This window comes from Dromaius novaehollandiae, chromosome Z, assembly GCF_036370855.1.
Source record: "Dromaius novaehollandiae isolate bDroNov1 chromosome Z, bDroNov1.hap1, whole genome shotgun sequence".
Lineage (NCBI taxonomy): Eukaryota > Metazoa > Chordata > Aves > Casuariiformes > Dromaiidae > Dromaius > Dromaius novaehollandiae.
Genome location: NC_088132.1, coordinates 68,083,845 through 68,660,560, shown reverse-complemented (window position 1 = coordinate 68,660,560; position 576,716 = coordinate 68,083,845). Strand labels below are relative to the sequence as shown.

The window sequence follows — 576,716 nt, the reverse complement described above, 5'->3', positions numbered from 1 at the left end:
AAGCTGTTACAGATGTACATTATGTAGTTTCCTTTTCACTTTTGCTAAACTAAAGCAATATTTAAATATCCTGAATACAAACCACTTATTTTGTTTGCCTCTCTTATTACAAGGCCTAAAGGAAAAGCAGGAGATGGTCTTATTTCCTTAGCAACAGTGTCAGGTGTGATTTATACTACCGTGCATCCCGACAGCTGTCTCCAGGCAACAAACTGAACTGTAATGCCAACTGTTGTGCACGCAATATATGGGGGATTTGAGGAAAAAAGGTGGAACCCAAATACCTATCCCTAACATTAAACAGGAGACAAGACTAAATAAATATGGGACTGTAATGAAAATGGAAATCAATCAAATAACCTAAACACCTCAGTTTAGTACACCAAATGCTCAATATGTAAAGAATAATCTGTTTTAAATCAGTCAGCATTTAGATGACAGATGTAGATATGTGTTAATACTTTTCCAAGGCTTTATCTTTGCTTATAAAAGTGGTACCACTGAGTCTGCTGTTCCTGAGCTGTCTTAGCAGTAATTCTCATGGAAAGGAGAACAATAGCACAGCAAAGAGTAATTTCAGTAATTATTCACTGTTAAAATAGTTGCCAAAATTTGCCAAACTTCAGCATAGGGCATTTCAACACTATTTCGTATCTGAAGTAAAGATACTTGCATCTTGATTTTACCATGTTGGCAAACACTGGCTTTTAAAATAACAACTGTAGACCTACTGAGGCTTGCCAAGTACAATTATGACAGATAGCGCTATTTTCCTGAAATAAATTACTGTTTTAGTTAAGATGAAATTTGCTTCAGAAGCTGAGGACTCACTAGAAAAAGCTGCTGTTTATGCATCAGGCTCTTCGAGCAAACCCTTTTCAGGTGCAGAGCTAACACCTACAGGTTAGGCAAAGCAAGCAAGCACTCTCTTGTGTCAACGTTTTACACCTGGGATGAGGCTACCTGCTGCAGTGGGGCACCCTGGGCAGCCGGATGAGGCTGCCCACCACCAGAAGCTTTGCCAAGGTCTCCGTGCAGAAGGTGGAAGCAGGACTGCCTCCCTCACAGCAGCTCCCAGGGCCTCTGTCCACCTTTAGACCGCTCCTCGGTTTTCTTCAGGATTGGGCTCTGAATTCCTTAATATAAAAAGAAAATAATACTATTAGGCATGCTACTGAAAGACATTTTTTCCTCCGAGTAGCAAACTCTTGCAGTGGTGTAAGCCTTGATTTATATAAAATATTGGATCAAAAATTTTTAGAATTTGTTACCTGATTCCAGGTGTCCAATTCTGTTGACACTGGTTCTGTAGCTCAGGTCTCACTGTCATTTTGAATGTCCAAAAAGAAAATACAATTTATCTTTGAGAGCGAATGCAATACCAAAATCAGGCTTGTTCTCCCCCGCCTGTTCTAACCAAACATGATCAAACACAGATTTTGGTTCAAAGAGCAGTTTCTCAGACCTTCAGTAAATGCTGTCTGGCCTATTACAACAAAAGAGTTAAGCATCTGTTGGATTTCGCTTATGAGTTACAAAAGAACTTAAATCATGTGAATAGTATCACCAAATCTGTGGGACTAATTGCATGCCTAATGGTATCAAAAGGATCACAGATCTTTTTCATTTAGGATCCAAGTTCCAGTTCAGTTTTATGGTGTGCACCTGTGTTTTGGTATCTGCAGAGAGGCAAGCTGCCTCCTCTGCGGGAAGTGGCACAAGGTACTGAAAAGGAGCAGCCGATCACTGCTGCCTTTTTTAATACAAGATATTCTGCTTGTGCTCTTCTCATATGAACAGCTAAACGTCCTTTAGGTCCTCACAGAAAAGTGAAAAACCTGAATCTCTTTCTTGTAGATATATAGATACATATCTATACATAAACACTGAAATGGATAACATTTTTCTGGTATAAAACCCCTACAAAAGGAGAAGCAGACCTGTGGAAAATACAAACCCATTTCAGTTCCTTTAATGCTCACCAATTTATAATTATTTGAATGTATTTTTTAATATGAGATTTGAAAGGATCTCAGTGGAAATAAAGATGTGTAGTTTATGCTTTCCCTGGCTTTCAGGCTTCAAAGAGTAAAAAATTCTAGCATGACACTTAAACGTTTCTGATGTTGATACCTTTTCTCTACAGAAGTGCTCAAAGTATGAGCTAGCAGTGCAAATGTTTCATGATTTGTCAGCAGTCTATCCTCTTGATTAGCAATTATGCCTCGTGTGCACTTGTTTGCCTCTGGCAAGCTAGGTCTCTTTAAATGGCATGATTTTATTTAGGTTTGTTATTTTAGTTAAAGGAAGCAGCCTGTTAGAGAGAATATTAGAGAGAAGTATTTGTCTTAATATTTCACCCTTTAGCTTGTTTGTAAATGCAGAGTTCTTCAGCTTCCTAGTGACATTGCTCATAGGTTTTCAGTGTATGTTTAATCCTGCACAGATAAGCAGACAGACTATAGGATAATAATGGACCAATTTCAACACTGCCTTATATCACGTCTAGTAAAACTAATTAAATTCAGAGATGAAACCAGCTGCCAGTGGGTCTGCATATTGCAAATCCCTTCAAGGACAATCTTTTTTTTCACCACTACTCTGCAATAACACTCCCGTTCTAGGAGTAAATGTGTCTGTGAATGAGTGGATGCAAAAAACGAGTAAATCCATCACCTGAGAAGACTAAAATGAAGGTGATCCCAGATACATCCATCGGATTTGTATGGACACTCTGGTGTGTGGGGCTGGATGGCAGCACCTGGTATCCCGAGCAGAGGCACAGTGACTGCAGGTTGGCAGGTAACAGATGTTTAGTCCAAAAGTGCACATTCTCCATATTCCCCTCTTTCTCTCACCTCCTCAAAACTCCTGAAATAAACCTAAGATCCACTGGACACTCCCTCTCTCTCCACAAATCCACAAAACTACAATTTGCCACAGGAAGAGAAGACAAGAGACCATGAGAAGAGTGCAGTCCTAGGTCCCTTCTCTTCATTGGACCAAGAAGATCAGATTAGATGATGCCAGACAAATTCTCTTCCTCTGTCAACAGGAGGTGTCAGACCCTACGTGTTCAGTTTCTTGAAATTATAGATAAAATGCATTTTGCCTGTATTACAAACTGCTTTTTTGAAATACAGGTGATGCCTTTTGAACAGTAAAACAGTATGTTTAACCAGGGATTCACAATGCAAAGGCCAGATTTCTAATTGAGGGAGGATTTTTTCCCTATAGTCAGTGACTTACAATGAATGAGACTAATGAATGTCTATCTTCCATCTCTGTGGGAACATAGAAATTACTGAGTGATTTACTACATCTCAGGAAAGAAACAGTAAACATGCCACACTGCTAAACCCTTTGAAGCAGCTCATCACTGGAGTCCTCGTTTCTTGAATTCTACACTTTCCACTTTTCCTTCCTTTCTTACTGCTATTTATTCTATATATAGAAAAGTATCTATAAAATATCCATGACTGGCACTTCTGAGATGCAGTCTCAAGGCCTAGTACATAGCTTCCAGCAGCAGTTAGGTACATAGCCAGATTTTGGTTGGTTTTAGTCGGGGGGGGGGGGGGGGGGGCTTTTTCTTTGGCTCCCTGTGAACAAATTTCCCTATATGACATACAAGTTCTTCCCTGAGAATTTGTCTCTATCCTATGTGGTTGGAGAAAGTGCCTTAAAAAAAAGCCTGTAGAGTCTGGAATAAGGCTCCTGGGTGGCTAAAAAAGTAGTCTTCTGTGCCTATTATTCTAAAGCATAAACACATGTTAGCTCTAAAGCTCCAAATTCCCAATCGACATGCAAAACCCATCTGTGAGAAGATTCTGCTTCTTTACACAGTATCTAGCAGGGTCATTTCTTAAGAATAAAATTCCCTTATGAAGCCTTAATCAGTAAAGGATCTCAGTGGTTCTATTTAAAATTTCCCTAAGCAGCAATAAAATATTATTAATCCCTGCCTTCTCTCTCATCCCACATCACTATCAGCCATCATAAACACAGCAAACTAGGCTATTTGTCTATGCTTTAACACATGCAAGAATAATTTTCTGTTTGATTCTTCAATCAAATCTGCAGGCTTTCAGTCAGTTGCCTCTTTTATTCTCAACCCACACAGTCAGTAAAATTGTCATCTTTTAAAAGCAAATATTTTACCTTTCCAGTTACATTTTCATTTAAAAAGTAAATCAATAGGGTTTGTAACTGATAAGCGGATTATGATTGCTTTTAAGATTCTGCTGTCTTTCCCATGAGATCATCTGGCAGCACAATAAAATACACCTATTTATTAGGAGCAAAACTTGCATATTCAATAGGCCTTTGCAACTCTTAAATGGAATTTAAGAGTCAATAAATGAGATATAGGATTTTAAACAGCCGGTATGACTTTCCTTCTTCTTAAGTTCCAGATGCTTGATCTTTTACAGTGGTTCTCTATTCCTGAAGAGAGTTTTTAAGAATGATTCAAGACTTATTTTATATGCATGTAGACACACACACAAAAACACACACAGATACATGTGTCCATATAGCCAAGCAAGAAACTTCTTTTCATGTCTTCCTTCACAGAAACTAAAAGGAGGCAAATCACTTTTTTCTCTGTAAAGCTCATCTGAAGCTGTTTTGTCTCTATTTCTGTTTCATCTATGACAACATTTACCCCCAACCCAAACATGAACACTGATCATTGCTTTAAAGAATTATCTCAAATATTCTGCAATCCACTAACAAGCAGAGGCAAAGAGCGTGACTAAATAAATATATCATACAGTGTCTCGGCACTATTTGTCTCTCAGCATAGGGCCATTATATTTTTACAATACAGCAAAAATGTTGTTTTATTCTGGAGTTTGAACTGAAAAGTGTATGATTTGCCTTGTCCCCCTGGGAAATATTGGGGATTATTATGTTTCATGAGGAGTGCAATTACTGCCCAAGTGTTTCTGGGGTTACGCTTTATACTAAGAAAACAAAAAAATGCAAACAAAAACTGACTAAGGTAGGAGTCGTGATGTTCTTGCTGGGGGAAAGCCGGCTGGGCCGTGCCCACAGGCCCCTTTGCAGCAACGCTGGCCGGGGTCGTTCGCCGGAGAGCCATGGGCTCGCGGGAGCCGAGCGGTTCAGGGGCCCTTCCCCACCGGCCCCTCGCGGAGCTGACACCAGTCTCACAGCCCTGGCACCTGAGAGGTGGAAAAACACACCCCAGCAGGGACATGCTCCCTCTTTTCAGGTATTTGGGCCATTCTGCAGGAGGTGTTTCTGCCCCCGTTTCAGGGCTGGGCAGAAGGCGACCCGCAAACTGGTGGCCAGGGAGTCTGTGCCCACCGCCCCTGTCATTACTAGGGGTCACAAAAGATAGAGGTCTGATCACTCTGGTGATGAGCTGATTGGTTTAACATAACGGTTAAAATGCAAATCTAAAGGATAAAATCATTAGGAAGTGGCGTGGAGATCACTCCCACACATATGAGCTAGGGCAGTGTCATGCTCCAAAGGCTCTTTATGGAGAAGGAGGGTCTGTCCGGAGCGGTGACAGACCCACGTCTCCAGTCTGGCTACAGAAAAGCAAGAATTGGCTGGAAAAACTCCAGACCGCTAGCAAGGCAGCTATAATTGACTTCTATCCTACTTCCAGAGCAGAGGGATGTGCAGGGCTGGCACACGGCCCTCTTCAGCCCAGTGACCGTAGGGCACAGGCTCACACAGTGACTGCTCCAAGGTGAATGTGCAGAAACTAATGTGTTGACTGATAGCAACGTTAGTCTGCTCTTGACAAAGGCCAGTATTTTCAAGCATTTATGCTGCTCGGAGGGGGAAAAGCAGCCAAAAACTAGCTTAAATTCCATTACTGACATATAAGCAATTAGACAGCACGTGCTTGCATGCACCTAGATGTGATATTTATTGTATACTAGTGTAAAAACATAAATAAGATGAAGTGAGTATTACTTATATTGCCAGATTCAAATCACTTTAGCATCCTCATTCCAAAGGAGAACAAGGTTGTGGCTACTGTGTTCTCCACTGGAAACCTGAACACAGAATGGAAGAAGGAGAGCCTGCCACCTCGATGAGCTAAAACACATTTCATTATGCTTTTCGATTTGTGAATTCATAAGCTCTGTCAGATGAAATAAAATAGATGCACATAGCCATCTACCAATGCAACTATAATGACAGGTTGATAAGCTTAAATTCCTATCACTCACACATACCCAAAGACTGATAGTGATGTCAATTTTCAGTTGTTGATCCTGATTTTTAAGAAGGTTTTAGAGCTTCTGAGATTACTATGGAAAGGCACCTCTGTACCTTGCAGCCAGCACCAGGTCACCAACTGACTATCCCAAATGAAAGTTTCAGGCAACAGTGGCATATGACCACCTAACGCTCAGCTATTGCCCAAGATCCCAGCCTTCATCCAGGTTTTGTGTGTCCTTTGAGTGAGTCCAGGGGGCTTCTCAGGGAGCTCACAGCTTCTTCGGCTGGTAGATGCGGCTTTGTCTCCCCTGAAGAAAGGTTATTCTCTGATTAGCTATTACAATACATTTGCTGTAGCTGAGGAGGCACGTCTTTGTTATTCGCTGGCATATTGTAATAGAAGAAAGTGAACAGTTTTGTCACGGGTGAAATGGCAACCTGGTATCACAGCTGAAAGACAAATCTGGCTGCGCCCATGTGGGGAGTCTGCTTATTGTTACAATCCACAGACCAGCACATCTGGCACATTAATGTTCTGTATGGAGCCAGTCATTTGTATTTAGACCTAACATTCAGTTGCATGTGAAGCCTAACTTCACTGTCAATGAATATTTTGTGAATACTTGGATACCATAACAGCATGAAAAATAAGACAGCAGATGTGTACAAATGTATTTCAAAAGTTTTCCCATGGCAGTTTAAAACACATATGTTCACTGGATGTTTCAATTTCTCTTAAATCTAAGCAGATTTGCCAGGGATTTTTATCATTCTGAAAGAGCTAAGTCTGAAATTCATTTGTGTGTCTGTTTTAGTGCTACCACATTTTTTAATGGGGATACTCGATTGGTAACTTTATACTTGTGGTTATCTTTTGCAAAGAGCTCTCAGTGCAAAAGTCCTCAGGGAGGCTGAACCAGGGCATTCATAATCACACCAAAATGTGACTTCTGAACCCTCCCCCTATTCTGCAAGCTCCTTGAAAGGGACAATGACAGAGGTCTCCACATTGCACTGAACTGTGCTACTGCCACTGCACTGCAGAGCATTCAGTATTAACAAGGAAAAGAAGTACCAAACTCTTGTCTTCACCTACTATACTTAATGGAAAGATGCAGTGCTCTAAATGGATAAAGAGAGGAAAAATACAGTTGAAATTCTGATGTTTGCTACCTTTTCCTTTTCTCCCCTACACTTCATTCTGTTTTCATGACCACAGATATGGTCATGAAATACTATACAACAGATGACTATATACACCTAATCAAAATCAGGTCAATTCCATTACACTTGGAGCAGTGCTTCAATGTCACAAAAGGACAGAAAGCCGCCTTTTGGAAAGTGGCAGATTTCCCTGGAGTGACAGACAACTTTAATGCAAGAGACCCCGTAACCTTGGAGTTAAGCCACATACATCCAATTCCCCAGCTAGCACAGGTGCGGTCAGAGCACGCTCTCTGTCGGTAAAAATCACTAGCTATCTGTATTAAAGCAATCCCTGTGCTGCTCCCTGGCCCAAATCAGCCCGTGTGATATTGAAACTCAGGAGAAGGCAAATGCAATATTGCTGCCAGCTTGTCCTCTCCATCCCTCCCTAGTCTGAGACTGCACAGACATTGGCCTTGTGCTTTCTCTGAATTGGTTTAATCAGAGATGAACTTAAAGATTCTTCAGTTTTGGTACTGCTTGTTTCTAGCAATTTTGTATCATTTTAGACTCAGACCTGGAATGATTTCTAATGATGATTAAGCCAGCCTTGCCTGTGGGCTGTGCACATTCGATTGAGGCACGTCCAACTGCTGCAATTCCCGTAGTCCTTTGCTTGCTGTGCTCTGGACTGGGCAAAGGGAGTTCGCTGAAATGGGATATGTCTGTGAAAATGGACATGCACTCAAGCTCCATTAGCACCTCTCTTTTTGCAGCTTCCAGTGCCTGTTTTTCCTGCCACGTCTGCTTTCTGTCTCCTTAGCCGTGTCTGGTGCATTTCACTGCTACTTAGCGATGGCAAATACACATCCCACCATGCTGTCTTGTGAGTTTCTAACATCTCATAATGCTCAGATTATGCCAGACTGATTCAAAAACCTGATCTAGACAGTTTTATCAGGATAAATTCATGTAAAACACCATACCAGCACCACAGAAGAGGTCTTCGTTTATGTCGTCATGCATCTTAATCTTATTCTCCTTTTATTTTCCCAAAGAAAAGTTGATTCACATTGTGAGAGCTATAATTACATGTGAATTTCCAACTGCTATAGTTCTTTCAATAGATTTCCTAAATCCTCCTGATAGCACAAGGATACACACAATATATTCACAAGATTAAATAAGACTGAATAACCATGTTAAGCTACATAATCGTTTACAATAGTTGCTAACACAGATGTAAACAGTGTACGCCTTGTTTACCAGAAACTTTGTGCTTGTGATATGTCTCAGCAACACTTAGATGGAAACTGGAAGTCAGGTAAAATACTGCAACAGAATTTAAGAGTAGTTTCATTTGTTAAATTGCTTTGAATTTGCTGGACACAGAAGAAAAAAATAAGCTTATCGAATCATATTCTACATTAAAAACTGATTTATTAAGAAATACAGTGAACTGAACAGATAGTTTCTGCTGACTATGTCCTTCAAGATTTCAGAACCAATAAATTTCTCTCTCACACTTCATTTTTATTCATAAACTGGAAAAGGAGAACAAGCTTGTCTACTTTTTCTGCTCCCAAATGGCTTTTTATTTGTGAGGGAAATCATCTTTGGTAGATCTATTTGAGGAAAATGGACTAGTGTCTGCAGATGCAGAACAGGGTATTTCAATCAAAAGTTGGTTTTCACTTCAAACAGTTTTTTTTTCCCCCAGATGCATAGCCAATGACATTATTTCAGGATTTTGACATGCTTTAAAACCTTGGCAGCAAACATGCACTGCTTGGGCATTATTTTTCTCGGTAGAGTTGGGTTTTTTGGTTTTTGGTGCAGCAGAGATGTAAGCATAAACCATACGACAAAGCAGAAGATGGGTCAGCAATAAATTCAGGAATCACAGGTCCTACTCCTCTTGTATGTGTCTAGCTACAGGGACAGCAAAAGGGGTTAAGATGATAGTATGTTTAGGCCTTAACATTTTATGAGATCAACTTCAAAATTAAAATACCGAAATGGTCTTTGTTTTTAACGTATGCTTTTTCCTTGCTAATGTCATGTGATGGTTTCATAATGGAAAGGCTGTTACTCTCACACAGCTTATGTTACTGAATTTACAGGAAGGATCTGTACTGATACAATCCTTTTATAGCAGGGCTGTTGTCCACACTAGAGAACAGTGCAAAATTAGATTCTTAGTTTCAATTAGTACAAAACTTAACACTACTTAGCTCAACACACAGAGCTAGACTAAATGACTGGTGAGAGACAACATGGTTAAATTGTAATTGTTAGAGTTTAGGATCACAGAAACAGGATTTTTCTGTATCTTAGCGTGAGCCTGTGCTTTGCTCCCTGGGGCTGTCTAGTGCCTCCATCTGCTCAGGCAGAAACCAGAACCCTGCAGAGCTCTCTTGCAGTTCTCTTCCTTCCACCAGAGTAAGCTGACTCTGGCCTCACAGTGCTATGAGGCACATTACAAAAAACATTGCCTGCTAGGAGTATTATTCATAAAGCTTCTTGATTATTAAAGTTATTAGAAATAAACACTTCATATGTGTACTCTTGATACTGTTTAGAATCTGACAAGAGAGTCAAGATCCTTTGGTAGGAGCTACCACCAAATTTGTGAGACACTCAAAAACTCAAATTCCTGTTGAAATCAGTGGTAATTTGGGTGCCTTGCCAGTGCTGTGGATCTGATCTGATCCATAGACTGCTTTAAAGATCTTGGCCTTGCCAGGACAACACTAAATAATAAGTTCCTGTGTGTGGCATAGATAGACACATCTGGTGGTGCCATCAGGGAACTCTTCTTAGACTAGCTGTTGGGAATGAGCTATATATGATTCTTATACTGATACTGAATGCGAATTCAGGAGGCCAATACATAAGTGACTGTTGTGATCCATTATAATTCTGTTCCTTTTTGCACAACATTATGTTTTCCAACGTGTTACTATACTGTTATATCATATTCTTAAACAAAAAATACCTAACACGCCACTTGTAAATATACCGCGCAGAAACAAATTGATGTACTGAACAGTTATGTGCTCTTTTTCACAGTGCTATCTGTGCTCGAACTCCAGCAATGACAGGGCTTCACCTCTCTCATTGCAAGCAGTTATTATCTTGTCTTTTCCCTCTAGTTTTATCTTAGCCCATTTCACTTCTGCAAGTTACAACTTCTCCGTCTTTAAATCAGTTCTCTTGCTATTAAGTAACTTCCATTTAAGACAGTGAAGAGCCCACTGCAGATAGCTGCATAGCAGTCTTATTAAGTTAACCCCTCTGCAACAGGAAGGCTTAGATCAGACATTGGCCCTTTTCAGTCCAAATGTCATTTCCAAGAATAATTTCCCTCGTTGCTTAGCAACTTCTCTTAATCTTTCCTTTCTCTCATTCATATCAATATCCAATGCCCTGGCCACATCCCTAAGCCAAGGCATGCTTCCTCCTGTTTGCTATTCACAGTGTACTGGTTATAACTCTCAGTGAACTCCCTGGGACCCATTTTCATTGCTTTCTTCCTGTAGTAGTTGCTTTTGTAGTTGGTTTGCCCAAGGAATACATAAGGTAGAAGATGTGCAGGCAACAAGGAAACAGATCTGCTGTTGCCCATATATGCGGGGGGACAGCAATGTAACTCAGTTTATCTTTGCAGTCCTTGAGGTGCCCCATTCTGGCCAGGTGCGTTTGGCTGGATGCACCAGCACCTGCGTTACAGCACTGGTGTTAGCAGAGGGTGCCTCGGCTTCATACATAAGCAGTAAGCGGCTGACAAAATCTTCATGCCAGCATGGAGGGATAAGCATCAGGCTCCTACAGAGCCCCTGCTTTTGTTTAGGAAAGCCTTTAAAAATTTGATCTGAAAGGTGGCAGAACAGCCAGCATGGCTAAGGAAGAAGATGCTTAGATTTCAGAGGAATTACAGTAATAACATATATGTACCCTGTCTCTGTAAGAGGACATGCAGGCTATGACTCAAAATATAAAGCACAATCTCGCATGATCAGATGGTTACCTGGTTTTCAGCAAGCTGACTGCCAAAAAACCTGTCTATGAAGAAGCAAAACACAACTACAGAGGATGTAACCTAACGGGCATCCTTGTGGTATGAAGTAAGCATCAACCAAGAGAAGTTCTTCAGCCACACCGAAATTATGAACAACCATTATCAATACAAGATTATAAGCCTTTCCTGTCTGTTATTCCAGATTGCTATGAGTGAAACTTCAGTAATGGACGCAAGGACAATAGGATTGTGTGTGTTGTTTCCTTGGAGGAAGAAAGAAAAGCACAAATCTTGAGATTTCGCTTTAACTGCACGAACTGGATAGAATTATGAACACATCTGGAAACCCTCCACTAATGATGACATACACTGGGACCAATACAATATCAAACAAAGTGAGACAGATTAGAGAAGAAGCTCATCCCTTTTTTTTCTGTCCCCATTAGTGAGATAGGAACAGGAAAACAATAATAGAGGCACATCACTAGCCATATTACTAGAATGAAACAGTTTTTCTTTCTGCACAGCCTTAAATAGTACAGCTTTCTGAAAGACTGGATGACCTGTATCTCCTGTGTTGCAACAACAATTATTAGGAATGGAAGCAAGCAGAGCGATAGGGAAGGTATTACTTTAAAAATATAAGGGAATATGCAAAGGAGACAAATGTAACATAGACACTAACTCAGAAAATCCTGAAAAAAATTGACCTACAATGACAGAAAATATGAAAAGAAATAGTACTCCAATTGCTGGCACTTGCAGTGGGAAGCAAAAAGAACTGGAAATTCCTCATTTACGACAAGACATTTAATGTAATTGGCAATGCAGAAATCTAGTGGGAGGACTTGCATGTCTGCAATGTTAAAAACATTGGTTTTAAGCTGGTTAAGACAAATAAAGCAGGTAACAGGTAGGCAGAAGAATGGCACCATATATCACAGGCACCACTGCTCACCTTAGGGTCCTGAAACCAGAGTTCTGTGTGCATAATGAGAAGAAAGAAAAAAAATGGGTGGCAGCTTGAAATCTGGGCATGCCACCTATGAGTTGGTTTGTTTTTCTTTTTTTAGTTCTTCTTTTTTCCGTATTTAACATGTATGGATAGACTGAACACAGTAAACCAATTAGAACAGTATATGTGATAAGACTGTAGTTTTCGCCAGGTTGTTATATCGATATTTGCATCTTTGGCTTGGATGCTACTTGGCACGCTACAGGACTCCATCCTTATCTATTCATCTCTTCAGACTACTAACTGGTGTTTTTGGTTTTTTTAACTTCCTGTGCATTTTGAAAAGTTTTAATTTAGCACTAAAGGATCATTTTTAAAAGTTGGGGGGGGGGGGGTCTCCCTGAAGTTTCATTTACATTCCTGCTTATAAGTCTTTCAAGGTCTGAAAGCTTCACCTGTTCCAGTTCCTTCTGAATCCTGTAAAATAAGATTCAATGGATTACCTTCAGTAACGATAAAAAGGAAACAGTTCTTTTCTTGCACCTGAGGAAAGTTTTAGGCAACTTTATCTGGAAGAAAAATTCAGAAAAAAAGAGCAGGAGTAAGAATGAACACTGTATTCCTTTAAGAAAAGTTTCAGATGCTCAAAAAGCTACAGGCGAGACTGAGGACTTTTTTGAGCAAAGGTTCCTATTGGATAAATGAAGACAAGACAGAAGCTAGACATATAAAAAGAGACGAGGAGGAAAAGGTAAAGCAAATATAATGTCTAGCTCACAAAGTGTGGGAAAGTGTAATAAGAAAAGTTAGCAATGTTAGAGAAAAATCCATTACAGGCAGGGCAAAGAACAAAGCAACTTTCACTGAAGCGTTTTAAGAACAGAAAAACTAGAAGCAAAATAGGCACCTGTTTACTGAACAGTAGTTTCTACCTCATTAGTAAGTCTTTCTATAATCATTTACTGTTCTGTACCTGGAAAAAGGCAAGATGAGGTATTAGATTAATTATTTTCATGACAATGATGAAGTGGTTCCCAGGCCAGCAGCAACCAGAGAAGGACACCAAACTATATACAGGGGATAAACATTTGAGTCTACAGGGCCAGGTAACTGCTACACAAGTCACAAAAAAAATTACTGTGGAAAATTCTAGCCCTAGATTTTCTATTTAAAATAAGTTTTTGGAAAGGCCAGAGAAAATAACTGAGAACTTAAAGAGCTATAATGTTGTCCACACTTCAGCAGGAGCAAACAATGACAGATGGCGGGTTAATTTGATAGCAATCTCAGGCAAAATAGTAGGAAATCAAATAATCAATTGTAGGAGATTCAGCCCCCAGAAAATGAGCTATCTTACATCTGCCATAGCAACACGACTGCCACTGCTGCTCTTTATTCTGCCCAAACAGTGAAGGTTTTTGCACTGCAGACAAGAAAAAGATACCACTCACCTCAAAGGTTAGGGCCTATTTGGCCTCACCCATTTTCTGCTTTTTCCATGCTCCTTGCCTTCTCCCTGCTTTTTTTTTCCAGAGTCCACACTCTTCTTCTACAGTAAGAGACTGAGAAAACCCAGAAAACCCAGTTGTACTAGGGTTTACTCTTTACAGTTCCTCAGTTGTTCCCTAGGATATTCTATTTTTTCTTTTTTTTGTGCGTTTTCCACAGCAACATGTTCTAGCACTTACCAGCACTCAGAGCTGCTACCTGAGGCACTTCCCAAAGCAACATCCGAACTACCTGCTGCCCCCACTCTTCTCTGCTACCTGCCGTATCGGTCTTCCAGTTGTAGCTGGAGAAGCACCTAATTCATTGAGCCTCCTTGGCTGACATTAGGTAGAGTTTATCTAGTCTGTCACATAAGTTCAACTAGTAAAAAATTAGCGGATGAGAATAATTAACTTGAGCCAATGTGATTTTATGGAAAACAAGTTTTATCAGACAAAGCTGTTTTCATTTATTGAGTGGCTAAAGGTAACTTGCCTGAAGCATTGACTTTGGTAACATATACTTGACCTCATTCCATACAGTGTCATGACTGAAAAATGAGTGCTCTAAAACTGGGGTGCATGAACTGGGTAATGATTTGGCATGTTTCTTATAAGATAACAGGGAGAACTTTCCCTAAATTTTGAAAAAACACCATTAGCTATAGTTTCTAGAGCGCCAGTGCACAGCAGCTTGCTCATAACCTAAGCAGTGAGTAAGGCATGAAACAAACTCCATTATACTTAACATTTATATGGTAACAGCAGAAGATGGTAAATAAGGCACCAAGCATTTGAGAAATGAACAGACAGCAGATGTGCACTGCTGAATCCTCACAGAGATGAGGATTTCCAAGCTGAGCCAATTCAATCCTAGGAGAAGAAATATTCACTCGACTCAACTATAAATGCAAATACAGACTGTACAAACCTTGCATATTCAGTATCAGCTCTGTTATGCCCAGGGATCCAGTCAGTTTTCAAGGACTGCTCACACTGAAGAAGAGAACATTGGATGGTCAACGCATATAGAAAAAACAGTGATGAAAGAATGACTGTAAGCACACAATAAAACATCCTAAATTAGCTTCTTAGCTTGTAAGAGAGAACCATTACTTGAAATGAAAAGTCATGCGATACAGAAAAGTGTGGTCAGCTGGCATGAGTGTGTCACAGTAAGAGTCAGGCATTGAACAGAAAACAGTAGAAACAAAAGAGAGAGTTAATAAGAGTTTCAAACTATAACCTTGTTTTAAAAATGAAGAGATTTGCATGCCATTTCAGTCTGAAGAAATTGCATGCTTCATCAAATTCAGTATTGCCACCATTTAAGCAAATAGGACCAGAGTTGTCTGTGGACTGTCTCCTAAATGGGGTTGAGATTGCAGAGTAACGGAGCCTGGCAGGGACCACAGGCAGTCTCTCCTCCAGCCTTCTGCTCAGAGCAGCATCAACTGAGAGGTCAGATCAGGTTGCTCAAGGCTTTATCCAGTCTGGTCTTGAAAACCCCCAAGGATGGAGACCACACAGCCTCCCTGGGCAACCTGATCCGCTGTCCTTGTGGGGGAAAGCTGTCCTTTATATCCACTTGAACATTTCTGCTTTCAACTTATACCTGTCATCTCTCGTCCTCCCACCATGCGCTGCTGCACGGAGTGCAATGCTTTGTCTTTTCGATACCCTCCTCATATGTGCGGAAGGCTGCTTTGAGGCCCCCCAAAACCTTGCCTTCTCCAGGCTGAAGGAGCCCCGGTCCCTCAGCCTCTCCTTGCAGGGCAGGTGCCCCAGCCCTGAGCATCCCAGTAGCCCTCCACTGGATTTGCTCCAGCTGATCAACTTCTTCTTCAGGTTTTGTTGTACAGTAAATGGCTACAAAGATGCTCCCATTGATTTTCCATCACAGATCTGTAATTAGAATAGAAAACTACAGATCTGAAGGTATTAGGAGGTACAATCTTGTTCATTGTTTATATGAATTCATAACAGCTCCATTGAACCAAGGAGTATCAATAAGGCACTTAGAGTTCTCATTTCAGGCTGCTGACAGTGGTATCTGTTTCTTGGAAAAGTGCCTTTTAATCATGAAAAAGATCAGACTGCTACTGATCAGGGATTGAAATAATTTTGACTATATTTAATTCCCACTAAGTCTGGATCAGTACCTAAACTCATAAAGTGTTCACAAAGGAAAGGGAAGGATCTGCTTTCTAATTTGATTTGAGAAGTTGATCAGTTTAGCTGGCCAAGTACTGCAGGGAAAAAGAACTATTCATGAATATTCATTTAAGATTTTACATATTCTATTCAATGAACTTACTCTATGAGCCTACACAAAAAATACTAATGTTAAGTGAATACTCTAGAAATTTAAATTTATCTTGAATTCCTATAACTTTGGCATGGCAGCCTGAGTTTAAGACTTACACTTAACTGCCATGTAACATATGCGTCCAGCTAAAACAGCTCAAGATAATTCTTTTTGAAGACTACCTACTCTTCAAAGAAATTATTTCAAAAATACATTTAATAGTAAATCAAATAGTACATTAAATCTCATTCCATTTCTGGACAGCAAAGGGCAAAAATATTTGTGGCAGGAGATATTAAACTCAAATTATATGTCATCTTCTCCTAGTCACAGATGCAGGTGTGTCTCCTTCAAAATTATCATTTCCCTTCACCACTACTCTTTATGCCCAGCCCAAAACACTGCCTTTAATGTGCATTGCTTTTTTAAAAAATGCTTCAGATTGAAAGAGTTCATAAACATCGTCATCTCTTGTTTTTGCAGTATTGAAAACAACAGAAACATTAAAATAGATATATTATCTTCCAAGAATGCATCCTCCAGAGTGAGAATCAGATTCAACCAGAATGAATAAACCATGACAGATACATTGCATGTTGTGCTCAGAGAAAGTGGTTCTCTTCCTGTTGAAAGGGACTTTATTAAATAATTACCCAGTAATAACCAGAACGTGTTGATCCTGGGGATTAATGACCAGAAGGGTTTGATTGTTTCTCTGCACACCTTGGCCCATTAGCTCCCAGCTAGCCCATAGTTATTCATTCTTAGGAAATTACATCATTCTTATTGGCATATTAAACTGCAAATGAGAGCAAAGCCTTCAGGTCAATGGATTGTCTAACTTCGTTGGCTAATATAGAAATATTTAGTGTGTACAGAAAAGGGAATGAATATCATGTATATCAAATTAACTGGGAATAATCCCTAAACTTTCTATTCATTTGATAATCAAAACAGATTTACCTGTTGCAACATGACTGGCTTCATTTCATACCACTGTTTCTTGTATCTGTAATAACAATTTCACGCTGTCAGGATTTATCACTTTTTTTACAGAGATATATTCCTAATTTTGCAACTTTGGATCTCACTGATTTCAAAATAGCAATTAGTTATTCACAAAATTACAAAAACTTTAAAGAAGAGAAGGAATGAGTAGCATTGTTCTGCTGCCTTGCTTTCGCACGCAGGAGCGACTCCCATCAGTGCTAATACGAACCGTGTCCCGGGAGCTCCAGGGCGGCAGTGGAACAGCAAGTCCTCACAGCAAACATCCTCCTTTTCTCAGGGAGCAGCCATTAGCAAAGGGCAAACCCTCTTTCTTTACCGAATATGTTCTTCTTTCAACATAATTTTCCACAACATAAAATGTGATAGAACTGCTTTATTAAATCCCAGCTAGACTAAGTAATTTCTTATGATATGATTTTCCAAGACAAAATAAAAGGAGTTGAGCATCTCCCTTGACTTTAGACACACTGCTAATTCTACTATACATAAAATTAGATCTAACAGTTCTGTTTTGCTTCACAGTTTGCTGTGTGCAGCCTGACACATCCTCCCTGGCTCTGTCTCCTGCCTGCGCTCCTGTGACCAGGAAGGTCTGCGCAGGCAGCAGCTCTCCTCTCCCAGCTCCCCTGCGCCTCCCGGCACCATCTGCTCTGCGCAGAGCAGCCCCGGCAGGGCACGAGCACACGTGCCTGCACGACCCGCTGGCTGGAGCAGGGCTGTGGGGTGATACACCGTTTGAGCATCATTTCTTCCTCAGCTTAACAGATTCTTCAGGATCAGTAGTAAGCTATTATTTCAGGTTTAACTGTGGCATGGGCTGATACTGGGTAGCAGTGATTTGGTCTCATTTGTAAGCGCAGTATGGCATCATCACGGTAACTTTTCAGACAAGCACAGCTAAGAAGATCTGTCATGGGCTCTGGGTAAGGACTAGCATCATTTAGTAGAAAACATGGTCTTGGCATTTGAGGAAGAAACAGTTTCAACAGTGTCAAATGTGCTGCCTAAAGAAAGCAATGCTCAGTGAAAAAAAGGGTAAGGTTTCTATTCTTTATTACAGAAAAGAAATATAATAATGAGCCGTTTTATGGTGACTTTCACCTAAGCAGCTCCAAAGCTTTAATTGAACATATCTTGAATTCTTTTTCTGTCCACCATTTGTAACTATAGAAAATAAACATTGATATCTAGGTGCTAATTTTGCTTTTCTCCAAATAGGACCATATATTCAAGAACAAATGGTATTTTCCCTTTGATATATTATGCCCATGTCTTACAATCATTCATTAACAAAATCTCACTTTACCTGGGTAAGAGATCAAAATAGTACTTCAAGTCATCATTTTATAAATGGGACACCAACATATGAAAAGATTTAAAAATTTGGTCAGAGGACCCTAAAGGTAGGATAAGGCCAGGAGGCAGCACCCTAACCACAAGGTCACCCCATCCTTCTGCTTGTCTTCCACATCCCCTTGCTTTACTACAGGGTCTGAATGTGTATACTAAAGGAGGCTGGCGTGTTTTGCTCTTCTTTTAGCATGCATTAGCACCAATCCTTCATCTTAAAGAAGAATAGCTGTATTCTTCTGTAACACCACAGTCAGGCTCACGCTGAGCCTGGCCTGCCCTCTTCCAACCTGGATACTCAGCTGCAGACATCGTGTGCATCTCAAGCAATGGAGAATGTGTACCCCAGAAGTATTATCCTCCCTGGGGCACAGAGCTATTCTGGAGGATGAAGAAGCCCCTTAACCAGGAAGTTCATCGTTATTTTAGTGATGTCTTTGTAGATTATGATAAGGACCTTGAACTCTGTTCCAAAATGAAGGAGGATGAAAAGCAGTTAGCAAAGCACAGATGTGAATTCCTCACGTTGGCCATCGTTGTTTATGAGGCATGTAGCTGCATGCTGTACAATTTCAGACTTCCTGTAGTGCTCATCTTAAGGCCAAGGAACAAGAGGTTGTGCACGTCTATACAAGACATGACAAGAATGTGGATCAGTAGAGATGTGTTTTTGTTTGAGGAAGGAGGAGAAAGTGTCTGGACCAGTTGAAAACTTCCTGACCCAGAACACAGAAAGTGAGCACAGTGCCATTCTCCACTTTGCTAATCTGCTTTGAGGTGCCCAAAATCCTGGAGAGGTTAAAGTATGAGGGTGATCCTTAAAGTGTTCCCTAATATTGGTACAACATTATTAATGTTCATGTATGTCTTGCCTGGGTAACACTTATATCAACTGCTCTTTGTCAATCCGTTCATGTTTTTCAGGCTCTGGGGTTTCATGCAAAAAGAAGGAAAGGAAAACAAACCATTGCTATCTCTACACCAGTAGCAAATATGTATTGTCTCACAAGTTCTCTGAAGAGTCTCACATGTACAATAAAAAAAAAAGGCAGGGTTGGGGTAAGGAGAGGAGAAATGGAGTGTGAGACCCTCACCACAATGCGGGCTTATGCAACCAGGAGAATCCACCTAACCTGGATTCACAGGTTCACGGGTCCTCATATAATGTCTAATACTCTCAGATATGCTGTCCTGCAAGAAGCCTCATAAAAGCACCTCCTGTCAATGCTTCTTGCTTAAGGCCAGCAGAAAGCTGCCTGTAAGATCAGCATATCCTATTCTCCGTGCGAGCATGAACCCAAAGGGGAGGGCTGGGACCTGTGAGAAGACAAAGGCTCCTTCGTGCTGGGCTGTCCCCGGTAACCGTGGCAGGGAACGGCAGCCTGACTCTGGGCAGCAGCGGGGAGCTCATTGATGCCATCTGTGCACAGGGACAATGACATGTTTGTAGGTGGCCAGTCATTCACCGCCTTCCAAGGAGACATTAATACTCTTGGTCATCTGGACCAAGTGGTCTTTATTTTACTTACAAACTGTGAGATTCAGCAGACCATTCATTCTTAACAGCTGTCTGGGTTTTTGCTGAGATGCTAGGTCTACATCTCACTAAGGCCAATTATTTGGGTTTGTTACCTCTGTCTAACCAAAAAGTATCTCAAATTTTGCCTTAGAAACAAGATGAAAACTCTTCAAAGCATAACTGACAGTCAGGATTAATTAGCTGCTTACCACACAGAGCTGCTAGAGTAGTTACGATTCGTCTGATACAATTGTGCCTGGGAGACAGATTATTTATGTACCTGTTATAATGGCAATGCAGAAAGATGTTAGGAGATTTCAGCTGTTCTTAGACTGAGCATGAATGAGTTTTCTTCAGGGATGTTAATATCTTTGATCTTTTTTTCTGCTTTCAACATTTTCATCATAAAACAAAGAAGAAATGTGGGACAATGTAAGAAGCATAGCTGGTTTTGATCTGACACGGTCAAAATGCATAGTATTTCATTTCAGTAGTGTTGGTATGCTAATCTCTCCAGTGGTGGCGGTACAATTTTCTTCCTTGGTGTTTGGAAATGTTCAGGTGATATTTTTTCAGCAATGTACTGTCTCGAGGCCTTCAACTGTCAATCAGAGATAAGGTACAGTTTAGAGACAGACCGAAGGAGAAGCTTCTGATCATGGCTAGATACTCTTGGCCTAATTTATTCATTATATAATTAACATAATTCATTAAAAATTATTATGCGGGGATATATATTTTTGGGTTGGATGAAAAACTGTAGACCTTCCTGGAACTGCAAAGCTCAGAAAGTAAATAATGGATCCTTTTGCCACCTGTTGAAATAGAGCCATCAGTAAAGACAAGTCATCTATGTCACAGATTAAAAATAATGAGAATGAATGGCAGACGTCTCCACCTTAGAAATATTGGGACATAAAGTTTGACAAGTGAGGATACTGATAACTGGAAGAAATTACCAAGAGACATAGATGGTTAGCCATCACTTTGTCTCTCCAAATCACGACTGGATATCTTTCTCACAGATAGGTCGTAGTTCAATGGGTCCAGGGTGAAACTTAATAGCACATGGCATATGGGTCAGACTAAATAATGAGTGTAAACTTGCAGGCTTAGTATCTATTACTAAGCAGATCAGAACAGTGAATGAAAGATTTTGTATTCAGTAAGAACTACATGCAGGAATTGAGGAAGACAGGGGATATAATTACCTGACCTTCTACTGGGCCAGGTTAAATCACTGCTCCTCTAAAATAAAATGGCACATCTTATTTTCTATAGCAAGTGCACAGTGCCTTGATTTCACATCTCATCTGGAAGACCATATCGAAAGCAGCAGGGTGCTTCTAAAACATGGTGACTGTTGGTCCAGTGTTCAATGAGCATAAAGAGTGCTGCTCATAAAGTTACAAACCCTGTTACAGGTGCCAGTGCCTATGCAGACTGGCCTGCAGAGATCTTGTTGAGCTTCCCAAGATCTAGAAACGCATAGCAAAATGGGACATGATGGTTTAGTCTTCAAAATTAGTCCCCGTGTTTGAGCTCTCCCTCTTTAGAGAACAAGTTGGGTTGGATTCCTCAGGACAACCCCAAATTGAAAGCCTTTTTTCCCTAGGAAACTTCCTGCTTCTCTTCACTCAGATTTATTTTTCTTGCTTTATTATAAGACAATGGATAGAAACAGTACGCAACTTTCTTTTGTAGCTCATGAATTCATATCCTACATCTGAAAAGGAAATGTGGCACGAAATTTACTTTTTGTCCTAATGTGAAATTGGATCAAGTAAAAGCAATTTCCGTACTCTTAGCGCAGAGAGCTCCTTAAAAATGGGTGAAAAAGGCTCCATTCAGTTAAAAAATAACCATTAGATTTGTACCTTGCCTCACAATGATTTTATTACCATCTGATAACACTGATGATATTGAATTACAGAACGATCAAGAAACAAAATTATGCAATTTTTCTCTTCCACTAATGTATTGTTTAAATCTTGGCTCACTCTGACTCAATAAAAAGAAACAGGCTCTACATAGCTGCAGTTAAGAGAACTTCCACCTTAAAACATTGGCTCTGTTTGCAATAAGTGGTACGCTAGCTTTTATTTTAATATCAGTATTCAGTGACTCGTGTAAATAAAAAGACTGTTAAGAAATATAGGTTTTGAATACTTTTTTTTTCCTTTTTTCAGTTTTCCCCTCATTTGAATGTGGCGGTATAGCTCAGAACTCTCTGAAAAAAATTGAGAGATTATTACTATTATTTATCCTCAGGCTAGCAAGGCAGATTGCCTGCTTGGGAGGGTACAGCAAAGTAGGGGAAAAATGAGAGGGTTCATAGCCTCTTCCCCCATGGCATCCCTCTGCATTTAGTGGGGCCATGGAGGACAAGGTTATGGACAGAGTGACAGACATGGGAGCACTGTGAGCTAGAAGGGAAGATCCCTCAGGTGCTGGGCCACCCAGCTTCTCATGGCCTGAAGGACTGAGGTTTTAACCTGATTCCGTTTCTAACAGCGTCTGCAGCCATGGTGCATTAGTCTACATTCTCCCAAGACTGACAAACTGAAAACAGCTGAAAAGAGGTTAAGGAAAGAGCTGCAAAGTGTTACCCAGACAGGCCACGGTTATTCGACAGCTGCTGGTATCCCCTGTAAAAAAGCTCTGAAACCAACCTGATTCTTAAAAGTCCTCCAAAAGAGCCTCCTTGTAGTGGGTGTTAAATAGCATTAACACATGTAAATTTACTGAATAAATAAAGAGGGTCACGTGGAAAACCCTGCCTCTGCAGAGCTGATGCTGCATTGCCTGATGCAGGGTGCCGCAGGGAAGCCTGAACCCCAGCAGCCTGCCCTACAGCAGGAGACGAATGCTCCACACGAGCCCCATGCAGCCAGAAAACAAACCTCTCTGGAAGCAACATTCTTCTCTGCACTTCACATTGCCTTGGAAAGTGCATAGAGATACTGCTGAACCACCATGGTTTCAAGTAAATAAACTCCCTGCCATAGTTTATAGTTAGCTTAAAGCAGGATGATAAAATATAATGAAAAATTAGACCTTCCCCAGATCAATGAATTGTTTCTGACACAACACTGTAGAGTGATTTTTCAATATGCAAGAATAACATAGGGCAGGATAAACAGCCAACTGCGAGAGCTTTTATACGTCAATAAATTAAAATGATCTACGTGGAAAACAAAATTACACACACAAGGATTTGCCTGAGAAAACTACTCTCAAGCTATTTTTCTGAAGCCTCAGTGGTCAAATGATCAAACTTTCAGATAAGTACTTAGGTGCTTGACTTTACACACTTGGGCAGCTCTGCTGAAGGAAAAGGATTAGCCACAAGTAACAACTTAAGCAGGTGCAGAATGAGCTGCCAGACAGGAACGCTGCTACTATTTTGATGGAGACCGTTACCATGGTTTCTGCAAAAAGTATTCCAGGTAATTGCCGGACCACCTGATTATAGTTCATCCTATTTAGACAATATTCTCTCCTGCTGATAGTATTGGCACAATAATGTGTGGCCCCTTGCCACAGCCGCCGTGCCTTCCACTGGAAAATTTCAGACACTTTGCAGGCAGCAACAGACTGAACTCCTTTGTGCTGTGGATATGCGCAGAAGAGGCGAAGGTGCCCAGGAGCAAAGCTGTGCACCGCAGCCTGACCCACGGCCTGGCCCGGCCGTTCACCTCTGTGTCCTGGCACCAGCGAAACCCCTGCGGCAAGGGAGCAGGGGAATGGACTCAGCTGCTGGTGGGACTGCGCTGGCAGAGCATGGGACTGCCTGGCTCAAGCAGGGATGGCATGGGCAGGAGGGGACCGCAGGAGCTCTCCTTCCTGGCCTCCGTGTGCTAGAGGAGCAGCTCAAGATACAGCAAAAAGCAGACCCTGGAAACTACTGACTTGCCCCTGTACAATCCAAAATCACAGACTTAAACCCTCTAAACACCCTCCTGGGCTGCAGCTCTGGTTTGCAGACACCCCAGGTCCCTGTGCATCCCAGCTGTCCCTGGTAAATCTCCCTGTTAATCCCAAGGGCCTGCCTGGAGCCTGTTGCCCCAAAGCGGGGGCTTCTGCGAAGAAATCTCACCTGACCCTGCCAGGAGTCACGGCCATCAGTCTCCAGGAAGGGAGCAGCACCACCATGTCTCAGAGTGACAGCAAACTGGATTTGCAAAGGTCCTCATAGATCAAACCTCATATTTGGCATCAGTGGTTCAAGTGCTCGCCCAGAACCAAGAGGCCCAAATTCAGTTAATTTCCCTGCACAAGAGGATCTGAACCTCCTCTGTCAGTGCAAATGCCCCACGACCAAGCTATGGGCTCTCCTGGAGTGAAACTGCCCAAGTGCCACTTTGCATCAACAATGAAATATTCCTAAGGCTGGAGAGGGGATGGACATGATCACACATAAAAGGGTAGTCAGGGCTCTCACTTGGCACAGCCAGGTTTACCTCCAGATCCTGATCCAATGACTAATGTTAAGCAGTATTGTTGCAAAATATATAAAAAAAAAGAATTGCTAATATAATATGATTTTTAAATGTAATAAAATGCTATGAAAGTCATAAATCATCCATAAGAATGAATTCAGACTAGAGCAGGTACACAGAAAGATGACTAAGAGCAGGTAGTCTGTCCCTGAGAGAGAACAAAACATCACAGAGCAGTCAGCCCAGGAAACCAAGGGCAAGTAGGGATGTGATTTTTCTCTTGAAATACAGTAGGGGTAAGTTAAACATCAGAGAAGAGGAAGTACTAAGGCTAAGACTTCTGTTGGTACCACAGCAAAAGGTACAAACTGCTATTAATGGTTTCAGGCTGGGAACTAGAAAAAAGTTTCTAACCATCAGAGGGGGGAGGTTCTGGAGCAGCCTTTCAGCCTGAATAATGGGCAAAACTACTTGTACAAAATGGAGTTTGGTAGATTTATGAGTAAGACCATGTGAAGTGACTGTGATGGAAAGTTTGCCTCCTATTTGTGCATCTGTGAGCAAAGAAAGGTCAGTGAAATTGGCAGAGTTTTCAGGATTTTCCATGGTGCTGACGCTACGTAGCATCACTGAACAGTGCTTTCATCATTCCCAAATAAGAGATTCATTCACATCCTTGCATATGACCCAACTTCAGTTTCACACATTTTTATCATTCCCATCTGAGCTGTAGCCATGTAGTATTAATAGGATCAGAAACCTAAAAAGATTTAAATCCAAACTAAAATATTTCTAAAATAAAAAGCTCTTCTGCAATTACACCTCTCCTCTATGGAAACCATATTAAAGAATGACTGAAGTACTATGGAAACACTTCAGATATTGTTGAGATGGAGGTTCTGTAAAAGCTTATGTGAAATCCATAAGCCTGATCAGAATACCAAAGGGAGAAGTCAACACCATTTATTTGAACCTCTGAAGAAGTGCAGTATGAATTGCTTTATGTGATGCCTTCTAAAATTTGCTCCCTAATACTTGTAGATCAATGGGATCTAGGAAAGGAACAATCTATTCAGAACATCAGGGGTAAGATTAATTTCATTAATATGGTATGAAAATGAAGTACAAATCCATTGTTTCTGATGTAACACATTCAAACTTTGTAGATTACAGGGCCTCATTCGAATGAGAAATATTTTTGCAGCCACATAATTCGGAAAGACGATAAGCCTCTCTCAGTGCCATCCTCATAGCCTGCTTTGGCATAGCACAGGGTGCCATGTGATTTTTAAGTGAATGATAACAAGGAGTGAGGATGTCCAATAGGACCAGCAAAGACTGGGTATTAGTGCAAGTGAGAAGGCTACTGTTCAGTCACTGTTTCTACAGCTTAGAAACATGAGCTGCAGAAGAGTATATGCTTTCATGCATGACTTGTGTGTGAAAGACTAAATGGTCACAAACAATCAGTGAGTTTAAAGAGTAAACACGTAACATTCAGCTGTATAATCTGCCTGAATAGTCTAGAGAAGTCTTCATTTTATGCTAGTAACAGCACAGTCTTTTGACGGTGATGACACTGATCTTGTTCATCACAGTGTGACTTTGCTGCATGTTCTTTCATGAGTAGTAAGAGGGAATTATATTTTAAGGGTTACAGGCAAACACATCTTAGCTCCTATGTTGTAAAAGACCATTCTCAAAGGACAAGGAAATTATCCTTCTTCCAAGGAATGAATGTACAGGATTCCTATCAACTGGGAAGAGTAACAAGAATACTCATAACAATTCAGACTTCTGCTGTGGCATACAAAGAACAGGTAGTAGGATCACTCTCATAAATCACCACTGTATTAGCAAATGCATATGTGAATGGAATATTGAATTGTTTATTTAAAAAAATGATTTATTTAGTTTTTATGAGCAACAAGAGAATTGTTATGAAAAAAATCTTACTTGGAAAAACCAAGTTCTGCTGTTTTAAAACACAAGAGCCCTCATACACACATGGAAGTGACTGAGTGCCCCCGCAGAGAGCTCTGACATTACAGACCCACATGCTTCTCATTTAGAAAGGTGGCAGACTGCAAAAATGAGTGGCTTTTAACAATCCTTGGTCACAATTTTATGTGGAGACCTTATTTGTAAAGGGCTCGAAAATGATTAATTGGTAGTGTAATAGGTGTGCCAGGCCCAATTAGCTAGTATCAGAGATAGCCCTATGCACATCTGAGTGTAAATAATTATTAGCCATGGTAATAAACAATTTATTGACCAACCAGATTTTTTTTGTTAAGGTATCCATGATTAATTTATTACCTAACCCATGATACAATGTTTATAATTAAAAGCATAATATAAAGAGGGACTAATGATTCCAAGCTCTATTTTACAAAATATTCTTCCCTACTGAAAGATAAAAACATCAGTAGGAAATACTATTCTGAAATAAAGGCAGCTACTCATATTCACACACCTGTTTAAGTACACATACATGCCTGCATGTATACAAACACTTCTATAACACTCTAGGTTTTGGAATAATGGAACTGCCCAAAGATAGTCTTACTCGAGTTTGTTTCCTTGCTGGATCAGTCACTCTCACTTTTCCTCTGACCCAGCTGGCATTTCCAAAGGAGGTTTCCCTGGTAGATGAGCAGATTTAGTCTTTTGTCTCCTATTAATCAAAATGCACCACTTGAGTTTAACACTCATGCTGAACCTTGTTCAAATAGAAGAGGAAAGAGTTAAGCAGTAAGGAGCTGAAGAGCTATCGTAGATGACTGGCCAGGTATTTGGATATTGAATCAGAGCTTTCACTGTATTTTTTGCTCAGTCCGCTTTTTTCATCCTTTTACTGTATAAAAAAAGAAAAAAATATCATCAGGACTATAAGGGAACTAAGCGGGGTTGCATACTGACAAAGCCATGTGGGAAGCTTCACACCTCTCTCGTGTGGAGGTGGAGTTTCCTGAGAAGAATGGGCAAAGTAGCTGCAACGCTAGTACAAATAGTAAGAAAAAGGACATACTACCTGATTTACGTTTCTTCATAGTCCTAAGGACTGCAGGAGCTGCAATCCTGGGCCAGATTTGGCTCTCAGTTTATGATGGCTTGTATGATGGTTATGATGGTAAGTATGATGTTTTCTAATGAGCAATTCAAACAATCAGTACAGAAGGATACAAAGAAGAACCACCTCCTTTTTTATGGCAGGCCACACAGTTAAATAATCTCACATTTCTGCTCTCTGAAAACTCAGTATTGTTTCCATGTGCCCAGCATACTCTCAAAATAAGCAAGAGTAAAACTCCAGACAGATTTGTCCATCCAACAGATCTGCCTCTACTTTATAAAAGAATATAGCCAAACCTTGGAGTTTTTCATTCCCCAGATTTGGGCTTCAACAGTTTGTGCTACAAGTATTGCATCCAATGGGTACTATGACTTGCTATGGGAAAAAGCACAACCCACAAAAATGTGTTAAGAAAGGAGAACATATTGCTAATGACCAGAGAAACATTACAGACTTAAATAAGCTCTTTTGCAAACACAGCTCCTACTCTGTGATTCTTCTCTTTTAAGTTACTATAGGCCCAATTCGATACAAATTATTATTTTAAAATATAAAGTCTATTCTAAGCAAAGATCTTCATTATAATAGAACTTTATGATTTCATGTATGAACACTTAAGAAAAAAGTGCACGACAGCTACGTACAGGAAGGTAACTTTAGACACGATAACATACATTTGGGAAAAACTCACCCTGGACTAAAAACCTTACGTAACAGGATCTCTCTTGCTTTTTAGAATACTCATGGTATTTTCAGGGTAATGTACAGTTGTGCATGTTGTATATGTTTGGTACATATAGGAATGTAAAACAAGAAGGGACTGCCATGCTCGCAAAGCACCACACGGACTGTAGAAGGGCCCCAGAACATGTACCCCATCCGTTGGCTACTGTCATCACCTCTGTAACAAACACAGAGCCTATAATAATAAGCCAAAACCCACCTACAAGAAGAGAATGGGAGAGATCAGGGACATCGCTCACACCATGGGCTCTCAAATAACTGCAAATCATTGCATTATTGCAAATAATAAAATAAAAAAAATACTGGCTGGACCAACAAATCAGACCAGGACTGTGCTTCCAAAGCAGCCATGAGAAATCCTCAGTCTCTCCAGTCAAACATTCTCCCTAGACTGAGCTCTGGTGAAGAGTTTAACCACAGTGGGCAAAGAGGAGACACAAACAAGACACCATTGAACTGGGCCCCAGCAGCAACCGTGCACCCTGCCGTCACCCTCGTTCAGTCAGTTACCAGTGTGTCAGAGGAAGGCCAAGGAAACTAGTCCTTCCCGGCACCCCAAACCACCAGCAAAAGCTGAAACACAAAATAACTACAATAGAAATATGGTCTAAACGGGGTAATTCACTGTCTCTTCAGAAACCGTTTGGATATAATTTGATACACCCAAGGTCTCATAAGACAAACCTCATCCCTTTTCTCCAAAGATTCTTCCATAAATCTATTCTATCCCTCATGTGAGGTCATGAAGCTCCATCTTAAAACAAGTCCAAGACCCTCATCTCCCTAACTAAATGAACATTTCAGAACTGCCTCTTCAGATGTCTCAAAACTGTCTTCTAATTTACAGTTTAAATTTATTCATGGACAATTTGTAACCATTTGATCCTGTGCTAATATTATCCTTGAAGTCAGAAAGCTCTTTCCTCTCCTCAGTATTTACCACCCAACATATTTATTAAGAGATATCACATCCCCTCTAACCTTTGTTCAACTTGACTAAATGAGCTAAGCTCAGATTAGGAAATGTTATAATTATTTTAAAATACAATTACCAGTTCTGCAAATAAGAGAGAATAAAAAGACTATAAAGTCAGGAAGACTTCAGTAGCAACAATTAGAACATGAAGGTACCTCCCTTAGAGCTTTTGCTGGAAATGGTCATTAGTTTCCGGAATATGTATTTCCCCACAGAATGCAATCACTCCACAATGAGCAAGTCTCCTGCTAAGTTTAAGAATAATGTGTTTTACATTCTTTAATACCAAATCCACCTCATGTTTAGCTTGTATCTCTCTTCCAGAAGGCCTGTACATGTTATCCCCATGCTTGCACAGAACAGCCAATGATGGCAGAGTAGAAAACTTAAGCATAAATAATAAAAATAACAAAAAGCATAAAAAGCATAAAAATAACAAAATGGAAAGAAAATGAAATGTGCTGTGAAAAGGGGCAGTTCTTGGTATCCTGACTTACTTGCATTGTTTCATTGCTTCTTCTGCACATGTGTGTACACATGCATGGCCATGTGCTCACTTGTATGCATATGTATGTGTGTGCACATGAACACACAATTAGGGCTTGCCTTGGTAAACACTGAGCAGTGCAGGTAGTTCGGTAGGCTCCCTTACCCTAGTAAAAAACTGTCATATCCTGTTGGATATCACAGGGAATATTTGCAAACCCAGGCATCCAGAGCCTCAGCAATGGGAAGTGGGGGGCATTAACTCTTGTTGCTTCTGAACCAGAAATAAGTGACAGCCAAAGGGAGGAGGTGCTTGGTGGATGGATTTTCCCCCTTAGTCACACCTTCGCCTCCCTTCTCCGTAAGGGAAGCATCCATTAGAAGGAAACAGGAGGCTGAGGACCCCTGTGCCACGCAGTGCTGGTGCCTGGCAGCTCCACACAGGTTGAGGCAGAGGAGCAGCTCGGCAGCACCTTCAACCCTCCTCCAAGCACGGCAGGCACAGCTTGGGGACTGCCGGGACGGGCCCCAGTGCCACACACAGCACCCCCTGGCCTAGAACGGGGCTGCACAGCCCCCCCACTGCTAGGGGAGAGAGCCATCCATGAGCAGCTCCAGGCGACCGGCTCCATGGCGTGCATCCCTCACCCACACCACACCGCAGCACCAGACCGCTCCCCAGGGAGCTGCTGGACCCCACCAGACCTGCAGCAGCTACCAAGCAGGCTGAAAACACAGTGCTTTTTCCATAGAGAACTAGGATGGGGGAGAAGAAAGAGGAAATTCTCCTGATTCATTGGCTTAAACACGTTTTTGCAAATTTTCTTTTTTTGCCCATTCAGGTCTGAGAAGGTTGCTCAAACTTTGTCAGTCTCAAGCACAGGTGTTGTGTGCATTAGCTCCAGTGAGCAACTCAGAAAACTGGCTGTGCTGAGGAGAAATCATTTGACAGGTTATTAATAAATTTATTTTCCATTGGCACATACTGTCAGACCCTCTTGGCTCTATTTCCAATCAAGTCTTTTTTCAACCCTTTAAGCAAAGAAATAACATTTTTCCTTAACTTTAACCAAGCTATGATTTTAAGACATCTGTATTTTTACTTCAACATGTCAGAGGTTGAAAGGTGGGTAAATCAACTGGTAAATTTGGTCCATGTTGTGGAAGAGCCCTGTCATGAAACCGGCTGTGCTCAATATGACAAACACTGAACATCTGAGAAGGAACAGCAGAAAAAGAAAAATCTCCAGTTTTATTGACAACCTTCTCCGAGAAATCAGCAGCTGAACGGACATGAAGCCCTGCATGCAGGGGGGGGTCTGCAAAGAGGGTCCCTGAGAGCACCCTCGAGATGCTTGTCTTGTCTGAATTAGAGCCCTTCAGGAGTAATGGGGGCACTTCAGTCCTCAGCACTTCTCCGGGACTGTTTATTAATACAAATCTACTTCAGCCAGAAGCATTAATCAGCCACTGAACCCCCAGCCCATCCACTGCTCAGTGCACTTGATTCTAGCAGTTCTTAGAGCATCTTTAAGTGTCCAGGAATTGTATCTATAGATGTCCATATTCCATTTGCATAAAGGAAGAAAAGTGCTCTGGCCTTGTGGTCTGATAAAACTGCTAAAAGCTATAGGAGATTATTTCTTTTCATCATCTACAGCTCATTTTTCCCAAGCCATTACACTTCCTTCTATAAGCAAAAACATGCTAACATGATATTAAAGCTGTTCAGTAGCAAACCACGAGATTTACAGTCTGCATGTGGTCTTATAGGTATTTGAGACCAAATCTGCTACATATTCGATGGACAAGAACAAAACATATGCATGCAAAAGGATCCTGCATACAGGATCAGTCTCCAATTTAAAAGGCATTGATAGGTTTCCTGAAGAAAAGGTGAAGTGCTGTCAAAAACCTGGAAAACCAAAAGTTTAGCAAGAGTTAAAGATCTCCATAGAAAGTCATTGTCTGATCTGAGCTGATGTGCCACTAGAACTCTGCAGAAATTTAAAACTGAAACAAAGTCAAGTCACTAAGTTTCAAGCCTAATCCACTCTATAGCCTTTTGTAGCTATTTCAGTTAGTGGTGAAAACTGAGTAAATTTATATAAAAATTCACTGTCCACTCCCATGCCTTCCTATATGAATTTTATTATTTTTCATAATGATGTTCTTAAATAGCAGTGGCATGAATGTTATCAAAAGCCACATAGTGCACTCCAGAAATAAGAGGTACCTAACTCCTGCTTGCTTGATCAGCCTCAGTGAGTTTCCATGCTGATGCAGTGAGAGTATAGGCCAAAAGAGACCTGGTCTGTCTGACTGGCGAAGGAATATCCTGCAAATGGAAAAAAATTGTATCGCTCTTATGAATAAGGTCTACAGAAATCCATTCCCACTAGATACTAAAGCAGAGAGAGGTGAACCAAAAAGAAAAGTAGCTTCTAAAGTAGCATTCAGTGGAATAGTTTGTTTTACATAAATGGGCTTGCTTACATAGATGTGGCTTTTGGGCTAACACAGCCAAAGCAGCAAACTTTCCTACTCACTACTAGAGTGCTGGGCAGCTATTATATCCACGTAACAGGGGGTGAAGGATCCCAGTCTGATCACGGGTCACTAGGCATAGCATGGCCTTTGGGCTGTTTTGGTGGTTAATTTGCACAAAGCAAAAGAGAGGAAAAAATCAACAGCAACTGTCTTCTTGTTAGTAGAAATTGCTGTATTTTACAGAGCACAACCAAACATTTCCACACTTGAAAGACACAGCTTTGGAGGAGTATAGTTGACCCATGGCATGCAGGGTGCCAGCAGAGACAAGGCGCTGTCTCCCTGTGCCTTCTGTAAAAGTATAAATGCTCAGCCTGGAAATATCAAGAGGCTGGAGCAGCAACCTGGCTGTCTCCTCCGGTGCTGCAGTCTTCAGGTTGGAGTTGGCAGATTCAAAGCTGCTGCTCAGCCCAGCCACTTTCTACTCTTCACAATCAAGATGAGATTTCTAAGGATTGATCTGACACTCTTTTTTCAGAGTGCCTTTCTCCATCATATCCTTGCTTACAGTGCTGCTGAGAAAATGGACCAATCCTTCCACCTCTATACCACTGTGCTTGGGTTAACCTTTAAACATGCTGTACAGGACATGCAACACCCAAACCTGAATCAGTGGATGGGGAGACAGGAGGATGCTGTGTCGCAGTGCAGCTAAAGCTGCTAAGTGCCTTGGTCAAGATTGCCCCTCACGTAAAAGCCATCAGGAAGACAGATTTAGCCACATCCTTAGCTCTACCATGCTCAACAATTTGCGCACCAACATGCACATGTATTGACTCACATTTGATGCTGTTGTGAGGTGCACGCTGTGGGGAACACCAGCCTGCTTCCCACAGGCTCCTCTGCGCACACCCTGGCCCATGGCCCCATCCAGCCACCATCAGAGAGGGCTCCGGCACATGCACCTGGCCCAGCACCCAGCCCTTGCTACAGCCCGAAAGCTGAGACTTGGACTAGTCCAGAGCTTTTAATTCACCCAGATTGCTGAAATTCTTGTGGCAGCAGACACATGTGATGCCTTGTAGTTGAACAGCATCTGAGAGTTTTATTTACCTTTTAGACTCAAAACAGTGAAATAAGCAGTTTTCCAAGTGTGCAATAAGAGCAATACTTTGGATCCTCAGCCTGTGGTGCAGCATTTTCCATCACAATGCTGCAACAAGCAACCCTAAAGCCAGGATGCCCTAACCCTTCCCCTAACAGTGGCAGTGCATTACCTGGGATCCTGACAGGAGAAGGAAGTGCAACACCAAGACTTCTCTGTGTGTTTTAATCCCCACTTGCTGAGAGCTGTATAAAGCTGGCAGAAACCATTCTTGAGCTGCTTTAGTTTATACTACGGGATCAGATCAGCAAACCCAAAATTCGTGAAGACAAACCTAACAGTGGCCTGAACGACTCTGAACTGCACAGCACATCCCTGCAATACAAATTAAATCTGGATCTCAAACTGGAAAGGAAGATGGAGTTCTCTCCAGCACTCTCAAGCCTTTTGTGCTTGATCCCAAGCTGTCAAAGCATGAAAAGAGTCTACCCCACCTTAATGAACACACACAGCTTCAGGAAATGGCAGGGGAGAAAGGGAGGACAGAAAGAATAGAGGATAGATATGAAGGCGACTTGCCTGGCCTCCTCCAAAACACAGGTCACAGAGCCCTACCTGCCGTTCTCGTTCAGCAGCAATAGGATGACTTTGATCACTGTAACAACCCAGCAGTCTCAGCATGGAACAGGACTTTCAGCATTGGTACGTGAAACCCTAAAGGACTCGATTATTTTTGCTGTCTGTGGGTTTCTTTTTGCTCCTTACTAACCTTCACTTGCTAAAAAAAGTATTTAGTTGAAAAGGGATACTTGAACCAAGTCAAATAAAGCTTCATCCACCCTCCATGGGGCACAGCCTGGGGCAGCCCCCCTTGGAGTTTCCCACCCCAAGAACAGCTGACCAAGCCGGCAGGACTTAACACACTCCCAGGCAAGAGTCAGGGGTGCAAGCCCCTGTCAAACATGCCTGATTTGCATCTGTGGTCAAGATATTGCCAGAAACACTGGGAACATCCCAGTCCTGGTGCTTATCAAGGATAATGAAAGAAAATGGCAAAACATGCTGCTGCAGCTACACAGAAACTGGGAAAGAGGCTGGCAGAAACCTATTGATACAAAAGAAACTCCTGCTCCATAATCTCGCTGCTAGCAATGATGTTTCAAATGAGTATGATGTAATCAAAAAGAACATGAATGAAAGAAAAAGTGTATTCTGAGAAGTCATTCTTCTTTCACAGATTATGATAAAATATATTTAATTATTGGGATTATATTACATGACATGAGGACCTGGAAGTGCCAGCTATAGTGAACTTTGACACTTCCCATTCTATGACATCATTTTCAGTTTATTCATAATTTTGCCAAAATTTGACTGTTTGAGCTAAAATGTTTTTCTGAATTTTGAAAAAAAAATTGTTTCTGAAAAGAAGTTGGGAAAGAGCAGTTTTGCACACATTAAGAGAAAAATGCACACAATTTCACCAAGAAACTTCAAAGCCCCCATGCTGCAAAGGACAGATTTGAAATTTGGCACAGCTGTTCCCTTCCCTGTCAGAGCTGTGCCCTTCCACTCTTAGCAGGAAATCCTTCTCAAATATCACTGTTATTTGCCCCAGAAAAATCAAAATTCACACATACTCAGAAGCAGCTTTATGGCTGACAAGAAAGTTATCCCACTTTCAACCCTTCCTCTAACAACTTTTGCATGCGAACAGTGTTCTCCATACCCTGGCTATAATATTTTTGCTGATTTCCAGAGACCAGCATTGCTCTCCTATACACCAGACCAAGTAGGGAAACTCTTGGGCTCTCCTTGTGCCCTTGGTGGTGCCCTGACAGCATGTGCGTCTCCATGATGGCTGAGGGGGACAGCAAAGGGACAGCAGGAGCAGGCAGGTAGAAGGAAGGAAAAGGGAACAGACAGCTGCAGAGAGGAGTGATCAAGCAGGGTAGAGATGAGATGTGTGGAGCAGCAGGTGGGTTTGTACTCACCAGAGCATGTGGCCCTGCAGCACCTGGAGAGGGACCAAGAGCTGCTGCCTCCCAAAATCCTGCTGCTGTGAAAGACAGGTGTGCAATCCCCTTTCAAACTGCACATCCAAAGAAAAGGAGCCACAAGACAGTCAATAAGCATGATGACGGCCTCCTGCTGCTATCACTTATCCTTACAGACTCTGCTATGGAGTCAAAAATCTCAGCTATGCAGGTCACCCAGCTGAGGACACATATGGAACCACAGAAACTATTCTTTTAAAAGAAAAACACATGAAACAAGAAAATTAAGAAATTGCATTACTTTCAAAAAATCCAAGTATGTAAAGTCAATGATCAAGTTAGAAAATGAGAGAATTTAAGATTACTTCTTTATTCTGGATTCTGCCTTTTTGCACCAGTAGAAATGTAGCTTTTATTTATAGATTCATTTTTTCTTTTGAATCTCTGCCTTATTCAGGGCCCAGGAAGGGGGGGACACTATGATCAAGAAATTAATCAGGTTTTGTAGAGATATAGGCAGTTGCCTCTATGTAGTTGAATACTGGGGAACCACATTCTCTATACATACTGCAAAAGCTCCATGATCTTCACCTTCTCTTCAGCACTGCCACTATGAAATATCTGGATCAAAGCCATGGGAGTGATAAGCCCTTCCAGGTGCAGCTAAAATCAAGTGAAGCTGGGTATTGCACAGGGAAGGTGCAACTGAAGCATTGTCTCCTTTGGAAAATACTAGGCCAAAAAAACCTTGAGAGGACATAGGTGGCACAGGACAGGCTTTGGATGCCCCGCAGGGAGATTGCTTTTAATGTTGCTCAGGGCAATTTAAGTCTAGTCTTTCCTAACTTTCTAGAAAGTTGGCTATGCAAAACATTATGCTAGCATAATCCTCTCTTATATAGAGGACATATAGAGGGCATTAGCAGCAGTGATGCTTGCCTGTTCTTGGGCACCAGGACTCATCCTCACTGCTAGCTGAAGGGAGAGGAAAGGAAGTTTGCTTTGTAGGCAAATGCAGGAAAGCTTTACAGCACCCCACGGCATGGATCTCTGTCTGAGGCAGGCTATGGGGATCCACAACTAGTTCCAGCTGGCATTTATTGCCTCCTTTGTTACAACTTCAAAAGACTCCAAAATTAAAACAAGCTCATTGTTACTTTAGTACATGGCTGAAGCAGGTAGGGACAGGCCTAATTAGGGTAGATAATGCCACAAGAATAAAATTCTGACATAAGATAATGTCTCTTCGTGGTACATAAATGTCAAGACATTCATGGAAGACAAGGGTTGCAGTGAAACAAATGCCTGTATTTTCATTATATCAAGTGACTGATGAAGATGCAAATGTCACCATATGTCTAAAGGGTTCTGTGCAGATGAATGGAGGTGGCAGTACATTGCCTGAGTTACTGTGTACCACCACTCTCTTCTGGGAAGGATCAGCATCACAAGACTTTTGAGCTCTGCAACTGGCAGCAGTCACTAGCTGTCAGCACAGGTGGGTCAGGCTGTGCCTCTGAGGGAAGGAGGGTGAGCTCTGTCCTCCAGGCTCTTCTGATACCCTAGAGGCTGCTGCAGGCAGGAGACTGACAGCTACCTCAGGCCTTTAATAGAAAGTTATTTGTATATAGAAGGTCTCTAAAGAAGTAGGTTGGATCAAACCTTTCCCCTGGGCTCCATTCACTTTGCTAGAGCTGCCTGGAAGGACACTCCAAGCTGGTTTGGGTCATGTTTGCTGTAAGGTATATCCCTGCATCTTTCCTCACAGAATTAATCCTAGCTCCACCTGATAAGACATCTGCTTTATCAACAAATCATGCAGAAGTAATAGAAAAATACATCTCCATGGAGAGAGGGATGGGGACAGAAAAAGAGATAATGAGAGAAGCCTTTTTTTCCCTAAGCCTTTTGCACAATGAGGATTTGTGCTCCAAGACACATTGACAATACGAACAATAAATAGTAACAGATATATTTGGCTTGGACACAGGACTTCACTTTGAAGATCATATGACTTTAAAATACAGTTTGAAATAAAATTAACCTGAAAGTTCCATCCAAATCCTACTCTAATTTCATGGCCATTTTCAGAAAGCTATAGCATTACAGACAGTAGAGTTAATACATGAAAAATGCAAGTGGTGGATAAATGATGAACGAATAAATGATGAACAGATAGAAAATGTTTTCTAATAGGCAGTAACTCCTTCTTCCCTAGCTTTTGCTGTTGGCATTGAATGATATTTTGCAGTTCGAGGTTCTTGATATGGGGTCAGTTTTCATCAGCAAGCGCAGCTCTGACCGCTATACCTTGCGTTGCCCTGACCCCTCGGCACGGCCCTGCACAGCCTCCTGCTGCCTCTCCATGCCCTGCCACAAAGGGAGCAATGGACACCCTGCGTGTCTGATTCTGCAAGGTGTGGCACATGGGCACCCCAAATTCCCCATAATTTTAGTCTACATACACACAAAGAAGTTCACATTTACTGTGGATATTTCAGGAGAGATGTAATTTTGTACCAAGCAGCTGCTGCTTAACCCCTTGGTAAATATGCTGGAAAGAAAAAGAAGATTCTGCCTCTCTCAGTCATGAAGAGATTCATCTGAACGGCACTACAACAGATGAATACATTCTTGATGATGCAACTTAAAACATTGAGCTGTATTTCTGAGAAAGCAAACTACAACCCTACATTACTCAAAACCAAATCCTGTGAAAAGCAGTTTTCATGAACAGCCAGTTTATGCAATAAATGAATGATTAAAAAGAAAACCATCAACTCCTGTTTTAAGAAATGACAGATTAGACTTGAAAACACTAATTTAAACAAGTTAAAATAGATTCCAGAATGTATCGGTCAAACCTTCTCTTTTTTACTATACTTTAATGACATCCATTCCTTTACCAAAACATTTTCCCAGCACTGCCCCACTATGCATCTATTCCCAAAGTAGGCAATTTTACAGAAACATTAAAACAAGACAGAGCCAAATAGTCAAATTTCTCTTTCCTCTAAAGGACCAGAGGTCAATTTTCCACAGTCAACACTGTAGCCTTTAATATTAATCTTAAGGTTTTTTTTAATCAAATCTTTAAATACATTGGTTTGGTTTTTACAACTAATATTGCTCCAAAAGGGAAGTCTTTTCTGCCTATGTAGCTCTCCTGTACAAGCTGGGGGCTGCAGTAAACACTGCCCCACAGCGCCTGCATAGGAACGTGCCTGTGAGCTGCAAACAGAGGGAAGAATGACTTAATAAAACAGTGCCAACACAGTATGCGATCAAATGCACACACATGGTCAGAAGAGGAAACAGAAACGCAGTTCCAGTTTTGCCCGCTTCCAAAAACCTGAGTTTATCTGTGGACAGACCAGTCCCATTCACAGCAGACAGGGGCTTGCCAAGCTGATGACATCCCATCGTTGAAGACTAAGGGCTGCACTTTGGGGCTACGCCATCGCTCCCTCACTCAGCAGCACGGGAAATTGAGAAATCAGCACAGGAGACATGGGCAGTTTCCCCACGTTTGGTTATTTGTTCGCCCCAAACAAGTACGTCCCTTTAAAGTCCACACACACCCCAGTAAAGCCGGGTGGCAGAGGGAGGAAGCCCCCATGCTGCCAGGTGACCACGCGCAGGGAGATGCCTACTGTCCTGCTGACAGCCCTGCTGGGAGACAAGGTTCAGCCCGGCCCTACCGCCGGCAGACAGGCGCTGACAAGAGGAGCAGGGACAGGCATGCACCCGGGCTGCAGAGAGGAGGCTTTCTTTTCCCCATCCAGGGACACAGAGCAACACCGCAGAGTTCGCTGCAGCCAAAAGAATCACTGAAGAATGAGTGAGCCTGAAAAAGAAACAGCCTGCTGGATGCAGTAGGGCATAAAGAGGTTTTTTTTTTTTTTTTAATAAAACCCTTTTCTTTCTTTTCTGTCTCATTCTTAGGTTTTCTCAATTTTCAGAGCTTGCTGTTGGAGCTGCAGAATTCAGGAAATCTTTTGGTGTCCTCAGTGCTCTCGACATTGGAGAGGTGTCATGGCTCCATCTAAGACTGCAGCAAGCTAGGGGCCCATCACAGCAGAGGGAAGGAGGGACCAATCCACAGATCATTTGTTTTCACATGAACATAATATAAAGGAGACTAAGGACAAGAAAGGATTCCGAAGTGTTTAGAAGTCAGTAATTTGTAATATCCCTATCACAAGAAGTACTTCAGCTTTTTGAAAGTGTGGCTGCATAAAAAGTAGCCTTTATCTCTACACTCATCTTTTAACACTACTTCCAGCATTTCACCATAAATAACTTCAGAAATTGCCACTTAAGTAGTTTCCAAATTCCAGATAAAATTAAGGCAAGAGACATGGACAAAAGAGAATACAAAGACTTGGAAAGTTCCTGCTGTTATGTACGCTTCATAATTCCTCTAGCTTAAAAAATCTTCCGCTTTTAGTAGCAATTGAGTCTTCTGGCCCTAACGCAAGCAGACTGTCCTGCTATGTCTCCTTCCCTGTCATTTGTATGCAGAGGCACTACAGCTCCAGACTGCGTCAGCAGGACATGCTGGAAGCCTACACATAGGTTTATTAATACAAGCAAGACCATGCACAGGCTCCCCCCACCCACCTTGTCTTTTGCTCAGACTTGCCCTTTCCAAAAATGAATTCCTCCAGCATTCAGCAAAGTAGCTTAGAAAGACCTGAACACCAGAAAAGTCTACTCAGCAATGCACCGAGAGCACTGGATACCCTGCACCTCACCGTGCCTCCTCACCCCAAGGGGACACGTAGGAGCACCCATGCGCTGGCCCCGCTCGGTGCCGGGCAGCCCCGCTGCTGGGCACGACCCCAGGCCTGCCGCTGTGCTGGTGCCGCAGCGCTTCCCTGGGCTCGGGCGGCCAGGGGCTGCGCGAGCTGAGCTCCATCCCAGCCCTCTGCTGCCTCTCCCCACAGGCTGCTCTACCCCACACAGCACGTTATTGGTGATGTGCAAGGGAGGCAGCTGCAATGCTCGCAAGGGGACTGCGCAGCCAGTGCCTGGAGAGCGCACACCGCATCAGAGAGGGTGGCTGCAACCTCATTAGCTTCCCTAATAAATTTTTGCCTGTAATTAGTTCAAAGCCCTTCAGCTTTCCCTCAGTATTTGACATCACTGGTACAGAAAGCAGCTCCAGTGGAAATTGCAGGCTGAGATTTCACACATGCAGCAGCAGCTCTTCAGGGATTGGAAAAAGGTATTTAACAGCCCTCCCCATGGGCACCCGCCTGCTGGCACTGCAACAGCCTCTGCACTACATCCCCACAGGTTCAGCCCTGTCATTAGGAGCAGCTTCTCAAACTCAGCAGTCTTTGGAAAAGTTGCAGTCTGGTCATCAATGTAGAACATAACCACAGTCCTTGCAATAGGCTAACAGCTGGTAAAGGAAAGGCATTTGGATCTTTGCATTCAGGACAGTTTTTGCATCTCTTCCTTTTTTTTTTTTTTTTTTTTTTGAATTTATGAGAAAAGCTATGTAAAAAAGAGGTTCTGGGGGGAAGCCATCCCTGCAAACTGCACAGCAGGTTCTGACCCTGTAGTCTTACCACCACTCTCCCCCCAGCTACCACAACTGGGCTAGCCCAGCCTGCTGCACAGGACAACAGTTCTCATCCTGTTCATATAATCTAATGTACCTGATCATAACCCTGTTTGCTTAGGATTGCCTTTTGGTGTTCATTTAATTGACTAATAACAATTTTTAAATGCCTGGTCCTTGCCTTATATGAATTTTGAGCAAGATGCAGGATATTTTCATTGTTTCAGTGCCCACAAACATTTTCTTGCCATGCCTGATGAATGCACAGCAGTAAGTAATTCCTGATTTACAGAATTAAGATTCATGGGTTTTAGGTCTAAGTTAAAACACATCAGTTGTATGAGTGAAGGTACAATGTCAGGGCTGCTAAAGAAGAGTCATTAAATGGAATTTGATGCCAGAGTGACTTCACCACTTGCTGAAGTGAAAGGCAGGACATGACCAGCTGACTGATTAACTATCATACAGTGAGCTCCAAAAGGACATGAAGAAGAAAGACAAAGGAAAAAAAAAAAAAAATCTGTGATGGGTGGAGGACCCTGGCAAGAACTGAGTTTGCTGTACCTTCAGCACATGAGAGGGACCAGGGGATGGGAGGCAGGAAGAATCCCACAGTTCACACCACCTTTCCCAGCCTGGGCTCAGTCCACATGGAAACAAGAACAAAAGCCTCCCACACAGGCTGAACTGCATTCAGACAAGTGTTTGCAAGAGGACAGGGATGTGGAAAACTGAAGTGCAAACCCTTGTTCTGCCCAACTCAGGAAATAGTTGCCTTCTGCAAAGGACTCCTGTAAAGCCTATGCTAGTGCATTAATAAACATTAGTTTCTCTTGAGCAACCTCTGCCATTTCTACTTGCAGAAATGTCATTTTCAAAGACTGAGGCACAGAAAACCATGGAGAGCAGTAACGTTTGGGACCATCCACCTCCCTCTCAAAGGTATCTGAGATTGCGAGATTGTAGCAGGCCCAGGGGACCATCCTGCTCCTAGCACTGGAACACATTGCAGCCTCAGACAGGCTCCTTAACCCTTTCCATGTTGTTATTTTCCCTTTTGATCTTTCAGGGAGCTTTTTATTTAGTATTTTTACAACATGGGGGGGGGGGGGGGGGGGGAGAGAGACACAAGGACTTTGTTTTCAAGTTTGGACAAGGCCATACCCGAGCAAGAAGTTATTCACATACCTGACTTGACTTCCACTTGCCTGAGCTGGTGGATAAGAACACTTTGAAAAAGTCTATTTGGACTTACTGAAAAAGAAAGACCATCTGTCTGGTTTCTCACGCTTTAGCATATCCAGCAATTACAGGCTGAAATCAAGAATTATGCTCAAGGTCTCTCAGACACCAAAAAGTATCATTTCAACTTGCAAACTCAGTGAAATGCTGTTCACTTACTATTCAATAACTCAGCTTGTGGAGGAGGTAGTCCATATTCCTGCAAAGAAAACTGTTTTTTTTCTTAGCAATATACTCAGATGCATTATACCATAGGCTTAACTTCCTTCTCACAGGAGTGTTTCTGAAGATGTAATGGAAGTGCAGGAACAGCTAACCCCAGTGACTGCTCTTCTTCCAGATTCAAAATCTCAGTATCAGGAATCACCAGCTATTCCAGAAACACAGAGGCAGAATTCAAAGAGGAAGTAGTAAGCAACCATGTTCTTTAAAAGGGCAACTGAAACTATGTCACCTGGTCTTATTCTTAATTGCATAGTCATCAATACAGCTGGAGTGAATAAAGGGAATAGTTCTCTTCTCAGTGGTGGGTAGTAGGTGAGTATTGTCCAGTGTGAGAGCCCTGAAAGGGCAATGGTGACTTTTCCTTAGCAAATATTCAGTAGGAAACAGCTAATTAGCATCACTAACTGCTAGTGAGGCTGTATCTTTTGGGGCAGGATTAGACCCAGTTCTTATGCATAACATGCTTTGGAGCATCCTCACAGCATCTAAGAGAGCTCTGTGCTTGGCTGGCTGATCTGAGCCCTACCTCTGGAGTCATTTTCCAAGTGCAGTGCTGCTGGAGCTACTAGTTTTCTAGAGATTACATTGCATTTTAAGTTCAGACGCTCACCTACACTCCTCAGTGCAATCCCCATAGCAACCACCCCCTTTTCAGTTTTAAATATTATCACCATTTAAAAATGCATATGCTTTGGTTGTTTAGTTGCATAAATCATAGACTGTACAAATCCAACCCTATTAAAAGTGTGCATAATGTTTTAATCTGAATTCATTAGAAATCAAGGAATATTCAATAAAGACATATTTTCTGTTTAAATACAGTACTGTGCATTCACGAGTGTTATGTTAACTTCTGTAGTCAAGCCAAAAACACATATCTCTTTAAAGTCCAACTTATAACTGAGGTTCAGTGAGCTTTTTTGTCCTTTTTATCATGCCACTTCTCTCTTATTATATTGCAGCTGCAGTAGCAGAGGTCAGGGGAGATTCATATTCCACAAAGCCCTTTTTGAATTTCTCTTGCAGTTCTGCATGTTTTCTAGAAGGAGTGTTGTCATAGTCCTGTTTAAAAACAAACAACCTCACCCCGCCCCCTGCCAAAACTGCCCAGCCAGCCAGCCAAACCAGTCAGGCAAATCTTAATAATTGTAAGCAAAATATCTTGTCCTGCTGCTTCTCCATGGTATTTCCTATTCTCTTAAAATGTTTTATCTCAGTTTGGATTATTCTACCTTACAAATTTAATGGGAAATGCCATGTGGGAAATGCCCACCAGCTTTGGACACACTGAAAATATATCTTAAACTCTTGCAAAGAATAACTCCCACAATTACCAAACTGAACAGATCTTCGAAAAATGACAGAGTCATTGTGAAGCCAGTGAAAAAGACAGGTAAAATTCAAAACAGAAAAGTGGAAAGGAGTAAAACCAATACAACAAAATTAGTTCAGTATATCAGAAGATGAAAACTTGTAAGAGAATAGGTGAGACAGTATCCTTGGTAGGAAGGGAGCAATTAAGGAAGCTATGAATATTGCATAGAAATTTAATTTGCTTCCATTGGTCATCATTATAGAAGATAATATACTACTGTGTAACCAGGACCTCTAGTTCAGATAGCAAAGGTTAGGCTTTGTCAGCTAATTACGTACCAAAGAGGAAATGCTGCAACAACCTAATACATTAAAAAAGCCTTACCTGGCAAAAACCCACCCAGATAGGCTCCAAATGAACCTCCCCACCCCAGCTTTGCAAACACAGACTGAAAAAGAGGGTAGTCTAGTGTTTAAAGCACCCACCTTTAGACCTCTCGAGGGAGATGAGATTAACTGCCCTGCTTGGCCAGATTTCTCTTTTTCCCTGAGGCTCCCTGTTTCGCACCCCGCAGCGCAGCGCCCAGCTCTGACTGCAGCATGGGCCCCAGCACACAGGGATGAGGCTGCTGTGCGGGGATGTAAGGCTGCCTGCGGTTGTCCTGCATCTTCCCATCTGCTGAACATGAATTTCCAGAGAGCTGTGGTGGATGTGGGTGCAGCAAAAGCCCTGCCACCGTGGAAGGGAGCCCATGGAGGGGGTCAATGCCTCACGGCCGCGCTCACCACCCACAGCCAGCCATGAGGGAGCCCAGCACTGCCTCTTGGTCCCTCAGGGACATCTCTCTGCTGCCCTTAGAGGGACACAAGATCAGCTCAGATGCCAACACGTGCATGGTGGACCCCTTTTGTATGCCTGCTACTCATCCCTACACTCTGCCAGCAGCACCCATCACTGAAATTAGATGCAAAACCCTGTGAGGTGCTAAAAAGCTGCACTGAGCATGAACCAGTTCTACCCTCACATGAGAAACTTCGAGATCACATACCCACTAAATTTTGCCGACCTCTACTCCCTGTAACTCCCTAGATGGCATGTGCCTGGCCTCATACACTGGTATGTCCCTTCTGCCCCTTTGCACTGCACAGCCACTGCCTCTCACACTCAGCCCTGCTGCAGGAAAGAATACAAATGCCTTGCTTCTGATTGTATGTGAAACTGGAAATAAACAGCAAAACCTCTCCAGTTACCTAATACTGCACCATATATGATCAAATAACAATGACGCTTCGGTCACCATTTGCATTTACGCCATCTATTGTGTTCAACTTTGCTGAGCACAGGCGCTAGGAAGGCAAAACAAAAGTTCCATCGAGATCCACTGTAACCCCAAATTTCAGGATTTTTCAAGGTCTACGTTGTACTAACCTGACATTCTGAAAGTGCACAAAGCTCCTCCAAGCAACTGTAGCTCTGCTCAAACTATTTTATCAGTCTTGTGATAAAAAGATTTCCTTTTTCTCTAACCACAAAATGAAACAAACCCAACCAGAAGCAAGGTATTTACACGGTTCAGTGCTCATTTAGCTAGACATGTAAGCTTGCTGTTGTGGTGGCTGTTTCCAACAAAATGAATTAATCTATTGCTAATAAGCAGAAAAGGTAGTTAGTATCATCTTTACAGTTGATTAATATATTAAGAGATGAACAAACATAATTTCGGTAATGAAACAGCATGTCTGTCTAATAGATTGCAATGCTTTCATGGTGTCAGTGAAACAATGAGCAACCTGGTAATGGGTTGGCAGAATATACCTGGGTCTTTTTTTCATCAGTGACAGCTAATGAAGTGAACTGCTCTCAGAAAGGAAAAACTAAGGGAGAAAATCAAGAGTAGAAGAAAAAGGCTAAAAATTACCTGTGGGGCATTTCATGGTTATGTAGAGAACTGATGTTCAGTATGGTTATGAAAAATTGCAAAAAAGGCTAACAGTGAAGTGAAAACATATGCAGATGATCCCAGTTAGTTATGGCCATCAAGGTTAGAGAAACTATGCGGAGTTGCAGGGGCTGAGACCACTGAGAGGCTGACAAAATTCCCTGCAAACCTCAGCGAACAGGTGCCGGAAAGAATAATTTCCCTATCTGTGCACATTACCAGAAACTACATTAACAGTAACCTTTGGGAGAAAAATATTCTGAACTATTATAAAGAAACTCAACAAAAGCCTTTATTGCATGCGTAAGACAGATAATAAATCTCTTTAAATATGTTTATATCTAAACTGTCCTGCTTCAGGGTATATATCAGGCAGCAATTGAGGGAGGTTTAGGAAGTCTCTGGGCAGGTTATCCCATGATTATGGCCATGAAAACTTTGTGTATTTGGAAAGAGGCACTACTTTAACAAAATCAGTTTTAACAGGCAACTTAATATAGTACAAAACCCCAGGAGGGTGCTTTGCTGTGGAATTAATCTAGATTATGCTAGCCTAGCTAAAATGGATTCCTTACCATATTAAGCAAAGGAAGTTATGGATATTATACAGACGTTACTGAAGAAACTCTGTGCCACTGTGCCACAGGAGTTCAGAGTATGAAAATAAGGTGGCTCCTTTGGGTATCTGCAAACTATGTATGGTGTTTAAAACTGCTTTAGGAGCTTTAAGCTGGGAGCGTGACCCTCTGAACACATCTGTTTCAAAATGATTTAATTAATGGGATGAAAATTTGCACAGAAGCCAGACACAGCACTGACATCTTTGGGAGCATGAGGGCTCAGTGCCACCCAGAAGGGAGCCCTGGGCAGTGCTGGCCACTGCTCCAACCCCAGGGGCATAGAAAAGGCCAAGGGGGTTTTCGGCCACGTGAGCGAGCAGGAGCAGCGCTGCCAGGCCGATTCACCTGCTCCTGTCTCCTGAGCCCAAGCCAGCATGAGTTGGTGTCTGTGTTAGAGGAAGGCAAGGGCCTTGCTCTTTCTGAAGGATTATTCCAAACCAAAAAGCAAAATATAAGGTAGCAGTGCTGGATAATTTTCTGCTCTACAGCCTCAGAACACATTGGAGCATAAGCTGTGCGGCTACAGACACCTTCTGTCCAAACCTAAGCTTGGCTTTTCAGCTTTAAAACCTCCGCTACTGAATCATTACTTGAAAAAAGCCAAAAGGTTGGAGTTTTGTCAGTTTGAAAAAAAAAGTTTTTTTTCCCCCCTCCCTTCAGGAATTGATCAAAATCTCTTCAAAGGCTCTTTGGAAAAATAAATTGTTTATGAGCTAGCTTCATCTGAAAAGCAGGGGCTGCACAGGGAAGAGAAAACTTGGACATTCTTTTCACTGAGTGTCTGAAACTGCCTTTCGTACCTGCCTTTTGCCCTCCATTTTGCACGTAGAAGAAGTCAGCAAGACTGATGAGGAATTCAGCCGGGGAGACAAAAACTCGAGCCGCTCTTGCACGTCAGCCTCCACGCAGCGAGGGGGTAAAGGGGCGCCCCGGGGGCCCGGGCTGGGGCAATGCTGTCCTGCGCTCTTACGAGTGACTTGAAATACCACATAAAATAACAGGTTGCTGTTATCCACTCATCCCATGCTTCAGCTTTGGGCATCCACCTGGGGAAACAAGGCTATGCTAAATCTTCAGTGACAACTTTCAGTCCTACACATCAGACAACCGTGGTCTACAGCATTTACAAGGCTCTCCTTCCATCAACACAGGCTATCACCTTTCTTTTTCCTTCTGCCACTTATGGTCATTTCATGAGACTGTTGTTTGGAAACTCTACCATTTGTATCCTCACTTCTTTTACAAAGTCTTCAGCATGTGAAGCTGGGCTAAAACCTTCAATTTAATGTTTTTCTACTGGAAAAAAAGTAGCTTATGAAAGCAAAACTTTCCGGAGAATATAAAATAAAACACTTCAGAATGAACAGCCATTTAAGAATAAAATATCGAAGTGTTCCTCTTCAATTTGACTGAAACATTTTATTTCAGTATATTTGCAAAATAAAATTAACAGCTTCCAGATATTCTCTGGAAAGTTTTGGTTTTGCAAGCTGCTGCTTTCCAGTGGAAAAACATTATTCTGTATTGCATCTTATTAAAAATAGAAAATGAAGAATGTCTATTTCTTTGAAACAAAATGTTCTAAATGATTGATTTGAAATTAATTGGTTTTCATCTTGTTTTTTGGGTAACTTTGATCACAGATCACAGAATCTCTGAGGTTGGAAGGGAGCTCTGGAGATCATCTACACTAACACCTGGCTCCGTCAGGGTCACCTAGAGAAATGCTTTGGGCTTTCTTCTCATTTTGTTATGAAAATGAATAGCAAAGTTTTGGAGCTTTCCCTGAAAAAGGAACATTAAACTTCAACCAGTTCTGGCCAAAAATCTCAATTGTTGAATTCACAAGCATATGAATCATAGAGTTTTGACTATATCTTTACAAACAATGATTTTTATTCCGTTTTTCCCAGAGTTAACAAAGATTTGTGAGCTAGCAAGTAAGCTGGGGAAGAGTCTAATTTGTTGTTTCTTAATGGTACAGTAGTAAAACATTATCTACATCCCTATTTACAGCTAATACCAAGATAACATACCCAGGAGACAAATCATAGGCTCTTTAAAGTGCTTGTTAGTTCAGAAACACAGGACCCTGTAGCATTCAGCAAATAACAAAGACTTGCAAAGGCATTGTTAAGTTTATTGTTAGAGAGTAAAGATGACGTGAATGGACATAGCCCTATAAATAATGCAATTTCATAGAGCTCCACTGAGATTAAAAAACTGAAACTACCATGTTTCCTGAACGACTGCCGAACTGAACGGGGGCGAAGCCTCCCGGGGTAATGAAGGAGGGTGCTGCACGAGCTGCTCCAAAAGCCTGCGGGAGCGCGCTCAAGCGCCCCAGCAAAGCTCTGTGGAGAGAAAGGAGGACTCCCAAACCCCATGGCCTGCTCAAGGAGCGCTTGTCAGCGCGGCAGTTTCCGGCTGGAGCTTTCCTGCGGTCTCCCTCTCCGGCCGGCGCGGGGGCCGAGGGCTGGCACGCGGCGAGCGGTCGGCTGCGGCGAGGGAGCACAGAGGCCGCAAATGCCCAGGTCTAAGGAGCAGCCGGTGGCCCTTCGAGGGGACCAGTCAAGACACCCGAAATTGGGGAGCGGGCACCAAGGGCAGCCCCGCAGCCCGCGGGACTCCTGCCGCTCACGGCAGCCGCCGGTCGCCAGTGGCCCCTCTTCGGCAGGGCGGGAGTCTTGCAGCCTCAGCTTTGATGAGGAAAAAATTAGGAATTTTTGAAATTCCTGCTGAGAGCAGTGTTGATTTGTAGAGCTAGATCACTTAGCTCTCATTTTATCTCCCAGCAGAACGGGTCCCTGCTTTGCAAGAAATCGTCCTTGCTGATAATTCAGAAATATACATCTCTCCCACTAGTTTCATAAAGTGCTTTCCACTGACTCTGCATTAACATGATATTCTGCTCAGCATGATATATTCTGAAATATATTCATATAATATTCTAATCTTTTTACAGGGTTACTTGAGGACTTCCATTGTGCATAGCCAGGGAAATTGTCTTGATCTTCCGTTTAAATATAGAAAAACATGTTATCCTATAAGTAAGTCCCTTTTATCGTAAACATCAGAGAAATAAGCCTTCTATGGAAACACTGCATAAAGACTGCAGCTTCCCTTGTTGCTGGGCTCTTGAAGTAGATTTATTCTGATCAAAAGAATAGTTGCATTGGAATAAATTGTTATTGAGCCAGACTTATTACCCCAGGAGACTTGCTCTATAATTTATTAAGAAAAGAACTTTTATTAGGGAGACTATGCAGGCTTGAACAGGTTAGGTGCAAGTCTGTAGGAATATTTGAGACTGGGCTATCTGACATTAGCTGTTTGGCACTTTTCCCTGTAATAAGGTATCTATTCCTGAGTTCAGAAGGGATTTTCCTTGTAGAGGAAGAGACAATAGAAGTTTTTGTGGGGTAAACTAATTTTGGGGACATCTACTGCACTGGAAGGAATGTGTAATACTTTCCTTTACTGAAGTGAATATTTGGGAAGGGGAGTAGTCTTTTATATGTTAACTGTTTTGTACAGTGCACACCAAAGATCATAAAAAAAAAATACAGCATGTTTTCCATTTGCTTTCTTAGATCTAGCTGAAGTAGAAAAATTTTCCCAAGTGTCAGTTGAAGAATTTTTTCTGAACAGTATCTGGCAAAAAAAAAAAAAAAAAAAAAAAAGCAAAAAAATTAAGGCCAAAAAAAAAAAAAAACCCAGCAGCTTAGTGAGAGTGTTTCCGTGTATCGAAATGTAATAACTTCTGAGATTTCTCATGATTAGGGACCTCTGAGAGGACCCAGGCAGGGGTCTGGCAAACCTGAAGGAGGTCCCCGAGGGCTGCGGTCGCCCCGGGGGTCCCTGAGGGGCTGCGGGGGGGAGGGGCTGCGGGGGGGGGGCATGGCGGGGGGGAGGGGCTGCGGGGGCAGCTCGGCGCCCGGCGCGTGACCGCCGCCAGCTGCCAGCGCGCGCCGTGCACCTGCTTCGAGGTGCGGGCGCGCGGACCGCGCCGCGATTGGCTCGCGGGCGGGCGGGGCGCTACTTAAGGCGGGCTCGCGCCCCGCTGAGGCGTAGTCCTGGTCGGGGAGGTGGGTGGCGGTAGGCGCGGTTGCCTTGCCTTGTCGTGTCGTGACAGACACAGGCTGGGGGGGGGCTGAACACTGAAGGGGCTCATAGGGATGGGAGACCAGGGATGGTGTCAGTGCCTTAAAACCCAGGGGAGGAAGATGGGAAGGGTGAGAGCTCAGAGGTGTTTTGTTTTTTGTTTTTTGTTTTAATCTTCTTTCTTCTCTCCCCCCCCTCTGTGGGGGAATAGCATCCCTTGACATAGTGAAGAGGGCTGAACTGAGAATGAGATGGGAAATGCTGGTGTAGTCATGGATGGCTGCCCCAAGCTGCCTGTGGGTATTGTTGAGGGGGTTATGAGGGATTTGATGATAAGTCTTGAGATCACACTTAGATGGGGTTGGGCTATGACAGAGGACACACTTGGGAAGTAGTGGGGAGTTACCTCAAAAGGCAACAGGTGTGTTTCAGTGGAAAGCTCTGAGGTACCAAAGAGGGGGGAAGGAGTGGGTTTTCCTGGAAGATGCTACCATACATCAGAAATGACAACAAGAGGCTTTTGGTGGGAAACAATAAGGAAAATGAGTGGGGCAAAACAGGACATTTGAGCAGGAAATCCTGAGGTACCTGAAAACAGACAGTACCAAAGTTTAGGACTGAAGGATAAAGTACCTCAGAGGAAACACACTTAGCATTTTGGAGGGGAATGCTGAGGTAACTCCAAGGGGAACAGGGCGAATAGTTTGGAGGAAAACACTGAAGTAACTTAGGGGGTACAGTGAGGTAACTCCAGAGGGGACTGGGTGAGCATTTTGGAGGGAAATGCTGAGGTAGCTCTAGAGAGGACAGTGTGAGGTTTTTAGAGGGAAATTTTGAGGTAACTCCATAGGGGACAGGGTGAGCAGTTTGGATTGGAAAACCTGAGATAACTATAGCGGATAGGCCTAGAGTTTTGGAGGAAAATGGTTGAGGTAACTTTAGAGAGGTGAGGGTGATTATTTTCGAGGGAAACGCTGAAGTAATTCTAGATGGGACAGGGTGAGCATTTTGGAGGGAAAAGCTGAGGTAACTCTAGTGGGAACAGGGTGAGCGTTTTGTAGGGAAAAGCTGAGGTAACTCTAGTGGGAACAGGGTGAGCATTTTGGAGGGAAACGCTGAGGTGAATCTAGAGGCGATAGGGTGATTATTTGGAAGGGAAGTGCTGAGGTAACTGCATAGGGGACAGGGCTAGCGTTTCGGAGGGAAACGCTGAGGTGACTTGAGAGGGGACAGGGCAAGCACTTTGGATTGGAAAACCTGAGGTAACTTTAGAGAGGTGAGGTAGAGCATTGTTGAGGGAAATGCTGAGGTAACTTTAGAGGGGATAGGGAGAGCATTTTGGAGGGAAATGCTGAGGTAACTCCATAGGGTACAGGGCTAGCATTTTGGAGGGAAATGCTGAGGTGAATCTAGAGGGGATAGGGTAATTATTTGGAAGGGAGCTGCTGAGGTAACTTGAGAGGGGACAGGGTGAGCATTTTGGAGGGAAATGCTGAGGTAACTTGAGAGGGGACAGAGTGAGCAGTTTGGAGGGAAACGCTGAAGTAACTCTAGAGGGGATAGCACAAGAGTTTGGAGTAAAGTACTGAGGTAGCTATATATGGGATGGGGCGAGCATGTTGGAGGGAAACACTGAGGTAATTTGAGATGAGACAGTGAACAGCATGGAATAAAATGCTGAGGTAACTCTAGAGGGGACTGGGTGATTATTTAGAAGGGAGGTGCTGAGGTAACTTGAGAGGGGACAGGGCGATTATTTTGGAGGGACACACTGCGGTAAATCTAAGGACAACGGGGGAATATTTTGGAGGGAAATCCTGAGGTAACTCGAGAGAGAATAGGGTGAGCATTTTGGAGGAAAATGCTAAGGTAACTGGAGGGGACAGGGTGAGCATTTTGGAGGGAAATGCTGAGGTAGCTCTATAGGGGACAGGGAGGGTGTTTTGGAGAGAAGTGCTGAGGTAACACTAGAGAGGCAAGAGTGAACATTTTGTAGAGAAATGCTGTGGTAACTCTAGAGGGGACAGGAAAAGGAGTTTAGAAAAAAACACCAAGGGAACCTTAGAGAGGACAGGTCGAGTATATTGAAGGGAAACGCTGATGTAACTCTAGAGAGGACGGGGCCAGGATTTTGGAGGGATATGTTGAGGTAACTTTAGAGGTGACAGGGTCAGCCTTTTGGAGGAAAATGCTGCGGTAACTCCAGGGGGACAGGGTGATTATTTTGGAGGGAAATGCTGAGGTAGATCTCGAGAAATGAGGGCAAGCAGTTTTGAGGGAAATGTTGAGGAAACTCCAGAGGAGACAGGGCGAGTATATTGAAGAGAAACACTGAGGTAACGTTAGAGGTGAAAGGGAAAGCAATTTGATGGGAAACGCTGAGGGTAACTCTAGGGACAACAGGGGAAGTATACTGGAGAGAAATGCTGAGGTAACTTTAGAGGGGACAGGGCAAACTTTTTGATAGAAAATGCTGAGCTCTGTAGGGGACAGGGGGAGCAGTTTGGATTGGAAAAGCAGGTAACTCTGTAGGGGACAGGGTGAGGTTTTTGGAGCTTAGGTAAATCTATAGGGTACAGGATGAATATTTTTGGAGGGAAATGCTGAGGTAACTGGAAGGGACAGGGTGAGCAGTTTGGAGGGAAACACTGAGATAACTCTAGAGGGGACAGAGCCAGTATTTTGGAGGGAAATGCTGAGGTAACAGGAGAGGAATGGGGGAGTGTTTTGGAGGGCAGTGCTGAGGTAATTCTATAAGGGACAGAGCTCGCAGTTTTGAGGGAAATGCTGAGGGATTCTGGGTGTTTTTGAGGTTTTTGGAGGGGAATTCTGAGGAATTCTAGAGGGTTCAGATCAAGTCTTTTGTGAGGAAATCATGATTTCTATATAGAGGGGACAATGCGAGTATTTTGGAGGGAAATGCTGAGGTAACTCTCTAGGGCAGGGCAAGTATTCTGGAAGGAAATGCTGATGTACCGGGGAGGGGACAGGGACATTATTTTGGCTGGAAATGTGAAGATGCTTTAAAGGGAAAAATGACATCATTTTAGAGGTAAAAAAAAATTAGGTACCTCTGAGCAGGCATCTGTGGTTTTGGCAGTACTTTGGTCTGTCAGAAGGTGTGATAGTCACAGTGAAGTTAGTACTTGTGGAAAACAGCATGGATGTTTAAGCAGGAAGTCTTTACTATCTCTGAAAGGAAAAGCTGAGGTAATGAGGGGTGGAAAGAAAAGAATTATGGTATCACATGGGGGACAATATGATCTTGCCAGATTTTGAAAGTAAATGAAAGGATGCAGATTTTATCAGGACATAATGAATAAGTAGTCTTGATTTCAGCAGTGCTTTTCTGCTCTTGGTACTAAGATGCAGTGTACACAAACTCAGGGTCATAGAGAAGGATTTCCAAAGCATCACACAGCCCCCAAAAAATCCTTGTAAGAATGGATATAATTTAACAGCTCAGTCTCAGCATTTTCCTTTTATTAAGGACTCTGTATGAAAGCTACAAGAAAAAATGCCATACAGCATTGCTACTGGAAGAATGGAGATGACAACCAAATGCTGGTAACTTTAGGAAGTGGTTTTTCTCCTGTGAAAAGGATCAAGGCAGGGAGGGGGGCCAAGGAGGGAGGAGGAGGTTACCAAGGGTACAACTTCTCCTTGTGTTTGAGGCCGGGGTGGGGGTAAAGAGGGGGAGGAAGGGGACAGCTGGCTTGAGCTGTGGAGAGCTGCGGCCCTGTGCTTTGGGCAGAGGCCTTGGCCCTGCTGAGCCCTAAGGGCCTCTGGTTTCCTTTGGAGCTGCTGGCGGAGGAGAAAGAAGAGGAGTGGAGTGGAACGGCGAGTCAAGACTGAGCAAGATGAGGAAGAGCAGAGAGGGGGGCAAAGAGAAGGGCACTCTGGGCAAAGGGACCTCCCTGTAAGCAGGGCTGTGGTCCCCGAAGAGCAGGCCAGGCACCTTTGGCGCCTTTGCGCTGGGCGACCTCCCTGTAAGCAGGGCTCAGGTCTTTGCTTTTGGTGTTGGCCTTTTGCCATGTTGCTCCTTTGGCTGCCTGGAGAGAGGGACCCCCCTGTAAGGAGGGTGTGAGTCCCTTTCTCTGCTCTGCAGGGGGACAGGGAGCTCAGCGGAACCCACACCCCCCCTGTAAGCAGGGGAGGGCCCTTTGCCCCCCACGGCTTTCTGCCCGCTGGCAGCCTGGCCAGCGTGACCCCCTGGAGTCAGGGTGGGTCACAGCATTTGCCCATTGGTGGCCCTCAAAGGCCCTTGGCATGTTGAGCACTCCGGCCTCCGTGCAGCCTGGGGATGGGTCTGAGCCTTTCCTCCTGCTCATGGGTGCAGACTGGTGCCCTGACCCTGCCTGCCCTGGGCACTCTTTCTTGCTCTCCTGGGAAGTCATGCTTGTGCTTGTCTGTTGTCCTTGTCCTTGTCGGGGTGAGTGAGCGAGCGAGCTTGTCCTCTAGGCCTCTGTTAAAAGTGTTGCAGTGTCCTTAGCTCCAGCTTCCCAGGACTGAAAGAAGAGCTGTGGGCAGCGGCAGCAGAGGAGGGGTCCTGCCTCTGCCCCGGAGTTGAGGAGGGGGGGGTTCAGGCTTGCCCCTTCCCTTGCCCCCTTGCTAGGACAGAGCAAAGCCCCTTGGTAAGGGGGTGAGCAAGGTGACCTGCCTGTAGTCGGGGCTGAGGTCTCTGCCCGCGGGGCTGCCTGTCCTGCTGGCCGCCTGGCCAGTGTGATGGCCCTGTAATCGGGGCGTCCGTCCACGGCACAAGCCGTGGAGGCCCTCGTGCCCAGGAGCAGCTTGTCCTCCCTGTAAGCAGGGTGGAGGGGCCTGCCCTCCTGCAGCCTGCTGCTTTAGCCAGCCACCAGGAATGACCCCCTCCCCAGCCCTTTCGAGGGGGCAGGTTGAGGAACCACTGTGCCGGAGGGTGCAGTGCTGCTTCTGGCGCTGCTTTTTCTGGGGCCCAGCTGCCCGCAGCTGGGGCTGAGGTGCCTCCCCGGGCTCTGGAAGATGCGCTATTGTGCTGCAGCCAGGATGGCCAGCCCGTAACTTGGGCGTAGGTCCAAGCCTGCAGCTCTGGGGGCTTCTTGCTAGTGCCGAGCTGCGGGGGGACTGCCCTGTAAGCTGGGTTGCGTGCGTCCCCTGCTCTTGGCAGGAGGTGCTGGGAGCAAGCCCCTATAAGTAGGCGGCTGCGCTGCGCCCCCGCCCTTCGGAGGCGCGGGCGTCAGCGAGATCTCTGGGGCGGGACAGGCCGGGCCTGCCCTGTAGTCAGGGCTAGGCTCCAGCCGCCAGCCTTTGGCCGGCCTGCTCTGCTGCCTGGCTCTTGAGAGTCCTTCCTGTGGCTGTGGGCGAAGGCTGAGCTCGCTGGCTCCCGGGGGATGGTCGACCCACCCGTAGTTGGGCTCCGGGTCTCAAGCTTTTGTGCTCAGCTGGCAGCTTCTCTGGGCTGACCACCCGCTCAGTGGGGCCCAGGTCAGAGTGCCCCTGCCTGGGAGAAAAGGAGCCTCCTGAGAGCTCTGGGGACCAGGGCTGCCCTGTAACTCAGGACCTGGCTCCTGCCCTGGGGCCCCAGGTGTTCTGCAGCTTGGCCAGTGGTCCCAGCCCCCTGTAAGCAGGCCTGGTGCCTCTTGGGCCGCTGCTTTCCATGCCCAGCTACGTTTGCCCAGCGTGCCCGCCTCTGAGCCCAGCTCCAGCCGCAGCCGGGACGGGACGGCGCAGCGCAGCCTTCAATCAAGACAGGAGTACCTCAACATCCTGAGGAGGAGCTTCATCTTGTCCTGAAGCATCTTGTGGATATCCCATTTTCCCAGTTACTCACCGTTACGATTACTCAATAAAATTGTTTTATTAAACTGTATTTTTCACTGAGCCACTTTCACACCCAACTCTGCTTTAATTCGTGCCAACAAAATTGCACTGTGCAGGTGGTTTTAACTTTGCTGCAAGCTTTGGAGTTTTTGCACTTGTGAGGCTAGTGTGTGGTTTGTCCTTGGTGGTTCCAAGTGGGTATTCGGGGACTGTGTGGCAGCTTCCCCATAGGGGTTTTTTACTGTAGTGTTGTGGAGGTTTTGTGTTAGGAGTTTGGTGGTATTGCAGCGTTGTTGTGGAAGTTTTTGGTGTTACTGTAGTGGTGTAGGATTTTTTTTGGCTTATATTAGGCCTGCAGCATAGGCAGCAGGACAGTGCGGTTAGCCTAAATGGATGAAAATCAGAGCACTGTAGCAGCCTGTTAGGTGCACAGTTGGGGGCAGAGTTGGGGTTGCCTGTGCAGTGCAATTGGACTGGGGTGCAGAGTTAATCTGAGTTGGGTTTTGAAAGCTGCCTGGCCCTGACACCTCCCAGGCTCCTTCACTTTCTGTCCTTGTGCCTTACGAGGCTGAGGCAGACGCTGCAGAACTGAAGTGTTGCAGTGCGTGGCTGAAGCACTTGAACATCACCAATTTCTAAAGAAACCGTAACTAAATTCCTGAAAATAGAGCTAGAGGTTCTGTTAAACAGCTCACGCACGCTTCTCTTCTAGGAGTCGATGGGAGTAAAAGTCCCATTCTGCCCTGTTGTGTTTTTACAGTCCTGTCTGTATCTCAACTAGAAGGAAAAAAAAAAAAGTCTTTTCACTTTGCTATACACTCAAGTTGCATTTCCTTAGGGGTGGGGGAGAGTGGGGGTGGGGCCTCTTTCTAGTTTGGTGCAGGGCTGTTTGCTAAACTACATAAGGGAAAAGAAAAGAAAAGTCCTCTTCAGACTTCTGACTGTCTAATAATGTTTGAGCTCTAAGAGAAGACTTGTCTGTGACTGCAAGTTTGATGCTGACCCCTCCTGAGGGGTAGTTCGATGTCTAGCAGTAAAGTTGAATTCATGCAGTAATCTTTTCCTCCTGAGATGCTAAATTGGGGCACTATTCTTTACTCAGCTTCTTACTTTCATAAAATATGTAGAAATACACTGTCTTTGAGAACCCTTTCAGTCTGTCATGTTTTTTTGAAGTTCACCAAGGGGGTCAGAGATTGTAGACTGAATTAAAATGTCATTCTGTGGAATGGCACAGCCAGATGCATTTTCCTCAGAAACTGGGAAGAGAAGGAAAAAATGGAAGCAAAGCAATAGTAGAACTTGTAAAAATTGGAGGTAACGTCAGCCTTTTGGTATCTGAATTGCAGAAGTGGGCAGAATGATATTTGTTGCGTTTCCAAGGGTGATGTGAGTTTGAATTAGTTCTTAAAGAAGCAAAGGTCATTTTCACTGTCCCCATTTACATCTGAATAAAGTTGCATTGTCAAAACTAACCCACCTGCGCTCTTGGTTAGACAAATTCATTCCTTGAATGTGACCTGTCAACTTACAGTGCACTTATTCATCCCTAAATGCATTGCTTCCTGCCTTGAGTTAATTTGCAGTGACTTCTGGGTTCCTTTTGAAGAGACATAAATGCAAACATCACAGAACAGTCCTAGAACAATTTCTCAAGGGATTGGAAGATGGACACATACCACTTAACCTTGAAGATCAGTTTACTTAGAATGTTCAAGAGGGCGTTAATATAACTGGATCTGTTTCCAAAGGACTTACAAAGGCAGTTCCTCTCCTGCAGTCTTGCTTATAAACTCATCTTCAAAGGATTTTGTTCCCTTAAATGAGATCTTTTTTTTTAGTAGTTTAAGGGACCTGAAAGTTAAACTTGTTTTTTAACTTTACAGCAAGTTAAAAAGACCTAACAGTTCAGCTTGAAGACAGTCTGGCTATTTTCCTAGAGTCTACAGGGCTTTTCACCCTTGCATCTCCATTCACATTTTGATGAGTGAGTGACAGATGTCTGGGTACAAATGGATCCTTTATGTCCCTGGGCCGGGCTCTTCCTTCACAATCAACCTTTGCCTTTGACAGGCACGCTAGGGTTGAAGCTGCAGCCTTTGCTGGTTTCAGAGCATGCAAGAAGGGGTTACAGAGCTTGGATGCTCAGCGCTCGTGTGCGCATTGCTCTCTCCGGGGGAAGCCTCTGCAAAGTTCAGGAGCAGGCCTGCCTCCGTTTACACAGAGCTCACGGGCCATAGTGTGCTAGAGTCTGTGTTAGGAGACTCTCATTCATATTTCTTTTAAATAAAAGCCAGTAAAGGTCAATGCTGCATGCCAGATTATTTAGGTTGGAGCTTGCAGGATTTTGACCAAGAGGCTCCTGCAATTGAGGCCAACATCCCATTTCTTTCTTTCTCTCCCTTGAAACTCACAAATCAGCTGTATAAAACAGCATATTTAGGGAAAAATTACCCTCTTGTTCCAACCGTCTCCATTTACTGAGTTCTCCCCATTCTTCATTACTAGCCAGAGTGCTCTGAGATTTAGTAAAACAGTTTTAATAGGTGCTTGGAGATTGTCTGCAATTTTTTTTTCCTGTCTGCACTTACTTCAGGTTTAACCATCTAATCTGCAGAAGGTACCGCTGCTGCAATCAGAACACTTATGTTATAAAAAAGGGGGGATTTAACTGCTAATTGCACACACAGACACAGAAGTTCTGCAGTGTGCATCTCACATGCAATTTAGATTAAATCAGCAGATAAATCTGATAACAGGCTGCTTTTTATTGAACCAACAAACAAGAAAACTCTGTGTTTAGGAGCTGGCAGCAAAGCTGTGTAAGCAGTCAGCACTGACTGGGCAAACATTCACCTGCTGCGACAGAAAATTTTGGGCATGCCTCCAGAAATTCTACAGGAGAGACAGTGCTATTTATTGTTATTTTGGACATGTCTTTCCCTGCTGGAGAATACTTCTTTGTAGCCAACTTTGTTTCTCCATGGCGTTAGAATTGTTATTACCAACTGAAACAGTGAGAGAGATGCCAGCAAGACCTGCCCTGGCTTTGGACTCAACCTTAGGTTTCGGCTGTCTACAGGCTGTAGCCGAGGGGCTCTTACTGAAGGTTCAGGATATTTGCCTGCCATGCAATGGTCCTAGGTGTGCTACTGAGTACCACAGGAAGATCTTCTGCTGTCTTTAAATTCGTTTGGGCATGGGGAGTCTCCACCCCACCAATGTTAGACACTGGTCTTTGAAAAATCCCTCCTTTTCCACTGATTACAGAGGAGACCAGCCAGCTTATGGGTACATTCCTTCATAGACATGCTCATGTTAGAGAGCTCTTTGGTAGGGGATGTAGTACCATTCATTACCATAAAAGTGGTGTTTCTCTTTGGAGAATAGGAGATCTGAGCTGACCGAGAACTGGTTCTCAGCTCTGCTGCTAACGTCGCATGTGACTGTGGGAAAATCAGTGTCTCTTCAAGCTTTGAGTCCCCACTGATAAAATAAGACAATGACAATAATGTTTCTGCCATTCACCAGAGGCCCTGGTCTGACAGAGACTTAAGCAGGAATAGTCCCACGGGAGGTAAATCAATGCTTAGGCAATTAAATGTTAGGAGCTTTAGGCTGCACCCCCCCCGCCCCAGGAAAAAGGGATGGTGTCTGTTCCATGTCTGTACAGTACCCTGCACAGTGGGGCTCCCGTTTGAGTCGGATACTGCTGTTGTACAACAGGCTAGGAGAGAGAATTGCTGTCTTTGTAAGGAAATCATCTTCCAGCTGCAAGGGAAGCTGCTACCTTTATTTAAATCCTGTTCCTTTGTTGAAACTGTCCCCGGTGCTCAGTTTGTTCACAATCATTACAGAACAGGTACCTCTTCAGAGGCAGAGCTCCTGGCTGGCTGCTGGCGTGTAACATGGGAAGCACAGGTTTCCAGACATCTCTGTGCATTTCTCCCTGTATGTAACCTCTTGGGCTGTGCACCCATTTCACTTATCTTAAAAAAAAAAAAAAAAACAAAAAAAAAAAAACACACACACCCTTCCCTGCTTTCTTCTATCTGTGCTCTGCCCCCTTGTCCTCTTTCCCTGCCGCCTGGCCTGTGGCTATCAGAAAGTGCTGCTGATCCCTGAGTGGCTGGGTGAATTACTGTGTACACTGATGCCAATATGATTTCCAGAAAGCATGCCCAGTCTGTGGGACAGCTTATCTGTGAGGGGACATACAAGCAGTCTCCTTCCGTCTGTGACTCACCACCTAGAGGCTGTATGTGCCCAGCAACTCAGCTGCTGAACCACCCAATTCTAGCTTATCTTTAGCACAAGGTCAGTGCAACATTAACCCATTTTCTGTATCCCAAAATGCTCAAGGATTTTTTTTTTCCTTGTTAGCATTAGTAGTAACTTTTGAAGGCAAAGAAAGAGGATCAGAAAGACAAGCAAATGCACAGGGTTAATTTTGCCTACCCTACCTGAGCTCCTGGAACAGGAGCAAGGTCATAGAAAGCAAGGACTGAAGCTCCTATAGCTCCTCTGATAGAGCTGCACTGGTGCATCAGTCAGGCCTGCTGTCCCACACGAGGAGCAATGCCATCCATTGCACAGCAGTCAGGAGAACCGTCTCTGTTCCCTGGTTTGGCTGGCTGGCGCCAGCAAAGTAGGAGGAGCTGGTGGTCGAATCTAGTTTTATCATCATTCAGAGCTGAAGTGAAGGTAAAGTGAGAGGATGAGCTCTCAGTTTTCCTGTTGCCAGAAAAGTTGTTTTAAAGAAAATTTTTAGATAATGATGGTAGATAGTGATCCTATCAGATGAGAAGTAGAAAAAGAGGTTTCACAAGACTTCTAGCCATGAGCAATAGACAAACTGTTCTCTTGGGCTTAAGAGTGGTGAAACAACCACTCTCTCTCCAAAACTTAATTTGAATTTAAAATTGTCTTGTTCTTCTGGATATTCTTGTGTTCTTTGTTTTCTGATCCACCAGGGATTACTCCAGAGTCCTGCTGACAGCAGGAGCCCTCACCGAATGCATCCTATCGGGCTCACCATGAGCCCAGTCCCTGTCTTTGTGGCTCCTTTAGCTGCACTTCTGCCTGCCGGCTCAGCTGCTGGAGAAGCCATTCAGAGGCTACCAGGAATGTCGGGCTGCATCACTATCAGCCAGCCCTGGGATCAAACATGGTTTGTGTTTTGTAACCAGAAATAATTGTTTTAACCTCCCCCAAATAAACCAGAGTAGGTAACACACACCCCAATTACCGGAACCAGATCTTGCTCTGCTGCGTCCTGCTGTGCCAGCTCTTTATGTTGCCCTGCCTGGTTTGGAGTTGTCCAAAATACTAACTGGCAGGTTGTATACCTTTCAGTTTAAAAAAGGGTTTTAGACTCTAAAAGTTGAATGTTTGCCTGTTCCCTCATTTTAAGCTGCTTAAACACCAAGACAGGATTTTCAGGCACTGGGGGTCATGTTATGACACATTCTCCCTTTTCCAGGCCTGGTAACAAGACAGTGATGTGGCCAAAGAACTTTTAAAATTAATCGTATTAAAGTGATAGTAAGTGCCATGGGGTGAGAAATGCTTTAATTTAAGACTGAGTGCCATCCCCGCCCCTTCTTAGACACATGCACATGTGTGTGCACACACACACATGCATGCAAACACACACACGGAGGATCCCAAGTCTATCCTGTTAGCATCTATGGAAGAAAAGGTGCAAAAATAAGCTCCCTTTCCTGTTGCAAGAGAAAACTTGTAAAGTTCATAATTTTTTTTTATGCCACACAGGGCGAAGAGTGAAAGTCAAAGTGTGTGTGTATATACGTGACTGAGAGAGAAGAATCATCATGAGGGAAGGCCCACTCTGCCAGTGATTTCTGGAGATGGTGCTCCACTGCAGGGATTTTTTTCTATTTACTGTTATTAGCAGTTATCTCTGAAATCTGGCTTAAGCAACGAACCACTCGAACAAAAATAAGAGCCCTCTCCTTCAAATACCGTCTCTTCCACAGCTGCATTTTATGCTTATAGATCTCTGTTGTTTTGTGATGTTTTAGAAAATAATAATGCTTAAAGCAATGGCAGAAAGGTCCTGATGCGGGTTTGCATGCTTCCTCATCACGAAGATCTTAACAGCGAGGAGGCAGGTGGTAAAACTCAGAGGCCCAAGTCATGCCAAGGAACTAGAGTCTGGAGGGGAATTCGTGCTCATTCGTGCCGTTTTAGACGTCTGATTTTATTCACCCAACAGGAACAAGCAGCCTTCCTTCTTTTGTAGACTTGGGCATTTGTGGCAGAAGCAAGCTAAGAATTTACCTTTTCGCTTGTCGTTTTCAGCCTTTTTCACAGTGACCTTTTAGAGGTGCAGACGCAGGTGTGTGTTTGCTGAGTAAACCATTGCCAGCGATCTTTGCCGTGGTGCAGATTGCTCACGCTATTAGTTACACAGTGCCTTACACAAAGGGGCCACTAACCTCCCTTAGGAGCACCACATTCTACTGTAATACAAATAAAAAAAAAATCCTAAGCATCATGGGTAAACAGTAGAGACTACAGCGCTGATTTATTCAGCAAACCAAGTTATCTTTTCCATTTTCCACCTTAAAGGTTCAAAATAGCTAACAAAAATCAAGCTGTATTCATTTTTACTGTCAACAGTTTCACCTGAAAATTAGTGGGTTGGAATTAGCACTTGTTTTCTATTATCTGGCCCTCAGTAATTATGTAGATGAACGAATGCTGCTGTGTTTGATTTGCCCCTTTCCTATTAAATTGTGAAGCACTGTGCAAACATCAGAAGTTTTGAATGTTAAGTAGCAAGAAAGTCAAGGTGAGGCTTCTCTCCTTCTGCACTCTTTAATTTGAAAAGGTCTGTAAAAATCCAGTAAAGGAATTTTGCTATTAGATTATTTCTAGGTTTTAGTGCAACCTGTCTCAATACTTGAAAGCCACAGGGTTAAAATGTTTACCTGCTGACCTGGGAGAAGAAAGCTGGGATTCTTAGGCCACAATCACATTAGTTAATTGAGTTTATTAAATGTATAATACTTAATTTTTAAGATTTGTGTGTGCTTGGGCTCATGGTGAGGCTGATATGCATGCACTCAGTGAGGGCTTCTGCTGTAGCTTTTGTACATCTGTGCAAAACACACACTGTTTATAATCCACAGCTTTCAGAATTCTGTTTCATGTCTCTCTATTGATCAATTCCCATCCATTTTAAGGCCCTCTGTGGTTCTGATGATAATATTTTAATTGACAGACAAGCTCAGATGAAAAGACAATTAAAAACATATGCTCCAAGAAACTCAGCCTTTCTAGGTAGGCAGTTTTTTAAATTCAATTTTAGAAATATAGATATCTTTCACTGAAGACCGCATTCATTCCTCATGCTGTCATAGCTGATGAGCAAGTCCAGTTGAAACATAAAAAATTCACTGAAAAGTGGAGATTCTGATAAAATAACCTTTTAAATAGTATTGAAATATTTTTATTATATCATGCTCAGTTTTCCCATATTATGTTTGAGATTTCTTAGTTTAAGTTTGTACTTTTTTATCTAAGTGACATTTTCAGAGAATACTGACACCCCTATCAAAATCTATAATCTACAGTTATGGAGCAGAGGAACATATTTAAAGCTGGAAGTTGCAAAGTAGAAAGAAAGATGCTAAGGACAGCATTCGTCCAGCACAATTTTGCCCAATTTCTATACGAACATGACACAGTCTAGAAATTCAGGGAAGATGCTAACGTGTTACTGGGTGGCCTCTGAGAGAGGCTGCACAGCTTGGGAAAGCAGGGTGATTTCAAGACCAGAGGAGATGCATCAGGACTAACCTTCAAACCAAAAACAACTGCTGAGAAGTTATGTGCTGAGCAGCCCCGTGCAGACGTGAAACGAGACTCTAATGGCAGGAGCTGAATGAAGAATTACAGTCTCGGACTCCTGGAGCTTTTGAAGCTGCCCATATGCCTCGTGAAGGGCTAGCAGCTGTATTTGCTGCAGTGACTGCTTACCTCTGCCGCAAACAGTAAAACCTGGAGTGGTTTCACCATCTCATCAGGGCTCTGGCTCTAGCAAAGAAAGTTCTGCAAGGAACAACTGAAGAGCGAAATGAAAGAATAGCTGTCCAGGGGCAATTCAACATTAAAAAAACAGGCCATGTGGATGGGAAAACGATAAAATCTACCTGAACGGGTAGTATATTACAAGTAATTCTGAGAAGAAACAGCTGTGTATCAGGTTTGAGGGCAGGGGAGGAACTACAACTGCTGCCTACAACTGAGGAGAAACAAAGAAAACCAGGGTCAAGGCAGAAACCTGGCTATAGCCAGGACTTTCAGGGTCTTTGTTCCTGGGTCTACCTGCAGGACCATGGAAGTCTTCAGAATCCTAGCGGGAGTCCTGACATCCCGTATTCAGCCTACCTTCATCTCTTCACTCTCCATCCTGCTAATAAAATGAAAAACCAACAGACAACAGTCTTGTGTGCTTTCAGGTGTGACCATGTTCAGAGAAAGGGTTGTGGTCAGGAGGTCATTTACCTGCAAGCTTCCCATTTCCTTTGCATTGCTTCCATCTGCTGCTTTCTGACCTTTCTATCCATTTCAGCTCAGCTGTGAAAATAATCTGCTGCACAATTAAAATCCCCATAGAAACAAGCTCTCAAGTTGATATATTCTCAACTGGATTATTCTGCAAAGGGTCAAACAACTTGTTAGATAGAGATTTATAACACTGGTGATTCAGATAATTACCAGTTATGACCTTTTCCACTTCTGGAATGAACCTGTCAATGATTCTTAGTGTTTCTGTGTTCAGTTCACGACAATATAGTCAAACTCCTCACCCAGACTGGTTTGTGGCATTTTCTTTGTAACTATTGACCTGTTTACATGCAGAAAATGTCTTTCCCACATGACGGAGGAAAGGTACTTTAAAATAAACCACAGATTTGCAAAATCCAATTTATAATTTACAAAGTGATCTGCAGCCTCTTTTCCTCACTACAGCAGTTAACATGTCCCAAAAATGCTAAATTGCTCTTAATGAGAACAGGGATATGCTGTTGCAGACTAATTTCACCATCTTTCAGTTTTATTGCTAGTAGATTTATGCAGTCAGCTTTTTTTTTTCTTCTCTTTCTCAAGCAACCTACAGCCTGAAAAATCTGAAAATGTCTGTATTAATTGATACAATGGCTGAGTATCAGCAAATACCATTCTGTAAGACAGAAGAACAAGGAAAAATCAGAAATACCATGAGAAGCATCTCCTCATGGAATCAAAAGTTTAGCAAAGATTCTGCCATATAGGACATAGAAATTTTTTAATGGCATTTGAGTCACTAATCGCAACCCTGTCTTTTATTCTAAAGAAGTCCTGAGCCATTCACAACCCAAATAGACAGAGGTACAGAGGTATGGCCCCGCCCTCCCCTGCCACTGGTAAGCACGGGACCTACTACAAGAATCCGGAATTTGAGGAGAGCCGTGTCCAAGTCTGATGCCTTCCTCCTTGCCCCTGGTCTAGAAGAGCTGGTGTTTTAGCCATGCACGATTCACAGGCTAGCTGGCCCCTGGGCTCCCCATTAGGATGTGTCCATCTTACAGAAGTGCGTTATTTTCCAAACACAGGCATCCAAATGACCAAACGCCAAATTAAAATGAAATGAGAACAGAAACAAGATTGTATCACCCATCTTTTAGGAAGTCCATGAACAGCAATACATTAGAAACAGGCCTGAACTTCAGTGGTAGCTTTGTAACATCATACTCCAGCACCATCTCTGCCTACGCAGCCACAGCCGCAGTCAGGGTGAGAGGAGGCCAGGCCACGGCGGGCTCCCCTCTGCCCAGGCTGCTCCAGGCTGAGCTTTGTGGCACTGTGAGGGGCCTCTGCTCTCCCCACCAACCTCCTTTTTCTGATTTTAGTTCTCCCTCTGCTGTAGCTCAGTGGACGCACACTTCTCATCTACAGCTGAGAATGAGCCCAGGCAAGCAGGAAGACTACTGAAATCTGAGCACACCGCAGCAATATCTCGGGCAAGGGGAGCTACTCCCATAGCATTAGGAAGGTGCCAGAAGAGCTGATCCTGGGGAAGAAGCAAAGCACATGTGAAGGGTTTTATTCTAGAAAATACAAGATGAAACTAGACAGAAATGACTGACAAGCCAGGGTCCCTGATTATAGCTTTAAAGTTTGTATTCTTAGGAATATTTATTGATCCACACAACTTTCCCTGCTATCACCTTGCTGAACTTTCTTTATTCTTGGACAGATCTAAGAGAATGTGTTAATTGCTCATACACCCATATTTTTATCCAAAGGAGTAGGGAAAGGACTGTTTTGCAGACTATGAGCATCAGATCCAATTTATAGTCTTTATTCACTCACCGCCTAAACAGTTGGGATAGAATTTGTCCTAGAATTAATGTATACTGTCTGTAGGTGGTACCAACGTGCTCCTTCTGTGGCTTGCTTTTATTTTTCAGGATAACATGTAAGTTTGCTTTTCACATTGTTTTTGCCCAGTTTATGAAAATATGCTAATTCTCCTCCTAGCTGCGTTTTTTACGCTTCTTCTTGTGATGTATTTTTTTCCTCATTTATTAAAGTTTTCACTTCCATTTTTTACCTACCTGCTTTGCAACCAACAGAGCCAAAGGGAACATTTAGGAACATATCCAAAAAATAAAAACAATTGATACAGGCACCTACAAGAGAATTTGATTAATTTAGTCCACCTAAGTTTAAAACTGGAAAATCCACTCTGTACCTCACTGAGTTGCCAGGGCACCTTGCTGCTTGACCTGCCTGTTCCGTAGGTGCCTTCAGATTTTCTTCTGAGCTTGCCAAGAAGCACCTGCCTTAATATAGGTAGTTGCCTACTCCCTAGGGAAGCCAGAAATGAGGGGAAGTGAGGGGCTTAACACAGTTTATTTTGAAGTCAGTATTTATAAAACAAACACCATTCCTCAGAACATAATTCAGGCTTCCCACTACTGTGTAAATGACCTACACACTAGACAGCCTCCTGCTCCTTCTTGACTTGCACTTGCAATTCTTTCTGCAACATAACCCAGTTTCCCTAGGAGAAGCGCTCTTACCAGCTGTCATGTGGTGGTTTAGGTGCTTTCCTGGGCTAAGCTAGATGTGATTTGAATCATCTTGGACACAATTAGGAACTGAAACTTGACAAACGCTCTCCTCACTGGGTTATTATCTAGAAAGACGTATCATCATGTTTTTAAAGTGACTGTGGTTGTGCCACTTCTGTGCTGAGAACTGCACAGGCTTGCCTCCCCGGTGAGATGCCTCAGCAGGGTCAGGCACAGGGACACCCAGCTTGTGCAGCTCATACAGGCAGCAGCTCATGACAAACACAATGCTTTGCATTCACATACAGAGTGCAGCACTTCTGACTCTGCCCAACAGCTGCGGCAAAGCCGAGAATGCGTTGCAGAAAGCGTGTGAACATCTGCCACACCTTTACACAAATTTACCAATTCCTGTCCAAATTACATGCTCAGGAGACAGCTTTAAGAACATGGAAATAGAGCTTTTTAGTCCTAGACTCTACTGCTTGCATATATAATCTACTTGCTTTTGCAAGCTATTATATTAATAAAATAAAATGTACTGCCTCAGGGGGCAGAGAAAGAGCCCTTTGTAAAGTTGGCCTTGAAAGCAAGAATTTCTCTTATGCTCTCACTTCTAAGTATGTGACTAAATATGTGAACCAGGAACAGCACGTTTTCTTCAATACAAACAAATAACTACTATTTACAGATGCTGGTGCCTCAAAACCCTACGTTATGTAAATGGATTCAGGAAAGGAAAGCTCCTCCCTCCCCCAACTTTTCCCGGAAGTTGTTCCACCAACATATACTGTGGTGTAAGTACATCCCTACAGATAAGACCTCTGGGTTATAGCGGCAGATGGACATGGGCAGAAGAGTGGCTCAGAATACTGCAGTGCATCAAAGAAACACTTGGATACTGAAAAATAGGCAACAATGTAAGGTACACAGGAGGCCACAAAACTGCTCAGATATGCTTTTAACCAACGGGGTTCTTTCTCCTTTTGTCAGGGTTGTGCTCTAAAGGATATAATGAAAACTTTACCTTCTACATTTGTATGAGTGGATTTTTAAAGCTGCAAGCATGGAGTATTCTCTCAGTGTTTTTTGACACTTACCTTGCACCCCTGTTCATGGGAACAAGAGAATGTTGGATTTTGACAATGCACATAAATTACTGAAGATTTTCATTTAAGAGGAAATTGTCAATTTTTTTTGAGACAACATTTTTCTTCACACTTTTCAACTGTTTTTTTTCCTATGATATTGGAGATAAAATGGTACCACAACATATTTACTTGTATGTATGGAAGGATGAGCCCACTATCCGCAGACAAGCCTCTTCATCACTTTGCAATTATCTAATTTGTCATTCACTAGGTTGTTAACGGAATTTCTCTTCATGTGTCATCCAGTACTATTTTCAAACTGCAGCCACACACTAATATCAGTGATAAACATGTTAAATGCCATAATTTCTATAGCAGCTTTCATCAAAAGATAAAAATGACTTTTCTAAAAGAACTACATTTGTAGTCCATTATTTGACCTGTTTGAAAAGCAAGTCATTAAAGAAAACGGATGTGATAATTATGTTTCAGATGATTGACCCAACACAGACATCAAGGAGAGAAGCAGAAATTGAGAATCTGGTAGCTATCAGAGCTTTGCTCTGTTCTACCAAGTCCCTCCACCTTAAACCATGATCTTCACGTTTTTCTGCATGTTGAGGTGTGACATGGTCATTTGAATACATGCTGTTTGATGTTCCTAGTGGCAGAACAGAAAACCATTAAAAAAGGTAACAATGGACACAACCTGGGATTTTACATCATTTTTTATTGATTGTTTTGCAAGTACATATAAGGACTTTGACATATAGTTTACAGAGCTTACAGTATAATTACATTTTATATAATCCTTTCATTTTTTATTTCTCAGGGGCAAAAGTCAATAAAATATAATAGGAAATAAGTCCAACGTGATCATATGGCAGAATCATCACCTTTTCAGGACACAGCATCAGCTGTCCTCATCTTGTGAAATGCTGTCAACCAGGGGATGATCTCTGTGATACCTCAATAAACCCTCATGCATACCATTTTTCTTACAGCCATGGCAGAGAAAGAGGAACAGGAGTCTCTCATCCTCATAATACTGATCATCACAACTAGTGCTTGGAGTACACCTTTCAGTAGCTATGAACCACACTTGCTTCCACAGAAAAGGAAATCCTTCTGGAGTGTTTTAATTTCTAACCCTACTTTACAATCCTTAAAAAAATGCAGTCACAGCTTCTTGCATTTGGCTTGTGGGAACACCTGACATTTTCATAATAATACCAGTATCCTACTACAATATAATATTCCTAAGATAAAAAATTTGAGTATGACATACAGATATTTGCACCACTGTTGTGTACTGAGAGAGCCTGTTCTTCTTTCTTCCCCAATTTTCAGCCCCATATTGACTCTTGTTGTCTTGCATTACACCGATACAAATAAGAGAAGACACAGAACTAAATATCCAGCATGTATGACAAACTTCAAGTACTCTTCCACACTCTTGATCAAGTGTAATATCCAAGCTAAAGAGAAAAAAATAACCTGCTGTACAGACCTTAGCTGGTTAATCCTCACAACATCCCTGTGAGGTAGGAAGCAAAACATCTTTCACAGCTGCAGGAAGTGAGGCAGAGAGTACATTTCTCAAGGCAATGAATGGAGAATCAGAAAAGCTGAAACTCAGGAGTTCTTGGATCCTAATTCTTTACTCTGGAAACCAAGGAACTGAACTCCTAGACATTATCAGCTCATTAGTTTTTTATAGCCATAGTTTAATGACAACTGTGGCTTCTGTGCGTATGCCAGCAAAGCATAATTCTATGGAAGAAGAAACATGTACCTGCTGCTACCCTTAGATACTCCTCCTGTACCTTACATAGGCTGATAAATGTACGCTCTAATTAACTACTCAGTACTAAGATTAATGTAACACAGGTAATTGCAATAGATCAACATTTCATTTTTTGATTTTCTTTAAGATTTCCCCACGTATTTAAATATATAGTTTTTTATCTGGATAAGTTAATAGCAACTCCCTCTTCCCCCTTGCATAATATCCCCCCCTAAAAACAGCATCCACTCTAAGTGCTCTCTACTAGACCTCTGAAGGATGATGATGAACTAGAATCCTCCTGAGATCCCATCCATGCCCTCGGCATAGCTCTCAACCCATCTGCAGCTCTGAAGGCAACAAGAGGCACCTTTTGCTCTGTACAGCACCACAGTACAGTTGTCAGTGAAATCTCACTAGGGACTGACTCAAAGGTCTCTTGGCCGCTCTAGCCAAAACGAAAATTGTTTCATACTGGGCTACCATACAGTCACCTTCTGTTATAGTGAGACTTTTAATCTGCAAAACCTCAGTGAGTAGAATTTAAGTCCAACCCTTAGATTATTACATAGCAATAGAAATGGCCAAACTTTAAGAAAGTAACTTTTCTGGAAGCAGTGAATACCACAGGGAATATGCCTAAATAGAGAAAATGACTGAAAACTAAAAGATTGTGCTAATCCTGGGTTAAGATATTCTGGAGCACTTTGATCAATGTAGGTTCAAATCCTACACACAAATGAAATATTAACCAAATCAGCCCTTGCACAACACATTTCTTTTTCATGTGCCCAAAACACTGGGTCTTGCCTACACATTCAGGCTATACAATGGCCTACCACCCATTAGAGCAGTGTGGTTCAAGTCCTACAACCTAGTATGGGAGGTACTTTGTACTAGTATAAAGGTGCTTACAAAGGTATTTTTCTTATTCCTTTCTGGGAGGAAAGGTAACCTATTCTGGCATTGACAAGAGATTATCAAAGAAACGTTTAGAGTAAGTCCCACTAAACAAAAGTAATCTCTCTAATCAAAACAGTTTTACTGCTGTAAAACTCAAATGTGCATCAAGACTAGTTTGATAACTGTTCCATGAAAGAAAAGTGTTTCTTACTTTAAGACAGAAAAAATGCAGGACAAAGGCTAATTAACCTGCCCAAGGCCACAGAAGAGCTAGGTACTGCAGGAATTTCACATCTGGTTCCCTAGAAATGTGTTATATTCCTTCCACAAGATGCACTGAACACAGGGAATATGTCATCCATCTAGCATTCCTTCTGTACCATATCCCAACACTGCTCATCATGTATGCATGATAAGCATATGCATATTTATTTGTGCAGGTATATTTTACATGTTTTTCAGTTACTTAACATGCTCCAGTGCTGATGTCAGACATACATCAAGAACTATTTTAACGAAAGTGTTTTAAGTGTTTCTATTCAGATGAATGATAAAAACCATCGTACCTTTAAAGAGTATTGTATTTTAGTAACTGCAGATTTTCAGTCAACTCATGCGCTATACCATAAGAGTATATTGTGCTGATCTGGGATGTGGGATCCAATATAGTCATAATTATGCTACGTATTTGCAAAAACAAGTCACTTCATAATTAAGAACAGGAAAAGGGAAATATTTACCATATACCAGAACCAGTATGAGAGAATGACTTTCCATTTTGATGGTCTCATCGCATGCATTCTAGTTATCAGGAGTCTGAGCTCCAAAGGCTTTAATTTTTGCTGATGCCTTGATCAGCAAGTGGTACAAACTTACTGCTTTTACACTCAACCAATCATATTTCCTTTAGAACAAATCTTCTAAGTGCCCACCTTGCCTGTTCCTCTCCGTAGCACTGGAAGGACAGACCTCTCACCAAAAACAATCTTCATTTGCCTTTGAATGTAGGCTGGGGAGGAGAAGGATTGTATCTAGAGAGTGACAGTGGTTCACACAGGACAACTGTGCAGCTATCGGTTGTCTGGACAGAGATGGGGCCTTCTATTTTTCTCCTTCAGACAAACCCCATTCTAGTTTGTACCATTTAAATAGAAGGGGTCAGAGCTGGACTTTGGGAGGACTCGGCTTCTTAATGCCAGCACAAAGACGTTGTGGAAACAGCAGACACATTCAGGGTTGAGGACCCAGTTTCCACGGATATAAACAGTTTCATCACCGACTCATTAAAAGGTCAGGAAAGAGAAGTCCATATTCCAGCTGCCTCTCTACAGCTGCGTACATTTGTTATACACCACTCCAGAAGAAACCCACAGTTTTACAGGAGAATTAACATAGTAAGTGCTGTAGTTCCAGGGCAAAGGAGTGCTTTGTAGGTTTAATGACATTAGCAAAAGCAGAGGCAATTATAAGTCTGCACAGGCATTTTCTGAATCTCTCTTTAAAAAGTGTAGTCTTTGGCAGAGAGACTACAAGGCATTTTTGTGACAATGTTCACTAACATTTTAGTACAATGTTATTCAAAATTTAGGGAATAAATTCACCCTTCCATTAAAGTTGGTAAAGTTATATGAAGTAAAAATACAATTTAGGCTGCTAGTCACAGCCTGACTACCCGGAAACTACTTACAAAGCCCTTAAAAAAAAAAGAAAAAAAAAGTAAAACTGCAAAACACACATCAATTTCTCTTCACTGAGCTCCCATTTGGAGACAAGCCTTCTGTCAAGTCAAGCCCAGTCTGTATTTCAGGTTTAAATCTGCCTCATTGGTATGAGCTTTGGCGAAACCTAGCAAAAAGGAGGGAAAAAAACAACAGTTGGCATACAGATATAGCAATATAACCCACAGTTCACTTCTGCTTCCATCAGCTATGTGCCACTGAAGATTAGAGACACTGTCTTTATTTAAACTGATATATTTGCAGTATTTCGGAGGTAAACACTCCCACCACTAAATTTTCTGATGCAGGGATACAAGATGCAGGTGATGCTAGTATCCAGCTTGTAAGCGTCATTTATGTAGGGCTGGGTTATTGATTTAAGAATGCAAGCAGATTAAACTTGGACAGCTGCACCTGTGTTTGCCCCGGCTAACTGCATGGTCTTCTTAGAGGGCCCCAGATGCCAGAAAAAGGGATAGCGGAATGCAAGTGAAGCAGCTCCTCAATTATACGGTGTACGGGATGTGCATAAACAACTCAAATAGGCTGTGGCTCAGGTTAATGTACTGGACCATAAAAGGTTATAGTTTGTGTACGGTGGGGCTACACTTGCCACGAACAGCAATAGGACAGATAGCTGGAGACAGGCAACCGCTTCAGTCATCACCTTTTAATCCACTTGCATTCACACATCAATGCCTGGATTGATGCAGAGGCAGCAAAACAGATTATATTCAACACATTATTGAATTGCCACTGCAATAATAAAACAAACCTGCCAAGGAATCTTAAACTAATGATTTCTCTTCTTTGCTCAATAGCCAAGTTCATTCTGCTTCTCCTCCCCACACACGAGGCAACAGGATGCTGTCTGCCAATGGTGGGTCTACACAGAAGGCGTCAGATGGGTTTTAGAATGTGTATATTAGCAGTGGACAGACAATCAACTCAAATGCAAGGGATACTACCTGTAAAGCTCGATGCTTCCAGCTCAAACTAATAAATACTAAATTCATTTTTATTCCTTGCCTTCTTCCATTCACATTCATTTTCATGTCAGGACACATTTATGTATTGTATTCTTTTGGTTCTACACAGTAATCAAATCAATTAATGGTATTATAAGAAATCCAGCAGACAAAATATAAAAGACAGTAAGCCTAAATAGAAAAGTGGATGAGGAAAGAAGGTGTAAATAGGAACAAAATAGAGAAGACTTTGGAGTGAAAAGTAGCAATGGTTAACAATTGGTTGAACCTTGACTGCAGCTCTACACAAATACTCTGAGGAAAAGAGCTCCACAAAAGATCCAGACCTCTTCAAATATCACCTGTTCCCAGCCCTATTTAAATAGGTGTCTCAGAATGAAGATTAGAAATAATTCATATGCTCTTACTTGTTCAGGATGAAAGACAATTCCACAGACACCTGGCTCCCAATTGATTAAGTCTCCTGGTGAAATATCACATAATGCATTTCTTCTGCCTCCTTACCCCAGCTTTTTCACTTAATAGTACTGAACAAGCTAACTTACGAAAGAATGATATATAAGGGTCTTTCCAAGCATGAAAGCCTCTTTCTTTAAGAAGTATAGGTCTGTATTTCCTGTATGTTAGATTTCTAAGTTACCCTTCCACAAGCCACAATATATCATCACTTATAAACAGCCCTTATGAGAACAGCCACTGAGAAGAAAAGCTTAGTTCATGAAGAATGTGTTTACTGTATCAAATGCTAATGAAATATTTTTGGTGGATGGAAACTGTTCATTGATTTTTCAAAGTTCTGTGGGGAATGGGATAATAAATAGATGTAACAGCTACAAGTGCAGAGGAGCTGGAGAAACTCCCTGAGCGTACAAACATTCTTGGATGAATTCCAGCAGTGTTTCGACATTTCCAACTCAAAGTGGATGTGTGCCTCACTTAATGTGGACTATTTCTGCCGTCCTGAAGTAATATCCCTCACCCAGGAATGGTTCCACTGAAGTAAAGGCAAAAACTGCAGGGCAACGACGGCAGCATTAAAATGTGTATTCTGCAAATCATAACAGCAGACAATTACCAGAGGAGATTATTGTTTTTCTGCTGTCGTAGTTTTTGGTGCCATCAAAACTCCAAGTGTTTTACATTTCAATGAGCGTATTATGTTAAATGTAATGTCTGCACATTTGATGCTAACAGCTGTCCTTTGTGCATACCACGATCTGCTCCAGTAAGGGTCCGATCCCAAGAGGTGCCGAGGTGCCACACTGCCTGCTGAACATAAAGGTGGTGGGAGCTCAGCACCACTCAGAAGCAGGCCCAAACAGACTGCTTTGCTCTAAAGAAACATGATTAAATAAGCGGAAAATTATTGATGTAATAACAGGGACAATTTGGGCTTGGAAAACAGGGAGTCATCAAGTCTGAAAGCCCCCTGAGTCCACTGCTTTAAATCCCAGTAGAGCCTTTTAACGCAGCATCACTCTACGCTAGCAGCATAGCGTTTGATAAGGGCTGGATGTGCTTACCGAAGACTATTCTACAGTATACTACCACAGAGTTATTACTTTCTTACAGATCATTCTAAGCAACACATTCCCGTAATATTACTTCATGTACAGAAACCATAGCTCATCCTGGAAGCCTCAGAATACTCTGCCAAAGCTGAACAGGTATCCCGGGAGCCATGTGCCTCGTCCGCCCGTCACGCAGCCTCAGAAATGGTTAAGAGGAAGATGTTGGCTAAGGACAGGTGACCTCAGGGCCTGTTGACTCCCTGATTTCCAGCCCCAAACTATTCTTTTCAGCTACACAAACATCTGCATGCTTATTTCAATATGTTTACTTATAGCAAGCTAGCAGTTCTATCCGGCCTGATTTTGAATGGTACTGAATCCTAATAACCTTTCCTGATCTCATCAGGAGTTGCAAAAGCAAATTACTGTGCCATCAGTGTAAAAACACTTCCTAAAAAAAAATGTTAGCATATTTGTTCACTAAAATAATAAAAGTTGTTTACCACTTATTAACTCCAAATTATTTGAAATTGCAGATAAAAGCAAACCATAATTCCAGCATCAGCTTTTGCACAGAAGTCTGGTGCTGACATGACTTTTATAGTAGGGTTGAATGATCAAGACAAAAGACAAAATCTATTTAAAAACAGAGTTCAGCCTACAACATTTCCTTTTAGGAAAAAATACTGCTATAAGATAAAACTACCTTGAGCTTGTTGATATCATCTCTCTCTCAATACTCTTTATTATTTTTTACTCATTGGCTTGAACTTGGACAGTTTCAATTTCTTTTTAACCATACATGAGGCAGTTGCTATTCAACTATGTTGTGTTTCTTTTGTCCTGGCAGCCCCTTTTCCTAACTCCATGTTACCTTTTCAGTTCTTTCTGTAAAACTGAGCTCTCCGATTAAAAAAGTAGAGAGGAGTTTTTATGTAGACAGACTTTCCCTGACTATTTTTATAATGAAATACATCTGCAAAAGTATGTTTTTTCAGTCTGTTCTCTGATGGTCTCATCAGAGGTATGAGCCAGTACAAGTCAAAACAGATTACCTGCCAAGGTGATCTATATGCTAGGCAGCAGCAGATCTGATTTAAGCATCCAAGATAAGCCAATACTTTGTCTTCACAGCACAGTGAAATTGAGGGTGAATTCTTTATTTTTGATGTGACGCCAGTCTATAATCAAGATTGCTGACTCTAAATCTTTTTTTCTTTGACATTTTGCTGTTGCAAATGTCCTTTAGGAAATGTTTTCCCAAATAAGCAGGCCGTGAAGATGGGAATGCATGGCCAAATGTCTCTCAAAGAAAGTTGTAGAGGCCAAAAAGCTCTCCTCTACAAAAAAAAGTAGCTTGCACAGGTAGTACAATGTGAATGTACAGTCATCCCTTAAATTCTCAGTGGTAATGAACATAAAGAGATGCTAATTTTAGTTAAGATGGTTCTCTGCATCCACTGCAAAAAAAGTGCTAGAAAAACATCAGCTCCTCGTTTTCCATCCATTAGTCTTGTTTCAAACTAGCATGATACATGACGCTAAAATTCTGCTTTTACTACCGCAATAAAATATCACTAAAGCCCCTGTCAACAATGTAAACAAGAAGTTTCATTCAGTGAACATAAAGAATCACAAGTGCAACTGCTACTCTTGTACGGGAGCCTGAGACAGTGTATTGATACGTGGAAAAAAGGACCAAGGATACTACTTTTTGAACAACTGTCTACCACAATGCTCAAACCTCTGTTTTCTTAACTTCGGAATTAAGTGAGGGAACCATAGGTGTTCTCTGTATAAGAAAATCAGGCCCTCAGGGGTCCAGCTTCCCACAATGGTAACCCAGGGTTGCTGTCACTGATATCAACAGAAGTTTTGCTAAGGACTGCAGTGAGGGAGGACTGGGTCACTGTGGCCTGGAAACAGTCTTTGAGAGAGAGAGAGAGAAAGAAAACAGGAGCGAGGAAGAGCTAGTATTTTTCCATGCTACTGCTGAAATAAACAAATCATTATAATTCACCCCTTCCATTTGCAGAGCTATAAAGATTTCAGGTACTTCTGGAACCACCAGTCAGCAGGTAACGCTGACCCAAGCACATATCCTGGCAGAGGTCAGCAAAGTATGTGCTTTGCAAGCATTTATGCAAGCTGCATGCTTTTGAGATAAGTATATGAAAGCGCATAAACCAAGCCGCATCTACATTTTTCATGCCCACAGTTCCTGTGGTGCAACGCATGATTTCATGCATGGCCAGGCAGTTGTACGAACGGACCGCACTGGAGTTTTCTTTCTCCGGAGTCTGGAATGGGAGCTTTGGAAGAGTCCCTCCCTGATCCCCGTGAGACAGATCCCGGGGATCTCGATGACATTGCTCTCTCTCTCGTCAACTGCTAACTACGGGCAAACCTAAAGATTCAAAATTTGTACTATCCCTATACAACATTTACAGGAAAGCAGTAAGTGCCAGTGGGTGGTGATAAACTTTTCTTTGGTCCTGAGAGCTACAGTCTTGCCATCTCTTACCCATTCAGAGTATTGCTGCAAAGCTTATTCTCGCAGCCTGTCATTTTGAGCCTGTCACCTCTTTTTCTGAATCCCTTGGTTGGTTCTGCTTTTATTGGCTCTAGCCTAGGCTGCTGGACTTCACTTTGGGTAATACACAGCCAGTTAAAAACAACATATTATTCACTTGACCAAAAGAAACCAACTCCTTCCAAACAAACAGGTAATGCATCTAAGCACTGGTATCTTCTGAAAATAAAGTCCTTTCCTGTAGCTTCAGTCTATATAAATGCTTAATAAACATGGCACATTCAAATTCATCATGAAGTTAATCCCAAAATTAAATATGTGAGAATAAAATAGCGATTGACTGCAACAAATATACATCTACAAGGTCAGCTTTTATGTTTTAGGATTGGCTGTTAGCTGTTTGAGGGGCTGATCAGCCAAAGAGAGATAAGCCCTGACTTTATGAAAGTTTTTAAAACATTGGTCACTTTTCCCTAAATCACTGGGAGAAGCTGAATAAATAATTTCTTTTGCACATAGAATTGCTGAATATGGAAGGTTGCTTCGACTGTAAATTAAAAAATAATAATGACTTCCACAAAATGTTACATGAAAATGAATAATGGAGTAAAGTGGTTTTGTAGCAAATTTCCTACACTATGCAGTTGCAGGTCACTCATCTTTAAGAGAAGAATTTTTCTCAGATAAACGAATATATTCATATAAATGAATGAATATATCGTGAACTGCTCTTTATTTAAAATATTTTAAGCTCCATAAGAAAAACATACACTATCATATTTGGTTATCGAAAATTACTTTTATAGACACAGAGAATGAATGAAATTCCCCAGGCTTTCAAAGCACATTGTCCAGAATTTTTTACTTACTGCCAGTAGTATTCAAAGCCTTAATAACAAATTCTTTGACATAATAACTGCTCTGCAGTCTTACAGTTATATGCCCTGGCCCTGCCATGCGACTCTGCAAAGAGGAAGATATCCAGAGTCCTGCACTCCACTACCAAACGTGCCCCAGCTATTCTTACAGCACAGACTGTCTACTGTCATCGTCACTGTCCTCACCTAAAGAGTGCTGACCTGTCCCATAAGACTTTACAACACAAGAGAAAAAACATAGTAACTTGCATGTGGGAGAAGGACTTGAACAAACTGTATTTGTTATCAGCCACACATACGGAATCAGTTTTGTTAAATGTCTCCTGAGTTACACCCCAATGTATTACAGCTTTCCATTAATCAGCCAGTTTTGTGTTGGCATCAAGTGAGCCTCTTAAGAAGGAATGTGAAGGTGAAAAGGCAGCAGCGTTATGGATTAATGCAGAACATAAGTTTAATTCATATAAGACAATAGGAAAGAAACCGCAAAAATACCAGCAGTAGAAGCATGTAAATGAATAGCATCAGTGGCACAGAGTCGACACATGTAGTCACCCCTGTTGAGAAGACTCACAACCCCATCTACAGATATTATGAAAACTTAGCAATAGAGGGTTAGGTAAACTAACTTATCCGGAGGAAGAACAAATATTCAGCCACCTCAGATATGAATCAGCTGCCCTCTTCAGAGCATTACAAAAAGTTCCCTTTCCACATTATCCTTTTTACTCTTGACAATTTCCCTCTCTCTTCTGTTTTTCCCAGGTGGAGTCTAATTCCAGTACCTAATACAATCATACTCAATTAGCCCTAAGATGTCCCATATCGTCTCTTCCTAGTTTCATTGTAAATCCCACAGGCAATCTACCCAGTACCTTTTCACTTGTAAAGGGGAAACTTACTGGACCTAAAGTCATCATGTGATAAATAGCTGTGAAGAATATTTGTTCTGACAAAAGAATAACTATATTTGTTTGTAGAATGACTTACTGTGAAGTCACAGCCAGTGCTTTTCTTGATATCATCCACTGACAGTCCTTCCCAGATTTCCACAAGGGTCAGTCCCTTCTTCTTGTCCACATCAAACACAGCCTGTCAGAGTCAAATAGCATACAAGTAGTTTTTTAACATGAAAACTGACAGCAAAGAAATAAATAGTTATATTGTGCAAAATGCATTGAAGTATGTACAGTTTCCTAAGTAACAAATGATGCCATTATCAATCAGTATCACTTTACACATTTCTGACCGACCAATAAAGGTTTCTGCAACATTCATGTGTACTTGAAGGAATATAATTTTGAGACATTAATTTTGAGGGAAAAACATGTACCTGCTTTTCTTTGCATGAAATAAGGACTGTGCCTTCTGCCCCAATCTGGTGAGAATTGGGAGGGGGCAAAGGAAAGGGTAGAGACAGCCTTTGCCACAAGGCAGTGCCCACCAGGAGATCATGACAGAGAACAGGGAAGAGGAAGGAGGGAGGCACTGTCTGTGGGTTTAGGCCAGCACAGAGGTACAGAGTGGCTGGCCACTGAATCATCAGCAGAGGATGATCTTCTCCAACATCTGTTGCACACCCCACTTCAGTACAGATTTGAGTAGTTTTAGTTTTCAGAAGCTAGCAGTGAAAGAGAAGGCTTTTTGCTTTATTTGTAATAGAAAGCCTGGGAGGAAGTGGCTAAAGGGGCAAAGGCTGCTCTTTCTGATGTCTTCACAAGACACGCTTTCCACTTCCAAGGCTCTCAAGCACATCAAATAAAAACACCTGTAAAATGATATTCACTTTAATGGTGCCTGCCAGAGGGAGATACACAGGTCGCAAACTAGTTGCCAGGGAAACCATGAGGTCTAGACATTTCCATAAAGAAAGTCAGGAGAAAGAGTCCGGTAAAGACTGAACTTGGAAGGAAAGTGAAGTCTTAAACTCATCACAGAAGTGTGCTGAAGCTCAACTCTCCTTCCTTGGGTACGTGAGGCTGATTTACAGGACTAAAAAGTGATAGCCAATCTAAATCTTAAGACAGAAGTTGGGAGTGAGGAACATCCACCCTAGGAAGCTAGTGGGGAAACAGGGTTTAACATATATTCTAAGCGCTGGTTTATGCTTATGTCATCTCCTTATAAAACAACCAGATGTAACTAGTGGTGGCTCTTAAAGAAATTTCTCCAGGTGTTTATTTTCTATCAGTTCTTGTTCAGTCTCATTTTTTTTGCACTTTACATTTGCATTTGGCCAGATAGTAGAAGACTGTAAATAAATTTCCACATTTTCATTTATTTTCCCCTGCTATGTGGAGGAAGACTATAAAGAACAGTAGTAACAGACCACAGGGAGAAAGCAAATCAGCACCTTTGAAGCATTCTACCTAGTGTTACAGAGCAATCACAGAGGGACTACTCTTAACCCTTAAATATGTAAACATTGACAATGAAAGAAGTATGACTACAGCAAAAACCTAAGTCACTTATCCGCTACTGAAAATATCCACTATCAGCAAGCAAGATAACACACTCTCCTAGACTTAAACTGGAGAGCAAATTGCTTCACAAATGGACTTCGAGTAAGGACAAGAATTCAAGCCCTGGTGTAATTGCAGGTACTGTTACAGCTCCTCTAAAAGAGTCTGAAGTGTACAGCAAGGAAGATGCCAGCTGTGTGACGTGTATGTGCGACAGTTTTTCTTCTGCTGGAAAAAGTGAGCTGTGACATAGCTCACTTACAACTGTATTTGAGAATTTACATCTCTCAAGGAAAATTTTCAGATATGTGTTAGGAATAACAAGTAGAAACATACTTTGCATAAACACTGCTCATGCATGGCACCTCTGTTCTGAAGGTATTTAAGAGTATGGTCCAGTAAATTAGATGTCACTGGTAAAAGCTTTAAAATAAAAAATATGAGCCACTGGGCCTGCAGAATTGAACTCCAAGGGAATCTTTGCCCTTTTTTTGGTAATAGATACAAAATACAATCTTCACTTTTACTAAGCTTTACTACTTCTACTAAGTGGCATTTCTTAGGCACAGAGGATGAAAGGATTGACAAGGATTCAAGCACTTACCTTCTCTGTAATGATGCGATTTACACATTGTTTCCCAGTAAGTGGTAAATTGCATTTTTCCAGGATTTTATGGACATTGCCCTGTGTTTAACAAGATGCAGACAAACATTAATTTTCAAAAACAATGCCACTTACTCAGCGTTCAAATATGAACACGAAAAAGGAAAATCACAGCTGAAGACACTCAGCGTTGTTGAAACCTCGCAGTACTCAGAACACTGTTAGAATTCTCCTTTATGGCAGATTACGTCTCAAACAATTTGGGACAGTTCTTACTTAAATCCCACATAAAGCGAGATGACTAATAAGAATCTCACGGTACCACTGAGTGGGTTCAGCAGTTAAGCATACTTCTGCTTAATTTTTTTTTTCTTTCCTAATGGAATGTGAGGAAAAGAGACAGCTGGAACCTCACTGATGATCTGTCAAGGACAAATTAGAGAAAGGCAAAAAAACAATTTACTTTCAGGCACTTTCTTTCTGGGACACCAAATGCCAGCTACACTAAATCTCGTGAGAAATATCACCTAACGAAAAGATGTAGTTTTGATGGGAAGCTGGATATTTAAGGTTTGGGTGGAGAGTTTTTCTTTTTTTTTTTCTTCTTAATTTTTTTCTTTTTTTTTAATAGGACTTCACAAATGGCTTTAGATCCTGCCAAATGAATGTAGGTTGAAAGAGCTCTGAATGGATACAAAATGGATGGATCATTGCACTTTTAGTCACTACTTGTAGGCGTTTTACAGAAGTAGCATTAAGTGCACATCTCTCCCATTGTCACATGCTTTTATTTTTTTCTCTAATTATTAATTTTCAGTTATGCATTTCAAAGATGTCAGTGTAATAAGTCTAATTTAACCATCTGAATGCAAATTTTTTAATTTAATTTTTTAAATTTACAATCATCCGTTTGCCTTAAGGCTTAATATAAACTGGGCAACCAAACCTCAGCCAATGTGGTGCCTGAGTGATGACAAAATGGGCAATCTGTGTGATTTTGAATTTGTCTTCTTGTGTGAAGAACTATTTCTTCATTCTAATTATGCTGGCAAGATCCACCTCTCGTATCAAGGCAACTGCTCTGATGAAACGGAAACTGACTCACTCTTGGTGAAAATAATGACTTGAGACAGCGCATTACTTTCAATCGATCAGCTTATATCATGTCCATCTCAAGGACTTTCTTGCACTCTTTTCCTAAAAGTGATTGTGTTCCTAAGAAGAATAATCTGCGCTATTTTTAATATCTTCAATAACATATCAGGTGTACTTCTAAGGCGTATGATATGCAATATTCCTTCCTGGTATCCAACTGAGATTGAAATGCGTGGACTTGAGGAGGTGACAGCTTGAATGGTTCCTGTGACCCTGAGCACTGACACGTTCCAGCTTCTTAACACTTGATCTGAAGATTATTATATTACCGCTTAGCATTAAAGGTGACTTTTAGAACTCATCCATCACCATCTGCGCTTTCAGGGTACTGTCAGAATGGGAATCCAAATGGAACTGCATGCATTTTTACAGTCTACGTTTATACAAGATTTGTTCAGATGAATTCAGGAAAGCTATTTGTACCTTAAGGTATTTCTGCCTGCTTTAAATAAAAAAATTCTTTTGCTGAGCAACAAAAATGTCCTTAATCTTCCACAATGCATCAAAATCAAAACTATTCACAATGACGGAAAAGAGCATTTCGATTCAATATCCCATGCTTCAGTCAGATCCAAATCACAGGTTTAAAACTAGTTTCCATATTTCACAATATGGAACCATTACTGGTCAGTACTTTATTATTTCTTGCAAAGAAGGCCGGTGAAGGTATGGGGTAAGAACTTGACTTTTATTTCTCTTACTTATAAGTCTACAGCATTATTTAGCAATTTGGGCACAGCGTCTGTTCAGTAGATTAAAAAACACTACTATTCACCTTTACTGTTGTTCTTCACAGTTATAAAGAAAAAAGTTAATTTAGTAAAAAATACGTTAAGAGCTACCACAATGAGTTGGACTAAAGGTCCATTTGCCAAGTTTCTCACAGTGGCCTAAAACTATGGAGCAAATATAGAGTCACCCTTCCAAAGGTGTGTCCTCCTGGTTCCTGACTTGCTGTGATTTATGGATTTCCTGAGATGGAGGTTGCTTCTGGACAATCCTATTTGTTTGTCACTGATGAACCCAGCCTCATATATCAGTTTAATCAGTCCCAGATAAACTTATTTTGAGCTCCTACGACACCCTACCAATGATCCACAACTTTGTTAGTTGTCTGTGAAAAAATATTTTGTTGTTTTAAAGCTGCTGCTTGCTAATTTCCCTTGGCTCCCAACAGTTCTTTTACAAGACAGTGATCAAAGACGCTGCATCCATCTTCTCCGTGCCATTGCGTTATATACTTCTGTGTTAGCCTCCCTTAATGATCTCTTTCTTAAGCTGAAGAGTCTTCTGCAAAAGTCATTTCATGTCGTCATCTTTTTTCTGTACTTTTTTGTTTTCATTTAAATGTAAACATCGTTATTGAAACAATGTGGAGCAGAGGGCGTTTAGTTTTGTTTGTAACATGCTGTATATCAGAGTTTAAAAAGAGGAAAATCCTTCGAGTATTTCTTTGAGTGTGAAGAGATACTAGGTTCACCTTCATAATTTAAGCATAAATTGTGTCTTGCATTCACTGCAAGGATTCAACATCTTGTTACGTTTAAAAACTACAACATGTATACTGAACAGAGAATGCACTTTTAAATTCTAAGAAATTGTATTTTAAGGTTTAACAAGCCATCACTACTAATAAAAAGAAACTTGAAAGGGATTAAAAGGTCCTCTATAAGATCACAAATCAAACAGAACTGATTACAAGAACTATTTACTGTAACAACTCTTGAATATGTTCATTGAAGGTATTGTGTTTATCCCATAGCCTTCCACTGTATTTCAGGCCATCAGCTCTTGACTCCTGTTGATTCACAGGTGGCTTTAATATCTAATAATAGATACTATTTAGTGGGAAAACAAGACAACAAAACACACACAAAAAGTTCAGCCACTGTACCCTCAGCTTCTTACCAGTACACCTCTAAATAAACCAGCATGTTCTCACAGTACATACATATATTCCTTTCACTCAGTAGCATGCTGTGCTCTAAGCAGGACAAAAGAGTGCTCCTGAGATGTGTGAAAGGCTTCTTAGATACAGATGAAATAACAGTTCGTGAGAAAATCTTTGGAGTAAAGAAATAAAAGGACCTGAATATAAAATCAGCTCTGTAAGAAGTAATCACCCCAACAGAAGGCTTCTGACTTTCCAAACTGGTGTCACAGGTGCTATAAATTTGTTTATATATGGAAAAAGGAAAAAGGAAAAAGGAAAAAGGAAAAAGGAAAAAGGAAAAAGGAAAAAGGAAAAAGGAAAAAGGAAAAAGGAGCATCTGAAAACCGTAACAGCAGCTTTTGATTTCTGAACAAAAGATTTACATATTTCAGCCTCTTCACTTCTGGAAGAAGCATGAAGAGCCTCAAAAGAAGCTACGTAAGAGGAAAGAGCTCCAAGAATACCAGTAGCCTCCATTTTAAATTAAGTATATAATGAAAAATTATACTGTTTATTTTGCAGTGCTTTCTAACAAAAAGCAGAAGCAGAAGAAATACTTTATGAAAGCCTATAATAGACTTTCAAGAGGTGCATGCCAGGCATTCTTTGTACCTAATGACCCAAATTATGTATATAGACACAAAAATAAAGAAGTCTATGCCTGGACTGTTTATAATAGTGAACCTATCTGTGTTTCCATCCTTCTGAGGTTTCAGTATTCCTACTGACTAAAAACAACAAGCAAACAACTTCCAAGCACTTTACTGAAAAAAGACTTTGGTAATAGTATTTTAAAGAGACAAAATGTCATGGATAATTGCACTGTATGTGGACTCAGAGCCCTAACTGAATTCCACAGTATCTGGAAGTTAGAAATAAAAATGCATTCAGATGACAGTAATACCTGAAGTATGTGTCTGAGCAAATAGATAATTGCACATCCAGTTTGGGGGGGTGGGGGGGGAGGGAGACAAGCAAGACACATAGATGAATTAGCTTTTCGCATGCACTGTTGGGTCACTCTCAGTCCTGTTACTGAAAATGTGCCCCTTAAGATCACAGCATAGTACAAATTGTGCAAATACTGTATTTTTTAATAGTAATTTTTTTGAAGGTGAAAATTCATTCTTTAAATCAGGTTTTAAAAAAACACACCTGTTAATATATTTAACTTTCATATTTACTACCATTAAAACTCCTTATGCTTGCCCTAATATGTTCTGGCAGGGATGTAAATCTCACACATACATAACTCATTCTTACTGCAGACATGCAACAGATTTGGAATAACAGAAACACATAAACGAAACAAAAGGTAATTTTTAAAGATCTATTCCAGTTCTCTCGGAATAGAGACTTTGTCCTTCGGTCCATTTTTCTCATATTCTAGACAGCCCAGATTTAGAAGTTTCAAATGACAAGGTTCCTATGACTTTCTGTGGGAGGCTGTTTATCTCTGCAAAGAATTCTCCAGACTAACTTCTATCACATAATAATACAGTATGTAAGGCAGCCCATATCATATCATGCCAAAAAGATACATCTTATCAAGCTGTCAGTACCAATTTGATTGGCAACTTCAAAGGTAAATACCTTTTCACCATAGCAAGCACTTAGCCACGGGAAACTTCATTTTTCCAATTGTCCTGAGGCAAAAAGTAAAAAGCCTAGGCAGCATTTACTGCAGCTCTGGCGATTGCCACTGTCATTGAATTTGCATGAAGCAACTAAAAAATGTGTGTGGCTATTAAATACCAAATTTATATTCCATTTTTCCAAGGTGAATGGTTTGCTCACAAGAGGCAAGGAACCATGCTAACTCCCTGTTGTATCTCCATAACCGCTAACAGCAAAGCTGTCAAATCCTTGCAAAGAGGGACAATCAATGTAAGACATCCTTTTTGGTACAGCACAGAGTATTTGTTTAGAAAGAAGCGGCAGAGCCTTACCTTGGCTGAATGCTCCATGGTGACAACCACTTTCGTCTGTGCACTGGATACCAGGTCCATGGCACCCCCCATGCCTTTCACCATCTTACCCTGAAATGAAATTTTTAAAAGTGGTTTAACATTTTTACTATAAACAAGATAGATATATTGGCTGCATTGACACGACAATATATTCACCTTTTTTCTGTATAGAAAGCCCACATATTTCACCACTGTATTCAGAGAAAAATGGGGCTTCACTAGAGAGAAAGCAGTTGTCTCATTCTAAGCTCTCTGTGATGCAAATAGTAGAATAATGAGTAGTACATGGAGCCAGTTGTTACGCTTGGTGTCCCAGGCGTAACTTAAATCTAAGTAGTACCATTGACTTAATGGAAGCCCTGACACGGAGATGAATTTAGCTCCAATGGTTCTGACATTATAAAAACAAAGCTTTCATTCTCATGGTGATAGAAATATCATTATTCCCTCCAAAGAAATCTTTGCTTATGAAAACGTAACAAGAACATCTGAGCACTCTCAAGCTCCCCACCTGCCAGTTTAGAAAACCATGGCGTGTATCACTGTATCAGCACAAACTGTTCTGCTTACTTCATTCCAGATGTCTTTAGATGTCATTTTGGAACATGGGTAAATAAAAGAATTTGGATCAGTATTTATTTCTGTTTGTCCCTCAAACCAAATAATGTTTTCTGTTTCTGTGCCTCATTCTTTTTTTAAAGAGTGACAAAACTGCACCTGCTATCACAGCAGCTGTATTGTGGCTAGGTGTTCAGCTACCTATATTTTTACTTTCTGTAATGCTGCACCATTCATTGAAATTCAATGCTTCTACCACCTTAAATAAAATGTATCTGATCTTGGAAGGTAAGAAGTCCAGACTTAGCACACTTCTTGGATAAGAAATGACTAAAAGTACAAAGCTCTACCAGTACGAGCACAGCAGTCATTTTTGGACAGCTGACAAACACTAGACCCCAAAAACCAAGCTAGGTGACAACTTCATAAGTCAATCCTGAGTTGCTGGGAGGGGAATCTCACGTTGCTAGCGTGATAGGGAAGGTTAATAGGGAGCATGAGGCAAGGAATTTTACAGATTAAAAGAAACTAATGTCTGTCTCAAGTGTTTTATATTTTCTCTCTTTTGACTGGCTGTTTTCTGAAATTTAAAATAAATCATGGGAAGAAATATGTGGTTGGTTGTTTTACATATAAAACCTAAAAGTATATGGTTAAATAACTTGGAAACTTCCCAAAGTAAAATATTTCCCTTATACTTCCCTTTGATGCCTGTGTTATTCAATATCTTACTAGTATCAGTACCTATGGTCTGTGATACAAAACATATGGGAGAGACTTGTCTCATTAAGCTGTCAAGCCAGCAACTTACTGGAAATCTCTTTAGCATAATGAAGGGAATAGACATAGAAAATGTTATTTTCTTATTGTTTGCAGAGTGAAGAATGAATCACCACTTTCTATATCTGTAAACTCCCTTGGTATTTCTCAGATCAGATTAATATTTAATATTAATGACCTGAAACATTTCAGACTTTGTCTTAACACACTACTAAATATTTCTTTGTAAATACAAACCTAAAAGGGATGACAGGATTTACCTCTGCACTTTATTTCCTGGCACTGCTCGTATAATTCTCCATCCTACCTTGAAATACAGAGTCCTTACAGAGACTGCAGTGACCTCTCATCAGCCTGCCAGAGGTTCACCAGCAAAATAATGTGGAGTAGCTGAAGCTGAGGCGTTATCGTCCCATTAGCTCAAAATACGTTTGCATCAGGGATTATGCTATCAATATATCTGCCCTAATAATGCTGTTAGTTCATTTCTCAGGCTTTTTACTTCTGTTAAATAGTACAGAGAGAGCTACAGCACCTGGGAAATTCCTGAAGAAGTACAGTTGAAGGACAAAGAAAATCTGATGCTGGATAAGATGTCATACAGGACTGAGACGGTGAATTTCATCCCTACGTGTGTGCAGAAGCAGTAAAATGCAAGTTGAGAAGGACTTTGGGACAATCAAATCAATCCATATGCTGCTCTTCCTTAGGCAAACATACCCACTCCTGGCAAAGCAAATAACTTAAGCCTCAACTCCAACTAGCCGTGTTTATGTTTTGAGGAATACATAAAGAATAGGAGTCTTATATTGCTCTTAGTGCATCTATTGAAATCTCACAACTCTAAATTTGAATTAGGATGCTCCACACATACACAAAAAAATTCCCAAAAGACATTTTGGGTTTTTTTGCCTAGGATAAACATGCAGAACAAAACAGTTCTACCACTTAAAAACACTGTGCATTTATGAGCAATGAGCAATTTCTGTTTCCTTTAAATTTTAATAGTACATTTGATTGCACCTGACACAAGCCAGACTGTTTTATTTGAATACTTTGTAAAATGCAGCAGGTCACAGAAACAAATAATTACTCTTCCTGGAGACCAATTGCAACAGCCAGCTGTGATGTGAAATCTCTGATAAAAGCTAAGTACGGCTGATAGTGCTGGATACTAGCTGGGATGGGAACTGTACACTTCACTTTTAAAAAGCAGTATTCATTTTTTGGTTTGTTTTTCACCGAACAGGGCAAATTGCAGACAGTATAATTGTTCTCTTTTTGCAACTTGATAAGACACAAGTGTAACGTTTAATCCACATTAAGCTCAATTGTTTTAGACAACTCATTAAAAAAATTTCAAATAAGCAACTCCTAAAGTACACCTGCAATTTTCCTGCTCCTTCTTAGCATGTTGTCTGGGGCCCAAGGTTTACATGTTTGTATACATTTTTTAGTTGAGCTTTGTAAACTCCCAAATACATTAGGGCTGCTAGCTTAAGAATCTAGAAGGAAAGAATTAGTTCAGTGGCAGTACTTCAAACTTAGCATTACAGCGCTGTTATAAAAACCCACTTTATCAGTTAGAGTTTGAAGCAAGAAAGACAGTTTTTCAAATTAACTTTGTGCTCTCTGGGAGGTCCAACATTGGGTATACTTATAAAAAAGGGTAGGGAGAAGACAGAGACAAGCTGACAGTTTCCTTGTAGCTCTTTTGTTCCAACGGTTACCATAAAGGGTTTATGATCCTGGGAAGAGTTCTGCCTCACTCATCTCACCTTGTTAGGACTCTTCCAGTGGTAGCAATTATGTTCTGCAAGGGCTCTGTAGGGTTTCCAGGCACATGCTTGTTGGGAGAGAAACAGTAAGCTGATACACACTGTAGGCTTCATTCCAAGGCAGGTGTCCACAAAATGTCACTTCATATTAAAATAACATCCCACTAAAACCTAAATGTTACAGGAGAATCTAGGTAACTGCAGGTCCTGTCCTTCCTGACTCTTAAGCTACTACTTTATAAGTTCTACTCAGGTATGTCCTAAGCACTACACAGACAACTTCACATTAGTGCTGACAGATGCACACACTCATTAAAGGTAATTAACCTGCATGTTTTCTATTTATACAGAATTTAGTTGCCTAATTTGCAGTGCTTAATTCATTATTTTACTGACAATAATTATAAAAAAGGAAATATATTTCTCATAAAATTTCTTGCAACTTCATGCTGTTCAATTTGGGAGCAAGAAACAAATGCAGATGGTTCAATGTACCCAATGCAACAGAAATGCTGGAGGGAGCCACTTGGCAGACAGAGTGTTTGGATTCAAAAGGAAGACAAGCCTTGTTCAAAAATCCTCCTATTTAAGCAAACCTATAAACAGCCTGTATTGGGACTCCTTAGAGAAGCTACAACACTGAGGAATGCAGGGACGCTTCCTCCCATCATCAACAATGAACATGTAAGAAAACCTGTTGCTTTGGAGTCCTCTGCTTCTAGGTTAGATGTTACAAATAAATAAATAAATAAGATGGATCAGTATTTTTGCATTCCTCCTGCAATTCAGCCGGCCTCTGCCACAGTTTACTTTCACTTTAGGCATACAAATGACTCAACCGATGAACATGCAGTTCATCAAAAAGTCCGAAGTTGTACAAAAAAGATGTACTTTGAAACCCTGTAAAAAACCCTACCATTTAATGTACAGAACTGCATTCCTAACATCTTAGGTTATACTGACCTCTACAGATAGCAAATTAAAAGATTTATTACTAAATTTGAATGGGTTTCCTCATGGTTTCTTTTCAGATAACCTCCTGTGATAAAGCTCTAGAATTTTTGTATTTTTTTTCTTTCTATTCCATTTATTCCATTATTAGCACTTTAATCCTTTAAATTTGTCTACTCCAAGTCAGAGCATTTAAAAATAAAGGCTGCTGGTTTGAAAATCCAAAGGTTTTTTTTTTCATTTTGTTGTTTTGGGAGGGGAGTTAAAGCACAATCCCCATTCAGATGTCCAGCAGAGCCACCCTCCACAAATGACATCACCCTCTTGATTGGCCCCTTAACTGCACTACCTTAGCTATCAAAAATGTATCTTACACCCCAGCAGCAAGGTACAGCTAATCTGCTTGCTCAACATTTTATCTGCTTTGTATTGTTTGTAGGGAATGAAGATGTTAAACAGTATAAGTCCAGTATCAACCCTGAGGCTGTGTTAGTCAACTGTTGGTCACTACACTTTGAGCCTCATGGTCCCAGCAACTACCAGCTTCCTTGGCACCTTCAGACGCATCCTGTCCAGCCTAATGGACTTCTATATGTCCAGTTTACTTATACAGCCCCTAAATCAATCCTCTTCTATGGTGGGTACTCCCCCAAATTCCGCCACCAGCCACAGAGACCACACCAGTAAACTAAGGCAAAGAAGTTGTGGAGTACCTCAGCCTTTTCCATGTCTTTTATCCAGAAGTATTTTACCCTCTCATTAATGGTCTGCTTCATCACATAACTTTCACCTGTAGTAATTTTCTACCTAGTAAAATGTTATGTCACAGAAATCTCATACATTTTACTCTTTCAGATTCTTTGACCTCCAGCTGCAGGGCATCTCCATCACTGATTCAATGGTTTTTCTGCTGGTACATCATATCAGTAGTATCAGTAGTTATGTTATGAGTATCACTGCACCCTTAGAAGGTTTCATACCTCACTTTTAATCTTTTTTTTTCTCCTTCTCTTGCTCTTAAAAGATGTTGTTTAATGGCTAGGAGATGTTCAGAAATGCAGAAACATCATTAGTCAAAGAAACCACATTAATAGGCTATATCAGGTGCTTTTTTTTTTTTATCTGGAGATAGTGTAACTGACTTCAGAAATTGTACTTTACTATGCACAAATCAAAAGACTAGAATTCAATGCTCAGGAAAAGTGATATGTGTCATTAGATATAAAGCTATCCAGTTACCAAAGGTACCAAATTCCACTCAGAAGTCAGGCACCGAAATGCAAGACACAATAGTACTTCACTTTTTGGTACCTAAACCTTGTATTTTGCTCTCTCCTTTAGATTATGGAAAAGTATTTACTCTGAGCACTTTGGAGGAAGAGAAATTTCCTTATACTAAAATTTTAAACAAAAGCAACAATTAAATCAAAACAAGCAGAACAAATAATAAGGCAAAGCCTCTGGTGTCACAGGGGTGACACTTTCAGTAGTTCTGGTGTTATGCTTTGATCTATGCCCAGCTTCTGCTATATGTCTCAGTGGCAAATGGAGTCATATAGCTTCCATCAGGAAGGCTGTAGAAAAGAAAGCAATATTTCCCAGTATGATGTAGCCACTAGAGAGGCTGCAGAGACTGAAGTGTTTCATAAAACCCTTCTTTAGCAGGGTCCCAAAAAGTTACCGGCAGAAAAAAACTAGAAATGGAGCAAATACAGGCAGGGAGAAGTGAACAACCCCAGAACTTTTAAAATCCTGAGAGGCAAGTACACTGGCACAGGAGCCAGGACTGCTGTGACAGTCTGTGCTGCTGCTCTGTAAGCACGCAGTGAAGCTGCCCTGCTAGCAGCAATTTCTCATAGTAGCTTGAGAGAAATAAGTCAGATGTTGTGTCCACTCGTGAAGTGAAGTGGCTCAGTCCAGCAGCTCCCAGCAATCATGGTCACTCATCTGCTCTTGCCTGTTTTCCTTCAGTCTCCAGCCCTCGTCCACTGTGGTCTCCTAAGCATTTCTATTCCACCCGCCTTGGCCACCCTGTCCCAACTGCACTCTGATCCCAGGGGCTCCTCAGAAATTTGCCCTCTCCTTCTCCTTTCCCTCTTTTCCTTCCCCAAAGCTTGCCTGTCAGTTTAAGAAATACCACAGAGATGAAGTCAAAAAGCTGTAAGTAGCATTAAATGAAATAAGTCTATCAATAAATGCCTGTGTTCAGGAAGAATCTCCTGCATAAGCGAACAAATAGCTTGGTTTACTGCATGTGCTTTGAATATTCTCACATTCGTCTTCCTTTACTCACAGGATTTTCCTCTCTATTAGAAATCAGCAGATAAGAGTGAAGGCAGGTCTGCAGTTATTGTATAAACTAGTTCTAGTTACTTTTCAAGAATGAATGCTCTAGTTAAATAAAAGCTTTGGGACGCAGTACAGATGTAACTGTGTGAAACATAACATCAAGCGTGGTCAGATAAAATTACATGGATCTTTAACATTAAAATCTGTCCATTGATGAATCAGGAATGCCTATTTTCAGACATTTCAGCTTTGTGAGATATTACACGTGTATTTTTGCTAGATTAACACGAATACTGTAGAGCAGGTACCTGTATTTATCATTTGTTCACTTGTGTATTCTCTTGCCCTTTCATTTTACAATAGCAACAACAAAGCAAACAAAGCAATTCCTCCTACCTAGATTTTGACCCACCCCCTTCTGCTTTCTAGTAGGTCTCTCAGAAAGAGCTTGACTAAATGGAAGGCTTTTCTGAGTACAGGAACATTTAACAGAGCTTTTGCAGGACAAAAAATTAGGGCAAGAAGAAAATGTCAGAGTTAAGTAATCTTGAATATAAAGTGCAGTTTACAGACATTTTAATATTGTGACTTTCAGTTTGCAAAAGTATAAAGAAAATATCAGTCTAAGACAGCCCAGCCAAATGAAACACAGAATTTATCTGATGATTGAAATTTAAAAAGATATACGGATTAAAATCATCTTGAATTGCACCTATAAGAATACTTCTAAAGACTATTCACAAAAAAGTAAACTATTAGTTGGGTTTATATTGTAATAATTTACTTCTAAATATGTTTTCCAGTCTATCTCCAAAAATCAACTTTGACAGAGAATGTAATGATTCAAAATCATTTTTACTAGACATTATATAAACAAACATTTAATTTTATGTTTGTGTAAGACATCACAGCCACCACAAGTTAAAGTAAGGAAGTGCTTTGACAGAAGCAAAGTTACTCATCAAGTAAAAGTGAAAAACAGAAAAGTAGATCTTAAGTTGACGTAAAGGAAAAGTAGTAATAGAAGAGCACATATAGGATCCCAGAGAGATGCAATAGGGAGAAGCATTAACTTCCAGACCCCATTTTTCGCAGTATTAACCAGATGACACTGCAGGCAGAAAAGTATCACGAAAAAGCCAGCACTTTCATCAGGGGGGTCTGAAAAGATCTAACCAGCATTAGTCTCTCTGTTCTCAGTCAGGTGACCACAAAAACAAGTTACAGTTATTCTGCAAGAAGCAGAACTAAGGAAGTCTGTTTTCTTACGGATTTGTGTCATACACCCTATAGTCCAATCTAGCCATAAGCCCTTCACATCTCCTATGATTTCTCTCACACAGACACCTGCAATATCCCTTCAGATATCCCTTTCCCCCACATCTGCCCTCGCAGATCTTATGTTCCCTCTCACTAAAAGCAACCTGTGCTCCAGGCACTGCTACGCTACCCATGCGTTCGTAGGCCTGCTGGAAGGTCACACAGACCATTGTGCTCAGCTAAAGCTTTTCCCTCAGACAGGACACTCATTTGGTTTTTTTCCTCCTCTATCCAGCTTCCAATTTTTAAATACAGCTCATTACCTTAAATTGGACTAAAAAATACATTTGTGTCCAGGTATCTTTTCTGATAGTACTGTATTGTAAGCAGTTGTAAATATCTGAAACAAACTAATAAAACGTGAAAAACATTCATGCCGTTTAATGTTAAAACATAAACTGCATTCAAAGAAAGGTTAATGTCATCAGCCGCTTAAATAACACTAACACTGGCTTATATTTCTGTGTTTGAAACCTGTAGTACTATTCATGTAACTACAACAGTATTACTTCATTCTAGATGTATTCAACATGGCAATGCTAGGATCCTTTGACAGGAACACGGGGGAAAGAAAAGGCAGCCAACTTTTACAGTTTTACAACTTTATAATATCTACACACCCTTTCACACCTTTTCTCAAGCTCTTGCTCTAGTTAGGTAACGATACAAGAGTCATTGCTTTCTCAAGAAAAAGCACCAGTACTCAGCCCAAAAATGTGTCATTTCCGAGACTTAAACTCAACAGGAAGAAAAAATGCTAACCTATATCCTGCTTGGTTCCTCACACACTATGCTTAAGGTAAGTATAGTTTTAGAGGGCTGACTCCTGATATTTGATTGCTTGGTCCCAATAATATCCAAGAAAAATAGTGTTAACCTTAAAGCTGCACACATCTCTATTTTAATGCTTTGAGCTTCACAACGTCTCTTCTGCTTCAACCCTTCATTCCTTTGCCTGACTCTCAGCTACTAATACATCTGTATTATCCTAAATACAGTGCAGTGACAGAAGTACAAATGTCTACTTACAGGAATCATCCAGTTGGCCAGGTCACCATACTTGGACACCTGCATAGCTCCAAGCATTGTCAGGTCAACATGACCTCTGGTAACAGAAGCAAAGTGTGTCATCAGCATATCATGTTCAAGTAACAGTCCACAAATCCTTACAAACTTTTGTTCACACTCTCATTACATCAATGTAAAAAATGGTGGTATACCACAGAGGTAGAGAGCATGTTTCACGCATGTAGTTGTTCTTTTCTCTAGATGTATCACTGATGCAAACTTTTCTGTCTGCCTACTGAGCCTCAAAATGTTATTATTTTTGTCTGGTTTTGGTTAATTGCATGCACAGTCAATCAGCTCTGAACTCATATTTTTAAGTGCACTCCTTCACATATTTATATGCACTCATTATCTTTTCAGAGCCATTCTGATTTAGTGTTTGTTTGCATCCAACCTCCTTCCCAAAAAACAAACAAAAAACAGGTGCAGATGGTGAATTTCCATTAGCAGGGTGGAACGAGGACTGCAGTTGCAGGCTAAGCAACGAGAATATACAGTGTGCAAGTACAGATTAGATACTTGGAAATCACCAAAAACTATTTGTTAAAACACAGTTATAAATGTGTTTATATAAGGCCAGGTGGTGCTAGACACGAACATCAGTATGGTACCTATTAGTTACAGTCTATTTCAATTTCCAATAGCCAGATCTAATTCTTTGTAAACTGTCACTGAGCAAGTCCATGATCATTTTACAGGTTGTTAAATGCTAATCACATTTCGAAGAATTACTAATGAGTTCAGTCACTGACTCAGTTTATTCTTTTCATGTTTCAAAAGATATGTGTTTCTATTGTTACGTACCCTCTTATCATTGCAAATGATTCATCGCTAGAGAAATAGGAAGAACCTGGAAGAACAGTGACTGTCTCCTTTCCTGTAAAAGAAATAAGCTATTGTTTGTACATATTTTGTGTCTTTTACAAATGCAGTCACAGCTATTAACCACTAGGAAAGGATATTTTTATCTAATTCCTTTGCATTTTGCACAACTATGGACCTGACTACACTTCCCAATCAATCATAATGAATTGTGGAGTAGTTTATGCGACAGTTTTTAACTCAGAATTGCCTACTGTTTAATCACCAGCAGTCCCAGGCAAGACATCACTGAAGCCGGAGGTTAAGAAATCCCTGCAGACTTCAGCTTTCTGCTCTATCCACAGGAAAAGTGAGGGGTAATCACTTTTGGAAGAGAGAAAGAGCATCTTCAAGAGATGGAAGGGTTGCAAGGAAGAGAGTGTAGACTAGATGCTACACAGTCTAGAGTGACAATGATGTAGATAACAGAAAAATAAAGAAAGAGCAGACTAAATCTGTCATTTAAGTGCACAAGAAAATGTACTTCATTGTGCTGTACTGTTCTTTCCGTGGCTCTTGGATCAAGCAGTGGAACACACAAAATTTCAGCCAGTGCCCAGTGCATAAATCACATGGAAGTGTTTAATTTTGACTCCATCCAGAGCCCTCTCTTCCCTCCCTTGCCAATTCTTTGAATTGGTCTGAGCAACAACCATATGTATAAAGTGCTTATGGAAATGCATAAGAAGCACATCCGTGGGTAGAATGAGCAGCCAGGCATGAGAAACTGAGAGAAAAAGAGACTACAATGCAAGATGACATTGAGAAAAAACAGTTAATGTAATAACAGAGGGTAAGGAAAATGAGACATCATTAAACAGTTTCCAGAAAATGGAGGAAAAAAAGAAGATAGAGGCAGCAAAAGTGACAGGAAAACAAAAGAAAGCATAGTAGGAAAGTTAAAATGGAGAACTAAGTAACCTGTTTTAATTTACTTAGTTCATTTGATTCATATAATATACCAAGACATTGTAGGAAATTAAGTTTTGACATAGAAAATAGCATAGAATTAGAGTCATACAAGTGGTCTTACATTCAGATCTCAAGAATTCACCATGCAGCCACCCAGACCAGCAGTGAGACTGCCTGAGTTGTCTTTCCCTATCAGGCACCCAAAGGGTTGGAGAGACTGCAAGGCCTGTGAGCAGTAACACGGACTGAGAACCCTGGGGTGAAGCGGGAAGCTAAGGCAATGCTGAACAGACAGAAGCAGACTGAGGGCCAAAGAATAACGTTACAAGAGCTCCAAGTTACCCGGTGCTTGAAGATGCTGTCACAAGCCAGTATTTATGTATATTCATTTATGCTATAAGATGCAGAAGTCTACCTTTAAATTACAGTGAAAGTAAGTTTCATTTAATTGAGATACTCACCAAACTGGAGGAAAAAAAAAAAAAAACATAGAAAAAGACCATATCTCTCTTGGAAAAATATAATTACATTTTCAGATTAAAAAATTGGAGAAAAAGCCCAAGCCAAGAGATTATTTTGAAAACTTGGGTAAAAATAACTTTTTGTAACAGGCTTTGGGATTTGATACTGTACCATTCAAGTCTATGAATGAGCGCAAAATTAAATCCTACTCCTTCGCCATTTAGCCTCTGTCCTCTTCATATGGTTTTATAAATTTGGCTGAAATGCTCGAAGGCACCTAGAGTGGTCTTAACCCAACTAAGTCTCAGTGGGATTCAGCAGTTTCTGAATGTTTTACCAATGAGAACAATAATAGTCTTGGTTGTAGTTTTGAGATTCACCTAATCCTGTGTCCCGTCTGTGCAGCTTCAGACACAGATGTAAGATGCTCAACACTGAATTACCCAATACTAGAATAGCCTGACTTCCATGTTGCATTTTATTCTAATCTCTCATACGTTAGGTTCAACCCAGGAAGACTACTTCTTGAATAATATTTGCTGATCACTAGTAATAATTCAAGATCATCTTGATATCTACATAAAAGCACAGTGATTTTCTGAGTCTGATAAAGTTCTTGAAGTTTCACTAATCCTTACTCTGTTAAAATGTTTCATTTCTAATACACCCATATTAGAACTTATCATTATCAATATTTATGGTAAATTCTTTTATTTTTAATTTTTTTTCTTTCCAATGACAACTCCAATAAAAAATAAAAAAATCCTCAATTTACTTCAGGCATTAATTCAACTCCCATGTGACTCTGACATTTTCTGTCTTACAGTGTATCTCAACACTTAGTGACTGCTGAAACACTGCAGATGGGCTTAAATAACTATTTAAAATGTAACACTGAAACAGGGGAAATAACATAGTGGGTATCAATTAGTTAAGCCAGGTAGCAAATGTTTTAAGTCAGTGAGCAATTGTTGGAGTGTACCATGCTATTAAATTATAAGCTTAGTTTATGTCAGTGCTTTATCTCATTTGGCTATTCAGAGTTTAATTGTATTAAAAAACAGTGATCAGCAAAGGTACTTTTTTATATGTAAAGATACAGTCATTTCCGATAAAGACAACTTTGAAAAAACAACTCTAAAATATCAGCTATGGATCCGTAATCTATACTGTTAATATTAATGGGAATTTATAAGGTGCAAAAGCTTCCTGAAGTTTATCACAATGCAATATATAGGTCCAGTTTTATATGGAAGCAGTCAAAGGGAACAGGTATATGCACAACTTACCATTAAGAAAACAGAAATCACGCCAAAGACAAACACACTAAACCTTAAGTTTGTGTTTTCACATTTCATGGCTGTTTCTGAGGTGAAATGCCCCCAGACAGAAGGAAGCAGTGCAAAACTGCGCTCGATAAATAAAAGGGAGCAGTAGCAGGTGATATGTTTGAACAGGGGAAAGCTCTTGCAGACAGAGCAGTCCCAGAAGCACTCCTCCTTTGCTGACCTCTCTCCCGGCCAGGCTGCTCTCAGTGCCCGTGGACCTCCGTTCCTCTCCCAAAGTGCTGAAAGCATCAGCCCCAGCAGCAGCATTGCAGCATGCCTGGCCCTTTTTGGCAAGCTCTTTTGCTCCTGCCCTGGCTACAGCTCCCTCCCCAAAGATATAATTGGGTATCACTTACACAATTCACTACATAGGGAGAAACCAGGCTGTTATATATACAACCTTGAAAACCATGTCCCAGACATGAATCATTGAAAGCCATTTTCTAGAATACACGATGTGAGAAGTAGCTGGAAAAAAATCCATATTCACATATAGGCCCCACAAAACAATCTCACTTCTGAAAAGGAAAATTTGACCCTCTACTGCCTAGGCTGTAAAAAAGTTTCCTTCAGTAGCTACTAATATGTACCAATGCATAAGCTCTAACCAGAATATGAAACGTCTGTATTGATCAAAACCAGCTATTACTTAAAATACTAAAAGAAGCCAAATACATCAATATTTATAAGTAAATAAATCAGGAATCTGGGTTCAAATACTGAATCAAAAGAAAAAATTTTAGGCTAAAAATGAATAATCATTTTCTATAAATGAAATTTATTTAAGAGATTTTACCTGCATTAATCAGGTCTGGATCCACTTCATTTTCAAGTGGATAAGGACCCTGACAACAAAACAGACATATGTCAGCTCTATACTGAAATACCTTTGAGGTACAATTCGTAACTGCTTTATTATTTCTAATGCTTATTACTGAAAGCAGATCATAACCAACTTGCATTTTTTCTTTTTCTTTGGCACAACACCATCTTATATATACAAACCAAAATTCACATTAACTAACCTATCAGGACTGACGAACACATTGCTGGAGGCTGTTAGAATTATTAAATGACCACAGAGTCATTTCCACCAAAATGACAGATATTTTTTAGAGGGAGGTATCCAAGTGCAATTTAATAACGCTTTACCACAGTGAAAATAATGTTCGTTTTAGGTTTTAAGTTAAATTATGTTTAATAAGCCAACTTACAAGGCTTGATCTTGCAAGCTAGTGAAGGTGCTGACCCCTCCAGAAAAATGTTACTTAAGAACATGTTTAATTTTAACGAAATAACACCATCATCCTGAAATAAGCATTTCTTTAGAGACTTCCCCACATTGCAGGGAGAATTACACAATCATGCAATACAGCAAATCTTTGAACATGCTTTTTAGTAAAACTATAATGAAGATGGTAAGAAGATGAAAACCCAGCAGCACAGCAAGGTGTGTACATTGCAGTAAATTATCAGTGACCGTGATATATTCTTACCAAACCCAGGACTCCATTTTCACTCTGTAAGTGAACAGTTATATCTGGACTGATGAAGTTACTGGCCAGCAGCGGGATTCCAATACCCAGATTCGCTGAGTGAATTGGTCAAGGCACAAACAGAGAACACAGTTATGGCAAACTAGTAAATTGACAAAGTTACCATTGTACTATGATTAGATTAGAACTGTTCTCTTCACAAATATTTTATTTTTCAGTTAGATGCCTCACATCTGTACTGAATTGTTTTGGCATTTGGACTGCCTAACTGCATTCTGTCAAATGCTCCACATGCTAAAATATACTGTCCAAGTAATCTTCATTTCCAATGAAATTTTTCAAGAAATACTTATGCAACATTGAAGGCCTAACAAACACTCTGGATATGCCTGGGTAAAGACTCCAGGTTCCATATGCATTAGCATCCCATCTTTTTCAATAGGTCATTAACAAAATGACACAATTCCATGTGCTGGGCAATGCAAAGAACAAACATGAAAATAAACTTATGTTAAGCAGAACAGCTGCGGCTGCTATGGTGAATCACCACAGCTTTAACCTACAGCACAGCTAGAGGATACCATACATGCCATCCTCAAACTCTAAAGCGGCTCGTCTGATGATCCTCTCCCTCACGTTGTCTCCTTGTTTTTGTTTGGTTTTTGAGTCTTCAGGCTTTCGGATTGATAAGCGCTGCAAAAGAAAAAATAATCGTAAGCAAAGATTAGCATCCAAATTCTTGCTTCTCAGACACAAAAGCCTGCTTTGTGATTGCACTGAGATATTTGGTCTAAGAATAAGGTTAACAATACATCTCTTACAAAAAATAACCTTTTCTTCCATCAGTTCAATCCTATCTAAACCAGCGGAGTCATGAAGTACCCCAAATGATAGCCTTAGAGGAAAATGTTATTTCTTTGTCTGCATTGCCAAGACTGAGTGGATGCATATACACAGACACAACTGGTTAAGAATAAGGGAGAAAGAGCACAAGGCATTAGTGAAGATACTAACAAGTCTGAGATTCATTTCCCCATAGATACCTACGTTTTTTAAATGTCAGCCTAAAATGCAGATACTGCCCTCTCTCTGCATTCATTCCATTCAATGGTGCTATTCTAGATTTACATGCATGAGAGACACAAATAGCAGTCATATAAAGGGCTAAGCAACTAAGTTTCAAATTTACTTTTGCACGAATCTGTCCAAAAGGCATTTCCTGTGATTTTCTGGCCTTAAATTGATGCTTTCCAAATCATGTGTAGGTGAAAATGCCATGACATTTAAAAAGTTCATAAGATCTTTTTTTATAAGTGATTGTGTATGTGGATTCTGTTCTTTGTGCATCTGCCCCATGCACTCTTTCGGACTATTCTGGACAAGGTCAGGTTGCAGGTCCCGCACCCCATATGTCCTCACGTTCTCTCCTACTCCGGGTTGTAAAGGACAAACTAGGCAAAATCATCCTCTGTTCCTTTTCATCACCCCGTAAAAACTTTTTCAATGCCTTTTTCTCCTTATACTGGGAGCCCCTTTCCTCCTGGACAGTCACAGACTAACACTGTCAGTTCTCTTAAAGTCCTCAGCAATTTCTTCTCTATATCACTTGCCAGTGATGACTACCTTTATAGAAGGCATAACACTGTCTCAAACAGTAAGACTCAGACTTTCATCATAGATTCCCCTCATGCAATCTTTTAAAAAGAGGAATTTTGCCCATAGCTGTTAGAGTTCCACACAAACCAGTTTGTTCATCTCAGTTTTCTTTCCCTTTATGTCAGGGAAGCATTGCTCCATGCACTTTAAGTTACAAGCGCATCAGCATGTTACCTTAACAGTACACTATCATGCAGGATTACCTTCAGCTGCAGCTTTTGTAGACAAGGTTATGGATAGCCAATATCCTTGCAGATATCATAAGTGAATCTTCAGCTTCTAAGAATGAGTTACAAGCTGTTCAAATTATATCCTGTTAGCCACCTTAGCACTTATTCAGCTGGAACTTTAGGAGCTTCTACTACTGTTTAGGAACATATATATTTATATATGTATATGTACATACAAACATATTCACACATATAAAAACATATATGATAGCTACATGTAGAGTGGTTCAGAACATTTAGAAGATATTTCTACTTTGTAGATTAGGGTGCATGCTGTGGGAGGACAATTCTCAACTGTACAGTAATGGTGATGCCCCAGGACATGCCGTCTCCGTGGCCCTGGCGATAGGCCCTTTTTCTCTACATCTGACATCTACTCCCTGAGGCTTCTGAATTAGCACAAGAACTCCACCCTTCGTGCCGTATATGGAAAGCTACAAGGACAAACAAAGTGCAGACAGTCTCCCTGGCAATCCTAGCCAAAAGAATTTACTCTGTGTGCATTGTTGCATGTATTCTGGGAGCAGAATCCCCAAGGACAAGACATCTTGAACAAAAGAGTAACTATTTTTTTTCTTACTTGAAATACTAAAGTTCCTGACCCATTTGAAAGAGGTTTTTCTTGTGCACTGTAATCTTCTAACTGCATTTTATTTAGCATTCTAACCCACAGATTGGTTCTTTTTATGAAAGATGGAATACCTTCTTCAAAATCTCTTCATGATTTTATGGGGATAAACTAATTACAATTATAGGAGCTGTACAAAAAACACAGAATTTAGTATTAAATGAATTCCTTTATAAAAAATTATCCTACAGACTATATTAGATAGTATCATTTTCACAATGGAATGCAAAAAACTGGCTGAATATTTCTAAAAAAGCTATCCTGCTTTTGAGAACTCAAACTCTTTTTGATAAAGGCACTTTTCAGATCTACTCCATTGAGGAAATCTTTGACCAAAAAATATTTTCTGGAATTTTGTTTTTTGTGTCTGAAGCCAATGAGTTTGTGCTGAAGAGGCCCTTCCTTAAAGAACAGAGGCCAGCAGCAGGAACTGAATTAAATAACATTCATATTTATATAAAATTCATAATTAGATTTCCCTTTTCCCACCTATTTGGAATTTCATTATACAGATTTATTTTGTGCTTTGGCTATTTTCCCTAGAATTGCTTCACTTGCCTGTTACGCAAAAAGTAGTAACAATCACAGAGGATTTCTCTGCCACGAATGGAAGGCTGTATAGGAAATACGACAAAGGCATTTCCAGTAGAGGGACCAAGTCTGAGACCAATTAGGCAGGAACTGCTATTTAAGACCAGTAAGAATTATGACAGACTATCCTCTACTTACTCCTCATTTCCTCCCCTTTACCAGTTATCATACTCTATGCTTTCATATGTACAGCCTCTTTCCTCACATATAATCTTTTACAAAGAGTAAATAAATCTGCCATGTCCTTCCTATACTTCCACTGATGAGACACACCACTGCTATAATTACAAACTTCCAAGGACAAAGTTAATCTCTGTTGTAACTTTGCTGTGTAGTTTATAAAAGCTTTCTTCTCTCTCTCTCTCTCACTTCCTTTTTCTCTTAGGCATATAAAAAAGGGGCAGTTGACTGGACATCAAAGGAGTTCCCACTTACACAGAGAAGTCAAAGAAAATCTCAGACAACCTGTGTATTTTGTATAGAGGTCTTTCCTGGGTGGAGAGTCTTTATCTAGTTCCAAACTGCAATAAGAGCAGCGGTTTAATAAACGCGAAATGGATCTCTCTCATGAAAGGTGAAAGCTTTTTTAAACTGAGATTATTGCATCCATTCAAAAGAAAGGAATAGAGTATTTGTTAATTGCAGTCTCACACAACATGCCCAAAGAATAAAAGGAGGTTTGATACATCTCTTTCCAGTCCAGTACTCAATGAGGCAATATGTTTTTGCAGGATGAGCAGATGGAAGAGGAAGGGAAGAAAAAAAGAAAACTTTTTAACCTTAACATTCCCCAAAAGAGTTTACCCAAAGAAAAGTATTTGTATGACTTTCTAGGACTTTGTGACTTAATTTTAATAATAAAATTTTAATTACTACAATTTCTTTCTGCATTTTCTTTTTGTCATGAAGGTTTTTTCCTTGTATCATATATTCCTCCCTTCCACCAGCTCTTCTAATGACATTTTGAATAATTTCCACCTCCAGAGTATGGAGACACTGGAGAAATACAGAATTTTCAATTGCAACTTAAGTGCATTGTCACATCACCAAAATGAGCATTGGGACATAGCTTGACTGAGGCAAAGCAACAGAAAAAAAAGAACAATTACATAATCATCACTTTCTTGGAATTTTTCAGTGTTGGAATATTATTGCTGCAATTTTAAATAGCCATTGACATCTTGTATTTTGTCCAGAAATGCGACTGGTAAAAAAGTTCCTGTTTAAAGAAAAGGAAAGAAAGGTTCCAGGACCTTTGCAATGTATTTCACTACACAGCACAAACAGGACTGAGATTGGCGCTACCTGCCCACCTCAAAAGCTCTCCAGTAAAAAAGAAAGTATCTGATTGTCAAAGTTAGCTCTTAGTCTAGACTTTCCTCACTGTGTCTACAGAAGGTGAGCTGGGAGAAGGAAGGAGAATGGGTTTCCCATCAACGAATTTTCAACTGCTATAAAGTCTTTCAGGACCACAGGCAGCTGCTCTAACTTTTTCAGAGTCCAAACCAGAGAGGCTGAGGCATGAGACACAAGGCTTAGTTGTCAGCCCCACCATCTACCTACTATTCTCCAGCACTTAGCAAAACTTGGCAGGTCTTTCTCACAGTGTTTTCTCACTGCTAACACTTAGTGGCTAGAGAAAAAATTCTGTAAATTCTACAGAAACACCCTAAGTTGAAATATGTTGGTACCAAGAAGCTCAACTACTTACTTCAATTCTCTTCTCAAACTTCTCTCCTTGAATCAGACGATCAACATAGATTTTGGGAACATGAATATCTTCTGGGGCAAATGCTCCTATATCAACAATTTCTTCCACCTACAAAGAGAAAAGAGAAAGGGAAAACATTTGCTGATTCAATGGGAGTTTACTAGCAATGAAAATTCAAATATTAAATATACAGTGGATCAAATCACTTAAGAAAAAACAAGGAATGGGACAAAACAGAAATACCCTTTAAAATAGGCTATTTTAGATAATTATCTTCCTTCTTCTTTCATATGCAGCAAACTGCAGTATTTTTTGCCAAGGGTATTTCTACATACAAATGGAAAGTAGTTAATTTTCTAACAGCCCAAATTGTACAAAACCACCGTAGAGAAATATACCGTGTACACTCACATCAGAGTTCTTTGTGCCTATAAGTAGTGTACATCTATACAGCAGGAAACAATATGCTGGTAGCAAAAAGTCAGAGTACAAACAAGAAGTACACATTTTAAGCATACAGACTCAGAAGCTGCATTGAAGTTACCCTGTAGTGTACTCAGTGATAATGCTGAAAACATTTGAAAGGCAATAATTAATGGTAAGCAAGATGTGAAGATCAACAGTTGGTGAAACAGAGATATAGCACAAAATGGCACTGATCCACACATGGTGCATTTTAGATGTGACTTCTTTGGGGCACCACAAGACATTAGGGCTGTCCCTCCTGCTTTGTCTGAGTTCAGGGTGGTCCCATGCTCCATGGCTGGAGACCCACTGTGTGGCCATGTGCCTGCAGCTCAAAACCTTGACTGTGCCTGGTACTTTCCCTGGCAAATCTCAGCTGCAAGGAGCACATGTCATCCTGTCCCAGCACTCACGAAACAGACACTCATTTGGGGACTGTATCTGCATTGGCCACTGAGAAAATATATAATGTTAAGCAAAGCAGTGGGTCAAAGATAATATCTGAAACAATCTACTCAACAGAAAATCAAACAGCTTCTGAACTACATTATCAGGAACTAGTTAGACTTTTAGAAAGGTTAAAAAGAAGTCTAGGAATCCCAAAGGACACAGAATATGGTATATCGGTAGGGCTGCACCACTTAGCAGCCTTCACCAATGAAGCAACATTAAAGAACTTAAAATCCAATTTGACATCCTACCGCTATTGCACAATGTGATCAATGATAAAATCCATAGTACATCTGATGGACAATTACCTTCCTACTGTGCCTTGCGGTGTGACAATAAACAAACAAACCAATCTACCACAAAAAGCAGCAGAGGGAGAGGAAAAACTAACAGACAAATGACCATAGGATCAGTTCCAGTTGGCCCATGAAAAGAGCCATGAGGTCTTTTCACGAACAGGCAGGAAAAGACAAGATGCAAGTTCTCTAAAGTGAAGGTTGTGAGGAAGAGACTATAGCAGCCACAGTGACACAAGCCACAGTGTTCACGAATATCAATATTCACATCCAGAAAGTGCAAAGCTACAAGAATTTTTACAAGATAAAGAGACAATCAATTTAGGATTTTAAAAATTTAAACTATTTCACTCTGGGAAAAGTGGTTCAATGGCATTCATGCCCATACAAATGATCATGCAGACCAAGTCAAACCTAGGATAAGATGAAAAAAATCCTGATATGCACAGATGAAGATGTTCTCTCAGAGTACTGTCTACTACCAGAACAGGATCAAAAGGGAAGAAAAGCAGGAAAAGTACAGACTTTTCAGTGAAGGCATATATAAGCAGATGATCTGCTACCAGTTGAATTCCAAAATACACCTTTTCTAATTAACATTTGTCTTCATTTATCAGGTGAAAAGTTAGGCATCAGGAATACTAATTGCTACTGATTTGAATCTTGTTATAAAAGAACTACTTTAATCTACTTTAGTAGCTGGGATTATAAAACCAAAATCTTTGCTGGCACAGTTCAGCTGACTTCAACGGAATTATGCTATCAGAAAGCTTGACAGCCTCCCTGGAACCTCCCTCCTTACAATATACAGAATAAATAACTAATCCAACAATACCAGATTTTATTATTAATCACCCCCATCCCCTTTACTGATTAGAATTTTTTCTTTTTGGAAACAGCAATCAGCATGATAGCTTTTCTTCATAAGCACCGCCAACACAATTATTTATTTTCCCAGTATGGTATCCTAAATGAGTATGACACACAGACAAACAAAATGTCTACTGTCCTAGGGATTTTAAATGAGCCTAAGAACCCTTGCACACTGGAACACCTCCACGTTCACAGGTAACCCCCCAGACACACTATTTCTGCTGCCGTTTTGCAATTTCCACATTCTACCACTATGAAACAAGTACCAAGTATAATTAAAATTCAATACATTAGAAATATCTGTAAAGCAATAAAATGGAATTTTGAAAAGGGATTATAAATTTGCATGTAATGTCTGCAAGAGTCCATATCATCCAGTCCTGCAAGCAAGATTAATCAGCACGTTTATGTGGCAGAAATTAAAAAGCAAGAAGTCTTGCAGGGGAAGCACAAATGTCATCTCACTGCCACTTCTCCACCTCTCTCTCCTTACTCTGCTTATAAACAACCTACATAACCCTACAGGAGGCTGTCGGCAGCACACCTACATCAGTACTGCCAGCACTGCTACCACAGATGAAGCTGTGCCAATAAAAGTGAAACTGTGGGAAATTCGATGGCTAAGGGAATCAACAACTTTATACATAGCACTATTGTGACCACCATGAGACATAATCCAAGCATCTTTCTAGATAAGAACGATAATCCAAAAATTAACAGTTTCAAAACTGGGCACATGCAGTTTCCTTGCATGTGAGTCTTCTTTAACACATCCCCAGCCTAAGCCTCAATCACCTGTAAACAGCTGGGGAACCATTTATATAAATAGCTATAAGGATGTGTAGGGGTTTCACAAAATTTTTTCTTCCTGCTCTACTTCTCCATTTTATTTATCCTTCTGTTCTTTCTTCCCCCAACTCACCTTGCCTCAGGCTTTATTTTGTCATGTACAGAAGAACCTTTGTAAACATCAAAAATCATCATATGACAAACTGCCTAGGAGACACACCATGAAGTCTGGCAAAGTGTGAAGAGGGAAGTAATCAGGGCAGAGAACCTCCTGTAATTTTTTTAATTAGTGAGTGAAAATATTTTGGTACCATTTAGATTGTCTTGATCACATGTGATCATTTTAAATCTTACCTTCAGCAACAAAGCCACAGCAAATAGAAAGTTTGTAACGTTTTGCTACACAGATAAAGCTAAAAAGTAACTTTGAGAGACCATACAGGCCCAGTTCCCTCTCTTTGGAAGGCTCTGATCCATGATTTAAAAAATCCTTTCATTGTGTCAAGAGCTTCACACTATCAGTTTTCCCCCTCCCTGTAAGTATCCTCGCAAATATGTCTATGCTAGCAAATGCTTGCTAACAATGGGGGCAGAATGAATGAATTCAGTCATTTCTGAATACTGGTTTATCTGCAAGTACACCCAGAACATAAAAGCTGTTCTCCGTTGTGATTCACAAGAGCCTTCTGTCATTCCTTTTGGTATCAGCAGTCACAGAATCGATGGTCACTTGTTCCAAAATATCACTTCCTTCTGTAATTTACATCCAATCTTCCCTTTTTAAGCAAGTAATTAGTTTATTTTTGCTTATGGAAATTCAGCTACTCTCCTAAAGTTTTACCTCAGAATTTCCAAAGGCTTTTAAAGAGAGAAGTTGTACCTGGGAGATTATGACCTTCCAGTAAGATAACGAACACTTATACTTGACCAAAAATTGGCAAGGTAATTGTAATGGCACACCTAATCATGCCAAAACACTTAACAGTAATAGTAAAAAAAGGGCCTTAACTTTGAGTATTTCCTTTTTTACTTATTTCTGCAGCCTAACTAGATACTTTATAATGTGTGAAATGTTCTCAGCTGTTTTAGTCATAAACCTCAGTTTACATACAACTAAGCTATAAGCAAAAATGACAATATAATTCCTTACTATGGGGAAAAAAAAGATGAGAGCACGAGCACATGAGCAAGCAGGCACATGCTTAACAAAACCAATGCATTGGGGGTTGGACTAGATGATCTCCAGAGGTCCCTTCCAACCTCAATCATTCTGTGATTTTTAAGTAGCTTATTTTTAAATTGGCTTTACTGAAGCTCTCTATCACTATCTTCCTTATGCTGGTACCCTTCAGTTCTTCAAACTGAAAAAAAAAGAATACTCAGCAGAACATAAGTAGGGTAAAATATTACACCTGGTCAGATCTCCATAACAACAGAAGAATGAAATCAAATTTAGCCCTGTAGATGCTGGAGACAAGTTCACTAGAACATTTCTTCAGTTCACTGCAGGAAGAGTCAGGATGTCACTACAAAATTCACTGTAACATATATAAAATCATAAGAATTTTAAAAAATAAGGCTATGAGGAGAAGTGGTGTTTGTTTCGTCCAGTTGAGAGAAGATTGAAGGCAGACAGAAAGAGGATGGTGATCAACTATTCTAATGACAATCAAGGGGGAAAAAAAAGTCATCCTTAATTTAAAGAGATTAAGCTGAGTATCACAGAAAGCTTTTGATGTTGTAAAACAGTGGAATATATTCTGGAAACTGGCCACTTGAAATTCTTGAGAACAAGCTATACAAACATGTATTGGGCTGGAGGAAAGAGCAAAATGAGTCAATATTTACTCAATTCTGCCTGAATGCTGGGAGACGAAATAGATGCTCTTCTGATCATCTCTGGTCTTCTGAAAGTCTCAGAAGAGTTCTGCCCTTTTCTGATTCTGTGATCAGGCTAGACCATGAAATTTCTACTCCTGTCAAGCTCCCATTGAAGTGAAATGACAGTCAGTCGATATCCATCCTAAAGAAGAGACCTACAGTAATTTTAAAAAGCAAACAACTACTAAGCAGTTAAAGGCATGTCTCAGTAATAATCACTGATTTGTGCTCACCTAATGAGCTTGGAATAAATATCATCATAAATTGACTGAGGTGAAGGAGTAAAGTAAAATCTGTAAAGTTCATATTTATTAAAGAACCTGCAGTCTGACCAAACTGATCATCTGGGTGACACACTAATTGTCCTTCCATCTAGTCCATAAACCCTCCTTCTTAGCAAAGCACAGGAGCTTAAAAGACAGTGTGATACTTCTGGTGATACTCTTCCCAGCTTCTAGCAGCATGAATTTTAGGGACTTCCTGAGTCAGAGGTTGGACACACACCATCTTGCTTCATAGCTTCTGACAGACCATGAATTTGATTAATAGCTTTCTGTAGCCATGTACATCTTTGGCACCCAAAACTTTCTGTATCATCGCATTTCCTCAGTTTGACTAGTGTCAACTTATTCATTAGTGACCTGGACGAAGGGACAGAGTGCACCCTCAGCATGTTTGCTGGTGATACAAAGCTGGGAGGAGTGGCTGGCACACCAGAGGGCTGTGCTGTCATTCAGAGGGACCTCGACAGGCTGGAGAGGTGGGCAGAGAGGAACCTCATGGAGTTCAATAAAGGGAAGTGGAGGGTCCTGCACCAGGGGAGAAATAACCCCATGCACCAGTACAGGCTGGGGGCTGACCTGCTGGAAAGCAGCTCTGTGGAGAAGGACCTGGGAGTCCTGGTGGGCAACAAGTTGACCATGAACCAGCAATGTGCACTGGTGGCCAAGAAGGCCCATGGTATCCTGGGCTGCATTAGGAAGAGCATGGCCGGCAGGTTGAGGGAGATGATCCTCCCCCTCTACTCAGCCCTGGTGAGGCCACACCTGGAGTACTGTGTCCCGCTCAAGGCTCCCCAATACAAGAGAGATACGGAGCTACTGGAACAAGTCCAGCAGAGGGCTACTAAGATGATTAAGGGACTGGAGCATCTCTCATATGAGGAAAGGCTGAGAGAGCTAGGACTCTTCAGCCTGGAGAAGAGAAGACTGAGGGAGGATCTTGTCAATGTGTATAAGTATCTGAAGGGAAGGCATAGAGAGGATGGGGCCAGACTCTTTTCAGTAATGCCCAGTGATAGGACGAGGCAACAGGCACAGACTGAAACACAGGAAGTTCTGTCTGAACATTAGGAAAAATGTCTTTACTGTGAGGGTGACAGAGAACTGGAACAGGTTGCCCAGAGAGGTTGTGAAGTCTCCTTCCTTGGAGTTACTCAGAAGCCATCTGGACATGATCCTAGGCAATGTGCTCTAGGTGACCCTGCTTTAGCAGGGGGGTTGGACTGGATGGTCTCCAGAGGTCCTTTCCAACATCAACCATCCTGTGATTCTGTCAAAAATATTTCTCATCATGTCTTGTAATTTCACTGGGTATTTCCTTCTTGCAGTATAGGAATAGTATGCAGCTGTTCTCTATTTGTCTTTTCCATACTAATGGAGATCCTATGTATCTTTATATCTTTTTTGGTTACTAGTAGACTGTTATGGTCTGTGAACGCTCCAGAGAAAAAACAGCCAGACATGCTGCATGTCCTAACTGGTCATTAGAGGAGCAAAGCTGAAAAAAATCTCCTAGGTTTGCCCCCAGGTTTTTCATCATATGGCTACAGATTCTCATAACTTAGGAGCTCTTCCTACATTATACTCTTTTTACCTTTGTTTTCTCTGTTCTAAATCTCCTCAATTACCTCCAATCTAGTTGCCTCAGGCTTAATCTCTTCTTTTGTGTTTCTCTGCAACTGCTTCCCCTGTTTTCTCCAACGATCACTTTCCATTCCATGTCTTTAACCTCTTTCTCCATGCTGTACTGGTGACAGCAAAGAAGAATACAGATTGCACTAAATTATCTGCTCTTGGTACGCGTGCCTAGCAGTTCTGGGATAACAACTGTAGAGAAAAGAAGCAGCAAACTTGATTATCTGCCAAAGCTATCCATTTGTAAAACTGTGTGCATGTATGCATGAATGAAAGAATCTGACAAATATAGTTGCCAGGTTCTGAAAAAGTTCTACTATACATATGAACTGCACTTCTTCAGGAACTTACAAGTTAGTCAAATTTCAGCATAACCAGCATATACAATATTCTTAACTTTCAAGGTCATGTTCAAAGTCAGAAGATACTGAAATTCCTCAAAGGAATAATCCCAAGAATACAACATTCTCAAAATAATCTTTAGGAATCACTTCAGGAAGTGATCACTTCCTTAATCCTTCTTAAAATCTTGTTGTTTGGATGCAAGCCATCAATGAACCCACTCTGGTTGTAATCAATTAGATTTTGCAGCTTGCACTGCCCAGATAAAATGAGGTGATTTCACAGTGTTCAATACTGAATTTTACTGGACTCAACTAGATGCTGGCAGTACAAGTTAGTCAAATTTCAGCATAACCAGCATATACAATATTCTTAACTTTCAAGGTCATGTTCAAAGTCAGAAGATACTGAAATTCCTCAAAGGAATAATCCCAAGAATACAACATTCTCAAAATAATCTTTAGGAATCACTTCAGGAAGTGATCACTTTCTTAATCCTTCTTAAAATCTTGTTGTTTGGATGCAAGCCATCAATGAACCCACTCTGGTTGTAATCAATTAGATTTTGCAGCTTGCACTGCCCAGATAAAATGAGGTGATTTCACAGTGTTCAATACTGAATTTTACTGGACTCAACTAGATGCTGGCAGTACAACAGAAACTGGAACGTAATTATGTTATCACGTCTTAATTAGAAATCACGCAATTTGTGTTCAGTACTTAACACAAAATGAAACATAACCATCTACACTCAATAGTTACAGCTCTAGAAAATGCATTTTTGGAAAATAAATTTTTAGCTTACATTACATAATTATTTTGAAAATAATCAATGTAATAGGATAGGAGCCAGAGGAAAAACAAATAAAAATCCCACAATCCATGAAAAGATTCTTTATTCGTTAATGGCTAACTAAGGGCAAAAGAACCTACTTAATCTGTACTAGGTACATATGCCAAATAAGAAAACAGGCCATATCCCTAATCTTTCCGCTTTCAAATAGAATAGCTGCTCACAATATCAACTATCAAAATGATATAATTTAACATTTTTGCGAACGAAAGTTACATTGCCTGAAGTAAATTATTCCAGTACTTCCTTACTTATTTGCAAATTATGTTAGACTGAAAATCTTTGAACTGATTAGAAGGTAAAAATAAGTAACTGTCCTTTTAATTCAAATTATTCATAAATTATCAGAAAGAACAGAAACCTAAACAAATAGCTTTAATCTCAACAAAAGACTTGTATTTTCTTACTCATATCAGAAAAATGACAAATGAAGAGAGACTGAAAGAGATCTCCCATCTCCTACAGATTCAAAGGAATATAACTCAAAGGTCAAGAGACAAATTTAAGTTTTACTTTCAGAAGTGATTTTAAAAAAATTAATTGCTGATGGAAGAGGTGGAAAATTTTAAAGAAATCTGAAAGATTTATTTGCATCTTTCAGGATATACAAGTCCAACTTAACCTCTCTGAAGTTCAAGGAATACACCTAAGAATCAGCCCAGATTGTGCTGAACACAAGATACACAGTAAGGTAATCAGAGTGAACCAATGTAGCAGCAGCTATTTAGTAACAAATGAAGTTGCCGGTTCTCTCCAGGAAGAGAAAGCAAACTCCCAGGTAATTTACTAAAGAAAACAAAAAGACACATCACCTCAAAATGGCACCCTAGGTACCTGCACGTGTTAGTTGTCCCCCTTATTCCACATATTCATTAAAAACAGTAATAGTTTATAAAGATTTCCAAAAAAAGTGCATGCTACTATTTTGTTTTTTCCTCAACAAGAGAGCACTGTGTTGCATCTCACCTTCAAAACTATAGCAGGTATCCAAAAACCCCAAATATTCAATATCAATAAAACTTCAGGAAGAAGGCAGTCAAAATATTTTTCAAAGAAAAAACTGGAAGAAAAAAAATGAAGTGACAGTAGTATTATGTTGTGAGGTTTAAACAGTGTCAATAACTTGCTCAGAAATCACAGGAATTTGGGTAACAACAAATTGTAAGTAACAAATATTAAGAAAAATAAAACTTTTCTTACACCTGCACCTTATCCTTCCTGAACACGGCTTGGAAAGACACCACCAGATGCATGGGAATAAATAACAAGAATAAAGTGCTTCACAGAACCAAATATATTCTTTGAAGCTGAGACTGAGATGAATGTATTAAATCAGACTTTCACCGAAGAAAAAAATTTCGTTTATCAGAACCTAATGAGAAAATTCTAATTTATTTGCTTCCAAAAACTGTGAAGAATTGTCTTTAGCAAATCTGATATTCAAAGTCATAACAAGTATGATTTCTAATCTCCCAATCGCACCAAGCTTTCTATTCTATCTGTGTATTTGTTAATTGGGGGAATAATAGCTGAAGCACACCAAGCTCATACTGATTGGTTTTCAACTGCCAAATATAACCCCTATACAACCGTTCCCTTCCCCAGCCCCCCTAAAAAACAGAAATACGTTAATCATAGGTATTTTTGCTGTCTCTGATTTGTCCAAATTACTGAAAAAGAAAAATTAGCTCTCACAGAAACCTTTACATTCATTTAGCAATTTTTGTTCTTCTTGCATCTGAAAGTCTAGATGCTCCCTTGAAGTGTGTGGTTGGGTGGCCAACTTCTTATAACTCATGTGGTTCTCCTCTTTCTCATAAATTTCTTGGCAGATGACTAAATCAGACAAATTTGATTACTGTGTATTCAACCCTGATGGAACCTGCCATAATTCATCAGAAGCAGCAGATCATTTCTACTTGCACCATAGCTAGATTTACTGCCTTAGATCTGGAGTGTCTTAAAATCACAATTAGTTCTAATTTTGAATCAGTGAAGCACCCTACATCTTCAGTCACATCTTTTTCAAATACAAGACAAAAACATGTAAAAATAGCTTTACTTTTTACTTCTCTCAGTGCATGAATGCCAGAATAAACTGAATACATACACAGACAGCTCAAGAGAATCAAGGGACAGGCCACTTGGGAAGGGGAGGGTATCTTTTCTAATTATCAGTGGCAAAAACAAACAAACAAAAAAACACCTAACCCCTTCTAAATGCCTACGGGAGGTGATGAAATATTACAGCACCAAGAATGTGCTGTTGTCCAAGCTAGGAAGTCTGTTTCCTAGCTAGCCTCATCCCAAAATGTTACAGAAGGAAGCACAGTGCCATCTTTTCTCCAGTTACAAGACTCCTCATAAGATACCACTCTGCAAAAGAACAACAGAACAAAGCTATGGCAAAAGAAGGTGCAAAATACTTTAATTCACTTAAAAAAAGCAAGGTGAACCATGGGACACATCAGTATATCTTCCACCAGTCTGGATTTCAAACAGGTTAAAAAAAAAAAAAAAAAGGCATAAAAATGCATGTGTCTATTCTGAAAGTACTGGGGGAAAAATTAGTACCTGAAACTATTTTTAAAAAGAGATTTAGTTTACTTAAAGAACTAATTGCTAGATGTGCTTGTGCCTTCATTTGCAGCTCTTGATGCTTCGAGTGTCTGAGAAATTCAGCACTTTAAAAGTCTTAGGGATAGATAGTCAAGTTTCAAATTGCCGGTTGTTATGTTTAGAACCCATGTTAACCAAATATCCCTGTCAAAATTCAAAATCCATATGCACAAGTAAGCCAGAGAAATAATTCAGCACCTACAGCTTTATCAGGAGAGCCAGGAGGGCTTTAGCTTACACAGTAAATCAGCTACCTATAGTCCCCATTTTTATCAGGAATATCTGTCCCAACTCTGCTCTTTGCTTGTCCCTGCTTCTTTCAACATGGAAAAAAACCCTGATATAATACCTTTGACTTATTGCAAAGGTTGACAAAATGGGGAAATGTCTCCACTTTTCTATAATCAAAAAAATATCTTCATAAACCTTAAAACAATCTCTTGTTTAAAATAGGTATCACTTTCTCTGGCTTCTCACACATGAAAAGAAAAACCAGTGTTATATTAAGTCAAGACAGCCTTGATATCTTAATCCTTTAGTCCTCTTTAGATCCTCAGTTTCTTCACTGAATAATTCTGTTTTAAAGCATTTGCACAGAAAGATGCTGCAACAGAAGATTAAAATCTGAGCTGCTAATTGGAATGACTATTCCGAAATTCTCATAGTAGTAATAGTTACAAGGCTGCAACTTTTCAAATCTCAGTATTTTGGCCATCTGAAAAAATGCATTTGTTCTCCACATCAGTAGGCAGTCACTCATACTGTGGACTAACTTTTTGTAAGACTTTGAGTTTTAATGTCAAACCTTTCTCATTTTGTACTCATAAATTCCATTAGAAACTACAAAAGTTACTTATAACTGGAAATGGAAAACAGATTATTGTTTTAAGACAAAGGCAAAGCATTTAAACAAAGTAGAAATATATAATATGTATGTATATATATGCATATAAATTCCTTGAATTATGCCTGAAACTATCTCTGCATCAATTTTTCAATGATATAATCATGTGAAATGTGATTTAAAATGCAAAAACCGATAAATCTCTGACTAATGCATCTTACAAAAAGAAAGGCATAAGAACCATCATGAACTCATTGCAGTACATGCAACAGAAAGTTCAATCTAGAATATTTTAAAATCCTATCCATTTTCAAATTCTCATGACATGGGACATGAGTACTGTTAATGAAATACACCTCAAATGCCCAACATACTGTGCTTTCTACCAATTTATTACTTAAAAAAAAAAGAATGTAGCTTTATGAGCAAGCGGAAGCTATCCATCAGTTTTCACAGGACATTGTCTGCCTGGTAATATGTAATATGTACCGATCAACCATAAACTTCCTTTAGCATATTATTTTGAGTGTCATATTTGCTCTTAACACATGTCAAGGATTCAAGGACTTTTGTCATTGAAAATTATATTCACCATATCTGCAATGAACTTCTGAAGCTGAATACTGAAATGGCAAATACAAATACAAAATAGACAAATACAGCTCTTTCAGCACAATGCTGTGTGCAAGCAAAACTGTCTGAAGTCAGTAACCAGCAACATTTTGATCTGCTGTTAATTTTAACCACTTAACATAACATTCACTACTTCAGCAACGAAGTGCCAAATCTGAACCCACATAATTAAAGGTTATATATAATGAAAATCAACAGTAAAAAAACCTATAGTTCACTTTGACTATTAAAGAATTTCTTCTCCCGAAAATCAGAAGCATATTAACTAAATGTAGAAAGAACTACCTTATAAATTCCCTTCTAGCCCAGTCTAATCGGGTGCTTTTCAAATCCTCAGGAGATGGTCTGCATAATGCCTGTAAAAATGTTTTGTTGTTGTTGTTCTGTCTCACCTTTTCATTAACACATGCGTATGCAAATAAGGAATCAAATATGGGAATTCAAATATGGGAATCAAATTAAGGGAAATAAAAGCAATAAAAGAGCACTGAAGTCTAGGTGTGGACTTCTGGGGGCAGACGGCAAACTAAAATTACTGTGGCAATGGTGTGCAAACAGTTCAAGGAGTCCCCCCCCCCCCCCCAAAAAAAGGTGCAAGTAGTCCCTGGATTTCAACTCTGATCCTTCTCAGACTTGTTCCTGAACCTTCTATGATGGGCACCATAATAGCCACCAAACTGCTTTGTAACACAACTGAAGACTGAAGCAGCAAAGACATTAAACGCTTCAGCCTTCTTTGTACTCTGCATTGGTAATTTTCCCTCCCTTCATCGAGCAGTGAAATATCAGTGTCCCAGTGTCCTTGGTCTTCCAGCTCACTATGTATGTACTTTCATAACAATTTCTTGTTACCTTTGTGTCTTTTTTATTTCATACTGGATTTGAGTTTTCTGAATTTGCCTCTACGTGCTTAGGCTTTTTTTTTTTAATGCTCATCCTCAGAAGTCGAACTTTGGTGTCACTTTCCATAACTTTTTGTTTCCGTGTTTGAGATGATAGTGACGACTATGTTGAAGTTAAATTTATCTCCTGCTGCTCCTCCAATGCTCTTTCCTTGGTGCGAAAGTTTACTCTCAAGCCTTTAACGAGGTCTTTCCTTAACTTTTCTTCTTACCTTCCAGAAGGCTTCATCTACCAAATCTACAAGCTCACGAGGTCAGTGTTCCTAAGAGTCATTCCTGATATTTTGCTGTTCTCCCTTCTATGTTTTCTAAGCATCATGAACTTGTATTTCATCGTTACTCTCCCTCAAGTGTTCCTTCTAATGACTTTCACCTCAGGTTTGTCTGGAAGGAGAGATTATAATGAATGTCTATACCCTACAATTAGGTTCACTTTATTAATTTTAAGTTTATCTAAATCCAGACAGACCAACATGTCTGATGCAGGATTTAGCCAGAACTTAGGCATGTAAAACCCAATCATGCAGTCAAAGTCCCTGACTAACCCCTAGGTACTGAAGATGCAGTTTTCCATACTTACACTGGTAAATTGCTATGGCAACTCAAATTCTATTGTCACTTGTGCCAAAAACTTCTGATTACGTGGCTGGACTAAGCAGCTCAGGGCCCATCCTATACCAAATGGGTTTCTCAAACAAAACATTCCCCCACTGAAATCCGCTCGGATACCCTCTCAGCTGCCATCCCTGAGCACACACACCATCCTCACTGAGCGCCTGGACAGCAATATCGAGAAAGGCTCTAGCTGTACTACAGCTCAGTGGTTCAAGCACTTGCACTGAAGCAAAAAGACATGGGTTTCCTGTCCTCCGGGGCCTCAAATCCTGATCCGGGGTCCCCTAGAAAACCATCCTAATGCAAAGTCAGTGCCCATCCCAATTTCAGATTTCTTTCCTGTACCAGGGTACAATTTCAAGTTCCATGGCTGGGGCATTCAGGTAAGGAAAAAGAGGCTTAAATTCTTATTCCACCTTCAAACACAGCTTATAGGCTTTTTACAGTAAACCACCACTGTGCAAAAACACTGAAAAATTTCTTGGAATACAACTATGCATCTGAGGAAAGTTATGTTGGTGTTAAAAGGTTTGGAGGATCAGGCACAAGAAAAGTTCATTTTTCAGTAAAACACAATGCCATGATTTAGCGCAGATAGTAGGATACAAATGACTTATTTCAGTCTGCTTCTGTCCCTCAGTGCAGCACAGTTCGTTGTACCTGAGATAATGGCGCTCACTGACGTGGCTGTGTTGTTACTAGGCAACCAGAGATAAAACGCAGGGTTTAATGATTTTTATTTAATGCATTTTTATGAGAAAGTACACTCTTCTTTTTCCTCCCCTGATATTATTTGAGGTGGAAATGCTGTTTACACAGGGAAATATATTTAGCCATCCTCCTGCAATCTGAACAAAAAAATTATTCAAACTGGATATCCAAACAGCCTGTCTATAAATATTTTTAAACATATTGACTATTACCACTACCAAACATTTATATCATGGCAGTGGCTGAGATCTCAAACCACCTCACCAGGGACAAGTATTCTGTAGGTCTCTCAGCAAAGAATAACAGTGGCGGGGAACACACAGCAGCTTAGGGATGTTTATGGCCATTATGGATGTTTATGTACTCTCCCGGGCAAAGAATGACAGCCTGAGACTAAATCACCCTTCACCTCTCCTGTGTTGTCATGACACTCACACCTGGCACAATCACACCATGTTTTTTCCTGTGGCTTCAGCTTGCCTTGATAGTCTCCAAAAAAGAAGCGTCACAGCCAAAGCTGTCCCTCCCAGTGGGACACTGCTTACAGGAGCTTCTGCAGCAAGACACACTTCTCTGGAAGCAGCCTTGTATCACAGCCCTTCCCCGGCACTCCAGACCACACATCCAAAAGGCCTTCCTGAAACACCATTTCATTTCCTATTACACAATTCATAACATGGGGTATGGGCCTGTTAAGAGGCCTAACAGCAGTGCTGCCTGGTGAATTCAGCAGACAAGTCCCTCATACAGCAGAGAGCATTTGAAATGCTGCTACATATATAAGACCACACAAACCTTCATATTTTTTCACATGCCAAGTCCTTTCTCTGCCCCTGGACAAATGCTCGGGGTTTGTATATAACTTGTGATTGCCCTTTTCTTTCTTTCTTTTTCTTTTTTTTTTTTTTAAAGATTGACTGATTTCCCAAGTTCCCTGTCCTTGCAATAGGAGTACCTATGCCAGAGGAGCAGGGAAGTGTTTGTAGCTCTGAAAGACCTGAAGGACTCAGGCAGAACGTGCACAGCAGGGCCCAGGTCCACACGCACAGCTATAGCTGCAACTGCAAGTGCTTATGTGAGATGAAGTGAGATGTGAATATACCAAATACGGTATCTTTTTGGAATGCAACACTGTAGAAGAACTAAAAAACAGCTTAACTCTTGTATCACTTGGTTTTCACATACAGACAAAGCCGAAGTAACTAATCTTGCTGGATTATTTAACAGTTTTCCCTGCAACCGTTACCTTACAAATAACATGAATCATACCTTTCACTTAAAACTTCTTTTTGACCTTCAGAACTGGTTATCTTTAAATTTAAAGTAGAAATTCCTGTAGACACAGCATCATCAGACCTCTACAGAAAGTGCCTCACTTTGCACAGAAAAGTGCAAACATCCTTATTATCATGCATGTTATCAGGTTCTACTTCCTATCACTTAGAAAAACAAAAACAAACCAAACAGTCCCAAATATCTGTACAGTTTATAAGCCTCTTGTATTTCCTTAGCAGAAGTTTACATTTGATACATTTCTAATGTCAAAAAGACTACTGCATTTGGTTCACTACAGATACCTCTGACCATTTTATTAGTTAAAATAAACAATGCTTAGGGTCAGATACTTTAATCTGAAGCTTGCTCTAAGGGAATTCTAAAACCCATAGCCTTCAACCATGTGCCACAGACATAACCGGTAACAGAACAACTTTATTTCCCCCTCCTTCGGAAGCCTCTCTATGCACAGACAGTATCATTCCTCACAACACAGTAAAATTTTTAGGCAAGCAATAGCTATTGGGTTTGGGTTTTTTTTTTTTTTGGGGGGGGGGGGGTCTCTTTGCTCTTATCCTCCACATTCCTCAATGCTGCCAATTCCTTTCACCTCTGAATTCTTACAAAAATTAAGTGTCTATCCATATTTCACCTAAAACAGTATAAATTGCCACACTGACCTTAACTAGGGAACAGCAGGTTTAAAATATTAAAGAAAAAAATGTGCTTTCTACTGTGCAAGCACAGTTTTGTCTGCATATTTCACAGCTCCATAGGATATATTAAAAGGGCAGGTTAACAAAAGCAATCAATTCCCAGTGCACTTCCCACTTTCACTAGATTAACAGATATCCTGAGACTGAATTCCCAGTATTTTATATTCTTCTTGGCAGGGATCTCACCATGCTCAATGCCATTCCATATTTTTAATCAATGATCAGAAACTGAAAGAAATCTGGGGAAAGACTGGTGGAATAATAAATCCTAAGAAGGAAGCAGCAGCATCAGACACAATTGGTAAACAGGGATGAAACTCCCTTCAGCCTCCTCAGTTCCCTGGTGATTAGCTCTAGACATCTGCAGGCTGACTACACTCAGTGCTCAGGATGTTCTAGATGCCATATCGAGATATCTCTTTCCAATGCCTCAGATCCAAGCTCTTAAATCCTAGCACAACACTCTGGATTCCACTCTGGAAGCAAGACATTTAAAAGTTCAGCTAACAAGGCGCTGCATTTAGTCTGAAATAGCTGTTTTCCCTAACTCTCTAGTTATGCTTCTCTGCCCATTAATTTGTCCATAAAAACTACAGTGGAAAAATAATTTTAGTGTGCTATTCTGCAAAAAGCATATCAGGTTTTAAATGGTATTGAAAATGCAACAAACTCGAGGTGGACACCGTTCATGGCAGAGCAACTAAATACTCTTAAGTGGAATTATAGCAAGAAGGATGTCACATAATTACTGTTCACTGACAAGAAAATTCTACCCCATCATATGTGGAAAGAACAGTAGAAAGAGAAAATGAGATGGAATGTAGGTGGAAGGCTTTGATCTACTTAAATTCTCTAAACACCAGAGTATGAACAAAGTATGAAGGGCAAGTGAATAGAAGGAAGAGAAATGATAAAGGATTCTTTATTTCATTTTTAAATAGAAAAATGTTTTAAGCCCTTCTTGAAAATCAATTATGAAAATTCATATATTGTTGCTGAATTGTCACTGTAATTCAAGTGACAAATTCTAAGGGAAATCATACCGTATTGTTTGCCATACAGTATTGTTGCTCTGTGCAACACAAAGAAATAACTCAAGTTCCAAAATGTATTATCCAGAGACGTTTATATAACAAACATCTTTTCCAGATAAGTTTTTACAAAAAAAATCTGAAGAAACACAAGCCTCTTCCATTTAGAACTTACTAAACATGTTCCAGAATAGTTTCTCTTGATCTTATTGTAAAATCTTATTTAGCTTTTATTAGGCTCATAAAAACTTACCATGGAGTGAGAAAAAGCCAGAAGAGCAGTCTATCTTTTAGACATTACTTTGCCTTAGCAACTCTTCAGTCACCAATATATTTCCAGTGTAGGCTGCTCCATGCTTTTAAACATTTTATTTTTAGACAGCAAGGAAAAAGGACCAAACAAAAAAAATGAAGTGAGAAAGCCTGGAAGAAACTTCTAGATCATATAGTCCATCCCTTTACCAGAAGCATGACCAAATGTCTCTATGTCATGACTGATATTTATCTAACTTACTTTTAAAGGTCTCTACTGTGAAAGCTCCATGACCTGCCCAGTCTATACTGGTATGTATTTATCTTTATTATCAGGACATTTTTCATAATTTCTTATGTGATTCTTCTCAGACACAGCCTAAGCCTACTGTTTCATCTTTTATCCACATAATCTTTTATTTTAACATCCTTTTACATATTTGAAGCCTGTTCCCATGTCTCCCTCCCAAAGGCTAATCACAGTGAGCACAAAGGCCTGGCCGGGATCAGAGAAACAATAATTGGAGGAACGCTAGTAAACTAATCATTAAAACCGAGCACGTTGACTTGGCTACTCCTAACACGATCAACAAAGAACGATGAGACCATTGTCCATAGTCTGAAATCCACCACAGTTAGTCAAAGACAGGAACTCCGTCCCCAGAATGCCACACAAACCAAAGGGTTGGTGCCTACAGGGGACTTGGTACATTTCAGTTCCCTACCTCCACCACAGTTGTCTTGGCAGCTTTGCACATAGGTTGGTTGAAGTTTCTTGCAGTTTTCCTGTGAAAGAAAATGAATTACTATTAAAAGTTATAAATGTACATGGAAACACCTCTCAGAACTAACTACTGCAAGTATCTCTGTAAAATAAACAACACAAATCTTTTTGCCAAATAGCCAGAAAACTAATAAAAAAAGCGAAGAAGGAAAAAATATTGCAGAACTCTGTAGAATGCATATGAAATTAAACTGTATTTTGCTACACTAGCAAGTATTAATTACAGCTCCTTGGAACTTTTAATCAGCACATTGCTATATTGAAATGGGCTATGCTACTGATATCTTCATTTATCAAATCCAAGAGCAACAGAAAGCTGTGTACAATGTCCTTTCCTATTACTTCACTGTACACAGAATGATATTTATCTCAGCCAGGAGGCCAGCATAGGGCCTAACAACCTCTCAAGTCCCACACATGCCTTCAAAATTCACTGTAGGCAGCTATATGGACTTGGGCTAGCATTCTGTGCAACAGCAAATTTAATCCAATTCTCCTGATTAAAAAAGCTGTGCCAGTTTTGATACTCACTACAAGCCTCTGGCATTTGTCTTAATTGCATTACTTCTGTAAAAAGGAAAAAATAATCTCTAGGAAGGAAAAGGGACACATGACATACATAACTACACCAGGATCTGCAGCCAGATCCTACCGGACAGAAGGAACAACAGAAGACCCATGTCAGCCCCTCTATTTTCCAGGAAGCAAACAGCCGTGGGGCATAATATTTGAATCAATGAGACATATTTTGGTGGAGTTCTGCTGATAGCTTCTCAGCATTTTTCTCTTTTAAAAAGTACCATTCTTGAAATTTTTTCATCAAAATGTATGCAACTGAGGTTCAAGTGTTTGCCATGAGCTAGGTGAGGCAGGGACCTGCACATGTGTGTCCTGTATCTTGGATTAGAGTCCTCCCCAATTAAAAAGGAAAGAGCTTGCTTTTGATTTGTATTGGGGGGGGGGGGAAAGTTAAAACCTCATTTTTTCCCTTTCTATGGCAGTATTTTTTTCCACTGACTCTCCTTGTTTTCCAACGCATTTTCCTCCTTTCTTCCCCCTTTGGTCCAGGGACTGCTCCTAGCGCTATAACCATGCCGAACTTTGGGGTGCTGCTGCCCCCTCGTGGTCTTGGGAGAGGCGGGGTTGCCCAAATGCCGAGGTGCAGCACCTACCGTGCAGCTTTAAGATGATTTGTAAAGCAGGAGGACAGAATGAAAACTGTACTCCAAGGCACATATCTGGGGCAGGACTGTCTTATTAGAAATATACAGCAACTGTAAAGCCTCTAGCAGAGGCTAAGGGAGGGACAAGATATTTTGTCCGTTGGTTCCCTCTGTGGCTGTGTAAACACAAAAGAATGTAAGAAGAGGAAAGCATAAAAAATTATTCAAGTTTATATTCTTCCCTCAGTGCATGAATACAACACTAGCTGGCAGCAATTTAGGGAAATATAGCTCTAAACTAGGCAGAGCAGAAAATGAGATGAAAAATAAAGTTACAAAAGCTGAATTGAAATAGAAGGATACAGATGGGGGAGGGAAGAAGCAGAGAAGAAGAATTCTTCAACAAAGAATTCAGCATTTGTTCCCAAATGACTACTTTTCTGAGTCAAGGTCTTTCACAAGGTCTTATTGGTTGACCTGCCTGTATAAGAAATTGATATAAAATTATTTTCACATAAGAGAAAAAGTTACAAGAAGAAAAAATTCCAGAGGCAAATTAAGAAGAGTTGATGGGCTTGATTCCCACTCTATTTATAAAAGTTTCTTCATTTTGAAATGTTCTTGTGTTAGTAAAGTTGCTTCAGAGAAAGCAGTCTTCTATAAGAGCAAATTTACCTCAAAGGTCTTAATTCTGAAGAACACATCAATCCAGAAGAAAAAAAAAGGGCGGGGGACAGAAGTATTAAACTTACTTTCCAACACAGAATAATGTTTAGGTTCTGGGGCTATGAAATCCAGAAATTAGCTAGCTAAGTCTAGCTTTTCATTTTAAGGTACTGTACTGGATATCTAGACTCAGCAATGCATACCAAATTCATTGTTCCAGCAAAGGACTTCTAAGTTGACCCATAGGCATCAGAGCAGCTTTTCTCCTAAAGGCAGAGATAGCAAACTAGTTCACAATAAGACAAAATAATGAAGTACATCAACTATGTACCTCATGGCACAGGGGTGAAAAGACACTTCAGACATGAGCTGAACTAGTGTATTTCAGAGCCACCTGAAGGATGAAGAGATGACCTGACATGACTGCCTGTGATAGCAGGGGCCTAACTCAAGATACCCTTTCAAATTTTCTGTTCCTATGTCAAAAGCATACTTATAATGGTACAAAACCACACCTTCACTTGTAAGGTGAGGGTGTATCAGGCCAAAACAACTCCAAAGCTGAGTGATACTAAGTGAAAAGGGCATGCAGCCAAAGTGGAATATCCACATACGCAGTGGAGCTCCCTGCTGTTGTCCTAAGAAGAAAAGCTCCTCTGAGGGAGCTATAGGACCTGGAGACAAGCTGTTTGGCTAAGTAGAACTAGTACCTACAGCAGACTACCGAAGTTATACACTCACATATGCATCCTTAGAGCTTGCGTAGGAATAAGGTGGAATATTTCATCAAGTCTGAAGGAGTCTTGGAACGTTAGTTTTTGTGACAGTGCATTATAGCTAAGAATGATTATCTACTGGACCAAAAAAACAGGTCCTGTTAGGCAAGGATTGTGTTGCAGAAATCTACTCAGCAGAAACACACCTGGAGGGAAGGCAGCCACAGCCTATTGTATGGAACAAAAGTGAAATGGGACATAAAGCCTCATGTAAAAACCCTTGTTTAAAAATTGCTTTCTAAAGGACCTGGTGCCATTGAAGATCCACGCAGGATCAACAAGGAATCAATATGGCTTCAGGTACAAGATCAGACAAAAAAGAAAATTACACTGGCCTGTGTGGTCCAAATAAATATGTTTAAATATAGTTTAAGTACATCCTTTAGACATAAAAGAAGCTGTTAGCTTGAGGGTAACTAACAGCTTGGCAGACTCTTACTCCACTCCTATTGGTACAACAGATATCAGAGTCATGGGAAATACACTATAAATAATATCCCACTGCTGTGAAAGCATTGGCAGATATGAGGAAGCCTAGAGTCTGTGCTAACCTAGGTATACTTCAGCAAATGGAAACAAAGGTCATATAGTAAAAATAACTATGGAATGGTTCCACTGACATAAGCAGAACAGAGCATGATGTCAAAAAACACATACTCCTTTTCAACTTCTAGGTCACAAATTTAACAGTGTTATATTCTAATCTACTCCAGTTTCCTTCTCTCATCTCCAGCAGGCTACAAGAACAGCCTATGTTTGTTTCACTGTTCTAGACCATCAGGCAGTGTGTGCCATTCAAGAAGAGAATGGGTCACTGCTTATTATGAACAAGTTCTTTGAAACTAGCAATGCTATACACGGAATAAGACATTAAATGTTGTGCTTTCATCGTCTATTAGTAGTATTTGAAAGGAGCAGCTAAGATTTTAAGTCTCCAGATGGAACTAGTTCTGGTATCAACTGTACTGTGTGAATTCCAGAGGATAGGAAGACTTCTGAAAGGAGCAGGGGGGAGAGGTAAAGTGAGAATAAGAGACCAAAGGATGCAAATGCAAGGGGAAAAGTGAGAACACAATCAATTTGTATCTGTGAGGTATGAAAGAAATTCAAAGACAAGTAAGCATCAGGGGACAGACACTGGGTAGAGGCATAGAAAGGAGAGGTTCAAGATCAAAGATAAAGACAAACCAAAGGAGAAAGACGACATTTCCTGTAGTCCATGTCCCAGAGCCCAAGGAAAGCAGTGTAACAGCCAAGCTTATGTGTGTGTACACAAGAAAGTTCAATTTTCCATCAGAAGCAATCCTGTCTTGCCAATGGGGAAGCCAATATATCAAGTGGTGGGGGGTGGAGGGTGTAAAGTAATTCTCTTCACTTTCATTTTTTTTGTTTTATCTATATTATAATTATTATAGATATAAATATTTATATATATTTATATTATTTTATCTATATATTTTCTGGACAGTTGGGTTATCACTGCTGTTTTCTCAGTTCCTTGTTTCTTCTAATATGTACAAAGGCAGACCGCATCATTCAGCACTTTCTTGCAGTAATCTGCAACTGATTGCTACAGCACTTACCTTCTCATCTGATAGCCATAAAACAAACAAATAAAGACCAGACATTAAACATAAGCAAACCTCTCCTTCAACTCAGGACAAACCACAGCACCAGTGTAACAACCTAGATAAATGTTATTTATTTAGCTAGCACAATCTTTTCACTACAAGCTATAAGCTTTGAAGCTTGTAAAGTCAAGTGTAAGCTTTTTCCTACAAAAGATGTTTAAATTCATATAATGCCTCTCCTTGCAGCACTGAGATTAAACACATTTTAAACACTCTCTTTTCTGGGAATGGAATTAAGCTTTCTCATTACTTACTGGCCAGGAGAATAATTCAGCTCCTCTCTGTTCTGATGTGTATGAACCTACACTTCTTGGGTCAGCTTTCAGATGTACAAGAAACAGGACCCAAACTCTCACATGAAAATTGCAATGTGAATAGAATGTCATTATGTTTCTCAATAGTCAACATAATGGCTTTTATCTGCTATGCCTCATTTTTAACTACCAATGTATTCGTAGTTAATACCAGCCGCATTTGAATTCTCAGAAGTCATTAGAAAAGGCAATTATATTTTGGTTTTTTATAGCAGTATCATTTGACAGTAGGGAAATGCAATATGGATGAAAGTGAAGTCAGTAAAACACTATTTTGCCATCGCATAGGAGACAGGATTCTCTTTCTCTTTCATTATCTAAACCATTAAAGAATCTTTTCCTACCGGTAAACAAGCCATACCTGAAAATGATGTTTCCTGCACGATCAGCCTTCCATGCCTTCACAAGAGCAAAATCCCCTGTAATTGACTTCTCCATAATAAAGTGACGACCATCAAATTCTCGCACCTATAGAGAAAAGTACACTATTGAGATACAAGTTTCTTCAAACAGCTCTCTCACATAATACTTATTTTATGGGATTAATTTTATAGTCTATTATATTTAGATTTCTTTTTCATCTATGTACAATTTTATCTGAAAAACTGTAGCTCAAGTAAGTAAACACAGAGAAGTATGGAAAAGCTGTAAAACACAAATTTAGCATACTCTTTAGTGTCCCTGTTTACTGAAACACAGCGAGAATCAGATGCATGTTCCTGCTGCTCCATCTACTGGAATTTAACATGCTTTTTGTTGCATATCTACCAGCTAACTAAAAACTGAAGTGCTAAAGCAGAACTTTGAAAAAGTTCATATTCACTGTGGGAAAAGTACGCCCATCAGCAGAGACCCCAAATCTAAAGAAAGAGGATTTGAGGCAGAGTACTCAATTCAGATCATCCGTTCATTTCAGCTGACAGGCTGAATTTCATTTGGTCATCTCTGCATTTATGATCAATATTTTTAATGATATTGTTCATGAAGCCAAAACATATAACTGACAAACAGCTAATATTTTAAAATCTCCATAAAACTAAATTCATTTTGTAAAAATAAATAGAGGAAGAATCTCTTATTATCAAGGTAAAAGTTTTTGCAATTCATCGGCAAGCTCATTTGTAACAACTGGGTGAGGGACGCAATCCAAAACATCAGAATTATATTTAATGTAGAAACTGAGTAAGTCTAACAAATGTATTCTGGCAAACTTATTCCTAAATTCTCTAAAACATAATTGAGTTCTCTTCACAATCTCAAGTGAAGCTCAACACTGAACCATTTCATAGGATAAAGGCAGAACTGAATGTCACTGGAAATCAGTTTTGGTTTCAAAGAATATTTCAAAGAACATGGGTAAACTCAGGGTATATGTATTTAATCCATCTGATTACTGATACCCCAAGAAAAGGTACTAGATCTTGTTAAATCCTTAAAATAGGGATTGAGATTATTTTTAAAATGATTCATGAAGAACTGTGTTACAATGCATACAGAAATAAAACTCAAAGATAAAAAACAGTCAAAAAGGAGGAAGACAAAAGTAATTCTTTTTATATTATTAGATGAATTTTAGGAAACAAGGCCAATTTTCACACTCTGTGAAGCCAGCTCAATCCTCCAACATGAAGTTAGCTGGGCTATGTCCCTATGCTCTCCTCATTCTCTGTCAAGGTGCCCGAGATCATCAAATACCCTCCAGCCACACTGCAGACTGTGGCTTCTTCAAGAACATTTTTCTTCCCCACCTTGCTTTATGAGAGAATTCCCCAAGTCTATGTAGACCTGTATCTAAGACCTCAGTTCCAAAGAATATGGACATTCCCATGAAAAACAGAGCTAGAAGTAAAACTAATATTCCTTAAAATACGGATTACACAATAACCAAACCCTAACTTCTTCAACAAGCACTTTCATTACCAAATATTGCATATTGCTAGAAACCATTGCAGAAAAGAAAGCAAAAGAATACAAAAAAAACATCAAGGTAAAAACCACTACTGCCTCAGAAAAGATGGTATCTATATTTATAATTGCCAGTCACCATCAAGCAGATAGCACATAAATCCTATATAGAAACATGAAACAGCTTTTCTCCTAACAGTGTAGAAGACGATTAGAGTATACACAAGTACTATGGGAGCATAACCTAAAATTTCTGAGACAGGGAGGGAGTACAACAAAAGTCATTTCTGGGTTCCTATAAAAGCTCAGATCTCCTTTTACAAAATGACACTTACATGTGAAATGGATTTGGAGAATGAATTTGACCAAATGATGTTAGCAATGTTATTAGCCTCCCAAAAGGCCAAGGAGAGTAAGATACACTTTCCAACAAATGTAAAAAGGAGAAGAAAACTGCTACCAAAATTATAAGCTATTTAATAAATGAAACAGTTCTTCAAATGGTAAAATATCATAATGACATATTCAGTAAGAAAATTAAGAAAAAAAAAACTAATTTATTAATGGGATAATGGAAATGCCAGGTATAAAATATACGAAATCTTTGGGGGGGAAAAAAGTTACCTCTATCCTACTGAGGCTCTTCAGGTAGAGTATAATGCCTATGGAACATACAGCATCAGTCTCATTCCATTTCTTTAAGTACAGTCATACTACTGAGAAATGTCTTCCCTTCTCCAAATTCTCCATCCAATTTCAATATGAAGTCCTCGTATAGAAATTTCAGTATGAAGTCCTTGTTTCTCACTTGGAAGCCGCACAGTTTTTTATTTCTTTGCAATTTCAAAGGCTCATACTAAACTGCATTTCAACTGTTGGCATATGTGTTTGCTGAATATGTTTGTGTTGGTTGAGCTTTTTCCTGTTTACCAGGAACATGTCTTGTCTCTTCTAATGCTAAAGCTTCATGTTCAGCTGCAGGGCTGCTTAATCTATATGACACTACTTAAGGAGCACCTGCCTCCCTTATAGCAGCTTATTTTCAATCGATACTGGGCAGTGCACAGGCCTGGTACAAGATTTTGTTTTAAAACGTAGAGAACCAGGTCAGAGAACTAAGCCAAGTGAAGAATAACTCAGCAGGGAAGGTTTTCCCCTGGATCAGTTTCTTGATGCTAAGTCACCTTAAAGCTGAGGGAAGAACTTTATTAGCACTTCACAGGGAACAGGAATGAGCAGGAATGACAGGCGAGGGAAATTAATGCATACAGTACCACAGCCATGCTATTAATCCAACATGTCAAGGTTAAACTTGGCATGGAGAAGCTTAAATTACTATTTATCCTGGAAATCTGTAAGAAATGCAGTTTTCAAAGCTTCCTTATAACAAAATGATATCTTACCTCTCTTGGCTGGCTGGCAATGGCAACGGTACCATCTGTGTTGTATTTGATAGGTGCCCCCCCTTCCTGCACCAGTGTCCCATAGCCGGTGCTGGTGTAAAATGCTGGGATTCCTGCTCCTCCTGCTCGAATGCGTTCAGCAAGCGTACCCTATGGGAGAACACACTCAACAGCTTAGCCACTTGGAAAAATCAAGTCAAACTCTGATGTTTCACTTGCATGAACTTATTTTTATATCTCATCATTTGGGGCTTTTCCTTCTGAACTCAGTAGACCATCATCTATTTCTTCCTCTCATTAGCTCTCCTTTGCAGGACTTGGACAGGATTTCGCTAGAAAAGCATCACACTTGGCCATGAATTGCTCAACAGCACACAGTCACAGAATTCAAAATTGACTCCCAGGCCCCAGCATTTTGTTGTGCCTTTTGTAACACCTGTCCTTAATTTTGTTTCACAAACTATTACTCTGAAAAGAGTACACGGTTCTTATTCTATTCCCCATCTAGCTACATATTCTAGGAGGTTTTTCTTTTATAAGAATCCTATATATTTGTTTATGTTTCATTCTCCAACATCTCAGGAGAAACTTAATAAATATCTCCTTCCAAGTCGAGACAACCACGCATAGCAGGTTAAGAAAGAAGAAGGAGTAAAGTAATCTGGCTTCCCTTTGCCAAAAATGCCAAGAAGCTGTTGGAACGGCATTTCCATTCAGTCTCACCACCCTACTTGTGCTCTCCCCTATGTCCAGCCAGATCACAGATACTAACATCCCAAATTCCTTATCAGCTTCAATTGTGGAGTTTAGCAAGAAAAGTGTGCCTTTCACTAGTGTCCTACCACACATTTTGTTAATATTTTTTCAAATTTAAAGCAAGAAAAGATCCTCATTGTCAATTATCTAGCTTAACAGTCTCCAAAACACAGGTCACATTTTCCCTAGTATTGTCCTGCTGGATCTACACAATTTGTTTGTGCACTGCACACAGCAAGTTATGTGTTTGAAGAGATGGAAATTTGGAAATGCCACACAGTGACATGCTGCAGATTTTAAAGTTATATTACTAATTTTGCAAAACTAGATCTCAGTGGCATATGACTGCTACTCTCACTTAGGATCTCACTGTATTCAGGCTATGCATGTAGCCTGGCAGCACTAAAATAGTTACAACTGTGGTGCTAAAAAGTAAATCTGTAAATAATAAAATCGTAACACTGTACAGAGATTAATTCAGTTGAGATTTAACCAATAAGCACAATAGAGTAAGGTATTCTTAACCTCTGAAGTCTCACAATGAACTGAAAGCGCCTCTTTCGATTCCTAACCACTAGATGGCAGGCACTGCGCACACGACATCCCTGTAAGCACACAGAAATGCGACCAATACGGTAATCCAGGGATTCTCTGACTCTTTTTCCCCTTATATGGACCACAGCAGGGAGCAAGGCCTACCCCATGTGTTTTTCTACCACCCAGGAGATCTACCCAAACCAAACACTGTACAATAAAACATATATATTTATATATATTTAGTTAAAATGAATGTAAGGCAACAAGCTGTAAAAGGAATTTACAGAATATATTTAGTCAGTTCTTAACAGACCAGCAGCAGTCTACGGCCCATGATCTGAAGATGGCAACTACCACCTGTCTTTACTGCACATATACGTACAGAGAAAACATTTAGACTGCCAAATAATTTTAAAAGAGCACCTTAAGAAAACCATATCATAATCACTATTTTAGACAAAAAGAAATCACCAGTCTAAAGACCCACTCTTACCTGAGGTGTAAGTTCAACCTCAAGCTCACCAGATAAATACTGGCGTTCAAATTCAGCATTCTCTCCAACATATGATGATATCATGCGTTTTATCTGCTTAGTCTGAAGCAGAAGACCAAGTCCAAAATTGTCAACACTGTGTAGAAAAAGAAAGACAATACTCAGCATTCATAAAAGTATTTTGTTGTATTCAAAGTTGATATGGTTTAATGAGCTAACATGATAAAATGTTATCTCCCCCCCTTTTAGACATAAGGAATTAGAGATGACATCAAATTCCAGCTTTCAGGGGGGAAAAAGCAACAAAGCTACAATTAAAATTTAGGAGTCTAATGTTCAGACCTCATCTCTTCCAAGGGAAGAATACACCAAATACAGCCAAAACTTCCATTTTAAAGACATTTCACATGTAACAGCTACAAATAGCAATTTAACAAGTAGTGTTATTTTATATATGTGCCTCCTCAAAAAGTCTTATTAATTAATAAAATGTCACAAGGCACAATCTGTCTTTTAGTGAACAAAGACTTAATTTTTGTTTAAAATCTTGCTTGCAAAAAAATACTACAGCTTCATAACTCAAAAAATAAAAAAAACTTTAAAAATCAATTTATGGTGCTGAGTGAGTGCAGAGATATTTTGCATGATAAATCAGCATAGGTCAAAGGAAAGAACCCCTCGGGCAACAACCAAACCTCATTTAACTTATGTTAGCACTCCACTGAACCGGATTCTATTTTAGACATCTCAGCTGCTATCTCTGGGCATCCTTTCAAAAGACTAGATTCAGAAAGTAAACAGTATAGAGTTCTCATTTTTTTAGTTTAAAAGAGGTAATGATGAACCTAATCCACATGCCATCCATTTTTATTCTGAAGTTTAATACTGATTAATCAACTTTGACAGATGTAGTGTCATATACGGTATTTCCCACGTCAGAAATCTCCACAGACACCAACTGATCAAAACAGAGTTTATGTTTAGCTCTCACTGTTTTTCAAACACAGAGATGCTGAAAGTCTAAATTTCTAAGAGAACCAGGTGACTAGGTGGACGTCCACCTTTAGCTTTAAAAATCTGCTCCTAAGTGATTACTCTGAAGTCGCAAAAGAGACCAAGTTTCTCTTCTTCAGGCCAAATCAGGCCTGACTTGCCTACTATTACAACAGGACAAATATCTTCTTGATTGATGGCACTGGCTTTCCATAGCATATGTTGCATGTGTTGGCAGACTGGAAGGAACAGAGGCTAAGCAGTACCAGCCACGGCTCTTCTTCTCCTATCACAGCATTCAGAGCAGTTGCACAGACACAGACTGTGACGTGCAGTCAGAAAGACTTCTCAGTTGCATGTATAATGAGGACTATTTTAAGATGTGGCAGCCCAGGTCTATGCATACGCAGGCATCTCGGAAACTTTGCATGAGAGGATGCAAAACAAACTTCTCTGATTTAGTTCTCTGATTGGATTTATATTCTCCTTGACTTATTTCAAAAGCTTTCTCCACTCTCCAGCTCTGGCCTATAAAAATCTGACCCTAACGCAATACTTCACTATGTCAAAAATGTTCCAATGTCAAAACCTTGAGAGTGTGTGTTGCCTGGAAACAACCTATATTTTTAATTCCCTACAGCAAAGATTTTCACTAGTTTGGAATTGAAAGAACTGAGAACAGAACAGAAACAGGAGTCCTGCGGGCAAGGAAAGGGATAAAAACATGTAAGTGACAGGATTTACTATATAGGGTCACTAAGAGCAGGAAAATCCCTTTCACAAGAATACCAAACCCTGACTTCTCATTACAAAAGATAATAAGCAAATGTAACAGAGCAGCCAGTATCTACCAGCAGTTTAATGGGGATTGATAACTGGAGTACCAGCTAGTGAAAGAATAGATGTAATAGTGTCCAGTGCTTAACAGAACAAGAACAACCAGGGCAGGATTTTGAACTGCCTACAGAACACGATTTGTTACTTTCACATATCATTCACTCCAGTTAATAGTGCCCTTACATTTCAACACTTGCAAGCTATGAAATAGAAACAGGCAGACATGAGATTTCCACACATAGACCAAAAATTCTGAGTGCACATGCACATGAGAAAGGGATAGCAAGTGAGAGTCAGCAGCAGATTTGCAATGGTTCAAGAAATTTCTGCCTCATTTCACCAAGATCTATAATCCCTGCTCTGACAATCTCAGAAGCAGCAACTGGCATACATTATCCTTAACAGGATTTTGTACATCTTCCTGCAGGACCCCATATGGACATGTTTGAGTCTCTCATCAACTACAGGAAGATAACTTCTTTCAAACAAAAGCCTTTACTTACAAAGATCACCATAGAAATTAGACAACAAGATAGACAAAAGTTATTCTCTGTCAGGCTCATCGCTCAAGTTCATCACTTCTTAAGTCATTCTCTTTCCTTACCTGAAAGGTGGTCAACTTATTTAAAAACAAAATTGCAGTGAGGACCAGTCACTGGGCACACAGGTCATACAATTTCATTTTCCTAGCACAATTAGAAAAGGCATTTTTACCATCAGACAGTAACACACCAAGAAGTTCTGCCTGCCTGATATCACATTATCTCCAATCCCTGGGGCATTTCCTCTTCAGAGCAGCACCACAAAATCCAATTGCTGTTATTTGTATGGTTATTTTTAAGTGTAAATTTCTAAAAGAATATAGCACTATCCATCTTCATTAACAATGCAACCTGCATCATTGAAATAATCCTTTTGCCTTTCGGGCATATCAGTTTTCCTTTTGTGTCCCTCCTAAAAGTCATTTTGAACATTTTATTCAAACTTTTCTGCTTTCTGTGTTTCTTATATGTGAATGTCCTAAGAAACCAACATTTCACAGAACAGTCAAAATACTGTTCTCTCTCCCTTTCTCCCTATCCTTCGCTCTTTAATTGACATTTCTACCCCAGAATAAAAATAGACACCGGTGTCAGGTTTGGGGAAATTTCTCACAGTATAACATTTTTTATTGTGATTACAAGTTACTTGTTCTCCTTTCCCATACTTTGCTACCTTCTTGGTCTTTTTCTTTTAGGTGTAAAAGTTTCCTAGGACTTTTCACCTAAATTACATTTATGCTGAAAATGTTCTCTCTAAAGTATTAGTCTTGCAGGCAATGCCCTCCATATCAAATAGCAGCCATAAAAAGAAAAATGTCCTTCCCTGAGCATATGGACGGAGAAAGAATACATACTGGATATGCATTTTAAAAGCTGCGTTCAGTCTTTTAAATACCTAGTCAAAGGTGAGCGTAATAAAAACATGTTGCCCTGGATAGGAAGGAAAAAGGTACGGTGGACATTGACATAGCCGTTACATGCGTTGCCAGAAGAAGGAAAGCACACATTAGTGCTAGACACAGAATGCTTTCTTTTTCGCCTCAAAAATGTTGAGATTTCTAAGTTTCCCATTCTATATTCGTATGAAGTGTGAATCTACAGAATATATGAAAGAAACAGAGAAAAAGAATATGACACTCTTCAAGAATGCAGCTGACCCAACTTCACAGTCCCTGTTCTACTGACTGAGATGAGAAAAAGCAATCACTATCACGCAGCTCTGGTTATTAAGCAGTACGCTCCTCTCTACTGTTTTGTCCCTCTCAGACCTACAAAACCTTTCTGTCAAAACTAGTATCAGCATTTTCTAATAAAAGATTTAGCCAAAAAAGAATCCCAGAAAGACCCAGCCCACCATTCTCAAATATATTGCAAGCAGTCAAAGGGAACACACCAAGGGTGCCCTCCAAATGAAAGATAATCCACAACTCTCAGACCTTTATCTCTTTGGCAGTCCAGGTAACAAGACACATTGTACAACATCATAGAGAAGAGATTAAAAAGTTCCAAGCGGACAAGAGCATCACACACCAAGCTCTACAGAGCCCAAAGATGTATGGAATAAAAAATTGTATTATTACACAGAAAAAAAGGAGGCTTGGACCTACACTTGCACACTACTCTGGCAAAAGATCTTCAGAAGGCTTTTTGCTCCTCTTTCACTAAACTGAGATAATTAAACTCTCTCCCTATTTGTCATTTTAAAGAGATTTAAAGGTATCCAGGAAAAGTGGGCGTAATTAGGACAGAATGGCTGCCCTCATTGGGAATGCTGGAAACTTCTGTAGAACCGTATCGGTTAGCATGACGGCTTTTTTCTACTTCTCTTACAGAAAAGACTTTCTCCGTATTTGTCATCCAAGGACTGTCCAGGATCTGAGGTGGAGATTCCTGGGATATAATATCAAGACCAAAAGTCACTGGTTCTGAAAGGTTAACATGCATATCTAAGTCACGGAGATTTAAAGTGTGTTGGCCAAACAGGAGCTAACATGACTACTGTGGCTAACTACCTGGCCTTTCTCCTCTCACAATTTGGGGAATCCGAAGGACAGGAGGGTTACTACATTACTCCTGGAGACTATGAATTGAGAAAGAAATGCATGCAGTAAGAATCCTGGGGTAAAGCTCCACCTCAAATGGAAACTGGGATTTCTTCAAAATTGCTGTTGCTCCAAAAGGGCTTATTTTCAGTTGGTCCTACTCCTGCAGAATGCTTTCTGTAAAGACACTAGTCAACTTCTGATACATGTGCAGTTTCTCTAGGCGTTCTGCAGGCCAAAGTGTTGTACAGCTATGTACGAAACTTAATAATGGATGGACCTGTTCCAGAGCTAGACATTCTCCTGGCAAAAGGTTAGGATTGTGAAAGAGAAAAAATCTCCATCTCTCTCTCCCCTTAAAAGATGCTTCGTCTTATCTGTTTTACTTTGTAGCATCAGCTTTTGAGTTTCATTTCACACAATCTGCTCCAAGTTGCATGCAATTCTATCTCCTGACAGATCCATGCTTCTTTGAGAAGTCCAGACATGCTGCCCAGCTAAGATGGATGCATCGATCACTGCCTCTTTTGCATGTCTTAGATGCACAGACTTCAGCTTTCAGGCTCACAAGACAGCCCGAACTATGGCATGAAACTTGACATGAAAGAAGGTATGTGGCTGAAGATACCATCCAAGTTCTTCGTGATGCACATTTGCAGTTCCACAAGAAGAATTATAAAATGTAATCCTGGCAGCACCAGACAGTGACCCTTTATACCTTTTGTGCAGAAAACAAGTAGCAGCATCCAGCCCCACCAGATGTCCTTTGTCAGAAGACACCAAAGCGCAGGCACATCAAGGATAAAATAAATGTGGACAATCACTCACGTAACAACTCTTAATGACTTGTCTTCCTCAGCCATCTACCTGGCGCTTAACAGTGAGACTACGTCCCACAATATTCTCCCATGAATTAGGTTGAAAGATTACCAAGGAGCCAACTCAGATAATATTCTGTTTCTGCTTCCTTTCTTTCCCTCACTCCCAGCACAGTACACAGAATGAGGGGAAGATGAGGAATGAGAGTTGACTAATGGGGGAAAGAAATAGATTCAGCTCATGGAGAGGTAAATTAGAGAGACATAATGTTTATTTGCCCCATTGATCCTTGAGACACTGTCTTCAGCCATCTTTTTTCCTTCCATTTGCCCAGAATATTTTCCCATCTCTCCTAATGAGAACTGTTTAATGGGAGGCAGAAAAGAGGCAGAAGGTATTGGAAGGTGACTGGCAGAGTGGAGGAAAAGAGAAGCACTGAAGCTCCCAAAAGCTAAGAAGGCCCAGGTCAGGAGAAGGTACAGGTAGAACAGAAAGAAGCGCAGGAGTTCACAGCTTCCAGAAACACAGAACCTGTCTTGCCACCTTCTCAGCCCATGGCAAAGGACAAAGGAACCAATGCACTGAAGAGCGCCCAGCTCAGCAGCCTGGGACTTCTTTCACTTTGAGGGGACAAAGAGGGAAGAAAAAAGGGAGTCCATGGTTGCTGGGAGTCATGAAGCCTGCCCTGCAAGTTACCCACATGATTCTATTGAGCCTTAAACTCCCTCTGCTCCTTCTCTGCAGCACCTGCACAGTACCCTTCTCCCTCTGCTACTAAAGCCTTTTTAGAACAACTCTGTCCTCTCTACTCCGCTAACTTCATCTCTGCTCCATCCTTACAGCTACTGCTGACAGCAGTACTTTTCCTCTGCCATCCTCCTCCCCAAAAGATGCACCACTGCTTTAAGAATGACTGATGCAGGCATATTTGGCAAATCCATCAAAAAGTTGTGAGGGCAGAAGATTTTTTTAAAGATGTTGCATAGTTATGTCTGTAGCGAAGTCTCATCTTCCCATGTTCCTTTCAACTATGAAACAGTATGTTGTTTTTATTAAAGCAAATGAAACAATGAACTGCATTCAGAAATTTAAAATGCTATCTACCATATTTTGCCCTTACAGTGCAGTTATACAGTATAGACTTAATCCTTTCAAATATTTGAATTTCATCATGAATGCATCATTATTCAAAAGTCTTGTGGCTAAAAGATAAAGTTAACTTTTATTGTCACTCTTCTAAAACCAAGTTGACACAGTTCCACAGCCATGCTGGGCTCTACACTTGTTTTGCCTCCCACATGTGGAATTAAAACTGGCAAGCCAGGCAGCTGCACAGCTGATTTCTCAATAGTTTTATGTAGCGCAAAGTTTAGCACAATTTGCCCTGCCAAAAATCCTAAATAACCTAAATACTAAAATTAGCAGGATGACTTGGGCACATCTTCAGGGATTTACACTTCATACAGTGTCAGCAATTTAAAATCTGTAATAAAGCACCTGAATAGAATCTTTATGAAGAATGGTGATTAAAAAAACAAGTAAATAAAAAATAAATTCAACTTAACCTCAAAAATATTTTATGAAGCTTTCATCACTATTATTGTGGCAAACTTGCCCTGAGTGGGTTTTTATCTAACTCTGTCAGAAGGAATAAAAGTCATTGATGCCCTTATATTTCATCTCTAGAGTATATTTAACTTGGGACGTTTAGAAGATTTCTCACATATATAAAAAAAAGATACACACAGTGTAAAATATTTGGGGCATGACCCTGATCACATCTTTGTGAACAGACAAGCTTTCTTCCCACTCCATCATACACTTTCAATCACAGTTAAGCTCTCTGAACCAAGGGTTTGTCAAATTTGTGCCTATTAAAACCACTTTACACCTTATTGATATACTATGTGAAAAATTTCTCAACTGTCTGTGAATTTGGAATGCAGCTTCTACCCAAGGGCATTTTACACATAAATAATAATAATGAAGTAATTAGTGCATGGGAACAACATATCCAAGAACAAACGGGAAGTCTGTGGCGACACTTTGGTTTTAACAGAAACATATGACTCAAAGCAATGACTGAGACATGAGATCTTAAATTTAGTTTAATTGACATAGATAATGTGTATTAATCCTTTCAATTCAGAGTATTTAATTGCTAAGAGTAGAAGAATACCTTTGGTGTTTTAGAATATGGAATGCAGACAGAAGCAAGAAGTTTAGTCTCTAAATTGTGCTTTAAAAGACTGCCAGAGAATAGTTCCTGATCTGGACGTTCAGCAACTGCAATTAGCCCATTATGAAAACCAGGCCTTTATAGTCAATATAAATAAATAACTTTCTTACTTTTCAGGAACACTCATGCACCTTCACTGACAGTTCAAATGTTTATCAAACATATTTTCTCCTTACGAATGCATAACCTAAAAAAAACTTCTCCACAAAGAGCACAGAGATCAAAGGTTCAAAGAACTGGTAATGCCTTTTAAGAGGACAGTTTGAATCGGTGATAATCTGACAGCATGCTGTCAATCTCCTTTTTCGATGATCCTCTAAGTGATTAGGAATCAGAGATATTAACTGTAACTGTTCAGACAGTTTTTACTGTAAATAGTACAATGACATTCGTACGGTTCAACGCTATCTCATTCAAAAAGAGTGCACATTTAAGCATCAAAAACAGATAAAAAACAAGAAAAGAGCTCATTCGATATAACTGTCAGACCACACGTGCCTCCAGTATAACTAACAGACTTTATTTTCATCCAGCCCAAATTCAGTCTACTGAGAAGGTAGAGACAGAAGATAGTTATTCTTAGAATGAGTTTATATGCCAAATTAGTTATCCATTTCATAAAGCATAATTAAAATCAGCCATTTGGAGCCAATATTAAACCTTCTTTTTAAACGTTTCATTTTGATAACTGTTAGCCATAAGAACATAGTTTTGTTGCAACACAGATCCTGAAACAATAAGCCCAATATAGGGGTTAAGTTGACCTGAGGTTAAGTTGACCTGAAGTGTCCAAGTCTACTGTAACCATGAAGTCAAGGTTATCATGAAGTCAAAGGCAGATGATAAAACAGCCACGTGCTAGAAAGTATTGTATAGTAACCACAACTACACAGGGGATTTACTGAGTCAAGATTTAAAACAAGAAAGTTGCAAAACTACTGATGGACATGGAGCAAAACAAATTTTAGCAATATGCCACAAAGATTCAATAAAATGTATTTCAAGTAGCTTATTGAGACACAACCCTCTAACTATAAAAGGGCATATAATCAAGTATCATAAAGGAAATACCTAAAATATGAATAAATGTGGACAAAACAAGTCGTAAGGGAAGGTGCGAGAGGTGGTGTTTTAGAAGCACTCCCACCCACCATGGTAGCTTTCACTGTTTCCCTCACAGGCTCTAGTTTCCTTGCAGTGAGCTGTGTAAATATCAGAGATACTGGATATTTGTCTTGCTTCTCTTTCCAACACTTTGCTTTGCTTTGGCTTGGTAAAAGAGTAACTACTCTTAAAGGGGATGTTTCACTAGCCAGCACACAGTGCATGCGCTAGCACAACACAAAGCAATAGACAACACATTGTAGCAGTGACATGCTTCCAAACAGAGGAGGTACACTGGAGCACCCCTACTCCACTGTATATTCTGTCCCTGCAAGCTTGTGATAGACCGAAATAAGGACTTTCCCTGACAGTAACTCTGCGAATGGAGAAAGGACCTGCATGAGAAATCTCCTCCCCATTACACTGAACTGGGTGTGAACTGGTAGCCACCCCACTCCTTTAAAGCTGTTTCCAGATACTGCCAAGTGTTTCTAAGCTCTGCTGAACCTTCTTTCCAGCTAAAGGAGAGGGAGAGTTGGCAGAAGTGCTTCCGGACTTCCTACTCTCTCAGAACTGCCAGCTTAATTAAGCACAGGTACTGTTAACATTTTTCCCCTAGATGCAAGTGAAATGCATGTCTCTATTGCTGCTATTTTAGTTATAAACAGATAGCTCTGTAACATATTTTGTGGTTCACACATATTGAAATTCATGTGATTTAGTCCATGTGGCTGCACTGTTCTCCATAATAAGCTGTCTGTCTAAGTACTTTGCTCCTTTCCTTCTCTGACTGCAAGCTGCCTGCTAATCCCACCGCAGATTGAATAAACCTGACCACAGCCAATTACCACCTGCTTGCTGGAAGAGCTGGAGAATAGAAAGCGGCTGCAGTCAGGAGGATGAAACACAGCAGGGCATCAGCTGCAGCATAACAGCGCCAAAGCAAAACACTGAATCCAGAGGTCTCTTGGAAAACGGCAAATTACTCATCCCACAAAGTACTCAACAACCTAAGATTACAGGAACAATTCATCCTCTCAAAATTGTTGCTTCAGGGTATATGAAGGTTGTGCCGGTTACTTCAGTTTTCAAATCTATTTATTAGTATCACAATATTTGGTAATATCACTATACTTTTTTGGTATGATATTACAATATACTTAATTGGTATCATTCACTGCCAACTGAGCATCCTGACTTTATGAATGACATCTGTTTTAATACGGATCCCAAATCCTACAGAATTACAGTAGGCTCAGTTCCATATAATAGTAATATAATAAATAAAAACAACAGATTAGACTATATTTTCTTTTGGAGTGAATTTCAAAATAGATGGAATTGTTCAGCATGAGACAAGAGACCAAAACCAGGCCTTTTTATAAACTAGACTCTATGCCTGTCCCTAAACATTTTCTAATCATCATATGCAATAGCTTCTACAAGGAAAGCCTAGCAGAATTGCTGCTCCAACTGCTCCTCAAAGGTAACAGTCATTAGCAGCTATACAAAAGGAAAAGGATGCGAGTGTGAAGCACCTTGAAAACCTGCAGAGGTTCCAGAAGTCGGCCCTGGAGACAGACCAAATACCAGCAGCTTCTGAGTATGCCAAGCAGAGGCCTGGACCATCATACTGTCTGCGAGAGGCTTATCTAACTGCCATCAGTGTTCGTGGAAAACCAGTTTCAAGGAGAGCTGAATTAAGCTATGCTTTGCTACCAACCAAACCTTTTACAATCTCTCTCTCCAGCCTCAAAGACAGCAGAATTACCAGGAGAGTTAGCATTCTTCTGTGCTGAATTAATTCCAGCTTGGAATACCACCAACAATATACAGAATACAACACGAAATAGCTGCTTCTCAGTTCTATCACACAGTGCTTCTCCTTCCACTCTTTCCTCACCCTCAAACCCCCACCTCCCTCCCAAAAAACCTCGGTGCAATCTCTCTACCTACATATACGTTTGTCTTTCAGAAACTTCAGAAAGTGATGGATCTCTACTCTCAACAGAGAATAGAAAGTACTGTGGGCTTTTCCTCTCTCCTTCCTCCTTTCAACAGAAATGGTTTTTTAAAAAAGGCTCCAAGGGGCTTGAGTTTGACTGTCTATGGGCCAAGTAACAATGCGAATATGCATTATCTGTGACCGTGCTACTGCAAGCTTGATGCACTTTCAATAAAAATGAAGTATAAGACATGCTGAACTTCATCCTTAGAAGATGGGACTGTAACTATCTTTCAATATAACATAGGTAAATGTAAAAAATAAGACTGGTACCTTATTTCTAAGGCTGGCAAAAGAATTCAGACAGGAGAGAACAGAAGTGCGAAGCTTAATAGAACTAAACATAAATATCTTATAGCTTTCTCTACTTAATGGATTCCATCAATAGCTAAGTGGCTTTGTATTAAATATAAAAAGTTTTGTAATGGAGTCGAGGGCCACATACTTTGCCAATTTAGTCAGATAGTTCAGATTTGTCAAAATCATTGCTAAGAAGAATATTCCAAGATTCTCAAGATGATGTATCCAAGAAATTTACTGATAAACTTATTACTCAAATTTTTAGCTCCTGGTATCAAATTTTGTGCTAGTAACACTGAAACTAGCAATGATAAAAGGAAAAAAAAGTGTTTCAACAATCTACAGGTCAGTATTATCTTATCATCCAGCCAACACTATCAACAACAGAGTAGATAATAAGAGCAACTTTTGTTAATGTTTAAATCTGCATTTGAAGAGGTAGTGCAAGAGACCAATACAGATTTTTGCTGTGTCCTTGTTCTATTACCACTAAACTTTATTAGAGGTGATTTAAATGAAAACTAAAACATGATGATTGAGTAACACAGGAAGGGACAGTAATTTTTAAAACAGCCACGGCATTTTAAAATACCATTTTTGAATGGTATTCTGGTTTTAACTCATGTTAAAGTGTGACACATGAGTTTTTCACTCATGTGAAAAAATAAAAAACAAAAAAAACAAAAACAGTAATATTTGGATATAAACCTATGGACAAAGTATATGGGAGATGTGATGATACAGCTAAAAGTAGCATCAAGCACTGCTAGAAAAACTCAACCTAATTCATTTGTTTGGCAAGGCTGGAGGAGTGGAATTTGACATCTACTTTTACTCCACATGGGTTACCAACTTTTTTCTACCCAGGGAACCTTTCTGGCTCACATAACAGACTCCTTTTTCTTGTATTCTGACATAGGCACAGGAGAAAACAACTTCCCAATCTTTTTTCCCCTACATCTTTTGTTCTGCAATCATACAAAGGCTGCACTTCTACAGAACAGATGGAGACTTCCAACCCAAGGAAGGAAATCATAATTACAAGTATTAATGAAGCTCCACTAATGAACATTAATGAGGAAATGTTAAAAAAAATAACAGACAAGACCTACTAAAAAGGCTCCCTATTCCTTTGTTATTAAAATTCTCCATTTTTTTAAATAACTGAACTACAGTAAAAACTTGTCAAAAAGCATCAAATTGCAGTTAGAAAAAAATATCCTATTTGTACTTCACTGCATACACATACAAAATCACTGATATCACATTTAAAGCATCTAAGTCAGATTTTTCATTTACAGTCCACCAGTTATATACGCATATAAATATACATGTACCTGCTATGTTCTCCAGCAGTGACAACTACTCCCTGACAAAACTGGCTTTACTATACCTTACTTTTAAAAGTCATTCCAAAAATAACACTTGTGAACACAGCTAAGTGAGTTGATATGAAAGTTTATACAAAGAAAAGTAAGGTTTTTTCATACATATCAACCTACCCATGTAAGCAGAATATTTAGTCTGTACTTTTTAAACCAGGGACATACATGAATACTTACCCTGCATTGTTACTGACAGCAGTTATTTCCTTTACTCCAGTCTTCAGCAGACCCCCTATGAGGTTTTCAGGGATCCCACACAATCCAAAACCTATGCAAAATAAAGAAAACTGCATATGTAACAAGTATTTGAAAGAACACAGTTTAATTAAAAGTCTGGCAACATGCACTGGCTGACTGAAAATCTTTCCTGAAGAGATGAGAACAAGCTTCTTAGATGACTAAAGAGCCAAATATTTCTGGAAAGAAACCTTTTTGGAATAAGAGTAGTGGACAACAATTAACTTTGCACCTAAACCAAATCTGAAGTACTGAAATTCAGAAGTGTGACTCAAAAAGCTTTATTCAGTTGCACTCTAGTGCTGGAATCTCCTAGAGTCACCACATGCTTCCCAGCCTGGATGAAAGCAATTTAACTGTGAGAGGTCTGCTCATACATAAATGGCCTTTGGAGCAGGGCTAGAGAACCTTGACTCTCCTAACGTGCGTCCTAACCGCTACACTCTGCTGTTATACTCATTATTTCACCCTTTCTTTCTACCTATGTAATCTTCATTTTTTTTTTGCTGCACCATCAAACAGGAGTCTCCCATAGAGTACAGCCTATCATCAGGTGATAATAATCTGGGAATCTTAACCTGCTGGGGAAGATCTGTGACAGGGCAAGCGTAACAACCCAGAACTCCACCCAGGCTGAGGTGCCTAAAACTCAACCTGTGATGCAAGAACCCTATATGCCTAACAAAGTACCATGCCAAATTTGAGGCACCTAAAGTCTTAGAGTGGGCTCTAGCAATAGAACTATTAATATTTTGTTCCCAACCACTTAGCCTCAGATCTTCCTTTGTTCCCATCAAGCAAAAAAAAAAAATGCAGTAATTCTTCCCATTAGGCATTTTGCCTCATTACTGATCTCCAGTGATGTTTCCCACATTTTACGACACCATGTTCATTATTCTTCTTCAGTACTAAAAATCTGTTGTAGCCAATTACACAGAGGGATTTTTTTCTTGAAGTGGATTGAATTGGGTGAAATTCTGAAAATCACCTAGAAGACTCAAAAGCTCAATACACACTGAAAACCAGTGTGACCCAATTTCTTGACTCTTCTGCAGTGACAAGGAGCTACAGAATATAGAGAATGCTACCATAAACTTCATCAAACCAGAACTTCACACCATTTGAAATAATAATGCTAACCTGAAAAGCCCAAGTTAACATTTTGCATTCAAATTGGCACAAGTAAAATCTAGTATTTCATTAATGGGAAAAAATAATTATTTTTCTGCTGATTTTTCCTCCCCTAACAAGCAAACAGGTACTTGCTTACTGAAAAAGTTTGTCCCATGAGTAGCAGTAAGAAATCACTTGTTTAAAATACCCAAATAAGAATAAGGATTCTTGAATTAGTTAATTTAAAAAGAATCAAGATAGAAGTATCTGTATAATAGGATACAAGATTTCATCCATAAAGAATTTAATATTTACCACCAACAAGTATAGTTGCCCCACTGGGTATATCTTTTACAGCTTCCACAGGATCAGTATAAAACTTGGTGTTGCGTTGACAGCTGGTAGAAAAATAGCACCCACAAATCTGGAACAACATTAATAGAAACAAGTGAATTAACCAAAAGCATTATATTGTAGATTTATAATGATGACTATCCCCGTAACTAAGTAAGGGGATGTACAAAAAGACTGATATCTCCACTCTAGACACTAAGTGTTTGAAGAGAGAGAAAGCAACACACAGACAGTTCAGCTGCATCATCCTTTATGGACCAGTATCACTCTTGTATCTCTAAAGCAAGAGTGAACCCATCTGTTTTCTCTCCCCCCAAGTCATAGTATATTTTGCTATTCTGTTCATATGCATGATGAATGCTTTAGGCCTAATACAAGCTTCATCAATTTGACAATATTCAAAGATATTTTGAATTTCTGAATCCTATACTACAGGAAGTCAAAATTTGTCAACAGTTTAAGCAGACTCAAATGCTCATTCCTCAGCACGAGTTACAGCAAGACTGCTCTAGCTTGTATATAGCTGCTTGTAGCTTCAAAGATATCTGGGCACAGCAGGCAACCAGAAACTGCTGAAGTAGGGGGACAACACCCCCACAAAGCTGGAGAGGAGGCCAATGAACACCACAAAGTACTGCACTGTGCTGGCAGTATTGCAAGCAGGGACTGGCATCGACAGGGTGACACTTCCACCAGCTTCCTGATCCAGTTTTAGAGCTCCTTCTGCTGTTGGAGAACAGCCCAGAATCAGTGAGTTGGCGACAAACAGAAAAAAATGGGGGCAGGTGGGAAGTCAACAGAACTCACACCCCCAAAACTAGACTTCGCACTATAAAGCCATTATAAAGCCAGGTTAAGAAAAACTAGGTCACAGCTACGATGAGGCAGGCTGTGTCATGCCACACCAGGCTGGATACCTCTAGGAAGGGTGTCTGCCCTACTGTCCTAATTGCGTTTCTCCCCGGCCGCTTCCCCGCCCCCTCCGCTGTTGGAGGGCTGTGAGCTCTCGCTGAGCCGAGGCGCCGCAGGGCACCGCGCTGCCGCCGCCCCGGGCCGGGAGGCCGAGCACCTGCCGCCGGCTGCCAGCCTGGCTGCCCGGGGCCGGGAGAGACTGAAATAAAGTGGGAACAGGCAGGCCATTAGGACAACCAGCAGAACAGAAGGAGGTAACACAGGAGAGCAAAACGGCTTAGCAGAACGAAGGCTGCAGAAGACAGAGTTATTGCCCATAGCACATGGGGGATGAAGGTGGGGGTGACCAGGAGAGCAGGCGAGGTCCCTAAACTGCGGCAGAGCGGCCGTAAGAGAAGGCAGAGCAGCAAACAACGGCAAAACACGTTGCGGGGACCGGGATTTAAAGCGGCCTCCTGTAACCGCGCGGCGATTTCGGACGTCGGGGGGAAAAAAAGAAAAACCAAAAACAGAGGAAAGAAAAAAAGGCGATCCGGAGCACGCTCTCCAGCCCCCGCCGCCCAAGGTCACCGCATCCCGGGCAGCGGCCAGCTGTGCCTCCCCCGCCCCGGCGCTGCTGCCACCGCCCCCCGAGCGGCGCCGGGCGCAGGATGTCGCCGCGGGAATTAAACGAAATAGAAACCGTCGTTCCTCCGCGAAGGGGCAGCTCCAGCCCCCCATCTCCCCCCGCCGGCGGTGCCACCCGCGCCGAGCCGCGCCGCCCCTCATCCCCGCCAAGGTGGCCGGGGCCGGGGCCGGCCTTACCTCCGTCCGGGCGGCCCGCGCGGCGGCCAGGAGGATGCGGGGGCCGCGCGGCGGCAGGAGGAGGCTGCAGGCCGCCATCTTCGCGGGGAGCGGAGCGGAGCGGGCCGGGACGGCGGCGAGGGGCGCGGGCGGGCGGCGGCCGGTCACGTGGGCCGAGGGAGCGTGGGGGGCTCGGCCGCGGCGGCCACTGACGTCAGCGCCGCCCGAGGCGGGGCGGGGGCGGGCCTGCGCGCCAGCCTGGCGCAAGGGGCAAGGGCAAGGCCCAGGCCAAGGCCAAGGCCAAGCGCGGAGCGCGTTAACGCCGCCGGCCGTCCCCGTCTTAAACTTCTCAGCCCCGTTTTGCCCGTGACGCCCCATTATCTCCACGGACGACCCAGGGGCGCCGCCACGGACGCCTCCCCGGGAAGCCGTCTCCCAAGGCTTCCGACATGACCTCAGACTTGCTGATTTACGTGCGGACTGTTTTCTTACACAGTCAGAAAAACACCTTAGATTTCTGTCCTAGCGACTTGTGACCGAGAATTACAGACACCAGAACTGAGCCAAGACACGGGCTTTGAGTGGTTAAGGCGCAGCGCTGCACGCTCGGGGTCGGCCTGTGAGCACATGGTGTCTGCCGGGCGCTGGGAGGCTGCGTCTGCATGGAAAAAATGTTACTAGAATAGATGGATACTTGTTCAGTCACATGATGCCTTTTGCTGCTTGCAGCACTGTTGCTGCGGGAAGGAAATTTCGCAGCATGCCTCCACCATTATTTGCACTTTCTAAAAATACCCGAGGTGATCCGTTTGTGCCCTAATGATGGCTGGTGGAAGATCCACAGGAAAAGGGGGGAAGCAGCGTGGAGGCAGGAGAAGCGGAATTGCCCCCAGACGTGAGGCGAGGTCACGCTTTTCTCCCGTCACATTGCTACTGTTGTTGCCAGGCTCTGCCCAACCCCGCTGCCAGCCTTGCTGGGCTGAACTTTGAGGCATTTCGGTGTGCCAAAGGATAACACACAACTAGGGAGCCAAGGTGTTAGGAGGGTGCCACTAGCCTCGCTCAGTGTGTTTGTGCGCGTTATTTCATTTTATTCCAAATACAGGTCCGGCCTCCAGGGTGCTGCTCTGCGACACCCAGGGGCAGAATCCAGCCGTGTCACACGGGCTCCACCACGTCAGCCTCTAACGTGCTTGCAGAGAGGTGGTATCTAGTTACAGTTCACAGGCCAGACAGACCTTGCAGATGCCAGTGAGGCCTGTGGTGGACACTCCTTTCGTGTTGGGATCTTGGGGATATAGATCAGGAATGGTTTTGTTTCCAAATACCTATCAGATTTAGTTAGTCAGCTAAGTCTGGGGCAGTTCCAGGTGTGAAAAGCTACAAATTACAGGTGCTTGGTGGACTTAAAAATAAAATGCTAGTGGAGTTTGTATTCTCCCCAGGGCTAAGCATGAACAGAAATGTTGTACAAGACTGTATTCCTGAACCTCAGTTCTGCCTAAATTTCACATACATGCAGAAATTTCTTACTGGATGAAGCCACTTCTCCTATCATGAAACATTTTCCCCAAGTGAGAAACACTTGTTCATCTAAAAAGTTTATCCTCTTCTTTCAGCAAATATCTTCCTTTAAACCAATAGTGCTCATTCCCAGACTTACCTATAAAGCGGGTCACGCTCTTGAACACTTGCTACATACCCAGCTTGCACTTACTTTGCACAGGGTTTGGCCTGTTTGGGATTCCAGCAGGGTGCTAATTGCGCTCTGGAGGAAAGGGGCTAACTGCATGCAGCAGTAACACATCATAAGCATTAATACCTCCTTGAAACATCTATGTTCCCTAACGTTATGTGACATTGATAGCTTATATATTCTACTTATATAAATTACAGTTTACTAACAAGGAAATTGGGGGGATATACCTTTTCCTTACGAGCAGCTACACACTATCTAAAGCCAAAATTATTCCAAAAAGATTACGCAAATTCCACATGCTTTGGACTGCAAACATCCTATTTTGGCTTAGACAAGTTCCAAACATAACTGAATAAGTAGATAAAGGAATTTATTTTGGAGTATCTTACAGAAGTACAATAGGTTATCTATTTTGTCTTAATTTCGTAATGTTTTAAAGCTATTCACACAAACAATTACAAGAAAACAGCCAATATGAAAGGATTCTCTGAAATGATCAAGGATATTTTCAGCTTGGTCTTACTTTTTTCCATTGAAGTCAAGCACATTACATTGGTCAAACACTGTCACATTTAACAGCATTTAGAAATGAATAGTGGGAGAGTTTTGAGCCCTTAATGCCAAATACAAGTCAGTAGATAGGTCTTTTGGAACAACCACAGGTTAATGATTATATATTTGTTATAATACTGTTTAGTTATACTACCACCAAGCATAGTAACATGTCAAAGTCAGACCAAGGCAGTACATTGAAATACCATTTCCCAAAGAAGTACAACAAAAGCCATCAAAGAGTTAGCAAACATGCAGCATTTTTTATCTACTTGATTTTATCTGTATAGGGGGAAGAACCAGAAATCTGAGATGAACTAATTTATTTCTAGGTAAATGTCTCAACATTTGCTCATAAAGTTATTACACATTTAACTAGATTTTTACCAATTTGAAACTCTCCTTCAGATCCATTAGAATTTGGCAAGGATATTCAGTCATTGAGTCATGGAGATCACATATTGAGCCAAGCAGAAGAGAAAACTCATTAAATTATGCAGTATTTAGAACACATGCACAGAACACCTGAACTTACCTCCCAACATGTTAATAGGTCCTAATATGAAACAAGAGGCTGATGTTTACATACTTTCTAGTATTACTCAAAATACTTACATACTTTTTATATTACTCATTTAAGAGCACAGAAAACTCATCTTTGGATAAAGTGGAGTGAATCTGAACACCTTGTTATGGAAGGGAAACTCGGAAAGAAAGGAGGTAATTCACGACACCTACATCTTCTTTCCAGAGTGGAATGCTACAACGAAAAGCAAATCAAGGAAAGATTAAAATATATATACATATATATAGCATGTTACAATCCTAAAGGTACTACATAGTTATAAATGTATTCCAGCCAGGAACACGAGAATAACTACATGTGCCTGTGCAACACCGTTAACAATTTTAAGATCCACTCATAGCATTTATAGGATATATATTTACCTTGGGAAAGAGAAAAGGGCTGCCACATGCATCACCAGTGATTACATTGGTAAGTCACGTGAACTTAAATATCATAATTATAAATATAAACTTATTAACAAGGGTCAGGTGAAAGGAAGGTCATTACAAAGAAAAATCTACCCATTACAAAGAAGCATGGGTATTTGTGAGTCTAGTGAAAGCCAGACTTGCTGAAAATTAGCAGTAGTTACCAAATGAAAGCTCATTTAACTAATAAATACATACATAATTAAATATAAATACCAAAGGCAAAATTGAATTGTAAAAACAAACAAACAAAAAAACCCAAAGCCAACTTCTAGATAGCTCGGAAAATGTAAAGCAAGTGAGAGAACCACAGAGCCAAGACTTTTGAAGGAAATGAGCTGGCGAGCTGCTGAGGAATTTCTTTGCCTAACTGGCAAGATGTCCTCTTCGCAGGCCTAAGCTTAGGATCAAAGAGGATACCAAGGTATGAGAGGATCCTGAAGCTACACAACAAAGAAGAATCAACAACTCTTTGGTTACAGTTCTTTATCCCTGAATGAACTTGTGAGCAGTCAACAGAAAAACACTAAATATTTTTTCTACAATGAAAGTAAATTCTCACTAGCAGATTCGATAAACAGATTTAAAAACCTGGGGGATGTTTTTGCTTCGTTCATCCTTTTCCGGTTTCTATTATAGTACTCTCATATTTTAGTGAGGATGACCTACTTTAGTATAACAGATATAGAAGAGAAAAAACAAAAGGCCTGTTCAGTTGGTACTCACAGATAACAGCTGTAAAAGTGCCATATATTTTTACACCAATATTTATGGAGAATATTTTTAGTTCTTACTGAGAAAATGCTACCAATGTCTTACTCCTCATTTTTGCCAGGAGATTTTTGCTGCAAGAATGCAGCAGAACAGAAAAGTCTTTTCTTCCATTCGCCTAACAGACATCATGGGGTTATTTTACACTCCAAACTGATAGTGTTGCAGAAGATTAAAGCTAAACATAACAAAAGGGGCTACAGGAACAGTAAACTGGAAACAGGAATCCTGAGCAGCTGTCATGCTGCATGTCAGTTCACGTTTGTTAGCACTACTGCTACAGGCTTTTCCAGATTCTGCAATGCAACGTTACATTGAAAAGCTGCATAGAAGTACTTTCAAGCAAACTTCATCAGGAAGAAGAATTAGTATGTTTATTAAACTCGGAACCTAGGAAGAATGTGCAAAACTATTAGTAAAAAAACCCCTCTTTATTTGTGTTTGATACGCAACTTACAAAAACAAATACAGCAACTGGAGAGGATAATGTAGAACCACATCTGCAGGAGTCGCATGCAGTGAACAAACCACACACCTCGCACCGCAGATAGTGCTGTGTAATAAGCCAACTGCACAGACACTAGTCAGAAATTACAAAAAGCTAACACCTGCCTAAGTTTCAAGTTTCGCCTGTAATGCTGGTTTCCTCTCTGAAACTTGGACTTCGTCATCCATTTCACGGGTGTGGTGCTTACTTGGCAACCACCATTTCTTGGCTACAGGAGTCTGGCATGTGAACTCATGCGTGCAGTCCAAGTCTACGTAATTATTTTATCATCCTTAGGGAGCCGGTTCCCTGCATGCTCTGACAAGATTGGTTGCCAATACAGTCTTATCTGAATTACTTGTTTTGCCCAGTGCTTCTAGTCTGTTCAGCTACTGAAGACCAACTCTCTGGAGTTCAGAACCACTTCCCTTTTACAGTGGGCCAATCAATAACTTGGTTAATATTCTCAACACAAAGCATGATCTAAAAATTATACACGTAGAAAAATCAAACAGTTGTTTTCTGTCCCATTTCATTTTTTAGTGGCAATTGAACAGACGAATTGGTAAAAATTGGTAAGGAAGGTGACTAAACTTTCACACAGAATATATGGCAAAATCTGAAACTTTTGTTAAACTCTTCATAAGGAAATTTAAAAAGAATACCTACCATTCATGCATCCATCTTTTAAAAAGGCCATAGAATCAGTCAATCAGCCTTAGAAATCTGGGATTTCCTTCAGCTCTCCCCTCGTTCTGGTTTAACTGTCTGATTTTAAACTTGGTTCTACAAAAACATACTCAAGAGAAGCTTGGAAACCTGCTAAGCCTAAGTGTGGGTGAGCACTCCACATTTTCACACATCCAGCTCCTCCTTAGGGTAGTCTCAGGTGTCTCACTCTTGAATCCATCAGTTGCAAACATCATCTAAAGATCAGGAAGGTCTGTTTGAGGGGCCAGGTTGAAGCCATACGCCAAGAGTTCCCTGAGGACTTCAGTACTCCACTTTGGGGGTTTTGTACAGTTTTAGGAAATACAACCATTTAAGATTGACATTACTATAGTGAATATCCCCATTAAATCCCGAACTATATCAAGCACAGTAGTGACACCCCGTGGCATCCTACTGAACTCTCAAGCAGAAAAAGGAAGCAGTTTTACATTTATCTTCCTCCAGCACCGATGGCAGTCTTCACTTAAACTAGCAGGCCCCAACGAGGTGCTACTTGTGTACCAAGTTTGTCATACATATCTTTAAATAACAACGGTAACCAGGTGGACTCAGTTGAATAATTGATAGGGGAATGGTGAAAGGGGTCTCATATTCCCATGTAATTATACAGGGCCTTTAGAACATATAATTCACATGATTTTAGATTATTCACCCAGTCAGTGAATGTGATGCTTCCTGGCTGCAGTGCATTTAAATTGTTTTTCAAGAACTTCAGAATTTCATTCAGCTTGCAAGTTATCCACAACACGAATCAGGAAATCTGTCATAAAGTGACAATCTTAGCTCTCTCATTTACTTCACAGAATAAAACCTTGATCACTATAATCATAGCTTGCCACCCCAACAGTTGTGCAATGTAACAGAAGAATTACCTGTGACAAGAACAGTTCTTCAAAAATCAGTAAATGTATATTTATTTACTTATGCCTTTGAAACATAAGGTACTTACTTGAACTCCAGTTCAAGAGGATACTTCCAGTAATCATGCCACCAGATAACAGACCTCAAGCATGTAGACACTGTGCATCCTCCTCTGCCCTGAATGTATCAGAAACACAGATTTCTTGCTCTAGCAGTAGATCAGTTCTTATGTGATTTTATCCACATTTTTATTTTTTAGGTAACTGCATTAATTCATTCTGTGTTATGGACATAAAACAAATTCTTCTGTGGTCATCTCAAGATTCATTTACAAATTAATAACATAAGACATTAGTTTAAGTTGGTCTAAAATAAATATACACCCAAATATGTGCATGACTATAATTGGATGTATAGACAATTCTTGAGTGCTGCCAAAACATTGCATGAAAATTATGCTCTTACAATTCTAAACAAATATTTTTTTGTTTTTGAGCTCTACCCAAAAAGGAAAAAGACACAGCTCCAAAAAGTAAGTGCTGTTTTCATGGACTTACTACTGCAAATTGTAAGTCTGAGTTCTCCCCTCCACCACCCTTCTTTTCTTTAGTATGAGCTTCCAGCACTTTTCCAGAGCTTGAAGTGATGGTTTTACAGTGATCACCATCTTTAACAGTTGTAGTTACAAGTGCCAGCAAAATCCCAAAGTTTCATCAGGAGAATATCACCTCTGATTTTTTACTTAAAATGAAAATACTGTGTAGTTGTGTTAACTTTCTAGATTCATGTGGCAGGATGTTCAGTTACGTAGCTGTACAATTTAGCAAAGACTGCTAATATATTTTTTTAAATATTGTATCAGGTTATTTTCCCAAATAATTTTCTGAAACTTCTAAATGGTTTTTCTAAAACTCAATGGAAAATTAACAAGTACTGTCAAATTTTCTTCATTGAGATATACTGTGAGCAAATAACTGGACCATCCCGGTGAATTAAGAAATAGCAAGAAAATAAACAGCAAATAGGTGATAATATAACAAACATTAAAGAGATATTTTACTGCTAATTTATAAATCAAGTTAAAGTAAACATGAACATACTAATACTATGTATGCAATAGGTGACATTGCTGTTTCCTGTTTAAAAAAAAAAAAGATCACCAGCAGAGATGCACTGTAATTTGTTATTTGGTAAAACTCCCCCTCTTTTCATTAGGAGACATTTTTATGATGAGTCTGAAGGTAAAGGACATATTCAGCATCCTTTAAAGTTTTGTGTGAGAGGGAAGAGGCTCTAAATTTGAATTTTGATCCCAAATTCAAGACTCAAGTAACCTCACTTTAAAGGCAGGGCAAAATAGGTCAGGTTCTACCTTTAACACATGGTTTGTCGGGTATTCTTTCCCGTTCATACAGTCTACCCCACTCCATGCCGGTCACCCATCAGTCAGGACAGCATGGTCCTTTATGTGACTGCACATTTAACTGAATCCAGAAAAAAGTGTGAGGAGGCTTTTAACACAAATATATTTCCCAGCCATGTTCATCTAAAAGAGACACAAACAATTATATGAGCACAACTTACAAGGGCAGCTTCAAAACAAGTGGGAAGAAGAGGCAACAGAGCACAGCAGCTGGTTAAACTAGCACTCTTCCAAAAGAAATGCTTGCCAAACTATGATATGACACCTTTGTCTTGTATAAAGCTTTCTCAAGTATGAATGGTGGTTCCTCTTTACTGTATTTTAGAAATTCATGCAGCACAACAGGAATATAAAAGCTAATTCTTATCCATCCCACAGCTCTCCCAGGAAAAGGTGTGTTTTTTCTCAGGGAAACCTCAAAAGAACCAGAAAAGCTTTAATGCTAAGTGCCACGCCAATTAATACAAAATCCCAATTAGCAGGTTTAATTTTGCTATGATCCAAGAGAATTAACAGTATAAAACCTCTTATGGTGGCACAAAACTTAATTAAAAGCCAGATAAGGTTCTCTGAGCATGAGTTACACATTACAGCTTTGGGAGGGAAGTTAGAAGTCTCAGACGGGGCAAAACCCTCCACATTTACAGTTATGCATCTCATGTAGCTCATGGCCACATAAATCAGCTGGGTGATCCAACTGGAGACTAGGTCCGTGGAAAAAATTACCAGCACTTCATCAGATAAGCAGGCTGATCTCATACACCATAGTGTCACGTGACTCTAGGATTAATACAATTAAAGGCTGGGAGCACACAATCAGGGACAAGTTTATGGTCACTTGCTTTTTGACCAAATGACATTATTTTTATGTTAGCTAGAAGTCAGCTGTGAAACAATACCCTAAATCACATACACAATAATCTGTAATGCTCTCTTGTGGAGGCAGTGGTGAAGACTGTAAGCAAGTCCTCCTTTATTGCACATGTGTCCACAGTACTGGCAGTTCTTCAATCGCTAACCATACCATAGAAAAATCCTCTGTTCCTTGTCTGTTTTAAGTAAACTGTTTCATTCTAATAGAGGCATTTGTATACTTTATAGTTACTGTTTTAAAAGCTACTTGAACTCTCTCCAGCTGCAAAAAGCAATCCCTATTTGTTGGTCTCTTATGCTCCCTATTTATAGGGAGGTCACTTCAGAAGAGCAGCTACAGCTTCGAAGTTCACTGCATGCCACTTCCTAATAATCACCAGTCAACTGCTAAATCATCTCATATGTTCAGAACCTTTTAAAATGGAAATCCAATGCCACACTGTCCCCTGTGCAGGCCACATCATAAGAAAGCAGCTGTTTTACATTTTGTCAGGGGACCAACCTAACCTACGCATACACTTGAAGCAGGTAGAACAAGCAACAGTCATGAAAGGTTAGGCAAACAAAAATAAAACACAACTACAATGTCTTTTAATAGCTGGCATTCACATGCTTCTCCAGAACTAATATGTTTCACAACCACAGGCGCAAAAGTAAAATTCCACTACAGATCACCCTTATTCCCTGATTTCATATCTGAGATTAACAATAGGAATACCAAATGCTCTGACTTGAATATATTGCAGACTGAATACACAGTCTTATTTTCCATTGGATGCAGAGCAAAAGGGTCTGTATATATCTAAATAAAAATATAATAGAAGAGGACCTTCCACTTGGCATCATTCGGATTAACTTCCAATTTTGCACATTTTCCCTTTGTGAATCAGACAGACATTTGAAAGTTGGTACCACAATATTCACCATCTTTCTTATAAATAGAGATAATATTAGATACAACACATCATGAAGCTCACATACAATAAATATATGCCCTTGTTTAATAGTTTCTATGCATGAAACCACAAAGAATTTTTTTGTTTGTCTTCAAGAGCAAAAATACTTGTTTCAAAAAGTACAAGGACAAAAGACAGGCAAAGAACTAAATATTCTGTAACACATTTTCACAAATTAAGTTTCTCTCAACTATTTCCACAGACAACATTTCTCATAATCCTCAGCTAACACAGGTTATGATGCAACTCTGACACCTAGGATTGGGTCAACAATACAGTTCTTACTAAGGCAGCTCTGACTAGCTGTGTCACAAAACAGACCGTGAAACTGCTGCATCCATTCAGTTCACCTCTTTGTTCACTAAAGCTTATCACCTGATGTAAAGTGAAACAAGACTGATCTCAAGCAACACTTTGGAGCAAACTTCCATTATGCAAATCCATAGGAGATAAGTGTAACATAAGGAGATAAGTATCATTAAAACATATGACTAACTGACAATAAAAGCAAGTACATTTGTAGGACTTATTTTTATAAAATGCTCCTTAGTTTTTAGAGGTACAATGTAACAGAAAAGCCTAATTTATAAAACAGATAAATCAGCCTAACCCCTACCATACACACAAATTTTGATCAAATCCTGAATTCACACTAGCAACCAATAAAACAGAACTTGTCCCCTAATTTAGGAGGTTATGTTTTTGCACACCATCAGATTTTGTAATTTTTTTAGTTCAAACAAAAAAAACCAACAAAGAAGGTTAGTAGCTTCCCATTTCTTTGCTTACAAAAAATTGCTATTTCTACTTAACATTTTGTTTTTCAAACCAATAATTTAGTGTCATTCTAAGATACTGTGCCAAATATTTATATTATAATTTTTCCCAGATTCTGCAGGACTTAAATTATACTCGTCTAAACTCAAATTAGCCAGGTACATCTGTATTAATATCCATTCTGTTTTATCTATTCATTTCAAAGCCAAAATTTTGACCATAGACTTAAAACCTGTTAGGAATCTGCTGGATAAGTGATAATTATATACCTGGTATCTTTTGAGTCTTGTTTGGTCCAGTCCAGTCTCTTTCTTTCCATTCAATGTTGCCAACTGCTTTCCTTTTTTTTTTTTTAATGAGGAGCCAGAACTAAAAGAAGCAGTAAATAATCCAGTGCTATCTTCATCACCAGGTGTACTAAAATCTGGTCAGAAAACTAATTTACTGAAAAGAAAGCCTGTTTCTTCCAACTATCTTTCCAGAGATCAAAACATCACATAACCAAAATTTGTTGTTTACCTGAACCCAGCAAAACTTCTCGCAGGATACTTTCCCCAATAATTAGCATGCTTTCATTATTACCCCGCTTATGTGCCACAGTTCAAGAAAATTTGCACAACTTGCAAAACTTAAAAGCTCTTGAGACTACTAACAATGATAAAAGTGTATCTTTCATAACAGCTATGAAAAGCTGTTTTCTCTAGACAATTCTGTATTTTTATTTAGAGCTAACAATATTTTCCTACCACTATGGTTTTCCAGTTCCCCCCTGTAAATATGAGTTTTGGTAATACTAAGTATAAAGAGGAACAACACACATCATGACCAAAGCATTGTTTCTTTAACTTTCACAAATAAAAGAGATTACAAATCATCTCCTAAAGCAAGATAAATTATTAGAACAACATAGATCTTGAATATATATATGTTCAAAGTTTTCAAATATTCAAAGATTTCAAGATACCCCCGTTTCATTGTTACATATGTCAGAACAGTTATTAAGTGTTAATGGAATACCACAGGACAAAAGTATTTCCAAAGTGTATATTTGCAACTAGTCTGTTCTCATTTACACACGCAAATCTCAAAAGAACAGAAAGAGTATGTGGTTTGGAAGGAAAGAAGCAGCTGAATCCACTGTGGTAAAAAAAAATCATATTAAATGAAAGCAGATTCTAATGAATATGCTGGAGATACAAATTCATAGCACACAAAAAATCATAGCCATATTTATTGCTTGTGCAATTCCAAAGTCACTGCACAGAAACAAAGAGTATTATATGTTTAAAGATATACTCCACATAAAAGCACATACATTGTGTATATGTACATAGTCGCAAGGGCCAACACACACACACAGTGGTATATTTATATATAAATCCCAAATGATAGGAAGACATAATTGTGGCAATGCCTCATTCTTGACTCTGAAGGACGAAACCTTAACAGCCTTCCCTCTTCCACCAACCACAGCTATTTAAACACCGTGATACACTTCCTTTTCCTGTTGTGCTTCCACCATTTAGGAACACGGTCTGTCTTTAAATAGGCAACACTACATTTTCCCTTATTAGTAACTGCAGCTTTAAAACCAGCAAGTGCTAGGCAGTAAACTGTCACAAACCCCACACAATGTCTTCTCCGGAAATTGTTTTACCATACGTAACTATTCCCTAAAGTAGCTCTATAGAGTAAAAAGGGGGTGTTTTGCTTCAATATAGTTCACCTAAGAGTCATGTGGAAGGCATGAGTTTTCTTAAATGCGGAAAGCTTTCAGAATAGTAGATGCAATTTTCTCTTTGTGTGAAGCTCTGAGAATTTGAACTGTAAGATTTCCCAGGCCTGAAAAGAATAGGGAGAGGTAGCAAACCCCAGACCAGGACATTCTCTTTCAAACATTTGGAAGGGATTTGATCTGAATGGGTTCTAAGCAAAAACAAAATATAAGGTGGATTAAAGTCACTGTTCTCTCAAATAATCAGACATCCATCCTTTTATCAAACTTGAGAACTGATTGTTTTGCAAGGTGTGGGATGACTAGCACAGAGGCTCTCTAAATTACAGAATGTAGCTTGGTGTTTTAGTGACTTCAGGGATACAGCTTAAAGAAGGGATGAGTACTGGAGCTGTTCAGAGGCCACTCCAGCCAGGAGCAAGGGAGAGCCCAAACAGAGGTTAGGGCTCCCACAGCACACTAAGGAGGCACCATCCAATCCTGTCTCAGCACAAGCCCACTCTCCTAGCTCTGTAGTTTATCAGGTATTTACCCAAAACTCATGCTACCCCCTTTCCTTGCAAAGCAGCTCCCAACAGAAGGTGTAGGGCACAACACAGGAAAAAAAGCTTGAAAGCCACAATAAGTGTCTTCCATCCATTCATAGGTGATAGACTATACCACATTTCATGGCAAAAACAGGTTGGCAGGAGGGAAATAAGGTAAAAACCTTCCAGGTTCACTTTTCCTCAGGAAAGTGGACACCACCCCATTTTTTTTCCATTTGTAGCACTTCCATTTCTCTGTTACCACAGATATCCTGAAAAACTGGATGACATTTCCTTCACTATGAAGGGATGACCCACTTGACTAGTTATAAAAAAAGCAACTAAGACATAGAATCATAGCCTGGAATTTAAACAAAAAAGTAAGGGCAGGAAAAGTAAGCAAAGAATCTGAAGAACCAAAAGGGAACTTTTCAATGCACAGACATTTTTCAGTCTCAAAATGAACAACATGGGAAGTGTCGCATTTCGTTTAAAACATAAAGCACCGTATTTTCTACTCTCAGTTATAATTAAGGTTAACTGCCATGATAATTATGGTATTGTTAACACAACTGTTCCTTAGATGAAGAACTCTCTCTGGATACAGACTACGCAGGAGTAAATGACAATACATATCCAGCCAAAACATTAACAGTTTTCTTAAAGAAATGAAATTGTTTCTGGAAGCAAACACAATTTTGCCTTCTAGGTTTTACTTTTTTGTTGTATTTAGTCTGCTTGACAACTCTTACATATGCCATAACAAGATTAATACTAAAAACATCTGCGCATGTGTAGGTAGGTGACTTTTCACTGTCTAATTCAAAATACATCAGTAAATTGCATCCACTTATGCTCATGCAACATAAAATACAGCATCTGATGGTTTACAGTGGTATAGCAGCATGCTTTTGTTATGAAAAATAGAAGGAACACTGATTTTTCTTCATAACATGGAAATTGTTCGGCACCTCAGGTTCATTAAGTATACTAAAGTTGGATGATAAATTGGAGCACGTGATTCCTCTAACCAAAGACTTGGAGCTCAAGATGATTTAGCTGAACTTTTACAATTGTACCTATTCAAGTTAAATAATCCCAATACTAAAACATAAAGTAACTCTCCCCCCCCTGCCCGGTAAAGAAGTATATATTGATGGGAAAAGTGCAGTTTTCAGTCTTAAAACCCCGGCCCCCTCTCAGCAGCAGTCTGACAACATTCCCTTTAGTTCATGTATGGGCAAGAAACGTTTCACAGTGAGCCTGGACGGCGTTCAGCGCCACATAGCGAGCACACAGGGACACGCCAAAGGCTCTCCCCGAAGACCCTGAAGCAAATTTGTGGACACCATACACCTCCGTTACGAAAGAGCTTTAAAGTCCACTTAAAAAGGCACCAGCCCCAGCTCCGCCACTGAGGCCGCCGGGCCACTCCCCAGCGGGCGGGGGGAGGCGGGGCACGCGCCCGGCCACCAACGGCCGCACGCCGGCGGCAGCGCTGGTGCGCCTGCGCAGCACCGTCCCGCGGAGGAGCGACGCGGCGCGCGGCACAGCTGAACGCCCGTCGTGGCCGCCACGTCAACCCCGGCGCGTCACGTGGCGCGGTCGCGCGGTCACGTGCCGCCGGGAGCGGGTGACGGTTGGGATGGCGGAGGGGGCGAGCGCCGTGTCGGCGCTGCGGCCACGGCTGGCGGCGCTGGGCCGGCGGCTGGCGGCCCTGAGGGCAGCGGGCGGCGACGGTGAGGGGCCGCAGCGGGTGGCGGACCGAGCGGGCCCGCTCCGTCCTCTGCTGCCCTCGTGCTGCGCGGCACCCCTCGGCCCGCCCCTGCTGCCGGGCTGCGGGGGGCGGCGGCAGCCCCGTCCCCGGGGGGAGGGGGCGGCGGCGAGGGCCGCGCCTTTCCCTGCTCGGGAAAAGAGCCCTACCCCCGGGCAGCGCCTCGGGCGTCTGTGCAGGCCTCCGTGCAGAGGCTGAGTCTTGAGGCTTTTCTCTGCAGCAGGGTGGTTGAGGCCTGAAATTTATAACTGCATAATAACAAGTAGCATTTTTCATTTATGATTTCTTTGCAAATGCAGTGTTTGGAGTGATTTTTGAAGCATCAGACCATAACCAGTAATGCCATGAATTTGGTCATGACATCAGTAGTCTTAACAGGGCAAGGGGCCTAAGTGCTTTATTATTCACCTGCTATTGTATGTAACACAAGGATGGATAAAGCATATGCAATGGAAAGGGGGAGCAAGCAAAGCTGTTGCTGGATGCACTTCAGTGCTAAGAAAGCCATGTGTTCTTCCTCCAGATACTTTCTTGGTAAAGGGCTCTGCTACTCTAGAGAAACTGAAGGACCTCTGTAAAGAAGAGAAAGAAAAAACATATTGTTCCAAGCTTTTGCAGCTTTATACACAGGTAGTATATTTAAAGCATTTGGAGGACCGCTTTATGAAAATCCACTACATAGGGTATAGGAGAGGGTAGGGTGTAGTAAAGTGGGTATAGCTGAAAAAACATTTCTTTTTAGTGTATGCAGTGATTACAGAACTTTCACAAAGTACAGGCCCACTTTTGTTCTGTATTAGAAAGTAACCAAGAATTGATAATTATTGTACAAATACTGTGAAGATAAAAAGGGTTCTGAGTTTGTTTATTATGAACAGTCTAACAATAATTTTAACTTGTAATGCTTTTGAAAATTAAATGTTAAAAATTATCTTCAAAATTGTACTATTTTGTAAACTGTAACGAGTTTGTATGTTACTGTACACCATCTAATTATTTTGTTGGTAGTGTTTTTTAGTTATGTTACTTATTTTTACTTACTTTATTTTTTTACATCATGCATCTTCCTGTTTTCATAGGCTGTCTTAGATATTACATATTTTGAGGAAAACCAGCTCGTGGATGAAGATTTTCCAGAAGATTATTCCTTACCAAAAGTTAAAGAACTTATTTGTGTTCTTTCAGAACCAGAAGACCTAGTGAAAGAATGCAACATAAACGAAGAAGTGAGTACTAACATTATTCGGTCAAAGATTTAATTATTTCATTATTTAAAAATAAAAAATCTAAAACAGGATAGTGGCACTTGCATTTTTGATGAGCAAAATTTGAGATCCTTTGAAAAAATTCCACATCTTATTTATATTTAAGCGGTGGTTCCCAAATCATTGCCCATAAATAATTTTTTGAATAACTTACTGGATGCTCAGAATTTTTCTTGCTAACATTTCAGAATTCCAGATGCTTTCTGCTGTTTAAATCCAAAGTATTAGGCTTGTGTCTGTGACCATCACTGTTAAGTATATCTTCCAAAATTACAGGGTTAATACAACACTATTTGTATGTGTCAGTGTGTATGTGTAGTTCAAATCGTTATTTTTGGCTTAGCACATTTTTTTGGGCTTTATTTCAGTCCACCAGCATCCTTGGCCTAGAGTTATTTGAATGTCTTTACTGGAGAAAAGGAGCCCTGCTTTACATGTATTGTCACACTGTAAAAGAAAGGAGTGAATGGCTAAGGGAAAATATCGGCTTATTTAAAAAGGTAAAGGAGATTTAAAAAAAAAAAATAATAATCTCATGAGCATATGAATGCCCATAAATACACTTTTAAGATATGACTTTTTTAAAGTAGAGGTTTTTTTCTTTTAAATAACTGCTTGGGAAGTTCATATCTGAAAGTATTTATGGCTATCTTTAAATTTGTCAGAATTTGTCTAGCTTTTTTTTTTCTCTCTCCCCCCCTTTTTTTTTTTAATTGTATTCAGTGTCTTAATGATGGAATTCATTACTTGATGAAGATGCTTAGCTTTAGATGCCCTCTCCAGCTAGATGAAGATGTCTCATTTCAGGATAAAGACACAGGTAGATTACTCAGTGAAGGTAATAATAATAAATAAATAAAGGGGGGGGGGTACAAAACACCCCAGATACCTTCCCCATGTTATAAATCCCTTTATTGTATGTTTTTGTTATATCAGGTTGGACTTCATTTATATTCAAAAACTAACTTTTTAGAACAAAAAAAAAATAGTTGTGAGAGGTTAGCAAGCAGTGGTGTTTTCCTGCCCTTCCAACTCTTTTGTCTTCTGACTTGCATATTTTAGGAGCTGGTAATGTTCATTTTCTCTGTCTTTGTAAGTGCATCTGAGGAAGATGAACAACGGAGGCTGATTGTGTTTTACATGCAATATGCATGTTTTATAACCATCCAGTTTTCAGCTGACAAATCTTAAAAGCATAAATATGACTACAGAGGGTGCTAAATATTCTCATGTTGTTTTTCTCTGTGGATCTAGGAGAAAACAGATAAGATGAATTACTGATTTCACACAGGTAGAAGGAGTACACTGTTTAGGCAAAACTTTATTATCACTCTCTACTGTAGCTTTATGTAAGTTGTATTACTATAGTGCATTTCAGAGCATTTGATGTTAGTGTGATGCAAGTAATGTCATGCAGCAGGAGTGGATTTTTAAAGTAAAACAGCTGGTGCTGAGGTCCACATTGTACACTGCCAAAATTTACTCTAGTCTGGTCCTAGGGAACGGATGCCTACGTGGGATGGAGCACCTTCTCGTTTAGTTTTATCTGAAAGGGACCAAGAGGGGTTGTTCCAACTCTGCTTCAGAATGCAAAGCCAAGTTCAGTAGCTGCTTTCATACATTTATTTGGTAGTATTGGACACTTATGGACACTACATGGACACTTATGTGGCTTTGTAGTTATTTAAATACTAAAGCTGCTGCTGGTCAATCTGAGTTAAGATGATGCTCAAATAGCATCTTCCGTGAGGCCTAAAATGTGGGAGGCATAGAAGTGTTCTAAAGTAAATATGCATAATCATATCCACACTTAATGGATTATAAAGAAATACAGAAAGATAAATATACAAACAATTTTCAGAAAATATTCATATGTCAAGCTTAAAACTAAAGATTTTAATATTGTGGAAAAGGCAAAATGGATGGAACAATGAGCAAGGCCTTTGATTCAGGTCCTCTTGGCAGCATCAGTGCTCTAAGGGTTGAAATTTGTGCTCTGGTATGCTTCTTTAGTAGGAGGCATATGCTGACTTTTTGAAAAATTCTTGCTGTGTTACTGAAAGATTTTTAAGTTAACAAGTCACATACATGTTTAACAAAAGTATGAAGTACTTGAGTTCTAAATTATTTTTTGCAGGTATGTTTAGCGATACCCACTTACTAGCGATGATGTACAGTGGAGAAATGTGCTACTGGGGACTGAAACACTGTGGAGAAGGGAAGCAAAAAAGCCTTGAGATGACAAATCCGGTGTCCAGCAGATCGCAGGGCGCATCACTGGATTTCCGAGACGTGGGCAAAAACGTGTTAACAAAATACGTGGCAGTATGCGAAGGACCTTTGAAAGGACAAGGGTGGAACACAACAAGCGCGAAGCAAATGCTGTGTCACCTCAGGAAACCCCACAGCTAAAGTTGGTGCTGTTGGGCTCTCAGAGGAGGCTCACTGCGTGGAGAACACACCTGCGGGGGTGGCCTGCACTGCAGTGAGGGAAAACACTGCTCGCTACCTGACTGTTCTTGCCAAAATGTATGCTCTGTTGTAAAAACAGTGATTCCGAGACCTTCTGGAATATAAGTCCGAACTCCAATAAAGCAGCATTTTTAGAAGGTTTAATCAAGGCGGGGCGGGGTGCTGCAGCCGGGTTGCGCGGGCTCGGCGGCGCCCTGGCCAGGGCCGGGCCGGGCCGCTGCGGGCGCCGCCCTCAGCGCGGAGGCGTCGCCGCCGGCGGGCCCGGGCGCCATGGCGGAGGGCGGTCGGCTGGAGGCCGCCGTGCGCGGGCGGCTGCGCGGCCTGCGGGAGCGGTGGGCGCGGGGCGCCCGCGAGCGCGGCGGCGCGGAGGCGGCGGCCGGCCCCGGCCCCGGCGGCGGGGAGGCCGCGGAGGAAGCGAGCGCCCTGCAGGCGCTGCCGGTGAGTGGGGCCGGCGCCGGTGCGGGGCGGCGTGCCGGTGCCGGTGCCCCCCGCGCGGTGGCGGGCGCTGACCGCCGCTCTGCGCGTTTCAGATCGACGTGCAGCTGCGCATCATGTCCTTCCTGTCGCCGCAAGACCTCTGCCGCCTGGGCAGCACCGGCACCTACTGGCGGGCGGCCGTGCGGGACCCGCTGCTGTGGAGGTGCTTTCTGCTGAGGGACCTCCCCTCCTGGGCCTCGGTGGACTGGAGGTCGCTCCCCAGCGTGGAGGTCTTCCATCAAGTCTTTTCGGAAGCCGGCGGTAATGCGCTGTACGACTACATGGCCGTGTGAGTATCCCCCGTTCCCCAGCAGGACCCTGAGCCCGCGGACGGCTTCCACGCGTGTACCAGCAAAGCTCTGCTGCAAGATGCTGCTCAAATTTTGGCGTGACCTTGGGTCCCGAATCTGTTGCTGGTTTTGTGAATATAATCTCCTGTTTTGCGACAGTTTGGTCTGCTCTTTCCATTTAGAGTTAAAGAGGAATGTAAAATCATATTAAAAAAACCTTTTTGTGTATTGTATGCCAAGCATGCCACAGAAGTACAGCCATCTCAGAAGCTGTGTGCTGTGCTGATTTTGTTGATGGAGATGTGTTCTCTACTCTCAGTACAAAAGATCATTACTTATCTTACTAGAAGTACTAAGTCTTTAGAATATGGCAAATGAATCTTACTTTTTGATCTCTTATCTGGAAAACCTACAAAAAAGTTACTCTGTGTGTATTCAAAAATAACAGGTCATGCTGCTTGAGCTCTCATGGTCTAAAAACATAAGACAAAGACTGTGGTTTCAACTACCATAGTTGAAAAACGTAGCAGCACTCATAATATATTTGGATTACTTGAAAAAAATCTCTAAGCCAAGGAGATTATTTTGTGTGTGTGTGTGTGTGTGTGTGTGCGTGTGTGTATTTAACTTCATTCAACGCCCTGAATTAATTGGCAATATCCAAATTCTGCATGGAATACAAATTTCCAAAGGTGATTCATGAAACTATCACTTCACAATAAATGCCCTAACTTTGACAACCTCTCTGTCTCCCATCCCCATTTTACAGCCAGAGAAGAAGCACCCCAGAATTTGAAGTGCAAAATGTCCTTTAATTCTGAATTTTGGATTTAAATCTCTTTTGGTCTGGATACTTCAGAGCACATCACATACTTGAAGCCAGCTGTCACTGATTTCCATTGTCTCTGTGAGCACTTAATGTTTTTGCTGATGTCAACTGAACTGTCTTGGGTTGGATACAGAGGAGCACATGGTTAACGTTTTCTTGAAGTGATTTATCTAGCATCACATGACCAGAAGCAAAGACTGAAGCCACTTCTCCAGGATGTTTGTCAGTCCCTTAATTAACTGTTTCGTTTTTTCTTGTGATTGCCAAAGTCTCTTCATGCCTTCCAGCTTCTGTATCAAATGAACACGTCAGCTTGCAGACAACACCCACCTCCTTTTACAGCAAGCGTACTTTATGTCTGAATGGGATAAGGCCCTTTTCAGATGGAGTCACCTTTTTTATAATTAATAAACATAAAAGGGGTCTAACTAAGGTTGGACACACACTCAGAATTCGCATATTTTTTTTTACATTGTATTTGACTCTTCAACTTTGGTGCTATTTTACCAATATTATGTGTGCTAGGAGGTTGGGGGAAGTTTATACTTTTTTTTTCTTTTTTTTTAAGTAAAAGATCCATCATATGGAACTATATTAAGATCTGAAAATCAGCATTTGGAACTTGGCAGGACTAGTGGTTTTACCTGCTTACTGCTGGTGATCTAAACCATCAGTTTTTAACTGTTATATCTGACCTGTGCTTAAGTTGTTCTGATAACGCAGCATGAGAAATTTAGGACCTAAATTAATTGATGTTGTTTGATTAATACCTCTTTTGTATTTTATGTTTAATTTCTAGTTGCGTCTATTTTACACAGATATAAAAAAAGCTGTCCTCAGAGTAGAAGAAGTCTGAAATCAAGCCGTCTCCGGTATGGGGCTGTGACATCCTTTTTGCAATCACTGGTCACTCAGGCAGAACCTCGCTTTGCTATGTTTGGGCCGGGGTTGGAAGAGCTGGACGACTCTTTAGTGCAAAAGATGATGACTTGCCCAGAAATTCTACTAGTGGCTGGCCTACCTCAAAGACGAATTCATGGTAATGCTCTGTTTTCTGTTTTGTTTTTTTTTTTAATTTTATAAAGAGATATGTCTTATAAAACAAAAAAAGTTGGGGGAGAAATAGGAACAAAGAATTTTTTTTAATGCTCCCTTTGAAGCTCAATAATGTAGTTGTAAAAAATTATTTCTTTTATTTATTTATATATATATATATATATGTATTCCAAAGGATAAACACAATGACCAGTTAGGATAAAATTTTAGCTCCAGTGAATTTAATGGTTAAATTTGTTCAGTGTCAGAGGATCAAGATTTTGCTCTTTATACTTGTATTTCAATCCTAAATTGCATGCCACACGTTGTTTTAATGGATAAGTGCAAACACAACTTCCTTTAGATAGTGCTTACTATTGGTTAGTGCCACTGTTACTTAGTGGTTGAAAATATGCTTGTCTTTTTACACTGATCCTTTATCTGATTCAATATTCTGGTGTCAAATGGGTGTACACTTTCTTCATTAAAAAAGGGGTTGTAGGATCAGATGAAGAAATTTTTTCGATATTTAGAAGGGATTTAAAAAAGCCATACTTTTGAACATCTATAATTTTGCTTCAGTCCAAACCAGATGAAAAAACTTCGGACTGTTTTCAACTAAGAATAACTAATATTTAAGCACAGCAGAATTGGGATAGTTAAATTATATTTATAGGAAGTGGGAAAATATGCTTTCTTTGCTGTTATTTTCTTTTCTCTTTTATGTCCTTTTCAATGCAGCTTGTCCTAAATAGACGAGCTTTACTATGTCAGTTTAGGCCAGCAGATACAGATCAGCTCCTCCATGACTTAAATTTCTAGGTTTTAATGCAAGTATCAAAAACCAAACAAACCCAGAAATGCCTCCTGATTTTCTTTTGATTTTATTACCTTGTGAAACAATCAGTATGCTTCACCGTAACGGCAACACCTAGATTTAGATGCATCTATTTTACAGCCCCAGTAGAATTTTCAGCCTATCGCTTAGTTTTGTTCAGTAACCAGATATTTGTAATCTCATTCTGTTCATTTTCTCCTTGTAGGGATTGGATCAGGAGTCAGTTTTCAGTTCAATAACAATCAAAAATTCAATATTTTGACATTGTATTCAACTACGAGGTAAGATTTGTTCTCCACAAAAAAACCCACGACAGTGCCGTTTCTCAGTTATTTCATACTTTTTGTCACGGTTTCATGATGTCAGTTGGATGCCTTTATTGCATACATGCATATCTCTTATAAACTGAAGCATCAATATGTATCTTCCCTATTTCTCTCCCTTTCTCCAACCTCTGAATTTCCATGTGGAATTAGTAAACCTTCTTCCCAAAACTGATACATAACAAATGTTTTATGACAAATACATAACAGGTACTTCTATCCCGCTTGATATTCTGACTGTTTCCCTTTTGAAATATTCTATAAACTCATCCTGGGGTGTATTTTAATGCATGTCTTGCAGAGTACTAACCATCTGTATGTGCGCACTCAAATAAAATGGGGGGAATGAAACTGTTTTTGTGGCTTAGGCCATTTTCCTGACCCTTTGCTGTGCTGCTATATCTCCCTCGACTCTGTTTTCTCATTTTCTATCTAAATTAATCTGGCTACTATTATTAAATGGCCAAAGTATTTTAATATCTTTCAGTGTGGAAAGGAGGAGAGCAAGGGCAGAGCAAGCTGTTGTTGTGAATAAGATGTTCTACCAAGACAACAGTACAGTGGGGAATCAGCAAGCTGTGCACTACAATGTAATAGCTCAAGTTAAAAAGGTGTGCGAAGTAGTTGATGGATTCATCTATGTTGCTAATGCAGAAGCTCATAAAAGTAAGGGAGTTCTCTTTATTGTATTTACTCATATTTTGTGAATGATTGAAATGTCCTAAAAGATCTCTGAAGTGTATGGAATGCATCAAAATCCATATTCCAGTTCTTTCAGGGTATGCTTCCTTGGTGTTATTTCTTCAGTGGCTTTTCAAGTTGAAGAGGTCCCCTCTCCTAGACACTCTCCCTCACCTTCCTGTGAGGGGTTATGACCCTTTCTGTCAGTGCCAGTACCACGTGGCTGCTCTCTTAAGTCAGATCTGGGAAATTATGTGGATTAAAAGAACAAAACAAAACAAAATCTGGGAGGAGGTAAGGGAGTGGAAGCGGTAGGGTGGGTGGGAGGAGAAGCCTGAAATATAGCAGTGGTGATGTAATAACCTAGAAATAGAGCCTTTACTTCACTGCAGTGAAAGATGTAACCAACCTGAATTAGGATTGTCCTATAATAAGCCTAAATAAGGGTAATCCAAACACTTGTTATGGTAGACTGTCTTTATATTCATCAGCTTTAAGTGGAGGGAAAGGGCTAGCTCAGGAAAGCAGGGGGTAAAAAAAATGTGGGGGGATATACTGGCAAGAAAAATTAAGTCAGTAGGGAAGGGCTCTTGCCTGTGAAGTGTGTCAGTATTTCTTAATGGCCTATTGTGATTTTGACCTCTGAGAGGTACTTGGAAAATGCTCTGATGTTAAGAACTAGAATAGGTTGCCTGTGAATCTAGGGAGATCTTTAAATAACAGCTAGGAATGACATGAGTACAGCTGATCGAGCCGTGAGATAAGCAGAATTAGATAATTTGCCCACACCACTTCCAGTCCTGTGTTTCCTCACTTTTGTGAACTGAAATAATAAGTATTTAAAAGTCAAGATAAAAGAAAAATATTCTGCTTGGGATTTGCATATACTTAATACTCATATATTACAAATTGTTTTCTAGAGCACGATCGTGAAGAGGAACTGGCCCATATTTTGGCAATGATTGATCCAGCTCTTGGGCCTCGAAACAGACCTCTGCTGGTTTTATCTTGTATCTCTCATGTTGATGTGAAAAGAATTCCTTGTGTTTACATGGCACATCAGTTGCAACTGAATCTGTTACATCAGCCCTGGATGGTACTTGCTTTTAAACCTTTATTTTTCTTCTTTGTGCTTAAATGCAGTTTAGGCTTATTGTAGTTCTTGGACTGTACATATCTAAGTAAATATATAGCTTTCAACATTATTATTTGAGCACTCCACTTAAGTGGTGAATTTAGTTTCTCTGATCCTATGAGATGAAGGATTATAGCCTAGCACAACACAGAGTAGCTAATTGGCTTGCCCAGGAACACACGAGCAGCTTCACATGGAGCCAGAGTGGAAGGAAGGATGAATTCCTGGTCTTAAAGAGGGTAAGAAAGCTTCAGTTACTTTGAATCTGAATTTCCAAGGCTTTAGCCACAAGGTAGGCTTTTCTGTCACTTTTCAGGAGACTAATTGTCACCTGCTTGACATGATGTATGAAGTTTTTGACAAATCACATTTTTTTGCCTAGCCCATGAGGTCCTGAGCCCGTTCTTTTATGCTTGTCGAGCACAATGTATATCAGCGTGTCTCAGTAACATATAATTTTGTTTTTGATGACATAGTGTAGCTAAATGATAATACTTAATCAAAAAAACCCCAACAGATTTAATTCCTTTGTTTTCATAAGGACAATGTTTACAAGCTTTTTTTCTTGAAGTACCATTTATAATAACCGCTTCTTAATGTATTAGAAAATTTGAGAAGTGATAATATGTCTTGAATTCTAAAGCTGGCAGCATTTTTCCTCTAAGAATTATTATAAAAAAGATTTTCAGGTAGACCATCATCTGTAAAGTAAATAAAATGTTCCAGGATAGCTGATGGAGGGCTTCGTATAAAATTTGCTGTGATATCAAGAATGCAAAGCCTTTTTAATGGCTCTCATAATACATTATGCAAAGAATAGTTTTCTTTTTGTACCTTACTCTAAGAAACCTGTCCTGTCAAGGTACCTAGAAACCAGTCATAAAAATTTAATTTGACATCAGTATTTCTGACGTAAGGATAGACATGAAGTGCTGGTACAGTATTGTTAGATCCATTGCCTGTAATCTGTAATATAGAATCTTATCTTATTTTTACAGGTGCAGGACACTGTAGCTGCTACTTTAGATGGACTGCTAAGTGGACTTGAGTGGCTCTTGGAAGAAGCAGATTGTAAAAATGCACAGTAATTAGACTTGCTTCATTTTACTGTATAGAGACTTTAGTGTGTTGCAGCTCAAATGAAGTGTGAATCTTGTCCTGACACAGCATTGTCAGATAAGAGATTTAGAAGACATGCATATATTTGATTGTACATACTTTTATAATTAACATTCTTCCAGCTGTAGACCTGAATTAGAACTACAAGCAGGATTGCCTGGATTCCAGCAGCTGATGAAGAAGTGATTTTTTTGGAAGCTGTTGGGTTTTGTTCTCTTTTAATTTGAGGCATTTACGATGCAATCTTTTCTCTGTGCTTCTTATAACCTAATCTCTTTTTGTAAATAAAACTAGCGCTAGGTTAATTTATCAGCACAGCCCTATGGCATACATCACATCACATTTACAAAATATATTCAGTGGAGATCTTGACATTGACAATTCCCAACCAAAGAAAATACACTGTATCCTGTACTGTGCTTTCAGCTCATCATCCTTTGTAGTAGGTTGATATTTCAAAACAATAAATTCCTCTGTATTTTTTCAGGAGCAATGCCTAGACAAAAAATAGTGCTTGAAGGAGAATTGTCAGCCCAGAACAAAATTCTCAGAAACCAACAAAATGCCCCATATGAATGACTTGTTTCTTGTTTGTGATCTTATTTATTAATGAACCACAAAAGGCTTCAGCATCTTCTACTTTCTGCTTCAGTGAAGTTATTCACTTGAACTGGACACCTTTCTACTATCACAAACAAATGTTAGATTCATTAGGACTTTACAACATCTATCAAATGCATAGATCCCAAGGATCTACTAGTCACTCGAATAGTTGTGGCATTTGCAGATGTGAAGTGTGCCTGTCTTGAAATTTTCTGCATAGAAGTATTTTTATAAAAAGACAACATTTTAGAGCTGGAATTATATTTTCCATATTGATGCCTTTTAGGATAGTTCTGCTTCTAGTCTTCCACCTTTTTATTGTTTTTTCAGTTATTAGATGAATGCCCACAAGCTTCCCTTGACTTTTTTGTCTAGGCATGTGTTTGTTTTCTTTTCCTGTATCTCTTGCTCTCTGCCTTCTGCTCCATTTCTATGCATGGAAATGCAATAGTCTCACAAACAGTTGTTTCTTGGTATCTAGATAAATGGATACATGGTGTACATTCAGCTGTCGTGTATGACTGTACAGTGTAGCAGTAACTGCCCTCAATTTGATAAGTGTGTTTAATGCATAACACAACTATTTTAGAAACATTCCATTTGGGAAGTCTCTTTTTTTAACAAACTAGGAGACCAGAGATAGAAGTATCTTTGCATTTTTTTTCTTCTTTATCCACAATTAACTCAATTTTCGAGACTTTTTTTTCTGACTTGTTATCAGGACATGTGGGGGTGTTTCAAGGGAAAATCCATGGGAAACTGTACTATGCTAATTCTGTTTTTTATCGGTTTTTAATAAGTTATGTGTACTTTCCCTTTAAAACAGTGGGGACACAAAATGTTCATCAATATTTGGGGTAAATTTCCAAATTTTCTAGGTAGATGTATGCAACTTTCCTGCTAGTCATAATAATTCTGTAATGATCCATCCACATTTTAGAGGGGCGAATGTTGCGATCTGATGCTATGTTAGCTACCATGAATGTGTTTGTTTATGCAAGATCTTCACTGTAACATTTTTCTGCTTTCTTCCTAAAGAATAAATTATTTTTTGAAGAGAGTGATATTTCCAGTCTTTCTCTCTTTGTGTGTGTGTGTAGGCTTAGCAATGTCTGTGATTGTGCTACAACAACAGATAACGATGTATTCGTATAAATGTCTTCATTAGTGACTTTAATGTTATTGGATGTGTCATTAACAAATACTGGTTCACTGTCATTTTAAAAGGTCAAGGTAATGTAGGGAATATAATTTTTCTTAACCTAAAGAACATCAAGTGTTTTAACATAAAGGTAGATTAGTTTAAAGAGTTAAGAATTAAGAGTTTCAAGAATACAGCCTAGGAGACAAACAGTGGGAATTAGACGCTGGCGTAGTGCCAGAGCTCCAGCATCACTGGGGTTGCAGAGTTGGTGGGACAGCTTACATGGCTGAGTACTGTGGTGGATCCGTACAGGCAAGGAGGATGAGGAGTGGAGTGCCCTGTGTGCAAAGGAGCCCCTCCAGTGCTCGAAGCTGTGCTATGGAATGGGCAACCGGCCTGTGGAGAGTTCATGTGCCAAATAGTCATTGCAGACATGCACTGTAAATTCCACATCTATTTTAGCAATACCTTTTAGATTTCACCTAATACTTAGTTCTAACTATTGAAATTCTTTAGTCTGGTGAGCTTGGAGTGTAATATGTCAAATAAGTTTGAGACTTAAATCATCACTGTTTCAAAATTAGTGGGATGTTTAAAACTAATATGTCACTAAAATTTATTTTAAATCTTACAATTTTTAATATAAAAACCTCAGTATTTTTATCCATTCGATTTTGTATTCACAAGATTAAGTGCAACTGTGAAGTGTCTGTGAGAACCGAAACCATCAGGATTTGATTCCCAGCAATTTTGTGTCCTCCTTGGGAAGGATTCTAACACTGTTAGGAAGAGAATCACTTTCCTGACCGTTGAGGCAGAACGTTTATTTAAAAAGTGGACACTAAATAAATAAAAGGAGAAAGTTAAACTGGTACTACATCTGTTTTATAATAAGCTCAGTTACTGAGTTTTCCTCTGAGTAAATTTCCCCAAAATAAAGTGGCTGTGGAGAGGCTAATTTTCATAAAGTCTGCGAAACTTAGAAAAACAAAAATTGCATGCTGTCAGTTCCAAAGAAACACATGACGGTACCTGCGAAGGCCGCGGAACAAAAGAGGCAGGACACTGAATGTCCAGGGAACTCGCTAGGTGTCACTTGCAGTTTCGTGTAATGAGGTGGCCACGGCTGGTCTCAGAGGGTCCCGGGAGAGTGGGCTCTGGACCCTTCTCCCTGCAGCTCCGGAGGAGAGCTGTGGCTCGCTGCATTTCCCACTGGATGGCACTGCTGATCCATACCCACCACTGCTGCTCTTCAGGCAGCATCCTCACAGCGTCCGACAAAATTGTTTCCTTTGAAGTAATCAATTTTACTCTGTCTTCTCAGATATGGCAGCAAGCAGATGCAGTTATAGAAAAGGCTATGAGAAAATCAACTGGCTTTTCAAAGGCATACAGGGGAATATGCTGCCTCTTTTAATCTGATGGGTATCAATATCAATTTGCATGACAGAGTGGGTATTGCTGCTGAAGAGTTGCTGTCAAGACGATGTATAGAAATACTGCTGGCATCATTGCAAGGCAATCAAAGCTCTAGTCTGTGACACTAGTTTGTCTTTTGTGCCACGTTAGTGCTAGTGGTTCTGAATAAAATATTCTCATGTATAAGAGTAGAGAAATAGTTTTCTCAGGCCAGTTACAGAAGTTAGTGCTATTGCTAGAGCTTATGGTTAAAGTCTCAGGTCAGCAGACATCTGCCCACAGGCTGCTCTCAGTTCCCTCAGGAGGACGAAACTACAAATCAAGAATGCAGGTAGGTGTATAGCAGAGATGTTCAGCGGGTGAGACCGAGTAAACAACAACCCATCGTGGGTCTGGATACTGGCTTAAGGACCAATGAGATTAGAATTTTTATGCTATTGATTATCTCACACATTTGCTCAATCCCCTCACCCAGCATTACGTTCACAAGGTCTCAACTTCCCGGCAGGGAGATCGTTGCTGGCAGTGTCAGACTGAAGGTCCTCCCAGTTCATGCCATGCAGCTACTTGCAGTTACCAGTCTCGGACATTATTGGCCAAAGTCCCCAGATGTCCCCAAGCATGTGCCCCAGCCCTTTAACCATCTTGATGGCCCTTTGCTGGACCACAGTTGAGCACTACAGGACTTAGACTCCAAATTAATTCCTCTGTAGTTTGGCAAACTGATCATTGACAAGAGACAACAGCTGTGAGTATGAAAGTCTGACACTGTCCCAGAAGTGTATTTCTCCAAGCTCTGAAAAGTCATGAAATGATCCTGGTGACAGTCCAGACACACCTGCTCTCTTTGTTAAAATATGTAATACTTTTTCTTGCAAAGTGATGACAAGAAAATAAACTATTCTGGTCTCAGGGGTGACAATCAAAGAACTGAGGTAGGCTGAGAATGAGTGGGGACTGTACTCCTTCACCAGTGGTGTTCTCTTGATAAAGGGATGATATCATTTTTGTGTGCCATCTTTTGTGTCTTCCTCACAGACTTGAATTATGAAGGCAGTTCCACAGCTCGATGTCAGGGGAGACATATTCCACGAGCATGAATATACAAGGGCTACTGTCCAAAGACAGAAACAGCCCTCATTCTCCACTTTGAACCAGATGCAACTTGTCTCTCACAAAAGGTTCTTACACAAGTTTCTTATGCGGATGAATCAGCTCAGAACTTTCTCCTTTAAGACGGAGAATATTCACAGGTTCTTGTTCTATTTGAGAGTGTAAAAAGATAGGTCAAAGCAATAGTTTAATTTCAACCTGCTTATTTGCTATAAATTAAATTCTATTAGACAAATTCTTTAAAATTGTGACATGAATCCAAATCATGAGGATTAAAGTAAATTACATGAGTTACCTGGGAATCAACTTTTTAGATTAGAACCTTTATTCAGCATATGTCCAAACCTAGCACAGTACAGCATAAGGATATCCTGATACAACAGCACATATGCTTCTTGCAAAAAATGCACAAGCTATTTGCAGGACAATCAATGCAAATGATAAGTTTAACTAACCAAAAGATGAACAGAATCTTATATTTTTCCGAGATCAGATATTCAAATTTTGTACAAATATACATTTTGAGAGCAAGGAATCTAATTACCTGATTATTGCTGCATTCATACAAAACAGGAGGGGCAATTTTGCACTTGAATACAAGCATCTTTCACTCTTGTTGAAATGAACTACTGCTGAACCAGCGTCAATATCCTTCTTTTCATCTGAATATACCTGAACCTTTTTAGACTCATTAACAAACTAGAACTGCTACAAAGTATTTATATACTTTAACTTGCACTCCACCACAGAATGTGAGTTGACATAAATCAGCTGGCGTATAAATCCACAATAAGAAATTTTTCCTCTGGCTTGTTTCAGATATAAGTTGTTAATAATTTACAAATAAATTGAAAATTAGTGTGTAAATATTTTAGGAGTAACTTGGTATGCCTGAAAGGCCCAACTTAACAGAAGATACTGAGAACTGGTGCTCCAATAATCAACGACATTCACATTGCACACCCGAAACGATCAGTGTTGGAAAATGCAGGCTAGCGTCCAAAATAACCAATACTGACATTTCCACAATGCCCGATGTCTACCGGGGGGGGGGGGGGGGTCGTACTGCCACCTGCGAGAGAGGGACCTAGTCAAATCTCACACACTGAACATGAGACTCCTACCGTCAGCTCCTGTCTTACCCTCCCCAGGGCTGTATTTCATGCAACTCTTGTGTTTCAGCAGTACAGCACAGCACAGCAGTTTCTTTCCTGCTCTGTTATTCTGTTTGCCAGATTCATTTCATGGGCCTGATCTGTGATCTCCTGAGCAGATGAACCAGCAGCTGAAGCCAGGGAACGGAAGAACTACGCAGGACTGTGCTCCGTCTGGAGCGCGTGCCCCACGTGAGACTGCACGCAGAGGTGCAGCCGTATTCCAAGGAACCTTCTCCTAATCCTAATCACACGCCAGATGTACAAACCTACCCTGTGCTTCAGTGCACAGAATCACCTACGCTGGGAGAAAGGGAAGTCTCTGAACACCTGAGCTGCATCCGCAAAATTTCAACAGCTGTGGTGCAGTCTGTGGTGAAATTGCTCAAGTTGGACTCTGCATTCCTGGTGAAAATGCTGCTTGGATATTTGCATGCATTTATATATTGCTAGCTTGATTTCTTTGCATGCACAAGGACGGGAAACAGAGATAATCGGACACTGGACTATTGGTGTTGTCACCGAATTCCTTGCAATGGCAGAAAGATTTGTTCCAGAGGGGCACTTGCAGTGCTCCTGCAGGTTGTCAGGCTGCGTATTTACCTGATTGCCTGCAGAAGCCAGCATGACAGCTAGCTTACCACTCCTCGGTATCTTATTCTTGAAACCTCTGTGAAATATTAAAGGGCCTGTCCACATTTGAAAGTCAGCTCAAATTACAGACTGTATTCAGAGAGAAATTGCTATTCTTGAACAACTCCATGAAGGGCCACTCTTAGTCCGAAATAAGAGCACTTTGTTCATTCAAAGTGGCTTAAACTACACCAGAAGGATGTACTCTTGCTCTAGGAAAAGAGCATCAGCACACCAGAGTTATTCAGGAATGAAGTTATTCCAGAATAACTGCACAGAAAATAAGCCTTAAATGTAATGTCTCATGAGATGAATTAATACTGTAGTTCCAAAATAAAAATAGAGTAAGTTAAACCTCTGAATTAAGTCTTTTTATTGCTGGATCATTCTTAGACACACTCTAATCCCAGAGTTGCTGTGGAGTGTGTGTCCTGGCCTCAGCAAGCTGTGGTCCATGCTTGCACTGTACTTCAGCTGCAGCACATCCAAAAGAGCTATGCTGTTTGCAGCACTGGATCACCTTGACAGCACCATATGGTCCCATATTGTCCACAGAGCATGTTGTGAGCTGTGCGCTTGTGGACCTGCTGTCAAAGCCTGGATCACATCCCCTTTCTAGGAGTTTGTTGGCTAAGTTAATGAGATCAGCTGCTCTGCTCCTTCACTGATAAGAGCTGTTGTGAAGAGAGCTAGAAGTGAAGGCCTGCCCCTCCTTTCCCTCGGGAACTGCTTTTAAGCTGAATCTGTACTGCTGGCCCCCACCTCTGCTGCATCGCAGCTGTGCAGCAGCTATGTCTCACCCGGTCTCCTACCTCCATGAGTCTGACCCTGACCCAGACCCTCCAGCCCAGCTTCACAGCTTGACCTCAGACCTGCCTCATCACTACGGACTTGCTGGGTGACCAGTGGACTGTGTCTGACCCTGGCCCGGCCTTGCCACTCTGCGTCTGGCTCCTTGTTGGGGAGGTCACTGCTGGTGCCTGCCTTACCATTGCGGTCCGCTCCCGGCTCACCTGCCCTTGCGGAGCAGCCGGCCCTCGCTGCTCCCCGACACCCAGGGCCAGCAGGCACAGCTCTACCCTAACACAGTCCATCCAGGGTGACAGCAAGCTATAGTAAAGCCTAGTGTAGGCTTTTCCTCTCAGCAGTGCCAGCACTCTGGAGCGCACCCAAAACCTAAAACTTAGTGTCATTCTCACTGACGAGCTGGACCCAGCTCCTGCATAGCGTGCAGATGTAGCAAAACCCACCGAAATCACTGCAGGTTCCCCACCGGCTCAGGTTAGGACAGGATCAAGGAATTGCTGATTAGGACCCCTCTATTTATGTCCAAGGTTTCTAAAGATAAGTTTTCATCATATGTCTATTTAAGGGCATTTAAATAGGGTGCTGTTCATGGTACCCAAAGTTAAGGGCCCGGACTCCCAGGAAAGAGGGAGGGACGCATTACTGAATTACTTGGAGAGTAATTCAGAGCTCTTGTGTTGCTTGAGCACATTGCAACATAACTGTTCATATAATCTCTCTTAAAGGATTTGGTTTATGATATTTAATTCCTTTTGTTTTATCACTTTGAGACACCCTGAAAGTCTTGGATGAAAAAGTGCTGGAGTCTGTCCCAGTTAATACTCTGCTTTCGTCTGGACAATGACAATATCCTGTCTTGCTCCTTGCTATCAATCACACAGAGGTCATAGTGCTGTTCCCTCTGGGGGATTACCAGACTGTTTGCAGAATAATAAGAGCTTCCTGTACAGGCTACATCTATTTAAAGTCTAAGATATCAGAAAGTATTTCTACCATAAATGTAATAGGGTCAGTGCTATTATTCCTTTAATTTGCTTTCAGATGCTCTAGAATCTGACTCTGGATTTGGATCCTGCAAGTACCACATATGTGAAAAGGGTCATCAAAGTCAACAGTACTCACACGTCTGAAATTTAGTATGCGAGTCTTTGCAAAACAGGTGTCTTGCTTTTCCTTCAGAAATGATAAAGCTACGTCTAATAATTCATTAATTCTGTCTTACTGGGTTGAGATATTTTCATTTTGGCTTCTAATCAGACTGATTTTGAAGTTCTAGATTTAGTTGGTTTCATAGATGTATTGGCTGATTTCACTGTGTGAAATGAGGACTGCAATTCATCTAGTCCTGTGCTTGTCAGTTCTCCTGTGTACAGGGCAAGAATTGCCCTTTGCTGGTTTCTGGCTTGCTGCAGTGATTTCCTCTCATTTAGCAAGGTGCTACAGGCCAGTTGTTCCATAGATTACCAGCATAAGTCAGTCTATAGCATAATGAAGAGGCTCGCTAATCAGGGGAGGCTAGAAGAACATTGTTTCAAAATTAAACAAAGGTGAATTAGTGGTATAATTTCTGCCAGAGAAATAGATACCAACAGATATCAGTGAAGAAAAAAAAATCCATTCAAGTCAGTAGTGACTATCTACTTTGGCTCAAGAGCCAAATCCATTTTTCTTCATCAGTGCATGGACCCCTCTTCTAGTCACCACCATGCACCTCTTCCGTCTGCTTGCAAAGGGTTTGACCAGAATGGACAAAGTTGCATCCACAGCACTTACATGCCATTCCAGCACTCAGCTTCAGTGCATAGCACCTGGTCCTGCAAGTCCTCCGATCGCCCTTCTTCCTCCAGACCTAATCCTGGCCCCCCTCATGCATCTGTTCCCCAGCCCAACAGGCGCCTCCTTCACATGGCCCCACAGTCCAACTCTTCTGCCTCCCAAGTACAGCCTCACAGTCGATTTCCTTCGTGGCAGCTCCACCACTGCAAACCTACTAGCGTAGTCAAACAGCCATTGGGTTGCAAGTCACTGGCATGTGCCTGGCTTCTTTGCACTGCAAAGGCCATCACTGACTTTTCCTTAACTGGAGCTGCTAGCAGAGCCACTGAGCATGAGCTGGCCATGAATAAATTTATCCTTAGCCATTATAATGAACAGGTTATGCAGCAGACCCTTAACTGAAGTAGTGGGACAAATGAACTAGATTTATGGAAAACGATTATGTGACACCTAGACACCACAGAAATCCACCAAGAGCTTGGATTCAGAGGCATAAGAGATGCTGTCCAGTTTCATGCTCCTCATATATTTTGTTATAATGTCCTCATGGAGAGTCTGCCTAACTTTTCCAAAGCAAAATGGGTGAAACCCAACAGGAGTTGACCTGCCGGTCCCAGATTTTTCTCCCCCCATCCTCAGATTTCATGGTTGTTTTTCCATTCTAACAGATGCATTTTAGCTTGAGGTCTCAGATTCACTTTCTACCAATACTCGTACTATTCAAAAAGCATCTTCCCTGGCCTTTCCAGACCCTCCTGCCTTCTTCTCCTCCTTTGACTGCTGCCCACATCTCTGTTTCTCCAGCATCTCTTAGTCATTTATGTAAGATTACCAGAATGGCCGCAGTGGGTCAGCATCCCCAGAGGACAAACAGATCACCTATAATGGCGGGACATGAAACACACTTTCCTGGCTCTCAGCAATTTGTGTTTCAGACCCGAAGTAGATATGCTACCTTTGCATTTACTAGCACTAATACTAATAACTAAGCACTAAACTAATAATTTCTCCTCCCCTGCCCTTTTCTTATGGATGCCCCATAGTCTTTGTCCCTTTCTGTCTCCTTTCGCTTTACATCCTTTTGAAGTCAAGCTCATTTAGCCTCTCTTTATCTAGGTTACTCAGGGTATCTCTCTATCAAAGTCTCAGGGTCCAGTTTTTATTTTTATTTCTGTGGCACTTGCTGTTCATAGCCAGAGACTTGGGAGCAATTTGTGCAAGGCACTGTTCAAACGCAAGGCACTCCTCCGTGCTCATCATTTAATTATAAGATGAGAAACATGGGTGGATAAAAGAAAGTGGGAGTGTTTGGATAGGATGAGTACAGATGTCTCTGCACAGTGGTGTAGGCATCACAGTTAAACAAAGTTTTAAAGAGATTTTTCTTTCTTTACCCGTTTCCTTTCTGATATTGCTTCAGCTAAACACGGTCATCTTGCCTGTGTTTCAGGCTTGTTAATCTGCTTGTCATCCTCATCCTGGCCTCTTGCTCTTGGCCTGCAAAACAAGGTTGGGTAAACTTCCATTGCTTCTTCTTTCATTTCATTACAAAGAATCAAGGATTTCTTTTCCTGTTCACATCACTAAATCAATGCTTGAGGGAAAGGAAGCTGGAAGACTATCAGCTGAAAACACCTCACATTTGATAGCACTGAACCTAAGATTCGCTGAGATAACCAGTGCTGAGAAACATTTGGAGAAGCGTTCTGTTTTGTCCATTTGAATACCCCCCTTACAAGCTCGAAGTCCCACTCGTCTGGTGATCGTGTTTCCTGCGCTGTATGGAGAGAGCATTTTCACGGACTGCCCTCGAAAAGAGCTTGCGGGCTGCTAGGCCGTGCAAGAGCCTGCTGGCTCATAGGGAATAGTACAAGAAAAGCTGAAGCCTGGACTGAAAACACGAGCTGGAGGCTGGGAGAGGAGCTGGATGGTCTAGGCAGGTCTTTTTGTGGTGTCGCTCTCGGACCCAGTGAATCCTGAGAATTTAAAGGACCAACAAAATCAGATACATTTCAATGAGTGTCTTAGCAGCTACTTCCCTCTCTGCCCAAAATCAGCACTCACAAAATTATCAGACTGAGAGCATTTTATGAAGTCTGTTTGCACTCTATGTGTAAAAATGTCAGGAAATCAACTCTCCTTTCTAGGGCAGTCCATGTGCTACTTTTAACAACAATTGTACCAAATGTGTCATTTTTGTATGAACATATGCATTCTTGCATCTTTCTCAAATGCAAGAAAAATACTTTGTACTGTTAAAAAAATCTGTAAAACTTATGAAAACAATTTGGTACAGAAAGTTGTAAGTTTTTTTCTTATAAGCAAGCACTCATTACTTTGGCCTTTTGATTTTTTTTTTTTTTTTTGGCATTAATTTTGTTAAATCCAGAAAAAGATTGAATAAGTGTTTTCGGTTGTGGTCTTTTTTCCTAAAGCTTACCAAGTGGGAAAAGGATGCATAAAATCCCGGAAAAGGCATTTTATATATGTGGTAACAATTTCTCCATGGTCTACAGATACTGTGATAAAAAGAATACATATTTTCGAAAGGAAAAGGAGTGCTCAAGTGCTGGGGCAGCCTGTAATAGAAGACAGCACAGAAGGGGGGAAGTGAGGGACAGAAGTCAGATGTCTGCAAGCTTAAAGTTTCATCTTTCTGACAGGATTCCTCACAAAAAGCACCTTAGTATTTTCCTCCTTATGGCAATGAGGGAGAGCATCACTGCTGCCTAAGTAGTTGTCTGACTGCTGCAGAAATGACAGCGGATGAACTTGCCACTGAGAAAGGAGCGGAAAGCGCGACCGAACGGCCACCTCTCTGGTGGCACAGAGCCCCGCTGCAAGGAGAACACTAATAACCCAAGCCGTACACTCTGGAGAAGCGACGACTTGTTTGCATTTCACAGTGTACTGCAAAAAACAGTCCCAGCACTTGAGAGGAATCATTAACAGTATGATAAGAGGTGATTCAGTCCTGGCTCTGCAACGCTTGCGCTGCTGAGATTTTCTGTCATTTACCTAGAACCAGAAAAGAGACTTAAATGGCTTGGTGTGCTTACTACTAAAGGTACAAGCAACAGAGAGTGCAGCAACACTGGGAACATTTTGTTTTTTCTAACCAAGCATAGCTGCTTGAATGTGGCTAATGGCAGGATTTACCATAAAAACGGATTTAACTGCTTTATGAATGCTTGCCATTTCATGCCAATTACTGATGGCTTAAGCCAAAAGCTGCATCGGTTCCACTAAACCAATGAGTATTTTCAGAGCCTAGAATCAGCTACACTGTAAAACTTACTACACAGGGGCGAACAAATAAAGAGCAAGAGGCTTTTTTCCCTTTTCCCCATACAGTCAGACAGGCTAGGCAGTGTGTTAATTGTTATCATGCTATTTAAGCAATTTGGGAAGGAAAAAAATAAGATAAAATGGAAGACAGAAGGGGAAGAAGTAAGTTAAACAACTTCTCCCATAGAAGAGGAAGTCTTGAGAGAACATCCCAGCTCCAGCAGGCTCCCATTTGTTCGTTTGGATGTTGTTATTTTGTTTGTTTTGCGGTGAGAGGGAAGATACGTACAGTGTTACGCATGAGGCCCGGTGGCGTTCTGCCTTCTCGGTTTTATACCTTTGGGTCAGTAAAGAAACTTCTTACCTAAATGCTAAAACTTGATTCACTACAAAATATTGTTACTGCATTCATGTGCACTGTAACACATTTCTCTCGCTGTATTTCATGCGTCGCTAACACATTTCTCTATATATTGTATGTGCAGCTTTTCCTATTCTAACTTTCAGTAACGTGCCCACCTCCCTCAATAACCCAGAAGCTCTGAGGGATGAATGCGAACTCTAGTCATTCAAGAGTATCCTGCATTTCAGTCTTGAGTCTTAACTCCATCGCACCTACTGCAAACTCTGCCTGAGTGTACTCAGCATGCCACTAGGACACATTATATAGCAGCACTGCGACAACAACCACCTATGATTTGATACCAACACTGTAAATAGGCTACCTGACTGCAGACCATGCCTTAAAATCCATTCACACGCAACTTTCCTGAAGCACAAATGTGCCAAACAAACTTAGCAATAATTTGAACCGTATAAATTCAATGGATAATTGCCTCAATTTATTTCTGGAGGTTTTTGTTGCTGGCAGGGCAGAAAGGAAGGGATTAAATGAAAATTGTGAGTTTTAGCTTTAAGCCAGGTGAGATCATGAGTCTGCAATGCCTTCTAGGTATAATGTATTTTCAGATATACTTGAAAAACTAAACTGGCAGAGAAATCTTGGGGAAACTAGCCAGCGAATGGCTTTCTCAGCTGAAGAGTAGTAATTCAATGTACAAATTACATAGTTACCAACTCCTGTCAGAATTCATACCTCTCCATTTATTATTTTAAACCATAAGCAAAGATGCGTTTGGTACTGTCAGATGTGATTGCCAGAGTAGCAAGGTTTGACACAACAGGACCATGTTGCCCTAACAAGAAGATGGCTGGAGGACTGTGAGAGGTCCACCCCACTGCAGCAGGCTGAAACCAGCATTTTTTAATTCATGATCTGTCATTCAGGCACATGAGCTCACGCCAAAGTACCTCTGGTGTTTTTAAAACGGCGCTGCATGGCACGTCCCTGCCTGTCTCCTGCAGCTCTCAGTTCACAGCTGCATCTCTAGGGATGTACAAATAGCTATAAGATAAGTATTTATAGGACTTGATTAAAGGGGTAAACCAAACAACCTTTTTTAATGAGCGCTTTGGGCTGTCCTCTCAGAAAGTGGAGTTCTCAGCTCAAACCTCTGCATTCAGCCAGGCAGAGAAGGAGCCAGAATTTCCATTTTTTTCTGAATCTTAGATGAACTAAGGGCCATACTGTGTAAAAGACAGCAGCACCACAGATGCAACTCTCTCTTCCTCATCTACATTTCTTTGTGTAGCTATAGCCTAAATATTTGAACATTCTGTTATGGAAAGGGTAAATTAATTGTTTTGCCATCCTGGAAATTTCTTCCTTGCTTTTTCCTTTGGCAAAAACTATTCACTGAATTCGGTCATCATTCCCACTGACCAAATGGTTGTCAAACTAAAAAAGTAGTAAAGAAAATTTAAAAAACAGTTTGTCTAGCCACGCTTGTCTGGCAGGCTGAGACAGATTTCTCTGAACAAGTTTTAGTATTCACAGTGGGATTAGCAAAAAAAGAGAAAAATCTGGCCATGCGTGAAATAAGATATTTTAGGTGTACCAACAACATATATGGCAAAAACAGCAGTTTTAAGATCTTTGATGCAGCAGTACTCGGCAAAACTGAGAAGGCAGGGAAATATTTTGCAATGGGACAGACCGTGTGGGACTGAAGAACGATCGAGTCTACCTGAATTTGCAGACTGCCTCTTTCCAGTGGCTGCAGAGGCACTGCTGTAGCAGAACCGCACTTCCCACATACATTCCCTCGCCCGTAAGCGGGGTGCTGTCAGCAAAGATTTACCACATAGACATTGGGTGCGTCTGATTCAGAGCGTGGGACTCAGAATTTAAGACCCCTTTTGTCTGTACCGGAGAGGCTTGTAGAGGAGAGAACAATTTCTTCTGCACAATATTTTTGTGGTTACGACGCTCGCACTGAAACAATAAAGCACGAGATGGACCCTCATCGGTCTGCAGGGATTTAAGCCCACTGCTCCCACTTTGCAGCAGCAAAGTAGCCCGTGGTAGGGCAGCTCTCTGCAAAGCCAGGCCGCAGCAGACAGGCCTGCAGGACTGGAGCAGCAAGGAGAGGGGAAATCTGATTTTGCCACTCAATGGGACGAGCGCCTCGAGCCCTGTTCCCTGCCCTCGGTGCTCATCAGCTCTTAAGTGGAGAACATACGCATGGTTCTCCCGGAGATCAGAAACCAAGTTTTCCCCTTATTCTCCTTACCAGATGACAGAGTAAGGGATCCTGCGTTTCTAGCTGTGTACTGGTGCTTCTCTGCCTTCACTCTGAGGAGGAAACACACGCCTGGGCACTGTCAAGCCCGCCTGAGAGGATCTGGATCCCTCATCGCCTGTTTCCTCTGAAAGTCTCTCACCACTAAGCCACTTTGGAAAGGCTCCTTCACTCCCTTCTTTTATTTTTAAGTGAACTCTTTAAGTGCTAGTCATCTGAGTAGAATATGATCTGATGACAGGTAAAGTATTTCTGAATTGCAACAAAACTTAGGTTTGATTGATTTTAGGCACCTTTGAGGAGTAGATGATGCTGGAGAGTGATTAATCTGCTTTTCGCCTCTTAAAAAGTCCCAGCTGGGGGGTCTGAGCATGGTCTAAGCTTGCTCATGGGTGCACAGAGAAGTCTGTAGATGAGCAATGAATTGAACCCACACTGAAGAGTTCAGTGGAGAGTTTAAATTTTTAGCTGACTTCTGTGTACCTCATTGAAGAGCTGCAGACAGTACTTGAAGCAAAAAATATGAATGACACATTAGACTTACTCCGGGTTGAGAAAGTTGCTATCAATTCACAGTGAAACTTTTCATAGCTGCAATGGAGATGTAAACAGATATAATAAGAATTGCATTACAAGTGTTCGGATTATTCAAAAAAATGGCACAAGCCAGCTGGTGTTCAAATTACTGAAAAAACATCTTTGTCAGTTCAGAGATAGGGAGATTAGTTGTATGTGAAAGGTACATTATGACTCCAATTCTCTGCTGTCGTCAAGGGTTTTTTCCCTCAGCAGCAGCAGCCTAAATTGCTTTTCTATCCAATTTTCTAACGACACTAATTAAACTTCAGAACCTTATTTCATGTCCTCATCTGTGTCACTACCTTAGCCAAAAGGGGAGAATGCTGTACTATGTAAATGACAGAAGACAGAGCGTTTCACTGAAAGAGTACCTCAGCCTGCTTTTGTAATTCCTGGGGAAAAAATTGCACCAGAGGCCCCACGACACGCAGCGCGGAGCTGGCAGCGTGCGTGTGAGAGGGCAGGTGTATACGAGAACAGCCCAAATGATTCCTGTTTACCAGTTTTCTGGAAAACAGCATTAGGTTGAGATAATCTTCTGCTTCACTGCCTGAAGGAAACCCCCCCAAAGCAACAGCAAAGAACCCCAGCAAAACTTGTAATGTCCCACCGCGCGAGAGAAAACCACAGCAGGCTTTCTGTGCTTTGCAGCATCCATGGTTTCTCTGCCCATGGGACTGGGAAACAGCCATATGATCTCCACTTGATTTCCATATTAAGGCCACAAAGCTTAACGAGTGAGAAAAATGCAAATACGGGAGGGAAAAGTTGTAATAAATTCCCTTAGGCAGATCTATAGCTGTATGTGAACAGACAGGTAGTCTGAAGACCGACGACCTCAATTCTCACGTAGACCATGGGTCCTGTAACATCCATCTGGCGAAGCCATAGCATTACGCTGGGTGGAAATTACATTGGATGACTTTACGCCTGCTGACAGCAAACCCTCTTAATTCAGCCTGTAGAAGGGCGGCAGCCAGGGCCGGGGCCGTGGGTCGCCCTGAGCCCGTCCCCCGCCTCGGCCGGCTCCTCACCTCGCCCGGGGCTGCCGGCTGCCCGGGCGCCTTCGGCGAGGCAAAGCAGCACCTCGTTTCACCGCGTGTCCCAGCAGCGTGGCCGGTGCCCACTGGAGCCCGTTTTCGTCTGTTTTGTCTCCTAACGACCCCCCTCTCCACTTGTCGCCGTAGGGGGCCTGGCGGTAGGGGAGGGGGTGGCGGGTGGATCTCACATCTTGTCCCAACAAGTGATGGGGGGGGGCATTTAACCTGGTTAGCAAAGACAAAATGGCAAAATTTATCTGAACCCTTTAATTTCCTTGTAAATGAGGTGTGCACACGACCTTTCTTTGCTGGTGTCGTTTCTTCTCTAAGGCTGTAGAGGCTTAAAAGCAGCTGGAGCTGTTTATTGCACATAGCAATAAAATAAATAGATACACTTTGGAAAGAAGACTATTCAGGCTTTTTTTTGTGTTGGCAGCGTGCCGTTGCAGGGGAGAAGGCTGGCTGCGCAGGAGGCTGCAGTATCACGACGGCAGTCTGCAGGCCCCGGGAAGTGATGACTCCCTTCTGCACCACGTCTGTGAAGCCACGTCTGGAGTATTATGGGCAGTTTGGGGCCCCTGGGACCAGAGCTATTGACAAACTGGAGAGGGTCCAGCAAAGGGCCGCTAAGAGGATTAAGGCACAGTCGGGGCCTGCATTTGCAGAAGTTCTGGAATTTGTTATAATAACACAGAAGAGCATGGCGCCCTCGGAGCAGGCTGCTTCAAACCAGTGCAAAGTAGACCTTTAGCTAATGCTTGCTAACTGCAATACTAAATGTCATAATTTTGCTTGCAAAATCATTCTCAAGGATGCTCTGTGTTTATCTGGCATAAAGCGGGAGAAGAGGGCCAATAAAAAATTCGCACTATAGAGCTGTAAAGCCTCAGGAACCCCTCAAGCCATCCAAATCCCTTATTCCTCTTTCCTTCCCTGGCGAGAGCTGTGTGTCGGGATACTGTGCCCCTACCCAGCCAAGTGCTTTGCCACGTTGCACATTGGCTTAACCCCCTCATGAAGCACTACAGGACAGAGAGTTTGGGGGGGGGGGGGAAGCTGTGCTACTGCTGCCCCTCCTCTCCTGGAGGAAAAGACTGTTTTGTTTTCAGGGCCTCCGCAATAAACTAAGCATTCATGTCTAGGTGATTTCCATTCTTTAACTATGATTAAGTGTGCATGTGAATATAGGCATACCTAGGACGCATCATGCACTAAATTGCTAATGCTAGTATTCAGTCTACATAGCATTCTTTGAGGAGAAAAAAATCAAAATTGTATTTATTTTTCTCTTTTCTAGTTCCTCCTAATGTATGTGTATTTAAAACAATTTTTTAAAAAAATCAGACAAGACCTGGAGGGAAATATTTGAATGCAATCAAATATATTCAATGAAATTGCTGGAGCAAATATGTCTTATTTTGAAAGAATGGATAAATAATAAAAGCATTAGCTAAAAATTAAATAAAACAAAAATTAAATAAAAAATACATGCAAAAGGGAAAGATAATGTATTATTAAATTGAATGTTGCATGATAAATATTTATAAATGAAATGCAAGTTAGATCAATATTTTTCTGAATTTTGTATTTTTGGATTATAAGAACAAAAGAATTGAATTCCCAATTTGATAAGATCTTGAGTTTAACTGCAGCTGGCGAAGGAGGAGATACAAGTTTTATAAAGCTCGAGGGCATCACAATTCTATATGAAAGTTTATTCTTTACTTTCAGTTTATATACATAAAAAAGAAGCAGTAGTTTTTCTCCAGTTGTTTTGCTTGGAAGAAGTCGTTAGGAATGTGAATAGAAGTAAAGGATTTGAAGCTGAATAGAAACTTAATTCACTAACCTGTGCAGTCCTGGGTCACAATTTTAGGAATGGGCATATATTTAATCAACAAAGAAAGATTTAATCACCTCAGTAATTCAGAATACTCATCACGTCCATTTCAGATTTGGACTCAGTTTTACAAAGCTGTAATAAATTTTGCACTCAAGTGCTCATTTTTTATATTTCATAAGAGGTTTATTACTGATCACATTTAAGCCAGCACACTTATTCTCACTTACTTAAGACGTCTAGCTCAAAATATTCAGCAGCCTATGTGCGGGTGTGTGACTTTACATAATGCAACACCTAGTGAAAACTAGATCCTAAATATCCTGTGTCATACATACTTCTCTTAAATATCTTTGATCAGATATTTAAAACCTCTGTTGCACATCTTTGCTGCATCTTCAGGAGGCCCTGGTGAGCCACTGTATTTTCTCTGTAGGATGATTTTTTTTTTTAACACTTTGAAGTGCTATCATCTTTATGAACCATGGAGTTCCTTACCACAAGAGATCATCTGAAAGATAAATATTTTAACCCATATATTCCTCCTTAAATGAGCTGGATATTTATAAGAGGAATAATTTGTTTCCAGTTATGATTAGCCTAGTTAAATGTCAGGAGATCTATGGAGCTCCATACTTTAGAGTTTAAACTGGTCTGAGAGAGTAGCGTGAGTGGCGTGCAAGTTATGTTGCTTTCTTAATTCGAGGTTCTTGCAGTCTTCTGACCCACTGGCTGTTTTCTGCCGATGTAGACAGAAAATCATACTAGACGTTTGGATCAGATCCTGAATGGCAAATTCAAAATGCAAAAATATATTTCTTGCTTAAGATAAGGGGAAATGCACGTAAGTGTAGTAAACCGGTATCTGAGGCATACCAGTTCAGCTAAATCAGTCCTTTTAAGTTCTATGTGTTTATGATAAGATATCCAGTATCCAAGGATTTAGAGTTAGGTGAGGAATTTCTCTATTGTCCTATAGTCACGGCTTTAACTGCAGTATAGACATACTCAGATAATAAAGAATAAGTAAACAGATGGGAAGTTTCTCTCGGACTGTCTTTAACCAAGCAGTTGTAGCAGCAAACTTTCTAACTCGAAAAAGGCTGACACTATTATTAATAAAGGAGAAGACATTTGAAAGTGAGAACAAACTTGGACAACCTGGACTTCCAATAAATGTCATTAAAGGGAAGATTACATATTGGGATCATCATTAATTTTTTTGCATCCTTTCTTCTTGTGGTTCTCCTTTGTCTCCTTAGCCGTTCTGGCTGCAGTCTGGAATTGCCTCAGCTTTCTTGTCCTCTTGAAGGTGAAAGTTTCTCTTGTTCTTTTTTTGAAATTAAATGTTTTGAAGTAGTATAGAAAATACTTAAAATTGCTTTTCCACTTTTGTCTTAGCTTACAAGGGCCCCTTTATTTTTACCAGCCTCGTTCTTGTCAGTTCAGAATATAATGTTAATCTCTAGGAAAAGAAGCAAGGAAGCAAGCTTTCACTATGCTGCATCTGCTTTCACACTCCCCTTTTCTCAGTGAACGCTAGAGGGTACTGATTTGAGGATCACTCAGCATGCCTTTTGCTCTTCTCTGGTTCATTCTCTGTCTCTTCAGCATGCTTTGAAAAACAAAGTATAAATTGATGAAGAAGCCTGTTTAGCCTTGGACTGCAATTAGATGCCCTTAACGGAACAGAAAGAGTGCCCTGCTGTGATGTTAAAAGGATAGGTACTTATTTTCTGTTTTAAATCCCTTTGATTAATTCATGGAATTTAGTTCACAGATCGGATGCTTTAATTCAAATCAGATGATACATTATCTTTTCTTCAATGACTTCGGATTTTTCTGTTTGCGTGTTATGAAAATAGCAGGGTTTTGGTTTGCTTTTCAGTTTCAGCTGTACCTTTGCTCCCTCACCCAGTTCTGTTAAAATGCTCCAGGTTGGCTAATGCATTTGGAGTAGCAGGGTTAGGAAGCCTACACTGAGGAACACTATGCAGGCAGCAAAACTGGCAGGCGCAGTCGAGCAATAGCATCTGGCAGAACAGCTGCAAGTAAGTACCTGGGGCTGGGTAGCAGCTACAGCCGTTTCACCCAGCCTCAAAACAAGAACAACATGCCTGACTGCAGTCTGAGTTTCTTCTGTGACTTATTTTTGGAAAATCAGATTAAATGCTCTTTCTCACTATCTCCTCCTAATCTCTCATGTGCTATGGCTTCAGGGCTCCACATCTTCAAAAGACCTCAATCATGCAAGATGCCGACCCATCTAGTGGGTTTGCCTAATCTCACAGAACACAAAGTTGAGTGCCTTGTCTTCAAGAGGAGTCTCTGGAGGCTAAAAATTTAGGTATGTTTTTTAATGGTAGATTAGCCTGAGGTGCTCTGATCATTGCAGGAAGGAGCCCAAGTCTTCATTCATGCCTGGCACGGTGATGTTATCCAGCTCACTGCCTAATTAGGCAGAAGAAATTTTGTTTTATTTGTTGTTTTTGGATTGGAACAGTGAGCTGCAATGATTTTCAGCTTTTCTTCAGCTAGAGGAAAGCACAATACCTTCCTAACCCAGCTGCAGTAAAATGCAGCCCCCTGCAGAGAGTTGCCGCTCAACTGGGTCTTTAGCTGGCAGGAATCTTTTCATTCCCATTACCTGAATGCAGCTTTGCAGGTTTTCACAGAAAAAAGGCTCTTCTGATGTGCCATATTTATTTCATAAAACAGGAAGTCACACTGTTATTATACACATTTGTCTGTACTTGGCCTTATGGGAGAGCATACCAGAGGTTTCATTTGGTTACGTTTTCTTTTGAATGTGGATTATTTGCCAAGAAACACAGTGTGAAGGGCTAGCAGGTAAGACTACTAAAATGAGCTCTCTCAATACTCTCCAGGTACCCATATTTTCAAGCTAATAAAGAGAAGTCATAGTTAGTTAAGCTCTTGAGTAGAGCCCTAGGGGCTCCCCTGCAGCTGGCTTTTTCTTTCCTTTGATGCAGTAATTGGGCTTTTTAGGCCAAGACACTCACATTAATTCACTCACTCTATTTGTCTTTTGCTAAAATGCTACTATAAAATTCCTTTGCTGTTTCCAACTTAAATTGTCTAATCTTTATACTGCAAAAAATCTGCATTTGCTTATGAAGATGCTTGTAGGTTACTTGTATAATTCTACAAGAAAATTCTTTGTTTTCAAGAAGCAAGGCTATTTTTTATTTGGTATTCTGCTCAGTGTACCCTTGATCTGAAGAATGATTCAGCTATGACTATCAGGAGAAATAACCTGAAATGCCTTTTGGGATAGATTAAGTTTGTTTCTTAAAGACTGTAGGATCCTTACATCCCAGACCCTACAGAAGTTTAGGTAGAAGGCTTTTTAATAAAAAGTAATATAGGTCAGAGCAGGAAACAGAAAAGATTTGCACAATGTTCATGTTTTCCTTTCTATTCTGTAGAAGGACCCAGGTTCCCCAATGTAAGTGTACCAGCCTCACGTGCTTAAGTCAGCATTTTCATGGGCTTTTCCTAAAGTTATAGAAACTCTACTACAGACCATCTCTCTCAGCTTCCTCGGTGCTAAATTCCCAGAGCTCCTATATGAGGAAAACCTTCATGTACACTCTTCACCATTTATGTTACTATAGAGTTCCTAAATGCATTCATGCTAATTTGGTGCTATAATTTTTGCATTATTCTAAATATGTATAAAGCCTGTTAGACATGTCACTGCACAGACAGCTTAAAATTAATGATTTCTACCTCACTGTCTGTTTTCCATGGAAACTGCACATTAAGAGTATTTCATGCATCTCTAAGGCCTATGACTTATAGAGTGCTTTTAGCAGCAGCTCGGTTTGGACAGCTTGCACTGTACACGCTTGGCACTTCTCTGCCTAGAGGCGTGAAGGACAGAGCAGCGGTAGCCCCGACTCCCTTTTAGCTCTTTGTGACAGAGCAGTGTCAGCAGTTTTCCTCTTGTGCTTCCTCTCAATTTCTTCTTTCTTACCAAGTTAAAGCTGGAGGCACTCCTCTCATTCATGTTTTGCACATGTGCTTCCAGACCATTTCTTAGCCGTACAGTGTCTCTCCAGTGATCAGTTTGTCTGTCTGAGGGCTTCAAAGGCCTCAAGTGTTCTGTACTCTTCCTGACACAAAGGCCAGCTAAATTTCCCAGATGACTTGCACAGAAATACCGGCCACTGAAGTCACTTTGGCAACATCCCTATCTAATCTGACCAAGACATTGGTATTCAGTGGGGATAGCTGGTAAATATTGCAAATACAGGTTGTTTTTTATGTAAATAAAAATTACCTTGGCACTCATGAGGCAAGGCATAGCCAACTTTTGGTCAAGATACATGATAATGATACATGATAATATTCCCAGAAAGGTGAAGGAAAGAGCATGCAGCCAGAGACTCAAATGACTGACTTGTCAGTATGATTAAAAAAATTGTTGTGTTTTTGGAACCATCTCCTTGCCAGAATAGGTGAGAGAGAGATAGAAACCCCAAACGGCTTTCTAACGAATGGCAGCTCCCCTCCCTCATGAGGAGGGCGGTATCATGAGCCCATCCGATTCACAAGCTCCTAACCTGTGATCTCTCTATGATCCCTAGAGGTTTAGCCAAGGTCATAGCAGTGACTGTCACCCCCACCGAGCAAAGCTGTGCAGCTTTTGGCAATTATCTCCACAGTAGGTTGCTGAGGGCAACCAAAACCGGGCTGAAGTCACCAAACCAGGACTCAGAATTACGTTTTTTTGAGAACTTTGCTCAATAAGATAGGCAGCAGAAAGTTTTCAGAGGCCCTTAACTCTTCAAATAGTAAATGAGTGCACTGGGCCTGCAAAACTTGATATTTTGCAATCTGAAACAGCAACATGCTAAAGGTATAGATCCTGCACCTCCTTTTGGTGTCCTTATTGTGATACTTTTGGATTATTGCAGCAGTCATAAAAAGAAAGCTGGGAAGTGAGTAGGCAAGCAGGAATTATGCTCTCAAATCAGCTTCCTGGGAATGTTTGTATCCAAAAGCTGTATTGCTCCATGTTATACGGACATGTTCTGTCAGCTGTATTAGTAGGAAGAATCACCTGCAGTTGCAAGAGAAAAATGTAATATTTTCACCAGGACATTGCTATGCTCTCGAGATAGATCTGTGGAGTATATTGTGCACTGCCAAGAGGTTACCAAATTCAGGAATATCCTGAAATCATCTACTTCATCATTCACCTGGTTTCTGGACACAAACCAGAGCACCTATTCGGTATCTTCCCTTATCCTGGTTGATTAGTATGTGACTGTAGTCAGTGTATGCTATTTAGGCTCCTCTCAGAGCTGTTAATTTTCATGGGATCTTCTCTGTGTGCTCATCAAAGTGTGTGTCTGTGTGTGTTTGGTTTGTGAAGACCGACTGCCACATCACACATTCCTACAAAATGGGGGGATAAAACTTTTTTGATTTCTTTTATAGGCAGGAACTGAAGTACAGAAAGTTTAAAGTCAGAAGTAATTACCAAAATGTGGCATTTCATCAGAGAAATCTGCCTCATACTGAAGTGCTGGAGAAGAGCTAACTGAACACAGGGACAAAATGAGCAGTAAGTACAAAGACCGCAAATCATTTTATTCAAGTTCTAAAAGATTTTGGGATTTAACATGGCTGAATAGGTAGTGGTCCTCTTTGACCTTATGACTTATGGGCCCTGGGACCCAAAGATGTGATTTGACTTGTGCTACAGAGTCTTGTTAAGGCTGAGGTCATGACTTAGTGCTACCTTGAATCCTGCTTTATCAGAGAGTAAATTATTACAGCAACTGCACTCTGACTAAAATTCTTCCCTTAAAAATGCATTGCTCTTAAGGAGAAAAAGGAAAGCATACGTAAGACCTTAAAAAATGGGTATGGTGCTGGCAAAATCAACTTGTGTAACAAAACTGCCTTAACTGGGAAAATAATTTACTGATTGATGTTGTTACTTACTCTCGTTTTGAGTGCTGTGGCTGTCTTGCATTGTCTGGAAGAACAAAATGTTCCAGAGTTTATATGTTTGTCTTTAACTCACATATGAAGTGTTTTGTTTATTCAAGGAAGAGAAATAATGTCATTTTTGATGGGGAAAAACGTGCATGTCCAATCTGTGAAACAGCACTTGAAAGCTTGGCCCGAGCTCTTTGCGAGTAAACACCTAGGGAGATGCCGGCTTTCAGGCAACCGCGCTTTGCCCCCGTGGTGGCGGAGAGCCCGGCAGCCCCTCAGCGCCGCGGCAGAGCGCGGGGCCCCGGGAGCCGCCGAGGCAGCCGCAGGCGCCGAGGAGCATCTCCCTCCGAAAGGAGGCAGCAGCAGGGCAGCGCGGCGGCGGTCCCCGGTCCAGCATGCGCTGAGGTACGGCTGTGCGAAGGGGCGGGAGGCGTGCTGGGAGAGCTTCTGGTCAGTGGGTTAAACTGGCCTCTGCCATTCGTTGGTTTACAGGAGAGAGTGCGATGGAAAGGGGTGGGTTGGTTGGCTGGGGTATTTTTTGCTGTCCTAGAAGGAAAGGCCAGACGAGACAGAAGACCTGGACTTGTGTAGCAGAGGTCACTCTCCTTTCCCTAGTGCTGTAAGGACTTATTAATTTAATTTTAAAACTAAGTGTGTTTTCCTAAGGGAGCAAGTTATGCCATTTCTTGTGCTAAAAAGATCAACATTTACAGCATTTTGAGTTGGCTTAGAACAGGGTTAATTGCAGGAAAGGGAAGAACAGACCTTACAGGGCTTGAAGTAGTTCACAGGACTTCTATTTTGAGTTTCAAATATCCAGTCTCTGCTCATCCCTTAAACTCCTTGATCATCTGTGAATTATTTTATGCTGTTTTACTTCTTCAACATTTTTTCCTCAGTGGGATTTTACAACTCTTTTCTGGATGCCTGGGATGGTCCCTGTGGCTGTGACTTGCTGAATGAGATACGCAAGATTTTCCCTACACTTGCTTTGGAAGAGAACAAATTTCGACCCTGTCAGACACCTTAGTTTTCGTTAAAATTCATTAAAATGATCCCCAAGGTACAATATGACCCAAACTATTTAATCCATGCAACTTTCCTATTTTCTGTATGGTTCTGACATTAGGAAATTTAAGTCCGTTTTCCCCTGGAAACTTCTGTACTTCAGTGGCCATCTGGTAGTGCTGAGAACTACCTTATAATAGGGAATCACAGTCAGAGAAAGAGATGGAGAAGATATGGATATTTCTCTTCATTTTAGTCATATACAATCCTATCTATGACTGCTGCTTCTCTCATGGAGGAATAAAGCCAGATGCTCTTCAGAAGATCTTTGACGGAAGCGTTGCATCTTCCATGGGCTTAAGTTTTATACTGCAGAAAATAATAGGGACTCCTGACTGACTTTGAGTATTTTTATACTTTTCTATGTCCATAAGGTGGTGAGATGGGAGATGTCTTTATGTTTAGTTTGCGCTGTAATTCTGTTTCTTCTCTTCCATTTCTATATACACAGTGAAGTAGACTGACTGAGTTCAAAACTGTAGGCTGGCACCTGCCTTGCATAGAGGAGATTTTTCCTCTTTTCCTCCCTTTTTTTTCTTGCAGAACATCTGCTATCTTTATTCACCCATGCAATAGGCAGTTGACTGCTGCTTGTTTCCTTCACACTTTTGTCACAAGCAACAGTTGAATGTCTTGTTTCATTTTCTAACCTGAGCCTCAGAATGAAGACTAGTCTGTACCAGCACTGCACTTTTGCATATAAGGGATCTTCTCCCTTGCCTCTAGTGTTGCTTACATCCATAACCCAGAATAACATTGGGCTACTGCCTACAGAACAAGAACCAGAATAATGATGTGATTTGTTTGGGAGTTTTATTACGTCTTTATGCTACTGTACTGATGTCTAAAACATATTAGCCCTTCATAGAGCCACAGCATTTTGACTAAACATGCTGTTGTGAAAGGAATACCCTGAAAACAGGAAATCAGCAGTCTCTCATCATTTCTCTCTTGTTCCCAGTTCATGCATTTATTATTGGAATTAGCTTACAAGAAAACCTTGTTAAGCCTCTTCTCCCTGCTAAGGAAAAGGCCTGTAGGGACAGAATGCGTGTTTTTCAGTAGAAAACACTTAATTTTGATAATGAATGTTAGCAACATCAGGAACACACAGTGACCTGAGTGATAGTTGAAATGAAAAAACAAAACCAGCCTGGGAGAGCGGTCAAGTCAATTCTCAGTCCAGACAATGTATTTCGAAAAGTGGAAGTTTTTTGAATTTTAAGGGTGGGGTTTTTGGGGAGGAAAATCTGAAGTGCATCACTGGCTTCTGCCACTTTTTGATCTTTCCATTGATAGTAGCAAGTAGCTGCATTGCACAAAGTGTAAGCGTGTCCTTGCTAGCTCTTTGTAGATGTCATGGGGAACACGGATCTCCAAGAATTTAAATGTCCTTGTGGCTCAGATCAGTCTCTGTTGTCGGGTGTTGCAGAAGAAAACAAAAAATGGTTGTAGGAGAAATAGAACAAATGGTTCAATTCACAGTTGTAAATTTGACATGAAACATATTTGAGAAAAGACCTTAAGCACCAGTTTGAATATGGTGCTTTCAGCATGGAAACTATGTATTACGCTGGACATGAGTAAAAGTTGTTCTCTGTGTAGCCTTTACATAAAGATCATAGAAAACCTGAGCACTGCTGAGCAAAGATGTCAAAAAGATTTCCTCGATAAAGAAGAAAGATTGCACGTCTTTTTGGCTACAACGTTCCACTACTGCTTTCTCTTCAGTTTAATTTTATTTTGTCATTTGGGTACAGGAAAGCTTTAAAAGAAAAACTATTGTGATTTTTTTCCCATACCATCTTTTTTTCATAACTGATATATCAAGTTGCTTGTTTACCCTAAGAGCTCCACCTTTACAGCCATCCTCTTTTCTCCTCCTTTTTGTTACTGTGTTTTGAACATTGCATTAGGATGGAAAAAAAATGAAAAGGATGCCCTAATAAGGAGCAATGGGTAAACGTGAAAATTCAGAATTCCTATTTCTTTTATCTGTATTTGTCTGAGATGGTTGAACTCAAAACTGTAAACTGTACAGACTGAGAAAAGAAAAAAAACTGTAGACCAAGGAAAAACTTGAGAAAAGACTGAAGTTAGCAGACTGGTTATGCCTAAAATGTTGTCTCCATTCTGCCATTTTGTAGCAGTGCTAGAAACCTGGTGACTGAAACAGATAACAACTTTCTGAAAGTGGCAGGTGAAAACTGGGATCTTTCGATCCCAGACCTCTTACACAGCAACAGTACATTCAAATGGATTTAGGAAGGGAACTAAAGCATCTCAGTCATTGTTCTGCCACACGCTGACTGCAGAACTTCAGGGCAACCACTGAGCCTTGGGTATTCTGGTCTTTCTGCTTGAGCAAACTGGATAGTATGATCACTAACTTTTAGAACTGAACCTTAAAATAATCTAAAGATAACAAGTTTTGGCTGAAAATCGGTAGGTGTTTTATTGTTGATTTTGGTGGAAGCAGGGTTTCAGGCTAGGAAAACAGAAAATAACCTGTGGGAATAGAAAACTAGCCAGACTGAGCGTTATTTAGCCCTTTGCAGGCTTTGTGAGGTGAATATTTAAAAACAAATAGCAGTAGCTATTGCCACTTCACCAGCCCTGAAGCTTCATTTGTAATGCTGGACCTTAGGAAAAAGACCGAAACAAATTAGCCCCCTTTTAAATTGTCCTTTGCCTCTCATTTCTTACTAGCCGACTGACACCATCTGCTACTCCTCATGGAAATCCTGTGGAATGAAGTGAGCTCCCTGCATGTGCACTTGTATGGGAACCAACCTGCTTCTTACCTTTGTATTGAGGCTAAGTTGCAGCAATAGCAAAGTTCCTCTTTACTCCTGAAACCAAATCAAGAGTTCAGCGTGGAAACAAGCCCCTCAAGCCATCCTCTAGCGTGAAGGACCCTTGTTCTTCCCCACCTTTGGCAGCAGGAGGGGAACTGCAGAATAAGCACAATTTTAATTAATATGCTATCAATAACTCATTTTCCATCACCCCAGCAAAACTTTCTGCTGCAACAGAACTTCCTCTGGTCCCGAGAGGGCACAACCATTTTAGGGGGATTGTATAGCTGAAACACTCCTTTAATACAGGAGCTCAGCAGTGCATACTGGGTGGTGGAGTCCCCTGGGCAAGATCCTGGCACTGAGGAGGAATTTTTATCAGTGGACACTCATTAGGACATCTGAATGTCTCCTAATCTCAGGGCAAGTGGTCATTTTGGGCAACTAATGCCTTTAGTGCACGTAGCATCCCTGTTGCTGGAATCTAGAAATACTGCACCTTTGCTAGCTGTTTGTCCATGAAATATATTGCAGTTGTAATAGTTCAGAAGATTTTAGGTTTGTAGTTTTGCTATAATGCCAGATTTCTATGAAGAGATGGGTGGTTCAGTAGTATCTGGCAAAGTGCAGTCTTTGCCATGTGTCTCTTCAGATGATTTAGGAAAGGAATGGTAGTTTCATTTAGCTTCGGGGGGGGGGGGGGAGGGGAAGTGCAGAATGGATTGTAAAAACTCTGTTATAAAGCGGCTCTGAATCTGCCACACAGCTCTAGTACTAATATTGCCTTATTCCTTACTAGTAAGTTAAATATACTTTCTAACTTTGCTTCACTTTCTTCCCAGAAAACAATACAAAATGTTCACTTTGCTTTGGACTGCTAAGAAAAAATGAATGAATCCTAAAATGCTTGTTACAGCACACTTTTGTCCTCCCATGTCTATACCTGCTTCTACCTCAAATTTTAGAAGTATTGATGTGTAGGTTAAATGTTGGCTGCTTTGCTGTCAGCATCTGAACCAGGTCAGATGAGCAGTTCACACTCAAGACATTACTGTGAAATGCATAGATGTCGCCCCTTCAGTTCCACGGGACCCGCAGATTTGGAATTCTACAGGCTTCACATGATACACGCTGAGAAATGAACCTTCTTGATTTGGGAACCTTAATCTATTAGGGAACAAGGGGCCAGGGTGGAATTTGTTGAAGTGTTTGTTACTCTATAGAGCAATATCTTGTATTCAGACTCCCAACTGTTGCTTAGCTGCTAGAGACCAGCAGCCTTACTCCCCCTTTTTCTTCATGAAAGTGCAGTAGCTCTTATATTCTGTTGCAATTTTTGTCTTCTCTCATTTAGAGCACACTGGCAGCCAGACAGTTTTTTGAAAGTGTCCTAGAAAGAAATGGAGGAAAACTACAGTAATTTTCCTATTTCTGTTATCAGAAGATAACACTGAACAAAAAAAGGCCATGAAATTGCTATGTTTCAGTGAGATCACTGTCATAAGTTTTTCCCCAAAATTCTCCTTCTTGGCATGAAATTACATGGTCACGGTTTGTAAGTAATTCCAGAACCTGATGTCATTAGTGTCAAAGTCAAACAAGGACATCTTTACTGGTGCTAATTAAGTAATGAAACCAAAATTAGAATGTGACTTCTTTGCAATTCTGGGATCAGTTCTACCTATAGGATCCCAAAGTTCTTGGTAGACACAAATAGGATTGATCATGCCCTTCTGCTAGTTCTACATCAGCTGCAGTTCTTGAGATACTGGAATTAAGTGACCAATCCCCAAGGTCCATAGCTTAGAGCACCCTGCACTGCACTGGCGTGGTGCCTTGTAGAAATGGTGCATTCCCTAAAAGGTATTAAGGTAACACAGGATATCTACTGAAGACCTGTAAACAGGCACAACCCTCACTCCCTAACCCACTTAATATTCTCTGTCTATGTGTGTAATGGCTTTGGACACAGAATAATTGTCCCGCCAGCAATTTAGAATAGATGCCATACATAACAGTGTTAGTTTAATAGCAAAAAACAAGGCAGATGTGTGAGAACACAGGGAAGGATGCAAGATGGAGTAGAAACACAGCCATTACATTTCAGTGAGAGTAGCTCCTCAGCACTCAAACCACCCTGGCCCCTTGTTCCCTAATAGATTAAGGTTCCCAAATCAAGAAGGTTCATTTCTCAGCGTGTATCATGTGAAGCCTGTAGAATTCCAAATCTGCGGGTCCCGTGGAACTGAAGGGGCGACATCTATGCATTTCACAGTAATGTCTTGAGTGTGAACTGCTCATCTGACCTGGTTCAGATGCCGGCAGCAAAGCAGCCAACACAGCCTCGTCCTGAGGGGATTCTGCTTCCTTGATTCTGTAAAAAGCTGTTTGTCCACTAAATTACAAATAAGTTTTATTCTTTTTCTATAAGTGGTTAATTACCTTTCACCACTCCTCCCAGTTTTGTATCATGAGCAGACTTGCTGAGGGTGCATGCTGTCCCTTCGTCCAGGTCATTGATGAATAAGTTGAACAAGACTGGACCCAGTACTGATCCCTGGGGGACACCACTATCTACAGGCCTCCAGCTAGACTTTGTGCCACTGATCACAGCCCTCTGAGCTCTGCCATTCAGCCAGTTAAAAATTAAATAGGCCCTCAAAAATTGCCGGTGGCAGCTATATTGCAAGCTGCCACAGCAGAGTATTGGGAAAAGTTTTTAATTAGCAATAATTGCATCTCAGGTTCACCTCATCAGCTACAAAACTGCGACTGTGCACACTCCAGCCTAGACCAGAGACTGTTAACAGCAGATATGTCAAATGTCTGTTTTAATATTTATATATGATCAATGTGTATAAAAGCAGCTTGGAGATGATGGGGAATAATTGATTGCTAGCCTCTTTTCCTATGCAAGAGCTTAGGTCCTCAAATTAAGTTAATAGGAGCCAGGTTCAAAAGAGATGATGATGAGGTTCCTCAAACACCATATAGATGATCTGAGGAGCTCCTTACTTCAGGAGGTAGGGAGTGCCAGAAATTTTTGTGGGCTTAGGGGTAGATGGGACAAGATCATGGAAGAGAAATCATTTCAGAATTGCTAAATATATTTGGCTCAAGGATCTTTGACCTGCATGTCGTCGGATTCTGGGAGAACGTTTTGCAGAAGCATTGCTATCTGATTGCACTACTCTTACATTCATTTTTAGGCATCTGCTTTGGGCTGCTGTTAGAGACTGAGTGTTGGCCTTGACAACCCGACAACTGGTACAGCTATGTTCACTCTCTGCCTTTTCACAGGTTACAGCTGGCTGATCACACCTCCAATCACACCTCTTCCAGAAATCACTTACCCTGCCTTGCCCAGACATAATCCTTGACTTCAAATTCATCGTTCAGACTGCTTTGTGATCTAATATAGGAAGGAACAAGCAGGAGGCTGGCCGCACACCTTATCCAGTCCTGCTCTGTAGCAGTCAGAGTTTAGCAACCATGGAGAGGGAGATGTAGCTCAGTTTACTGTATCCTCCTCACTAAGGTAAGTTTATCAGCCTTCTTTCTTCCATCTGTGTAGTATATCACCTAATTAGTTAATAACTTTATTCACATGCTAACCATGCAGCGCCATTATTAATGTCACTCATTCCGTTTGTGGTAAATGTTATATTAAGATCTTTCCTGGTCTCTGCCCTTGTTGAGCAACACCATTTTCATGGCTGATGTAAGTCAGATCAAAGGTATCCTGTTGTGATTAACCAAGGCTCTGCTGCCCAATTCACTTACCTCAAAAACACTCTATCACTCAGCTGTAAGCAGCTGCCCATATATGCACTTATCCTCTTGTCAGATGATGTATGTGCTTTTCACCCATCTATCAGCTATCACCTAATTGTATCATGGCTGAGCTAGTCAGATTTCCTGCTTTTTTCACACATGCATACCTGGTGTGCTGCTTTGAATGCCATCTTTCACCTTTTTAATGCCATTTGGCTTCTGTCTTTATAGTGTTGCTTTCTGGCTGAACAGTAGTAAATGGACAAATAACAGTGAGCAAACCTGAAGTGCTTAATGTGAATTATCTGTCAGATAAAAATATGCAGTTGAGCAGAAAGAGATAAAGAAAATTCCCAGATAGCTGAGGAACTATGAAGTGAGAGAGGAAAGAAAGACAGTGCCATATTCTGTTTGGTGTCTTATCAGAATTATTTTGAGGTTGCAGTGCTTCACCGTTCATTATTTTCATCTGTACTTCAGATACCTATTTAACGCATTTATAAACTGGAGCTGTATTTAATAGCATAGTTCTTTCAGTAGCATGAAAACAAAGCTCTGCTCTATCTTTTTGTTTTCAATGTCACTACTGAATTTGCAAATCATCCAAAGAAACCCTTTGCTGAAAATCAATTGATGCTTTGGCATTTGAACTGTCAGGACACCCTGCGCAGGTCGGCAGCTCCCGGGGCCAATGTTGGGGACCCCATGGTGCAGGGTGCCCGAGGCAGCTGGAGCGGCCCCAGCCCCAGCACCGTGGGGACAGGCCACGGCAGGGCTGGAACCAGCACCACTGCGGCGTCGTGGGGCAGTGACTGATGGCAGAAATGGGGCCTGGGGCTGGGGTTGGGTCATTAATGCTTGCGTTAATGGTATTATAACCTCTAAGCTATTGCATAAATACAATATAAAAGTCATCCGTGTAATAAGAGGTCCAGGTTCATTTATCTTCTTGTTACGTGTCTCAACTGTCAGGTTATTAAATGTTGGTCCCTGTATACCCTAGTGAGGCCGATATGCTTTTACTACAATTCTTGAATAGCTGTTGCTACACAGAGTGAAAGAAAACTGTGAGAGAGCTGCTGGTTAGAAGATTCATCAAGGACATGGTGCATCTGGGTTACGTATCATGTGCCAATAATTGTTTAATTTTTTACACAGCAGTATCGAAAGGAGAGATTATCTAATGAATCTCTATCTTGCCAAAGCAAACAAGAGTAAATGCTGAATACCAATAGTATTTGACATTTTGACATCAAGTCAAAGTAAAGGGCACTGCTTTACAGTGTACACTGTCGCTTGGACTTGTCCATAGCCTCATTACGTGGACCCCCATCTGGAGAGACTGGCTGTGGTCATGGTGTGGCCAATTCCGTGACCTTGCTCAACAGGCTGTAATGGTGCAACATGAAAAAATTAGAAAAGCGGGTGATAGGATCAGTGATGAGAACTCAGTTTGCTATCACTGATAAAAGGTCATTCATCTCAAGAACATGGTTGTATGCTGTTCTGGTATGTTGGATCAGGGAGGCTGTATCAATGATAAGTGAACTGTGTGTGGCTGAAGACAACCACACCAAAAGGCAGATGCACATGGCAGTGAGGTCTTTGTCCGTTTGCTGCAAGTTACGGCTCTTCCCTGGCTTTGGCCAGGCATGCCCCAGATTTTTGGAAGCTTTTCCTGTAACCTTGCAATCTGATAATGCAAGTGAAGGTCTGGACTGGGAAAATACAGGAGTATAGGTCAATTTACGTTGAGATCTTCTGGAGAGCTAGGGACATATACAGCATAGGGCTGGATTTTCCATTTTTTAATGCATTACATGCTTGTGATACTGAGGAGTTATAAGCAGTCCAAAAGTAGCTGAGGACTCCCTTTCCTTGAATATTTTGTCAGCTGCTTGGTAAGGCAGTGCCCTGCTAGGTGACAGTTTATTTTTCCTGAGAGAAGACGAACCATTTCTTTGTAAATATTTTGGATCGAACGAGCAAAATCTGTGTGGTTTTTATTATTTTATTACGTAAACAAACCCCTACAACCAGTTAAACTTGAACCAAAAATTTGGGGAGAGGGGACAAGAGTGGAGACCTCTTACCCTGTTGATGGCTAGAAGCTGTCATCCAGGACTGGAACTCCTGCTGTCCTTCGGTAAACAAGCACACTGCAGCTCTCTTAGCACTAGCCACACATATTCCTCATGACCTTCAGTCGTTCTTGCTGTACTATCAGTGAATGTTTCTCCCAGAAGATTGTCCTAAGAAATGATCACTAGATAACAACCGTTCTTGGTCCAGCTCCTTTCCTGCAGCTAAAAATAAAAGCACAACTGTTTGCCTTGGAATAACTCGGTGTAAGAGTTTCTTATAAAGCACTGGACTGGGGCACTACTCTTAGCCAGGGCACATAAAAGCCGCTTTGAAAAATAGTCTGGAAAGAGTGTGATTCTGGTTACGGTACACTCTTGCTTATTCTGGGATGGTTCATCTGCCATTTGGGGGACTTTGCATACATTATTGCAGTGTTGGCACTTCCCTTAAATTAGATTGGGAAACTAGTTTGTAACGCTAAGCATAGAAAAATCAGTTTTAAATTCACTTTGTAGCTTTCCCCCATCCACAGCATGGAGCTCAGCTCGGTTAGAAGGAAAAGCAGGCCCAGCGGGCCAGGAGCAGCACTCGGGAGCCGGTGGTGTTTGGCAGCTAGAGCCATTTGGAAAAATTCAGTGGCTGCTAATTAGGGGTCTTTCTTCAAGGAGACAAATATGTGAGAGCTAATTCACAGGAAATAATAAAATGTCTAGTAAGCAGCATGTTTCTGAATACTGTAGTCTTGGGCAGGATTTGTAAACTAGTCACTGTCTCTTTCAGATAATTGCCAAGCTACTGGGGTTTTCTGCCTCAGGGAAGTTTTATGTGCATTAGTAACCCATGGGGAATGATATTTTTGGACTAGTTTACTGGCTGATCATCAGACATACATCAATTAAGTCTGATAAGCTAAAGGATTTGAGGTACCTTTGAACTTCATGAGCAGCTCTGTTAATCTGATTCATTGGTAAGCTGCCAGCTTATAAATAGCTTTTTGGGGAGTCTTTTCAAAAGTAATTTCCATGCTTCTGAAAATACAGTCACATTTTTCTTCCCTTGCCTTATCTGATCTTCCCATGAATGGTAGTTGGTATATTCTTGGTGCTGTGGGTACCGAATGCCCTTTTCTAAATTAATAAACTAGTTCACTGTTTTCTTTTCCCATCTCCTTTTATGAATTCCCTCATTTTCCTCCCCCTACCCCCACTAATCAGGTTAATACATCTCTTATTTTACTTTTTCTTTGTTTTAAAACAAGAGTTTTTGCCGTCATCAAGCTGAGAAACTTGGCCTCTGGACCCTGGTTCCTGGCACCTCATCTGGATTTCTCCTGTAATTTTTCTGGGAGATGTATTATTGTGGATGACTGGGCAGAATTTTAAAGAATCTTATGGACTTAGAAACCAGTGTTGGAAAGGTTCAAATTACATCCCCCACTATACCCTGCTCTCGGAAATGTAATTTCTTAATTCTTTACTTTAAGCAGGAGGTATTTAGATGTCTTTGCTAAGCTTGCAGGGAACTCTTACTGACAATCTCATTTTTGTGTCCTTTTTGCCAGAAGTTTTATGCTGCCCCAGTGACTTGTGGAGAGACGGAGGGAAGGCTCTCATTAGCCGAAATTTTGCACAGTGGTTAAAGCCAGATCGGTTTCCCCCTGATCTTCCCTTTATCATTAACTGAATGTTATTTTTATTAGTAATTCATCACAAACAAAGATTGTCAGTATTTGCAGTTGTAGTTACTTCTAGACCCACTGTCAACATTTTGCCAGACTGTTTGTTTTGTCTGCTTTAGTTTAATGTATCACTTACATGAAGCAAATAAACCTTTGCCCTGTTTTTCCAGCTCACTGGCGTTCAATTCGCTGTAATATATATTAATCAGTGATGAATGTACTTGCATTTTATCTTGCAATATAAGGAATTATAATTACAAAAGTATATAAAACTTGGTTTTATTCTATTCCTTACGCAAATAGGAATAACTTTGGCTACTTTTTATCATGCTCTTAGTAAGTGGATTTATATCTGACTAAAAACTCCAGTTTTCACTATTTCGTGCACTGCGCAGGAAGCTTGGTGCTCAGACCCAGCCGTGCTTTCCATCAGTTTATGGCTTAATTGACAATTACAGCTAGAACAAAGGGAAAGTTCTCCCTGACACACAACGTGCGGCGAGGCTGGAGGGAAGAAATTTTCAGAAGAGAGGAAACAGAGCATGAAAAGAAAACGCAGGCAGAAGAGAAGGCAGTGAACAAGAAAGGGCAGTCTCCAAGGGTTAGCATTTATAGATGAAACTGTGCACGGAAGCACAAAGCACCACAACATTTGGTTCACCCAGGTTCTCCGGCCGCATGGCGCCGGTGCCTTTTCCCTACGCTCTCCCCAGGTGAGCTCCAAACCACCATTCTTGCCCCCATTTTTCTAGGCTGTTGGGCAATATATGGTAGAAGCTTGAGAGGGCAAGGCTCCCCTGTGCATCAGAACCTGGCAGTAGCTTTGTGTCCCCTAGGAAATTTCAGTGTGACAGGCCTGCTTTGCTATGATTTGCATCTCTTACGTCAAAAGAAATTATAACCTATTGGTCATAGCAACTAACAACTGATGGCATAAATTGGTTCCTTCCAGATAAAAGGAGCATGGCAGCTGCTGATGTAATATATTTAAAACCTAACAAAGCTTATTCTAAGATTATTTCACAGGCATTCATGGGAAGACTTCTGAGTCATCCCTTCGTCCAATATTTTACAAGAATTGAAGCGTCTTCTTAATGGACTTAACACCACAGACTTTGAAGCAGCTTTGTACAAAAAGCTGTCACATACAACAAGGAATCGAGAAGAGGAACTTCTGGGTACAGTAAAGGCTGACAGAAAGAGCAGGTACAACCAAGAGAGGCGCAACATGTATCGTGAAGAGCAGAGCCACTACCTGTCTGCACTGTATGCCAAGGAACATCCACCAGTGCTCATATTTGCAGAAACCTTCAGGCCATTTTAGTATGCTGATTTGTACTAGCATTGACGGTGACTGTGCACTGGTGGCTGCTGGGGACCACTCACAGTTGGGGTGTCTTTTCACACCCCAGTGACTGCAGAGCGTGGATCTGCCAGGGTGGATTGCTATTTTCAGGGGAGACCACTGAGCCCTCTCTCCTTGGAGCCAGAGAGGGTCACTGGCAGCCTGAGGGGTTTGTGGTAACTTCGTGTGACACCACGTGCTTTGGGTCTGTCTCTGCCGTGGCCTGCTGGCCAGCCTGGGGCGGTCAAGGCTCTGGCTGCTGCTCGGAGCCACTGCTCAGCCCGGGGGGTCCCATCCTTCTCCTCCAAGGTAACTCCTAAAAGGGCGGCGCGCGCTCGGAGTATCTGGTTGTTCAGTCTTGCTGCCTTTTACGAGTCCGTGTTTGGAGTGTGCACAAATATACAACACGATTCTCTAGAATGTCATTTTTCTGTCCCTGGAAAAATGAAGCTTGTATTGGTGACTTTTATCCCCTGGTATTTTAAATGCTTTTATAACCCGCACTTCTGTTCTTTCATTGCTTACTAGCATTTTCCATTGAAAAATAGTATCTTTGAATCATTCACTGACTGAATTTTTGTGAAAGTTACCTTTTACAATAATCTTCCTTTGACTGGGTGATCAGCTAGGTTGCAAAAAAATTGAGAGTCTAATTAGTGATAACTGTTGATGTTCCTATAACATCCTATAGTTTGCAGCCCCTGGTGAAGGTCTCAGCTAGCTCTCTGAAAAAAGGAGGAGACTTCACCATTGCTGTCCTTAGATAATGCAGGGCTGCTAGCAAAAAGACCAAGGTAAGGCCTTAAATTGTTCTTCGAAAGAATTATTCTTTAAAAAAGAAAAATCATCTGTTCCAGAAGCCTTTGTAATAGTACCGTTTTTCCATGACTTTCCTAGATAGGGACCCTAGGCTCATTTCCTCGTTCCTAAGTTACTGCAAATCTCCAAACCCCTGTTTTCAAATATGCCACATTTTAACTTCCTAAAATAATAATCCATAAGATGAAATAACTTATTTAAAAGAGCTAAACAAATCAAAAAGTTATTCGAACAATTGCAATAATATATTCTGATAACATGGTGGTAAGGCTGAAATATCAAGTGATGAAAAATTTTGAGAGGGCCCAAAATTCAGGTCATTCTGACAATGTTATCAGGGCAGCAGAGTATATCCCATAGACCTTCTTTAAAAATACTTAATATTTATATCTGACAATGGAGAAGGGAATTAAAGCTTTGCTTTTGTCCTCTTCTTCCCAAATATTAGCAAGTTAAAGGTGGAGGTGCATGAATTATGACTGGAATATCTTTACTTCCAAAAGATGTTTTTGTTTGCTTGTTTGTTTGTTTATATTATTTGTATTTGTACTGATTTTTGTAGCAAATGGTTCTGGGGTCTTCTTTTTATTTCCTAGGGAAAAAATTACAGACATAAGAAATTTTTAGAGCTAGTCAGATTGGGAATTTTAAAAATACTCCCAATTTTGTCAGCAAAACATGTATTCCATGAACTGGAGCGATCTGTTAGGAGAAATGTAAACACTTCACAGTTTCTAGTGACATTTTATCAGACCTTTCAGGAAACCTTGACTAAGTGTTGAGCTGGTATTTAAACGAGGTACATCTCCTTTGAAACTATGTATTTTGAAAAAAAAATTTTGAATGTTCCTAATATACAGATTGGTAGGAACAGGTATATCTTATATTGTATATTGCGGCCCATCTATTCAGGTCCTTTAAACTATCAGTTTCTTCATAATTTTTAAGCGTTTTTTGGTGAGCTATTTTGCATGTTAACTTCATATTATGCATGACTGATAGCTATTAAGAGCAGAATTGTTTGGGATGACTTGGCACATCTCATGAGTTATGTTGTAAAGGGACTGTAAAATCTTTCACAGTCCTTCACCCAACTCAAAAGATACATTTTTAAAACTTCTTTGAAGAATGCTAAGTTGAAAATGAGCACAGAAATCACAAATAATTTTAGAAGTTAAACACAGATTTTCAGGCTAATGAAAATTAATGAGGAAGCACTAATGTCCACACAGAAAAGAGAATTCAAAGGGTGGCTTTTCCTTTAGGTGAGTAATATTGCGTATACCAGTTCACATTATATATATGAGCATACAATTAAAAAATAGACTCTAAAAGAGTAAAAGCTGATAGGTAAGCAGGTGATCCAGCCGAGGTAACCTGAGGTGAGTAACTGATTTTCTGTCTGCTGGTCTTAAAAATGATAAAATTGTCCTTACAGATAAGTCTGAGGGTGCACGTGTGCAATCTGGCGTATTGCTAATGTCGCATAGCCTTCTTGTATCTTTGATGTTCAGTGATTGCAAGCAGTGATATTTGTCTTCTGACAAGTAGTGAGGGGTGTAACTTTGTGCAATTGCCAGCGTGTGAGTCAAAGGTTTAAAGAAGCTGAGATATTGAACTTTGCACATGTTTACTGCTGTTTCCCAGCCTTGGAGTTGCAGTTTGGAAAGGGAATAATTGGAACATTGGCCTATTTCACAGAAGCAGTGTGTCTCCATTGCAGTGAGTAATAACTACAGAAATAATCATTTCCCTATGAGGTTAGGACGGTTTTCTGCTAGGTTTGATGCCTCAGATCCTAAATTCTAGATTGATTTAGACTGTGTTTATATTGCTAAATTAAACATGGACAGAGAGCAAGACAGCACTCGACCACCGATGGTCCAGATTGCTTAGCTGTTAGCAAGCACTCCGGTGTAGTTTTGGCCTGTGCCAGCTAGACGGTTGGCACTCGTGGCTTAAGGGATAGGATGCACCAAGACCACTCTCAGTAGGCAGTAGGGAGACGACTGCACTGCACTGCCCTCAACACTCTCCCAGCACCTTCAGACAGTCCTACATGCTCTCGTGCCATACCCATCCCACACGTCCCTTCCGCTTCCCATTACGAAACCACCACTCTGACAAGTCGCAAAACAGTCCTCACATCACTTCAGGCACTTTGACTTGAAAATAATGCGTCAAGACACCATCTAGGGCTTAGAAGGACCATCTGGGTTGGTATGTGCCTCTTGTCTCAGGGTAGGGTATGATCCCTGGCCTTGTTTTGTTTGGTAATATAGTAGTCTCTTAGTCTGGTTTCCCCTGGGACCCAAGATCCAGAATGTGATTCTGGATACGTTTGTGAGTTCGGCAGTTGTTGTCTTCTCTGACATATCCCTGCGTGCTGACCATCCAGGATCAGTACTGAGAGGTCACTTCTGCAACAGGGGACTGCACCGTTCTGCCAGGGCCACTACTGTCTCCTGGGAATGCCTCCACCTGACCAGGCCACAGCTCATCTTTGTAATCATCCAGACTGTTCAATACATCGCAATAAGTAAATAAAAGTACTGGCATTAAGAGTACTCACACCAGCCGCTTTAAGTAGCTGACTTCTGTGCAATTTGTGTTACCTAGCATCAGCAACCTTTATTTCCTATATATTGGCGATGGACAGAGGCACTAGTAGAAAGCAGTTTGGATAACATCTGCTAAAAGCTTAAATTAAGAGGATTTAGCTACCTGCTGTTGTCTGTAGGTGGTGACACTGAAGAACATATTTTCAACTGTGCCTGCTAAGACTGAAATAAATTGTTTACCTAGAAGTCAAAAGTGGTAACATAGACATTTATGGGAAAGAGCCGAGGTACTCCTCATTTTCTCAATAGCTCATGGATCTGCTGAGGAGAATTCACTCAGGGATGTCTCCGTGCCAGTCAGTTGTAGTCGGTAGCTCATCATTTGGGATTTAATCCTTCTATGAGCCTAACTGATTCCCACTTTCTAAGACCTGCACAGCACTTTTCATGGCACGAGTTATCCCATTGCCACGTGGGTACCTAAGACAAAAGGCATACATACGACGGTTTCAAGAATCCAGATGGTAGAGGCTGGAATACCTACGAGGAATGGTTTTTATCCTTACCTGCTAGACAACTCGGAGAGGCATCTTTCCCCATCTCAACAAGACTGCAGGAGGCCACCGTAATTTTCCTGTTTCCTTCTAGGCTGGCCCTTCTGGCTCATTCTTTGCATGTGTGTGACTATTTATAGTTTTACAACTTTTTATCTGCAAGCCAAAATTGCCAAAATTATCTGTATTGCTATGAAAAAACTCTTTCTGGAATGGGATGAATCTGAGAGAAAGAAAAAATTAACAAGTCTGCACTGTAAGAAATTCAAGTCTAGTGCAAGGCCTGGTACAACTCAGTGAAAAGCATTGTTTTATTCTATTTAGACATTTTTAATGCTGTATGTAGTTTGATTCTCTAAGATTTTAATTAAAGATTCCTTAAATATTTGCACAATCTTGTAACTAGAGAACAACACATGAAGGATGATATAAGACACCTGGAAAGGAATAAAAATTGTGCAAATATTTGGTTACCATGGCATTTATAAAAGGTTCACAATATCAGACTACTTTAACAAGAAGATTGAGCAACATCAGTCCATAAAGTAGATAACTGCCCATGTGCCCAGTTGTAATACATCTACAAAATTAGTAGATGCAAGGTGCATGGCCTTTTTCCTCAAGCAAGTTAATATATTTGTTATAGCTTAAAATTTTTGGAAGTGCTGAAAGGCCAGATTTTTATAGAAATGTAATTGCTAAAGCTATAAAGATTTGTACGGTATTTATTTATATCCTCAGGCAGCTACAATAGTCTTACACTGCTTGCCTTACGCTGATGAGATGCACACAGCTAACACACTGCTGCAAATGTGACTTGGGTGGTGCAAGTCCTTTGCATATATGTTTGTAGGAGCTATGGTGTAACTGTCCTCATGCAATCTGGCGGAAGATAAGTAAACAAAAGATGGAGCTGAGCGACAGGCTAGAAAGTGAGTGCAGCATGCCTGCAGCCTGCAGCAATGACACAAAGATCAGAAGGAAGGGTCTGTCTTAGCATCCATTTTAATTTGTCTTTTGAGTGTGGGCGTGCGGTGAGTCACTGAAATAAGAGGGGAACTAGTAATAACAGCATATAGGTATATAATTCTTCTGTTGGATCTAGTTCTGTGTTCAGGTGATTAGTACATCCTTGTCGAAACCTAAAGCACTTGCCACGGTACATGCTTTCTTATTGATCAAGGGCATTATTGCGATTCACTTGGTACTATTTTAAAAGCATCCTGCTTTGCACCCTTTACTGCTTTTACTAGTGAAGTATCAAAGAATACAGTGTTTTTATTTTGTTCTGCAAAGATTCCCAGCAGAATGTAAACTGCAAATGATCTTTTATGGCAACCAGTGTATTGCTCCCAAAGGGCTATCGTTGTAGGATTGCTACAAGTCAAATTATACTGCATTTTTAATAGTAATTTTACTAGTTATTTTGATTTATTAAAACTCTTCGGAATTTAGTTCTGCGAACCGCAATGTTGTAAACTATTTTTGTTTCTTTAAAGATTGCCATGTCAGATACAATAATCTATTTATGCAGAAGAGCATAAATATCTCAGTAATAAGTGTTATGATAAGAGTTTGAGGTAAGTAACAATTTTGAAATCTGCAGAAGATAAAGGAACTTTATTGAGCATCCTACAGCCAGCCAAAATTTGCAAGTCCAGCTATATAAACCCAGGTTAACACATTCTTAAAATTAGTTTTTTACTTCCAGAAGTTGCTGAAGTCAAATCAGAGCTGTTATGAAACTATGTCTAATGAGCAGCTGGTCTGCACAAAACAGATGAGAAGAATGCATGGTCCATATCACGGTTAGAACTGTAGAATTATGGAATAGTTGAGGTTTGAAGGAACTGTCTAGTCCAGCTGCTGCTGACTTTGAAGTTAGATCAGATTGCGCAGGGCCTTGTCCAGGGGAGCTCTGGAAATCTAAGGAGGACAGAAATTGCACAACCTCCTGGGCACCTGTTCTGTGTTTAACTAACTACCCTTACCATAAAAGGTTTTATTTCCTGGTATCTAGTCAGAAGTTCCTTTGCAGCAGTTTGTGCCCATTGCTTCTTGCCTTTCTGCTGTGTACGTCTGAGAGAAGCCTGGCTTTGTCTTGCTCAACCATGTTCAACTTGTGCACTGGGACTCACAGGTCCTTTTCTGCCATGCTGCTTCCTGGCTGGTCAGTCCCCAGCCTGCATGGGTTATTCTGCACCAGTCCCAGATTTTCCATTTGTTTGTGTTGAACTTCACGAGGTTTCTGTTAGCCCAGTCCTCCAGCCTGTCAAGATCCATCTGAGCGGCAGTGCTGCTGTCCAGTGCGTTGACCACTCCCCACCGTTTGGCATCCCCAAGCCTGACGAGGATGCTTTTCATCCCATGGTCCAGGTGACTGATGACAATGTTAAACAGTATTGCGCCTAGTATCAGCCCCTGGGGAGCACCACTTACGACCAGCTGCCAGTTAGACTACAAAGTGTTGAACACCACACTTTGAGTCCAAAAGTGTTTTTTTCACCAATCCGATCCCTATCTCCTCGGTTAGGATACAAGGTTGTCACAGGAGACAATGTTGCCTTGCTAAAGCCAAATGACATTACATACACTGCTGTCCGCTCATCCCCAAGGCCAGTCATTTCATCCTAGAGGGCAATCGATCAAGTTGGTCACATGCGTTTTCCCTGTGGTAAATGCATGCCAGTGAACCAAGAACCGTTTCCATATTTGAGGTTTCAAAAGTAAAATGTTATTGTCTTTCACTGATGAAAAACAGACAGGAATATGATTTTGATTAAAGGCTTTTAAGGGTACAGTTTCACAAGTGGCTTAAGCTGAAGCTTAAGCTTTTTTAGCAGGATGAGTCCCCTGATGCAGCTGACTGGAGCCACCTGAGCATTGCTGCCAGCCCAGGAGAATGCAGAAACTCCCTTTTTGGTGGAAGTACACTCAGATCTGATTAAACAAGGTTTCCACCACATCCTGAGTATTCATTTCTGCTCTGTTAGTTGTAGCTTTTGTAACTGCATGTACCGGTGTACTGAGCAAACATATCTCGGGTTTTGTTAATAAGATTTCTGACTAGGCTTTTGGAAGACAGGCATTCGTGTGGAAAAGTGTAAAGTCCCAAAGCACAAACTGTTAGAGTTATGCATGGAATTTGTGGGCTTTCTCACCCAGCCTCAGATACTCTAGGTCACCTTCTTGTACACTTCTAGTTACAATTTTTTCAAAGGTACCAGTTGTGATTCTGCCTATGAAGTATAGGATGTATGGCAGCCCAAATGTTCGAACTTTCCCAAAGCTTTCTGTTTGTAAAAGTAAACAAACCTTTGAATTAAGTTATTACATTTTTGGAAAGTCATGCCCTGTACTGAAATGAGCAGTCTTAAACACGAGTGAGGCCTGAACAGGAACTCAAAAAAAGCAGGAGTTGCAATCTGAAAGCCATGTTCATTTTTAACATCTTTGCACTTTAGAACTCAAATATCTGATTTTTCCTTCAGACTGGGTTTTCCTGAACCACCTGCTGGGAACAAAGGCAGGAACATCTCAGTAGCTGCCTTTTTGTCTTCCATATGACCTACAGTTTGAATTTCCTAGTTGCTCTGTTTTTATTTGTGTTTTGAAAAAGCAAGAATCTGAGGGGAACAGAGCAGACACTTTTTCTGCAGCTTAATGTGCAGCTTGAAAATAAAAACAGCTATTCAATATTGTAAAGAGAGAAACAGCTCATTTGGCAAATAGCAAAAAATCTTAGCCATTAGTTGACATCTCCGTATACTAGTCTTCGCAGATCTGTTAGTCCATTGTTTTCTTTGAAAGCATATAATGCAAAATATTGTATTTTTCTGGCTTTTAACTTGGGGAGAAAGCATTCCAAAAGTTTCTATAACATAATCACATACAATGAAAGCATTCTCAATTCAAGACTATTTGTGCTCCTTCTCTTCCAGGAATAATTAAACAATACCTCTTCGGCGATCAGTTTTATAGAGAACTAGCATAGAAACACTATACTTGATGTCTTACTACAGTGCTAGAGACAACCGTATGGTATCAACTTCTACTTCATCTTAACTACTTTAGCCATCAGGAGCTCCATGTGGTTAAAAATGTGGAAGCCGCTGCACAGTGAACTCAAACAGTTTCTCTTCCTGCAGTTAAACTGTAAAAATAAAAATACATTTTGCATATTTGGGTAGGAACGTGCTTCTGTAGTCAAGCTGTGGCCATTGCAAAATTAGGCTAGACCTTGAATCAGTCTCAAGAGCAAAGGCTATAGGAATATGTAAAATATCAACTTCAGCAAAGCTAAGTGCAAAGAGGCAGCCAATTTTTTCATTGACTCCCTTTGTAGTATTAAATGAACTTACAGCATTTTCATTTTAATGTGGAGAGGATTAGTTCCTGCTTTGCAGTTCTAAATCACCACCACTGAAAATAAACATTCATTCTTATTTTGTAGAAAGAAATGTGCCTGTCTTTTCTCATCCCAAGTCTGTGTATTGGCAAATGACAATAAATCTCAAAAGGCGAGCTTCAAGAAAGCGGTTCTGCTGAATGGAAAGGGGAGCTGACAGTCAAATGTTTTGTTCTGTACTAGATTTTGGTTTTTGTGTGCTCTCCCATTTAAAGTTTTCATTCCTGTAACATTTCCTTTTCATTATAAGAACAGCTATACAGAATCGGACCAGGGTATCCTGGTCCTCAGGAGTGGTCAGTGGTAAATGCTTAGAGAGGGGGTAAGAAAAGTGCAAGCATAGACCGATCTTTCCAATACCATGTCTCCTGGCTTTCTGCAGTTAGTGGGTTCAGGACGTACTGAGCTGGAGTCCTCAACACCACTTGCAGTGATTAGGGGTAGATGTATATTCCTTGAATTGGTCCAATCCCTTTGGCCTCCTTAGCATGCTATGGTGGTGACTTCCATCAGTTAATTCATTGTAGATCGAAATATATTTCCTCAGCCTGTCTCAATCTTCCTTATAACTTCAGAAAAAACCCTTAATAATTTCTATTTTAAGAAATATTCAATAGTTATTCCTCATTACACTATACATACACTATACACTATTTTAACTGACCTCTGTTGTATTGCGTCCCCCCACTCCGGTAAAAAGTCTTCAAAGTTTTTGTGAGGGAAGCAAATGGTAGAGACAGGTCCTAATGATGTCTTGTTAACTAGCAGGTAGCTAAGGCTTGAGTCAAGACAGGTCTTATTAAATAAGTTTGTTATGGAGCTCAGTTCATGCTCCATGCCATGCCATCTTACCTAGCAGATTATCATCTAATCATTTAATGCCCTTTAGCTTTGGCTGTTGCAAAGGGATAATGCAACTGCAGTTCTGTTGTTATCCAGGTACCTGCAACTGTTTTAGCTACTCTTGTCCTCTCCCTTTTTAGCACAGATTTTAATTTTCAAAGCAAATTCTTGATATTTTTTTTCTAGATTGTAGCTGGCCACTCTGTTTCTGTGTCCCTGCTATTGTTTTGCATTTCTCTGGCCAGCTGACTGTTCCAAATCCATGATGTCCTATGCTCCTTCATTTCTGCCACTCCTAGCCCTGGTGGTCCTACTGTCTTGAAGAACCTACGCAAACCCCATCCCCTATGTTTGCATGGCTATCGTGCAGACCATGCACCAGTTTCTCTCTAGCTATTCCTCCCTTCTGTTTTTCTTACTTGGGTGGCTTTCAGCTGACCATTTTGCTTAGTCCATTTTTGTGCATTCAGTGTCACAAAATTCTCCATTTCATAAATACGCTGCAAAAAAGTTCTTTGAGAACATGAAGTTCTTTTCCCTTTGTTGTCCTGTATTGTCTGTTGTGGTATTGTGGTGTCAAGAAAACTTGTCTACAAACAATCTGCTTTGTGGCAAATGATGACCTCTCTATTTTTATTTGTTTTCGTGTGTGGGGGCATTTGTTTTATTTTTGACTTCTGGCATTTGTTTGCAGACTGGTTTTGTACATTGGCTGGATAGACAGGGAAAGGAAGTGGACCCATCCCCCAAAATACTTCTGAGAGTTCAATGCATGGTTTCCATTAACTTACATGCATTCAGAAATATGGGATGAATAAAGAACATGCTGAGCACAATAGAGTGGTGCTGTTAAAGATTAGAAAGTAGCCCAACTTGTATCACGCAGGGGAATAAAAAAGGAAAACAAAGGGAAGTGATACAGCAGAGAGGACAGCAGCGCAAAGAATATTTAAACCATGACTATTCCAAAACGTATGCACGCAGTAAAGCATTACCTGCTACTGTTTCGATTAGTAGTGAACAGACCTTGAGTATTCACGCGCACAGAGCTTTTTCTCTGATGGCAGTGGGTGTGCTGCAGCTAGGAGCTGTACCACTTTGGCAGGCACAGCTACTGTGAACCCTTGAATCAAATCGAAACCAGTTGTATCACACCTCAAAGATAATGTAGTTGATAACTTCAGCACATTTTGTTATCACTTGTGTTAAATTCCAATTCTTTCCATACTGTTGCCTGAGCCCCTTCACCATCCTCTTTCCAAGGCAGGGCCTACAATATACTTAGAAATGACCAGTGATCCCTGTTGCCTTGTCAAAGAGTAGCCACATCTTATGTAGTAAGAGAGCATTTTCCGAGGCCCTGGAGGTGCTGAGCGCTAGGGATCACGTCTGGGGCCTGGGGTAAGCTCATTGTCTAGATTCCCATGTCTTTTAATGGTCTGAACTTGGGACATTTGCGCCCTATGCTCAGTCTGCGGTAAACTGGTGTTCTCGGCCCAGTATCTGACGGATGCACTGTGTCAGTGGAGCAGGTCTTACTAAGGCAGAAGGTGGGTTATACCTACAGAGAACAACTGTGTTTTTCCACTTTAGAAGGCACGGCTCTAGCTTGCCGGGAACAGACAGTACTGTACATGCTAGGCTCTGCTTGCAGCTATGTCATCTACGCAACATTTTAATTGTATGTGTGTGTGTTGAAGTGCAATGTCTTTGTGCTTAATAAGGACAATGATAAATAAACGCCTTAGCTGCTGGCCACTTCCCCTGTCCCAAGAGGACAGAGTGTATTATAGCTACCACATCTAAAATGTATTGAGAAACTTTCTTTGAGGCTGTTTATTTTACAAAAACAGTAAAACAGATTAGCAAAGACTGTATGTGTAAATCTGGGGATAGATCCAAAAAAAGAAGCTTAAGTGCTGCAATGCTTGACTTTACTGCACATGGCTTGAGAAGTCCAGTATGATGGAGATCCATGCAAATTTTATGGTACATGTTTGTTCAGCCCTTTTTCATATGCTGTACTCAGATATCATTTTGCGATCTCCATTTAGGATGTGGAATTCAAAATCTTCCCTGAAGACAGAAGTTTACAACCCTTCTTTCCAAGGGGAGCCGGGATTACTCTTTTCAAATGCAGGGAGTGATGGTTTTCCCTCCACTGAGGGCTGAGGACTGAGACCCTTCTCAGGCTTCTAGAGAAGTCTCTGGGTTCAAATCCCTTTTCCAAAAGACCAAAGCAAGTAATGGGATCTGAGAGCCTCTTCCTTCATATTCCTACAGAAGTCTAGTGCCTGTTGCATAAACCAAAGCTCCCCAGTCCTCTTTTAGAGGGCTACCGATCCTTTGTCTAAATCTCCTGACCCTTTTCCCCCGGATCTGAGACTAGCACAGGGTGGGCTAGTTGACGGTTACCTGACTACTGAGGTGGTTGATCAGCATCTTCCAACAAAGGCTTTCTTGTGTTTCTCGCCTGAAAAAAAACAGATAGAAAAGGCTGATGTGGCAGTCTAATCACAGAGCTGTATTCAGGTCCTGGCGTAGCTGCTCCCTGCCGGAGTTATGTGGGAAAGCCCATCTTCCACTAATGGTACTGCATGTGCTGGGCAGATAAACAGGACTATTAATCTGTTTTGACAGAAAAGGGTATGAGTCATATGAGTTTTAGCTTTTTCGAACACTTATATAAATGTACCATTTTAAAAAATTTTCTATTGGTAATAGAATTGGGTGCTTGAATTGAATTTTCAGCTAGCACAAGCAGGCAGCAGATGCTATTGCTAATATCTGTTTTCTAGAAAACCCCACCTGAAGAGTAACCCGTTATTGCCAAAGTCAGGATTGCTGAAGAAATCTGCTTTTACATCAGGCAGGAAGGTGCTTTCTTCAGCCTGTTTTTTTCAGAACTGTGGAAAAGACAACACAGGAAAACAATTGGAATAGATTTTCTTTTTCCTTCTGAATAGGGGTTTAGCTCTTCCCGCAGGTGTTGCAGTGTGTACGTCCTTTTCACTACTGCCAAGAATGGTAGTTAGAAGTGCTGTTTATGGACAGAATATGTGTTCTTTTCCCCTGTGTAAGAAGTGCTAGCAGCTGTTGTCAGGGTCTGAGCTAAATTAAAAAAATCTGCCTTAATGATGTTTCCTGCCCAGTGGCTTTCATAATGCTGTGTTATGTGGTACTGATTTCCCCTTCACCAGGCCTAGAAATGCTCTTTTCAGAGCTGCTCCAATTACTGTTCAGTCTTGTTAACACCAGCCTTGTGCTGCAGGGCTGCGGGCTGGAACTGACACACCATGTTGTGGCTCTTCACTTCTGTTCGAAAGACTGAGAGAAGAGTTGAAAGGTTGAGAGAAAAGATGGCCAGTGTCTTGATTACGCTGTAATTAGGACACAACACCTGTTCTTAAGCTTTCTTAATCTTGCTCTGAAATGAGTTTAGGGTATTTTGGTGTCTTTTTATTTCCTTTTTCCAATTTTTTATATTGTGTTTCTCTTTAGATGTTTATCTGCTTGCTTTACTCATCTATAGTTCTCCATTGAGCCAGGTATTGATCTCATTTATGAATGTATAAATCGTCAGTAACTTTTTTAATCCAGGTGAAACCCCTGTGGATTTATGCCTGTGTAACTAAAATTCAAATCTGAACCAGTGTTCTCATTGGTGTTACTGCTTACTTAGTGCAAATGAAATCAAATTTCAGTTTATTATTTGGTCACAATTCTGCACATTCATGTGTTGTACTTCAAATCTGTTATTTTTATACCTGTTGTACCGATTCTTGCTTGTGTAGAGCACGCAGAAAGAGCATTAGGAAAACGAAATGTTATCGTTCCCTTCCCAAATTCAAATCTGTATAAGAATCTAAGTGTTTAAGCTAACCCTGGCTTAGGGCTGGGACAACGATGGCTAACCTGAGAGGTCTACACTACAATGAGGACATGGCTATGATTTGTAGATAATATCGGCTACACCTTATGTCAATGCTTGTTCTCCTTACTCTTTGTTTCTGACTGGCTGCCTTACTCAGCTCCCAGGTGTGTTGATCTTCCCCGCAGATAGTATTTTTCACTTATTGTTTGTTTTGCAATAGTTCTGACCATGTTGATCTCAGTTTTACCACAAATATTTTTCAAGAGAAAGTGGTCTAACGAAAACCAGAGAACATCTCCGTATAATTTTTTAAAGAAAGCTGGAGAGTTTTTTCCTTTTTTTTTCATTTAAACTATTTTTAAATTAAAAATATCACCCATCTTTTACCATTAAAAAATGATTTTCAGTTAGCATTTATTTTATTTGTAATCAGAAGGAAGTCTGGGGTGGCTGTAATAATGAATGTTGCTTGCTGCCGGTGAATAATTTGTTGGCTTTGTCTTTTACTTAAAATATACCTTTGGAATTTCCTAACAAAAATGTTGTAATTCAACACAAAGTTTAGACTAAAGGTGAAAGCGTATTTAAATAGGGTTTGTAGTTATGCGACTATCATAATTTCCTCTACTCTCGGTGGAAAAAGTTGGCTTGAGGAAACTGATTTAAATTAAGGGTAAAGATTTCTTCCCAAATTCTTGTTTAATTATATGTCTGGATATTATGTCACATGTCTAAAAAAGTATCTCTGAAAAATCTGGAAGTGTTCACTTGCAGGGACATTGCTCTAAACTAGATGGGAAGTTAAAGCATGATTCAGGTGAAACTAAAAAAGATATTGTGGAACTGACGTGGAACTTCAGAGAGCTATGCCCTGTTGGAGCAGCGTCTGGAAGCTAGATGAGATACCCAAGGTATCTAAAATCAATGCAGTAACCTATCCTGGGGAGTGATAGCCCTCTCTTTGTCTGCAGTTAAAACAAATGGCGTATTTCATGTCTAGTAAACCTAGTGCAAAAGGATATATGAAGTCGAATAATATAAATGTATGTTGTAGCCCCCAGAATAAAATACCTGTGTTGATGTCACTAGAACTGAAGAAGTCATCGTTACCTATTGTAACATATTGTTCAGTAATGAACAGCTTTCTCTAAGGCCTTTGAGAAGGAGGAGCAATTATTTACATTGTTAGTGTGCCTCAAATCACAAGTTCAGGAGGTAGCTCTCTAAAGCTACCTGTTGTAGAAACTTCGCCGATATATGATAGTCTTGTCCCTTGGGTGCCTTAACCAGGACTGTGGTCAGGTGCCTTTTTCTTCTGAGTGTCCACAGCCTGTCTCCTCTCCTAAAACCAGGCTTCTGCAGGGTTTGCTCTTCTAAAACACACCAACTATCTTAGACTCTAATCTAATCCCATGTAGTTTAGAGATTGTAGTAATGTTGTTCATAAACTCAACTATTAATATATAATTCAGAGATACTTTACAGATATCATAAAAGTTTAAAAACAATATTCTAATGGTTGAGATCCCTAGGCGAAAAATTTGTCTAATTTCAATTGATTTGCAGCATATACAGGTAAGTAGATTCTACTTTTTTGCAGCATAATGTTTTCAAAATTTGAAGCAAAACCAGTATAGGCTGGTCCACGAGCATGTTGGTTTTGCTACTTTAACTTTGTTGGCTCATAGGCGCTCAATTTTTACTGAAATCCACACCGTTATGCTACATGGCCATAATTCACATCCAGTTATAACGAATACTTTATACATCTTCAGCAGTGCCTCTAGCGATAGGAGCCACCTCTGTATTGTGTTAATTGAACCCGCAACAGAAGTTACCTTCTGAGTTAGATGGCAGGTGAGCAGTGTTCAAGATCACAGTTTGGGATGTAGACTCCTAATATCCACTTCTGTCCGTTTGGATACCCATGTCCATTCAAACCACAGCCCCAGGCAGACAGAGCAGTGCAGAACCTGAAAAGGTGGAGGTGGAAAAGATCAGCACCAGACCTTCCGGGGGAAGCACAGGGCAACAGCTTGTTGTTCTGCTAGGCAGGACTGACCTGACTTAACAACATGAAGGCAGAAACCCCTTTCTATTCAACTACAATACATGTGAGGAGATGTGAGGGTGACTTCCCTGAATAAATGAGCAGAAGTTTGCACATTTGCTCATGAAGCATTGAGAATTTTCATTTTGAATTTCACAGTCTATGAAAATCTTTATTATTGTGTTAAACTGACATCGCTTTTCTCTCTTTACTTTTAAAGTACTTCATATACCCACCATTTTTCTGTCATGTGTGACTGGCACAAATAAACCTGTTTCAATACAAAGAGATGAGCTTAATATGTCTGGGCAGACAGAAAACATGAAAAAAGTGGAATTTGAATTACTTAATTTTCAACAGCACATTACCCTGCCTTTTTCCCTCCAGCCCCTAAGCTGAAATGGTTCCAAACTGTTAACTGAAAATTAGGTATAAAAAAGGGATTGTCTTTGGTTTAGGTTTTATTCCTAATTTTGATTTCAGAGATAAGCATAAATGGACTATTACCATTAAAAAGACCAAAAACTTCTGTCATTTTATCTATGATATGATACAATACGTCATATCTGCACTTACAGTGCAGTTCTGGTAGATGACAGTATCTTCCTAAACTGGAATCAGACATTTTTTTCTGATTAATTACTTTTTGGCCTTAACAGAAAAATCACGTAGAAAATTATTTGAAAAGTAGGTTATTTGATAAACAATGGTCATATTTTTCAGAATATTAATCTGACTAATTTTTTTTGCTGGCATCCAAGTAGGTATCAATGTATCTGCACTGACAAGCTTTGACTAAATGAGAATTTAAGAATTTATCCTATTCTTATTAGACCAAATATATTAATCAATACCTTTGAAAATACCATGGGAGGGAGTGGAACGGAGAGAGAAAGAGATGAATGCTACAACTATTCAGCAAATTCTAAGCTGATCTTTCAGAGCTAATTAACGGAGTCTGATTAATACTGGATGGAGAATGACTCTCCACCTGCACATCTGGTAAATCAAGCTTTTTGTGCATTTAAGGTCTTTGGACTGTGAGCCATTATTTTACTAGGAGTGTAGACTGTCTACTCTGAAAAAGCTGGCATACACTCGCCGGGAATTCAGCTTCAGTAAATCCTATCTAACATCCTTGATGAATGTAAATATTTCTCTTAATTTACAATAATTTTAAGAAGCTGTTAAGATCTTTTATATAACCAGCTAATGGAAACAGGAGGTGTCCACCACATTGAAGAATCACATCACTGTGGAAAACAAAGAGAAGGATTTTACTAAAGGCCTTTACTAAGGTTGCTTTTTTGTTTTTAAGAGGAATAAGCAGACAGGTAAGAGACAGCAACAAAGATACAGATGAGATACAGAGTCGCTGCTAGCTTAGACCTGGAGAAAAAAGACAGAAAAAGAGAGAAAGCAGCTGGGCTGCAAAATGCTATTTAAGCAAAGCATACCCGAGATCTTTTCCCTGGGCTGGTATTGGCTTTTTCTGTGTAGGATCCAGGACTTTACGACAAAGGTGATTGCCATCAATTTCTCCTGCTAACACTAATAAAGAGCACTGAACATTGTGTTAGAGCTAGGTTCAAAAGGGGTAACCATGCAATTTTACTTGTTCGGTTTTCTGTCATAACAAGTAAAAGCTAGGCAGACTTAGACGAAATAGCTGATGACCACGGCTAACACCAGTGAAGGATGAATGGAAAGTTTCCTACTGGCGTTAGGGGAAACCTGCAGGATCTAATTCTGCAGCATGTTGCACATCAAAAGGGGCAGAAGTAAAAAATGTGAAAGCTCCACACTCCAAGCAAGTTGCTTTCAGTCTTTCTGGATAGACACTCAAGAGCTTCTACCTTTGTATTTCACTGACCTTCAGCTCCCCTCTGACACTTACCAGCTCCTCTCCGGAAGGGAAGGGGGTGCAGAAGCAGGTGTCTCAGGGAGCAGTTCCATTTCTGAGGGCTGGAGTTAGATCAGGTGGATGCAATTATTTACCTTAAAATGTCAGGAGAAAAGTTCTTATGACAGTTAAAGACTTGGGTTTAATAATCTAAACTTCCTGCAAACAGTTTGCTCAGTGTCAATTTGACTTTCTCAGTGGTGAATATTTTTCTTTAACTATGCACAAAAATTTACACAAAAGCATTTCATATTTAAGTCACAGTCTAAAAACTTCATATGAAAACTATAAAAGGCAAGCAACCACAAGTCAATACAAATAAAGAATTAGATTAATCTATGATATATGAACTGCTAATATCAGGAAGCAACAGTAATTTTGTCTGTGTGGCTGAAGATGCAATATTATGCTAACACCAGGAATGAGTCAGAGAATTCTTGATCATCTGGTAATTTGTTCATATTGCTGGAAAATAAAGGTAGGGATTCAGCTTTTATCAGGCAATATTACATTTAAATATGTTTCATCACACAGAACTCCTAGACAAATAAGGCTGACATTTTCCTTTATAGAGAGCTATTTACTAGTATAGTCCTCAGCAATAATTTGTGCAACAAGATGATAAATACCCACTCCATGATTTAAAAACTTCAAATAACAGAATCCACTACATATACAGATTAATTATCACAGCACATGAGAATGATCACCTCTTTTAGTCGAAATCCTTGTCTTTTAGACCCAATCGGTCTTCTAATTGTTCAGTTCTATTATACTTTTTTGTGCTTGATGAAGGAACTGTTTGGTATCAGATATCTCCTCATGTATATCCTTGTAGATCACTTTGTCTTGTCTAGGTGAAATAAAGGAATGGATCTCAGGATTGTTTTTAGACTTCTTTTCTGAACGACTTTGAGTTCAGCATCTCTTTTTCAATTGTAGAGCAAAAATTACATGTGGACTTGCAGGAAAAGACCCACTAGGCAATGCTATTCATACCTAGGTAACAAACCCAGCACCGGTAATATTATTGCTCTACTCTTACATCATCTCTGCCAGGAGTGGGGTAACTGCAAGCATATAGGCCACGTAGCCAAGTGTGTCTGGGGCCAGGGGAGACCTCCATGCCAGTCCACAGCGATGCATGGTGGGGTGAGTCCTGACAGCTCACTGCTCGAAGTATTTTCCTTACTTCTCTTAAGCAGGGCCATGCCAACCATACTACAGTGCTCAGGGAGATAAAGGTGTAGAATAAATTGGATGCTGTCTTTAAATCATTAGTATGCAGAAAGATGATACAAGTAATCAAATTTCTTTTCTAACCAAATTATACAGTATGAAGAAAACACAATCGTTTCTATCTCAAGCACAAATGTATTAGTGCTAATGAAAACTCCAGGGCAGCTTTTAACAATTTCATTATACACTACCTTGGAACATGGTAGTTCAATTAATCTCTGCAGTGACACATTGCATTCTTAACTTCTCTAGAAATAAGTTTCACTGAAAGAATTGTGTTTGATCTGTAGTCTTTAGGGAGTTTAAACAGGAAAGGAACATTATAAGACTCTAAATGGCTAAAAAAAAAGTATTTAAAATACTAACTTTCAAGTTCTTTTACAGTACATTTCTGAAAAAGATTCCAGTTATGACTATGAATATGTCTAAAAGAACATGAAAGTCATAGGGGGGGTTATTTTATACTTTTTGTTACCATACTCCACTCAAAGAAATATTTAGTCTTAGCTTTACATAAGAAATAAAACTTGTATAGGCAATACACATGCAGCATTTGAAGGATGGCATAAAAGAAGAAAACACTTTAAAAGTAACAATAGAATTTTTTGTCAGTCATTACATTTCTGATGAAGGAACATAGGGCTCACCAAGTCCTATATGACCAAGTGGCACATCAAATGCCATTCTTCACTATGAATTCCTACTCTGATATTTCAGATCCCTTTTCTTGCTCTTTAGGGGTTTGCTTTTGTTTTCTCTGCTAGCCAGGTTCTAATATATCTTTAGTGTGTGCTGTCATCATCTTTATCCAGATATTTTACTACTGCCATCATCACTACCAGTTTTGGAAGAGTCTTTTGGGAAAACAATCTTATGCCTGTTATCTGGGGTAGCTATACTGGGAAGATTTCTTTCCTGGTCTGATTGTGGGGGTTTTAATGATTTTTGCAGTTTAGTGGGACTTACCCATTTGTATTTACCTGCAACTTCCCTGTTTTATCATTATAGCTGGCAAAAATAAGTATTATTTTTAGCTGGTCAAGCTAGATTCTTAAACTCTTTCAGGATTCTTCTGTATGGTTTTCTAGATACCACTGATTTGTTCTAGCCATTTCTTTTTCTTACATCACCATTTCGTAGCTGTTTTTGTTTGGAAGCTCTTTCATTACAGCTATCTTTCAGGTATCCTCTGTGATGAAGAATGCCGCAAACAAAATATTCTTCAGCTACCTATATAACGCCCTTTCCAGTGTAGTTTATAAGCTCAAGAGTCCCTGTGCAATAGCAGAGTGTGTTCCTGCCTCTACAGTGAAAACTAGACAACCTGCTGGGCTCTTGCTCTGTGTAATATCGCTGATCACCGAAAGGGATGCTGTGGCACTCTCGCAGCCAAAATAAGATTCAGCAAACAAGGCACGGAGACTTTGGGTTCCTGCCCTCCCTCCCTGCCCGTGCCATATCCTATTGACGCTGTAGTGCCTTGTTTCTCGGTCTGCCGCTGTGTGCGTATGAAACTCATGAAGAAATTTCCAGCAGGTCCGTTTCTTTATTCTGATTAGCGTTGAGTTTCTGAGCATTTTTTTCTTTTGTAACTTGCCCCAGGTCTGGAGGAATGGTCCTTTTGAGGACTGAAGGCTGGTTAACGGATAGGAAGTAAAGGCTAGAGCTTCATGATCACTTTTCAGGGTGGAGAAGAATCAGCAGTGGGGGTCCCGTCGGGATCAGTGCTGAAACGGGCTTTATTCAACATTTTCATCAATGACCTGGAGAGGGGAGTGCACAGGGAAGTGTCCTTAAATAGTCTGGATTTTATTCTTTCAGAGCCTTTTCACGTTTGTTTTTTTTTTTTAATTTAACTTAGCAATAGTAGGTGTTCCGGCTTCTGTTTCTCTTTTCAAGAATATTGGTCAGGACCAAGTTGAATTTCCTCTGCTGCTGTGGTTCCCCAGCTATCAGCACTGAGAGGCAGTGCTGGCAGCGAACATGTGTCTTTCAGATGGACCGAGGGCAAAAAATCTTCACTGAAGTAAGCTCCCACCATGATCTTTAACTGACAGGTAAAGAATGAAAGTGAATAACTTGACGACACTTAACGTGGCTGCTGAAATGGCTCTGACGTGGAAGTCTGCCTAGTGGAAATCATCGTCAGCACAGGTTTAGTTGTGCTGCTAAGATCAGATTTGGATATCGCTATGCAGAGACGAGGAAGGTTTATCTCTGACTGTGTTGTACAGAAGCTGACAGCCTTCACGCCGTATAGCTTGACAATTACCCATCAGCAGCAATTTCTGCTTATCATTTCTGATTGTTACTTAATGAGGGAGTTCTGAGCATAAAGAACAATCTTTTCTGCAGTAGAAATCTAAACATTTAAAATTAATTTTTCTCTTTTGGATTATAATATTTAGTGTCATTCAGATCAGTTATTTACAGGAAAGGATAACACTGAGCTATGAAATACAGAATTATTCCAGCCCAGATGAATTACAAATAAAATAAGGTGGAATTATGTTTCAGTGTCAGGTAATTTCAACTATTTAAAAATAACTGCATTCTGTGCATCCTAAATAAATGAAATGGAGCTTTGTAATTATCATCCTCAAAAAGCCAGAGACTGCTCTATTTTGGAAGCTGTCAGATACAATGTTGTAAAACTGTTGTAAGCCTCAGCTAAACCTTGCCACACAAATGAGCTCACTGTCTCTCATCAGACATTGAAAACTGTTTGTCCATAGTGTTTATTTTGAAAGATTAACTTGAATCCTAAAACAGAGAGCTGACAACAGGGCATACTGATTCATCTTCAAGTGGAGATGCGATTTCTTGTTTTCTTGTTTTATTGCAACAGATTACGTTGAATATTTGAGCCTAAATAGTTATCTAAGCTAAAAATACAGCAATGTTTCCCTTTCTCTTTTTCCTTTTTCGTTTTTCCTTCTTCTTTTTTCTTTTTTCCTTTTTCCTTTTTCCTTTTCCTTTTTCCCTTTTGAATCTTATAAGATATTAATTTGTCTAGGAATGTTGCCATTCACATAACAGAGTGTTTCAGAGTGTACTCTGGCACGGAATGGGTTAAGGAATAAATGTGCTTTTAATGGTCTTCAGTTCTTTCAAACCTGAGTGAAGTGGTTAGATGGGGCTATATACTACTGTCTTTGCATATGTTAAATATTACTGCTTTATGAATAGCTTTATTGATGTTATGGACAACTTGTAAGAATTATCTCTGTTTTTTTCACAGCTTTATGCTCACATCAGGCCTGACAAACATTTTAGCACATGAATGATCTCATGACAGCCTGTGTGGTTTTGATGTACTTGACATTTTAAGTTTTGCTGAACTGGGACCATATATAAAAACTTTGTTCCTCAGGGATTCTGTATCCTCCGTTGTACACCACAACAAACACAAACCAGAGTGCCAATACTAATCTACTCCAGGCAGATATGTTCCTTTACTGAAGGTAGATTCCCAGTTCCACCCTATAAAGAAATATAAAATAAATATAAAAACGCAGTGGAAAAAAAAGTGAGGCTGAAAAACAAAAGTAGAGCACTAATGATCCCTTCTGAAAAATCATGCCTGCAAACTGTAAATTCATTTGAAATAAATATGGAGGTTCTGTTGTTTAAAAAAGATGATTTTGCACCTGCTTGTTAATTTTATGATGTCATGGTTCCATTCATCATTTCATGAACATCTTTAAAGGGAGAAGAGCTGCTCATGAAAGCGCAGAATCTGGACTTTGTGAGGTCTAAAAGAAGGCAGGAAATAAATGCTGCATGTCTTGCTTGATTAGTTATAAAGTCTTCATTGGGGTGGTGTTTCCACAGTTTGGCACCTGGTATATCTGTTTCAGACAATCAGAACAGAAGATGGTTCTGGCAAATAAGAAGAATTACATTGTGTGTGTTAAATTCAGAACTGAAAACTATTTATGTAATTCAAGAAAATGTATATATTCAAGAAATAAAGAGCACTCTAAAACTTTGAGTGCATTAAAATTGATGATTTGGAATGTACTTTCATTTGTATAGGTTTGGGAAACACTGAGTCATTTACAGCAGCATAAATGATTAAGTTAAATACTTTAAATTGCTTACTTATTATGGGAAGATAAAAACAATAATTTAAAATCTAACCAGGGTTCATAGAGATCATTATAATTCTTACAAATGGATTTTCAATCTAATCTACAGCAGAGAAGGAACAACCACGTCAGATGCTTTTAAGAAGATTACCTTTATTTGCAGAGAAATATTTTACTCTCTGTTTCTAGTCTAACTGCATACTGGGGGCAACTTAAGAAAGGAGATCAGTGGCAAGGAAGAAGAGAGGTGATGAAGGCGTAAGTCCCTTTAAAAAATCAATCACCTCAATCCAGTTTTGACTATGTAGGAGGTGCAACAAATGCACCTGACTTGTCAGCCTTGGATTGCTGTTAAAGGAAGCCTCAGGTTTGGATCCACATATATTTTGGTGCAAATTTTTGTTAAATCATTGCTGAGGATAATCGTTGATCCCATAATGGACTGGATCTTGTAAGCTTTTAATCACATAACTAGGGCCTTCTTAAAGTTGCATCAGCCTTCAGAAAGCCAGCCCTTAGCTGGGCCACAAACTAGATGGGATAACAGTTTCTGCAGGCAGCAATTCCTCCTTATCAGTAAGCAAACACAGATTAGAAGAGAGACAAGGGGAAGTAGAGCATTTGAGGAAGAGGGAGAAGGAGGAGGATTATGCCCCGAAGAAAGGGTGAAAGGAAACTGCAGTGCCCTGAAACTTGATCAAACAAGAAATGTCATGATTCAGAGTCACAGTTCTTCCTATTGCCATATTTGCTACTACCACCTTTTTCCAGAAGAGCTTGCTCTTCTCTACGCTCAGAAGGCCATCTGCCGCGGTCCTCCCATCCCCTCTCAGTCAAGAAGCAGCCCTTGCAGAAAGAGAAGTTATCAGACCCAGAAGCACAGACGCATCTTCTCTCAGACCTGAAGCTCCCTTTGTTTTTTGGGCAGGTCACCAATTCTGGAACATTTCAGCTCAGGGAAGACACACAACCTCATGTGCGGCTTCTGGCTGTGCCTGTGTGGGCAATCGAGCAGTACAAGCGGAGTGGGTCTGCACAGCTGATGAGGAGGACACAGTGCCTGCCACATCCGTGTTTCAGGGGTTTTACTTTAGACAGCCTCTGGTCTTATCCATTGGCCAGAAGGCCTGCTGGCAACTGAAATATCTCTTCTAGTTCAGAAAGGAACTGAGGTCCAATGCTCTGAGTTGTCCTCGTGCTGTGAACCACAACACAGTAAGAGACCCATTTGACTTAGAAGTGCACTCCTGAACCAAAGCAGAACGCGCATGTAGACAGACGTTCTGGCGGCCACAGGACATTTGCAATTAATTCCTTGCATGATGTAGAAACCACTGAAAAGACTTGAATTTCTGTCACTCCAAGCTGCATAGCCAGAGCTCCCAACAGCTAAACCTCCTCAGATCATCTGGCTGGACACTCTGCCGTGCTACTGTCTCATGCAGTTTGCCCTGAGGAAAAAAAAAAAGATTGAAGCAATGGGACCTGTTTGCTACCACAGAATCAATGTACAAGAATATTCTTGGTATGAAAGAGGCTGACGCGCTTGAAGGAGCTGACAGCCCATCTGTTGTCCGAAAAGCGGATTCGTTGCCCGGTGTGCAATGAGCCAATAATTACACACTCAGGAGAGACATTTATTTATTTATTTCAGAGTTGCGCAAGCCTGGGTGCTCGGTGGTCTCCCACAAATCGAGCACACCCCCCCAACTTTTCAGGTAGCATTTATACAAACAAATTGCCAGATTTGCGACTTTCCCTTGTACACTGATTGGTTAGTGATTTCTTCATTCCCTGGGTCCCACCCCTGCTTCTCAAGGTCCTGATCAATTAACACTGCCCCAGCTAGGTCAGTAGACGTTATCTCCCAAGGTCCTGACGAAGAGGACATAATCCAGACCCCTTAATTAACACTGTTTCAACAGTGAGAGGAGGCTTTGCTTCCCAAGGTCCTGGCACCCAAACAGGCCTTATTTCTCAGCCTTGGCATCCTCCCTTCTGGAGAGTGGGGCACAGGAATGCAGACTGCTTGTAACTCCCTTATCTTTCCAGCCTGCACCAGCTCTGAGGCCTTTTCTTAACGAACTAGGAGCGCGGCCTAAGGCTTCAGCAAATTTAGCTACTTATGCTAAGCAAGTGTGCGGCTACTCATGCTAAGCAAATTCTATCTAAGATAGAAATTATCCAAATCTACCTACTTCAAACATTCTTTCTGAGCTTCTCAGGGTTGCCTTGTAACAATTCCCCCCTTTGAGACTTATATGATCATTTTCATATTAGTCTCACTCTTTTAAAATCTTTCCCATATTAGTTTCATATAACACTTAGAAATACATTGAATCACTACATAAACGCATACAAAAATTACTAGCATCAATCCTAGAATTGTTAAACATTTTTTAACCCATGAGCTCACATCAGGGAACCAGGAAGTCAACCATTTCCATATTTCTTCAAATCCGAAAGAAGTATCATCTTTCTGAACCTCATGTAAGATTTCAGTCTGCTTCCAGATTTCATTTAGATCGGTAGAAATTCTCCCGCTTTGATCCACATATACACAGCAACTAGTATTTATTACTGTACATACTCCTCCCTGAGATGCCAATAACATATCTAGAGCCATTCGGTTTTGGGTACTTATTTTAGCAATTTCTGAAACCTCCTCTTGTAAAGCTGCAATGGCATCAGAGGTTTTATTCCCTATTTTTTCAATAACTGCTGAAATATTTACTATTGCTTTTTCAAGTTCGCTCACTCCCAATTGTGGAAACAGCCACCTTACGAATGACTGAAACCGAGTAGGTCGATCCATTAAAGGATTATTGACCCTCTTTTGTCTCCTCATGAATGTTCTTAGCCAGGATTTTTGATATTTATTACTTAGTTCTTTTCTTATAGTAACATTAGGGATTATTGCCCCTAAAGTACACGTCCCTGACCAATTAGGAGGTAGCACTTTTCGTGCCTTGTACCCACACAACCAATACCATCCACTACCTTTCGGAACATGCCACCCATTTAGTTCCTTACTTGGCCATTTATAACCTATTTCAGGTATATGAGAGCAATTTTTATAACCTCCCACCTTAATGGCTCCAGTACAGTTGATCGGTTGCTTTCCATAGGGTACAGTTTTTTTCCCACCATCTATTACTATTATTACATCTTCGGACACATTGATAATAATCTCCTGTCACACTCTGGACTTCCCATTCCTGTTCGGTTGTTTCATTATATTTCGTTTGATCGCTATCATTTCTTATCTGTTTCATAAATTCCATAAAGGAAAAATTAAGAGGCACTCCAATTAGGGGGAAGCCCTTGTTAGAATGTTCAGGGAAGTGGGTACACACCCAGCAATCCTTCTGGTTAATTATCTTCATAGATTTCGTAATTACTTCCAAATGGAGATTATGGCTCCAAAATCCTTCCTGATTCCCTTTAATTGTTTGGCTCAGGTAACTTAGAAAAACTAACCACCACATTTCTCTCCTGGTTATTTGGGAGAACATCATTTTTACACAGATACCATAGATACCATAACAACAATATTAACCCTATTCCTAACAAACAGATTAAAGCAATTCTTTCCTGAATACAATCTAAATTTAAAACCGATTCGCTTTCAATACAACTCATATATCTTTATATATTTTTAACTTTAAAGGTTGAACTTGTTCAGCTTTCCACATCTCTCGAGGTACTGCTTTCACTCGGGTGTAGTGGATCCAGGAATCAATTCCCTGCAGTTTCACAGCAGTATTTGTTGTTAGCAGTACAAGATACGGTCCCCTCCACTTTTCTACCAATGGCTCGTCCTTCCAGGTCCGAAGATACACTTGATCTCCCGGCTGGAATGAATGTACAGGTGAATCTAAAAGTACAGGAGATCTTAACTGGATGTACCTACGGAGAGAAGTAAGAACCTTTGCCATAGACAAGAGATAATCACTTAAAATTTGATCGCCCTTAACGTGCATTTGAATTTCATTTCCAGTTAAATTTACAGTGTAAGGTTTACCATACAGAATCTCAAATGGACTAACTTTCTCCCTAACCCTTGGGGTTATTCTGATTCTTAATAATGCCAGAGGTAAAACATCAGTCCATTTCATCTGAGTCTCCTGACACAATTTTCCTACCTGTCTCTTAATTGTTTGATTCATTCTTTCCACTTTTCCACTGGATTGTGGCCTCCAGGGGGTAGGTAAGTCCCATTTAATTTGTAGTATTTTTGAGATTTGCTGTACTATTTCTGCTATAAAATGAGGTCCTCTATCTGAAGAAAACCCTTCTGGTACCCCAAATCTTGGTATAATTTCTTTTAATAACATTTTTACTACCTCCCTGGCCTTATTGGTACAACACGGGAAAGCTTCAGGCCATCCTGAAAAGGTGTCAACAATTACCAACAAATATTTATATCCATTACATTTTGGTAATTCAGAAAAATCAATTTGCCAGTAATCCCTGGGCATAAAGCCCCTTTCTACTTCCCCTGGGGGGGGCTTCTTCTGAAACACATTAGTCCATTTTCCCTCTGATAATTCCAGAGCCCGGGCTAAAGCAATCAGTTCTGCTTTCTGGGCTGATGTATTTGCTGGTAGTGATCTTGCTTCGATTTCTCCTTCCAAAGTGACGACAGCGTATCCAGCCCTTCTTTCTCCCTTTATTATAAATCTGCTCCCATTGGTAAATAATTCGCAGTCTGGATTCTGCAATGGAACATCTCTCAAATCTGGACGGCTGGAATATACTCGCTCAATAGTTTGCAGACAGTCATGAGCCAACCTCCCCCTTCATGAAATGGTAATAAAGATGCCAGATTAAGGGTATTATACACCTTCATGGTTACATCTTCTTGCTCAAGTATCACTGCCTGGTACTGCACCATCCTACTCGGGGATAACCAGTGATGCCCTTTTTGTTCTAAAACTGCTGCAACAGCATGTGGCACATAAACAGTCACTTTTTGTCCCAACGTCAATTTTCGTGCCTCTTGCATTAACAGCACAGCAGCTGCAACTGCTCTGAGGCATCCTGGCCACCCTGCACTCACTTTATCCAGCTGTCTTGAAAAGTAAGCCACAGGTATTTTCCAATTTCCTAAAGTCTGTACAAGCACTCCCAAAGCCTGGTGCCCTCTCTCATGTACATAAAGTTGTCTTTTTTTCTTTCTTTCTTTTTTTCTTTCTTTTTTTTTTCTTTTTTCTTTCTTTTTTTTTTTTTACAGGCAGGATTGGAGTATTGTACTCGGATTGACATTCTCGCACAGCAGTCCATACTTTAAGAAATTATTAATCATAGGCTCCAGTCCAACACGGGCCTCTAACTTCATGGGATACTGTTTTCACCTTACCGGTTTAGCTCCTTGTTTTAATTCCACCTTTACCGGTTCTGCACATCTGGCTCTTCCAGGTTTCTCCGTTGCCCACACAAAAGGGATTACTGCGTCCATTACTTCAGAGGGAATTTCACTTGGTCCATCCTCCACCTGTTCGGAATCCAGTGCTTTCTGCAACATATATGCTTGTGCCTTCCAGGCGTTACTTTGTGGAATGTGCACCTTAACTTTGTTTTGATCAAAGGTTATCTGTGCCCCCAGTTTATTCAGTAAATCCCTCCCCATTAGGGGTAATGGGCATTCTGGCATGTACAAGAATTCATGTGTTAACACTTTATTTCCTATTTCACATTTAATTGGTTGACAGAAAGGTTTAACCTCTCGCTTTCCCGTGGCCCCAATTACTGGCATAGAGAATTTACTCATTGGTCCCTTACAGCTATTTAGTACTGAGTATGCTGCTCCAGTGTCTACTAAAAATTTAACTGTTTCGTTCCCCAGCTTTACTGAAACCAGGGGTTCGGCTGGGGAATCCAATTCCTCAACCCCCGGTCCCCGTCAGTCTGAATCCTCTGTACCAATCATGAGCAAATCTGCCTCTGGAACAGATGCAGACTCAGGTTTCCAATGATCTGTTTGTCTCTTCGGGCACTCATTTTTCCAGTGCCCCTTCCCCCTGCAAATTGCACACTGATCTCTCCTTAGCGGAATTCCATCTCCCAAATTCCCTCTTACTCTATACCCTCTTCTACGTCCTTGTCCTTTCGGAAAACTCCCTCCCTGAGAGGGAGTTTGTGCTTGGGCAAATGCAGCTGCCAAGATTGCAGCATTTTGCCTCTTATCTTTCAGTTTCTCCTTTTTGTTTTTCCTTTCTCTCCACTTCTTCCCTATTATTGTACACCTTATCTGCAACTTCTATTAATTGCGATATCGACATCCCCGACATACCATCTACTTTCTGAAGCTTTCTCCTTATATCTGGTGCTGACTGTCCTACAAATAATGTAGTAAAAGTTATTTTATTTGCTTCGTCCTCGGGATCCAAGTCTGTCCATTTTCGGGCAGTTTCACATAACTGCTCGTAAAATGCAGAGGGATCCTCAGTCTTACCCTGTGCGACTTGATATAGTTTTGCAATATTTTTGGGCCTAGGCACTCCATGCTTTACCCCATATAGTATTAACTGTTGGTACTGTTTAGTCATTAACCTGCCTGCCCCTGTGTTTTGATCCCAACCCGGTTCCCGGGTCGGCATAAAACGGTCTGGTCCGTCTCTGGCATTTTGCCTTTCATTTTCCTCTTGAGCTTTATCTAATACCATTCTTTTCTCCTCAGGTGAAAGCAAAGTATTTAAAAGCACCTGTAAATCCTGCCAATCTGGATTATGATTTTCAATTATCATTTTAAAGGATTGATACATCTTTTCTGGATTTTCTCAGTACGACCCGGCAGACTCCTTCCAATTCATTAAATCTGTAGTTGAAAAAGGGACCTTCACATACACAGGCATCCCGTCTGGTCCGACTGCTTGACGCAGCGGGGCCTGAATCACGAGATTTTGTTGAGCCCGAGTAGCCCGAGTTCTGCCTGCAATCGGGCTACATGCCTCACTTCCCTTATTTCTGCTATTAACACTATCTTGATCTCTTTCAGGAGAGACCAATAATTGTACATCCTCTTCCTCATCACCCGCTTTTAAACATCTTTTCCCAATGCTACAAGCAGAGCAACACCGAGACATTTTCTCTTTGTTTCCCATCATCATTAACACATTTGAATCAGAGATCAACAGCTTACATTTTTTTTCTAGTTTCATGATCATTTCTCAGAGAGAAGAACAAATCTACATATGGGACCTCATCCCATTTGTTCTGTCTTCTGCAAAACAACATAAGTTGCAAGATTGTATTATAGTTTAGCGTTCCCATTTCTGGCCATTTTTCCTCATCCTCCAGTTTATACATTGGCCACCACTGAGTACAGTATTCCTTTAATTTTCTCCTTATTAAAGGATTCCCACCAAACTTACTCCAATGTTTCAGGATGCATCCTAAAGGAGAACAGGAGGATACCCCCACAGATTGTCCTGTTCCCATATTACCACCCTTAAAAGAACGTTCTTACCAATTACGCTTTCGTACACTCCAGTCGTCACTGTCCAAACGTGTACAAAGCTTTCCTTTGGTTACCACAACCAATTACCCTGGTATCATACCCTTTATGCAATGTCTCTTAATAATTACTGCGTTGCACCTTTGAGTCGCTTACCCGTTCCGACTAGGGAGGGTGCTCACGGAGTCCCCGAACAAAACGGTCGGTGCGCGCTGGAGTCCGATGAGCAGTGTCTCCCCGCCGGAACTGGCAAGACGATCCGGGCAAGGCTTTACAGCGAGAGTCCCACCTGGGTCGCCAGAAAACTGTTGTCCGAAAAGCGGATTCGTTGCCCGGTGTGCAATGAGCCAATAATTACACACTCAGGAGAGACATTTATTTATTTATTTCAGAGTTGCGCAAGCCTGGGTGCTCGGTGGTCTCCCACAAATCGAGCACACCCCCCCAACTTTTCAGGTAGCATTTATACAAACAAATTGCCAGATTTGCGACTTTCCCTTGTACACTGATTGGTTAGTGATTTCTTCATTCCCTGGGTCCCACCCCTGCTTCTCAAGGTCCTGATCAATTAACACTGCCCCAGCTAGGTCAGTAGACGTTATCTCCCAAGGTCCTGACGAAGAGGACATAATCCAGACCCCTTAATTAACACTGTTTCAACAGTGAGAGGAGGCTTTGCTTCCCAAGGTCCTGGCACCCAAACAGGCCTTATTTCTCAGCCTTGGCATCCTCCCTTCTGGAGAGTGGGGCACAGGAATGCAGACTGCTTGTAACTCCCTTATCTTTCCAGCCTGCACCAGCTCTGAGGCCTTTTCTTAACGAACTAGGAGCGCGGCCTAAGGCTTCAGCAAATTTAGCTACTTATGCTAAGCAAGTGTGCGGCTACTCATGCTAAGCAAATTCTATCTAAGATAGAAATTATCCAAATCTACCTACCTCAAACATTCTTTCTGAGCTTCTCAGGGTTGCCTTGTAACACATCCACCGTATATTTTAATTTGTTTTGTATGTGTCTTACTGCTAAAGTGTAACCAAACTTTCTGAGCACTAAAGGGTTGGGCCATCTACCCAACCTGTCATCCAAGCAAACAAATTACTACAATTTTTAAATTTAATCTTCTGTTCTTTACATCTCTCCTTTATCTGTGCCGTCTGAATTGTTAAAATCAAAGGGATTTCTAAGGAGACCTACTAAGTACAGGTCAATGCCTGAAACCCACAGCTGCCTCAGAAAGTAAGTTTTGATGAGTGAATGTTGACTGTGTAGCTAAAGTGTGTGCTGCAAATGAAATTTTTTACTGCTGCATTAAGAGAAAACTGCATATGTAAATTAGCTTATTATTTTCTGTCATCAACACAAGACTAGATTAATGAAGTGCTAAACCTAAGGCTTATTTTTAAATATCCATGGCTTTTTAATGGCTTGACTTCATACTATTGAAGTTATGTTACCACTTAAGAAATATTAACAAAACTGAGAGGAGTGTTAAATTCTAAACATATTCTGTAAATGTTATAATTCTTTTATAATAGCCCTGTAAACAGGCTCTAGCTTTACAAATTATTTGCCGCTCTCCTAAAAAAGAGAGGTCAGGAACAAGCAGGTTAACATGAACAGAGTAATGAACTCCTACAGTCTTACAGAAGGTACTCTCATGTCTCATGACTTGTCACAGAAGCAGAATAAAAGATATATATGTTATTATGACAAATAAGAAGCAGAAATACGTTGTGGTTGTGCCCCTATTCTGTCAAAACAATTACTTCCAACTTTGATATAGTCTGCTTCCCCAGAAAATGATTTCTTGTTGAAGTATAGGTCTTTCTGTACAATTTATTTTTTTAAAATCATGAAAGAATGAGCTGAAGAGCTGTACTTTGTCATTCTTAACAAATAGCCAGTATCTTCAGCAGATGTAGCAAGCAGGCTTTGAGCCTGTCTTCATGTGTATTTCCAAGAACTGTTTAGCACAGGCTTGAACTAAAACTCTATATTTCATTCATGTACAAATTTCTGTTTATAGATCTGGGTTTCACTTCTGCTGCCCCTTTCCGCTCCCATGCTTATTTTTGGTGGTCTACTTTTTTGTTTGTTTGCTTGTGGCCTCATCTATGTAATAACAGTAATGGTGATAATAAAACTAGAGTGAACACACAATGAATCCAAACATGTTTGAGAATCACTTAGCCCAAGGAAGTGTGCATTGGTTTCCGTAGGGCTGGTCATGTGAGCAGACATATAAAGTCAAGCATATACTTAAGTGTAAGAGACAACAGGTTGTTATGGTCGTTTTACAGAGGGCAGACTGAGACACAGAGCTTAACGACTGTATTCCTTGTACTCCTCGGCAGATAGTGTCATAGGATAGAGGTGAATACAGAATTTGGCCCTTTGTGGCATGACTAATATCAAGAAGTTATGTTGCCGGACTGAAGACTGATTTGTAGCTTACATTGCTGCCCAGTTCCATGATCACAAGACCATTTTCCCCTTCATCCTGAATGCTTCATCCTTGAACTTCTGAAGCTCTTTTTATTTTCTGCTCTCTTTTGATGGAAACACTCCTTGAACAGACATTGTCTCTTCAAATTCTGTTAAACCTAAGCTTTCATAATTGTGTGCAAGAAATGTGTAGGCATTTTGCAGCACTTTTTAAGCTGAATATGCTTTTTGCTGGGGGGAACACAAAGTTCTCTCTGTCAGTTGGTCTGTGGGAGTCACTGGAGATCTCTCTGTATAACTTGCAAGAATATCTCTCACACCTGTAGACTTGCAGCCTACAAGCAGGGCAGGGGTTTTCTGGTAACATTTTTGCTTTCTGGGGTAAGAGCCAGGTGGAATGTTACAACAGGCAAAAGATAATCTGGTAATCCAACATTTAAGCAGTCCTTTTGATCTTTGAAGATAGTAATTTAAAACAAATCTCTAAATTATTTAGATTATAAACAAAGAAGAGATTTTTCTCTAGGGCATGACTGAATGCTATGGGTTCTAAGCAAACTGCTAAATATTCTCCAGCTCTTTGGTCTTAGTAATGGGATATCCTAGCCTGGTGGAACTGGCAGAGCTATGGTAGAGAGAGTTTGATGAGGACTGTTCAAAGCCATTCCCTATAGCAACACCGTGGCAAAGGTAAAGGTTTAACAAGCCAGAACTAGAAGCTTGTTATCTTCCAGATCTAATTCTTTACACTATGAATTCATCCTGGACAACTTTTAGATCCACCTCTCCAAAACCTTATTACCTATTTATTGGGGATATTTTTGTGTATGAAATACAAATGCAGTGATTATTTGATGTTCTTTATAAAGACATAATTAAACAGTATCAGTGTTTACAGACACAGGTCTGACTAGATAGTTTTGGAAAGAATTCCTATTCTTTCCTAAATTAGTCAACATAGTTTCTAAATATGAATTATGCCTACCAAAAGGAATCCAAACAATCTTTATTAAACTCTGTTTTAGAAACTAAGCATTATGGGAAGAGTCAGTGGAAGAAAGGCTATAGCTAACTATTCAGTTCTCCCTTTAAACCTAGCTGTTTATAAATGGAACAACTCAGCCGACCTTTCTTGTTGGCAGCAGTTTCTGAACGGCCCTGCCAGACTGACAGCATCAGCAGGAGAGAGGGAGTGGAAACATCCAAGGAAATTCAGGCGACGGGATCATGTGTGCTGCTAAGGTTAGATTCTTTATGAATACATGAAGTTTACATTCATGTATATATGTTAATATTTATGAATATAATTATATCTTTAAAACACAATTTCTTTCAGAATAGCCTGATTTTTTAAGTGCTTTGCTGAAGAGCAATTGTATGTGCAGTTGCATTTTGGCAAAGCAAGGAACTTCTATATATGAGGCAAAATGTTAAATCTAACTTCCTGTCTGAAAATAAGTAAAAATCAGTCTTCCAAAATTTTGAGACTGGGTTTCAAAGGGTGGAGTTCATTATGAAATATTAAATACAACAGAGGAGGGAATCTAGCTGGCTGCCTGACAAGAGAATGCAAGTCTGCCTCAAAAAGACCAGAAGAACTTGGAAAAATGACACAGTTGAAGATTTTCTTTCAGGGACCAAATTCAAGAATAAGCACCTTATTGTGTGCTTATACTGTCAGCAGGAGAGGTATACGGAGCAACGGAGTTCCTCACAGCCAGATTCAGGGAACTTGCTGTTCTACATGTTGATGGCTTCTTTCTCACTAAATCTGGAAGATACAATCTTGCTGTTTCCAGTTTATAATTCTGCCACTCCATTTTTTGCCTCCATGCGATCCCTGCACCCACCAAGGTAGCAAAGGGAAGGAGAGACTCTTTTTCCAGCATGTCACAGTTAACAGCCTTTGCCAGAGGATGAATGAGAAGATCCGCTGGCCCAGTTGGAGTCTGGATATAACCATAGTTCACCTGTAACAAAGTATTATTAAGCATGACCCAGTGGGTCACTGAGGAGATCAATCGCTGTCTCATCTGCAGCCTCCTTGCTTGAAAACACCTATGATCTCACAAACACTTGACTGCAAAACTGCTAAATGAGCCTTCTCAAAGAATTCTTTCATTAAAGAACATTCCCTTTCACCCTTCCGCATAGTGAAATTAATCTCATTGCTATAAATAGAAATAATATAATCTGTTCTTTCAAGCCAGTAGAGATTTCTTTGATTTCAAATTCCTTTATAGTTGCTGCTTCAGAACTGTTCCAGTGTGATTTTGTAATGTCTGGAAGATATATGGGACATATAGACAATGAAAAGGAGGTGGAAATCCAGTGTGATGGAATAAAAAACAAGGCTGGGAACTTCTCTGTAGTACTGAGAATTTCATGTGTCAGTGTTAGTCCAGAATACTTTTTCTTATATTTTCTTGTTCCTTTCCTTATCTAATTTAAATTAAAGGACATTTATTACTTTTTAAAAAGTAGTTAGTAGTGATTTGGGGCTGTATTGCATAATAAGTATGGTGCTTTTTATGCAGTTAGTATTTGTAAGGCTTATATCGTCAGCTTTTTCCACTGTAACTCTTAAATGCATTATCTTTATTGGCAGTGTACTCAATCACAGAGTCTAATAATGATGCCTAATTCAAAACTCATTGAAGTTAATGGTAAAAACTCCTACTGACTTCAGTAGGCTTTAGCCTGGAATATATTAGATGAAAGACAGATTACAGTTTGGATGCCTGACTTTAAGTATTTATACGATCCTCATCCCACTGCCCATGAACTTAATGGTATTCTAGTTTTTTGGTTGTTTCATCTCCCATGACTGTCGCAATCTCTCTCTGTTTCTGTTAGGGACTCTGAATGGTAGTCACCTTGCTATCCAAGCAAAGTATATACTTGCAAGAGTTCTTCCATTAAATATTATTCCAAAATGTTCTTCTAGACTCACATCTCATGCATTCTTTTCTCTCAGATTTGTTTTACTTAATTTCATCTGTGTCTTAAGTCTGAAACCACAGTTTATTTCCTTCTGTTTTGATCTTTTCTGCTGTTGCTTATGTTAGGGCTCATTTTAGCTGGCTGTGGGTGAGTAATGAAGATCAAATTAATCCTAACGTATGTATACAAGTGTCCATGTTGCCTGTCTGCCTTTCAAGGATCAGGCACTTCTTAAAAATCTGTTACTAAGAGCTGCATCTTTTTTTGCGATCTTCAATTTGACATTTGTGACACATTGTGACAATTGTGTGACAATTTTCAGTCCACCCAACTGTCAACCTCGACTGTTGTGATGCAGCAGAACTATTGTTTTTTTTATGAGCTGTATTAATTGGCCGAGTATGAGGAAAAGGATGAGAGAGCAGAACCTTGATCAGCTTACCGAGATAAAAGGGCATTTTGCCTTAGTACAGAGAGGCAAAGGAAAATAACTAAAATTGATTACCCTGTTTATCACTGACTCAATTTGTTGGTTCCCTTGGCAACTGGCACTGAAGTAGATGAAGTTACTAGTAGCCTGAAGGAGGTGAACACATCACATTTCTATTTCTATCAGGTACATTAAGCATTTTTTGATTGTTGGAAGTATGGAGAGAAAAGTGCAGCTTTAGTGGAGAGATTAGATTGCTATGACTCCAAAAGTAGCTAGTCTGGCCTAATTATTTTTTGAAATAATTCCTATCATGTGCTGTCAAAAAAGGGAGAATACTGCATTGCAGTACTGTGTCATTTGCATTTATTTTTTTTCGTTGCCTGACCAAGAGGGTAAGCAAAGTGAAGCTTAACCAATGTTTTGTGTGAGAAACCTCTAAGAAAAAACCCTCTCTCTAACGTTTCAGTGAGATGTGATAGTGTCTGTTTCTATGTGTTCTGCACTCCCATAGACATTTGATCTGAAGTTGTTGCATTTGAGTTGTGGTGCGATTCAATCTTCATTGTGGAAAGTGCTCAGGAATCCTATGGAAATCAGAAATGCTGCTTTGCAAGAATACCAACCTTTTTCTAGACCAGGCAGCTCACAAATCTGTTGGACAGGAAGAAACACTGTGCTTAATAGCTGTAGGTTTCCGATGACAAAGATACAGATTTTCCACAGTCTTGGGAGCCTGTTTGGATGTAGCTATCTTTCTCCATTTTATTTGCATTTCTGAATGCTCTCTCCTCTTAGCTTACAGGTGGAATGGCTGGGAAATTACGTTGTTTCTTCTGCTTATAGGAGAATGGATGTTGTTCAAGAGCTGTACTACAAGATTTCCTCAGAAATGTTCGTTCTCTTGTGCTGTATTTCACTGCCAGAGGCTTTCTCTTCTACCTCAGTCCCATACCTCATTTAAGTCCCCATTTCTTTCAACAGATCGATCCATGAGGATATGAGGGCTGAGATCTGAAGCCTTTCATGTCAGAATTCACATTTCTCTGTTCCTCATGAAAAAGCAAACGATGGCGAAACCTTCTCAACCTGTTTCCAGACTGTTTTGGACAACTGCAGCATGAAAACCAGAGAACTGGGGAACCAGACCCTGGCTCCCTGCGGCCATGTCTGTACTTTGGGACCTCGGAAACCTTCCCAGTTTCCAGACCTGGGCACATGCCGCGAGCACATTCCGGCACCCTTTAGGACAAAACCTGTCTGTGCACATTTCCCTCCATGCACACACATCTGCTCTGGTTTGTATGGAGAAAATCTGGGCACGTAGGCCAGAGAGGAGACTTAGCATGTTCCCACAATGTACCTGATCTGGATTGTCTGGGCCTGCCACAAAGTACACTTAGGATGCACTCTAGACATATTTAAAATGACTCTCTTTTTGGTTGTTTCCTCTGAATTTTAAGTGAATGCATCTACCTCCTCACTGGTACCAATAACCACTATATACATGTGTAAAAAACTTCTGACCTTTTAAGGAGAAGGAAACAATTATTTCTGAGAGGTATCTGTATGGCTCTGACTTTTAGTGCATTTCCAGTGAATATATGTCAAGAGGACAGGATTCTTAAACACTGAATGAAAAGCATTTTTCTGACTGTAAAAAACATAGGCACTGTGCGCGACAATATAGTAGCAACTGTAGCCGTCTTTGGCAGACTCAGAATTTCTTGTAGTGTAGAAATATTTTCTCTTTAAAGAAATTTCCTCTTCTGTTTCCATCTGCTGTTGAATATGGGTCTGAGTTTGTAGACTTCATGGTGGGCTCTCCTGCCTACAGATTTTAAACCTCCTGCCTAAGGAACTGCTTCCAATTAATAAAACTAGCAGAATAAAATCAAAGAATTAATACCAATTTTCTCTTTTGGTGCTTTTTTATATTTTGATTTTTAAATGAATAAATTGCCTTGGAGCTTTTCTCTACATTCAGTACTGAGTGCTTGCATATTAACAGCCACACACAGAGTAACCTTTTAAAATAGGGTTTTATTTAATTAAGCCATATGCTAGCAACAAATCCTAACCTGCTCAATTGCAAATTGTCACAGTTCTGCAGTGCACTTTCTCTTGCTGAAATCTTATTTGCTTGGTTTTCTGCCATAGGGCTTATATCTGGAACAAACCAAATTCTCAAGCTTAATGAGAAAGGAACTAAAAGACTCTGAAAGCCTATTTTGTTTGCTAGTTTGAGCTAATCAGAGAAATCAGCAACATCAGGAGTTGTGCCGAGAGCGCTCAGACGGAGAGCGGTCACGGAGGACCTTTAAAGCCTGCTGGGACACAGATGCTGGATCTGGCCCATCTGGGAGCAATGTCCTAACAGACAGTGCGGAAGACCAGAATGGAGAAAGCCCCTTTGGCACTGTGATATTAGGTCTGCCTACCCGTTTTTCTTCTCGTCTTTCTTTTCAGGGTATAAAGAAAGAGAAATAAAGAAAGCAGAACATAGAAAAGGAATAACATAGTACTTCATAAAGTCTCTTTTCTCTGTGTTAAGAATCCCTTTTCGTCTTACTTCAGAATTTTATTTTCCCTTCCTCTGTTGCTGATAAAAGCAGAACAAGTGGTAGTCTGGATGAAATGTATATAGTCTCAGCACTGCTAATTGAGGTTTCCTCCAATGCCCTCAGTAAAGCAACAACAGAAGCTGATTCCTACCATAGAGGCAATGTTAGATTTGTGACAAGAAATAGAAATAAGGTGAAGATGTCATGCTGCTGCCTTCTTGAATACCATGGAAAAATAGCTCACTTTACTGGCGAAAAGATTTCATTTTCCTTCCTAGAGTGCCAATTTTAAAGGTTTTGCTTCTTGTCTACATCCTACTGTGAAATCTTATCACCACCACTTTCTCCCAGTGTCCCACGCTGCATATAGGATATTGAGCTTCGCAGCTACTGCTCCTTCTAGACCAGAAAAATAAAACGTATTTGTCTTCAGGGATTCACTGTTTTTATTTAGCCTGATCCAAAGCACAATGAAATCAACAGTGAATCATTCTTCCTCTACTAGAAAAAGTTACTTCCTTTCATCTGACAATGAGCTACATGTGAAAAGCCCCTGCTGAACAAGTAATGGCATTCTGTTTAGTCAAAAAAGATTAATGGCATTCAAACAAATTCAGATATTTGCCTTTAAGGATATTTGTGTGATCCTCTAGCTGTAAGCTCTGAGCAAATATCTGGTTAGTACTGCAACCAACTAATCAGAAATTTAGCCTGATAAGTGTATTAATGTTCCAGTATACCTTGGCCTGCATTCATGGAGCTGCCTGGAGTTTGTGTTATAACATTAACAGTCCGCTTCCAGGAAGACATCGTTGTGCAGCCACTGACTTTCACTGATTTCCTCAGCGTTTGCATAACACATTCCTCCTTCTACCCTTGTTTCATTAGCTAATTTGTAGAAGTTATTTCATTACTTACAGACCCTTAAATAGTTCTACTGTTTATTTGTTCTTTCCATGGTCTCTCTCTAGGCTGCTTAATGCAAATCTGTTTAACAAGCTCATTTGAAGTATCTTCTATAAGTTTTGTATAATTTGGCATTACTTAAAATGAAGATGCTGGTATCTTTCTGGCTAGTTTCCTAGGACAAAGAAGTTTAGTCAGGAGATTTTTGTGAAGTGTGTCTCTATGTTTAGGATTTCACTGCACAAGACTTTAAAGACAGGGAAATAATAATGTGGTTGTCAACGCTATGGTTTTAATTGTGACTAAGCAGAGATTTGCTCTTACTGCTCAGCTAATAAAGTAGTTTCTCCAGATTTAAGAACAGGTTTCTGAACTATCAAGGTTTCTAGACAGAATAATCCTCTTTCTTATTCCTTTTTCCTATTTTTTCCCTACACTTTTCATAATGTAACTTTTGCTTCTGAAGATGTTTCCAATGGAAAATAGCAAATCGAGAGAATTAAGTTTTTGCTTCAGATGCAAGCTGAAAAAAGTGACGGTGACTGCTTTTCAGTGGACGCAGATTCAGAACATGCTTTTGTCTTTTGCAGCAGGGAGATAAAACTCAGCGTTGTTTTTCTCTTTCCCAAAACACCAATCAACAGGTATCATTAGTGCAGATAAACCAGACATTAATGATTGGAAGACCTCAGTTGCAGGCCTAAGTAAAGCTTAACGGTTAAATAGAATTATTGTATTATGTTCTCTTGTGCCAAATACTGAAAGAGGAAAGTTGACTTTTCATCTGATCAGGCCATAGCGATGTGTAAAGCTCAAGGTATGTGTACTCGGGAGACTGCTCAGGAGACTGCTGGCGCAAAGGTAGATCAAGGAGTTTTCGTTCAATAAATTCAGCTAAAATTTAATCTAAACCTTAGCCAAAAACATTTCTGGAAGGGTTATATGTAGTGCTAGCAGGATCCTTAGTTCAAGACCTCACTGGTAAAACAAGAGAGAAGTAAACTGAGATTAGACATATCAATGACAAAATTCTTCCATGTTTTAAGGGGGTTTTTTTCAGGGCTTTATCTGTTATTTGGGGCAATTTATCCAGGTCATGCTGTAGAATTACTAAGACATCTTGAACTTTATGAAGATTTAGGGATTTGCTGTTCCATAGGTGCCGCTAGAACCTTGCTTGTCCTCATGAGGTTTCTTACGCACTTTTTAGATAAATATTTGCTCTCAGAGGGCAGTAGGCTCCCCAGACTTCAGGATCAGCACCTTCTGTAAAGTGGTGTGTTGCATGAAGGGGTCAGGTCCTGATAAAGCTGAGCCATTGTTGACTGATAATTCATTTTTGCCAGAAGCAGATACGCCTCAACAGCTCGTTATTTACAATCCCAGTTTTAAAGAACACGAATTTCAAACACAAAAGGCTGTAGACCAAGAGCACAAGTTTAAGGAGTGAGAACAAGAAGGCGTTTGTAGCCACTGACAATAGCTGACAGTTAAATTTCATGCAGGCTAGCAGGAAGAAAGAAAAGAGGGTAAAAATACTTCACAGAACAGGTAGGAAACCTCTGCTTCAGGTGGGAGAGAGGTAGGAAACAGGCAGGTTGCCTTTGCTGGGGAACCACTAAGAAAATAGGTACCTGTGTGCAGCTCTGCAGGAGCTGATGGTGTTCTTCGACCCCTGAAGGGTCTTCTCACTCCTTCACAAAAAAAGAGGTGTGTCCCACAGATGCCAGGGGGGTTGCAGTGATCAGTTCAGAGCATTTCTGGAAACGAACCACTGTTTTTTTGGGTTGTCTGCTCTGTCGATCTCTGGGGAATCTTGAATAATCCATTAGAGAACAAGAGAAAGAACAAGCATGAGACAAAAATATTGGCACAAGCTATACATAAATAAATCTGCAGCCCTCATAAGGTAAATAATGAGAAGAAAAAAACAGGATTTAAACTAAAGGGAAATGCTGCTGAATATCAAAAGGGTATACAGAGAGAGGGTATGAACTGGAAATCAGACCATTTTCTAGCTAGAAGGGGAGAAGAGTCCAGACTGTACTTCGTGTTACTGGGAATGAGGAATTACAATTTTTTCAGCACAAGAAAGCCCTCTGAATCCATGCAATGAGGTAGGACATGATAACAGCTGTACTGGGCTTAGAAAATAAAGGGTATAATCTAAGGCACTGCTGTCAATGCTGTTTACATTTTTTTAAGCCAATAAATTACTGGGTGCAATTCCTCACTCATATCAGCTCTTCAAAAGCCTTTCAATGAGGTTATGCTGGGCTTTAGTTTAAACCAGCACTTTACGGAGATCATAACGAACCTGCTGTAGTTAATTATATAGTCCTTTTGGTTCTGATGTGCATCAGGAGGAAATCCTTCTTAGTACTGAGGTGGGTTTCAGTGCTGGATAACTGGGCTGTATCAGTTTTAATCTGGGAAATCCCAAATTAAGAAGTGTACATCAGTACATTTCCCTTTTATTTTTTACTTTACAAAATAAAGGAAAAATCTCTGCCTCTGAGTATAAAATGTTGCTTCTTCCTAAAAAATTGGTTTGTTTTGCATTATCCATTCTTATCCCTCCTACTAAAACAATATGAAAAATATTAAGTATATATAATAGAAACATTGAAGGACAGGTGAATCTGATGGAAGAGGAATTCTTAGAAAAAGGAAAATGGCCATCTTGTGCTGAGCTTCTGTAATTTATCTTTCCAGCTGCCATTTTGTCCTTCTCAGCTATCATTTCATTCTTTCCTGCTATTGTCTTGTTGCTGTGATGGAACATTGCTGCAAAGCAGCTGATGAAGTAGCTCATTTTACTAATTCTGAATAATGTCTGGTGTATTCTAGAATCAACTGCATCAACACTTCAAAATACATGGTGAGCTGTATCAGCTTAGATATTCTGTTGCTATTATGTCCCTATCTGGTCCCCTATTTTTAAAAAGGGTATGATCCTGTTACCTGTAGTGTTTTGTAAAAAATTGAGATTAAAAGTTTCAGTAGCCTATAGATCTGCTATGTGCAGTCCCTTGCAAAACAGGTGGGAAGGAAATCCACACCTTGAACTGGCATTGTAGCTTGACTGAGATTTCTCAAAAATATTTGAATGAGAAAAATGGTTAGTCTTGAAAATAATTTTTTTATTCCAGCAACACTGAACAAGCCATGTCGGGTTAGCATTAAAGTCATTCTTAGATACCAGTGTAGCTCTCCTACCAAATCTTTCAGAGTGGGACTTTACACTTGCTGGTGCTCTGCAGTCCTACAGAGGCTTCCACACACTCTTTGTGTGGAATAAATTATTTGATTTCACTGGGATTATTTTGGTACATAACTTTAACCATGTGCATACATGAAAGCAGTGACTGGGTCTTGCTTTGTGCAAAGCTGATGAACTATCAGCGTCACTCAGGAGAAATGTGTGAAGAATATCTGTTCTACGCTTTCTTTTTTTGAAAAGTCGGTGAGAAATCCGCTTCCTAAAGGAGACAGTATCTATATACTTGGGATTCTTGAGGAAGAGACTAATAAAGGTCCTATCATATATTTTTGTCACAGTCACAGATATCAGCAGTGATTTGCATTTCAGATTGTTTTTCTATTGCATTTCAAGCCGATAGGAGATGGTCTTTCCTATTGCTGTCCCAGCGCTCAGGGCAGCCCTCTCACTGTGCAGCTTCAACAGCCCATCATAGGGCTCTTTTCAGAGGCATTCAAGATTCTCACTTTGCCTCTTTATCTCTCTTTTATTGAAGTATTATTTTGTTTATTACTTCAGCTGCATCTTCAGGGTATTCCTCGCTGAACACTCAGAAAGTGAGAGGCACATTAGAGTTAATTTTTAAAATGAAGGTCCGTACCTATGTAACTCCTGGGAGAAGGATTGTTTCTGTCTTCCATTGACTTCGTGAGCTTTGCTGCTTTCAGGTTATTAAAAGATTTTTATTTTCAAGTGTGTTTGTCTCCCACAGAAAAGGCTTCAGGCTTGGCCTCATAAGCATCTGAACTACTGCTTTGATGACAGGCATGCTTTCAAACAGCAAGAGCAAAACCTGTTACATTCTGTGTCTGGCAATTTTCACGTATTTTTTGGAGCATGCATGGACATGCATATACAACATGCATTAATAATATCTATCAATAATACTAACTGCCCAGGCCATTTATTTAAGAGATTCTGTCAAGTCACTATAAAAGGTGTTCTTCACATTTTATATTGTCATTTTATTCTCCCCTAATGTGTCTCTGTTTGTATTGCTGTTCATTACATGCAAAATTAGGCAGTTTTTTTCAGGAAGCTCTTGATAAATTGTGGACCTTCTTAGCTTTCAGTCAGCAGTTCAAGTACTGTCTACAGGGTCTTCACAGCTGTCTGTTGCTCCACAGGTGAGGTCCATAGCATCTGGTCAGTTGAGGTCCCCCAAGTATGAATGCAGGAATTGATTTTATTAGTCCTGCAACAGTTTCACTGACTTTTCTTAGGCAAGATTTACTTTTGTCTAGTACCCCTTCCTGCTGTGGTACAAAACATTCTTTACTTTAGTATTTTACACCTCCCGGGGTAAGTCTTGGGCAGGAGATTAGGCTTCCCTCATAGAGTAAACCAAAGTGCCTGAATCTAAAATGAAACGAAATGTTAAAGCACGTCTTCATGCCACAGTGCGATGCCTTGCACAGCTGGCAATATTAGCTCAGACACCGAGCTCTGCTGTTTTCATACTGTTTCCAGCTCATTCAGAGCTAGCTGAAGTATCTGCATGTGCAACAACCTTTTTCTAAGCCATATTTTCTTATAAAAAGTGCCATTGGTAATGAAAAGCGGGGTGTAGTGTTTGTGAAAACTCCCTTATTTACATATATATATATATATATATATGTATGTATGTATGTATGTATGTATGTATATGTATGTATATATATATATGTACTTATATATAAGTACAAGTGAAAGAGCTTGGAAACTGATTTGTATCATTATTTGTATTGCTTTTTTAATCACGTCAATCATAGTCTGAAATGCTGTTGCTTTTGCTGATTGCGTGGAAGTTTTATCCTCATCATTCATTCTGTGTGTGCCTAGTTTCACATGAATCAGTCATCCCCAGTTTATACCTTGTGCTCATCCATTTATTTGCACTCTGAAGGGTTTCAGGGCCTGTTTATTATTGTTATTTCTTTGTCTTAGTCACCAGGTCAAAAGGATTTTTTTCAGGCTTTCAGCAAAGTTAACAAGCTATTATTTGCAAAGCAGAGACTGCATCATCTCTGGTACTGGTGATCCTGTCTTCAGAGCTGTAGTTTGACCTAGGTGCAGAGTGTGCCGGATACCAGAACCAGTGTTTACCTCTTGAATGATGATTTGGAGACAGATTTGACATCTTTCTTGCCCCCTCTAGATCGCATCCTACCATCCTACAATTCGTTGGTTCAGTTTCTGGGCACTCGCTTCCAGTTGTGAACAGTGCTGTCCCACCCGGCCCCCCACAGTGCTGTGGTTCCAAGCACTTTTCTTCTGGATCCCAGGACAAGAGATGGTAAAGCAGAAAAACAAAGACTACACATCGTTCTTCTTATAGCTTGTGGAAAAAGGCAGTGACCGACCATGCTGCTTCTCAGGCGTAAAAGCAGCATTTTCTACAGGCACGCTGGTGTGGGAGACAGAGTCTTCCTGGGGGCAGGAGTTGGGATTTCGCCGTGAACTGCAGACTATTACAGCTCCCAGGCCCTATAGCTAAGCACGAAGCACAGTTCTTCAGTCTGCCTTCTCCAGCACGAGCACGCAGCAGTACATTAGAAGCCCTTCTAAGACGCAGTGTTCTGCAACGCCTCCAGAAGAGCCGAGAACAATACATTGTTCTGCAGTGCTCACTCTTGGCAGGAGGAGGTGAAGAGAACTTGGCATCTGTGACGGTCATTGCTTATATTTGCCTATATGCTAGTAGAAGATGGTCATATCCAATTGGTGGTGGAAATGGCATAAGAAGAAAAGGCAATTAAAGGAAAGACCTTTTTTTTTTTAATTGGACCAATGGAACTGTTTCTAAAAAGGGTCTGATACAGAGCAGAGTAACATGGGAGACCAGTGCAGGACACTGGTGTGCTCCTAATGCAGCTAGGGCTGTCAGACCCATCTGTGTCGTAAGCAGCTGGAAAGGCTGCTGTCCTTGGCTTTGAGGTGCTCAGTGTGAAGGTTTACGGAAGCTCTGGCTCCTCAGGAGCCCCCCGCTCTCAACTAGCAGATTTGACAGAGGAGTTTTCCTGGGAACCCAGGCTGTACCCCAGCAACAGTTATTAAAAAGGGGACATATCAGTAGATCATTTAGCTTTTAACGGAGTGCTAGGTGCACGACAGTGAGCTTTCAACAAAAATCCCGTGCAGTAAAACTGTAAGCAGTTCTAACTAGGATCCAAGCAAAATAGAGCAACGAGAAGGGAGGAAAATCACACATTCTCTCCCAGCTGATCTTGAAGCTGTTCGTGCCCCAGAAGTGCCTGTCCTGGAAGTCCATAGAGTTCTGATGTTTCGCCCCAAGAAATGAAACTCCATTTCTTCTAATTCCAGAGGAAAGGATCTTTCCTGGAGAATATCTTGCTAGGAGCTTTGTTGCTTTTCTGTCAAGGATCCTGCTGCTCTTCAGTACCTTGGCTGATACCACGCCAGAGAAGCAGCTCAGAGGGAGAACCGGGTATGTCAGCCAGACATCCACGTGCCCTGAAAGCCACCTTTTCAGGAATTTGTTATTTCAAAGCAGGCCTGACCACTAAAGGAGCTCAGTTCCCCTTGGGGCAACTCCGTAAAGTGAAAGTAGCAAGAGAACTCAACGCCGTGGATGGGGCAAGGGAGATGTGCCCATGTTTGTGGGTGGAGAAATACTGTGCAAAGTTTTGCCATAGAGCCACAAAGTCAGACTCAGCACTTTTGGAGCCTAAAACTGGAGAAACAATGAAGTAGCTGAGTCACAGCTGAATCACTTGAAATACCACAGCGCTTTTGGCAAGGTACCATGAAATTGCTCATTGTTGTGGTTAAAAAGCCACAAAAGACTAAGGTCACTCTTATTCCACCCTTAAAGCTTTGGCCGAGTCAGCAAAATGTATCGCGGTTAATAGGATACTTCCAACATTTTAAAGCAGGTTAAGTGGATTTCAATGTTTTGGCATGCTAGAGTGCCACATGAAAGCACATGAGTGCTCAGTGCCGTCTGCGGAGAGGCGAGCATCATAGCATTTGTGGCAGAGATCGCAAATAATGAAAATAGAAACAAAAAGGTTGCTGGTTTTGAGTTCCCGTTATGTTCCCATCAGATGGAATAGAGTAATGCTACTGCAAAATGAAATTCTGCGATCTGACAGCATCTAATTAAGCACTGAAATAGGAATGCTCTCCTTTCTAGCCTGAAAATCCAACTCCTGAAGATGAAGGCACCTGAACATGTGGGGCACACAAAACGTCTTCAGACTCCCACTCCCCCGCCACTGAATCATGAAAGCGCCTAAAATCTTTTGGTGCACAACTTTGACTTTGAAAGTGCCACATGCGGAAGGCACACTTGCAGGCCTGCCCAAACACATTCCTAATTCACAACGCACTTAGCTATTAGGCACTTGAACCCTGCTGGAGTCCACAGACAAGCTGGGCCTAGGCCAGCCTCAGTACAAGGATCCAGTCCAGGTCCTTGCTCCAAGCTCTGCTTACGTGGTTTATTCAGCCACTGTTCATACAAACTGTACACTGACTCCCTGGGAAATGGACTGCAGACCTGGCTCTGTCAGCTGGAAAATGTCCCCACGGGGGGAGCAAGTCATCGTCGTACCCTGTCTGCCTTTTCCTTTCACCTACCGGTTGCTTTGGATCTATTTTTGCACAGCTCTTTCTTACAGGAGCGATGCACAAGCCTGTCATGCTCAGTGGCTAGAGTAATTTCCCGAGCTGTGAATTGGAGTTGCTGCAGGCTGAGCTGATCAGACCGAGAAGCAGATGTATTTTCACTGGGCAGTGTTTGACTGCATGCAGTGCATCATGCTTCAGTTTTGCCTGCAGCAAGGGTTTGTGTGCCGTATGGCTTCTGTCGCTTCAGGCTCTTTCTTTCAAAGTCTCTCCTACCATTAAGGAAAGATTAGTTCAAGGTATTTGTTTAGGGCCACAGATCTCACTATGGCGTTTTCTCAAAAGACAGATCTAGACAGGTATATCCAGGATCTTGTGCCAAGTCTTCAGCTGAAAGCCTGCAGTCTATCCTTAATAGTTTTGGAGACTTGTGTTAGATCTAACATCATGGTTTCAATGAAAGTCTAAATGCCAAATGTCTTTGTTTTATAAGTCTAGATCAAACTTAGAAGTGTATTTTCATGAAGGTATGGAACAAATTTAAGTTGTAGCCCATATTACACACACTGCAGAACAGAATGTCCAGCCCTTCTTATCATAATAGCCTCTTCATATTTTCCTTTGGGAAACTGCAATTCTATATCCACCTGAAAAGCAAAATATGTGTTCTTCAAAAACCTCATGCAGAAAAAAAAGGATAATCTTTTTCTTTTTAATAAACCAACTACTGACAATTATTAACAACGTTACAAAGCTAAGGCCTTCTTATGGTAGAGTCCATCTCACAGAGAAGGTAACCCATGCCACCTTCCGTACGCAAAAGCATAGTGAGTTTTGTTCTTGGTTCAAGCACTGATTTCAACAGCTCTTTGGTCAAGTTTCCCTTCTCTGCCTGTTTTGACAGAGGATCTTTGGAGCAGGAGCCCTCCCGGCATACGCTTGGACCGTGCTTACCAAAACGATGGCCAGAGCTCTGCTGATAGGTCAGATATGTCTGGAATTAACCACAGAGTTAGAAAAGCCTCACTAATTTTCTTATCCTAAACCAAGTGGCGTCCTCTCCTCTTAGCTGGCAAAGTGTTTTGGGAGCCAGAATTCTATTACCGGCCGCGTCTTGAAGTAGTATTTTTCTCCAGCAAAGCCGTTACTGAACACCACGTCCTGTAAGCGCGGCGTCACCCCCAGGAGACGGCCAGACGAGGCGCCCGTCGCCTCCAGGAAGCCGAGCAGAACGCGGCAGCTCACAGAATCCTAGTTGTGCAGACTGAAAGAGCGGCAGAGGGTCAGATGGGGTCTGCAGATATATTCCAGTGATCTCAATTACACCACCGCCTCAGAGGGCACAATGTGCTACCAACTTACAGAACGGTTGCTGTCTGGTAAAATCGGCTTCCCGTTAGTTCAGGAGTCAGGGACAAAATGCTCTGACCTCTTGCCATGACAGAGTGCTCAAGGCCCTTGCGATAAGCATGTATTTCTTAAGAAACAATACTCTTCACAGCTCCAATTACTTAAAAATCTTTTCCAAAGGTAGAGAGAAGAGTTTATTTCCATAGTTCTACCATTCTGAAAAGAATCCTGACAGTAAGGGCAATATTCTTCCGTGGCACACAGGATAAATCAACAGGCCAATGTGGTCTCCACGTCACAGCTAGGAGAGAGAAACGGGGAGGTTTCATACTGAATCTGCTCCGTTTTGTTTTCCCTTTTAGATGCGGGTAGTCAGGGATTTTACTGACAGCAAAGATATGTAGCTATGCCTGTGCCTTCGTCCCTTCCCTACAGGAGAGGCACCTCAAAGCAACCACAGGACATCAGTCACCCTCGGGAGCTAAATCAAAGGATTTATTGCTATAACTGTTTCTCTGGCGCAGAGCATTAGCACAGCTGCCGTACTGTGCATCTCCAAAGGTAAAGATCACAGGTCACATAAAATGTGACCAAACAAAGCACGTAAGCCCCCAGAACCAGGACACGTCCCCAAACATGAGGTTTGGGGATTACATTTAGTCCTTCGGTCTGTTTTCCAAATTTAAACTTCCCTAGCGTGTATTCTTTCTCTCCATTTTTGTCCCAAACAGATGAGTGACTCTGCCAACAGCTGCTATATTATCCTTAGCTAGTACTGATACCAATAGTAGTAGTACAAACAGAGGTGACTGCAGTCACCTGAGGCACTCGCTTTCTTCCCTCAACCCGCACGTTTCCATTTCTGCTGACAATGACCTCTGCCCACCAAGCAAATGTTTCCTTTTCTTCCTCTTTTGGTACTAATTCTGCCTTTCAGCACTGGCCACCCCGTGCCGCTCCACTGATGTTGGCCATCCTGGCTCTGACCCCGCCGCGCTTGCCGGGCCGCTGCCGGCCCCGGGAGCCCCGGGCCGAGCGCAGGGCGAAGGCGGAGGGCGGTGCTGTTGATCACGGATCGGCATACGAGACACCAAGACGCGTGGCTCCCTCCGGTCCTTCTTCCTCCAGCCCCGAGAGGACCCGTTGCAAAGCTGCCGCCTTCGCGCTCGGCCCTGACGGCCGCCCCGGCTGCGGCACGTGGAGGCGATTGGCCCCGCGGAGCCGGGAAAAGGGAGCTCTGCAGGGAGCGGGGGCCTCTCCCAGCGCTGCAGGTAGCCTCCAGACCTCCTGGTGTCACGAGTGGCAGTACAAATCTGAGTTCACAACCGCATATTGGTATACATATATACATATATATATATATATGTATTTATGGCAAGGCTTGCTACCAACCGGTGCAATCTGCAGCTTGTTAGAAGGGACTTCAGGCTGCCACTGCCTGCTGCCTTGACGGGTTGCTAGGAAGTTAAAAGACTCAGTAACTTAGCCATGAATTCATCCATTGGGTATGTTTCATTGGCAGTAAGTTATGCAGTTGTTATCACCAGACTGGCAATATCACATTTCTTAAGGTAAGAATCTCAGGATTTGCTTGTGCATGTCTTCAGAAGTTTGTAATCCTCCTGATAACAGAGGAAAGCTGAACAATCTGACCCGTACGCACCAGGAAGCCGATGAAATGAATCCCAGATGTACTCAATTTCTAAAGATCTTCTGAGGTTCGAAAGATGGCTTTTTAAGTGCTCAGTATTGGCAGTACTGAATACATATGGCTAGTCGGAAATTTTTTTTTTTTGGTGAAACATGTTTTCGTTGGAAATGTTGATTCATCTAAACCAAAATATTCTGTGGGAAAAGGCCACTTTTGAAAATCTTCCTGAACATTTTTAAACATTTTTCCTTAACACTTTCAAACTCAAACATTTTGTTCTCTGATCCAAAAAATTTTACTGTTAGAAATTGGAACTAACACACTGAAAAGGTTGGTGTTCAGCCAGAAAAAAAGAAACTTTTTTTGTAAAGAAGGATAATAAGAGTCTCTAGTCAGTGTAAGGAAAGAGAGTAGTAAGAGAATTAATCAAGTATTGTACCCTTTCTGCAAAATTTTATTGGCATTTAGTGAGATTAAAGGGTTTATACCACAGGAGGCCCAATGCAACCGTACGCAATATTCTGTGCAACTGGCAAAAGCTCCTTGGCATGGTAAAGAACAGGTAGCAGTACAAGAAAATCGAGCCAGACCTTCATTTATTAACTGGCCCAGAACACTGACAAGCATAGCTTCAGCCTGGGGGCAAACCATCGCTGATTCACTGGCAAAGCTGCATCGTGCTAAAACTGTATTTTCCCCTGTCACTGCATGAGGCAAGACCGCCTTCCAGGTCTTGCTTAGGAAATACCACTTTCCTTTGTACAAAAAAGGACTAAATAAAAACTATTTCCCTCATAATCAAATTTCCCTTCCTCGCAAGCGGTGATGCCATCAGCCTATTTGTGGTCCAGCCTAGATTTTACCCTGTGCCTAAAATACTGATGTGTGGGGAAAATGAAACAAGCAGGCTCCTGAATCTCTGAGGAGACAGCCAGGAAGAAAGAAAACCATTTCCAATATTCTCTAACAGTGAAGTCAAAACCCATCACCCCCAGCTGCCCCAAACCTTTACAAGACGTGTTTCACACAGAGCCACAAGGAGCGAAGAGCGGCACAAGCACGCGCGGGCTGGCGGGGCGGATGGAGAAAGCTCCACGCCCTGCGACTACTGGCGTCCGGAGCACATCTCCACGTGAGTAGCTGGATTTCTCGTTTTACCAGATACTGAGCAGCTCACACTTCTGCTGAAGTCCTGCACACACAGCAACTGGAAAGGTCCCACTTTGGGTACGGTAACGAAAAAGACCCAGAAGTAGGACACAAAGACAGAAAAATTTTGGAAGAAAAACACAACAGCCCGGACGATTTGGAATCCCCTGTCCACTAGAGCACTGCTGTGCTTTTTGTTCCGAGAAATGTTATCCCCTTAAAACTCACATCATATCCCAAACGGAGGTTTGAATAGGTGGAGAGCTGGAGCAGAAGGAGAAAAGTTTGGAAACGCTTGTGTGTCAACCCCAGAGGTATTAAGAGCTTTCTTTGGGGTGGGGGAGAGAGGATTGAGGTGATACTACGTGACTGCATTTTAAAACTCTCTAGAAGTAGTGTAGGAGAGAGGCGGCACAACTAGTCCTCTGCTCTGGCGTCTATTTCTTGCCCCTCGACTGCTCTTCCTTTGACCGCGTGAACACAGCATTATAACGCAGAAGCCCTAATGTTACTCTTACTCAACGGTAAAACTCCAAGTGACCTCGAGCAGAGAAATTCATACGTTCTAGTAAAATAACAGAGTGTAGCACATCTCTCTTTGTAACGCACACGTCCATTTGTTGCAACATGTGGAATCCAACCAGACTCAAATACCGAAATTAGCTGAGTCTCCTGTTGGAAAATATTGCTTATTTAAACACTGGCAGTTTCCCACAGCAGAAATCGGTTACCAGGGCCATTCCTGCAAGTGTGAGTGAGAGGTAAAACCGTGTGGGAGTGAGAGACAACCAGCCTTTCCTAAAAGGCTGGCCCTTGAATATCAGCAGCTACAGTAGAACCAGATTTTCGTTACTGAACTTCCTTTTTTGCTGGGTAAAAGGACGGAAGTGGCAAGCCAGCCAAAGACAAAAACAGGCCGGGAAAGACTTTGGGAAGCAGTAAAAATTAAGCTTTTGGGAAACAGAGTTAAAATGTCACACAGAAAGTTTCAACGTACCTGTGACAAAAGTACTCCTTACAGTAAAGCCGTTTATCTTTTAGAAAAACATGAAGTACTTTGAGGCAGCTCACCCTTAATGGAAAAAGTTGCCAAGAAGCTAGAGAGCACACCTGCACCTTTGCGTTGCAACAGATGTCCCACGGTAATTTATCATGCAGTTACATGTTCCTGAGTCCAAACCCTGAGACTTGGGAAGTGGATGATGTTTTTTGTGTCTTTTGAACTACGCCAGAGCAGGCAGGGCTTGGCGAGATGTTAGAGCAGCTTATTCGGACACCTTCCTTCAGCTGTTGCCACACTACCCCTTGTGCCGACTGCTGCTCAGACAAAACAAGGCTCCTGTAAATAATTTACTATTGCTGATACTGCTGCCTCTCTTAACTCTACAAAGCAACTTCAAGTTACCACCAGAAACTAACAGCAACAACATTTCTGCAAAACCCGCCTCAGTTCTAAAAATCATTATTCAATGCATTATTGAAATACCTTTTATCTCTGTCTAGGAAGCTCTGCCAGGTTTGTTTTTGAACCTTCGCTCCTTTCAGAACTGTGGCAGAGGTATATGGCATTGACTTGATGCCTTGGCAAACAAAAGAGTAAAAGAATAATCAAATAGTCGATAAAAGGACTGTCAGTTAGAGCAGACTCTGACTTTGCATATATCAGTTCATTTAAGGTTACCTTGTTCATGCCATGGGAGAACTTCTGCCACAGCAGATGAAGCAGAAGAAGATACTGTACTAAGCAGTAATGTCTGAGTTGCAGACAAAGCCGTAATGTTTGAGGAGAAAAAAAAAAGCTACAGACAGAAAAAAATCCTCTGTGTAGTTTCAGGTAGAAATTAATAGCTACTCATAGGTTTTCAATTTCAAGATTCATCATTTATAATTGTGTATCTACTGTTGGCTACAGAAAATAGAGGATAGTAAAGCTTAAGCTTATTTCTGCCACAGTTCTGAAAGGAGCTAAGTTTCAAAAACATAAAAGGTATTTCAGTAATGCATTGAATAACGATTTTTAGAACTCAGAAATGTTGTTGCTGTTAGTTTTCACTGTGCATTTTCTCTTCATCTCTTCATGGTCTTTGCTTTGTAGAGTTAAGAGAGGCAGCAGTATCAGCAATAGTAAATTATTTACAGGAGCCTTGTTTTGTCTGAGCAGCAGTCGGCACAAGGGGTAGTGTGGCAACAGCTGAAGGAAGGTGTCCGAATAAGCTGCTCTAACATCTCGCCAAGCCCTGCCTGCTCTGGCGTAGTTCAAAAGACACAAAAAACATCATCCACTTCCCAAGTCTCAGGGTTTGGACTCAGGAACATGTAACTGCATGATAAATTACCGTGGGACATCTGTTGCAACGCAAAGGTGCAGGTGTGCTCTCTAGCTTCTTGGCAACTTTTTCCATTAAGGGTGAGCTGCCTCAAAGTACTTCATGTTTTTCTAAAAGATAAACGGCTTTACTGTAAGGAGTACTTTTGTCACAGGTACGTTGAAACTTTCTGTGTGACATTTTAACTCTGTTTCCCAAAAGCTTAATTTTTACTGCTTCCCAAAGTCTTTCCCGGCCTGTTTTTGTCTTTGGCTGGCTTGCCACTTCCGTCCTTTTACCCAGCAAAAAAGGAAGTTCAGTAACGAAAATCTGGTTCTACTGTAGCTGCTGATATTCAAGGGCCAGCCTTTTAGGAAAGGCTGGTTGTCTCTCACTCCCACACGGTTTTACCTCTCACTCACACTTGCAGGAATGGCCCTGGTAACCGATTTCTGCTGTGGGAAACTGCCAGTGTTTAAATAAGCAATATTTTCCAACAGGAGACTCAGCTAATTTCGGTATTTGAGTCTGGTTGGATTCCACATGTTGCAACAAATGGACGTGTGCGTTACAAAGAGAGATGTGCTACACTCTGTTATTTTACTAGAACGTATGAATTTCTCTGCTCGAGGTCACTTGGAGTTTTACCGTTGAGTAAGAGTAACATTAGGGCTTCTGCGTTATAATGCTGTGTTCACGCGGTCAAAGGAAGAGCAGTCGAGGGGCAAGAAATAGACGCCAGAGCAGAGGACTAGTTGTGCCGCCTCTCTCCTACACTACTTCTAGAGAGTTTTAAAATGCAGTCACGTAGTATCACCTCAATCCTCTCTCCCCCACCCCAAAGAAAGCTCTTAATACCTCTGGGGTTGACACACAAGCGTTTCCAAACTTTTCTCCTTCTGCTCCAGCTCTCCACCTATTCAAACCTCCGTTTGGGATATGATGTGAGTTTTAAGGGGATAACATTTCTCGGAACAAAAAGCACAGCAGTGCTCTAGTGGACAGGGGATTCCAAATCGTCCGGGCTGTTGTGTTTTTCTTCCAAAATTTTTCTGTCTTTGTGTCCTACTTCTGGGTCTTTTTCGTTACCGTACCCAAAGTGGGACCTTTCCAGTTGCTGTGTGTGCAGGACTTCAGCAGAAGTGTGAGCTGCTCAGTATCTGGTAAAACGAGAAATCCAGCTACTCACGTGGAGATGTGCTCCGGACGCCAGTAGTCGCAGGGCGTGGAGCTTTCTCCATCCGCCCCGCCAGCCCGCGCGTGCTTGTGCCGCTCTTCGCTCCTTGTGGCTCTGTGTGAAACACGTCTTGTAAAGGTTTGGGGCAGCTGGGGGTGATGGGTTTTGACTTCACTGTTAGAGAATATTGGAAATGGTTTTCTTTCTTCCTGGCTGTCTCCTCAGAGATTCAGGAGCCTGCTTGTTTCATTTTCCCCACACATCAGTATTTTAGGCACAGGGTAAAATCTAGGCTGGACCACAAATAGGCTGATGGCATCACCGCTTGCGAGGAAGGGAAATTTGATTATGAGGGAAATAGTTTTTATTTAGTCCTTTTTTGTACAAAGGAAAGTGGTATTTCCTAAGCAAGACCTGGAAGGCGGTCTTGCCTCATGCAGTGACAGGGGAAAATACAGTTTTAGCACGATGCAGCTTTGCCAGTGAATCAGCGATGGTTTGCCCCCAGGCTGAAGCTATGCTTGTCAGTGTTCTGGGCCAGTTAATAAATGAAGGTCTGGCTCGATTTTCTTGTACTGCTACCTGTTCTTTACCATGCCAAGGAGCTTTTGCCAGTTGCACAGAATATTGCGTACGGTTGCATTGGGCCTCCTGTGGTATAAACCCTTTAATCTCACTAAATGCCAATAAAATTTTGCAGAAAGGGTACAATACTTGATTAATTCTCTTACTACTCTCTTTCCTTACACTGACTAGAGACTCTTATTATCCTTCTTTACAAAAAAAGTTTCTTTTTTTTCTGGCTGAACACCAACCTTTTCAGTGTGTTAGTTCCAATTTCTAACAGTAAAATTTTTTGGATCAGAGAACAAAATGTTTGAGTTTGAAAGTGTTAAGGAAAAATGTTTAAAAATGTTCAGGAAGATTTTCAAAAGTGGCCTTTTCCCACAGAATATTTTGGTTTAGATGAATCAACATTTCCAACGAAAACATGTTTCACCAAAAAAAAAAAATTTCCGACTAGCCATATGTATTCAGTACTGCCAATACTGAGCACTTAAAAAGCCATCTTTCGAACCTCAGAAGATCTTTAGAAATTGAGTACATCTGGGATTCATTTCATCGGCTTCCTGGTGCGTACGGGTCAGATTGTTCAGCTTTCCTCTGTTATCAGGAGGATTACAAACTTCTGAAGACATGCACAAGCAAATCCTGAGATTCTTACCTTAAGAAATGTGATATTGCCAGTCTGGTGATAACAACTGCATAACTTACTGCCAATGAAACATACCCAATGGATGAATTCATGGCTAAGTTACTGAGTCTTTTAACTTCCTAGCAACCCGTCAAGGCAGCAGGCAGTGGCAGCCTGAAGTCCCTTCTAACAAGCTGCAGATTGCACCGGTTGGTAGCAAGCCTTGCCATAAATACATATATATATATATATGTATATATGTATACCAATATGCGGTTGTGAACTCAGATTTGTACTGCCACTCGTGACACCAGGAGGTCTGGAGGCTACCTGCAGCGCTGGGAGAGGCCCCCGCTCCCTGCAGAGCTCCCTTTTCCCGGCTCCGCGGGGCCAATCGCCTCCACGTGCCGCAGCCGGGGCGGCCGTCAGGGCCGAGCGCGAAGGCGGCAGCTTTGCAACGGGTCCTCTCGGGGCTGGAGGAAGAAGGACCGGAGGGAGCCACGCGTCTTGGTGTCTCGTATGCCGATCCGTGATCAACAGCACCGCCCTCCGCCTTCGCTCTGCGCTCGGCCCGGGGCTCCCGGGGCCGGCAGCGGCCCGGCAAGCGCGGCGGGGTCAGAGCCAGGATGGCCAACATCAGTGGAGCGGCACGGGGTGGCCAGTGCTGAAAGGCAGAATTAATACCAAAAGAGGAAGAAAAGGAAACATTTGCTTGGTGGGCAGAGGTCATTGTCAGCAGAAATGGAAACGTGCGGGTTGAGGGAAGAAAGGGAGTGCCTCAGGTGACTGCAGTCACCTCTGTTTGTACTACTACTATTGGTATCAGTACTAGCTAAGGATAATATAGCAGCTGTTGGCAGAGTCACTCATCTGTTTGGGACAAAAATGGAGAGAAAGAATACACGCTAGGGAAGTTTAAATTTGGAAAACAGACCGAAGGACTAAATGTAATCCCCAAACCTCATGTTTGGGGACGTGTCCTGGTTCTGGGGGCTTACGTGCTTTGTTTGGTCACATTTTATGTGACCTGTGATCTTTACCTTTGGAGATGCACAGTACGGCAGCTGTGCTAATGCTCTGCGCCAGAGAAACAGTTATAGCAATAAATCCTTTGATTTAGCTCCCGAGGGTGACTGATGTCCTGTGGTTGCTTTGAGGTGCCTCTCCTGTAGGGAAGGGACGAAGGCACAGGCATAGCTACATATCTGCTGTCAGTAAAATCCCTGACTACCCGCATCTAAAAGGGAAAACAAAACGGAGCAGATTCAGTATGAAACCTCCCCGTTTCTCTCTCCTAGCTGTGACGTGGAGACCACATTGGCCTGTTGATTTATCCTGTGTGCCACGGAAGAATATTGCCCTTACTGTCAGGATTCTTTTCAGAATGGTAGAACTATGGAAATAAACTCTTCTCTCTACCTTTGGAAAAGATTTTTAAGTAATTGGAGCTGTGAAGAGTATTGTTTCTTAAGAAATACATGCTTATCGCAAGGGCCTTGAGCACTCTGTCATGGCAAGAGGTCAGAGCATTTTGTCCCTGACTCCTGAACTAACGGGAAGCCGATTTTACCAGACAGCAACCGTTCTGTAAGTTGGTAGCACATTGTGCCCTCTGAGGCGGTGGTGTAATTGAGATCACTGGAATATATCTGCAGACCCCATCTGACCCTCTGCCGCTCTTTCAGTCTGCACAACTAGGATTCTGTGAGCTGCCGCGTTCTGCTCGGCTTCCTGGAGGCGACGGGCGCCTCGTCTGGCCGTCTCCTGGGGGTGACGCCGCGCTTACAGGACGTGGTGTTCAGTAACGGCTTTGCTGGAGAAAAATACTACTTCAAGACGCGGCCGGTAATAGAATTCTGGCTCCCAAAACACTTTGCCAGCTAAGAGGAGAGGACGCCACTTGGTTTAGGATAAGAAAATTAGTGAGGCTTTTCTAACTCTGTGGTTAATTCCAGACATATCTGACCTATCAGCAGAGCTCTGGCCATCGTTTTGGTAAGCACGGTCCAAGCGTATGCCGGGAGGGCTCCTGCTCCAAAGATCCTCTGTCAAAACAGGCAGAGAAGGGAAACTTGACCAAAGAGCTGTTGAAATCAGTGCTTGAACCAAGAACAAAACTCACTATGCTTTTGCGTACGGAAGGTGGCATGGGTTACCTTCTCTGTGAGATGGACTCTACCATAAGAAGGCCTTAGCTTTGTAACGTTGTTAATAATTGTCAGTAGTTGGTTTATTAAAAAGAAAAAGATTATCCTTTTTTTTCTGCATGAGGTTTTTGAAGAACACATATTTTGCTTTTCAGGTGGATATAGAATTGCAGTTTCCCAAAGGAAAATATGAAGAGGCTATTATGATAAGAAGGGCTGGACATTCTGTTCTGCAGTGTGTGTAATATGGGCTACAACTTAAATTTGTTCCATACCTTCATGAAAATACACTTCTAAGTTTGATCTAGACTTATAAAACAAAGACATTTGGCATTTAGACTTTCATTGAAACCATGATGTTAGATCTAACACAAGTCTCCAAAACTATTAAGGATAGACTGCAGGCTTTCAGCTGAAGACTTGGCACAAGATCCTGGATATACCTGTCTAGATCTGTCTTTTGAGAAAACGCCATAGTGAGATCTGTGGCCCTAAACAAATACCTTGAACTAATCTTTCCTTAATGGTAGGAGAGACTTTGAAAGAAAGAGCCTGAAGCGACAGAAGCCATACGGCACACAAACCCTTGCTGCAGGCAAAACTGAAGCATGATGCACTGCATGCAGTCAAACACTGCCCAGTGAAAATACATCTGCTTCTCGGTCTGATCAGCTCAGCCTGCAGCAACTCCAATTCACAGCTCGGGAAATTACTCTAGCCACTGAGCATGACAGGCTTGTGCATCGCTCCTGTAAGAAAGAGCTGTGCAAAAATAGATCCAAAGCAACCGGTAGGTGAAAGGAAAAGGCAGACAGGGTACGACGATGACTTGCTCCCCCCGTGGGGACATTTTCCAGCTGACAGAGCCAGGTCTGCAGTCCATTTCCCAGGGAGTCAGTGTACAGTTTGTATGAACAGTGGCTGAATAAACCACGTAAGCAGAGCTTGGAGCAAGGACCTGGACTGGATCCTTGTACTGAGGCTGGCCTAGGCCCAGCTTGTCTGTGGACTCCAGCAGGGTTCAAGTGCCTAATAGCTAAGTGCGTTGTGAATTAGGAATGTGTTTGGGCAGGCCTGCAAGTGTGCCTTCCGCATGTGGCACTTTCAAAGTCAAAGTTGTGCACCAAAAGATTTTAGGCGCTTTCATGATTCAGTGGCGGGGGAGTGGGAGTCTGAAGACGTTTTGTGTGCCCCACATGTTCAGGTGCCTTCATCTTCAGGAGTTGGATTTTCAGGCTAGAAAGGAGAGCATTCCTATTTCAGTGCTTAATTAGATGCTGTCAGATCGCAGAATTTCATTTTGCAGTAGCATTACTCTATTCCATCTGATGGGAACATAACGGGAACTCAAAACCAGCAACCTTTTTGTTTCTATTTTCATTATTTGCGATCTCTGCCACAAATGCTATGATGCTCGCCTCTCCGCAGACGGCACTGAGCACTCATGTGCTTTCATGTGGCACTCTAGCATGCCAAAACATTGAAATCCACTTAACCTGCTTTAAAATGTTGGAAGTATCCTATTAACCGCGATACATTTTGCTGACTCGGCCAAAGCTTTAAGGGTGGAATAAGAGTGACCTTAGTCTTTTGTGGCTTTTTAACCACAACAATGAGCAATTTCATGGTACCTTGCCAAAAGCGCTGTGGTATTTCAAGTGATTCAGCTGTGACTCAGCTACTTCATTGTTTCTCCAGTTTTAGGCTCCAAAAGTGCTGAGTCTGACTTTGTGGCTCTATGGCAAAACTTTGCACAGTATTTCTCCACCCACAAACATGGGCACATCTCCCTTGCCCCATCCACGGCGTTGAGTTCTCTTGCTACTTTCACTTTACGGAGTTGCCCCAAGGGGAACTGAGCTCCTTTAGTGGTCAGGCCTGCTTTGAAATAACAAATTCCTGAAAAGGTGGCTTTCAGGGCACGTGGATGTCTGGCTGACATACCCGGTTCTCCCTCTGAGCTGCTTCTCTGGCGTGGTATCAGCCAAGGTACTGAAGAGCAGCAGGATCCTTGACAGAAAAGCAACAAAGCTCCTAGCAAGATATTCTCCAGGAAAGATCCTTTCCTCTGGAATTAGAAGAAATGGAGTTTCATTTCTTGGGGCGAAACATCAGAACTCTATGGACTTCCAGGACAGGCACTTCTGGGGCACGAACAGCTTCAAGATCAGCTGGGAGAGAATGTGTGATTTTCCTCCCTTCTCGTTGCTCTATTTTGCTTGGATCCTAGTTAGAACTGCTTACAGTTTTACTGCACGGGATTTTTGTTGAAAGCTCACTGTCGTGCACCTAGCACTCCGTTAAAAGCTAAATGATCTACTGATATGTCCCCTTTTTAATAACTGTTGCTGGGGTACAGCCTGGGTTCCCAGGAAAACTCCTCTGTCAAATCTGCTAGTTGAGAGCGGGGGGCTCCTGAGGAGCCAGAGCTTCCGTAAACCTTCACACTGAGCACCTCAAAGCCAAGGACAGCAGCCTTTCCAGCTGCTTACGACACAGATGGGTCTGACAGCCCTAGCTGCATTAGGAGCACACCAGTGTCCTGCACTGGTCTCCCATGTTACTCTGCTCTGTATCAGACCCTTTTTAGAAACAGTTCCATTGGTCCAATTAAAAAAAAAAAGGTCTTTCCTTTAATTGCCTTTTCTTCTTATGCCATTTCCACCACCAATTGGATATGACCATCTTCTACTAGCATATAGGCAAATATAAGCAATGACCGTCACAGATGCCAAGTTCTCTTCACCTCCTCCTGCCAAGAGTGAGCACTGCAGAACAATGTATTGTTCTCGGCTCTTCTGGAGGCGTTGCAGAACACTGCGTCTTAGAAGGGCTTCTAATGTACTGCTGCGTGCTCGTGCTGGAGAAGGCAGACTGAAGAACTGTGCTTCGTGCTTAGCTATAGGGCCTGGGAGCTGTAATAGTCTGCAGTTCACGGCGAAATCCCAACTCCTGCCCCCAGGAAGACTCTGTCTCCCACACCAGCGTGCCTGTAGAAAATGCTGCTTTTACGCCTGAGAAGCAGCATGGTCGGTCACTGCCTTTTTCCACAAGCTATAAGAAGAACGATGTGTAGTCTTTGTTTTTCTGCTTTACCATCTCTTGTCCTGGGATCCAGAAGAAAAGTGCTTGGAACCACAGCACTGTGGGGGGCCGGGTGGGACAGCACTGTTCACAACTGGAAGCGAGTGCCCAGAAACTGAACCAACGAATTGTAGGATGGTAGGATGCGATCTAGAGGGGGCAAGAAAGATGTCAAATCTGTCTCCAAATCATCATTCAAGAGATAAACACCGGTTCTGGTATCCGGCACACTCTGCACCTAGGTCAAACTACAGCTCTGAAGACAGGATCACCAGTACCAGAGATGATGCAGTCTCTGCTTTGCAAATAATAGCTTGTTAACTTTGCTGAAAGCCTGAAAAAAAATCCTTTTGACCTGGTGACTAAGACAAAGAAATAACAATAATAAACAGGCCCTGAAACCCTTCAGAGTGCAAATAAATGGATGAGCACAAGGTATAAACTGGGGATGACTGATTCGTGTGAAACTAGGCACACACAGAATGAATGATGAGGATAAAACTTCCACGCAATCAACAAAATGTTCCACATTAGCCTAGCAACCCTAAGTAACTTTCTGAGTGTATCGTACCATCTCAGCAGGTCTGGCATCTGTTATGCTGGGTGTTGTTTTCATATGCAAATCATATGCATATGCAGTGTTTCTCAGCCTTTTTCTTTTGCATCCACAGACCATTTTGTGTAGGGTTTTCTGCTTTTCTTTTATAATCAAATACATGCTAGGCAAAACTTTGAATGTTTGTTTATTCTTTATATAACCCATTTTGTTTGATTGATTGCTTTTATTTGTAAATATTTTGGGCTTTCAATTTAAATCTTTGCCTTGTTTTGGCAAACAACCTTTGATGTTCTGTAGGCCAGAACTCAGCATGAAGAGTGCTTTCTAAGGTATTTTCCTTCATGACTTATTTCAATCTTCTCTAGCATAGAGGAAGATGACCTATAGAAAGTAAAATATCAAATGCAGAGAAAAACAGCAGTTACAGGGCTTATACCTGGGATTTTGTCAGTGATTAAGACCAGGGATGTTACTCCAGTCTGATACCCCATTAATACAAAAATTAACAAAACGATTTTGACTTTTCTTTGCTTTTTTAACTCCACCTTCCTAACTCAAATCCTAAAGAAACAGTATTTCCTCAAAGATGTCCTCCTTTCTCCTTTTACCTCCAAGCACTCTGGTTTTCATATTCTCTTCCCACTAAAATGACCTGCTGTTGATGATCAAAACAAAATTTTGAGAGACTATGTTCAAGCTTTTTTACCTTTAAAAACTTCAGCTCATTTTTCAGATTATTGTGATTTAGCTAAGGTCTATAGTTAAAAAAGGCTCCAGTCATAATGCAGAACATTGCAATATCTGAATTTTAGATATCTGGTCACAGAAGTGAACTCCACTTGTCTGTGTTTGGCTTTTAGTCTCATTTTAGTTTAGCTCTTCTCCTGATCCAGATTGCAAGCAAACCACACTAACTTTCTGCTCCTGGGCTTTGAGCTATTTTGGTGTTGCATGGATGATGAGTGAGAAAGATTTGGTTTCACCTCTTGCAGACCAGTCTCTCCTGTCTTTATTCCACTGAGCATTTAATACGGCTAATGAAATATTAATTAGAACAAGAACAGAACTCCAGTGCTTCCTTCTCTGAGAAAAGCGCTCCAACCACTAGACAGTAAAGTCACGCACAGCCTTACCACTCCCAATTAATATTTAATAGTTTCGTACAAAGTGAAATAACTCTGGGAGTACCAAATGAGCTTCCATTCCAGTACCTACAATCTTTCAGGAGGTAGAAAATGCGTGTTTGGACCCATCCTGAAAAGGAAGGAATTGAATCCATAATTTCTGCTTTCTGGATGCTGGTCTTGAGCAGGTGAAAAGAGCAAGGAGGATTTCTTTAGCTATGTTTCACCTGGAGCGTAATCTAGCAGGCATGCATTATTCAACCTTGGAGAAAGCCTAGGTGCAAAAACCTCTCTCCCACAAATCCTGGGATTTGAATTCTGGTATTTCAACAAATAAACAGAAAATGAGGCACTTTCCGGCACGTTCTGAATAAAGTTTGAGGAAGTTTCATGTTAAACTGGGACATTTGCTAAGACAACCAGTGTCTTCTGATGGTGCTGCCCCCAAGGCTGTGCTGTGCAGAGGTTGCAAGGATTGCAATTTCAGTTGTCTCCAGACAGCAAAAGTAAATACCAGGAGATAAATGGGATGGTTCCTGCCACCCTTGGATTTATTATTTTCATCTCCTTGCAAACTGCAAGATGGCACTGATTCAGACCAATGGTAGATGATTAACATCAGAACCAAGAGAATCAAAATAAAAGTGTTTTTATGAATAAAATTTTATGGAGCTAAAGTAAACCTTGTTGAAATCACATTACATTGTTCTAACAATATCTGTTTCACTCTGTTTCGGCAGTTGATATCAAGTACCTTGCTGATGTTTCTTCCCATTACTACACCGTGTTTTTACTTGTCTAAGATTTCTATGATTTACTTCCAGTTGACTTTTTAATCCTCTTTTAATGGAAACATTTTTGTTAGGTTGAGAAATACTTGACATTTAGTGCCAAGGATTCCTTATTTCTGATCTAAGGAGATGTTTCTTCTTGTTTATATTCTGTTGTTTAGTCATTTGTGCAGATTTGCAAAATCTGTTCTCTGAGACTAGTAGGATAAAAGCGCTGTTGTTTTTTTCTTTTCATGAAGACAAAAAAACCAAGATTTTAATTCCATATATAAACATTCGATAGCCTCAGAACATAAAATCCTAAAACGATATTGAAGCATATCAGTAGGTAATCCTACTTTCCAAAATACTGAGCGTCTGGCAGATTCATCAAGGGAAAATCCAGCAAGGACCGAGGAATGCACAGCAGAAGCTAACCCGTTCTGAAGCCTTTCTTCTCTCTTTATAATTAGGTAGCAACATCTGGCACCACAACAGCTGCCTATACATGTTTTAAAGCTGTGAAGAAATACATGTTTTAAAGCTGGGAAGAACAAGGGTAAAATTCATTGAAGTGATCACAATTTTGTCATTGACTTGAAGGGTTTCTGGAGTTCATCCCAAGGAAGGTTAATGATTAATTCCATATACTTGTTTTAACAAGAATAAATTAGGAATGTAGAAAACAATGTAGACTATCAATAAAGACATTCAGATCCTCTAAGATCAGCTGTGGCAATGGATATTAAAACAAATAATGATATTCCCATTGCTGATAGAGAAATAACCAATAAATATCCCTTGTAGGTAAGGAGACAACTGAAGAATATTATTTATTAGAAATGTGGTTAATCAGCTAGTCTTTTCAAACAAAAAGCACTAGTATATGCATAATGAATAATGAGTCTCTCACTCCACAAGATATCTCTGGCAAATTATTCAGTGATAATGTACAGACATACCTTCTTTCTGTCTCACCAGAAAATAAAATGAGGATTAACAAGCAGACATGTAGGATGAACTGCAACTAAATGGTACTTCATGATATAAATGATCACGGTTATTGTAGGAAAGAAACTTTCATGGCATGAAATACTGTTTCATACATATGAAAAACAGTGATCCTGGAACACAGTTAGCTCTTCAGGACTGCTCAGGGTAGGTGAGAATGGGACAGGCATCTTCCTGTCCAGGCTCTGGAGCGATTGCAGATCTGCTTTGTAACTGCTAACATGCAATAGCTCACTTTAGTTGGGAGAGTGTGAAAATCCTCCTGTGCCCCTATTACTCAACTAGGTGCCTGTAAGGAAGGGTCTGCAGCCCAAATCCTGGGCAAAGACCTTTTCTTAAAAAAAAGAAAAAAAAAAAAAAAAAAAAAACATTTCTGTGGAAAAGATGACAGCTTGCTTGTCTGCTACCAAACCCACCATACTGCCTAGCAGCAAGCAAAGCGCATTCTGACATAACTGCAAGCAGAATAGAAATGAGTGCAAAAGACAACCTTGAACACTGTGGAAGGAAAGAGTAGATAACTTTGGACTTCTCATAAAACTCACCCATACTCTCAAAAACGGTGTGTCCGCTTTCATAGTATATGTTTTCACAGGGCCTTGTTACAATATAATCGGATAGATGACAATGGCCTAGGTGTGATTTGTATCATAGTTTTAATGAAAAAGAAATAAAAATAAGATGGATTTCTGAAAAGACTGTGCACACATTGGTAAGAATAAACATACAAATAAAACATGCGACCTCAAGTAACAGTTGCAATATGTCTGAGGGTTTTTTTCTCTAAGCATTCAAAATTTATCAGTTTCACATGAAGACATGTATTATATAGAAAATACAGGCAAATATGAACAAGTTCAGTAGCAAACAGTACAAGAAGATACAGTGTTCATTATTCAGTGGAGAGTTAAAGTTATTTGGTAAGGCCTTCTCTAGCAACGCAAAATTTTTGCTTGAAAGAATGCAGCTGCCCCAGTGCCTCCCATAAACCTGCTAAGAAAATCAGGAAACTCAGAAGTGCAGTTTTTCCCAACCAAAAAGCAACAATAAAAGCCATTCTGTACACTTTATTGTTGATGTGTATTTCAAATCTTAAACTCAAACTACTACAAAAAATTATATCCACGACAAATGAAATCCCAAGTCTAATAGTAAGAAGGCCTAATAAATATACCAAAATCAGGATATTATTGGTTGTCTGAAAAATATAGTGCTTACATCTAAGGATGGAGAAGTGCAACACAGGCAGCTATATACCTGTGAGACTGGCTTTCTACTGCGCTCTAGAAAAAAATTTAAGAAATAATAAACAAGTCAGGGAAGTAATGATAATATGGGACAATATGCAGCAGGAGTATATCATTGCAGATGGTCTCGATAGCTTTCTTCAGTAACTTCCTAGACAAAACAAGTATAATACACCTCAGAAGGCTCTTCCCTCCTAGATGGGTATCTGCCAATCACAATACAAGCAATTCCTTGCCAAAGGGCCCATGTGCATTAACTGACGATGTTGCAAACTGGAAGACATATATTCTTGTGAGCTAGTCAGCCAGGTGAGGGGAATACAGGGTATTTCAGCCCATGAAGGAGCCTAAACAGTTTGTGCTGCCTTTCAGCATTCAAGCCAAAGAAATGGGAGCTAGGAAAATGATAATGAGATAGGAAACATGGCAGGATGTTAGGATGTTTGCAACATGAAGCGCAAGAAGGAAAGGCAATGTGCTTGCAAGAGGGAGGAGGCAAGGGACATGGTGGCAGATCTGGGAGTGGAAATAGAGTGACATAACAGGCTGGTGTCCAAAAAGTGGGCAGACGTACCACGCGATGTGGTACGTAATTTGATCCTGTCATATGCTACTATGGGTATTGGGGGGTTATAACGGCCCACCCTCTCATTTCTTCCGAGTGTTCCAGTTTTATTTGCTTTATGATTGCAAACACAACGAGTCTACCTAGCTCCTAGCGCATACTTCTAGGAAACTTTCTGACAGGAGCTAACTGTAGAGGAGCTGGATTCCACTAGTTTTATCTTCTACTCTGCTAGATGCTTCCCCGTTCCCCAAAAGGTATCCTGGAACTCTTGGGTTTGCTCCTCTTCATGAGGCTGAAGGTGTAGTACATTTTTAACTGTAAATTTTTTATCATTATTTTTCTGTTCTTTTCTCACATGTTATTTAGGTATGTGTATTACAGAGGTTAAGCCTTTCACTGTATGCTGCGTTCCTCTTGTTTCTGTTCCAGTTTAGATGACTTTTTTTCAAGTGTGTTTATAGCAAGATGCTCTTTTGTATTACTCTCCAGTTTTCATCCCGATCATCCGCTTGTCTTCCATTGCAGCACTGTCCTTTTTCCTCCTGCGGCTTCTGCTGCCGGGGGGAGCAGTCTCCCCCTTTGGACCTTTGTAGCCCCTGCTGAGTGCTGCCAGGCTCTGGCAACGCAGGGTATTCCTTTGCATTTCTTGTGTCTTTTCCTGCATGACAAGCATCCTTCTGGCTTTGGTTTTTTGCCACCAATTATGTAGCTCCATTTACTGCGCTGACCTCTGATTTTTTTTTAACGTTTTTTTTACCTGTGTCTCATCTTTTCTGTCTTAAATATAATTTGATTTTCCAATATTTTAATGTGGTAACTTTGCCCCCCCACCCCCCCATATATGCTAGTATGTAATATATGACTTAAATTGCTTGGCAGATTCTAAGAGCCTTACAGACACTGGGTTTTGATATCTTAATAGGCTCTCTCTGAGGCTTTTTTATTATTATTATAAATTTAGCTCATCTGGTATTTCACCAGAGTTTCTGCCCCAAAGTTTAGTCTCCATCTCTGCAAATGGCCTGCTACAGAAATGATAGGCAAGCTGCTTAAAGATTATATGTACAAAGATGTTCAAGACCCTGAGTCCTTTTGCAAAATGTTTATATATCTAGCCTTACTTGCTTATCCTTTATTTGTTATTTGGAGCGTAAACTCCACAGGAAAGGAATCCTCTCTCCACATATATATTCCTAGAGTACTGACTGCATTGAAATCCTGCTCTTGGCTACGGGGCTTCTGCGCACTAGTGCTATATAGAAGTTAGCATAAGTGAACCATTTATATATGAAGCTACTTCTTCCCTAGCAGAAAAGGCATGTATTTAACATACATCAATTACTGGATGAGTGATAATTTTGAACAAAAATAGTTTTAATTCATACAAAACAACAGGAGACCAAAAATAGATATTAAAGAAGTTTTTTTTTTTTTTTGGCTTTCAACTGGTCTACTGGATAGATCAAAACAAGTGAAATTTTAAGTGCCTCCAAAACCCCAGAGAAAAACCAGAGAAATCCCTGACACTGTCCTGTAATTTGGCATATGCTGAGTAATAATTAAAGTAAGCATTTGTACGTTGTCAAGATGGTTGTGCAGGAGATAAAGGTTCAGGACATCAATAATGTACAGCATTATCCCTTTTAACTCAAATGCTATAGAAATACTGTAAGCATGTAGTAAAAAGATACAGACTTCAGTCTGTAACTAAAATGCAAAAGCTACTGAATAGAGGCTGCCAGCCTTACTGCCTTCATAATGAAATTGGAGCTGTCTTCAAGCAAGCTATAACATGATAAGGAGTAAAAATTCAATGTCAGTAATATAATTGGGTATCATATATCAGTGTTTCTTAGTGACAAGCCAGTAATGTTCAGTGAAGGCCATGCTGAAAATGGAGTAATAAGTAGCAGCAGAGAATATTTTCACTGAATAGTTGCACTCCAGATCTTTCCCTCTTTGAAAAAATGTAAATGTCAAAAAGCTTGGCTTCTCTAGATTGAAAACATGAATCACTGGGTTGTTCTGTTTTGTTTTTAACAGTGTGGGTATAATTCAGTTGTGGCAGTGTTCATTAAAAAACAACAAACAAAACTTTCTTCAAAATACCTTTGTTGTCTTAGTTATCCAGCTAGCTTGTGTGACCTGTCAGGGAGGCTGGTGTCAGCCCCTGAGATCTCCTCCAGGTAAAATCTTGTGATGCGCTCACAGTGTTGGATGTGTGTATTTATATATATGCCATCACTTGAAGGGGAAAAATGGGTCTCTCCCATGTTCAAGCTATGTTGTCTGAGATATTTTCACAAACCTTCTCCCTCAAAGTTCAACCCTTTCCTGAAAGCAGGTAAACCTTTTGCATTTCAGCATCCTTAGGGGAATGAATTCAGTCAAATGATATAACCAAAAAGATCCAAGGAATATCAAAGATTACAGTATTAAGACTACTATTACCATGATATTCTATGTTAACACTTCTGTAATCTTATAATTCTTTATTCATTGCCCAAAAGACAAAAACTCTTTGTGAATTAACATATTCTAACAGCAACTTGGAAATATCAGAATCAAATTGTCACCTGCTATTCACAGAGGCAGTTTTATAATTGAAACTCTCACCCTGCGTTGTCAGAACTTCTGGGAAAATCCATCTTCTGGAATTTTTCATGCCTGATGTACTTTGCTTTCAAGGGAGATCACTTCAGCTTTTCTTTTTCCTCTATGATCAAAGTGTTAGTGAGATGCACGCTTTTGCTGCTTGCAAAATAGTTACCTTTTGTGATAGGGGAGCATAAGCATAAAATAATTGGACTTCGAAAGTTCAAAGATGAGTCTTGTCTTGTCAGAAAAAATGCTTAATATATGCGCACAACATTTACTTGAATAGTTTTTTTCCAGTGTGTAAACATGCATCTAAGATCTGGCAGAAGAGCTTAGCCTCTAAAAAAAGCTGCATTTTGCATTAGTGACAAAGCTCGTGACGCTTGAAAGTAGAAGATAATGTAGCAGACAATTAATATACATTAACAGTAAAGCCAATAAGTATCCCTAGAACAGAAAATACGTATCCGTGTTGATTCAATCAACCCATTTACTTCACTACCAAAGTCACAATATCTCCTCAGCTTTCTCAAGGGTGTTGAGTCATTAAACTTGGCAGAGCTATGATTCTGTCTCAACAAACCATTGAAGATTTTATCTGGAGTGGAAAACTAACCACAACAAACAGTTTCTTTCTATCAAGAGCCCTTCCCAAATAACATATTTTTAGACTAAGCCTCTGGGTCAGTCTCCTTGCATTGACAACACTTCCACTCAGAAGAGATAAAATCCTGATGTCGTTCAGAGAGCATCCAAATATCCAAAACTGACTAGATTTGTAAATTCTGGTAGAGAAATGGCTTCTTCTTCTGACTCTTGAAAACAAAACAGAAACAACCCCATAAAGTACCATTAGGTGAAATGACAGCCTTGTACCACACTGTGGAACTGACGCCCACTCCAAGGCCAGGCTCGGGGTGGGTTGACACAGGTGGGTGCAGACAGTGCGGATCTATTTCACACCCCCGCTCTGGGCACAAACCAGATCTGGTCGGGAAAACCTGAATTCACATAAACATGCCACCAAGCCCAAGGTAATGTACCTTGTCTCCTGCACAACTTTGTAGTTCAGGTGCAGCGGTGCCCTAATACCGCTGTACAGCTTCTGCGCAGGAGCCAGCTTCCAGCTGTGCAGGCCAGCGCGGGCGCAGAACGGGCGCGCGGTGCCTGCGGCGGCTGCTGGAGGTGTGCCACCACGCTCGCCCCGCGCTGCCTAGTTAAAGCAGGGTGACAGAAATTTCTGTACAGGCTCAGGCAACAGAACCCAAATCGAGCAGGGGTGAACACTTCAGGGGCAAGCACAAAAAATCTGAAGTTGGCATTTCTAGAGCAATGGGCCCATGAGAAAAGTTTCTTCCTAACCTCATTAGCTCAGCCAGCGAGATGTGAGGGATTGCACTCCCTGCAGCGCTTGTGACTAGGCATCTCAATCAGCGCACCCAGCACGGCTTGCGACTTCGGGCTGATTCTGACACACAGGTGGTGACTACCTGTAACTTACTTTCCCTTCCCCCATTCTTAACAGTTCTTTGTCATCCTCTTCTGCGCTGCAGGTAGCGGGAGAGGAGAGAGGGGTGAGAGGGAGGAACTCTTCACAGACCTGCAAAGCAAAGGATATTTGCAGATCAAAATGGACTTTCCATTTTGAAAAGCCATCCGAAAGGAGAGCGGAAGGTGGAAAGGCAGAGCTAGTAGGTCTTTAAAATCTTTCCATGGCAGTTGTGTGATATGCCTAGAAAACCAACATTTAACTGTTAGAACATCCTTTTTCTCTTCACTGACAATTTCCTTTTGGGAAAATCATTTGTGATTTTTTTTTTTTTTTTTTTTTTGGTGCATAATAGGCTACCTAGGGTCAGCAGCAAAAAATGCAAATATAAGTGTGATGTAGTATGTGTGGTATCTACCTGGGAAGGAAAAATAAATGAAGTGTATACCATTTAAAGGGGCATTAGCTTGCTACATAAACAGCACAAGCAAACTCTTTGTTATCTCATAAGAATTACGTTCTGCCATTCACAGAGTTAACTGTGGTTAAACAGATGAAGGGATGATGTTGCATACGAGATAATAAATTTAGCATTTTACCTGCTAATCACATCCTGTTAAAATTATTTTCTCTAAATCAATTTCTGGAGATCCTATTAATGTTCTTTCCAAGATTTAACTAATTTTGAACTAGCCAGTAACACAGTAGAAATCCTGCTGCCTTTGCACAAATCTTTGCTGTCTGTGGTGGGGCTGCACAGGTGCGGTACATTGACACACGGGTGTGCATGGCAAATCCAGTGCTTGCAGGAAGTCTCGGTATTTAAACATTGGACATGCTCAGGAATAACAGCAATTTCTTTGCTCAGTCATACCTACAGCTATGTGTAAAACCCTGGCTGCACTCCCTTATACCTGAAAATGTTTTAACTAACACTGATATAGTACTCAGAATTCATCTTAAGCATACAGAAGCTGTAGTTTTACTACACACTGAAAAGTAGAGTATGTGCTTTTCATGACTATGTTGTGGTGTGGCTGTTCAATCTAGTATTTCAGGTATATTTTTTAAGACACCTAAATATCCCATTTTCAAAATTCATTTCTTAGACATTTAGAATCTGTCTTGTCTAATCTACTGGGGCTTCTTTCAGAGCCAAAGAGAAAATTTGCAGGGTGAGGAAGGAAGAGGGGAGATCTGTCTGGCTGAAACTGAAAATGAAATTTTCCTGATTTCTTACAAAATGGAACATTTCCAAACAACAATTTCATCTTGAATCAGTGTGAAATGCTTTTCACATCCACAACCTTAGTGATTCATTTAATCGCCTCTCTACTTAGCCCTTTTTATAAAACATTGTGTTTTTTCTTTTTTTTTTTATTTGGATCAATTCGTAAATATATGCTGTTACTTCAAACTAAAAAATTGAAAATGTTCCCTTAGACGTGTTGAAAAGAGATGTTTCATTTGCAACAATTTCAAATTTTTCTCCATGTCTCCTTTTCTAATCAAAATCATTTATTTGAAATTCATCTTGCTTTCATCAATAGTTTCAGTCCCATGAACACTATTTTTGATGAATTCATGGTCAAAAGTGAATTAAAAAGGCTCATCTGTAGTTAAGAATCCAGGTTTCTCTAGGAGATCAAGGTGTTCTTGGTGGGATGTCATGTAAGGCACGTTTACCTCTGAGCCCGTTATTGAGAAGAGTTGATGAGAAGAGTTGAAAAGAGATTGAAATATTTCAGATTGCTCAGTCCTGAAGAGCTGCATTCTGTCAGACCTCTAATGTTAGCTCTGTTTGTAGATGTCTTTGGTTATACATTTAAATCTCTTTGAAAGACATTTGTCATAAAAATAGAAGTGTAGCTTGGCAAATGGTATCTCTACAATTAATGTGTTGATGGTTGTTTACACACTACACAACTATACTAAAAATGATACAAGATCATGACATGCCTTTGTAATTATCAAATCCTGTGAAAACTTAAAAACCTTGACCCTGATTAACCCTGACTTCAGTGGTGTATTTTAGAAAGATATCGTTCTCATTTATGCTGTTGTCTACAATGAGGTTAAACTGGTGAAAAATCTGTGTGGTTTATATAGGCCCAGCTCTCCAGTCTGTAAGACTCCTAATGGGATTCCTAAACACCTCTAGTCTCTATTTTACTGGCCTCCAGGCATCTGGCCTTAAACTTCCATTACAAAACTTCGCAATTAAAATACACTTTCCATATATCAGGCCCTGAGAGAGACTCAGCTGTTAATTCTACCTGGCTTTCGCAAGCTGAGGTTTGGAACAATTACTGAGATTTCATTCAGAACCTACTAACTACTTTAACAACAAGGCGGTTATATCAGATAATGGTATTCACATTATTTTGTGAAGCAATAATCAGATACTTGAGTGGCTACAATATGAGCTCAAACACTGACGCTTGATTTGTTTATTGCCTCATACAACAAAAATAGTAAGCAGGTTGTTTTTCTATTTTCTCCAAGTTATTTTGGATTAAAATGATAAATCCTGTTTTATCTTAACTAAAAGCCTAAGTACTGCTCTACTAATACGAGACTATTTGGGGTGTTCAGCAAGCTGATAACACATTTGTCATTGTTTAAGTGATGACAAGATTATTACTTTTCTATCTAAAACTGATACATCATTGGATGTCCTTGTTTCTGTTTCCTCAGTTGCTGTTAGCAAGTTGTACAAGTCGGAGAAATAGGTCTCTAGCAAATCATCAGCAGTTCTGTAGCGCTCACCATTTTCCTGCCCAAGTCTGGGCTTTGGTATTTCAGTATCTGATGCTATTGTCATCTCTCTGTCTACATGTGGAATGTCAGGACAAAGCATGGTCTCAATTTTTTTCTGTACCATATGGTTATGAGTCCGTGTGTGTCTCTTGTCCTCTGCTAGTGTAAACTAGCCATTCATTACATTGCTAAGAACAAAGAATTAAGAATAAAGACTGATAAGGAGGACCCCAAGGATCTATAAAGTAAAAGTGTGTGACTCTCTTAGCAATGAATCAAGAGATATGAAAAAATCCAGGAAGAATAGAATGGGCAAATTAGACAAAAGTCTAGAATAGATTGAATAGTAACATCTCATTTGAGTGCCATTGGCCATTCCTAAACATATAGCATTGAAATAAGGGATTCCCTGGTATCCCTTGTGTGCCCACATTATGCTGAACTGTATGAGTCACAAGGCGAGCATATCCAAGGTCCTAGACTTTTGATTAATTTACATGCAAGGCTAGCATTTTTACAGTCCTAATGTATTTTTCTACTGTTCTCAGATAGTTATTCCTTAAGCCAAACACTTTCCGGTTTGGAGCTTTTACAGTAATACGTTGATTAGAGTTTATATGGCCCTCTCTGTTGCTTGGAGACAAATGCTTACAGAATACACTTGCAGGATTTTTCTGTTCCTCAGTTATGCCTCCCTAGCCTGTCTCCTTTTATTCCTGTTCAAGCATTTCTGGAGGCAGTTTGGAAGGACCAAAGAATCGAGGGTGCTGCTCAGCCGCGGCTCCCCCTCTCCAGCATCCCCGGGCTCGCTCCAGCCTGCTCTGACACCACGGGGAGGCACAAGATGCTTGAGGTTTCCACCCGACGCTTCCCTGTGCTTACAGGGTCATGCAGGATCACATCCAGAAGGTGCAGTGCTTTAGTCCCTCCTTCCTAGGTAATTAACCCTCCTTCTGCTACAGGAGGAATTGCTACTGCGAGAAATGCACTTTCCCCACCGAGGCATATTACCCTAATATTGAAGGATCACACTCTGGATATGGGATAATAGTGATGACCAAGGTTTAGTTTTTAAAATCATTTCCCCAGTCCCCAGTGGGCTAGCCTGATTTGGGCACTTCAACATGTTGAACACATGCTTGGGCACGTGGTGAGAGTGAGATGAAGCAGTAGTGTAGATCATTATGCGGAGAAAGGTTTAGTATTATATTCGAGTTCAGAGAAGGAATTTTAGACTAATCCATGGATTAGTTTTACAAAGAGAGTTGTTGGCTTGTTACAGTGTTCATATTGCTGAAATGTGTTTTATTCTAGAGCAAATACTCTCTTGGATTTTATAGCCAAAATGTGATTCGTTCCATGGTGAATTAAATGCAAATTAAAAAAAGTAAAGGGCGGGCTGTATCACATATCCACATACCTTCTACAGCTTTAAACATAAGACAGATACGTGCCAGCAATGAAAATTAATGCTTTCTTGCTTTTTTCTTCTGATGCAAAAGTCTCTCCAGCTACCCTTGCAGCTTTCACTCAGAACAGTTGATTAGTTTATTTGTGTTTGTGTATGATGATGTCATCAGTTTAATGATGCCTGTTCTCATAATAAGCAGCACTTGTTGTCCCTCTGATCTACCCTTCTTCCCAGGACTATGAATATGCAAACCCAATCTTGTTATATTAGGTAACTGGAGTAATTTGCTCCAGTGTGGCTGTGTAGGTGAGAAGCAATACACAAGGAGAAACAGATATGACCAGAACTGCATGTAAGCTAGAGTGCAAAATAATATGAAAGATTCAAGCAGGATCCACAATGAAAGAAAATTATGCCCCTTGCTATAACTCCAAAAATTTCTTAGAACTTTACTCCTAACATATACAAATATGAACATAAATATTATAGAAACACAAATGGATATTAGTGTTTCAAACTTCTGGAAAGAAAATATACAAGCTGACGCTCTTCTGGAAGATTTCAAGACAGCTTCAAAACATTCAGACAATACATTATCTTAAGCACTTCAAAAAGACTTCTTCTGGTGTGCAACATGGATTCTCAGGACCTGTGAAGGACCGTGAGACTAAATTTTTAAATAACACAGCAATAGAGAATTGCATTTCATTCTGCAGTTTCATTGCCATTTATTGTTCCTAGAAGAACTGTTAAGGAAATATGTTGATGCTTATCTTTAGTGCTGACTACCTGATGGAAAAGACACTTCTTTGGGAGTCTGTGAGAGGGTTTACACTCCCTGAGAGCTAATAAGTGAAACTGGCCCAGTTCCATCTATACTGCTGCAGATGTAGCTCCTTTGAGGGAGTTCCACAGGCCATAGCATCAAAACAGCACACATGTATTTTTGCAAGTCCATTAGCTATGTTAGCATTTCACAGCAGTGATGGACTGTTGTGACAAACTCTTTAGGAGGCCTCTGCCTCTCAGGGGAGTTAAATGCTCTCCATCAGCGCCTTTACTCCTCTGCTCGCAGCCAGAGGCTGGCTGCACGACAGCGGAGTCAAAGGCAGTACCTGACGTGCAGGGCCCAGACCTAGCTTTCATTCCGCCTTACTTCTGGTACCTGCTACTCCTGACCAGTATTACCAAGATAGCACAGCCTGACTCTAGTTTTCTCTACTGAGACTGTAGAGGTTATAAAATTTCCCTCCAGGAAGAAAGCAAAATCTGGTGCTTAATCTTACTTGCACTCCTCATCATCCGATGGGCAGCTATTCTGTTGTCCCTGCAACGAGTCAGACCCTGACACCCATTGCACAGCAGTGACCATATGACACATGACAGTGAGTCAAATGTACATAACTCCAAAAGAACCAATGAACCATCACACGCACATTGCAGCAAATTCTGTCTTCCAAAGTTATATGCAAATCCCACTCATTTTAGCGCAGTAAAAAGAGATTTTGGAGTAGTCTCTGCTTATAAATATTTCTGCGTGCAAAAAATTACTCTACTGATCTCTGTAGTGTCTCTTGTGCCTGAAACGCATCAATTGTTTACTGCATAAAGACATGCCATGTGCCTTTAGGTTATGCAGTGAAGCTAGTGATAATCATTACCACCCATTTCTCAAGGGCTTGTTTTACCGTGTGCGGTCATCTGAGCTGCTGGAGGAGAAGACCCTTCTATAATACTGTTGTCATCAGGATGAAAGAGAGAGAGAGGAGAGATGCCAAACTGTGGGTTGTAATATATTCAAAAATCCTAGCAATGCATTGCTTAGCAATACCCTAAGTGCTTTACCTTGCTACCAGCTTGAAAATTTCCTTCTTCCAGCAACATGTCAAAATATTAATTTCTCAGAATTCAGATATTTTGCCATGTAGCAGGAGTAAAGCCAAAGGACTGACAAGTATGAGTTTAAATAACAGACTGTAGGAGTCATTTCTATTGATTGCAAGAACCTCTCAGGAGCCCTCTTTTAATTAGTGCTGCAGTTGCTCCACAGCCCTGAGAATTGTTACAGCAATATTTACTGCTGCAACTGAATAGAAAACATTTGTAGTGGAGAAATACACGTGCCATGGCTGATCTTGCACTACTTTGTATGACTATAAGTATCACTTAAGCATGTGCAAACTCTCTTGAGATAAATGTGTTCCTGAGTCAAAAAAACAACCATCTGGAAGGTGCAATTCTGTGCCACTGATATGCTAGCATGTCCTTTGTGAAGTTGTTTCAAAATATTTTTTGGAAAAAAAGTAAAAGACTGTTCTGATATGCATACTATTAAAAAAACAAAACAAACAACAAAAAAATTTCCACCATACACCATAATCAGTAATATTCTCCTGGTAATTGTAACACTAGTATAATTGGCATATATAGGCTGAATTTCCCTCTGAATTTTCAATAACTGGAGAAGAGTTTAAAATTTAATCTTTGAAGCTGAAATGCTGTTTTTTATTCAGGTCTTGCTTGAAATTCTCTCTTCTGCTTTCACATTCTCATAGTATTTCCTTTAGAAATATTATACATTCAAAATTAGTCTGGGGCTAAATTTTTCCATGGCTGCACGCATACAGTTGTCGTATATTCAGGTAAGAACTAATCTGGACATTGCAAGGCCAGAATTTAGCTTTATCATCGGGACTGCAAAGTTTAGGCAAGATTTGTGTTTTAGATGTAAATAAGGAGCAACTATTCAGATTAATGGAGGTACTGGGTGTGAAACGGCCACATATATGATGATATGAAACTATTCCTTTATATAGTTCCCATCACATATGTGAATTACAGCCTTCTGATACACTAGTTCAAATCTAAAATAATTATAATGGCATCAATAACTCTATTCTGGATTATGTCCATGGGGACATAGGAAACACCTCTGTTCTATATTTTAAATGGCACCAGGAACTTTATTACAACGAAAACTGATGAATTTGGGGGTAAAATTCACTGTTTTGCCGTTTCTTAGTATGTGTGGAATGATGCATTTTTCCCTATCTTTATTTTTTTAAAAAATATTTTTGAGATAACTTTTTTTGTGAAGAAATGTTTATCTTCAGTTGTAGAAATGCAGATAAAAGCTACTTGACTGACAGCTGTTGAAAAATAAAAAGTGATTGGTTTTATTTTTAATGAAAACCAAAAGTTTTCCAAAAAATACTTTTTTTTTCTGGAAGACTGAGGAAAAGAAACATTTCCTAATACACTCCAGTTCTTATAATTGCAGTCCTTTCCCTATACTACTACTGCTACCCACACTTAAAAAGCACCCATTGCTGTCATCAGGAACTAAAAGTTATTATAATAATAAAGCAATAATCCTTTATAATTAATCTCATCATTAGACTGTTGTTAATCTGCAACGCCAACTTCACCTCTTATTTCTGAGGTACACTTTATCCCGGATAGAAGGTTGTAATCTCTGCAGGTTAAGACAGATTTCTATTGTATAATGAAACAGCATAGGAACAATTAAAGGCAAGAGCTCACGTTATTCACAGTTAGGAAAGTAACATTGAACTTGGGTTAGGAAATACGAATATCTAAGCTGAACTGTCTTCAGTGGATATTCAGGATCATATCGGCTATACAAGGTACACGGAATTAGTTTACTAGTCAGTGAAAAAGTTATTGTCACTGTTTTCCTGAAAGAAATAACTGTTTTAAAGAAAGCATATATGGGAGCCAAAAGACTTGTGAAACAGTAAGTCAAAGTTAAATGCACCAAAGTTTTTGGTTAACCTGCTAGAGGTGTTGGACATTTGAAAAGAAACTCTTTCTACTATTAAGTAGTAGAAATAGATACTATAACAGTGTATTGCCTGTTATCCCAGCTCAAAGGACACAGAGGCATGCATTGTCCCTCCATCCTCTTCCACTGACTGTCTTTCACCAACTTTTTTCAAAGTATGTATTTAGCATCTCTTTTAAGACATGTTGTTTCATTGCACTGAAAAGTAATAGTTTATCTATCCACTCAAGTGAGAAATTTGTCTTGACAGCTGAATTTTGTACGAGTTGTAATGGAGAATTGTACGGATTTAGTTCAAAAAGGAAGCTACAGAGCAAGAAAGCCGTGCTCAGCAATGATGTAAGAGGACTGTTTATTACTAAGCATCTAGAAATACACCAGATACTGCAGAGATTGGTTGGAAAATGGTTCTTGGTTTTTACCAGAATTTTTTTGGCAAAAAATATTCTTTTACCAAAAGAGGAAGAAGGAGAAAAGGAAAATTTCTAAATTTCAGCAAAAAATGCTTTTAGTATCTTTTATTTTGCATTTTTAAAAATTCTGATTGTATAGTACAAGATGTTTCATCTAATAAGGAAACCTTCATTTTCAAAAACTGCAAAATGTAACTGGCATTTTTAACTAAATCCAAATAAGACAATATCCTTTTAAAAGTAACAAACAGTCCAAACAGATACACAAAATAATTCATTAATAATTCAAATAATACATATATATATATCAAATATATCAAAAAAAACAGTAATTCCAATCAGAAGAGAATGAGATAATGTTTTAATATGTTTTCATTCCCCTCATGCAATGTGTGACTTTGTCTTCCCTATTGCACGCCATCTGAACCTTGCCTCCCTAGGGAAATGAGTTACTTTATCTTAGATTTCTCTGTGATGTTTGTTACCATACCGAGTACCCTACAAACGCCGAGGAGTTTGCCTTCTCAGCTCCTTGGTACAGTATTTCTCCACAGTATTTTGTAAAATAAATATTTAGCCCAGAATTTACAGAAGCAACCTCTAAGCCGAGTGTCTCATTGAGTGTGTACCTCCCCTGAGATGTTCAAGACCTGTCTCATAACTACCACTCAACACAACTTCTGCTGGCTTCAGCTGTACAGAGTTGTCAGCCTCTATGAAAATCAGCCCAAGCTGATTCAAGCTGAGGATCCAGAAAACAAGGAACCTACAATTAGTGGTCCCGTGTGGTTGTTTTCTTAGTATAAAATGAAAATCCACAAAGCTGCAGCCTAGAAGCAACTTCCACCACAGTCTGCACTAATCCTGACTTTACTAAGCTTACGGCTATCTGTTTAAATTCTTATTGTTAACCTCATCCTTTGAAATTATGCATGTGGTTCTTTCTTTTATATATACACCAGCTTCACAGTGAAAATAGTAGTACAATCTCTTCCAAAGGACAGGGTGTGCCAGTCAAGTTGAATTCTTTACATATGTGCCCTAGTAAATGTCAGTATGCAAGTCTTTTAATGTGTGACACTAAGATGATGCCAGGAAAACTCAGAGGGCTGCTGTGATTAACAGCTATTTTTAACTGGTTATATGAACAAAAATCAATAAATATATTTTAATACAGAATTTTTCTACAATAATCCAAGACAAAGAGTTGGAAAAGTTGCATTTTCTGTTAGAGGAATAATTAGATTGTATCTAGGCTGTGGAAGATATCACTTCCATAGCAAATGTACTTGATTGTAAGAGATTATAAATGAAAGCATTTTCTCATGGGACAGGTCTGGCTCCTGTAGAGAAGTTTATTTTCATGTCCTTTTTTTTTTGAAGATTCATTACACTATCCTATGTATTTTACCTGAGTCTTAGCACTTTTGGGCTTCTAGGAGTAAGTGGTTGCTTGAACCGGCGCCTATGCTAGGTCTTGTGTTCACCCTTTATGTTGCTGTGCTGGAGGCAACAAGCCCACCCAGTGCCCTGCAGGTTAGTACAGAAAAGCACTTCAGTGGCCCTGTGCAAGCCAGGCCGGGTCCAGGAGAATTGTCATTAAACCAGGGCTAATAACCACCAGGAATCACCAAAGATGCCTTCAAATCTCCACGCACTGTTATAGGGAATTTAAGCTCTTAACTGTAGGTGTTGTGAATCAAGTGATCAAAGCAGTGAAAAGAAGGTGATTTATGTGTTCTTTTTTGTCTAGCAGAAATGCTTTGTCCTCGTATTCTATTACCCAGAAAATTATTTCAGAAATAATAATCTGAAGGTTAATGTTAGAAAAAAGTGGAATGTTGACAGAAATGTGAACATTTCAACTCACTGTTCTCCTTTCTAGAGCTGTTACTCAGCTCAAAGTAAACAGGGGTAAACAGTGCTTCGGAGGTACCGGAGGACCCCAAATGGGCAGGGAGCAGTCTCACAGGCGAGAGTCCTCTCTTAATATCTGTAAACAAAGAAGGGAAGTGAAAGGCTGCACCAGACACCAATTCCACGCCACAGGTGTCATAGCTTAGGATACATCTGCTAGAGAAAAAACAAGCTTTGAAATTAAAGTGACTGTAAGACCACAGTTCATGCCTGGAAATTTACAGAAATGAAATCTTTGACAAATATGCCAATAGGCAAATGTCACCCTCACTACGGCTGCAGCCAGCAATGGTAGGGTGAAAGAGCTTGGGACAAGAAAAAGCAATGGTCGGTGTTGTCCCTTTTTGAGATAAAAACAGTGAAACAGTGAGGTGACCCCCTGGATGGGCTGAACAAGCTCATGTGCTGAAGATCAGCAGCAGCTGGGGGCTGCAGTGGTAATCATAGAAGCCCTTGGGAGGGAGGCATCACGAGTGGTGGTGGATCTGAAGAGCAGTGGTACAAATAACCAAAATGGCCTTCTACTTAACAATATGTTTTCTAGAGCTTGATATATTGGTGGGATTAGAGATTGCCTGAGCTGAGAAGTATCTGAAATAATCAAAGAGGCCAGCTGTTTTCTTAGTCTCTCAGCCTACCTTTGACTGATTCTTGGACTGCTGCCCTGGACCTATGAGAAGGTTAGTAATCTTGTCTGCTGATGCCTTATTATGTAGATTTTTTTCTGATTTATTATCTTACTATGTTTCTTTAATTAAATTTACTTTTGTGTAAACATCTTTGACCTGTGGAGATACTCCTCATTGCTTTGTGCCTTTATTTCTTAGGTTTCTGAGAGGAAGGCTTAAAGCATGGGGTTTTTTAAAGCTTTAAGAAGAAATTGGTAGAACTTGTACTGGCTTCTTGTAATCATTAAGGAGCATAATCAAGTTATGATTGCTACTGCTTGGGCAACCATAAACTTCTAACTCATCTTTATCTTTCCTAACAAGATCTAAAGTTCAATTATTTCCTATACAGTGTAATAATTATAACTTTGCATTTTTAGGAAATTTTGCTATGTAGGACTTGCACAGGATATTCCTCTCTTACTATTCTTTCTTAGAGAAGATCTGCATGGTTACAGCACATAGCGTTAGTGTGAACTGTATTTGACTTGGTAGTACTTTCCCCTGCATTTCTAAGTGCTTTTCCGGCTACGTGGTTTTGTGGTTGGCTCCAGCTCCACTGAAATCGGTGTAAAGGTTCTGTTACTAGTGGGAGTTGGTTTGGATCTTATCACATAGCCTAGAAACCAGTTAGTAAAATACAGATAAAAAATTCAGAGGTCTTTTGAAATAGCTGCACAGTATATACTAAATTAATCCATAGCTGAATTAATCTGTCAGGGAGATGGATTTCTTTCTGATAAAAGGGTTAAGTAATCCTTTTGCAAAACTATTGCACTGCTTTTTACAGAGATAACTTCTTTCACCTTTATATAAGTTTTCTTGGATCACTTGATCATCAGTTATATAAACTAAGCCTTAAAGCAGAGTTCTACAAAGTGCAAGTGTGTCTTGCTTGGATACCCAAACATAAAGTTTCAGTAACATATTGGGTGAAGGGGGTGAATTAAATTATGAAATAAAATGAAGCATTAATATGTTGGCAGTAGTAACGTCAGACAATGTTAAAAGCAATTAAAATGAACACTGTGTTTAGCCAGCCCATGTTGGAGTGTGTGTTTAAAGATACCAAAAGGCAGCATTGGGAATAACTATCCATTTGCAATAAACTCTCACTATTAACATCCTTGTTGTGAGGTGTAGCTTATTTTCCCCCCTGCCCTGCCAAAACAGTGTTGATGGAGGCAATGGGTATTCCCATAGGATGAGATCTGCTTTAGCTCAAGACCATGGAGGGGATTTCCTGCCCTACAGCATGTTATTCCAGCAGTAATTAATAGGTCTGTCTGTATATGTTTCCTGTAGTATCTGACTTCCACTGAAATATTTTCAGTAGCACCAATATAAGAGGAGATATGTCGCAGAGCATAGTCATCAATGAGTGTATATCACACACACATGCACTGTGTTGCTTCTTGCATTGCTTTTTCAGTTTCAGAAGCAGACAGATCTAGACTTGTGTGTGTATACGTGAGAGGATGAGAAAAGGCTCAGTCCGTTATCTCCTAAGGCAGGAAAAATATCTGTTCTTGCAATGCTATGTTTGTCTTGGGAGGCAGAAAGCCCAGTCTAACATTGAGCCTGGGAGTACCAGGAACCCAGAGCCTGAAAAGGTAGTTGGAGCTATGGATGTAGGGATTTCAGTGAATGATGAGGCTTCATGAATGAAGGAGGTGGTTGAAGGCAGTGGGGACCAGACTGAAGGGAGATGGGAAGCCCGGAGGATATGGGGTGGGGAGAGGGACATGCACTAACAGCTGGGGATGAATGGTGACAATTGGTAAGATAAGTTGTAAGCCAACTGGAGCATAAGTATGTAGAAGAAGAAATAGTGAGAGGAGGTGAACAGACTGAGTGAGGCTAGGATTAAATGAATGAATGACACGGGAATAAGGGTTTTCTTTTACTAGCTTTTTGATGGCAAGGAACACTAACAGGATAAAGTGTTATATTCACAGAATAGTTGGGGTTGGCAGGGACCTCTGGAGATCATCTGGTCCAACTCCCTGCTCAAACAGTGTCACCTACAACAGGTTGCCAAGGACCATGTCCAGTTGCATTTTGAATATCTCCAAGGATGGAGACTCCGCAACCTCTCTGGGCAACCTGTTCCAGTGTTCAACCATCCTCATAGTAAAGAGGTGTTCCCAGCTCTCTCAGCTGGCTTCTCTCATTTCCTCACCAAATTTTTACCTTTCCTAGCAAAGCACTTCCCTTTGACCAGGCTGGGAAGGACTGCAGCTTTGTTGAATACCTGCACTTAATTCCACCAGGAACATCAAAGATCAGCAGAGAGGCCTTGCAATACAGCCTCTTCAGTTCAGTTTTACTTCGCACTGTTGTGAGTGTTCAGACACTATGCCAATGAGTGGCATAAGTAATTAGACAGATCAGAAGGTGGATGATAATGTGTAAAAGTAGATAGAAAATGGATTTCCTTGACATTGCTTGGAAGTCAGTCTTATTCAGGGTATTGCAAGGCTGTAGTTAGGTAGGATACGATACCACAAAGGAGACTGGGGCAAGCATACTCTTCATATTGGAAATAACTCATCAGGAGGAAGTCTCTGCACTACTCCAAGATCATCAGTCCCCATGCTAATGCAGCCTTTGGGTTGATTTTTTGGGGGGTTGATCTGACAGTTAGAGAAGGTGTGTAGATTTGGGACCCATACAGATTGTAGTACCAAGCTGCAATTAGGGGTTCATGCAGTGCCATAACTAAGAAGATATTATCCATCTTCCCTTACTCCCTGAGGTGGCTCAGGGTGAACTTTCTTTCTTCCACTACCACAGAAGTTCATGATTAAATAACAAAATTAACATCTTCAAGAAACATCTCTCTCAAAGTTTTTTCCTTTGGGGTCATTTCAGTTAGATGAAGCAGGCATTAGATGGAAAAGAAGATCTTTGTTTCTTCAGGACTCTTCCTCTGATTCAATTTCCTATTTGCTCTTCGTGGCTCTCTTGTACTTGAGATTGTCACAGAGAATTTTGTCTGTACAGGGCACTAAGTAGCGGGACCACAAGAATTTCTCACACATGATAAACATTTGCTAAATATATTTAAGATAGCAAGGCTGATGTTCCTACTGCTGTTCCCCTTCAAAAAAAAAAAGGGGGGGGTGGGGGAAGCATCCCTTGAAATTTATATCAAGAATCACCTTCAGATAGAACCTCTCTTAGCAATCAGTTGCAATGAAACAAGTTTAACACTTCTTCCCCACCCCACCATTTGGAGGTCACTTCTGTTAAGTAACGACAGTATTGCTATATTTATCCACTAGCTGACTAGTGAAAAGGAATTTTACTTAACTGTAATAAGACTAGAAATTCACAACTTAGAAGCTTCAATTCACAGGATCAGGGTTTTTTGTGTGGTTTTTCTTTTGTTTTGTTTATTTTTTCCTTGCATTGTCAATCCATGTGATATCTGAGTCTGACTTAGAGTGAACTTTTAATTTCTCCAGGGTGGGGTTTTTTCTGTCCTGTCAAAGGCCTTCGGGATTGATATCTTAAAATAAACTAAACAATCTCTGTTTTGTTTTTAACCAATTATAAAGACTTCATATAAATAACATCCAATAAAATCCCTAGTGCAACACATTGCAACAATCAGTAGAGTGCTTTCTTTTGCATACAACTTTCTGTCTATTCCACATGAGAACTTGCAGGTTTATTTACTGGATTTGTTGAATTAAAGACAGCTGTACTTTGTGCTCTGAACTTTACTGTTTATCTGTGTAGCAGTATTCAGTATAGGCACCTTTAAAGGAGAGATGTTAACTGTGCCACAGTATTCTTGATTGACAGTACTTGCAGTACAAAAGGCCTAGAATTTCTGACAATTATTAAAAAAAAAAAGTTTGCCTAATCTTAATCATATGATGATAAATCTGTTTTTCTATCACTTTTTCTTTTAAATCAGGAAAGATTACACTGATCTAGTTGTGAAAGACTGCTGCTATTGCTGTGTCTTGGAAATGACCACAGTGATAATAGTTTTCAACTGTATTGTGGCATTTTGAGGTTCATATCCCTGTGCTGAGCTCTCTGGCTGCAGCCCTGGAATTTCCATCTTGTCTCTGTTCCATGGAAATCCATCTCAGAATGGGGGGGGGGGAATGGTTAAACCCTGAAAACTACTGCTGCATCCAAAAATGGTTTATTGCCCAGTTTCAGTTTACAATGTGGTACAGTTTAAATGGCAAATATTTTGTCTTGTTAATGATAAATGTTAAGTGATCAGTTTTCAAGGTGCTTTAGAGGGTGCCTATGAATTTACTCTGCAGCCCTCACATGCTATTTTAGGGTTTTGTCTTTAACATTGTCTGTATTTTTTTGTCCTTTTCCAGTGTGTGTGTGTTTTTGTTTTTTTCTAATAATGTCAGCACAGTAAGAATAACTGCCTGTCATTACCAAGAGCTTCTTGCTTGCTTGGAACCTAACCAATTATAAAAGAAAACCACCTATCAAAACTACCATTCTCTTCTTTCTCCTTCCTCAAATAATATATTGATTGTAAGGGACTCCTCTAAAGAAAATAGTTCACAAAGAGTCGCATCATCCTCTCAGCCGCATGGGTGCAGTTCCCTCCTTTTGGAACTAGCTGTGTTTTCATGGCCTTTTAGAAATACATGGAAGGGAAAGGAACAGTCTTCTTTTGGTCCACAAGATAAGTCAGGTTATTCTCAAAGCCAAGTACCTTTTTTTTTTCCTCCTGAAAGAAGAGGTGCAAACATTATAGAAAAACTTATCCAACAGCTATGGTGATATCCTGAGGTTCAAAATACTCTTGTTCCATCCCCTGAATTGCTAATGACTTCTTCTGTGACCTTCAGCGACAAACTCATGATAGGGTCTAACTCGCTTGCATTTAGATGTTCTAGTTTAAGCAGTCATCAAGGGTGCCTGCATAGGTGCCAGACAGACATGTCCAGGGGGTGTTTTAAGACTAGCCCTCTCAAAGTCTGAATTCCCCCACTACAAGCGGGGATAAAGCACTCCGCTGCATCAGAAAGGTATCACGAGGATAAATGCATCGAAGAATGCAAGGCATTTGCACTTTGACATTACAGCTGTGTTAGTGTTGGAGACAGATCACGTTGTGGAGACTTCGCAACAAACGTGGTCAGAAAAGTTATTGTGTCAGGGTAGCTGTGTGATAGAAAATGGAGTTTGGATTGGCCTGTGATTCTGAAATTTCCTTAGGCATTTGTGATGACTGAAGATACAGAGGCTGTAAGAATGGTAATTACTGTCTTCAACTAGAGGAGGACTGAGGTATTTCTGTTCAGAGATAAGCTGAACTCTAAAAGGGAGAGGAATACATGCAGAACATTAAAAGAGAAAATGAAAGGCAGTGCCAACTGATTGTAAGCACTAATGAGGGTTTGCAACGACGAGCAATAAATGAGCAAGCTGAGTAGAAAGCAAGCTTTACTGTAAAGCAAACAACAGGTCTTCACTACCAAGACACATACGTCCCAGTGTAACAGCCTGACAGCAAAGGCTACTCTTAGAGGAATCTGGAGGGAATGTAATGTTTGAAGATTGCCTAGAAGTAAGCGCTCAAAGCTCACAGGTTGACTTAATCAAAGCAAGCCACCCATTAACTTTCCCTTTTTTTTTTTTTCTTTTTTCTTTTTTTCTCCTCCTTTCCCCAGGGCTTTATATGTCAAAGGAGCTTTCTTCTCTGGACAGAGAAGGGTTTTCTCTACACTTTTGTTAGCACTGGGTGATCCTATAGCAAAAATACAATCAAAAAGCCTTTTATACCTTGCTTTTAAACTAGTTCAAGTTTGTGGGGGGCTTTTGCGGGTTGTTTTTTTTTTTTTTTTTTTTTGTGGTTTGTTTTGGGTTGGTTTGTTTCCTCCAACGTAAGGATGGAGTTTGTATTATAGACTCTTGTGTTTATTCCTACTGCCCACCTTGTTTCAGCTCCTGAATCTTGATCCAGGGTTTCCCCTCATTACAGGCACTCCGAAGACCTATTCTGTAACGGTGAAGCAATGGGATACTAACTAGCAGCATCCTACCGTGAAACCCCGTATCTTTTCTGGAGCTCAGACACTGATCAAATATAACTGGCCACAGTGGAACAGTGTTAGTGGACATGTGGGGCATAACTGTGATGGGGCAAACCTTCCTCGCTGGGAAAGAAGGAGCAGTGAACTGAATTACCAAAGCTGGAGAGCTAAATCCAAAGACAGTTGTTAACCTTAAAAAGCTCTCCTCCTAAGACCTTCTGCTTTAGCAGAGAAAAGCACTGTATACTTCATCATTCCCTCATGGTAACTGTCAAAGAGTTAATATAGGCCCATCATGTGGATTAGCTTTTGGAAGGGGAAAATAGGGAGATAACCAGCAACTGGCTGGGTTGGTGGAACAAGGCCCTCATCTGAATGCCCTACAGTTGCCTTGGTCACAAGACAGAGTCTGGCAGAGCTGCTCTTGTTCCACTCCCAGTCTCTGCTGTGATCGTAATCAGAGGTCACACCATGAACTTTGCTGAATTTGGAGCTCTGTTGGTATTTATCATTCCAGCAAACAGCATACTTGCTAGCCCAATGAATTAAGTAGCTCACTGGGATGAAGTTGCAACACATAATGTTCGTTACTTTATTGTGAAATAAATAAACGTATTATGGAATAGCATAGATTATCAGAAAAGGCTATAGAAAACCAACATCCTCTTTGTCCCTATGGGCAAGATTATCAGGTCATAGCATAACTTTAGAAACAAGGAGTTGTGAGACTTGCTAAAAATTACAGGTAAATATCAGCTATAAACTCCTTGTTATTTAACCAGTTTTGTGCCCTTGATTTGCCTGGCCCTAGTTATATGGTCAATTTTTCTTGCTTAGGAAATAGAGTAACTTAAAGAATGGGTACTATGATAGTTATGACAGTATTTCATTTCAATACAAACCTCAACAGTTCTGTCTCTGAAACAGAAAAGGGGAGCCCCAGCCTTCTGAAGTACACAGGCTTGATTTTTTTTTTTTTTTTTTTTTTTTTAAAGACAGACAGACAGACATAGATAATTCTACATTCATAGAAGAAAGTAAGCTGTTCTGCTCTCTTTGCTGCTTACAAATGGCCAGTATGTTGCTAAACAAATAGCATACATTTGCAGAAATAAGGGAAACACTTCTCTGAATAGCTCATGGCATTAAAAATGTGTTGTTAGGTTGTTAGGCCAGATTATGGGAACATTGAAGAAAATTTTTTTTTTAAATAACAAGAAAATGAGAAGCAATTTAAGGATAGGGAGAAGACTAGCTGGACATCTTAAAAAGGAGTTGCAAAGCAGTAAGAGATGCATCAGCATAGTAAAGGCAACTTTCAAGTCTGATGTCCAGAGGGACTTCCATTATATCCATAGATACCGAAGTATTTGGGGAGGGGAAAAGGCATAATAACAATGAACTCAGCTGGCAGTAGTCAGAGGTGGAAAGAACAAGACTCTTCTGTAGAAGATAAATGAAACCTCAATATTAAAAACAGGAAGAAAGATAATTATCTTACCAAATTTGTACTTTGAAGGGTAGTGATACAACACTTAGAGGATAAAGGATGAGTGGCCCATATTTGAATGCTGCAGAGAGTCTAGGAAATACGTACGGAAGAAAAGTGATCATCCTTGTTGAGAGGAAAATTGACCCACTACTCTTTGAGCAACATAATGATGATCTAGGTTATTATAGCAGGAGAAAGGACTAAGTGATTCAGTGCAACTACTCTACTGCTATCCATAAGAATCAGCTCATTCTCATCTGCTGTAATCGGGTGTAATTAGGTCAAAAATGAGCAAATGAGTATACTTCAGGCTTGGCCTGCCCACATTTGATTTTGATTTAGACTTAGTTCTGCAGTTTTATCTGCTTCACATGCCTTGAAAGAGGCAGTTCCAGTTTGTGATCCAGGACACTCTGCAGCTGTTTATCACTCCCATCTTAGCAAAAAGGCAAGATCTATGAAAAAAGCAGCAAGAGGAAACAAGCAGTAAAACTGTAACTAATAGCATTCATTAGCTCATTCTGCTAATAACTAAAGTATTACTTAACAGCAATATTTGTTTTCCTATTTAGCTTAATGACAAATGCTCCCATTAGGCTTAACTTTTACTTCTGTAACAATAACCAAGGTCTTCACTTTACTGAAAAAAGAAAGTGATGATTGCCACCCAATGGGGACAGATGGGGATTAGCCTCTATATAATAAATACTGTGTACATTTGTAAACCTAGTTCTCTTATTTTAGTAATTCCTGGCCAAACTGGCTTGGAAATATGATAGATATTCCATAAATGAGACTGGCACAAAAGTTCTTGTTTGTTTCTTTTTCCTCTATTCCCATTGCCACACGATTTCACTGTTCTCCACAGCTCTCAGCCCTGCTTTGAATTGAGTCCATTCTTGGACGTGGTATTCTCAATTCAGATCCAGTAAGTTATAGAAAGTAAGCTCAAATGTTGCCAGGGAGCCATGTTTAATCACTTATCTCAGTGCTCAGAGTTGCACTTTCACGGAAGCAGCCTTTCTGCTTGAACTCAGACGCTGAAATCCTTGCTGCAGCTTCCCTGGATAGCGTAGCTCTCATAGGTATGCCAACGGGCCCGGTGGTGTGGCCACTATCGGTGCCAGGTGGTTAAAAAGCAGCAAATAGATTGAACAGCAGAGTTCAGAGCAATGTCTCTCTCCTAGCATTAGAAGTTCACAAGTTTTATTTTAATGATACAGATGAACAAGACAATTCAGAATATCATCAAATCCTTCTGACAAATATCTTCACTCTCTCCTTTCCTCTAACATACTTATTCAAATGGACCCTTCAAACTTCAATCTATAAGCAACTTGCAAAACAAACAAACAAACAAAAGCTTGAGAAGGGGGAAAGGAAGATCCTTGTCCCCTCCCTGTGCAATACAGAACAAGTCAACAGACTTCTGATAACAGAGGAGCCGATGAGCCAAAGCCCCATTTTAAAAGAACGGTGCTTTATGGTGCAGAGACAAATGATCAGACCAATGACCAGACAAGACTTTTTCTCCAGCAGGTCTCTTGGAATTTATAGTTTAAATACAAGAGTGGGTTGGGAACTATCATAAGGAGCTTCAGCTTCCCTGAAAATATAAAGCTTTTCTGGAACAGAGCTGTGCAGTTAAAACTGGGGAAAGAGGGAAGTGGGATCTGAGAATATTGGGAAAAATTTGGAAGGAATATCAATATAAATGTTAATGCTTTTATTTTACATGAAACAGGATCCAGAAAGCCAGGCTTGATGTAGGATGCAGTAAATGAAAGGAGCAATTGAGACAATGAGAACAGCTGCTCTAGTATTTTTAATTCCAACAGTCTACATTTGAAGTGTGATCTCCAAAAGCTGTGTCTTCATTGGGGGTGAAGGGTCTGTGGTTGGAGAACACCAGCTGGGAGGAAAACTGTCAGAAGCTTGCATAAAGCACCATTTAAAAGCTGAGTGCACTGGCTGAAAGCAGACTTTTGGGTTACACAGGCAGAAAACTGGTAGATGTTTGGACAGAGTATAATAAAAAAACCCTTGTTTTCACTCTAGTGAGTTTTAAATTATGGAAATTAATTAGAAACAGTCCAAGGAGGCAGATGACCATGGGTACATCTGTACTACTACATTAAACAGAGCTAGTCACAGATGGGCAATGCCCTAACTACATAGCTCTTGGCCATGGGTTTCCTCTGGGCCCTCATCCAGCACTTGTATAGCATAATGATTATTTCTGTGTGGTGTCTAAAATCGTGTGAAGGCTTCGGTTTCAGTCTGCCAAACCAGTGTTTTCATAGGTTGAAACTGAGGGCATGGGTTGCATACCTTGACATGAAGCATGCTGACTGTTTGGGGATGCAGAGTCTGCTGGGGGACTGTGCAAGAGCCAGACCTGGTTTAGTCATCTCCATACTGTCTACTGGGAGCAGTCCCTGCAAGTGTTATCCCCTTGGCGTTATTTGGGACTTGTTGACTCAGGCCAGATCTATGCCAAGGAGTGTGTTAAGCGGTGTGGGTGATTTAGGGCCCAGTGAGTGAGCTCATTGCCTGGTCCTGTTTTACTAAGCAGTACAGTGCAAGTATTTTCATTAAAACAGAGGGGATGGGAATCAGTACAAGATCAAAAACAGACTGGTGACTAAATATGGCTTTGCCAGTGATACTCAGGGAATCATGGCACAATGTGCACATTATGCCTATCAGGACCTCCAAATGCAATGACTGTCTTCTTTCTCATGTGGCACAGTTTCTCTCTTCCCCAACAGCAGTGTCCCCTCTGCCCCAAAACCACCCAGCTCCATCCAGCATTATAGTGCCTATGGCTTGCTCTAAAGGAGAGACTGCTGGAGGAAAGCTGAAAGACTTATTGGATAAAGGATTGTGCATGGAAATAGGAAGTGCTAATATTATTGTATACAATGTCAGTGCATTGGTGGAATACCATAGACAACCTCGATGGGTGCAGGAAAGGATTAATAAAATAAAGCTGATGAGGGATTTTTAGACAAAGTAAGTTTAGTTTAATTAAAAAAAGAGAGAGACAATTCACTGAACCTGAAATGTGTCATCTGAAATGAAGCTCTGATGAGCTTCAGCAGAATCCAAGATAGGGCTGGATTGCCGGGTGTCTGCCAGCAGCCAGACCCTTTGCCCTCACTAAGCTCAGCAGACAGACTACACCAGGGTCTGACGCTCTGAGACTGGGATTTCAGATGCTCTGACTCTAGGGCAGCCAGATTCAAAACATAGGAGCAAAGCACCTGGGGTCTCCACTCCAGCCTGAGCTTGGGATCTTGGGCAGCAAAACTGATATCACAGTTGATGTTCATGTGGACAGTTTTGGAATGACATTCTCAGAAATTCAGTTCACCAGAAATTTCGAAATGTTTGGGTTCTGGTCCAAATCAGAAAAAAAACAAAAGAAAAACAAGGGGGGGGAGGGGAAGAGAAGTGTTTCCAGGGAAGTGGAAATTCTCCTTTTTGGTCAGATTCACAACAGGATGATTGGGGAAATAAAGTAGAAAGCATAATTAGGGAAATCTCCATTCCTACTACAATCAGCTGTTGTAGCTGTCCCAGATCTGTCTCTGGCAGATTTGGGGAAAAAAAATATGTACGAGTCTGTCCCAAGATGTGAGTGGATTTACAGATGCAACGTATTTTACTGGAACCACTTGGACATGTACATACCAAAACTCAGTAATGCTACTGTTATAACTCTTGTTCTGCCAGCCCCAACCCGTCCTGCCCAGCTGTACATGACTCTGACTTTCTGCATGGATAGAAGTTGGAGGTTCCAGTCCTTCAGGCAGCTATGAAATCCCAGGATTGATGTTCCCTTTCTCCTCTGTAGTATCATAAAGATGATCAATGTTCTACAGATTATAGCTTCTATCTATAGATAGATAGAAGGCTTCTTTGTTATTCTGGAAACACAGAATATTAGAATGTATAGTGACTTCCATCATATTTCCCTGCCTTCAGGGAAGTTAATGATTTACTTCATACTCTAAATTAAACTTCAGGAACCCAAAGTAAATATTCCAGTGGCACCTCTATACAGATACTTTAGCCAGGCATGGATTTATCTGGGAGCAGAGGTAGAGACAAACAGAACTTTAACCCGGTACCATCAGTATGTGACAGAGACATGGCCCCAGCCATGCTGACCACCTCATCGTGCCCACATGGGCTACAGACACACTAGCTGAAAACTACTTTGAAGCTATGAAATGAAAAGGTTAAACTTATGAGAACAGGAAACAGCACTTTTGTGACAGCTGTTTTTTATTAAAGGAAGTGCATGTAAACCTATCATATAATAACTGTATAATGTAGTACACAAGAAATCATGAAGGTGATCTCTGGGGTGAAAGTAGATGGTGTTCTTGCTAAACAGAGTATATGCAAGTAGTATAAGTCTCTAAATGTTACAGGGCCCTTCTCTTGGCTGTGTCAGATGATTTATGGGATTATTTCTGTACGGGCTATTTCTAGATGTGGCCTATGTCAGAGGTTCCAGTTGGCTAGATATCTAAGCATCAGTTTACAAGTGTCAGGATCAGTGGAATTTTATCAAGTACAGTTAAAGGGAACTGGATAGGACACATCTGCTGGCACTTCATTTTGAGGTTATAACTGTTGTGGGGTTTTTTTTGTTTTTTTGTTTGTTTTTTTTTAAAAAAAAAGGCTAGGTAAATGTCATTGCCATTGAGTGAAGCCAGTTAAAACACGACATTTGCAAATGCCTTCAGGGACAATATCTAAGTGTACTGGTCTCAAGTCAACAATGATAGATAACTGCACAATTTGACTCCACCACCACCACAGTGAACAGAAACATGAGATTGGCATAGAAGTTTGAAAAAGACCTCTTCTCCTGTTTGGTCTCTCTGTTCTGAGTTTCTGCTCACCTGGTCAATAATGTTAAAAAAAAATCTTGTTCAAAGACAGAATATGAAATAAGCAACATGCTAAGATTTAATTTTAAACATAATGTCATATTCCATATGTATTTGATTATTTCAAGTTCACAAAGCAGATTTGAACACTTCCTTTAAATAAATAAAGGAATAATGACAAACCAAGTAAAAAAAAAAAAAAAAAAAAAAAAGAGAGAGAGAGAGGAAATGCAGGAAATCCACAAGAGGAGCAAGAAAACTTCATACGTGACCACAGTAATGACTTAATTGACAAAACATACACTTACTTAGAATGATAACTCGCAGAATAATACTATTTGATATTAAAGGTTATAGCCTTGAACTGGTCCTGAATTCTAGAGTGGAGAGGAAGTCACTCTTGCTAAAAGTTTCTGAGTAATGGTAAAAGAAGAACTTATCTGCTACCATTATTAGACCAAACCACCCAAGCAGAGAATGTCTGGTATGGAAGCTTTTTGCCATGAACAACTTGCCAAATCATTCAACACATAAGATTAGAGAGTCATGAGTGAGTTTAACTGCCCATAGAAACTGTTAGGAAAGGAATACATCAGGACAGGGATTGATTAGCCAACTCTAAATTGAAAAACATTAGCCACCATTTTTGGTGCAGTAGAAAAAAAACAGAGGAGAGAGTCTCTTCTAGATGTGGTTCTAACCAGTGATGTGTAATTGTTTGAGAATATGATGGCAAAAGGCAACTTGGAGATGGTGACTATGAAATTATAGAATTCACAATCCTAAGAAAGAAAGTAGGCAAAAAACAAACAAACAAACAAAAAAAGTACCTGAAAGGAGACCTCAGTCAACTCAAGTCAAAGTTTCATGAAAAGAAAGTCAAAGGAAAATGTATTTAAGTGCCTGTGGCACAAACATAAGCTATCCTATCAAAAGAGAGGCCAGGAAAACTAGTAAGAGATGAGTTTAGGTAAACCTGAAGCTTTTAATCAATCTCAAATTCATCAAGTTCAATGTGGAAATTAAGTCAAATTTTAAAACATATATAACAGCATGAATGTATAAAAACAGTCAGAAAACCATGACATAAAAATGATATGCAATTACAAAAGACTTCAAAAGGTAATGTGCATTAATAAGATGATGAAGAGCAAGGAAAATATTGCTTGTTATTCCTGTTCATTCAACATGGGGAGGAAGAGGGGCGGAGGAGGGGGGAACGGGACAGGACAGGACTATCAATTGATGATTCTAAGAAAGTCAGTGTATTTAAAACCTTTTTTTCATGTCAGCTCACACAAATGACTAGCAAAATTAATTGCATGACAAAGGGTTAATAGCTCAGTCTAGAATAGGGAAGGAACAGGATAAGAGAGTGTTAAGAAATGTTCTCAAGTCAGCTGGACCAGAATGACCTTGGCCTGGAATATTTTAAGAATTAGGTGAAGTAGTCAAATTAGCTATTGCTTGAGAATTCATGAAAGATTGGTAAAATATATAATATTAGGAAAGGACAAAAATAACAGCTGCCTTTAAAATAGAAGGGGAGAGGGCAGGGGAAGAGTAGCCAGGAAATAATAATCAATTTAACTTCAACTCACAGGAAAAAAATAGAAATAAATAATCAAACTATTTGCCAACACTTGAAAGATAGCAGGAAATTAATAGCATGATAAATAATTGGTTAGTACATATAATTTCAAACCAATTCTTTAATTTTGTGATAAGGTGGTGTTGCTGGTAGGGTCTAGAACAGTGCAAGTTATTAGAGGTCTAGAAAGTGTGACCTATGAAGAAAGATTTTTAAAAATAGAGATTGTTTGGCCTAAAAAAGAAAAAAGACTGAAAGAGATGTGGCAACACATCTCAAGCAGAGAAGAGAATAATCTGACTACTATTTCCACTGTGGATAAAAGAATTCAATAATTAAAACTGTAGCAAGAAGAATATAGGTTAGGCATTAAGGAAAACATTTTCTAATAATAAGTTTGTCAAGCTCTCATACAGATGGCTTGGGTAGATAGTGGGGTCTTTACCACTGGGAATTGTTAGAAAAACTAGTCAAGCATACATCAAGAATCAGGGACAGTTAATCCTGCTGTGGGACACATGAATGAACTATGTCAGGGGTAGGCAACCTGTGGGTTTTAACCATGTTTGGCCTCTGAGTAATTCAAACGCAGTTACTATGTCGAGGTTACAGCACACAATGACCAGGTTATGGGAGCTACTGCTTAATCTGAGTCCCTGCCTATGGAAAGAAGTCATCAGGTCCTGTTTAGACTAAAACCACGTGTTTTCCTGGAACCTAGCTTTATGTTCAGCTCGGCCCTGTTCCATGATGGCACTCTGGAGTCCCAAAGTAGATATTGTTGTTCATAGGAATCCTGCTCCTTGGCCTTTCCAAGGTATAGGGTATGCATCACATGGCTTCTGGCCAAATACTGTTATGCAGCTCCCTGAATCAGGAAGGTTGGCCATCCCTGAACTGGAGGACTCTTCAGGTCAATTCTCTATCAGCTGATCTTAGCCCTTACTGCCTTTCAGTACCATGTTATGTATGTTGAGAATTGTAAAAGTACAAGCATGTAGGATGAAATGACTTTGAAATAATTCTGTGCAGCAATTTCAGCCAGGCAGCAGTTGAGGACCAAAGGACATTCCATTGTGTGGATGGACAAACAAACCTTTTTCTATGAGGCAGAATGGGAACTCCATAGGAGATCCCTGACGAGGAAGGAGAGAAGGATTTCTGAGCAAGAAGGGGCCAAAGACATCTGCTTTTTGATTGCAAACTAATGAAGGTGTAATTAAGATTTCTGAAGAGAGAACTGTCAGGGTTTTGAGCTGGCCTTATCTAAATTTGTAAATAGCTAAATTAACTAGAAAGGGCTCTTGCCATGCTAGGAGTCAACTTCTTATAAAAGAATCCAACCTAAAAAGCCATATAATATTCCACTTCTTTGGAAGAAGACCCCATAAAAATTCATCAAATGGTGTTGTGGATGGAGTTTTCTATTCATTGGGTACATGTCCCTCATAAATCCCATTTAGACTTGTATTGTGCCATTGAACAATTATATTAAGAGAATTTAGGTATTTTTGGATAAGCCTTAATGCACACATAATGTAATAAAGCCTAAGTAAACTCTGCCACAATTTAAAAAAAAAAAAATAAAAAAAGCAGTTCAATAAAAACCCTGCATAGCTCAATAGAAAAGTCTGGGAGATGAACATAGGGAAAAAACTGGGGCGGGGGGGGGGGGGGGAGTTTCTCAATGAGGATAACAGGAAAGTGCTTCAGACATGTCTGGTTGAGGATAAGCAGGAAATTAAGAGAGCTAAAGGTGAACTTGAAGAGCACCTGGCTCAAAATGACGCTTTTCATGTTCAAACTGATAGTAAAAAGCTCTTTAAACTCATCAAAAGAAGGAAGTCAAGGAATTAGTGGGACTGCTTCATGACAAAGATAACAAGAGCGCTCAGAGAAGATTAGGCCACAGTAAAGAAATTTAGTGAATCCTTTGTGTCAGTCTTCACTGCCAAAGATGTTGGGGAGATTCCTGTACCCAGTGCATCCTTTGTAGCACACAGGTCAGAGAAGCAGTTATAAACATATACATAAAATATACATATACACATAATGTATATAAAATATTATTATAATATAAATAATATATGTAATTTCATATAACATTTATAAAAATAAGTAGCATTAGTCACAGGAAAACCATCATAAAATGTGGGAACAAAGCGTTTATGCTCTGGGAATGAAGATGTAAAATACTTTGAGAAGCAAACCACTCAGGCCTCTAACATGCCAGAACTTAGGAAGCTAAGTACAGGAAAGCAATCCAGGAAAACCCTATTTCAATTTCTTACATCTTTGAGATGCTTTAGACGCTAGCATTTGAGGCAGAAATGTCACTGGACTCCTAAACTTGTGCTACTAACAGAAAGAAGTGAAATGGAAGGCATGTAGGCGTAGGAAGTGGTTTCAGGCCCTGGATTTCAGTTTTGCAGATGTGCATGGTCACAGTGTTCAGATAAACACTGAAAAGACTAAAGGTGGGATTCAGTCATCCAGTGCTATTTTAGATGCCATAGAGTATCTGAGTTATACACAAGGTGGTGGCAGATATGAGACAGTACCTCTGGGCTCAAAATATCACATCACATTTACTGCTTCAGTAAACATCTGTCTTGGGTGATGAAGGTGAGTGGGCACCAGAGTCGGGGCACCAGAACCTCTGAACAGTAAACTGGGACAAGTAGGCAGTTCCAAAATACATTCAGTGCTCACCAATGCTGAGCTAGCCAACACTGCATGAAGCTGTCTCCGGGTACTCTCTGGAGCTTGCAAATATTCAAATCTGCATATTTGGTATTTAGACCTTCTGAGAGGAAACATCTAGTGGAGCAGGTCTTATGCATCTATTACAGAGCAAAAGAGTGCAAAAATAAAGCTATAGCACCCAGAAGTTCCCAGCAAATAAGGACCAGTCCTCAGGTATTCACACAGTATGCTATTCCAGAGCTGATCTAATATCACTGAAACCTTGAACATAAGATTATTTTCTGATGTCTGCTCTAAGATCCATCAGGACAATACTTGCACATTACTTATCTTACAGTTAGTTAATATTTTTCACTGTTCATTTGCAGTAGATCTTCTGGCTAATGTACATGGAGGATGCAGGATAGCCTGTGCAGTGCTGGAAATAGGCTAAGACACAAGCTTTGAAATTTTTTGCATCAAAAAAAAAGGACACTGAATACACAAGTGGCTGATGCCAAAACTTCACTTCTAATCTCTTCCATCTCCCTTCTTCACAAACAAAGAGAGCAAAATACTTACATTGTCACTTTTCTTCTCCCAGAGAACCAGCAAGTCAACTTATTCATTACAGAGTCTGATAGGTCTTCATTTCATGTTCGCTGTGGATAACAAGATAGATGCCTTAGAAACAAAAGAAAGGGAGAGCAACACACTGCAGGCTGTAGCAGGGTGTCTTCATTTTCCTTTCTCACTTTGCCTGTGCCTTCCTCTTCTGCAAGCATATTCATATTGATTCCTTGGAGATTATTTCCTTAAAGAAAATTCTCTGTATCCATAGATATTTGTTGGTTACATAATTATTTTACTTTCATGTGAAGTATTCAGGGGAGCTTTGTCTCTGCTCTGTCTGTAGCTTCAAAGGAAGTAACCCAGACAACCCACAATCTAAGATTTTCCACATAATCAGAGGTTGAAAGCAGAGCTGCTATTAAATATTGTTTTTATTTTTGCATACAGCAAGCACCATGCATGCCCAGCTCTTGACACAAGTCTGATTGTGGTCAGAATATGCATTTTATTAGTGTGGCTTCTCCTCAAGGCAAGTTATAGTGTGCCACAACAAAATAACCTAGATGTTATTTTTTTCTGCAACTTGATTTATGGAAATTAGATTAAGAGAATGCTTCTCTTCTTTTACCTGTTCTTATGTGTTAAATTAACAGACAACATCACAGAGATGAAGTGAGGAAAAAGGAGGCACTAACCTACACACCACACAGAATTTTCACTTGTTCCTACCCTATGAACAGAAATTTCAATGAAATACAATCTGTGCCTAAGAGATTGATGTATTCTCCAAAAAGGTCATCACCAACCAGTGGACTTTTGACTGAAATGTTGGGCTGGTTTTCTGAGAAGTCATGACATAGTGGGAGCTGGAGAGGAGGGGGAAAATGACATTCCTCTGAACACCATCCTCTGTCTTACTTCTACAAGACCAACATGTTCCTATTACAATCTCCGTGTTTCCCTTACCATCTAAATGCAACCAGTTAATTAGAGAAAGATCTTATACTAGTAATAATAACAAAACATAGTCTCCATTCCTGGAGGCAAGTAACAAGTGAAGTGCCACAGAATCTATACAGTTACCTGTCCTATTTAACAACTCTGTTGATGGCCTGGAGGAGTTAGAGTGCATTCTCACCAAGTTTGCAGATGATACTGAACCGGGAGACCAGTCAGTATGCTCAAGGGCAGGGCTATCTTCCAGGATCTAGACAGGCTGGAGTAATGGGCTGATGGGAACCCTGTGAAATTCTGCTAGGACAAATGCAAAGTCTTGCCCCTGGGAGGGAAGAAGCACATGCAGTGATGAAAGCTGGGGACTGACTGCATGGAGAGCAGCCCTCCTGAAAAGGACCAGGTGGACTTGATAGACTGCAAGCTAAACAAGAGCCAGCCCTGTGCCCTGGTAGCATTGAAGGCCAACAGCTGGTAGATCAAGAGAAGTGATTATTCATTTTTACCTGACACTCACGGGACTGCATCTAGTGTACTGCATTGGGTTTTGGCTGCCAAGTACACTGTCAGGACACTGTCAAACTGGAGCGAGTCTGGGGGGCCACCAGGATGCTCAGGGCTGGGGCACCTGCACTGTGAGGAGAAGCTGAGGGACTGAGGCTCCCTTATCCAAGAGAAAGGAAGGCTTTGGTGGGCCTCGGAGCAGCCTTCCCGCACCTACAAGGAAGGTACTGAGAAGACGGAGCCTGGCTCTTCACTGTAGTGCATGGCAGCAGGACAAGAGATGAAGCATAACTTGAAACAAGAGCAGCTCAGACTGGATATAAGAAAAACCTTTTTTCCCCATGAGGACAGTCAAGCTGTGGTACAGGCTGCCCCAAGACATTATGCAGTCTCCATCCTTGGAGATTTTTCAGACCCAGCTGGGTAAAGCCCTGAGCAACCTGGTTTGACCTAGCTGACCCTGCTTTGAGCAGGAGGCTAGAGATCACCTCAAGTGTCTTACAGCCCAACTTCTTCTATGATTTTATGTTAAACATAAAGCAAACAGAATAGCTAAAACCATGATTTAAGCTGCAGGTAAGAATGTGGAATATGAACAATCTCCTACATTTTTTCATGCAAATTTGGAAAATAAAAATTGTTTTTGTATTTTCATATAAGCAGTTCCTCAATCAAACACATTCATAGTCACTTAAATTGTACACAGTATGGAATTCTGAACTATTAAGATTAGCTCTCAAAGCCTAAGGTCTAGTCTAAAAGCTCTGCAGCCAAAACAACAAAAAAGTCACTTTGTTGTTTACTTCCTTCTGGTATAGACAGTACCAGCCAAAGAAAACCTTTGTGTAGCATGGCCCCTCCATGGGGAGCCCATTATATTGATCAAGAAATGCATACACTCACATAGTTTCGGTTGGCTCTAGGAAACTTGTCACCTGTTAAACCAGATAGCCAGAATTTCACCTGTGTAACAAGGTGTATGGTTAGGATAGACCTTACTGATACAGCTTCCTTTATGCTGCACAAGCTGAGATGTAGGCCTGTGATTATGGTAGGAATTCACAGACAGTCCTGCTGAAAGAACTGACAATTATGATATAATGTGCACCAGACTGTGATGCCTGTAGCCAGTTTAAAGCAAATGGAGCCTCTTCCAGATGAAGGAACTATTATGAATAGAGCTGCTTGAATCCTATTTGATATCAGGTTGATATACATTGCATTATACGCCACAATTATAACAAAAAACAAACACAGATTCAGTCAATTTGTCTACTGTGCCTGGCTCCATAGCACGACACTCAGAATGGAGATGTTTCAATATGGGTATGTTTTGAATGGATTGGAGTGGTAATGGAGTACCTAGAGAAGCTAATGCTTAATTATCTAATGTTTGTATGATTGGACATTTTGCAGAAAAACAATGTCAGAAAAAAAACAGTCAGAATTTAGTTATCTTTACTGAGTACGTGCAAGTCAGACTTGCTTTTACAGGCTTTACCAGAGGGAATCTGGAAGAGTGATAAGACAGTGTAAATGAAAAAATATGAAAGCTGAAATACATAAACATACATAAAATTATACATGGTTGGAAAGGTAGATGTTTCCTAACAGATGTTTAAAGCATATAATCAATTCCTCTATTTTTGCTGAGCTAAAATTTAATAGATTTATACTTTGCAGGATACCAAATTCAGACATTCTGAAGCTGACTTTCTGTTAATAATTAAAATGGTAGCACAGACTAGAAGCACAGAATGAGTGTATCACAAGATCCCCCCCCAAACCATCCTCCAATGAAACTGAGGATACTAGTTTATTTAAAAAAAAAAAAAACTTTTGTCATATTTTTTAATAATAGAGAAGCCAAGACATCACTGACTATATATTATGTTATTTGCTTTTATTGGAGTAACGAAGAAAATTCAAGATCTTTATCGTACAGACACATAGCGCGCACACATCCTTGTGCTTTTGCAACTTCAGGACTAGCCATATGTAGTGTGGAGACTCTAAGCCTAATTTAGGGGCATAGTTCTAATTACTTTAAAAAAAATCAAATTAACATGTCTTTTACCTTTTGAGAATTTACTTCACAAACTTTCAAGCCCCTTACACCTCTGTACTGATAACCATCACCGCTCCAAAGCACCTTTGCCATCCCAAGCCAGGAGCCCAGATCAGCACTTACCTTCACTCCTACTCATCTTCCAAACCCTGTCCACATCCCCACGAGCTCACCGACTAAAAATTTGGGCTATTTTGCCCAAATCTTGTCTTGTTGGCTGTAAACAGTGTTTGACATTAATCCCAGTGAAGCTAAACCACACCTGCAATATGAAGAAATAAAAATTAGTATTTTTTATCATAGTAAACACTAAGTGCAGGGAAGTATAAATCAGGAATATCTAATGAATCTATTAATGTATTATTACCTACACTTCTTCAAACATATAATAAGGGAGCAGTATTTTCCCTGATTTATCTAACTGGTATTTTAGATGTCCAATTGTTACTGCTACCGGGCTAATGTAAAATTTTTTGAAATAATCTCAGCTATATTCTTAGATATTTTATTCTTATTATCTTATCTATTCTCAGATATATTATTCTTATAGGAATCTTCTGTTAAACACCACCATAAACTTCTCTAGAGCTGGAATACAAGTCTTCCTCTCCTGACAGAGTTCTCTAACCACAAAACTACAGGGTCAGGATCAAGTTTGTGGTTGCAATTTCTAGCCCTATGAGTTACTAATTATGTTCTATCATACAGCTTTATAGCACGAAGTAAGAACGAAAGGCCTCAGGAACAGCTGCTAGGTTGGTAGCACAGGCATCTCCTGGGAGACGCGGATGTGAATCCCCTAACCAGCGGTAAGAACTGAAATTCCATATATGTTACATGAGCATGCTATGTCACTGCTCAAAACTGTTGAGAGAATATAGAACCCCACTTTCATGTTTTTTTGAAATGACAAAAAGGCAAGAGAAGGTTCCGGTGTAGGAATGAAGAAAGATGCACCTGTGTGCTCCGAGCAGGGTGAGGTTTAAAGCCTCAGTAATACCTCTGGCAGATGGTTATTGACAAGTTAGATTCCAGTTTCCTGGTAGCTTATGTCAAACTAAAATTGATGAGGTCAAATCTCACTGCCCATCTAGCCCCAGCGGCACATTTTTACTCCTTCGCTTGGTCTGGTGCTCGCGTGACTGGGCAGAGCGCCAGCCTGGAGTGACAACCTGGCTGAAGACGGATGGCTGGGGCTGCAGGTTGGTTCCTCAGACACAGCCGCTCCCTGAAGCCAGGCAATGCCCCGCCGCACAAGCGCGGGTGCCGGCGCAAGGGACAGGCAGCCCCAAGTTGGGCAGCACAAGCTGCCAGGAGCTGCACCCTCCTGCCACTGCAACCCGACAACCTCCCTGCGGTGGCACAACCGCTCGTGCACATTGAGCCAGAGCGGGGAACCGCATGCGTCACGATCCTCTCTTTTTCTGGGTTAATTTCTGGAGCTGGCCCTGCATCGGGGCTACACAAGCGTGCTTACTGTCACGCTCCCGCCACGCTGGCTTCTCTGGTCCGGTTGCACCTCTGCTGCCATGCAGGAAGGCGGATGCTGAGCCAGCAGCGCAGGGGAGGCTCCTCCGCAGGGATGTCACAGACCAGGACGCCACTGCTGGAGTTACTTTGCAGATCTGGGTCTCCCTCTGCTACTTCATCAAGGTAAACGATGCCTAAACAAAACCGAGTGGTGGACCTACGCTCATCTGGACTGTCTTCGCTCCTAAGGCGTCTCCCAAGAGGAATCCGTGTTATTGCAAGAAAAGCCCACGGAGCCACTCTCCTTTCTCCCAAGGCTCATTCCTGTGCTCGCCGTACCCGCCCGCCGGAGGGGGACACCCGGCCGCGCTACTCCTTCCCCTCCCAGCCGTCACAAGGCACCGCGGCCACACTCGGGTCTCCCACCCGCTCCACGGCGGCACCGCACCGCGCTCTCGCCCCAGGCGGCCCCGCCGGGCCGCGGCCTCCCCCGCCGGGCCCCACCGCGCCCGCGGCCGCCGCCGCCGGGGGGCGCCCTCCGCGGGGGGAGGAGGCCGAGCGGGGCGGCCGGGCCTCGCCGCCCCGCGCCGGGGCCGACCTCGGCGCGCGGAGCCGGCGCTGCCCCGCTCCGCGGCCCGCGGGAGAAGCCCGCCCGCGGCGGGGCGATGCCGTGCAGTAGCCGGCGCCGTCCCCTAGACGGAGCCGCAGGGCGCGGCGCGGGCGGTAGGCACCGGCCCGGCGCGGCGGCGGCGGCCGAGCGGCGCTCCCAGGAATGCGCGCAGCCTCCGCCCCCCGCCGCCAGCCCCCTCCCCTCCCCCGCCGCCAGCTCCTCGCGACGGACATGTTCCCCCTGCGCGCCGCCGGGCCCGCGCCCTGACCCTCGCCGCGCCGGGCGGCCCAGGGCCAGCGAGCTGCCGATCGGGGCGCGGCGGCCATGGGAGCAGGCGGCGGCCGCTGAGCGCCCCGCGCCCGGGCGGGCGGGGCGGGGCGGGGCGGGGGGCTCCCGGCGCCCGGCTCGGCGAGCAGAGTGAGTCCTTGCCCCCGGCGCGGAGGGGGCGCGAGGGGCGGCGGGGGGCGCGGCGCGCGGCGCGGGAGGGCGCAGCCCCGCCGGAGCCGCCGCGGGCGCCTGGATGCGCTCGCCGTTCCCGGCCGCTGCCTCCGCAGGAGTTGCCGCCGGCCCGGCCGAGGGAGCGCGGCGGGCGCGGGCGGCCGCTGGCGGAGCCGCTCCCATAGTCTCTGCGCCCGCGGGGCGCCCTGCCCGCCGCCGCCGCCAAAACTTGGGGGAAAGTTTCCGCGCGAGGCGGTGAGTAGCGGGCGGCGGCTGCGGGCTCCTGCTGGGGGGCGGCCGTGTGCCGGGGGGCTTCCGCCCCCCACCCCGGGAGCCGGAGCGGGGCACCGCGCCGCGAGCGACGGCCCGCTCCCGCTACCTGCCGCCGGCCCCCGCGGAGGGGGCGCCCGCCGGCGGGGAGGGCGCGGGGCCGCCGCCCGCGGAGGGGCAGCGCCGCGCCCGCAGGGCCCCGGCCCCGGCCCCGGGGGCGGACGGGCTGCAGGCGGCTGGGCGGGCTGGGACGCTGCGGGCGGTGAGGGAGAGCTGGGGGAGACGGGGGAGACTTGGCGCTTGGAGTTTTCGTTAAACCGTGTTCTTCAGGGAAAGCGCGTTCTCTGCGCGGATTCGCATTTCGGAGGAGACCAGAGCTGCCAGCGTCGTCGGTGCTTCCTGGTGCCGCGGATCGGGTCTGGGTATCTCGTGTGTGTGATTTATCCCAGTTTCCGCGATGCCCCCTCTTCCCTTTTCTGTTTTTTTTAAACTTTCCGCGCGGTGGATGGGGGATTGATTGCCTGCCTTAGTGTGTGGTCTCCTGTGAGTGTGACTCGGGAAGCGAAGCCGAACAGAGTGTTTTAAAAACAAATATTGCAAATCAGATATGCTGAACATACGAAGCAGAAGCTGTTAGTGCTAGAATAACGAGCGTTTTCTCACAAAAAATCACTGTGATAACTGTGAGTTGTCACAGGGCTAATTCCAGAGCTCGGGTGCGTGGATGCACGTTGCAGTCGCTTATCTTTTCGGCGAATATCTCGTTCGGAACATAGTGTTCTATTAACTCAGTATATTTAGTCATTGCTTCAATTTCTTCCCCTTGTAACTAGAAAACAGGCATATTTGACCATCTTTCTGGTTTTGGTTAAATCAGAAATAATCAAAATAATAATCGAAAAACTTGGCTTGAATTTGGTCCCATCTTACACATCCTGTGAACCTTCAAGCAAGTATTTACTGATGAGAAGAATTGCAATTAGACACCAGGTAAATAGGTACTTAAATCTGAAAGACTTAATTATAGGATAGAGTTGTTTAGTCATGTCAGTAGTGAAAGTGCAGTTGGAAATGGAATCAATAAGAGCAGATTTGTTAAGTTTTATGGGAGATACCAGTGTTCATTTAAAAGATGCTATTTTAAATACTGAGATTAGAGCAGACTGTGATTGAAATGTTTTGTGGTTCTCAGTGATAAATATGAATATTACTGAAAGCTGTTCAGAACAGCTTAAAGTGTTTAAATAGGAATGCAGTGTCTCTCAGTCTCGTGTTACTAGAGTTACAACTTGCTGTCTTAATTAAAACATACTAATGTCCTGTATTATAAAGGATGTACAAACAAGACAGTTCACAACACTTTCCTGAGGCATTGTTTCTAAAATTGACAGAAAATGGTGGCAGTAGTATGCCAAATTTATGAAAGTAATTTCTGAAACTCTAATGTATAGGGAGGTCATAGATAGCTCGTAAGTATTTTGGAGCCTGACTGGTCAAGTATTGTTTTTATTACTCTGAGCTGTTCCCTTGTCTCCTGGCGTTGACATGTCTGCACAGCACAATGCAGCGCCATGCAAATATATAATCCTGGAGGCCCTATAGCTGCTTTTTTTAGAGGTGTTGCTTTGTAGGGCCCTGCAACGCGGCAGTACTGCTCCCAGAGTAAGCTTGGGTGTCTGCACAATCCTGGTTGTGTGGCATAGACGTAGAGCTTGATTTCGCACATTTTTATTAACAGAAGTAGTGTGTGTTATCGTCTGTGGTCACTTGTGTCCATTTCCAGTAGGGAAAATTAAAATCTTTGATGGTAATTCCCTTATTTCCAGGTTGGTACCTTTCTTTTCTGCGATCTGGAGGCTGAGGAAGTGTAATAGACGCTGGTGCTTTATTGATTGCATAACTTCTACTCCTGGGGTCTTTTTCCCATGACTGTTTGTAAATTCCTGTGGATATATATACACATTAAAGATAGGCCTTGCTCCTATCAAAGGAAGCTTCCTTTTGCTGCTGTTTTTTTTTTTTTTTTAAACAAAGCAAATATTTATCTTAGGCTGCTAATGGGAGCATCAAGCTGAATCCTTACAGCATTGTATATCTTATTTGAAATATCAGATCTTCTTGGAGAAAATAGCTGTGAATATTTGTCATTGAGGAAGTACAAGGGGCAATGGTGCTTTTATATTTTTTTTTTTCGAAAAATGTTTTATCAGGCAGATGACAACAGTTTTATTCGACTGAGTTGAAGCACTGGTAATCTTAAGTTAGCTGTCTAAAAGTTTTCAAGGCATTGCACATGATAAAAATGATAGTAATATCAAGAAGAGAGAATAAAGGTAGTGGAGAACGGAAGGGCAAGGGTAACAGCAATGCAATAGCAAGCCCACTCGGTCCACATGGGAGTCCCTGAATGATGGGATTGCTAAATGGTTGGGTTCCTTTTGACTAAAAGGATCTTGCAGATTTTTTTCACTGCATATTGATCTCATGAAAAGATGAATCCCTGGTCCAGCAGAATTGCGGTGGTAATTCCAGGAAGAAGACAGTGTGAGGAAAGCAGGCAGAGAGGCAGCGAGGCTGCCGCTACAATCGTGGTGAAGGCGAAAGGCTGACGCAACAAGATACTAGATTGGCAGGAACAGATTTATGTCAGAACTTGAAGGAACATTTTGTGCTTGGATTGTTTACCACAAGGGAGATCTTTCTTTACTGTATATGAGTCCCAAGTTGAGTTCCTTGTGTGAGGTGGGTGCTTATTTACACATCACTTTAATTTGCGGGAGATGTAACAAACATCATCCTAACAAAGAGCTGGTTCTCAATGTATGAGAAACAAATTTTCCTAGTAAATTGTAAAGGCCATCTCCTGACGGAGACAGATGTTTTCCATATCACGTTTGCTGCAGATTATGAAATGAAAATGCACTTAAGCATGTTTTTTTTTATTGACCTTTTAAAAAAAATGTTATTCTGTTGAAAGGAAAGTTGTGGCCTGAAACTCTGGGTTTTTTTATTGATCATCTCATAAGTTGATATAAAATTTGAAAACCCTTTGAAGTACCAGAGTGTCCTGCAGTAAGACGGGACTTGCTGTCCTGCCTAAACCAGGTAGCATTCCTGCAATACCTTACTGCTAGCTGAGCATTTCAGAGGTAGGATATAATGCAGGTATACAGGCATCTCAAATGCTTTCTATCGAAGAAAAAAACTGCTGGGAAACATCCTTGTCCAGTGCTCCGATTGGAGCATTAACGACCACTGATGCATGAGACAGTTGTATTGATAAGTGTGTGGGTATGCATACACACACACACACACACACACACACACACACACACACACACACACACACACACACACACACACATACACATACACACACACACACACGCATGAAGTTCAAAGCAACTGTTTCAGGTGTGAGGTTATCCTGCATCATTTGTTATCAATGTAGTGGATAGCTAAACAATCACAGCAGTAATTAAACGCTCTTTGTTTACATGAGTTTTAAAACTTGCTCTAGCCATCATGCTATATATAGTCATCATGCTGATCAAATTCATATTAGTCTTTTGACTTGCCAAAAATCCCCCAATCACAATGCAAACATCCATATCTTCTAAATCTTACCTGTTTTTATAATGTTAACACTGAATTATTGAGATACATTACTTGTATTCGTGTAATGATACAGAGTGCAACTAGTCTATTATACAGCTACATGGCAGAAATAGCGATGTTTTGTGGAAGGGATCCAGTGGGTAGAAGGAGAAGTAACAGAACTGTATGGAGAACTTTGGAGATGTGGTGGAGACAACACACTTTGGGGAATGTAAATGGGAGGAAACGGAATTCTGATGAACTTAAGAGAAAATTTTAACCTCTTTGAATTAGAAGGTAAGCACAGCACCCCTTCTTTTGAGACAGACTAGGCATTTAAGGTGTGGAAGGAATTATACTTTCCTGCCTCACCTTTTCTGTGGTTATTTACAGAGATGCAAAATGTGTGAAAAATACTAGTAGAGTATTGCAGTATTAGACCTGTTAGACCTCTGGATCAGCAGAAATCACTATGTAGGGTATATAATGTGGGATATCAGATTTATAATGTTTGAAAAGGTGGTACTGCACCAGTTTTACACGCATTAAGATGAAAGGTTTTGGACTGTGATTACCTAATAAAGCTTTGCTCATAATCCTAGAACAAATATTGTGTATGAAGACATATTATAAAAAAGAATAAACAGTTGCTTTTGGGTACTATGTGAATATTGGAGAATAATGAAGATGGAGATGCTTAAAGTTTAGCATTTAGAAAGCTGTTCAAATACAATCGTAGGTCCATTGCAGTTTTCAAACTCGTTTTTAAATGGCCATTGCAAACATAAGGTAATATTTCAGATGCTCTAGAGGGTAATTTTATGCAATAGTTTGTCAGCAGCTAACACTAATAGCTGTGTGGAGCAGTAGGGCACAGTTTAGCTTATTAATAACAGTTTTGTCTCCTTACCATCAGGTTGCATTGTTCAAGTGATCCAACTGAGTTTTAAGTTTTACTGCCTTAGGAGAAATGAGAGTGGTAAAACCTGGCCCTTCAGTGGTGGGGGAGAAATCCTATATTCAGAAGTTGTTCCAGCACAGTGCTAAGTGTCAATTTGGTTACACCCTGGATTATTTGATATTGCTGTGCTGGGCAGTCTGATATATTAGTTCAGTATTCCAGCTTTTGCAACGGTGCTGGCTAAGGTCTGGCCAGCCTGGCATTTGAGCAGAAGAGAAGTATATTTGCCTATTCTTGTTCAGGTAGAGATATCTAAGGGCTGTTCCTAGTCTTGAAAATCTGCTGTGCTGCTAAAACACTAGGTTCATTTAAATCCCAGCGAATTGGCTGCACTTTCTGGTAGCTCTCTAGGATGCAATGCTGGTAATCTGTAAATAGAAACCATACATATGTTAGTCCTGTGAACAAATATCTATGTGTCTGGGCAGTGTGCAGCAGTTTTGCTTTTTACTCTGTACATGGTTCATCTTTACAGCCTTCTTGATCCAGCTGAACAACAACTTTTGTATCTAATGGAGCTTGGGGATCGGATATGGATGGTCTGACTGTGAGATACAGTCTATAGGCCAGGAGAAGCAGACTGACAGAACTGACAGATTTTATTTCAACTGAGTTAAGGGAGCATGTTTGTCATATTTTGCTTTGCTGCACAAACTGCATGCCTACTGGAATTCCCAGCTGCTTTCAAATGCTCAGGTAGCAGCCAAATTTCTGGTATTTTCGGTTTGGCTTTTTTTTGACCCGCCTCTTTCATGCAGACATCGCAATTTATATCAGTATTACCCTGAGAACAAGTTAGTGCAGTGGGCTTCCCATTATCGCATGACTGCAAATATTGTTTTAAGCTGGTACTGAATGCTTATTAGGTTGTATTTGCTCAAGAAACACAGTTTGACCTTGCTTAATAACTTAGAGTTGTTCTCTAAGAACAGAAAAAAGCCAGAACTGTTCATCCAGAAAAGCCCAAACTGTTTGGTGTTTTGACTGTTCATGAGATTGCTTGTCGCTTTCTGTGATGCTGTAAAGAGTGAGTGAGGAGGAAAGTGAGATTGATAGCGCAGTGTTCTCCATGAGGCTGTTTTCCTTCCAGATTGTGGTTGTTGCCCTTTTCTTCATACAAGTTGAAGAGGCCTGAGTGCAATTACATTTGGGACAAAACTGCATCTATTCTGCCTAGAGTAAGGAAAGTGTGGGGTGAGGACAGAGAAAAGCAATTAGAAGTAATGAGCTGGCATATCTTTGGATTCAATTGCTTTTTATGGTTGAGGCTGGTAATGGGAAGAACAACTGTCTTTGTTTAACTGTCTTTGTAAGAATAAGAAACAAGTCCAGAGAATGCTATGGGACTCTTGCTTACGAAGGAACCCTCAGAAAAACTATTGTTTTTGAAATTAACAGTTTGAACTGAAGCACAGAGCAGCTCTAAGGGCTAAGTCAAATGTTATGTAAACAGTGCAGAACATAGTGTGGTCAGGGCTCCTAGGCTGCACAAGCCCATCTGTACTTAAGAGTGCCCACGGATGAAACCTAGTTAGCTGTGCTCAACTTGGGGCTTTAGTCTTTCAGAGAAGCTCTCAGGAATGATTTGCAGCATGCTGTAGGAAATCCTACCTTTTTTTCCTGAATTCCTGTGCAGAAGTTCTTGGCTCATCAACATGTGTAACCGAAGCACACGCAGCCACAAATTTCCAGACTTTTTACTTGTGCTTGTTCCAGCCAGTTCTAAACTGGGCCCAGTACGTATAGATGAACCGTTCTTGCTCGTGGCTGCAAAATTACTGCAATAAGATCAGAGAGAACGAGAGATGGCATTTGGGACTTTTTAGGTGTGATTTCTGACCTTTTAGAGAGCAGCAGTGAGTCTCAGGGAAGAGTTCGTTCATGCTAGGTGGTAGCACTGCACAGTAGAGATTCTTGTTACTTGATATGGTCACTGCTGGCCCCCTGTAAGCAGGCCAGTTGTCCTGGTGCAGGACAGCTTGTACTGCAGGGAAGAATTGTGACCTGGGGTAAGGAGAACTCCCTGTGAGGAAGGCTATTTTTGTGGAACCATGTGGAGGGCTCTGATATATTCCAGCACTAAGATGCATTTAACAAGGGTGACCATATCAGTTTGGAAGACAGTTCAGAAGAAGCACTCACTTTTGTAGAAACAGTCTGCACCTCTTCTTCTGCCGGTTCATCATTAAGGGTCTTGCTTGAATAACTAACGTACTTAAAACAGTAGGTAGATTTGAAAAAATAAATTTCTTTGACTTTATTGGGTTTAGATACACTTCTTCAGCGGCATGTAATTATGCACCAAAAGGCATACGCAAGTGTGTTAACTACAGAGGATGCTGCTTGACTGTGCTGAAGGCTTTGGCTTCAGACCCACAGGAAGGCCAGCCAGTGACATTAAGGAAAGATGGCATTTACCTGTTTAATTAGAAGTGGTATGGAGAACCTGCCTAACTGGCATCAGAGCAAAGATGAGAGCAGGAATATTTATATGGGTATGGTCTATACACCATTGACTTTTCAGGCTTTACGTTGAAATCTGTTAAGCCAGAGCGCTCATATACAAGGGAAATAAGCAATACAGGTATCTTTGATCCACCTTGAGACATGGATGAATGCACATAATGCCATGATGGAAAAAGTAATGTTTTTTACTATTGTACCCAGGCCCATGCATTTGCTATAGCCCATTCTATTCCTCTTTCCCAATTATGAAGAAGTTAATATTTTATTAAAGTAATGAAAAACATTTTGAAAAACACTGCAGGTGCCTTTTCCCCTGTCATTCTGCAACTGCAGACAGAGGGTTCTTTCTGCAAAAGCCTCACGGACCTTTATGGATCCAATGAAAGTAAAAAGTCCTGCCATCAAAAAGAGAGAACACACTATATTTTGGGCTTAGGAAGAAAAAAATCTCCTCCCCACTTTTGTGCTGTCCATTAATTGTTCACATTGACCTTGAGCCACATAACCAAAACAGAAGCTCCTATAGTCCATACAGAAGCTTCTATAGTCATGCTGCTGTTTTGTACACCAAGGTATAAATTTCAGATCTAATTAATTTTTAAAGAATTTTGGCCTACCATTTGAACACTATTTTGGACCTAAGGAAGCTGAGAGCATGGTTAACAACAGGACATCTCAGAGCTGAAGAGGGAGTAAGTTTTCCACAGTCGGCTGACGTGTTTTAAAGGTGTTTCAGTTTGCCAGATCATGCAGGAAAGGAGAGAAGGTAATGTGGAATGAAGGGTCAAGAGCCAGGGACTGCGTATAGATTATGAATAATTTCAGAAGGAAAGTAGAATATGTGCAGATAGAAAGACCGGGATACAAAAGCCTGGGGAATTGCTGGATGGTATTGGAAAGACTGAAGTTACAGGCTCTTACCCATTCGTTGGCACTATGTTAAGGTGAAAGCCAGGCATTAGTCACGTGACCAGTGATCAAACGAGCACGTTTAAGTGTGAAGATTTATATCAGGATGTTTGAGGTGGTTGGACTACACAGGAGAAGAACTCAAGATGATTAAAAATTCAAGCGTAACTTGAATTGCACCCAGAAGTGTAATGTCATATAGATTTTGCTGTAATAGTTATGCCGCTTTGCAGATGGATCTGTGGTGACAATAGAAATGTTTTTAGTAATGTGGAAGTTGTTTTGCAAGGGGCTTGCACTGCTGTGACTTCCCAAAGGCGTACTGGATTGTACGAGATTGTACTGTATTGTAGGAGACTGTCAATGCAGCAGCCCCTAACAAAAGGCAGGGAACTGGAAGACGGTACTTTTGCTGAAGTGACATTTTTGGTGACTTTTTGTTCTCATGGCTGAAACAGAAGAGGTATCTCTTGCTAATTATTTATTTGTCTGGATTTTTTAAAAACTGAACTTAGAAGGTTTTTGCCAAGGAGCCTGGTCCATCTGTCTGATAGAGGGTGTCATGTAATAATCCTGTTTTTACGATGTAGACGTGCATTCTTATGAATACACTTATGGGGCACAAAAGAAGCCTTTTTTTTCTTCTTCTTCTTCTTCCCAAGGTCTCAAACATCTTCACTGATCAGATGTCTTGAAATTAGCATGAAAAGTATGTTCATTCCCTTTCAGATTGACCAGTACTACAGAGTAGCAACTTCAGTTGTAGCCTCTAGATCTAGAAGTCAAACAACTATTACTTTTTTACTCTTACTATTTTTTGTTTGCTCCATTAGGGTGGCCAGACTCTGTTGTCTCTTGAGCCACGTGCCAAAACCATCATACAGCTGAAAGTGGGAGTTGAATACGCTTGGTCAAGCAATTATTTTTCATTTAAGTTGTAAACCGTTAAAATGCTTTTTTAGTGGATGTACAAGCCCTCTTAAAATGTCACATATTAAAGCAAGTATTAACTTGCTTTTCTTGTCATTTTTTATAGGTACTGTTGCAGTGGACTACTAGCTTGAAAATCATTAGACCATTAAGTGCTTTTCTGTGGAAAAATTATATGAGCTGGCCTTAGAGAGAAGGAAAGTAGCAATAGATTGAGAAAGGAGGAAAGAGTCCTTTTAAACTCTGCTGTGTCTGTGTCAATATTGACCATGAGGAGGAAGGCAGTTTACTTGCAAAGACTTCCAAACGAGGATTTCTTGTTTTCTTCTGACTGCTTTTAAGCAGCTGTATTAAATAATTGACAAAGCCAAATATCAGAATGGTGATCCACAACTTACTAAACTTAAGTACTTAAAGTTGGCTTTGAACGTTCTTAACAGGACAATCCATAAAGAAGAATTATGGTTCCAAACTGTTGAATTGCGTGTTGCTTTATTGTATATAATCCACGTTGAACTTCATGCATAGTTATATTTAACAGACCAAGCAAGGTTATTTTGTTTTGTTTATTCCATTTTTTCTGACTGAAAGTTGGCTTGTAATTATGGGTATGATTTTTTGAATTGCATGTTTTATAGAAGGTGTAGAAGGATCTACAGAAGGTTCTTTCACAGGACAAGTGACCAATCTCTAGCTCTTGCCACATCATTGTACTTTGGCAGGGTAGCTCTGGTGGACAGTGACAAAATGCTATGTTTGTGACATTCTTAATATCCTTATAGATTGGTGTGTTCCAGATGTTTTATGCTTTGCTTACTTCCCACCTTAACAATACAAATAGGTCCTTCTCAGAAGTGTTATTAAAAGTCCCTGACTGAAGTAGCACAGTTGTTCACAAACTGAGGCTCATGGACCGCTTCCAGCCAATCCACAGAGAAGTCAATTTGTTAAAGTGCTGAGCTGTGCGTGGCTGAAGGAAAAGGCAGTCATAGCTTCAATTGCCCATTCAGCAGTCTTCAAGCATAGCTGCCTTGTGTTTCGTTCACAGTTCCTTTCCTGTTCCTCAGTGCTGGGATTATTGAGCAGAAGTTGAAGTCTCTGACAGAGTTTGTGCTAATGTATGTGAATTCAGCAATTGGTTTCCAGTGCGGAAGAAGCAGCAAATGATAAAACCTGTGCATTAGTGAACTTAAGAGCTGCAGAAGCTCTACAGAAGCTGTAGAGCTGCAGAAGCTTGTGTAGGTGGGCACTGGTGGATGTGGAAACTGGCTAATACAGAACATCAGGAAGTCTGAACAAGCAGCCACATTCATTACCATAATTGCTGGGCATAAATAAAGCATCTTCTGAGGAAAAATGAATTTTTATCCATATTTTGTTCTGTTTATGCAGTTTGTAGCGCAGCTGGCTGGCAATCATTTGGAGGTGCTATAATAACACAAACAATTATGGAGGAATTGAAAAGCAACAATAAAAAAGCACCAAAAGTATTTCCAGTTGTAACGCTGCTTCCAGGCTGTCATTGATTCTTTAAGTTGCATAAGCTTCTTGGGATGCGTTAAGGGACTGGGGTGTGAAAAGAGTAGAGAGGTCTTCTAATACAACAGGTCAAGGTTGAAGGGTGCATACATCTGAAGTGAACAAAACAGACTTTTTGGTTGCTCTGCATTATAAATAGTTGCTTTTTGACAGCTTTGGCTTTGGGCCTTGACTTTTGACCTCTACTGCTCTTTGCATTCATTCCTTTGTCTTTTTCTTAGCAGAGCACTTCAGTTAGTACAGAAGATGACTAATGCTGTTTATGATGTTGTTTTATCGTTACAAACAATAAAAATGAACAAACGAACCCCCTCGTATTCTGTCTTCTTTTACTCCCTAGACCTCTGTTTGTCTTGTGGGTGAGAAGTGGTGCTTTCAAAGCTATCCTGGTCACTCCTTTCATAGGAGTGGAACAGGACCCTACTGGATTATATGTAGAGAACTTTCTACAGATAGTGTTTTAAACTTAGGATGTATTTTATGCAGTGTCATTAGAATTTCTGGCCATTGCTTATCTCAAAGACCTATCTATGGACATCGCTTTAAATGTTGGCTGCTCGTCTTTCCCTTATTACCAGACATGTCACTGTTTAGAAGACAGTCATTTAATTGTAATAAATTTAAAAAAATGCGAAGACAGAGTGCCATAAGGACCATTAGAAATAATTATCATGGGATCAGAACGACCCACAACAGTGTTGTTTCATCTTGAATTATTAATTCAGTCAGGCATTGAGAAGTTGTGAAGAAAATTCAAAACAGTCTCTCTGAGTCTTGCCAGGATTACTCAGTGGAATCCCTTGTTGCCAGATGCTGATGCTGAATGAGAGAGAACAGCAGCCACCACGGGGGGATTAGTTTTCAAAAATTGCTCAGTCAGTATCAGTCCAGTTATTCTAGGAGTTTATTAGTACTTTACTGACTACCCAACAGTTTGAATGACAAGCAAGCTGGTGGAAATGATATTTGAGTGAAGTGTTTTTTATCTATCTTGTTAGCTCTAAGAATGCATACAGCACATTTCATGCTTGGGAATTTAATGTAGCTGTGAGAAAACGGGTTATAGAATAGGTTGGAGGACTGGAGTGAAAGATTTGGTGTTAGCTTCTCAAGCAGTAGCTTCTGGAAGCGTTGTGCTGCTTGTGGCTAGGAACGTAGCCATGTTTCTGGCCATGACTGTGTTCTCTGCAGAGCTCAGAAAGACCTCAGCCAGCGGTGAACATTTAGATGATGTTTAGAGCGCTGTGCTAATGGCATTAGCTTCTAAACCATAGCAGAACCACTGCAGCAATTCTATTGGGTTTTTTTTTCTTTAAATCAGTGGAATATTTGGTGAGTGGTTGGGTGTTGTTTTAAATGTGTTGTGCTCTCAGTTTTTATGTGCTCTTGGAATTAGTAAAAAGCCAGGTTCTGCTTATATTTCAAGGATAATGTATCCAACCCAGGATTCGCAGTAGTCTAAAAACAGACTATTTCTTTTATTAACGCCATTCTCTTTGGCAGTAGCATGAGTTGAAAGTTTTACGTGAATTAAAGATTCATGGTGGAATATGAAGTCAAGCTATTAAAGTTATCTTGCTGCTGATCAGACCAGCTTGAGCAGTTTGTTAATAAAGAAGTGAAAATCCACCACTGCATTGACCAAGTATATTTAGTTGCTTCAGTGGTAGGTGCTGCTGGAAGGAATCCAGCATCCTTTCTGGAGTCAGGTTTGTTGATTGTCGTATGACCCAGTTGGCAGCAAGCCTGTCTTGTGAGGCAAAGGGCAATAATATTCTTCACAACTACTTTGTTAAGTAATTGAAAAACACAGCCAGCATTGTTTGGGGCACATACGTGTTGGATTACCTATTGCTGCCAAGTTGCATGATATAAAGAAATTTTTTTCATCGTAAAACTTCCCTGCATTGTTCATCAGCAAGCTGAGCCTGAAGAGAACTCTTCTTCTGGTAAAACTTAATGGAGAGTTCCTAGTCAAGGAGGCAGTAGATAATGTCCTGTTGCTCACTAACAACTCTGCTTATTCTGAGATTTATCATGCTGCACAAGAATTCCGGGCGTTTCCTCAAAACTCAGCATACTTTCAGAAAATTCAGATTGTAACTTCAAATGTTTATTAAACAGTTATTTTCATAAATTCAGAGAAACTTAACCAAGCAACACCAGTAAATACATCCTCTTAGATGGATAATGTGAGTTTCTGACTCTGGTCTTTGCCATGTGATGATGTGTCTGTAGGAAAAAATCATTTCCTCACCATTCTCAGAATGTCTGTAGGTTTCCTCTTTAGCGAAACAGGGATCAGGCAGGCCCCAAGTGGAAAATGGCGTGCAAGAATGGAGATCGCTTCATGGAGAATTACCTGCCGATCTTCTGGTATGGTGCTGTCTTTCAGTGGATATGATCGTTCTCTTTCTGCACAATTAATATAGGCACCTGGTGTGGTTAGTCTGATCTTTTTTCTTCTCCTGTTTGAATTCTTCAGCCACCTGAACTCTTCCTGAAGAGTAGATTGGCACATGATCTCTTATTTTTCAAATTAGTCGTGCCAGTTCTGAATAAAAGAGCTTGGGCAAAAGCATTCCATATCTGTTGTTAGGTGGTTTATTTTCCAGACAAAAAACTGAATACTTTCAGCTCACATGGCATTATATGCTTCTCATTCCTAATTAATTTTTGGCATGTTCTTGGCTGTTTTGTAGACAGGAAAAATAAATTTGATTTTTATTTTAAGCATACAGCTGAAATGCCTCTATAAATGTATGCTAAAACAAAATTTTTATGCAAGTTCCATAGGGTGAAAAACTGTTGGGGGAAGTAAATGTGTGGATATGTTAACTTTTTCCTTTCTGAAGGAGTGATTTGCTTCATCCTTTATCAGTAACCACTTTGTCATGAAGGAATGAGACTGTTACATTTCATAACGGGGAATTGGTCATCAAGCATATTTGGTTATTTGCAGAACATTCAAATGTGTGATTTTCCCTGAAGGTATTCTGTGTACTGCAGCATGTTTTACCAAAGAAAAATACGGTGTTTACCTACCTGATTTTATACACAGAGGTTCATAAATGTACACGTACACAGAAGTGGATCTAGAGCTCTGACCTTTGATGCAGGGAGCTACAAAAACTCTCCTGAAGCCAGTTGTAAATATAGACTACATCAGTGAAAACCTTAGAATTTACCAGCTGGCCTTCTCTTTGCTTTATGGAATTTTATTCTAATTATCTTTTGACTGTCAATGTCTTGACAACTTGCTATAGTATAAGAAGCCTATTATTTCTCAAAGGAGCTGCAGTTTCTGAATCTGAAGTTAAATCTTTTGAGTCACTACAGTTAACAGAGTGACACAGCTTTGTTGCATATATTTAAGTACACGGTTTGGTTAGGAGAGTTTTGAACACGAAATACATTCAAAAGACTGTGGCCAAAAATTAAACATGAACGTATTCTATATAAGATTCATTCATTCAAGAGACTCTCATTTCTGTGCCACAGAGGCTGTAACGTATGTCATCAGTAGGATGCCAGAGCAGCTTTCCTGGTTTGGAGCACGGTTTCACACTCGGATCATGCTGAACTGAGATTCTTCCACCTCTGAAAAAGGTGGTTGCGCCCTCTCTCCCATGCAGGCTTTGTGTTCCCACTCTTGGTCTCTGTCAGCACAAATCATTTTGCCAGTGTAGGGCGACTCAGCTTGCATTCGAATCAACAAAATCATCTAACTGAGGAAAACGGCAACAGCAAGGACTAGTTTCATCCTAATCAGTGAGCTGATGCAACTTGTCACGCAAGTGCTGGATAGCAGGAGAGGTGGGGAGTCCGTGGTAGTGGGAGGCCTTGACATCGGAAAGGGCAGCCCACAGCCAAGTGGACTTTGATCAGACATGAGGCTGCTTTCTGACAGCCCCGCATGACAGATACGGTCAGTCTTGTCGCAGGACCGGGGTTAGAGACAGCCTTGGGACAGCTGGTGCCCCATGCCTGGGCAGGGGGACACTCTCCAGCATTGGGATCTACTTCCTTAACGTTGACTGCACTACAACTGCTACGTGGCCCAAGTTCATGCTTGCAGCCGTCGGGTGACCCAAGGACTCGTGTAACCGGAGACAGGGGTTGAGAGCTCTGCAAGTAGGGTGTTACAATCCCATTTCAGTCAAGCAGGGATGGACAGGATTTAACCATAGCAGCAAATGGGAAATGTGATCTAATGATGCCTGGTCTGTCTAGATGATACTATAGGATTTAAATATTTTTTTTATTTTGATTTATGTTTTTATTTAAAAGAAAATACTTGATCTGTTAATCCATAACAACTTTGTTATGCATCTGCAGAATTGTTACACTGAAAAAAAGCAGAACTTTACCTGAGAGTACAGGTTAATGCCAGTTTATTTTGTCAATATAAATTGGTCTGGTCCCTCCTGTGATTGTGACCTGCTAAAGGCAACTTAGTTCATAGCAGAAGAGGAAGAATATTGTAAGCATCTTTCACGTTGCCTGCACTTCTGAGGGTGTTAGTCCTTCAAAGAAATAGTGAAAATACGTGAAGGTGAGTTAATACAGTTGATTGTTTTGCATCTTGGTTTGTTCGAAGTTAGGCAAGTAAATGTGTGTTGGACACCTCATTGGTTTGATGCGGATATTCATTCACAGTTATCATAAGCTTTCTCAAAATGCCGAGTGTCACTAGGCCAAAACTTCGGTTGCTGGAGAATATTCGTATGTTCTGCTATTAAGTATCTTCATTAAATGCCTGAATTATTAGTACTTTCTGAAGATTCTACTGACTGTAATGAGCTAATACCTAAGACTAAGATCTTATTTCAGCTACCTAAGTTTAATGCCTGATGTTCAATGGTACATGCAAAATTTTCATGGTATGTGCTATCTGCTATGATAAATAGGAACAGAGACTCTTGCCCAGGTGACATATTAATTTATTACTAATACTATATCATAGATATAATTTGCAATTCTGTAAATTGTGCGAAAATATCTGCCCTGGAAAACGGTAGACTGCCTTCTTGACTGCATTCAGGAATGGTAGGGTATTTTACAGCACAATATGAAACAAATATAGTTGCATGTGACTGCACTACATCTTGTCAAGTTATGCTTTTAATACATTTTTTTTTGGTATGCTGTAAGCCTTTTGCAATCAGACACTCCCTGTTATTACCTGCTCCTTTATACCTTGCTAAAATGGCTGTAGGAAAATGTTTTTCTGAAATCTCAGATTTTAAGGAAATTTTGAATGTAGCCTGGTGAGATATTACAGTGCTTGAATTCCTAATTCGTAGTGAAAATATTTAGTCTGCCCTGTGCTTTGATGTATAAGCTTTTCATCATAAGCTTGACTCTGGATATAATCAAGTAGGGAATTGCTGGAAAAATAGCGTTTTCAAGAAACCAAGCCAGTTTATAATTTTAGGTCTCTTAAAAGTAGCTGGGGCTATTTAATTTCATAAATGCTGGGCTGCTCTAACATATTTGAACTAAAAAAAATCATTTTTTTCAGTCTGAAGCATGGTTTTAATGGAGCTGAAACAAAAAAACAGCTAAATGAAAATAATATAAATTCAACTAATAAATGAAAATACAACATTGAATTGTGTAAAATATTACGGATTAACTAGAAATAAAAATTGGTCCTCCTTTAAAACTATATTTCAATACAAATGGAGCCAGCTTAATTTTTTTCCTCACACCAAAAGGATCTGTTTGTTGAACTTCATCTTTTGCTCTTGTGCTGATGGCTGCTAGTTTTCTTTTATGGAGAAGACTATTTCTATGATGTTTATGAAGATACTAGAAATGCCACTGAACAGATTAAAAAGATACTGAATGGATGTTTACTAATGCCAGATGTTGATTATGCAAGATAATAATGTCAGATAAGGGTTATGATAGGCATGATACTGCTGCTAATGATAATGTGGTAGACACTAAATGGATGTCTCCCCCTGTCCCTGAGGAGTTTGCAGTGTAAATGGGAAAACTGTTACCCCTTGTGTAGATGGGACAGCAGAGCCACAGAGCGCAGTTGAGTGAGTTGCCACACAGGCTGTGGAGGCTCCACAACACTGTGGGTGGTTTTGCTTTTCTTAATTACGGAGTTGGGAAGTTACTCAAGAAACTTAATCAGAATTTGCTTCACCACAGTTGGTATTTGTGTTAGCACCACGGGCATGAAGAATTGTTGATTGGTGCTTTCTTTGCAACAACCTTTACAGACTGGAAGACTTACTGTATTTCTCTTTATTCCTTCTCCGTTCTGCTCCTCCATGTCTCACGTCTCTTTTGTAAGCCAAATACCATTCTTTAAACCTTTCTTCATAGGTCAGGTTTTCTGAACTTCTTATCTTTATTGCTGTCTTCTGCACACTCTTGAGTTTGTCAACAACCGTTTAAAGAATGAGCTGCCCAAAACAGAACATAGTGTTCACTAGCGCTGGAGAGTGGAACAATTAATCTCCTGGGTCACACATGTGATGCTCCCATTAATGTATTACAGAATTACTGTTGCCTTTGAGACAATGACATTGTGTTCTTGACTCGCATTCGGTTTGTGGTTTACTCCAAACTCCTGTTCCATTACAGGGCTCTTTTTGAATTTTTTTTTCTTTTGCAAAACTGCACTGTAGCCAGTTACTCCTTACTTTATGTTGGTTAATAGTAGTTATACTCTGACACTTAATCATATAATAAAATATTGAGAAAACTGTCTTCACTCATGGGAATACCCTAGCCATAATCACTCATACTCCTGTGATTCAGGAGGTCTTACTCATTTTCCCTTTTTTCTCTTCTCTTTTCCCTTTTTTCTCTTCTCTTCTCCCTTTTTTCTCTTCTCTTCTCCCTTTTTTCTCTTCTCTTTTCCCTTTTTTCTCTTCTCTTTTCCCTTCCCCCCCCCCCACTTCATTTTTATTACTGCCCAAAACAAATGTGTTTAGAAGAGATGTGCAGATTGAAAAATGGTGTAGTGCAATAGACAAAATCCATCATTATTTCCAGGTTAGGGGTGATCACAAAAGATTTGCTGAGGAATCTGGAGAGGTTCCATCAGCTGCTTTAGCAGGACATTGAAGTTCTGCCTCTGGCACTGTTGCAGAGTAAACGTGCAAAGTCCTGTTTGGTTTGTGGACAGCAAAGATCCTAACAGTGCTTTTTCATGGATTGAAGCGATAACTGTCGTGACCGAACTAAGCTTTTGACAGTATAGTTTCCCCTTTGGCCTTAACTGCTACTAATAAAACTTTGCAAATGTAACTACTAAACTGGCAGGCTAGTTTTTGTCAGCTGCAGGGAGGACCTTACTAAGAGCTTTTGCTCTCCCTGAGGTTTATTGCAAAATGAAAATGTTCTTTGTCTCTGGCATCAACTCAGGTTTGTAAACTTTGTTAACCAAAGAAATACTGAGTTCAGACTCCAAAATACTTGGAATCTAGTTGTTGACTTTTGGGTACATAGGGCCATTGCTCTCACTCAGTGCAGTTTTGTCCTGAAACTTCCGGATGATCCCTGTACACATTTTCTTGTTTATTCCCTTTTCTGTCAGAGGGCTCTTTCCTGGAAAACCAAATGGGAGCAGAGTTTCCAAATTGTGCTGAGGGTGATTGTTCTCTTTCGCTGTAAGAACATTCGGCGGGACGGACTGTAGTCGTTTTGCACGTTACTGGTTTTTAGCATTGGAGATGGAAATATTTGAACTCCTGGAGAAGATGTGTGCGTGGGGTGCGTACCTCGAGAGGGAGTTTGGCGAGTAGGAAGCGAGCATGGGGTCTAGCTTGGAGTGTCTGCCTGTAGGGCAAATGGAAAGGGGTGGTAGCTGGGAGGGGCCGAGTGGGCGACTACTTGCCAGTAGTATTCTTCTGACCTTCACCCATTCTCCTTGGCACAGCTTGCCCCACTGTCTCCCAGCCTGTCTCCTTTCCCTGGACATCACAGCTTCTTTCCTCCTTTAAAGATGACCTTGGCTGCACATGTACTGAAAATTGGAGCCACAGGTGAGCTCCCATTGAACTGCCGAGTTCTTTGTCTTGGCTGGATTCCCAATCCAGGTGCTGGGTTATCTTATCTTTTATTTGTTGTTTTCTTGTCTGTGTGGGGATGGGAAGGACAGAAGGCAGTGCCAAATTATAAGGGCTGGTTTACAGAGACTTTGAAGATGTGAACTGTTTTGTATGGAAAAATAATGTTTTGTTTGTGCAGCATTAACCAATTTGCATTCCATTTTCACAGTAACAGCTCTTACATAATTACTGTGCACCATGGGCTACTTAAATGAGTTCTGTATGTTCAAGAGAACTTTTTAACCTGCTAAATGGATCATATGAAGAAAGTTAATGCTATTTGTATTTAATTAAATATTTGCAAAGCAAAGAGCGTACACAAAACACGTTACCCTTTATGCTCAAGCTAATCAAGAGACACCTGGCATCTTCTTGAGGGACGATGAGTTTGAGTTTTTGCTACAGCCAATTGACTGTAATAAAAGGGTTGATTCCTAAAAAGGACACTGTCTGCTTGAATATTGTGAAATTCGCTAATGTTAAAGAATGCCTGATTATGGGTACAGCCTCCCTTTTCTGATGGATCCTATCTATTTCTTGGTAATGTCATCTTCAGAGGGTTCAGGGAGAGGGCTGTAAAGGGGTGAACCCATATGGTAAGGCTTATTCTGTCCGTTTTACCCCCCCCACACACATGCCCCCATGTCTGTTTAGCATCTGCCTAAGGATTTTATGCTAAACATGGTGCTACAGAATGCTTGAAGGCATTTCATTTCTTAAGAATTGTGGCATGCCTTTGGCTTGCTTTTAGTGAAAGTTTATAGCCTTCCTTGTTGCCTACAGAATTTTGCAAATGTGAATCGTAAGGGTTAATGCCCCAGAAAAAATAGAAAAGCTCGTTTTTAACACAGTTTTAAGCCAACCACATGACTATTGAATGCCTGTAGTGGACGTGGCAGTTTGAATAACTTTTTAATACGATCCTATTCACTGTTGTTGGTGTACAAACGCATCAGTTATTTAAATAACGAGAGCAGAAACAGTATTGTTCTCGACATCTTTTTTCAACCTGTGAGCAAACTGATGACAAGTTTTATATTAGCTGTGTGCGTGTTGCTTTCTCTGTGGACACTACTTAGGCCCTGATCCTAAAGTGAGCTTTTCAAGGATAAAGCCATGTTAAAAATCACTGGTGCTCTCTGAGAATGTATACATTTATCCGAGAAGAGCTCATTCCATGGCTGGGCAGTAGAGAGGCAAAGCTGCAGGGCGTATCTTAGCGTGGAAGTGTTGTACAGGATCTTGTAAGTGCGCGGAAGGGACAGGAAGTTCTTAATAGTAAAACCGCTGCGTAGGGCTGAGTCATACTTTTTATATACAAAAAATGAGCTTTCATGTTAAAATAAACATCAGTTGTACTTGCTTGCAGGATTCTTCTCCATTAAATTGTCATTTCAGGAGGGTGTCCTCCTGACTGATAGGATGTTATCCCAACCTTACCGAAGTACAGAAATTGCATTTCAAAGTTAAGCTGCTTTTAAAAAGTGAAGAAATCATCTTGCCTTCGCTTTCCTACTGTTTCTTTAAACGACAGTTAAACCAGCGGACTCTCAGGGCCACTTATCATTGAGAAAGATATGAATGCTGAGCTGGAAAGCAGTTTTGCCCTTTACAATTTATAGGCACCTTGACAGTGGCAATAAATAGCCTCTATTAAAAAGAAAGACTTGCGTTTAATTGATTGCAGGGGATGGTTTTTGCTTGTTTTTAATTGTAGTACCTAAGCTTTTTTCCTCCCTAAGCAGATTGTTACTTTCATTTGCAAGTTTTTTCATCTCCTAGTGCAAATATTAACCACATCCCAGAGCCATCTCATCTCCCAAGAGAAGGGAGCAGTGCCATTTCTTTCCTTGTCACATATGGCTCATGCTATGTTTTACTGGACACCTGCACCTAAAAAGAAATCCTTCCTGTACTGATTACTGAAAATACAGGTTTGGGTTCTTAATGTGCAGAAGATGTCATCACTGGAGCATCATTAGGCCCCTGTCTGACATATAGATAATCACACTGTTTCCCTCCTTTATGGATTTGAGTTGAATTTAGCTACAGTGATATTTCTGTGTTTGTGTAATTTGCGTGCTTTATAATCATTGAAATATCACAAAAGCAACCTTTTGGAAAGTACAGTTGACTTAATTTATATTTCTGGTGGCTGTATCTGTTGGAGGAGGCATTTGGAGAAGGGAGGGGAAGGGATTACTGAGAAGGAGAAGAATGACTCCTCAGAAATGTTTGTCCTCTTTTCTTTCCTGCAATTGATTATTTCCATCACCAACTGGAGTGATCGGTGCCTCTCTGAGTAGGACTGGGGATGTGAGATGAGCCTCAGAAGCTGAAATACTTTGCAGCTTTTAACCTCCTTCCTTTGCTACATTTAAAAAGTTTTCAGTTGTTAGTTTTAAATCTGCTACAGGTTGGCAAAGTTTAATAACTGAAGGATGTTTGTCTGGTTTACGCTAATTCTCCGTTTTATGACATCCTGCCTTTTTTAAGAGGAAAGAAAAAGAGAAGAGAAAATGAACAAATGTTTTTTTGTCTCATTTCTGAAATTGTTAACGTGAATGTGTACATCCCACGCTAGATGATGAGGATGAACTCCCTAAAAATATTAGAGTTGCTCTCCATTAAGAAATGTGTTGCACTGCACTTAATGAAGCAGCACTTCGTTTTGTTAACATGATATTGGAGCAATACAAAGGTTGTTTTAACACACAAATGAATTCCCAGAACTCGTGCTTTGTAAATAAAATCTGTTTCCAGTGAGCTCTAATTGATAATGGCAGTTAATGTAATACCTGCTGGCTAGGCCTGGGCTTTACTAAAAGAGGTCTTTGAGACTTTGTTATGGATTGCTACAATCACTTCAGGAAAAAAACCCACATTAATTTGGCTTCAGTTTTCTGTTTTTATTTATTTTAGTTGATGGAGCAAGTGAGACTAAAGTCTTAAAGTCCTTGTCCACCTTTTTGTTTGTAAAACGTTTGGTAGTTTTTATTTTGTACGTGACTGTGGCCCCAGAAATTACCATTATATGAATGTTAAATAATTGCAATTTTCTGTCCAGGCTGACTGTACAGAAAAATGGGGTTCAGTCACAAGGCTGAGATGTCTCATGGCTAATAACTTCATGCGTTAGAGCAAAGCGTTTCCCTTTGTGGTTTTAGCAGTCATCAGTACTTTATATTTGCCTGGTGCTGTGTGGACATCAAGTAATGAATCCTTGTCCTGTGAAAGAGACCTTAGCCAGCTCTGCTGTAACCTACGTGAGGGCTGGGAGCTGTGCTTGGATCCTTCCTGCCTTCAATATTCCCTTGGAAGTCAGAGGTCTCGTTTGCTTGTCATCATCAGGGAATGGATAACGTTAGACATAAGTCCTGCAGTGGTGACGCTCTGCTCGTTTTTCTGTTCTCTCTCTATATATACATTTCTGTATATATTTCAGTAGTTGGATTCTTAATACTGAGTTAGTTACTGTTGAAAAGTAAAAAGCTTTAAAGGGAAACCTCTTTTTGTTTCACCTTCTTTGTGCGTTTTTGCTTCAAAAATGCCCTAATCATGCATTGATACTCCTTGCGTATACCTTGCACTAGGCAGTTGAAGATAAGTTTTATAAAAAATAATGTGAAACATGATAGTGCCTAGAAGGATTAGTGAAAAAAGAATTAATTGGTAATTATGGTTTAATTATTATTCTCTTTACTGGCTGGTGTTGTTTGCTTTGGGCTTCTGATTCCATTTTTGTGCCATTTTTCCTCTGTATCACACAGTTTTATCTGACAGTACATCATTAAGAGAAAGAAATATACTGTGGAGAAATAGAAAAAATAGCCAGAAAAGTTAACAGGAGATTTTTAGTTGGATGTAGCCATGAAACAAGTTTAAGCAACAGTTTTCACTGAACTGGATTCTGATTTTACTATGTCTCTTTAAAAAGAGCTTGTTTGTGCTCTGTTGGAGACCCTTTTCTGCTCTGTGCATCCCTCCTTTACTTTGACATGACGTTCCTAATCTCAGTCTTCTGTTGCAAGTTTGTCAGTTAGTTGAAGTAATTTTTCAGTCTTTGATCTGAATTAGACACAGGAGTAGAGTGGTTTAAAATTTATAGCTCAGCATACACGGAACTAGTGACCAAGCCAAACAGTGGAGAGGTGATGCAATTGTAAATGTTCCAAGGGACAAATAGTGCAATTAAACAACTTGGCCTGCACTGGTCCATTAAAAATTAAACATTTGCACAGTATAGTACAGATAACTTATCCTGATGTATGTAGTCAGAAAACAGGCAAAATAAATTTCACAATGCTTTTTTATTTTACTGACATCCATTACTCTGTAAAAATAATCATTATTAAGCACTTTTTTTCCAGGTGTTGTTACGGACTAGTGTATTAGTCTCAACTTTTTGTGAGAAATGTGATTAATAAAAAAAATCCCCTCCTTTCTATAAAGTACTTCAAATAGTAGAGAATGAAAACTATTTTGTAGCTGTTTCGAACATTGTATAGCATACTGAAGAGAGTAATAAACTTAGGGATTTTTATAGACTGTTAAAAGTGACTGTTTTCATTCTGTTAAGTTCTGTAGATTCTCTGTTATTTTTAGGATACCCTATTATGCTTCTATATACCTCCATATTTTTGATCTTTGTAAATAGTTTCTGTTTATTGATGAGACTGCACCTCTGCTGCAAATGGCTCAACTACTCTTATGGTGGGTAGACAGTTTTCAAATCTGATATGGAAACATGCATTTTTCTCAAGGTGTTAAGAATGATTTTGTCACCTCCCTACCGTCTTTTGCCATCAGTTCATTAGGAGCCCTTGTTGACAGCAACGTGTGATTGTGCTAACGTTAAGCAGAGCCAGGCAGTACTGTTCAGTCGTGCACTCCCCTAGTGTAAATACTCATCCTTGCTAGTCAGGAATATTTTTCAGTGAGTACTTTTGCTGAACACATGCTCTTAGTTTTCATCCTTTTATCCTTCCTCCCCACCCTACCCCATTCTAAGTTGTCTCTTTGATTCAGGAGGAAAGAAAAATCGATTCATTCCATATATGTCATATATATATGTGTGTGTGTGTGTATATATTTATATATACAATTTCATCTTCTCTTTATTCAACTACTTCTGCAGCATTATTGAGTTGTTTTTCAGAGGACATTTTAGTAGGAACTAGTTCTTCTGTAGTGTTTTCCCTCCGCAGAGCTAATAGTACTTATAAAGAGGTCAGTATTATTATTGTTGGTATTATTATTAATGTCTCTTTTACAGTCCTAAATAAAGTGACTTCCAAAGTAATCCTTCAGGTCTCTGCTAATGATGGGAATGTCATACATAACTCATGCTTCCCAGCCTGGTGCCATGTTTATGGAATTTCTTATACATGTTTATTTGGTATGTTAGTTCACTTTATGGTTTCAGCAGTGTTAGTGTGACTTGTTTTTAAAACATTTTTCAGTCTGCAGGGCAGGCAGTCTAATGCTGGCCAGATGAATCTAGCCCAGGGCTAATATTGTGCCACAGCGATCTAGAACATTGGAGAGCCAGAGCCTCATTTTATGCTTGTGTTTTTACATTATTATGACTTCCACTTAAAATTAGCCCTTCTGTGTTTGTTGAAAAGAAAGAAAAAACATGACATGGAGGAGAAACGCCTCCTCTTTCATGTCTTCTTTCTTGTGGTGAGTCAGCATGGGGCTATGTTGTCCTATGTGCCTATGCATGTAGGAAGCTATTATTGAGGAAGGTCTAGCTTGAAGGAGAAGAGACTGTTCCATTTAATTCCAAATGTGTTTAGTTTTGCAGCCAGCTTAATAATCTTGATCCATTTCTGCCTGGGAGCGTCCTTGGATGCTTTTGGAGAGCCACTGGATTATTGGCAGCAAGGGATGGGAGAGAGAAGGCATGGCAACAGCATTTCTCCTGTCACACCACAGCTCCCTAAGTATGGCGTGAAGTCTCCCTCTGAAATTAGTATCTCCAGCAGTTGGAAATGGCTGTCTTGTTGCTTGGACCACAGAGCTAACTACCAGTAAATTAAGCCTGTCTGGGACTGTTCCCTGGCACTGAGACCAGCTGGTGCAGAATAGCCCACCTCCTTACTTTTAAGCTGCCTTTGCTCACGTCGTGAAATTGTGCCTCGGAATTGTTTTAACTGAGCTGCTTGACTCAAACCAATAGTCTGCCAGGGAGCATGATAACAGTTTAACTTCAGAGATAACTGAATTTCAGGGGAACTGCATAAATGCTATTCCAGGGGCAAAGTGCCTAGGAATGTTCCCATGCATCGTTTAATTCGCTAGTGTAGACCCAGTCCAGATGGTGAGATGTGATACTCGCCCTTCTGCTCCTCCTTTGTCTTTAAATACCAAGGTAAGTATGCCTTCAGCAAGTGGGCTGTCTAGACTTGGATAGGCCTGTGAAATTTTGAGTAAAAAGTAGCAATCATCATGAGTCCTAGTGGTGGAGGAAGGAATGTCCCCACTGGCACTTTGGCCAATTTGGCCGGGGATTTTCAGCAGTAGAGAAGTATCAATTCAGTGAAGGTCTAGTTTGGACAGCAGAAGATGGCATTTTATTTTCCCTTTCTTTTACTAAGCAAGTGCTTTGCTACAGTTCTGTGGAGCTGTTTGAGGGTGCCTGACTTGGTCCTTAAAGAAAATGAGTAACAGTGATCAAGCCTGGAGACATGGGCAGAACTCAGTGTTGCTGAGATGCTGTTTGAGGGGTGCAATGCTTTCATACAACCAGCAAGAGATGGAAGTGAATATGGTTAGTCCCCGTGACAATGCTTACCATTTAATACTGAGAAATTTTTCTCTAAATCTTTTCTGAATCATCACCTTGGATTTAATCTATGGGGCACAGACCTGTAATGGAGTCGTCTGTGTGGGTGGGGATGCTGATTTGTGCTGCTGCTCTCACCAGATTAGCACTGTCAGAGGATACATAGAAGACGTGAATTTATAATTAGAAACTAAGTAATTGGAGTATATTTGCCTAATGTAGTTATTCATTCTGTGTGTGGCCCTCCCTTTTATTCTTTTACATTGTTTTTCATAGGCTTGCTCTGAGAACTTTTTCTGTATGAAACCCAGATCCAGCTGTCCTTGTTGCATTTTTTTCATAAAATTAAAAAATCAGATTGGCCACCATGCCCTTTCATTTTGCAAATATTCAAGTTATGGAAGTTAAATAGGAAAGTCTACAGATTTCCAGTGGCATCTTGCCAGCCAGTAGTTGAACCTCAGGGTAGGTTTGATTTCCTAGTGTCTGTAAGAAGGCATCAAAAGAAAATTAACTTTCTGTATGTACTGCACATATTTATATTGTGTTTATTTAACTCAATGTTCAGTGAATCCACTGATTACCTGCAAGGAAAAAGAAGACTTCTTCCTCCATTGAGACATTATTTGGCTTCTAAAATTTTTTGCTCTCATCTGGAGGTTGGCCACAGCTAGATAGTGTTGCATAAGGTGTACTGCAAAACCGTCTGGGTGGCTGCTTAGTTCATCTTGTGTATGTGCTTTATAGTAGGATCAGATTGATGGGGGCGACTATTAAAGGAGAAGACATTGGCTTCCATTATAGCATCTTGTGATCATCTGGGCATTTTCAGGTAGTAACTAATTTCACTGAATTTTCACACGGTTTTTACAGATCCTTAAGACACTGTTAATGCCCTTGATCTCATCTAGACTCCTTCTGTTGTTCTTGATATTTGAGGTCTTTTGCAGCTGAGTTTAGAAGTTAAAAATTCCAGGTTTTTAAAACCATCCCCAGATCCTTTTTGCAGCAACCACCAATGTCCTACTCTCCAAATATTTTTTCTGTATTGCTGAGGCATACTCAGTATGCTTTTAAAAAGTATTTCCATTTACATAAGACTTGTAAAGAATGTGATTATGATCCAAAAAGTTACCATTTTTTGTAATAGTAACCCAGAACTTTAATGATTACCTGCAGTTTAGTAAGAAAGATGTCTGTATTATATAACAATTTGATAATCACAAAAGATTGCTCTTTTTAATGGCTTTCCAGTAGAGAAATCATCCCAAGGTTGGGGGGGGGGTTGATTTTATTTTTTTCTGCTGTATTACATTGTATAGTTGGTTCCTGGTAGAATCAAGCCACTCAAAAGTCTCTCTCAATAATATAATTAAGTCTTAAATATTACAATCCACGCTAGCAAGGTCCGTTTTCATAGAACTATTTATTTAACAACAATAATATGCTTTGAATCCTGCATGTACTTTGGTACTGTGTTGTAGTTTTGGTACTCAATGCAATAACTTGTACAAATTGGAATACTTAGTGCTTGCGTCACTTTAATTTTTCATTTTTAACACTGTGTCATTGAACAATGTTTACCTCTAGAGTTTATAGATCTTAATTGGATGCAAAAGCTCGTAAACACAAACGAGCTTCCTCAGAAGATCTGAAGAGGCCCAATTTATATAAAAAATAAAATAGCATCCAAACTTCACTGATAAAATCTCTACTATTGGTTTTAATTGGCCAGGATTTCAGCATGTGAGGTTCTGGATTTATAGTTGTTTTTCTGCATCTGTATTAGTTACTACTACCACAAACAGCATAGACTTACATGGCATTTTGTGAGAAAACTTTTACATATGTTGAACTTAACAGGATGCTCCTTAAAGCATCGTGGCTGCATTAAGTGTGAGCATGTACTTAGCAGCATGACTAGGTGGAGGGAAAACATCTGAAATCAAGCAAGTTTCGGGAGCAGACCTATCAAAATCCATTGGAAAATTAAGAAGGAGCCCTATTGAGACTCATGTTCTTTATGTCGTATGCAGGCCACTTACTACGGCTGATTCTGAGAAAGCTCGATGCCTACTGTGGCATCTGAATCCAGGTGCTATCCCTGCAGACTATCCAGGGCTACCGGAGCTTGTTCCCCTGCGCAGTGCATGGATGGCAGAGGTCACAGTACTGTAACACAGGTGGTGCAACTACTTAATTTTGATCCTAAATGGTGGATAAAGCAGTAGCAGGGCAATCATGCAGTCCTTGCTAGAGCTATTCAGTTACACCAAGACCAGTCCGTATAGTATGACAGTGCATCTCTGCTTTCAGTAAGCTGAAGTATTGATACTGAAGATGTATACTTAAAGAACAATTCTCAGTTTAAATAGAATTTTTTTTTTATCAACTGAGAATTGTTCTTTAAGTATACATCTTCAGTATAAATACATTCAAAGCTTTCACACCCTCTATTTACCTTTTGTAAAACTTCAGCTTGCTTACTGAAAGCAGAGATGTATCATCATACTATACGGACTGGTCTTGGGGTAACTGAATAGCTCTAGCAGGGATTGCATGATGACAAGAACTGTATCAGCCAAGTTCGTTGAACTGTAAATTAAAGTTTTTTTTGATTTTCTGTATTAGTAGTTCCTTTCTAAAGCTGGCAACAGCAAGTAATTAATTTTCAAAGTAGGAAGGCCTGAGTGTAAAGGACTATCTAAATAAAAGAAACTGATTTATGTTAATGTAATACTGAAATACCAGGATTTACCAGTAGGCATTAGGTGTATACTTAAAAGTCCATGCTTGGAGTTGGCATGATTTGGGGAAGCCATTTCCATAAATAGCTTTTGAAGTCTGGGAGGCCTCACTTTCCATCCAAGCAGGTCTTCTAAAGTAGGTTGATTCACTGCGGCCCCTCCGGGTGCTCTTTTTGGCCTTACAGGATCAGTGTGATCTGGTGCTGTCCCTGGGTGCGTGGAGCCCGCAGTGGCACAGACACCGAGGCGCAGCCTGAGAGTATAATACAGAGATGTTTCTATTAATCAAGCTTAAAAAGTATCAGCATGAACAAACTGTAACATAGAGGTGGGGATTTTTTTTAATGATTAGCAAGCATTATATTGCACAAGGGTGAGCTGATTCTCCCTTATGTGTAGTTGATGGTAAGGAAACTTTTCTCGTAACTTTACTGACTTTGTGGATTCCTATTTTGTAAGCACTGACAGTGCTGCTGAGGTTCACATTCCCTTTGGATTGACATGTGCTCTGACTGTAGGAGAATGTAGCTGTTCTTCAGCAGTTGTCAGTTCATAAATGTTCCATGTATTTGTACGTCCCATAGTGAGTGTTAAACCACTGCGTTTTAGTGAATGAGCTGTGGGATTTTTTTCCTGTTAGTGTCCAGCCAGAGCTAGTCAGAATCCTTGCGAGTCTTTCTGCTGGTACCGATGGTTTGGATGAAGTTGTATGTTACCAGTGGGAAAGACAGAGGAATAATTAGGAATAATCTTTCAGTTGAGGGGGGTGGGCCTCACAGAGATGTACAGCTGATAAGAGACGGCTGCAGAGACACAGCCTGTTTACTAAAGGTAATAATAGCAGTGTGGTAAGTCACATATCTACATCAGATGACCACAGTCCTGTTAAGGTTTATGCACCTGCATTTATTTCTTTTCTGAGCGAAGACACCGATTTCACCATGAGTGTTGGGTTAAGCAAGCCGTCACGACACCCCGCGCGGGCCAGCGGCTGCCGGGGTCGGGGGCCCCGGTGGGGCAGCGGCAGGGAGGGCCGGGGGTGCCCGCGGGGCTGGACGCTGGCTCACAGACAGGTCTCCATGAGTCTGGCATGTAGATAGCTGTACTTCATAGTGGCTGGACTTTGAACCATTCGGAGGCTTTAATTTTTTCATGCTGTATCATGTTTCCAGTGTTGCTCTGGGCTTTTTCCTCCCGTCCTCTTAAGAACCTGGAAAAGAAGCAGTGTTTGTTTCATTTTAGTATCTCCTATGTTAATAAATCACTGGTCCATTGCTTGGTAATACCATTATTTCGTTTTCCAACCTCTTTTTGCTGAACGTATTTGAAATAGTTTTGTTACTTACTGTAACCTTATTTTCAGCCTGTTGAGTCCCTGCCTGTTATCAGTGTTTACTCTTACTCTGTGTATAATCTTGTTCCTGTTATTCAGCTAAAGGTGTTTTAGCCTCACATGACCTCTGCGTTGCACTTAATTATTTCACTTTTTCCTTAAATGAGTTACTTTTCTGTTTCTGTTCACTTCCCTCTGTTTTTGTACGTGTCATACACAGCCATGAGGCAGGTGACAGAGATTATTTAATACCGCTAACAAACTGCTGCTCTTTCCACTCTATTTTTATACAGTCGCTTAGGCTTCCCGCTGCTTCTCCGAGAGTGAGCGTTTGAGCTCTAACTCACCGACTGGGCACACCATGAAAATTGGTTGCCTTCGTGTGACCCCTCTGTCGGTGCCTGGACGCTCTGCGGAGCCGCGAGCCTGACCGTAGCCAACCCCCCCCCCCGGCAGTCCTGAGCTCTGCCCTGTTGCAGGCCCAAGAGGGGAGGAGGTGGTAGGAGGCCACACAAGAGCTTGGGGCTTAATCTCTGTCCAGAAGCTTTCCCTTGCCACTGTTTGTTTTTAACTCTGAATAAGCAGCTCTGCTAAAGACGACCTCTCACTTGAAATTGTGCAGGGGTCCCCTGTCCGTTTCAGTGCAGAATTAAACAGGCACCTGTTAGTCGCGGTTTGAACTAACCTGTCTGATTTTTTGCATTAAAGCAAACTTCTTTGTTCACGCAGCCTTTAGCATCAAGGGGCAGTTCAAGAGGTTACTACTACTCAACTAGCTATTGGTAACATCTCATTGCTGTGAAATAACCCTTCTTGAGTGTTTGTAGTCTGTTTAATTGAAAGGCAGATTTTCAAGAATTACAGTTGCAGCTGCATTTAAGTGGTAGCTAATGGTGATACTGTTTCCAAAATCTTCATTTTTACTACAAGACACACTTCTGCCGCTGCACAAGGGTTGGTGCGCTTGGGCAGTCCTCTTAATATTTAGGCAAAGACATGACTTCAGATACTAACTTGGGAGTAACAGGAGCGAGCCGCAAGGATCGTTAGATGAAAACTCAAGCCCAGAGTAAACATGTAACATAAATATACCTTTGAGAAGTTAGTATCTCCCCAAGGTCAGAACTGCAATAAAACAAACCTGTTTATGAAGGTGAGGTTTGAGCAGTGAAGGAGGATCTAGATATAACATTGAGCTCGTTTTCCATCCACAGCTGTGCAGAACAGTATGTAAACACAGCTGATGTTTGCCATTATTGTTATTCCAGTTTAGGGTTCCCCGCACAAGAACATAAGAGGGTCTGATTTCTCAGAACTATGGACTCTGTTCACTGCCCATTTGAAATTCTTAAATCTTTGGTTTATTAAAAATCCATATTCTATAGAGAAAGTGGACAGGAAACCGTGCTTTTGGCGGGGAGGTGCAGGGGGGTTGTTTTTTAGTTTTAATGCTTTTGCCAAGCAAATACTGCTAGCCTGCCCACTTGGTCTGATTCACCTTATTTGCTCAAGGTGATCTATAAAGAAAGCTTTCTTCTGCATCCCTCTTGCTGTGCGTAATACCACAGTGCATAGGAGTGAAATGCTGTTTATCTTGATGTTCTGTATACTTCGCAGCTGTAGGTCAATAATGTGGAGTTAACTTAAAATGTTGCTGACAGATCTCTCTAAAAGTGTGTGTGAGGTAAGTATAGGCAGAGGATGACCTTTTAGACTTCTGGCTGGTTCATCGCACATGCTTACAAAGGACTAGTGTCATAATGCACGAGCCTAACTTGGGAAACAAAAGAAGCAGGTAGCTGGCTGGTATTAGCTTTGGCAATAGGAGGAGAGGAGTAGCTTAGAGTGTTAATTAAAATTTTAAAGACCTCAAGGATTACTTAAAGATCTGTGCAACAGTGATCTGGCAAGTGATCAGTATGTTATCTTAGTGTTCAGGAATTTTATATGTTTATTTTTAACGACCTTCTTTCCTTCATTTTTGTACCTGGACTGGAATGGGAAAGAAGAGATTCCCATAAAAGCCTCTAAAGTTATAATATTTCTGTGTTAAATATGTATTATGATAAAGGACTTCTCACTGATGCTCGGATTAGGAATTACTTTCAGAATATTGTTTCTGTTGCTATTCCCTGCTGAATTTCTCCATCTGGTAATATTACAGTTTAAGAAGTGATAACATATGCAAGTAACAAGTAAATTGTAAAAGCCCAAGCAGAGTAATTTGACTGTGCTACTAAAACAATACTAGTGAAGCACTCCGGTCTATTGTTGCCAGCTTTGAATTACTATGATTGTTATAAATCATACAAGAGGTTTGTGGGGGAAATAAAGCTTTCAGCCCTTCATTACGAATCCACCATTTTCTATCCAGTAATCTAAAGAACAGCAACACACAGCAATCTGTCTTGTAGACTGTGATGGTGCGTTGTAGACCATTACTCTTAGTGCTCTAGGGGAGTAAGAGTGGGAAGAAGAAGCATGCATGAATAATGTAGCATCTTTGGGATCACAGTGCTTCTCACTGTACAGATTCATAGCAAAGTACTCAGTCCAGTCCTCTATATGAAATACTGCGTAATGGGACCCTGGCAGGTTTCTGTATTAGGAACTGCACATATGTTACGCGTATGCAATTCAGGAACTATGGAAAATGGATAAGAACTACTAGTGCATGTATGCAAATGTGCATATGTTTCAAGTTACAAATAATAATACGGTTATTTTTCTCTTTCAACAGAAATTTTGAAAACTATGGCTGGTAAATGTGAATACTAGCATGGGGAATCTCTGCAGAAGGCATATTTCTCAAAAGGCTTTGTGTACAAGTCTGCAACAGGAAATAACTGAGTAACACAGTTCACATACGTTACAAATAGAAGTAGTTGTGCAAAGACCTATATAAAAAGTTGTTTTAGCTAGCAAAAGCGCATCTCACTCTAATACTTAAAATTATTTCTGATAGCCTATATGTTTAAAGACTGGTGGAGCCCAGGCTGAAAGGGCCTAAGATACCCAAGGAGTGCACTGGGATCATCATGCCTTGTAAACGAGGTGAACGGACTTCATCAGGTTGATAAGAGGGTTTGGGCTGGAGGTTTTCTTGGTCTCATTCAAACTGAAGCCAGCAGAAGAGGTAGACTAATATAAATGGGCTGCCATTCAAAGGTTTTTTCAGAGTACGATCAATTTTCATGTCATTCGACCTTTCTTTTACTAAACCTGAAAGATAATATGACTGAACTGAGCCAGATGGTAGGTCCAAATTCCCATTATTAATGAGTACACATTCAACTAAGGCTTGAAAACTGTCTAGTATGTGGGATACATTTCAGCCATGTCTTTTCTGTACTTAAGCCTTCCTCTTCCTTTTTTTTCCTCCCATTTAACCTTCTTCTAACATTAATATAGATTTCCTAAGTCTCGGAGGTTACATCTAGGCTAAAATAGCCCAGGTGCAATTGTCTGGCCTTGAGACCAAGCAGGCTGGCGCCACTTGCGTCCGTACAGCTGAGCTCTTCTTTGCTTCTACCCAAACCACGCTGGTGTCATTCCCACCCTCTCCGGAGAGCAGCTGTCCTGCTGTCTGGGAGAGTGCTAACTGCTTAGGGCCGGGACTGTGCTAATAACTGGGCAGTAAGGATGATGGGGCCAATAGCTGGGCCCATTCCCTGGTACTTTTTAGTTTACTGGTGTAAACGTGGTCAAAATGTTACAAAGACTGTGCGCTGGATCTGTCATTTTGTAGCATCAAATGAGGGAGTTGGCACCAAAAGCAAGATGCATTTTATATGCGGGCTCTTCTTTTCTCTAGAATGTTTCTCCTTTTTATCTTTAAAAATTAGAATCCAATTTCAGCATATTTCAACTAATGTTTTCTCTAGCCTTTTTAAGTATACATATTGTCATCAGTGGTCCTAATAGAAACCTAGAACTATGTGTATAAACGCAAGAATCAATAGGGGGAACTGTCACATTCTAAACACTCTGAAGCAGCAGGTTTTGCCTGTAGAAACTGCAGCTTAAAGAGAGGGAAGTAGCGGTTAATTTAAACATGCAGTCTTAAAACTTTGCATTTCAAACTCTTCATTTTATGTCTTCAGAATTTTCATTTGCTGTTTTCCATGGGAGGAAGACACAGGGCTCTTAACTGAAAACCCTTTCCATGTCGTGTATTTGGTGTGCTCGTACAGTAGCTGCAGGATGTCCACACTGCCTGGCAGGGCTGATTCCATCCTCTGGCATTCAGCAAGTCAGCGCTGGGAGGTAATTTGTTCCTGGTTAATGGGCTCCGAGCTGATGGATGGCTGCGTTGCTGGCTCAGTGCATAGCCCTCCTACACTGCTTCTCCTGTCTGAAAAATGGGGGAAGCTAATAGGAGTACTGTCCAAATGAGATGATGCACAGTGCTTCAACAGTGTAAGCTGTCCTTTAAGTGATGATTGCTGTTCCTGTGAGTGCAGTGCCCAGCATTTGGGTTAGTGTTTCTTAGCAGTTATAAGAGGTTCTTAATGCTTAACTCTGTCCTGACTGTTCCTGTGATATGTGTGCTATTTCACTATACAATATGGTCACTATGTATGTGTGTGAAAATTGGTATTCTGCCTGCCACACTTCACTGATTCTGCTTTGTGCCATGTCTGTTCTTTTTTTTTTTCCACTGCGTTGACTCACAGCAAGCGCAACTGTGTGTGGCTGTCCGCTGTTTCTGAAATGCACTGGAGCCTCGGAGAGCCCTTTTGGCTAATCGGCACATTAAGCACTTATGCAGTGGAGATAAAAGGACGGAAGTCTCACAGTTGTGTTCTTTTCATTTGTGAATCAACAGTGCATTTCCATGATTCGTTTAAGTCCATCTAAGACTGTCCAGCAGATCATGTGTTCTTGCTGATCCGGTAGAAATTCATCTAACAGAATTACAAGTTTCAACCAGCCCGGGTAGTGCCAACAGCAAGGAAGGGAGGGGAGAGCTGAGAAGGTGAAGAAGGAAGGGAACATCTCCAGCAGCAGTTGAGTTGCATCAGCACACATGAAATGCGAGAATATACTGTTAGGTAGAAAGAGGAAAGAAAAATTCTTCTAGGTATTACTCTAGCTTTCCTCCTGCCTCATGAAATGGTGCTACACAATGAGAAGATGGACTGGTATGATTGTCAGCTTCAGGGAAACTGATTTAAATATTTGTATTAAAAATATAGACGTCTCAGATCTGTAAGGTAAGATGCATGTGCAAGTGTGTTATTGTCAGAGAAAGAAATGAAAGGGATGGGGTATGTCTGTGCCACAGTCACAGAGGTAACTTTCAGGATCTGTTCCCCCTCCCCTCATTTACTTGATGTATTTGTAGCCCAGCATGAAGAAAACCAGTGCATTAGATATGCATATGATTGTTTATCTGTGAAATATTATGTTGAAACCACTAGTCCCAAGCACTCAAAATAAAAAAATTGCAAAAATAGTATTCTCAGATTATTTTTAATTGTCCTCTAGTGCGCAAGCCTGTAAAAACAAAACAAACAAACAAAGAAAACCCTTAAGCTTTCCTCTGTGAGCATAAAGACACTTTTATTATAGTGTATAAAAGATGGTATTTTCTCCTACTCACTTGAAGTAGAAATCAGAGATTAAAATCGAGAACATTGGCAACACAGCTACAAATGGTTCTACAGTATAGGAGACTAATGCTGTGATAGCTCTAAGATTGAGTGTCCAGGAGAAAAGAAAATTGCTGCCTGGTGTTAATTCATAGCAGCTTCATATCAGTTAAGGATTGTTACTGTTCAGTACCTAGAGAAATAATGCGGTAGAAACATTTGCTACTCTCGTTAATGAAGCAAAGTGCAAGCACTTCTTGTCCTTTTCCTTTTGCTCAAATATGTAGCTCAAGACTACACTTAGTTATCCAAGGAGAGACTATTTGCATGGTCTGTATTTATAAACAAGATTTGTTCCAGAACTTTTTCCTTCGTTCTCGGAGCTCCGACTGAACATCTCCATTCATCTCTGTTATTTTCCTAGGGGAAAAGAAATGTTAAAGATCCAATTCTTTAACAGTTAGCTTTAGATTAAAATGGTACTTTACAGAAATTTGTGTCTACCAAAGTATGTAGCATGGAAGTATGTTCATCTCTATTAAAGAAAAAAATATGACAATTATTCTTAGCACAAATACAAATTATTACTAAAACAAGACAGAGTTGATATTTTATATTCATAAATATGAATTCAAATGAACGGCTTCCAAAGAAGCTGTTACTCAGTTCAGTAACTATAGTTACTGGTCTGCTTTAATTAATCAGAAGCCAGTGTAATTTTGTTCTTAGTGTGGACAAGGCTAATTGTACTTAATCGCAGTATAAGCAGTGGTGTAGAAAGCCCTTCTGATTGCCTTTACTTATTGTTATATTGGCATCAAATAAAAGTAACTAAGAATTCATTGGATATAGAATTCTTTGTTTCAGATAGAGACTTTTTAAACTGATAGTGTCTCTGAAGTAATGTGATGCAAACCAAATTTGCCCTGGCATTCTTTTCTGTTGGCATGGTTAAAAAAAAGTAAGATTTGCTGTATGAAATTGCTAGAATGAGATCAGTGGCTTATGAACTCTTACTTGAAGGCATTCTGTTTTGTATAGTTTTAAGAGCTGTTCAAGTAGCTTATCAGCAAGAAAATTTTAAATTCTGAATTGCCTGAAACAAATGTGGGGAAAAAAGGGGAGCTGATTAGTATTTTCTTTGGCCTTAATGTCACTTTTCATTTCCAGCTGTCTTTTTACCTTCTGAAATTTGATTTAGGTTAAATTTTAAATATAATATTATCTTTAAACAAATCATTGACTTTTTTTGTATGACATTGAAATGGGTACTAACTTAAAAAAAAAAAACTTAAAAATCTTTTTGCATCTCCATTCTGTGAAATTCAGTCTGAGTTTACAGTTATTTTCAAGTTATTCCAAATTCTGTTTTTCAATGTGACAAAACAGAAATGGGTTTGGAGTAGGAGATAGGAGGAGAATTCTTAGCCAGAAGATTTTAAGTATGAGTGAAGTTGGTGTTTTGGGGTGAGATTGCCTGGAGGTAAAGGGGCAGGAGAGAGAGCACTCCAGAGGCAGAATCGAGAGACTCTTATGGAAGGAGTCACAGAAAACAAGACAGGACAAGATTTCAGGAGGAACGTAGTCAGTAGAGTAAGCAAAGGAGAATGACAATGGAATCCAGATCCGGACTTTGTTCAAACGCAGACCTTGAGAAGCTTTGGTGAGGTGCATGATAGTTCTGGGTTAAGGGGGTGGGGGGAATTATATGATGAGCAAAACTGAACTTGTTTGTAATGGGAAAGGAAAGAGGTAGAAGATAGTGAAAGGTTAGAGAAAAGTCTGAAGGAGAGGAAAAGAGGAGTATAAGGGAGCTAGAAGAGGGGAGAGAGCTAAAAGAGAATAGACAAGAAACAATTTGCCATCCACTTAAAGCTTGAGAGCAATCTTGAGATTATTTCAGCATTAATGCACTCCTTTTTTCCTCAAAAATAAAAGTAATAGAAGGGGAAAACTCTCAGAAGAATTCTTTCGATTAGTGATCTTATGTCTGCACCCAAAAGGTTTTCATTCTTGAGAAGTCAGTTAGGCAACTGTCTAATCTCTTTTATCTATGCTGCTTTGCGATCTCTTGGCAGGCAGGAGATTGATGTGACTTGTAATTATCTTCTGTTTCCTGGACTGATGCCTTAGAATAACTTGGATGTTTGGACATCAAACGTGAAAATGAAGTCCATTCAGTGATCTCAGTGTAACTTTTGTGCTCTGCCTAATGACCCCAAAGCGCATTTGGATACTTGGGAGAGAAGCTGGGCACTATTATGGGCTGCCCTGGCAAAGGAGGTGTCCTTACTTTCTGGCAAAGCAGTGCTGCCTATTCTGTCTGCATGACACTATCCTGTAGTCATTGCTTCCACTGGGAGAGCCAACCTGTCGGTAGGTGTTCAGGCAGACTGGTATAGACTGCACTGTCTTGCTAATTTTGGAAAGATCCATTTTGGATCTTTCTTGGTTACTTTAAAATCTTTACCTCAGACTGTCTGCTAGCTGCCAGTGTGTGAGGTGTGGAGACTTTGATACATGATACTCAGCTTTCTCTTTCCCTGCCTGTGCAGCCATTCTCGTCCCTTTGAACTAAATGTGCATACTTACTCATGATTTATGAGTCTTCTCATTTCTATCCATATGTATCATTCCAGCCTCTTCCTGGACTGTTTTAGGCTCCAATTTTATTTTTTCTAAAATATGTCTCATTGCAATCTCTTCCTCTTTATTTTACTCTTTTGGTACTTTTTGGTACCTCAGTGCATTCCCATAACTATTATCTTTCTTGTCGTGTTTTCTCTCAATTCTGCCTATACACAAATAGTGCTTTTTATCTGGAAGTGTGTCACGGCTATGAATTTTTTTCTCCTTGCATTTCACCCTAGTAGAACCACAGCTGGTGACAGTTGCTTCTTTTCTTCCCCCCAGTAATTCTTTTTTCTAATGCCCACCATAGTGAGTATCATTTGAGCTGTTTCTTGCACTGGCACAACTGAAGATATCTGTGTTCGTTCAAGTATGCCCCTTTTTTATACAGTACTTTCTCAGCAACAGATGTACTTCTTGGAAAAATGATAGGTCCCTATCTGCAAAGTCACATTCATCCACTGGCTGAAAGATGATTAGGAACCATTCATCAAGAGTATGAACTCCTTTTGAAAGATCGGCTTGAAGGGCATGACATTTAACTGTACCTGCCAATCTTAACATATCATATAATCATTGTGGCAGCTAGAACATATTGCAGGATAGCAAAAAGATGCACTGTTAGGCAGCCACTTTAAAATTGCTTGTTTATATATATGTATTCTAAAAGGAATTCGTCTTTGTTAAGGTGAAGCTCCTTCTGATTTCTCCTGATTGTTGTCATTTAAGCTATGATTACGGGAAGGGATTGCTACTAACAGAAGAAATTAGCACAGGAGAAGTCTCATTCTCCTTGAATATTCTATGATTTGATTTTCCACAGGTGGCAGTAGGTATAGCTGATTTTGTGTCTCTGCTGTTCTGTGTACAGCCTGCTTTGGTATTTCAGTCTGACTTTGTGCAATTTTAATACAAAATTCATGAGCTCTTTGGAGAAAAGTGCTCATTGCAGTGGGAAGCACTTGCCAGCTTCTCACATCCCCCTTGCAACTGGAGTCATTGTTAACTGTATGTTTCTTTCTTTTTTTAGATCTCTGAGTAATCAGCCACCAAAGTAAGAAATATTCCATAAAAGGGTCAAACCATTGATCACTCAGAGAAGCTCAAAAGAAGTTACAGATCATTAAATTATCACACATTCTGAGATAACCACAGACTGAGGACTTAGTATTACTGGGCTTTAGAAGGAAACAAAGCGATATGGAGATTGCATAAGTCCTAGCGTATCTACACAAGTTTGTTCAGATTTTTGGACCAGGTATTGAAATGATACTTGTCTCTTATTTATGTAACCATTGTTGTTCATTTTCAGTCTGAAAATGATATATTGTATAATTCATTCTGCCCTGGCAAACTAACTGTTGTCCACTGTTCTGATTCATTATTTTTGGCAAGGCAAAGCAACATATGCCAGAGCTATGAAGAACAAGTTGAATTGAAATTTGTCTGAAATGTGCTATTGTAAAGCAATATTTCTTTTCAGTGTGCCTATTTTTTGTTTATCTGTATAGATCATATATTTTCATTTTTAATTTGGTATTTTATTTAAAAAAATCATGATCAGGCTTTATTTCCAGAAAACTGACTTTATTTTTCTTTATACCCAGTACAAACTGTTTATGGAAATAATTACTTGACAGTAATCTTTTCAAAGATTCTCAGTAACAAAATGAAAGCCTTGATCCCTTAGTCTAGATTCTTAAACACTGACAAGATAAATCAGAGCTTCATTAAATTAATGATTCAGTAATTAAAAAGAAGGATTCAGGGGAAAGGCTGAGAATAATATATAAAGTATAAAGGAAGTCTGCATTAAGTTACCATTAAATGGAAGAATAATGAATCATAAATTGCAGTTCTATAAATGCACATGTGTTCTGTGGGGAGACTAATGATCTATGCCCAGGAGCATTCACTGTAACGTCTTCCACTCAGTTGCTGTCAGCATCAATTATTTCATTATGATGAAAACTTCTGAAATGATCTGAGTTTGAGGAGAAATAAAAAATCAATAACTCTTTGCTTTGGATTTCTTTTCCTCTAGTTTGGGGACAAAGCTTGGGGGTATTGATAACTCGGAGTGCCGCTTTACAGGGGCAATTATAGTTAGATACACATTAGTAAACGTATCTTAGAGATGCGAAAAAAATGCAAGTCACATTCACTTTTTAATGATATCATTTGTGGTCAAATTACAAGTGTTTCGTGAGGAAGTTATTAGAGATTATCTGATTTGGCATACGGTGATGTCTTCGGGGATGCCTTGTAATATCTACGTAGTGAAGCAGGAAGAGGAAGTGCTCTCCATTTCTTTTCATTGCAAGTGTTAAGTGAGTTCATCTGATTCTGTTTTGGCATTGCTCAGCTCTTCTGTCATGTATGCATATGTACATATATACAAACGAGAGAATTGCTGAGAAATTATATATATAACCTAAAAGTGTATGTAATACATACTTACATTTATATACCTAATATAGTCAGTATAGTCTAAGCCAATATAGTCTAATATTGGCTACAAGCTAGACGCTGTCTGAGTGCTGCCATCAGTGGTGCTCCTGCCAGCTGCTGAAAGTAGGCCTCTTTGAATTCCTGAGTCTGACTTAAGATTGTTGATTTAATATTTTTAGAAGAGAAAACAAGCCTAAATCAGTGGAGAAATAATTGGCTGAAAACGTGAATTGCACAAGACTCATGTTCTCACTTGGCGCCTCAGAGAAAACACACTTTGAAGGAATTCTCCAGCCCAGTCTTCTCTGTTAATTTTGACTCTCCTCCCCCGCCACAAAAAAACTCCCGCCACAGATATTTTCTGTTCCCTAGTTAGCCACATGTAAAGAAGGCTTAATTTTTGATGTTGACGGTCTTATAGTTGGACTCTACTTTGCATCAGATGGGCAGCACGTTGTCAATACCTTTCCTGTCATGGGCCAAAAAGACCCCGAACAAAAGAGGCAGTGTGCAGCCTTACTGCAGTGTCTGGTGAATCCACAGTGAATCGACACTAGTGAGCAGGAATGTCTCAGCTGCACATCTGCTTTTTTGTGATTTTAACTAAATTACCCAAATTCTTTGAGAGAAATAAAATGGTAAAGTAGCTTAGTTCACGCATAATGCTTCATTTGAATGTGAGCCATGTGGAGCTTGTAAAGCCAGACGTTTAAAAATGAAGATCTGTAATAATGTTTAGGATACTAGCTGCAATGCTTAATGGCCAAATTAAGCTCCATAAGAGCAATGGAGATTTAGGTAATAACAGCAAACTTATCTAAGCTCCACCTTTTGTCCTCAAGAGCCATCTCCTAGAGTATGGATGACACTACTGTCAAAAGTGGGGAGAAAATGAGAGCCACAGAGATTGTAACTTTGCCCAAGTTGCATACTAAGACACCAGAAAGGTTAAAATAAAATTTGTATCTCTCAACTTTCAGTCCTGTACTGTTCAGCACTAAAATGTTCACCCGCTGTGGTGATTAGTCATTAGCTTTTGTGATCCAGTAAATTTTGTTTATGTTTCTGTATTAACATTTTGCCAAATCTTTCCATATGCTGTGTTTTCTCTTAGAGTAGTGATTACTTTGGCAGTGTGCATTTAATAGGTGATTGTCTTAATATTCTTTATTTCCTTTTGGAAAAATGTTTTCTTCTACCTTCTTACATTCCTGGATCCTTTTATCCTTAAAGTAGTTTTAATTTTAGTTAAAATTAAAGAACAACTGCTTTCCTTGTTTTCCAATATCTTTTTTATGTTTTATTTGCATATTTTAAAATATTTATTCAAAAAGGGGTGGGGGATGGTGAGAGGAAAGGGAATCCCATTCAAAAGCCAGGCCTTCTAATTTTGCAGAAAATTATCTGGAGCTTTTAGAAGATCACTCACTGATCATGAGTCAACAGTGTCATTTGGTTACAAAAAGACAAATAGAGCATAATTTATGAAGTTGTAAGACAACTGTATGAGATAATCCTTTCATCTTGGCATTCTTTCTGAAGTTTTATCAAAGCTATTTCAGACTTGAGCTAACTGGAGAGAGTCCGGAGGAAAGCTGTGAGAATGATCAGTGATCCAGAAAACTTGATTGAAAGAATTGGTATTACTTCATATACAAAAGAACAGAAGTATAATAGCCTTCAAATAGGCAAAGGACTGTGATAAAAATGTAGGAAATAACCTATTTTTCATTCCCCTATCAAGAAAAAAAAAAGTAAAAGAGTTAAATTGCATCAAGAGAAACTTGAGGTACATATTAGAATAACCTGCTTAGAAGCAAGGATAGTCAAGCATTGGGATAGATTGCTTGGGGAGGTTGTGAAATCTCCATCTTTGTAGCTCTTTTGAAAATCCAATAGAGTTCAGGAAAGAATTAGTTGATTTGGTTGTAAAGAATGGGAACAGACCAGATGATCTCTGGCCGTTCTTTCCAGCCATATTTTCTGTGGCTGTATTACACAGGTCAGAGAGTTTCACCCAGTAATTCATGTTCTTGAAAGATACTCAGGCTTGAAAAGAAAGTTCAAGTGAATGGAGATCTTTTTTGTTCAACCTCTAGTAAATTCCTGTTTGTACCTCATTTCGACCTTGTTGTAAAAAAAGTTTTCTTTATTTCTATTCTTGATTCTTCAGTACCTCTCTTCATTAAAGAGCAGTCTGATATCGGTAGCTTCTTCCACGTGCAGGTTATGATTAACTACAGTTGAGTAATCCTTTGTCTTTTTCTTGAATAAATGGGAGAGATTATCTTGATTATAAAAAGCTGTCCCAGACTTCAAATAACTTTCCTAGCTCTTTGCTCTTTTGAAGTCTGTTAATCTCTTAAGTGTGGGCTTCAGTGAGAATTTACTACACTAACGCAGGAATACAGTATTTTCTCAGCTTGTACTTGGTGTTTCCCTGTTAATTTATCAGGGAAATTCCCCTTTTAAGTTGTTGGTGTGTGAGCAAGAGGTTCAACTAGTAGTGTTATGGATTTCCTGCCATCCAGATCTCTAAATACTTTACATAAACATTGACTAAACGGTTCTTCATAACATTCCTCCAGTTCAAGTAGATACTTATTAACTGTAGCTGGGTATGTGACATGTTTCGCTCATGAAAGACAGCCTGAATGCTGTTTCTGGATACCATAAGATCTATCCTATATGTCAGATGCAATATTACTACCTACTTAAAAAGTTTGGACTTCTTGTCTGTTTACATCCTTTACAATGCTGATGGTTTCTTTATAACCCAGAGAAGTATATTAATTCCTATATTTGGCCTTGGACTGCAGTGCTGACCTCATGAGCTGTCCTGTCCAAAGATACATTTGTAAGCATAATGCAGCATAAAACATAAAACTATGCGTGCCAAAACAAATATCAGTTGTTACTCAGCTTAGTGCTGCTAAGAAAATATTCCGGTTATTATTATATCAAAGAGGCAAAGATTGCCAAATCCATAAGAACAGCAGTGTGGTTCAGTAAAGCATTTAAAACTTGAAGGGCAAGTCTAGATTTAGTGTTAGACTCCTAAAGGTATGAAGGGATTGAGGGAGAGAAGGCTGATTTGGAATGAAGATGTCATCCCTCGTCCAGCATATGCTGGTGAGGCAAATGGAAGGGTGAAAGGAGGAAAACAAGTGTTTGGTTTTGGGTTTTTTTTTTCTTTTTCTTTTTTTTTTTTTTTTTTTTTTTTTTTTAATGGGAGACTATCTGAATTGAGGAAAAAAATGAAACAAAGAGGGAAAGTTCTGGTGGTTTTTGTCAGTGTTTCCTTGGAAGAATTTAGGGAATTCCTGAGTACGGAAAAAGTTGATGAGACGGTTGGAGAAGTGAGTTCACGGTGGGAAAAAGGTAGGTCAGCTAAGGATGTGAAACCTCATTATATTAGAGAAGTAGAGTTTGAAGTAGTTCAGATGTTTGAACTTAAGGAGGATGGAATGATTTGATAGTGGATGAAAGTTTCTGGAAACAATTTTTGTTGGAGATGGTCATAGCAAAGAAAGAGCAAAGAAAGCAGATACTGAGGATGAATTAAAGCTGGGGAAGCAGGAGGATGGATTTATGAGGGGAAGAAAGTTAGGGAAGAGAGGAATTGAATGAGGGAGAGAATCAGCAACCAGAAAGAAGAAGGGAGGAAAGGAAGGGAGGAGAGAGCTGAAGTCATCAGTGAGAGTGAGCTGGACATTAGGGGGAAAAAAATAAGTGACAGCCTGTGACAGCTGATAAGTGATTCTGAAAAAAGCTCAGAGAAAATGCTTAGAAGGGATCCTGCATTCATCAAAACAAGGGAACACTGCTCAGTGGAAGTGGGATCAAGGTAATAACCCTTGGGGTGAATGGGGGTGTTCAGTTTGTGCTGCAGATTGAACTGAGAGATAAGAACAAGAGAATGTATGATAATTAGTGAGGCTACAGTAGGTTAAAAGTACAAAACCCTACTCTTGATCAGGGAAATCATAAAAATACATGTGAAGAGCCCATTTTTCCTTTTGGTCATGACAAATATTTTCAAAACAGCTTCAGGAGACAGTAGTTTGGGACCCTGTACGAGTCCCACACATCACAGGATAGATGAATAAAACTCTGTCAGATACAATCAGAATGAAACTCTTGGGCAGATTACATTTTGTCTTGTTACTGCAAGTTAACCTTGAACCCTGGAGCCACAGTAACTGTGTATGTTTATGGCCCACAGCCACTGTAATGTCATTCATCTTAATTGTTGAACTCAAATTTATGCATGTTCAAAGTGTTCATGTAAATGATGACCTTAATACGTTTAATATCAATTCAAATAAATGCTGGAACAAAATGTCAGTATGTCTGTGTGCATATACATGCATGTATGCACACATCTGTAAAAAGATGTGCATTGCTTTGTAGTTAAAAACAGGCATAAATAAAGTGGCGGTGCTTGTTATCCATCTGTCTGTTCTAGGCCACTGCCCCTCCTATTTCCTTTCTTAGGAGACCACATGCTAATGCACAGAAAGGCAATTGCTGTGAGCATAAAACTACATGCTAATATGTTCTTCTACCTACTTTACCTCTTTCTGGGAATAAAATGACCTTGATCACGTTAACTAGTAACTAGGTTGAGGCTGCTGTGTTCTGGAGTAACATACCAGAAAAGACGCTGACATTTCTCTTAATTTTGATGACTTCCATGTCATAATGCAGGATTAACTCCATCTCAGTAGCATTGTATTGGAGCACTTTATTTGATTTAATGAGGGGAGCGGTGAGTGCCTATGGAGGCACACTGCAGCCTGTGCAATTCCCAGACATTCCAGCTGAGCAGTGGTTTAATTTTGGTCAGCCCGCTCCCTGGGGAGCAGATGCCTGCACACATACCCAGTGGAGCATTGCATCCTGCTTGCCTTAAAACTGATTGCAGAACAGTATCTGAAAACAACATGTTTTCAGATGGTTTCTTAAAAACAGGGTTTACCAGTTTGGGGTTTTTCTTGGCTTAGATGCACTTTCAAAGAACAAAAGGTCTACTGGCATGCTTGGGACCAGTTCATCTATTCCACTTTACCCTTTTCTAACAGGTTAGTTCATGAGGCGTTTAAGGAGATCTCCTGGGCACAGATCTCTGTGGAACCCTGACGTGCCAGTGAGGAGCTAAGCCTGTTAATCAGTTTGGGAAGCAAACTAGTCCTGGATGGTCCCTGTCTTAACTCAGTGCTGTAATCCTTTTGTTTGCCACATGGGTTCATTAGGATGATTAGAATTAAAAAAAAAGTTTTTGGAAAAAAAACTCACTTGTATAGTCCATTCATGCAAATCTGCGTTCTTCTTTTGCTGAAGATGTAGTTCTTCCAAGATCATTGAAGGTGTCTGCTTGCCATGTAAACATATAGCTAGTTACTTTATGTGCAGTAGTGCCTCTCTTTCACACATATTGAAGTGGCAGAGCCAAGTATAAATATAACTGTCTTCATGTTTGTGTGTCTTGTTCTAAGCTGCAGTCTTGCAAATAAGCATTGTCATTGCATGCAGTCTGTGTGCTATCACCGCTTGCTATCAAGAGAAACAAAATGTTCCGAGTATAATTAGGTAATCAGGAATTAGGACATTTCCTTTCTGTTGCCCTTAAAGTAGCTAAATCTTTTCGCTGTTGAGCAGGATTTCAAAATATCTTGGAAAAGCTACTGGAATAATTTTTCCCTCTGCTTTTGTAGTAGGAGTCTGACTTTGTCACATGAAGATCGTTTCCACTTGCTAATACCCTACCAAGTGTTTTGAAACAGGAATTTTTCAGTAGTCCTTGTTAGCTCATTTCAGTCAACAGCTGCCTTAGATGCTATTACTTCATTTCAGTCGAAGCTGTCCCTTTATTGTTGAAAAAGAGAATTGTGGCTTATTGGTCAATCATTTTTCTTTGAGATTGAGTTCTTTTGAAAATCAAAATTAAATCAATGTTGGAGGCCTTACAGAATTATATATAAATGGGACAAACAATCAGATCCTCAACCTCATAAAAAGTGAGCAAGCTCTTTCTGAAAAATGGGATGTTAGAACTTGTTTATGCATATTATGGTGTAAAATGTAAAGCCCTATCCTGTAACGAATCATCCAGCCCTCTTATTTAATGATATGAATCAGGAGAGATCCCTCCTTACAGATATCACTTTGGCTAAAAACACACAGAATGACTTATTTTAACCTTGATTGATGGTGCATATTATTCTTGCTTTTGCCGGGAAAATTCCTTCTCTTATTTTCAGAGGTATCTTTAATTTTTCAAGGATTCAAGGTTCAAGGATTTTTGTTTAGATGATTGTTTGTCACTGTTGCCTTTTTTTTTTTTTTTTTTTTTGGTAACACTGTTACAGAGGTGCCACTTAGCCTTTTACCATTGCAATGAAGGAGGATTCCTGAGAAATACGATAAGATTTCCACTCACGGTCTATGACATTTTGCGTTCAATTCTTTATTGTTTAGAGATCTGTCTGTATATTAAAAAAATACATATCAAAGGCAGAAAATTTTATGGGTATAAATCAAAATTTCTGCTGCTCTTTCTTAAGCCAGTTCTAGCACTCAGTCAAGGAAAAATCTTATTTAAAATATCGCTTTCTTCTCATTAAGGCTAGCGTGATGTGGCCCTAGCATTCAGTCTGAATGTAGACAGCATTTCTTTGGATGTTATTTGTGTTTTTCTGTGGCTATTTCTTGTTTCTGGTTGTTTAAGGAGCTTGATATTGTGAGATATGATCTTTTTTTTTTGTAGTCCCATCCAATAGAAGCCAAATTCCTGTGAATTACTCAATTACTGTCAGCACCATGGCTGACTTTTTAAATTATTTAACAAAGCTGACAACAAAGAGATCAGAGAAGTTAATCCTAGCAGTGCAAACCAGCACATTTCTTAAAAACTCCTGCCACAAAATGCTTGAGGTTGGAAGAGACCTCTGGAGATCATCTAGTGCAACCTTCCTGCTCAAGCAGGGTAAATCAGTGTCACCTATGTCCATCAAAATTTCCATTGCTTATGCTCTCAGAACCAGCTCAGGCTTTTTTTATTGGCTTTGAGGGGAAAAATACGTTCCCTTTTTCCCTGGACCTGTCCTTTTATTTTTACAAATACTAATTGCTGTTCAAGTCAGAAAAATGGGTTAAATCATCACTTCCATCCTTGGAAAGAAGTAACCTTCTGTGTTGAATTAATAAATTTTTTTTTGAAGTTTAAAAGTGCTCCTAGTTTAAGACCATTTTAGACAGTGCTGCTCTGCCGAATATGGCCGTGATAAATATGCTTAGGAATTCTGACCATAACAAATGCTGTCCATTTGTTTTTAACAGCATGCCATCTTCCTGTGAATTTTACATGCTGTCTTTTCAGAGGAAAAGAAAGTGTTACTTTCTTGAAATTAGCTGTCTATAAGTTATTACACTATAATTTTGTTGTCTAAAGTGGTAGGAGTGAAATACTATTCATCCAAACCCTCTCCTTGATAATTTGGAGTTTTCTTCCAGTCCAGCTGATTTGTACCTTAGATGTACATAGAAAATTAGTCTTGATCAGTCTCTCTGACTTCTCTTGGCCATTTAAATCTATGTTTGTACATTTTAATGTCAAGGTTAGGGTAGGATAGTGCAGCTTGGCCGGCTGCCAGCGGCAGGAGACGCTTGAGGCAGCCGTCGCTGTGTGAGTGAGCAGTGCAGGTGGGCCCGTCGCGTCCATTGTCCGGGCGCCCAGCTGGGGGCCTTTCCGGGCGGAGGACAGTGTCAGGACACCCGTTAGTACTGTGATATGTCCTTTTCCCTCCACCGTGACCTTTGTTGTGCCTGAACTCACCTGTGTTTTTGTTTCTGCTGATTTTGCCTAGGTGCTGGGATGGCTGGAGGTGGTCGCATTTTGCAGTTGATCTGAGGGAGGCGTGAAGCATCATCTGTACCCTGCTGACATTTGAGGTACTGTGATAGCCTTATTTTACCTGCAACAAACTTTACGTATACATGTTGACTAAGCAGAGCTATCAGATTGAGTCCTGTAGTGCTCTGCAGATGACCCTCACAAATCCTGCGATCCGTTCCTGCAGAAGGTGGTATTGATAATAGCCAGTACACAGATTTCAATTCGGGATCCCAATCTTAACTTTTTCATATTCCCCCAAACAATACAAATACTTGAATTAAGGCTTCAAGCCTATTTCTACTGAGCATTAGGAGCTAGCATTTGAGATAGGGGACTCAGCAAGTGGTAGAAGTCCTGAAAATCTTTTTTTCTTTGTCTGAGAGAAATTATTTTATTTTATTTTATGAGACATTTCTCATTTGTAAAGTTACTTAAAGTATTAATTGTCTGATGCTTTCAATGCATAATATTGAAACAAATGGAAAAAATATACATGTTTTTCCAGGGAGAAAGAGCTTGAAAATGCTTATTGTGACATTATATATGACCAATCTTAGTTTAAATGACACTTAAATGATGTCCAGTTTGAATGTATGTATTTGGTCCGATTCATTTCTGGACTGTATTTCTGTGAGCTTAATCCAATTACAGTAGGGGTGAATTTGAATCAAAAACAGCGCAGAAATATTCTGTGGTATAAGGGATCTAGACTTGTGATTATTTATGCCATAGAACTGGAAAGCTATTATCTAGCATTAAACAATTACATAAGATTTTACAACCAGCTTTTGTGTACCATAACAGTTTTATGCAACTTAGCCGGCTATTTCTGTCTAAGCATACATAAGTGCTATTTTATTAAACAGAAGAGAAATTCTAGAGTTTGTTTTCTTTGGTTGTGATAGAATATAGGTAAAACTTGCTACCCATTGTCCAGATTTTTAATGTTTCTAAGATCAGATAATTGAACTCTATATGCATTCATTGTACCATAAATCTCTGCCTGAGAGACTTGTCTAAGGATTAACTGATTCGTTTAAGAAAATTAAATGGTCAGAATAATGAAAACTTGCCTGTTAAATATGTATGTAAAGTAGGCTTAACTTACAGTCATTAGGGACCTCCTCAACCAAAACCTTCGTTGTTGTGGTTACCTTGCCTTCTCGTATAAAATTATTAAGCACACTTGAAAAACGTTTTATGAATGATTTCTCTAATTTTATAGCTGAAGCATGGTAACGCAACCATACAGAAAGCTTCTTTTATATTCTGTTCTCATGGCTTCCCATGCCCAGCATCCCTGTTGTTCCCCAGCTAAGCCGCCTTCCTGTTGCTCCTCTTCAAGCAGCAGCGCGAGAAGCGTGTCTAGTGCTTGGGACGCCCGACGGGGACTCGGGGTCTGGAGTCGCTTCTTAGCCCCGCCACTGGCTCTCTCTGCGATTCCCCCACCTTGCTCAACTTCATGGCGTTTCAGTTTCCTATTTGTAAACGAGGGCTAATAATATTTAACTGCCAGATAGGAACAAAGCATGCTGATACACAAGAGATGCTGTTACTCATATAGCGAGCCATGCTTGATTCTGTACTAACGCTGCATTACCAAGGGAGAGTTGTAACCTTTCACATGACCCCATCCTTGGAAATTGATACTGGATCCCTGGATGGTAAAAATCATTTCTCTGGTGCTTTCTCTTGTGGTGTTTTCCCCTAACTCGACCAGACTAACTAGACTTAAAGAATATTTTGGCACAGGGAACAGGAACTAACTTTCTCCAAGGGTGATGTGATTGTAAGGGAAGGGAGATTATGCTGACCAGATATGCTGAAAATTATATACCTGTAACTTACATTATCTATGCTAAGTTAGTTTTAGATTAAGATAAGAATTGAAAATGTGATAACTGTTCCCGAGTAGATCCATTAATGGCTGGCCTTTATATATTTACCTTTTAATACATCTTTGGCAGTAGCAGCCCTAGACTGAGTTTTCTGGAAACAGATTTACTGCTCAGCTCTTCTGTGAAATTGAGGCATTTAATGCCTTATGCACAGTGGGAATGTTCATCTGCACGTTTTCTAAACTGAGATTAATGAAGTGTTCTACTCTCAATAAGGATTTCGTTATCCTAAATCAATGTGTAGCATTCTTTCCTTAAAAATTAAACAGATACCTTGTTACTTCAAGTCTGCGATACTAAAAGTGGTCCATAGATGTGGCAAAAGTAATTTGTGTCTCATTGACATTTACAATCCAAATGGAAGATAACACAAGGCACAGCTTTAAATAGATTTTGACAGTGTTGGTAGTTCTGCTGAATATGCTGGAAAAAATTTTAATATCTGGCTGAAAGTAGCAGAGGTGTTTGTGAAATAACTGCTGTAAAATATTCCAGTATTTGAAGTTTCTTTAGCTGTTAATGCTTATCCAGCTACTGGGTCAGCACACTTCTCTCTTTTTCGAATGAAGATCTGCTAATTTTCTTCCCGTAGAATACAACATAAAGAGTACAGAAACCATTTGTGATGCTGTGTGTGCATGAGGAAAGCTAAGAGAATGGAAACAAAACTGACTGTGATCTCTTGCTCCACAATTTGGAAAAACTTACAGGCTTACATGGCTTCTCTCCTTTGAATGACCTTTTAAACCAAGGGAAGAACCTGCCTAAACTGACAGTGTCAGCGTGCAGATGTTATATTGACAATAAATGTATCTGTCAGTTTAATACCAACAAGTCGTAATACTTTTCTCATCAGACAACTTCTTTAGTGATCTTAGGCTACCACAAACTATATATCCACCATTTGTGGGTTATGTCCAGTAGCTTGCAACTGAGATCAGATCCAAATCCTGTGACCGCTAGTGTTACAAGTAGACCAAAAAGGTATATATCCTTAATTATAAAGAACAAAAACAGCCTTTTTTTGTAGCTTTGTGATCTCTTCTCATAATTTTGCTTTATAGTCCATCATGCTGACTGAAGTGTTTGCCTTTTACCAGCTAATAATATAATCATCAGTAGGATAGTTTAATATTAAATGAACTAAGTCAAATTCTGCTGCTGCTGAATCATATGTTACTGCAGATTTGAAATCAAAGCTAAGATTCAGTTTGAATGAGTCTAGCAAAGCCAGGTAGTATGTCCTGGGGAAGGCCACAGGCAGTCATATTTGAGTAACAAATATACATAAGATGGAAGGGAAACTAACAGGTTAGGCATAAAAATATACTGCCCCAAATACCTACTTTTTTTTAATGAGAATATTCCATGTTTAGTGGTATCCATTTCTACTCTAGCTCTCTGGTACTCTTAACTCATATGGAATTCTAGCTAAAACATCTCATAAATATTCTGACTGGGAATTTTTTGTGAAATTAAAAATAGGTCTTTCAGGGTAAATACACTACACTGGACCAGTGAGAACAATCAAATTAGAATGTAGGGGAAGCTATCCTCCCACACAGTTTTATGTGCTTTAAAAATACAAACCAGCAAAAAGTTTTGCATTGTAGATATTACTGTAGGGTTTATTACATGTGACTAGTAAAAATGTGTCAGGAGGGTCCAGTTCTTTGCAGTGGTGTATGAGGACTAAATCTGGATTTTGGAAAGGCTAATTCCAATTTTTCCCGCTTAGCTGCAGTTGACCCACTGTTAGTATAGCAACAGCAGAAGGAAGCTATGCTCTCCTTTGGGCTGTGGCCAGCAGAAAGGAGAACTGGAGTGTTCAGGCAGCTGTCACTGCTTTAAGAGCCATGTTTCTCTAGGCAGAAATGGCACTGGCTGAATGGCACCTTTTCATGGGCTATACATCTGGTTTATGAACTACATGGCATAAATAAAGCCTATTTAAAGAATCATACAATCCTTAAAGAAAGAAGTGCTAGTCCTTTTCTCATAGATTTTTCTATACAGCGCTACCATCATCTCTGTTCATGCTATAGCTCCTAATAACAGCTGCTTGTTACCCTATCAGATGACTTTCAGCCACACCAGTAAATTAAATGTACAACTCCCATCATGACAAATTCTTGGAAAAAGTAGCTTTCAGGTTGTTTCAGATAAGCTAGTTGCTTAAAAATCACACACAGCATTATACATATTTCCTACCATTTCTGCAGTGTGATACCTCAACATTTCAGTTCCAAAACTGTTTTTGAGATTCTGTGTCAAACATGTATGTAAGTATACACAGCAGTATCTGTGTATCAGCAGATCTGTATCAGGTATCTATATCGAGAAACTTAAGCCCTATACATATTTTAATCATTTAAGACTTATGATTTAATAAACCCTTTTCCTCTAATATGAAAAAAATGAGACACAAGGACATTAAAACACAATTGTAAGAGCTCAGCAAGTTCTGCGTTTGGGGGACTTTTCTGCTCTGTCAGGGTGCAGCTGTTGGGTACCTCCCTGGCAGCTGAGCTATTCGTGAGAAAGCTGGCTGACCCACAATGTATGATTTTTTTTTTTTCTGTGAGTTGTAGCTCTCTGCTATAGAGAATGTGGCTGAGATTGGAAGATAGCCGGCCTCCTAGGGAGACAGAAACTGAATTCCAAGGCAGCCAAAACCAGATTCCTGTTAGCCAAGAAACTTATTTGGTAGACCACCAAGTTATCCTGCAATTAATTGTTCTCTGCAACCCACAGAACAGCTAACATCTGGATTCATTTTCTAAGCTATGAGAAGACTACAGACTTTGAGGGGTTTGGTTTTTGGTTTTGGGGGTTTTTTTTTCTTTTTTTTACATGTGGTGAGGACACCTTATATAGACTTACATTTAGAGCCAGCTCTGAATATGGCTGGTCAGGTCTCAGTAATCTTTGCACATGATCCCTTTTAGAGTCTGCAATAGCAGCAACAGAAAAATGTCTTACTTGAATGGACTATACTGAGTCATTATTTCTCTTTATGTATAAATTCAGTCACCTGTTATCAATTCTGATTGCTGAAGGCAAACTTCTATGCAACAAGTGAAATAAAAATCAGGACTAATTTGTACATCAGGCTAATTTGAAACTCAAAGCTCCATCTACTGTGATATTCTACAGTTTTAATAATATTGGGTTAAAAACCTATGTACGTGTGATTTATCTAAGGCTTCTCTACACCTTGTAATAGAACTGGAGACTAATCAGTCTCCTCACGCTCACTGTGAATGTAGTTGCTTACACGCATGATTCAAATGTGATTGTTAAGTGTCATAGACATTTTGGGAGCACATGATATCATCATTAATGACTTTTAAAAATATATATATATTTGAACTTTTATGGTCAGGTCTTTTTTTAAATGGGAGCCTTTTATCTTTCCAAAAATAAAGTTCCCTGTGATATTAAACTTCATCAGTGTAAGAACCACAAAAAGGGGCAATCATACTCTTTCCCAAGTAAAATGAAGTAACAATGATTCCACTTGTATGCAGAAAGTTTCCATACATGATCACATGAGTGAGACTAAAAAGACTGAAGTTTAGTCCACAGGGCCATGTATTGAGTAGGATCATATAAATATGCTGATTAGAGGGAAGAGAGCCAAAACACTCTTGTGTTTTGCTGACAGGTTTGTGCAAAAGCAGCCTTGCTCCCTGTTCAGCATGGAAGTGGATACTGAGGCAAGGCTGCTGTTCAAACTGCAGAAGAATTAAGCTTTAAGAATTAAATTTAGCTTCATATGGGATTTATTTTTGTGACTAGCCCTCACAATATCAATATGAGTATAAGCAATAATTCTGGCAGTAGTGGATGAAGTATCGGGCTCTCAGCTATACCTCAGGGCAGATATCTTGTAAATTTTGTCTGTAAACATCTACTTACTCATGGTCCTCTGTAAAATAACAATGACAGAGATGGAGAAATGTGGACACACTGGTCCATTTTAATAAAATGTAGTTGAATCTGCTCCAGAGTTTCACTTTCTTAATTGCAAAGTGTGCAATGTGATGGACTTCCTGAAGGGGAGGGTGTCATGAAGCAGAGTTGCTCTCCCGCTGCCAGCTGGCCAGGCATGCATTGAGCAGCTCTTCTATTTATAGTGCAAGTTGCAGAATATCGGTTTTTCAGTTGATCGTTCACCTGTTCACTAATGTTCTCTGGCAGGTGAAGCACTGAAAGGGGATGCAGTCCATGCCTTACCCTGCTCCTGGGCTGTGGTGTAAACGCAGGCGAGCCATTTCCTTTCCTAGTGTCTCCATTTCCCCATTGTAAAATGGAAAATGACACTCACCCCCACTGTAGACTGCTTCAGGATTTGCTGATGGAGAAGCCTGTCTGAAAGCATTAAAAGATCTCTTTAGAAATAGAATTGGTACATTTCCTATAGTGTTAGTATTGCTATTTCTGTTGCTTATTTAGCAGATAGGTCTTAGTTTCTTAGTTGGTGGGGGTTTCTTCAAAGAAATGTTGGGCATTGGACCTGAGTAACGCCTTTCAATTTCAGTTAAAAATTTCTAATTATAACCTGTCGTCTCCTTTTACCTTTCTGATTCTAAAATACATACTACCTTATAGTGCTATGCTAACTGCAAGTGCCCACTTAGAAAATTAACTGGGCGATTGTCATCACCTCTTAATAGGTCACTAAATCTAGAGATTACCATGCATGGCTGTTTGGTTTATTGCCCTTAAAAAAGTCAAGCTGGCTTGATCACACACTGTGCAATGTACATCTCCACTTCCTTAACAAATACTCACTCATCAAAATATTTTCTTATCTCATCAAAATATTTTCTTATCTCATCAAAATATATCCTTATCTCATCAAAATATAACAGATTCATATGTGAGATGCTTCATAAAAATATACTTCGACCTTGTTATTTGGGTATTTTAATCTGCAGATCTTACCAATGCAAGTAGAGGGAGAAGTGAACCGAATTTTTGAAATTTTATCAAAGGTCTGGACAGACATCAGCTCTTCTGCAAGAGTTGCTGCTTACCTCATGTAAACTTATTTTAGTGACGCTGTATATAGAAGTACTGAGTAATGTTCTTCTCGTGCTGGTAACATTCAGTATCTCTCTCAGCTTTGTTAATTTATACCAACTAAGGATCTAGCTGATAATCTTTTTATATGGCTATTCCAAATGTTTTATGCAACTGTTGAATGCACTAGGCTACTTCTTGGTAGATGTGCACAGCTTGTATATTCAGATTTGTATGGAGTTGAAGCAGCAAATCAGTGGGGAATTGGGCCAGGGAACAATGCTGATATGGTTTTTACAGGAGAGACATGGAAAGCAGTTCCACATATTGGTTCTCGTCATCTAATATGTGTCTGTTTATTTTTTACTATGGAACTTTTTTAAACAGAGAATTTTACTTGAAATTATTTTGAAAAGCAGTTTTATTGAACAAATTCAAAATCATACACAAACTCCTACATCAGCTTAAACCAGACTTAAAGTTAGTTTCCATCCATAAATTACAGATGTAAATTAAATCAATATATATCATTGCCTAGACTGATACAAACTTCCAGACAAAAAATTGCACCAATTTAAATGCACTATTTACAGTTGTACCTTTTGTCAAGCTGATTAATCTTTATATGTTGACCAAGCAATAGAAGGTGATGCAGGTAGCAGCATGTGAAGGTTATGTGACTACTTTGACTCATGAGTGGCCATCCTGAAATCCTGCCAAAATCCTTTGTCTGTCAGCTACCAGCTTTCATTTAATCCAGTAGTTAAGTCAGTAACTTCCTTAATGCCGTACAAGCATTGTAACATAGTCTTTAATCTGATTTGCAGCACATGAATAATTTAGCATGCGTTAGACCACGTAACTCATTTGTCTCATAGTAATGAGCTGTCAGGTAGTTCCATTAGTCTAAGATAAGTACCAGGGTCTTGAACTTAAGTTTTACAGTTTCTTGAAGATGTTTTCCCTGGAGGAAAAAGATTTTGTTTAAATAGTATTGAAAATGAAACCCTGTTGAGAATTATTCTGGAATTATTCTTTGAGATCTGAAAGGCAGGTTTGTGTTCAAGGTTATTAAAAGAAATTGGGGGTGCTTTGTTCAAAAATACTTAGCTATAACCAAACCCTATTTCACCGGAGGTCAGCAGGGGCTTCATTTGCAGTATGAAATTTCTCTTGCAGGAGCTGTCTCTATCCATGATCAACCTGATCATGTCACAGAATAGCTCATGAGAGCAGATGCAGACTTCTGCACTGAAATTTAGCTTACCATATTTGCCAGAGTGCTAGTTAGTATGTTTATTAAGTCCTGTGATACACAGATACTAGCACACAAAAGAAGGCTTACAAAGAAAATACCACTAGAATTGCACTAGAATTGGCCTGCTATATAAGTGCAATCTGGTAGCACCTACAGGAAAGTTCTTTAATATTAAGTGCATGAATTATTCTGTAGGTTACGCTTGTGTTCTAGCCCAAACTCCCACTAATGTTGCATAGGTTGCTTTCTACGAAGATCCCCATGCTCAAGATCTTCATCATTCTGCCAGGTGCTAAGAACTCTGGCTCTGCTAGGTGAACTACTTAGCCATCTTCTCATGTTAAATATTCTCATGTTAAAATAGCCTTGCCTGCTTAAAATCAGATGTCTTTATTGCTTTGCTAGATTAGGGGCAAACTGCTGAGTCCTGACAGGATTTAAACTTTAGCAGAAGCAAGATACAGAAAAACTGCTTTTTTTTTTTTTTTTTTTAATACTGGCACAGAAGTGTTTTACAACACTGGGAATATTGTTTAATTTCTTATGTAATGTGTGAATAATTATCTTAAAATGTTTTTCTTTTGGCAATTCAGGTAAAAGCATTTTTTTTAATACAGATTATGGGGGAGTTCTAGATATAAATTCAGACATTTCTTTTTCCTGTCTTGTCATAATATTTGACATCATATTGATGCATTATATTTCTTTAAACAGTAGAATATACTTTTGTTCCTACAGAGAAATTCTCTCACTTTGCAATGCATTATACAAGTAAAGCAAAGAGATGGATTTTGTCTTTTGGATGACTGTTAGTTAAATTAAAAAAAAAAAAAAAGCCTGGGAAAAATTACCACTGTAGTTGAGAAAAGTGTTTATAGCCTGAAAGAATTAACGTTCCCATAAATAGGCCTGAATCCTCATCCTTAGTGATACAAGTACATGTAAAACTGAGTATCAGCTCAGAAATTCCTGTCTGCATGATAGCAGCTGGATGTTACAGTGACTTCCAGCTGAGATGCATCTACTTTACTGCTGTGGTATCTTTTGGGGGCTGAAAGGCAAGCAAAATAGTGAAGTGTTTTCCAAGTTGAAAACTTTTCCACCTGTGTGATAGACAGAAACTTAAAATATAACTTTAATTCTCTTTTAGCAATTGTTTCCTGAAGGAGATGATCAACTAATTTTACAGCTAAGGTCCTCCCTGCATGTACCTTGTCCATCAGGTTACTGTTGTCAAAGCATAACAGTTTTTATTGTAAATAAAGAATTGATATGGTGTATGCCACAGCCATCCACCTTTGGCTTCCTAGACCAGTTCTGGGGATATCCCTTTATAGCTGGATTGACTTAGCTTTCAGTACAAGTCCAGAACAATGTTCAAACTCTGGATTCATTGAAAGGCGTCTTAACAGCATCTAATAACTAATGACCAATTGGCTTCTTACCCTGTCTTCTGTTTAAATGGGCCCGTCAGAGTAAAAAGTGCCATTTCCAATTCTAACACTTAAAACTATCATAAATTCTTTAGCTTATGTAGCACTCTAATGATATGAAACTGCCTCTGTTCCATACTTCTAGTCTGTCACGAAGATGAGCCTTTTAATAATCCTCAAATTGGTGTCAAACCATGCATAATAATTGCAGTTTTATGCCAGAGACCTTCATTCTTTAGCAGTGGTGCTTTTTTTTTTCCTTCCTTCAAAAATACACCCTTTATAAGAGTTTTTTATTTGCAGTGTATAATTTTTGTTTCAGTGATACTATTCCTGATTCTTTTCATATCCTGGATTACCGCACAGACTCGGTGAATGGTATGCTATTCCTATCAGTTGAGACAATTTGTTATTTCTGCTTCTTAACGCAGCTGAGTATATAACACGGACACGGATTCTATAAAAACAGGCATTCTTCCAAATGCTGCTGATGACTCAATCAAGCTGTAATATCTGCTCACAAGGGAAGAAGTCTTAGGTCCACGGCCCTTTTAGGCTGTGTTGAGCTGAAGGGCTGTAACTCATTTCGTCTGCAGTATGACTCTGTCTTATTGGCATTCAGTGGAATGAGGCTAAGCAGGCAAAGTGATTTCAGCTATGCATGTTGAGCCAAACCTGTCTGTATTACATTATGCAAGCACAGGAAGAAGATTTTCTGTTGGTAGCACAAATCTTGCCATGAGATCACTTGTGAGAAATATTCACGCTGCAAAAATAAGTAAATGCCTTTTCCCTAAAAGAAGCTTACAAGGGTATGTGTGTATGTATTTGATACTTACATAAATGTATGGTTCAGTGCAGCACAGAACTTGAGAGCCTGGTTTAACATTCTGGTTTTTTTCAGCAATCGTACTTATTTGGTGATGGAAGTATTTTTGTGTATTCGTATGTGTTGTAAGTTCTTGTGTCCTTGCCTATTCCTGATCTGATGGAATGATGAAATGTAGCAATATACAAAAAAGCATAAATTTTCTCAGACTAATCCATTGCTCAGTCTGCAGCAAAAAAGCCACCTTTGCTTCTGGAATAGTCGTACATGTGTTACTTTGGCAAGCAAAGCTAAACTGAAGGAGGTTACAGGGGAAAATATTTTCTCATATTTGGAGTTCAGTGAGTTAATGAAGATGGCAAAAGCAGAAATCCTTTCTTAGGCACAGTTTAATGAACAAGAACAAAAAGGTTTTCTCTACTCTCTTATTGGCCCTCTTGGGTTCAGGAGCTATCTAAACCTAAATATTTTACCTCAAACAGTAGTTTGGTTCTTAAGAAAAACTTGTTATGACTTACTCTGGGTTTAACATCGTTATCTGACCAGAGTAGATGGAAACCATTCTGTAGATTATAACTGTACGCTTTCTCTTCCCAAAGATTTTCCTAGCCTGGCTTCCCTCTGTCTATACTGACTATATTTATGTCCCACTGGAGAAGAGTTGTGTTTAAATTCGCTTGTGATTGACCATACTCCAACATCACTATAGAAAACGGCCAAGAAGGGGTTTTTTTTTATCCTTTTTATAACTCCTAGCTCCCTTTTTCTACTGAAGCAATTAGCCTGAGCTGACCTCTAGCCAAATGCTCCTGTGGTCAAGTTTCAGCTGCCTTGAGGACAGTCAGCTGTTGTAATTTTTTTCTGGTTTTAGCTCTCTTCCTTCTTGCACACTTTAAGAGTTGGGTAAGATGTAGACTATTATTGCTTAGAATAACATGCATTACAGACACTGAAATTTTTTGTCCTGTTAAGTGATAGGGACTTTGTTAGTGGCAATTGTCTTTCATCACGTACAGGAGTAGGTGCTGCAGGACAGATATTACTAGACCGTAAAAGATCAATTTTCTCCTAAAGCTGATGAGAAGCGAGAAGCTGTCTCTTGCTAGGTTAACATTGCAGCCTCTAAACAATACCGTTCTTGTTGGCAGTGAGCTTGCAAGAGTGGTTTTAGAGGAACAGCAGTGGATTGTTACAAAACATATGTGAGAATTTTCTGTGAGGCAGTAATTGTCTACTGATGGGGGAGATGGCAGTTCAGAGGACTTTTCTCAGAAATTTTCTTCTGTACCACTGAAAGCAGTATTGTGATGGGGCAACTCCTGCTTTGGAACAGATTTTCTCCATGAGACCTCTCTTTAGTTGCCTGTACCGGAGCCATGGCAGTACAGCACACCCTTGGCCTCCGAAACTCCTAGAAGTGGTAGCCTTGCCTGCAGCTCTGCTGAGCTCTTGGTAGACACAGAAAGGTTGTAAAATCCCCAGTGCTTCACAGCTCTTGCAGATACTACAGCTCCTTTTGCCTGGGGAAGATCCTGAATACGAACCCTGCCTCAAGGGCTCTGGCTTTGAGCTCCGACGAAGGTAGCATTGGACCTCTTGCTTTCTGCAGAAAGGATGGTGCATGGCCCATCCATATTTTCAAACAAGAATGGTCATGGGTTTTGAGCTAAGTCCTGTCTGTGTATTGGCCATATTCAGTCACCTATTGAATTTTTCTCCTGTGTGCCACTTGTCTGGATAGACACCTTGTTGGAGGACTCAGTTTGGATTTGGACTGAGCAGCAACGCACTACTGCTTTGCCTTACCAAGATGGTGGTGTTTCTGGGCTTCCACAGAAGCAGCATTTGTTTTTGTACAGCATTTTACTGGACAAAACTGAGGGATTAAGTAGGGATTTTGATCGCCTTTAGGGTTTAGAAACCTAAATTCATTCAGTCACCTATTTCAGACTGCTAAATGTTTTGGTCAAGGTCTGTGACTAAGCAGGAAGCTGAAATGGTCAGTATAGTCCTACAATTGCTCTTAAATTCATTCGAATTTAAGTTGTAGCTGCTGCTGGAGGGGCAATCTGTCCTCTCCTCAACCCTGGCTGCTCGTTCCCATGCCTGTGCTGGCCCCACTCTGTTTGCAGGATGCATCTTTGTGGAGTCATATGATAAACCAGGTCAGCAAACAGATTTGTTACAATAAATGTTTATGGAAGTTTTTTGGCTGAATTAATTTTAACTTGAACAATTTCCTGATCAAGCTTATTGCATGTAGGTATGTAAACAAGTCTGTGAGCACAAGCAAAAGAGCAGTATGGGAATGGGATTGTTTCTGTCTGCAAGCAACAAAACCTCGTTCAAGTTTAAAATGATTGTTGAACTCTGGGATGTATTTCCAGACTGTTGGGTTAGCACTCTGGCTGTCAAACCACTCTTCCTTGGAGGAAGCTGAGATGGCTCCAGTCACAGCAGCAGATAAAGGCGATATCCATGTTGTGGTTGGCCATACGTTAGAATTGATAGCGTTCGAATGACGAAGCTACTCAATGTGATGTGGTTGTGAAAGCCGGAACTGTGTTCACAGAAGTGCTTTGAATGACTGATTCTATTAATGACATTTGGAGAAATCCTATGAATTTTTTTTCATGTAGCTGTTGTTAGGCAGGAAGAAATAGGAAAGTTTGGAGAAGACTGGTAGGAAACTCAGCGGAGGCTGATGGAGAGAAACGAATGGGGAGGCGTGGAGAGAGGCAGCCTGGCGTGAGTGGGTATTGCAGTAGAGAGAGCGAGCAGAGGGGTTGCAGCTAAAGTGTGCTCAGGCCTGTGGAAGAGCAAAACAGAACTTTAGGGAGAAATTTGGGCTGGGAAAATTGATGTTTGGGAATATCTGTACTGAAGAGCACAGTCTGTCAGAGAAGCACATTTTAAGAGCAATTTCTTTGTGCTGTGGAAGACCTCCAGTTGTTCAATACGAGGCTGATAGTAGGATATTTGCCAGAGCACAGCTCCTTCCTGTCCCAAAAAGCAGGCAAGACTAATGTGGAAGGGCTGAAGGGGACGGGGGACTGTTCGATAGGGTAGAAATAGCATAAGAGGAGAGGAAGTGACAAATACGGAAAAGCATTTCTGTTAAAGATTTATGAATAGGGGACAATAAAATTCCTTTGAACAGGAATACAGGTGCAGGGGGTAAGGGGACAATTGACTTAGCTAAAAAAAAGTTGCTGCGCTTGGATGCAGCTCGGGGTTTGTCAGTGTAGCTTCCCTCTGAGAGCAGGAGGCTTGTTGGCCTGTCATTGCTTTAGAAACTTCTTTCCAGCCCTGTGCACTCCCACAGCTGCAGCCTTCCACTATGCCTTGGTCCTGCTCCACGGGCTACCTCACTCTCAGACCAGTCTCTGTCCTAAATCCTCGCTGACACGCATCCAGTCTCACCATACGTTTTCCTTCCTTCCTGTCCAGCTGGGAATAAGGGAGTTGCCCTTGGACAAACCTGTGTCTGGCTGGACAGGGGTGAATCCTGCACAGCTCTCATTAGGCACCCAGAGAGCAGCTCCTCCAACTCTTCTCTCCGTTCAGGCAGTCACATCGAGCAACCCTGCTTCCTTCGGCCGTATACCAACTAAATCTGGCCGAAGGGTGTGTGAGAGTAAGAGTGGGAATCCCTGAGGCAGTCTAGGTGTCAAAGCAGCTGTGGTGGGGGTGGTCTCTTGGTTCGTCTTTGCAGAATCTAGGTTAAACTCTAAAGAGTAGTCAAAATAAATTCTTATATTTGCATTTGAAACTTGAAAATTATTGAGCTGTTACCTTAAAGAAGATGTGAAAAATAAATACATTCTAATTTTCAAGTTTTGTACTAAACAGCATGAATGAGAAATTTAGAGTTTTTAATTATTACATTTTTTTCTGCGGTGTGAGTGAATATGTTCTCTTGGGGTAATAAAATTTAGAAGAGGGAATTATCTTTTAAATTTAGCATTAACATATTTTTAAATACTCGGTGTGTTTGTGTTTTGCAGTTGTGGATGAAATTCAGACTTTGCTAACTGTACTGGGAGACTGTTGTTTAATATCCAGATTTGACAACATCAGTTGTGCTAACGCCCATCTAAAGATTGTTGCTTATTAGTGAGCTTGGTTGTTTGAACATTGCTGATTTAGTCTCCTGTTAGTTGAAGAAAGAAAATGTCCAATTAAAAATACTTCAGAGCAGGAGCAAGGTTTGTCATATTTGCAGTCAAATCCAAAAGTGGAGCCATTATTATATCCCTCCACTGCCTTGCTGAGCTGAGATGCCAGTGTAGCTTGGCGATTTCATGCTACAGAACAAGATGCTCAAGCATTGTTTCAGTGTTGGTGTTCATTTGGGTGTTTAAACTTTGCTTTTGAAGGTCTCTCACTGGCACTGTTTTTTATATTTTTTCCCTACTACAGATGGACGCCTCATGATTTTTTTTGGGGGGGTACAATTTTGTGCAGAAGGCTGCACTGCCCACAAGTCCAGCATAGCCCAGGTTCTACCCTTCCTTGCTATCAGAGGCCAGTGATAATGGCATGAGCAAAGTAGTGTCCCTCGTACACAACTGTGTGATGGGGTTGTAGGATGTGCGTGTCATGCAAATAAACTAGGCAGAAGAAGGAAGGTGCTTTCTGGGGAGGTTGTAAAGAGTTGTGGGATGGCTCTTGGGCAAAGGACTCTGTGTGGTGTCCTGTGTGAATATGCTTGGGTCCATCTGAAGGTTGCCTGCTCAGAATTGACACCGATAGAAGTTTTCAGTGTAAGACACCCTCCGTGGCAGCCCCTCAGGACAGGCCAGCAAGCAGAGGCACTGAGACACGAGCTCACAGTCGCACAGGAAGCCGGCAGGGAGCAGAACAAAAAATTGGTCCAGGTTACTCAAATTCTTGCTGTAACCACAGCTACTGCCTGCTCTCTTTGCTAATCGAGTGCTGCCTGCCTCTGGCGATGACAGTAGGTATTAAGCTGGGTTGTTCTACTAGCAGCCTTTTGACTTTATGGTGTGACAGCTGCGTTATATGGCTGCATCACTCGTCTCCTTTTTACTGCATGTAGTCCTAGACCCGGGAAGCATTATACATGGCCTGCAAAGACAAGCACAGCTTTAGGAGAGCATGACATGGAAAGGGGATCGTATCTTTGTTCTCTGAAAGAGATATTATTGCTCTTTTCCCACTTTCACATTTAACCTAGGCTTGTCATCGGATTCCATTTTTGAAAGGTTGTCATGGGGAAAGTGTGGTTATTTCCTAGGAGCAAGATAGACATTGAAAATACTGAGTTTTTCCTCTATATTTAATAAGCTAGTGACGCATAAGCTAGTCCTGTTAAAAAAAAAAATAGTATTTACTATCTGTCCTAGACTGTAAGATAATATATGACTTTACAAGGCAATAAACCATAAACTAAATACATTTCTGGTTTAACTCCAGTCAGAAATTCAATAAAACTAAATGGTAGTTTAAATATCATGTAACTGTAATAATATAAGTTTCTTTATAAACTCTCTGATTGTCTTTTATTATTACAGAACTTAGAGGTATGGATCTTTGGCATCTGCTGTTTACTTTGGCACTGATCTGTGCAAATGACTCTCTCTCTACAAGTGATGGTAAGTTTTATGATACCTTTCTGTCTCTTTGTGTGTATATAGACTTTATATAAAGAGTGTTTTTATATTATATGCATCAGAACTATGCAAGTACCTTGACTGCAGTAATCTGAGTGCATCATGTGAAAAATGTCAGTTAATCTTGTTATGAAAACAGTGAATGAGACTAAGTGTTGCAGAGTAAAGGTGAATTTAGTAGATGGCGAAGGTTTGTGGCACGTAAAAAGGCTGGGTCAATGTTGATGTTAGATATCTAGGTTTTCTTTCCCTTGTTCTAGTCTGTCTAGTACTGAGGTTATGAAAGAATTTTATGGGAGTCAATTTTTTATAGAAAATTTTTGTTTTCCTTATGTCTTTTTAGTATATTCATACGTTAAATGTAAAACTATTTGGAAGTATGGAGGAAGCATTTTCAGGCTGTGTATATTGGGTCTAAGGCCAGTATAAACAAGCTCCATAAGAAATGCACTTAAAAATTCTTGAGAATAGATTAAAAAAGGGATTTGAAGAGAACACGTAGCCTCAGACAGCCAGATTGCTTTGGGTAACCAATAGAAACCTTTTTACATAGTACAAACTATGAATGCACATCCTGTGGTGGCTTTGATTCAACAGATCTGCTCAGTTTTTGCATCTACGGAATGTAGATTCCCTGGCTTTCCAGATGGGTTCTTCCCCATCTCATCCTTATACACCTCAGTTCTTCCATCTTCTAAATTAAATGCAGGCTGGAAAGTATTCCCTCCAGCTGAGCTTTCTCTGCTTCTTTTTCTTTTGAAGCCAGCGAAGATTTAGAACAGTCTTTGTATGTTCTAGAGGCCTGTCTTGAGTCTACTTGATCCTTTGAAGCTGGTCTTTTACTACCTCAGAACCAAGATTAGCTTTGGTGGGAGTTTTGCATTGTTTCAGACTCATCTGCATATGCTGGTTATGACCTGCTCCTGCAAACAAAAGCAGCTTACCTAGTCTGCTCTGTCTTGTTGGAGCCTTTGGAGACAACAGTAACGGTTTTCTGTGATGAGTAGTTTTATATGGACGTGTCTTTTCTTCTCCCAGAGCTATCGAACCAGCTGCCCTAGAATGGTTCCTTGAGCAGGTGCCCCTTCTGACCAGCTAGCCAAGACCAGTGTTAGCAGAGAAAGCCGAAGGGGGCAATCTGACCAGTAATTTGGGAAAAAGAGGAGTGGGAACAGCATCCACAACAAACTGTAGATAAACTGATAAAATCTTCAATGAAAATTTCTTGTATCTTTCAAAGATTCATTTCCTTTCTTTTTTAGCTCAGTAGTTCCACTCCTACCTAAATGTTACTAAATGCAAATTAAATATGCATAGATTTGCAAATCATGTTTCACTAGCTAGTCTAGTGTTGGTTTTACATGTGATACTAAGCCAAAGGACTATGGCTTAGTTCCTCATAGTCATAACTGCCCTACATTTTAAAGGTATAATCATCCTCCTTCTCCCTGATACAGTTCTGCATTTTCTTGGAGTTGCATTCTTACCATTTCTGGATATCCCTATTTGCAGAAGTAGTGAAGAAATATGATGGGTGTTACCTAGTTTATAATGGAAACATTAAGCTGAAAATAAGATGTAATTAGAATTCAAAGAATCAATTTTCAGTGGTTTCTTCCACAAAGTCTATTTTTTTAATTAAAAAAAGAAGTTTTGGATAGGGGAAACATAGGTATCTATTTCCTTTTATTGGAGTGGCTCAGACTGTGCCATCTTTGTTTTTAGGCACCGGATTATCTGCAAGATTCTCTTCTTTCTTGCAGGTTAAGGCATTTTCTGTTACATTTACCAGATTTGTTTTGAATTCCTTCACTGATTGTTTTTGGTTTTGATTGCTAATTTGGCTACTCTACTTTGCATATCAGCAATCGAGGGGTGAGACCTAACTGCAGTAGTTACACTAACATTAGTTCTGATGTAGCTGATTGTAGAAGGCAATGAATAAATGGAGTTTGCACTTCCCCGGCTTTCTTCTTCTACTTGCAGGGATACTTTCAATCTGCCACCTGCGTGTCCTACAGGAAATGAATGTACCTATTTAAGAAGTGTATAAAGAAGCATAGGATAGTGAAGTGCTTATTTGCATAATAAATTTGGGCTGAAATAATGTGGGGGGTTTATTATTTTTTATTAATTTATTTTGCAGTCTTTGTCTTCTGAGTTGATTAAAAGAGCAGGAAGTTTCTGATAGGAATTTGCTGAATAAAGCTATGTACTCTTTTCTTTTTGTTTTTTTCCAATTTGTGCACCACTCCCTTTATTTAGGCCTATGAACTGAAATAAAATTTGCAAATTCCTTCTTAGTTCTGCTAAAATATGGAAAGTAAGTATTTCTCAGTGAAATATGATACATGTACCAGCTTCTATTCATTGCCTGTTACAGAATGGTCAGTAGAAAAAAACGAATGTGGCCTGACCTCATCTCCTCTCCCCCTCCATGTCTGTATTTTACAGTGCATTCATTAAATGGACAAAAATAATTCCTGCTCAGATGCAGTCTGCTGGACTAATTGATTTCTCTCGAGGTTTAGGAGCACAAGGCATAAGAGGATTCTCAGGTCTTTGGCAGATGAGGTGTGGTCCAGATCTCCTAAGTTCTGTGAAAATTTCATGCTAAATGTAAAAAAATAGCCACAAAGTCACCTTTTGCCTGGTTGTATATGCACTGATCAAATAGTAACTTCCATGAGTTTACTTCAAGAATCAAAATACTGGAAGAACATTTAGATTGTGTTCTTGTACTTAAATCCAAGACACAATACTAAATATCTACATCCTGGTCTGCTATGTTTTTACAGAACTGTGCATGTGAAGGGAACAGAGCTTTAATGTCTCAAGAATAAAATTCTAAACTTTAAACTGCATTTAAGGTTGTAGCACTTTTATTTTGAGAGTGGGGGAGCTGGTCCACTGGGAAAGTCAGACAAGGAAGTGTAACTTGAATGGGAATATTTGAGATAACAGCATGGCAGAACAGCCATGTGTCATTCTTGCATGATTTAGGATAAGTTATTAGATGAGGTCTGTTTATTAGCCAGTATCATTTTGTTCTTTTTTTTCCGTGTGAGTGTGCCTATATACACAAACAGTTCTCATGAACGTCCAGCCCAACCCATTACTACGTCATGAATCCTGACAATATTACAGAGCTCTGCCCGGCACAATCTTGCTGAGACCTTCCTATATATTTAAATAAAATGTGCACCAGAGGAATGGGATTTGCAGTGCCACAGTTCGCTAACAAATCCACTTCGTTAAGTAGGGTTTTTTTGTGACAGCACAATAAAAAATTGCAGACAGTTGCTAATCTTACACCAAAGCACGTTATTGACACAGTGTAATATTGACTAGTACGTGGAGGGATTCATAGAAGAGCTGCACACTTTTATGTCCTGAAAGTGAAGCTTATGTGCAGCTTTACAAGTGCCTGTGCTTTGAGCTGGCTCCGTGCAGTGGGGTCAGATCCACCCTTGGCATGCAGTTAAATCCCATACGTGTTTCCTCCTGGCAGGAAAGAGAGTGTGAGGCCAGCAGTTGGCTGGAGAACTGCAAAACATTCAAGACCAGATATTGGACATTTAGTCACTCATTTGCTGTCTCCAGGCTGGTGCCAGTTCTGCTGGAGGCTTTCTGTTGATTTAGTTGGTTTTTGTACTCGCCTTTTCCTAAGAGCCTGGGTTGCCAGCTCCTTAAACAAGGGCTATGGCTATAGTGACCTGACAGCGGTGCCTGCCATCTGAGAGATGATGCTAAATGTGGCCAAGTATGTCTGCTGCAGCAGTTCTCCATGAATAAATCAGAGTGGAGCAGTCAACAAAATTCAGGCTTCTGAGAGTTTAGGTTGCTTTGAAGATGGGGAATTACATACTTCTGAGAATTTTATAGTTTTTTAGTTAATGAGGTACATGAACAAGAGACAGTACTGATACATAAATAGATTAGCTACTTCTGTGCAATAGCAACCATGGTTCAAGAAAAAAGTAAGAGTTTATATGCATGTACGCATACACAATCTCTGTTTGAGATACTTACATTAATGTAACTATGGTATTTCAAATACATTTTCCATGCAACCTTGTTATTTTGGTTTAAGAGACCTGCTAACATGGGGAGGGAAAGAGGGTGCTCCAGTCACAAGTTGTAGAAAGCTTAGGAAACAAAAATAAGTTTTGTCTGCTTGTTCCTTCTCTACAACTGACCAGCACAGGTCAGATGAGGACACAGAGGAGTAAACTGGGAATTAGTCCCGGTTAATAAAATAATACATAAGCTCAGGCAGTTCCAAAACTAATTTCTTCCCCAATGAAAAGAAGTGGGGAACATCTTTTAACATTTTTGATACTAGAACAAAGTTCATTCCAGAATATTAAAGCTTTGCTAATTCATCCTCTGAAACAGGTTTAGAGAGGCACTCATGTTTAATGATAGCACAGTAAAAATACTTCTGAGTGAACTGGTTTTGTACAATAATATTTTAGGAGAGACAAGCCTGAATTTACATTTTATTTAATCTGATTTCAGAAATGTTTTTAATTTTTTGCATCACAGCTTTGTTTTTTCAGAGTTTTGCTGGGTTTTTTAATTCTTCTATGAAGGCGTTAAGCTCAAATGCTGTACTTTCCTTATTTTTAAATAAGAAATATGATTAATTACTTCCCCTGATGAGACACACCAAATCTAATTTTTATTTCCAGCAAAACCTTCTTTTGTTATGCTGGTGTCTGCTCACTTATTGTAATTGGACGCTTTGCGTGCATTTCATATCCAGAGTAAACCATCTAAATGTAGGTGTGTGCTGGGTGTCAAAGCTCCCAGTTACAGATCTAGGGATTGAATCTGTTGTCCATGCACAGGGATTTATTGTCATTGGAGACAGCCCTAGGTACCTGAGACATCTGCATGGGGCTGACGGAGATGACAGAGGATCCATGGGAGATGTGCGTCCTTCTGGAATGGCAGCTTAAAGCCAGGCATCTCAAAGGTTCCTGAACATCATGTTTAGGCAACTAAATGAAATGCAGCAGCTGAACTGTTCTTTATGTTCCAGGAAATACATTGGCTAGATCTGTTGAATTCATGGGAGCTTGGACACCTAAAGGTGAGATTCATCTGTCTATGAATCCCATGGAAATGCTCCACATATCCAAAATATCTGCATAAGACCTGTACATAGGGCATACAACCTATAGGAGATCCATATCTTTTGAAGCAGCAGCTGAAGGGCAGGCAGAATATCCTAAGTAATCCGACATAGTTATAGAAGTTTAGACAGCTAAATTTTGCCCTAGATTGCATATAGAGAGAGACGGGTGTAGGTCTTTTCATTTTGAAACGAGTCTCACCTTTATAGTCTTCTGCATATGTTATCATGCAAAATTCTGCATGCTTTCTGCTGGATGGTAATACAGCTGCTCAGCCATAGGCTGTTGGTCTTCTGTGGTCAGCCAGGATGAGGGGTCTTGTTAGTGGATAGACAGGATAATAGCTGTCAGCATGAAATTAAGTAGCAGGCTGATGTTGTCCAAAGGCATGGATTTGACTTTCCTGACACTCAGAGCAATTCTTAGTCTGAGCAGTGAGGTACCTTTGAATTGCAGCATATTCTCTGCTGAGAATCGAGTACCTAATAAGACTACAGGCGTACCTCAGAGATATTGCAGGTTGGATTCCAGACCACCGCAATAAAACGAATATCACTATAAAGCGAGTCACACAAATTTTTTGGTTTCCCAGTGCATATAAAAGTTATGTTTACACTATACTGTAGTCTACTAGCTGTACAATAGCATTATGTCTAAAAAAAAATGTACATACCTTAATTAAAAAAATACTTTATTGCTAAAAAATGCTAACCATCATCTGAACCTTCAGCAAGTCGTAATCTTTCTGCTGATGGAGGGTCTTGTCTCGATGTTGATGGCTACTGACTGATCAGGGTGGTGGTTGCTGAAGGTGGGGGTAGCTGTGGCAATTTCTTAAAATAAGACAACAGTGAAGTTTGCCACGTTGATTGACTCTTCCTTTCACAAAGGATTTCTCTGTAGTGTGCGATGCTGTTTGATAGCATTTTACCCACAACAGAACTTCTTTCAAAGTTGGAGTTAATCCTCTCAAGCGCTGCTGCTGCTTTATCAACTAAGTTTATGTAATATTCTAAATCCTTTGTTGTCATTTCAACAATGTCCACAAAATCTTCACCAGGAGTAGATTCCATCTCAAGAAACCACTTCCTCATCCATTGAAGTTTTACCATCATATTGCAGCAATTCAGTCACATCTTCGGGCTCCGCTTCTAATTCTAGTTCTCTTGCTATTTCCACCACATCTGCAGTTATTTCTTCCAATGAAGTCTCGAACCCCTCACAGTCATCTATGAGGGTTGCAATCAACTTCTTCCAAACTCCTGATAATGTTGATATTTTGACCTCCTCCCATGGATCACAAATATTTTTAATGGCATCTAGAATGGTGAATCCTTTCCAGAAGGTTTTCAATTTACTTTGCCCAGATCCATCAGAGGAATCACTTTCTATGGCAGCTATAGCCTTACAAAATATATTTCTTAAATAATAAGATTTGAAAGTCGAAATTACTCCTTGATCCATGGGCTGCAGAATGGATGTTGTGTTAGCAAGCATGAAAACAACATTAATCCCCTTGTACATCTCCATCAGAGCTCTTGGGTGACCAGGCGCATTGTCAATGAGCAGTAACATTTTGAAAGGAATCTTTTTTTCTGAGCAGTAGCTCTCAACAGTGGGCTTAAAATATTCAGTAAACCATGCTGTAAACAGATGTGCTGTCATCCAGGCTTTGTTGTTCCATTTATAGAGCACAGGCAGAGTAGATTTAGCAGCATTCTTAAGGGCCCTAGGATTTTCAGAATGGTAGATGAGCATTGGCTTCGACTTAAAGTCCCCAGCTGCATTAGCCCCTAACAAGAGAGTCAGCCTGTCCTTTGAAGCTTTGAAGCCAGGCATTGACTTCTCCTCTAGCTATGAAAGTCCTGGATGGCATCTTCTTCCAATATAAGGCTGTTTCATCTACATTGAAAATCTGTTCTTTAGTGTAGCCACCTTCATCAATTATCTTAGCTACATCTTCTGGATAACTTGCTGCAGCCTCTGCATCAGCACTTGCTGCTTCACCTTGCGCTTTTATGTTATGTGCGGGAGATAAACAGCACGCCAATCAATATGATTAAATGCTGACACTTTATTAAGCCCGAACAGCATCTTTTATATGCTTTAACCGTGATCATGTGAATCAAACTATACAGTGATTGGTACATGTTCATTTTGCACGTGCATCTAAACAGTATATGATTGGATAGCATGTACTGTTCACGAGGAGGTAAAGAAAATCCCCTAAGCCCGTAAGTTTCTCACTGAACATCTGGGAGTTGTTTTTCTCGTTCCAAGGACAGTTTCTCACCACATTGCATGCCCTCTAGTAACCTTACCGATAGGCCGCAAAACCTACTTGCACACTCTCGCTGTTAGCATTAGGGCTGGATTGCTCACATGTCCGTTTTCCTCCAGATAATCCTCCATAGTTATGGAGACGGCTTCTTTCCTTAAACCTCATGAACCAACCTCTGCTAGCTTCAGACTTTTCTTCTGCAGCTTCCTCACCTCTCTCAGCCTTCACAGACTTGAAGAGAGGTAGGACCTTGCTCTGGATCAGGCTTTGGCTTAAGGGAATGTTGTGACTTGATTTTCTATCCAGACCATGAAAACTTTCTCTATATGAGCAATAACACTGTTTCGCTTTCTTATCATTCATGTGTTCACTGGAGTAACACTTTTAATTTCCTCCAAGAACTTTTCCTTTGCATTCACGACTTGGCTAACAACTGTTTGGCACAAGAGGCCTAGCTTTCAGCCTGTCTCGGCTTTCGACATGCCTTCCTCACTAAGCTTAATCATTTCTAGCTTTTGATTTAAAGTGGGAGACGTGCGACTCTTCCTTTCTGTTGTGTCTTTGAGATTTTTGGATGAAAAACAATCCCAGATAGAAATAAACATTTAAGATGTTTTCAGAGATCCCTCATACAATTTTTACATGGCTCTTTTCACCTATTATTCCATTAGGATCAAGATAATGAAAATATTGAGATAATGAGAGTTCCTCTGCCCACCAAGTAAATGAGAATTTTGCAGGGTTAAGAGATGATATTTTGATTTGTTATGGTTTTTCTTAATTCAGAAGCCTTTTTGGATGTTTGAATCATAAATTTTACTACTCTCAATAGCCTAACTATATAGTAAAGAGGAATGCTTTTAAACTATGTAGAAGGTGTTGTAACAGTTATAGTACTGCAAATGGAAGTTGTACGGTCTTAACTGTGAATCACAGGAGTTCTTGACTAGCTAGCTTGGTGCACATTATTGGAGGGTCACAGGCTTTGCATAAACATTTTTTGCCGTAACTGCATCATGACTTTTGTGTTAAGATCAATACTGCATTACAGATGTCTAACACATAAACAGGGACTCTTGCTGGGATATTAGTTGATACATTTGTATATTTTGCATAATAATGTACATGGGGGAGGGAGGAGCTGGTCAGAAGATGTATTGAATGTTTTTGTTATTTGAGACTCTTTTTGTGACCTTCAAACCTTCTAGTCTTCACCTGGAACAAAGTCAGTAAGTGTGGCAATTTAGTAACCTTTTGCGTGGGATATCCATTGACTTCAGTGAGACAAGGGTAATTAGTATCTTGGATGTGGTATACCATGCAAGTGGAGGAGTTCTTAAATGCGTGGTCCTTATAAAGAGGACTTTTGAGTTGAGAGACTCATTTCTAAACTAAATTCTTGAAGGAGATCTATTAGATTGTACAGATCATAGAACAATAGTTATTTTTATTTGTGAAAATTTATTTTGAATTTTAAGAGGAGAAACTAACTATACTTCAATGTGAATGCTTTCTCATTTTAAGATGTGGTGTTAGATGATATAAAGGAGTTTACATAGACAAAAGATACCTTGGGAATTATCCTGCAGACTCTCAGACAGGTAGCTTTATGCTGTCAGAGTGCCATTCACAGCAGTGGGACTGGTCGCATGGGTAGAACTATGCATATAAATAAGTATTTATTGTTGACTCGAAGGTGAGGTTGTGTTTTGATTTCATAGCAGGTTGGTCTCAGGACTGGCATACTGTTCCTTGCCCTGGGGTCTCACTTTCTGTGTGGGAGATGAACTTAGAAATGGGAGATTTGTCCATCTGTTCATAGAGTTGGAAGATAACAGGGACTTTGCAGCCTGACCTGAAATATTCAGAAAATTAAAGATCAGGAGGTGGGTGGCAGTTTGGGTTGAAGAGTGTCTTGTGTTTTAAGCAAACTAGAATTTTATAAATTTAATTTATAAAGCAATTATAAATTCTAGCAGTCAGTACAGTGAGAAGCCAGTTCTCATATATGCAGGGTATTCTTTTATTTTTAATGACTTTTTTGATGATCAGGAAGACTTGATATTTTTGCATATATAACTATCCTAATGTTGTTAGGAAGTGCCAAAAGATGAGTGAGAAAGGGCAGAATCTTTCCTTAGCTTAATCTGCAAACTCTTGCCTCCTTTTGGTAAATAATAGTAGCATAATATAGTTGGTAGTCATCACAATATATCTGGTAGTTCATCTTGTTTGTTTTCTCTTCTTAATTCTTCTAACCGGAGTCTTTTCGCAGTTACGTGTTGCTATATTATCATGGAGTACAAGCTAAAGCAGAGTTGTCATTAAACCCCGAATAATACATAATTGATATCAGCTTAGTGCGTCTTGTTTTATGTGGACAGTGGCAGAGTTGTTGAGAATACAGATTTAAAAGCTGTTATCTGCAGGCAAAGCCTTTTAAGCAATGGCCTTATTTCCAGATGTTTAAGTATCTCTGAGCAAGAAAAATGTTCCATTATATAGTAGAAATTGCTGTAGAAGCCATTCCAGGAACCAGAATCAGAAAGTTGGGCACAGGGAAGTGTAAATTATACCACTCTGATCTGGTTAAGCCATTTCTGCTGGAGGGAAGATTCATTCTGGCAGAGAGCAAAATAGTATTTCCGTCATCACTTTCCATTGCGATTAGGCATAGCTTTGATGGCTAGCAGAAAATTTTGAGGGAAGGCTTTGAACCAGTGCACTTCTGAGTTGCTTTTACCACTCTTGCTTCCTAGCCAGTACTGTATGTTTCAAATAACCACTTGTCTGGGCCAAAGTGACAATATCTATGATCTCACATGGAGAAGAAAGAAGTCCATATTGTATTTCTCTTGTGTTGGTAACATGCACAATACTTTAACAGGAAGAGTTGGGATTTTTAAGAGTGGGAGGTACTTGCTGCATTTGAACTGTAGACAGACCTCTCTTTTGTAAGGGAAAAAAAGGAAAATGAAAGCATACTGCTGAAATTTTTAAATATAGTAACCCCTAGAAATACATAGTCAGGCTTATAAGTGAGTGGATCCAGTGGTTAAAATGCTAACTTGCGCTGTCAGAGACTTGTCTCTTACGTCTTTTCCTCCAAACCACGTCTGACTCCGGCTTTTACTGATGAAAGTTTGAGGCCTTAGGATATCTTTGTCTGCAGGACTGCCAAACAGCACTTCATGAACAGTCAGCTTCAGTCAGACACCCTGGGAAATAACGTACATGCCACAGTTTTCCCATCCAAGTATCTCTGTTATATCTCTGTCTCTTTAATATTCCTGCCATTGTGTCATTTCCTTTATTGCTGCTTAGTTGCCATCATATTTTCTTCTCTGTTTTAAACCCAAACTCACCAATTTGTCCTCTGATTGCTGGTTTTGACGTTGTTTGCCAGAATCAGCCCCACCTCTGTATTTAGCGTCAGCGATAGTCAGCAGCAGAAGTCAGTCCTCCTGCCTCCCCGCTGCAAGGCTTGTAATCCCAATGTCCGTCCTCTCCCTCTCGAGCAGCCAAGCCACCAGCCGGCATGCTTGTCCTCCTGTGAACCAGAACTGCTCCAGCTTTACCAGCAGAGCTGCACACAAAACTGCTGGCTCCCACTGGTCACTTGTGGCTCGCTTTTGATGGAGAAGCAGTAAGGCTGTTGGGTACAGATCAGAACAGCTGGGTTATACCCCACTTCAAGAAAGAAGTGACTTCAACCCAAGTGCTTTAAAGCTGATCAAATGCTTCAGTGAACATCTGAAGGGGGACAGGCTGTGTTTCTGTTAATGTGTCGAATGTCCTAGTGGCAGCAAGTGAGAGAATGTGTCTGATGTTTTCTGTCTATAATCTTTTACAATTGCTTCTGTCAAGGCAAAGATCAAAGTACGTGAGCCTAATCCAGTCTAGTGAGACAACTTCTATGCACCAAGAGTCCTGAATATCTAGCTGTCCTGCAAAACTAATTTTCCCCTCAGAGATGTGCAGTTCCACTTCAACAGCTGCACTTGTATCTCCGAGTCTAGAATTTGATCCAAAACTTCGTTTACCAGAGTTATTCTTCTCAGTAATTACAGCCATCAGAAGCAGTGTGCTTCTGTTCACAGTTGTCACCAGTTATGGTAAAAATCCCAGTTTCTGTGCAGCTAAGCTAATTTCAAACAAAAACTTTTGCCCACACAGACATTTAAGTCTGTATTTTTAAGCAGGAAGATTAGATGGACACAGCAAAAACGTGCCCAGCAGTTTGTTACGGCTATCTAGGAAGTTAACAAGTGAGAAAATTCCTGGTTACAGTTTTTGTTTTTGTTTTACTTTAACTTTTGTTTTGGTATTTTAAATATAGTTTTATATTTCATACGAATTTTTAAAGCATTTTGTACAGTATTAGCCAAATGAACTCAGTTAATAAATTGACTGTGCAACAGGGGGAAGAAAAGTAGTTCACGCAAATAAACACTAATTTGTATTATAAATGCATATTGCATGAGTTATGACGGATCATTCTATGCAATGGAGTGCATGCATAGCAGATTGCTTTCAGTACTGAAACAGGAAATCTATAACAGGAAAAAGCAAAAAAACCCTGTCATTATTGTGCATTTCATGCATGCAGTGAAATGAGAAACAATACAAATATTTAAACAATGATATAGTTACTATGCAGTAACTTACCCTGCCTGATTTAAAGTACAGCAGATTTTCAGAAGCAAGAAACTGTCTAGAAAGTTGCAACTTTTCTTTCCATGCTGTGCTCTTCAAAAGTCACCATCAGAATTACATTTGGAAAAGAAAAGTGGGGAGGAGAGAAGAGAGATCTGAATTTTTTCTTCTGTGCGACTGGGAATTGGAGAAGCATCATTGATGGGAAGGTGGTTCCTGCCGCTGTAGATAAAGGAGCACCTGTTTGGCACCTCAGCGTGATTTCAGCACTGTCAGTGCTCTCCTTAGGCGCGCCTAAGGATCAGAAGTCGAAGAGAAATACTTTGAAGTAGGAGTTCACAAAGTGTAGTCCTTGAATCACACAGAGTGACTCTGACAGCTTTGCGCTGGTGACCACCGTCAACAGAACCAGATAGTTTTCGGCGTTGCAGCAACAATTCCAGCACTGTTGGGTACTTGGGGAACTGGAGCCATCAGCCATTTGGAGGATGGCTTGGTCCAGCTTTGCAGAATTTGTGGTCAAACGGGCTCCAGACAGCCCCTCATCTGGTTGTTTCAAGCCTTGGCTACCTCCCCTGCCTTTCCAGTTACTCTTTGTAGCAGCAGAAGTACGGTGTTGCTGCTCCTAGGGTGATTATCCGATTCCAAGGATGACGAAAAGGGGAGCTGGAATGACGAAGTGGTGGGGAGCTATCCATCGAGCGGCCCTCTGCAACCAAACTCTGGCATGGGTCTCTGTTCCCTCAGGGAATAGAAATACCCAGCCTGGGTTGTTTCTCTTTGCTCCTGGGGAGGTGCTAAGAATGAACTACAGGAAAAGAATAGCCTAGGAATGATGCTGCATGACAGGCAGAGCTGGATACTATGGGTAAGGATTCTTTAACTTCTGCATCTGGAAAAAGTCCTGGTATTTAACAAGACAGAGGTTTTTATTTTGCGTTCTCCCTACAGAAGTAAGCCATAATATTAAGTAGTAACAGCAATGGCTAGATTTCAGCAGAACTTCTAGGAAACTGTCACCCCGTTAGGGATTTTAAATTCTCCTTTCCTAATGTGGCAAAGACTTTTTTTTCCCCCCTGAAGTACAGGATTTGTTTTACCAATAATTAAAAATCTTATAGAAAACAGATAATTCCATGCTAAGGGCTACAGAACAGCCATGAGATAGGCTAATTGTGTTAATATATCATGTAGAGAACCATGTGCAGTTTCTGTTAGGACCTGTATTTCATTCTCATTAAGTTAGACAAATTTACCTAGGAGTTTGGGAAAATGCAGTAGGAAACTTAAGTATCAGGTGTAGACAAGAATTTATCACTTAAATCAGCCTTGGCACCAGAGAAATGGGATGTAACAAACATGACACCAATCTTAAAAAAGATTCAAAGAAACTGCACACCAGAGAGTTTGTCTTTTGGGCAAGGTTAGTTGGAAGAAAATTTAAAAGAGCATAGGTTGGTAAATGCATGGATAAATATGATGTGTTTGGGAGTCTATGTAAATCATGTTTCTTTTGAAAGGTATTTAGTGTCTGTCACCAGTGCCTCCCGTCTCAAAAAAAAGGTATCAACAAACACGTGGAAAATGGTTGATCAGTCTAGAGGGCAGATTTGCAGAGAGCCTTTGATATGACACCGTAGCAAAGGTTCTTTAAAAAGTGTCAGGGGATAAAATGGAACGGTTTTCATGGATTAAAAGTTGATTAAAAGGGTACATAAAGGAATAAGTGGTCAGCTGCCACAACAAAAACATCTCCTAAGGATGTTTCCATTCTTCAGTCAGTACAAATGGAAATTAAACAGACAAGAGCTTTGCAGCTTGGAAAGCTCAGTGGTGGGACGTGACAGGAATCTGTGCAGTCTTGCAGGGTGCCAGGAACGTGCGAGAGGAGGATCTGAGTGCGCAGCAGCCGGTTGGGGACCTGCTTGGATGCCTGTGTGTGCCTGCGCAAGGGCTCCGCAATGTTGCTGCTGAAATGATGGAGGGCAGTTTGACTGGGGAAATGCAAAAGATCCACCCTGCTGAAAAAGTTTTTCTACTGTGGGCTATCTCTAACTATTACCCAGAAGATATCATGGAAACTTACCAAAAGGAAATATATTTATCCTTTATTTGGTCTGGGATTTTGTTTGTTTATTATTCCCCTAGCAATGTGTAGTGTTGGCCTTAGAGACAGGGCTGACACAGAAAATTTACAGGCAAGTCTGAAAACTTTCTTGGATCAAGAGTTTACATTTGCATCCCTATATGGCAGAACCCCCTGTTTTTCATTCTGTAAAGACAGAGTAGCCAGAACAATAGCAGGCCCGGCTCGCAAGCACCATTCGCCTTGTGTTTCTTCCGAGAGGCACTGAGTGTTTGCCACCCAGACCTACTGTAAAAGAGGGAAAACTGTGGTGGCATTTAAAAGCTACAAAAACAGTAACATGTACAAAGGAAAATAATGTCATTGTATCCTTTGAATTTGTGTTCTTCATCACTGAAACTTAAAACAAATACTAATTTGACTTTGAACAGGTAATTGCAAGTGTTAGGGAAGTGAATGTAGGAAATAACTATAACTGTTAACATTGTCTATTGATTATTTGCTGTTAATGATTAAATAGCTAATAATAATTATAACTATTTCAATGAAAATGCTGATGACAACTATAGTTACTGTTGTATATGATTTAATTCAACCCATCTGTTTTAATCTGTTTGTATATATCCTGGGTTCATCTTTGCTTGCAGTGAAATGTTTTTCTGGAAGTTATAAGTAATTATTACAGGAATGGAAATTATTAGTGGTTCATGGTTTGGCAAGGAAAAGAAATGCCTTTTTAAGTTCTTAGCATCTATTTTAGAAGGCTTCTACAGCAGAAGTGGTTGAGGGTAGAAAATAATTCAGAAGAGTTTTCTGTCATAGACTGTGTGTTGAATATTTAGGGTTAATCCGAGTAGGGTGTTTGGCAGTATAAGTCTCTGGTCTCATTGTTCTACGCTGCTTAAGTCTGTTTATATTTGTAGGGCAAAGGAAAATATTCTTGAATAATGTATAAAGGAGGTATATAACATCGGTGAACAATGAGGAAAAATGCTGCTGTGTATTTAGACAATATTATTTTGCAGTGAACTGTTCCATTCTTGGATCTATTCTTCAGTGGGTTTGTGGGGGGATGTTCAGTCTGGGTAACTAATCTAGTTAGCTTTGAATGTAATTGCATCATCTGTTCTTGATCAGAAATTGCTCTGCTATCCAAGGATGCCTCCACTTGGCTCCAGAACCAAGTGCACTAGCACTTCTTGCTGTGAAGATCTGACAAGCCACTTCCTAGGAAAAGCATCTAGGACAACTCCACAAGTAATTAAGTGGATGTGGGATCAATAATTTACAATCTTTCCTTTCTGAATCCGTGCCGTTTGCACAATAGGAAGCTGTAGAAGTTCATCAGAAAAACACAAGATGTCTCCTGTAACTTTTGGCCCATACCTCTCAGCACCTAGGGCCTTTCAGGATTAAATTTAAGTCCTGGCTGGATTGTGTCATGCTTTGCAGCGATACAAGGCAAGGCTTCGCTCTCAGAAGGTTGCACTGGCAGCTGTTTGGGACAGCCAGCTGTCATAGCTGTGATTGTGTTTAACCTCCCGTTCCTGAACAAGCCAGTTGAGCAGGGTTACATCCATTTTTACAAAGATACTTGCAATACTGCAGAACCTTTCTGAATGAGATTTCATGTTAAGACAGGGAGCAAAGACAAAGCTGGTGGAATTTAGTATGGTTGCCCATAATATCCAGCTGCTACTGTCTGCTTTCCCTAGGCTCTGAACTCTGAGTTATTGGTCGAAGTAGGTTTTTCTCTGAGTTGGTCTCTCTTTGCTCCACGAGTCAAAGAACATTTGTTTTTTTACCAGGAGGAACAGACTTCACAGATTCTGGCCTCCTGGGCACGTTTGCATGTGGTGAAATCTTGTGAATGTTTTGCTGAGATAAGTGAGGGACAGCTTCCCATTGGTGTTCGGTCAGGAGGTGAGGGGTTTTTTTCCAGAAGTGCTGACCATCTGAAAATATCTATATCCTCCTTGCAGAGTTCCCGATCTGATATGTTATCTTATCCCCCCACTACAGCAGGCTTGATATTCTGCTACACCAGTTTATCTAGCTAATAGACTTAAGTAGCAGTTCTAGTTACAGGAAAAACTGCAAAGATTTCATCTATCAAGGTTACTGTTAGGTCTGTGTTGTCCAACTTTGTAACAGTAGACTTGATTGTGAGTTATTGTTAAATGCTGTTTTTCAGTTATGAGATCTTGTTACTGTTGGAATTCAACATGTTTTTTTCTTCCCACTTGTTAAGCCAAAAGGGCAGTTTTTCTTCCGAGAATGAGGCTCTGTTTTCTTCTTGCGTTAGAGAAGTGTCAACAGTTAATGTCTTGCTATTTAATTTCATTATGTCCCCTTGAAATCCCTTTAGAAACATGAGAATTATGACCATGGCAATACTTCTCACTTCAACGGGTTTTGTATTTGAGGAATTTGCAGAGATGTGTGAAATATAATTAAGATCTCCAGTAATCCCAAGATACCTCTATATTTGCACTGACTTTCTAACTTGAGAAACAGCGTTATTTTTCCCAAAGTCTTAGACCCACTTAGAAAAAGTAGACTTTAGACTTGGGATGTGGCTCTTAACCACCTTTAAGAAAAGGAGAGTGGACTAATCAAAAAAATAAATGGCTCACATTGATAGAGCTCTTGGATTTAAACAGAGATGCCCTCTGTCTGCTGTTCTGGTTGCCTGAGGAAATCCCATCATTCAGTCAATTACAGGTTATGAAAAGTCACTATAATCTGCTAACAAATTAATTCTGCTCAAGCACTGCATCTATCGTATCCCTCCTCTACTAAAGATAACCCATGCTGCCTTCATATATGGGTGGAAAGCTCTGCAGCATTTCCTGATTGTTAGCATGATACAGTATAGCTTTTAAATGCAGAATGTTAAAAAGACACATGAATTTTAGAAAAATGCATAAGATGAAATCCTCCTTCCTTTAAATCACGGCAAGGCTTAATTTATAGATAAGGGGAAAAAATAGTTTCTAACTGTATTTGGAATGGCTACAGCATGGGCATGTCCCTAGGAAGAACATAATGACATAATCAAATCTTTATGGCCCAACATGCTGGACATTTCAAGGAAACTGCTGTGCAGAGCACTCAGTCTATCTTGAGCTCTCAAGTGGAGCTTATTTCAGTGCTAAGATATGAGATTTGTTTTACTGATTATGTCTGGCTTTTGTTTTTATTAGTAGGTGGCTCCCACATGGTCTGTGTGAAATTCCCTTTTTCATTTTTTATTGTTTCCTGGGGGAAGCATGCCCCAATTACCTGAGCTGGCACTAAGTCACTTCTGTCATCAGTCTCAGCAGAAAGACAGAAAGGGTCACAATAACCCGAGCCGGTCAGACGAGGTTGAGGCTCGTTGACAGGAATGAGTGAGAAGCTTCCAAAGCCACTGTTTGTCCTATGGTAGAAAAAATCCCCGCGGCTCCGGAAAGGATAATAATACTGTAATAAAGACATTGGGCTGAAACAAGCTTTCAAGATCTGGCTGTGCCACAGAAAATCCTTTGTGTCCTTGGCAAATCAGCTAATATCTGTGTCCCAGCTCCCTAGCTGTAAGAAGGCATTTTGAGGATAAACTCCTTAATTGCTTTGAGTTGATCAGATGTTACAGTGATGAACTTGTTGAAGTTATGCAATATTCTCTGTCAGCAGCATTGCATTTATTGTGCAGGGCAAAATGGTAAAAAAAAATAAAATAAAATTCTTTTTCCAACACTCAAAACTGCCGGGCTGCCTCCTCTGCCAGGGCAGCTGTGTGTCAGTAAGTAGGTGACAGCACCAACAAGCAGAGAAAACCCTGAACAGTTTCCCCCAGTGCATATTTCTGCATAAACCCTGTACTTGCAGAAACTTTGCTTTTCTTCCAACAGGCAAGGGCTTGTACTAATGTGAGTCCATAACTAATTGTTACCATGGGAAACTATGAAATGGCCACCCACATTTTAATTTCTGAGTAGGACTTTTGTTCAAACATATTCTTCAATCAGTCCGTGAATGTATGCACATAGTGTGTAGAAGCTTCTTCTCCAGTGTAGCACGGTCAAGATGAAATACAAAAGCTTCCTAAAAGGAAGCAGCAGCAGCAGCACCTGGAACAGTTTCTCTGTGGGGCTGCTCAGGTATTAGGGACACCCAGAGTACCATTTTTTGTTGCTTCATATAGAAGGCCACAGGCAGTCAGATGAAATTTTCACATTTCTTACTCTAGTTATTGCTCACTGTGACCCTCCAGTCCTTTCCCCCACTGAATATTGTGGTCCAAAAATAAAAATGGGAGTACTGGAGCTTTTCAAAGAAGAAGAAAGTATTTTGTTTCAGATTTTGAACCTATTTTTCTCATTTTCTTGTTCTCAGAAAAGGCTGAATTAGCCCATGTGAAATTTTCTAAAATACTTTTGGCATGAGACATACACCCCATTTAGAAAATCTCAGTTCAGATGATTAAGGCTGGAGAAGTTATCAGTGACTGAAACACCCGCATTTGCAAATAGTGATGGATGAATGTGCCTAAGCCCAGTCTCAGCTGGGACATGAAAAGGGGGTGACTTTCCATAGTTTCTGCTAAACAGCAGGTGTTTATGGAAATCTAAGAGAAAAGCCAGATTTCTTTAAGGATGAAGTTATATACAGAAACATAGACAGGAGACTTTCTTCATGTCTTCCCTGTCTTTGGCACATATTTCTATATCCTTTTCTATTCTTCAACACTGCCACCTGTTTAATGAAGCCAATAGAGCTACTTCCTTTTGCTACACCAGGTCCTGTGCTCTTATCAGTCCTGTAGCCTCACCTGCTTTGAAGATACGCTGGCTCAGAGGAACTGTACAATGATGCTGAAACTTCTAGTTAGACTTTTTGACAGGTTAAATTTGACTTTTTTAGCTACTTAATTTCTGAAAGCTTTAGATATGGTATTGAAGCCAGGCTGCTTGCTAGCAAACTGCGTCAGAAGATCACTAGGGTCAAGAAATGTAGTTGTTTCTTTATGTGTGCATCAGCAGAGCAAACCGAGGACTTCTGTAAGTGTAAGTAAGTGCACTACAGTCCTTTTAGACAGAATCTCTGGGAAGCAGGTTGAAACGTATTGATGAAATATTGTGGAAGAAGACGGCCTTGTCACTGGCTTTGCTGCACATTTGCTTTGGATTGTGAATTTGGCACTGTTTTTTGAGATGAAAGAAGTCCCGGCACCAGAGTAGAATTCTTGGCTTCCTCTCTGTCTTTAAAACAGTCTCATCTGCCAATTCCTTGTGTATATCCAAATAGTGACTAGATTAATATAAATGTCAATTACAGCATGGTTTAGGACAGCAAGTGAATACTTGTTGCTGTCTGACATTTCTGTCAGACCTTTGCTAAAGGTCCGCACACCAGCACGTTCTCTCTTAAATAGAGGAGTGGGGTGCAGCTGCCATAGGAGAGGAGCTTCAAGGGTCCCTCAGCCGTGGCTTTGTGTCTTTTAATCGCTCTTGGTCTGAGCAGTGTAAGAAGCATTTCCATACTCCCCTTCTCTTTTTTTTCTTTTTTTCTTTTTTTTTTTTTTGAGTCCAAAGAGATGGCGACTATACATACTATTAATCTAATTAATCTAATTAGATTATGATGGATGAACTAATGTAGATGCAGAATTTCAAGGGTGAGAAGATGACTGAGGACACCTAGATACTTGGTGGCATTTTGAAAAGTGGTAGACCTCTAACTGCCATACTTTTTGTTTGCTCGTATTTACTTAAATTACAATTTTAATTTAAACCAGAAGATCTCTCATCCAACTAAAAATCATTTTTCTAGTATTGTGAAAGTAACAGCTAACAATATTGAAAGTGAAAGTAGCAAAATTAGACATCTTAATTTTTGGTTTTACACAAGAAGCTATCTGCTGTGCCTTACCTAGCTTTCCTAGTCTGAGTAATTTGCTAAGAGAAAAAAGACATATTAGTAAAAGCATATGAGTATAAAACCTATTCTATAAAAATTTCACTCTTCTTAAATGATCTTGAAGAATTATAAGAATGAATTAAACCAGATTGCTTACGGGAAGACAGAAGGTGGTTTGAGCTATGAAAAATTTTAATGGTACTAGAAAATATCTTTCTCCCTGAAATATCAATATTGAAAATTTAAAAGAAGAATAATGTTAATTGTTTTTTCTCCCTCGAGGTAGCTTGTCTAGCTATATTTTTCCTCAGTTACCTTAATATATTGTATGTGCTATGTGGACCACATAAAACTTGTTCCTTTTCTTGGATCTCTAAGTAGCTAAAATGCTGGTTTCAATTCCTTGAAATTACATAAAATCCAGATATTTGCCATATTATAGTTGTGACTGTAGAACTGTGGGCACAATGGGAGCTTATAATTGACTGCATTTTTCTGTTACTTTGTAAAATACCTTATTGAATAAGATGGATTATGAGGAGAATAATTTACTTTAAAGCATAAAACGTAGTACATAAGAACATATTCTAGATGTCATATTTAATCTTTTTGCTGAACTTTTTGCTGTTGAAACGTGAAGAAAAATTCATAATAAAACGAGCAGTCTCTTCTAGATAACTCAGAGAAAATTGCACTTAGTTGTGTTTTGAACAACAAAATTCTGCTATTTAAAGTGGTTGCAAAACAGTTGTTCTGAAAGTTTTTATTATATTTTGTTCTGATTTTTTTTGATCCATTACTATGAACTTTCATCACGTTTAGCATAGCCCAAAGGTTTCCTGTGTTCCAGCTTTTTAAGCTGCCTAACTTGTGTTAATACATTGGGACAGTTCTGAACCATTAAAAAAAAAGTGCAGATGGATCTGTTCAAAGTTCACATGTGTTCTGCTGTCTTTTATCATCAATGTGAACCATGTGGCAATTTAGATGCTTAAAATAGTTTGTTCATAAAACACAGCAAAAAACAGCAAACAAAATCTGTCTAGAGGAGACAAAAATATGTACTGGGCTTTTCAGTTTGGTGTTGTGGGAGGATTTTTGCAGGAAGAGACTAGGCATTTTCCGTTTGTGTGTTTTCATTTTTATTTTAAATTATTTTGGTGCCCTTGAAATGTTGTGTGTTGAAAGCTGTGGAAACTGAAATCCTTTGTTTGTCCCCCGAAATGATACAGTATGGGAAATTAAAATACATGCTTCCAGGACAGGGTTAGATCACAGCGATTTCACCAGACGGAGTTGAAGCCTCACACTAAATCAGCTTTTCACCTCTTCGCTGGTGTTTCCGGAAGAGGGATGAGATAATCCGCGGTAGGTCCCTGGCAGATTTGAAGGCATGTCTGTTGTGCTGAGACCTCCAGCCTCCTTCCACACTGCACACACAATCAGTGAATAAGAAGTGTTTAAAAAAAATAAAAAAGCCCCAAAGGTGACGTTCCTTGGGCCAGGTGTGGAGTGACGCTCCTTTCTCCGGGCCGAGGCTGACAATGCTCCCTAAAAACCAGCAGGCACAGTTTGCCAAACCAGCAAAGGTGTTTGGGAGAGTAAAACTGCTGAGGCTAGCATGTAAAATCTAGTTGTCAAGTGGAGCTGTTTGGAATTTTTTTCATCCTGAATTATCACTAACATGCAGACATAAAACAGTAGATATTTTAGAAATAAATATAGTAAGAGGGAGTAGAGTCCATCCAAAACTGTGTAAGGACAAGTCGGTCCCTTACAGGTAAAAGAGAGGAGTCCCTTGCAGGATAGGCAAGTCCCTAAACAGGATGGGAAGCAGAGTAGAGCAAAGTCAGTGAAGGGAGGTAGCTAGCGAAGTTGCACAGATATCTGTGCTGTCACCTCTTCTGTCCTACATATTCATGAACAACTTAGAGAAGGAGGCAAATACTGAGGTTACAAAGTTTGCTGGTGGTATATTAAGTTACTTAGGACTGGAAAGAGAAGGGCCAACTGAAGAACTGCAGAAACACCTTACAAGTGTAATAAATCAGCAGATGAAATTCAATGTAGATGAATGTAAAATATCAAATGTAAAATTTTGCATGTAAACAAAATACAATCCTAACTTTGCATGTAAAATCTTGGTCCAGACTGATCATTGGGACTCACAAATGCAATTTTGCAGTTATGATAGATTGTTCCTTGAAAATGTCAGCTAAATGTGCACTGCAAAGGTAGCATGTGTTTCCAGTCTTCTCACCCCCCCCAAATTTACAGTAAAACTGTAATTTCAAAGAAGGGCAACACAGATGAGCAGAGGCATGGAACGGATTTTGTACTAAAAACAACTATAGTCACTCTTCAGTCTGGAAAAGGTGATGGGGAGGAGGAAACATAATAAATGTCTGTAAAAGTGATAAAAGGCATAGGAGGTACATGAGGATAATTGTCTCCCCTAATAGAAGAACTAGGAATTATTACGCTTGTCGAAAGGAGAAGCAGAACAAACACAAGGTGATTCTTTGTGAAATCCATGATTAGGCTGTGAAACAAACTCACTGCCGAAGTCGTGGATCCTTAAGTTTAGATAAGTTGAAAGAGGTACTGAATGAAGGACACCAATTCCACACTAATTTGCAATGTGTGGAAATCAGACCCAACTCAGGAAGTGTCTGAAGCAGCGTGTTATCCCTACTGCTCATTTATGTACCCTTCCCTGAGGATCTGGTTTTGATCACTCTTGGAACCAGGATACTGAGCTGGAGCTCAGTGTGGCCTTTGCTAAGCTGTAATTTCTCAGATGCACCTAAAATCTATATCCTGAAGTGAAGAATCAATAACAAAGGTGTCACTCACGTGGACCGCAACTAGGATATTGGGTGCAGATGCTATCTGATGTTAGGATGCTGGTTTCATCAGATCTGTGCGCTAAAAGGGAGAAGTCAGCTGGTGTAGCTGATTTTACACAGCAAGGTCCTGTTGCAGTGCGTGCAGAACGCTGAGAGTAATTCTGGCTCTGTCCTCTTGGACCTCTCAGTGCAGACTCTCATCTCTGTTCTTCTGGCCTAAGCACAACATCACATGTAAATTTTCTACTATTAGTGTAATGGCTGTTGTCATTTTTTCTATGCGAGCATCTAGTCTCTTAGGAAAAAGAATTGCAACATATGTAATGTTCAAGACAGCGCAATCCAAGAGAAGCAATGCAGTCAAAAAATAATTTCCATATGGAGTGGTTCAAATAATTCTGTTAAATATGGTTTAATAGTTCTAGTCCATTTCACACTAATTATTGCACTTGATACAAAGCTTTTTGAAATCGCATGGCCAAAAATCATGTTAACTAAGACAAAATACTACTCAGCCAATATTTAAGGGAAAGCAATAAAAAAGTAAGGATCTCAAAAGTCAATGTACTGTTCCATGGAAGCTTTTTTATTTGTGCCAACTTTTTGCTAGAGTTCAAAAACATTATGCCTGTTTGAGAATGCTGTTACTGAGCAGGAGCAATAGGAGCATATTGCAGAATCAGTGCTGCGCCTGTGTTGGTGCGTCATCCTTTGTCCTGGTATTTGTGCTATTTCCACAGAAAATACTAGAAATAGTCAAGTCCGTAGTCCACTTCAGGGAGTCCTTGGCTCCTTTTCCGCTTTTGGTATGTAATGAATATCATTCCAGTTATATTAAAGGAAAAAAAAAAACACCTTCAGAACACTTCAGCACAAGGATGGGCAACATTCAGTTTTTTGGTAGTTCCCCTCTGTAGCCAGATTTTCTCAGCTGAGAAGGTTTTATCCCTCCTCAGGAGCTGCAGTTACGTCCAAGAACACATGCTCTTGGCAGCCGACCGGTGCAGGCTCTGATGTAGCTGGAGAACTGGAAACAACTGTGCTAAAGTAAAAACTTCAGATGGAAAACGCTTCAGACATAGTTATCCGAAGTTGTTGGGTTTTACTGTGTTTTGTGTGATTAGAGAATTGGAGGGTGCTTTTTTTCTTTTTTTGCTTTCCTCTCAAAAATAAGCAGCTAAACAGTTTGCCCATAAAGATAATACAGCACATAGTGAATTGTACTGAGCAGGGTGCCAGAGGCATAGTGTCTGCTGTCGCTTGTGAAATCGGAACTCTGCCTTTTTGAATTATGTGGGATAAAAGATTTAGTCATTGAAATCAATGTTCAGTCTTCATTTTAGAGTTATAGTCCTTCCTAAAGGCAGTCAGCTGATTTTCCAATTACTTTATTTATGTTAAAGGCAAAGTTGTTCAGCAAGCCACAATTTTGGATAAATAGTTATCAATAAAACCTCAGCACATTTGGTGAAAATAAATGTGGTGTTTGGATCAACACATTGTTTCAACAAGATGAGCTGCTGGCATATAATTTTTTCCAGTGCCCATTGATTTAAAACAATCTTACCAGCAAGAGGTGTGGGAGAATAATAAACCTGTTCACCAGTCAAAGGCAAGATGTAATGTAATTTGAAAACAAAACATCTGTAGCCTATACTAGTGTTACAATTCTGTTTAAAATAAGTGAAATATTTTATAAGTGCTTTAGCATGTTATGATAAGTGATATTTAAAAAGCACTAGGTGTCTTTATATAAAATAAAGGCTCTACAGCAGACAGTGCAGACTTTTTGTATCATCATAAACAACAATGACCGCAATTTACACTTCTTATAGAGGACCTTGTATTTGAGAATATCAAAATACTTAATAGATTAATATAGATTTAATGTACAATCATAACAAGAGGTTTCACAAGTATTATTTTTGCTTAACAAATGAGAGAAGCAGAGATACAGAGAAAAACAGTGATTTTTCAGAAATTGTAAGGAGAATGTGATGGTTGAGTGTGTGGTGGCTTGGCAGAGAAAAAACTTGTATCATGGCCCCTAGAGGGTCCATCAGGGTCGTGATACATTGGCAGAATCTTATGAATAGGCACAACTGGACTCTACAAACAGACTGTCATGAAATTGGAGGCATTCGTTTCTTCATCAGAGTAGTGACCCCCAAGTCTCTGCCTGCTGTCACCAGTTGTTGACTTATGACATTCGTCCTGGACTTGACAAACTGTTCTGTTTGTTAACAGGGCTCAGAGTTCTTGCGATTATGGCCTTTGCTTCTTCATGAACGATGCCCTTTTTATGACAGAGGCACAAGTATTTTAAAAAAATACTTTCAAGATTTCTTTTCCTTTCTGAAGAACAGCAACAGATTCCACAGAGATAGTAAGAGTTATTGTTGGAAATGCTCTTGGTGGGTTGAGAGAGGTGCAGCTATCATTTTCCTGCCTGTCTCGCTGCCAAATGTCCAGGAAGCCTGTTTCCAAATATTATGGTGATAAACCTGAGGTGAATCAGCAGAATTTTATACATTGTCCTGCAAGCATTCATCTTCTAGGTCTATTTTGAACTCTGTGAAACTCTTTGGAATAAGACAAAAAGAAGACTTAAGTGTATGGAGGAAGTGAGAATATTAGGAAAAAGTAAACTAAACATCATTTGGCCACTAGATGGAAACAGAAGCAGCAAGTGTGCATATATGTCTATAAACTTTATGTATTTGCATATTCATCTGAATATTTTAATCTCTTATCTAGGCATGAAAATATAGAGAGTAAATAAAATAGTTAGAACTGAAGTCAAGAATAAACTGGTCAGTAGAGTGTGGTGGGAATAGACGAGGGACACAGAAAGGGAGTTGAAATAAAAAAGGGAAGGGTGAGAATACCAATAGGAGAGCAAATGAACTTGTGGAAGCTCTAAAAAAAGCCGAAAACCACGAAAGCAGCATAATTCTGTCACATCAAGAGAAGCAGAACCTGTAAGAGTGTCTTTCCATTTTTTGTGTATGTGTTTTTAGACATTACCAATTTTTTGTTCCATGGCAGCAACAGGGAAGAAATTATCTTGGGTCTTTGAATGTGTCTGGAATGATTTTCTGTGAGGAAATCTTGCTTTTGAAAAGCCTTGGAAGTTGTAATCACCTCTCCAAATCTTACTGTGTTCATCCAAAGTTGAATCTCCAAATCTTATATCATTAAACTGAAGAATCACAGCCTGCTTATAAGAGAAATTGTATGTTTTCTAAGTTAAACAACTGTTCTGCATGCCCCTTATTGAATCATGGAATCATACAGTCAGGGAATAATTTAGATCAGAAGAAACCTCTTTAGGTCTCTAGTCCAACCTCCTGCTGAAAGCGGATCCAATTTTGAAGTTGGATCAGGTTGCTTAGGGCTTTGTGCCTTGATTGCTTGTGCCCCACCGTCTTGTCTCTTCTGAGGATGTCAGGGTGGTTAAAGCCCCCATGGAGAACTAGGGTCTGAAACGGTGAGACTTCTTCCCGTTGTTTAAAGAAGTCTTTGTCCACTTCCTCTTCTTGTCGGGGCAGTCAGAGGCAGGTGCACACCAGAGCATCCCCTGGATGGCCTTCCCTCTAATCCTGACTGATACGTGCTCACCTGCCTTTTGCTGCACAGCAAAGCTCCATGTATTTGAGATGCTCCACAGAGCACAACCCACCTCCTCGTTTTTCTGCCTGTCCTTCCTACAGAGCTTCTGTCCATCCATTTCCACATTACAGGCATGCGAGCTATCCCACCACTGCTCACGGATCCCGGTCATGTCACAGCTCTGTGAATGCATGCAGACTTCTAATTTCTCCTATTTGTTTCCCATGCTATGTGCATTTATGTTCAGATGCTTGCCAGTCATACTGTTTTCTCGGGAGATGATTATTAATAAACCATCAACTGAGATGAAGAGCAACATAACTTCATGCAACTTAAATTCTTTAAAAATACTTTATTCCTGAGCTGCTTCTATTTTCTTTAGTTTTAAATGAATTTGGATTTTCCAAAGAAGTACAGGGTTCAGGGATAGATGGTTTCCTGTTTTTTAAAGCAAAAGTTCAGCCAGCACCATTCTTTTTAACAGAATTTTTCTAAAATATACCTGCCTTTTATTTTTCAAAGAAAATACCTTCAGCAATAGGTTCCAGGGAGTCAACCTGAACTGCCCACAGTACATACAGAGAGGTTGCAAAGATGGCCTCTGAAAAGGGATATACCTTGAATCTGAAAAATGAAGGGCAAGAATTTTTAGGGGTGTACCACGTTGCTTCCAATAGAGCCAAGCCCGTAGCCCAGGCATGGCCTAGTGAAAGGAGCAGTCATGGCAGTGAGTCTCGAGTGTTCAGCGAAGCAGCTGACCATCCATGTCCTCCTTCCTGCTGCCATGACTGCAAGGTTCCCTACCTAGCAATGTCTCGCTGCTCTACCTCTGAAAATATTTCACTGTGGTAATTTAAAAATATATTTTTGAAAATAAATCTTCCTTACTTGATGCTTTTGGGGGAATTTCAGAAGTTTGTAGCTGGAGATGCTTTGGAAGAGACAGTCTAACAGCATGACAATAACACAAGTGTGACAGGCGCTCCTCAGCTATGATTCAGCTCATCCTAAAGCAGGTGTTCTTAAAATGTTATACGAATTGCACCTGTTTCTCTCCACTGAACATGAAGACTGCTCACTGTACTGTGTATTGATATCTAAAACTGAGTGAAACAAATCTCACCTTTGCTGAGTCTTACATGTATCACCACATCTTTCTATTGCTTGTGGACGCTGAAATCTGTTCTGTGAGTCAGAGTACAAACTTACTGAATACAATAGATGCTATATTTTGAAGTATTTATCCTTTAGGAATATTGTTGCAGAGTCAACAGCAGCAGATTGTGCTGTGATTTAACATTCACAGGAAGAACGTACCTTGATTCAGTGCACAACTTTCTTTGCTCTGAAATGTTTGCAACCCAGTTAGCATGGGTTATAAGGGCTTTCTTGTCTGCTGTGCACGTTTGCTGATGTGTTGATAATGTTGGCTGTTGTTTGTGTTCTACAGTGACACGTTATAATGCTTGGCTATGTTAAACACTACAAAATTGTTGTTTGGTCTGTGCAAGCCTAGACATAATTGTAACGACTGTTGATAGAAAAGGTCTGTCATGAACAGGTATGTGGAAAAATGCTAATCTGACTGGGAGTTCAAAGGAAGGCAAAAGAAAACACTTTCTGGCATCTTGGAAAGAGACCTGAATATGTTTTCACAGATGTGCTGGTATTCTGGAGAAGATTCAGAGTTTTTTTTCTCTTTGTTTCTGTGTGTATAAAAATTAATCAAAATGGAGTGAAAAGGTATTTTTAACTTGCAGCCTTTCTTTCTCTGCTGAACAGCCTTATTTTCAAACCAGGCTAAATATCCATCCCTAATTAGTAGCAGATGCAGCAGTACGTGCACAGGCGTGTGTCAAGAGGACATTTGGAAATCATAGCAGAAGGTACAGTGCCAGATAGGAAAGAAATATGTGAAGCTGAAGCAGGGAGTTGTTTGGAGAGTTCAACAGTTGTTCTATAAAGGTAGGGAGGCAAGGGGACAGCTGTTGCAGGTTTTTAGGTAACATTGCAACGCAGGCATATGACCCCAGCTTCTCTTTGGTGGAGATCTTCTATCTGCTATCTAGATGTGTCAGAAGTGCACAGGAGTTAAAAGAGACACCTCCATAATTGATCTTTCAAAATCTCTTTAAAACGTTTCCAAATTTTTCCTCCTGTCTCCAAGTTATGAGCATTTTTAGTAGTGTAATGTGCACATACTCATTTTCCATTTGTTTCTCTTGCTATCACATTGCTGTGTGAAAGAGGCAGACCAACTGTGGAGAAACTAATTGACTATATACCAAGAAAGACAATAAACAAGTCAATAAAAAGAACATGAAGAACAGAGGGAATTAAAAAGAAAATTTCTTTTAGCAGTGCTGCTTTTGTACTGTTATTATTTTTTATTACTTGTAAGGATATAAAAAATACAGTAATAGTATCTGTTTAAATATGAAACTGCTGTTGGGTACTTAAATTTACTTGCACCAGTCTCGAGTGATATTTATCCCTTTAATTTAGAATGCCTCATAATGTTGAAGCTCAAATGCTCAAAAGCATTTTTTGGTTTTTATTTTACAGTAGTACAGTTGATAAATATTTGGAATTATATTGCAAGTTTTCTGTCAGTCCCAATGCCATGACTGCAGACAGTCCTTCACATACTGGATAGACTGCGATTTACAAATACAAAAGTCCCCAGCATGTTTCCTACCAGCCCTTGTAGCCCAATACAAAATAGTTTAATTTTATGTCTTGAAAAAAAAAAGATTAAAAATGTATTTTTGAATGTAGTTGGAGAAGTAGAATCAATCTTACGGATAATGAATGAACATATGAGTGCAGAGTCTTGGGTGGGCACTTGACCCTGGGACTATCTGTATGGGGAAGTCAGTAAGGTTTGTCTTAACGCTTTGATTTAAGATGAGATTAAATTTATCATCCTATCTACATAGACACCCAAGAGTAAACACTTGCTAAACCGATCTAGAAATAATAGAACTATGACTTTCTCTGCTTAAACAAGGCTGAAAAATGAAACTTTCACAGCCCTATCCAAACTGGGATGAAATCAAAGCTTGTATGTTTTTTGTACTACCAAAGTGCTTCAAAGCATTCTGTGTCTGTGTTGTCAAAACAGATTACTCCAACCCTTTTCAGCCTAGGCAGGGAGTTAATTGATTTCACCGCAGTATAGAAAAGATAGTCGGAGGAGCTCTGGTCTCATCTGGGAAAATAAAAAAGGAGGATCACTTGGAAATGAGGAAACTACACAGTATGAGCCTGATGATGGCGTGACCAAGGGGACAGAGTGGGACCTCTTGTGTCATATGACTAGGTAAAATCAAGCAGTATTGAAGAGGTATGAAAAATCCTGCACTAACTTCTTTTTCACCCTCACCTCTCTTTTCGCTGCCTGCTACGTGTAGCGTGGTTAGTTCCTGTTCTCAAGGGGATTTGAAGGAACTGTTTGCTCCTGGTAAAGTGATGCTTCCTGTTTTTTGTTCCTTCATTTGGTGAAGGTGGTGGTGCGGACCTCTAGGCAACATTTCTCTCTGTTCAGCAGTCTTCCAGATGTGGCGGTTCTTTCCATTTCCCGTTCTAAAGCATGCTGTGGAAGGGGGATGCTTCCAAGAAACCTCGCGTTGCATTTCCCCGAACCCACTAGCCCAGTTCTTGGTGTTGGGAATGTGGGAAAGAGGTTGGGCAGCGCTGCTGCATACAGTGGCATTGTCAGAAACAGATCGTTCTTGTTTTCCTTGGGGAATAGCATAACTGCTGACATATGGTCGCGGCTTTCCCCATTGTGTTTTTTTGTGGGGGGTTTTTTGCATACTGAAAAAGGAGGAGGCAGACTTTGTGAGAGCAACTGTGGCCTAAGAAATCCATAAAACTATCAGCTGTTATCTGTATCTATGCTATCTGTATTTTGTATCTTACAAAATAAGGCTATGGGATAAATTAACTGCCCTCACTCTGCTGGAACAGTTCTCTTCAGTAGCTGTTTTCCAAGAGATTTTTTTGGTAATTTGGAGAGCTTCTCTGTAGACACAAGTTCAAACAAACTGACCAGCAGTCAGTTACAAGGAATGTCTCCAGTTCTTAAGTGTGGAAGATGATTAACCTTTTTTTCTCTTTTCTGAAATGTTTTTCAGAAGCTCATCAAAGTCATCTCAGTTCACAAAAATACGTGGCTTTGATTTGCTGATATGTTTTAATGGAAGGGAATTTCAGCTGAAATTTTCTAACCTGTGCTTATGACAAACATGCTTTCAGTTATTTCTTTTTAGAGTCATCAAGATCCTCGGGACATTTTGTGCCTAATACTTATGTTCTTAATATAAGCTTTATTTTTTAACTTTATTGCAGAATATTCCTGCAGAAACCCTCCTGTACTCTGCAATAATTACTGCCCAGATCTACTAATTTGTTAGCCATCATTTTCTTTAATGAATCATGAAGGTTGAGTAATATGTATTCATAATATTTATTTTTCTGTTTTTTATTTTTATTTTTCTGTTTCTTATTTTTTCTAGTCAGTGCGTCCTTGCAGAATTGTGCACTCTACAGAGCTTTATAAATACTTACAGATACTGTTGACAAGCTGGAGAGAGTGCACCAGAGGGCCACTAAGGTGGTTAGAGGGCTGGAGCACACGACATACAAGGAGAAGCTAAAGAAACTGGCTTTGGTTTAGATTCCCTGCAGGAGGTTTTATAGAGAAGCTGGTTTCTTCTCAGAGGTAGACGCAAAGGGACAAGGGGCAGTGGTCACAGGTTGCGACGAAAGACATCCCAGTTGGACATACAGAAAAGCTCTTCCCCTGCGTGTGGCTGAGCGCTGGAGCAGGCTGCGCGCAGAGGCTGCAGAGTCCCACCTGTGGAGATGCTCAGGACAGGACTGGGCACGGCCGGAGCAGCCTCATCCGACTTTGAAGTTGGCTCTGCTTTGAGTATGAGATTGTACTAGACAATCCCTGAGTCTCCTCCTTACCTAAATTATTCTGTCATTCTCATAAATCAATGCATCTGCGTTAGTTTCTGGATTTCAGAACCTTTATATATGTCTTCTACATAAATACCTGGTTTTGCTTGGGAAGCACGTGAAATAGACAATTGGCTAATATTTTTCTTTACGAAGATTGTCAGATTTGGAAAATAATAGTTTATATAATGACATGACATTCGAGCACCCCCAGTAGGAATGGTCAGTTCAATTCTGTTATCTCATGATCTTGGGCTTTCACTGTTCATAATAAAATTCATTATCAATTCATTATGTTCATTATCAATTTAAAGTAATGGGCAGATGCATAGATATTGCATATTTTCTGTACCACTAGCTTGGAACTCCCACGTGCGATAGAGTTTTTGTGCAGAATACGTGGTGGAGCTTGCAGAGTAAGAGAACTTTACTCTTGTTTTGGTGCTTTTCCTAGACTAACTTTGCTTGCTGCTCTGCCCTTCCAAATTAACTGATAATAAAATGACTGTAGGAAGTGCTGCTAACACTGCGTGTGATTAAGGTTGGCTAACTCTTCCTAATGAAATGTTCCCAGAAGCTTCTTACTCACCAGGGAATTTTCTTTTATCTTGTCTGTGAAAATGTACTCAGATTTTGATAATCCCATAAGAATTCTCAAATTTTTGTATGTGTTTTCAGTAAAAACTTCCTTACATTTAGTAGATAAAATTTCCAAAGATCCTGACATCACAGTTTGCTTAGGCTTCTCCTAGCAATTAGTACTAACGAGCCTGCGTGTGCTGCCCACAGAGGGTGTCTGAGCGTGCTCTGTCCTAGAGACAAAGCAGAATTTCTCTTAGTGGCTCCAGCCAGCTGCTTGGCTGGGATGTGGCCAAGTCCTGGAAACGAGAGCAGGAAGCCTGTCTCTGGTGTGCATTCAGTGACCCTCCTGTTGGTGCCAAGACTGTGTGGGGAAGGGAACGGATTCAAATTTAGTGGGGACAGGAACTAAGCTGGGGGAAAGGGAAATAGGCAAGGGTTGAATTTATACTGTTTTGAAGAGCAGAACTAAAGGAGTCTCAATGGTCCCAATAGATGTCCATCTTTATTACTTACCTACTTGAATGCTTTGGGGACTGCTTTCTGAAGTGACCCTCTTCATATTCCAGGAGAAACTTCCAGTGTATCTTGTGTTTAGATAGTCCTGTGGAATGAACTTAGCTGCAGTGTGGTTGGATACAGTCCTTTGTACAGCCTCTACCTGTGTTATCTGCTGCTGTTTTGGTAACATCATGCAGATGCTACCTCAGGTGGTCTGGCAGATGAGATGCAAAGCAGCCAGAGTTCGTGTTAGGCTGGCTACAAGAGACCTGCAGTCCTGCATCCAGGGGCATGCTGCGGTGCAGAACACCCGTCTGCCAGATGTCTGCCAAGGAGCTAGGTGAGGCTCGTTGAGACTGGACAGAGGAGAAGAAACTGTACAACAGCTTGCCATGTATTTGAGGACCACTGAGGCAAAGTAAAGATTAGGATTGTCTGAACAGAAAAGTGGAACTGAACACAGAAGCTTGAAGTTTAGATCCTGTGATAAGGACAAGAAGTCAGAAGCAGGTAAGGACAGGTTTGTGATGCTGAGATAAAAGGGGTCACAGTGGCAGAGAAATGCACAGAGAAGCTCTGTATAAGCTCTACAACCTACTTTCTTCCTGAGACTGAATTAGAACTAAATACTCCTTAGTCTCACCACTCTGCTGCTTCATACTGAATAGATGTGAGTCTCACTGGCAAAGTGCTTGTCTGAACCAGCTCAGAAGAGCCGGCAATTAGGCCTTTCACATCCAAGCAATCAATGTTGCTGGAGCTGACATTCAGAAATACTGGCTCTTATTTATTACATATTTTCTTCCTATATACATCTTTTTTTCCATTGCACATTAGAGCTGCAGGAAGCAGAACACATAAATCTGCTGGTGACAGATTCATCTAGGCAGTGTACCAGAAGTGCACCAAACTTTGGTGTCATTAGGCACAGCAGATCTGCATATGAAGGTGTTAAAATGTGAATGTTTGGTTATTTTTTTTTCTCCTATTTTAATCTGAAAGGCCTGTTCTACAATTTACTGAATGGCCCCATGGGTGATTTATCTAGGTACATGCTGTTCAGCATGAGTAAGCGTGGTAGAATCCGTCCCATCCTGTGTTCGTTTCATAATGAATATGTATTTTTAGTGCAAGTGATAGGAATTAAATTGATCAAGGGTCACTGTAATCTTGACATTTTTAATGTATAACCTAGCTTTCTCAAAGCAGTAGAAATAATAATGTCTGCTCAATGTATCTTTGACGTGAACATAAAAGATGGTTTCCATAGAAGAAATTGCCATTGTCTATGTCAACAAAAGGTTTCTCACCAGGATGCCTGTGACAAAAAGTAAATCCATTTATAAACTGTGTAACAGATTGCCAAGTGCTGCAACAGCTTCATTATGCAAGGCTTTTAGAAAGGATGGCAAGGATTCTGTGACAACAGTTTTGAGGGAGTTTTGTAGTATTTTGGGGATTTAATGCCTTCTCCTTTGTAAGATTTGTGCCGTCCATTTGATGTGTTATTGTTGCAGTCTTTAAAAACACTTCAATAAGTGCTCAAGGTCACATAACAGATCAGTAGTTCTCATGGGCCCTTTTCAAACTGCAAAACAGAATTTGCACAAATGTTGGCCAAACTGTATTTTCTTATTTTGTAGGTGGTTCGAGTTCTGTGCTGTTGTCTCAATAGCAAAAACTTTGTGTTCCCTGTGGAATAGGTAGCACAATTGTTGAATGAACCCTAATTGTACTACTTCAAGATGGTAAGGTAGATCCCTTAGTAAATTTGTTTTCTGGATTGAACTGAACTAGCCAGTTTCCACTCCCGCACTTCACAAAGTTAGCTGGGAACTTCTGGCCCTAAACAGAAAATAGAGAACTGCCTTGGGACTGTATTTGGATTTTTGTCATTCCACAACAGTCTGCTGTACACAGCAGCATCTTCTTATGGACATCCAGTGACGGTGTATCACACACTTCCAGATTCATCCATCAGGGAAAATGCTGAAAATTAACTCAGAATTGCAGAACTATCAGTAAAGAAGGTTGTATATCAAAGAGGGAAGGAAGGAAAATAAGGATAGAAAGAAAAGGCCTTGAGAAAACAGAAATGAAGGAATTCGTCAGTGGAAGTAAAGAGCTCAGTGAGGGAAAGAGAGGAAGTGAAAGGAGAAGTATAAAATGGAAAGTGCTGAGGGACTTTCGTCACTAAGTTAAGGGAAAAAAGCTGAACTCCTCAGTGCTCTGAAACATGAAAGGGATTTTACTTCTCTGATCTTTCCGTCACACTTATATTCCTCCTTGAAGCCATTCTCTTTGAAAACTGGACTTAACAAATCCCAACATTGCCTTTTATTTGACTCTCACCCTTCTAGGAGGCTGGCCCCAAGGGTGCTCAGTTCCCACTGAAAGGTATGAAAGTCGACCAGACTTTGGGATTATTCCACTAATCACTTTTTCTCACCAGTGAGTCATTCATTGAGGGCTGGGAAACAATCTGGCCCTGCTGCACTGTCACAAATCCCTCACAAAAGATACAGTGCATTTGACTCTTCAGAGCCTGAAAACATTTTAGGCTCCTTTGATGGTTTATAGAGTTACAAGATACTGTGGCCCCTTCCCTTTGCTGGTCCCTGCTATTTTGCTTGCGTACTGGTCTTGGTATGTCATCAGTGACTACTCTGCATAGCCATGCATGCTCTGCCTGATCTTCATATGTGGTGTAGAAGTCATGGAGAGAATTAATGCTGCATGAACTGTTCCACAAGATTTACAAGGGGAAAAAAAAATCATAACCTGGTAGTGACTGTAGGAGGCCTTTCAACAAATAAATCTTTTTCTGTCTGTCCCCTGTTAAGATCTCAGCAGTAGAATAATCACATGGCAAAAGTTGAAAAAATAATCTGTTCTTTCAGTTCTTCCAGTCACTGTTGCATTTCAGAGCTATGCCTGGGAAGCAAGCTAAAAACCACCATGAATGTTGCATTCTGATAACTGAGAAATTAGTGTGAGTTTTATATGCAGGACAGGCGTATCAGTTTTATTGGTGCTAAATTACTGGATGTTAAAGGGATTTATTAAGCTGCCTCTTCTTACAGCTTGATGTTTCCTCCCTTATGACATTCTGCCTTCTTTTCAAAAAAAAAAAAAAAAAGATTACTTTGTCCATGGACTAAATAGGTGATACAGCTTAGACCCCCTCATGCTTGGCTACACTCCCAGCGTTGTGCTTACATAATAGCATGTACAGGAGCTTGAGAGTCTGTCATTTACAGACAGAAGACTTAGGATAGAGTTCAAGAGAAGAAGACGGGACTTTTCATCTTTCAAAAACATGAATTTAACGCTATTCTTGCTATACTATTCTTTCTGAGCTCTCAATATACAAGTTATGCGTAACTTAGGTGCCTTTGCAGAGATAAAATGGAATAGCAGAACTAAGCAGAACTTATTGGCACAGAGCTATGAACTGACATGAATTTAACTCAGTATCTTTTGACTAAGAGTAGGAAAGATAAATTCTGTATCACAGCTCATTATATAGCAAATCCCATTAAGCCTGAGTATTTCACTCATTGACAGGGCTAAACAAAACTAGGCTGATTGACGAAATAATATATAAATGATTTTTCAGTAGGAAAATTATCTTAAAATGCCATCAGTTTATATCCATCTTAATTTCAGGCTTCTCCTTTCAAAAAAGTTGTAAAAACAGTAATAGCTATACCAAAAAGACCTAGAATCCCTTTAGCATTGTATCCTACCACCTATATTCTAAGTGGTTGCTTACCAAACCCATGGAGAAGAGCAGAAGAACAGAGCAAGTGCGTGCTCGGACTTCCTCTGAATATTCTGCATTCCTCCAATGATGTATGTCTTGAGGGGTTTTGGAGTCAGAGCTGCTGCCTTGACGTTTATTACTTTTGAATTATTTTTTTCCTGTAAAGTTGATGATTCTTCTCTTGGAAATATTTACCTAAAATTTTAGGATCCTAAGTGTCCTATAACAAGGAGTTTCACAACTTAACTAAAAATTGTATGGAGAAGTAGTTCCTTTTGTTCCTTCTGACCCTGCTACTTGCTAGTTGCATTAGCTGCCCCCTGTTTTTGTATTGCAAGAGACAGTGAATAATCAATTCCAGTTCATGTTTTCTATGTCCTTTTTGATTTGGTAGATCTCTGTGTACTAAGCTGTCTCTTTTCCATGCTGGAATGTCCTAGCTTATTTAATTGTAAAATATCTGTTCTTCAGCTTTCTTGGTAGCCTTGTCTGAAGACAGTTTATGTTGGGAAGTCAGCTCTGCTGAAGGGGGAGGAGGTGCGTCGGTGTGTACATGCGTGTGTACGCACCACACCACGCTGCCCTCCACACCAGTGGTGTTTTCACCCTCGGAGCTTAACTCGCGTAGTGCGACGGGGCAGGGGCAGAAGGGGGCACGGAGAACCCCACCAGGCGAGTCGGCTGCTGCTGCATGTGGTGGCAGCTCTTTGGGAAATTTTACAGGCTTTCGTCAGTGATAATAAATAGTAGGTAATGGCCCGTGCGTTACCTTCTGCAAGGCAGCATCCGAGAGATTCTTTTTTTATAGTGCTGTTCCTCTAGATGCTTTAAAGTTTGTGTTTTTGAGAAGCAACCAACACTTCAATCAGCTCCTCCATTAACACTGACTTTAAAAGGACTTGGCACTTTTATGAGAAAAAGGATCCTGCTTGATTTTAGCTCAAAATATTTGCTGGGTGATTTCTAAAAGAAGAAAGCTTGTAAAAACATGTTCGATTTATAGTTTGGTGAGACATGCCAGGACTTTTTGAGGCCAGGTGAAGATTAATCTGTCAGCATTTTGCCACTGTCCTGGGAATTCACAACATGTGCCACCACGTTGTGTGCCTGCAGGACGCCGAAGGGGATCGTTCCTGGGTTAGGTTTCCCGGCTCAGACAACAGCATGAACATCTTGCCAATAGACTGAGACCTACACTGACCTACAATAGCATTATATAAGCAGTCACTTTAATAAATGTAGAAGGTCTATCTGAGTATCATGCGATAAAATTATGCCCCGTGCAGAGGGCCAGTGCAAATCTGGGCACAGAGTTAAGCCCTCAGTATGGTGCATAATGGAATTAGGGCAGATTTCTACAGGAAGATGGCATACTCCTAATCTAAAAGCTGTTTTCAAAATGAAGGACACCAGAATTACTTCGCATGAACAAACTGTTTTCTCTAACCACCTGCTCAGAACCAGCTGAACTGCTTTCACGGGTGTTTTCCATAAAAGGCAGGCACCTGATATTAAGATTTTGAGCCCAAAGGAGTAAATTACAGCAGCATGTCAAGCAAATGAATACCAGATTTTGTAGTGGGATATGTGAGGAAGCCTTAGCAGATGGCATTGCTAGCCCTACTGCTGACACATACTTATTTTGATGTGTTTCTGGCATCTTATATGTCTGTTCTGTCTTGTGAACACTCTTTCTACCCACTCTACTCTCCCGATTCCTTCCACCTTCCAGCAGTTTTTCTCTCTGTAATTAATACTAAGATAAGGTCACAAGAACTACCTAGATTTTTGAGTTCTGGTTTCCAGTTTTGACTTTAATCTCTTGACTACCATAATTTTCCTTCTCTCTCTTCAATGTTGTGATTGAATTTGGATGCTTAGCTCATGCTTTAATGGTCTACAAATGAGCCTGGAAATCTTAAAAGAACAGGTGAGCATAAGTATTTCCTATATTCTTGGTTCCTGCTTTTGTTGGAACAATTTATGCTTTTGAAACTCATCTTTTTAATGTTAATTTGACATTTCCATTTCTGCTAACTAAAAAGGTTAGAGGAAGAATAAATAAAATATGAAAGACTGAAAAAAATAGCTTCAGTTTTTCAAATTTCAAACAAAGCAAAGTAATAAGCTTGTGTAAAATATGCTATTCTTATTTCATAAACTGGCTTTCTTATGACTCTTTAACATACGCATATCTCATAATTGTTGGAACCAGACATACTGTCAACACAGAGATGTTATTCAAAATTTCAGAATCATTCAACCAGTATAAATTTCTCTCCATAAGTCCATGTGTAGGAGTTGCAAATCATAGAAACTAAGTTCTCAGAGATAGGTTTTGTCTCTTATCCTCATTCCTGCTGCTAGAGTCACATAGCAAGTTATGACAAGGGGCTGCATCTGGATTTTATTTGAACCTCTTACTGATAATATATGGCCCCGCATCATTTTTACGCTATGCAGAAACACTGGTGCTCACTTTTAGGCACCAAATAAGGAGCAAAGTTTTTTTCTGAAATAAGCGTTTTGTTGCCACTAAAAGAAGTGGGCTCCCCTGTCGCCTGGCTGCTGATTCCCAAACCTTCACTGCTTCCTTGTACGTGCTGGCAAAAGCTTTTTTGCAGTCACACAGGAGCCGATTTGGCTGGAAAATAATCCTTTTTCCCCCCAAGTGTTAGTTTTCCGCTGTTTCCCTTCCCCAGCCCAGCGTACCACATGGTCCTGCAGGCTCCTGAGCGGGGCAGGAGGGAACAAATGGCCTCTGAGCCTGCTTCTCTCCGTGGCCCTGCCAGTTGGGCCTGCCGAAAGAGTTCAGTGACCTGCAGTCGAGGAGGAACGATCAGCATCTGCAGATGGCAACTCAGGACACCCAGGCTCCTTCCTTAGGGGCATCAGTTAAGGTCTTTAACCCAGAAGGCAAGAATCCGTCTCTCAGCACCCAGAAAGCACGCCAGGGAGCCCGGGAAAAGAGAAGCGCTAGAGCCCACCCAGGCCAGGGAAGACGTCGGGGCAGCACTAGTGGCATGTGTCCTTTGCAGTCTGGGAAACGTTCGGTCAGGAGAGTTTTGGCCACACTGTGCTGGGAATGTTAAAAAGCAGATACCAGGCTTGTTGATGGAGATTAGACAGAACAGGCTGCAGCAAAGGAATATTTGCTGCACTGCCTTGTTTTAATATTAGAAGAGAACCCACAAAGAGATTATCCAGCCTGCACCCTTTGCACATGCTATACCTCCCAATTAAAGCAAACATGTTATTTTAATATATGGTTTGATTTACTGTTTAGGGTTCTTAGCTGTGTTTTGATATGTTTTAAGGAAATCCGTGGCAGCATTGGATCCTTCATTGGTAACAAGGTACCAAAACTTTGGGTAAGGTCAATATAAATGAGGCACTTGGAAGCCTGGCATAATGATAAAACTGCCTCAGACGATTGTTACCAGAACTCATTGCTGGTCATGCAAGTGTCACCAAGGGCTTCGTAAGGCGTGGATTGCACTTGCCTTGTGTATCTTAGGTTTGCATTGCTTGAAGGCAACAGCATTTGCTCGGTGTGCGCAGAATTCCCTGTCATAGTGAGCTGCATCACAGAAAATAGATTTCCTGCATATTATTGTCAGAATCAAGATACTTCACAGCATGACTCTGTTGGCTGTCCTCTCTCCTCACAGTTACTCCTTCTTATCTTTCTTTGTAACAGCAATTGTTCATTGTTTCCAAAACAAAGCATATAGGAGTGTGTCTCCTTCACTTCTCTTTTCTCCAAGCTCTAAAGTCATCATAGCATCTTTTGCCTGATTGGGAAGATGGGAAGCATTGAAAGAATCTAAAAAATACAGAGGGTATTTTCTACATCAGCTTTGGGGCCTCTGTCTTCATGGCAGTCACTCTTATTTATTACACTACTCTTCTGTTTTCAGGAAGAAAAGATGATCTTAAATAATATAACTTAGAAGACCATTACTGGATATATCCTGAGCTGAGATTTTTTTTTAACCAAGCTGATACCTATTTCAACTCTTTGTTGTTTCTATAAAAATTAATTTGTTAAAGAGTGTTGTGTGATTGCCTGGACACTATCAGATGTGATACATGTGTTGCTTACCTTTTCAGAAGAAATAGGAGCAGTTGGAGAGATGGAGGATTTTAATGCTTCTTAAGTCACTGACATTTTCCTATTTTTAAATTATCTGCCAGCTAACAGAAGCTGCTAAAGCACATTAAAATAATCAGTATTATTTGAATTTCTGTTGTCTTGGATCTGACTCGGTGCTGTGCTAGGTGTGCACTTATTAGCTAGTCATACATCCTAATAACCATATCTTGTCCAGACATAGCAGAAGTTGGTTTGCATGTTATTCCTGGGGAAAACAATGATGGCTCACACTGTTCAGTATAATGTTGTCCGGATTCTGACGTAAACAAGGTGAACAGAAACACTGAAATTCTCCATAAACTGAAATCTTTGGGGAAGATTTGAATGCCGATTTGAGCATTAAATGGCCCCTATTTAGTTTGACTATTCCCTTGGTAGATCGGTCTTTCTATGCTTGGTACTGTAACACAATAGTGAGTGTTGCAAAGTAGACAGATATAAGCTAGATAGCCTCTCTAGGCATAGTTATTTTCTCCTAAGCATAACAAAAGTGCAATTAATAATTATAAGTGCGTTTCATGGACTCTGCAATGGTGAGCAATGCCTGAACCACTCATTCTCTCTCAGCCTTCCTGCTTTCAGCCAGATACGCCTTACTATCCAAGTTAATCAAATTGTTGATCACTTAGGTGAGACAGCTTATGTGCCAAAAGAACCGTGAGGGTAGTTGTAATCTGTGAAGCCAAATCTAAACAGTCCAGGCAGGATAGCCTATGAATGAGCAGCAAGTGCTGGAAGGTGGTGACCGTTAAAGCTCCACCACTTGAAGAAGCAGATCTTTGTTGGTTGCTTGAAGTTACAAACCATGGGACTCACATACAAGAGATTTCTTTATGGTACCTTGGGATCAATCAGTCCTTTCTTAATAAAGAATCAGTGAGAAATAGTGGAATGCAGGGAGGACTTTACCTTTTAATTTGCAGTTTAAGCAAAAACTTTACATAGAGAAAGTGAAAAACTATTATGAGACTGCTCTAGTGTTACTTTTAACCTGGCTATAAAAGGAGGGTGCTGAGATCACATGAAGGGCCTTGCTCAGAGACTTCCTACTCAGATTTTCAGACCATAGGTCATGTTCTGTTCTTAATAATATAATATATGCCTTGCTAAAGCCAGCAGGATTGCAAGTTAAGAAAAATTTGTCTCTAGAGATGCAAATAAGCATCCAAGCTTGAAGTGCTGAACTAAGCTTTCAGATAGTCTGAGGTTAGTCCAACACTGTTACCGGTGTTCAGCACTAATGAACATCTCCTAAGGAGGTGCTTTTAGTACAAATAGTGTCGTTCTCGTGGTAGATTCTTTACTGCAAATGTTTTAGGAGATAGCGAGTTTCTTTACTGTCTACAAAGTTGAACATTAGCTGCCGGTGTAAACCCATCAGACTCTTTAGGATAGTTCCGATCTCAAAGTTAATGATGAAATGCAAATATTACAGGCTTTTCAGGATTAATTGCCTTCTCAGACATTGCAGTAGGTGCAAATAAGTCTCAACATACTCTACTTTGTTTAGAATTTTTTTACCATCTACTCGTATATTTCCTCTGTCAGGAGCCTTTGGGGATCTTCTGGTCTTTTGCCATAGCTTTTGCTTATCTGTTGTGTTTGTTGAACGTCAAGCTTTCACAGAAAAGATTTTGCTCTTTCTTTTTATCTATTTTCACTAAAAAATTATTTTGTAGATACACGGAATCACAAGGATTGGATCAATTCAAAGAACCAATATTTGTTCCAGATTAATTTTTTGTCTGTTTTTATATGGCTTATGTATAAGCCTAGGCTGATTCTTAAGACAAATGCCAGTTTGTGTATCTTTACTTTCTGACTTGAAACCCGGTAAAAATATTACATGTGGCTGTAATACAGAAGAATTGGTGTAATATAATTCAGTTGAATAACCACATGTGTATATCCGTGCCTGTAGCGTGGACTTTTCTGTTCACAGACCAGGTATATACTGCTGAAATCTTATTTTCTTTCTTAGAAATATTCAGTTTATCTCCTGCTGTAGCTTCTGGCCTCTCTCATGGTCAGTCAAATCCTCCGTCAAGTGTTTGTTTCACCAAGTAAGGTAGCGGGAACAGCTGGCCCCCACGGCGCGGTTTATTTTGTGTGTGTGCTCTTGCGCGTGCTGTGGAGCTGTCTCTCACTCTCCAGACTTGGAAACAACTTTGAATCTCCTACACTTGACATCAGCTTGGCACCGAGCAGTCATTCCTTACTGGCTTGGAACCCGCTGCTAATCACGCAGGGCTGCTTGGTTTGGGACGAGACAACAACCACCACTGCGCAGAGCTGCTGTGCGTGTCTCTCGCCGCCGCCTCGGTGGGAGAGGAGAGCGTGGGGCAGGCAGGGTCTGTCCGAAGGGGAGCGGGGGCAAGGCGCCCCTCCACGCTCGGCCGACATTGAAATCGTGCTGCTATTTCAGACGCCCGCAACGCCAGAGCACCGGTCAGCCAAAAGCAGATGGGGGAGGCGTGCAAATAGAGAGCCGATGTATTTACCCGGGAAAAAATCAAAGTATTTTTTCTCACTAAAAAGTGCGACAAAAAACGAGGCAAGATTTTAAAACAGAAAGGTTAAGCAGGGAAAAAAGCAATTTGGGGCTAAACTTTATACAAACTTTATATAAGTTGCCAATCGAAGATTTCAGTTTGCTGGTAACTCTCCAGTCTCACTGTCACTGACTAGCAAACACATAGGGCACAGTTCGCAGTGACAAGGTAAATACATCTGTCAGTGCTTGTGTCCCCAGCAAGCCACTGGCGTCCGTCGCCCGTTTGCCATTTACAGACAGGTCTGCCAACGCCTCTCATAAAGAAATCTCTGCGGTATATAAACAATCAAAAAATTTAGCCTCATTTTTCGTATCTTTTCAGCAGTTGCTTTCTGTAATATGAGTTTAAAAACAGGCAGCTCTCAAATGTAGGTATTTTTACAGTTTACAGTTCGTCGCTTTGTTTTCTTTCTGGATGCTTTTTTTCTTGTTGTTCTTTTTCCTTTTTTTTCCTGCCTGTTTCCGCCTACTTATTCTCGGCTGCCTCTAGCTCACGTAACAGCTTTAGTGACTGAAAATACAGGCGTATTTAAAGGTTAGATTAGGGGTTCAGCACTATAAATCTGAAATTCTGAAACCGTCTCTGACAAATCCAGTTGAAACACAGGCCACTATATAGTCATCTCACTTTTCCAAATTTGTTTTGGCTCTGGAGGGCCACCAAGATTTAGCATTTATTTAAATAAACCGAGACAGTATGATAATCAAGGATTAGATCTAAGTAAAAGGGTGACATTTCCACAAGTTCACTCTTGTTGCTGAAAAAAAAGCTTTTAGCATTTAGCTTAAAATCAGGTGTTTGCATCTGTTTTTTGCCCTAATACTTTCTAATTCTAGTCTTACCATACAGCCTCTCTGTTTTCTTACATTATATCAGTAAATCCACAGACATTTCATTTACATGGCTAAGAAAAATCACAACTGGCAAAATCTCCCAAGCTGTTTCTATGTATTGCAGCTGAGACTGTCTTGGACTTCTGTGAGCAATAAAAAAAATTTACAGCTGATAAAAATCAGTAGGGATGAGGACCTGACAGTTTGTACCGTGGCAAACTCCACATTTAGTATTATGAGGAAAACATGGACTTCCTAAATGTGGGAGTTTAAATTTGCAAATAAACTTACTGTTCTAGAAACAAAAATGGATGTTTATATACACAGATAGTATGTCTGAAGATGTTGTTCGTGTGTCTCTGCTGTAAGTATGCAGAAATTAAATGTACGGTCTAATAGTGCTATGATTGTTCCTTTTCTTATCCTAAAGCTACCTAAATGTAATTTTTAAAAAATCCAAAGGTCCTTCAGAAATGGCATAATAAAAATGAAAATGTGAATAATTTTTAAGAGCTTTTTAAATCTTACATACTTCTTAATCATAAAATTATCAACCTGCAAACCAATGGGGATGTGGAACAAACCTGCAAAAAATGAGTGTATATAGGAAGTTAGAGAATAATTTTCTACCCAAAATTAAACTGGATCTGGGCTCGGTTTCATTTCTCTCTTACACTTGGGTAAATCCAATTCACCTGTTGATGTTGACTGAACAGCATCAATTAGGGAGTTTTTCACTGAAACAGCCATTTGCTGAAATAAAACTAAGTGTCATCATATGACTCAGTGATGCTTTCACGTTAATTTCCATCCTCCTTACTATTTCTACTTATTGTTAAGAAAGTACCTTTAAAGATAAAGCCTCCTGCATTCACATGTTTTTCTGATTCCCTGTAGAGGCACTGAATGAATCACTTAATCACATGTGCTTTATTTATATCGTAAATGTAGTTTTGGTCCTTTTGTATAATTACAGCTTGTGGTTGTAGCTGAGAAAATGGTGCAATTATAACATTATTCTTAAGACCTGAGTAGAGACCTCTCTCTGCTACTGTGCAGGGGTGTAGATGGGATCATAGTTGCTGCAGCCATAGTCAAAATGCATAAATCTGGCTAAACGCAGCCAAGTGACCTGTGGGCTGTTGTAAGCCATATTTTCCATTACAAAGGCGTTGGAGCAAAGTCAACAGAGCAACCCCTGGCTTAAATGTTGCATTTATTGGTATCCACAAAATACGCAGAGAGATGATGAGGCAAAAATGAAGAGAACCCGAAAAGCTGGGCCAGAAGCAAGGTGACGTGATCACTGTCAGAGATGAAGGATTCTGCAACATCTGCCTTAAGGCTTTCCAGAGTTACAGGGCCTGAAGGCAGGAAAGGTATATCTAGTAGTAGTACCTGGTGTCAGTCTATAGCAGATGTAGTAATGATTAATTAGAAACCTGAATGTAAATGGAGTTTCCTAACTGACTGGCAACACAGTGTCTGAGACATTAGAGCAGGTCGGTGACGCTAGAAATTTCGAAGTAATCATTTTGACGTTGACAACTGTTTTTCCTTCGCACTTTTCAAGCTCAGCTGGGGTTCACCTAATGAACCTCTCTTCCCCTGTTTTCCTACTGCAAAACGCAGAAAAATGCACATGGCATAATAATTTTAGGGGAGTTATGTGTCACCTTGAATGAGGCGACATACAAAGCAATTACTGTGTGTTAAATGACCAGAACCTGCTGACTTTAAGTATGTTTTGGAAAGCTTAATAGAGAGGAGAAGCAAGTACTATTATAGATGATATATGAGCATTTTTTTGACAGATCTGTGTTTCTTTGATTGTTTTAAAGCATCTTTGGGTGTATGTTTATTGGCAGCGTCTATTAATCTTTCGTTAATCTACATAAATAATGAGTGCTGTATTGCTTCTGCATCAGTGTCACTCAGTCACTGGGAATGACCTCCTCGGCACAGTACCCTTAAAGTCCGTGCTTTTGTCGGAAGTGGAGTCGTCTTAGGCATGCTGAAGACTCATGTGGTACCAGTAACTCTAGATACTTAGGTTGGTCTTTAGGTGACTTGAATGTTTGCGCTTTGTTTTGAGCAGTGAGGAAATGGCTGTGTTTTCAAAAGAAAAAAATGAGGGCTTCCCTCTGCATTCCTCCTATGTTTATTTGAAAAGACTAGTTTGTGAAAAGACATTGGAGGAAGACAGGAAACAAGGCAAGTGAGAAAACCCATTTTTTGTAGTGATCAAACTTGATCTCTTCTAACCCCACTGGTCTTTAATTCCATGAGTTCAAGCGTATTTCAAGTGCTGAGGAGAGCAGACCCTCACCACCTTTCTCTGTGACTCCTATCTAACTAAGCTCTGATCAGACTGACATGGCTCGATTCTCACAAAAAGGCAGCGCATGATAGAGAAAGTTGAGTTCAGCAGAGGATACGTAAAACTTAAATCATTTTTGGCAGTCTGTCAGAAAAAAAGAGATTTCCTTCATAAATCTGCGCATTGTGCTTTTGAACGCAATTGTTTTGTCCAAGTTTCTTATGCACGCGGATCGCTAAATGCAGAATGAATCTGGAAGCATACCTCAGGCCACTCGCTATGCAGAAGATCACAAAATTCTTTCAGGCTCACAGCCAGACTGCAGAAATGAAAACTGAAGGAAAATATGTATTATTCTGTTAAGTTCAGCTCCTCTCTGAGTCATGAATACTCCCTGTTTGTGTGTTCTCTAGTGCTTTGTTCATCCTAGTGTTAAATGTCCACTGCTTCTCTGGGGTTTGTTTTTCTACTCTTAATGTAATTCCATCTGCCTAATGTGATCATCATGATTTCTCTCTCTTTTGGTATTTACATCGTCCTGAATTTCGCAGTAAGTTAAAATGTGTCCAGCTCAGCAGTTTTCCTGTTTTGGGCAGAACATCAGATACTCCATGTTTGTAAATTTAAATGTGTTGTATATATTTCCTTTCTTATGCAAGAGTCAAGCTGGGGTCCAAAGCATATATGACTAGTCACATTCTTGAGAACTGCTTGATACTCTGGCTGTTGGGGGGGGGGGGGTTTAAGGAAAACTTGTTTGTTAATTTAGCTGGGTTTTTTTACATGATATATCACGTTATTGGCTTCATTTCAGACCATTAAAAGTGAGAGAAAAAAAGAGATCATTGCTTTAGAAATACTATTAAAGGAAAAAATTCTAATAAGTCTATAATACCTCTACATAAGTAGGGGGACAAAATTTGTCACACTCATTTTCCTTTTGAAAACCATTAAAAAAGGATGCTCTTAGAAGAAAAATGCAAAGCTACAAAGTTTCAGGTTCTTGCTAAGTCTGAGGATACACTGAGCAGAAAACAATACTTTCTTCTTCTCTAGTTTGTTTTTTAAATTTCATTGGATATTCCTTGAAGTTGGTAACTCTTAGCTCATGATTCATTGTAATAATAAAGCTCTGAATTACTGAACAAATAAACATCTTGGCTGCAGCAATAAATCAGACACTCTAAAAAGCACAGGAGAAATACCCTATGCCAGAAAGTTCTAAAATACTCAAATTGATGCAGTCTTCTCTGTGACCCAAGGAAAGTTATTATGGCCCAGATATGGGGAAAAAAAGTGAAAATACCATGTAAGCCACTGTCTTTTTCTCATTCTCTGTGCAAAGATGAACTTGGGCATTTTTCACCTGAAATAAAAAATATTTGAAGAATCTGTGTTCAGCTATTCAAAGCATATATAGGTTTCAGTTCTCCTTATAACTGATCAGAGTATGATAACTAAATCCCCAGATGGCTCTGAAAACTCATCATCTTTTTTTCTGTAAACATCCCCTTGTTGTGAGAGGTCAATCTTGTAGCAGGACTTCTCGGAGGAGTCTCTAAATGGCAGATCAGTGGTGCCCTTTGGAGTTGCACTCCAGATGTGGAAGGTTATGAATGATCCTCTTAATAACAACCTCTGGAAGTTTTTTCTCTTCCTAGTTCTTGCGTTGATATGTGTTGATCGTAATAAGGAACATCTCTCTGGACTGAAGAAGATTGCTCCTGGGAATTTCCTCCAAATACATTCAGATAGACAGTCAAAACTGACATTTTTTCCTTCTCTAATGACTAAAAACAGCACCAAATTCCAACACTTCAAATTTTGTGAAATGGAGATTGTTGAGATTGCATCTCATTAAAATCTCCGTAGAATACAGAGTAGGATTTTTCCAACTATTATATGCAAGCGTTATTCCCCACAAAACAGGCAGTCATTATTTTGAAGAAAGGTTAAAATCTGCAGAAGCCAGAAGTAGCTTGAAGCAACAACAAGTTCAAGAATTTACATTTAATTCTGGTCTCACAATAGCAGTGTGAATTAGAAGGAACAAAGGTCAAGAACAAGCACAGATTGAGGGCCAGTATCTTCATGAGTTACTTCATTCGAATGTAACGAGGGTGTGGAGTGGGAATAAATAACAAGAAACATCAGGATGGATTTGTGCATAACAAGCACTGTTTTGATGATGAAATACAGAGTTTGGGACATAGTGTCATTGGTAATTGATAATACACAGCTGTGTCTGTCTAATGGAACCTGGCAAATCCATGGCCCTGCTTTTATGGAGCATTGGTTCTACTGAACCTATTGACTGAAATCTTGTTAGATTTGTAAGGAAGACTCCAATATTTCTATTGAGTTGTCATTATTCTGCAGACGTCCTTAAAGAGAGGTGCATTGTAATATTTTCTTTAATTACGATTTCCTCTGCCTTGCCACTTGAACTGCCCTCGTCACTGCCTGCTTGCTCCCCCAATCTCTCAGATGATCCCTGAAGTATACAATTTCTTCTCTACATATCAGGATATTTACATACCAGACCAAGTAATTGTCATCTTTACTATTTAAACTGAGTGATAGTGTGATTGCATCTTTATGTCACCGTAACATTTCATTTACAAATTGTCAGTATTATGTTTCTTCTTCCTTCACCTCGTCTTTTGCTGCTCTTTTCTGTCTTCCTCTTATTACACATCCCATTTGTGTTCTCTCATACGTTTCTTTCCAAATAGATCATCATCTTTTTCATCTTTTTTCCTGTTTCTTTGTCCATCTTTATCTTGTATTCCATGCTTTTGTTCCCTTCTGCCCACTTCCACTGCGTGTTAGCTGTGCTTTGACTTTTGTTTTGTAAAAACACTCTCCATATTGTTCGCACATTGGCACTTCTGTTGTTTGCTTTTCTAACCCTACTGTGTAACTATTTGCTGCCACCTCACGCGGCTTCGCTAGTATTGCATCTGTCACGCACATCTGGTGTGGGCGTGCTGGATCCTCAGCAGGCTGCTTCTCCACTTCGCTGGGTGCTTCTGAATGTCTCCCGGAGCCCAAGACTGGATCACCCCTTTTCCTGAAGCCAGACCAAAACATCGATATCATGTGTGAATACTCATTAAAAAACTGTCAGACTGCCCGTCTGCACAGCTTCTTTTTTGTAGGAAACGGGCTAATGTTAAAACAAGGCAAATAAGTAGTCAGATTTAGCCAAGGCTGTCGTGATGTGTCCTTTCATGACTCTTACATGAAGGTAGTTGTAAAACTGCAGTTCACAAAATAGGATTCATAACCTAACAGTCTTACCCCCAGACTCTCCAACTGTCGTCTTCTTGAAGTTTGGGGAGCTATGCCTGTCAACTTGGAATTGGATTTGTGAGTGCCAGATTATACTTCAGCTTGTACTTCTGGAGAAACCTCAGTTCTGGTTTTGAGCGCTCCATTTTCAGCAGGAAGGTGACAGCTTCCTCAAGGCTGTGTCTGAGAACCTCTGGTGGGACAACCCAGTACTCTCACAACTGAGTGGCTTATGAAGCAGTGGGTTTGCAATTAAACAGCTCTTACCTTTGGACTGGGCTTCAGACTGGAAATGACTACTAGATGTACAGGAGAAAGAAGACTGTTGGGGGTAATGTTGTCAGTACTGTAGAAGTTGCTTTCTGTAGAAAGGGCATGGAAAACCTTTCGTGATGTTTGTTTACTGCACGTACTGTTTTCTGATGTGACCTCATTCATGCTTCCAGTAAGAGTGCAACTTTCCTCATATGCCCTAGCAAGTAATGTTAGGCAATATTGAACATCTATAGCCATGACAGTAAGACATAAAAGCATTACTCAGTATTATTTTTATATACTCTTTCTTGAAAATGTAATTGCATTTTGAGCTAGAAGTATGTGATCAATTGGAATTGTGTTTATTACATTAACTGCCTTTCATTTACAAATATGGTGTCCTCCATCTCCACTTGCCTTTATACGTAGGCAGGCTAGTTTTTGTGGCCTGCATATAACAGAATTATGTGATTCCACCACAGCATATAGGCAGATATGAAAGCATATGCCAAAAAAGCTTGGGACATAGCACATATCCACATCCTTGCTAATCCCTGTACCGTCTCATAGGCAGTAGTACTAAGTAATGTTGCAGACAACATCATTGTTTTTCCCACAATTCTGAGCTTTAACTGGTTAATTTTCTTGTGTACCTGAGCAGCATCATGTGCCTTATCGACACCATTTCTGCAAGCCACAGCAACTTCTGTTTTTATGGACATTTAGTAGCACAGAGCACATGGGAGAACAGAACAGCCGTTGGATTGTGGTGCCGTGGAATAGATCTGCTTCTGCAAGGCTCTCATTCTTTTCACTATATCCATCTCACAAAGACAAAAAGAAGTTTGTTCTGAAAGAGAATAACTGTCTATTGCCTCTCTGTTGTTCAGTGCTATCAAACTTCAGAATGTTTTTTTTTTTTTCATGAACTATGTTGCAGAGTTGTTAAAAATTACTTCTGGCATTCCCCAAAACTGTGTGCCCAGCCCCTATCTGTTATGCAGGGATGCCGATGTATCATTGCTCTAAGTAGTAGTCACTAAAACAGTCTTAATGCAGTGGTTAAAACATATCACTACTGCTGTAGGCAAGCCCTAGGAAAGCATCACTATTTATCAAGAACCATTACAATATTTAGACTAATTCCATAGGCAAAATACTGTCTTACACAGCATTTCCCTTCAGTTCACCTAGCAATATAGTATCCATTTTAGAGTTGCTAAACTTTACTTTCTTTCTGTTGAGTAGGTCACGTAAAAGGATCTCACTCATTACTGACATGAAAGAAATTCTTTTTCCCCAAAAGTTCTTCCAAAACTTTGCTACTGGCCATTCATGGCAAGGGTGTACCTAGATCAGAAGTCAGATTAGGAAGCAACCTGATTAAGGAAGTGACCTTGTTGTTGTTGTGTCTGCCTACTGCATCCCACTTCCCATATGTGTGATGTCTGTTAATATATTAGTACTAGACTGGACCTAAAAATGTCATCCACTGACAGCAAATATTGTCCATTTTGCTGTGCAATTTGAAAGAATCAGAACTTCCTGGTACCAGTAATAGAAATTATCCTGCTCTTATTAAAGTAAATTGCCCAACATTTGTTGAGCTTAGTGGATTCAGGAGCAGATCCTAATTGACAGAGCATTCAATTTCAATGTACTGATTTGAGCTACAGCAAAAAACACTCCAGTTTTTCATAACTGTTTCCAATTTTAGATGTAGTTCTGCTACTTTTCCATCTCTCTATTATGCTCTACCAATGACGCATTGTGTATGATTTGAGAGTTGATCATTTGAAGATATATACTGTTACATAAGGTTTCCTCTATCGTTGATTTTCAATTAGAACACGTTATTGTAAGTATAAGTTTGTTCTAAGTTTGATAGGTATCATAAGTTCTGATAACTGACAATTTTACATAAACCTTTTAAAATTACCACAACCAGAAATACTTCATTGTGTTCAGCAAAAAATATTCTCTTTCTTCATATACTGATTAAGTTAGTTTAGTGATCAAGTTAGCTTGATTTTTTTCTATCATCATTATGAATTTACCTAGGCCATACTAGTAGGAGACGTTTCTTCACAACTCTGCTGTTGTTGTCGCAGAGCTATTAGAGCTCTGGCAGCAGTAGGGCTTTCCTCAAGGTGACAATAACCTTTGGTATTTAACAATTGCTGTTTTAAACTCATGGCCAGCTCCCTTTAAAGTTAGATTTTATTAGCGGGACTTTTAAACAAAATGGTACCTAAGACAAACTCCAACTCAGGGAAAATTGCTCTGTAAAAGAGTTAGCCTTCTGAGAACTCTAGCTTGTCTTTAAGACTTTTTTGTTTTACAGTCCATCTGAAGGTTAAGTTCTGTAAACTACAGTTACAGTATTCTGTTTTTAATGATTATATATATCATTGAAACTACACGAAATGGAAAACTGCAGGCTGATGACCTACAGACAAATGTAAGAAGAAGAGATGGTACATCTGCATTCCTGATTCTTTCCGTAAACCACACTATTGTTTCAGCTACTGTGTTGGCACAGTTTATTCAAGCTGAGCCAGAGTTTAGACCGTAGCTAATCTGTGGTCATAACAAAATGAAAGCAGAATGGGAAGAGATTTTACTCCTTTGCAGCGTGGTTGTGGTAGCGTAACATTTCACCTTCCACTGAACCCTAAGGCGGGACTCACTTTCCTTTCAAACTTTTCTATCAAACTTTCTTAGCAGTCATAGTGGAAGCCACAGATTTTCTAGTCCTTTTCCATATTTTCTGCCATTGAATTTGAATATTTAGCCAAGTGTAAGAGATTGCAAACTAGTCCCATATGCAGTGTCTCGAATGCAGTGATTGTTTTTGTTCATGACAATCTGACCAGAATTTATTTGATCGGGTAGGAAAACAGCAAGTATATATCCATGTTTTGTTTTGCTTTTCCAGTCTATTTTAAATCTCAGTTTGACAGCCTTTACTTCAGTAGCCTGCTGCTTTTATGCCTAAATGCATTCCACCGAGCTATTATGTTCATTTATCACATTCTAGTACAGTTTGTTCAGGAGGTGGAGCTCACACAGAGTCCCATAAAATGTTGATAATTGATTTGGGGGGGAAATAAGGAGTTCAGGAGATCTACCCCAAGAGTGCCAAGCATTAAACAAGTCAATTTGACAAAAGTTTCCTCCAGTCTGTCACAACGACCTGCTGTTTTGAAAGCTGAAAATTTGGCACACAAACTGGAAACAATCAATTGGAAGGTAATTTTCTTTACAAATGGAAGTAGTCATAAAATACAAAAATACAAATTATAAAACACTAAACTAGGAGTATCTGAATTGTAGACAAATCTGTTCCCTGCTGAAAAATTCTTGGGCCTGTTGAAGGAACATCTGTCCAGACAAAGGAATAAGAGTCTTGTCATGAGAAAGCAGACAAAAAAGTGGGACTTCAGGAATACATTCCTCTAAAGTTAGGGTGTAAGGGACCACATCTTAATCTGTATTCTGTGTGAATTGCTAATCCTGTCCTGTCCTGTTATCCTAGTAACTGATGCTAATTCTGGCTGCATTATAATCCATTTTTCTAGAAGAGTTTATCTATTTTATAGTCATTAATTTAGCTCAAATATAAAGCTGGTGAGTTCAACTGAGTTCATTATTAAGATATAATAGAGCCTAAATCTAAACTCCTGCTCAATCTCCCAAAGTGTAAGTGAAGTTTGATTCCAGCTGTTATTCAATCATGTTAAGAAGTGATTGTGTGACTTTACACCTGGAGATGAGGACATGATCTGCATGGACTTTAAATATTTTGTGTCCTAGTTACAATACAGTGCAAGCATCAGTAGAAATATTCTAATTTAGGAGGGTTTTTCAGTATATCATTTTCTTAAATTCTTACCTGTTTCAGTGAAATTGTCTATATTTGTTCTTGGTTCACATAGCTGAGGATAGAAACAGGAAAAACCATAACATATACTTCTGTGCACATTATCTGTTTATAGAAGAAGGGAGAGACTCGTCTTCTTGATTATAGGTATTATGAAATTGAGGCAATTTTACTCATGCCTCTGAAGTAGGTGCACAAAATTTCATTTCTTTTTCTTTGTTTTGCTTTTAAACAAGGGTTTGATTTTGCATTAAATAGAAAATAAAGGTAAAGTTTGAAAGCCGGAACATTCATGAATTTTAAAAATGATAAATATAATAGTGTTCTTGAATCTCTTATTCTGTTTTCTTGTGGCTGCATATTATAGTAGTTCGTAATTCCATGATCATGTGTTTTTTACCATAGGATTTTTACCAGGTAAAAATTTATTTGAAGAATGATGTAAAAATATGTAAAAACTCAGATCAAGGTCAGCCAAAAGTATTTGGGGATTTTATGCCTAAGCTGTCAAACACTGAATACCATACCATACAAAACAATGCACAATAGTCAAAATGTTTTATTTCGGTGTTTTCTGAAAAAGAACAATTTGATCTATTTGCTGCAATATTTCAGTTCAATTTTTTTTTCAATTTAAAAAAGAAATTTCTTTAAAGTTCAGTAAAAGGGAACTTGCTGGCTAAGAAATAGTAAAAATCCTGTTTGTTTAAATCTTTTAATCAAACATCAGTTATTTTAGGTTGACAAGAAAAAAACGAAATGCTTTTTTGGTTTAGCTGCCAAACTTGCAAAATCTCTTATTTACACACTTCTGTTTAGGCCTTGTTCAATGTCCAAAGTGTTAAATGAGGCAATGATATGGAGCGAGCATATCAGAAGTTCGTAGTATTCATATGTTAGTTACTGTTAGTTGCTGTGGGTGGTTGGCAGTGTAGAATGTAAGGGGGACGGTCTGAACCATTAAGCTAAAGAAATACAAATTGTTCTGTCGTTCAGTGTCTGTAGTCTATATAGAGTCAGTGTGCTGTAAGACTCTGCATGCGGGAATCCTCATACATAGGAGGAAGCATCTGTATTGTGTGGATACTTTCTTCAATTTTGAGTGTCTAATATTTTGTACCAAATATTTACAGTTGTGATATTGCAAAGATATTTGCAAAGAACTTCACATGCACAATACAGTAGCATTGTGTTCCTCACTGGCCAGGGATCATTCCACCTATCATAAACACTCAACTCATGTCTAAATTTTAGGTGCCTAATGGAGAAATTTTTTTAGTAAATGATTATGTTTCCCAGCTAGTCAGTGAAAGGAGGTAGCCACCTCCATGTGCATATGGCGTCCCTCTGGAAACCTTTACAGGCTAAATAGGAAATACTGGTATTTTAGGATGCCTGCTTCATTAAACCATTAGACCATTAAAAATCAGGAAAAAGTTAGGTACCTACTGTGGGAGCAATGAATCATACCTGCAGTTTTTGGTTTTATTTTTTTCACAAGGATTGACAAGGTTGACTAATTGTACCGGCCATTTCATGGTCCTACGTCATTTCAGTTTTGACAAAGAATAGAAATTATGAACATAGAAGCAACACATGGCACAACAGGCACATGCTTAGAGCTGCCCTTATCTCTCTTAGAGCAAGGTTATATCTACACAGTGTAGTGTAGGCAAACCTGAACTCAGTTCAAGGTAGCTACACTGAGTTAGCCCTGCAGAGCCTGATACATTGCAAAACTGCTTAGCTGGGTAAATACTTAAGCTGTAGTTAGTCTAATGGTGAGCTCTAGAGTACCACAGTTTCTTTAAAGCAAATGCTGGGCTAATTCGGGTATGTCTGTACTGAACTACAGCCACAGTGTTGACGTATCCCCACTCTGTGTATGAGGCTATTGCTAATTTGGCCTTTACAGGTATAGTCACCTAGATATATGCATGTAAGGGGATTTTAAATCTTGCCTCATTGTACATAAGTGGTTGAAAGAAAAAGGTAATTGCTCGTAAGAATGTCAAGTTTCATTTTAATGGCGTGCTAGTCTGGTTTATGTATTTAAGTCTCATTCTGTCCCCTGCCATTTTTCATGACAGATCTTCTGCGATGGCCACAAATCAGCAAGTGCAGATCACCTGAACTGGAGACATTTTCATGTTATTGGACTGATGGAAATTTTTATAATCTAACTGGTCCAGGAACAATACAACTGTTGTATATGAAAAGGTAATAAAATAAAAAGAACAAAAGAATGAAAGAACAGAAGAAAGAGAGAAGTCATTTATTTAGATATGCCTGTTATCTCATTGCTTTCTTGCTATGATATGAAACATACTGTGTTTTAAGGGCATAAAATTGTGTTTTAAATGCGTATTTTTCAATGTTAGAATTCTTTGTTAATTATAAAGCCTTTTGCAGTGACCAGTGTTACTTGGGAGACAATTAAGAAAACATTCTTAATAAATATAGGTCCATGTTGCAGAATCAAATTTGAACACTGTATGGCTTGGGAAGGGAGTTTTAATATGGAACTTCAGCTTATTTCTTATCGACCTAACATGCAGCTGTGAGATTCATTATGTCTCTGCGTTATGTATGTGGATTTTGGATCCAAGCCCCTCTCAAATTTTTATTAAAGTTTTATGTAAGCTTCATTGATCAAATAGTAGTTTAAATTCCGAATGTGTATGTCCAGGAGGTCTGCTCTGAGACTGTGGATTATGTTTTATTGAGTCCTGTTGAATTAAATAGCTTAGATTCACATTTTACTTAAGCAAAGTGAGTAGCCTGAAAGAGGACATACATACTGGTTCTTAAGGACAAAACTCTCTTGTTCACATGAACTAGAGGTGGATGTGAATTCATGTTCCAACTAATGTACTGGTTTTCATGCTTTTTTAAACCTTCCACTAGTGGTGATACATTTGCTTAGCAAACTTAAGCTTAATGGCAAGGCTTGCTTTCTTAGTTACTTTTCCTGGACCTCTCAGAAATAAAGGGATTCAAGATAAAAAACACTGTTTAAGTGTAAATGATTTGCTGACAGTTGTCAGTGGCAAGCACCAAGAGAGTACAAACTTTAAAAATTAATTAAACTGCAATAAAGCAGTGCCACATAAGTTGAACAGATCAGGTATTTCATCTTTGCCCCAGAAATAAGCATACTGTGATAAAAGTTGTGAACTGAACATCCACTTTGAAAATATTTTATGTTGTGTAAACAGCATTTAAGGCTCAGGACACAAGTGTATCACCTAACTCAGTCTCATACGTAACACAGGCGATATTATCTCATAACACCTTCATCAAGTCCTGACTTTGGCAGAGCTACAGCATTTCTTTTAGAAAAGTGTCTAGTCTCATCAGACAACTGCAAGACCTGTGCCTAGTGGCGTGAATGCTCTTCCGTCAGTTTATGTAGCATCTACATTTCAAATTTTGGTTCTTAAACAGCCACTCAAATATTGAAGGGCTGTACTCTGTATCAGCCTAATCTGCCTGTGCAGCTTGAATGGCTCTTAGTAAGAAGAAACATTTTCGTTATACTTTTTTAAAAATAAGACTGTTATTTCTCCAACATCTAACAGTATGTTTGTAAAGATCCCTATGCAGTCTATATCTGGTCTGAGAGTAGTGTTAGAGATGAACAACAGCAACAGTAGATCTATTCACTCTGAGATTTGTTTTTCTAAAGTGATTTTAGAAACACTGAGTAAACATCTGTCACTTTTCCTGTAGAATATTTCTAACAATCTGGTCTTTCCCATTTTGCTTTAATTGAAGACATTTTGGGGTTTGGACCTGCTAGATAGTTTCAGCTTGGCCCTCTGAAAATGACAATATATAGTAGCAGTGTTTCTCAGTCTGAGAATTCAAACCACTCTTTATGCCTCTGCTAGGTTCTCTCTTTTAAGAGGTTAAATGATTTATATGAATGTGATATTCTTGTTGCAATTCTTTAATTTACAAATAACATGAATTTCTGAACAAAGTCAGAATGGAAAAACATAAGTAGTTTCTTCACTAGTAGTTCCAAGCCTGTGTCTTAGACGTCCTGTATCCCAAGGAGCTCAGCCCTTCCTCACTCACAGCACTGTATCTCTCTTCCCTGCTATGGTGTGCAGTTCTCCATTGGTTTGCGCCATGGCACTTGCGGCATCCACCCTCGGGCACTTGCCTATGTGACCCTTCAATACCCCAGTGCCTGCATACTCATTCAGTTCCTCAGGGAAACTCCCTCCCCTGGGTTTAGCTTTGCAGGTTGCAGTACTGATCGGCCTGACGGACTGCCTTCCAGTGTTTCAGATCTCGTTATGTAGATAAGCATCTTGTTGCAATTTAATTTAGCCTGAACAGCAGTTGCTTAAAATATTACCTCTGACTGTTCCTTCAGCAGTGCCATCCAAGCCATGGAAATGCCACTAATAGTACATGAGAACCTAGACACATCTATGCAGGTAGCTTGGATAATGGTTTGGCTTCATTGTAAATCACGATAAATATTGACATGCATTTCTCACTTCCATACAAGTTACGACTTACCAACAATGTGTCTTGTAACATCTATAATTTATGTCTTATGAAATCTATAAATCTCTCTCTCATTTATATTATGTTTCTATTGTCATTCTAGGAATGATGAAGACTGGAAAGAATGTCCTGATTATATCACTGCAGGAGAAAATAGCTGTTATTTCAACACATCTTACACCTCTATTTGGATACCATATTGTGTTAAGCTTGCCAATAAAGATGAAGTATTTGATGAAAAATGTTTCAGTGTTGATGAAATAGGTATGCTTCCATTTTGCATTTTAACTCTATATTTTTATACCACAATAGGTATGGTTCTGTAAGCTTTCTTATTATTCATACTGTATTTAAATTCTCCCTCTTGGGAAGGTTAGTTTTAAAAAATATAATGTACAGAAAAGGATTTGGTTTTGTAACATGTGTAATGTGATCCACACCAGAAAGTATTGCCCAGGATGAAAGAATGCTAAAAGGATAAAAGTAAATGTGTGGTTTCTCTTTATGAATACCAGTGGTTGCTCAAATGTATGCAGATGAGTTTGTCTTTGCTGTCAGTCCAGGCCCTTTCTAATGGATGCTACACACCCTGTTCTGTATGAGCAAGGAAGGTGTCACAAAATCTTGATTCTGCAAAGTTCTGGAACCAAAGAAGTTTTTGTTTCTGAATCAGCACTAGTCTGCAGAATCGGCATGTCTAGCATTTCTAAGCTGGAGCTTATATTTATTGCCATATGAATTGTGACTGTCCTTCAACTTTCTGGACACTATTGTTTGTTCAGATCAGTGATGTACACACCTGCAATTAACACTTTATTCCTGCAAGTGACTAGAATTCCCACTGCTCCCTTTTCTTCAGCTCAACAAAATTACAATCATTTTTCAGATACTGTACTTTATCAATGAGCTTCTACATTGTTTTTGAAGTAGTTACAAAATATGTAACTGCAATTATTGTTTTTATTCATAATCGGAACTCTAAATTTAAATTTACAAAATTAAATTTTGATGGACAATTGTTTATGTCTCAGTGTTTTGTAAGCCGCTATTGGAAAATACAGCATAATAGGTAATACATTCTTAGTCTTTATTAGTCATTCGGATAAGATTTACAGAGAGCGTGTCTGCCTGCAATGGCAGGATGACTTCTTATTACCAAACTTTTAGTGACTGTGTCATTAATTCATAGGATTAGATGCTAATCAGCAAATGTGTGGTTAATATGCTTTTTAAGTCCTGAAATCATTTAGCAGTGTGTAGCAAGAATGGTCATTTTACATTGAAAACTGGCTGTTTTATTCCAAATACTCTGTTTAAACAGTACTACCTGATCCCCCTGTCCACCTTAACTGGACTCTGCTAAATACTAGTCAGACTGGGATCCATGGGGATATCCAAGTAAGATGGGATCCACCACCAACAGCAGATGTTCAGAAGGGATGGATTACTCTGGAGTATGAATTGCAGTACAAAGAAGTTAATGAGACAAAATGGAAGGAGGTATGAAGCAAATACTTGTTACGTAAAAGTAGTACAGTGCAGGCTTGTTCTGTCCCTAACACTTTCGTACTATTATGAAAAGTAACAGGTTTGTAATTGCTAATTAGATGATACCTTAAGTCTTAAACAATATACCTGTATTCTTCTGAAGTTTTCTGGGAAATATCATAACTTTACATGTCCAGATAGTTGGCATGCAGGTTAATAATACCAGACCTTGAGATCCCTGTGTTAGATTAGAAAGTATAGTAATAGTCAGATGTATACAAGTTTTTCAAGGATAAAATATTTCTCTATTGGTTTCCTAAATCTCAGCTATTTGAAACAGTGCATGCTATATTTAATAGTGGGAATAGGTATTTTATTCTTGGAAAATGTCACAGTGTCAGTGCAGATTTTCCAAGGCGTCTGTAAAATTCTGGTATTTACGGATATGGTTTCAAAAGATTAAAAGAAATTACTTATAATTTAAAATTCGATACAGTAAGCAAATGCAAACAATGCAACATAGATAAAACATATAGGTTTCATACAAGAAAGCAATGTGAAAAATGTGTCTATAAAGATAGGACATGAAAAAATTAAATGTTTATACTCCACATCTTTAAGTTTGCTTTTGAAGATCACTAACCTCTCATGAAGTTAGTTTTCCTATTACAGGCAAAAAATTGTACCCAGCTTACCTGAATGTCTAGGCTAAGTGTCAGAGTGTTGCAGAATATTTGGATATGGGGACTTCTTCCTAAACATCAGTTCAGTGAAATAAGAACATCATTTCAGAGTAGAACCCTTCTTTTATCATCTTATTAATAGGAACTGAGTTAACTGACAGAAGGAAAGCAGATAACTCTTAAAAATTTGTCTTAATTTATAAAAGGCAAATTTACCAACTGACACATTTATAGTCAAGCTGATTTGTTGGCCTTCATTTGTGGAAGACCTTCGACCCCTTCTCACCTCTGATCCTTTTCAATGCTAACATTTTCTGTTTATTTTATTTTTTATTAGTAAGTCTATAGTCAAGCAGGACCTGTAAAGTCTATAACTTTTTCCTAACTTTTTCCTCATCTGAATCTCTTTCTATACTGACTTAGGCTGAACTTGTTTACTGTATACCTTATATATTTTAAAGCCTACTAAGGGGTAAAGTTTAGGCAATAAATCAATACTCCTTAAGAACAACTTGAAAGCCTGCAGGGGTTTTGTATGAGACTTACAAAAGAAGATGGCATAGAGGTATCGCTTTAAAAATGCCTGGTCTTGATTTTTTCATAAGCCTTTAGCTATCAATCATATAAATACCCTAATAAATCTCTTTGCTTGCTCCATTACCATCAGTAATTTCAGTATACCTCAAAAATACTTCTTCTCGGGAGCGCAAAGACTTGAAGTTCACTCTTTCTTCTTTCAGAAAACCATGAAGGAATTGCTGAATGCTGTACTTGCCTCAAGAAAATAGTATCACAGATTATGTTGTATTGGGGCTGTATTATTGTATATCATCAGGACTTGCAGCTTACACAGCATGGCATAATTCTTTGCAAAACTATCAATTAGAACACAAAAATGAAATTTCTAGACAAAATTCTGGTCTGGACTAAGAAAATAGCAAAACTCCTAATGGCAACAGTAGAGCCATAATTTCACTCTTTGCATTCCTTTCTGCAGATATCTTCTAAAATGAATGTTGAAGCAGTAAAGAGGCACTATTGATGGACATCCAGTGCAAAGTTATATTTTCCATAATTAAATTACTAGTTTTATACACAAAGGATAATCTCTGACTACTTAAATATGTCATAATGCTTTCTACATATAACTGATAGAAAAATGAATTTATGGTACTTACCAAATCAGACTTGTTTGTAATTTCATTTTAGGTGCTTTGGGATGAACCTGTTTGGTATTTCATGTACATCATAGCTGCTTCCTTCAATCCATTTGATAATTGAAAGTAGATAACTTACATATTGATAGAGGGATAAAATATTATTTAATTAATAAAGTACTGCAACAGTAAGTCATAGTGCTGAAAGAATCAAAATTATTTCCTGAGCAACTTCCTAAAACAATAAAATCCCCATTGTCATTTAGTCACTGTTCATGAGACAGAGCCAAATTTAATCTAGTTTACGCTTTGAAAAGCTTTTGCTATTGTTACTAGCTCTTTGTTGAGTATCTTTTTAAAATTCTACTCTTATCGTGTAGTGTTGCCCATTTCATTCACTAGACTAAAAGTCTACCCCTCTTTCGTCAGTGCGAGTTTGCTAATTATGAGTGGCAATAGTTATACAGTCTCTGTGAGGCCGTTGTGTTCTTCTAATAAGGTGTGAAAACTCGCTTGTCATATGAACAACAGTGAAGAGCGATGATCTAGAAGTGAAGTGACTAACAATGAAATGCCTAAAAATGTATACAAAATAGGGAATCTTGAAAGTCTAATTTTCCTCTAGTATTTATCATATTTTAGATTGGGTTGATCTTTTGATTTATTTACAAAAAAATACAGGCCCAAATCTACCTGATGTGGGATGACATTGATGATCACAAGTCAGTCCTCAGTGAAGACCACTGGACTAGAGAGGACTCACTGCTGGCTATCTTATCTTGTTGTATTTTTGCTGGAAAAGGTCAATTTTACATTGCAGTGAAGTATTCTTAGGGCAGCAAAGCATGATGTACCGACTGCAGAGCTGAAGTCTATAGCTACATCTGTACAGCACTGTGACTGAGCTGATCAGCCTTCCTGAGGGGCAGGGCGGATTGCTTGGGGGGTGCCAACCCTGCATTAGATAGACAGCCTGCTCTCCCCATGGAGTACTGTGCTGTATGGGTGCCCCACCTCATGCTGCACCCACCCTTTGCGCTCTGAACCGTGCCCCGGTACAGCGCTTCTCCCAGTTTTCACTGTTCTTTCCACCAGGGGCAGTTAAAGCCAGTGGTTCGCTTGCGGCGTTGGCTGCTGCATCTGGGCCAGACTCTGCCTCCAGTGCTGCTGCCCCAGTGGGCACCCTCAGTGCCCTGGGGGCTCTGGCCTGCTGCTGACAAACAGTTGCTTTGTTTTCACCCCCTCTCTCAGGGACTAGACTCACACAAGCTGGGCAATTGCACAGCTCAGCATCACACCAGATTTGTCGCGTTTCCATAGTCTGAACAGTATGGTAGTCACAGGCATAACAGTGTGCACTAACTAAACCACGTGCAGCAGGGTCCAGCAGCCCAGCAGTCTGATTCCAAGCTCCCTTTCAGATACTTTACATGCATTTCCTATGTGCTGTCATTCATTTTTATTGGTTATCTTTTATCGTGTGTCTCTCATCCAGTTTTTAATTGATTTGATCCATATGACACATGCTATTCCTTAGTAGCACCTTCTATTCAGTTCATGCTGTACCTTCTTCAGTCTATATGTCTTGCACCATCCAGGTGTCTTATGTAAACCTTTGTTAGTCCGTTGATGAATTAGAGATATCCTGCCTATTAATCAATTATCTGGTTTTTTAGCAACTCTAGCAAGTTCAGGTCATTTCAGTTACACAGCTGCAGTAATTATACTTCATATTTTTCAGGTCTCCATTTCAGCCTGTATACTGCCCTTTCCACGTGCTTTGGCCATTATCTGGGGTACATACAACTTTATGTGGCCTAGCATGTCATCCCTGTCATAAGAATCTACTTTGTCTCAATAAAAAGCATCTAGTGTAAAAATTTAGTGTACTATTTCTTTGTGGCTTCACAGCATGAAATAAGTAAAATGGGCTAGTGGGTTAGTGTAGATTGTATTCCCTCCCTGCCACTTTCCAGCTGGATCGCCTTCAACACTATAAAAACTTCTGTGATGCAGAGCAATATTTCTCCAGTATCTTGCTCTGAACCACTGGCAGAGAAAAGGAATCTGTGATCACTGCCTCTTGCAAAATCTGACTGATTAGCACTCAAAACACTTCAATTTAGAGGTGTTAAGGATCACAAGTACTCCACAGATCATAGCAACCATCAGAATGTGTTTCATGTTGTAGGTCATGCAGGTACAGTAATAGTAGGATTGCATTGTTGAACCTTCTTTTAAGTCCCCAAGGGCTATTGTTTTCCAGCTGTTTTAACTCCTAGCTCATGATCATTTTTGCCAGTATTATCCTTGATTCTGAAATGAAAGTAGAATATAACATCTGCCAGGTGTATTTATATTTTGTTCACATTTTCCTTATTTTTTGTATACTTGTGCTGGTCTGTTAGAGTGAGAAAACATATTCTGTAGAAGAGGAATATAAGGAGAGATTTCACGTATTAAGACCTCCAGTGTGACTTCCCACGTAGTTTGGTATGCAGCAATATCCAAGTATGTTGCACTTAATACTTAAATGTGAAAGTCTTTAGAACTGTAGTCTGATCCCAGCTCTACTAGTGTCTCTATGCATTATCCCATTTATATATAGTTGAAGATTTTGGGAGCTATGCAGTCTTTCAAAAAAAAGCAGATTTGTAAGACGTAATAAATTTGGCTAGAAGGCCTTTAAGTCATTTTCTTTCTTAAGATAGATTCTGTAGTGGGGATTGCAGTAGTTTTAGGACTTTCATGTTATTTTAACAAGATTTTTGGCATTGTGAAGTCAGTAATGGTGTGTTATAACAGCAAAAAAAGATTTACAACTTGATAAGATCATTGGGAGATATTCACACCACCTACTTACAGCATATAACTGGGGGCAGCTGCCTTTCTTCATTGACTGGACTTACAGAGAACTTGGATTCTCCACCTTGGTCTCCTGAATCACAGCAGAGTCTGATGGCTAGTAAGTCCAAAGTAAATGGTGTGAATTTTCTCTGAACTCTTCTTGTGGTGCCCTTAAAGGTTCCAAGTAGCAAAAATGCCTTCCAATGCTTATTTTTGAAATGAAGCAGCAGAATAAATTTGCAAGTACAACTCAAATCAATCACGGTCATTCTGTCTTTACAGTTAGAACCCAGGCTCTCAACAATGGTTCCACTGTACTCTCTGAAGATGGGAAGAGATTATGAGATAAGAGTTCGATCAAGACAACGTACTTCTGAAAAATTTGGGGAATTCAGTGAAATCCTTTATGTATCTTTTTCTCAAACAGGCGTTGAATTTATTCATTGTGCTGAAGGTAATTACGCAAAATGTAGCAAAGTGTTTTTATAAGCATTGCTGTGCTTTTGTCTTTCTTTTTTTTTTTTTAATTTCTCCTTTCTTTTCATGTTTTATACCTGAATGGATTGGTAATTCAGCCTATTACGTGAAACTCATTTGATGAGATTGAGAGTGTACAAACTTCATATACAGGTTCAGAAGTAAACTCAGCAAAACTCCCAGCTCTTCAGAGAGCAAAAATATGGATAGCTTCAAGAATCAGAAATAGTAACTGCTGTTGCCCACACCATAGAGCCTAAAATAAAGACAGTCAAATCTCATACTTCATTGTGTAAACTGATCACTCCAGAAGTGAAGAAGAGAATTGTCACTTCTATACAACTGGCTAAGTCTGTTATCAGAACTGTGGTGTGCTTTCCTGAGCTGCCTGAAACTATCAGGGATAGTGTTTTCCCGATTCTTGCTTCTGTGCTTGTACTTGTTTTTAAAGTACTATTAAATATGATAGAAGAAGAAACAACTGCTGGGCACCTTTTCTCTATTAAAAGAATTAGGTAATGCCTTATCCTAAAGCATTTTCAGGTCTGAGCTACTAAACTAACACTTCAAAATATGATCTTTTCACCAAATTCTTTTAACAGGCTGTTTCACTTTGTTTTCTAGAATATTAGTGGAGGTGTTAAATAAAACCAGACATAAGTAGATTCTCCTTGTTTAACTTTTTACATTAATAGTTTTCATGCCTAGTTTATATGAATACCTGGCATTATTTTTGTTACCCCAAATCAATCTGAATTAAGTTGTCACAGTTTTCATATGAACAAAAAGAAAATACTATGAAAATCTAAGTTGTCATACTTTTACCGTTTTCCTCAGTCACTACAACCTGGATATCTGTATGTCTCACACAGCAGCAGTGATCTGATTTGATGGATTATTTCCCCTCCATGTATTGAGTTGCTGGATTGGGACTAAGTTGGAAACTCTGCACAAGAAAATTGAAACAGCATACTATGGTGTGGCAAAATTTATTTTTGCTTGTTTGGTACTTCACCTTTAGGAACATAGAAGTAAACTTGAAATTTTCAGTGTTAAAAGTTAAGCATTTAAATTTGAATGTAATCTTCAAATTTTTCAAAGCAGCAGGATATTCACAGCTCTCACTGACATGACAATGAGTTACTACTTCTCCTCTATTAAAACAGGGACCTGTCTAACATAGGCCTATCCGCATAAAACTTTAAATACTCATGCTTCAAAACATGTCCAGTCAAAATCCAAGCTGTGAACAGCGGGCTAAAACCGGTGCCTGAATTTTTTTTTCCCCAAAAAGGCCATATATTTATATTCATATATAGAACCCTAAAGCTCCCTGTCCAGTACTTCTTGGCCACAAAAATAAGTGACGTTTGTATGGAAAACTTAACATTGGGAACAAATGAGGAGAATGTAAGGCTACAGCCAGAAGAAATTTTTCTATACTTTGTATTTTCTACAGTGCCAGCTTGAGTATGATGTAATTGCCAGTATTTAAGAGCGAAAACATTTCATTTATCAGCATTGTTCTTTATTCCTACCAAACCACTGTTATCGATCAGCTAAGTTCTTTCCTTGTAACGATCTGCAATGTAAATAAAAAGAGGAAAAGAAATCATATTTTTTTGCATTTGACACTGCTCCCAACATAATTAATATTCCGCTGTTGAAAAAGTAGTGTTATGATTTTTGACACAACCATGTTTTAGTTTGTGAGAGAGGGATGGTTTGCCTATAGTTGAGTAGAATTACACACTATAGATTGTGTTCACTCAGTTTTGGCTGACAGAAGCAGTAACATGGTCTGCAGCATTATATGCTGTCACGACTACTAGCATGTTCCAAGCAGGCAAAATGTTCCTCTCATGACTGTTTTTGCTTCTTGTGTTGTCTCTGCTAGGATTTTGTTTATATTAAAAAGCCCAGTCTGTTTCTGCAAGGAGTCTAAGTAGACTCACAGATGCAATATGGAAACTTTTGAGACAAAGGGTATTTTTGTTTCTGCATAATACAAAATTTTCACATTTAAGTAACCAGAAATTCTCTTATCAGTTTTTATGGCTTTGGAATCCTCGGACAGCAGAAGAGATGGTTGAAATTAAAGATGCAACAGAGATGCAGATTCCTGCTAATAAGTTTTTGTTCTGTTGTTTCAGAAATTGAGTTTCCCTGGTTCTTAGTTGTCATCTTTGGAGCATGTGGGCTGGCTGTAACAGTGATCTTAATCCTGTTGTCTAAACAACCAAGGTAGGGAGTTTTTATCTGCCAGGTTTTCTTTACTTGTAGTTTAAAAAATAGAGTGCTTCAAATTTTTTTAAATTTGGGGGACTAGAAACTATTTGAGGGATTGTTTCCCATACTCTTAAGCTACATGGATGCTGGCATTTATAAGCACTGGGCCTTGAGCAGTGGCAGTGTGACAGTTCCTGTTCCTTTTAGACTGCAGAGCATTTTATAGCACAGTATTTATTTGGCTAATTTACTTAGGCTTTGAATAGGGTTGGGTTTTTAGTCTGTTCAAATTTTGTAAATACTATTTTACACACTTATTGTTCAAAAATTTCACACAAACATATGTCAATATATTTGTTGTTCTTGGACTATTCATCTGATCACTGACTATTTCTTCACTGAGCCCAGGGAAAGAGCTTGAGTCATAAGGCAGTATTTGGTCTCTGTAGAAAGATTGCTGCTCCTATAAATAACATGACTAAAACAAAACAAAGCTCAGGGTTGTGTCATTTATAAAAATGACACAATGGTTTTAAAGTGAATTCTTTGCCTAAAATATGTATTCAGGGATAGGTTTTGGCAGAATTAATTCAGTTTGGATGTCATGGCAGTACTGTCCTAGATTATGGAGCAGTATCATGGTCAATCCCCCATGCATGTCAGTGTTCTTGTATATAAGCTCTGAAAATGACCTTTGAGGTGTTTTTCACATACCAGAATGACAGCAAATCATTGAAATGAAAACAAGACAGAGCAATGGGTGCAGTTTGAGCTAGCTCTAAAAAAATAATTTAGGCAAGAAGCTCTAAGCTTTGGCAATGCTTAACTTACAGGCAGCCACTCCCTGTAGTAGCATCCCGATCTGGAACTAACATCAAGACTCCTGATACAATGCATGAGAAAATCTACATGTGTCAGAATGGGGAGAGAGCAACTCACATGTAGGACCTGGAGCTTACTAAAGTCAGCACACTGAGCAAGGAGTGGCTTGGTCTTGTTCACAGAAAATGCTGAGGATTGAAGCATATCTGATCACAGCTCCTTCTTATCTTAGATGCTAATCATGATTATTGGAGGAGGCTTTCCTCCACTGAGGGCCCTTTATCTGGAAAGCTTTTCTGGACCTGTTAGCCTTTACCCTTTCCTTGTGGTGGTGGGAGTGGGAACTTCTGTAGAGGAGCAGGCTGCATAGATTTCCCTTAATGCAAAAATATCAAGGTTCACTTTCATCCTGTAGCTGCAGGATACCAGATACCAATTCATATTTCCCTCAACTCTGACCTCACAAGATCCAAACAAGGTTCCCTAGGACAGATGCCCTGTCCTTAGTGGTTAGCTCATTCTCTTTAGAGTTGAGAGATGCAGGTTCGAACTATCTGAGGATACAAAAGGAACTGAGCCTTGTTCTCCCTCCTCAATGATTTCTCCAGGCAGTGAGTGGTAGGAATTTTCAGCTGTTTCATTAGATGCAGCGCTCAGTCCTGTAGCTGCTCTGAGAGCATGGCCAGTGCATAGCAAGCACAGCCCGTCCAGGAATTAGGTGGAAAGTTAGTGGATTTCTGGCTGTCATTCTAACTTACTGGGCAATGCCTGCCAAAAAAACAAAACACCTGGGGAATTTGGGCCTTCCCTAGTTAAGCAGAAGGTGCCTAAATCTCTCTCTAGCACTTCTAAAGACTCCTCAGATCCTTCCTGAGTCTTGCCAAGGTCACTAACAATACAGCAAAACTACTATTTGGATTTGGATCTTCTGTCCTCATAGTTTACTCACTTTCTCAAATAGGCAAGTGATGCAGTATAAAGAGAATGCTGGATTTTCCTTTTGGGAAGTACAGTTCATCCATTTGCAAAAGAAGCAAGGAGGTAAAATGGAGAAGATGAGGCATGACCCACTATTATTGGATTATTATTAATGGAAAATCATCTTTCTATTTGGATTTTTTCTCCTCAAATAATTTGAACTTTACTTGTTTTATGAAGGGCTAGAATAATACCTATTTCTGTATTAAGTAATCATGCATGCGAAAGTGACTAGTTCTTTTTCTACAAGGATAAAACCCAGACTGCTGTTATTATAAATTACTTGTTACATTACTAATTGGGAAGACAGCAGGATCACAGAGATGGCAAAACATTAGCCTAAATTTTTGCAGTTGTGTTTCAGTTGTTTTGTTTATTAGTTCTAAAGTAATTCACTGCTTTTCACCAACTCCCCCTTCTCTGTTCCCTTACTTGTATTTATTGGCCTTCTACAAGACTACCTTGTTCCTAAAAAAAAAAAAACTTTAGGAAAGTCACACTGAACACTGAGACTTGTATTAGGTTCCTTTTTAAATTATGTAGAAAGGAAAACTATTGACAGTGCTCTGGGAATTTACTCTCCTTTTATAGAGCATTAAATTATCAAAGACTGGAGTCCAGAATGGAGTCCAGCATAAATGTACGTTATTTCAACAAGGCAGATTGCAAAAAGCTTGTTTTTTATTTGGAATGAGAGATGGAAACAATCTTTCTCCTTAGAATTATTTTAAATTGAATCCTCCAGCATTTCAGTTTTGAAGTAAATAAGTATAAATGCAATGTAAAACTCCCTTATTTCTGAAGTCCTCAGAAAGGACCATTTCAAATTAAAAACCATCTTTTTTTTTTCCAGGTTAAAAATGCTGATTTTTCCTCCTGTGCCAGTTCCAAAGATTAAAGGGATTGACCCCGATCTCCTAAAGGTAATGTTATGCTCTAAAATCTTCTGAGTGGGAATCATTGCAGTAGTACCAGGTGACAGTTGTTCTCCCAGGCAGAACAGTTGTGTAGAAAGAAATCATGAAACGAGGGGAGTTGGCATAAAATCAGTTTTCATAAAGTACAGAAGAACACACCTTGCAATTATTACATCAACTACAGTTATCTTTCCTTAAGTTAACATCTTAAAGAGCACGAACATTTTTACTCATTCCTTTATAACATTAATTTTTTCTTGCTTTGTAGAAAGGAAAGCTAGATGAAGTGAGCTCCATCTTAGCCAGCCATGACAGCTACAAGACACAGCTATACAATGACGACTTGTGGGTTGAGTTTATTGAGCTGGACATAGAGGACCCTGATGAAAAGAACAGAGGTTCAGATACCGACAGGCTCCTAACTGATGATCATCTGAAATCACACAGTTGCCTGGGGGCAAAGGATGATGATTCTGGACGGGCCAGTTGTTGTGAACCAGATATTCCAGAGACAGACTTCAGTGCTAGTGACACATGTGATGCCATCTCTGATATTGATCAGTTCAAGAAGATAACTGAAAAAGAAGAGGATCTGTTGTGCCTTGATAGGAAAGATAACGAGTCACTTCCTAGTCTAATCCTAGACACAGACACCCAAGCGCCTAATACTAAAAATGCTAAAATTCAGTGTGAAAATAACGAGTTGTGGCCACCTTTTGCTGACAGCGTTGAATCAGCTAGTCCATCAGTCCATACCCAGCTAAGTAACCAGAATTCTATGACAAATACTGACTTTTATGCACAAGTGAGTGATATTACTCCAGCAGGCAGTGTTGTACTCTCACCCGGGCAGAAATCCAAGGTGGGGAGAGCGGAGTGTGAAGGCTGCGCAGAACAAAACTTCACCATGGACAGTGCCTACTTCTGTGAGGCAGATGTGAAAAAATGTATTGCTGTGACTTCGCACGAAGAGGATGAGCCACATGTTCAGGAGCAAAGCTGTAATGAGGACGCTTACTTCACCACAGAGAGCCTTACCACTACTGGTGTCAATCTTGGAGGTGCAGCAACAGAAACCCCAAGTTTGGAGATGCCTGTCCCAGACTATACTTCTATTCATATAGTTCACTCTCCACAAGGCCTTGTGCTCAATGCAACTGCGCTGCCTGTGCCAGACAAAGAATTTAACGTATCTTGTGGCTATGTGAGCACAGACCAACTGAACAAAATCATGCCATAGCTCTTCTTTGACTAGGTGTATGCAGTATTTCACGGCAGAGAGTCAGCTTGGACTTGTATGCTGAAACCAAAATGAAGTTTAAAAGTTTCTTGTGGTTGTTATAATTTTATCTGAAATGTTGAAACATAAAATATTCATCAAAATATTCCTATTGTGTTCTGTAAATATTATCTATGAATTTGTCTTGAGACTGTTTTACTAGCAGTGACTGTCTTGTTATTGTGGGTGTTGATTTTTGTGATACTAAGCATTGAAATTACTATGTTTAATGTACAGTAAATCGTGCTTTTTGATAAAGCTAAAAATCAGGTGGTTTAAAGTCTAAGAATTTAATAAAAATCATGCTGTTGGCAGAGATCTTTATATCAGTGATTGGGAACTGAACATGTAGGTGAAAAAACAAAAGTAGCTTGAATAAAGAACACATTTATTTTGATTTATATAAATTAATAAAATATATTTTAATATTTTAGTCATAAAAGCATAAATGTTTTATATTACACTACACTCTGTAGTTTAATTATGATGACCCATCTAAGCAATGTAATTGCTGCAATCTTAGAAAAGTATTTTCTGTTTTATAAAAGTTTTGTTTGCAGCAAAAAGAAAAAATAATAGATTTTTTTACAGTCATTTTATACCTCCAAAGAAACCTATAGAGAAATTTTGAAATATTGTAGGAACTTACAGTAACTGATCCTATTACTTTCTTACAGTAACTAATATACAAATATACATTAAATTCAAAGTTTTGTAGAAAACTTTAAAATATACAGAATATTTGGGCAAATGATATTTTCTGCTTCATCAGATCCTGGTTAATACTAATAATATACTTTTTTATAAGCAAGTTTTTGTTGACCACAATATTTAACAGTGTAGAACTACACTTTCATTGAACAATTTTGAAACACACATGAATAAGCTCTAGTGATTTAGCAGCATAATCTTTTCACATTTGACCAAGTTCTGAAGCCCTCTTACAGCCAAAGCTATCACGGTATTCATTAGTCTGTGCCACATAAAGTACTGATTAAACAGATAAAATAAGGACTTCAGGATTTGGCCAGCAGTTCATTTTTGAAGCTATACTGGGATTAAATGACATCAATGGAACAAGGGAATTGAATACAGTATTGTTCAAAAGCGTTTATCTCTTTTGCAGCTTAACAGCATCTCCTCTGACTGCATTAGACAGGCTTTCAGAAGGAAAAGAGAGAAAAACAGAACTCAGTGGAGAAGGTTTTTTTGTTCTTAAGCATATTAGGAACTTTACAGAGCTTTGCAATGAACTGTTACTGCTTCAGAAGTTACCTTAGCAGGCCATAGTTCCATCGTAGCAGAAGTACTACTTAGAAAGCAAATAGGGATGTTCATTTCCTTTCTCTTACCTGAATAGAAGTTTATGAAGTGCAGCAAATGCAGCTCTTGCTCATGATGTTTCCCACTGAATTCATTGATGTTCTCTGTGTGACCAAGGGCTACAGGACCGGGCCCAACTATTGGGAGGGATTTTTAAGTTTAGCACGGACTTTATGGTAAATGTGCATTAGATATTCTGCTAATTTGCTGCTATATTTTTCTAACAGCTACATTATTTAGTTTCATATAAAATTTCATAGATGATAGACACTAATAAAATTAATGCCTATGTGTGTGTTTGGAAGAAGTTTCTTACTCTGTTTCTATTGCCAAAAATAGATAAATACCTCAGTCAAACTCAGAATGTCATTTTGGTACTTTACTGGTCACACAAGCCATTATATGCCGGTCAGAAGATTTGTGTCTTTCAGTTTCTATTTAACTTTCCTTATGTCAGTGTTTTGTTTGTTTTTCTCAAAGTTTAATAAATGTATTGTCTTTGATCTGTCCCGGCACAATGTGTTTTGTTGCAGATAATTAAATTTTTATGGAGTGTAGAGATTTTATCAGGAGAAATCAAGTATTTCTCATTGAATAAAGTAGATTGCAGCTTGCTTTGTATAGAAGCAAGGCCAACTGGGATCCATATTTTCACTGATTGATATGTAAACAGCTAAAAATAGAAGCACAGACCTAAATTTATAGACGGAGATAGGACATGCTGTCCCCAGAACTGCCCGAGACGTGTTACTGATTTAGCAGCCCAGTTTACCTTTTGTGGGAACAGCCTGTGATTGCAAATAAGTAAGCTGTACTAGTTCAAGATTTGCACCTACAGCTGAATCACAAATCTCATATTCTGACAAATCTCATTAGTTACTTACACCAATAGTTAAAGGGAATCGGTCCTAGCAGTATATGAACTCTGAAAATGATTCCGTCTCTATGAAAACTGCTGTATCTTGAATGTCTCTCAGCATGTAACTCAGTAATGCACTACTGCCCATCTTCTGTATCAACCGAAATCAAGGGAGCTGTTAGAAGAATCCAACCAGATAAGGGTAAACCCCTCCCTCCCAACGGAATCAGAATATGATTCAGCTGCCTACACATAGAAGTCCAGTATCATTTAGGGTATGCAGCCTGGCTTCCAGCTGCTGGTCCAGAACAGCACAGGTCTCTTGTAGGTCCTGTCTCAGCCTAATCACGGCAGAGGCCCATGTTTTGGCAACTGAATTAATCCCCCACGGAAGGATACAGCTCTAGGAATATAAATGTTTTTTGTGTCAGGTAGGTCTAAGTTACCATTATAGCTAGTGGAGTCTAAAGAGTTATTTAGCTGACCAAATACAAGTGTCTGCTTTAGATGGGCTGACTAGTGTTCCTGACTCTTCAGACAATAATGGCAGCTTGGACATCTTGCTCACATTCATACACCAAAATGGGTGTATTAATTAAGTATCTTAATGCTGAGCTGAATTTCACCTTAGCTGACACCTCTGGACAAGCTAGGCCAGAGAGAGTTACTGGCATTTTCTCACTGCTTATGCTCTGTGTAAAAACAACTTTCTCTTTAGAACTCAATGCAAATTAACTAAAATGATGAGTAAATACACAGCTTACACCTGCCACATGAAGAATTAAGCTTCAAGAGGCTTATGCCTTTCATAAGGCTCTAAAAATGCTTGTGCTTCAGTGGGAGTCTGAGGATTCACAGCTGGACTGAAGGAAGATAAGAGATGGCAAAGAATGAACACAGTGACTCACCACTGCCACAGGGGGGACTCCTGCTCCCCTTGCTTACCTGTGCCAGCTCTTGTGCTCTCCAGACTTCTTCATGAGCTGATCTAACTCTCTAAAACCTGAAATAATTATGGGAGCAAAATATCAGAAGCCATTTTCTGTTGATTAATGAATTCAAGTGATTTGGCAAAGTCCCCAGCGAGCAGCAGGGAAGAGAGGCAGGACCACGTGGACAAGAGAAAAGGAAGGGAGGAGCTAGAGGGTCTTCCCAGGAGTATCTTTTTAGCCAAGACAGCTCTCATGCAGCTCAGTCATGCCGGTGGAAGAGGCAGGAGGAATATACAACTTAAGGTAGGTGTGTGTTTGCAGGAAGGTGAAGTGACCTCTTTTGGTGGCAGCTATCACCTAGGTCAGCTTAAAAGGACTGTGGAAAGCTAACCTGGGCCCCCTATGGCAGTAACACAGCTCAAGTGATCACATGCTTAGTGACAGCAGTCTGTGTGCACTGTTCACGTGCGGGTGCTTAGAACAGACACTTGAGTGCCAGACTTGCAGTTTTCTCTGACCATTTCCTCTTTCTGTCCTGGCAGTTCACTATTTTTCTACTGAACACAGCTACATATTATTTCAGCACATGCTTGTCAGATACGGAAAAGCTTATATTACACTGTTGCAAAGCAACGTGCTTATTTATTTCCACCTTTTCTTTGAGGTGGGGAAAAAAACATCTGATGGCTATAGAAAGAGCCTTTGGACCAATAATTTTTTATCTCCTCTCTTACCCATATAGAGAAATAATGCTATATATTGTCCCAATGTTAGACATATGATTCAAAGAAAAAGTGACAGAATTCATTCTTTTAGAAATACTTCTAATCATAACATAACAAAATGCTAACTAAGTTTTTATTGTCTAAGTTTAATCAATAGCTAAACTATTGAAGGAGAAAAGACACAAACTTTGCAGAGGGACACTATAAGCAAGGAGTATTTTGTTGGAAAACACAATAATGCACAATGGCTCAACATGCATTTCCAGGATACAGGAGGAGAGATCAGCAGGCCATGAGAGCTGTTCAGTTTTTATGGATGAAGATTAACGTTGTCAAAGACATGCTCTGTTTTTCAAAACAGTAAGAGCATTAAAGAGAACGGGAGGTGTTCTACAGACGCACCATTTTTAGAAATGCTTCAAGTTTAGGATGGCAATCCAACTTGGGAGCACTCTACTGTCATTCACAGCTTAGTATACGCAAATTTCTATGTATCAGCAAGGTCTTAACAAATGGAAATGATGCTCTGGTTCAAAGCAAAACTGAAAGCCGTATGAAGTGTAGCCACAGGCGACTTTTTTTTGCTGGCACTGAGATATGATAGCTCAGGGGCTATTACCACAATGCCCTGTAAAAAAAGAGAGTGCCTGACCCAGGGTGACAGATTGACTTACTTGCCAAGAAAGAGAGAAAAAAAGTTAAAAACATTTATTAAAGAAGCAATGCAAACTTTGGGAGAATGGGGAGACAAAGAGGTAAATACCACAGAGGATTACTTTTTCATTAGATATTTTTTAGTTATAATTCAGAAGAATATCCTAATTCACCAAGAGAATGAAATTGGTAAGAACTTAACCAGCTTTTATAGATGATTGACTTTGAAGAGATACCACTAGATGTATTTCTCTGTTGGAACTCCCTCTGTTTAATTTTATTGCACAAATTTTGCTTTCTGACTAATCTTAATAAAGTAATACATTACACACAGCCAAAGCTTTAGCTGACATAGAAACCATGCCCTTAGGCCAAACAAAAGCAAGATGTAGCCCAAGTCCATTTCCATGATTTGTATATTACTTAAGCACCTTGGCATTTCCTCACCTTCACTAATCAGTGCTATTAGAGGGAGTAGGCAACATTCAAAAACAGATGGAAGAGTAGGAAAACAATAATACTGATTTAGAGAATCAGGCGAAGCAGAGCGGCTGCCAAAAGGAATCAGCAATGCACAGGGTAATTGGTTGTATGCAGAGTTGTAGCAGTGGTGTGTGGATGACAACTGTAGCCAGTAGTTGTAATGAAAAGCAGATGCAGCTATTTAAATCAATGCATCCAGTCAATTGACATAAATGTTTGACAGGTTTAATTTTTTTCCTACAGGTTTTAATATTCCTTTTGTATAATGTGAGCTTCTTTCTCCTAATATATGAAATTTAGCAGATTAATGATACATTGGCTTCCTGAAATTAGTCAGAGAAGGCACAGGATCCTTCCATGTCATGTTGTAAATTGTGAGAGAACATAGCTGAACTCCACTCTTGCAGCTTGGAAGGAGTAAGAGACTGCGGGAGCCTTGTCCTCAAGGAGTGGGAGTAAAAGCAAAGTTGAAGAGCTGTCAGCTTTCTGTAGCCTCCAATCACAGATGCTTAGGAGGCAGAAATAACCCGTGCTTCCACTACGGTCCTTAGTCTGCTTTTGAGCTCATGTGGAAGGAATTAAAATCTGTTTCCTAAGAGACACCTCAGTCTTATGTATGCCAGGAAACTGATTCCTCTTTTTTTTAATAGTAAAATTAACAGAACATTAATTTTACATTTTTTTAATTTGTATTTCAAATGAAATGTTATGACATTATACCAGAAAGACATCAGCTATAGAACCATACAGTTTTTGTATGGCTTTCACATGCTAAGAAAGAAATTAAATTTCCTGATCTATTATTATTGTTATTTTCTATAGCAGCTATCTGCACAGCTACCACCTCTAGTTACAAACTAAGGAAATAGCAACCTTGCCCTTCTGAATGGAAAACTTCTTCAGGAACTAGTTCTGTGAGCCAACTAAATGTACTTTCCTCAGAAGAGTAAGGCACAAGCTTGGAAAGTTACCAAAGGCAACATGATTCCTAGCAAAACTGCTACCAAATGAGTGGGGCCAACACTGCTTCAGTGACAGTCCGTGCTCCGTAAGTTTGTTACCCAGAAATGTAAAGATATTTACGAGCACCTTGTCCTCCATCTGTGGCCTAGCTGTGTGGGATTCTTTAGACTCCTTAGTTTTTTACCTATGCATTGAAATTCTTTCTTTAAGTCATGGCATATTTTTTATGATGGAATCAGAACAATTTGCTAGTGCACTGAAATGCCTGAAATCTTTTAAGTTAAATTCCCTGAGCCAAATTGCTGATGGAAGAAACTGCAATTCTGGACAAAGATCTGTTATCTACAGTTAGGTTTGCAATCCCTCAGTATTTAAAAAAATAAAATTTTGCCCGTTTGTAGTTTACACATTTTGTAATAGTAGTCAGACTACAACAACGGACTGGCCAAAGAATGACCTATTTTATGAAAAGCTCTAGGGATAAAAAGTCTGTTGCTTCTATAGTATAAATAATTGTAAAGTGGTGTTGCTTTCTTCCTGGAATGTGATTATTTTTAATCAGTTGATTTCAAACAATCACCAATTAATCGATGATAACAACCTCCTGAATTGACTTCATTGGGTAATGTATTAAATGACTACTTAGATGCAAAATGCATGTTTTTAGCTTGGCACTGATGGTTGAACACTATCACAAACAGAAGTACAAGAAAATACAAGCCTGGGTGTCTTCACAAGTTGCCTTCCTGCTACCATAGTGCAGTAAATGATGCTTTTGACACAAGCTTTCCTTCCTCACAAGACTATCCCATTGCCTAACTTCTGTCAAAGAAGTGGTAACAGGCATTGGTTGGAGCCAGGGCAAGGGGGAGAAACAGAGAAAATAAACCAGGACAAAGAAAGAAAAATGCTATCCAAATGGCTTGCTTTGTATGGGATCAATTAGACAAGAGAATATGCTCGCAAAAATGTGGTCCCTATCAAAGCAGCATGTTCCTATAGTGTTTTAGATGTATTTAAGAAAATTTGCTTCTGACACACACAAATATATGTTTTGCTGTGTGGCTCAAACACTCACTAGCACCCTGGTTTTGTTTTTTATTTTTAGAAATATAAGAAGACTCAGTCAAGAGAACTTTAGCTCTATTTTAGGATTACGACACCCAGAATCACAAATAAATTATAAAAACAGCGTAATTACTGCAAATCTAATTAAAGTTATTACAGTTTGACTCATCAATAGGCCAACAGATCAATGTTATGTAAAAGAGAAAGGCAGAATGCATTCTTGCTTACTTAGGAATTCAGTGGAAGCAATACAATTATTTCTGTTGGCTTTTATTATTTTGACTTTGTCTTTCTTTCTTTACTGCTCTTCATACCTAATGTTCATCCATCTTCTTTGTCACATCCTATTTAAACTGGCTGTGATATCTGTATCTGGTACATGCTTCCAAGCAAAGACTCCCTTTTAATATGCTTGCACAGTCAGAGCAACATGACTGACATGGTTGCAATGCCAACACAGCTGCAGTGCAAACGGTTAATGGTAATTCATAAAATGAAAATCTTTCAAGAAGGATAAATAATTATTTATTGCCTTGACGTTTTATGGATGCATATCTTCAAAATCAACAATATATTTTTGCACAATTAGGTTCTCCCAAAATATGAGACAAAGTAAATTATATTGACACACTTTAATGAAAAATACTTGACTACTGAAGACATTTATGTTGCTCTCAAGGCATAAGGATATCTGAATCTGTCTGTGTGTAGATAGATACCTTCTTCCTTGCAGCATAGAATAAAATTTGGTAATATTGTATTATAATGATTTAATCCAGGTACATGCTTTCTCTTTGGGCATCGGTATGCACGTATGTATATATACAAACGAGAGAATTTAATCTAAACTGAGTCGACATAAATGAGCATCTGTGTCAGACAAAAAACAAATAAGCTGTGCTACAAATTAATATTTTCACTCCCGCTTGGGTGATGGTTGAGACTTTTAGAACAAAAAATATTGTTCTGATGAGCTGAATGACTGTAAAGGTCTCTCAGGCTCCAGTTAAATACGAGGGGCTTTTTTTTCCCCTTGGAAACAGCACGTACCAGTCTGCCTATGCAGCAAAGTGCTGGAACATGCTGTCTACCTTCAACACTGTATGGCCAAATATTTTAATAAAAGTTATGCTGCAGACAAACACAGGCTATTCCAGACAAAGTCTTGTAGACAGCATGATATAGTGAGTTATTTTTCATCCAATTCATCCAATCACTTACAAAGTTATTTCAGAAGGCAGACCAAAGCCATTTTAAGTCAAGCATATGGTACAGCTAATACAAAAGACTCTGTGATTTTACATCTGACCCTGAAAACCCCTTCTGGAAACTACAAAATCAAGTTTATCACAGAGGCACAGAATTATATACATTTTAGTAGGTTTCATTTCCATTTTACTTAGTGTTTACCTTCTTTTTTTTTTTAGTACATCCTGCATCACAGACCACTACTGTTAGGTTTACAACAATGTGGAATTTATATAAACAATATTATAAATTTACTGCCCACCACTGTCCTGTTACAAGTAATGAGACTTGTATTTTGATAGATACTAAAAAACTAAAAAACACTAAAGCTAAGCTATTATTTCTTCAATTACTGTAGCTATAAAAGAAGGATTAGGTCATCTTTTGCCTGGCAAAAAGACACAAGTATGGAGGAAAAAAAAAAAAAGCTGCACAGAAAAAAATAATTCCTTATTTTTCTGTTTCTGAACAAAACAACAACTCAAGCACATGCTAAAACTAAGTGATGTTTTGTGTTGTTTGATGGCTCCAGCTATAAGGTGCCTACATATATGTATATTTATGCACTTAAATATCTATATTTAAATGCATTCTAGTATATTAAAATAGTTAATAAACATGTATTTGTATATATTGATACGTTTTTCTCTTTTGGACAAATATAGAGAATTTTGGAGAACACAACAGAAGCGGACATCTCTGAACCAAACCCATACTCAACACCTTTCATTTCCTCAGCTAGAAAAATAAACTCCCTTATCAATAGGACTATAATAATAGCAAAAACAATTCTGATGCCCAAGATGCACAGTAGTATAATTTCTTCCTCCATTTGATTAAACTGCTCTGCAGTCTGACACAGTAGCATGTTAACTACTGTGATGAGTCTGACACTAACAGTCTAGAGCAGGCTGAAACCTATGCACATCCTCCCATGTGCTCTTTAGAATAATACGAAAAGAATCATTTTGTAAATTGAGTTGAATTTTGCAAACCTTAATTCTAGTAAATATTATCACTGTTGGTATTTTAACAGCAGATGCTACATTCCTCTGATATGACTGGGCTTATAGGGAGGAATGTGAAAATGCAACAATAACAAAGATCAATAAAAATTACTCAAGTCTCAGCCTAACAATGACATTTTCAATGTACACAGATGATGCTGTTTGTGAGAACAGGAAATCTGGTTGGGACTACCATCTCATAGCTGTCTGGCCCAGAGAAGTTTCTCTTATAAGGATGCTCATTATCACAATAACATACATTTGTGTTTCCCACTGTTAGAAGCCCTCTGTAGGCTGCATTGTATTGCTATAGCATCACTCAGCTACTGACTAATTTCTGCCACGAAATACTACCCTACCTGCGTAATACACTGTGAATGTAACATATTTCTAGTGACCACCAGACTCCTTGAGTGTCTTGCCAGAGAAGTTACTACCCTATAAAAAGGCAAAAAAATAGAATAAACTCTAAATGAACTAAAGAAAAACTCTCAGATTTTGGATTCAGCACTACTAGATTGCTTACTAGTTTAGCAGCAGTATTTTAGAAGCTAAAACAAAAGAATATTTGCTGACTGCTAAACCTCTTATAAGTTTAAAGCTCTGTCCCCCCAAGTCTTGTCTTTTATTATGCTATGTATTTCTGTGTCAAAGTCTGTCATAACATTTTTGCCTAATCGTGAGCATTGGATCTCAGTCTTCATTCTCTGTCTTCCTATGAATGCAATCTGTAAAATAAAACCACCACTAAATAATCACAAAAGCCAGACTGTGCAATACACTGTGGACTACTGTGCTTTAAACTCCTCACCACTCAGGTCTTTTTTTTTTTAATCTTTATAGCAATCAAGAGTGATTGTGCACCTTTTTCCAGGCCTGAGAAGAGCACTCATTACTGTGATGTTTGACTAAAGCACTGATCTAGTCTTCTCCACAAATAATTCTATTACAGTTGGAATTTTTTATTAAAGTACTTAACCTTTAAAGCAGGGTTTTAGGGGTGGTGCAGTTTTTGAGGACAGCTAAAAGGTTGTAAGATGTTTCGTAAAAACTGGCCAGTGAAGCAGGATAAGTGTGCTAGAAATCACAAAGAGAATGCAGAGTTCACTGGGGGATGACAGGGGGATGCCTTTCCTTCTTAGTGTTAGCCATTGCAACACGCTTGGACTGCCAAATCTAGTGCTATGGTTATGACGGCATAATCCTCCTTTTCCCACTTGCATCTCAGCTGCAGATCCTCTATGCACAAAAATGATTTTAATTACTTTTGCTGTGCCTATATCCCAGTGGACAACAACTCTCTGACCTTCTAATCATACAGTTGCCTGTGAACAGCGTTTGTGACTGTGCCTGGTAGGTTGTTGCTTCTCTGGAGATGTTCAAAGTCCTGCGTACTCCTATGGCTTGTAATCCGCATTCAACATTCAGCTGATTAGCATCAACAAGCATTGAAGCTATACCATTTTTCCTCTCTATTACAAACAAAAATGCATCATCTGGGAACACTATGGCACATTTTAGCACTTCTGAGAGCAAGGACACTTTTTCTAGCATGCAGATGTAGCTCTAAGAATATAATATTACAGCCTCTTTCTGAAAAATCTACATTCATGAAGTAATTAACAACGTTTTTTCTGTCCAAGTCCTAGCCTAAAACAACACCTTTTCAAATTATGTCATAAAACAATCTCCTGCTTGGAAATACTCCAAACTCAACTTGACAAGGCCATAAGCAACCCAATCTAGCTTTGAAGCTGGCCCTGCTTGAAGAAGGGGTTTGAACTAGGTGACCTCCAGAGGTCCCTTCTGACCTAAATTATTCTGTGATTCTCTTAATCACCCAGTGCTACTAACTTTGAAACGTAATGATCATTTAAATGTTAAAATATTTAATGTCTTTCTGTGAACCTCTTAGCAGGACCATCCAGATGATGAGTTGTTTTCTACAGTTACATTTAACTGCTATGAACGCACCTGCAGAAGAGCTCCCACTGCCCTAGGACAGTTTGTTTCCATGATAAAGCAGGATATGAAGCAACATATACAGATGCTCCTGGCAGGATTGTCATATGGCAGATCATGTCTTGGTCATGGGCTCAGTGTTAACCTGGAAAAGAAGCAATCTATATGTGGTAAAGTGGCAAGAAGCTGGGAAAGGGGAGGTTGTTTTGTTTTCATGTATAACCATAGGGCTTGGTTGCCTACAGTTTCATAGGGATGTTATTCAGTGACACAACAGGTCCCTTCCAGTCCTGTGTGTCTACTTTTAACGAAGTCTGGTAAGATATAAAAGATTTCAGGCCAGAGTAATCTTAACTGGATTTGCTATCAAATTTCAGTAACAGAACAATTAATGGAGAAACTTGCTCCTTTTCATATTTAGGCAGAACCATCAATTTCCCAGTCTACCCAAAGCAGCTGCAGACTCTTCAGTCACTAGCGCAGTGGCAGCATCTGAGCACGTTGCCCAAAAATAGCAACCTTCCTGCAGACAAGACAAGGTCTTGATTGTAATAAGAAATCCTAGCTGATCAGGCTCAAGCCTTGTGGCATGCTCCCACACTAGCATGGGTATCTTGGAAACTTTTCTCAAAAGCTCTTTGTGATAATTTCCCTCAGAAAAGGAGTGATAGGCCAGGAGAGTATCACTGCTTGGTAACCATGGCTACAAGCGTAGTATAAATGCTGAGAACTAAAGATAAAGGGACTCAGTCGGTCTCTGTCGCTCACAGAAGTGCTCCCATCCAAAGTCTATTGACTGCTCTTCAAGGGAACATGCACACATTAAATCCCTCACGTTAATGTCGATGTGGGGAGCCATTTGATAAAATCATTCACCGAATGCACAGCGGACTGAAATCAGGACCTCCACGGATGCTCCTCTAAGGTGTTTTCCTGTTTTGTTTTATTGGTTTGGTCTGTTTTTCTTGAGCGACGGAGCAGTCGAAGCACTGCGGTTATGTCAAGACAGCATGAGGGTGCACGGCACAACACACTCGTGTCCCCAGTTCCCCCAAAGGGATAGTTATCCCCCATAACGGAGACCCCTACGAGAGGCCTGCCGCGGCCCCCAGGGACCACCCGCGCCCTCAGCCCTCGCTGCTCTGCGCACCCCCAACAGTCGCTCACCCCCCGCGGCACCGCCCCCTCCCCGCAGGGCGGGGCAACGGCAGCGCCCGCCGCGCCTCGCGCGCCCGCCGCCAACAGTCGGCACGTGCCTGCCGGTCGAGTCCAACAGCGGATCGGCGGGGGGAGGAGAAGGAGGAACCCCCTCACAGGGTCGCTAATGGTACGCTCCGCTGGCGGAGCTGTTTTCCCGCCTTTCGGGGGCGCGTGGTGGTTTCCTCGCCTCGCCGCGGCGGAGCGGTGTCGCCGCGGGGTGGGGAGCCCCTTCACCCGCCATCTTCTCTCGGTTGTGGCCGTGCACTGCTGAGCAGCAGGCGGTGCCACGGGTGCCCGGCGCTCCTGAGAGGCTGTGAGAAGATCTTGCTTCGCACCGGGCCGCATCTTGGTGTGGTGTCGCTGCAGAGATAGTGGAGGGCAGTAGAGGCGCCATGGCCCGGCGGGAGCGGGCTTGGTTTGCAGCCGCCCGTCCTGTTGCCATCGTCGTGAGTCCTCTGTAAGATCGGGTGAGGCGATGGGATTCACCAGGTGCTACTTGAGTGCTGATCATTTTGATCTGGAAACTGTGTTTTTCAGTATCCCCAGGATCTTCAAAGACTGAGTGATTAAAGTGAGGTTAGACTCAGTGCAAGTGTTAGTTGCCTGTCTTTAAAAAGGGTGAAGTGCAGAAAAAGGGTGAGACTGTTTAAAGTTCCTATTACTGAATAATTAATGTTCATTTGAGATATTCAGTTAGTAATCTAAGAAGAAATTTTCATGTTATTTTGGTTTTTAGTATGTGTTTCACTGTTATGTGAAACAAAAATGAAACCTTAATTTCCAGAATCGGATCATCAGCTACAATAATAAAGAATACTGAGAGAGAGTCATTGTGGGGGGAATAAAAAAAATAAAAATGATGAGTTTTCCTGCTGGAAAAAATATACTAGTAATACAACGTATTATTTTGAATTTACTGTTTTAGTTCAACAAGAGTTTTATTTCCTGTGGTACTACTGGCTAACACTGCCAAGTGCTGAGCACATCCTGTCCTATAAAAGAACAAATGATGCCATGCAGTGGGCAAATACATAAACAATACAGTGTGCAACATGACAGCTCCCTCAGCTTACCTCCTCAGTCAAAATTTAGAGGATGAAATACAAAAAATAAAAACAAAGAAACAGTTCTAAAAGCATGATGAAAAGGGTGATAGACAAATGGAAAAGATACTGACCATGATAAAGACTGGAAAGATCAGGACTTGGCAGTCATACTGTACATTTAGATTATTAACCAATAGCATATTAAGATCCATAATTGTTTTATAAAATTGATGTCCTAAATGTGTGTTTCAAAATCCATTATAATGATTATTGCATTGTAACAACAGTTACAGATTATTAAAATTATTCATTTAACTTACAGAGAAGAAAACAGCTAACCTACAGAGAAAAGTATTAATTCTTAATGTCACATATATTCTTTAAAATTGTTGGTAAAGAAAGTAAAAGCTAATTAGCTATTTCATTAGTCCCTTTGAGGAAGCAGTGGGTACAAGAGACAATTGTGCATTAAGTGCAGAGAACTATCTTTATCTACTGCTTTGCTAATGAAATTACATATATATAAACACTTGTAAATACCGAATGACGAAGAGTGTAACTTCAGAGCAAACATGTAAGGGACTTAAAGCCTGAGTAGCAGCAAAGTATCACAGCATGTACATGGTTAAAGATATACATTAATGCAGAGTCTAGTCCTGGTAAAGTCTCATTTACTTAAGTAACATTTTTCAAGTTATTAGTTGAACAAAAATTGGTCTGTTGCTTCTAATATATATACAGAGGAGAATGAATAATTGTTTATTGAAACACAAAAAATACTATGGGTTACTTGCTGCATCACTTCCCTGATTCAATTTCCTAGTCTTTAAAAAGAGTATAGGAAGACCATCTGCAGCATATAAAGAGGAGTCAGTTATATAATGTTTATATCAGTCAGTTATATAATGTTTTGCAAGCATCTTACGTGTAGAGCACTGTTTTTTAGGTAAGATTGTGATATAGTATCTAAGGAAGTGGATTTAGGTTTGTTTTTAAACAGCAACAAAAATTCCAGATTCACTGATACCATCTAACAGTTTGATAGGTTTGGCTTGAGCTTTCTGACATTTTCTAGAAATGCTGGAACTTAGGTTGGTTGAAATTTAGTCTAACAAGCAAAATAGTTTTAAGTTTGAAAAAAGGTGTTCTGTGTTATGCTTATATTTGCATCTATGGAATTCTTTTGAAATAATGTGAATGGAGAAGATAATTCTTGTTTTTTTTTTTTTTTATGTATACAATGAACATCGGATAAAATGTTCCAGAAATAAGTGAATTACAACTGTGAAGAAACTATGAAGAATATCAGTTTGGTGAATCTTGGTAAACTTCTAGATGACTTCTCAGTGATAGAAAAGGTAAGTGAAGAAGGTAAAAAAACATTGAAATTGCTATCTGTGAATACTTTGGCATGTTTTAACATGCTTTTCAGGTGAAAGTTTCTTCTAAGTGGTGTCTGTTTATTCTTACTGTGTCTTGTAATACCAGTTTTGTTCGGGAAGTAAGTGTACTGTCTGTTAGTGCTCAGAATGATTTAAGATGAGTGATTATCCAAATGTGCTTGCTTTTTATTGCTGATTTGTGAAATAGCAAGTGAAAATTGTGCTGTTGTGCATTTACTGTTTGTGTGAAGGAGAATCTTGGATCATTTTTCATAGGTGAATGACAGATCCCAGATAAATACCATTTTACATATGATCCACTAAAATACCTTCTGTTTGCAGGCAAGATGTGTATTTCTTTTGTTATTCCTAATGAATACTTACTCCACATGTCCCTGCTCAGTATGATAAGCTTCAGACTTCTGTGTGGATAAATAGACAAAGATGTTTTATCTTTAGGCACTTATGAACAAAATTTATGATAGTGAATCAGAATCTCTGTATGTAGAGATGAAGTGGGTTAAAAGAAGCTAGGTGTAGGTCTCAATTCAGAAAGGTTATTGCTGATGTATCAGAACTTGTGGATGTAAAATCAGATTTATAAAGACATCTAGGTTGCATAAGCATGCAGACAGACACTTTTTTTTGTCCAAAACCTTTAGATTCACAGATTAAAATTTGTCTTAGAATGCCTGACTTGTTGAAATGTGTGGAGTCTGCTTAATAAGTGTTCTGTGGTAGAATTTTAGTTTCTCAGGAAATACATGCAAGTCTTTGCATCAGAAGCTTCTGTTGGAGATACCTGTATTACGCAGCTTTGTTGTACTGTCCCTGCAGAAATTGTTCCTTATTCTAAAAAAAAAAAAAAAAAAAAAAAAAGTCATCACCATAGCAAGAGCATCTGTTCTTATATTCCATATGCATTGAGCTCTCTTTATTTTAAGAATATGTCAGTTCTTTTAAGATGGATCCACTGAGAAAATCAGTGCTGTATTTCTTGTTTGATTAGACCCATTTTGGCTGGCTCTCTGGTGATTGATCCTGATCAGTAAATCCTTACCAGAGAAAATACAGAAGGAGCACCTGAAAGAAATTTTGTGATTCTCATGGAAAAAGTTATTACACCAGTCACTATTCACACACATTACTTAGCGCTCAGTGGTGGTGTTAGTAACCTGTGATGCAAAGCAACAAAAAGAACTTTGCTGAGGACTGATCTAGACTATGGACTTAAGAATTCAGAGGAAGCAACTAAATTAAGGTGGGATTAAGGAGTTTTGCAGATATATCTTCTACTTTGTGCCTTTCTGTAACATTTATTTAGTATATTTGATTTTGCAAGAGGAAGCCCAAAATTATACTTGTCAAAGATTCCTGGAGTTTGTAAGTAATGTTGTAAGTCAATGTTGTATGTTCTGGATGGTAAATGTTTAATTATGTACAGCACAGGCTTTCAAGTTTAACTCTGTTCTTCTCTATAATGGAATTCCCAGAGTGTCAAGTAAAATAGGCTTGCAACCATAGTGTTGTGTACATGTTTATATCAATTTAAAGCTCAAGATTTAAAACTTCTATCAAAAATTCATAGTATAACATTAGTCTCTTACCAATTTTCTAGAAAATATCAGAAATTAATGAAGCAAATAACCTACTGGTTCTTCAGCTGGAAAAATCTAACATGTTGGTAAAATTAAGCCAATCAAAAGAGGATTCAGTAAAAGAAGGTAAGTACTATTTTGAAAAACAGTATGTTCTTTTCTTGTGTTTAGGAAGTTCTGAGAAATTTTTCCTTTATCTTTGGTAATCTCAAATACAGAAATAAAACAGCAAGAATCCAGAACATTTTGAAAATAGTAATGCTTAATTTTTGATAATGCAGTGGAATCAACCTCATTTGCATAAAACATAAATTTAATCCACAAATAAGTCTTGAGAGCAGAGTTAAAATAATTATTTTCCAGTCAAGGTTAGTATCTATCCACATTAATAGATTTTTTGATTTCATGTGGTATCTATGAAAGAAAAGCTTCCCTTCTGCATTTTCTTTGTTTTTTTCGTCTTGAATTGTTCTTGTTTGTGTTCTCTCCTTCTGCTGCTCCAAGGAAACAATCTTTTGGCGGCGAGGAGGAAAAGGCTCAGCTTTGGACACCTAATGATGTTACTGTTCCCAAAAGTACACCCTTCCCATCCATACAGGCCTCTTGAGCATCGAGTGAACCACCACAGTTTGCGATGCGAGCATTTTTAGGCAGGCTAGTATAAGTAGTGTTTAGCTTAAAATGCAAGCCTGTAACTTGTAGTTAACATTCACAAGCAGTTCAGATGTCTGTATAGAATGATAAGAGTCAACATTTGGGAACCATAAGGCCATCAGTGACATCATCACATCCCAAGCTGAGCTGTTCTGTTGCTATTAATATGACCAAATCTAATGTTATGTTTCAGCTGGTTGCCAGAAACATTTTCTCCACTGAAAAAAAAACATCAAAGTTTGAAAATGTCAGAGTTCCAAAACATCAAAGTTTGCCTGTAATTGGAGATGGGATGTCAAGCTGGTGGGACTGGTGCTCTGAGATGGTGTAAAAGATGTTATCTCTTAGCTGATTGTGTGATTTGGTTTATTTAAGGTCAATTTGATTTGATTCCAAACCCCCCAATCTGAGGTTTGGAATACATTTCCCTCTACCATGCTGACAGGTGCATTGAAGTTCTAGTATTTCTCTTTTAATGTTGGTCACTGAAATAATTTAGCCTAAATTAATTCTGTGCCGTTGTATTGGACTTTAGATATTGGTGGAACTCAAGTCTTGTGTTTTCCCTAAGCATTTGTTTAGCTTCTTGAGGACTGAAAAGCTTTAGTCTATCCAAAGTGATTAGACTTTATATCTGCGTGAGATTTAATCCCTTGTGATGCTAAGAGGTCAGGTTAAACAATGTGACAGCCTGTTTGACTTTATATCATCATCAAGATTTTATCACGGTAGCATTTCCAACTCAGTTATACAGCATTAGCAATCACACACAATTCCTTCAAGCTTGCGTTCAATTACTCTGATACTGATCATTGTCATAGGTTTATTCCATAGGATGTATTTCTCTTACTTTAGTTTTAATGTGATCAGGGTTTTGGTCGTATTTCTTTTACTTTGTATAATGGATGTCATTATGGCGTTAAAAAGTTGTGGATGGTAATAAAAATTTATCTAAATGTTAAGAGTATTCAAACTGTTTAATAGCAGCTAAAGATAAATGAAGAAATGGCGTTTGACTATTTTTAATTGTTGGGGAATTTTAAGCCTCTAACTTTTAATAAAGAAGTTGCCATATAAATGAGGAATTGAAGAGAAAATGTGAATATAAACATGAAGGAACTTTTTCTTTCTTTTTTAGTATTTCTGTTCTGGAAGTTTATCTTTTCAAATGGCTGTTTAAGAAAAGATGGAAATAATATCTGGTACTTTACATAGATTATATGGTATATATATGTATAAATATATATGTATGTATAGTTTTGTGGTTTCCTATTCCGTAGTTCATAAGGTCACTGAAATGTGTATCTTATAAAACTTCTGTCTCAGACAAGTCAAACTGCTAAAGTTAGGAAGCAGGGTAGGAATAAATTTAGTTTCACACAGGAGTAAAGTTGCCAGTGGCTTTCACTTCCATCTTTGCTGGGACTTAAATTATTTAACATGCTCAGAAATGAACTGGAAAAGCTATTGAAAAAGTGAGTACAAGTTTGCTAATGGTACTAATCTATTCAGTTATGCCAAGAATCTCATCTTACAGAATGACAGGGTGATGAAAAGGGAAGGTGAAATTCAGTAGAATGCATATAGGAGACATTGTGTATGAACAGCAGCAGGCTCTAATTGGCAACTACTACCTAGGAAAGAGATCTTCATGTCATTGTGGACAATTCTCTGAAAATAAGTGGTCAAAAAAGAAACAGGGAAACAAAACATTATGTCTCTGTAGAAATCTGTGATTTTTTTGTTTAATGTTCTTGTTCCCCACATTTCAAAAAGGACATACCAGAACTAGAAAAGATACAGACCTGGCAGCAAGGTTCAGTATTGTCAGAGAGCAGACAGGGACACGGAGCCTGCTGTGTTACAAGGCTGACAGAGGCAGGGACCCAATCCTGCTGTACTTGAGCAGGGCAGGTCCAGGGATGGTTGCAAGGGTCAGCCACGAGTTCGCATCACTGAACAAGTCTATAGTGATGAGGCAGGTTGGATGTCAAGACAGGAAGGTGAGTGTTATGGAAAAATTATGCTTGCTTAGCCACCATAACGAGGTCCAACCCTAGGTTCCCGCTGAGAAGTTCAAAGCCAAATCAGAGCGAAATGAAATAAATAAATTTTAATAATGCATGTGCAGCATTTACAGCTTGAGCTGGGTGCTTCCAAAGAGGGACCCCAAACAAAGAAATCCCTGGGCAATTATAACTTTTCAGTCTAAGTTCTTTACACCTCATGCGGTAGTTCAGACCAGTAGTAACATTCAGGTCTGGGGTCTCCTGCTCCTTATTGGGTCTCATTGTTGTCCCTCGGCAGGCTGTTTCTTTCCTTATCTTTACCGTTGCAGCTTCGGTTGGTGGATGTACCTTCATTTGTTGTTGGATCCCATCGTTGTCTCTCAAGGTCCTGATGAGGCGGAGGTAATTGCAGACCACAGCAATTAACATTGCACCAGCAGCGAAAGGAGGCTTTGTTTCTCAAGGTCCTGATGCCCTGTACAGGTCTTATTTCCAAGTCTTCACATCCTGCCTTTCGGAGTGTGAGACATAGGAATACAGACTGCTTGCAACTTCCTTATCTTTCCAGCTTGAACCAGCTCTGGGGCCCTGTTTTACTTAACCTGCTGAGTTATCTGAGTGTGGCCGAAGGCTTCAACAAATTTAGCTACTCATGCTAAGCAGGTTTTATGTAAGTTGTGCTAAGTGGCTAATGCTAGACAGCCCAAGTCCTGTATTCTTTAACAGTGAGTCAGGGTCAGAATCAGGTCTAGAAACAGTAACACGGTCGGACATGGTCCAGTGATCACCAGCATGTCCATAGTGATAAGACAGCTCTGAAATGAAGCCAGGAAGTCCGCCTCTAAGTCATGATCGGGGTTTGGATTGACAGGGTACATGGCCAGGCACAAGACATGGCTGCAACACAGCTGCAGCACAGCTAAGGCTGGGCCAAGGGCAAGAGCCTCAACTTAAAAGCAGCTCCCAAGGAAAAGAGGGGCAGTCATTGCTGAGTCATCTTCCAGCTTTGTTCAGACAGATTGTTTCAAGGTCACCAGCTATACTCTTTCTAAGCTGGCCCTGAGCCCAGGCACCCAAACCCTCAGGAAGGGGGTGGGGGAGGAAGCACTTAGCACCCTGGCAGGTATGGTAACAATTAGGGAACATCTGACTTAGGTTGGCTGGTATTTTTCAGCCTAAACAGAAACAGCAGAGTTGGCTTATTACTGGTAGCTGTAAAATTATGAATGGTATAGAGAAAGTGACTAGGGAATGATTATTCACTGTTCATTGTAATAAAATAAATAGATGGAAATCAGACTTGTTGGTGGATAGTCTTCTTTAAAGCAAACAAAAGGAGGAACTTTTTCCACACGTTATAAAATGAAGTTTTTGAATCAATTGCCACAGGAGTTTGTGGATATCAAAAGTATAGACGAGTCCAAAAAGATGAAACAGATTCATGGAAGAAAATTTTATCAAGTTTGTTAAACACAAAGACAGTACCTCTCACTCAGGTCTTCCTTACTTGTGGTTATTGGAAGCTGAGAGGATATTTTAAGGGTAGTGTTTGTGCAGGTTTTTTTACTCTTTCTTGAAGCATCTACTACTGGGTATTATGAAATGGGGTAGTGAACTGGCTGGAAATCTGGACTGACCATTTGTTTTTCAGTCAAGCACAAAACACAATACAGGACAGTTGGTCAGAAACAGATCAAGATGTTTTATTATTGATGAAAACAACAAGAAAGAGGGGTTTTGTACAAAATAGATTTCGAAGAGGGAAAGGAAAAGGTGGACAAAAAGAAGAAATTATTTCTAGCATAAAACCAATGGGGAAGAAAGGAGAGCAGCAAATGTGAAAGAGAAGGCAGGAAGTCAGAGCAGCTGGGAAGATTGCAGAAAGGAGTGTGGAAGCAGAATGGGCTAAAAACAGATGGAAGTCAGATGGGAGATTTGGGCTTTTTAAATGGAAAGTAGTGCCTCAGTTCTATGAGATAAGAGCAAAGTGATTTGAGGAGATAGTTATGTTGATATCATAACTGAGGAGAATGATCTCTGGAGCTGTTTTGAAACACATGATGGGGAAAAAAAATGTGGAAGGCAGAGGGCCAAGTAGAAATACCGGAGCAATCAGCATGAAATAGGAACCAGAGTTTTAGCAGGGGGGTTAGTCAGGAAAGAACAGATCTCAATAATATTTAATTCATAGTAGTTGTGCAAATTATTAAGAGCATGGATAGGGAGGCAGAACTGTTGGAAAGCAAGGATTCTGGTCTAAGAAGTAAGAGAGATTGCAGAGCTGTTAATAGCAATAGAGGAAAAAAAGGGAAAAGCAGAAAGTTAGAACAATATGGTGTATCCAACAGGTGATTCTGAAAGCCACTTGGTTGGTGATAAGGAAGTAGAAGGTAAATGAGAGATACCAAGGAAATAGAATGTATTTAGAAATTAAGACAGTTAATAGGGCTGTTTTACTAGACTAATGTACCAATACAGTATTCCAATAGAATTCTAATATGGCAGAATACTCGAAGTGTTTATATAAGTAATCTTTTGAACTGCACTCATTTAATTGTAATCGGAGCATAGTTTCACTAACTATCTTGGGCAGCAAACTGCTGTCACGCGCAGTAGATGCTGTCAGAGGAATCTTCAGATAAACAGTGTTACTGGACATCACCAACGTTTGTAACGTTAAAAGTAGCTCATAAGGGCATTACAGTTTAATAAGTTTTTATAAAATGTTACTATAGCATTTTGCTTTTTCTTTCTAAAGTCGATAATCTTTGCTCCCTCATCAAATTCACCTACAACATCTGCCCTTCAGAAGACAGATTTAATAATAAATCTATTGTGTTGTAGTAGTATACTGTATTTTCAGAATCAAAACGCTAGAAGTATTGTGTCAAGGAGTTTGATTCCTGCTTTGTAAAACATTTTTGAAAGTCAAAGCAGTGTGGGTTAAAAAACCTCTCTTTTTCTTTGATTGGGGAAATAGATCCTCAGGACTGGAGAAGACGGGTGGCATGAAATGTAGCATTGATGCTTCCATTCTTTTTCTGGCAACGTTATCCTTAGGGACTCTTGTTATGCAAATGGCTTTATACAGTGATCTTGCCAACTTGGAAAGGAAGGTATCTCCTAGCCTCATGTCCCAAACCACCTGCCAGAATCCAACCCAGTCACATTTTTCAAGCATATCAGTGGAAGCGTCAGTACAAAGGCAGCCGAAATCACTAGGTTTGGACAGTTGCACCAACGTCATGATCAACAACATGCATTCTTAATATTCAGTTCATCATATTACAAATTTGAAACAAGAGCAAATGTATTTATAGGGTAAGTAAACAATTCAGCTTTAGAATGTAAGGCTTAATAGTACACCACAAAGAGACTCACAGAACGGCTAAGGAAAAAGCCTGAGAGAGCACCTGTTGGTGAATGGTTCACATATGATTCCTAACAAACATGCTGCTTACAGTAAAGGAACAAAGAGAAAGAGCATTATGGAAGTGAGGTTCTTGTTCTATCTACCCTAAAGGATTCGTGGCTGCTCATGGTGGTGGTATGGAGGAGGTGCGACTTTATTTCAGCTAAAGAACTCTTAGTAGGAGAAACAGCAACAGGGATAGCATTTCATGCCCCAAGAAATCTATGTCAAGTATCATTGAGAATTTGAGGGCTCCTTGATACCCTTCAGTTACCTGAAGTTTATCTCTAGAACTGCTTAAGGTAATATACAAGAAGAATAACTCCTGAAGGAAATGCAAAGGAAGAAGGAAACTGTAGAAAACTGAAGAGAGAGAGCAGAGTGATACCTTTTAAACAAAACTAAAGTAAAAAAGGTGAGAAGGCTGGGTAAGTGTATTCTGAAAGGTCATGGATAAGCCTTGTTTTATCCTAATACATTCTTTGCTGAACATTTTAGTTTGATGAAAAATCACTGCAGATCCACATAAGACAGACAAAAGTCTGACATTCTTTTTTTTTTCCCCCCTGTCTCTGAACTTTTGTGGTGACTAAGTGGACTCTCCTGTTGCAGTGCACTCTTGTGTCTGCTGTAATCTTTGAAAAGAAAGCAATCGAATTACCCACAGAACAATTTATGGCTCTATTTTTACTGAATTAACGGTTTGTTAGAATATGTTCACTAATAGCTAATTACTTCACTTTCTTGAAATATTTCTTGTGGGAGTTACTCTGTAGCAGTAGATGGTGCTTCTAAATAGCCAAGATAGGACAGACATACTGAATGTAACATTTTCATAGTATCTTCAGGATCACATATTTGTAGAGGACATTGACTTAGTGTGTTGAATATATTTTAAAAATGATTGATGTAATTTGCCCTATTAAAAAAGCCAGTAGCTTCAAGTGTAAATGTAGATGAAAGAAACTGCACTAAGTTATAAACAGTAAACATGGAAAAAGATCAATTAGGCTGTTCAGTCTTTCTGCATGTAGGGCGTACTTACAGAGGAGGAACCACTCACAATTCCTAACATGCTAATGCCATGTGATCTAGCAAAGGTGCAACAATTTAGCACAATTTTGCTTTTTCTTCCTTCATGTAGGCAAGCAAAACTCACTATGGGTTCCCAGCAAATTGTACAGTCGCAGAACTGTAATGACATAAGAAGTTTGTCAAGTTATATCCTTTAAAGATAATAAAAATAAGGAAATATTCTTGGGACTGGATATGTTTTGTCTGAAATGGCTTGTATTTAAAATGGCTGTGGTTCACTGTAAGACTAGCTGCTATTTCCATGTTTACCCAGATGCATTTCCAATTTCTGCCTATGTTTCAAGCATTTGAATTGATATCTGTATATTCTGAAAGGATAGAAAATTTGTAGTAGAACTAGTCAGTACAAACACTGTAAACTGGAAGAATCACATTTTAAGAAAGCAGTCTTGATTTAGCTTCTAACCATGGATGGAAATGCGAAATCTCTTCCAGCACAGACAAACCTACAGGAGAATAAATCTGTAAGGCACCCAAATAATGCACTATTGAATGCATGGTGATTATTAGTAGAAGTGATAATAAGGAAGAATCATTCTTTGGTGGCTTAATAGAGTGAGCCATTAAGTTCTTTAAATTACAGGGAGAGCTACTACTGCTGCCTGTGGTAAAGATTAACAGGTTTTCAGTTGATTAAATCTCTGTCAAACTGTTTACAGTGCAAATTTCTGTACCAGGTGTCTGTCTTACACTGAATGCATGTAGTTTACACTTCAACACAAACATGTCAGTGTTTTTTCCAAACCAGAGTAGAAAAAAAAAATTGATAGAACATCTTAAAGTTTTTTTTTGGAGAAGCTCTTGCTTCTTCATGTTTTAGAGCAGAGAGATAGTATTTCTAGGCGTTTTCTTTGGGGGGGAGGGGTTCATGGAAAACCTTTCCTATTTGCCTAAATTTTCAATCCCAAGAATTATCTCTATTGTAAATTAAGATTTGTCTCCGCATAATTAACATTGTCTGTGTACTGGATGTGGTAACTTGGAGCTTCAGCTTTTGAGCAGGATTTTTCTGCAAATTCTTTCGAGCTAGTGTGGTTCGCAGTATAGAAACTGAGGGCAGGTAATGTTTCTGTGCTGTAAGTGCTCCCTCTACTGCCTCTTTGGAAGCATGGAACAGGAGAATGTGGCAGGCTGACAAATTCAGATGCATGAAAAGCAGGCTTGATGGAAGAACAGATTAAAGATCAAAAAAATTGATTGGAAAACTTAATCTTGGGTCTGGCTTCTTAGTTCCTCTTCTTTACTGCCTTATTTGTGATGTAGTCTTTAATTATATGACCTACTTACTCTTTTCAATAGAGCTTTGGTGTTAGGGGATGAGAAATTGTTATTTAGTGTACTTCATTTATTTTAGAAATTAAAAGCCATTTTAGAAATGGTGTGGTGTTTCAGAAATAAAAAGGAAGGTTTTAAGAGCAGGCAACCTCAATTTTAGTGTCCCCAGTCTTTGAATGATTTGTAACTTTACTGATGAGGTTACAATGAACATAAGGCATATAAATACTATTTAATGAAAAGCAGATCTTATATTATTTCAGTTTTACAGATGGATTCATACCGACATATGCATATCAAAAAAGGCCCTCAGTTGTAGATGTCCACTTTGAGACATGAAAGGTCTAATTCTTCAAGGTTTGGCACACTTCTTGATTAGTAGTTACACATTTTCAGTACCTGGAAGCTCAGATCTCAAGGTGAGTATCAATAAAATGAGGAATAAGTGATCAGGGATGCTTACTCTGGTCTTAATATGCCTGCAAGGATGTAATATATTAGATATTCACAGTGGCTTGCAGGACACTTAGTGGCACAGAATATGGACAGTGGCACACTGACACCATCTCCTGACATTTAGGGTGGCCTGCAAGCATGAAAGGCTGATTACTGTTGGTTTAAGCAGCCTAGCAGTACCACAAAGAATTTGTTTGAGGCAGGCAGAGGTAGAATCTCTTGCGCTGTGGTGTCAAAGCCTTCTCTGTCCTACGGCATCCTGTCTCACTCAAAGTAAGATTCTGACTTTCTGTAATTGAAATGACGATGGTACTGATTTATTCCCAGATCACAATCTTTATCCCTCCCCATTCTCTTCATCTGGTTCATTCTGGGGAAGAATTGTGTATGATTATGCATGTATTCAAGACAAATTAAGATTTTGAGCAATCTTAATTCTATCATATCCAAATTTTTGGAAGTTTGACTTGCAATCTTCATATTCCGTTTATATGGATTTTTGTATGTGGTGTCTGTTTTTAATAAAACAACCAGAAATACAGAAATTCCACCAGGTATCAGCATGGTTCATCAGTAGGGTTGCACTGACATTCCTAAAGCCTGGTTTCTTACATCCTGCCTTTATCCTTCCCTAGGTTTCCTGTTGTTCCACCTCACCTGGGTGGATTTCTATCTGCCATCTTACTCTTACCATCCTTTTTGCTCCTCCTGCCAGTCTCTCCTTGCAGCATTTAATTTCCCCATTGGTTGCTGCTTGGCTCTCACTTCTAGTACCTGTCCCCTCTGTAGTATGTAGCTCTGTTCTGCCCTACCCCTCCAATCCTTGCCTCAGTTTCTGGCACTATGTCTTTCTCAATCTCTGTCTTTTTCTTCATTATTATCAAGCACCTTTAATTGCCAGCAGAAGAAACACCTGAGTTAAAGTATGTAGAGTCTGACATCAGCTCTAATTACAGAGCAACATCTACCTGTCAGGAAGAGAAATTATAGGAGAAGTTGTGTTCAGTTTTTGGAGTGTTGGTTTGAGTCTTGACAGTTTAGTAGCTGGTTGTAAAAAGTCTCTAGGGAGCATGTAGAAACTGAGATTTTCCGAAGTCTACAGCTTGGCTGAGTTTGGGCAGATTTTTGGAGGGAAAGTCAAAGGCAGATACTTGATATAGGCCAGGCCTCCTCCATTGACAGCTTAAAAGTTCCTATTCTGAAGAATAAATAAGATAGAGATGATGTTCGTCCTTCCATCATGTGAATGGCCACCTGAAAAGTAATGACAAAGGATGTTTTAGGGAAATGCCATTTCTCATAGCCCGTAATGGATTTTTTCTTAACATTCATTTTTACTACCTTTATGTAGGCAATTCAATTATTATAAGGTTATTGTTTAAAATAACTATTAATTTTCATGTATTTATATACTTTTCTACCAATTCATAATAGTCATTATATGTAAAACTGAAACTAATTTGCAACAGCCTTAACAAAATCAGTATTTAGCCAGCTTCTGCAAGATATACAAATGGATATACAAAAGGAAAATGTTTTCCTTGCTGTATTAAAAGTAGGAAAGAATCTAGTAAATTGCACAAATGTTAAGAAGTTGAACATTAGATCTATCCCTAACGTAATAGTTCTGAAATATGCATACATACTTTAGCGAATCCTTACGGAAAAAATACATGTATAGCTTATGGTAATATTCAGCCTTATAGTAATTGTTTCTTGAAAAAAAAGCATATTTTCAGAGGAAGTTGCTAAAGCAGGTTTTGTTGATGTTGCTTGCAGACATCAAAATACAAAGCCTGATAGCTGAAACGTCATGTTACTAAAGCTCAGGGTTTTTTTCTGCATTGTTATATGGTTTTAGATGAGTTAAATCAGATTGATCAATTTTTAATCAATTTTTATTGTAATTAACTAATTAATGCATTATGTCATAGGTCACATGCAGGATCAGAGTATTCTAATTTTACAGCTACTCACAAAAATGTTTAGCACTTTCTGAAAGAAAGCAAGTTAATATCCAGCCACTGAAAATGTGTCTTCATCACTGATATTTCCAGCAACCTTGAACGACTAAAACATTGCTGTGGGCAATCCTCATTTAATGTAGAAAAGTAATATCTGCTGCTTTTAAATTTCCTTTACTAAAACATTGAGTTGTAGACAGTGTTGTACAGCAAAGACCCCAGTGCTGCAATCTTCCTTCCGTCGTAATTTGCCGAATTTAGTGCAGATTTACAGAGCGCTTTGATACACTGTCTGGAAACTCCCAAGTCCATCTAGTAATATCTGGCTTGTTAGATTTTTCAGGTCGCTATACTATACACCATGTTCACTGAATCTTTAAAATAAACTATACTAATGCCTATACATGCCAAACATTTCCTGTTTATATAGCCATTAACAAAATGTTCAGCAGCCTTTTCTCTTGCATACTATTGTCTTACCTGAAGTATATCTGCAAAAGGAGAGGCTTGGGATAATAACATTGTTAAATAAGCTAAATCTCAAATATGAAGTAACTTAAATGATTTTTGTTTTATATGTACAGTCTTAGGACAACACACCATATAGGTTCTTTATTTTTTTCTAAAGTCTTGTGGTCTCTTAATAAAAGACTAGGGATCTTTAAGCTGAATTATAGAAGTGAGGTTTGAATCAATATACGGTAGTCCATAAGTCATTCTTGCAAAAAATGGCCTTCTCCAAAGTTGTATGATAAATGAAATAAGGAGAGTGTCTTAGAAAAAAAAGACATAGCTGATCATACTTGTGCAGAGATTCTTGAAGGAAGAATTTCAGTTATTTTTACAGTTGGCAAAGGAGTACATTGTTCCTACTATTCAAAATATTGAATATTCTTAGAAGACCAAGAAGATGGGTATTTAAACTTCTGTTATAAAAAAGTATGTTATTCTGTTACATTCTTTATTACAGTTTAAAAAAAAAACTTAAACATGGTATTTATTTGTTTTTGATAGTTATAATGAATTCCAAAATGAAATTAGTGAACAAATTATTCAAAAATACTGGATTATCATTTCTTTTAGAATGTGCTGCTCTACAGAATGTGATAAATGGTCTAACACAAACTGTTGAAAACCAATGTAACGTGAAAGGTAAAAATCTTCTTATATATACTGTACTGTAATTTAGAATGAGCAGGCATTTAATAGTTTAATGTATATTTAATGCTTTTTTCAGAGAAGAAAGCTCACTGGCAGTCAATCAGAAAGGAAACAAATTGTATCTAAAATCAGTCCTATGCATGTTTTAGTGGTCTGTGTGCTTAATAAATGCCTATTGCTGTTATCCTTAGAATCCACTTAGTAAAAGAAGTTCTAGCTCCGTGAGATTTTTAATCAATAGTTGGGTTTTAATTTTAATTCAGTGTTGCACAGGAAATGTTACAAAAAGTGAAAAGGTTTTATTTGTTCTTTGGACTGTGGTCTAGTAAAGCATTTACACATAGTTTTTACATGTTTAAGTGCTTTATTAAATCTGAGTCTTAATCCTCAGCTGATGTTTTAAAATTTAGCTGTTATCTGTAAATACTTGACAAAGTCTCATTGCTATTTTAAAATAAAAATATATAAATAATATAAATATATAAAATAAATGAATATATATATTATATATAATATATAAACATGTATTACATTTTTATACATAACATGAACCAAAGTATCTTTATATCACAGTGTAGTTATATATCATATACTTAATTTTATACCCATTGGTGTTCAAGGCACAGTAGCATAAGTGTTAGTAAACGTCTAAAAATGGGAAGTATGTGGCTGTTTTCAGTAATCAGAATGATTTTTAATAATAAAAGCACTATCTACTTTTTCTAAATTCTGTCTTTGCAATGCTACTTTCCATTTAATAGCATATTTACCATTAATAGCATATTTACTATCACTATAGCCAGGCTGGATAGGAGCCTACACGCATTCACTGAGTTCATTTTTTGGGAAGCAGGTACTTAAAAAGAAAGAGTTGCATCTCCTATTTGCAAGTGCCATAGACATTATGATAATCTCTTAATTTCTGAACTAAAGAACTTTGCATCTAAGTTTTATTGACTGAAACACTTATGAGAAGGCTAAAAACCAATCAAAGTAGTAATATTAGGCAAATACTATGATTAAGCTATTAATTTTCTGTTCAGAAAATGGCAACTAAAATTACATAGCTGTGTAAATGAAAATCATCAAGTCTTCAAAATGTTAACCGTTTCTTAAAGTTTAGACAAGTCAAATGGAAGTAATATTTTTTACTCTTACATTAATAATATTGCCAAAATGTACTTTTTAGTGTCTCATACAGTTTATGTTTTATTATTACATAGATGAAAATGAGAGGCTGAAGGATAGTATTCACATCTTGGAAGGGAAATTAAAGGCTCGTGAACAGGTCCGTCATGAACGGTCATTCTTTAGGCAGAGGAATAAGGTGTCTCTTTCTCTATTGTAACAGTTCATATATTCTTAAACTCTTTGCTACAGATCACATTATTGTTGCACTTTTCCTGGAGTTTATTGTGTGTACAAAGAGAACAGTTGTTCTCAAACCAGTATCAATATGAGAATGTGTTACAAAGGCTAAGAGGTCAGTTCTACTAAGTGCTGAGAACTCTGGCTCAATCTAAGTTGCACATACTTTTAGCTATATTAGCTTTAAATTCAACTTCATAGGCTAGAAGCTAATCATTTGTCCAGAAATGCAAATATAATGTTCAAGATAACTGCTTTACTGCTAGAGAATCAAGAACAGTTCTGAATTTTGTCTCTGGTTTCCTTAGGAGTGAATGGTACAAAGAGGATAGGCCCCTCAACTCGTAACAAATTCTATCTAGCATCTCTGCTTTTCATCTATTCCACTCCTTTCTGGAAGACAGATAACGCCAGCAGTGCTAGTCAGGAGTCTTGTCAGTGCTCTGTGCTAAGATTGCATGTTTGTTACCTCTATAGCATTTGGAACACTCTCAATACTGATTTTCTGTGTCTGCATTAATACTAATTATGAGTTGTTTATATTAAACTCATACCAATAGAGCTGTTATCTTGACAATTTGAGGATAAAATAAGTAAAGCCTTCAAAAAGATGAGAAAACCTACAATACTAATCCTCAAATTGTGGCATACAAACTATGATTATATACATGGTGGAGCCTCCCAGTGTTCTGAAGGCACTTACCTGACATATATACTATTACGACCAATCAGTAATTGCCTTTTCAAGTGCCTCAGTGACTGCCTACAGGAGAGGGCTAGGACAGGAGCTTTGGAGTAAGTACCTCTGCACTGGCAACTACAGCCAGTGGTTACTACTTGGTAATTCTGGAGTATTTCTTAATGTATTAGAGCAAACTTATAATAGGTGTGCTCAAACTTCCTTTCCTCAGGCATCAGTGCCACCAGCATCACTACTGCTAACACCACTACCATTTCCATTGCTGCCAGTGAGAAATTGTGGAATCCTTGATATAATAAACAACAGTAACAAAATTACGTATTTTAAATACAATTCATTGTTATACAATCTTCAGTCAGAATCTATGAAAGTGTAACCGTAGTCATTAACTAACTACAGCACTGGTTTGGGAAAAGGGCTATCACCTCTCCAATCACCCCTTTTTCCTAATAAGAGCAATTTCTAATTTTATTTTAACAGTACTGATAGCTGTAACGCAATTTGTATCTGCAATTTTTTTCATCTGTGGACTTCAGTCAGGTTGTGGAAGTAGTAACTGGACATTCTGAATTTACTAGAGCCAGAAAAAACAAATACTGAATTATAGAGTGTTGTACGTTTTGACCCAACTGTTGTAGTTCACAGAAGGCTTTCTAAGTAAGCACAGAAACCTGAAGATTTTTTTATTAAGCTTTTTACATCCACAGGAATATAAACTTCAGATTGAGAAGCTTTTGACAGAAATTAAAAACAAAGAGGAAGACCACAAATTAGAAATAACGCAATTGAATTGCGACATGAAAAAAAAAAGTAAGTTCTCTAAAGACTAAATGCTATGGAGCTGGGTAAACCATGTTGAAACCTATTCCAGGAAAAATACAAGATACAGTTCAACTTCTTAATGGAAACATACAGCTGGAAAACGTTTTCTATGTAAAGTACAAAGGTAGTACTGACAAAAGTACAAATGTAGTACTGACAAAACAAAGACACGTGAAAGCTGTAAGTGGATAGAGTGTTCAACTGAATTTTATCTTGGCTCAAGAGTAGACAGTTGCAGCGAGGTAGCAATACAGAAGTACAGGATGATCAGAAATTCCAGAACAGGTGGAACAAACACTGGGAACATAGGCCTAAGAAAAATCCAAAGGAATGAGATTTTGAGTTAAGTGCTGACTGAAACTGTGAGATAGATTTCTGTTACAGGGTTCCAGCTATGCTCAGAAGAACAGGGCTTAATAATACTGCAACAAGAAAAACCTGATTCCAATATGAATTTTTTTTCATTACTGATGTAACTTTCTAGAGTAGGAGTTTTTGGTTATCCACTTAACTCAAAAAAAGGCTAACAAAGTCTTTGTAGAATGCGATGCCTCATTAAAGAGACTCCATCTTACTGTGATGGGGCAGGGTCATTTCCATGTAATTTTAAAACATGTTTTTTGTTTGACTGAAATTGCTTTCTTGTGAAGTACTCAAAGGCTGTTCAAGAAAGTCTTAATATTTGTGAAATGCTATTTTTCCATCTAAGCCTGTTTATCGTTTAATCATCATATTTTGTGTTATTGCTGCTTTATTAGTTGAACTGATAGAAGTGGGGTATAAAGAACAAATAGAGAAAAAAGAACTGGAAATATTAGAGTTAACCAGACAGCTGAAAACTCAAGATGAAGAGAAGCAAAATGAAATCATTAAACTGCAGATAGAGGTATGCATTATGAAGCTGAGTTAAAGATAACTGGACACTGGTAGACTTAGAAGATTTTGTGTAGTGAGGAATGGTGTAAATGGTACTTAATAGAGTAATTTGATGGAACCTAGGAAAATTTAAAAGAGATTGTCTGCACAAATGGTAGTGGCATGTACTCTCTCCCGTAACTGTATCTGAATAGCTTCTGCTCAGAAATAAGTTTTACCTGCTATATAGGGACACTGAAGTTTGCTGTATTCTTAAGTTAAATTATTTTTTATTTTGGAAATTTTGCCATCTATTCTTTGAGCTATAATGAAATGAAAGAAAATGTTTTCTACTTACTTTTTGTTAATGCTTGGAAGATACGGTTATTTATAAACTTCAGGAGCTTAAAGAGTTCTAATCCTGCAGAGCTTTGAGAGTCACAGAATTCAATATGTGTTTCATGGCTTAGGTTTTAAGGCCGCTCTTATAATTACTGAAAATTAAGGAAATACTTCAAACCTTTCACATTAAAAAAAGAAATAAGGTGTTTGGGCTGAGGTCCCCTTGGAACATGAAGGAAGGGTAATGGTTTCAAGGGTTTTTAGCATCCTCCCCATTCTCTCTTCCCGCATACACAGAACTGGGGAACCATCTTTGTTCTTTCAACATTGTTTAGCAGAGTTTTGGTTCATTTAACATTTCAGAAATACTTACGTGGTAAATTTGCATTATAATATTTTATATCAATTTTCTCTTTTTGAAATAATTTGAAGCATTGTTTTTAAAAACTTAACATGTAATTGCATTCTTTCTTTAAATAAACTTAGTTTCATTGTCTTAGAATTAAATAGTAGATAAGCTTGCTATTACTACTTCTAGATACAAAAACATGGATAAAATGTGAAAATTATGCTTGTATTAGCATACTTTGGGGGAGGTTATTATTGGGTTTTTAATTATTGGGTTATTATTGGGTTATTAATGTTTTATCTTTTCCTGATTCTTTCAGTTCAATGCTAAATTAGCAAGAGTTCAGAATAAAACAGCAAAATCATTTTCAGATGCATCTGTCTTGCCACAAAGTATCTATCGAAGGGTATGTGATTGAATAGCCTACAGTCTGCAACTATTGTTATGGTCTCTTTCAAACAGCAGTTCCCTAGGTTTTTATTGTTTGGTTTGCTCTACGACAAAAATTTGGAGGGGAAAAAAAAAGTGTTCCATGTCTGACAGGGTCCATATCATTCACTTTTCCAACACTTCCCTCCCACCTCTGGACAACTAATTTAATGCCTTTTCACACTGCTCTTCATACAGATGTGGTTCGGCTTAATAATTCTGACATCAGCAACAACAAAAGCATGCATATCAAGGGGTTCTTGTATAGAATTGTTAACTTGGTAACTTAAGATACAACTGACTGATATAAATTAAGCGTATGCACTATTGTTTTGGTAGGCTGGGGACTTGGAGATGTCACAGAAACAAGATTTTGGGGAAGTCATCTTTGTAATACTGTGAAAAATATTGTTAGAATATTTCTCATTAGCAACAGCGTATTTTATCAGTACATAATTCTACAAGGTATTTAATAATGAAGCGTTTACTTGCATCTTTACAGAAGCTGCAGCATCTCCAGGAGGAAAAAAACAAGGAAATTGAAATTCTGCGTAACACCATAAGAGACTTGGAGCAACGTCTTAATAAAGGCCAGGACTTGCACTTCAAACGGAAGCGGTTTTGAGAATACATACTGCTGAAATACACTATTTCTAGTTCCCACTGTATGACAAAGTATCTCAAACTGTACACTTCAAAAGTAAAAGCAAAATACAAAGAAGTACTGAATCTATTTTTATTGAAAAAACTCTCTTGTCAAATATTCCATAAACTTACATTCTGTTCAGTATTACTTTCTTGCTAATCAGTATTCACCATAAGAAGCTTCAGGTTTTGTAGGAGTAACAATTTCCCTATTAAACCATCATTAATTATGGTGTATGCTCTCAAAGTGGTTTTCCTTTCTTGGATATTCTCTTTATCCAAGATTCTTTCAAACTACTGTATTTTCACTTCAGTTTGGTTAATCACAGTTAGAGAATGTTAAGTTACAAACAGAAGTTATACAAATTTCAGAGGTATACTGCATTACTAATCAATACAGATTATCAAATTCAGCACTGTTATAAACAAAGACAAACACTGCATCAAGACTGAGTTTGGTCCCCACCCCACTGCTTTTTTGGTACAGATACTGATCTGCATCAAGAGCTGTTAACGCTGCCTCTCATTTTAGGCACAATCCTATTCATTCAGTGAGATTGTACAAGCTGCAGCAGTGTGTATTATGGGACCCTGATACAGTATATAGTTACAGAAGATAAACATACAAATTTGTTACTTTAAAATAATGCAATTACTGCTTACATTTAAGATAAAAAGGTATTTTGGCATGTTGCTTAGGAATAAGCTTTCATTGTATACAATTTGTATCCAGAGGTTAGAAAAAAAACTTTTGCATATATTCCATGTTCTTTCTTAATAATAAAGTATGATTAAAATATCTTTTTTGGTCATCTTCTGTTCTTGTTTGCTAGCATCAAACAGAAGCCCCTAGGTCATAGTTTATGCTCCTGTCCTCACAAATGCAAGCAGAATGTTAGAAGAAAAACAAGAAAGACAAATTAATCAAGAATGCAGACACCTTTCAACTACAACTGAAAAACAAACTCTATGGGTCAGTTAAATTGCTTTAAAATACAAAGTTTTTCATTGATGGAATTTGACAGGTTTTGTGTACTTCTAAGAGCACTGCTGTAAAATTCCAATTGTTTGCAGTATTTACATTTTTAACTCCACACTCCTGTCACCTGTCTTAAAACAATTTTTTATTGTGGGGCAATAAAAACACTTGATCTGTTAATTTTTCCACTCTTACAATTAAAGGAATTTAGGCAGTGTTTTATGGTGTTTAGTTTGTTTCTCAGGCTCAGTTTCCTGCCTTTTCCTGTCACTGTCAGGTGTCACTAGTTTCACTTGCTCTTGCTGCTGATGACTGTCAGGCAGCTGAGAGCGGACGTCACTGTCAAGATTCAGTGATGTCCTCTGCTAACAGCTGGCCGTGTCAGCTGCAAGAATTCGGAAGTGCTCCGCGACACTGTCAAGTGACAGAGTTCCCTAGCTCTTCAAACAAAAGGTGTCGACAGTGGCAGCATCAGCTACTAGAATTTGAATCTGATGCTTTCTGCCAGTTTCAAGTTAACTGATTTTTACAGTTGGTTTTTCCCTTTTTTCATAGCTTTTTATCTTGTGTAAGAAATTCTCCACCTTCTCCCTGAGAAAGAGTTTCTGCCTGTTCTTGGCTACCTCTGTGATCATGTCTGTTATGGCCAAAAACTCTGTGACGTCGACCACTTTGAGAATGACGTCGTCTTGGAGCTTCAGCAGGAGCGTGTTGGTTTCCATTTTCAGAATGATGATTCCCCTCTCGGTGGTGGTGTCTGTGTCTGTGCGGGTGGTGATGATGTGAATGTTGGCCAGCTGGTTTTGGTTCTATCTCTGCTAGCTTTTCATCTGCCTTTTTAGTGATGTTTTCACATATATCATCAATATCGGGTTCCTAGAAAATAAAAAGTTCAAATAAGGCATTGTACCTAATTGAACTAGTTGTAAAATAATCTTCTTGATATTTTTGCAGTACCTGAAATCTAAGCAATAGATTATTTTAAGTTATTTTTATAATTTTTGAAAGACTGATGCTATAATACAAAAGGTAAACAGTAGCCTATACTTCCTTACAGAAAACAGTAATTCATTTAGTTTTTCGGCTTCCAACAAGATCAACAAAATACAAGGACAACACAAAAAAGTTCTGTCTTTTGGAGATCTTGAAGTCCACTCCAAAAGTATGTGGGTTGGGGGAAAGCAGAACAAGTGGGTGCCAAGCAGGGAATCAGCAGCACCTTGTGAAGGGTCTTGCAGGAAAAAGGAAAACTAAGAAGGAGGATCTGTCTCCAAGATTTGTCTGTGAGGCTCAGTCTTTTGTATACCTCAGGTTATTGGGCTTAACTGCTACTTTTTTTCTAGTTGTGTTCTTCAGGCTGCTTAAGTATGTTGGTGGAGTAGCTATGAAAACAAGGCCATATTAATGAGAGATGGGGTTTTGGAGATTTTTCAGTAAAACTAGATAAAATATATATTTCTTTCTGTGAGTGCTGCTTCACTGAAGAAAGGTATAGCTGTCAAAAGGAACCTTGTTTTACAGCATCACTGATAACTGCACAGGGCTCCTAATGTAAACTCTTGGGGAATTAAAATTCAAACAATTGCTAATAAAAAGTTTTCTTATGCTAGGATCCCACATTTGACCCACCTGTGGCCTACATTCAGCTGGGAAACTGTATGATGGAAACTGAATCCATGATGCTTCTGGCTTTCACAACTAGGTATGTACATTTTTTGATAACCTTTAAAGTAGTCCTGATCTTTAGTTATACTTAAAACAAAGCTGCCTTTTTTTATATATAATGGAAACAATACTTTGTCACCCTGTGTAACCACTTATTTAAAGCAGGTATTGTATATGGTGTTTAAATATAAACTAAAAAGAATAGTAACTCAGACCAGCTCAGATTTCACTCCCAGGTCTTCTACAAGTATACTTGTTGTTTAAATACCTACCTGGCCCCCAAGACTGGAATACTAAATGATCACTAAATGTATGTAATTCCAGAAATTGAATAGCATCCAAGATTGGACTTAGATTTCTGAAAATGATTCACATTTCTATCAAGGGCAGGAATTTAAAGAATCAGTCTCTTCTAAATAATCAGTTGATTCTAAATAAGATCTGCTTCATTTTGAAAAATACTTAAAAATTCTCTAGCAAGAGGCATGAAATGTTTAGATTCTAAGTCATGTATTTTGGGATTAATCACATTGAAGTAATTCTTTTTAAATACCAGTCAAGTCCCCTTTCCCTTCCTAGTGTGTACAGAATGAAATAAGAAAATACCGTATAAGAGCAATTTCCACACTTGTTTTCACAGTATGCAATCTTTATAGATTCTTCTACATATTGGAAAGACAGGAAGGAGTAGGGCAGACCCAGATGATACACTAGACGGCCGCATCTGTGGAGGGAAAGAACTTTGTAGTTACATATACATACACATATATATATAATTAAATCTCTCTTCTTCTCATCATATCTTCTTATTTTATTCATCTCAATCCTCCCATACTATTACAGTCCAGAGACTGTTTCTGTCCAAGGAGTAAAAATCAGTAAAAATCAGTATCTGCATTACACACTTCTGCCTGCCTAACTGCATCAGTGAACAGGGTGAAGCATGATTTCTTACTGACGTAATTCTCTTGGCAGAAGTCTCCCATTTAGCAGCATTTAGGTGAGCCTACCAAAGGTACACTCTTTACATAGCTACCTTGCTAATGAGGACTGCTGTTTGCATAGTGGTACAAATCACAGTATGCTTGTTGCATTCATGCAAGGAATGTTTTAATGCAGCATAATGTGTTTCTTGATTGGAAATGTGCACTGCGATGCATATGCATTACTGATCTAGTGTGCATGAGGGGATTTTGATGGTGCATATTTGCCCTGTGTCTGTTCTGGAGTGTTCGGGTGTGCAGTGGAGTACACCACTGGTGCACTCAGAGCAGCTGGAACAAGGGCAGAAGCTGTACACCAGGCACCACGTTAAGTACCCCACTTACAATGTGGACAACAAGGTTCTCCAGCCATAGCTCTCTGTGTAGGTGCAGTGCATGTCAAGGACCAGCAACTGGCATGAACTTCATTGCCAATAAAGACACAGTAAGGATATATATCCCTTGAGCTATAATGGATCGCAGCCAAACCAGTGTTAAACCAGTTGGTAGTGGCATCCTATATGTCAATGTCACAGATTGGTTCAACCTTTTAAATTTTGTGGGTCAAGTGTCAGCTTTGATGTCCCTCTGTGGGCTACACACAGCCTTGTTCTGTTCATCTATCATGTGACAACAACTTTCCTCCCACATACGCAGGCATATTTGCTGCAGAAATATCCATTCCCTCTCTAAAGATCATTGAAGTGTTAGTTGCAGCCCGCAGGCCTAATTTATCTAATTTGTGTGATTTCTTCCTAGTAGAAGAAAAAAAATTCTCTAATTCTTTATTAAACTTAATTATACCTCAGTATGAATTGAGAATGCTCTTTACAGTAACATAATAATAAAGATGGACATGTTAGAAATGTAAAACTTACTTATCAAATAATTTGTATCAAACCTGAAAAATTAGGATTTCAATTAAGCAATTATTACTAGTCGTCCCAAAAGATAACATGTCCCAGAATCTTTGGAAAAAAACTAGCTTTTTGATCATAAATTTAAGTTTCACCTAAAAACTAATTTTCCTACATGGAGACAGGAAAGTTACATGACATTTTCAACCACTTCTGGTTAAAATGTTTTCATGAAAACTTAGGTAGCTTTTCTGGCTTGATTCTATTTTCACATGTATCCATGTCATGAGAATTTTCAGAGAATAAAAACAGTGTAAGAATCACACTATCAAATTCTACTCTCAGTTTTATTAATATAAATCCATAGTAACTAAAAAGAAAATGTATTCATCCTAAACTTATCTAAACAAAAGCAGACTTTTGTTTTGTAGCTTCCTTCTTCTGGTAAAAGTGGAAGTTCTTTACATAGTGCAACTCAGAAGCTGATTATAATGTCTATGTTGTGCGGTAATTAGGTTATTTGCAAGTTGATGAATTATAGTGAATTACAAAGCATTATTGTAAGTACATGCAAATATTTTCTCATTTTTATACACAGACCTGTCATAGATGAGAAAATCATCTTTATTTCCATTTAGGGTAGTCCAGACATCAGCTTGCTTTTCATCCTGCTGGTAGACAGTAATATAGTCTGAAACACTTTCTTTCAGTAGGTGAAATTTCCTGTGTGACTGAGTTCCCTGGTGGTTGACAACCACATATGAGATATTGACTAGTCCTTCATTCTCTAACTTCACTCGCAGGTCCTCCAATCTAATAGAGAATGTAAAGAAAGAAGATCATTAATCAACAGGGAATCATAAGATTTTTTCTTTGCAATATAAAAATATTATTTTTGAATATATGCATGCTTCCAGAGATCAATGATTTGCCTTATTCATCAAAAGCTAGTAAATTCCATCCTGCTTTCATTAAAGTGAATATTATTTTCTCCAAGTTTTAATGGATGCAAGTCTAAAACTCTTAGAACAGATTCTTGCCATTTGCCATCACCATCAACCACATCGTCACCAAACCGGATCATACAATAGCTAGCAGTGTAGTGACATGTCATAGTTCCTGTCCTTTTAAGTAGAATACAGTACTAAATCAAGCAGACACATTTGTTTTCAGACTGATTTCAGTGACATTTTTATTTCAGTTTTTCTCTCCCCGTATTTCTAACAGATAGTTTATCTGATGTCTTTACTTAAATGTTTAGTTTTGGGTCATATAACTGGTAAGGTATGCACGGAGTGAATACAGCAGGTAAGTGGATAACCAAGAAAGCAAACCTGCAGTTAAAAGGTTCTCCTGCTCTTCTTGACATGGCTATTTTCCGTAATAACCAGAAAAAGGATATTATGGCCACTAGAACAAAAGGATGGCTCTGGAATTTATGCATGAGCCAGATGACTGTTATTAGTGTTCCCTCTCTAATACTAGAGTATGTACATCACAAAATCTTTTTCTTTGCTATGTAATACAGAAAGCTGCTTTCTTACTGTACAATGCTTTTCGCTCATTTCTGCTGTATCAAACTCATTCTTTCCCACTGAATGGCTCTAAAAAGCTCGTATTTTTTCAGTTTCAGAAAAACTAAAACTTTTTAATGGTCTTGAATTTGAAAGATTCTTTCAAGCCTTTCTAAAATGCATGGAATCAAATCCAACTACCTTGAAAACCAACCACAAAACCCGCTTCTAACTTGGATGGAGTCAGAGATTTACCACCAGTTTTTCAAAATCCAGTTCTGGAAAAACTTGCAAGGACTATTATAATATAAAGTTATGCATCTTATGGGTGATCACTGATCAAAATCAAGCTGTGAAATGAGCACTATGAATTTTTAAACCAAAGTTATTTTACAACACTGTATGAATCCAGGATAAGGGCTGTGAGCACTAGCGTCGCAGGTCTTTTATAAAAATATAGCACTGATAGTTCCCTTGAATGCCTCATCTATTTTCTGCAAGGCCGCTCTTTACCATATCTTCTAGAGTTTTCTTTTTTGAATGGGGACTAGGAAAGTACATTAAAAATGCACATTTGATTTGCTTTTTCCCCTACAGGTCTTATATGAAGATTATGTGATTCAATGTACGTGTTTATATGAAGCATTAGTAAAATGTAAGGATCTCTGTTTCAGGTGTTTCTGTCCATGTCAGAGAAGTACAATGTTTCCTGGCTTCAGCATCTTTGCTACATTAAACATCTGTTGTTAGCTGAAGTATAGCTCTTGAAGAACTGTTTCTGTTGGACTTTGGTGTGTTTTGGTTTCCACTAATATCAAGTTGATAGTATTTTTATGTAGTAACTACAATCAGGAAAAGATAATCTGTCAGTGAGTACTAAGCCAACAGCTGAAGAATCTGAACCACTGGCACAAAATCTTCCCGCTGGGAATTATCCTGGTCACCAGAGCCAGGCCACACATTCCAGCAGGTACATTGGTATTTGAGGAAGCTATAGGTCACTGAGTGTATCTGCAGTTGGATGCATATGTTATCCTCAGATGGCTTAAAAATTGACCAATCATATTTTAACAAAGACTGGGAAGGAGATCTATGCTTACCTGGAAGCCTGCAGCAGGCACAAATATCAGCTTGCTTGGAGGAGAGCTACCACTGTCACTGAACCCCTAGAGTTCAGCATTGGATTCTCCTCCCCAATATGCCATTCTGGGGGCTCTTTGCAGTTCTGGATCTCTGCCCCTCCTCCTGGGAGGAGGCAGAGACTCAGAACTAGCCCCAGCCCTGCCCACATGGCTGGGCTTTAACTGAAAAGAGAGAAAATAAACAAAATGAGATAAACACTTAAGGAAAGTTCAGACTCTGAAATTCCCATAACAAAACACAGCAGGATATTGGATCCATTCAGTTAAAATAAACACTAAGGATACATCTGAGCAATATGTTTACCGCTTGGTCCTATTTCTTAGATTTTGCAATTGAGTTTCCCTATGATAAATAAATCTAGATTTTTGTTATGTGTAAACAGCTGAAGAAGTACAAAATAAGGGAGTTTTCTTTTAATGCAACTAAAAAAACTAAGTTGTTCCTTGCTTTTTGCAGTATTTCAGTTTTTAACATTTCAGTGATTTTGAAGTGACCTCATTTCTTGTGCTTTTAAGTCAGTGGTGCTGAGCCAGTTTACACCAGTAACAATCTAGACCAGTCCAGTCCTGATTCTAGTCTGATTCCAGTCCAGTGCAGCACAGTTCCACTGACTTTAAAGTAGCTACACCAACAGTACGTTTGGTACATAGAAAATATTACATAACCTGGCAAGAAGAAAGACCTACAGATTTTTACAAGCCAGTTTGTAGCATTTAGGTGCCATTCAGAAAAATCTCTTAAGAATGCAGACAGTAGATACAATTCTGCAAAAACAGGAAATAAAAACTCAGTTTTGGGATTTCCCAGATTTTACAAAATCTGCTGCCCACACTGAGTCCTTTTGATGTTTATGAGAATCAAAAAATACAAGAAATTCTATAATTATCTTTTTATTCCAATTACATAATAATTTTGGCTTAATATGTTCAGAAAATGCCTGTTATTGAAAAATGAAGCTTAAAAACTTCTCTCCAAGCTGCCCTAGGCTGTGGGATTCTACAGTTCCACCATTCACATCAGCTTCTGGCAGAATATTTTGGAAACACTAAATTCTGATAAATAATATGTTTTTCATCAATCTTGTCATATTCCAATAAAATAAAACATTTTAATTACTGATCTTTTAAAGCAAGAGCCAGCTGCTGGAAATCCAACATCATCTGTAAAATCCTGTTTTCCCTAATGTTTCTTTCCTGCAGTTCTACCAAAAGCATTTTAGGTACAGTACTTTGAGGATGAAATTATGGTCCAGCTGGTATCTGTAGGGACAGTTTTTTACTCTTCCTATGCATGCAGAAAACTGCCTGCCCTTTCTCCATTGAAAAGGCATAAAGCTCCTAAGCCGTGCTGAGATTTTTCTGTAGTTTTGTAGCCTTCTGCAGCACTGACATACAAAGACTAGCAACAGCTGTCTCACTCAGCAAACAAGATGAGAGTTATGCTCGGAATTACACTTCCCTTAACATTTCAACTTTTTACTTGGTTTCCGATGGAAATATTTCGTCCGTCTTTACAGCCAAAGAAACAAACAGAGTCTGCCAAATCTTAAGTCATGAAGCTCTTTCACAGCAAAAACAACACACTTACCCTTTTCTCCTTGCCTCTCCTTGGCTGCTCTGTTTGTGCGCTGCCGAAGAAAACAGCGCGGGGAGCAGGGCTGTGGTATTTATACGGCTCTTGTTTATCTCGCTTCGCAGATACAGTTCAAAGTTCAGGGAGCTCATTTGAAACGACCTTGCAAGCAAAGCAAACCCCTATAGCAGAAGCAGCCAAAATGTTTCTTGGTTAACTAATTCCAAGTGGCAACCATTTATCATGCAGCATGGCAAGATATTTTTAATATAATGACTGAATATTGGGCTATGCAGTTTGCCAGTCACCCCAGTAGGTTGGAGGTAGTGGTACAGTCAGAGGAGGGGGATGGGCCAAACACTCATTATTTTCTGAACACAGTGGTAACCACAGTGCAAGGGGAAGGTACTTCTCTATTTATAAACATGCTGAGCTAGCAGTTTCTTTCTCTTATTCTTTATCTGATACTTGCCTGGAGAAGGGAATGGCGCATCCTGTCTGGGTACATGTGCAGAGCGAAACTTTGCATGGCTGCTCTTGATTATGTCATCTGGCTTTAAAACTTTCTGGAGAGCTTGCCAGATTATCAGCTTATGTTGAAGGTTAAAGTCCAGATTTCCAGCCATTTATATCAATGTAGCTACATGAAAGCCATGAGGCTCTACCAACTGGCAACAACCATTTAATTCTTTATATTATTCGACCAGGTTTTCTTACCCCTATCATCACAGAAGTATCTGAGAACATTCATGTTAAGCTGTTCTCTTATTTTTTCTCCTCAGTGGGACAATTGTTTATGCCTAGAGTGTTTTATTTTGATAGTAGTTTGCTTGAGTTTGATTTTCTTTAATGTGAATGTTTATGTATGTTTGTGGAGAAAGAAATGTTTAAAAGCTTGGTGTGCCCTCAGAGTTTAAGGTGATGAGGTCTATGTTGCTTAGCTCTGTGGCCCGAGTTTGAGAAATGGAACTGCCAACCTTGAGGTTTGTCCTCTAGAAGTTGTACGCTCAAGCTGATGAAAGGAAGGATGAAGAGCTGAAGCTTTATTCCGTAGTCTCTTAGGACGTAACACGGAAAGCAGAAAGAGATGTTTGATTGGCACTAATGTTTTAAAAGACATGATGCACTCGCAGTTGCTTATATTGTTAGGGAAACACACTCTTGTGTTCTCTGCCCTGTTGGGACCAGGCCCTCATATCTGTGATTATGTACCTTACTGTTCCAAATAATAGATTATTTGGTGGGCCTCATCCCTCAGGATAGGATGTTGATTTTCAGTGCTGATAATGAGTTTTGCTGGAAATAATTGATATACATCATGTCTATCAATTCCTAAATGACCACTGAAGCAGCCAAAAAGAGATTACACAGGTACAGTTCTATTAAAAGGGAGAAGAATCAAATGCTGCTCAGCAGTGACTAGTCTGTTGCCACTATTGCAACATAGGTGGAGATAACATCAAATAAAGAGCAATGTTTCACTGACATTTCTTTTGCTACTGTGTAGCACACGGAGGATAAAACACACGGAGGATAAAACCGTACAGTGATCACTACTAAAAAGTCAGCTTTTGCTTCCAGGTAGTATGCAGAGGTACTTCCACACCCCCCTTATAGAAAGATGAGAAACAGCTGTTCTGTCTGTTAGTAACTATCAGTGTGCTAATAACTGTTTTTGTGCCTTTATAATATTAAAAAGGAGACTTTGACCACATTTGTAGTGATAAGCCACAGGTATCTTGCTTTATAACATTTACCCTACCTGAGATGATTATTCTGCCTCAAGATTTACTTAGGATCTCAAAGCGAATGGTAAAGAATATTGTAATGTTGGGTCTGGGAGTAGATAGATCTAATTTAGTTGTTTTAGATATGTGTAAACTCCAAAATATGTTTATATATGAGTCTGAAGCTTTACCCTTTTTGAGTGGGAAGAACTGCACTTCCACATTTTTATGAACAGTAGAATAAAGCAATTAATAATTGTTAAATTACAATATAAAAGATCACTCAGTTTCTCATATTCATTCCCCTTGAACTAGTAGATTCATATAGCCCTTTCTCCTTAGCTTTTACTTTTTAAGTAATTATCTTAAATCTTTATTTTGGTTTGCAGTGTGAGTATTTTGTTAGTTGCTGAGTATGTTCCAATCTCACTGCAGGAGGAAGTTATCAACTCTAATTTGGGCAAGTCTTCAGTTTCAAAGAATAATTTTTGTAATTATAATCCTATTTCTACTTACTCTTTTTCATAGTTAAGGGGAGTAATGGTGTTGATGGAGATAATAGCACCCTTTCCCTCTTATTGAACATAAACTAACCCCTTTTTTGACATATTTCAATCAAACTTTTCAAAGCATCACAGCACAGAAATACCACTGCCCAGGAACTTTGGAAATTAACTGATGTTCACTATTTCTGTAATCTTAATTGATAACACATTGTTAACAAAATTGATAACACAAACGTACACATTTCTGAAAAACTTGAAATGGACAGGGAATTATGAGGCAATTCTGCTCTGGTAAAGTCTGCTGTAGTCATCTGGAATGTGCAAATAACGAGAGGACAGAAGCAGAACAAGCATCCAGCCTTATTCAGGCACAAGACCTTAGGACTTCGAAGTCTGTTTCGCCTTTGTGCATGAAAGATGTCACAGACAGGAAATTCAAAGTCCATTGGCCAGATCATAAGTCTCTTCCTATACGTCCTCTGATTTTATAACGGTATGACTGTCAGCTTAGTGAAGTAACTCATACTTTACACTGGAATAAATTACAGTAGAAACAGGCCGTCAGGCTTTACCCAGTGCTTACACAGACAAATTTCCATTTGTTTATGACGCATTAAACTCTTGGTTAGGTGCTGTAACTAAAGGGTAATTTAAGTGAAGGCTGAAGAGTTACACTAAGGTAAAGTATATTCAGCAAGCTAATTGGAACCACAAGTTTATTAGTTAAAGTAACTCCAGAAAAAAGGGTAGTGATGCAATATTTGGTCTTGTGCTCCTATCATGTGAGATCCAGAGCAGCATGTGATAACCAGGTGCTACTTCTCAGAACTCAAAGAAAGCTGACATCCTCTGATACAGGCCTGGAGGTTGTTTCAGCAAACTAAGGAACAGCTGATACATGCAAATGCCTATTTAAATACAAAATGAGACTCTGATCTTTTAGATAAATGTTGTTTTCTTTTTCTGCTTGGAAATTCCATTATAGTAAGGAAATACCTTTCCCTACTTTAACCTACCTGTAGTACACTGTAATTAGCCCGGGAAGTATTCCTTTCATCAGATATGTCCTAAGTCATAATCACTGCACAGATTACACATGCAAACTGACCCTAGTTGCTGAAGACCTACATGTATATCTGAGTTCCTTATTGGCTCTGTTTACTTTCAGGATTTAACCTGCAGTATTTGTATCAGCCTGCACGTTGCACATGTCACCTCAGTGAGAGACAATGAGTCATCTCATTATTTCAAGGAAGGACAAATTACTTTATATAGCAGGTGGTTAAAAAGAGGGTCACTAAGATCATAGGTATTGGAAATGTTTTGTACTTTTGTGTGCTTTACCATAGTTAGCAACACTTGCTAGTCCTGTGGGCTACAGAAAAAAGCTGCAAATTCCTTCAGTTTGGTCTGACTCTGCTCAGGCTCCTGGTCTTGTAGATAACAAGCCAGGAAGAAGCAAATGTAATAATGCAGTGACCACAAAGCAGGGTATCTGTATAGATCTTCTTTATGGATCTCATACCGAAACAGTGATCAGTGATCCCTCTTTCTACAGGGATGATGCAATTGCACCTGGAATTCTGCAAGCAACTTGAGGCTTTCCAGTGCCATACACTGATCCAATGCATACCTAAAGCAATTAAAGATCTAGACAAATAAATACAAAGAGAAAAATAATAAAAACCCCCACCTAACTGCAATCCTGATTCTGCTGTATTCAGACAGTTCTCTTCACATTATAGTTCTAAAGTTATGGTCACAGTTAGACTCTGTTTAGACCTGATCTGTTAATCAGCAATGCATACAATTCCCAAAGTCATTATGCCCAGTAATTCTCCGTAGGAAATGTGGAGGAAAGTGATTAATCAGCTAAATCCACAGCAGTTCATTCCAGGTGACCTTAAAGGTCTCTTGTCAGAAGTACTTGTAAAAGCAAGTTCTTGTTAATGATTTATAACAGGTCATCCAAGCATAGCTCACTGCACTGAACTCTAGCCAAAGAATGGAAACTATGAAAGAAGCATAGCATGTGGGACTCTGTGACAATCTACAGTGAACCTTGCACAAAATTCAAGTGCGTTCTTTGCTTATCATGTTGATACATGAAAACTAAAGACTAGATCCAGCTAATGAATAAGAGGGATTTTGTATGAAAAAGTTCTTTTACAAGAACTGTTGAATCGTGATGAAGAACAGATGACATATTTTTAATTACATTTCTTTTGTGGTTCTGTGTCGCTTGGTTTTCCTGAGAGTACAGTGGTGCCTGCAAACATCATGGTCTGCAACAGATGCTAAGAGAGTTTAGGGATAGATTCAGAGAGCTGAGTGCAAGATGGAGCTTGTTTTACCTTAAATGGAGTTCCACAAACTAACTTCTCTTAAAACTGTGGCTTCAAATACATGACATTGGAGGTTAATTTTTGAAGACAGATACTTTTTTTTTCAGACAATGTAGACCTGGGATGCTGAACTGTGAAAAAAATCTTGAGTGCCCTTCTTAGAACAAGAGTATATGAACATGCCACTAACACCATTAATGAAGGTAAAACTGGCTATTTTAATTATTTTGACTGCTCTATCCATCTTGGAAATCCAAAAGCAGTTGTCATTTTAGCATCAAAGCATTCTCAGTAGCAAATTGCTTGCAAACTGCTGAAACAATTTGCAGATGAAACACAAAAATAGATAGATGTAAGTGACCGTTTTGACTCAACAAATTATATATTACTACTGCAGGACACAATTGACAAGCTGAGATTGATAGCCACCTACTCCCACCATGATGGAGTAAAAATTATTTTCATAAAAAAGGGGCCTCCTAGTACCATGATGAACTCTGAAAGTAAATGGCACAACCTTTCTTTGTAGATAAAGAAATACTGTAAAGCAATACTGACCTTCTGAGGATGGGGGGAAAGAACCAAACTCTTTAATAATTGTATTCCCTATAAAAGAAGAAGGAGAGCTGTGGTTATACATCCTGTTTGCAAAGATCAAAACATGAACAGACTTACTGCCTCCCTCTGTTTTTCGAAGGGTGTGGAAGTCTAGAAAAGCCAGCTCTTCACCTGATTTATATCAGTAAACATAATGTGAAATGATAGGAAGATTTGCATCAACTGTCTTACAGTAACACCTTCCCTATTGTCATCAGTGTCATTATTTAAAGAGTCAGCAATAGTGACTAGTGTTCAGGCTTTGTCTAGATATGATTTCTGTTAACAAAGCTATACAAGTTTTGCCTTCAGCAGGCAGTACTTTGTAAAAAGTTCAGCAGCTACAGTGCTAGGTATTGATATATAGCTACTTGGTATCTGCAACCTAAACTCAGCACATAATGGGTATGCGAATTGGATAATTGCATGCCTTCTAAAAGCGTTAAATACTTGTTGGTTGAGTAGACTGGACTAGCTTTAATACTGGAGTGCATGATATATCTTTCATAAATTCACACCAAGTGGTGAAAAAATCTGGTAGGAAGACAGTCACTAGCTTCAGATTTCAAAGTTTTTGCTATTCTTCTGAAGAGTTCACATTTCGCTGAAAGTGATAATTATTAAGTAACATACATTTCTTTGTGGACATGTTGAATATACGGAATATATATAACAGAAGTCCCCAAACCCATGATATTACAGTCCTATATTTAACTTTCCACTGATACAGTTCTTTAACATAACAATGAGAGTAAAGTAAAATTTTGACTATAGAATGTTATTTCTGTAATAGGTTGGCAATGGGCCAGCAAAGATTGCAGACCGTTGTATGTGACAAACATATTATCTCTACCTTGACCATGACAGTCCTCCTGTTTTTCCTGTCTTTGATCTTCTAGTTTTGGGTGGTCAAGGGGAAAAGCCAAAATAATAGTAGTAGAACTGTAATGACATTCCAGAAGAAAGGTCACTGTGTGCAACATAGAGGAAATAACACAGTGTTTGAAGGGAAGAGGGGAAGTGAGAACAGAGAAGGAGATATGATGGCTCTTTCCTGAGGACATCTTTGGAAGTCATCTGCACAAGCCATCACACTTCCTCACATCACTCCACACCAAATAAGAGAGGTATGAAAAAAAAGGCCCTATGAAACTCACCTGCAGCCATTACTGGTTACTTCTGTGAAATTGCCTGTATTTTAAATGTTTACATGTGCTTGGATGAACATGTTGACTTGTCTGAGAATTCTCACACCAAAATGTCTTCACATTATGTTCTTCCAGTTCCAAAAGTATTGGCTCAACTTGTGGAACTTGAAAAGTGACTGAGTCCTGGTCCTGAGAAGAAATAGTCATCATGGCATGCCTGAATTTCTTTCCAGTCAACAGATGTTTGCGTGGCTGTTCATTCATCTTTCCATAAGGACTCTTGTAGCACTACAAGAAAGATGGATCCCAGTTTGGCATTTTACTATGGTAAATCCTCATCTCTAGCTGACCTCCATTTTCTTTTTTTTTTTTTTTCCCTGTCCGTCTCTTGGCAGAGAGACATGTTCAAAACATATATTACGTACATATTGGGCATATAGCAGTCTCAAATGTAGTTTTACTGAAATAGGATTTAAGGAGGCTGTAGCACCCCAGTAGAGCCTGCAGTCAGTGTCTCATAGTGGAACAGATGAGCAGCTCCTGTGCCCATCTTTAACCACCATAGTTTTATGCAGCTGTCCAAACTGTAAGCCGCATTTCTCTGAATTTCGCTTGTCAGCAAAAAAAAGAAAAAAAAAGAAGACAAACAAAATAGGGAGTTCTGCTGATCCTGCCTCACAATCTTTGGCAGATTTCCTGTGCGAGCTCAAGAAGAGGAAACAAAATATGAATGTGAAGTGAAAAAACTTGTAGCACTTTAAAAACTATGGCAAATGGCAATAAAGCTGCAGAACATTCTCTCAATACTGCTAGCAGGCATTCTGATGGAGAGACAGATCAGAAAACTAAATGCATAAGTAATCCTGTGACTGCAATAATAGCAGTATTTAACAATAAATACTTCTAGATTATATTTCCCCTTTCTTCACAACACATTGCTTGCAAAAATTTTAAGTTAATGATAAAATTTCTGATGATTTTTTAAACACAGAGATATGCTTGAAATAAGTTACAAAATATATAATTAATGGGTGATGAAGGACTAAAGATACCAAGTTCTCCTGCAGCCAAATGTAGGACTTCCTTCTGCATCTTTTGGTCAGGCAAATCATTGTGACCTCAGTGGCTCAGGCTAAGGCTCTTTTTAGCACCTGTTTGAGGGTTACAGTGTGGATAGCAGGTGAGGATGATCTTAAAAACTTAAATGACAGGATGGACAGAGGCCAGGGGGCCTTTCAAGAGCACATGTGCTGTGGTGGCCACTCCATCTGTGTAACTGCAAAGGGAGATGCCTTTGTAATCGGCACAAGTGCACTTAGCCACATAGCACACACGATCTTGCATGGATGGAAGGCTGTGCTAGAAGGAAAAAAGTTCTTGAAGGAAAAAATCTTCCCCTAGATATTGGGAACAATTATTTCTGGATTGCTTGCTTTCCCAGTTTCTATTGCTCCTAGTATTATCTTAATTGCATGTGGAGCATTTCTGATCATGGTCTCTAGGTTCCAAAGTAAACTTTCATCTATGATGAACATTTTAAGAATGTATCAGTCAGACATTATATCTTCTCAGCAATAATATAGTCCAGAGATCTACAGCTTTCTAGTAAGATGATATGGTCTGGAAGAAGAAGGAATTCAAAATTATCTGTTCATGTTTCTTACATGTATAATACATGGAACAGCAGAACTGATAGTGGAATAGGCCAAAACCTTTTCTGCTATTTTAACTTTAAGCCTTTTCAGATCCTACAGACTTCCACAGATTATTAAAGAGACCTAGAAAAACCATCACATTTCATGTCCTGATACACTGTGTTAACCTTTGTGTATCAAAAACACAAAACATTTTTGCAAATCAGGGTACAGAAGATTTCCTTTTGAAAATCTGGGTTACTGTTGAAGATGTGTATCTATATGTAGAATGTCTTTATATACAATGTGTATGTATGTTATTTCTACCTACAATGAACAATGCACATCCATACAAAATATAGCATGATATTTATTTACTGAAACACTAAAGCCATGTAATCTTTCTACATAAATATTCCTTAAGAGGTTTCCCAGACAAATACTGATCTAGCCAAGGTCTGCTGAATTTACATTCTGAGAAAAGGAAAAACTACCAAAGTACTTAACACTTTTATTCAAGCACTAAGTCATTGCACAATTATTTTAGGCATGCTTTTCATAACTCTACAGAATCCAAATCAATAGGGGTTTTGAAACTTATAAGCACTTAAGTTCTTAGACTTTTTTCTTCTACCAGAAAATTAGAATAATTTAAAAGAAAATATTTGGATAAAAAGGCTAGATTTTAATACTCCTCTCTTGCAGCATTCACCAAACACTGATCTCACTGATTTCACTAGTCAGCTAGTTTTTGCTATGCCACAGTATATCAGACTTGGCCTGGAGTTTGTAAGGCAGCAGAAAATACTGAGTAAACATAAATGCACACCCTGTACTGGCTGTTCATTTCCTCCAAAAACTTAAAGATAACCAAGGAACAAGCTGATATCTTTGCCTCACAGATGTACCATTTAAGGATTTTTAACATCAAACAATTCAGAGTTCAGCATGTGACAGTTTTTAAGCATTGCATTTTATAATTATCATTATCATCTTCACTGTCATTAACTTCTTACATCTCTCCTTCTCTCTTGAAATAGTAACAGGATGAGGAGAATTAATAGAATGGTTCTCTGTCACACTGGCTGAAGCACATCCCACCTTAATTTTTCTTTAAAAAAAGTTAAACAGTCACTGGTATTGTTTCACTGTGTATACCAATCAAAGGGGCTCTGTAGAAATGTTTTTCTCTTGCATAATAGCATACATCTGGCTTCCTCTAGGCATGACTGTACAAGCCATTGCACAATGGAGACATGTTGAGCCTTCTCATACAGAAAAGATTTCTTACAAATGATTGATATCACTACAGGAATGAGCAGCTGATTTTGTAAGACTTTTTTTATAAGAGAAGCTAGAAAAGGCCCCATTATAGTTATCAGGATTCTGCACCTCTTTGGGTCAATCACTCAGCCATAATGAGGGACAGTGTGGTGAGGATATACATCTGGGCATGTACGAGTACACTGAAAAGCTTTCAAAACCATTTGGGGAGCCAGACAGGAATCTCCAGCAAGTTGTGTCTAGGTCACAGACTGCTTGGTGGATAGCCTTCGGCTGGATAATATAATGGTCCTTTTGGCCTTCACTTAAAACGTGAAACAGCTGCTTTTGGAAAATGGTATCTACTCAATGCTGCACATAAGCAGGTCTTCTTAATAGTTGGTTTCACATCTGCAGTTTATTAATTCCTTCATTTCTTCAGACAAGAGGGTTTTTTTATTAAAGAATGGAAATGCAGAATTCACACTTTTCTATGATTAGTTTAGTGTTCATTTTGCGCTCTCTGCTGCTCTCCGCCACTCCCTGGGAGAGCCTGCAAACACTCAGTCTGGTTGAACGTTCTCTACTTTCTTGACAATGCAGTAAAAAGCTCATAGCTGGCGGGAAACACCTATTCTTCCTATGCCTGCTATTATTCTCAGCTGAATGTTGTGTCCAGAAGTTTTACCAGGTTATCTTAACAAATACAGATTTCTCCAGAGTGCTGCTGAGGTGACTGTGGAAAAGGCAAGTGACATTTTATTAGGAAAAAAGCACAGGGGGTAATTAGCTATAGAAATGGCTAATATGGATTGAATAGAAAGGATATGGATAAAGATCATTTGGATGCTACAAGTGGTTTGCTTAACATTTTTTTCCTCACATAAATAAACTATAGACCAGGTTATTTTGAGACTTAAAAATAAATTGTATTGGTTTGTAACACAACTCTCACAGATCCCAGAGGTAGTTCGGGGCAAACACTGCACCCATCTCTAAGAGAAGAAAAGAAGAATCTGAAAAGTTATAGATCAACCAGTCTAATTTTATCTTTGAAAAGCTTTTGGACAAATTATGAGTTGTCTGCTCCCATCCGACCTGCAACAGAGCAATTAGAAGAGTAAAGCCATAGGCAAAAAGTAAAGAAATAAATACTATGAAAGATGTCAGGGATGTCAGGGAAAAAAAGCAAATGGTCAGAAAAAAACATAAATTGATGAAAAATAAGCAAACTATCAACCTGGACTAGATAATGAGAAGATGTTGGAATGGAAAGACTGAAAGATTGTCAATTGTTGTACAGCGTTTTGGTCCTGCAGTGGTAACTTCAGCATTATTTCAATTTGAATTACAAGCTATTCAAGATACAGTACTGCAACTAAAAATTACACTCATGATGGTTTAAAGTGAACCTTTATACTTACTAAATGCACAAGGATCAACATTCCTAACGTACTCCCACATACTAGAAAGCAAGAATGGGTGTGGCAGACAACTCCTAGACAAAAGAATAGTCAAAACAGACTTACTAATACAAAAAATAATTTTATTACATTAGCAAATCTATTGAGCAATAACATGAGGAAGTAAGAGGGACTTTAAACCTCTTTACGTTATATTACAAACCATCAGCACTGATAAAACTGGCAATCTTTCTGTATTACTATATGACAAAACACTGAATAAACACTTAGGAATTTATGTATTAACAAAGACTATATACAAACATTAAAATGAACTTGACTGAATTTTTATTTTATTTGATGTTGTAGGATTTCTGTGCTGAGCTGCTGCATCAGCTTCACTGGCATTTGCACTTTTAATGGAGGAGGAACAGGGTGAAGAAAATCATGTAGGTCTGGTGTTTGGGATAAGTGCTCAGAAAGTTCATAAAACAAGTTCATTAACAGCAATTATGTGGGTAAGCTCATAAGAACGTATAGCCATTGCATGTGGCAGCTCTTTTATTGCTATGATTGATGTAAAATAATGGCTCTCAAAGGGATGATCATTGTTGGTTTTGATAAGTTAAATCATTACACGGGCTTATTTGGATGAGGAAGTTTTCATTTGGTGGTAACACATGAAGTCCTTGCTGACTACAAATGCCCCAGAAGATTGGTGGCCTAGGAGAAAAATCCTAGTTTCATGTTGCCAACATTTGACAAGACACTAGAGGGACGGGTTATAGTCAATAGTAGTGACTCACTGTTTTCTTTTCCTAAGGCATCTCAGCCAAATGAACCAGCAGTTCTGCCAGAGTTGCTACATGCTGCTCAGCTATTTTTTTCTTGCTCAATTTAATGGATGAGTTGTGGGAACTCAGAGCTACACGGGACAGAGCCAGACCACAGAAAGGAAAGCTTAAAACTGCTGAGCAAAATGTCACTGCAGGGTATGATAAATAGTGCAGGCATTTTTGATGCTACTTAATGATACTCATTTTGAATAACAATTATAAAATAAAAACTACATGGTGTGTCTGTCTTACATAGTTATAAAAAAAGGTTGTTTCATAGAGGAAAGATGGTGCAGTGAGGAGTAAGAGCTGAAAAAGAGGATCATGTGAGTGTTGGTTGATTCATGTTTGTGAAGGCTGGAGGCGAAAAGTATTCCCAGGCCCCTGCTACAATCTGATTTTCAGAGTACTATGGCAGATCCCACTAAGTAACATCCTCGCTGTCATGAAACACAGTAACGAAACTTTCCAAAGCCTGTCTGGAAGAGCAGGCACAAGCATTTTGCTTCCACAATCAGAACAGACGCATACGAGGGGTTGGGGTTTTTTTGATCTTGTGGCAAGGGCAGTCAGATATTGCAGTGCCTGTGATTACAGTGGTGCTTTGCACAGACTTGTTGCTTCATTTACGAAACTAATGAGAGCAGACTTGAGGTCTGGGAAGAAAGACAGTGTTTAATCTTACTGTAATAATGCATTTAATTGCATTTTCTTTCATGTTCTGAAACCGGTCCTGCCCTGCCGGGGAGCAACACCCCAGGCCGCCACCCGCCGCCCTGCACGGGCAGCCGCTGGCTCCCCCGCCCCGCCGGTCGGCTCCGCTCGCCGTCAGCCGCCGCCGGGGCGCCCGGCGCAGCCCCGAGCCCGAGCGGCACGAAATGGCGACGCGGCCACCGGCCCCTGCGGCTCCCCCGCGCCGCTTCCCACCAGCACTCACTGCTCCCGCGAGGAGGTGCCGCCGGCGCGGCTGCTGATGCGGCCCTGGGGAAGGCACGCCGGGAAAGGCCCCGCCCGGGCGAGCCGCCCCGCCGCCGGCGCGGCTCCTCCCCGCTGCGCCCGCCCCCAACGGCCGCCCCCCGCCGCGGCGCCATGGCAGCTCCCCGAGACTACAGCTCCCAGCATGCACCGGCCCGGCTAGCCCCGCCCCCCGACGCCCGCGCGTCCTGTGGTGTTAAAGGTGACGCGGCCGTCACTTCCGCCGCGTGGTGCAGGCCGGGAATGCGAGTCGCGATTGGCCGGCGCCCGCCCCGCTTTTCGGCGTGCTGGGGAGCAGGAAGCGGCCACGGCAGAGCCGGCGCGGAGGGGCGAGGGGCTCCTCGCCGTAAGTACCTGGCGGAACCCCCTCCCCACCCCCGGGGCGCGCGCGCCGCCGGGGCGCGACCTGGCCGGGAATTGAAAAGGGATCGATTTAATGCGCGCTTTGATGACGTAATAACGACTAACGAGTCGGCGGTGCCGCCGAGCGCACGGCTCGGCCGGCCCCGGCCCGCTCCCCGCCTCGGGGGCGCCCCCTCGGGGTGCTTGCGCCTGCCGGCGGTCCCCCACGCTGCTCCCGGAGCGTCCGTGCCCGGCGGGCACTCGGCGCTCGCTAGGCCTTCCGCCTTCTCCCGCTCCCGGGACTCGGCGGGCGCTCATTGGTCGCTCCGTCCGGGGCGGGCTGAGCCGCAGCCGCGCGGTTGGCCGGGTTCCCTTGACTGCCACCGGCTGCCGCCAATGGGGCCGGGCCCGGGGCGCCGGCGGCGCTGTCCGGGGCCGGGCGCGGCGGCGGGGCCCGGGGGAGGCGGCGCGCGTGGCGCCCTCGCGCGGCCGGGAGGGGCCGCCGGCGGCCTCGTGGCGCCGGGCTGGGGGCGCTGCGCTGCCGGCCTCTTGTGGAGCGTTCTCCTTTTGAAATCAAACACGGAGTGTTTCCCCTCTGTCCTGACCCAAAGGAGCTGCTCTCCACAGGGCGGTTTGCCTGTCGTCCTCCCCAGGCCCGCGCGGGCTCTCCTTCTTGTGATGCCTGCGGAAGGGTGGCCAGGGCCGGGCCCCTGCTCAGCCTGTCTGCTGCAGTAGCCCTCTGCCTGCCTGCGTCCCTGTGGGGTCCCTGTAGGCAAAGGTGATGTTTCCTCTAGTGCCTGAGACAAGAGGAGTTCCTGCTGTGGTCCAGGAGCGTAGTAGTGATAATATGGCTTAAATTAAGTAGTTATTAAGAGCAGATTGTAAATTTTATGCATATCATGTGAAATTCATGTGATTTCACAAGCTGATATGGTTAAGTCAGGTCAGCAGTTGATTGAGTCTTCCAAGAAAATCTAGGTAGAGAATCAAGTAGTATAGTTTCTGTCACTCACCTGTAACTGTTAGCTGGATCTCTTCTGCCCATCTCCCTTGGTTTCTTGATTTTCCCCCCCCCCCCCCCCCCCCCGCCTTGGTATTGTATTGCTCACTTCTGCATTTGAAGTACTCATGATGTCATTAGACATATGCTGCTATGTCGTTTTTCTTCAGTATCACTGAGTTTAAAATGACAATACACAAGTAATACAGTGGCAAACACTTTTTTTTTTCTTTTTGTATTAAACTACTAGCTTTGTGTAAACTTTGAGGGAATTATACTTTTAACTTCAAGTCATCTATCCTTGTATGACTTGTCAAAAATGAACATGAGAATTAAACAATGAAGTAAACCATGAAGTAAATGGCTGACAATCTCCTGCGTGAGACTTATGTGGGACACCAGATGATAAAAGAAAGGCAAGAGTTGCTGGTCATCTTGGGCTCACTGTAACAGAAGTGAAGTGAAAACAGAAGGAACAGTATTCTTTCACTTTCACCTTGCCTTTCCCCTCCTCTTCTCCTAGGCTGGCCTTCTCTGAACACTTTAAGAGCCTGGCATATCTTTTGCCATCCACTTGGCAAAGTACTGATAACAGGTAGAACTAGACTTCCATAAGCAAATGCTTCTGCTCTTCTCTCTCTGTCTCCCCACCCATGGCAAAATGACTCTTCTCCATAGGACAATTTCTTTTTTTTTTTTTTTAAGACACAAGGAAGAGTCTGTCTTTTGCTGAAAACAAAAGTTCCACAATTTACTGGTCTTTGTATATAAATAAGGCCATGCTCTACTTCGTTAACCCTAGTATGTCCTACCTGCTAGCTAAAATCAAGTGAACAATTCTGTGTTTCTGTTGGTTTTGTAGTCTATCAAATTCTAGCTAGCTGATACCTGTATACTAATTTGACTGTGCATAATATTTACCGAGTGGTACAGTATTCTTATTCTGCTGATTTATCTTTTGTAGACCAGTCCTTTTGCCATGGAAGCTGAAGAAACAATGGAATGCATCCAAGAGTTCCCCGAACATTATAAAGTTATTTTGGATAGACTGAACGAACAACGTGAACAGGACCAGTTTACAGATATCACTCTGATTGTAGATGGTACGTATAGGCCTATGAATCAGTTGGTATACCGAGAATTCTGAAAGCTGTGCTGGGAATCTGTCCATTTTTTTCACAGGTCAGCTGTCAAACTGGACTGCTTAATAAATAAATAAATAAACCATCCTGGTTCTGTACAGGTCTGCAAGTTGCATGCAGACTTCCTTCTTTCCTTCCGAAACCTTGGAGTGAACAGAATGGTTAACTGCCTCCAGCAGTGGTTAATAAGAGTGCTTCTGCTTTCCCAAACAATGGGCTAAGTATTTTCAGAAAGAAGTCCACTTTGAAACTGCTGTACTATATTTAAGATGTTGTCTAAGTATTTCCAAAAGATTGTTAAAATATTTCTCCCTAACTTGAGCCAACTGCTTGCATGTAGAGAACTTGTAGGAACTTTTGCGCTTGCCCCTTGAAACAAGATTGCCTATTTGCTTCTCTGGTATCTGCCCGCTATTGTAATGTAGAATTAAAATAAGGTACAAGAATTCAACTTTCTATGTGTTCTAAAGACATAAATATAAGCTTAATAAGCACTTGCATCTTCTGTCTCCTTTTATTTCATAAGAAAATGAGGTGTTTAATATATCACATAAGGCTATTTCTTATCTTATCCTGAAGATGTCTTAGAATGGATGAGCCCCTCAAGGGATGATGGGCAGCATCCACCAGGACAGATCTAGCTGGAGTAAACCCAGTTGAACTCCCTTGGGGGGGAAAGGCCCTGGATTAGAAAAAGGGAAACAAACTGGGAAAAGATTACTTTTCTGGAATCTATCACCATAGTTTCACTAGCAGTGCTTGCTCAGAACTTTCCTGGCTCCTGCTCTAGCATTAACGAATCTTTTGTGGTGAGCAAAACTATTTGCTTGTGCAGCTGTGTAGTTCTAATCGAGGTTGTTTCTCATATCTCTTTCCTGTGGAGTGTTACGAATGTTCGTGTCTGTGCCCAGGAGAAGGCCGGTGATGGGGAATGCCCAACCTGGAAAACAGGAAGGACAGCAGAACTACAAGGGTGTCTATGCTGACTGAAGTGGTGGTGAAATGTAGTGGTCTGTAAGCGCAGTAGAAACAGAGGACAACTTGGATAAAACCTGAGAGCTGAGCCTAAAACATAGCAAGGGGGAAAAGTTCTCACAGAAATTGCCCATAACTTAAATATCTGAAAGAGAGGGACTCTGCAGTGAATTAGTCTTCCAGCTGATTGAGTTGCAGAGCTTCAGCAAGGTCAGTGATGTGAGCAAGGCTTTGCACAAGAAAGGACAGACTGCCTACAATAATATCCCATGTTGCAAGGAGCTACATTAAGTGACTATGTGCTTCTAGGATGGATTTGTAGCCTAGGTTCTGCAGCCATTCTCTTTTCTGCATCTGTTCTGCATCTGTGATTGTTCTTTACTATGAATAAGGAAGGTATTATCCTGAACTGAAATTTTATGTCTCTAGGTCACCATTTCAAAGCTCACAAGGCAGTTCTTGCTGCCTGTAGCCAGTTCTTCTACAAATTCTTCCAAGACTTCACTCAGGAGCCTTTGGTGGAGATAGAAGGTAATCTGATTTATGCAAATAAAAACCTTTACAGTTCTGAATTCAATCTGGAAATTAATGTGTTGTTGGTGGCATGGACCGATGTGCATGGTTGGTTTTATAGTTAGCTTTCTGAATATCAGTTCTTGAGTTGTTCTGAGGCAGCTATTGGCACTGGAAGAAACTACCCTTGAAGAAAACTTTAAAACAAACAAACAAACCCCCCCAAATCTTTTGGAAGGGGAATTGTGTTCTCTTTTCCTATATGTTCCTAATAGAGGTTGCAGTCCCTGTGTGTTTTTAGGACAGCCCAATATATCAACCTTTTCCTTGATAACAGCCATACTGGTCAGACCAAAAAGACCCCCAGTGGTGGTCAGTGGCAGATGCCTTGGCGGAGTGAAGAATAGGAGAGACACGGAGCAATACTTCCCTGGTAGGCACGTCAGCCTCCAGTAACTTGCTGCTCAGAGGTCTCTTGAACACAAAAAATATCATCTCTGTCTCAAATGAATGGTCTTTTGCGGGGGGGGGGGGGAGATTTTTATTCTTCCTTTATGATTATCTTAGTGGCTTGACTCTGTAGATTTTCCAGGTTTCCATGTTTCTACAGTAGACTGCTTAATCCAACATGAGCCTTTCAAGAGTGTCAGCTTCATGAAATGGGCAGCCACAGTATTATGAGCCTAATGCTGGGTAGGCAAGAATGCAAGACTTGTCAGACAGATAAGACTGACTGAAACTGTTGTTTTTCTTGCTTCTAAACAGGCGTAAGTAATATGGCATTTCGTCACCTAATTGAGTTCACCTACACAGCAAAACTAATGGTCCAAGGGGAGGAAGAGGCAAATGATGTTTGGAAAGCAGCAGAGTATCTACAGATGTTAGAAGCAATCAAAGCACTTGAAATCAGGTAAACTCATAGGTCTGTCTTTCCTCCTAACCACTGAAATGCCATGTCTGAGGAATCTTTTTACCAGAGCTAGCTGCTAGTATTTTGCAGCACTGTTCCTTATCCTGGAGCCTCCTAAACTTCTGTAGGACCATATACACTTCTACAGTAAGGTACGAGTAGGAATTATAAAGGTTAAAAAGTGAATGTCGCATTCTTTGGACTGGAACTCAATGGCAAATGACATGGCTAGCAAATGTTGCAGTTACTGTAGGCTATGACTTTGTGGTAACTAATACCAGGTCCCTGCCCATACCTGATTCAGAGTAAGTTTGCTGAGTGCACGGTGACAGTATGTGTCTTGTAATTAGTCTGCATTAGCGAGTTTGTGCTGGTGTTTTGATTTCACATAGCTTTTTACCATTTGTGAGAGAATAGGCAGTGATCTTAAAGCTTCTTGGTGAAAAATAATCTCAAATGTCTTGAACAGATGTAATAGTTATAACCAGTTTTATACTGGATCAACACTTAATCAAATATTGCTGTGCTACCTTCTATCCAATGCTAGGAACTGTTTTCTGTCACCAAACCACAACCTGAGAAAAGCAGGTGCAATTCCCATCATGCTGTTTTCCTTTCCTTTCACTCTTAAACACAGAATATTCTAATGTCCTCATTCCTTCTGTATGCTGTACTGCTCTTCCATCATGAAAGCAGAGAGGGGGACAATAAATGGTTCCTGGTCTTACAGTCATCCTTGCTGTCTTTTCTAAACCTTCTGAGATGCCTTTGTGTCAAGCTTAAGGAAAGGCTTTTGGTTCTTCATCTCCCCATAAACACATTAGCCAAGGGGACAGCACTGGGCCAGAGTTCTTATAGTGGCACCAACTAATGTTTTGTTTAAAACCTCCATAACATGGTACATTGGAAATTAGATTTTTTTTTCCCCAACATCCATGTTTATTTTTAAGTACTTACTCTGTGGATTGCCAGCAGAGCTGAATAAGCGTGCAGGGTTTTTTTTGGTTTTGTTTTGTTTTTCCTATATAGAAAAGATAGAGGATTGTGCATTTCTGGTCCTATCCTCTTACTCCCTTCTCTTCCTCCCACTGTCTTGGACATTATCAAGATTAAGCCTAGCAGCATCAAAATATCTTTTTTCATTTGGGGGGAGGGGGAGAGAAACTAAAAAATACTCCAGAGTTTTTTGTTTCCTTGAGAAATTGAAAAGAAACTTGAAAAAGTGTGTTTTAATCAGTATAACTTTGAGCCAGTGTACACTGGTGGAGCTGTTGGAATGGGATCCAGATTAGCCCATTGAACTAAACCGTCCAGCCTGCAATTATTTCCCACTGTCGTATAACATTATGCAGTTTATTTGTTGTCCATCACTAGTAAATGTTGTAATTCTTAAGTTACGAGGAAACAAATGTTTTGTTCAACAGACACACATGCAAGCCATTTTTTGATTAGAATTATTTCTATAATCTATAGAATTATAGATTTTTTTTTTTTTTTTTTTGAACAGGAGGAGGAAGAGAGCTGGAGTTTTTAAGCCCAGAAAATTGAAGAAATTGACTCTCTCCTCATCCCAGTATGAAGGTTTTTCTCATCTCAGCAGTCAGCTGTGTACTTTCCTGAAGTATGAGATGTGATTATAATCACTGTTTGAAGTCACAGCTGTATGTTTTTCTAACAAGTCATAGGCACTGTGGGCAATCATGTACTCTCCAGGGCTTAAAAAAGAAGGTGAATAGTGTAGGAAGGACTTGAATCTCATTTCTGAGAAGGCAGGCCAAAGAGCTCCCCTCTTCAGGGAAGTTTTCTTCCTAAGAGCAGAATTTCACAAGTTTCTTGGATAAACCTTTGTGATTAGGCTTACTGGTCTTTCTTTTTGATATGTTTATCTTTTAAGCAGAGCTTTTGAAAACGCTTCAGTCTCATGTCAGAGACTCCACAGCTTTAACCATACTATTTTACAGCTGTAGGAAATACAGATTAGGACAAATGACCTTCTGAAATGCATGCAGATTATGTGGTCTTTCATCGTTCAGCTCCTTTGAGAAACAGCTAGAAAGTGTTTAATGCAGAAGTTCAGTATCAGGCAGGAACTGTTAGGTAAGTGCTGGTGGATCTTAACCATTTTTATGCAAATGCTTTACAGGAACAAAGAAAATTCATCACCCTTAGAATCAAATCAAACGCAAGGTAAAAATAAACCGAAAAAGAGGAAGATAGCTGAAACCTCTAATGTTATCACAGAAACATTGCCATCTGCAGAATCGGAGCCTGTTGAAATTGAGGTTGAGATTGCTGAAGGGACAATTGAAGTGGAAGATGACAGCATTGAAGCACTTGAAGAAGTGGCTTCTGCAGAGCAATCCATAAAGTACATACAGACTACTGGTACATCAGATGAATCAGCTTTGGCTCTTTTGGCAGATATCACCAGCAAGTATCGTCAGGGAGAGAGAAAATGCCAGATCCAAGAAGAAGGTGACAGTGCAACTGATCCCTCGTGCAAACAGGTAGAAGGTATTGAAATTGTGGAACTTCAGCTGTCACACGTGAACAATTTATTCCGCTGTGAGAAATGTAACCGTTCGTTTAAATTGTTTTACCATTTTAAGGAACACATGAAAACACACTCTACTGAGAGTTACAAGTGTGACATATGCAATAAAAGGTACCTACGAGAGAGTGCTTTGAAACAGCACCTCACCTGTTACCACCTTGATGAAGGTGGCGCCAGCAAGAAGCAAAGACCTGGCAAAAAAATACATGTATGCCAGTACTGTGATAAACAGTTTGACCATTTTGGACACTTTAAAGAGCACCTTCGGAAGCACACAGGTAAGAGCACTTTCATTTACGTGTGGCTTTGGCTCCAGCATTTTGCATGTTTTGGTGAAGTAGAGAATATGTTAAGAGAAACACAGGAGCATTAACAGTGCATTAACAATATTTGGCTTCTAGTTAAACTAAAATGTTTATTTCTTCTCCCTGCCCTCCTATAAACTGTGAGGAATGGATGTTGTGGCAATTTATTTATATAATTTTTTTAAAGCTATTCCAAATACGCACCTTTTTAAAAGAAAGCCCTAATGATGCTTCTTTCCCAAGTGTATTAAATTTTAAAGACTCTTTTTGAAATTGGTTCTTGAGGCATGTTTAATTCTCAAAGTAGTTAACTTAGGAGATGCTTTTATTTTCACAATTCTATTAATACACTTTTCTGTTGAAATGAGATCTGAATTGTGAGCTTATTAATGGAATACAGTTTGGAGGACTTCTGGGCAAATGCCCATCGGTGCATTAGGCATAAACAAAATCATAGGTGAGATATCCAGAGCAATAAGGAAAGTTTAAACAAGCTGGTACAAAAGAAAGTTGTTAGGTGGGTAGTTTATTTGTTCATCTGTTCACTGACACAGCAAAATATTTCTATCAACTGTAGTAGACTTGTTATTGTAAAATCTGCCTCTCTAAAATCTGGATAGCATCTTTTGAGTACAAAATGACTCATGCTCCTTCTTCCTTTCTTGTAATACGGGAGGTTAACATGCTACTTCATCTCATTGAAAAGTTTGTACTATCTGTACAGGTACTGAACATTTTGTAAGCAATTATGAATATAAAATATATATGGGACCTGATTCTCCAGATGTTTTTAATGTCAATCATGAGTCATCAGGAAGAATTTAATGGAGGGTAGCAGCCCTATTCTTTTGCAGTTTGTTTTTGTTGTTAAAGCCTTCTAATTAGAACTTCTTTGTATCTGTGTATGGGACTCCTGGGTGTTGATATATGACACTGTATCCTGTCTACTCTCAATAGCCACTTAAAAGTAGCCATTATAAAAAGGCTTTAAAAAATCCCTATCCCCTACAAAGGAGGGGATGTTTCTTCATTAGGACCAAGCCAAGTAAAGGTACATAGAGAAGTCTTTTCAAAGCAAAGTTTGTGGTAGGTTACCAGAGTGATCCAAATATCACCACATGTTGGTTACTGTCGCAGCAAAGGGTTCTGGGGACAAAGCAACTTAGCACATCACAGGAAATGCAGGAAAAAACCTTCTATTGAACTGAAAGCTTTCCAAGCTCTGAATTCTGTGTGGCATTGATTGAAAACTAAAGTAAAATTAAAAGGCTGAGGATAAAATGTCCTACAGTGTGTGTGATCCTGTTGCTGCTTATTTACAAAACAGCAATAAACTGAAAGTAGCAAATGATGAAGAAATGGTGAAGAAAGACAGCCTATCAACGTAGGTAATCGTGTCTGATTAAAATTTGACGCTGCCGTTGTTCTTTCTCTTGTCTCAGCAGAAGAAAGTAGAAAGGAGAATCATGAAGTTTTTCTCGCACACATGCATACAGAGCCTTAAGCAGCTTCTGTCTCTCTAAGAATCTGAGTGAGAATAGAATCAATATGTCCCTGGCCAGATGGTGGCTTACTCCGAGACAATTGCCTTCAATATCATGTAACTCTGAAAGTATTAACAATATCATCTCCACAGCTTATAAAGAGGGAGGCTTTTTGGCCTGATCTCGTGATTATCTTTTTCCCCATTAGGAGAATGAATGAGATTTCACTTAAAATCATAAGTAACTCACAGGAGGACAAATTCTGCAAGGCTGCACTTAAATAATGTATATCCATTGAAGTCAATAGCTCTAACTTGTCTTATACAAGAAGAACAATTTACTTGTATAGAAGTTATTGTAAGAATGAAGCTGCTTCTCTGAAAATGTCTGTCTGATCTTGGTATTTTACAAAGCTTGTATCCCCTGGCAGAAAGAGACACTGAACAACTTTGATTCCCTCTGATTTGACTGGGAATTTTGACTGCTGAGTATTTCTCAAACAGGCCTTTTTGATTTTATATATATATAGATACATAGATATAGATATTTTTCCCTTTTATGAAGGGCGCGTGTACTCATGTGAGCAAAGATGGAAGTGAAGGAGTTACAGTTCCAAGCTGTCAAACTAATGAGCTCTGTAACTGCAGTAATCTAGACACAAAAAATATAAACTTAGGAAAATTTAATTAAGGTCTTTGCCATTCTGTGGTAAATCTAAGTTTTATGGGAAGTGTACTTCAAACTGCAGATAACATCATCCATAGAAGTGAATAATGGACATATAAATGGTTTGCATGCCTTGAATAAATGCTACCAAGCAACTCCTTTGATACACTTCTTCCCTAGGTATTTTAGTGGAAAAAAATAGCTGGGTTTACTAATATTTCCCTCTAAACCCGATTTAAATATTGATGTAGTATCTTTATGGTAATGAATGAATTAATTGGCATTTCCCACATATTAGGCAAATAAAAATCATTGTGCGTACTTTTATGAAGAACTCTGAATTTCTTTTGGGGAGGTTAAAAAGCATTTATTTGGGGGAAGCTCTTTCCTGTATCTGTAAGATTTTAAAGGATCAGCACTATATCGGACAATCTCCTCTCAGAATAAGAGCAGATCTCACTTGATAAGACTAAACTAATGATTGGGTGACACACTGGGGAAGAGGAACAAGTTGTCAGCTTTTTATCGAGCTCAGTTTCAGAAAAACACAACTTGTGAGCATAAGCTGAGTTATAACTCTTGAAAATAAAACTTTATTATTTAAATACTTCCTTCCTGAATAACAGGTGACTGTATAATTACTAGAGCTCAGTCTTTAACTGTAATTATTAAGTCAAAATATATTGCTATTCTGTGAAATAATTTAATGAAATAGCAGCTATTTCTCTAAGTTCCATAAATACCCAGCTATGCTTTAAATGGCACCTGTAATTATGTTAAATTGTCTTTTTCTAAATGAGAGTTTTGACTTCACATTAGGTTTGCCCTTTTATTTACATAAGTAAAGGTTATATAAACTGCCTTTCTCTTATTCTGTAGAATACTCTAGTTGGCCACCTCTTAACATTTTTAAATGTTTTCCCCCAAGTCTTTACAGCATGTTTCTCATTCTATACAAAAGGGGGAGGTGAAAAAGGGAAAGCTGACAGAAAGCTGTTTTTTTCATATATACTTATAAATCCCTGTGCCTGTCTTACTAGGTGAGAAACCATTTGAATGTCCAAACTGCCACGAACGTTTTGCTAGGAATAGCACACTCAAATGTCACTTGACAGCCTGTCAGTCTGGAGCTGGAGCTAAAAAGGGAAGAAAGAAGCTGTATGAATGTCAGGTGAGTAGTAAAAGTAGGGTCTGAGGCTAGTCACCTGCTTCCTGTGTTGAGGAAGCATGGGAATACTGAGTTGGAAAGGCAATGAGAAATAGTTCTTGGAGACATAAACCCACTCTAGTAAAATAACTATAAGGATCACATTCAACTATAACATGCAGATAAGTTCTTATATCTAGGTAGTTCCATTTAACACGTGGAGCTTCATAACACTTTGTTAATCATAGAGATGCTTGTGGGTAGGTATGTGTTTAGCTGCATTTTACTGATCTTTCTGCTTCCTTTTCAAGGTTCTTGATGCACTGACCTAGGCCTTTCCTGCTTGTGAGCATGCTTCACTAAAGTCCAAAATGCAAAGTACTATTTTATTTCCTATTTTATTGTTCTTCTGTTTGATACCCAATATCTTGACTCTGTCTGGAAAGTCATTCCAACTCATGACAATCTGTAGTGTCTCTTAAGTGGACATAAATGCTGTAAATGGATAGCTGAGATATTGGATGCTACTTATAACTGACGTTCTAAAAGCTGTTCAGAAGAATATTACTTAGCTTTTAATAATCAGCTTTCAAAAGCTGGAAGTGTGAGAACTGAGATTGGTTGTAGGACTTTTATTTACCTTTTTGCTGTACCAACACTTACAGTCTTTAAAAGAACACAAATGTTTTGGGGTTTTTTGTTGTTTATTTTTCCCCCTTAAGACTCTCAGCTCATTCAGTTAACAGAACAGCTATGCTTTGAGGTTAAATTGGGTTGCATATTGAGGAAATTGCTGGACATCAGCTTTATTTGTCTCAAAAGAGAGGGTGATCTCATTCATAGAAAGTAGAGAACACATTAGGAGATAAATGAATTCTTTGTGTTATTAATCAAATCATTTAACCAGAAGTTTCACTGGTGCTGTTACATCATTTAGTAGTTATGCTACTCTGAAGTTAGTCCTTGAGAGCGCAACTGTCTTAATGATAAATTTAAGTCTATAGGTCTTGGACATAAGAACTACTTATACAGTTGTACATAATAGTTTCAAACTGAATGTACTGTTTTGTCTTTGCAATCCTTCAGTTTAATTGCTTTGGTTTATAGCTTTCTGTTTCTAAGGTGATACCACTTCCTTCTTTCACAACTGTTGTATGGATTGATGTTTCTTAAGCCCTCAGCAACTACAGTAGTTCTTAAATTTTTCATAAACCTTTCTGACTCTAGAACTGAATTTGAATAGTCATCAATAAGAAAATCTTAGCTCACTGAACAAAGAGGAGAAAACAAAACTATATTTGTTCAATGAGCACTTTTGGTGCTTTTTGCGTATTCTGTGTACTGAGTTAGGCCAAGGTTTATGGCAAGAATGGTAATTATGTACTTAGGCATTAGCGATAGTCATTGCCTTAATGTAATGACTGACTAATTTTGAGTGCTTGACTGTAAGATTAGTATTTTAAAGAGTGTAAATACAGCTTCCTTCTTTCTGAAGTGCAAACTGGGGGTGGGGGAATGCATCACTAGCTTGGTTTTATCAGTCTGCAACAGCAAAATGGTGATATCTAGCTCCATTTCAGAAACCTGTTCCTTGAGTTAATCCCTGTCAGATATTCCATTGTCTTTCTGTGTTTATTGCTGAAAACTAGGAGGAGATGGAACCCTTTGTTTCAAAAATATTTGCTGACAGTGAAGGAGTGTTGAAACTTGCGTTCTTTGCTTCTTTCTACAGCCCAGAACACTAGCATGGACAAGACTCTTGAGCCTGTTTCTTTACCCCAAGCACAACTCTGTGCCACTTCTTTGTCTCTTCCATCCTGGCACCTCATCCATGTCTGCAGTGTCCTTTTGTATCATTTTCAAGGTGCTTACCTCAGTGCCAGCTAAAAGAAATGTGCTCAAGTGCTTTCTGAAAACAATGCATCTGCAGTGTAGGCAGCACTTTCAGCTGGAAGAGACTTAAGGGATGACATTTTCAGAGATCTCTTATCTGCTGAAATCACGCTTTGCATATTTTTTGAAATAGCAAAATAGGATAGTTTGCTCTAGCCAGTTAAACCTCAATGCTATGAACAAATGAAAGCTGATGAGGAAAAGTTGGCTAGTGGTACTGCATCTAGAACTTTAGTAAAAGGTCAGTTTGTGTTATAGTTTCATCACACAGTATTTTTATATAAATAGCTTTCCACCCAAAATTCTAGCACCAGAATTTTATTGGGGCATGATTCTGTATGTGAATTTCACATGATAAGTTTAAATTAAGAAAGTGGTCAAATGCTGCACAGATGCATAAATTCTGGAGGTGTCCTGTGTATGTGTAACTGTGATACACTGTTTCTTAAGAAAAACACACACAGCCCCCAAAAAGCAGGCATTCTGTGTGTTTGAAGTTGTCTTTACAGCTTTGACCTCTAACATGCATTTTTTTTTTAATCCAAGTAGCAAGAAGCTACACTACGTAAAGCCATGATGTGCAATAGACAGTATGCTTTGTCATATTTCAGTTGTCACTGTTTAACATACTGTATCTTTGTTTCAGGTGTGTAACAGTGTGTTCAACAGCTGGGATCAATTTAAAGATCACTTGGTAATACACACAGGTGACAAACCCAACCACTGTACCTTATGTGATTTGTGGTTCATGCAAGGCAGTGAGCTGAGAAGGCACCTCAAAGACATACACAATATTTCAGAACGAATAGTGACGGAAGAAGTTCTTCCAGTGGAAGCTGTGGAAGCAGAACCAGTAACGTCAATGACTATAATAGAACAAGTGGAGCAAGTCCATGTGCTACCAGTAATTCAGGTACAAGTGGATCCTGCACAAGTAACTGTGGAACAGATGCACCAGGATCTCATACAAGACAATCAAGTGAAAGGCACACAGATAGATGAACTGCAAGAACAGGTACAAATTAGTTACTTGGAAGTTGAACACATTCAGACTGAACAAGGTGCTGAGGTTCATGTGGAGCAGTTACATGTTGAGCATGTAAATCAAATACAAATGGAAGAAGTACAGGCAGAACTTATAGATGGAACAGACCTTGAACAAGTAGAATATGAAAATGTTGATCAAGGAGAAACAGAAGAAAAGGAACCTAGTCCAGTAGACGATGCAGATAAGGAAGATCATGAACACGCTGAAGACTTAAAAACTCAGCAATTAGTAGACACACAGAATGAAAAGGTGGATGACTAGGACAAATAACCACACTGCGCAGGTTTAGGAATGAAATACCAAATTATTTTTGTTAACTTCTACATTGGTTTTTGCACCGTCAGTGATCAGCTTTCCAATATGTTGTCCTTAGGAAGCTGGAGAAGTGGACCAAAGTTATTTTTCTTCATGTACAACTAAATATCTCTTATACATGAGAAATAGCTTTCCCATTCACATAGTACCAAGGAACAGAAACTACCGCAGAGATGAATAGCTTTGTGAGGATTTTAACAATGAATTGCCTGTATCACTGTTCTACCATGCCAAGGTATATATAAAAGTAATTTGACCTCTTTTCCTCTTGCCATAGAATCGAGCTCTTGTTACAGATTTGCAGGGTGTCTGCAGCAGAAGAATTAGTTAAAATCTGGTGGGTTCTAATGTAAATGGCCAATTGGATACCTTTGAATTTTCTAGGCAAACTGTTTGCCATCCAACAGCAGTGCTGTGTCCTAAGAGAATCCTTGCTTTCTCTTAATCTGAGGAGCTTTCTGTCAACCTGGTACTTCTGAACTTTCAGGCTGGGGAGAAATCATGGAGGTCTTGGAGCACAAAAATCCTGTGCCTTTTCAACACTGACTGATTAAACTTCCACAAAGCTCCTAGAGTGTTCAAGAACCTAGTGCGGTTAAAGGCAATGTAGGTAATGTTATAGTGCTTTATATTTTTGCTTAAAATTGTCAGCAACTGATTTTTTGCATTCAATTTAGATTGGGGGAGGGGGTTGAGGGAGAAAGTGGATTCCACATGGAGGCAGTGGGACACTTTAAAAGGGACACTTTAAAATAGGAAAAGCTCAGTAGGATCTGTGGTAAACATGAGCTGGAAGAAAGCATCCTACTACCAGACTCCTCTTTTATAAATTTTTCATTTTTAAAAATTACTATGTTTAAACATAGAGAAAGACTTGTCTATATGGTATCAGGTTCCTGGGGTTTTTTGAAATGAAATTCTGACACTTGACACAAAGATGTTGTGCTAAAAATAAACTTAAAAGCCATAGGTATGAGTGTTAAACTGTGGATTAAAAAGTAGGAGTGTAAATATTTTAATCAATATTAGACAACAAAACAATACCAACCATGAAATGTTGCATTATTTCCTTCATCCAATAAGTTAGGAAACAATTGAGTGAGGAGATGACTGTTTTACAGAGCAATTACAGTGCCAGGTCCAAGTGTTAGGAATCAATCTCATTCTGATAAGATAATAGTTCATTACTGTAAAATTACATTTGTTTAGTAAATACTGATCTGGCTGTATTTTTCAAGATGCTCAGAACTTCTCATTTTCAATTATTGCCTTGAGATTAGAGGTGTTTCATATATCTCAAACTTCTTTCCCTTAACTGAAGGGGTAAAATTATGCAAGAGTTCTCTAATGCTCTGAGTAATCCTATAGATCTTAATTAAGATTTATATTCTTAATTAAGAAGTGTCAGTCTTCTCCAAGCGCAGATTTCCTCAGACTTGTTCAAATGTTTTTATGTAGTCTCACTCAAAATGATTCTTGTGTTTTGTCATACCATCTGAGAAACTGTTGCACAACAAACATGGATCTTGATTAAAATTGAAACAATTTGATTAATATAACTTGCATTCTTTCTTTTTATGATGCTTTAAACTTTGTTTTTTCTAAAATGCAAAAAATGTGATGAGATTTTGAGCAGAGGGGAGAATGTGGCCCAGTGTTAATAATGAAAGTAAAAGCTGGCATTTGTATTTATACATGGCTTCTGATAAATCATCGCACCCAGTTTAAGTTTTTAATCATTTAAAAACATCATCTTAAATAAGCAGTTTACATTTTTGATGGAATTTATTTAGGTGGATTGATTTCTGTTAGCTCCTGCTCCATTCTTTGGTAACAAGCAGGGGACAACAGCCTGCTTAGTTAGCTGCACAACTGATTTTTCTTTTAGGCAGTTTTAAAGCTATGCGTATAAATACAAGATCTGTATCTGTGGAATTAAATGAACAGAATGGCCGGGTGTCTAACCAATGGAACTAAAACATAGATAATTAAAGGTCCCAGATGAACTGAGAAGTTGTGTGGTATTTGTAACAGGGCCATGCTTTGGTAAGTACAGTTGAGATTTTTGTTCTGTGTTTGATCTCCCCTTTTCAGCAGCTGTCAGCTTTCTAAGTGAAACAGCTCTCAAACTAGGGAGCAGGGAAGGGATGTTCTGCTGCTGCACCCAGTGCCACCTCTATCCAGATTCCAGCTGAGCCTGGGAGCGTGTTGGGAGACTGTGCAATCCCTTATATCTTCAGCAAGGGAAGGAGAGGAAGCCAGGCCACTTTCTTCCTGTGCAGAGAAGGAGCCCAGGTCCTAATTGGGATTTGTACCCACAGTGTTTCTTTCTGAGGTGCTTGGAGAGACAGAGGTTGCCGTTCAGTGTCTAGCTATGCGAGTGGAGGCTATGTGGGGTTAAGAGTTTGAGTTCTGGGGGGAAGGGGTTGGTTGAAAGGCCTGAGGATGTGAAAGGGACTTCTCAAGTAATAACTCCACTGGAAAGTGTGTTTCTTTTTGCAAACCCTCTTCCCTAAAATTTCCTTCCGAAGTGTCTGAAGCCCCAATTGCTGCCCTCTCAGGACTGAAGTCAATGGAGCCCCCTCCTATGTCATTACTGCAACAGCTAATACTGGGGAAGGAGAGGTTGTTTTAGCAGTCAGAAGTTCTAGTCACTCTCTCTTGTGGCTAGCTTGGCATGATCTTTCTGCCTCAAACATCTGTATATATGCACATATCTGTCTGTGACTCTTTCTGGGCTCTATATACCCACACGCCTTTGGAGTTCTTCTAAATACATACATGCTTTTGGTCACCAAGTTTGGTATTGTGTACGATTAGTCTCTATTGTACGTACAACAGGACGGCGTGCAGATGGACTTGCTTGGCATGTAGAATGAATGGTTGAATTTGTGTAGAATGAAGTTCATCTGATAAAGCAAATGAGTCTAGGTAGTGAGAAATGGAAAAGTGGAAATGAACAGAAATCCATAAAGCATGTTTGGATGCAAAATGTGAGCATTAAATTCAGAGCGAGTTTAGGGGTAAACCTCTAGATCATACGTAATGTCCACCTGAGAGGCCACAAACTATTTCAGAAAGTAGGGTAGGGATGGGAAAGGGACCTGAGCAACAATTTGAGAGCTGCTGAATTATTCAGACAATATAAGATAGAATTAGCTGCTTTTTTGGAAAATAGCTTTCCTGAGCCAAAGAGAGATTAATTTACAGACTTATTAGGATAAAATCAGATGTCATTATCTGTGTGGAATAGTCAGTACAGGAAGATCTTTGAGTCTCTGCTTTGCTTTTTCTGCCCCTAGTGGAAACTTCAAGTAGCTAATTCTACAGAATATGGTTCTCAATTACAACCGTTCTGTAAGCAATTATTATTTCAAATGAGGAAAACATAATAATGTTTGATTGTAGTTTGTTTCTAAGGATTGAATCCCCCCTCTATAGGGACTCAATATCATATGGAAATAGAAGAGTTTTTTTGGTCATGTTTCAAACAATTTTATTCTTAAGTTATACTGAGTTTTTTTGGTGGTGAAAAACTTAGAAATGAACGTGACCAGTTTATAAAGTAAAAATAATTTGTGGTCTGTCAAACAATTGACAGCTCAGGGTTATAATGGAAGATGGAGCCTTTTTTTAATTCACCCGTTCAAATGTAGTCCAGGCTAGCAATGACTAATTTGGACGTAACTTTGGGAGTCTGCTTTCACTCACATTGTAACAAGGAGGTGAAACGATCATACAGCTCCCTGCTTTTACCAGTCAAGTTTCTTTAATGGAAGCCTGGATGTGAATAAATGTTTCCGTTGGCTTATGTTTCCGATTCCTCTAAAAGAAGGCTGACAGCCTCTTGAGGAATAATTTCTATCGTTCAATAACGGAAGCTACCAGCTGGCGTACGACCTCTATGCGAGTGCTGCACTCGGACATCGGAGGTAAGTGGATCTTGAAGCCTTCATGCAGTATGGGGGTGGGCGTGTAGATTTGCTAAACGTGAGCTCTGCCTGCTCATGCACCACCCTCCACCTCTGAAGCGCCTTACTGAGGGAAGAAACAACTTTTTATAGCTGTGGAAAAACCCCGCTACTAAAAAGCCGCTGGGTCCCCCCAGAAGCCCTTTTCCCGCACCTCCCAGTAGCTGCGGCCGGCGGTGCGCCGGGAGCTGTCCAAGGTTTGGTGGCGCGGGACCTCCCGGCGCTGCCCGCCCTCCCTGCCGGGGCGCGCGGTAGGTGGGGGGGCCCGGGGCAGGCGGCGGCCGGGGAGCCGTTGCCCGCTGCGGGCGGGGGCAAATGGCGGGCCGGCTGACGGGAGCAAATGGCGGGCTGCGGGCGCCGGGAGGGGGGAGCGCGGCTACCGGGGCGGCGGCCTGAGCGCAGAGCCCTTCCGAGGCGCTTCGGGCGCCGCGGCGGTAACGGCTGCGGAGAGCCGAAAGGGGCGGGCGCGGCGGAGGGGCCCGCGGCAGGGCGGCCCCGCGCCGCCCCGGCACTAACCGCCGCGTTTGCCCCGCTGGAAGGAGAGGCGAGGGCAGAGCAGGTGCCAGAGGAGAGCAACGCGCGGCGCGCAGCCGGAGAGGACCGCCCGCCCGGTATGCCGGGAGACCGCGGCTTCCAGCAGAAGTCGTTTTGTCCCCCCGCCCCTCCCCGCCCCGGCCTGGGATGCGGCTCTCGGAAGCGCCCGTGCGGCGTTTGCCCCAGCTGGCTGTTTCGTGCGAGTTAGTTTTTTTTTTTGGGGGGGGGAGGAGGTGGGGCGGTCGCCCGACTGACTGGTTTTATCGGCTGACGGTTGGGGAAGGTGAGGTCGGGGCTACGGCGCCTGCCCGGCTGCCACGGCCGCCTCGGCGACCGGCGGCACCGCCGTGTCCCCGGCGGGGGGAGGGGCGGGAGCAGCGCCGCGCGCGCCGCCCTAACGGCCGCCGGGGCGCGGCTGCACCGGGCCGGGCCGGGCCGGAGCAGAGCCTCGCGCTCCTGTTTTGAATGGTCTCTTCGTGCTTTAGCTAACGATTTCGGTGGAGCTTTCGGGAGGCTCTGGCCGAGTTCAGTGAGCGTTGGCCCGAGTCTGTGTTTAATAACTACAATAGTATTTTGTTGTCGCCGTTTTAAGTCATTCCTAGGGTGTTTCCTAGAGCAGGCTCCCCTGCGGGACTCGCGGATGAGTTGCACAGCTGTGAGGGGAAGAAGAGGTGGTTTTGCTGTCAAATTTGAGTACAATAGGGTGCCTATGTATGTGGGGTTTTTTTCTTTCTTGTTACTTAAATGCAGATTATTTGAAGTACTGATTGGAACCTAAAGCCAAAATATTTTCAGTCTGAGAAATCCCATGTGATTGTGTTTAATGTAACCATATGACTAATGCCAAGAAAGTAGGTGGGGCTACATTCATCCTTCAGTGTTTTCTGCACTGCGGTGTTACTCATTGTATAGTGTGATCTGTTCATGTAGCTTTCAGCGATTGGTACACTTATTTACAAATACTATGTCACGAGACCTTTTTAGTTCAAGGCCTTTAACCTTTAAGGATGTGGACTGGTGTTTAACTTGATTGACAACAAATGCATTCATTGAAATCACAGGTGTGTTTGTGTTAGAGACAGTGTGTGTAGATTGCCTCCCTCCATGGTTAAGGAGGAAAACACAGTAATCTGAAAAGCTCTGCTAAGTTTCAGGGGCAGAAGGGTATGCGTCTGTGGGGAAAAAATAGAATAATGTAAGTATTGTCTATCAAAAAGTTCTAAACTATATACGGCTTTATATATTTTTACTCCATATTACATCTGTGTCATTAATGTTAGCAGAAAGAAAGAATTTTTTTTTCTCTTTTTTCCCTCTTGTCATTTTTTTTTAAGTATTGTTTTCGGTAATTTCTTTTCTAATATTTTCTCAGATCCAAAACAGTTCCAGGAGTTGAGTAATACCATTTGCTGTAGATGAGGGAGAATAGATTTGTTTCTTTCCTGACAAATATTATCATCCATTTTTTAGTGCCTGTAATTCTACTGCTATTTCTTATGTAAATAGTATCTTACCCCACAAATAGATGCAAGAACTTCAAGTGATTTAGACAATTGTTCTGTTTGGGAGATAGAAACTAAAGATATCTGAATATGTTGATTTCTATTTTTCTTAATTTGATTTATGTGTTTGGAATTCTTTGAGATTATTTTAAAAATTGAAGCTTTTGGGTTTTTTTTAAAGATGTCATCCAGTTGTGAGCTCCTTAGCTTTGTTCTTCGAAAATACTCAAAATGATATTGTAAGCTAACACAATCAAACTCTAAACAGGGCCTGCACTACTGCAAATATAAATAACTTATTATAATACATTTTGATCTAGTAATTCTGTTTTGAAGGCAGTTAATTTGCACTGAAAAGTATCAGTTCCTCAGAATGTAGCAACATCGTAATAAACTGATTAGCCCTTTGCTAAAAGGGATTTTTCTTTGGATCCTGCAGATTAAATTTTGTGGGAGAGTTTTCTAGACCTCATCACTAGGGAAATAAGATGTCCTTTGGAGTGGATGTGTTGCAAGTTCCCACTCTGTGAGATACAGAACACTGGCCCGAGCAGATAGGACACTGTCGGCTGTAGGAGGATGCACAAGTGACAGAGATTATAACCTACATGTTTAAAGTGTGCTCTTCAGGGCTTGTTTTTTTTGTGTGTGTTTTCGGTTTTTGTTTGGTTTGGAGGTGAGGCTGCGCTGGGGTGGGGAAAATAATGAAGGAGAGCACGTGAATTTGAGCCATACTGACAGGCAATGAAATTAGCTTCTTATGGCTGGAAACATGCGCGGTAACTTTTGCATGGGCAGTCTTGACTTCCAGCATTATCCCAGAGCCTAGAAATCAGTGTGTCTCTTGCTAAATTTGAAATATGAGAGGACGTAAAGTGGGAGGAATGGGATAATAATCACTTGATTATGTTTATAAAGTAAGTACATATCTGCACACTCAGTACCCTTGCAAATTAATTATAAAACACTTACCTCTTCTAAAAAAACCTATATATTTAAGATAACAGCCAAGAATATTTCTTTCCTTCCGGAATTCATTCACAAGCCAAACCTTCCTTTCCTTTTGGTAGTGAATTGGTATTTTCATTAAACTGTACACAGAGTTAGAGATTATACCAATTTAGATATTTGAAGTAAAATCACTGTAAGTATGTCTGTGCTAGTGATAAATCTTGTTAGTGCTGCATGGAGACAGATCTGTTTAGAGAGGATTAGTGGAATACATTTTCTACTGGTTGTCATGACAACCATAACTCCATGCAGCTGTAAAGCAGCATGTTAATCCATGCAGGTTAATCCAGTTTCCAGATTAGTTCATCAATACTGGGCAGCTAGATAACAGCTGGTTTAAATGCTGTTGATTTCCCTTCTCTCAAGTAGCACCCAAAATCAAACTGATAAACATACATCCTTCTGGGAAAGATACAGTGTTAAACCATGAAGCAATTTGTTGCTGTGATAAAAATGTATGACTTGGCTCAGTGACCCTATCCCAATAGGTTTTATATGCTTATATCAAGTCATTGTTCTCAGTCTGAATTATGTCATTTGTTTCAGAGAACGTATCAAAAGCTTAAGGACTCTTTGTTCCATTCTTAAGATAATTCAGTTATTACATTGTGCAACAAGGTGTGCCGGTATAATCATGACTTTTGAAACCTTTATTGAAAAATAAGAAAGTATTTAATCTAGAAAGGTAATAGAAAGTGTAAGGATTCCCTGTAAGGCAGTTAGAACACATTTGAAAACTAATATGCCATTCAAGAGAATTACTCCTGATTTGAACTGATCCTCAATTGTATATGCAGCATATATGCATAATACGCATAATATACACATATTATATATATATATTTTTTTTTGAAATGATCACAATGTTACTTCCCTAATTTTTCATATAATTTAATGAGGCATACATGTAAACTTCAGTGTTTGTGGAAGCTTTCATGAAGACAAGGTAACCAGGCCCAGTTCCTTGAGGTCAGCTGCACTGATACAAAATGACAACACTCTCCTCTACAATAGGCTCATGTATAATACGGTTTTCTGTATAATGGAGTTAGTTGAAGGAATGGGCTTTTCTGAATCCTGCTGGAAGTTACTGCTTTAGTAGTTGCCTTCTCTGACCTGTTAGGCCATCATGAACTAGATTATTATTGGGCTGAGAGAGGGACAGCATGAAAATACAATACTAGCTAGAGGGACGTTCCACCGGTGTTTTTCCTTTTCCACTTACATGATGGAGTTGTATAAATTGTCTCATTATAGATTACAGGTCCCACAGTCCCTGTATATGGCGCTCTATAAAATACAGGCGCCATACAGAATCCTGATTCAGAAACATGATTTTGCAGAGGTCAAGTTCAGAGTCTCTGTCCAACCAAGTCCAAGCCTGGTCCAATATTTAAAGGTCCAAAAATTATGCCGTAGAGTTGAGCCTGGGGCACTGATTTCAAATCAAGTCCTATTCTTCTGGCTAAGTGCGGCATAATTGCACCAAAAGAAAGTTGTTCTCTTACCAGCATCAATAAACATAGTATTTTAAATGTTTTTTGACCAGAATGGGTAGCCAATATTTGAATCCTAGTGGCTTGTTTTTGTTAGGGTTTAACATGGAAGTCCTGCTTTTCCAAATGCAATGGTACAGACAACAGAAACAGGAATAAATGACACGAAGCAGTTTATATGCTCCAATCTGGTGAAAGTTGTCTCCCTCCCCCTCATCCCTCCTTTGCCAAGGTGTCGTGCTGCAGTGTGTCATTAGTTGTCTTTGCTGCTCTGAAGGTTCCCTCATGCATGTGTAGCTCTTTCACTGTATTTGCCCAGCTCCACTGGGGCAACTTCATTCACAAAGGTTAGGTATGTCACTGGTCTCATATCCATGTTAATTTATGAAGGTGTCATCAACCTTAAGCATAAAAACTGTCTTCCTGAAGTACTTTAGATCTGTAGAGTGCAAAAGAACTTCTGCTATCACCTATTAGTGCTAGGTTCTTATATGTAGCTGGTTCTTGCTGGTGATTTTTCCTTATAGTTTATACCTTTATAATGCCAAAATTATACCTTCTTTATATGGAAAGAATGCCTATCGTTCTACTCATGGCACTGCTGCGAGGTATGGTGGAATTGCTTTGTAGTTTTACGGCAGTCCCACTGGGTTAGAGGTGGTGCCCAGTATGAGTTCAGGTGGGAGGTCCAGCCCCTAGATACTTCCTTAGACCCATCACACCAGTAGGTGACTGGCTCCATGCAATGGCCAGACCTACACTTGCACGTTAGTGGCTTCGCTGTTGTGCTCTTCCAGCATGGGTGTACAGCCCAGGATACGGTTTAGCTCTATAGTTGCATTATTTTATTATTGTTTAAGTCAAAAAATGTAATGTTAGTGCTTTTATGTTGGTCTTGTTTCTTTCCTTTTGAAAACTGTTAGATTACTAAATGTCACAGCCCTGAGGCCTGAGTTTATATACAGGTTTGCTTTTATCATAACATGTTCAGAAATATCTGTTCATTTGGCAAGTATGCTATTTATTACCAAGTTAAACTTGTGCTTCTTTCAGAGCACAATATTTATTGATGATTTAGTGAATTTGCTTATTTCTAAAGTGCTGATATTTCTGTATCTGTGTTTACATACACATTTTTCGTATATATAATTTGTATTTGATATCTGGAAATCCACTGAAATGTGTTCTAGTCTAAAGGATTATCCCTGCCCCAACTGACATGAAAGAAGGAGGTGGCGGCTGTGAAGTAATGAGAAGGTGCAACTATTTTTCTTAAATTTCCAGTTTCCAGATTCACATTTAGATTTTTTTCTAAGCAAGGGGTGGAAGGAAAAAACAAGCATTTGTTTTAATCTTATGCCTGTAGCTCTGACACGTGACTTTCTAATGTAAACTACTAGACTGTGAACAAAAGTGATGATATTTAAAAGATATGCTAAAAATTTAAAAATAATATTTAAAGTATTTAGAGGAATCTAATGGTCTAGAAGGTATGAATGTTAATTTGTGACCACAGCGTCAGCTGCTGTTTCATATTTTCAATTTTATCAGCTTCTCATCGTTATCTGCATAAAGACCACCATCATCAAGATCATACAGTCCCATTTTGTAGGCCCTAATAATTCACGTAGGTTTAATTCATGTAGGCTGTCTGGATAAAGAACCAAAGCTTCACAGCAAATGGCATCCGCTGTGTTTGCTTTTTGCTATGTTTAGACCTGTAGCACAACTCTGTCCTCTCTTGAAAAGCACAGCTCTAAGATGAGTCAGTCAGTAAATCTGTTGAGTGTTAGTAATTACTCTTTACTGTGCAGTAGGTTGTTTGAGCTATCAAAGAGCATACTGTAGGGCCATGGGGATTTCAGTATTTCAAGAATGATCAGCCCTCCACTCTAGTGAAGAGTTACCTGGATTGCTGTTAAACTGTGAGGAGTTCACAGACAACTTGTCATTTTTCTCAAGTCCATAGCTTGTTCACGTATAGATGCATTACACAGCTACACCGACAGACTAACCGTGAACATTTAAAACCCTTGTGGCTGTATTTATTTGTATCATTCTGCTTCAAAGGAACGGTATTCAGTGTAGGCTTCCTTTATCTTTGCTCTTGCAGTGAAAGGAAAGAACAGCTGCACTCTCTTCCTTAAAGACTTGTAATCATATTTATCATCAGAACTGCGTTTAAGAAGTTCTAGAGGCTGCTGGAGTACATGGAGGGCTCCCCTTAAGCTGGGGACATTGACTGCAGCTTGAAAAGTGCTCAAATTCTGGCAGGATCAAGCTTCAAAAAACATCAAAGGAAAGCCTTTCAAAAGCAGTGCTAACGCAAAGTGTTTGCTGTTCTGCATCATGTCAATGACTGATTTACATTTTAATTTGAAATGTAGTCAGCTCTGTTTGGTGGGGTAAGTTTTTCTTGATAGCAATTCAGTTGTAATTAACTCTGATTTCTTGTATCAGTAATGAAGACTCTTATTTATATTTTCTTTCAAGACCTTCTTGTTTATTTTTCCTTTTTTTGTTTTATCTCCATCATGCTCCTTTCTCTCCTGGACTCCTTTTGGTTGTTAGATGCCATTTGAAACACCCAATTTTGCTGGGTCAAAGAAATGATGCAGGTTTCCCTTCAGTGTCAGAGCTGGAGCTTCAGTAACAGCTAGGTTTGGCAGCTTTCTTGGTCTCTAGTGACCTGGGATTTGATGAGCTCCTGAGTACTCGTTTGGCAGAAAGATGAAAGCTCTGAGTTTAAGATACCTGCAAGCTCGCCTCACACTTCATATGAAAATATAGTCATGAAGGAATATATAGTAGGAATTGTAATACTTCCTACAGTGAGTAATCAGTTAGGTCTTTGTGTGCATCTAATTATCTTCATGAGCAAGAATAGAGCACAGCATGAAAGGAGAGGCTGTACTTTTTGCTTTTATTTTAGCAATGACCACAAAGGGTGCCTATGTCCAAGTCTGTCGCACATCTTAGCCAAATTCGTGAGTTTTCTGTAGGGGAAAGTAGAGGCTTGATTCTGGTTTTGAAATGGGAGCAGACTTGCATACTAGTGGTTCTTCGGAATTAATCTTGAGTTCTACCATTGTGGTAAATAACTGTCTTTGCCTTTTGAATAATTAGTGGTTCCTCAGGTTTAATAAAATGCAAGACTAAAATGGATGAAGTTCTTCCTGAAGCCACTGAACAGTGATGAGAAACTGTTCCCAAACTAGGCCTGTGACTTAGAGGTTACAAGAACAATCTCTCCTTCTAGTCCTATCAGACTCTGCATGTTGTCTCCAGATGAAATGGTCTGATTAGTTGGGCTTTAGTGCTAATTTTATGAAGAGAAGAATGAAAAATACTGCTACCTTGGAGTTGCAGGACAGTGAGTATTGTTGATGAAGGTTCAGTCAAAGACTAAGCTCTAGAAGAGCCAGAAAAGTCTGTTGATCTTTACTTTAGATGATGACAAGTTTAGTGCCAGCAAAGCAGGCAATCTTAGTTTAAGGCAGTTTTGACTCTACTCACGTGTGGTATTTCATCAGACAAAATTAAAGATGGTGTCACGTCTACTCTGCGCCGTTTGGTGGAGAACTGTTGCCAATACACCTCTTCAAAAGTTGTTCTAACTTCTGAAGTTTCTGCTTTCTGAGAGGTTTTGGACTCTTACTAGACCATGTTTGATCTAGTACACCCCTCAGTCTAGAAGCCAAATCAAAATCATCCATTAACTGTAAAGATAGCTGTCAGTTAACAGAGATGCTGTAATTGTTTGCGTGTCTTCATATCCAGATCTGTTGCCTGACTTAGGTCTGTAGTGCTAAATCAACTTAATGTCATTTGTAAAGTGCTGTGAAGAACAATTTTTTTAATCTTGAGTTTACAACTCTTTATCATGTTGGGGTTTTTTTGTTTTGTTTTTTTAATAATCAAGGTGGTGGAAGGGTGCCCTTCTCCAGAGAGGGCTGCCACAGTCCCTTTGAGCTCATCGGTGGGGCATTGTCTGGGAACGTGGCCTTTTATTGCCAAAGGCTGGGGGCAGTGTGCCTGGGCTGCTGTCCTGTCCGGCACCTGACCAAGGCGCTGACCTTGTGTCTCGCAGGGAATGTGACCTTCTGGATTGCCAGCTGTACCTCTTTCCAATTTCAGGATAATGTGAACGTCTTGTCTCGTTTTGTCTTGCTGGCCATGTGTTAACCTGCTTAGTTTGTGAAATCTGAACAGGCCGTGCTTTCGTACCTCTTCTTCACACTTTCCTTCATTCACGAACGCAATCCTAAAAACGTAAGCAATTTCTATAACTTTGTTTTTTAAATGTGCAGCCATTTGAACTGCTTGTGTCATTGTAAGGAGTGTTGCCTTTAGCGTTATAAAGTAGTAGTAAAATATTTTTGTTTTAAAGTCAGCTTTGCTCTCAGGATGTCTTTCTGTGATTGCATGTGAATACCATTTAAACGGCAATTTCAAAAGCTTCTTGACAAAAATCCCAGCTTTGGGAATACATGAAATAGCTTTCATGTATTTTGTAGTTTAATAATAAATGATTTTTCTGTTAGTGTGCTTCAGCAGTTATCACCATTAAAGAAGCACACAATCTTATAATACTGTGATTTTGTACAGATTTTCAACACTAATTACTAGCTGGTTCCACTAGTTGTTTTCCTGTTTTTTTTTCTTTTACAAAGAAAATGAAACTAGAGGGTTTTTTCCTTTCATTGGGTTCTGCTGCACTCAAGCAGCTGCCTTTCCTCATGTCGATAGAAGGTTGCTATAAAGAGGCAGAGCATTAAGCAAATCCAGGATGGATTAGTCAGTGAATTAAATGCTAGAAGCATTATATTATCATCTACTTAAAAATAGATTGCTATTTCAGAACTTCAGTCAAACAGGAATAGCTTATAAATTCTGCTGCACTGACATGATTGTGCCTCCATTCTCAGATTCACTTCTGGATTCCTTTTTGCAATTTTCCTGCAGATTTCTTCAGGGAGGAAACTGAGAAAAGGTAAGGAATTTGCAGCACCTTACCTTTCAATTTTTGGATATTGCTGGGGGTTTGGGTCACGTGATGTGAGCAGGGGTTCTGAAAGTATAGATTTCAAGTAAGTGCTGGCATGGGAGGAAATGGATGTTTGTAGGGAAGGAGAGAATGAAATGTGGATTAAAGATGTTCTAAAATTATTTTATACTCTACTTTAGCGTATCTTGTCTTTTTGCTTTATCAGTGAACCTACACTTTATGAAACCAAGGGATGTAATTTGTGTCTATATAATACCATAGAGTTAGATTTGTTCCTAACTTTCATTCTTGAAACCTTGTCAAAATCTGGTCCTGAAACTTGAAAGTTGTGTGTCTTATTTTGTTAAAATGTTAATGAGCATCATCTGTCTTAGCTTTTGAGATATTTTATAGTCGTCTGTGTGGTAAATTTTATGGTATTTTGTATGGTTGTTCAAAAGCCACATGATATATATTTAGCAGTTCCAAAAATCTTTGGAATAACAGTTCCTTTTCCAGTGGGTTTAATTAGAAAAATTAAATTGAAAGAATGTGTTTTCCTAATTCTGCTGGATATCAGATTTGCTTTACTCTTTCTTAAGGAAGTAACTTTGTATAAGTCTTCAGTTTGACAATTGTAATTATAATCTGTGTTCTAAAACCAGATACTTGACTAATCTCAGTAGGAGCAAATAATTAAATATAGCCAAGTTTATTAACGTGAATGTTGTCTCATTCAAGACAGGAAAGCTTTTGCTGTTCAAATGTGATATGCAAAGCAGGATGGTTCTTGGGATTTGGGATAGAGAAACTTTTGGTATTACTCTGATTTTCAGTGGATCAGTGATGGGCTGTGAACTGCTTGGACCTCTGAGCATTCCTCTTCTGCATTTTCCCTGTCAGAGGGGTATTGAGCTGCCAGTGTTTGAGGGCAGGCACAGACTCCTTGCTGATCCCTGCAGCAGGACAAGAGTCACCTGAATATGCGTTAGGGTACAGGCTCTTCTGCACACACCGCTTTATTTGCTGATGTTGCTTTGAGAGAAAATACAACTTTTCAGGCTCAAATAACAGTCAAGCTTAAGAACAAAGTTTATTTTAGTGGGATTTATGCCTTTTCAGCTGCAACACTGAAAGCCAGGTTAAAAAATGGAACTCGAGATTTGTGTTATGTCTCGCTTGGCTTAGTATCCCTTGCTTAGCTGAGGGAACCATTCATTCAGCAGTAGGCTGTCTTGAATGTTGCTTATTGTAATTAGACTGTTTCCCTAGATCCTGGTTTCAAAAAACTCGTCCCATATATCTTTTCAAATACCTTTCTGGGAAACAATAACAACTGCTTATCTTCTGCTCAGATTCATTTAAAATTTACTAAATGAATACTCAATCTTCTATTACTGAGTGCTTTTGAGGAGAGCATATATACTGATGCAACTAAACTTACTTCCTTAAAATAGGTTTATTTGTCATCTGATCAGACTTGATTAACCCAACTACAGGAAAAGTTTTCTTTTTAGATTTTGAAATCTTTCCTGAGAATGGTTTTGGGACTGCTTATTAATGAGATCCATTACAGGTTTTGTCTGTCTCGATATTTTAGGCTATTAAATAGGCCTCTTTAAATTCCTGTTTTTTCTTTTTTTCCTCTAAGGCTGAGCTGATTATACAACACAAAATAGAGTTATTTGTAGTTGTTAGGGCCCCTCTAATAAGTAAGTGGGAAACAGTGAAAGAAAACTATGATATACAATACAAAACAGAACATTCTGTGTATCCTTTATATGGAAAAAACATTCTATATTTCTCTTTACATCACTGCAGTAAAATTTTTATTGCAGACCATCTGCTTATCAATGCATATCTGCTTAAATATACAGTCATTTTCTAGAAATAACTAAATAATGACTTCCTTAGTGATTTGAATAGGGACTCAGACAATTCTCTGCTTCTTACTTTTTTTACTATAGCATTCTTTTTCCAGAGAATTTGTTTCACTGAAAGCCTATGAGTCAAATTCATTTCTAGTGAAGTAATTGAATTAGATGTAAATTTTGTCCTATTATTCAAAAGGCTAATAAAGATTTTTATTGTATCTCTGTTCCCTTAGAATGCATGTTTAATGAGAGTTATTTTTATCTTGGAAGAATAATTCCATGGCAAATTGACCATTTTGCATTATACCCCAGGAAAGGAATTAAAAGAGACTGGCCAGGTTAAAGTTTTGGGATAGTAAATTGTATTTCAAAATACAGTAAGACTTCAAATTAATTCCTACCATGTATTTCAAAGACCTGGAAAATCAATGGGTTCTGCTAATAAATGCCTTCTTTTGTCTCTTTTTAATGTGAGTTTCTGAGCAATTCAAAGGGTAATTAATTCTGTCTCTAGCTATTTTATCATGCAATGTTGCAAAAGGATAAAAGGCATCCTTTTTTGTTCATATTTTAGTTTCTGCTTCACAGGCCTTAACATACTAGTGTGGTATAGTTTGTATTATGTTGACTGACGTGCATTTATTTTCTCTTTAATAATCCCCATATGGTTTGTGGACTGTGGATCTGATGTTAGATTCTACTAGCTGGGCCATGCCCAATTTATGGAGTTAGTGCAACTGGGACTTCGGGGTTATGTCTCAGTACAGTGGTCTCTGTGCCACCAGTCTTCCTTGTTGCTCTCGTGCAAGAGCTTAGTACAGCCTCTCAGTAGATCACAAGTGGGAGAGTGGAAAGGTGAGTCTGTGCTTACAGCCTCTGCTATCAGTATTTAATTAACTGCCTGTCAGTAGCACAGCAGGCCTGTAAGCTGCAGCTGTGCTGCAGATGCTGGTACAGATACTGCCTTGTGGATGAGGGCCCTTATGCCATCCCAGCCTAATGGGACGTCCCTACCTGTTAAGTGGCTCTCTGTGAGCAAATTGGTAGGACTCCCTGGACATATGACTATCTATTAAAGACCATGAAGAGATATTTTAGTGGTGGATCACAGATTATGGCACATCTGTGAGAGGTTTTCTTCTATTTCTTCTGCCTGTTCTTGGAGAGAAGGAAGTTGGACTAAATAAATGTGGGAGTTTGTATGGATCTAAAATCTACCACCAGTGTGACTTGTGCTGAGTGGGGTCCATCCATGAATGCAGGATTAATCCAAAATATGCAGATGTCAGTCTTTCTGGTGAGTTTGGAGGCACTTGATGAAGTTCTACCTGTAGTGCAGAGGGATAGCATGAGATGTGGGTAATGGGGAGAATGGGGGAATTTCCTCTGATGGGGGGAGAGACTGCAGAAGTTGCAGGGCCCTGTGCACGTATTTCCGACTGCAGGAATGCTCGTAAGAGTATGGAAGCAGATGGGTTACGAAGCAATTGTATAGCAATAAATGCTTATGTCAGTCTTAAACTGACTTATTTTACAAAATGAAACCTCACAGAAATTGAGAAGAAAGGATACTTCTCTTCCTTTTTCATTTGCACAGTTTTTCCTGCTTCTCAATGGGAAATAAAACTAAGATTCTCTCTCCAGCTGCTCATTTTTTACTGAAATAGTGACTGCAATGGTTTGATAGAGACTGTCCTAAAAGGGTGGCCACACTAGCCCTCATAGGGCTCATAACCCCTGTGAGAGAGGCTTGCCCACTCTGATCTTTTTGCAGCAATGCTCATTTCAAATGCTGTGGATCAAATATATCTGTCACGTAGTTACTGAAGTCCAGGCTGGTATTGCTGATGAGTTTGGTCCCACTTTTGCACAAAATAGTAGTAGTGATTGAAGCAACAACATTCAGTTCTGTAGAATGGTAAGCAGAATGAGAAACTGTATATTTGCTAAAAATACAATTTTATTGCATCAATTGTGACTTTAGTTTCCTCCTCCTTTTTGATGTTGCTAAAAAATAAACATTCATAGAAACAGGCTCAAAAGTTGCTAAAAGACCTGAATTTCCTAGTCAATCCATGTGTAGAAGACAGTTTTGTTTAGGGAGGAACTTTGCAGGATTTGCATATGCAGAAAATCTGAATTGCTTATGGCTTCAGTTGATGATCCAGATGTTATAAGTCACCTGGGCATACATTTTGAGTGGTCAGGGTTTTCTCCAGCCAAGACAGGGTCCTGGGAATATACATTCTCTTGTAATGATTTTTGTTTGTTTGTTTTGCAGTTGGTGGGTGACTGTAACGGCTAAAGGGAATATTCTTGTCTGTATTTTCTTTATGCACTTCCCTTCTGACCTGATCAGCATGGAGGGAAGCTAACTTAAAAAAATGAAATGAAGGCCTGAACCCACACTCTCCAAATTAATGACATAATTCCTGCCAGATTCACTGGAATTTGGATCTAACCAAAACACTTTCTGACGAGCAGCTTGGATGTTTATTGGTATCTTTTGGAAGGTTCGACATCTGCAAAACAAATACCCTGTGCTGTTAAAATTTCTATGGCACAGAAGTGCTTCTCAGAAAAATGTGTCTCTGCGTTTTTCACCATTCATTTTAAGAGCAAATAGGTAAAACTAACAGAGTAGGTGTGTTTGAAAAATCATGTAATATTTCTCTTGGTGGTGTCTTTCTAATTTTCATAGCAGAAGAGTCACATTAACATTTAAAAAGCAAAGCTCTGACAATTATTATTCGGTAGGGAAATTCAATTGCACGTGAGGTTCATTGATCCCTGTGCAGATGTTGCTGGAGCAGCAATTTTGAACATTTGCATATCCACTGTTGAGCTGCTGCCTTTAGGCATATAGCAGGGCATCCTGGGCTGAGGAGATGAATAAATGAATGAGATTTCTAGACCCCGTGTGCCGCATATGACTTTAGGTAGCTTGGGCAAAGCCTCATGTGCTGAGTCACGGCTGAACTACGCATCCCCAGTGGCTTGGTTAAAGCCTTTCGTGCCATCGGTTAGTCAGGCTAACATCTGCTCCAGAGAGGTCACGCACCCCGACATGATCAGCGTAATCAAGGTGAGGCTTCCTAGTTTGGCTTCAGTTATGCAAGAGGATAATTGTATCTAGCGTATTGCTGCTGTTTTATACAGTTGATGTTTTTGTTTGGTAGCTGGACTGACTTTTCTTCGTGTGCATATATATCCTTAAGATGCTGCTTCCTAAATGGGGAAAGCTTTGAATTTGACATTTTGAATGAGTTGGCTGGCATGGGGTGGCAGAACAGGACTGGTTCATCTCCACTGGTCACTGGACAGAATCAGTGCTGGAAGCCAGTGAGCTCTCCAAGCCCTGCGAATGTCTTGGGTCTGACAGAAAAGGACTGTCCCTCTAAGTCACGACAGAGCTCTGCAGCAGCCCTGCAGCTGCTCCTGCAACATCAGGAATAGTCTGCAAGCTCCCTTCATGGGCAAGACTGTTAACACCTATTGCCAAAAGTCTGCCTCCCACATCAGTCCTCAATATTCACTGCATGTTGCACTGAGTTTGCTAATAGCTGTTCTTGTGCGTGAATTAGATCAAGTGCTGTAACACGATGGATGTAGTTTCTCTTTCCTATCAAATCAAGATGATGTAATTATTTCAGCTGCTGAAAGTCAAGATGAATTTTGCAGTCTGCTTTAACTCAGATCGTGCCAAAAATCTTCCAAGGTTAGGAGGCGGGGGGAAATCACTGAAGCACTATTAAGTATTCATGAGATCATGCAAAACACATTACAGAGTTAACTATTGTTATTTGATGATATTTTGCACAATTGTGTGCAAGTAGATGAAAAAAATTCCAGAATCTTAATTATCTTTGCTTCATTCTTTAGCAGTCTGTTTCCCTGCATTGTAGTGATGCAGCAAATAGATCAGAGCAAAATTTCTTTCCAGTTCTGAAACATATTTGCACTTATTCAGGATGAAATTCATTCACTTCGCAGAGAGCCAAAACCAGATGCGTTTACCCACTCAAACCACAAATGGGTCTTTCAGGACATGAAGGCTTTGCAGCAGTTCTCTGCGCACAATGAATCACTGCATTCACAGCAGCAGCGTTTCAGCAGGGCAAGTTCGCCCAGCCTGAGCTCTGAGCTGTAAGTCAGACGTGTTACCCTCCGCTGCTTTCCGCAGCGTGACTGGTGCTGGGGGGGGCTGCAGGGAAAGTTTGTTGCACAAACCCACAAAGCAGTGGGTGCTGAAGGTACCGACGCCATGACCCATGGATTTTGAAAGCGTGAGGCCACTCTGTACCCTAAAGCTCAGGAATTTTAGGTACAACCTCTTTTTCATTCCCTGTTTCTGGACTTGGGAGCAGAGAAAGAGCTTGTCCAGGGCACTAGCAGTGCTGGGAGCAGGAAGTCAAAGTGCAAGTTTGTAAGTCGAGTAGCCTGCAAGGGGGCAGGAAGGCCAAGGCCCCAAGAGGCTGTGGCTTTCAAGCTAGTTTTTGCATGGAAGCCATTTGAAAGGTGTTTGTGCCCTGTGTCATCAAATAGCATGCAGTGGGAAAGATAATAAAGTCCATGGTCTTTCATTATTTTGTTAGTGTTGCTATTCACTCTGTTGTCTCAAAGGTGCTGTTGTGTCCGTGGTGTGTATGCCTAAGATGTGCCTAGGAGATGAGATTGCTTTGATTTTGTTGCAGCTGATGGGCTGGCACAGTTTGCCACGGTGACTTTGGAGTTACCCTGTGTAAACAGGTTGTTGTGTGTCAGCACTGGGAAGCTCTTGGAGGAGGCCGAGGTGACAACTCTCTAGGTACTGTGTCCAGCTGTTGGAAGATCTGCTTAAAAGTTAATGGTATAATGTGACCTGTACATAGTTGCTTATACGTCGGTGCCTTCATGTCTTGTTCCAATCTAAAACACATTGAATGAGGTAATGAAAAGAGTGCTGTAACTGACTGTGATGTACGTTATAGTCATTGTGTTATAACACAATATTGTGGCTTATATGTTGTATTTAACAAATAGGCTTTCATTTAAGTGGAAAAGTAAATAGAGCTTATGTTCATTCTGCTATAAAGGGGCTGTCTCCCCTTTCATCAGCTTAATCAAATCTTATTTGCATCTGGTAAAATACCTGTGTGGGTGTACCTTCATGTGTGGGTGTACCTTCATGTTTTTAAAAGTGTATAGTGTTGTTTTAAATTGCCTTAGCCAGATCTGCTGTGTATGTTAATCTTCCATCTGTGGAAAATCAAAGGTATTTATAAGGTGGTTATTTATAAGGTAATTATGTTGATCATGTCTGGTTTTGATCAAACAATAATTAGCAGAGTGATAACTTTGTGCTATGCTAAGAAACAGTAATAATTCTGGGATGTAGTCGGTGGCATGTAGACATGGGCAGAAAGAACTAGTTGCTCCTGGAGGCTCTCCACAGTCACTGCTGAGCTCTGCTAGTATTTCCTCCTACGTCAGTATGGAACGTAAAGAAATCTGAATTCAGTCTGTAGCTGTGCTGTATTGTGTGTGTTGAATTTTATTTAACTACTCATACGAAGCTCTGAAGTGTTTATCTTACGTAGTCACGCTGCTTCCTGGCATTTGCAGAAATAACACTGAAAAGTGCTTTTTATTCAAATCAAAAAAATGTGCTCAGGACAAACATTGATTTTCTTTGGCCACAGCAGCCGCCGTGCACTGAACCAATATTACTTGAGTAAAGGTACTGAAGTGGGGCTATTCCTTTCCCTGTATAAATGAACGTGCTATGTGCCTGCACAGGAGAGCTGTTGTGGTGTGTTTGCTCACAGACACAGGTCTTGTGGGCTCTGCTGGGCTCTCACCTTTTATAAAAGGTAGACCTTCAAAACATACAAATATACTAGAGTGCTCCTATTTTTTTGCAATAACTGAACTTTCAACTCTATAGATGAAAAGAAGGATCAATATTTTCTTACTAATTGCTTAAAAGAAAAAAAGCTGTGCTACTTTAAATTCAGTTCAGTTCCACAGTTGGCTCGCAGTAAATATACTGCAGTACGAAAGAGCCGAGCCATCCTACAGGAGCAATCAAACAAATCGAGCTAATCCCCTCCCTAAGGAAATACTGCCAAAATCCTGCTCTCCTCAAACTAGACAGCAGAGGGGCCGAAAAGGAGAGACTGGTGAATTTATTGCAACGTCCAATAGCATCCTCATTAAAAACTTCTACTCTGAAGAGTCGTAGAGTAGGCGGGTGTCCTGTGTGAGTTCTTTCCCATTCATTGGAACAGGAACTGCTCCAATTTCAGGGAGGGGAAAGAAAAAAACCAAATTAGTATACTTAAAGAGAGGCTGCATAAAAGTGACCTGATTTGCAAAGCGCAATGCTTTTAGGGCTGCCTGTTCTAGCTGACTGTAGATTTCTGAGTGTTGTATTCAAAGCTCCTTAAAATGAGGTCACTTCTATTTACCTGCCAAGATGGGAATCTAGGAAACAAAGTTTGTATGTCTGGTGATCTCTCCTTTGGTTTTCTGCTTTTTCCATCCATTTTAAATTTCCTCAAATCTGTGATGTAGGGCTTAAACTGAGCCTTCAGCTGAAGGCTGAGGGTATTTAGTGCTTCTTAGAACAGGGCCAGGACATCAGTACCTGGAAATATTTCAATAACAAGGTCAAATGAGAACAATGCTGGCTTAGGACGTCTGTCTTGCGGTGGTTTTTGTAGTGTGTTTTTTGTTTGTCGTCCTTGTTACTGTTTTTTAAAATGATAAATAATTTAGGTAGTTATTATATTCTCCCAAGGTTTTTCAGATCACCAGTCAGCCGGACTGGGGACAAACAAATCATTTTTCTTCATGGTATTTGGATGACTTCTGATTTTCTTAGTGTCTCTCCCTTCTCTCTTAGGTTTATTGTTTCCTTTTATAAAAAGTGCCCTTTTGTATGATATTGGGGTGCATTTTACTGGTTTAAATAACAGGAAGGAACCGAGGCCATAAATAGACGGTATATATTCTGCTGGCTCCAGGAATACTGGAATAGCTCATCTTAAAAGACAGGGAAAGCCTAGCCGGTTGGCTAAATGCCAGGAGATTGCAGGGCTGACAATTAGCGGGAAGCCTGAAAGGGAGATTAATTGTAGGCTGTGCTCTAAAACTGAGCCCGCTGGACTCCAGTAAAAATTTGGCAGGAGGAGATTGTGGAAGAGCTGTGCGCTAAGGTCTTAATGCAATTTTGCCTTTCTGTGGGCTCCTCTGTCCCCACAAGGTCCTGGCATTTTCCTGTGATATTTCTGTCTCTGCGAGGCTGAACTTTGACATACGCTGTGTTAGCCGGCTTCTCTTTGCCCTTAGTGAGTGTATCCAGGAGGGAATTACATAGGTCTGTTTGAAAGAAATCCTCCTTATGCAGGCAGCCCTTTCGTACAGCTAATTAACCGCAAAGGCCCAGATAATTCTTGCAGAAGGTGGTCTTTAGTTGTGTGACTTCTCCCTCTGTTAATAACACGCATGCACAAATTTGGTTTATCATTTCACCTAGGATTCTGAATAGACTGACTTTCATGATACTTTGCTATCCAGAGCATCCGGGTTTTTTTGAATTAGTAGTAGTTTTGTGTTTGTCCTGCAAGGGCAAAAGGAGCTAATTGTACGTGCCTGCCACTCTTGAGCAGTCAGGCCACTTGGTCAGAATATAGCTGTGAACTATAACTGTTCTTTGGTAAAGTGATGTTACTGCCCATCAAAATATACTTAAATAATAGTTTGTAGCTTGTACATGGCACTTGACATTGCTGTCGCGGCCCGAAAGGAGTCGTTCAGGACGACCTCCCTCCCCTTGGGGCCAAACGACCAAGTTCGTGATGCCCTTGGACTGAATTAAGGTGAAACGACACCAGCCAACCGGTTTTAAGATTTATTAACGCAAAGATAAGGCATGTGGTCAAATAGGATAATTCAATGGCGAATACTGCAACTAGCTAGACAAAACAGAGCTTACCAACATTCAACAAAAGAGAGGGGGAAAGAGAGAGAGAGAGAGAGAGAGAGAGAGAAAGATATCACCACCCATGGATCCAGCGGCGTCCTGCTGGTCCTCTTCCTTTGGGAGTCTCGGCAGTGGGGGGGCTCCCGTCTGGTGGTAGGTGGGTCCTCTTCACCCTGGGTGTAAGTTTTGGTGGTGCGCGTGCAGTAATTACAACTCGAGTTGGGTCCGACCCTAGGTTAGCTCGGAATGACACACGTGCAGTGGTTACAGCTCGAGCTGGGTACCTCCAAAGAGGGACCCTGAACAAAGAGATCCCTGGGCAATTATAGCTTTTTCAAATTAAGTTTCCCACCCCCCCACGTGGTAGTTCAGACCAATAGTAATTTTTGAGTCTGGGGTCTCCTGCTCCTTATTGGATCTCATCGTTGTTCCTAGGCAGGCTGTTTCTTTTCTCCCTTATCTTTTCTGTTGCAGTTTCTGCCGACAGGTGTGTCTTCCATCCTACAGGTGTGTCTTCCTTCCTCGGGTCCCACCATCATCTCTCAAGGTCTTGACAAAGAGGTGGTAACTCCAGCAATTAGCACTGTTTCAGCAGTGCACAGGAATGCAAATTGCTGGTAACTCCCTTATCGTTCCTGCCTGCACCAGCTCTGGGGCCCTTTCTCACCAAACTAGGGAGTGCGGCCTAAGGCTTCAGCAAATTTAGCCACTCATGCCAAGCAAGTTTTATAGAAGTTGTGCTAAAAACGGATCCCAAAGTCTCTGCCCGATTGTGGTCTCGTTCAGTGCAGGCTCGGTGTGTCCCGGGTGGTCGCAGGGAGACCATCTCGGGGGTCGCAGCAGCCCAGTCCTGTTTCCACCAGGGACAGATGGCTTGTTTGGGGTTATGGCCTGCCTGCACCCCATGCACCATGAAATGTTTAAGGCAAAAAATTCATTCATCTGTCCACCACACCACCCCGTGACTTAAACATTGATTGGTACGTTTCCTTCCTGAAGTCTTCATGGCCTTCATCCACAGTGGTGATATGAGATAGAGAGAGAGATATCAGAAAGAAGTATAGAAAGGGCAGAACAAGTCATGGGAAGAGTAAAAGGAACAATACAGGTTCAGGTAAAAGGTGCTTAACAGTGGTTACACAGAGGTGTTGCCCAATGCAAGCTCATGCTTTAACAATTTTAGCAACTTTTAACTTCACAGAACACACATCAGAATTGAGTTAACGAAGGTAAGTGATTGTTACAACAGGTATAACAGCTGGCAAATGCGGTATGGATGTCAATATGCAATTTCCTCCTTCAGGGTAAACTGGGAATGGGTTTAAATGATGGGTACTGTGGTTGGCTGTGGCCGATAGATGGCACAGATTTTCTTTATGCCGTCGGGTGAGGTGGTAGGAACAAATTGCATGTCGGATTAATTGAACAAAGCAAGGAATTGTACAAGGTAAAAACATTAAAGCGGCAACTGCACCTAACAAATACAATATTAACTGTTTCACCCACGGTGCCCCCGGTAACCAGGACCACAAATTGCCACTCCAGCCGTTCCAGGTTTGGACGGGGACATGGGCTATTTTTCTGATATCTTTGGTTAACTGGAGAACTACCTCACCTACATCATCTATTTCTAAACAACAGTTGGAAATATTTAATTTCCCACACACCTCTCCCTCTTCAGCTAACAGATAGTCTAAAACCATGCGGTGCTGAAGGATTGCCGTGCGCATCTGTTGGGACTGCAGAGTTAAAAGATCTTTTGCATCAGCGGTTTTGTTGGTAATAATTTCTAGAGCCACTTTTAGGTTGTAAATTGGTTCTCTTGCCCCCGATATTAGTTCATTAGGATTCCAGGTTGCAGGCCCGTAATGTTGAACTATTCGTTCAGGAGGCCACTCATTATTTCCCCATTTTTGCGTCTCACCCAAATCTATCTTAATGGATCGCGTCTTACGGGCAACCCTTCTGTCTCCGAGGTTATCATATACTTTTATGCCTAACCAAGGTCCGCCTGTTTCTGGTAAAAGGAAAAACAAAGGTCTGACAATCCCTGTATAACAAATTCCCGACCACCCCGCGGGTAAAAATTTATATGCTGTGTGTCTGCAGATCCAATAATGCCCCTTCTTAGCTCCAATGCCCTGAGCAAATGGCCCGTTTATCCCTGGTGGGAATTGAAAGTAAGTTGTGTCTCTGTCGCCCAGAGGGCTGAAAAATGTGGTTGCCCCATCACCTATTTGGCCGGTATAATACCAAGCCCCAGAAGTGCCTTCCCATTTGCAGGTTTGCTTGTAAGGGGGATAATTGGGTCGTTGGAGAGTTAAAGTTTTGTTTTTGTTTGACCAGTATCCCTCAAGTCCCCGATGACACCCCGTTTCATTGAGCCACATCCATAGGTGGAGATTCCTGTTTTTGTCGAGCGGCTTATGAGTGAGCGTCCATCGACATTTACTTTCCCCCACTTCGATCCCTCCCTCCTGGGTACGATTTAAACAATATTGCTCCATGGCTGGAAACTGAATTGGCCAGGTCCCACTGTCATCCCACATGTCGTCCACGGTTTCGCTGTAATCGCTTACGAACTGGTCTGGGGTGAGGGATGTGGACGTCCACGGCCAGCTTGATAACCCTAGCGGTCCTCCGCAAACCCAGCAGTGGCTTAAATTGAAAGTTTGGCTTACTGCTTTCACCAGCAACATGAACTCGTTGTTCTCGAAGAGATTAAATGAGTTGGGGGAAGGTAGAGGGAGTGGTCGTTCGTTGCCCTCGTGGATGCATCCTTGAATCAGGATGGTCCAGAGCAGTAGGTGCATCTTGGTCAGACCACCACCCTTGAAAACATAAATAAGAACAAACTCACTCCTCAGGTCAGAAGGAGGCAATAATCCATTTTGTGTGAATCTTGTGGGTTTTCCCACTAGCATCTTTTGCTCTCCAAGTATATTTATTATTCTATTAACCTCCCAGCAGTTTTGCTCCCAAAAAGGAAGCCATTCCGGGCAGCCTTTGAACACCATATATGAGTCCATGTAGATGTGTACAGGGGAGGTAGCCTGGCCTTTGCATTGGAATACGCTCCACACTGCAGCCAGCTCTCCCACCTGCGCACTGCCCTCTCCCTCTGTAATGATCTGCTCCTTAGTCCCCACTTGCAGTGCCACAGCCTGGTATCTCCAGGTTTTCCCTTTCTGCTTTGAGGAAGCATTTAGGATCTGATTGGAAAATGGGGGAGCTACTAGAATTACAGAGGGGAGTTGGGGGGTTTCTTTGTTCAAGTCTGCCTCATCTTGTATATTTAAAACTTTAGCAGCTCCCTCTGTTACGGAGAAGATTTTGCAATAGTGCTGTATTTGTGTGTGCCATTTTCGTACAGAGGCTCTCTGAGCCACCCCGTCAGGGGGCGGGGTCCCTGCCAGGACCGCTTTGGTCACCTTAAACGGACCTTGGAGAACTATGGGTTGCTTTCGAATAGTTCATTCAGCCTCCCTTAGGGTGAGGCTGACTACAAACATCCCCTTCTCCCACGTAGTGTACTGTTTTTCAGCGTCATATAATGGCCTGGCAATAACTGAAAAATCAGGAATGTGCTTCCTCCAAAATACGAGCAGCCCTAGAGCATGTTGCAGGTCCTTTTTGGACTCCAGCATTTTAATTGAGTCTAATGAGGACAGGGTATCCGGGGGAATGCAGGTCATCCCCCCCCTCCACCAGATTCCCCAAAATTTTACTTCACTGGAGGGAGTTTGGATCTTTTCAGACGGAATTGTCAGCCCTGTCTGCTCTAGGTGAGCAATAATGTTGCACTGTGTTCTCTCAACGTCCTCTACCTGGCTCCCTCCCATGAGCACGCCGTCTGTGTATTGATAAATTTTGACTCCCACCTGTATGGGGACAGTTTCGAGCTCTTGTGCTAGCGTAGGGGGATGCTTGTACCTCGGAGGTAGTTGAGTGAACTTGTATTGCTGTCTCTCCCACGTGAAGGCAAAATGCTCTTGGTCCTCAGGCTGCAAAGGGACCATAAAAAACATGTATTTGACATCGATTGTTGCCATCACGGGGTGGGACTTCTCCTGGATAGTCGCTATTAATTCAGCAATATTTGGCACAGCAGCCGTCAGTGGGCCTGTATTGTTATTCAGATGCCGATAATCAATTGTCAATCTCCACTTTCTGTTTGGTTTACAGACTGGCCACACAGGGGAGTTACAGGGTGAGTGAGTGGGAATAATTATCTCCTGTTCTCGTAATTCAGTTATTATAGGGGCAATTCCCTCCCTTGCTCCTAATGGCAGAGCATAGGGTTTGACATTGATTATTTTTGAAGGAGGAAGTGCGGGTGCTGACTGAAGCAGCCTCGTCGAGGCTACAGGGAGTCCAAACATCCACTCTTTTCCTCCCAAGTCTACCCAGGTACGGCCTTTTAGTAGGTCAAGTCCCATAATATTTGTTGGCAAATCTCCTAGTATCATTGTGGTTTCAACTGGAGATTCATCACCTGGCAGCCAGCATTTAATTCAGGCTGTCGGTTGTGGTTTAGAATTACCAAAAACATCAGTGACCCAGATTGGTTTCTTATCGGCCACTATTCCATTGTTATCAGCAATATCCTTCCGAAGAGCTGATATCTGGGCCCCAGTGTCTACTAAGAAAGTAACTGGAGTTTTAAAGGGCCCTAGTGGGAAAGTTATCAACAAGTCTCCTCTGCTGTTTTCTGTGAGCCTCCTTAAGTGGACCCACTGGCCGTTCCCGGGCTCACTTAAAAGGGACAGCTTGGGGGGTTTTCCCGACTCCGGGCTTTTAAAATCAATCAGATCAATTTCCTGGGGTGCAGACGGGGTTACTACTCTAGGTTCTTGGGATAAGGGAGCAGGATCTTTGGGATTTGAGGAAGATGGGGTTCCCCTTATCCTGTCCCAACTTCTTACCAAACTTTCCAGGTTGGGAGTTGGTAACCTATCCATGACTTCTCTGGGAATTCCCTTTGAAATGCCTTCTGCCCACAATAATTGTCTCCTGCTACCCGACACCCGTACCGGTTTCCCAGGATGTGGGGGTCGCGGCGATTTATGTTGCCTCCCACCTTCCTCAACTCTTCTTATTTCTGCTTTATGCTTCGTTTCCCCCTGGCCAGTGAACCCCATACGCCTTCCGTAATTAATTAGTTCCTGTGCCACTTCCCCCCAAGTCATGTCAGGGGAGCCTCCCCTTCCCCTCGGTCGGAGAGCTCGTAATCGGTCTTGCAGCTGAACAGCATATAGCTTTAAAGCATCAGGAAGTCCCCTGATCAGAGGATGTAACCTCTCGGGGTCTGCCACACACTGCATGGGGGAGGGCTGCTGCGGAAGCAGCAAACGGTCATGCATCAATTGGAGGCAAGCAGTTTTCTGCACGCTTTCCAAAATGTGGCCCGCTGTGGGTGTTTTAATAGAAAAAGGGTCTCCTCTTTCCATTGGGTCTAATCCTCCTGCCCAGTAGGCTACCCTCTGGGTCAAGGACCATGGTTCCCTATTATCATTTGTGGTTAGGAAGACTCCGGGTCCCCAATATCCTCTAGCCTCATCTTCACTCAGCAGAATGCGATCCCCCCCAGTGAGGGAGACTCTCCACACATACTCAGTTTCAGTTTCCCAGGAGCCCCGGGAGTATTTTTCCTGTATTTTAGCCAAGTCCTGAGGGGAATAGGGGATAATACGCGTGGTATGTTGTTGAATACCCCCTTGACCATTATCAATGGTGTCAGTTTTAATCAAGGGTCTCATTACTACGTTCCCATCTCCAGGATAAAAGAGGTTCCTGCTCTCTTCTAATTCTTTAATTGGATATATGGATTTTAGATCAGATGCCTGTTTTCCGTCTAGTTTTGCCAAATTCGAGAATCCCAGTTCACTATCATCAAACCCCCGCCTGTTTTCTTCCAGTTCAGACGGCAGGATTCTCTCTCGGTCTAATGAGTCCGATAAGATTGTTTGAAGCCGCTGAGTATGGTTGCGCTCAGCAGCGAGTTGACTTTGCAAGTTTCTCACCTGTTCTTGCAAAGACTCAATTGTCTCTTTGTCTCGACTCTGCGAGTTTCTTATCTGTTCTTGCAAGGACTCAATTGTCTCTTTATCACCTTGCCTCTCCCTCTGGGCAGCAATTAGTGCCGCCCCTAAAACAGCACAAACTGTTGCTTTTCCTTTCCAGGTTTGTAGTTTTCGTTCCTTTGCCAAAAGAGTGATCCTATCTGCCACCGCCTTTGAGTCATGCCAATTGTTTTGGGCCCAAGCCATGCCAGGAAGAGAGGGCAGGGCTTTATAGCCCTTCAATTTTTCAAAGAGAGGATTATCCTCCATTGTCGGATCCTCAAATCGATCCCAACAACAACTATCACACAACACAAAAGGAGACTACTCCAAATTATTCAGCCTACTGTGGGTTCACGTACCCAGTGTGGATCTTTACAACAAGATCCTCTGTACTCCAAATTATTCAGCCTACTGTGGGTTCACGTACCCAGTGTGGATCTTTACAACAAGATCCTCTGTCCCCGCTCCTGGCAGGCACTTCCCAAGGAAGGGGCCACGCTAAGGGCCCTGGTCCCTTCTGGTAGGTTCAGTATCTCAAGGGCATCCTGCCGACCACGCCAATTATGTCGCGGCCCGAAAGGAGTCGTTCAGGACGACCTCCCTCCCCTTGGGGCCAAACGACCAAGTTCGTGATGCCCTTGGACTGAATTAAGGTGAAACGACACCAGCCAACCGGTTTTAAGATTTATTAACACAAAGATAAGGCATGTGGTCAAATAGGATAATTCAATGGCGAATACTGCAACTAGCTAGACAAAACAGATCTTACCAACATTCAACAAAAGAGAGGGGGAAAGAGAGAGAGAGAGAGAGAGAGAAAGATATCACCACCCGTGGATCCAGCGGCGTCCTGTTGGTCCTCTTCCTTTGGGAGTCTCGGCAGTGGGGGGGCTCCCGTCTGGTGGTAGGTGGGTCCTCTTCACCCTGGGTGTAAGTTTTGGTGGTGCGCGTGCAGTAATTACAACTCGAGTTGGGTCCGACCCTAGGTTAGCTCGGAATGACACACGTGCAGTGGTTACAGCTCGAGCTGGGTACCTCCAAAGAGGGACCCTGAACAAAGAGATCCCTGGGCAATTATAGCTTTTTCAAATTAAGTTTCCCACCCCCCCACGTGGTAGTTCAGACCAATAGTAATTTTTGAGTCTGGGGTCTCCTGCTCCTTATTGGATCTCATCGTTGTTCCTAGGCAGGCTGTTTCTTTTCTCCCTTATCTTTTCTGTTGCAGTTTCTGCCGACAGGTGTGTCTTCCATCCTACAGGTGTGTCTTCCTTCCTCGGGTCCCACCATCATCTCTCAAGGTCTTGACAAAGAGGTGGTAACTCCAGCAATTAGCACTGTTTCAGCAGTGCACAGGAATGCAAATTGCTGGTAACTCCCTTATCGTTCCTGCCTGCACCAGCTCTGGGGCCCTTTCTCACCAAACTAGGGAGTGCGGCCTAAGGCTTCAGCAAATTTAGCCACTCATGCCAAGCAAGTTTTATAGAAGTTGTGCTAAAAACGGATCCCAAAGTCTCTGCCCGACTGTGGTCTCGTTCAGTGCAGGCTCGGTGTGTCCCGGGTGGTCGCAGGGAGACCATCTCGGGGGTCGCAGCAGCCCAGTCCTGTTTCCGCCAGGGACAGATGGCTTGTTTGGGGTTATGGCCTGCCTGCACCCCATGCACCAAGAAATGTTTAAGGCAAAAAATTCATTCATCTGTCCGCCACAATTGCTCACAGAGTTTTCCAGGTCTTTCATATGGACAAACTCAGCTGATGTGGTTTTCCTCAAAATTAAACAGCAGTACAGGATCAGAATTCAGACTTTCTAGTATGTCAGCCACTGTGGTGTCTAGTAAACTAGGGGTTTCCAACAGCCCTGGTCTCACAGGCTGTTGTCTCTGTAAAAATTGATTGTGATACACAGTCGTGGTTCATATAACATGTTTTTATTATCTAAAACACCTGAAAATCGTGAAATTAAACTGTTTAAAAGATGTCTCTGAAACAACTACAGGCCAGAACTTAGGAATTCCTGCAAGAAACTGCCCTTTCCCCAGATGGAAAAAGGAAAACAAATACGGACTGTTAGGTTTAGTTTAGTTTAGTTTTCCTCCCACCCCCCCAGGTATGTGTTTATTCCGTGGTATCAAACAATGACATTGGAGGGAACATTTGGTGCTAAGTGAGGCCAGGTTAATGGGAGAATCCTGAAGACTCAGAAGTTCGGTTTCCACTCAGTCTCTCTAGTAATATTTTCAGGATTCAGGCAATAATTGTTGCATATATATAGTATTTCTCAGCGTTTTGACTCTATTTAGATCCAGAGAATAAAATATGAATATTGTGTCTTTGAGCACTGTTTACAAACTATTTGCTTCACAGCATTTTTCTCTGTATTCATTGATTGTTTCCGGTGATTTCACAATATTGCATGATCCATCCAAGATCTAATTATTATTTTATATTTTTTCTGCCACCCATGGAAATAGCCTCTGGTTCTGTAGCCATTTGACAAGTATCTGATATGTAACGTTCAAACAGGAATTAAAAAAAAAAAAAAAAAAGTAATGAGTTCAGATACTTCATGAAACAACTGTATTCTCACTCCATTCCAGTTGTAAATGATTTCAATCATAAGCAGCGTTGTAAATACAAATGATAAGAGGCAGTCCTTGCCTCAGAGAAGTAGCTAGGACAGATGATGAATCCTCCCATACTCCGACTGTGAGGAGAGGTGAGCTCCTTGCTCAGGGCTGTTGCTTCAGCAGCCTGTCTGAAACCTGGGAGCGGTGAGTTGCGGTAGGCTCCCCTCTCCCCAGGGAGAGCTGTCAGCGAGTCCAGGGCATGGAAAGGTAGAGGAAACTTGCCAGAATCACTCACAGGCGTTTCAGGACAAGGAGCTAAATGCAGCTTTCCATGGTCTCAGTCCGTTTCCTCAGCCTCGCTCTGGGGAGCTGCTCGATGAGAGCAGATGCTTTTGTGCCACTTCAACTCCCATTTCATGAAATACGTTGCCAGCTTCCTTTCTGTTCCCCTTCCACGGTGCCTTTGGCTTCTCCTCCTGTTCTCGCCAGTGCAGGAGACCTGAGGTTTAGGCAGCTCCACCTGGCAGTATCACATGCCCTCTTCTATTGCGGTACCTTAAGTGACTGTCTACCTTCCCTAAGCTCCAAGTGATCAGTCTAATGCCATCTCGCTGCATCTGGTGAATCTGGAGGCAGGGAGGTGACTCCCACGTTCACCGATCGCGTAGGGGTGGTGCTGCAGGCTGGGAGCATGAGGGGTGAGCTCTCCCACCGCTCGCGGTATTGCAGAGCTTGCAGGCCCAGCCCGCTGCACTCTAGCAGGCACTTGCATGATTAGCAGTTGCTGATCAAACTCCTATCTGACAAGGTTACCAGCAGGTCAAGAAGAAAAAATATTACACTGTTTTCAAGGTAAATGATTACTTGTTTATTTAGAATACACATTTCTTTATATGTGTTGCCAAATAGAGTTAAATTACTAGGTGATGTGTAGTGTGCTCTCGTTTAGTGAAATGTGTGGCTGTTATATAAAGGTTTTAAGGACTTTCTTCATCCCTCTGCTTAGGAACACCATGTGTCTGGCAAAATTTTGAGAAGGCTCAAGGCTTTAAAGAAAGCTCATCTAAATAAAGGAGGGTTAAAGTGACATTGCAGTTACTTAATCCTGTATTGTCCTTCCATGTGACTTCAGTGATACTGAGGCGCAGCGTTTCTTTTGCCTGGTGCATAGATTATACTTCTCCTATCATTTTCCAGGATGAGCTGCTTTGTTAAACCAGCAATGGGAAGGAAACAGAAAGGCAACAAACTTCTTGCAGCAAGGCTGCGAGATCAGCCATTTCCAAGGCACAGTGACAAGCTCACAGGCTGAAGAATGAATCGAAGGAAAACCCTACATTCAGCTTTTGGACTGGTACCAAAATCAAGAACTACTACACCTTTAAGGTCAGCTATTCAAAATCATCTCAGTGCATCTGGATTTGTTTAAAGCAGTTATTAAGCTATTAGTCTGATCTTTATTGAGTTAATTTTCAGGGCATCAAGCTAAAGCCTGAATGTTGAAGTGTGAAATGATATGCATTTGTGTCAAAAATACTGCATAGAATGTGAATAACCCATTGCTTTTGTGCATAAACAGTTTACAGCTTTAATGGCAAAGCCTCTTTTACCTCGTAGATGAGGATCCTGACACACTATATCTGTCAGTGGGAGATGGACATAAATAGCTTTCAATTTTATGCCTGATTTTTTGGACAGAACTGCAATATGTAGATATGCCAGATTTGGTTTTGGAGCCATATCCAAACTGGTCCTTGGACGTGCAGTAAGCTGCTTTGTTTTGCTAAGTTTGTCACGATTTCCATTATGTCGAGGATTGTATATTATTTCATTTAAACTCTTTATGGGAACATCTCGTTCAATGGGGAAGTGATTACTCCGCGGACTATGACAACAGGGTATGTGAATGGAGGAAGTCTTGGAAAACACCGCTATACCAGGTGGAATCGTGAGGACAGCGGAGAGGACTATGGGCGCGTGGAGTGCTACGGAGGAGACGAAGAGGGCAGGCAGCACAGGCTGACCCCATTTGAGAAACTAACCCGGGATATGTCCCACAATGAAAAGGTGGTGAAGGAATTAACCCTAGGGAAGAGGATTGGATTTTATCGAGTCAGAGGAGAAATAGGGAGTGGGAACTTCTCGCAAGTGAAGCTTGGAATTCATTCCTTAACCAAAGGTAGGCATTGCTGTGTGGGTCAAATGGTTTCTGATCGCACTCGTTCTGCATCTTCTTTGAGAAGAAAGGTGCTGTTTGAACCATAAATACACATATAGCTTGTACGTGCTTTTTTTAAGTGTATCTAGGGACACAGATAAATGCTTATGTTTGGATTATCCTTTATGCTTGAAAAGCAGCCAGAAACATTTTCTCCAGGCATCTCTTGCAAGAAAAAAATATTCTCTGCATTTCAGGGAGTTAACACATTGCACCACGTGGCTCAAGACACTCCACACTTTGGAAAACAGTGTTGTGCCCCCACTCCTAATGAGGAGTGCACCTGCCCTCTCCCCTGCCTCAAACATGGGCTGCAGGGCTAGGTGATGAGCTTGCAAGGCAGCCTGTCTTGGGATGCTCCTGCTCGCAGCCAGACTTAGCAAGGCTTCCTTTGTTTCAGAGCAAATTCTGCTAGTGTGGACAGGTCTTTCATTTGGCAACAATAATTCTGGTGAGAAATATGCCTATTTTGCTGACTTATTCCAGGTTAATTAATGTAAAAAGTTGGGATAGGGGATATAGGTGTGGCTTGAGCAGGAAAATGAGCTTTGGTACAGCCAAACCTAGGCAGAAGGTTAGGTTGAATAGTCATCTACTTTTGCTTTTCTTAAACACAGAAAAACAGTGCATATGCTGCTTCTAGGAAGAACTAGAAATGCTAGATAACTTCAGTGAACACTTTAGTTATAACTAAGAACTTATCCTCATCTATCCCATTTCTCTTGACTGTCACAGGCAACAAGAGCTGTTGCTTTCCCTCGGGAAAGCTCCCTTTGTCTTGGTACACTTCTACTTCCTTTTTCTCATAGTTTTTTCTTTCAAATTTGGATTCATTCTCCTTCTCTCCATCATCTTAAAGGTGAGAGAATTAGTTATTCCCCAAAGTCTTCATACTTTATGATCTGTTGTTCTTTTCTCTGACTCTATCAGTCCAGATTGCAGAGGTCTGAAAGCTCATGCTTACCCCAGTTATGATGGAGTCGTTGCACTGAGAATCAAAGAGGGGAACAGACTTTTTATTTTTTATTTTCATTTTTTGAAAAATAGCTCTGTTCCACTTGGCCCCTTTATTTCCTTTTTTGTTCAGTGAATTTTCTCCTTCAAGGGAAAATTGTCTTGTGCTTGCTGTTGAAGGAAGTGCTGCTCCTGTTCTAGGAATAGGAAGAATGCTAATGGAAATAAAAGGATAAATTTTGATCTGGATGAACCTTTTACCTGTTGAATTCAGGACAGAGGTTGCTTTGGCCTTTGAATAGGGTTAGTCAAAAATTTTTGCGACTACAGTAAATCTGAATAAACCAAATACCAAAATCCAAGTCATCAGTTTTTCTTGAAAAGGTTCTTTTTTCATCAGAAATCTCTAAAATTATTTTCCCGTTCTTTGTTGGTAGCTTATTTTTGGTTAAAATGTTCATGAGGGAAGGCGTTAACTTCTTGATACTAAGTTTGCAACTCTCATGAGGAAGGAAAGATGAGGGGAAAACATCTTCTGACTCATCTCTGCCTGTGAGCTTATCTGTCCTCATGAAATGTGGATGGGAAGACAGGAACACAAGCGTGCGTGTGTGCATGCACAAACACACACACACACACAGACACACGCACACCCTCTTCAGAAGAGAACTCTGATTTTTTTTTTTTTTTTCAGTAGGTCTCAGCTCTTGCACAGGGCTAGTGAGTCCAAGTCTTTCTTTTGGCTGAGATGAAGTTCAAGGGCTTCATTATTAAAGCTGTTCAGGCCCCTGTGGTAAAGGGCGGTGGTGATGATGGTGGGGTTCAGCTGGTCGGTTGTTACCACAGTGTAAAGTTCTAAGTGTGGCCTTTCTCCTGACACTTCACCTTAAGTTTTCAAAAGGAAACAGTTTTGTTCTTAGTACTAAGATCAGCTTCTTTAATGATTACAGTGTGTGCTGTTTCATAGCCCTTGTGCTGCATCCCAGCAGTGTATGTGAAAAAGGTTTGAGAGAGAGCAAAACTGCAGGCACTTTAGAGTATGCTGGGTGAAGAACTCCATTTCTCTCACAGGTGTTATCTTGGATGATCTCAGAGGAGGCAGGAAACCATTTGGTGTTATGATATATATTAAGCAGATTCAGAAGAATTACCCATTTTATTAATCTAAATTTTGGCAGAGATTTTTCTCCAGGGTCCTGCTGGGTTGCTTGCTACAAAGAGCATTATGTTCCTAAGCTCTGTGTAAACTTTATTTTAAATACCCTCCATCTTACAAATATAGTGTGAGAGCACATCTGAATATGTGCAATTAAGAATGTCCAAACTTTACAGATGTTAAAAAGCCAGTGCAATGTGAAACATCAATTGCATGGGAAGGGACGCGCAGGTACTCAGTGTGCTTTGTTGTTGAGCAGTTTTAACTTGGTTCTGTTTGTTTCTTTTTGCCATGCAGTCATAGCATACGCTACTTCTTCTGACATCATTTCTCAACCTTTTCCTAATGTTCTTCTCTTATTCACTAAGACTTCAGGTTGTTCTTTTCAAACCTCAATATTCACTAGGTATAGTCAATCACAATCTCTTGCTACTGTGTTTTAGTATTTTGATGAACAAACTGCCCACTCCTCATTACTGTCCTTCTGTTCAGCACTGGTGCCATGCAAGGGTAATACAGGATTTGTAAGTTAAGCATTTTGTGGAAGCAGAGGGAATTATTTAAAAAACGAAAATGAGGTTCTTTTACACATTAGCGGGGCTGGTTTTCTTTGCATATTGTGCATGTGCAGCTGCAATGATGTAGACTTATATGAGCTTGCTGCTGCTTTGTGGTAGTATGATAAGAGGATCAGGCCCTATAATTCTACAGCTTTTTTTTACTTCCTTTCCTTTTAAAAATTTTGCAGGAAAACTGACCATGAGGAATGGTAAACTCTAGCAAAAGGAGAGGGAGGGAGGCTTTTCCTTCTTTGTGCTTTTTTTTTTTTTTCTCCTAGGTTCATTGGTTTGATTGTTCTGTCCAAATGCCCCCAACTTCTATAAAGCAAGAGGTAACGATGCAATTCTATGTTTAAGATTGTGAGAATTGTTACCCCTCTATTATCTGAGCATTCAGTTGTGCAAATGTTAGGTACTGTGAGCTCCACTGTTGCTGATGCTCTTTCCTCTTGGTTTAGGTGGTCAGTGTGCTACCAACGTGACAAGGATTTTACTCCTCTAGATCTGCAGTCAGAGCTCTTCCAGCATTAGTGTTGTACGCTGTTTCTGTTCAGTAGCTGCATTTGCTTCTGATTCACTGTGTCACCATCAGCACCTCTGGAGTAGGTGGCATCTTTCCTAACTGGCTCACCAGAAAGGATTGAACAGGTTAGGGAGAAGCAGCATGGGGAAGACTGCCCTACACCTTGCAGACTCCTCCTGAAAATAGGGACATCAAGGTGATAACTCACCTTTTACAAGAATCCCATTTGCTTAGAATGTCTGTCGCATTTTAGTAGTGGGATCAAAATATGCATTTATGTTATTAAGAAATATAAATGTACAAAACATGGAGTTTCCTTGACCTGTACAGAGATACAGGCATATGTATCAATGACATTTCCTCTACATGTATTGAAACACTAAACTTCAGGTTAAATAAATTCATAATATTAAGTAAAAAACATCTGGAATGTTTTTATACCAAAATATACATCCAAATATAATGGTCTTCTCACTCTTCTCTTAAAGTGAAAAGTACACAATACTGATTTTTTTTTTTTAATTTATAGCTATGTGCTAGAAACTGGGGAAAAGTTTTCCTTTCTAAAAGATCAGATTAAAATAGTATTTGTAAGGAAATCTATGAAAATTCAAGGTATTTTAGAAAAATCCCTTTTTCTCAAGAAGAAACAGTTACCTTTACTGGCATGTTCCAGTTTACAACTTATCAAGACAGCAAAATTATAAAGCCACTGTAAACTTATTCTAACCAGACTAATCCTTCAAATACCAACTGTAATCAATAGAGTGAAGAAAAAAGTTGCAACCTATCACTTAGAATTGCCCTCATGTTTCCATATTAACTGAACTGTTTATAATGTTTTGAGCTACTTTGGTGAGGCAGTGCAACTGCATATGTACATCAGTGTTTTGTGACCCTTGGTTTCATACAGATATGCTACAGAAACATGGAGAACTTAGGAGCCTGCATTACCAGGACAATATAACACAGCTAGCTTTGCATCAAGGTAAATCGGATCCCTGCAACTCATTTCGCTTTACTGTTTTAGGCCTTTTCTCAGTATAAAATCTGTCTGTGACATGGACTCATGGCTCACTGTGGAATACAGACAAAAAATTGTACTTTTTCTGTGTTCTATATGGTGCCAAGAACTACTTGCGTATGAACACGTTGGAAAAACTGGCACAACTATCCTGAGAAAGACAAACCTCTACAACACTGGGTTTGGTAACTCAGGAAAGTTTGTGGGGTAGGAAGGTAAGCAAAGGTTCTGGAAGTCACACCCCCTTAAACACATCTTGCCATTATAAACTTGCAGGGTTATATCCAAAGTCCCTAAATCACCCCCAGGTTAGCCTGTCTCTGCTGAAACAAAGTACCTAAATTTGACACCTCATTTAGCCTGCAGGTACCAGGTTGCTGTGCTTAACGTGCCTAATTCATCTGAACAGCACTGAGATAATTACAAAAGAAACTGAGAAAGTAGGGACTATCTTCAACAGCCTAGCAAGCAGCACACTTCAGAAGGGAGGCACAGGTTTGCAGCCCAGCTTTAGAGGCTTTGCAGCAACAATGTATATCCCAAGAATGCATCGTAGCCGCTAGATACGACAAAGCCTTCATGGGTATCTTGGTTGCCTCCGTCTTTCTAGGTAATAGAGGGAGGGAATGCAGGCATCCCAGCACACTTCCCAGCACACTTGGAGCGCTTCACCAGGGTCAGCTTTCTACTTTTGCTGTTGCAATACTTAGGTTAGACATCTAAAGTAGATGATGTAAATATGTCCATCAGATATGTATTAGCTCGATGAGTGAAGCATGCTATGACAACAGATGATTTGATTAGCATTAGCAATACCTGCCCCTTTAGCTATTACCAGCAGTGAGTAGGATGCAAGAGAGAGAACGGAACATGGGTGTATGTGAAAGATCACAGGGTGATCTGTAGCTTATCTTAAATTGATTAGAGGTGAAATTTTGTTGCAGTCATATAACCAGGTGTGGTTGTACATGCATAGTGCTACCATTTTTATCTATTGCATTAATAACAGGGAAAAGCATTTTTCTTTTCAGAGAAAGTAGCAATTAAGATTTTGGACAAGACCAAGCTAGACCAGAAGACTCAGCGCTTGCTATCTTGTGAGATATCCAGCATGGAAAAACTGCACCACCCAAATATCATCAGGCTGTATGAAGTGGTGGAGACACTCTCAAAGCTGCACCTGGTGATGGAGTATGCAGGAGGTGGGGAGCTCTTCACTAAAATCAGTACAGAAGGGAAGTTGCTAGAAACAGAGTGCAAACTCATCTTCTCCCAGATCGTGTCTGCTGTGAAGCACATGGTAAGTTGCTCTTCCACAGCATGTTGTTCTGCACTACCCTAGCAGATTTTTGTGGCTGTCTGTTTTTCAATGAGGAAGTTTGCTGTTATCAAGATTCCAGGCCCATATTTCTCAAGAGAAAAACTGTTAGAGAAGAGCTATCTTAAAGTTGTCTAAGAGATCCTTCACACCCATCTTGGTGTGTCAGCTTTTGGGAGAAGAGTGAACTGGGAATACTTGCTGGGTGGAACCACCCATTAAGTAACATGGTGTTCTCCTGTCTGCTTTAACCTGCTGTAGGCACTAGGTAACAAAGCTGCATTTCCTGCCTGCAGGTATGTCAAAACATAGCATCACCCCACCTCCTTTTGCTAGATAAAAGTGCTCCAGGACCTGCTGGTCCTTGCTTTGGCACAGATCTGCGAAGTGACCACCAAGCAAGTCACTTCTCCTTGCCTAGTCTTCAGTATCACAAACTGGATTTAGGATGATGCTGTTTATGTAGAGCACAAAGCATCTTACAAAGGCAGAAAAGGGCAATAATAATTATCTACTTCCAATACAGTGTCCTCTGAACCTTGCATAGTAACTACAGCAGCTTAAAATGACAGCATAAAGAATGAGAGTGTTCTGCAATTTTAAGAAATAAAACTAGTATTTGTTAAAGTTGGCTCAGGGTGCCCCCCGCTGACTTGTATTTTCCTGCAACATAGGCTCATACTCTGAAAACCAGAAAGTCAAAAGTAAGGGTATTTCCAGGTCTGGCATCTAGAAACAGTATTAAAATCTGCTGGTGGCATACATAAGCCGTACACATTTTGTTATGTACGCCGACAGACTAGTCAGCAATCCGATTGTAAGCAATTGGATTAGTTTCAACAGCTTTTCTGTAGGAGAGGTATTTAGGAGCTAGTACAACTTACTTTAAATTCAAAGCTCACATCTCTCTCTCAGCATTAAACCCAAACTACAGCCTGGCCAATCTCTTCACTTAAATGCACAGACTTCTGTAAAACATTTTATTCTTGCTAATCCATCATTAAATCTAGGCTACTCCTATCCCATCTCACTGCTGCCAATTCACGTGGGGACAGGAAGATCCCAGGCCATTATTAACAATGTATTTTAAAATATCTTAGAATTTCCAGATACATGCACCTTGTTCCCCCAAAGGATAGGGCAGAGAGTGCTCAAACCCATCTATTCTTCCTAGTTATTTCAAAGCTGAAGCTAAACCATCACCTAATCAAGAAAAGGTACAGCTCCACTAAGCAGAGCAAATTCAGTTTGAATGCTCGGCTGCCACTGCCAGCTTTGAGGAAAAAGAATAAAAGTCACGGCATAGCTATTCTTTTTAGATTTCTAAAGCTAGATGATGTTACTGAACTTGGTGTCCTGCAAGGATGTGAACTATCACAAGACACAAGTTTGTGGTCCTTTTCTCCTGCCAGCACCAGTTCTTCATAGGACAATTAGTTCACAAAGATCACACAACAAAATTGTAGCAACTTTATTACTTTATCTGTGACTACATACATCATGATCTTTGTGAACTAAAATGCTTTCACTTCATTATTCCACATGCTTACAACATATGCAAAAATGGAACTACTGCGAAAAAAAAACTGGTTTTGTTACTTAAATCATTACAGAAATGTAACAGTTGCAAAAGCAAATGTTCTGAACCCTGAAAAATAAGCTATGCAGATTTTGCTACAAGTATCTAGTCTTGTAGGGTTACCCATGATGACATTACAAGAGATAACAAGAGACTGTTATCCATTAAAAAAAAAAAAAAAAAAAAAACCCTTCTTCCTGTCTTCTCCAGCTACTCTTGTTTTTCGTATCAGTAGAGAAGGAAGTTACATGTGTTTTAAATACTTTTCAATTTTATAGCAATGGTTATTCCTGGCTTTGCCTGAGCTAATTCTGTTTCCCCTCTGTTATAACTAATTGATGATAGTGGTGGTCACTTAAGACCTTTGCTGTGAACAAGCTAACACTACATCTGCCTCTTGTTCTATAGCATGAGAATAATATCATCCACCGGGACTTGAAAGCAGAAAATGTATTCTACACCAGTAACACTTGTGTTAAAGTGGGAGACTTTGGATTCAGCACAATAAGTACAAGAGATGAAACTTTAAATACTTTCTGTGGCTCTCCTCCTTATGCTGCCCCTGAACTCTTCCGCGATGAAAACTATGTTGGCATTTATGTAGACATCTGGGCACTAGGAATCCTGCTATACTTTATGATGACCGGTATTATGCCATTTCGAGCAGATACAGTGGCCAAACTGAAAAAGTGCATTCTTGAAGGGACATACAGTTTGCCCCCCTCCCTCTCAGAAACTTGTCAGAAACTGATAAAAGGAGTCCTTCAGCCAGTACCAACTGACCGGTACTCTGTCAAACTTATTATGAACAGTGAGTGGATGCAAGGGATACAGTACCCTAAACCTTTAGAACCATTTAAACTGGATCCAAAGTATTTATCAGAGATCAGTACACTCAAAGATGAAGAAGCTGAAGTGAAAAGTATTCTGAAAGATCTGGGAATCACAGAAGAACACATGCAAAACAACCGGGGAAAAGACGCGCGCAGCTCAGTAACAGGTGTCTACAGAATTGTTTTGCACAGAGTACAAAAAAAAAGGGCACTGGAATGTGTTCCTATAATGTCCAATCCAGACCCCAAAGAACAGGACATTAAGAAAGAAAACAGTTCTTACAGTGGGCTAAAACACACATCCAAGCTGTGTTCAATTTTATAAATTGCACTGAAGGCTTTATACTCGGCATGTTTAACAAAGGGTTTTATTCATTTTTCCACAAGTTTTGGTGTTACATTTTTGTAATTTTTAAATAAACCAAAAATGCCTTATCTCCTCTGTATTTTTCAATTCACACTGAAGCAGCTCAAATGTAGGGCTCTAACGGACTTATGTTTATCCCTTGCTCCAGTGACCTGGTACAGACAGTGCAAGAAGTACGTAAGTAAAACAGGTAAGAGTTCATTAGTGGAGCTGATCTTTTGATAAAGATCAAGTAGTATTGCACTTAATGCTCTTGGGCAATATCTCCGTACAGGCATATAACAGTTAAGTACTTGAAAGTTTTACCTTAGCTTGACGCAACTTAACAACCACAAACCAGGACAGTTTTTGCAGAGAACTATGTTTAAGCAGAAATCAGACCACAATCTAAACAACTGCATTTTTTTTCTTAAAAACTTCTCCAGCAAATTAAACTTACTTAATTTCAATTGTATATGAGAGCTTCTTAAAAAAAAAAAAAAAAAAAAAAAAAAAAAACTAAAGAAACTACAAAGCTGTCTGTCAAACAAAGAAACCAACTGGATGATGCTTCTTTATTTGTCACAATTCAGAAAGGCTGCCTAGTGAAATTTAGATAGGCTGCTCTGACCCTGCATGTATGGTTGTAATCCCTACTGCATAATCAGCTGGTCTACTGTCTACTAACCTTCTGACTATTTTAATTATTTTTAAGATGCTGATAGTCTAAGAACTGCTGGGCATCCAGTTTCACTCTCAATAATGAACTAATGGGATACTAACTATATGCTAAAAATTCATCTAGTTTTAAGTTCTCGGTTTAGCACTAGGTATCAGTAAGTTGAATGCAACTGGTAAAGACATCTGCTTATAAACTGAGCATTAAAGGTTTCTACTAACTTCTGGCATAACTGGCAACAAGGGCTGGCACAACACTAATTTTGATACTCTTGACTATGGCAAGTTAAATGTTGGGGAGCCTGACAATTAACACCAATTGTTCTGAACTTCACCAAAATGTAGATATTCCTACCTTCAGCTTTGATAAGGTATTTTCTATTTTAATGTGCAGCACCATTGGCTCAAATGTAAATGGTGGAAAGATGCAGTTAGCTAGCTGTCCTCTGAACAGGTACAGCTGAAATATCTAAGCTAAGAGGCAGAGCCTATATGGTTTTAGTTAAGGCAAGTAAACTTAAACAAGGCTTAGTGATGTTCAAGCTGGTGCTTTCAAATTTAAAGGCAGGTTTGCCATATCTGTTACTGGGGCTGACATCAGTTGACTTTCAAAAGAACAAATTAATCTAAATGAGCAACAGAATGACTCTGAGAAGCCACCAGTGAGCAATTAGGCAAACTCAGGCTCAGGTAAGCATAAAGCAAGAAAGAACCCACTTTCACAACTGTTGTGAAAGGGGGATTAAAAAATACTATCTTCACAAGATGAACTGTATTCATAAGCTAGGAATGAATTCTTCCCCTCTATAAACAGCATCTATCCAAAAGCATGTAAGATATCTTGAAACATAGCCCTGAAGTACTGGTTTCCCACCAGCCTGAGCAACCCTTTCCATTTTTGTAACGGAATGGTATTAAGAAGTGAGATCCAGCAGGGCCGTACAATTTGTGAACCCAGAACTTTAAGTTTTCATAGGGCCAGCTTCCTCCTTCTTTCCTGTTAAAGAAAAAAATGCATCCTGAAAGCCCAACAAGTCAGCACTACTCCAACAGGTTTCAAATGTCTCAAACTTTATTTTATTAAAGGATCAGCCTCACAAACAGTGAGGTCCCTGTGGTTAATTTTTTGTGCCAGTAGCTCAATCCTTGGCTTGTCCACTGCCAGCAATGGACTTTGTTCCATGGCAAATTCTTTTTCTGGTGCCAAGATAAGTTTCATGAGGGCACCTAAACCCACATATTCGCAACACTATCTTCATGCATCATTGTTCCATCATTTTCAACAGAACAAACAGATTAGTACCCAGCAATTCATAATAAACAACTATTTTACCAAAGCTTGACTGTACAAATCCAGCAAAAGTTATCAAATCCTAGTGATCATACAAACACTTCATTACACCAAAAAAATTGTAATTTAACAGACAAATCATTTCTTTTGCTACTTTATATTAGATAATGCAGCTTTGTAGAATTAGACAAAGAAATAAAACTCAACAAGACTGTTCTGTACATTAAGTCAATTTAAATATATATTACAAGCTTACAAGGTTCACGTCATAGTTCATCTCCAATCTGGGCTTTAAAAATCTACCAGAATGGACTCCCCATTAGCGTTGTACATGTACCACTTGCAAAATGGCTAGCTTTTAGTTTGCATGTTGGGGGGGAAAAAAAGGAAAAAACTCATACTTATCTACTACAACATTACCACTACTTCAAAGTATGAAGCCAAATTCAGAGTTAGAAATAGTCTCTTAGAAATGTATATATAAAGAATAATGAGAGGCCAACATTCCAGACAAACTGATCTTCCTCCCTTCCTTAGCTTGCCAATTAAAACAGCTCCAGAAGATCCAGAAGTTTTATTTGAAAAATTAATCTGTCTTAAATACTTCTTCTTCTGTTACAGTTAAATAATCTTGAAAGGTGCCAAATTGATGAACCTAAGAAATACGCCTTTTTGTTCTCTGGAAGAAAAAAGCAACTGCCTCTCATGTCATTCCTCTTTCCTTCCATACTGCTGTGATTTATACTGGAGGTATAAAGCACACAATATGAGGAGGAATTATATAGTAACTAACACAGTCAGTTACAGAGTTCTTAAAAAAAAATCTGTCAGTCTAGCCGTTCTTAATCCAGTCATTTTGATAGGAGAGATTCTATTCCATTAATCAATGCTATCTGGTTCTACACCTTTTCCAAAGCAATGAGGCAGCTGGGAGGTGGATTGGGAGAAGTAGGGAAAGGTGATAAAGGGGAAGAGAAACATGGTATTCAGAAGATGGACTACTTACTGTCAAGGCACTGAGAACCCTAACATAAAAAGCTTAGACTGTTTTGCCGTACACTTTTGAATACAAGTTGTTAACAGTTTAAGTTTCAAGTCATTTTACATGGAAAAGGCAGGCAGAAAATTCATTTTTCTACATACAAAGATCTTGTAATAGAACACAGCTACAACTCAGCAATTAAAAAAAATTCAGATGTGTTAAAGACCCTGGCAAGTCCCTCCATCTCCAGTATATTAATGATTTTAGTGTTCTGAAAACACTATAAATATCACACCATATTAAAATGAATTTTTCAAGGAGTTAAACAGTTCCATGCTCCAATTAAGTATTACTGTACAGTGAAACTTCATACTATTTTAATCCTTTTTCTCTCTCTCACCCTACCCTCACACCGTTTTTCATTCCCCACCTCACAGAGGTATCTTAATGCTCCCCATTGGAAATGGCAACAGTGACGCCTTCAGATTCTGTTGTTGCAGGGATTCTTGGCACTTTCTTAGCAGGGCTTGGGATGTGCTAAGAAGAAGGGAAAAAAATATTAAATTCAGTTTTCCAGTTCACATACATTCTTACTTCATGGCTATGCCAATGATCAGACAACGTTCACGCAACATTGGACAACTTGGCCTTAAATCATTCAAATCAGTCATGTTTCATGCAAACTGATTGTGTGAAAGGAGCCAGTTACTTGTGCACTTTCATTCTTCTTCTGTTGAAATGTAACTTTTTAAAAATCCCATGTTCAGCATTTTACCTCTGGCTTGTACATTACCTATTTTAACAAAGTATTTGAAATAACTTGTCAGACCCTTTCCTCTTTTGACATACATCCACATGCTAACACATGCACATAAACTGTTCCACTATTTAACTCCAACTTTAAAAGAGTGCAGTGTTCACCTCATGAACAACGCCTGGGTGGACAACTTCAACTCCTGCCTCCAGAGGTCCATCACCCATCAGTGGGCGCCTTGCATAAGTTCTTCTGTGTTTTTCATCCACACGCACAAGGTACCATGTTCCCTCAAAGAGATCTTCTGCTGAACACTGTGGAATATAGTTGGCTGTAAGAAAGCCAGTAAGACACTGTTAGTCAGTTCCTGATGACAGTTTTATACAAGAGAGATATTTACACAGTGCAGTCTGGAAGTAGTAAGGCAGGAAAACCAAGTCTGCATTTTCAACTACACTGGTCCAATAAATACAAGCTATAGAAAAGCACTTTACAAGCTATATAGAAGTAGAACGAGTTGGACCTTCCCTTCATTCCACACCCCAATCATTTAATTAAATTCATGTGAATTAAGCCATATAAATTTTATTGTAGGATGGAGGATGATTTATATTTAAGCAGTTTTTACCCAAATGATGTGTTTCCTGTCTAATCTTCATGTTTTCAGCAAAGACATCAGGTGCAATACATTTTCTTGAGTCAAGTCTTGTTTTAAGATCAGAAAGGCTGGCAGTTATTTTGTCCAGGGAAGAACCTACAATAAAAAGCCATCATGTAAGGCAGCAGCAGTGCTGAGAGATGCATACTAGCACGGTAGCATTTCAAAATCATTCAAAATATTTTGCATTGCAGAAGCTAAACTGTTACTGATTTAAAAATATTCCAGATTATACAAGCAAAACACATAGCATTTGAAGAACAACTACTTATTATCTATTTGCCCAGGGAAAGAGTTGAAGTAGTCCCTGAAGCCTCTTTAGTTTACTGTTATTATCATTAGGCATTGTTCTGCAGGCCTACTTATGCTGGTGGTTACCGTAACAAAGCATTTGTAAGTAAGTGAGCTATCCAAGGGAGCTCATCAGCCTCTCTTCCCTTCACTCACCAGGAGTGGCATCCTGTGTAACTCTGATGGAATACAGCGTAGCAGCAAAACCAGAGCCATAGGAGAACACACTAATTCTCTGTCCTGCAAGCTGCTCTGGAGAGTACCTGCAAGTCAAACAACAGCTGTTTAAAGTGAGAATTAAGCCCAGGTGTCAAATTTAAAAAAACAAAAATTGCAGCAGCTTACAAAAAGCAGCCAGCAAATTGTATTGACTAAAATGCACATTTATCATCGCTATATGCATAAGTGATGATTTTTTAAAACCCAATTTCAAACACTGCTGCTATGCAATTATTTTCAAGGGTGACTAAGCAAAAGAGAGCACATTAATGCCCAGAATATGATTATCTAAAAGGCAGCTAATTCTCATTCTTAAATTACCTAAAGCCTTAAATGAAATATCACATTCTGGAGTACAAGGTCACAACAAAGAAAAAATGACCCAAGAAGAGTGGTTCTATTGAAAAGGGATTTTGTGAAAGCCTCAGTGATTGCACAAAATACAACAGTGTGTTAAGCAAATATTGATTTCATTTATTATATGAGAACAGAGAAGGTATTCCAATTCTCCTTTCACTAGGTTTTTTTCTTTTTTTTTTTTTTTGATACTGGGAAAAGATCACCACCCTACAAATAAGATCCTACTTTAGAAGGGAAACAGCTCTTTCAAGTCAACTTCTGGCAAGAAAGTTTTGAATTTGCTTTTCATTTGAGAAGATTATGTGCACAGAATAATCATCTAGTTTTAGAAACTCAAGGTAATCTAGTAGGAGAAGGTTTCCTAGATGGTGCTTTTACAGGCGGCTATCTGAAACAAAACTATTTTATATGCTTACATATGAAAAGCTATTACTTTCTTTTCCTGATTTTATGCTTACTGGGCTAGAAGGGAAGCAAGGCAACCATAGACCGAAGGGGTATACATATTTCCATTCTGATTGGATACGAGCAATGAAGCTTTGGTTTTCTGACTGAAGAGCTCAGCACTAGCTTTCATAAAAGCTTTTTCCACATCTCTGTCAAAATAGGTATCTTCCAGTTTAACATCCCTATGAAAAAGAAAAAGCATTTAAAAGCAGTTACTAAAATAGCAGAAAGGAAAGACATCTTGGATGTTTAACAAATTAAGACTGGCTGAATAAGAAAGATAGCAACTATTCTCACCTGAAAGCTTCCAGACCACTGAAAACACCATTTGCTGTTTCTGGGTTCTGGTCACTGAGAAAGTCATTCAGCAATAGTCTGGCCACAGATTTCTGTACCAGTTTACAGTAGGGAGAATGAAAGATCATGAATCCAAAGTCATTCAAGGTAAAACGTCTGTCTGTCCCCTCTGGAAGTGGGAGAATAAGATGTGTTACAACTTACTACTAGTACTGGCTTTAACTGTTAAAATAAAAAGGGAAATTCTGACATGTCAGCACTCAGAAGATAACCATAAGACTAACCATTGCTGCCAAGTTTATTTAAAATACTGTCACTACTTCTATTTAAAAAATTACTTCTTACTGATCTTGTGCACCAACTAACAATGCCCTTTTTCTAGCAGGAAAAGCTAAAAGCTTGACAGCATCTCAGTATTTCTACTCAGTATTTTGAAATAAGAAATAAGCTACTTCATCTAGTCTTCAAACCTATGCTTCTTAATAAGGGTGAAGCAATCGTTAAACATATGGGGGTAAACATCGATATTGTTGTACAGTTTTTAAATATTAACCTCAGTATGTTCAGAATCTTGGGGGAGAGGGAGGAGGAACATGCTTTTAGGCAAGATATTACACTTTACAAAACTAGCAAAAGCCTGCAGAGGCTACTCCTTACTGAAGATAATGCATTCAGTCATACCAATACAGAAATAAGGCATTTCATATGGGAGAGAGCAAACAAAGATTTCAGCCACCTTGAAACACATAAACACAAAGAAATGGAGCATATACTAGTCTTTAGATTAGATGCCAAAACTTGAAAATATATGTCTGTGTAATTATACACTCCCATATTTGCCAGATTTTGCAATGTCATGATGTGAGGCCACATACCCTTTTGCCACTGGGCGTGGATTTTGTTGCGATAGACAGTATAGCAGCGATCTAATGCACTGAGGTAGCATTGTATAGATAATTTGCCATCAACTACAGGATATTCAGACACCATGTCTGGTTTATAGAAGTCATAAGCATGCTGCATGTGGGTTCCACGCAATCCTGGTTAAGAGAAATTGACAAAAATTACTTTATTCAGCTACTTTGAGTTGATTTAAACACATCACGTGACACAGGTGAAGAACAAGTAATTGGCCCTAGTCAAGCAGGTTTTAATAGCACTTCTGGCCCTTCTTTCACGCACAGCTCTTGATTCCCTTGTACTCAAGTACAGTAGGATCGAGCATGACAAACACAAGTAACAAATGATTTTCATAATTTCTTCTTGTACGTAGAGAGCTTTGTTATTCAGCTCTAGTCCATTCTTTGTCAATTTTATTGGAGAATCCCCAAGGAAAAAACAGACAGAAGCATCTCTAATTGATCCTTGCTGCCTCCTCTAATGGGACTTGCACAAGTTAGCCCAGAGCAATAGGAGACAAAGTACAATTTCTGGCACAAGAGGGTATTTATTAATCCAGCCCTCCAACAACCCACAAAAACAGGGGACAGGCTTCAGAAGGGATACAGCGTCTAGCTGAATGGTCTATTTTCTCATAAAACTAACCTCTCTCAAAAATTAAAGGTGCATTTGGACCAACTAGCATAGCAACAGCACCGGCTCCACCTGTCGGCCTGGCATTTCCAGTGGCGTACACAGCTATGTCTCCAGCAACAACAAGTGCATAACGTCCTGCAAAGAACACACAGAGATAGCCATGAAAAAGAGTCAAGATCTAGTAGATATTAATATCCAGCAACAATTTTTAGACCTCTGTTTATAGAGGAGATGACTGCAGGATTAAGGGGCTCTTCAATCTTTACTTGTTCGCCCCATTTCATGTTTTTCCTGGCAGCCACCAAAATTTACAAGGAAAGTCCAGTGATGTTTATCTGTGTCATTACTTTTTGCATGTAATTGAACTAGTGGCCAATGCCCAGAGCACTTAAGACGACGACTTCTCAAGAGTGCATTATTTTATCCTCTGAGTTTTATATGGTTAAACATGAACTCTGAATCATCAACAACAGAGAATGACATAACCTTTCAACAAAATACCCTGAACTTACCATCCCAAGAACTGGACTCAATCCAGTTAATAGCATTAAAAAGAGCAGCTGTGCCTCCATAGCATGCATTTGTGGTGTCAATTCCTTCTACATCTGTGTTACCAGATTCTTCAAAGAGTTGCATCAGGACAGTCTTTACTGATTTTGATTTATCAATTATTGTCTCCGTTCCAACTTCTAATCTCCCAATACAGTCATAGGAAAGACTGTTCCTCTCCATGAGCTTCTGAACCACAGTCAAACAGAGAGAATTGATATCCTCCCGGTCAGAGCAGAATCCCATCTTTGACTGGCCTAACCCAATGGTGTATTTGCCAGCATCCACACCATCATACTTCTCCAGCTCTGTCTGGTCAACATATTGAGAAGGAAAATATATTTCCAGTGCAACAATTCCCACATCTTTTGGCCAACAGGATTCAGCGTTCACTGGAAGAGACCCAGGCATCGTGGCAGATCTTAAAATAAAAAAAAAAAAAAGAAAAAAACCACAAACCATAAAAACAGCTGACTTATTCACATCCATTTTTAGCAACCTACTTCACATATACTACAATCTTCTATAGTTTACAGAAAAGGTTAAGTTTCAGCTATTTTAGTTTCATTTACAAAAGGCAAGCCTTTGCCTCTTGGGATATTTCGGTCTGAGCATACAGTAAACATCTTTAGAAATTTACTAACATTTTATACTAAGAAGTTCTTTTATCTGAAAATACAATTTCAGACCTGAAGATACATATGCTTAGCTTAAGTCTAGGTTATTTCACTGAAGCAAAACAGACAATTAACAAATGTTAAGTATTCAAGAAATATGAGTCCTAATGTTCATTTTTCTACTTTTACTTCTAAGGCTTGTATTAGGTCTCAGTTTTACACAACTAAGCTAGAAACACTGGATTTTTTTTTAAATGTTGCTGATTGAGAACTTCAGATTACAATGTATTCTTACCAGGAAATTCCGCCTTAAACAGCCTTCAAAATTGTTTTCATTTTTAAACTAAATGATCCAAGTTGCTCCATTTTGCTTATACTTGCAAAAAAGATGGCAGTTTTTGTGGGTCCCCCCCCCCCCGCCATGTAGTCTGTTTTTGACATTCCCGAACACTAGACTCAGAGGAGTATTTCCCAGGCTAAGGAGAACACATAGGGATCCTTCCTGGTAGACTAAGATTTCTCATTTTAACCCTCTTACTCTACTATTACTATACCCTAGGACATACTGTATTCTATTACTTTAGCCCTATCCATATTGAGTGGATAAGTACAATTTTTCCTGTACTTTTACTTACATCCTTAAGGAACAATCGTCTCTTTTGTGCCCAGCTATAAGTACTGTCAAACTGACCTTATCCAGCTTCTTCTACAAGATCACGGTGAGCTGCATAAACGAATAAAGCCTTTCTAACCAGAAATGATGACATCGCATGATACGTATTAATACAAATGCTAGGAAAACATTACAAATGTCTTCTGTTACATGTTAAACTGAAAGTGAAAGTCCTAAATGAGACTTAAAGCACGAACACATGGCTTGCAGGCATTCTGATTGCCTTTAAGAAAGTTTCAAACGCACCTACGATGTACCTAAAATAACCCATTTCACCCTATATTTGTTTGTATTAAAATGCGTAAATTCATGCAAAAGTCCATTTAAAACTGCTTTTTGAGGTGTTCCAGAACAACAATACGTGCGATCTATTAACACAAGATTTCAAGAGAGAAAACAGACTTTAAGATATTCATGAATCCTATTACACTCAAACTCTCACACTATTTTATCTAGTCAAATGAAAAAAATACCAATAAAAAAAAACACTGCAAGTTTAAGATTAGAAATGGAGCCATAGCTAGTCAGGATTCTTCTTTTCCTCACCTATCTGGGTCGGAAACGCACGCCCCCTGAACCACCGCGGCTGCTAAAAACTTCACTCGGGGGGGGGGGGGCACTCCGCCCCGCGGTGCAGCGATTCCCAAACGTGCCGGTGCTCCACTCCCCCGGGAGCAGCGCCGCCGCTATCGCACCGCCCCGGGCGGCTGAACGGCGGGAGACGCCGTTTCGTTTCCGCTGCCCGAGCCCGCTCGGCAGGAGCAGACACCGCAGCGGGCAGCGCCGCCCCGCCGGGTCCCGCCGCCGCCGCCGCCCGGCACGTCGCGGGCAGGGGCACGAGCCACCGCCCGGCTCCTCGCGGCGCGCCCCGGCCTCCAACGGCTCTCCTGAGGCGACCGCGGGGGGCTCGCGCCGCCGCTCCCCTTCCCCCCCCCAGGTTACCCGCGCCCCCTCGGGGCCCCCCGCGGTAACCGCCGGCGGAGCGGGGAAGGTCACCCCGCGGGCCCGCCCCGCCCCCCCCAGCCCCCTTACACGTTGCGGAATCCCATAGCCGGCTCCCGGCGGCGGGGCAGCGCCCGAGGCGGCGGGGGGGGGGGGGGGCCGCAGCGCGCAGGCGCGGCCGTGCCGTCACCTTGGGGCGGGCGGGGAGCGCGCACGCGCGGCCCCTGGTGACGGGGTGGGCGTGGCGCGGCGCCACCGTTGCTGCCGTTTCAACCGCCGCCGCCCGCGGCGCGCTTCCCCGCCGGGGAGGGTTTCTTGAGGCTGAGCGGCTGCTTTGTCTGAAGCTAAGCCATCACTTAGGGGAAAAAAAAATCCCATAGAAGTGCGTGTAGCATGGCAGCTGCTGAAGTATTTTAAGTCGCTGCTTTAAGCTCCGTGCACCCATCAGACTGGCTGTACGCAATAAACCTAGCGAGCATGTGAACCAGGGCACCTGCCCCCTCCCCGCTGCTGCGTTTCTGTGCCTTGGCAAGAGCAGTGAGATGAGGTGGTGAAGGCAGCACGATCTGTGCTTTCCTCTGACTGAGCATACTTTCACGTCCTGTGTGTTGACAAGATGTAAAACGTGAAGCCATGCATTGGGCAGCTGTTCCCCCAGCACTACGTACCGCCAGGACACCTAGCGTTTGTAGATGCAGAGGACTGTATGGATTACGGAGACAAACCTCCCTTCTTCCAGAGACCTTCTGCTTTGGCTGAGGTCCAGTAAGTGTTTTAACATGGCCTTGTGCTGTTCTTCTGCGGTTATAAACCTTGACACAATTCCAGATAACTGCATCAGTATGGAAGTAAATCCAATAAAGACTGAAAATAAAACCCAGCAACATCCAAAACTGTTTTTGACAATCCCCCATCAGGAGCTACCATACCCTGTAAGCCTACATTCTATTTTTATTTTAAAGTTTCTCAAACGCTTGTAAGTTGTACTTTTTTGCATGCTTCAACTGTTTCAGGGAGGGGGCACAGTATGGTCTCCAGTTTTAGTCTGACTAGACTACAAGAGGCTGATTACAACAGAATAATATCTACGAGACGATCACCCTGGTGGGTGGGATTAAGAATTTATCCTACACCAAGAGGACTACATTCTGAGAAATGAGTGCTGGCCACTGCTTTCTTTTAAGTCACAGGTGGAGAATGCAGCTGTCTGGTGATGGCCCTAGGACACCCACTCAGGAACTGCACGGCAAGTCCACTTCCTTCAACAGGAGGGTTTGAGGTGATGTTTACAGACAGTGACTTCTGAAGGCTACTCCAGTGAACATCTCCACCTTTTTTTGGAGCTGTTACTGTCCAGACAAGAAGATTTATTAGGCTAGACAGAGTAACTGAAAAGTTGCATGCTCTTGTTTACATGATTCCTGGGTTCCAGACCCTGCTCCAAGAACCGTATTTTATCCCAAATGCAGAGGCAGTGAAGAGAAGAAAGAGGGCAGGTCTGCTCTGTTCTTTGAATGGAGACACGTGCTATCAGCAGGGAGCTCCCAAGCCACAGGCCCCAGCTAGGAAAAGGATTTTGGAGTCCAGCCCTCTTTGGGGCACAGTATACCTTCCTTTCTTTGAAGGGGGCCAAGTAAGAAATGCATGTAGAGCTCAGATTCTGCTCCAGGAGCAGAACACTAAGAGTGAAAGGCTGCAGAGATCAACTCTTAGACATTTAATTTTAATTAAAGATCTGTATTAACAGGCAAGACAAAAATGACAACACATAATGGACTTGATGCAGGTAACAACCATAGATAAAGGTTGCTTTTAAGCAGGGAGTGAATTCTCTGGAAATGGAGCATACCACAAGGATTCAATTATTGATAAGGCAAAGGAAAGCACCACCTTTGCTTCTGTGCTTGCTAGTTACAGAACTTAGATTAAAATTGAGATTTAATTCTATATTACTTACCATAACTTTCATTAGAAAACTTTTTGCTGAAGATAACTAAAGGGAGGCTATTTCTAATTGTATCCTCATGGGTAGCTCACCAAATGTGTCTAATGGAGCAAGCAGTCAGGGCTATCGGGATATACTGCAAGATGTGGCTTCATAAGTTTGCTCTGAGCACTTAAGTGAGACATAGGACATCTTAAGCAAGACAGTCATTACAGAAAAAATAGCTTACTTGAGGAAAAACAAACACCCCTGTGTCCTTTTGATTGAACACAAAAAAGCCAGTCACTGATTTTTACTGAAAGAGTACTCAAATTTCTTCCTAATACTTCTCTAGGATATTTATTGGGGTTGTCAAATGTTTAAGATGTTTTAAAAAGAAATGAGAAACCAGATTTTGGTTTGTCTCCCTAAGAACATGTAGGGGATAGATTAGTAACATACAACAGCCACTGGTTTCTGTTAATATTGCCAAATACCAGAAATACATTCTTCCATAACAAGTGCAACTGGTGGCTTTCATTATCTTTATTAATAATATTCTGCCAATAACTTGCCTATTAGTTCCTACTTAAGTTTTATTTCATACAAAATACTGAGAGGTAGAAAATAAAAACCCAAGCCTGTTTGCTACAGGCACTGCAGTTTGTAATTCTTTTTCCTTTGACTTCGAGTACTTGCATAATAGATTGTTTATGAAATAAATAGTTTTTTTTTTTCCAGAAGCAAAACAGTGATGGCATTTTAACTAAAGCTACAACATCATTTAAATAAATCTGGTTATTCCACTCCACTAAAATACATTTACCAGTGATACCGAGAAGTGCATACGAAACACTTATCAGGCCACAAGAGGTCAGTGTTTTCACCCAGATTACAGTTACTCAAACCTGTGGGCGTTCACTGCCACACCACGCATGAAATGTGGCATCATCATGTTCACTGCTCACTATTGAGTTAACAAAATGAGATTAAATAACAAAAAAAGGCAAGTAATGTCGGACCATGCCAAGCTATAGGAGACAGTCAGAAGAGATCTGAAATCCGTCCATAAGAGCATCTAAGATCCCCCTCCCTAGCTCAGCACACCGAGGCCGTTACTGCAAGACCCCGGGACATGACTCTCGGTACGCACCTGGGATGGCGACGGCGCGGGCGCTACCGGAGATGCGGCAGGCAGCCCGGGCCCGCCCACGGGCGCCGGCACCGGCACCGCTCCCCGCGGTGGGAGACGGGGCTCCCGCGGCGGCGGGCTGGCGCGCGAGGCGGCCGGTGGGCGCTGGCCGCGGGGCATCGCCCGCACTGCGGCTCCGCCGAGGGCGCGGGGGGGGAGGGGAAGGGGAGGCTCCTCTCGAGCTCTCCGACACGCCGGACCCCGGGCAAACGCCTCCGGGAGGCAGCCCGAGGCCTCTTGGTGCGCGGCACACCGCACCGCGTAACCGCCGGTTCTGCGGACCCCAAGGCAGTGAGGTGGCAGCATCACCTCGGCTCAAGCAAAGCTCCATTTGGGGGAGTCGCTTCCAGCGGCGCCAGCGACACTCTCACCCCGGCAGGCGGGCTGCGCCGGTGGGAAAGCTCCCTCGGGAGGGCTCCGCGCAGCGCCCAGCCGACTCCACCGCGCGGCTAACACGTACGTTACGGGACACCCAGAGCCGCCTTCCTCGCTCGCCCTGCCGCACTGCGGGCGGAGCTTCAGGCGCGCCGAGAGCCGCTGCGAAGCACCTTGCGTGGCGGAGCCGACCTTGGGGTAGACCTGTCCCCCCGCGCACCGCTGCGAGAGGGAGGGCAGCGCCCGCCCAGCCCCGCCGCACGGCTCGGCTCCGGGGGTGCCGGCGTCCCCGGTCCCTTTCCCCAGCGCCAGCACGGGGGGAAGGCGAGCGAGGCCCAACGGCCTGCCGCAGCGAGCCGCCCTCACCTGTCCGAGGCGATGGCTCCCGGTGGCCGCTGCGCTCCGCACCCTCGCTCACACGCACGGCAGGAAACACGGGGCACCAGCGCGCGGCGCCTTTAAACAGCCTCGCCGCCCGAGTGCCGGCCGGGGCCGTGAGCGGCAGCTCTCCCGACCAATCACAGCTGCCTCCGCTCGGGTCCCGCCCGCCGGCCGGCTCTCAGCGGCCGAAGAAGGCGGGGGGAATGGTGTGAGAAAGTGACGCGACGTGGCCAGAGGGCAGCGCGCCAATGAGGACGCGGCAGAGGCGCGGAGCGCTCAATGGGAGCCGAGCGCAGCGCGGCGGCAGCCAATGGGAGCGCGCTGCCGACTGCGGGTGAGAGTAGGACGGCTGCCGGTCCCCGGCGAGGC

General features: G+C 40.2%; 8 protein-coding genes, 2 long non-coding RNA genes, 1 other non-coding gene and 1 pseudogene across 24 annotated transcripts; 7 read left to right on the top strand and 5 right to left on the bottom strand.

Annotated features, from left to right (window-relative positions):
* Positions 1–69,027: 69,027 nt before the first annotated feature.
* LOC112993412 (succinyl-CoA:3-ketoacid coenzyme A transferase 1, mitochondrial) lies at positions 69,028–149,156 on the bottom strand. Its single transcript, XM_064502173.1, has 17 exons — positions 148,956–149,156; positions 147,201–147,309; positions 145,713–145,803; positions 133,270–133,405; positions 131,484–131,633; positions 128,537–128,643; positions 123,567–123,627; positions 105,379–105,486; positions 101,144–101,255; positions 100,563–100,657; positions 99,863–99,911; positions 96,308–96,380; positions 95,465–95,540; positions 86,739–86,828; positions 81,702–81,782; positions 79,626–79,727; positions 69,028–72,851 (listed from the first exon to the last, which is right to left on the bottom strand). The coding sequence occupies exons 1-17, from the start codon at positions 149,031–149,033 to the stop codon at positions 72,816–72,818; spliced, it is 1,554 nt and encodes a 517-aa protein (XP_064358243.1). The 5' UTR covers positions 149,034–149,156; the 3' UTR covers positions 69,028–72,815.
* Positions 149,157–162,803: 13,647 nt separating this feature from the next.
* LOC135323517 (RAB7A-interacting MON1-CCZ1 complex subunit 1-like) lies at positions 162,804–166,978 on the top strand. Of its 4 annotated transcripts, none has more exons than XM_064502854.1 (6): positions 162,805–163,062; positions 163,621–163,727; positions 164,177–164,323; positions 164,731–164,862; positions 165,086–165,182; positions 166,500–166,978. In XM_064502854.1, the coding sequence occupies exons 1-6, from the start codon at positions 162,969–162,971 to the stop codon at positions 166,772–166,774; spliced, it is 852 nt and encodes a 283-aa protein (XP_064358924.1). In that variant the 5' UTR covers positions 162,805–162,968; the 3' UTR covers positions 166,775–166,978. The 4 variants fall into 4 exon arrangements, with proteins under 4 accessions (XP_064358926.1, XP_064358924.1, XP_064358925.1 ...); XM_064502853.1 differs by having other exon boundaries at positions 162,806–163,062; positions 165,086–165,200; XM_064502856.1 differs by lacking the exon at positions 164,731–164,862 and having other exon boundaries at positions 162,804–163,062.
* Positions 166,979–167,036: 58 nt separating this feature from the next.
* On the top strand, positions 167,037–175,224 carry LOC135325156 (F-box only protein 4-like). The gene is made up of 7 exons (XM_064502852.1): positions 167,037–167,272; positions 167,365–167,600; positions 169,249–169,469; positions 170,509–170,584; positions 171,114–171,292; positions 172,228–172,403; positions 173,441–175,224. Exons 1-7 carry the CDS (start codon positions 167,105–167,107, stop codon positions 173,528–173,530), a joined length of 1,146 nt encoding a protein of 381 aa, XP_064358922.1. The 5' UTR covers positions 167,037–167,104; the 3' UTR covers positions 173,531–175,224.
* Positions 175,225–204,055: 28,831 nt separating this feature from the next.
* LOC135325181 (U4 spliceosomal RNA) lies at positions 204,056–204,225 on the bottom strand. Its single transcript, XR_010386358.1, has one exon. It is a non-coding gene; the product is annotated as a U4 spliceosomal RNA (small nuclear RNA).
* Positions 204,226–278,988: 74,763 nt separating this feature from the next.
* LOC135325025 (uncharacterized) lies at positions 278,989–314,314 on the bottom strand. 2 transcript variants are annotated; one of them, XR_010386246.1, is made up of 5 exons: positions 313,921–314,314; positions 312,567–312,705; positions 308,927–309,006; positions 290,926–291,048; positions 278,989–280,777 (listed from the first exon to the last, which is right to left on the bottom strand). It is a non-coding gene; the product is annotated as an uncharacterized LOC135325025 (long non-coding RNA). The 2 variants fall into 2 exon arrangements; XR_010386245.1 differs by lacking the exon at positions 290,926–291,048.
* A 336-nt stretch (positions 314,315–314,650) lies between these two features.
* On the top strand, positions 314,651–452,099 carry LOC112992471 (growth hormone receptor). 5 transcript variants are annotated; one of them, XM_064502367.1, is made up of 10 exons: positions 314,651–314,940; positions 363,126–363,210; positions 379,138–379,218; positions 434,963–435,092; positions 437,500–437,660; positions 438,718–438,896; positions 443,854–444,025; positions 446,202–446,292; positions 448,931–449,000; positions 449,263–452,099. In XM_064502367.1, the coding sequence occupies exons 3-10, from the start codon at positions 379,149–379,151 to the stop codon at positions 450,232–450,234; spliced, it is 1,845 nt and encodes a 614-aa protein (XP_064358437.1). In that variant the 5' UTR covers positions 314,651–314,940; positions 363,126–363,210; positions 379,138–379,148; the 3' UTR covers positions 450,235–452,099. The 5 variants fall into 5 exon arrangements, with proteins under 5 accessions (XP_064358437.1, XP_064358438.1, XP_064358439.1 ...); XM_064502368.1 differs by lacking the exon at positions 314,651–314,940 and adding an exon at positions 315,141–315,216; XM_064502369.1 differs by lacking the exon at positions 314,651–314,940 and adding an exon at positions 329,617–330,188.
* A 12,916-nt stretch (positions 452,100–465,015) lies between these two features.
* On the top strand, positions 465,016–484,884 carry CCDC152 (coiled-coil domain containing 152). Its single transcript, XM_026115579.2, has 8 exons — positions 465,016–465,101; positions 466,744–466,849; positions 478,672–478,740; positions 479,973–480,037; positions 481,525–481,627; positions 482,398–482,525; positions 483,505–483,591; positions 484,117–484,884. The coding sequence occupies exons 1-8, from the start codon at positions 465,039–465,041 to the stop codon at positions 484,237–484,239; spliced, it is 744 nt and encodes a 247-aa protein (XP_025971364.1). The 5' UTR covers positions 465,016–465,038; the 3' UTR covers positions 484,240–484,884.
* Positions 484,337–493,142, bottom strand: LOC135325077 (selenoprotein P-like; annotated as a pseudogene).
* Positions 486,855–499,302, top strand: LOC135325078 (uncharacterized). The gene is made up of 3 exons (XR_010386299.1): positions 486,855–486,940; positions 497,658–497,753; positions 499,047–499,302. It is a non-coding gene; the product is annotated as an uncharacterized LOC135325078 (long non-coding RNA).
* Positions 499,303–505,601: 6,299 nt separating this feature from the next.
* On the top strand, positions 505,602–521,706 carry LOC112992468 (zinc finger protein 131). 5 transcript variants are annotated; one of them, XM_064502876.1, is made up of 9 exons: positions 507,724–507,851; positions 507,931–509,075; positions 509,295–509,396; positions 510,144–510,288; positions 511,796–511,909; positions 512,432–513,120; positions 516,338–516,468; positions 518,177–518,308; positions 518,984–521,706. In XM_064502876.1, the coding sequence occupies exons 4-9, from the start codon at positions 510,155–510,157 to the stop codon at positions 519,644–519,646; spliced, it is 1,863 nt and encodes a 620-aa protein (XP_064358946.1). In that variant the 5' UTR covers positions 507,724–507,851; positions 507,931–509,075; positions 509,295–509,396; positions 510,144–510,154; the 3' UTR covers positions 519,647–521,706. The 5 variants fall into 5 exon arrangements, with proteins under 5 accessions (XP_025971356.2, XP_025971360.2, XP_064358945.1 ...); XM_026115575.2 differs by lacking the exons at positions 507,931–509,075; positions 511,796–511,909; positions 518,177–518,308 and adding an exon at positions 505,629–505,752 and having other exon boundaries at positions 507,713–507,851; positions 512,432–512,795; positions 512,898–513,120; XM_064502875.1 differs by lacking the exons at positions 507,931–509,075; positions 518,177–518,308 and adding an exon at positions 505,629–505,752 and having other exon boundaries at positions 507,713–507,851.
* A 10,623-nt stretch (positions 521,707–532,329) lies between these two features.
* Positions 532,330–562,270, top strand: LOC112992472 (serine/threonine-protein kinase NIM1-like). Its single transcript, XM_064502485.1, has 5 exons — positions 532,330–532,486; positions 533,143–533,207; positions 552,868–553,849; positions 559,137–559,405; positions 561,411–562,270. Exons 3-5 carry the CDS (start codon positions 553,558–553,560, stop codon positions 562,158–562,160), a joined length of 1,311 nt encoding a protein of 436 aa, XP_064358555.1. The 5' UTR covers positions 532,330–532,486; positions 533,143–533,207; positions 552,868–553,557; the 3' UTR covers positions 562,161–562,270.
* A 1,643-nt stretch (positions 562,271–563,913) lies between these two features.
* Positions 563,914–576,482, bottom strand: LOC112983996 (hydroxymethylglutaryl-CoA synthase, cytoplasmic). Of its 2 annotated transcripts, none has more exons than XM_026101483.2 (10): positions 576,333–576,482; positions 570,207–570,664; positions 569,704–569,829; positions 569,034–569,198; positions 568,159–568,327; positions 567,873–568,043; positions 566,992–567,098; positions 566,515–566,640; positions 566,054–566,217; positions 563,914–565,669 (listed from the first exon to the last, which is right to left on the bottom strand). In XM_026101483.2, the coding sequence occupies exons 2-10, from the start codon at positions 570,652–570,654 to the stop codon at positions 565,577–565,579; spliced, it is 1,569 nt and encodes a 522-aa protein (XP_025957268.1). In that variant the 5' UTR covers positions 570,655–570,664; positions 576,333–576,482; the 3' UTR covers positions 563,914–565,576. The 2 variants fall into 2 exon arrangements, with proteins under 2 accessions (XP_025957268.1, XP_025957267.1); XM_026101482.2 differs by lacking the exon at positions 576,333–576,482 and adding an exon at positions 572,566–572,597.
* Positions 576,483–576,716: the final 234 nt, after the last annotated feature.

What these genes read in the sequence shown, in the direction of transcription:
- LOC112992472 (XM_064502485.1), top strand. Translation starts at nt 553,558, where the DNA reads ATGACAACAGGGTATGTGAATGGAGGAAGTCTTGGAAAACACCGCTAT. An exon ending in AATTCATTCCTTAACCAAAG is followed by an intron (nt 553,850 to 559,136) that starts GTAGGCATTGCT and finishes TTTTCTTTTCAG; the next exon opens with AGAAAGTAGCAATTAAGATT. An exon ending in TGTCTGCTGTGAAGCACATG is followed by an intron (nt 559,406 to 561,410) that starts GTAAGTTGCTCT and finishes CTTGTTCTATAG; the next exon opens with CATGAGAATAATATCATCCA.
- LOC112983996 (XM_026101482.2), bottom strand. An exon ending in TGAGTCCAGTTCTTGGGATG is followed by an intron (nt 569,830 to 570,206) that starts GTAAGTTCAGGG and finishes TGTTCTTTGCAG; the next exon opens with GACGTTATGCACTTGTTGTT. An exon ending in TACACAGGATGCCACTCCTG is followed by an intron (nt 566,641 to 566,991) that starts GTGAGTGAAGGG and finishes TTTTTATTGTAG; the next exon opens with GTTCTTCCCTGGACAAAATA.
- LOC112992471 (XM_064502367.1), top strand. Translation starts at nt 379,149, where the DNA reads ATGGATCTTTGGCATCTGCTGTTTACTTTGGCACTGATCTGTGCAAAT. An exon ending in ATTTATTCATTGTGCTGAAG is followed by an intron (nt 444,026 to 446,201) that starts GTAATTACGCAA and finishes CTGTTGTTTCAG; the next exon opens with AAATTGAGTTTCCCTGGTTC. An exon ending in CTGTTGTCTAAACAACCAAG is followed by an intron (nt 446,293 to 448,930) that starts GTAGGGAGTTTT and finishes TTTTTTTTCCAG; the next exon opens with GTTAAAAATGCTGATTTTTC.
- CCDC152 (XM_026115579.2), top strand. Translation starts at nt 465,039, where the DNA reads ATGAAGAATATCAGTTTGGTGAATCTTGGTAAACTTCTAGATGACTTC. An exon ending in ACTTCTCAGTGATAGAAAAG is followed by an intron (nt 465,102 to 466,743) that starts GTAAGTGAAGAA and finishes CCAATTTTCTAG; the next exon opens with AAAATATCAGAAATTAATGA. An exon ending in AATTAAAGGCTCGTGAACAG is followed by an intron (nt 480,038 to 481,524) that starts GTCCGTCATGAA and finishes TTACATCCACAG; the next exon opens with GAATATAAACTTCAGATTGA.
- LOC112992468 (XM_064502874.1), top strand. Translation starts at nt 509,285, where the DNA reads ATGTCTCTAGGTCACCATTTCAAAGCTCACAAGGCAGTTCTTGCTGCC. An exon ending in ATCAAAGCACTTGAAATCAG is followed by an intron (nt 510,289 to 511,795) that starts GTAAACTCATAG and finishes TTTTTTGAACAG; the next exon opens with GAGGAGGAAGAGAGCTGGAG. An exon ending in AGAAGCTGTATGAATGTCAG is followed by an intron (nt 516,469 to 518,176) that starts GTGAGTAGTAAA and finishes TTCTTTCTACAG; the next exon opens with CCCAGAACACTAGCATGGAC.
- LOC135325156 (XM_064502852.1), top strand. Translation starts at nt 167,105, where the DNA reads ATGGCGGAGGGCGGTCGGCTGGAGGCCGCCGTGCGCGGGCGGCTGCGC. An exon ending in GCGCCCTGCAGGCGCTGCCG is followed by an intron (nt 167,273 to 167,364) that starts GTGAGTGGGGCC and finishes TGCGCGTTTCAG; the next exon opens with ATCGACGTGCAGCTGCGCAT. An exon ending in ACATTGTATTCAACTACGAG is followed by an intron (nt 170,585 to 171,113) that starts GTAAGATTTGTT and finishes AATATCTTTCAG; the next exon opens with TGTGGAAAGGAGGAGAGCAA.
- LOC112993412 (XM_064502173.1), bottom strand. Translation starts at nt 149,033, where the DNA reads ATGGCGGCCTGCAGCCTCCTCCTGCCGCCGCGCGGCCCCCGCATCCTC. An exon ending in GGCAACTATACTTGTTGGTG is followed by an intron (nt 145,804 to 147,200) that starts GTAAATATTAAA and finishes TATTTTGCATAG; the next exon opens with GTTTTGGATTGTGTGGGATC. An exon ending in TCCAGACCTGATTAATGCAG is followed by an intron (nt 96,381 to 99,862) that starts GTAAAATCTCTT and finishes TTTCTTTTACAG; the next exon opens with GAAAGGAGACAGTCACTGTT.
- LOC135323517 (XM_064502853.1), top strand. Translation starts at nt 162,969, where the DNA reads ATGGCGGAGGGGGCGAGCGCCGTGTCGGCGCTGCGGCCACGGCTGGCG. An exon ending in TTTTGCAGCTTTATACACAG is followed by an intron (nt 163,728 to 164,176) that starts GTAGTATATTTA and finishes CTGTTTTCATAG; the next exon opens with GCTGTCTTAGATATTACATA. An exon ending in AGGTAGATTACTCAGTGAAG is followed by an intron (nt 165,201 to 166,499) that starts GTAATAATAATA and finishes TATTTTTTGCAG; the next exon opens with GTATGTTTAGCGATACCCAC.